The 499,024-nt window shown below is 36.6% G+C and overlaps 6 protein-coding genes and 3 long non-coding RNA genes across 21 annotated transcripts; 4 read left to right on the top strand and 5 right to left on the bottom strand.

Moving 5' to 3' along the window:
* The first annotated feature begins 13,923 nt into the window (after positions 1–13,923).
* LOC138238434 (uncharacterized) lies at positions 13,924–24,939 on the top strand. Its single transcript, XR_011189465.1, has 2 exons — positions 13,924–14,103; positions 24,429–24,939. It is a non-coding gene; the product is annotated as an uncharacterized lncRNA (long non-coding RNA).
* Positions 18,131–38,644, bottom strand: etnppl (ethanolamine-phosphate phospho-lyase). Its single transcript, XM_069189269.1, has 13 exons — positions 38,352–38,644; positions 33,835–33,953; positions 32,580–32,739; positions 31,814–31,888; positions 31,190–31,283; positions 29,765–29,881; positions 26,561–26,643; positions 25,666–25,891; positions 23,713–23,867; positions 22,614–22,703; positions 22,073–22,203; positions 21,028–21,104; positions 18,131–19,602 (listed from the first exon to the last, which is right to left on the bottom strand). Exons 1-13 carry the CDS (start codon positions 38,612–38,614, stop codon positions 19,459–19,461), a joined length of 1,734 nt encoding a protein of 577 aa, XP_069045370.1. The 5' UTR covers positions 38,615–38,644; the 3' UTR covers positions 18,131–19,458.
* A 3,152-nt stretch (positions 38,645–41,796) lies between these two features.
* Positions 41,797–283,870, bottom strand: LOC102690932 (collagen alpha-1(XXV) chain). Of its 6 annotated transcripts, XM_069189267.1 has the most exons (36): positions 283,159–283,870; positions 282,955–283,024; positions 166,675–166,719; positions 152,095–152,102; positions 132,883–132,909; positions 131,017–131,043; positions 119,714–119,785; positions 118,582–118,698; positions 117,394–117,429; positions 107,327–107,353; positions 102,210–102,254; positions 99,472–99,498; positions 98,684–98,728; positions 87,640–87,672; positions 87,437–87,472; positions 85,060–85,104; positions 78,044–78,106; positions 75,443–75,511; positions 71,732–71,776; positions 70,982–71,026; positions 68,320–68,397; positions 65,754–65,777; positions 65,266–65,310; positions 64,580–64,624; positions 64,401–64,481; positions 63,764–63,826; positions 62,633–62,683; positions 61,794–61,820; positions 60,845–60,925; positions 58,415–58,468; positions 57,733–57,786; positions 57,556–57,582; positions 57,139–57,192; positions 51,000–51,077; positions 46,773–46,811; positions 41,797–45,493 (listed from the first exon to the last, which is right to left on the bottom strand). In XM_069189267.1, exons 1-36 carry the CDS (start codon positions 283,459–283,461, stop codon positions 45,467–45,469), a joined length of 2,013 nt encoding a protein of 670 aa, XP_069045368.1. In that variant the 5' UTR covers positions 283,462–283,870; the 3' UTR covers positions 41,797–45,466. The 6 variants fall into 6 exon arrangements, with proteins under 6 accessions (XP_069045368.1, XP_069045362.1, XP_069045359.1 ...); XM_069189261.1 differs by lacking the exons at positions 152,095–152,102; positions 166,675–166,719; positions 282,955–283,024; positions 283,159–283,870 and adding exons at positions 51,602–51,688; positions 59,711–59,746 and having other exon boundaries at positions 41,797–46,118; positions 132,883–132,941; XM_069189258.1 differs by lacking the exons at positions 152,095–152,102; positions 166,675–166,719; positions 282,955–283,024; positions 283,159–283,870 and adding exons at positions 51,602–51,688; positions 59,711–59,746 and having other exon boundaries at positions 132,883–132,941.
* Positions 283,871–298,648: 14,778 nt separating this feature from the next.
* Positions 298,649–313,988, top strand: LOC102690732 (tripartite motif-containing protein 14). The gene is made up of 7 exons (XM_015345058.2): positions 298,649–298,966; positions 300,737–301,379; positions 303,095–303,190; positions 304,479–304,712; positions 305,843–306,005; positions 307,553–307,639; positions 311,288–313,988. The coding sequence occupies exons 2-7, from the start codon at positions 300,861–300,863 to the stop codon at positions 311,821–311,823; spliced, it is 1,635 nt and encodes a 544-aa protein (XP_015200544.2). The 5' UTR covers positions 298,649–298,966; positions 300,737–300,860; the 3' UTR covers positions 311,824–313,988.
* A 387-nt stretch (positions 313,989–314,375) lies between these two features.
* nansa (N-acetylneuraminic acid synthase a) lies at positions 314,376–324,143 on the bottom strand. The gene is made up of 6 exons (XM_006629727.3): positions 323,526–324,143; positions 320,301–320,516; positions 319,515–319,614; positions 317,149–317,303; positions 315,302–315,568; positions 314,376–315,151 (listed from the first exon to the last, which is right to left on the bottom strand). The coding sequence occupies exons 1-6, from the start codon at positions 323,655–323,657 to the stop codon at positions 314,942–314,944; spliced, it is 1,080 nt and encodes a 359-aa protein (XP_006629790.1). The 5' UTR covers positions 323,658–324,143; the 3' UTR covers positions 314,376–314,941.
* Positions 324,144–329,751: 5,608 nt separating this feature from the next.
* clta (clathrin, light chain A) lies at positions 329,752–351,442 on the top strand. Of its 3 annotated transcripts, XM_015345105.2 has the most exons (7): positions 329,752–330,096; positions 336,343–336,380; positions 341,792–341,909; positions 344,628–344,739; positions 345,663–345,716; positions 347,769–347,804; positions 350,893–351,442. In XM_015345105.2, the coding sequence occupies exons 1-7, from the start codon at positions 329,886–329,888 to the stop codon at positions 351,062–351,064; spliced, it is 741 nt and encodes a 246-aa protein (XP_015200591.1). In that variant the 5' UTR covers positions 329,752–329,885; the 3' UTR covers positions 351,065–351,442. The 3 variants fall into 3 exon arrangements, with proteins under 3 accessions (XP_015200591.1, XP_015200592.1, XP_015200593.1); XM_015345106.2 differs by lacking the exon at positions 347,769–347,804; XM_015345107.2 differs by lacking the exons at positions 345,663–345,716; positions 347,769–347,804 and having other exon boundaries at positions 329,753–330,096.
* Positions 351,443–352,622: 1,180 nt separating this feature from the next.
* On the bottom strand, positions 352,623–390,564 carry gne (glucosamine (UDP-N-acetyl)-2-epimerase/N-acetylmannosamine kinase). 6 transcript variants are annotated; one of them, XM_015345102.2, is made up of 13 exons: positions 390,445–390,552; positions 379,795–379,818; positions 379,214–379,425; positions 372,204–372,658; positions 371,679–371,831; positions 370,032–370,244; positions 369,459–369,546; positions 366,365–366,575; positions 364,618–364,747; positions 362,115–362,336; positions 359,317–359,499; positions 357,741–357,857; positions 352,623–357,504 (listed from the first exon to the last, which is right to left on the bottom strand). In XM_015345102.2, the coding sequence occupies exons 3-13, from the start codon at positions 379,384–379,386 to the stop codon at positions 357,269–357,271; spliced, it is 2,181 nt and encodes a 726-aa protein (XP_015200588.1). In that variant the 5' UTR covers positions 379,387–379,425; positions 379,795–379,818; positions 390,445–390,552; the 3' UTR covers positions 352,623–357,268. The 6 variants fall into 6 exon arrangements, with proteins under 6 accessions (XP_015200588.1, XP_015200584.1, XP_015200589.1 ...); XM_015345098.2 differs by lacking the exon at positions 390,445–390,552 and adding an exon at positions 385,080–385,434; XM_015345103.2 differs by lacking the exon at positions 379,795–379,818 and having other exon boundaries at positions 390,487–390,564.
* Positions 390,565–398,419: 7,855 nt separating this feature from the next.
* On the bottom strand, positions 398,420–400,182 carry LOC107077116 (uncharacterized). Its single transcript, XR_001478234.2, has 2 exons — positions 400,060–400,182; positions 398,420–398,743 (listed from the first exon to the last, which is right to left on the bottom strand). It is a non-coding gene; the product is annotated as an uncharacterized lncRNA (long non-coding RNA).
* Positions 400,183–408,937: 8,755 nt separating this feature from the next.
* Positions 408,938–414,498, top strand: LOC138241263 (uncharacterized). Its single transcript, XR_011190466.1, has 2 exons — positions 408,938–409,078; positions 412,620–414,498. It is a non-coding gene; the product is annotated as an uncharacterized lncRNA (long non-coding RNA).
* Positions 414,499–499,024: the final 84,526 nt, after the last annotated feature.

Raw genomic sequence — 499,024 nt, 5'->3', positions numbered from 1 at the left:
TCCACTGGAAGCCTGGTCCGGTCCTGGTTTCCCCTTACACTCCAGATCCATTGAAAGTCTGATCCGGTCTGGGTTTTCCCCCGACACTCTGTGTAGGAGCCATGTGATGTTTTAATTTGGTTATACTCCTTCAAAAACAATCCTGTAAATATAATGATGTTCTACTATTTGAAAACCACATTGTTTTTTTTCTGTAAATTGTGCCTTTAAGACAGCCAATCACCAGAGAGGAAGTCAGAAAACGGTTTTGACATGCTTGTGTAGGTGCGTTTTCAGTTTACTCGAGTTATGAGGAATAGTTTTGGTATTCTGCAAAACTTCTCCTTTTCCTTGATTGTTACCGAAACCAAAGTGAATGCGAATAAAACAAGTTTAATTTTTAAACCTGGCAAAGTTTATTGTGGAGTCTAGATGGACATAGTCAGCCATAAGCTTGCCTTTCTTACAGTGGAATTTGGATACTACAACCTGGATCCATTGGAAGTCTGATCTGGTCCAGGTTTTCCCCTGACAGTCCAGATCCATTAGAAATCTGATCTGGTCCGGATTTTCCGAAGACAGTCCAGATCCATTAGAAAACTGATCCGGTCTGGGTTTTCCCCTGAGACTCTGGATCCATTAGAAATCTGATCCGGTCCGGGTTTTCCCCTGAGACTCCGGATCCATTAGAAAACTGATCCGGTCCAGATTTTCCACTTGAGTCCGGATCCAATGGAGATCTGATCAGGTCCGGGTTTTCCCCTGAGACTCCGGATCCATTAGAAATCTGATCCGGTCCGGGTTTTCCACTTGAGTCAGGATCCATTAGAAAACTGATCCGGTCCGGGTTTTCCAAAGACAGTCCGGATCCATTTGAAATCTGATCTGGTCCGGATTTTCCACTTGAGTCCGAATCCAATGGAGATCTGATCCGGTCCGGGCTTTCCATTTGAGTCCGGATCCATTAGAAAACTGATCCGGTCTGGGTTTTCCCCTGAGACTCCGGATCCATTAGAAATCTGATCCGGTCCGGGCTTTCCACTTGAGTCCGGATCCATTAGAAAACTGATCCGGTCCGGATTTTCCACTTGAGTCCGGATCCAATGGAGATCTGATCCGGTCCGGGTTTTCCACTTGAGTCCGGATCCATCAGAAAACTGATCCGGTCCAGGTTTTCCCCTGAGACTCCGGATCCATTAGAAATCTGATCCGGTCCGGGTTTTCCACTTGAGTCCGGATCCATTTGAAATCTGATCCGGTCCGGGTTTTCCCTAGACAGTCCGGATCCATTAGAAAACTGATCCGGTCTGGGTTTTCAAAAGACAGTCCGGATCCATTTGAAATCTGATCCGGTCCGGGTTTTCCACTTGAGTCCGGATCCATTAGAAAACTGATCCGGTCCGGATTTTCCACTTGAGTCCGGATCCATCAGAAAACTGATCCGGTCCGGGTTTTCCCCTGAGACTCCGGATCCATTAGAAATCTGATCCGGTCCGGGTTTTCCACTTGAGCCCGGATCCATTAGAAATCTGATCCGGTCCAGGTTTTCCCTAGACAGTCCGGATCCATTAGAAAACTGATCCGGTCCGGGTTTTCCAAAGACAGTCCGGATCCATTAGAAATCTGATCCGGTCCGGGTTTTCCACTTGAGTCAGGATCCATTTGAAATCTGATCCGGTCCGGGTTTTCCCTAGACAGTCCGGATCCATTAGAAAACTGATCCGGTCCGGATTTTCCCCTGAGACTCCGGATCCATTAGAAATCTGATCCGGTCCGGGTTTTCCACTTGAGTCCGGATCCATCAGAAAACTGATCCGGTCCGGGTTTTCCACTTGAGTCTGGATCCAATGGAGATCTGATCCGGTCCGATTTTCCCCTGAGACTCCGGATCCATTTGAAATCTGATCCGGTCCGGGTTTTCCCTAGACAGTCCGGATCCATTAGAAAACTGATCCGGTCCGGGTTTTCCACTTGAGCCCGGATCCATTTGAAATCTGATCCGGTCCAGGTTTTCCCTAGACAGTCCGGATCCATTAGAAAACTGATCCGGTCCGGGTTTTCCAAAGACAGTCTGGATCCATTTGAAATCTGATCCGGTCCGGGTTTTCCACTTGAGTCCGGATCCATCAGAAAACTGATCCGGTCCGGGTTTTCCACTTGAGTCCGGATCCATTTGAAATCTGATCCGGTCCGGGTTTTCCACTTGAGTCCGGATCCATTTGAAATCTGATCCGGTCCGGATTTTCCACTTGAGTCCGAATCCGATGGAGATCTGATCCGGTCCGGGCTTTCCATTTGAGTCCGGATCCATTAGAAAACTGATCCGGTCCGGGTTTTCCCCTGAGACTCCGGAACCACTAGAAATCTGATCCGGTCTGGGCTTTCCACTTGAGTCCGAATCCGATGGAGATCTGATCCGGTCCGGGCTTTCCATTTGAGTCCGGATCCATTAGAAAACTGATCCGGTCCGGGTTTTCCCCTGAGACTCCGGAACCACTAGAAATCTGATCCGGTCTGGGCTTTCCACTTGAGTCCGGATCCATTAGAAAACTGATCCGGTCCGGGTTTTCCAAAGACAGTCCGGATCCATTAGAAATCTGATCTGGTCCGGGTTTTCCACTTGAGTCCGGATCCATTTGAAATCTGATCCGGTCCGGGTTTTCCCTAGACAGTCCGGATCCATTAGAAAACTGATCCGGTCCGGATTTTCCCCTGAGACTCCGGATCCATTAGAAATCTGATCCGGTCCGGGTTTTCCACTTGAGTCCGGATCCATCAGAAAACTGATCCGGTCCGGGTTTTCCACTTGAGTCCGGATCCATTTGAAATCCGATCCGGTCCGGGTTTTCCCTAGACAGTCCGGATCCATTAGAAAACTGATCCGGTCCGGGTTTTCCAAAGACAGTCCGGATCCATTTGAAATCTGATCCGGTCCGGGTTTTCCAAAGACAGTCCGGATCCATTTGAAATCTGATCCGGTCCGGGTTTTCCACTTGAGTCCGGATCCATCAGAAAACTGATCCGGTCTGGGTTTTCAAAAGACAGTCCGGATCCATTTGAAATCTGATCCGGTCCGGGTTTTCCACTTGAGTCCGGATCCATTAGAAAACTGATCCGGTCCGGATTTTCCACTTGAGTCCGGATCCATCAGAAAACTGATCCGGTCCGGGTTTTCCCCTGAGACTCCGGATCCATTAGAAATCTGATCCGGTCCGGGTTTTCCACTTGAGCCCGGATCCATTAGAAATCTGATCCGGTCCAGGTTTTCCCTAGACAGTCCGGATCCATTAGAAAACTGATCCGGTCCGGGTTTTTCAAAGACAGTCCGGATCCATTAGAAATCTGATCCGGTCCGGGTTTTCCACTTGAGTCAGGATCCATTTGAAATCTGATCCGGTCCGGGTTTTCCCTAGACAGTCCGGATCCATTAGAAAACTGATCCGGTCCGGATTTTCCCCTGAGACTCCGGATCCATTAGAAATCTGATCCGGTCCGGGTTTTCCACTTGAGTCCGGATCCATCAGAAAACTGATCCGGTCCGGGTTTTCCACTTGAGTCTGGATCCAATGGAGATCTGATCCGGTCCGATTTTCCCCTGAGACTCCGGATCCATTTGAAATCTGATCCGGTCCGGGTTTTCCCTAGACAGTCCGGATCCATTAGAAAACTGATCCGGTCCGGGTTTTCCACTTGAGCCCGGATCCATTTGAAATCTGATCCGGTCCAGGTTTTCCCTAGACAGTCCGGATCCATTAGAAAACTGATCCGGTCCGGGTTTTCCACTTGAGTCCGGATCCATCAGAAAACTGATCCGGTCCAGGTTTTCCCCTGAGACTCCGGATCCATTAGAAATCTGATCCGGTCCGGGTTTTCCACTTGAGTCCGGATCCATTTGAAATCCGATCCGGTCCGGGTTTTCCCTAGACAGTCCGGATCCATTAGAAAACTGATCCGGTCCGGGTTTTCCAAAGACAGTCCGGATCCATTTGAAATCTGATCCGGTCCGGGTTTTCCACTTGAGTCCGGATCCATCAGAAAACTTATCCGGTCCGGGTTTTCCACTTGAGTCCGGATCCATTTGAAATCCGATCCGGTCCGGGTTTTCCCTAGACAGTCCGGATCCATTAGAAAACTGATCCGGTCCGGGTTTTCCAAAGACAGTCCGGATCCATTTGAAATCTGATCCGGTCCGGGTTTTCCACTTGAGTCCGGATCCATCAGAAAACTGATCCGGTCCGGGTTTTCCACTTGAGTCCGGATCCATTTGAAATCCGATCCGGTCCGGGTTTTCCCTAGACAGTCCGGATCCATTAGTAAAACTGATCCGGTCCGGGTTTTCCAAAGACAGTCCGGATCCATTTGAAATCTGATCCGGTCCGGGTTTTCCACTTGAGTCCGGATCCATCAGAAAACTGATCCGGTCCGGGTTTTCCACTTGAGTCCGGATCCATTTGAAATCTGATCCGGTCCGGGTTTTCCACTTGAGTCCGGATCCATTTGAAATCTGATCCGGTCCGGATTTTCCACTTGAGTCCGAATCCGATGGAGATCTGATCCGGTCCGGGCTTTCCATTTGAGTCCGGATCCATTAGAAAACTGATCCGGTCCGGGTTTTCCCCTGAGACTCCGGAACCACTAGAAATCTGATCCGGTCTGGGCTTTCCACTTGAGTCCGGATCCATTAGAAAACTGATCCGGTCCGGATTTTCCACTTGAGTCCGGATCCATTTGAATTCTGATCCAGTGAGGGGAAGCTGACCTAACTACAAAAACAAAACCCAAAACATGCGGTCTTCTGCGTCTTCTAATGCCCTGGCTAACCTTCACTAACTACCCAAAACCATACAAGTCTAAAGGCACTCACCCATCCTAAACTAGTGTTACTAATACAGAGACCACTTACGTGTGCACAAATGTACCAGCTAACTTAACTAACCCTATACACAAAAGTTCACACAAATACACAAATGAGTTATGGATACAAATAAGGGAAAACGAAAGCAGACAAGGAATACGGTACAAAGGAGCACAGAGGTTGATATGACACATTTGGACAAGGTAATGGCGAAATAAAGGATAAACACAAACAAACGAAAATGCGAGGAGACTAACACAAACTAACAAAGTCGAAGCTATATGAAAACACACACGAAGCAAAACAAACAAAAACGAAGCCGAAGCAAAATGTAAGCTAAATTAAGCTGAACCGAGCAGAAACAAAGTCAAGCGGAAGGCCCCTTCATTCTGAAAACCTCCAAGTTAAATACTGAATAAGCCAAGTTTTGAATGGTCGAGAGTTGATTGAAGATGATGTCACAACGGCACAGATGGATGAATTAATGAACCAATGAGGAGGGAGAACAACCAAAGTCAGGAAGTGTAGAACATAACATCAAATCACATTGGGACATAACACTCTGGATCTATTGGAAATATGATCTGGTCCAGGTTTTACAAAGACATTCTGGATCCATTAGAAGTCTGATCCAGTCCAGGTTTTTCCAAGACAGTCTGGATCCATTGGAAATGCGATCCGGTCCGGGTTTTCCTCTGACACTCCGGAACCATTGGAAATCTGATCCAGTCCCAGTTTTCCCCGACAGTCCAGATCCATTGGAAGTCTAATCCAGTCTGGGTTTTACTCTGCTGCCACTCTTTACTCTGCTCCTTTTGCACCTGTGTGGGTTTTGTGTTGAGCAGGTTCCAAATGTACCAAGGCAAATTCCTGTATCTGACACGTACTGGTGTTCTGAAATTTTGAAATAATAACAATGAATAACTGTAAAGGACAGAAACGTCTTAGACAGTCAAAACAATCTCTAGCTCAATATCAGTCAAATCAAAGAGGTAATCCTTGATTACATTACTCTGCAACTCACAACTGGCAACTTCCAATGGATCTGGAGTTGGATCTGGTCAATTTTCTAATGGATCCGGACTGTCTTTGGAAAACCTGGACCAGATAAATGTTTCTAATGGATCTGGATTCAAGTGGAAAACCCGGACTGGATCACTTTTCAGATATAGCTGCTAGCCGGTTTTCCAAAGACGGTCCAGATCCATTAGAAAACTGATCCGGACCGTCTTTGGAAAACCCGCTAGCAGCTATATCACCCTGCAACTTACAACTGGCAACGCACTGAAGCTAAGCAGGTGTGAGCCTGGTCAGTACCTGGGTGGGAGACCTCCTGGGAAAAACAATGGTTGCTGCTGGAAGAGGTGTTAGTGGGGCCAGTAGGGGGTGCTCACCCTGCGGTCCACGTGGGTCCTAATGGCCCAGTATAGTGACGGAGACACTATGCTGTAAACAGGCACCGTCTTTCAGATGAGACATAAAACCGTGGTCCTGACTCTCTGTGGTCATTAAAAATCATAAGGGCATTTCTCGAAAAGAGTAGGGGTGTTACCCTGGCGTCCTGGCCAATTTCCCATTGGCTCTTACCAATCATGGCCTCCTAATTATCCCCATCTATGAATTGGCTTCATTACTCTGCTCTCCTCCCCACTGATAGCTGATGTGTGGTGAGTGTTCTGGCGCACTATGGCTGCCGTCGCATCATCCAGGTGGATGCTGTACATTGGTGATGGTGGTGGAGGGGAGTCCCCATTATCTGTAAAGAGCTTTGAGTGGAGTGTCCAGAAAAGCGCTATATAAGTGTAAGCAATTATTATTATTATATGTGACTGATGGTCAAACAGAGGAGAGGGTAGAGATACCTTTAAGTGTCTTTAGAGTTTAAAATCTCCTCTACATTGAAATGGGAGGCCATACATCTAGGGCGGTATTCATTTTGATGTTTCAAAAACAAAAAAAAACTCACCTATTTTGTGTGGATTTTGTATTGAGCAGGTTCCAAATGTACCAAGGCTGATTTCTGTATCTGACACGTACTGGCGAATAAAAGCGATTCTGATTCTAGGGCAGTATTCTCTTGGATGTTAAATGTTTCAAGAACAAAAAGATACTCACCGATTTTAAGAGAAATACACATCCCTCCAGCCTACTGTAATGAACGGTAAGACTGTAGAAGCTGTCAGTGACTACGGATCCTTGGGACTGGTCAGATAATCTCCATTGCCACACACATGGCCCTATCCCATCTGACAGGCAGACCTCAGGCTGTCAGGCTTGGAAACCACACCTCCGGCACAGTAACTCTGAACACTGGGGTCCCCCAGGGATGTGTGCTTAGTCCATTGCTCTACTCCCTCTATACCCACGACAGTAAGGCCAAACACAACACCAACTCCATCATCAAGTTTGCCGATGACACCACAGTTGTAGGTCTGATCACAGACAATGATGAGAGGGCCTACAGGGAGGAGCTCAATCTCCTTACAACACGGTGTGATGACAACAACCTCACCCTCAACGTCAGCAAAACCAAGGAGCTGATCGTTGATTTCAGGAAACTGCAAACCGGACATGCCCCTATCCACATCAACGGGACTGAAGTGGAAAGGGTCAGTAACTTTAAATTCCTTGGTGTCCATATCACCGAGGACCTCACATGGTCTCTCAACACCACCTGTCTGATCAAGAAAGCGCAACAGCGCCTGTACTTCCTAAGACGGTTGAAGAAAGCCAAGATATGTCCCCAGATCCTCATTACCTTTTACAGATGCACTACAGAATGCACACTGACAGGCTGCATCACAGTGTGGTATGGCAACTGCAGTGCTGCGGACCGCAAAGCCCTACAGCGGGTGGTGAAAACTGCCCAGTCCATCACTGGGGTTACCCTCCCATCTATCCAGGACATTTATGACATACGGTGCTTGAGGAAAGCTCTAAGCATAATCAAAGACCCCACACACCCCAGCTACAGACTTTATGATCTGCTACCATCTGGAAAACGGTACCGGAGCATTCGGGCCAGAACTACCAGACCCAGAAACAGTTTTTACCCCCGCACTATCAAACTGTTAAATTCCCAGCCTCTCTCACTCTCACCTATGATCTGAACCTCACAGTGCCTTCTTCCTTTCTTTCTTTCTTACCAAAAACCCAAACACACATTGAAAATCTACCTCTACCATACATGTCAAAAGCTCACTCCCTATAATTTGTATCCCTTTATTTTATTCTGTTGATGCATATTTTTGCACATAACCTGTTACCTTTTTGTTGTTTTGCACATTGCCTGTTGTTGTTCTTTGCACATTGCCTGTTGTTTCTGTCTTTCTTTTGCTACACAATTGTATTGTTGTTGTTGTGTTTTTTTTCCACTTTGTACTACTTAAGTCCGAGAGCTAGCTAAATAGCATTTCGTTATATCATATACCATGTATATGAGTGTAATGACAATAAACTTGAACTTGACTTGACTTGATAAACCTGAGACGAGACAAACGTTACGAGACCATTTATAAGCACCTGAAGAAGGCTCCACGGCCGAAACGTTGTGTTCTCTTTCTTCTTTTTTCAGCATGGAATAAACCTATTACTTGTTCATTTATAAGCTTGGTGACCTCAAAGGAAACAGAACAATACTAACACTTTTCTACAAATCTCTCATTGAAAAGGTTTTCAAATACTGTCCCACTTGTTGGTTTGGCAACATCAGTACTGTGAACTGAAACACGTTTTCCACAGGGAATGATGAAGCTGGAATTGAATATGCAGACATTAGTCCTGCCTGGCATAAAACAACCTGTATCTACAGTGTACTGCAAGTGAACACACAAATCTAATACTATTAAAACCCCCTTTACAGGCTGGTGAATGATGTGAAATGAGGTATAGGAGCTGTAATTGAAGTGGACAGCAAACTCTAAACTGCTACTCGTCAGGACAGGAATCTTACAAAGGCCACTTCCTTCCAGGAGGATCAGAGTAACAAATACTAAACAAAACGATTAAGGTTCAAATTCTAACTGTTAAGTTTCTCGTCACATTTAGGTCAAACTAGAGCTTTAGTAGATATTACCTGAGATTATTAAAACACGCAAACTGCACACAGGCCCAGGAACTGAACCCAGGGCCCCAGCACTGCTAACCACTGCGCTGCCATGCCTCCCTGACAATCACATGTAATTTCCCAATTTCTCACCTCGTAGGATTGTGGCACATTTTCACATTAATGTGATACTAAGGCATTTTCAAAGGGGGCACATTGGTTAGCATTGCTGCCTCATAGCACTGGGGCCCTGGGTTTGATTCCAGGGGTGTTGTCTGTGTGGAGTCTGCATGTTTGTTCACGATGGAGGGGATACCTCTCCCTAACACAGGGCACACAGACACACACTCACACCACAGCCCATTACCCCACAACACAACCCACCCACCAGTATCAGTGTGGATGAGACTGGTGCACTGCAGGAGGAAATCCATGAGAACACGAGAACACGGGCAGAGCATGCAAACTCCATACGAGTCTCTCTAACAACTACATTTCCCCATCAACAAAAAATACAATACAATCAAGAGTATATATAACATATCAAAACATCGTCAGGGGTATTTATTACAATAAAAATAGACATTATGGAAAAAGTTTAAACAGAGTAAATAAAGAAAGTCCGCACCGCTTTCATATTTCTACATTTCGAAACCTGCAAATACACCTTTGCATCTATTTTAAAATGTTCAAACGTAAGACTCTTCCCAGATCATTTCACTTAATGTATACAATAACGTGGCAGTATAATAATTAAGTCAATTACAAACGATATTTTTTATTATTTCCAATGGGATTGAAATTTAACATTATGCAATATTTTGAAAGTTCGTAATATAGACAACTCGTTTTTTAATTATTATTACTACTGCTACTACTACAATAAACGTGAATAATAGCTAACTGTATAACACCTACATTTCCCATAAGGCCGTGGGCGACTTCCTTCAGACGTCATCAGCACGAGTCCGCCGGCCGGCTGTCAGGGGTGACGTCACTCTTTCCCGCCAGCCCAGTTGGTCCGACTGGTGTCGCTAAGAATCAACACCTGCAGCATTTGTTATTTAATAATAAGAATCTATTTCACTGCAGCGGGTCGCCTTCTCCCTTTAACGGGTTTCCGATGCACAGTAAAGTTACTGTAACACGACACGACACGGTGACTGCAGAGCGTCCAGCCGCTTTGTCCGTGCTGTGAGCGACAATGACCCGTCCATAGAGCCCAGGAAAAAGTTCTGCGTCCTGAAACACCTGCGGGTCTTTTCATTTTTTAGTATGTTTACAAGTCAAAGAATAAAATACACACCAGTTAAGGGTACGTGGACATAGAGACACTGCAGTACAACAAGACAAAAAAGCATAAAATGAATTAACAGAGCAACTAAAGACTGAGAACATAATGAACACTACGTACGTGACGTTAAGAGTCAGATAAAATGAAAAACCTGCCCGCAACAAGGTTTGTGTATTACAGGTTTGAGATTAATGGGTTATTTAAATCGCACCTCCCTAGACTCATGTATTTCTGTCACTGCACAGTAGACATGTCTTGAAAATATCACCTCCCACCGCAATTTGGTAAAATTCCGGAATTTATGATGTGCGATTGGAAAAGAGCCGGTTCCGTCCCGCCTCCTGCTGAGATCTCTGCGCTGATTGGACAAAGTTTCTCAGCCGTCATCCGAGATCTCCGCGGTGATTGGGTCACTGGCGTACTTTTTTATTTTTTATTTATTTATTTTTCACAGGCGTGTTAGGTCATGGTGGTACGCCGAATCTCCGTGGTCATTGGCCCAGAGTAGCGTCAAGTTGAAGGCGGTAACTCCGCAGAAATAGCCGGAACATTTTTTTTAACTTAAGTATTAAAAATAACAAATAATACAATACAAATACAGGGCCTGTCTGTCGCCGAGATCGGTGTGGAGTTGTGGCCCAGTATGCTGTGGTTCCGCTCTTTGCTTGTCAAGCACTGCGGGCACTTGGAAAACCGAATTTCAAGACAGAGAGTTATTAACTTTTTCGACGCAGTAATCAGACTGCTTAAACTGAAAAACTATACCCTTAATTCACCCAAAAGACGGTTCAAAGCATTCACTCAGTTAACGCCTTACTTGTTTTGGCTGTTGTAAACTTAAAGTATACTTTATATTGAAAGATACTGAAAGTGTGTGTTTGGATCATATAGATTACAAATGCATACATGCTTTCAATACCATCATTACATTAATGATAAGAGAAGTATAGAAGTTATCAGTTGCATGTCTGTAATTCAGATCTAAGGCTGTAAAGTTGCATGATTTAACAGCATAAACTTTTACATATAACTTGCATGTGCTTTTGATTGATGTCACTGTGAACATGTTAGATTTTTAGCCATTCAGCAGAAATAACCCTGTTTTTTCCTGTTATACAGAATACTTCCAGTGTATCAGTTGACAAGCAAAGATATTACTGGAAGATAAGGAGGACCTTGTATTCACAAAGCAATTAATCATTTTACTGTAATCTAATTTAGTTCTTAGGAAACTGCGTTTAGAGTCTAATCAGCCTTAGACTGATGTATATATATTTGTATATGTTATAGCTAATTGGTAACAGTTAATTAAGATAAAAATCAGAGGGCATGGATTCAGAATAAGCCTTTTTAGAAAATGTTAAAGTAGGGAGGTAACATAAACCTGAAAAAATGCTTTAGACTATCAAAATTGTTGCTAAATAATACTTATGAGGAATTAAAAGCAAATGCAAAGAAGTCTTGTTTGGAAAAACCCAGTATTGTGTTAGCTGTGATTCGGTTATTATTGTAACTCAACCAGTGGATGTGGCAGCATGTGACTATAATGTGGATTCATATCGGATTACTGGAGTTGTGTTCCTGTCACTGGGACTTTGTGGTTTTAACAGCACGGGTTTACTGGAAATCCATAATCAGCAGTACTTCCTCCTAGGCTCTTTTTTTCCCTCAGTATTTAATTTTTATTACATTTTAGCTTTGGAGAGCCTGTTGATTTATTTTTGTGTGATCCACTGTATAAGAAAGGGGTATAGTGGGAAAAATATACAAAACATCACCAGAGGGGCAACACCCTGTCTGTTGGCCAGTCAGTTCTTTTTCAAGGATGATAACCTCTCAGCTGTTTGTCTTAGAGATTGATCCCTGGGCGGTGACAGTGGCCTGGTGGGAGTGAAGCAGTATTAGCAGCAGGCAGTGCCCTTGAGCTGACTTCCAGAAGCCTACAGTCCCATGCTGCCCTGGTAGAGGGCAGCATGGTGACTAGACAGAATAAATATGTTCAGAATTCTCCTGTGAAGTGAAAGTTGTTTTGTTCACAACTACATCCTACTCTCTTCCAGACCATTTTAGATTTGAAAAGTTTCAAAACATTAAGACAAAACAGAACTGGAAAAATATCTGGTTAACTACGATGAAAAATTAAAAATACAATAATAGCTATGTAGTCATACAATCATAAAATAATTCTGTCTGAGAGCATGGGCCCCCTTTTTCATATTAAAGCTGTTACCCAGAGGTAGTTTGTTACATTTTAGCTTTGGTTAGTAGTTACTATTATATTGATGTAAATTTCTAGCTGCATTCTAATGGAAAAAATGAAAGCATTAATATGCAATTGAGTTTGTGTAAATAGCTGTTATAAGGCATTTAATTGGTGTAAATACAGTACACAAAACGTATTAAAGAACCCTTTGCTGTAAATATGGTGCTGCAAAGTCTGCTATTGTGTTAAGTCTGAACTCTGCTTAGAAAAGTACAATATGTTTCCATATGTTGCTATACTGTGTATCAGAGCAACCTCGTGGTTAGCAATACTGCCTCACAGTGCTGGGGCCCCAAGTTCAATTCCTAGGGTAATATTTGCATGGAGTTGTATCCCTATTTTTACGTGGGATTCCCCCCACAATCCATAGACATTCTGGGAAGGTAATTGGCGCCTGAGTGGTGAGTGGGGTGAGTGTTTGTGTTGGTGTCCCCTGTGATGGACTGGCTTCCCGTCCAGGGTGTATCCTGCCTTGTGCCCCTTGCTTGCCAGGATAGGCTTCAGCTCCTCTGTGATCCTGAAGTGAATAGAGTGCTTAGAACTTGGATGGATGTTGCTACAGAAGATAAGAAATATATATTTTTTAAGTTCCTGAAAACTATTAAATTCGCATAATTTTGGTGTGCTGGGAATGTTGAGTATTTCTGCATTTCTGGGTCTTACAAAAATGTGATTTAAAAATATGAGAAGTGATTTGGCCTTTCTGTTGTCATTGACATCCTCCTCTGATGTGCCATTATTGCTGAATTGACAGTTTAGGGATTAACAGTGGACAATCATTAACAAGAAAACGTTTTTTTTTAAACTGCTGCTGGGCTGAGGGAAAGGTCAAACTAGAACAGACCATAGTGCATGAGAAAGGATTTTTTGGATAAGGAACCTTTTCTAATTTGACCATTTAACTGTTGAGGCTTCATCTGTAAATTATCAGTATCTGACAACATTTTTTGGTGGTATAGGCTAAAGTTATTACCTCCACGTGGTACATCTGAACAAAATAAAAAAATCAGTGATTTTGATCTAGAATAAGAGGAAAGAACAACAAAATGCCAAGGACAGCTGTGCTTAGTTGAAAGCATATTAAGGGTAGTGTTCTTTTTGGCGAATCTGGATCAGGCTGTGCTAACTGGGAATACAGGGTAACCTATTTATAATTTTGTTTGCCTATACAGGCATCTGTTAAACTCCGTATGTTACAGCGACAAGAGTAGGAACATTTTGCACACATTAGAAATGAGTCTATATCTTCCTGCAAAGAATACATTTCAAATCCCTTAGAAAACCAAATGGTTGCAAATATGTCCCGTTTTTTTTCTCTTACTTTATACAGCTATTCTTAATAGAATGTACTTCGATTTTGGCAGCAGTGTTACCGCCATCTAGCCTGATCTCCTGAGATCTCAGTTAGCAAGTAAGCACGATCGGACCTGCTTTTTACTGGCTCTTACCAAAACCATGTTACTGCTGTAAGTGATGTAGGTGGTACCTTTTCTTCTAGACCAGAATCTCCCAACGAGTACGCCAATGTGGTGACACTACACTGTCCTTTGCATGAGACTTTCAACCGCCATCCTGACTGCTTGGTCCTCCTCCTGTTCACGAGACTAAGGGTGTAAACCCCAGTGCCCTGTGTTCATGGCAGCTGCATGTCAACAAGGTGGAACAAGGTGGGTGCTGCACTTCAAGAACAGAAGAAATGATTTCCCTCCTTTATGTAAAGCACCGTAGAATAAAAAAAACACTAAATACAATTGTAATTATTCCTGCTAGTCTATGTTTTGAAATCTCAGGATACAGTTTCAGTACGGTGAAAATAATTATTTCTTGGTCAAAATTATTTATTATTATATATTTCCAATTTACAGAAACTGTGTTTTGGTATCTCAAACTTTGACTATAAGTAAAAATTATTGTACGACGACATACAGGCAAAAAGAGAATTATTCCTATTATTTGGAAGATTTAGTATTAGATGTGTTTAACGTCTGTTTATCTTACTATCTTAAAAGAAAACATGGCACCTGCTAGAGTGTGTAATAACGTGCATTTCCCCTTCTATCAGAAAACCGAGAATGGTTCTCAAAACTGTTTAGAACAACAGAATTGCGGCACTTAGGGATGAGTGAGAGGCTGTGCAACCAGCTGGTGATTCTTTCAAACATGCAGCCTGACAGAGAAGTGGAAGAATATACAGTGAATTATCTTACCAGGAAGGAGATAAAATAACACTTTATGTTTACAATTTACCTACACCGAAAAAGTGTTTTTTTCTGAGAGAAGAAGTCCAAAAACAAAAAAAAAGTTTGAGTAATGATAATAAGTGCATAATTGCAGGCCCAAATCAATGCATACAAAATGTAAGCTCTGCAGATAAAGGTGTCCCAGAAAAAAAGAGGAAAATAGCCGAGAGAGAAAACGTGAACTATTCAGAGGTCTAAAGCTAGTCTCTTCCTAACTAGGACTCTACTTGTCTGCTGATCTTAATTTCACAGCTGAACGTTCTAAATCGAAGGAAAGAATAAGGTAAATTGGTATTTTGGAGAATTGCTTTTCCAGATGAGGTTCTGCTTTTTTCTTCAAAAACACATACAGTGCTCTAAGATCAATATAGTTTTATTCATCATTGTACTGTGATGTCTTCCAGTTATGGGTAAATCGACTATTTGTTTTTAACATTTTATCATTTATAAAATAATAATCAATTTTCAATCCACACGGTCTTCCCTATTCATACCCTCTCACTCCACTCAGTCTCCGCTCACTATTGAGGTTCCCTCTTCCGAGCTCAACCCTTGCTTTACCTTTTTGGGAAAGAACACTTTAAACCCAGTCATCTTTTGGCCCTCAAAACCCTTGCTCAATCCCTTGACAATGCCATCGCTTTACGGTGTTAGGAATTGGTTACTTTTGCAACTTTACAGAATCTTTCCAGGATTAATCTACCACAGGCTCGCATAGGGTCCTAACGAGCCACTTTGCTGCAACTCCTGACACAGACAGACAGATATAAAAGACCATTCCTTAGTATACTATTTTCCCTTTGGATCCTTAGTGCGAAATATGCTGAAATATTTAAAGGGCTTTATTAATTTTCTCTTACATCTAGAGGAAGAAAGAAATTTCCTACCTCTCTAGTAGGTCTGCAGGAGAAAAATGATGAGACCCTCAAGCTGTTGTGACCAGTACTGCCTTGTGATATTGAAAAAAATAGTCCAGAACTTTGCGTTAGAGACCCATTACACATCCTTCAAAGTTGTATTAGTCCTCTAGCGTATACCCACATTTTTGTTATTAGGAAACAACTGACGAAGTTGAAAAACTATCAAAAATGATTAAACTCCCAGCCTCTCTCACCTACGATCTGAACCTCACAGTGCCTTCTTTCTTACCAAAAACTCAAACACACATTGAAATCTACCTCTACCTCACATTTCATAAAGCTCACTCCCCAGAATTTTCTATTCTTTATTTAATTCTGTTAATGTATGGTTTTGCACATTACCTGTTACCTTTTGTTGTTTTGCACATTGCCTGTTGTTGTTTTGCACACTGCCTGTTGTCTCTGTCTTTTATTATACAATTGTATTGTTTTTTTTTGTACTGCTTATCGTCTGAGAGCTAGCTAAATAGCATTTCGTTATACCATATACCTGTATATGAGTATAATGACAATAAACTTGAACTTGAACTTGAAACCGCACATGTCCTGGGGAATAAGAGATTGTGCCTTTTTGTCCTCTCCCAGGTGGATGTGAGATTGCAGTTCAATAGGGGTACATTAAAAAAAGGATATAAATGTGTGTGTGGGAGGGGTGGCATTGGAAACTTTAAATTGTAAATCACAAGTAACATTTCTCTTGGCTGGGTTAGTCATTTTCAGCTAAATCAAATTCACGGGAGAAATTCAACATTGTGAATTAATTACAGCTGTGTTGCCATTCCAACTAACTCTTACCCTTCAGCACTATCATACGTAGGAAGCTGAAAGATGTAATTGTGTGAGAAGCCCACTGGAGCAGCCTTTCATCTAAATATTTAAAATGAATGCCTGAGTCATGCTTCTTGAATTGTCCTTGTCCACTGACGGGGAGGCCACTGACATGAAAACTTTGCCAAGAGAACAAGCTGTGCTCCTCTATGAACAGAAGATCCTCTTTCCAATGGAGCAAACATTTTTCATAGTGTAGATTTAGTGAAAACATTGGGTTGTGAAATACATGATATGTGCTAACACTTGACTGTTTACATTTGATTTGTAGCTTTTTAAGTTGTTTTTTATTTTCAATGATAACTGCGAGAGGTGAATTTATTCCTGTATTTAAATCTTGGAGAAGTGTTATTTAAAAAAAGTAAGATGGCTGACTGTTGAGTCAACAGCATCATTTAAACATTATCTAGAGAACCTGTGCTGTGATTCCAAGAAATCAAACATTAACGGGGTGTTTTTGGAGGTTTGTTATTCAGAGCAAAATATTTCTGCGTACAGTATATCAAAAGTAACTGGACAGGTTTAAAGGTGGAATGCTTTCAAAAGAGAACTGAAACAAATAATCACAAATTATATGATTGGTAGATCACAAGTGGCTAAAAAACAAGACAGAATATTGTTAACATTCTTGATATTTGGTGTTTTTAAAACTGATGGTCAGAAAAGCAGAAGGTCAAGTGGTTCACCTTTGTACTACAAGTCTGATAAAAAAGTAAGAGTAACAATTTTTAACTTAATATCTTTCCAGAAATGTTCAGAAAAGTTCTTACATCTTGTATACCTTTATATTTTACTTTTTTATTCCATATTCCTTTTTCACATTACAGTATTTTGTGGCTACCCTTTAACTTTTCCTTTCTTTTCTTTTATTGTTTCTTGTTTCAGTATTTTGAAAAAATAATATCATGAAGTATACAATTTTAGAGACTGTGATATCTGAGAAAAGTAAAAAAGGAAGATTCAAATTTAAAACTCTAAGTGAATAAATTACAATCTGATAATACTCTAACAGAATATAATTATTTCTCTGTCTACTAAATGTACTGCCTTCTTCCTGCTGAGATAAGCAAATCCTTTGAAGTGCCCACAAATGGCCTGTCAATTAGTTAAGAGAGGATAAACTTGCAGCTTTAAAAAATTGGTCATCCTACCGCACAAGCCTATAATGGAAAAAAGTGATTTTCTGGTCTACTGTTAACACTGCAGTAGTCTATTAATATTCTTGCTCAGCAACACTGTAGAGTCCTTGTAGTTTCAAATGCCAGGGTTCAGAACAGATGCTCAGTCTGGGTTCTGTTCTGCAGTTCTAGGCATGATAGAACAATCTACAGAATATGATAGATCTCTTACTCGTTTATTTGGAATGCTATTGCTGATTTATCATGTAAATTAATTCAGAAGACTAGACCAATGCATTCTATCCATATTCCAAGTAAAGTTGCTCAATAAATTTTTTCCCGTTGATTTGCTATTTTCAGTCATGCACACACTGCCACTGTGTGCCTTCATATAGGTACAGTACATTAAAACAGTAAATCAGTATACCATGAATAAACAGTCTAAACAGCAAGTTACAGGATACTGTATACATTTCAATGCAGTTCTTATGTGACCTTTGATGATTACTCTGCTTGATACGTGATTTTATAAAAAGGAATAGAGCACAGAAATAAAAAAAACAATAGCACTGAAAAAATAAAAATATGTTTATAGTATAATTGAGATTTATTTGTTTTTTAGCATTATTTGTAACATACTGTAGCTTTCAGCTTTAAAACAAATGCCATTTAAATTGAATTGACACTGCTTTAGAAAGTTCAACTTAATCCCAAACACACTCTTTGTTCATGAGTCTAAGAGATACATGATGAGAATATGTAAACTGAAAGTGACATTCACCACCAAATGATGAAATTATTGCCTAAATATCATTCAAGTAAAAACAGATCTCAGGAAAACAGATTTCCTAATTTTGCATCCAAAACTAGACATTTTCATGTAAAGATTTTTTTGTAAGACTAGGAATTTTCATGTAAGACTTCACTGCACTGGATATTTGTGCCAGATATTTGGATATTATCTGGATATTTCATTGTGTTACTTTTGAAAAATCCACTTTTTAGTCTTTTACAGTGTATCGCTATATACTGTAGAATAGTAAATACAATATTTATAATACTAATTTTTATTTTATAAAGCACCTTTCATGAAACATCATCTCAAGGTGCTTTACAATAAAACAAAAGCAAGAGAAAAAACAATAGAGACAGGTTAATTATTAATTACCTACCCTGAACAGTGGGAATCGTATACATGGGCATGGCAGCGTTAATTACCATGTGCTACCAGACAAGTCATCACATTTTGCCCCAGACAATTAGGAACATCACAGGCAGTATAAAAGTCCAGACTGCTCTTACAGAGCCCAACACTGGAAAAGAGCAGTAACAGAACCATTCAAGTTGAGTGAGGACAGTTTTCCAACACAAACACATAATGGCACAATATGCACTTCAAGACTTATCCAGACAATCAGCAGATTGAATTTTATATTCCCAGCAGAGGTTTAACATATAGACATAACATAGATGCATTTGTAACACCTACAAAGAACACATTTAAAAGGGTTTTCTTTCTCCCTCTCAAGGTCTCCCAATCATTTAGGTACTATACTTAACAATCAGGCTCTACATATCTTTAAAGGTATTTTCAGAGCCTCCCACTTAAATGATGTTATGCTTCTTACAATTAGTCTTAGAAATAAAAATACATGAGATAGTGTTTTTGTTCTGGTATAAAAGTTACATAAGGCAAATGGTATTTTAAGAATATAAGAACATAACATCTTACCCAAAATTCCAAAAGTTTTAAAATGACATACTGTATGTAATAATCATTTTTTATTAGACCTATAATTGTTTCTGCATAATTAACCTGAACCACACATCTTATTCCATAGATTTTATAGTTAATGCTCCATGATTCTCAAAATATCTCTTAGAAAAATATGTTTACAAGGTAATAGGTGATTGCGTTATGTTCTTAATCTTTTCTTAGGCATTGCATCAGGGGAAAATGAGATGTCTTGACTGCCTGCAGATCCATTCAAATGTCCTCCATTCACACAGTCCTGATGCTCAGATCCTTCACTAGTGTGTTCGCTGATGCTGAATGGCATCTACAAAAATTCAACATATTAAATTAATTCCTAAAACCTTGACTTTAGCATCTTACAAATCTGATGATTGCAGAACAAAAAGAAATTATAGTAAGTGGTAATTAAATCTACAAAGCTGTTAGCAATTAGGTGAAGCAAATTGTGAAAGTAATTTTTCAGCAAATGAAGATATGAAGAAGAAAAAATAGAGCATATGATTATGTTTTTATTTTCTGGAAATCCATTTTAATGGGTCATCAGCATTGAACTTTGTTCTTAAATGTATATGGAATTTTGCGGCCACGTCTTTCAGACATACTGTACCTGACCTCTTAAAAAAAACAAAGATACATAATTCCCCTAAACCTTCAAGCTTTCCCATTTGTAAATGCATGATTCATTGTAATGCTAAAAACAAAATTACAAATGTAAAACAATTTGTTTCAGAAAGTCAGTGCATTTATTTATAAAAAATATGTAATATTTGTGAGTTACTTAAGAAAAAGTGCATCATTTTTGTGAAGGTGGCACTAATTGTCACACTGATCTCAATTAAAATATCAAGGGCAGCAAACAGAGTAATTCATAGTGTCATGCTCACTTCTACTGCTGAGCTGTGGAGTGAGTATTTACATGGTAGCCAGCCACACCTATATCATTTGTCATTCGGCTCTGGTTGCCTTGGATATTAATCTGAGAGGAGCCTCACACCACCTGGAGGCAATGTATTACCACTCCCACCTCAGGTGGTTCAAGCTACTTCAGCTGTGATCTGACAGAGCTTATGACCCCTGTCATAGTTTGCTAGGCTTTTAGCTTCACACTAAATTCTTAGTTCACGCTGTTTGTTTCCTGGATTCTGGACCCTCACTTCACCCTTATTACTTTCATTGGGTTCTACTCTTTTGCTTTTGTAGAGTGTTTCCTAGTTTATGGACCCTTCCCTCAGTTTTGAGTGCAGATTTCCCTTTGTACTGTGCTTCTGTGTCAACCCAGCTTTGAACCTCACCTGTATAGGACTTAACACTGGACTGCATTTTGCTGCATTCCCCTGCTTGCAGCACACACTATGCCTCCTGTTCATGCTCCCCTATATACTTGACTCTTGCCTGTTTGTGAATGATGGTTTATAGTTGGAGCCAAGACCAGGCCAGGTTGTTCTCACCCCAAAATTTTTTTTTAAAACAACGCTTTGAATCTTTGCATTCAGGTAGTAAAGTCATATATGCTTTAATATGAGGGTTATTGTCTGTATCTAAATAAGAATGGCACAGCCTTGTAATTGCTATTATTTCCTAGGTTGTCTACAGGAAGCCTTCTTAGTTGTCTAGACTAAACTAAGACTTTTGTGTTCATTGCAATGGCTCTCCCAAGATTTATTTTCTGAATTTTCTAGCTATATTATCTAGCCTTTTGTGACAGATTGCTTAAATTAATGTATTTTACCCTTCTTTTGTTGGTACCATTTTCACAGTTAGTTGTGCTGCAGTGGTCAATTTGTTGTCTGATTGTTTCTTCAATGTCTGAAATAGAAACCAGAACCTTTTAGTTATAACAGCAAGGTGCAGGTGATACACAGTGACTGGAAAAAAAATGTTGATACTTTGCTCCCCATGCTGATCTCAACGATATTTAATAAACACAACCTGAGAGATGTTTTTCTTTCAAATCTGATAAGTAAAGTAATTAGGCATTTCTCAATGTCCAACTATTTCTCTTTCCTGTTTCTATGGAAGATTGATTATTTTGTTCAGCAGGTATTCTTTTATCCTCTTCAACTGAGGAACTTAATCACAGTATACGACCAATTTGTTCAACCATAACAGGTGGTGAGAGTACTTCTAGTCCCTGGTCTTTCCAGGTAGGGTTCATGTGTAGGTCAATCAGTCCATGCAAACTTTCTTTTGCTGAGTCTGTGAGGCCACTGAAGCAGTTATTAATGCTCTCTAGTCTAAGCCCAGAGACAAGGGATAACTGTATCAACTCTTATCTCAACAGGTGGCTTATATTTAGAACATCTGGTTTTCATTCAGTGGATGGATTTTAATTTTCCACTTAATTTATTTTGCAGTGAAGGATTAAATTCACTTCAGTAATTCAATGAAGGAATACTAGTCACCTGTACGCAGAGAATAGGTAATGATATTGATGCTATCTTAGCTCAGACAACCAGCTTTGTGTTTTGTTGTTGAAAAGCACTTCATTTTACCTAACTTCTTTCCTCAGTATCCAGTCCCTATCTTAAGTATGTTTTAAAAAAATATACTTAATCGAGGATAATTAGAATATTCAAAATAATAAAATAGCAGAAAGATAATAACAATTTAATAACAATTTAAAATATTTTACAGCATGAGAAAAGATATTGTTTTGACAGGAAACACAATGAGATATTTATTGTACTTTCAAGCAGTTTTATTTTCAAATACAGGATGTCTACATTTCTGTGTCATGAAAGTGCAGTAATTGTTTACCAGAATATATTTCATACCTGTGAGAATTGCATCTATGTTAATCACCACAAACTTGGCATCCTCTTCAGAGAAGCACATTGGTGGCTTGAATTTCAGAACATTCCTATGAGGGCCATCAGCACTTAGCAAGATATTATGTTCTTTAAGCCTGGTGAGTTAAAAGTCTCCCATCAAACACAGATACAAATGTAAGCACAATGTAACATTCCTAAAACATAGAATAAGGTGACTATAGGCATTCAGAAGTTGCCCAATTTATCTTTGCTTTACACTCTGTGTAGGTAGTTTTTATGATAGTTCATCATAATTTTATCAGAAATTGCCCCTGAAAAGCCATCAGAACTGATTAGGTGGAGTAACATGAGAGAGTGTGATGGTAATGTTTGGTTTTATAATTAAATCTGGGCTCTGAGTTACTTATGACCATGGGAATCTTTTGGAATTAACCCTTCAAGGAGTTTTAATACTAATGTAGTTAGCACAATTATAGAATATAGGGGTCAGGCATGAGTACAATCAAATATCTTTTTTCAAATCTTTTATTCACATATAACCCACCTGTAGATCACGTCCTGTGCTTCAGCTGTGGCTGGGGTCCTCTTTATTCGGTCCTTCACCAAGTCCACACCGATGAACAAACCAACACCCCTGAGACAGAACAACAGAAAAGGCAACACCTTGAAGGAAAAAGCTTTCATAAATCGTTTTCATCATACTTTTTCCATGATAGAAGTGAACACGTTGTCATTTCTAATTTTGTGAGTTTTTCTTAATTTGTTCCTTCCCTTGACTTTTTATTTTTAGTTTTAGCTGCAATGTGTCTATTGTTTTGCCTACATTTTAGTAGTAATGTGAAAAACTGGGTCTGCTTTGTCATTGTGCTGACAAGAGATCAAGTTACAATTCAAGGTACAGTATAACTATAAAGGAACAGTATCATTTCTCACTTTGCTGTAATGCCAAAGCTTCAGGCAGATGAGATGTGGATGAAGGGTTTGATTTTCAACCCAGTTTTGAAATGAAATTGAAATTAAAGAGCAGCTAGGCTAAACATGTTAGAAGAAAAACGGGTACAGAAATGGCAAAAACATGCAGGCAGAAGCTACAGGGAGAGTAAGGAAAGCTAAGAAGCACCATAAACAGTTGAGGTTTTTATGCCCGAATGAGCAAAAAATAAATTATGTGGGTAACATCATAAGAATACACAGCCATAACTGAAAACAGGGCATGTTTTTTTGCAAAATTCCAGTGAAACACCTTTTTTTCTTTCTATATTAGTAGAAATATCAGTTGTTGGTCATAATGCTTCTTTTTGTGTCTTATAAAAAAATAAGAATTAGTATCCTCAGAGTGCATGTACAGTAAATATAAAACACCCTGTATGCTCTCGGTCTAGTTTTTCACTTGAGGAAACGTCAGTTTAGAATGGCTTTTATGATTAGATAAGCTGACAAAAATAATCTTTCATTATCTCAAGTAGAATTTGTGTTTTCTCTGTAGCACAGGTCAGAATAACAGGTATCTTGAGGACCTCCCATCCCTGCAACAAGATATGATAACCTGTGAAGAATTATCCCAGTTGCTGTGCTGAGGTCTATGACACATGACACAAATGAATTTTTTAAGACCAGTTAATGAGTCTTGCAGCTCTGCTTACCTGATGTCTCCTATAAGCGGATGCTTTTCTTTCTGCTGGTTGAGTAGGTCAGTCAGGTACTTCCCCACCCTGTCAGCATTACCTTGGAGATCCTCTTTCTCAATAACATCAAGCACAGCTAACCCAATTGCACAAGAAACTGGGTTGCCTCCAAACTAGTAAAAGTAGAAACAAGGGAAAAGTAAGTTCTGGAAAGCTAGAACAATAACAGTCTAAATGAAAAGTCTTCATTAAAGTGCCTTATATTATACAGGATGATTTTAAGTGAATTCTTCACTGTGGATATAGATGATTAAGTATGATTAAATTTGCAATAGGTTAAGTGTTATCCAAAATGTCTGGGCGAGTCAGGGCTCACAACCCTCGGATTCCTTGGAAGCTGGGCATATTTCCATGAGACGTCACATTCCCCCTGGGGCTATACAGTCTTGCTCGAGTCAATTGCCCCAGCCTTCTTCATCCAATTAATGGGTGCTTTATACATCAGGCCAAACTACTTAAACCCTACTATGCCACTGATCTGGTTCTGTCTCATGGAGCTACTTTCAGGTAATTTGCTTAATACTAGACTATTTCCTTCTCAGCACCAGACTACTAACACAGTTCCTTGCAAGAATCCAGTACAATGGTGCAGCCTCTAAGCCCCTGTCTGCATCTGCTCTGAAAGAAATGCCTTTTTTCTTCCTGAATCTCTGCTTATCTTCATTCTGTTTCAGCAAACTCTGTCAGCCTCCATGCTGCCAGACCCCATTCTTCTCCTGCTTCAATTTCACCATCTCCTATCACCAAGGAATGAAGACTGGCAAAGCCTTTACATTATCAGCTGCTGTGTATTGGAGGTGCTTGCCTTTTTTCAACTATGTAAGCTCTGAGGAACCCATGCCTTCCAGCCCTCCTTTTGCATTTAACTTTTTAGATTTTGTGTCATAGTATGCCAGCAGCCATATCACCCTGCAACTCACAACTGGCAACCCCCTGAAGCTAAGCAGGTGTGAGCTTGGTCAGTACCTGGATGGGAGACCACCTGGGAAAAACTAAGGTTGCTGCTGGAAGAGCTGTTAGTGGGGCCAGGAGGGGGCGCTCACCCTGCAGTCCATGTGGGTCCTAATGCCCCAGTATAGTGACGGGGACACTATACTGTAAACAGGTGCAGTCCTTCGGATGAGATGTAAAACCGAGGTCCTGACTCTCTGTGGTCATTAAAAATCCCAGGGTGTTTCTCGAAAAGTGTATGGGTGTAACCCCGGCGTCCTGGCCAAATTTCCCATTGGCCCTTACCTAATAATCCTAATAATCCTCCTAATTGGCTACATTACTCTGCTCTCCTCCCCACTGATATCTGATGTGTGGTGAGTGTTATGGCCCACTATGGCTGCCGTTGCAACATCCAGGTGGATGCTGCACATTGGTGGAGTCCCCATTACCTGTAAAGCACTTTGAGTGGAGTGTCCAGAAAAGTGCTATATAAGTGTACAATAATAAGCAATTATTACACTGTCCATTTATATTCTTCACACTGTACAGTTCCCCATGTATATAAGAATGAGACATACCATTTAAAGATGTCAAACATCATTTATACTTTATTGCTGTTTATTTGGTTGTGCAGCCATTTGCTGGATTTGACATCTAACTTAGCACTGCTCAAGGTGTAATCCTATATCCAGAAGGAGCTACAGTACAGCTATCCCAGATGTTTACAGCATTTTGGCTGACTTGTTATCATAGGAGATTGTTACAAATTGAGAATAACCTACATGTATCAAGCACAATGTAGGTGTGTGTCTTAGCCACACACTTCAAAACCCAATATTTGTATCAGTTTCCATCACACTGCTTGTGGAGATAGAGTTAAGGAAACGTGCTCATGAAATGAATCAGTATAATCATATAATGCAAAGGGTCTGTAGGCTCCAAACATTACATCAGAAGGAGTTATCATTGTGGACTCACCGTGTTGAAGTATTCCATCCCAGATGACATGAAAGCTTCTGCGATTTCCCTTGTTGTGACCACACAAGACATGGGATGTCCATTGCCAATGGGCTTCCCCATGGTGACAATGTCTGGAATGAAGTCTTCCCCTTGAAGCTGGAAGGCCCAGAAGTGCTTTCCAACACGCCCGAAGCCGACCTGCACCTCATCTGTAATAACCACCCCACCTGCTTGCCGCACGTGCCTGAAAAGGAGAGCAAGAATCCTGTGCCACTGTGCTCCTCTACTGTACATGTAAAGAGCTGGTCATTCCCGAAATGTGAACTCCTTCCATCTGTCAGTGATTTAACAATCACTTTATTGAAGTGTATTGTGTGTATTCTAAGATCATTTATACTTTTGAGAGCAGGCTACATTTTAGGAGTAATACTTTTACTTTTAAATAAACCCAAGTTTTTCTCACTTTTGTTAGAAAAATATAATTTGAAAGTTACCCTTAATAATGAGATTTTGGTTTTTCAACAAGATACGTAGTTAGGAATTTGTGAACAAAAAGATACATTTGAAGAGTATCCATAACACATTTTTATCACAATTTACCTACCATACTACTGTACATGATAAAAAAACACGAGAGAAGATAAAACATATTTTAAATTGAAGATTTGTGAGGTAAGTGTCTTTAATAAAGGAACAAGTAAAGGTTTATTCCATGCTGAAAAGAGAAGAAAAGAAAGGCTCTATTGGCGAAACCTTGTGTTTCTTTTCTTCTCTTTTCAACGTGGAATAAACCTTTACTTGTTCCTTTGCAGCCTACGCATGCTGACACAGCTACCTACTTGAACGTCTTTAATAAAGGACCCCAAATTTCAAACAAAATAGGTGAACACTGAACAAGTTTTTTTATACATACTGTGCCACTTTCTGGAAGTAGCCTTTTGGAGGAATAACCTGACCTCCACAACTCTGCAGGGATTCCGCAATAAAAGCAGCAATCTACACAAAAGAAGATGACGTGAAAGCTACACACATCCATATCTAAGCCTATTTTTAAAAAAACTCTAAGCACGAATAAAAGAAAATGATAACTGTGCCATCTTTTAGTATCAAGGGACTTGAGAGCCACCTGTAAAAGCACCACCAAGTCCTTTTTCTGGCATCAAGAGGGTCCTCAGAGACTAAAAAAATAGCTGAAGAAATGTCTAAGACAGAATTACTTTGCTGGGGAGGAAGAAAAGTAGTTACACAACCACTGAGCACAAGACATAACAGGCAGGGCGTAATACCATTAAATAAAATTAACAACACAAATTCAGACATTAGTCAATCCACCACAGTCTTACATTTTTCTTCAACTGGGAAATCTACAGGAATGCAAAATTCCCTCAGAGGGTACAGCTCTCGTCAGTCAAGCAAGTGAGCGGTCACAGTAGTTAACACTCTGCTTTCCGCATAGTCTCTTTGAGTCTCTAGGAGCTGCATCAGAGATGTTGTCCTGGAATAGAGCCCGAGGCCTGGTCATCCTGGAATAGAGGGTTAGGCCAGAACCTCTGCAGCCTTCTTTAAAAAGCTGCAGGACACAAGCTACTGCAAAGCAGTGTGCAATACACACTATCGCCTTTTTGTGGGTGGCCTTCGCTTGCTCAAAGAACAACACTTTCAGGACCTGCCTGTGAAGACAAACTGTAGGAGGAGAGAAGAAAAAAGGAACAGGTAAAAAAAAAAGAAGAAAGGTTTATTCAACAGTAAAGACTCAATAAATTGTAAGTAACATCCATGGTGCTTTGAAAGGTTCAGTTTCTAGAAGAATCAAACAAAACAGTTGGAAGGTTTTCTTTTGGTAATTAATAACTATAAAGGGAAGAATAAAGCTTTTTGTCAATAAAGCCAAAGACATATTTCTTTGAATAAGTTAACTTCTTCAATCGACTTAGTTAATATTTACTGTACTGAATTACATTTTATCTCAAGTAATGTTATGTTAATTCAGGTAACAGTTTTAAATATTATTTTCTGTCATTGCTAAAAGATTACATTTTTTCTGAAAAATGTAATAACAAAACACAATAAAAGAATTGTGATGTATGTAAAAATGCTTTCACGTGTAACTATTATTATTCTAAAGAAAATTAGAATTAGTAGGTCAGTAGGATAGCATTAATAGGGTTTCGTTAATCATTTGTTAAAACAATCATAGTTTTTCTTTTTACTCTGTGCAAATATTATTCTTTTCATCATAATCTTAGACAAATATTGGAAAGAATTGCAACTATCATTGCATAAAGTGAAGAAAATTTTAGGAGGTGTGTTAGCAGCAGAGTGTCGCAATGGTTTATGGGTATCACTTCTTGTCCTGTCACAATGATATGCGAAATGGAACTGTTATAACTGAAACTGTTGTACTCCATTTTTTAATGTAAACACCTGTTCATGAACTTAAACTTTGTTTTTAGTGCAAAACAATGGAAAGACAAGTTTCAAGTAAACTGTATATCAGAGTCATTGCAACTATATGCAGTACAAAACGTACATAAAGAAGTAAGCTATAGATGTTTTGAAACATAATTTTGCTTAACAGTCACATACCATGATATAAGAACCACACATGAAAACGATTATACTATGAATTTTGTTTTCATAATCCTATATGAATTTTTGTTTTTCTAAACTATGACTTGACTACACCACCTCCTCTATGCTGTCCACTCATTATCTTTGTGGCTTAACACCTAAAATACATGGACCAGTGAAATCCTGATTGTCCTATCATTTCTGAACTGCTGTGCTTTATTATTTCATGTTTTGTAAATGTGTAATTTAAATGACTTTGAATTTTTCTCTTTCTTGGAAGCCTTCATTTTTGGGAACCTAGCTTTCACTTAGATTAAAATAAAATGAGTATTGATATTAATCACTATCAAAATATCCTATTACATGGTCTTCAATGAATGAGCCAAGAAGAGATAAATGAGAATGCTCTACAGTTCATTATGTGTTATCTCTAGGTGAAGAGCAAAATGGAATGTAATGAAGCTATGTGTCAAGAATGGAGCAATGATTGAAATTACCTGGGCCCTGTCTCCTTTATGTTAACAGCCTTAGAAAGATTTCAAAATATTGCTAACACTGCAAATTAAAAATATCTTGCTAAAATGCAGATCACATTACAATAGAATCCTATAAATGCCATAAAGACGGAGATAATGCAAACCCGTTCCCACACTAATGGTAAAAAATATTAGCCATTAAATATATTACAGTAAACCCTAGGTTCAACAAACTTCATATTTAACAGACACAATATGATTCATTTTGTCAGAAATACTGGACTTTCTCTGCAATGACTGGGAAATACAACAACAATTAAAACAAGGTACAAATAATTACTACATCGGTTTAAAATTCAGGAGTATCAATGCCATACAGGGGTAGGTCAATTACTTACTATAAGTGTTGGTTGTGTTTTGTATGCTTTATCAGATTTTATACAGTTTTTTTTACAATATATGGAATAAAAAGCTTGTGTATTTATGATAAAAAAGTAATAGGCACAATTTTCATTGGTTGTGATGACTGTTATTGTTAAAAAAGTCAAAAGATCCAGAAAGCATACTGTATAAATAGTACTGTATGTATATATTTCCCATATTATTGTGTGTTTCAGAGCTGAAAAAAATGACAGCGATTTAATGGACTTTCTGCAGTAACAGACACCCCTTCCCCGTATTAGTCTGTTAAACCAAAAGTGTGCAATTTACTGTTATATACATAACAATATACAGTTTACACATATGGATATAATATATGCATACATGTACATTTAATATAATTTAATATACATATTTAATACATGTACTGTATGTAATCCATTGCAACTAAATTTGGAGCACTAGATCTAGTGAATTAGAAGCAGGAGGATGTTATTTTTTGGTTATTGCAACACTGTTTTCATGGGACTTAAACAACTTAAGCAAAGAAAAACTTTCTCATGACCCCTTCTTAGAACAAAAAAATGTACACAGCGATGTAAATCTACTGCCAGCATACACCATACTTGAATACTTGAATGAATTCAGTAAATCCCCAAAGACAGGAATGCATGTGAACGGAAGCACACCTTATGTCCTTTCCTGTGGGCATCACAAATAATGTCTCTGACATCATCAGCATAAGCAGTGGCAGGGTCAGGATGATCTTCCCGGTATTTTCCTCTATAAATGTCAGGGCTAGGAGCCTAGAATTAAAACAAATAATAATAATAATAATAATAATAATAATTGTTTACTACTGATAGAAAAATTAAATTATTTTAAAATGGTAATGCATGAATATGAAGCTTAATATATCAAACAACGGTATTGATATTCATGAATAATGAAAGCTCTTAACATAGTCAGTTTGGCTATGCAGAAAGCATTTTGTTAGATATTCTTGAAGTGATTTACTACTAAATTTAATTCCTTGCACGTGCTCATAGAAGGAAGTGGCAAATTGCAGCCACTAGAACATTTTGTCAAGAAGCAGAAAGATATCAGGTAAGCTTTATTCAATAACTGTCTTAGTTATCAAAATTAGATAACTAATTGGATTTTCCTGAGTCTACAATAGAGGTTTTAATGAAATTTGCAGAAGAATTTTCTGCTAGGAGGAGTGTCTTCAAGGATGACAATGTCCAAATCCACAGAGTACATGTGGTCACTTGATGATTTGATGAACATGACATTGATGTTATCCACATATCAAGGCCTTCTAAGTTATCTGATCTGGGACACAATCTAGCTTTTATGAGATATTGTGGAACAATGACTGTGAAAATGACCACATCCATTGACCAGGTGTGAGAAGATTGACTTTTGTGAGGAAGGATAGTACCACATCCCACCTGCAGAATTCTAGACATTGGTAGACTCTATGTCAAGTGACTTTACACTGCTGTTTTAATTTTTCTGTTTGTCAACTTCCTGTCTACTACTGCATGCTTAGATTAACCAAAAATATCAGAAAAGGAAGTTTTTCTTTATGTTCCCATACTAAGGTAAAAGCTAAAGGCAGACCTCTACAAAAACATCTTTTGTTTCCTTTTATTTAAATTAATTTCCTGATGGTTATTTTTGTTCTGCAAAGCATTCTGCTGTTGTTTCTGCTCTAACTGCTATTTTTCATGCTGAGTGGGTCTATTTGAGCAGAAATAACTTCTAAAAGCTATTTCCTAGGATGCTCACCAGAGAGGAGTATCAGCATCATTCTGTATTTTTCGGATTGCTTTTGTTAGTAAAACATTATCTGTTTAAGGCAGTGAATGAATAGAAGCATGAATAGAATTTCATGCATAAATCCCTCTGAGGTGGTTTAGTGCAGTTAATACTTAGCATGACAAATACCCATTAACGCATAAACAACTTAGATCACAAAAAGGAAAAGTGACAAGGGATGGAAAAATGAGGCTGATGAACATTATTCCCTTGAAGACACTAGGAGCTCCAGTGTCAGAAAGATATTTTAGAACATGTTCAGTAAAGTCCCACACTAATGCAATACTTACCACATAGACAAAATCCTTTTTCTGATGCTCTCCTAGCTGCTGAAACTTATATGGGCTGATATCAATGAGGGATGAAACATGGCCATGATATGCACTGCAATGAAGGCAGTTAAATTTAATCTGTAGCTTCAAAACATGTATTCATCAATCAGCATTGGTTAGATTTTAAACTGAATCAGAACTGAACCAAAATAAATACAGGACGAAAGTTAATGTATCAGATGAGCTTTAACAGTAATTCGCTGCATTTGTATAGCCTCTTCTTTTTACAGTCTTGTGATCTGTAACTGTGCCTTGTACAACACACAGCTTCAAGTCAAAATGTTTTCAAATAAACAAAAGCAACATTCAGACCAAAACTATAAAGTGAATATTTTAATTATAATGTTACTGCTCAGAATGAAAACCTTCACTACTGAAATAAATGTCAGTAAAAACTGCAAAGAAAGATCCAAAAACAAAATATGTTAATTGGACAAATATTGACTTTGGCATCAATTGAAAACAGATGTGTTTTCAGATAAGATTACTGCACTACCTTTGTACCCCACCTTTGTACATTCATCTTGTTTTAGCTTTAAAGGTATTTCTGTTAGAGATTAAAGAGATGCACTTCTGACTTACTGGTCCAGAGTGATGATGTCATTGTGCCTCGTGTACTGCCTTGCCAGACGAAGAGCCAGGTCATTAGCTTCTGAACTGAATAAAAAAAAAGTTCAGAATCGCTAAACTGTGGAATCACAGTTCTTCAACACAGTTCTTCAAGGCTGTCTTCAACAGCCTTTCATTACCCAATTGTGCAGATCACAGAACATACAATAGACTCAGCTACAATAATTTCTGTAAATCTTCTTCCTAAAGTGTTACTTTGAGAGATGTGAAACAGTGTGACAATTCAGCTGCAGTGTGTTTAATAGGAGGATAAGGAGTTAGTGTTTTTGCTCCACTTTGTAGTGGAGTGACTTTAGACAATATTACATCTACCTAAAATATCATTTACAGTTAAAAATAATCCCAAAACCAGTAATCACTTCAAGAGACAATTACTAAAATTGAATGCCTGTAAAACAGTAATACTGTAAATTTTTGAGACACCATTGTGTTTGTTGCACAAAACAGTTTAAAAGTTAGTTTATTTGTAAACTGCATGTCCACATTTGTTGTATGTTGGACTTTTCATCTCCATAGTGCCAGAATGTTGATTTATTTCCCAAATCAAGTGAAAATCTTCAGTGAGACAAATTCTCAGTGGAACAAGAAATAAAATTCTCAATGATATTATGTTTCACAGCTTTGTAATAATACATGTTATGATATGCTTAGGATTTTGAAAGGAATTATTTAAGATTTATAACCCAGAAGTAAAAATGCTAAGAGCACATAGACATACCCCGAGTTCACAAAATAGCAAACCGAGAGTTTGTCTGGCAGGGTGGCTACGAGCCGCTGGGCATACTTGACAAGGTGGTCATGCAGGAATCGGGAATTAGTGTTCAGGAGCTCCATTTGTTTGGCACCAGCTCTCACTACATCAGGATGACTGTGCCCCACTGAAATAAATAATGTGTCTTTTTTGTTGCATTGCGATAAATAATTATATGTTACATACAGTATAAATCAATATCTGGAAAATACAAGACAAATTAAAAGATATTGAAACAGTAAAAAAACAAACAAGTTTGTCTGGATGTAACTCTATGTTATGTATATTTCAGTTTTTTTTAGTATTGTATAAAATTATTAAAAGCAGTATTTTTAATGCACACAGGCAGTATTAATACATAGCTGACACTTTCTTATTTTTAACACTTTTTGTTAAGGAATATTAAAATATACAGTATCGTTTTAAGACTTGCTGTCTTAGCAAGTTCTATCTGAAATGTTTAGAAAATTTTCCTTGAAATCTAATGTCAAGTGCGAAATGTCTGTGTAGGAATGTTTTAAGCACATGGGAGGTTTTTATTTAAAGGTGAAGGATTGCTGTGGGAAACAACTGAAGCACAACAGCTGCATTTCTTTGCGTTCAGTCAAATTCTAATAACTATGAATATAAATGATTAGGATATACGTATAATACTTTGGCTTTGGCCAGAGGTCAGCGCTGTCAAAACACCCCACACTAATGAGAAGTGAACCAGGGAGAATGCTGCAATGGTTGAAGTTGGGGTGGAGGTAGAAAATCTAAAAAAGATGCTTGCAGAGTTGCGGACCAGGGATTATTCATACTGAGAGCTGAAGAGTGAGATTAGAATTGTCCTTAACACCATTTTCTATAATCCTCTATTCTGAATAGGTTCGGCCTGTTCAAATAACTACAAAACACTCATTTACTGTCAGATGACTAAAAAACCTGCAGCTATGTTTGTGGTGGAAGATGATAGTATCATGCACATTTTTCTGTTGAATTCTTTGCATTATTGTATTCATTTTGTATATACCTCAGACCTTCTCTCTGTGTGGAAGGATACTTAACATGTTCATTATTACAGAAAAATACCCTCCACCAGGCATCTAAGAAAAAACAACAAATCCCACAATAGTGCGATAACTTTAGAGGTTGAAGAAGATCAAAATGAAATTACAGGAACACGTATCATTGTACAGTATGCTGTATGTATCAATAAGTGTGAACTGGCTCTGCTTACCATGAGCAACATTATTGATGCAGTCCAGGTATCTCTCTCCCCTCTCATCATACATGTACTGGCCCTTTGCACGGACTATCTTAATGGGATCATGGCTGAAGAAAACTTTGCAGGATGGCCTAAATAAAGGTTAAGTACAACACATATTCAACAATGTATTTCTCAGATTAGACAAAGAACGTCTTAATATTTTCTAAATGTGATTTACATTTTCGTAGTTATGGAACCATCTTTCACAATTTGATGATTTATTTCGTTTTGTCACAGATACTGGAGTTTCAACATGTTGGCCCAAAAACAATGCAAAAATCTTGCATATTGCAAGGCATGCTATGCAGATTGCAAACTTAAAGGCCAGAAAACCTTCCAAATGTATTTGATATTAAATGATACCTGTGGGATGTTCCCTAGAAAACTGCAGAGTTCTGCAGAAAACCTTCATGAATCAGAAGGGATTTGGGCAGAAAATATTCAACTCAGAACCAGAATTCTATGTCATATGACAACTTCAATAGACAAATACTTTTATATTAAATGGCATGACAAAGAATGTGACTTTCTTGTGAACAGGCTTTGGCTGGCATGGTAGCATTGTATGGCTCACATTTTTGGGTTTGGATTTATTTCCAGACTAGGACTCTTTGTGTGTAATTTGTATGTTCTCTCTGTGTTCCTTTGCTTATCCAGCTGCTCCATTTTTCTACTACTGTACCTTCAAAAGACATACAGATTGGTGTATCTAGATTGTATGTGTTCTTGTGTTTGAGTTCTGCGATGGACTAGCATCCTATCCAGGGCTCAAACACAACAACACACACACAAGCTTCTTTACCAGGAGTGTCTTTCTCAATAGGGACGGAGAGACAAATATGTCCCACTTCAAATTTAAACATTTAGAGTTCTTTTTTTTAGATTTTCAACCATTTGAGTGTCTCTTTTACTTTCAAATAAACCAACTGTGGTTCAAATTCTGTCCAAACCCATTGCAGTAAATCGCCATGTCAAATTAAAAAGGAAGCTAATAGAAGATTCAGAAATAGAGGATAAGACCTGTGATAAAACAGTGTGAACAAACATTCCATCACTTCATGAACCAGAGAGGTGCAACGGTGCAGATGGAATGTAAGGATGGGGTGCTAGAAAAGATGCCCACCAAGTTGTGAACAGACAACGGGAAGTTATTTGTACTGTAGAAGTATGGAAGTCAGAAATTAGATTTTGACCTCCTCCTGAAGTTCTGTTAAATAATACCATTTCACTAGTTTGTTCAAATTCTAATAAAGCCAAAATAATGAATATAAGTGGATACTGCACTTTGGCATTCACCTAGCTGAGGAAGAGGTCATTACACACAAGTTAACTTTGGCTGACCAAAGATCAGCACTGATATTTGTTCAGCAATCACTGATCTGATCTCAGCACTGTCACAACGCCCAGAAGGATCCTGGACTTAAAAGGAAGTCTGTTCAGCTGCAAAGTTTGACAGTACTATAGTCTAAAAGTAAATAATAAGTGTTTATGATAATAACTTGAACCTTCATAGAGTAGATTTTACATAGATACTGTATGTACTGTATGATGCATGCATGTCAGAAAACACAACAGAATGGATGAGGATGGATTGCTAGAGGAACCCTTGAAAAAAGAATAAATATTATCTACGTTCACAGATGGAAACTTGGAGGGGAAAGAGTCAAGGGGCTCAGCACCAGTTGGACATCAAATAAGGGAGGGTAGGGGGTGGGGGAATCGGTCATCATATCAGCCAGGGCTGTGATGGGGCATGGGCACCAGGCACGTTGAGGTCTGTGAACAAAGAGGCCTGGATCTAGTTTAGACTGACGCTGCGTGCTCACACCTTCAGGGTGGAGTGAGAGTCTGGGACCAGTGGCTTCCTATGGGGACAGAGAACAAGAGAACTCGGGAAAAGGGAGAGACAAAACAGCAAGGAGAGGCTGGGTTGTAGGTGTAGTAGGTCAAACAGAAGCTTAACCTGAAATAGAGAAAAGTGGGGAAGACTGTGGAGCAAGGGGGATTAGGAGAAGAGAGGAGGGGAGAAAGGGGAGAAAGTGGCTGCAGTTGAACAGAGTTCAAATGAGGTTGACAAAACCAGGAGAACTAAAAGAAAAGAGCAGACACCATGACAAGTGCAGTGAGTTGGTTGTTTTCCATGAAGAATTTAAGGTTGAAGAACTGCTTTTTCAAGAAGAGATGAGAATTGACTTTGATAACAGCCAGTAGAAGGGCTGCTTGGAAATAATCAGTAGTGCAGGCTGGATGTTGAGAAGCTAGAAAAATGTCAATGGTAGTACTGCCAGAGCCTGGAGAGCCTGGACAGAAGCAGTGCTAAGGAGTTGGCATCAAGAGCAACTGTGGCTGAGTGGGAGAGACCCGGGACTTAAGGTGCCAAAGATATTGGGCCAGGTCAGATACTGGTGATAGGAGGAGGGGGGAAAGGCAGACATTAGGTGCTGTAGAATGCCTGCTGACTGAGCCAGAGGCAGGACAGTGGACACTGGACAGACCCAGGACTAATGGGATGGCATCCAGAGCAATAGCGGCCGAGAGGAGAAACCTAGGCTGGAAGACACCACAGACAACTGGTAAATAGGCCACATTGGCACAGGAAAGCAGAAGAAAGTGCAGAAGAGTAGAGATTACATTAATTTTTAGGAGGTTGAGGAAAACAAGAGGCAGCAGGAACAGCAGAACAAGCAGAGATATTAAACAAATAGAGGGACAATCACAGACACACTTTCAAGAAGAGGGAATGTTAAGAGAAACAGAAACAGGGTGACCAAGCAAAATGGAAGTCTTAGGGGTAGCAGAAGAGGCAACCCAGGAGTCTTTTTGATAATCTGTAGCTGTATGTACTGTAGCTGCACGCGGGGTGACGTCATCCTTAGAGGAATAAGGAGGATAGCCCATTTGTTTAATTATACATGAGATGAAATCTTCTGTCATTGCAGTTAAGAGTGTGGTCCACATAGTGTATAGATGAATAATGTGTAAGTATTTTTCTTTTTAATTCTATCTTGTTTTCTCTTTCTTTGTTGTTTGGGACATGGTATATATTGTATATAGGTGAATAATGCTTGAAAGCATGATACTGTATGTAGAATAGATATTATATATTTTTTCTTCCTACCTGTCTTTGCCCTTTCCGTCCTTCTGTTTTTAAAGTGTGGAATACAGTCCACATATAGACAAATAATGCATGAAACAAAAAAGAGGTGTTTGCATGAAATATATAATGTGAATGATATAGTGAACATTGATAATCACTATGATTTAGAACAGCTGAGTGAAAACGGCTTGTTTGTAAGTATTCCTACTGAACCTCAGTTAAGAACTTCCATTTGCAATGAAAAACCTCAGCTGGTTGAAAACGGAATAAATGTCACTTGGCTTTTGTCATGCCATTGAGTCATACAGGGCAGGTTTATACTGTATTTGATTTCATAAACAATAATGTGCAGGAATCTGATAGAATAGCGAGTGTGATAGCCTGAACTCAGTTTGAAAAGGACAATGGATGCTTTTCCCTGTGTACAGGTAGCTCATCCATGTTAGTACAGAGATACTGTATGACTATTTCCACCTGTACTTTTTTACATTTTGTGTTGATTCTTTTGGGCTTTACTGAGGCAAGTCCAGTTACAGGTTAATGTGAAAGATTATTTTGTGCTTGCTCTCTGCTCTGCAAAGCACTCCTTATGTGATGCAATTCTGTCTTCTTTAAAGAGCTGAGCTGTAAATTTTAATCTTGTTGGTATCTTAGTTCACCATTGTTTATTATTCCTTGGTATTGTGGTTTATAACAGGTGAAGTGTTACTAATCTCCAAGATAAACAACAGCTGTTGTCGAATCCACATCATATTGAGATCCGTATTGCTATAATTGTTACATGCCCAATTGTCCAATTAGAGAACCTTGGACTTTGGATCCCCTGACTAGATTATCGAGAGGTCCTAGTCGTCGAAAATTAGAATTAATTTTCCTCTTTTCCTCATTTAAAGCAATAAAGTAACTGCTACAGGGATGATATGTTGTGTATGGAGAACCTCAGGTGGATAGCATTAAGTAAAGAACAGAACAAGCCAAATATTCTGGCATTATGCTGTACTTGCACTACAGTTTTCAGTAATAAAAACAACATTAACATCGCCAAGGAAAACGCAACATCGAATCGTTAATTTCACATGAAAACTTTCCATATGCTCTGATTGATCATTTTCTGTACTGCTGTTATGCAGACCCGGAAATTGAGCTGCAATTGAATACTGCAATTGAACTACTAGGTACAGCGCAAGGTAATCTAAGTGTTGTCAACAGTTCAAGCCTGGGTACAAGTGAACTACAGTCCTATCCTGAAACGCAACGAAATTGCGAAAATAGGGGTGCATTGTCATCCCAGGTTTTGAAGAACTGAATTAAAAAAACTGAACTTATTGTTTGCGGATCACTTTTCTTCACTACTACTACTAATAATAAATCACATGATTTAAACTCTTACCCAATGTGTCTCTTTCTCAGCTCAATTGTTGTCTTCTTGTTTAAAGTTTCTGTTGACATCTTGAAACCCACATTAAAATACAGCAGGGACCAAAACCTTCTGTTTCTGTCTCCCAAGTTCAGGAAAGAGGAGCCTCTGTGATCTGCGGACTGTGTTGATACCCTGTACGTTATGGTCCTTGCCAGTGTGGTTTGTACCCTCCCATTTATGAGTGTACAGCCGCCCGCTGGTATCTTCCTTACCTTACAGCGCGGCGATTGCATTAAAGCAGACTGAACTAGTCTGTCAAAGATTATATGAAGTTATTGCAGTGCACTGCAGTTTAGATACTGTGTTACGTAAATACTGTACAAAGATTATTAAACTTTACAACAGTTTGTGAAAAGGTCATTAGCAGAGCAAGGTTTTCGTTGAACATTAAGTAGGTTAGACAGCAGACCATATGAATAGCACTTAAAATACGTTACTACCCATTCCGTTTAAACTGAAATCTACAATATATTGAATGTTCTATCCATTCCGAATAAATTAAATCCCCATCCCCACTCCTCGACAAAACACTGGCTATTTCGCGATACTGTTTTACATTTAAAAATTCATAATTTCATAATTTTATTTTTTTCACTTTTTTCAATAGAAATTAAAAACAATTATTGTGATGAAGTCAGGTTGTCGATTGGCACAGTACAGTAGCTTGAAAATTTAGTCAGAACATTACACATTGAAGACGTTTCAATTTCAAATATAAATATTTCAAGGGCTTGTTACGTTCCCCTGTAAATAAGAAATTACATCATACGGGCGACCTTTATTTTTTTCATAAGCCAATGCACTCAGTCTATTGGTAAACTCAAAACCGATTATATAACAATTACAACACTGTATACTTTGTAGAGGCTGTATATATATATATTTTATCACGCATGAATATCGTTCTATAACGATAGAAAAGGGAAAAACAAATGAAATCCCCCATTACCTCTCTGAATTGAATGATATGGACTCATAATATACAAATAAAGCCGGATCTTTTATTTAAATTATTATATCTCAAAATATAAATTTCTTAAAATCATTTGAATTAAAAACTTATACTGTTGGTGGTATTATCGGGAATTGTTTGGGTTTTAAACTCTTAAGTAGATGGTTGTGAATTCAAATTCCAGGTTAGGACAATGCTGTAGTGCCCCAGAGAAAGGTGCTAAACTCTCAACTTAAACCAGACTGGGACTAAGAAAAATATATTAAAATAGTCATTTCCATCCATTCGTTTTCTAACCACTTTTTCCAACACAGGTTCGGAAGGGGAGTCAGAGCTTATTCCAGTAAGCAATGGGTACAAGGCAGGATAACCCATGGACAGAACACACATGGGGGAACACAGACATGCACACAAGTGCAAGTTTTTCCGAGAAGCCAGATAACAAATGGTATGTCATTGGACTGTGGGAGGAAACTGGTGCCTGGAGGAAATCCACGTGAACATGGGGAAAACAAGCAAACTCCACACAGATAAAACCCCAAGGCCAGAACTAAACCCAGGGCCACAGTGCTACAAGGACAGCAGAACTAACCACTGCACCACCGTGCCACAGAATTGTCATTTAAAAAGGTATATTTGAAAATGTGATTTCTCCCTTATACATTCTATAATTAATTAATTTAAAGACACTAAATAATGTTTAACATGAAATTCTGTCAATAACCAAAAAATTCTACTTTAAAAAATAAGTATACTATACATTGTCCTTTTATTCAAAATGTCTTTGTTAATTTACTGGAAATAAATAAGAAGGCTCCGCAACTGAAACGTTGTCTCTTTTCTTGTTTTTTTCAGCATGGAATAAACCTTTACTTGTTCATTTCAATAATAAAGGTAGCTGATGGACTCAAAGGTTGCCTTAAAGCTCCTCTATATAAACATGCGTAAGAGAGACCTTCAGCATTAAGGCTGAAGACCAGAAGTCTGAAGCAAGCCATAGAAACAGAACTCCATCTTGACCCAAAACATCATCACATGAGGCAAGCACTTCCCAGCCCTACACAAGAGATTTCTAAAATACTATACCACCATGGCCCTAGCATCCCCACTGCTCTGCTCCCACAGACAGATTGATGAGTATGAGAGAAAGAAGGAGAAGTAAAACTGAATTTATTTGGCTCCAACAGTACAATCTCAAGAAATACTTCTGACGTAATGTTTATTAACTGTGAGAAAAAAAAAACCCAAGATACTGTCAATGATTTAAAGCGTTTGAAAACTTTAAAAATGTAAAACAAAGAGAAAATACAAACTAAAGAAAAAAAGGTTAAAACGTTGCCATATACAGTGAAAGAGACTTCAGAGAGAGACTGCTTTAATCTTTTATCCTCTCTTCTTTATACACTTTTGCTCATTATAATGTCTCTTTTATTTCATCCAACAAGAAAACATGTTTAGTTTCAATACAGCTACTACTCCAAGTGAAAATGATTAAACTCTCCTGCAGAATAACCTCTTCGGAATTTGGATTATGTTACAGTCGCTTCATTAACATCATATAAACTACAAAATAAAGTGTCAGATCAGAATACCAGCGAGTAGTACAAAGTGTAAAAAAGGACAGCAAAAGATAAAATTCTGCTAAATGAAAATATAAATACAAAAAAAACCCAACAGAATGACACACATTGAAATCACAAACAAGTGAATACATAAAAAGCTTTGTGTTTCTGTTTTTCTGTCTTATATGATTACTGAAGGTCCTGCATGTAAAAAACAGTTCTATTAAATCCTAACTTACCAGCTCAAGATCTTGAATACACTCATATGTTATTGACTATGGTAATCAAGAATATTTTCAGTTCAAGCATCAATTTCAGCAATTCAGAGTCTGAAAAGTACCTGTTTACTGGTAAATAAAATTAATGTGCCTAATCAAAATCTTCTGACATATATTTTGCAAATTCAACGTTTGCTTAGAAGTATTTTTCAATGTCACACTGTACTCTCCATAGATCAGTATCTTAATGATTTCACTATGATTTTCTAATTGGTAAAAAAAAGGCTTTTTCTAAAAAATACTGAGATCACCTTGGTGGTCTTGGTTATACAAAAATACTACAGCAAGATATAAAAATAATTTGTTATATATGTAAAAACCTTAAAAATGTAAGGTGAAAATATGTTAAATGGTGAAAACATTGAAATACAGTGTAATGAAACAGTAGGCTTTGAAAATGATCCACATGAAAAACTACATTCCAATTAAGAAAAAAATCAAACTCCACATTAATACTCATCTGAACTTATATCATTCTACTGTCAATACACATATCCCTATCTATTGTTTTTGAAGGATGCCTGGGTGCTGTTATAGTTTGCAGTTTGTTTTTACTTCATAATACATCACATCATTTTAAATATAAAGTATTTTGAATTTAATAATTTTACACAGCAAAAGACTATCATTAAATGTGCAGCTGTAAGCTGCATTTATTGTTAAAATATCCCAGGCACACAGTGCATATTTTCCAATGAAAGCATGCTGTTCTTATAAAACATACAGTACATTTTAACAGTAACATAGAAGAAACAGATACATAAGAGAAGGCTTCAGTTAAAGACCTAATTCAGAATTAAAGCATGCAGCAAATATGTCAATTAGCTTATGTTTTGAGATGTAACCTGTGAAGTATAGAGTGTTTTTCTTTCAGTGGTACAAACCAAAAAAATGCCCTCCAAAAATACAAACATTAAAATAAACACCTTACTTCTTAAAACAATTTCTTTAAGGAACTGAGTTTTGTAGCTGTCACACTTGAGGCTTTTAAATAATGGAAAGTAGAAATATTTGTTATATATAATAAATGTATATTAATCACACAGTTTTTAATAGGAATTCTCAATGCAAATACAAATGTGAAAAATAGCTTCTGATACATTGATTTAGCCAGTCACATGTACCATCAAATACATCACTGAAATTTGATACATACAATATATATACAACAGCTCTTTCCATATGTAGCATCTCCATAGAATTGAACACCAGAGAACAAACTGGACTAAAAGTCATGAAAGGTGAAAAAGCTCAAGTAATGTGTGGTATTTCAGAGAGCTGTCATTTAAACCTTAAAAAAATAAAAAGATACCAAAACACACAAGGAATGCCTGCTTAATACATTGACAATTTCAATTAAAATGAAAATAAATTACTTTAAAATTAAAAAAATAATAATGTATGCAAAATAAAATAATTGTAAACTTGAAAAATGGAAAAAAATGTTAATGCTTCTTGACTGGCATCACATGGGATTGCATACAGTACGACTTTCCTCCAATGATTTTCAAAATCGTTCTTAGTACACCTCTTACTATTAGCACCGCAATTACTGGTAAAGCAAAGCTTTTTCTTTAAGTGTGGGTTTACTGAGGCATGAGCAATGATACTACATGAAAAAATGAAATCTGTGATTTCCTAACATTTCTTCTGATTTATTTACTCCAAGTGATACATTTAACCTGGCCGTGCTCTGATTGTTGAACCCATATTACAGAGCTAAATGAAGCGCAGAGAAAACTCATGGACATTTTTCTCTGCTGGAGTAGGAATGTTGTTTTCTGAGATATAATTGCCTAGCTCTAACATCTTGAATTGGTAACTGGTAAAATCCCCCTTACTGTATGTTAAAGTAATAATAAATATATTTAGTTCAGGTGGGTAGCTGTGTCAGCATGCGTAGGCTGCAAAGGAATAGGAATAAATAGGTTTATTCCATGCTGAAAAGAGAAGAAAGAAAACACATACAGCCAAAACTTTGTTTTCTTTCTTTTCAGCATGGAATAAACTTTTTACTTGTTCATAAATATATTTATATTTAATATATTCTTTCTAACTTACTGTATATCCATGTGGAATTAACACCATCAACTTTGACCCATTGGTGTAAGGATATCTGAGTGTGATTTGCTTCAATAAGAAGAAAACATTAGCTGAATCCTCTTTACAGACTTGTAATTTAAGATTTAATGATGTTTTCAAACCAGGCCTGTATATTATACAAAGGGTTCTGTGTTTTTTCTCATTTTTTGTGTTCTTCTTCCTGCAACTAAAGAAAAATCTAGTGCTCACCTACTGTATAGTTACCAAATCGAATGGTGTCATTTGATTTACTTTAGGATTCCACATTTAGGATAATTTAGGATGAACAGAAAAAGGGCAATTAATTCAGTGGTTGTCAAGTGAGTAAGTTTTAGGCAAAGCATATCCTTATTTCACCACTATCTTTTTTATCAATCAATTTTAACAGTTAAACACGTTTTATCAATTGGGCCACCAGAAATGTGTTCAAGCAAAAAATGCTGCAGCTCCATTTGCTATTAGCCAACCATCTATTTTAAATGTAGATGATTTTTAGTACTTTTTAAGAGAGGTACACTTTGAAGAATAAAAAAAGGAAGATAAAAAATTCTAACACAAACAATATGTATGGGAAAGCACAGCACCATTGTTAATGAAACCTTTTAAACCTTAATAAAGGAATTGTAAGGTCTAATTTAAATGTCTTAACAAACTAAGCAACTCTTCTAAAATTGAAAAGGAGGTCTGTCAGATTAGGAACTATCCCGATTGTGCCTAGACTGACTTTTTTTAAAAACTAGCCAAATTTCTTCTCAAATTCTATTAAGGATTTTGAAAAAATGAGGAAAAGGCAATTTGAATTTTCATGACTACATCACAGTCACTTAGTTAATATTGTACAGAAATTGTCTATAAATATATTAAACTCTCTTTGAATATTTCAAGTTAAGTCAGTCAGTTCAGTGACACAATTTAGAGGTAAAGGAAACCATATTTTTAATATATATGTATATATCAACCCTTTGTAAAAGCTGTAAATTCCCTTTTCACTTAATTAGAGGCAAAAGTCTGTTGAAGCAGTGTTTTCAGTTCATATTGAAGATAATATTGAAGATTACAAATAGCTTTGAAAAGATTGTTCAGAGTATGTGCATAAAACAACATATATAGTAACTTGTATTCAAGCAATTTCCCAGCCAACCAAATAACATTGTGAAAATATTATAAAAATGTTACAAATTTGTACTGTAACCTGACAATGCAAATCTTTAGACTACAGGGGATGCTGTCCAAACATTCTTTATAATGTTATAGTTTACAATGCTGCTGAATTCACATTTTCCAACTTAATAATGTCTACAAAACATACCCATGTAACATCTTGTAAATACATATACTGGGCATCGCATAAATGTCTGGTGTTTTTGTAATGAGGTTTTAATGTTATGTCTGAATGTCTGATATTCCTCCTAGTAAGGCTGCAAAAAACTTGCTAAAGCAATTTGTCCAAAATAACACAAGTGCAACCTTTCAATGACTTTTAAGGTAATTTTTCAAAGAAAGTATTAAAAAGTTTGGTGTTTGCTGGGTTAATACTGGTATATTGTACATAATACAATATCATTCCCCATGCTTAAGCCTTGGTGATTTCTTAATGTTTCCACAAAAAAAAGGAATAAATAAAAAATCCTCAAGGCACCAAAAAAATTCTTGAGGTGCCAAAGGCTTTTATGCAAAAATATGAATATGAATAATGACATATAATAATAAAACATCCTTCTGTTAAAATCCTTTTTTTCAAGTGAGCAGTCAAACTCTTTCTTTTGGAATCACCTTAGAGATGACTCCGATCCCTTCGTTGGCACAGAACCTGAATGACCGCAGGCCTTTGAAGAGGCATCTTCTCTCTCAGGAAAAAAGGACTGCAGGTCCTCTCCTTTCATCAAAGATTCTTCGTGTGAATCTGAAACACTGCTAGTCCACTGGAATCCCATCAATACAACTGTGTGGAGCTGCCGATGTCTCCTGTCTGAATCACTGTCAGTCTAAATCAGTCCATACCAGACAGTGTTTATGGTCCTCATTCTCTGCTCACCAAAATGACAAAATGCTGTTTTCCTCAACAAGCTTGAAAACCAGGTGTGCAGGCACAGGGCATGAGAGCCACACAAGTGTAAGGTGAAGATCTGTAGATCATAAACCACTGAAGGCCTCACCCAATAAAGAACAAAAAAGAATGACCCATCTCTATTCCTTTGGGATCAATTCTTTTCAAGCCACCAGCCATGGTGTGACTCCCTTTGGAAGATGACAAAAGAAAGAATACTGTTCAGAGCTTTATATATTTTTTTTTAAATAGCAATGAACCAGCAGCCAGTTAGTGTTTGAAAAAGCCATACTGTAAATCTATCACACCACAAGCAATATATACTTAGACTTATATATTCCTAATTTGGCACATCATTCATGCTTTTTATTTAATTGGCATGACAGTTTTAGTTTTTCAAGCTCGTATTATGGCATGAATGGATAATGACCTAAAGAAGAACACAAAAAGTCAATTGTCTCCCATTACAGCATGGTCAGTCTCTTCAATGATTTTTTTCTTTTATTATTGTAATTTGTTTTCTTCCATTTTGGTCACTTTTTCCTAACTTGTCCTTGGTTTTGCTCCATGCAAGCAAAACAGCAGGCTTCTGCAGAATTTTGACTTCTGCATTTCGCAAACTCTGTTGTCCTTTGAATTGTCTCCAGAGTCTTAATACTGTTTTGAGAGTACACACTTTGTTACTGCAGATGAGTAGAAGCAGCTACATGAAAACATTTCATGGGCTTTCTTATATATTTATATTTAATTAAAAAACTATAAATACAAAAGATGAAGCATTATGTACAAACTTCATGCTTTGGGTTAGATTCATCACTGCAAAAAAAAACACAAAGAAAAAAATCCATCAGGTAACATATTAATCTGAATGATTATTTTACCACATGGAATTTTATGTATTATCCTTGACATGTTTAATGCACTCACGTGGATGGTGTTTGTGTGTTACTGTGCTAAATCAACAGTATAAAGGCTAACATTGGAGGTTAAATCCTTTCCCCATTTGTATGTATTAAATGGAAAGCACAGACATCAACCCATTCAGAAATACTTTTAAAATAATGATTTCTGCAGTCTCTTTCCGATAATCTATTCACAGCAGGAGGCAGTGGCATAACTGGCAATTCTGTGTAAAACAGAAACCTTTAATTGAAACTTGAATTAGAGTCACATCTAAATATTTTTATTTTGTAATTTTATTGTTTTTAGCACAGACTAAATATTTTTGTCCTGGCTAACACAGGCATCATTATAAAATTAAAAAGATTAGTGAGAGCAGTTAGTCCTCAATGTTTCAGAGACCCAAAAAAAAAAACTAACCAGTGACCACATATTCTATTCTACAACTAGTTTTACTTTCTTATGACTCTCTACATAAGTTGATTTAAGCACAGAACACGGGAATTAATGAAATGGACAGTTGTGATGTGGTTTAGAGACTTTGATGACTTTATTTCTTAATTGACGTACCTTCTGCCAACATCCAGGCATTGGTAATCCATCAGGTCCCTGAAGTTTGAAAAAATAAAATGAAAAAAGTTTGCTTAGTCTTTTTCGAAAGAGATGTGCTAGAAGCATGGTTCTGATCTTAATGGTTATAAACCTGGTGAGAAATTTATTTTTTAAATGAATTTGTGATGAATATTTCACAACAAATGTATTATTAATATGACCTCATTAAAATAAATACTGTATAGTCTAATGCAGGTTCAACAATATGATCACTAATTGTGCTTTATTCCAGATTTTGTGTTGTCTTATTGTTTAAATTCTTAGCACAGACTGCAATAGTACAAAGAAGTATTTTTGCTGCAAAAGAAAGGATAGGTTCTTTTTGAAAACAAATATTATTACAAATTGATAATTCTGTATTATAATTTAGTAAAGAAATAAAAAATGTAAATCATGCAGTAAGAAAATTATAATCTTCTATTTATTTAGCATACTGTACTGCAATATCTTATCTTTAATTTTTCATAAATAGATATAAACGTCACATTGATTTGCACATAAGAACAATCATACTAGACAAATCAACATTTCACAATTACTGCAGGTATTAATGTATGCAATCAGTCCTAATTGTGCCATTACTAAATACTCGTTATTAGAACTGTTTGTACTAATAATGTGCTAAATTAATAAATATGTTCTGTTAGAATATACAGTACTATGATAGCAAAAATTAAAAAATGTTCCCTTATGCATTCACTGTATAAAATGAACTTCCATGCACACATTGCATAAAGCTAATTTGTAAAACACAATATTCAGTGTGTAAATAATATCACAGCGTCTGTCATGGGCAAAGCTAAATAAAACATGATAGCATACATAAATGTTGTGGTCCAAGTGATTTCAACATTTAATGGCAAATTTATATACACCAATTTGGATGGCACCTTTGTAAAATCTTGCCATGAAAGGATAACTATAAATAAATGTGTCCTATGCAAAATAATTGTATGCATTTCCTAAGATATTAGAATTGAATCATTTTTCAATGTATTTGCAAGTTATTCCTAAGAATAATATGTTGTATACATTTTGTATCTGAGAGTACTCTCCACTCAGAAAAATAAATGATTTGATTGCAAATTGGATTGCTGAACACAATAAGCAGGTGAGTAGTGATGTTTAAAAGTAGTCCAAGCATAAAGAAGGAAAATTGATTGTTCAGAAGTACAAGGCTAATAGTTTGTCCTAGTCTGAACCCAGCTTTCCATTGTATCAAAGGGAACTGAATCAAAGGAAACGGGAAAAAGATATCTATGAGAATATGGATCAATAGGGAATGGGACAAAACTAAAAAGATTGCTCAGTTAAGAAAAAAATAATGGCTAAACTGCGATTGACCAATAAATATTTGATCAAAATAAGAATAAATACAGGAAACACTGTATTTATTTAGTATTGTCCATTAATTTGTATTGGTATTGGTCTAATAATTTTGATTGTCCATATAGTGTATATGTATATACTGTATAAAGAACACTTTCTCCTTTAATGACATTTTTAATCTTATTCATTCCACTCCTTGCTTGTTCTGCAATTCGGTATTTCCTTATCATCTTTAATGTAATGGGCGGTGTAAACTTTGTCTTTACTTGAAATTCTTATTAACGGTTTACAAAATGTACATTTTCAGCTGTCATCATAAAGGCAAAGTTGTAATTTCTTATACGCACTACATTTCCAGAAAATCAATTCAATTACATACTGTACCGTTTTTATTATTATTACCTCCACTATAGACACACTGCATATCAATATATCTCCAAATGAAAACAGGAATAACACACATGAGTGTATGCCTTAACACAACCAGATTGAAAAAAAGACAATTGAACTTTTGGAGTTCCTTCATTTTCCTCCCTAGGTTTGTTTACAGAAGTTAGGTCAAACCCTAATTCATTAACAGAGAAGAGGCTTGGTTCAAATAGGAGGCTGAATGGGGTAACTCACTTGGCTGAGAAGAACGACAATGCAGGGCCCCCCCACCCCCCACCCTTAAATAGGGGATAAGCCAGGGGGCTGCTGAAAGAGAGAGATGTTTGAGGAGGGAAAATTGCCAAAATGAAAGATGTACAGTAAGTGGGAAAGCAAGAGACATATTTACTGTATATGTTGGTATGTGGAAGTGGTTGAGATTAGGGTTTGTCCTCCATCTGAAGTTTTGTTTTCAGTAGTTTTGCCAAACCATAATTAAAACAGAGAACAGGCACAATTTGAACAGTGAGCTTTATTGGGTTAACATGATTGGCAGAGGCAAGACCAAATTGACCAGAGACAGGGAAAAGTTTGAATATGCTGCTCCCATAAGACCAAAACTTGATCCTTAACTTATGATAGTGCAGAGGAAAGGCAGAAAGAGGGATTTGACTTTTTACGGTTGGGTGCAGAGAAGTTATGAAGAAGAGAAAGATCGATGATGAGACAGTTAGCCAGAACATGTGCAGGGCTATACTTAAAGGATTAATTCATAAGTAAGAAATGGATAGAACGGAAAATTGGTGCAGGGAAAGCAGGCATCAATGGACGGGCTCTTGTAGAGCAGCAGGGAAAAGAATTGTGTAATGATTTCACTGAAGCAGGCGATGACCTGAGCAGAGAGTTAGGAGTTCAGCAAAGCAGCCACAGAAGAGAGAGACTGGTATCCATAGTTTTAGAAACATTTCTGATACAACCAGTGAGAAAGCAGAGGTGATGTGATGTGAAGCGAAGGAATGAAGGTATAGGTATCTCTTTGGACTCAGCAGGGTGGAAGAGATAGAGGAGGAGACAGGAAGAGGCTCCTGGTGAGTGGCTGAACTGGAGGGATAATGTCATCAGGAGTCAGGGGCTGATACTGCACCATATTGGACACAGCAGGGAATAGAGGGCAGAAGTCTCACTGCCACATTCTACACTATGGTGAGGGCTGTGAAAGAGGACTGAGCCACATCGAAGGCAGAGTAAGCTTTAGTGGCTGGGTGAGGAGCTCCTGTGGAGCCAAGAGGTGGAAAAGGAAAGAAATAAGGGGGGGAAAAGATATGATAATGCTGAAGTCTTAGGTGGGTGGGCAAGGATGTCCAACAATGATAGATAAGGTGAAAAGAGGAAAAAGGAAGAAAAAAAGCAGACTGAGTAGAGACCAAAGGAGGAGTGAGAGGGAAAGGATGGGAAAAGAGGGTGGCCATAGAGAGCTGAATGATAAGGTCTGTATATTGTGTGAGCAAACAGCTAATGTAAAAACTAAACGCACCGAAAATAATACACATGTAAGTAAGAAATTAGCAGGACATTTATATCTAGGTAGGCTGAAGTGGGCGAGAATAGGGTTTGACCTCCTCCTGAACATTTGCTTTAAACTCCATGTATGATACAGTATACTGCCAAACTGGTACAAGAAGACAAGGCAGGGAGAGGAAACAGTTAACAGTAAAGAAGAGGATCCATGCTAGCACTCCACTGAAAAGTGAAACAGTTTATTAGGTAAGATATAAAAGGCAGAGATGTAAGTATAAAAACCTTATCTAATAATAATAATAATGGTAACAATAGTTAGAAATAGTTAAAGGGTATAAAATATAAAAAGGGGTTAAAAAACTGGGATGGAATGGGTTCGTTTTCATTCCCTTTGGTTTACACTCAGATGCTACTCATGATGTAACTGCAACAGATTTTGGCCATATTCACAAATGCCAGTGCTAAGAACCTTCACTTGCCTAAGGACAGATGGGCATTGTATATGATTTTGTGCACCTATTGTTGGAAAAGATAAAATGCCTCATATCAGGCTTTTACTTGATGCAAAACAGTTACTACTAATAAAATAATTTTAAGATTTTCAAATAAAAAAAACAAAACTTTCGGAACCTTTCCTTTGTAACGTCAAGCTTTTGTTACAGCATGAATCTGGCAGCTAGATCCACGCACTGTATTGCAAGTTAATGGTACAGGGGGAAGGAACATTTCTAACACTGTCTTCTTGTGATATCTTAAAAAGTTAAAAGTAGTGGAAAATCTTTATGTTTTAAATAAGTTGGAAATCATGCACACTTAATTTCATGTGGAAGGTAAAAGTGAATTTTGACCCATGCGCAAGCCATGCATCAATGGAAATACAAAGGCGGTGTGTTCAGTTGAATACCTTTGCATTGTAGGTAGGTAAAAAGAAACATGCATACAGGTTTGGTAGGAAAGAGAATACTGTACCAATTGGCAGGGGGCATCCAGCCCATCTAGGCCAGGCTGACCTGGTTCCCCCTTTTCACCCTTAAATCCCCGGAATCCCTGTTTGCAAAAATTAACTGGAATTGTTACTAGGAGAGGATCTCACCAGCCCCATCAGAGAGGGCCATTGAAAGCACAGCAACTGAAGAGAGCAGCAGCCCAGCTTTCCACCAACTCATGTATCAGCCCTTTAGACAGTATACAACGCAAGACTGCCCCAAAGGTAAGTCTATTAACCTGTTTTGCATTTGGGTACTATAGAAAATGCTGGAGTTGTTTTAAACAGCTGATGTGACAGCAGGAACATCTTTCAAAAATGCTTAAAGGCATGAAAAGCCCTTACAGTTAAATGTGTTTTGTGAATTCAGAATATTTTAAGCTCAGAGGAAAGGTTCACACTAAAATGGCCCGATTGTTTTTTCCCCTGTGATAGTGATGTTCAAAAATGAAGAGTTCAGAATGATGAAGGCGCTAATTGCTGTGTGTACTGATAACATGGTGGTGCTGCCACTAGGTGCTTCTCTCCTAGTTGTGATTGTCTTATGCCATATCGAGGTGATTTTCAGAACTTAGCTGAGACATACCAATGGGCAAGGTGCATCTAATCCAGGGGCACCCTGTTCACCTTTCTCCCCCTTAGGCCCTTTTTTGCCTTTCTTTCCCTTTTCCCCCTGTGGACACAATGGTTTGATCAGGAAAATTATTTTCTTTTCACAGAGGAAAGCTTTTCACTTTGTCTTTCAGATCCAATGAGGGCAACCATTTAGTGCTTGAGAGTTAAGGTACAGTAGCTCAAGAGAACAACACTTTAAGGAGAACTAAAAAAAGGAGGGTTTGTGTCTTAAATTGTTATAATTGTTTTTTAATATTTATTTTAACGCACAAGCAAATGTGTGGTAGATTTTGGTTGGATTCATAAAGGATATGTTTAAAATAATTAGCAGACCCAACATGTTCTGCCACATTAATGAATCTGAAATTTAGACCTTTGATGTCTAAGTTAAGGACTCTAAAGATGAACAGTGTGATGCTCACTAAATTCTAAAATATCAGTGGCTCTGTATGTGTCTTCATAACTGATCTATATCTAGTTAGATCATTCTGTAGTACAGTTGAAGATGCCGTTTTTGCTATATTTCCTACCAATAAATGGTGGAACAATTTGATAAAACATGTTCCTTTGCAGGTGGAAGTACAAACTCAAAAATGTAGATTTTACATAAAACCTTGTAAAATAAGTTTGCTTGTGCTGTAGACCTTGTAATCTTGTCAACTGATAGCACTATCCTTGACTTTCAATAAACAAAAATAAGAACTGGAAATGATCTTCAATCCTAGATTGACTTTGGAAGCTCATGGGCAAAACATGGTAAAGATATACAGTTGTTTTTTTCATCTCAGAAACATTGTCAGACTGTATCGTGTGCTACCTGTTTCTGCAGCTAAAAAACTGTTGTCTTCTCAGTTGATAATTGATTATTATGCCCAACTTGTCAGAGTCATTAAAATTATACTTAACAGGTTACAATGATGTCAAAATGGGGCAGACAGAATCCTGACGAGGCTGTGTGCAAGTGATCACATTAGAGTTCCTGAACTGGCTTCCTGTCAGGTTTTGAGTTGTTTTTTAAACTATTTGGCTAACATGCAAGGATTTGCATTGCTTGACTCCCCAGTCTATAGCTGAAATGTTAACTGATTACTCCCATTTGCTCAGCAGATTTGGATTTACTATGTGCTCCCACTACACTGTATGGGTAAATGGTGCTGTTGGAGAATTTTCCCCCACTTTCTCTTAAAAGTCAGGAGTCTGTCTCAGAAGTTTTTATTACATGCACGTGGGAGCGAAACACACAGAGACGCTTGGTGTATTTTTCTCAAATTAATTAAACTAGAATATTTTTTTCACACTTGTCTGTGCTTATCAGATTGGCAGTGTTCCAAAATCGGGCACATCTTCCTAATTCCCTGTCTGCTAAAGATAACTTCTTTTAACACAATTGGTTACTTAGGTTCGTAGCATGCACAGCGCCAGTTCTTGACTCGAACTCAATCCCATAAGAAACCAGAGTCTAGTCTAACAAGAAGGGCCTATTTCTTTTCTGTATCGGCTGTTTTCTTGCATTCATAATTAATTGTGATTAATACATTTTTATGTAAAGTGCAAGGTTTGAGATGAGTAAGGTTTGCTATATAAAATAAAGTTGTAAAGTGTCATATTATGTGCTTGCAATTATGAGACAAAATATTGAAATTTACTGCTCAAACATTGCTTGTTGTCAAAGAAGGGGATAGTCATTTTAAAGCTTTCCTCCAAAAGTTTCCAATCCAACAGCTAAATACTTTGAAAGTTGTTAGAGACGCTATTTCACCAGAAAGCACCAATATTGGAATGGTCGCTCTCATTGTATCTGAGCATTAGGATACACTGCAATAATTATTATGAGGGAGGATATTAAAGGAGAGCTTTACCTCTTTAGGTCAAGGGAGGATGTGATAAGTGACAGGAGGGTAAGTTAGATAGGGAAAGGCACCAGAAGGAAAACCAAGGGTGTTCCAGTTGTCAGGAAGTTCCTCTTGAGGGTAGACAGGGGAGGAGATGGGAAAAAGCCAGTGTACAAAGGTCTCAGAGGGCAGGAGGTGAGAGAAGGAGTAGCAGGGAAAGTGCCTCCAGGTTACAAAACACGCATGAACTTGCATCCCTTTCTTGTCATACAAACCACAGCACTTGTCCTATTGCCACTCTATTGTCATGAACATGACATTAGAGTACAGGAGAGTACATAGAGTACATACTGGATTTTTTTTTCAATCAGTTGAAATACAGTTCAATTATTTGGGCGATGCTGTATGGCACGCTCAAACAAAACAGAAGTGATACAAAGACAGTGTGGATAATTAATAGATGAGAAACTTTGCATATGTATACTTGATTCAAATCTAAGCTATAGAAATGTCAAAAGTGCCTTAATGAAATAATATAGGTATACCTGTACATACATGAATGTATATGTTGATGAATGTATGATTAACTGCAAAAAAGGGACACAATTTCAGTGAAAACAATACTGTTTTTGACACTAATACAGGAAGCCAAGTCCATTCCTGGAAAAGTATAACTATTGAATCAACTGTTTAATGAACTGGTAAAAAATACAATTAATGCATTATTGAGGGTTGGGTATTACCCTTATCTGGTACAACAATACTATCTTTTAGATTTGATCAAGGTAAATGCCAAATTGTTCAGTGACAAACTCTGCTGTCACACATCTCAACATTTTATAAAATGTGTAGCTTTCCAGGACCAGGGCTGCAGAACCCTGCTATATGGAAATGGCTTTAAAAATACAGCATCATTTTATGTAAAGAATTGTGGGTTAATAGCAGACATTTTCCAATGTGATATAGAAAATATGAAAAATTAAACTGTTCTACCTACATTCAAAACTGACAAAATAAAAAAGCACAGCTATAAAGTATATTTAAATAGATGCTGTATTCCTTTGACTGAGCACACCATTTAAGGAAAATTAAGATTTTATAAGTTGGTTTAGACAGTTCAATCTAGGCAATGACATATCAGAATGTACATGCATTAAAATAAAATAAAACCAGAAGCAGTGGTAAGTAACTATTAACTGACTGTTGTCAATGGACTACTATTCTCTCAGCTTACCTTGATATCAAAATAGCTTCTCTGTCAGACTACTCAGGGTGCTCAAAATCTAGTATTGGAGACCCATTTATCCAAGGTTAGAAACCCTGGTGTTATTTTTTAGCCTGTGCTGTCATTTGAAGCTCATGTTAGAAACGTCTTAAGGGTATCGTCTTTCCACCTTTGTAACATTGGCCGGTTATGTTTCTTGCTTTGTCTATCTGATGCTGAAATATAGATACATGACTTTTTCATTAATATCAGACAACTGTATTAAGTTCTCTTGGTTACAAACTGTATAAGGCCCTGAAGAATTTAATTCCAAGTTACCTTAAGGACTTATTGCATGAGTATATTCCAACACTTGATATGGTATCTGATTCATGCATTCTTGAAACATAACAAGAATTCCACTTTTTTAGGACTAGGTTTTGGGCATCCTTTTTTCAGACTGAAAAACTCTACAAAGTTTAGTTTGGTAAATAAATTTAGAGAGGTATTCTTGAGAAAACCAGAACTTTCATCCCATGAGTAGTAAGTACAAAAAATATAAAGGAACAAGTAATAGGTTTATTCCATGCTGAAAAAAAAAGAAGAAAGAGAACACAACGTTTCGGCTGTGGAGCCGAAACTCGAACCACGGCCGAAACCTGAACCGAAACCTGAACCGAAACCTGAACCTCCACGGCCCACACCTGAAGAAGGCTCCACGGCCGAAACGTTGTGTTCTCTTTCTTCTTTTTTTTTCAGCATGGAATAAACCTATTACTTGTTCCTTTGCAGCCTAAGCAGGCTGACGCGGCTACCCACCTGAACTACAAAAAATATAATTCTCATATGGTCATCTTTTATTTTCTTAGAAATACTGTACTTGTAGCTGTTTGGCAAATTTCATGATTTATAATTTACAGTGTCTTAAGAAGTATTCAGTCCCTGCCAATAGTATCACATTTTGATTAATTACAATTAATGTATATATGGTTTTTTTCAACCAAGACTTTTTAAAAATATAATGATGAACTGAAGAGTTACATATGATGGATGTCATACAAAGTGAAATTTACTGTTTGCATAAGCATTTACCTCCTTAGTACACTTAGTGCATAGTGGAAGCACATTTGCTAGCTATTAATGCTGTCAGTCCCTACCAGCATTGCGCAGTGGGATGGTGTAATAATCTTTATTATTATGGGCTAAAAAGCTACAATTTGGATAATTTATTTTCATAATATCATCAAGCCTCACAATGCATATTCTATTGCATTCAAGTCAGGGCTTTGATTGGTCTCATCAAGACATTCAGTCTCTTTTTATTAGATCTCTTCAGTGTGACTATGACCATGTGTCACTGTCCTGCTGAAATGTGACCATTTGAACCTGCTTTAAATACTTGGGGGATTCAATTAGGTTTTCTGCTAGGATTTGCCTATACTTTGTACCGCCTACTTTTTCCTCAGTCTTAACAAGCTTTCCAGTCCCTGCATGATGAAAAGCATCCTATTAAAATGATGCTGCCATGACAATGCTTGACTGTTGGAATTTTGCTGACTAGATGATATGCTGTGTTGAGCTTATCTTACACAGCTTATCTTAGAGCAAAACTTTCAATTAGTATTTTTTTACCTGCAATATTTCTTACACAGTATATTTAACTGGAGTCCATCTGGAGGCAGCTTTGTGTCGGAACTGGGATATTTTGTGAATGTAGTAATAGTGATTCCTTTCTCAGACACAGAAATTGTAATCTTTCAAAGTCACTGTTGGTTTTATAGTGGTATGCTAAGATAGTGTCCTGCTTGCTCAGCAGCTCAGTTTAGAAGGGTAGCTTGACCAGGGTAGTGTCTTTTTGGCATGATGCAAATGACACTTCTAAATGATCAATTCAATTTTACTCCAAGGGATAAGTAACCTTTTATGATCTGTCCTTTTCTACCCCTTTATTGATCTGTTTTGAAAACTCCTGGGAATTCATAGTTGATTTGTTTATCTGTATGTGAGTTGTGGCTTGAAATTCAATACAGTATCTACAGTAACTGAGGAAACATAAAGATACAGATGTATTTACTCTGAAGTTAAGTTAAACCATCTTGATTACACTAAATTTGTGACCTTTCAATTATTATCCACTTGAGCTGTTTTGTGGCTGCTGTAACTAAGGAGTTGAATACTTAAGCAATGGAGAATCTTCTAATTTTCTGATAGCTAATTCAGAGTAGCAAAGTGTGGAAATTTTTCAATTCTTAAGATAATACAAAATCAATTTTCTAATACTTCATGTTAAAATATCATCAGTCTTTCAGTAATTTTCATTATGAATATATTTGTTTATAACTAGACAGTCAAGAAGAGTGAACTTTAAAAAAAATACCTATTTTGTCCATTGACAACAGACAGTGGGTGTTAATGTGTTACAGAGTCAACTGCTCCCTTACTGAACCTTCCCAGAAATACAATATGTATCACCTTTTCTCCTCTGTCACCAAGATCTCCTTTCTCTCCCTTTAAGCCTGGTAACCCCTGCAAAATATAGCTTGGTCTTGTTACAATCATCTTTAGTCCTTAGTGTGAACAAAAAACCTCCGACGACTAACTCTAGAATATGCCAGATTTCAGATATACTAAAAACAAATAGAAACCCAAATAGGGAGATATGAATACAGTCTAAATAATCACACTAAATTGTGGAGTTGTCTTCTGATATCTTAGAAATATTTAAACGATTATAAATGTCATAAATACTCTGTGTAAAATAATAACAAAGAGAAAAATGAAGACATCCACAGTAAGAATAGTACTGTGTAATATGCTTCCAATATTAGGAAATAACTTCAAAGGCTTTATTTTAAATAACAATGTTCTTTCCTGCTTCCTTGTACTTACATCTAATCCAGGTGCTCCTGCTGTGCCCTGACAATAAAAGAAAAATGCCATTAAACATGAAACTGGGTATTCTTCAGCTAACAAAAGTTCTTTGAATAATATTAATATGACAAATAGTTTTGAAGCTTAATGTATATAACTTGTGTGTTTCAGGAAATATCTGAATTTGATTCTCACCGGCAATCCATAAGGTCCTCTTGGTCCAGGTTCACCAGGTGGTCCTCTTTCACCCTTACAAGACAATATTATCTGTTACCTATGGACCTTCTGATTCGTCAACTCAAGGTCAGATTTAATTTTCTAAGCTAACCAGCTGACCAAGGAGTGTAGTATAAAAAGCTGCAAGTTGAAAATAAAAAGTGATGCATTTTGAAAATCTAACATTATACCTTACAGCTGTGCTGGCTAAAAAAACATCAAAAGCAAAAGGTCCAGTAAGAAACATATTTCTTGATTTTTTTTTTGGCTACCACTTTTAGCTGTGTGATTTACATATGCAGTCTTTTATACACCTTAACATGTTACTGGAGCAATTAAAATTAAACACCTTGCTCAAGGAAACAACATCAGTGTCCTACCCTGGATCTGAATACCACAATGTTCCAATTATTCAGATCCCTAACCACTACCCCATCCTGCAGGTCATTTCACTTTCAGTTGTGCTTTGCTGTACAGTACCTGGCTGTGCTTTGTCAAGATGTCACAATATGCTTCAGGAAACAAACCATATGTCTTGAAAATCCTAATGTAGGATATGTATTCATCTCTTCAAGCAAACGGCCCTGTATGATCTACACCTGTGAGGACATTCTGAAAAAAAAAACACATTTTAATGCTGTAAAAATCTTGCTGGACTTACCCTGTCACCTTTGGGACCTGCTGGACCGGTAGGACCAACTGGACCGTCCATTCCCTGCAGAGAAAACACATGGCAGGTAATGAGGCAGGGTATCAGAAACAAATGTACATATTCTTTATAAATAAGAGGAAGATGTTAAATTTCCAGCCACAGACAAACATTAGATGAACAATAGTAAAGTAATGTCTAAAATAATGAAATAATTAACTTGAATTCATCAAAGCTACTATTCCAATTTTAGGTGACAACAACAAAGTTATTACTTACAGTAGATATAATTAAACCCCCCTGTGCTTTTGGGGTTACTTTAACAGCTTCACAAATCTTTTTCCACCTTGAACCAACATCCCTCCCATAAGTAACATTTTTATGTAATAAAACAGCATTTGTGTCCTTTTTAGTTTAATGTACACTTGAATTCAGGAATAGGAAGAGCATTGGAATGGAAAGTAATGAAGAATGATCCTGTATATGTTCCAAAACACATGCTGCACTATGACCTAGAATGCAGTCACAAAAAATGTATATTCCAGAACAACAATTATTAAAATGATTTGTTTTGTTGTTTCACCAGACTGATTTAGTTGAGCTACAGTTTTCATTTTTTCAGTGACTGATGTTTTTTTCATTTTGTGAGGTTACATTTCAATAACTTTTCAGTGCTCTTAAATGACCATTTATTATTATCTTGCAATTCAGGTTAGACTTTGTAACCCAGATACAGAATAAAGGAGCAAGTTTAAATTTGAAATGTAAAAATCGTGACATTTTTTGTAAAGTATAGGTGGCCTTGGCAGATGTACGACAGATAAACATTTTTTTTAATCATTTCTTATATCAAGCTTAGAGGTAATTTGTACACATGACAATTTAGATGTGGATATAAACACAATTGTAATGTAGAACATATCAGCTACAAATTGTTGCTAAAATTGTTAAAAAGTTGCTGGTAAAAGTAATCATGAGTTTAAATACAACACAATATGTAGATTTAGAAGAGCACTATTAATCAATGAGTGTTAAAATCATGTTAATTACATAGTAATAACATAAGCAAATGAAAGAGAAAAAGTAGTTTGGTTTCTTATGGAATAACAATAGATTTGGCATATAATGAAGACAATAAAGGCATAAAATGAGGTTATGCAGCATTGTGATCATTCTAATTATTATACATAGTATATATCTATGTGTAAATATAGTAAAGAAAGTTCTCTCTGTTATTATTAGTATTAAATGAAAGCTTAAGGGAGGCAGACTGGTTGTTAGCAGAAAGCTGGGACTTGAGACACTCACCCTGAGTCCTGGCTTTCCATCTAAGCCAGATGCTCCCTGTATAATTATGAGGGTATGAGTGACATGAACAAGGGTTTAGTACATGATGGAAAACAATGAAATGGACACATACGTTGATGCAGTTATAACAAAAATGGAGGTATTCAGTAGCTTACAAAACAGAACTGTGAAGCTTACAGTTAACACATTGTTACAAATACAGACATACATATAAAACAATGTTAAGCAAAATATTTTTTATGACTATTTTGTGAAAAGAGAAAATTAATTTGGAATATGTTTCTTTTTATATCCTTGTTTATATCTCTATGTGAAGAATGTTATGAATATAGACTTATACAGTAGATGTTTTTCAGATTTCACCTGCAAGACTAGCTCACAATTCCAAATTTGAAAGAGTCTGAATTTTTTAAGCATTTAAACCACTAAAGATAAATCTAACAGAAGACTTAACATTAACCCTAACTAAATCTATTGATTGATGTAAGTAAATACATTTTTGGCAGACTAGTTGTAAAAGCGGTTTTACATACTTGACTCCCTTTGTATTATTTCCTCTTTTAAAACCTAAGGTGGAAAAATGTGAGCTTAAAAGATATTAAAGCTCCTTCAAAGGACCTACACTATAGTTTGCTTCTTCAGTTATTTTATTGATGTCCCAGAACTAAGTCAATATTTTAAAAAATACTTAAATTACAGGATACACACAGTATAATTCTAACAGTATAAAATGTTATCATCAAGAATATTTAATGCTCTTTTGAACTTCTAAAATTTCTAAAACTCCAAACTACCTGTAATGCGGTACATAAAAAGCAAATTTTCTCTATTTCTGTTCTACTTTAGTATTTTTCTGAGTGCAGTAAAGATTGTTGGATTTAAGACCATCATTATGAGAATGAGCATCATCTTTCTGATCATCTGCATTTTGGGGTTTGCCACTATAGAACTAATATAGACAGATATATAACAAAACAAACAGAAATGAGTGACAGAACACAAATGACACTTAATGATGTTTAGGATGTGTTATTGCATGAAGTTTGAGCTCTACTAAATACACAGGGGTGTGGCTGAGCAAACCAGAGTTGTGTGGTAGAGAAAATTAGATCTGAAGAGATGTGCCGTACTTACAGGGAGACCAAGGGGTCCTCTGTCACCCTTGTGCCCTGGCTCCCCTCTCAATCCCTTAAGACCATTCAACCCTGGTTCACCCTAAATGTAAGAGTAGCAGAGGTAGGCTTGTGTGCTAAACAGGTAATTTAAGCGGGGGAAAACGTTAGGCTACCTCATCAAGCCACTGCAAATTCCAGTGTTTTATAGGTTTGACATGAAGCTTTTTTAATTTAATCTAAAATTTGCAGTTACATTATTCGTTCTTAGTTGATAATGTCCAATTCTAAACCAGATGAACTCTCTGTTACAATCCCTGTACAGTAGGGAGAGAATGAGGACCCGTGCACTCACACACACAAGATTTTGACTCTTGTCAGGGTTGTGTATCATTTGACACATTGTTGTCTCTGCAGTGCATTATGAGGAACCCAATACTGACTGGAGAGAGCAACATCTTTTATCAATGTCACTGCTGGCTCGCAGGAACCAGGCAGTTCCAAGATTCGCTGAAGTGCAGCAAGAAGAGCAAACCCTGACTAGCTGCACTTCACTCAGCCCTGCTCAGGACCACAGGCAGATAATTATAACTTGGCCTGAGGCCAAACTGGCAACATCTGGAGTACAGAGCTTAGCCTGCACTCTCTGGAAGAGCTAATAAATGTTCAGAGACTTTCTTCAAACACACTGGAAGATGCAGCAAATTAATTTAAAATGGTTAAACTGGTACATTTAACAGTTATCCAAAAGGTTAAGCACAAAACAATTGTGTAAGCAGTAAATTGACAGTACTTACAATGTTAAAGCAAAACTTCTATTATTTTTTTCTGAAAGCCTAAAATACCATTTCTATTAATTTGACTATGAACCGTGAGCACACCAACATGCTTAATTAATAAAAGCATTAATTAATAAAAACATTAAACACAACTAATAAAACTCCAAACAATTGCAAAACTGTCAGATTTACCTTAGGTCCAGGAAAGCCATGGGGTCCCTGCAAATAGGCATCATAAAGATTCAAATAAACATAAATCATTTCCTCCTGTATAAAAGTGATTCAATGATCCCCAATAATCTAAGTTTTGCACACAAACATAGACAGTGCAGGTAGGATGTTTTAAAGTAGAAAAACTTCATAAACACCTTTGTGTAAGGGAAGGAGTTTATCATGGAAATGCCAACTATCCAGGAAGACAGCCATTGAATATTTAAAATAACTATCGAAATGGGTATCAAAAGTGGTTGTCAGATTGGAATAAGCCTATTGGCCGTGTTGTTTTTGTCAATTAGAATTCGTTTTTAAGTATAAGAATTTTCAGTGCATATGTTAGTAATTGGGACATATTGCTTCCTTGTTCACTCTACATGAGATGCCACAAAGTTCCATATGATTCTCTTAATCTGAGCTGCTTCATGATTAGGCAAGCCAGGGAATCCCTTATTTCTTTCAACGAGAAACGCTATCAAATTACATTTTCTCAATGTAATGTAATGCAGTATAGCCTCCAGTGTCCTAGATGCTCATGTATAGTTCAACAAATTTATAACAACAGGAAAACCTGAATATAAACAGTTTTACAGAGACAGAGTTTCTGTGTTGTTCAAAACTTTCTTCTCCTAAATGTTCAGTAGATAGAACAGGTTACACAGTGCTGGGGCATGTGGATTGTGAGGTGTGCCTCCCACTAAGAAGTTACCATGGTGTATAGCCCTTGTGTCATGGTATTTTTGTCACATTACTTTTACATAGCTCTTACTAAGGTCAGTTACTATAAAAATACATCTTATTTAAAGTCATACACTCACCATTGGGCCTGGAGGACCATGTGGGCCAGGAGCTCCTGGAGGACCTATAATCTACGTGAAAAAATATACCTTATAAAACATCTTTAATATAAATTTTTATTTATCAAGTTTATTACTTTTAATTGTGAAGTTATTAAAAGTTTTTCTTTCTTTATTGTTTTATCGCCTACAATGTAGAAGTGTTCAGAAAACTCAACATTCATCTCAAGATGCATCACAAATCTCGTTACTGGTTTGCAAAAGTCATTGGTCAACATAGTGTACTAACAACAGCTAAAAGTAATAGGTTTATTCCATGCTGAAAAGAGAAGAAAGAAAAACATCTATCTTTCCTAAACCCTATGTTATTTTTCCTACAGCCGAAGAAGGCTCCACAGGCGAAATTTTGTGTTTTCTTTCTTCTCTTTTCAGCATGGAATAAACCTATTACTTTTTCCTTTGCAGCCTACGCATGCTGATGCAGAAACCCACCCAAACTACTAATAACAGCTAACCAAGAAACATAGTCATTGTGTGAAAAAAGCAAAAAATGAGGAGAGGTGGAGCGGGGGAGAATTACTTAAGAACCTCTTGTACGATCTCACATCCTAAGAGTTTATTTCTTTTTTTTCTCATTCTCAAAATTGGTAGTTCCAAAAATATGAGCTTTACAGTGTTAACAGTGCCATTTTTAGATTTGGGGATGAAAGCCTATGCAGAATGACATGAAAAGCTAAACTTAAATGTTCAGTGTTGCATCCAAGACCTGTTTTGGGGAGAACTTTAGTTACAATACAAGAAGAGACATCTTGACAGGATGTTTTGCTAAAGTTAAAAGAAGCTAGAACAAGAAAAAGAAAGAACATCCCCACATGAAAGGTGAACACAAAAGGACATAATTTAAAACAAAATTACCAAAGATACAAATTGAAACAGATTGGCTATGCCTAATAAGTCTTTATCAGCTGCAAGTTCAACATGACCAGTCTTCTTCAGTAAAACCATTTTTGGGAGACATCTGCAGAAATGGAGGAGGTTGTTTCTTATGCACTTGAATGCTGAAGAGGTGAGGAAATCCAAACTAAGACATAAGAACACGGTTGAACATGAAAGGGAAAGATAACTGGGGAAGCAAATCCTAGGCGTACTTACTGAAGGTCCCTGAGGACCTGGCAAACCAGGATCTCCCTTTTCTCCTTTCAGCCCATTAACACCCTAGGAAACACGAACAGTTTATGAGCATGTGTGAGCTGTATGTTCGGCATGTATGCCAATTCAATTCTTTGCCCACAGGTAGATCATCACTATGTTATGGCGCTGTAGCTTAAATCACACTGATCATCACAATGACATGTCTGGAAGCCTTAAATGTTCTTCAGATAAGCATATATAGCATTTGTTTCAGAATTCTCAATGCAGTTTTCACATGAATACACATTATTCCTCACGTACTGTATCACTTCTTGTATGAATATATAACCAAAATAATGGAATCAACACTGTACAATTTAGTACTGAAGTAACTGAAATAATAGAGCCAAAATAAAGTGAGAAGTAAAACTACTGTAAATATGATAAATCCTGGCAGAACTACTCATATCCACGTGAGATCTAGACAAATACCACTATTAAACATTGTTTTAAACACATTGACATACACAAAAAGAGAAACAAATTTTTCTTCCTTTCCAACAAACACTTGGTGGTGTACATACTATACAGTAGACCATTACTGCAAAGACCTCAATTTGATGGTGAACGTTGTTGCTAAGGATAAAAGTAATCTTACAGGTAGGCCAGGCAGACCCATGGCTCCTTTCTCTCCAGATATGCCAGGAATGCCCATGTCTCCTTTAGAACCTTTAGGGCCCTGGAAACATACAAAGCAACTGAATTAAAACATTTTGCTCTCCTAATCACAACACAAAGAATGTTTTTATGATTATTTTAAATAATTTGGTAACGTACATTCTCACCATCCAGTCCAGGCAGACCTGTGGATCCTGGCTCTCCCTGTAACCAAGACAACTGGGTCAAAATCAACACAAGTGAACATGGTACTTCTAGACTATCTATCCAAAAGTAAACCATATTTTGTTTGAAGAATACATTTATACTATAGGTGTGAACTAGACATGAATTGCATATTTGTTCTTCATTTATTGAACAAAATATCTTATTTATATATATATCAAGATTATAGACATCTGGGTGAGGTAAGGCATTTTACAGACGGTAAAAGGGTAGATGATATTTTGTATCTGATTAGAACACCCTATGAATCTCAAATTGCTTACTTAAAGTATGAGATGTTTTTGACATGTTTGTGTTTTGAGGAACTTGACAACTATTTTGTTTAGTTCTTTAACTTTTTCTCTTTATTATTTCAGGAATATCTGCAAAAATGCAGACCACATATACTTCCAGTTATATTCCAGATCTACAGGTCATTCTGCATTAGTAGATCAAGCAGTGATATGGTAAAATATAGCAATTATATACTATTAGAAGCCTATGAACATAAAATACAATCATTTGAAGCTGTATAAAATCACCCCTTTCCTCCTCATTTCGACCGTTGGGAGACCTGAGTTCCAGTTTAGTGTAGCTTAAGTATTACTCAGTGTCCAAGGCAAAAATGATGGTCTGGTTACCTTTATTCCCTGTGGTCCTACTGGTCCGGGAGGTCCTGGGGGACCCTAGGTTTACAAGCAAAAATAAAGTTTTTGCAGTTTTGTCACAAAGTATGCAATTTCTCATGTTAGAAGTACACATACATTATGACCACTTATGAAAAGGTCAGTGGAAGGGGATATTGACAAAAAAAATTGAACAACAACAATGAACCTGTAATCACAAACATGAATATCCATTTCAGGACTGAACTAGATTCTCACATTAGCTAGTATTTCGTGTTTGTCATGTGGTTTAATTCAATTGCTTGCTTCATTACTTTTCATGTCACAACAGAACTGACGTCAATGTTCAGTCCTCAAATGTTTGATTAATGTCCTTCTGCCTAGTATGCATCACAGCAGAAACTTGTTAGTAACTTTGTCCTTAAACACAGTATGAACACGCTAGGTACCATGCTGTACAAAAATACATCAAGCATAAAACAAGCATGATTCATGTCTGTTACCGTGACAGTTATAGTGGTAATCCTCTGTTGGCAAAACAAAGGAGCAAAAGATAAGATTACTAGCTCTGCAGCAATAAGTCTGAATGTCAGCAGATATCTGTTACAGTATCTTTATTTATTTTAAAATAGGATCATATGAACCTTGAACAAAGATCTTAAATTTTCTATGAAAACATGTCATAACACATTTATATTTTTATAAAGTCTTCATAAAGGAAGTTAAAGTAAATTGTTGATTTCACTTAAAGAAGAGAAAACAAACAGGCAACAGTATAAAATTGTGAACATGTCTTAAAGATTTTGACACAAACAGTGATTTCACATTTCAGTAGAAGAGGTACACAGTACACACAGCATACACAGCCTACAGTCAACAAAAAACTTGTTTTTTAATCCTTTATCTAACCTGGTACGTTAATCGAGAAAAAGTTATCATTTAAAATGATGGAGAGTACCCATTTGTAAAGCAGGGTTAGCGGAGTAAAGCAAACTCGAAAAAGGAGTGAGCTGAGTAAACTGCAATGTTTCAGGGTACAATAGCAGTACTCCACTTAGAATTTGAACCTGCAATGCTGTATTCTAGAGTCCAGAGTCATAATCACTACTCCACACTACAGCCATAAATAAGTCGAAAATAACTTTCAAAAAGCTAATTAGCAACCACACGTGGTTCTCGGCTAGTGACGATAATGGATGTGCTGTTAATTGTGAATGAAATAAATTGATATGGTAATGTGATAAAGTCAAACCAGATTGTAAACAGTACAAACAGTAAGACGATGAAAAATGTAAACAAATATGAAAATAAGAAAAAAATAGGAACAACTGTATTACAGAGACAAAAATATTAATCAAGAGCCTCCAAGACTCAGGAGCAGATGCTACCTTGGGCATAAAATCAAAATGAGACAGTGAGTCAATTGCAGTTTGCACAATGTCAAGGTCATGATAAAGGCCCTGCTCTTATACTGTAGAAACCTGTGTTTATGTGCATGTTGTCTGAATTCTGGTAGAATGCTTGTAAACACATATACTGTACACATGTTCTATATACAGTTTACAGTGTTTAAAGAAAGCTTTATTGAGCTAATCTTTCTTTTTTAAGCCTTTTAAAACATTTAAAGAAAAATGTGCAATGTTTAAACGTGCACTCTCTGGTAATAAAGAAATACCCATGCCTATCGACACAGAGACTACAAAAAAGCAATCCTCATTTCAGAAATAATATAATAATTTTTATTTAAAAAACTGATAACGGAGGTATATTTTATACTACTGTTTAGGTAGATGTAACATAGAAAAACAAAGAAATGAAAACATATTGGTTAGAAATCTTATTAAAAACAACAAACCAATGACACAAAGACTCTCCTGAATGTGTTGAATGCTTTGCAGTGTGGACTACACTGAAACTGAAATGTATCTTGCCGTTTATGTTGTGTTTGTTCATTGTATATTAATTGGTTCGGGTCACCTATACCTGAGGTATGAGGTATAAGGCACAATGCCAATGTGTGTGAAAAAACATCAGTGTAGCCTCTTCTGGTTTCAAGCATGCCTTTTGGGTATAACTCAAGTTACACTGATGGACTGACTCGTCCCATGAGCCATCAGGCATTTACCCACTATGAAATACTTGTGGAAACACAAGACCCTGCTGTATTACTGGTGTAAGGAAAATAAATAAGTACGAAAGAAACAAATTTCAGGGTACAATGGGAAATATTTTTTCAACATACAGTATTTGTAAAAAAAATTCAACGACATATACTGTAGTAATCACTTTCAACAAAAGATAACTGCATGAGCTATGTGTGTATATACTCTATATACACATACTGTACATACTGTATACTTGATAACTTATACAGTACAGGTTACTTTAAGAAAATGAAATTTTATGAAATCCCTAAATATTTAACATGGGATTTTGTTGGTATGTAAATATTAAATATTAAATTCCTGGTATCACATTCTCACTATAACATTCATACACATACATGAAATTCATCTGTGATACAGTGAGCCGTTTATTTAATTAGTAGTTTTCTTGATCTAAATAGTTTGATCACCACAATCTTGCTGTGAGATTAAAAAAGAAAATTAAAATTTAACCTTCACAACTGCTTGACATTAATACTGCAGTATTGTACATATATAAAATAATTATTTTTGTCTTATATTTGAAGAAATAGCAATTGTTTATTACTTTTTAAAATAGGAATTATAGTTTGTGCACCAATAAACTCATTATTTTAATAATAAAATAGTAAAATAGCAAAAAAAAAACTCAAAACTTTATACAAATGAAACATGTTCCTTCGGCCTGATAACAGCAATGCTTGACTGACACACGGTAGGTTAATACAGAATCTCTTTATTGTGAGAGCAGTTGCCCATGGAAATAATACCAACTGAAGAACTAGAAATACGTACTGCAGAACTAGAATTGTTTTAATCTAAGCATAACTAGCATTTTGCCTCTTACACTATGGAAAGGAACAATCTGAACTCCATTATAACTTCCGCTAATTCCGATAATTCCGATAATTCCGATAATTCCCACCTGTAGGGCTTCCTGGATGTTTCCATTATAGTCAATGATCTCTGTGGCTCCTTGGTCTCCCTTCTGTCCAGGTGGACCCTGTACAGTGTGATTTAAAATGTGTCATTATGTTCATATTACACTTTGTAATTAAAGAGGAGGGAAAATATATATTTATGATTGCTTTAATTTCCTTGTTCAATTTTGTGCAAAGGTTTTTTTACATGTTTGCCTTTGTTTGTACTATTATCCATCCAAAAGAGACTGTTAATTCACTCTGCTGTTATAATCATGTAGCACATGTATGTAATTATTACCATGTAAAGTACAAATGGTCTTTTCAAAAACATATATTTTAAATACCAAAGCAAATAATATGAATATGAAGCAAATATATAACACATAAGATATTCAAAATAATACACACAATTCAGTCACATAATTCAAATGTGCCCATTGCTTGCTAGAATAGACTCTACTGCTGTATTTAATACATGATTTGGCTGTATTAAATAAAGTGGTTAGAAAATGGATGGATGGATTGACCAAGGCTTTTTAAAGACTTTTCCTATGCTTTACCTGCACAAAATAAAATGCGCAGCTCATCTGGTTTGATTATAACAATGACGCCTGGGATTTGCTTCCAATCTGTTTCCATGATGAAAGATTGTTTAAATCCACTGGAGTGAGACTAACATGTAACCAAATTTCTTTAAAAAAAAGAATGTGTTGACTTCAAAGACATCATGGCTCAAATCCAAACCTGGATTTATCGATTGATGCAGGCATTTTAATGGTTCAATCAGTTAAGCCAAATTCCTTTTTGTGCAAAGTGGATTTCTATGTTCCATCACTACGTGCCTACCCTGTGCCATCTAGATAACTGTACTTTATCTAAAGGGACTTTACACATACGTTATGCAAGAGAATCAGTGCTGCTTCACAAAGCACATACACTATTTGCTGACTAAACAAATGCAGACATGAACATCAGCATGTTATAGCTTAGTTTTCAGGTTGCTACCACATTTAACATATAGTAAGTACCCTTTTCATTAAAAAAGGTTTTGTACTTTGTTTCAGTGAAAAAAAATATTTTAAGGTTTTACATTTTTTGACATATGAAGGATAAAGTAACAGACATCAGTAACTGACAAGTTTATAAAGGATCCTATTTGATCTTTAAGAATGTCAAACTTTTGAGTATATATCTAAAACTTTAAACAGAATTTTAATTTAGTCATTTTTTGTTTGTTTTTAGATCCTATGGCCCTTATTTCTTATTCACTATTTTGGACTTGGAAGTTTTCAATGATTTAGAGAAAAGCTCTAGTCTAAGTATAATCCAGATACACAACATCCTCAGTACTGTCATTTTAAGAGAATTTTTATTAAACAAAGGGTAATGTGCAATGTGCAATTTTTCAAATGTGCAACTTATGTGGAAACATTGAATTCCCTCTATCAACTAAAGGTTGTAGCTCAGACTGACACAACTAATAAGCTGTAAAACCAGTAAGTGAAAAAGGAAGTTAATAACAGGATCAGAGAGCACACAAAGAAACCAAGACATATTAAACAATATTTTTAGGGATAGGCTCCGGCTCCCCCAAACCCTGATTTGGAAGAAGAACTAAACTTATAATAATTGCTTATACTTATATAGCGCTTTTCTGGACACTCCACTCAAAGCACTTTACAGGTAATGAACCCACTGAAGCTAAGCAGGTGTGAGCCTGGGTGTTTCTCAAAAAAATCCCAGGGCGCTTCTCAAAAAGAGTAGGGGTGTAACCCCGGCATTCTGGCCATATTTCCCATTTGTTTTACGTCTCATCCGAAGGACGGCGCCTGTTTACAGTATAGTGTCCCCGTCACTATACTGGGGCATTAGGACCCACACGGACCGCAGGTGGGCGCCCCCTGCTGGCCCCACTAACACCTCTTCCAGCAGCAACCTTAGTTTTTTCCCAGGAGGTCTCTCATCCAGGTACTGACCAGGCTCACACCTGCTTAACTGCTTAACTGGCTTGCCAGTTGTGAGTTGCAGGGTGATATGGCTGCTAGCAAACTTCTTCTAACTATTTCTCTAGTTAGGAAGTATGTGATTAGATGGAAGACAACTGTCACTTTAGTAGAAGAGCTTCATTATTTTTGACTGTACGGTGCACAGAGACAATGAAGAAAAAAAGCAAGAATGTAGAAATGGAAAAATGTCCATGCATACCATAGCAGTATGGGAAATGCCTTGATGTTCTTTTCTTATAAATCTACTGTAGTGACTCTCACTAAGTGCAATGCTGCCTTCCACAGGCCAATGACAGAAACTAACATTCCTATTATGGTAGCAGCTCATCTTAATCACCAAAAACTGATGAGCTGAGCATTTTTTTTAAAAAAAGCTTAATAATTAATTCACCATAAAAATGTACATTCTGTTACACAGTTCTTCATATGCCAATATGACAGTATTTCACCACTCATCATGTCACTGAATCCATTTCTGCGACAGACTCCTTTAAAAAAACAATATACTTTTATACTGCTTTCTGGTAGCATGCCAGCAGCTGACGTCATGTCAAGAGATGAACGGCAAAAGGCAGTAATGTAAAGCAGAGGTGAGGAGAACAAGGGGCACAGAGGTCTGAGGAGAAGAGCAATTGGCCACATGTACTGATCTACTCACCCGTGGCCCCATGGACCCAGACTCCCCCTTTTCACCAGGATCACCCTGAAACACAATGGAAAAAAGTCATATTAAGCCTGTAAAACTGAAAATAAAAACTGCAGTTCTGCCGGTACTGCACCTCTTCTTTTGACTCCTTGAGAAATAAATATCTACCATCTGTTCTATTAGATGATTAACCTTTATTTTAATATTTAGTCTTACCTAAAACTGCAAAATGTGCAGTTTACAAATTACTGCAAACTAACAGAAGTGCAGCACATCCTTGTTAAGAAGCCATAAATGGACAGAACTAAATTACAACCGTACACACTTTAAACAGTATCCCATACAAGAAAAATTGAGAAAGCTTAATTTTGACTTTAATGGAGCAACAATTATTTCCTCATCTCAGAGACTGTGTTCGTCTTCTCAGTGAGTATCATATTGTATAAAAGAAGATAAGAAATTCTATAAAATGCTGAACATATTCTTTGATCTAAAAATACACATTTAGACAAGGCAATTTTAAGATACATAAAATACATTATGAAACATAATACAAATTCAAATACTACACTTTCTGGGCAACAGAAGGGCTCAGAGAAAAGTATTTTTTAGTTTGAAACCTGGTGTCAACTTAACCTTTGCCATAATATAAGACTAATGATTTATTACAGTTACTTTGGTATCACTAAAAATATTTGAATAAACAGTTGAAGACCCAAAGCTTCTCTCAGTCTAAGATAAATCTCAGTTGTAGACACTGACCTTTGACCCTTTGAGGCCTTGGGGTCCGGCCTCACCTTGCCCTCCCTGGCAGCAAGCAGAAGAGAGGTAACAGAAGGACACAGGGAAAAGAAGAGAATGGGAGATAAGATCTGCAAGAGCCATTCACCCCCTCAAAACAGACATGCACAAACCATACAAACATAACAGATCTAAGTCTACCGTGGAAGTATGCATGTAAAACATGTGAATTAATGCTACTTCCGATATTCGCAGGATTCTGTGGCAGAGTCTAGGTGTCAGACATAGCAGTTAGTGACAGTTAAAGGGCCTTTAAAGCAGGCAGGGTAATGACAACATGTGACTAATGAGAACATATTAGTATGTTTAAACTATTTCCAATACAAACAGCCCCTAATTAAAAGGAACTGGAAGTATTTAATTGTGCTCAGATTGATTGTCATGACCCTAATGCCCTTAATGTTTTCAGTTACTTTTTCTTAACAGATTTTTTGTTGCAGTTGCTGGCAGTTTGTTACTCACGAGTTTCTTCCCTGCTGGGCTTAGCTCCTGAGCTTTCATTTTAATTAGAAGTACATTTTTTGCAGGTACCTTTGGTAAATACACCCTCCTGTTTTTATTAATGGGACAGCTGTTCTCTCTGCGAGCGTGAGTGTGTGAGAAAGTAGAGTGGAAAAGGGAGCACTGACTGTGCAGTGGGAGGAAATTCATGCCAGGTAGAAAGTTGTGCTGCTGACGTATTACATTCAGGTGTCATGAAGTGACTGCAATGAAGGAATTTAAAGGTAAATGGCTGACACACGCAAAATAATATAACTATTATTGTGCCCCCTTTCCCATACCTAGTGGATGTGTTACGTTTATGGATGTTATTTTATTATAATGTTTAAAAATGTACATCATCAGTTCCTAGGATACTGTAATAGAAGAACTAGTCAACTCTGTGCACTTAAAGTAAAGCTAATGAATCATATCCCATATGCTAAGTGCTAGCAAATTGTATTTCATTTTGGCTGCTTGAAGCAAAGCTAAATGGTTCATGTAAATATTACTGTATTTTAACTTCTGCTTCATCAATAACATATATCATCTTCACCTTTTGCCTATTCTGTTCTCATTTCAGTCCTTTTACAGATATTAAAAGAACTTGGTAAATTCAGTCCACTGACATACTAAATTAATATAGCACAATATTTTCAAACTTCTTTCCAATTTGCATAATATTTTCAGTGTTGAAAAATCTGCTCCAACAGTATACTAAAGGAATGTTGCAATATACCTTTAAAATAACTGTGAAGACAACAACACAATAATCATAATAATCACAATAATAATAATAATAATAATAATAATAATAATAATAATAATAATAATAATAATATACCTTTTAGTATAGACTAAATAGACTAAAAATTAAATGTATTTATAATAAGAGAAATAAGGCAATAGTCCTCTGAATGCTACTTTTGTAATATCAAAGATCACAAATTAAGAATTAAGAACTTGCCTTTTGATAGTTACTACATTACTACTGTATGTAATATATACAGAGTATCCTTTATATGAGTTATATGGAGGTTCTACAGTACATGGTGTTATATGAAGGTCTTCAAAACCTCCATTTGCAAACACATTTGTTCAGAGCTAAAGAATGATCTAAATGCTTACCATTTGTTCTCCTACATATGAGGAAATATATTAATAAAGATTAACTTTCACCTATGGTAATTAGTCTATTGCCTTCACTAGGCAATACTACTGTTATTCCCACGTAAAATTAAGCTGACAAATGGGCCACACTCATGTCTGGCACAATTGCAAGAAACTGTATTTTTTTTTTCAAATTTTTGCTTCTAAAATAATTAAAATACTGTATGCTGCATGTTGTATGTTGTTTGTTAAGTATGGGTCCGGCAGTCATACTTATTGCAAGGCACACAGTAGATAGAATTAGTAAAACAGGAGAAAGGAAACCGTTAAAAGTCAAGATTGCAGGCTAAAGATGTCAGTAGCAGGGAGAGGCACAAAATTATTTCTAAATGACCTAAACAGGTTGGTTTATATGTCATTTTTTCACAGGAAGCATAATGTCATAGCTCATTTATAATGAGCCATGTATCAAAGTAAGTTACGTAATTTACAAGTTACCTAAAAAAAATGCAAGTATTAGAGGCAATGAAGAAATAATAATGACAAAATTTAAGTAAAAAGGGGGACACCCAATAATTGGTCACAGCTTTTGAAATAGTAAAATCTAATACTGTAGAGCTGTACCTCTATTCATGAGAACAATGACTGTAAATGAATGCAAACCCATGTGGTTAAAAGATATCTCATATCTCTTTCCCAAGCCTTGAAAGATAGCGTTCTGACTGCACTTAAAACTGCAAACAAAAGATGTCATGCCATACGATTGACAGTCATGGTGGAGTCATCACTAAGAAAGAACAACTGAGGCCTCAGTTGCACATTTGCAGCAGTCACATTTTAAATGTTAAATTACAGTAGTCACGGACACCAAAACATGCTGCATTACAGTACACTGGCAAAACATGTGCTGGTGGGTACAACATCAAGTAGAGGGTCAGGAACAATCATCATCTGGAACTGCTGGAATGGTGCTAGATATACAGGTGTTATGTGCTATGTGCAAGTTTAAAATGGCTTATTTGGTGTGTTAGATTTATAGGGGAAGAAAAAGAATAATCCCAGATTGCACTTCAGTCATCCAGCTTTTCTAATTCTCATTTAGAGTTAAGGTAACTGGAAGGTTACAAAATTATATCAGGAAGTTATCTGTGTCATTGTGTTGAATGTTGAGGCAATATGATCAGCCAAAAAATCTTTGCCTTTGTGATTGTGATGCAAGAGGTAAAACACAAACAGTATCCATCGGAATGGTATTATAAAGTATAGTAAAACACAAAAATGGCCTAAGGAAACACAGGGAAGTAGAACTTAATAGATCCCCAATCCCAGAGTATTATAACAAATCATGTATGGCATTTCTTGTTCAACAGAATACAAAGATTTGGTTTTCAAAGAAATGCACGCTTACACTGTAACTGGATTATTTAAGAAAAGATCTGACTTGAATGTCTAACAAAGTGTAGTCCATAAAATACAGGTTGCTTCTCTGCAACACCAAGACAAATCATTCCTTCTGAACTACCACTTTTGCTATTTTGAACAGACTACACTGGCTGCCATTGATGATCTTCAGCTTGGTCAGATGAAGAGAGCTCTGTACTCCACGTTGACAAAGGGTTTTCTGCCACAAGAGCAGAATACTTTTGAAAGATCAGGAGTAAAGTCCTGCTGAGAAATGGTTTCATTGTTTTTTGCCTGCCTGAAGGACGAGTTGCTGATGAGTATATTGTAATGTAAAGACGAAGTTATGAAGCTTGTCGCCCATAGCAAGGAAGGTAGCCATTATGGATTTATTTATAAAAAGTTAATAGGATCATCATTCTACAGCAAGCCAATAAAAAATAGAAGCGAGGAATCTGTCATTCAGTTTAGACGGATGTGATTTAACCAGGGTTATTTCTTTCTCACTTTTTATGCTCTAAAATGCTCTATTGTGGTTCTGGCACCGGTAGAATATTCACCAGTTTTTTGATGACATGAGGCAGAACAGCTTTCAGATGAAAACGTGAAATAAAATCCTTTGCTGAACTGAATTGCAGGTGTTGGACAAACTAAAAGAAACCCAAGTCTTGTATTACTGACCTTCTGCCCCATAGGACCGGGTTCTCCTCGTTCTCCTTTCCCTGGTGGCCCTGCCTCTCCTCTCTCACCCTGCCGGGAGAGACAACAAGTCATGAACATCACATTGTCATTGGATAATTGGGAGGGAAGCAAAATCACATCCTTAGTTTTGGTGCAAATGATGGTGCAAATGTATATCTTCTTAAAAGAAGAATTGACAAATGTTTTGTTTTGATCCTCCCATTACTAGGAGTTGCCTGCTTTAAATCAGCCTACTTTTAAATTTTGCTACTACACTCCTACAAGCACAGCGGGCATTAATGGTCATGCACATTATCTTCCATAATCTGAAATTGTTTATCTGTCAGGTTGCTTGCTTCTTATTTGTTCCACAGACCCACAGTGCCAATGAGATAGAACAGCGGAAGGACAGGCACAGTGCTTACAAGCACACTATAATAAGCTGGGAAAATCCCGACCCATATCCAGTCAAACATGTTGAAAATTTTGTAGACTCTTGCAGGGGGAATCATGTGGCTTAGGTTTGGACCTCCAGTATTTATAGGGCTTAACTGGTATTTGTATGGACATTACGTTCATTTTTAGTGGGTGGTGTAATAAGTACAATATAGCACCAATTTGTGTTGTGAGCAGCAGAGGGCACTGTAGTACCACTTGCTGCTTCAGTGTTTCATTGGCAAGCATTGAGTGTCATCTTTGATCTTACTGAATGTGAGTAGTAACAGTAACAGTGTTCTAAACTTCTTCATACCCTCCAGGCGATGTTATTCATTCCTGTCTTGATCATTGTTTTAAAGAAATCTTTCTTAATGCACCAGCAAAACAAAACAAAACTAACTTGTGAGTTATACAGTATTATCATCTGCCCTAAGGCCCGGTATCACTCAGTGACAGCACTGAGACTAGTCTAAACAGTGTTCTAATTCACTTTGCTATATTTTTTTATTTATGCTACTACTTTATAAAAAAACATTTGCAGAAAGCGTGGTTATAGAATAAACACAAAAATGAAAATATCTGAAACTGAAGCTGTGTTTCATTCAATCTCTAGGAATACTCAAAGAACAGTGATAGAGCTGTAAAGCTGCAAATTCTGTCCAGATGATGATAATTTGACTATGACTACCCCACATGGAAGAATACTGCCTGGGATTGTTTGAAGTTACTGATTTCAAATCTCAGGGCCACAACAGTGTTTTATGCCATTTTATTAGGAATACTTTTTCGTTGCTCTTTTGCAATATCTGAACTCCTTATTTGGGTATGAACAGCCAGAATTCCTACTCTTGAGATGTTCTGACCATGGAAGAATTTTCTCTAAGCTGAGATATGAACACCACTGAGGAAACCTACCTTTAAAAAAGCTTCCCATGGGTTTTACACATCGACTTTTACTGTGCATTGATTTTGCTTTGCTAGTTACTTCTTGTTTTTTTATCACGTGTTACAGTACCTCTGTATGCTTTACCATTATTTCACTGTACTTTATTATACTTGATCCTGTTTTTATAATGTTACAAGCCTCTGCAAGGGCTATTGCAGTCAAATGAAAGTAAATTACTGCATAAACTTGTGTGGTGCTTTCAAAACTGTGGCTTACATGAATTATGTTGTATTTAGAGACCTATTTCAAGGAATACTAATATTTATGAGCAGTCTATAATACATTTACCTCCATTTCATGTCCGCAATTATTGATATTTGTGCAACAACATTTTCATTTGTAGTGCAGAACTGACTTCAGTTCCAGTTTAGAATGGTATTCTAGCATGTGCACAGTGTACTTTCCTCACATGAACATACATGGATGTGAGGATATGTTTTGGTGCTCGGTGTTCTAACATTTCAGTTTTATTATGTTGGTCTTAGGATGCGGTAAAAGACTGTGTCAATATTTTATTAGGTAAAGCAGCACTAGCATCTGTCCTTCTTGACGAACCACTCACAGACAGAACTCTCAGAAGTGCATGAGGAGCTTGCAAGACAAGATCCATGCCTTTCCTGGTAAGGTAAAAACCCATAATCCTTGAAGCATACAAAAAAGGACAGGCCACATTTTAAACATCATACAAATCCAGTTTCCATCACACAGCAGTAGAATAACTGACCTCTTCTATGATAACCCTTGTATTCTCACATGGCACGGACTGAAAATCATTTGGACATTGAAGAGACCCCTTCTCACTTCCACAGAACCACTGGCATCTAATGCCTCTTGGGTAGAAGAGGAATGACCAACCCAAGATACAAATCCAACCTTTCGCTGGATTACTGACACTAATGGCTGTCATACAGTGGCTTCTAAAATCTTAAACCTACACAATTGAGGATAACCTATTGAAGATGAGTTACGATAATTAATGTACTTAATTACAAACACTTTTTGTCATATACTGTATGCATGGTCACAGATTAATAACCATCAGATGTGGAAGAATCAGTATGAATACTGTAGCAAAGGGACTGTACTCTGTACACAAATTTAATCATTCATGCAATTTATTCATTGTACTTCAATCAAGGTTTAATTGCGATTTCTCTGTGAAAGGTTCATTTACAGTGCAAGTGTATATGTCTGGAAATTCTCCAGTCATCACCTACCTTTGTTCCTGGCAACCCTGGCAAACCAGGCTCTCCTTGGGGTCCCATGAATCCTGGTTCACCCTGAAATATTCCAACAAAAATCAGATATAATTTAAGAAGAGGCATGAGTCAAAACCTGGAAGCTCAAGACAGCATGTCTCCGTTCCCTAGACAGAAGATTCCAAATCCCAGAACATGCTGCATTTCCAAGGACTATTCTACTAATTGAACTTAAGGAAATAAGAGCTGATTGAAGTCATAACAAATGGATGAACCGCTCCTTTTCTTCTGTACTAACCTTGGCAACTGATAGACATCAGCCTGTGAAATTCAGGTCATGGCATCAATATAATGCATATACAGTACAGTAGCTAAGCTGCTGAAATTCAGTCATGGATGCTCACACTCAGAGCGCTTACTTAACAAAGAGACCAGACTATAAGATTAAAAAAAATAGAATGGGATCTTATTCAGGCTGATGAAGGACAACGGTCTATATTAAATATTATTAGCATAGAAATAGCAGTATTACAAGTACTGTACTACATGTATTTCATATACACAAACTTCCAGTGTTTGATTATTGTACTGAAGGAAATGAAAAGTTATTCATAGACCATTAACAAAACACTTTTAGCAACCACTCAAGAGAAAGGGGATACACATTGATTGGTAAATTGTTAATTGCTGTGCTCATCCATAAAAACAATAATGAAAAAGAATAAAGTAATTATACACCAATAAGTCTTAGTTAGAATAGAGGCAGGGTTATGGGTACAATACTTATACAAATCTAAGAACTAGAGGATCACCTGCATAACAAAAGCATTCTAGGGAGTAGTCAATACATATTAAAAAAGGTGGGAATGTACAGCACAAACTGAGCACACAATACTGTACTGTACTATATTTAGGTTATACTGTGCTATATTCTCATTTTCATAAGACGTTTGAGAAAGTGCATCATAAATAATTAATTCTTAAGTTGCAGGTGATAGATATTTGAGTAAATGTGTGCATTTATTTGTATATTTGACATTGATAGTTAACAAAAGTTGTGCTTTGAGAACAGGTTTTTGTATAGAAAAGGTATAGATAAGATGTAATGTAAGATGTAATATTCTACTGTACATACAGTGCCAGTGTATGTACTAGGACTGCTGCTCTTTTTAATAAGTTTTGTTAATGATCTACATTTTGGTACAGTTTTGTAAACTAATAAGGTTTGCATATGTTGACAGACAAGATGGGTTAGCAAACACTATAGAAGAAGCAAAGGAAATAGGGAAAAGATGGACAATGCTCAAAATGTCACCTGGCAGTTGACATTTAACTAAGATTACTGCAGATTGTCTCATGAAGATAGCATAAAAATAAGTGATAAAAATAAGCAAAATACATGAGAAACACATTAAAGAAGCTACTTAACACAAAGTTTGTGCTGTACAGTGTATGTTGACAAATTATTTCCATCTTCCAACAAGTATGTGTGATCATTAGAAAAGGCAGAACTGTGCAATGTATAGTTTTAAAACTTCAAATTTAAATTGGGGGATATTATGTTAAAAGTGTGCAATGCACTTGTAAGACTTTATTTAGAATGTTGTTACAATTTTGGTCACCGTGTTCTAATCAGATTTAAAGATACTGCTGCTCTGGAATCAGTCCAGAGAAAAGCAAGCAGGTACAATACAGGAGCCAAAGGAATGCCTTGCACTGACAGGCTAAAAGAACCGACTCTTAAGTCTACAGAAGACCAAAAAGAGACTTGATTGAAGTGTTTAAATCCTCAGAGGTATTGACAAAGGCTACCCCACTGGACTTATTCAGAATCAACAGTGAAAAATGAATGAGAAGAAAATAAGGGGAAGAATGTCTAATCCAGACTAATTATCACTTTTTACATACTGTCGAGGTTTAAAGCCTGTCTTCTTTCAATAAATAGCTGGATAAAATCCTCAAATCAATTATCTAATAACTTCCACATTGGCTAGATGGGCAGAAGGACCTCCTTCTAGTTGTACCTTACTTATTTTTCTAGAAGCACCAACAAAACAAATCAAGAACTAATCATAAATCAATAAACTTATGCATATTTGTTTCAGATCACCATAAAATTCAGTTTGATTTAAACAATAGCCCAGAACGTCATTCTACCCAAGAAAGTAAAACTGCAAAATCAATACTTGATGATGACTTTGTGTGGAAAAGGCTATTTTTAATTTTTACCCAAAGGATATCCACCATCAGGTAATGGGTTTGAGATTTGTAGTCGATGAGTGTTTTTTTTTTGCTCAGGGCCTTAGTCTACAGAAAGAATAAACACTGTGGGTTAATTTTACAACATACATATCTGTAAATATCTATAATCCAGTTGGAAAAAGAGAGTTTAAGACCTAATCTTACCAAATGCCTCCTTTTTGGGATGCATGTTTAGATTAACAGTAGCAGTAGGTATTGATGTATTGAGTCCATGAAGCTCTGGTGTTAGATTCACAACTTGTATCTACATCTGAACAACATTGAATATTGCAAGAAAGCTGTTTATCTGATTCAGTATTATTTCTAAAGGATAGATTTGCCGCTTATGCTGTGTTGTACTGCAAATAAATTCAACTGCTGCAGACAGGCTGCGATCTAAAAGTTTCTGAAAACTGAAGAAATAAGAACATTATTTAAAAGTGTAAAAGATGTTATGATGTATAAATCTTATGTTGCATAATGCATTGACAGAATTTGCCTGAACAAGTAGTTTCATTAGGCTCTCATAACTTCACGATTTGCAAAAAGTCTAGGTCATATATTCTTAAAATAAGGGTTATATATAAGGCAAGATCTTTAGAAGGATAAAAACAATAAGCAAACTTAGCAAAATGTCTATGAAATGTCTACTTAAAAAAATAAAAACATGTGACTACAAGACTGGGGGAAAGTATTGTTTTACATCAGATATATTGGGGAAGAGTTTTACAAACGTGGTTTGATTAACACAACATGAAAGCAAAAGCTTTTGTGGGAAGGAGTTCAAATTATTCAGCAAAGTTCAATAGTTCTTTCAAAATAATTTGTTGAGCTCATTACAGAGTGTAATGAATGGGGAACTAGTTGGTTATTACAGGTCTATTACTTTTCACCAGTGTACAGGTAGCAAAAGCAACAACTAAGCTAACTCCATCATGAAAATTTAAAAGAATAAAATGTACAATGTTTTGGTTATGGGATTTGGTTATGTTCCATTACAGTACCTTTCAAAGAATTTCCATTTGTGTAACTAAAATCTTCAGTGCATTACAAACCCACTGATTCACATAATGTTTGCCTTTAAAGTGTCTTTTATCCCTAACATAATAAAAACACTCTTCCTTCCTTCCTCAGTTTTTGTAATTTATGTAGCAATGAAAGTGAGTCCCAGAATAAAGCCCATTGACAAGCTTTGCTCATCTTTTGCTGGTATTGCTCAGCCAAAACCAGTTCTTGTAAAATCACTTACAATCATCCCCAGGAGGAAAACCCAAACCCACACATTGCTCATATCCTCCACTTCCAGTGCTCTAAACGTCTTAAAAAGCACTAAAAGTATATCTTAATTAATTATCATTATTATTATCCCACTTCCCTACCAGCATGTTTATTCTTAAGACTGTTAAACATTTTTCCAGACCCACTAATCATCTTATAATGTCAAACAACCGAACTACATAACTTTGGAAGCTAGTTTGGCCAAATGGCCTCTTTTCATTTACAGTATAATCTTTCTTCTGGTCCCTAGTTCCCTTAACAGTCCACAGCTTCCATCCAGACCGGGCACTTCTCGTCACACATTTCCAGGCACTGTTTGGCTGCACTCATTCCTTTAGAAGACAAGGTCAATGATACTCACCACTTAATGGTACTGCTGAGAGGGATATCTTCCAGCATGACAATACCCCCATCTAAAGAGCATGTGTGGCCACCCAAGAATTTGATGAGCATGACACTGATGTTATACTTATGTCATGATTTCTAAGTCACCAGATGTGAACTAATGAAGTATTTATGGGATATTCTGGAATGATGCCGGTGATAATGTTTCCCACCTTCATCCACTAGGTGCGAGCTGATTCAATTTCTCGAGAAATAACAGTACCACATTGGTAGAGCCTATGCTACAGTGCATACAGACTTACTTGCCACAAGTGACTACATATTGGTGTTTCTGTTTTCTTTGTCCACTACTTGTAAAGTGTTGTTCCATTTACATAGGGGAAACATAAAGACAGCTGGCAATTTCAAGGACGATGTTGGAGCAGTAAATGTCAAAGGCTTTTCTTTACACATTATGATATTTTATCCCAGTTTGAAAGAAATATCAAAAGCCCAACTCACAGCCCTTAATGATTGACTCTGTTTAAATCCTTCCACTTTAAAGATTGCTGCTTTTCAGCTTACTGCTCTCCTTTCCCCATTTCTTCAGTAAGTCTGAACTTTTCTTTGTGTGCTTTCTCTGCCACCCATCTCTCCCTCTTACTTTTGTCACCTCACTCTCTTTTTGCAAACCCCAGGAAGGATCTATAGGTGAAACATTTGTTTATTTTACTCTCTTTATATTTTTCAGCATGGAGTTAATTTATATTGATTCCTACTGAATATGTTTATATAGTTATGTGTTTATTTGTAGGATAAAAGCAAAAATATCTACAAGACAAGTCACAATGGTATGGTATGTAGACACAGTTGAGTTGCTTATGATGTATTGACTGTAATAATTTATTGGTATAGTGACAAGTGATACAGAAAATGGATGTCATTTTAGCAATATCGATTGCATTTCTCAAGGTTGTTAATTAAAATATGGAAATTAATTTCATTTAATAACTATACAATTACCATTTAAGTTATTTCATAGTTTTGTTATTGAATTATATATTTATTATATATCATATTTTTTTATATATTACTAGGCAATACCTATTTGTAAATGGATTTTACATGTTTTAGAGGTATTTTTACATGCAAAATGCTTGCTTTGATTACAGACTGGGGATTCTTCTGTGTTATGTTTGCATGTTCTTCCTATGCTTGCAAGGGTTCTCCAGGTGCTACACGTCCCTCCCACCTCCAGAAACATGCTAGTTTGTTTCTCTAATTTGTTTCTGTGTGTGACCTATAACAATCTGCCTTGTAACCTATGCTTCTGAATGTCCTTAACAAGACCGAGCAGCTTCCTGATAATGGATGGATGGTCATCATCTGAAAATCCCCCTTATTTAATTGTACAATAAACAGAGAATTAGAAACACTGGAATTTTAAAAAATAACTAAGATGGTTGTGAATATTAAAATGAAAATAAATAAAAATAATGAAATATATTCAATGCTAATATTGTTATTGTAATATTGTGAAAAAGACTGGGAATGAGAATTGCATCACTCATTTTACCTTACATGCAGATCTTATTGTGCATGAATTGGTAATATATGTTATTTTTCCTTATAAAAATATTTCACTTATTATATAAAAATGAATGTATAAAAGCTCTTTCGCCAGTGTAAAACTAGGCAAATGTATCTATCCTTTAATGCAAAAGAAGAAACAATATGAAGAACATTTTGGTTTCATTGCGCAGATGTGAGTACATTTTGAAAAATCAGAACTTTTAATGGACTGTCCCCTCAGTGCAGTAATTCGTCAGACATAATACAATACTAATGCACGATGACAGTAAACATGTTTTTTCCTTTATGAAATAAAAATGACTTCACGGAAAATACAGACATGCATTAGAAAACACTCATTATTATTTGTCTTATGAGAAAAAACATTTGGCACTTACTAGTACCAGTTTTTTGGGTTAAAATGCAAAGCAAATGTTTCAAACAGTTCCACAATGGCTGTAAAAGGATATATTTTTCAGAAAAAGATACATTATTTTTTTATGAATTCATGGATCTGAATGGGAAACAGGGAGTGCAATATAATCTCACTGAGTATCCTATACAAATATCTGCTGTTTACTTTTATTTGCCACACATAAAAATTATCAGAAAATTTCAAACCAGTTCAGTATACATTATGGGGCAATGAGTACATTTAATATTGCAAACAACAATTAGACTAGACTATATTGTTATTATCATTATAAAAATCATCCAGTTCAAAATAATTAGGCATGGTTTCTTATCAATACAGACATTTTCTATATTTATTTCTCTTGTAATTTCAAAATGTACTAAAATGTACAAAATGTACTAAAACTTTCCAATAACACCTCTGTATGTTAAATCTGCCATATCTATTATAAAAATTAGTAAAACATTTAAAGTGTAACTTTGACACAAAGCATTACTGATATGCTTTATTAGTAACAACAGTGTGGAAGAGGATACCTCAATTAAGACTCACTGCAAAAGAGCAGAGTTGATGCTTTTAAACCAATTTTAGTATAATTCCAGTTTAGTTTAAGTCCAGTTTAGTATAATTTTTAAGAATTTAACCATTTCTCTCTGTTAACAGAAATCAGAAAAAATAATGATTTTTTTTTTCTATAGTACTTCTTTAACACAAGTGATGTACTATAAAGGGGCCAGGTACCTTCTTAATTTGAACAACTGATTTTTATTTTATTTTTTTCAACATGCATGTATTTATTTCACACACTGTTTTTTCTAAATTGTGAAGATCACCTAAGCTGCTTAACTTGTTTTTCTATTTTTTTTCCTTGAATGTTTCTTATCTGTTAATGGGTTCCTGTTGTGTTAAATGTATTATGTACACTATATATATATAGTATTATGCCTTTTACCCGCCTGCGAAGCAAATTTCCCATCTGGCACAATAGAAGAAGTAAGGAAGTAAGGTACCTACGTGTCGTCATACATAATTCTTTTATATCACCAGACATAACAAATCCCACATAACACCTGTTTCCACGATAATGAGAGTAGCAGAAGCTGAGCATGGATGGTGTAAACTCTACCCTGCTATGTAACTTTCAGAATTCACTGCTGTAGATGAAGACAGGACCTCTCATAGATGGGAGCAGAGCAATATTTACCTTTATTCCAGGAAGTCCTGGTAACCCGGGCAGTCCTGGCTCTCCCTGCAATGGAAAAAAAAAAACTTTACAGAAACAGCTCTTAAATATCAGTCATCACAGCATACAGACGCACAAATGGCTAACAAGATCTGCTGCCTTTTTAAGCACAATTAGAATGTGTCAAGTACTTCAGTCCAGTTCTGGTCAATGCTGAATACCATCTTATATGAAGCAAAAAAGCTTTACAAATGTCCTTTGGACATAATAGCACAGATAAAGCAGGTATAAGGATAATTCTTGGAAATGACTCTCAATTGTAATAGAAAGTGATTGCACTCTTCAGTAACAGATGTCAAACTAATCGATTCACCTAAAACATTATAATAAAAGCTGAACTCATACTTTCTGGTATTCCAAAAAATATCAAGTGCTTGATGTTAAACCTGCTACAGATGAGCACCAACTTTATGTCTTTCTCTACCAAAAATAATTACTTCCTCAATATTATGATCTTTCAACAATGGCAGGAGTTGGATCTCTTCATTTCATAGAGAGAAGCACGCACATACAGGAACTTTTTTGAGATCAAGTAAAGCCACTCTTTCCATTTGAAGCATTGTTAATTTACAATTTGGATGCCAGAGAAGAAAACCAATATATTACAACAGTCATCACAAAGAAGGGTCTGAATTTACGGTTTTAGTTAAAAACGAGCATTTTTTTTTCAGATTACAGTGATTGAGACAATTCTTGTTCCATCAATACACTGATATGTAAGGAAGCACGGAGCAAAAGGATAGAAATATAGTTGCCTTTAAAATGTGTTTCCATGTCTCACAATCTATGAAAATAATTATCTTAAAACAACTGCCTCTTTGTCAATGTATTGTGCTCCAGGTGTTCATTAAGCAATGGATAGTGTATAGATGTCTAAGAACATGCACTCCTTACCATTAGAAAGGTATTGTCATATGTAATTAAAATAATTCAAAATGACTTTTCTTACTTAAATGAAAATCTCCACACAGACACTTGTAATATGATAATGATGGAAACAGTGAAAAGTTTTCTAATCCTTTACTGTACCTCAAATACATTATTTAACATTTTTTGTTGTTCCTGGAATATCTAACAGGAGTGTGAGATAGATGGATTGGATTATTTAACCAGGAGTTATTGGACCTATCTAATTTAACAACACAAAGGAGAGACAAAGAAAAAAAATAAAAAAAATAGTGGAGGATGATGTATGCTAATCTGGTGTCTAGTGAAGAAAACAAAAATAAAACTTTATAAAAAACTGCAACCCATGAGGTAAAATGATTAATCTAGTCATAACCATTAAGGAGAAACACAAATGGTTAATTTAATTGACGTCATCATGCACAGTAAAATTAATTTTAGCAAAAATCACATGAAAACTGAAAGCGAATAAATGTTGTTTTCTCTGACCCAGAGTTGTTTGTTTAAAAATGAGAATAATTGAAAATACTAGCAAAAATTACTTTCTGTAATGACCAAAGACTGTTTTAAAAGACTGATATAGTACTAAACAAAAGCACATAATTTTATTAGAGTGTAAAAAAGAATGAGAAATAAATCAATTAAAGAAAAGGATCCAGAAAGTTCCTCAGACAAGTTGCCCACTGTGCCTGGTCCCAGACTGCTTATGTGAAATACCCTCAAAGGTTGTAAAGATCTCAGTTTCCACTTGAACTAATTTGAAATGTAAAACTATGCTGAATTAATGATGTGTGGCACACACATAAAATGTATAATTAAATGAAATCTGACTGGTAGCATTACAGTGTTGCCTTGATGCTGCATAAGCTGCTTCATCAGTACTAGATTTAGCTGACACTGGGAAATTGCTGTCTGGAGCTTTTTTGACACTGAATTTAAAGCATTTGGTTATAGACCCTTAAAACAGTTCCCTGCCACCGTTAGACTTAATGAGGCCAGGCAAAATTTAAGAGTGACTTAATATATGACATACTGGTTATGGAAAATACTAAAAAAATACAGAAAAAAGTTTTAAAAAAGGCATTAGTACAAGTAGCATATTCCAAACAGCACATTAGTAAAGCCACCACATTTCTGTAACCTTTTCAAATGTTAATTTACTGCTCTCATGCAATGATGTGTGGCATGTTTCACAGTAAGTCACATCCCCAGGCTTTCTCATAGGCTTTGATTTGCTGCAGCTTTTAGGAATTTTCTGTAGTTTTAAGATGTTCAGACAAATAGTTAATAGTTACCTCAAAATAAAGGCTACTTGAAGCAAGAACAAAAAGAAATCCCTGTTCTATTGACAGTATCGCAATGCCTCTCTGCACCAAAATTGTGTAACAAAGTGAGATTGAACAGTTGTGGGGATAAGGCTTTGTATTTTTACCTTTTGTCCTGATCTGCCAGGTTCTCCCGGTTCACCCTACAAAAAAGACAAACAGAAAGAAAAAGGGCATCAAATCAATAGAGCAGTGTCAGCCAGGGAGTGAATTTATCTGATTGGAGAAGGAATCAATTAGATAGCTTTTATGAATTAAGCTCTTAGAAAAAAATACAAAGAGATACCAATGGAAAAGAAAGGAGACTAACCTTTATCCCTGCTGCAGAGGACCCTGCATCACCCTGAAAGAAACACAAGACCGGGTTATCCTTAGACATTAGAAAACACAGCTGTCAAGATTAGAATTTAGAGACTAGAGATAAAATCATTGTTTAAGAAGTCTCCTGGAGCCCTAGTCTCCTGGAGGGCTTACAAAAACTTTTTAATTCACTTTTATAAAGATTGTGTCTTTCTTGCATATGTTGAGACCAAAGACCTACCTAGGCAGGTGTAAACATTCCCTCTGTGAAATACCTAACTAAACAGATGAGTGAGAGATAATTAACCACCATGCTGCTATCAGATCTAGAGGGGAGATACTGTAAAGGCATGCAGACACAATAGCACAGAAGGCACTGTCTACTGTGACGTGTGCAAGACCATTGATAAAAGTAGTCATAAATGTATATGTAAAAGCTTTTTTTTACATAAAGCTTAGAAATACAAAGGAAGAGAAGACATAACCAGTATGCTTGGATGGTAAGTCATCTACTGCTGGGTTATCATCCAAGCAGCTACTACTGCTGCCACCAACCCCTTTTTGTTTACTTTATCCCTCATTATTTATTATATTTGTGTTGGTAAGCATTAAGAAATGGCCAGGACCTGAATAAGGTTGAACCTTTGCCCACTTTTTCTTCAGCTAAGAGGCTAAAATATTCTGAATATCCTGAACAAACTGACAGAAGCTTCCAGTACAGTATCTGTCTATACAGTATCTGGTATTTAGGGAAGGTATCAGATGCTCTGGTAAGAAGAGGGAAGTGGTCAACTGTGGGACAGTGGAGCTTGGAACATTGGGATTTTGTGAAAAACATGAGTTTTTTGGAAGAAATGTTTTGGGTTTTGATGTTGATAAGCATCTTACCTTCTCAGTTTATAAAGAGAATTTATGAAATAAGTGTAGTTAGAACTCAAAGGAGGAGCTAGGGAACCAGACACATAGACAGAAATAATGTGCACTTTTTTTTACCTTTTTGATTGTGTCTGTGTTCCCATGTTCCCACCTACTAAAAGATACCTGCTACTGCACTGCGCCTCTATTGGAGTTACAAGTTAATATGACAGAGGAGTCTCATTGGGAACAACAATATGTCTGTAAATTTGCATATACACAGTATGAAAAGGTGCCTTAAATGCACTGCACATTTTTCAGATTTCTCTTTTCAGATCAGAGAATAATGAAATTGAGACTACTAGAGCATATTTGAATGAGTATTTTAGGGATGTTGTTCAAACTGTGTTTTGTTAACCAACTGACCAAGTCTTTGCTGAAGTTAGTTTGAATCTGTAAGTTTGAATTTTAAATGGTATATACATACAGTATACAGAATATTTAACTTCTAGCCAAATAATTTAGTTTTTTTAACGAGACATAAATTGATACCCCAGAAATGACTAGATTTTTGCCCTATTATCTTTTTTGTGTTACACAATGCTGAAATACATATTGTTGTCAGGTCACCATGCCAGATTCTGCAGATTCATACTGATAAATATTCATGTGCCACCTGCTGACTTTTTAATAACAGGCTATCACAAGATAAGACATTTTAGGTCTAGCTATAAACTGAACTGGAGGTGATTCTTAATTTTAACAGTGGCGTGGTCTATGAAACACAATAAAAGTTTTTATTGCAGACATTTTTAATGTGCTTGTACAGCTGCATAAATAACAACAATAACAATAACAATAATAACTGCTTACACCTATATAGCACTTTTCTGAACACTCCACTCAAAGCGCTTTACAGGTAATGGGGACTCCCCTCCACCACCACCAATGTGCAGCATCCACCTGGATGATGTGACGGCAGCCATAGTGTGCCAGAAACCTCACCACACATCAGATTTCAGTGGGGAAGAGAATGGAATGATGAAGTCAATTCATAGATGGGGATTATTAGGAGGCCATGATTGGTAAGGGCCAGCGGGAAATTTGGCCAGGATGTCGGGGTTACACCTCTACTCTTTTCAAGTAACGCCCTGGGATTTTTCATGACCACAAAGTCAGGACCTCGGTTTTATATCTCATCTAAAAGACAGTGCTTTTTTACAGTATAGTGTCCCTGTCACTATACTGGGGCATTAGGACCCATGTGGACCGCAGGGTGAGTGCCCCCTGCTGGCCCCACTAACACCTCTTCAAGCAGCCACCTTTTTGTTTTCCAGGAGGTCTCACATCCAGGTACTGACCAGGCTCACAACTCATCTTCTTCAAAAGAACTGAATTTGAAATAAAGTTGGATTATTTTAGAATAAGCTTAAAATTCAGGTTTTGTTATGCGATTGAATTTAAAATCAGCATAGTTAGGATTACATTTTCCAAACTTTGCCAGTTCATTTCTCAGATATTAACTGAATATTTTCCATTAATTATTCCATAATTATTTTGTTACAATTAGTTAGCCCATCAATACAGTAGTACTCTTGATAAATCTCCTTGCAGCAATTAATTCTTTACAGATAGTCCAGATAGTAGAGGGGAGACTACTGTCAAATTGTATGCGGTTAAATTATATGGATATAACATCCAATAAGGGAATGTGTATGAGACTCCCCAAATCTCTCGATTTAACTAGTTGTTCTTCTGAATACAGTTATACTGGCAGTAGCTATAGTACATACAGTACAGTACCTGATGAAACATCCTTCCCGAAACCTGAATCTGGCCTCAATTAGGCCCCTTCTGCTTGAGATGATACTGCCTTGAAAGAGGTTAATTTCTTAGGGGCATTAATACTGTACTGATGTTTTATTCCATTTACTAAAAAAGACAAAGATATACACATTGTACAAGATGTTGCTCAAACTGCTAGATATAGTATGTTCACTTTATGCACACAAAGACATCACCTCCGCCTGTGCCATGCTTTCACTGGATTCTGACAAAGCTTTTTCCGGTCTGAGAGGGAATATCTACTGTCAGTCCAAGATCACATGTGTGCCACTGGCTGCCACTGGCTTTGGGTCCAGTCCATTTCTGGTTCTGTCTGCTACAGGTCACCATGCTGGAGTTTTTTACCCCAGTGAAGGACTGGGGTAGAGAATTGCCTGTTGACCATGGAGCACTCATAGGTTTTAGAGACTTTTTAACACTGTTTAACATTTTTAAATTTTGCATGGGTTATTTCTTACTCTATTTTTACTCTTTGTTTGACTAGTATTACTTATGCTCTCTTTTTCTCTTTACTTGTTTTAAGTACGATGGGTCTGCTATTACACAGCATTTTGAGTTTCTTGAAAACTACTCATACATAACATTATATTATTATTTCCAGATTGCTGTCTCTAGAGGTACTTGCCAGGGATGACCACTCCTGACTCTATTTGCCTTCTCTCTGGAACTATTAGCTCAAGCTATCTTTTGATTTTGCTGCTGGTTAAACACTTCAGGTACTGTACCTTGGGACTTGAGATTTATTCAACTCCATATGCAATAACAGTAAACAGTTTTAAGAATATTTTCTATACAGGACACAGACTTGAAAAGACATTTTCCCAAATCTCTTTAGAATTATGTCTCCATAGCAAAAATGAATTTACTTCCTCACTTGAATTTTTTCATTTCTATTGCTTCTCTTTTTCCACCTTTAGGGTATTTGGATAGACTACATACTAGAATTTTAAATGTACAAGGGAAAGGCAGAAACTGGGCATTAAATTCTCGATTCTGCAGTGTGGGACTTTTTATTTGTACTCTTTCATTTTTTTGAGCACTCTTTAATACTGACACTCCTTTAGCTTGGCATCCTTTTAAAGAAAGTCTGGACTCCCCATATAGATGTCCAGATGAAATTTATAGTAGTAAATAAAACACTGTAGATTTTGGAACAAGTAAAGGTTAATTCCACGCTGAAAAGCAGAAAGAAAAAAAAACAATCTTTTGGCTGTCAATACAGCTAAACAGCCGAAACAATGTGTTTTTCTTTTTCTTTTTTCAGTATGGAATTAGCCTTTACTTACTGCTTTGCAGCCAACACATGAACTATAGATTTTGGACTTACAAATATATATTTAATGGCAGGCTAGGTTATCTACACACAAAGCATAATCTGTTGTTTTTTAGAGGTAAAACAAAGGGCTTAATTTGTGTATTAATTTCTCTTACAGGCTTTGCACAGAAGTAGCAAAAATACTTTGCTTGGAGTGTCTTATCTCAGCTACAGTATATGATGGTTCTTGATGGGAGCCTCCACATTTTCCACTCAAGGATCACTGAACCTCTCCTGCTTTGCTATCATTTACACAGAGTCTTCTACTGCTCAGATCCATGGGGATAGTAGGGATATTGGAGGCTTGGAGTGGTGTACTGTAGCTGAAGCAGTCAAATCCTTTCTTCCCAACACTTCTGTCATACTGTATCATTCTTGCTTAGGGGTTCTTTGGGGATGAAACTTGTAAAGGGGACCATTAATAACATGGGACTGGGATGCTGTTGTGCTATACTGTTCTGTTCCTTTTTTTCTGCCTTTGAAAAAGGTAAAAGTAATACAAACATGGTTTCCACCCAGAGAAACATACAGTATGTAGACAAAGCTGGTAAATGAGGCAGGCAATGAAAAAATTACACTGTAATGGGATTTTGTATTTAAGAAGCCAGGGGCACTGTACATGAAAAAAACAACAGGGAGATATAGCCTATCTTTGAAAATAACTTTACAGATTATTTTATACTGCATGATCTACTTGTCTGATGCAGCATTTAGGATGAGAACAGAAATAACTGCTTCGGAGGATTTTGGGAAGCCAACTGAAAAACAGCCGTTTGGTTATGAAATTCTGTTAAAAAAACGTTGATGCTCTTGACACAAAAAAACATTTTCTAATTAAAAATCAAGCATTGTCAGAGGGATGAATGGCAATTTTAGCTTTTCGGTCTTGCACTTTTACCATCTGCTACCGTGTTTACTTTTCTTTAACTTAACACTGCCATCAGCTATGTTAAACAGCAATATTATAGTGTTTTAAGTTAACAGCTACATTAACATTCTGCTTCAGATGTTCCCATCAAGTGCTATAGTTTTTATTGGTTGTTGCATCGGAGCAGAATAAGAACACGGATAAAACATTAAGGCTGTAACAACTGGCTCAGATTCCAATTTGGCTGGAATTAGATGGTGGTGTACAATTAAAGTTAGTGGGAAAAACAGCAAGAAATTGGGTGGGTGCCTGTTGCTGATTGTGTGGCTTCAGTTCTTAGGCAGCATTTGCTCATAAGTGCAAAGGAATTTATTTTTGCCCTCGCTTTTATGGGAGTCATTAACATGTGCTGTGCATAAAGCATATTTAATTGCTTTAACTCTAATGGGTTCAGCTGAATGTTTTTTTTGCATTTAAATTCTGATATAAATGTTTGACTACTTCTCAGTAGCTTAAGAGAAAATTATCACGTTTATTGTTACTGTGTTCTGTGAATATAATGTAGATTTCTCATGCTTAACCCAGGTTCAATGCAGATATTTGTCGGTTCTCCTAAAGAAATAACTTCTGTTGTTTATTGTAACCATTGATAAGTTCTAAAATGTTGATTTATTAAATTTAATAAACAATAACTTGGTAGTGAGACATAGGAGAGCTGCAATTAAACAAGAGCTTACCTGAGTAATGGAATTAGTTGATTGACTAAGTTAGACACAAATGTTGTCATAAGGAGGCATGACTCCATAATGACATCAATGAGAAGGCTGGCTGTGACTGAAGTGCTCTGCTTCAAGAACTAATGTGTGGAAATATTGCAATGGAAAGCGAGAAGGAAAAAGCGGTGTTGTCATAATAGGATATGAGTGACTTGTAGAAAAAGATTATGAGTAGCACACCCTGGAGAGTTGTTGTGTGAGGCACATAACTGAATGCAAAGAGAATATCAACTTACTGTACTTACTGCAACATTGTACTTTCTAGTAAAACTGCATTAATGCATGGTTATAATTATTAGCCATTATTATAAAACTATCTAAACTAAACTAAAATATACTTTGAAATGAGGCAAGGGTAACACTTTATATCTTTCTATTCCATTAATGTTGAATTTGAGCTTTTTTATATTTAAAATATATTATATTTAAAAATGTTCTGCTGCTCTAGAGAACAAGTATAGAAATGAATACATGAGAGCAAATACAAATTTAATTAAATTGGAATGTTGTCATGTGGTCTCTGATAACTTCACCTGACTATCATAAAGCAAAAATGTTGTGTAAATGAAGACTGATGTTTTGAAGAATGGTTTAAAGAGTTAGTGTTAAGGACTGTTGCATCAAAGAAGCCACTTTTGAAATAATGAAGGCTGACACAGTGTTACAACCAGGGAAGGAACATTCTGAACAGCACAATTTCTGTAATCGGAGTGGTGCATACAACAAGAATCCATTTTGTTGAGGTAGGTGACTGTTGAATTTGGTTTTAGAACCTAAGAAATTTTCTAGACTATCCCTCTACATCAGTAAGTCTACAATTCAATTTCCAACTTGGTAGCAATAAAGCAATTCTCAGGCCCATTTTAAGATTTTAAGCTTCCTGCTTTTAGCTTTAAAATAGTTTTTTTTTGTTAAAAAATGCGAAATATATTGATTTAACAAAATAATAATTTGGTCATCTTCTGGGACATGCTCAATGTGCCCTTAAAGGGTCCCCACAGGTGCGGCTCATCCTTAATTAGCCAGGACAGTTGTAGTTGTTATGGCAAAGCATCACCCTTAATCCAGGGCTCCGTCTCCACACTGAATTTATGCCACACTACCTACTAGCAGCCATATCACCCTGCAACTCACAACTGGCAACCCACTGAATCTAAGCAGGTGTGAGCCTGATCAGTACCTGGATGGGAGACCTCCTGGGAAAAACTAAGGTTGCTGCTGGAAGAGGTGTTAGTGGGGCCAGCAGGGGGCGCTCACCTTGCGGTCCATGTGGGTCCTAATGCCCCAGTATAGTGACGGGGACACCATACTGTAAACAGGCGCCGTCCATCGGATGAGATGTAAAACCGAGGTCCTGACTCTCTGTGGTCATTAAAAATCCCAGGGCGCTTCTTGAAAAGAGTAGGGGTGTAACCCTGGTGTCCTGGCCAAATTTCCAATTTGCCCTTACCAATCATGGCCTCCTAATAATCCCCCTCTATGAATTGGCTACATGCTCTCCTCCCCACTGATAGCTGATGTGTGGTGAGCGTTCTGGCGCACTATGGCGCCAGGTGGGTGCTGGTGGTGGTGGAGGGGAGTCCCCATTACCTGTAAAGCGCTTTGAGTGTCCAGAAAAGCGCTATATAAGTGTAAGCAATTATTATTATTATTATTACTATTAGTTTTGATTCTGAAATTAAAACAAGCACAGTTGGACTGCTGTTGCAAGTCACTATTCATTTCACACCCTGTTAGATTTTTACAAATCATGCACAAAAGTAATTGTTTAAAGATGCCACACATGCTGAGTGATGCAAAGTTTAATTTAAATCTAGTGGGGTCTAGATTCAAATTAAACTTCACATCACTCAGCAGTGGACACAAATAGTCTTGGAATTTAACATTCCTTATTGTTCTTTTTCAAAATAAATCTAACAATTCTGAAACCAATTAAAATAAGTAGCTGGAAAATATAATTTGTTTATGCATTCATTATTTAATCCTATGTTTTAAATCTGAACTGGATTCCAATTATTAAAATCAACTTTAGTATATTTGGTATTTCATGATTACATTTTACTGTATCTGAGTAAGCATGATGTTTGCTTTGGATCAACACTTACTGGACAACATTCAAGTGCACAAGTTCGCAATGAATACTGTGCTTTAAAAGCAAAAGGCAAGAAAAAGACTTTTTAGTATTATACAGTTAATTGCCAAGTGTCCTTTATGTAAGATGAGAATATACAAACAAATCTAAAAACACTTTCTCACTAAACCATTGATACATTAAAACTGAATTACATTACAGTTAAAGGAGAGAATAGTTAAAAACAGCGATAGGTACACAGATACAATTTAAAATAGATAAACAAAATGACAATATATTTCATTATGTAAACTTATTGGTCTAAACATAATAATTTAATAATTTTAAAAGAAGGTACATGAATAATTGAACATGGAAGAAAGCCAATGAATAATCTTTCTAAAGCATTGGTTTAAATTTTTTTCAGCAATTTGATTTGCCTTCTGTCGCAAGAACCTGTCAAACCAAAGCAATATAATTTTCTCATTATGAAACAGCAGCAAGGGCCTTGTGTGGATATCCACAGTCACAGCATGCCAAGCCACACAGAGCACCCGCAAGCCTCACACAGACAGCATCTCTGATTTATATGAACAGAGTCTGGTAGCAAGGCATGTTAAAACAAGGTACCACAAACAAGATGCAAGACTGTCAGTGTCACGCAGGGTGACTTGATACCTCAGAGGACTGGTTTAATAGTACCAAATAGTGCTGATGCACGGCTGAGATATGGACTTTTCCTGTGTTTTCACATTTCACAATTTCCTTAGATCTTGCTGAGATCTAGTCGCAAGATATAGCATGCTTCATGAGCTAGATTAATCGATCTGCCGCTTTTCTTTTCTTATCTGCCCTGTGTTCTTGTGTTAATACCATACAATGAAACTATAGTGTCCACACACTCCAGTATGATGCTATGATATTGCAGGACAATATTGCCCTAGAAAAGGAATCTTTCTTACTCATTTTACAATGACCATATTGTACTTCTTATAGGGAATATTGCTCAGAACGATGAGCAACAAATGAAGGGAAGATAAAGTATATCCAGACCTATAATCACCTAAGATCATTAGGCATTTGCATAGCTGAAGACAATAGATTTACAGATTTATCATCTGTCATTCAATATACCTTAGCATCTGATTGAAACACCCTGGATAAAACAGATTAATGATGTTAATTCAGTACATTTTGATGCAAGAGCAGGCAGTGTTGGAGCCACTGAATTATGGTCTACCCTGCAGTTAAGAGAGATGTAGTGTTGTTTTTCTTTTATGCTTATTTAACAGCAGTGGTTAGCTTTGGGCTCTATACAAACACTTTTATCTTGTTTTTGAGGAAAGTTATTAAAAATCGCAAAACTATAGATGTCAACTGGATTATTTTTATTTTAAAAAGTAGTGTTTTATAGTTAAGTACAAGGACTGGGAGAAAGAAGAGATCAAATGATAAAATCAAGGCCAAGTGACTGAGTGAAACCTTTTCTGCTTTTCAACCACAAAAAAGCTACTGTAACCTTGTAGCAGCCTGGTCCATGAGAACTCTTAAACACATCAAATATACCATAGTGATACCCTAACTTTTAACATCACCAACTTGTAGTTTAAAAATACATAACATACACGGACATGAATATGCTGAAGCAAATGAGATAGCTTTACTGGCTAGTTTATGGATTTTTTCTGCACCATTGACTGTATGTTATTCTGGCCAGATCCCATTTCACATTAGCTGCTGTACAATATTACAAAAGTTTATTTAATCAGGTTATTCTTTTGGCTCTGCACTGAATATTTTAGTGATGTATATTAGTTTTTCTGTCAAAAGATATAATTGTGCAAATCTCAAAATTAGTATTGGTCTGCCAAGAAGAGATATACAGGTTTTTTTTCCAAGATTTTAAAACTTGAAATTGAAACTATTTGTTGCACTTCAGAATCCTTTTTTGATTATAATGAAAAAAAACGAATATTATAAGAATTCTAAATATTATAAGAAGGTTAAAAGTACTTTTTTGCAATGGGAAGCTTTTCTTTCTCCTGATGTTTTATTGTCCCTTGATTACAGCCAGAATCAGGTGTAAGGTTTATTCCTGCTATGCAGTGCCTCCCATGTAAGAAAACCTCTTGTAAAAGATACTACTAAAACCTTATCTATCTTACAATTCTCAGTGTGTATGATAAGGCTTAGCCCTTCCAATTCACAGAATCCCTTCTCATACGGTCACTATGACACCACTTTCTTTCAAGCTCATATTAATTTCCATCCAGAAATCAAGTTGGAGACTCCAGACCTTTTTCTTAAAACTCATACAGTTTGATGCAAATTCTGTTTACTACAGTTTTCTTCACAGTACATTTAAAGATGCGCTGATATTTTTATGCCTTAACTCACATGTTCACTGAGCCTTTTATCAACAATTCCAATAACCTTTCTCTGTGTTTAATTACACCTAATTTGCAATTGTCTTGTCCATAAGAAAGAGCAGAATCATACTGTTCATATTTTACCCTCCTAGAAAATCTATTTTGCCCTTATCACATAAGTGACTGATCTTAATTTCAAAATGGAATTCCATTCATTTGTTTTCTCAGTTTCCAATTCATGAACTCTCCAAGATTCTATTGAATAGTCTACAGTAACATAGGCTTGCACCTTACATATACAGTCAAATTGACATAAACATAAGCTTGAATGAAATCAACACTCAAACTCTTGCACCAATCTAACTTTACAATTACAGTGATTGATTGTATGTTTCCAGGTAGGAAAAAATTGTGTGGGATAACCTCGCAAAAAATTCCCTGTCATAAACATACATTTTTCAACTTATATTATACTTGCAGCATCAAACTGATGCAGATTTATAATCATCATAGTCTCACTGTTTGTAAAAATGTTCGTTATACTGTGTGTGTTGTAAGGTAAAAGTGACACTGCAAAGTATGCTTTCCTCAATGATATTGAATGACAATCTTGTTTTTTTTTCTAAATGGAAGTCTTAATGATCAATTATTCTCTATAAATCTAAAAGGGATCCAAGTGGGTATAGTTTACTACACGTCAAGAGCACAAATTAAATCTACTTATAAAGAAAGTATGCATATAACATATCATATCTGCTTTAACTTAACTTTCTGTTTCATAAGGGCCACTTTTCATTGGACTACTTTGCTTTTCATCAAGCTTGCTCAGATGGCTTACATTAAATAGAACTGCTCCTTGAAAGACAGCCAGTTTCTTTTTAGATCAAGTTTCAGAAGAAAAAAGATTGCAAAGGTATGAAAGCCTGTAAATTTATGTTTGTACCAACTGACTTACCTTTTCGCCCACCTCCCCTTTAGGTCCGCTCTCCCCCATGTCGCCCTGAAAAATAAGAATGTGACACATCAGTCTCCATCATTCTCCACAGGCTTCCCAATGTTCGCCTGTTAACTGGAATCTTTTATATCATTTTATATCCATTATCCCTGATATGGCTCCCACACATAATGAAGATTAACCAAGGATCAGTGGGTGCTTTTATATACTATAGGGAGATCATATGACTCTGTGTTCACCAGGACACCTCAAGACAGGCTGGCCTTTTAGACCCACACTTTAATTGAAAAACTCTAATTTGTAAATTCAGCATTGTGCCTTTACAGAGGTCTGAGTATAAACAAGGTTGTAGGATTATGGCACAAGCTTTCCAGCTCTGTTGTTGAAGATGATATCCTGCCTTTTTTAAAGAAATGGTTGTTTCTTTTTGGCATAAAAAGAAATGGTTGTTTCTTTTTCAATTGGCTATTGAAAAACAGAGTGAGATAGGCTGAATGGGTCCCTCTCTTTTCTAACTGTTCTTTTATAAGACAACATTTTTGTACAGTAGCAAAGAAAAAATGAAAATTAATGTATTACTATTATAATCAATAACTAGCAAATGAATAAAAATGAAAAATTATCAAAACTTTTTTTTCTAGTGCTATATGGAAAAGAATATTATCACAATGTCTCCTCTGAATATACAAAGATAAGTTGATCTACTGTATGTATAGTAAAATATGTTTAAAGTATAAACAGAAGGCATTTCACAAAGAGAGCAAAAATGGTGTGAAACAAACTTTTACCTTTTCACCTCGTTCCCCCAATTCACCCTGTTAAAAAATAAATATTAAAAAAAGGCATTAATGTTGCAAAAGGAAAATAATTACTGCAGATTCTGGAGAGATCATATCTATAAGCAAATTCACTTTAAATTAAACTCTCACATATCAGCAGCCCTTTTTTCAGACAAACCCTTGGGAACATATTTTCCAGAATTACTGCCAGAAAAAGTGCACAACACACATATCACTCAACCAGGAAAATGACACCAGATAAGAGATGAGAACACATTAGATAAAATTACTCTGTTTTGCACTTAAACCAGGCCCACTCGCTATCAAACGTCATGGAAGGTCACATGTAAATCTTCTGAACTCTAAATTCTGCTTGATATTGTGAAAGAGACATCAATAAAGACATGTGTCTAGGTACAATATCACATTGTTGAATTCCTTTCTTTCACTTTTGTCCTACTAATTGAGTTCTTCAATAATACACAGATTCTAGTACCAGCGTAATAAAACAAAAAAGACTCAGAGGACTGAAATTGTTGATCTCTTGTTTTGCATTTTGAATTGCATAAATGTCATGAAATGCAGTGAGGGTGGTACATTTTGTTCCCTTTGAGACAATCTAAAAGTTATTCCAAGTCTACAATCCAATTAGTGTATACAGTAGTACTGGAAAACTAGTGCATATATGAAAACGCCTACGTCTTAAATATTCTGAGTACAAAAGAAAAGCCCAAAGTAACGAACACAAAAAACATAAACTTGACAATTGTGGCACAAACCTTAATGCCAGGGCTTTCATTTAGGCCGGGCAAACCTGACTTCCTTATTTATTTAATAAAGCACATATTAAGGCAGTACAAGACTTCATTTGTGTTGTTTAAAGATAGATACTGCTTAATTGTGTGTAAAAAATAAAATAGAAAATGTGATAGATCTGCTTTTCAGCAAATCTGGGGCTTGGTCCCCTCTTTAAAAGTGGTTCACCTATGGTGAATATCAGAAGCGAGTTCCTGCAGCTTCCTTCCCATCTTACAGAGCAACATATACTTACAAATACTGCTTATTATGATTCCAAGCAAAGCAGCTCTGATAAGAATAGATGTGCAGTATTACTTAGTTCTTGCTTTAGTATCACCTCAAAATATCACTACTGATGTACTGTATATACAGTGGAAATCATTGACAAGAAAGAAAACAAACTCTTTGACATTAGGACACTTTATAATATCTTCTACCTGAAATCTTTGCAGAGATAAAACATCTCGGTAACATAGGACATAGTTGAACATTGTTTCTTCTATTGGCATTGTTTCTAAACCAGTTGTTTGATTTTACTTTTTGATTGACTCGCACACTAAAGTGACTTATCACAGGCGATAACACCTTGGGAGACAAGAAGTAAAGGTGGATAAAAACATTTGATAGAAGTATACATTTCATTTGACATCTATGGAGTAAGTGAGGAAAAAAGCCATTGCTTTGTGACATTTCTTATCTCTGAGGTTCCCATGGAACATGTTTGTAAAATTATTTAGTTTGGTTTGAACATCTATTCTGACACTACAACCAAGCTCTTCTCGAACAAACTAAAACACTTTAGGCATTGCAATCAGACACAATAGGTTTTCCCATTTCATCCAAATAGTGAACACATTTTATTTCCCAGTCTTGTTGCAGAAAGAATTACAGTATTCACTTTATTGTGAATGTGATTGTATTTATTTTAATATAGGTAGATTATTTATTCAAATTTTCAGATATTGCATGTTTCCTTCACCTATTTTTTTCAGAATATTTTACCTAAAAATAATCATTTAGCAAGATGTCTAAGTTTTATTACATTCAGAGTCAAATTAGATTTATTAACAGTGATAGTAAATGAAAAAAAAATATTTCTGGAGTTCTTTAAATTACATAATGCACAGATTTATTTTTTCATACCACAAAACAAACACAAGACCTTTGATTTGTCACAGCTTTTTCTTAAAACAATATATGGCATGAACACAATATTATTTTAAATTGTATTAGAAATACTACATGTACTGTATCATTTAGTAATACTAAATGTATCAGGAGATCAAAATAATCTCAAAACAGCACTTATGTAGAAATTTATAGAATAAATAAAATAAACCAAAATTCTAAACCACACACTGTACAACCAGACTTTAACACAGTTCTAGGATTGCTCATAGACATTTCAGTAAGGAAATGACATATTTCCTTTTTGTTTTTCAGAATTGAGTGCCTAGAAGGAGCCTAATCACACAGATGGATCACAAAACTAGAATTGTCTGCCAGGTACACTTTGACGCAATAAAGTATTTCCAGTCGTTAAAGAAATAAAACCACAGCCCTTGGATAAGTGTGTGGAATACAAAGAGGAAGAAAATTACAGAGGGAGTGAGTGAAAGAAAATAAAAGAGTCTCAGTTCTCATAAAATAAAAAAAATGTTACAAAAAGGAAAACAATAAAACTTGTCTGAATGATTTGTATCTCTGGATCATATGCTGGGTTTTAGTCATAAAATGTTGCAACTTTTTTATTTTAAAAAGTTGGTTAAAAAAATAAAAAAGGTTAAGCTTATTTTTTCAGAATGTATTTAACTCTTAAATTAATAAAGACCAAACAACACTCAATGCATTTAAAAAGTGAGGACATGCTGTACCATATTCTGTACACTATAACCACACTTTAACACAGGCAGATATGTGCTTTATCTGCTTCAATCTTACAGGCTTACCTTCTGTCCATCTACACCTGAAATTCCTGGAGGTCCAATTGAGCCCTAAAGAAAAAAGAAATGTAATCAAGTCTATAGCTTTTGAAAGAAAATGTGCAGTACTGTACAGTATGTGTTTCCTTTCTACTTTTATAAAATAACAAAAATATCACACAATGGAGGAAACTGAATGTTATAATTTAATAAGTCATCTTCAAAAAAGTTTTCTATTTTGAATCTTTGTCTTTCCCTACATAACAAATGTAACTTAACATCTTTCCATGGCTTGACTACAAAGATTTAGAATGTGCTTCCAGAATCAAAACATTTATAAACAGTGAAACTGTGACACAGTGTTATTATTTTTTTAAAGCCCAACTTTCTGAGGTTGTTGTGAATGTAAATGCAATGAAAAAAGGAAATGTAAAGCTATCTCAGGAAAACATTAAGTAGTGTAACGCACAAAATGTAATTTCCAATTTAAGCACATGCCAGGGCTTATCTGTCAATGCCAGTAACAATCAGCTGTCATTCTTCAGTTTCAACAGTCATGTCTGCGTAGTCAGGGCCCCTTTAGGATTAATGCACCCTAAGGTTTTTCACTAGAAGCTTTGCGTAACCAATTGAATTTAAAACATATTATAGCAAAAAGAAACAATGAAATGAATTGTTTATGAAAATGTTAGTCCCTAATTTAAGGATTTTGTTCCATTACCTCTTTACCTCTGAGTTTATCATTTTTTAAGATCAGATTGTAAACAGGATCTACAGCTATTAACTACAAGATTATCCATTAACTACAAGATTATACAGGATGGTGAAAAATAACCATTAATTCAGACATTTTGTAGCCAATGATCCAATAATGGCCTCTCGTGCACCTCTCAAACTGTGCGGTTAATTATAATAGTTGGATACACTGTAGGTTTTTCAGTGTCGGTCATTACCGAACCAATCAGTTCTTAAGTCACCCAAGAGGAATAGTGTTGTTTTAAAGTCAACATTAACTGTCAGAACTAGTAGGAAAGGTTCTGTATAAGATGGAAAGGAATATTACAATGGAGGTCAGGCTAAATGATAAAAAGCTTTTTTAGTACTACAACAGCAAAAGAAACATTAAGGATTAAGTAAAACATATTAACGTAATTAATGAGAAACATCTAGAAAATAGAAGGGAAATGGTTGACAAACTAAATACGTATTTCAGTCAGATATTTAGCAAGGATGAAATGAATATGCCTCAGACAGCGGAAAGGCAAAGTTTATTATTAAACAATATTATCCTAGAAGAGGCAGACGGTTTCAGGTACTATAAGCACTTGATATTAATAAATCTCCAGGGCCTATATGTATCCTATCAACAGTACAAATGGAAACATATGTTATATATAAATAAATGAAAAAATGAAAAATAGCTAGTGTAGTCCCCATTCATAAAAATGGTGACAAACCTGAACCGAGTAATTATAGACCAATATTTCTGACTTCTATTATGTGTAAGGTTAAGTAACCTATTATTAGAACAAAATCGGAGGACTAGATAGATTACTGTATATAGAAATAAAATCCTAGAAATTAATCAACATGTCTTTAGAAAGGGCAAATCTTGCTTTCCAACCTGTTGTTTGAACGAACGAAATAGTAATCAGTACACATACAGTAGGTGTTTTTACATACAAAACAAAGTTCCTCATAAGAGATAAAAGAAAACGTAAATTTGGATTGAGAATTGGTTAACAATTAAAGTGCAGGGAAGAGGTGAATTCAAATTTTGGGATGATATAATTACTTCTTAATTTGGGATGATATAATTAGTGAAGTATCCCAGGAATCTGTACTAGAACAATAGCTCTTCCTAATTTAAAAGAGATCTAGATTGTGGTATATGTACTAAAGTAGTTAGATAATATCAAAATAGGATGATTAACATACAATTTACAAAACAAACAAAAAATATGCTGATAAAATTCAAGACAAGGAAAACATCTGATAGATGTATAGGGCTGTGCATGCAGGTAACAAAAATATAAAAGTATTAATACAAAGTGGGAAATACAGAGATGGAAGAGAATACTTCCATGAAAAAAGACTTTGGTGTTTATGTTGACACATCATTTACATATTGTAGACAACGTGGTGAAGCAACAAATAAGCCAAACCAAATCTTATGATGTATATACTGTACAGTATATTTAAAAGTACAGAATTAAATCAAGAGATATTATATTGAAATTGTATAATGCATATATCAAATATATCCATCTTAAAGGTGTTTTGTGAATTTAATATTGCTTTATGATAGCTGATAGAATTTAAAATACCATGTACAATTGTGGTCACCACATTATAAAATATTTATACATACAAATATATACAGTATATACATGCATATACTTTATTATGCTCTGGCATTAGTCCAGAGATGAGCAACATGACACATTCTGGGGCTTAAGGGAACATCCTTTGCTTACAGGCTGAAAGAATTGAACACAGAAGACTATGAGGATACCTGATTCAAGTATTCAAAACTCTGAATGGCATTTATAAAGACTACTTGTGGAGTTCTTCAAAATGATGAAGCCATGGGACACATGATAGGACACATGTGGATTTATAACCAAGAACAGGAGGCACTTCTTCATACAAGGATTGTGGGAGTAAGGAACAAGATTCCTAACCATGTTGTTGAAGCCAATACCCTAATTTCTTTCAAGAAACAGTTTGGTTGATCCTTGGATCAATTAACAAATGTCTACTAAACAGGTTAGATGGGGCAAACTGCCTCTTCTCATTTGTATCTGTTCTCATGGTTTTTAATTCTAATCCTTATTTCAGTAGTCCAACCAAACCCTGATTTAAAGCATAGACGATAATTAATTTGAACGTATTGGTATAACTCACCTGGCTAAGGAGAATGACAACCTGGTCAAGAGGCAAGGCTATCAGAACCCTGCCCTTGGGAGTGAATAATAATGTTGGTGCACTGTTCTCCTATTTTTATTTTTATCAGAAAGTGAGAGTAATGTGTACTGGACCTATCAATCATTTTCAGGGTCATGGAAGAGAATTATATTTGACCACAAGGGATAGCCAAAAAAATGAAAATTAAGTTAATAATCATGATTCATCTCAACAAGGGAGATAATGTATTTATTCATGTCATTCATGAGAAATGACAAAAAAATCAATAATAGTGGAGAGTGGAGAGAAGATCAAAATCAATAGATTAAAGAAAATGATAACTATGCAAACAAAAGGGCCAAAACAACAAGGCCAGTCCTTTACTAATCAACAGTCACTTTGTTATTAAAGTGGGTAGCTGTGTCAGCATGCGTAGGCTGCAAAGGAACAAGTAAAGGTTTATTCCATGCTGAAAAGAGAAGAAAAGAAACACAGTGAAATGCAGCGTTTCAGCTGTGAGGCCTTCTTCAGGTGTGAAGAAGGCTCCACACTTGAAGAAGGCTCCACGGTCGAAACGGAAACGTTGAGTTTCTTTTCTTCTCTTTTCAGCATGGAATAAACCTCATCTTGTTATTCACCTGAATTCAACATCACGTATCTGCATCTTAAAGGTGGTCTGTAATTTTAATATTGTTTTATTAAAGCATTTCTTGACATGAGGGTAGGGTCTAGAACAAATTGAGTGTGCACTAAAATGAAAGAATGGAATAGAAGAGCACTGGAGAAAACTGTTACAGACACATGATTTTTTTATTTTATTTTGGCACCAAGAGCAAAAAATCTGAATAAATGAAAATCAAATGAAACACTGTAAAAAAGCTGTACAGTAAAACACCACCGGCATGTCAAATATCAGAGATTGTTTTGCTAGAACAGTAGATATAGAAAAAGCACAATAACATACCAACCTCCAACGACATTTAATGTTTTCCCGATAGTGATTTATAGTGATAATAGTGGCAAAGGGGAGTTTTTTCAAGGATAATGACTCTAAGTGCATATACATTATTTGATTGCTTTAACTAAGAACTGCAACAGGTTTTAAAATTAAGGTGGTGGTCTTTTGCTAGTTCTCTGACCTTTACTACAGTGAACTGGTGTATGATAAACTTGGTATACCAGTTAAAAAAGGTTGCTGAGAGATGATAATGACTAAAAAAGCAATATATTCCTAATGATGTGTGAATGAATGACTAGAGTATGGGAAGCTGTGATTAATAAAGAGGTATTCAGTAGTTCAATAAGATCCTAATGTGAGAGAGAGACAAACATGCAGAGTATATTGGCTTAGCTCGCCTGGCTGAGGGAGAAATGAAAAGATGAGGCTGCCCAGACCCCACTTTTGAAGTGCCAGGGTTGAGCCAGCAAGGTGCTGCAAGGGTGTAGATGGGGTGGTGGGAGAGGTACAAGAGAGATGCTCTATGGGTAGCCCCGGATGTGAGATTTATATAAAGTATGCAGGTGAACAGAAGTGTGCGAGATAAAAATCTATCACTCAGCATGGAATAAACCTATTACTTGTTCCTTTGCAGCATGTGCATGCTGACGCAGCTACCCACCTGAACTATAATGACATAATAACATTACTCTTTGTAGTAAGAAATCCACATGACGTTTTGTAATGAGAAGGATTAATGCGATGAAAACTGAATGATTAAGAATGATTAAAGAAAAATAAATTGCAACTCCACATGATTTTTGGTCACAATCTTTGCAGTTTGTGACATTTGCCTAGATCCCACATGTATTATCAACTTATGACTGAGCAGACAAGAAGGTGCTTATTGGGTTACTATAGAAACAGGAAGACCCTGTCAATTACCCGATTACTTAGCAAAGTGGCACCATTTATGAAAACCAAGGGGTCTGTACACAGCTCCTGTCTTTCAAACTGGGCATTGTAAAGGTTTCATCTTTGATGATTTATTTTGTATGCTTTTTGGTTGGTCACATTTTGAACTAGCATTTAACACAATTTAAAACAGCTTGTGCTGCATTTACAGTTTTTCATAGGTATCGCAGAATACCGAACAATGAAGTTGCATGGTGATCTTGTGAAAGATTGAACTGAGCCAGCTTATCCAGATTTCAAAGCCACTGATTATCCTCATCTTTTTTAACTGAGACCTGCCAACATGAATTATAATTATTTAAGTTGCTGTCAGCTTTGACTGTACCTTTTGTCCCGGAGGTCCCTGTGGTCCCTGGAAAAAATAACAAGAAAATTGAAAAGAAAAAAAAAATCATAATAGTGGCATTTTGCTTTTTGTGAGCAAGTTTTTAATGTTTTTTTCCAAACATAATGATCAAACAAAGCTAATCAGAAAAAAATATCAGACAACAATATTAAAATATTTCTAATCCTTGAGTTACATAGAACCTCTGCAAAATGTTTGAATGTAAAGAATAGCAATTATTTTTGCAGTGAGCAAAAGACAACCAAATAAGCATGGTCAAAGTATGCAAATTACACTGTATACCTAATTTATTTAAAAAAAAATAATTTAGGAGATCAGAAAATACACACATTTATTATGCATTCTTTTCATGCCTGCTTTTTTAAGGTCAACTACTTTTTTATGGTAATATGAGAAAAAAAAATGCTAATACAAGGTTCAGTCCTGGATTCTTAATTGTTCTTTCTCTACATGCATTCCCTGGGTCCTATAATCTCTTCAGGTGGCTTTTCAAATACTTTTTATGCTGACAGTGCTCAAATCTTTCTTTTTTGATCCCGCTGACACGTACTTCTCCCCCTGTGCCTCAGCTCAACTCCCATCCATCTCCTCTGATACACCTATCACCCTTAACCCAACCTTTTAAGGTCTGGCTTCTTTTTTTCCCCCTTCTTCGCCTCTGTGTACTTCTGCATCTCTTTTCATTTTGAATCTATCTTATCCCCCACCTCCTTCAATAACCTTGCTGTTCGTCTCTTCCCTCCCTCTCCTTTTTCGCAGAATTTGCAGAATATGCATCTTCTGCACACCTATCAGTCCACATTGTGGTATTCTTCTTGCTAGACTATTGCATCTGGTTCTTTGCCACTTGCAGGAAGGCTCCCCATCTATCCCTCTCCAACCGATCCAGACGTTTTTGCCTCACCTTATCTTTGCCCTTCATCATTTTTCTCACGCTATTTGATTTATTACTCCATTTTCTTCATCTAGCATCCTATGCCTGCCTGCATTAGATTCAAAAACACAATTCTCTCCTACTGATGTCTCAGCATCCCTGCTCCTGCTTATCTTCTCTGAACATTTTCTGTAAAACCTGTCTGTTTTCTCACTTGAAGAGCCCATTCATTCTCCACCGTTGCCCCTTAGTTGTGGAATATTTTACCCACAGAAATCAGAAGTGCTCCATCTTTGAGCACCCATATGTATCTGTTTAGACAGATCCTGTGATCACTCAGGTCTTGGTTACATCCTTTATGGCTAGAAAGTAATGTGTCTACCTTTCAAAGTGGTAATGTAACTTGCATGCTGCACTTACTGTAAACTTGATATAGATGCCTACAGGGTATTTACATTATTTCTCTGTATCCTCACAGTATGCATATGGTTTTAATTCTTAATATTTAGTCAATTTGTGTCTGGGCATCTGCTAAGCAAATAACTAATAATAGATGTGACTGGAGAGCGAGGGAGAACTTTCATTTATAAAACATGTTATTTTTTAGCAGAATATCTATTATATATCTTTCATTAACAATTTTGAATTTGAATTTCTCAAAGTATTTTTATTTAAATGTTTATACAAACACTTGTATTATTAGACAACTTGAGAGGCCTTTCGTATTTACAGGATGCGTGTTATTTCAGCTTCATCTGTAATGGACAGTATAGGACTTTATACAAATTAAACTGGAAATCTTTTACTCTGGTGTTTATGAGATTTAAATATCCAGTTATTGTTGTTTGTAAAGTTTTTCATAAAATGTTTGCAGTTATTGAAATGAAAGAGAGAAACTGAAAGTTTAGGCTAAGAAAATAAAATTCAAAATATCAAATAGAAAAATGAAAATACCATATATCAGATTTTGTTAAGATTTTATTTGGCTTAACACATTGTTTAAAATTACTGTAACCATATATTTTCAAGAATACACAATCACCACATTATATTTTATGTCTAATAATAAGTATAGCCAAAAATCTGTCCATATTCTCTGGCATTCTGAGGTGCTAAATGTGCAGTTAAAATGTGCTTTGATGTGGGATTTAAGAAGACTTAAATTCTTGAAACTCAGTGCTGTAACCACATAGCTTCATCCTACTGACCTACTGCTGTGCAGTATTAGGAAATAAGTCATATTTCTGTTCTCAGTGTTGAAAGAGAAAAAACAAGATAATTTCTTGGCATCTGCGTCTCTGCCGATGCAAGGTATGCCAGTTAATTATGAATGCAGTCGACAATCTGATCTTTGATTAGGGAGGCATTTTTCGTTTGCCAGATATTGGTAATGAGGTAAGAATCACAATAGGGCAAGACAGACTGGCCCTGGTCTCCCTGCTAAGGAAACCAGCTGGAACAGCTATTATGATGGGAATGGCGCCCTGTTCAGGGCTAGAATTCCTGCGTGGCGCCTGAGTGACAAGGGAAAAAACACAACACAAAGCTCTTTACAATGTTGTTGCTGATGGGGATGGCTTTTGCATTGACAAACTCAATTACTACATATCGACTTTAAAAAAGAAAATCATCATGGGATATTAATATTTCTATGTTCCTGCATTGTGTTGCCATAGACATAGCAGTTTGCCAAGTTCTTGCACAGTCGATTCAGGAACTGGAAGATGCCATTTGGCACATCGTGTTCATTTCCAAACTGGGCAGCATCAGATGAGTTCTTCAAGTCATAGACTTTTCGACACAGAGAAAAAATCAGTATGTGGTGTGAAAATTGAAATGCCAGATTCTTCTGCTTCAACCAGGGGATAAAGAGTTGGCTTGAAGCCAACTGAAAATGGGGATTAATTATAAGGGAATTGTATGCAGTACTTTAACTGCATATACCATAGTTCAAAGGCCAAACACTGAAGAAAAGCAAAGGAAGGCTACTGTGCTTATCTCTGTTACTGAAGATTTTAAAATGCAGTTTGTAGCTGAAAGAGTTACTTCTCAGTTCATATGTCTCATCCTGGTTACTGCTTGTTTAAGGGTTTTAGAAGTATGGAACAAGCTTTCCAAACATGTTGCTGAAGCTGGTATCCCAGGTTCTTTCAAGAAAGTTCTGAATAAGATTTTTAGTAATTGGTAAAATATTAATTTACTCAGTAACTGTTCTAACTGAAAAATAGATATTAAGCTTAACCACTTACTAAATGCAATCTTACAAATATGTTGGAAGTATGCACTGTGGTATGACATAGCTGACATATTTTGAATGTTATTTTGAAAACATTCAAAATATCAGTAAATGAACAGAGAGCTCAATGATGGCGTTATTCTGCGTCTGGCGTGATTACTCAGGTGCATATTGATTAGCATGATCTGATAATAAAACGTCTTTTACAAATTTGAATTAAAATATAACGTATTTGTTATATTTTATTCAATGAGTATATTATATTACTGGCTAAGTACAGTACATGTTCATAAGATTACTGTCATATACTATTTGTATTTTTCTTTCTCCTGTGCTATGAAATTTAAAGCGAACACAATTAAGTTTTATATCTGCAGAATAAACATCAGAACACATCAGAACGCTATTCTCAATGAAAAGCTTTTTCATTTTCTTATGTATAAAATAATATTTTATGCTAGATTAAACTGAAATGTTTCAAAACTAGTTTTCTCTCATGGCATTAAATTACTGTAAACAGAATAAATGTACCCAAAGATTGCCATACTGCAATTTCAATGTTTTCCATTGTTTATCTTTGCAGGAACTTCAACTTCGATGGGGATATTTGATACATTACTCAGTAATTTATAAATTAATAAATTAGTTGTTATTTTGTAAACAGTGGCTTGTTACAAAAAAATTGCTGAATGATGTAATTCGCACATTACTTTCAATAACAAAATTCTTCTAAGGTGTTCTACATGCAGTCTACTACCACATATTGCTCATCTGGAAAGACAAGAATATAATTGTTCAAATTCATAAAACATGTCATAGATAAATATAAACTGTTTGTTTCACAGATTAGATGCTTTTGTATTCTACAAGCATAAGTATGCATTTTCTGCTGTTCCCTTAATTTCTTAAATTAATATTTTTTACACAACTAGATCCTATGCTTTAACAGGAAAACGTCAGAGAGTTGATCATTAGCTCTGAAAGTCTTTCATTTAATTTGACCTCAATATAACCATCTTTTCTTAAACGAATGAGACCTAGCAGATCTCGACAACCATTTCTAAGGAATTAATTATTGAGAGTTCCAGGGTTTTACCTAGGATTATTCTCAGAAATTCACATCTAGCAATGGGCAGAGAGCTGGAGGAGCTCTTGGATTAGACTCAATAGTTAGGGGATGGATGCACGGTAAAGAATCTCTTTGGATAGTTCAATCCTTCAGTCGAGTATTTTTTAAAGTCATTTGCTGCCTCCCAAATGATTTGTTTTTCATTTAATTAGAAATGCAAGGAGACAAGGCTGTGCAAGAAAATAGCGATAATACATTTTAGTTGCGAGTTATTGAGAAAAAATTTAATCATTTTCAACATGTCTTTAGAAAAAGAAACTTAAAAAACACCCCTGCAAGATGCTATTTAGAGGTTTTTCTGAAAGTCCAAGGCAGTGAATTGTTTAACTACATTTTGGGATTGTTTCAAAGACCAAGAATAGCCATGTTCCTAGACTTGTTTAACTGAAATGACATTAGGAACTAAAACATTAATTGAAACAAATGGTGTATGTTTATATATATTCTAAATGGGTTCCAAAGTCTCTCCCACCTTGCTGTGGGACGTGGGCAATGAGTTCCTAATGGTCAGCACTAAAAGAGTGAATTACAGAAGCCCTCCTTTAGTCCTGGAGCCACTTCAGTTCCCGTGAAGGCCTGTTAGGATTCCGGCATCCTGCATACTCAGCTGACAGGGCTCTTACCAAGTCTATAATTTGTAATTGGCAGGTGAGTCAAAGACTTAATTTGGTCTGGGCCACATTCTCTATAATAAGGCATGGGGGTGAATCATCCATGAATTAGTTTTTTTTAGTCAAGGCCACACAAAAAAAAATACTTGCAGAAAGTTACAGAATGCTGTACTGTAAGTCTGTGATATTGCTTGTGTTTTTTCAGGGCACATCCGAGTTTCAAAGCCATATGTCCATAACAAGCAAATTATCCACTGACCCAGAACACCTTCCAGGCACCAGAAAGTCACATCACTTCATGTTATTTCACTTCATGAGCATTATGGGAAATGTGATTAAATCTGAACTAGTTTAGCTAGAAAAAAGTATTTACAAAAATTGGATATTTTGCAAATATAACATTACAGTGACACTTCATTCATTTGAAGATAATGCTTTTGTTGCATTTCATTGTCACATGCATGTAAGGATATTTTGTTATTACTACAGTATAATCATTATTTGCAACACATCTTCTATTTTCAATTTTCTATGAAATTGCTTTGAATCATTAAAGTGAAAGATGCATGTCAAACATCTTCCTTGTTTAATTTAAGGACCTCAACATGAATTGTTTATTGATTGTGCACATTATTTTGTCCTGCAAACATGAATCTGTTTTATTAACAAAGGCTTCTAAGACAGTCTTATACAAACATTATGTGCTGGCAGATTGTATGTAACTACCTGTAGATATTAAACAGGGAAATTATAATGGAGAGGCATTTATTATATAACAGTGGCTTATGGAAATGGGAGGATGCCTAAGACTCCTTTTAGTATCTTAAGGAGAAAAAGCTAAGGTTTAGTATTACTTGTCTTTTATTTAATAGCTCAAAAACTGCATAAAATAGTTTTAGTGTTAATATCTATATTATGGTAATTGGTAAATCAGTGGGAATTAAACTAATTTACAATATTTAAGCCTCATAACATACTGTACAAGCACTTCACTTCCCCATTACAACAGTTGACATGGTTTCTATCTACTTAAGGCTGCTAACCTTCTATGGAGAGCAGAGGACTAATTTATCCCAGGAAATGTTCATGGCACTGATAATGTCATATTTTTACAAATGCCTTTTCCTTCCCTTGCTCAGCAGTAAAGCAAGTACATTATTTTAAATAGTAACACATGTCTGCTTGCTAGGGAATTTGTTGTCTCTTTTTTAACAATAGCGTCTACATCAAAAAGTTATGCTAAGTGGCACAAGTTTCTGGAAATTGGTTGAGAAAATGTATGTGTCTGTCTTTTCCTCTCCAGCAATATAATTCACCAGGGCAAACAATTGTTACTTTAAAGAGATCTTTGTATCTCCACACTTTGCACTTACTGTCAGGCTTGAGGCTTTCTCTTTCTTAAAGGTTTCAAATTATTGTCTTTAGAGCCATGCTATTCTGGAGAATTAAGTGCTAAGATGAAACAGCTGTCAACTGTCTAAGGAGAAATGAGGCAATTTGACAATCTGCAGTGTCTAACCTGTTTTTAAGAAATCCGGTATTTTGAAATATTAGGCATTGGGAAAGTTTGGCAAAAGCCTGAAACTATCCATATACAGTACACTTCACATACAATTTATACAGTGAGAAGTAGTTCTGAAAATTGTCATTCAGTTTTTAAAAAATATTTAGAACATTTAAAAAAAAAAGTCCATTATCTAATATCTAAATTTCACAAATCTCACTTGCCTTAAATTAGTATATTTTTCATATTAAATAATAATATTATAATATGAATTCTACCCGCCTAGAACAAAGATCATATAGAAGTTGCATGAATCTTCCAGGTCACTGAGGCAAATCAAATTGTTTTTACTTCATTTTTATTCAACTCTTGTACATACATTACAATCAAGAAGTAAAAAAGAGTTGTAATATTTCCTATTTATTGGTTTGTATTGAGGTTCATGCTAACAAGTTTAGTTAAAACCTAAATGTAATACTTGTATGTTAATATTTATTGGTTTAATATCAGATATTGGTTGAATATATTTTTAATAGTTTACACCACTCTTATATGTGTCAGGAAAGGAATAATGAATATTATGGTGTTATCTCCCTTATATTAATAAGAGATATCTGTGAATTTTTTTTAAAGGTTCTGGTATTTGTTAACAGATTCTTAAAAATTGATAATGCCTTCAAACTGTCTGGCAGATATTTCTATCATACAAAATTACTCTCATATTTTTGCTCTGGAACAAAACTTATATATTATATCTTATCTCTTCATTTTCAAAAAGAGTAAAAGTAAGAAATGCTTTGCCAAACATTTCCAGTGTGTAACCTGAGTCTTTTACTTCATTGTCATTCATTTTTCAGAACATTTGCAAATAATAATGAGTGCATAGCAGTCTCACATGTTCTTATATACTAAAAAGTTCAAAGAGTTACAGTACCTCATGTGACACAAACTAATAGTTACAAAAACATCCTTGGTGAATATAAATGTAAAACATTGATATAACTATTCTATTGCACCTTTTTCGAGGAAATGAAGAGATTCAGGGACATCATGAAGTTGTACAGGAAAAGAGAAGAAATATAATATTTAACCAGTTCATAACAAAATGATAGGAGCTAATGACTATTTATTTTCTTAACTTCACTGCTGTTTTTAAAGAATCAGTTTGATTTCTTCATTGCTTAGAAAAATATCTCTTAAATCTAAGTCACTCAAATCTAGGTAACTTCAAGAAATTTTGCTTTTAACCAAGGATTACAAACAAGTAGCTTAAAATATTTTTGTAATCTACAGTAAATGACATGAGAAGATCAAGGCTGACATGGTTTATTGAACCTGCAACCTACAACTACATGGTGCTAATTTTTATTTACTTGGTAATTACAATTACAATGTCATTCAATTTCTTTTCCCCAAATTCAAATTTCCATTTGCCCAGCAGTTTTGATTCACATGTGAAAGTTAATGTTCAAGTCCATATGTTCTATTTTTCCTAAAAACACAAAATGCTACATTGTGACTCATTCTATACTGAGGTATACTGATTACAGTACAGTACGGAGTACAGTAGTACTGTGAGGCAGCAATGCTAACCACTGTGCCACTGTTCTGTCCCACAAAGTAAAAATTATTATCAATAACAAATATGTTTATTGATAGATTAATATTTTTCTTTGGGATAACAAACTACTAAGCTTCACCATTATGATTCATAAACAATTGCAGTGCTACTCAGTGCTTTGTATTTGGAATGAGTTAAAATTGCCATAAGGAGATGATTAAGAATCTGTATAAAAGCCGTTGAAAAAGACAATTTACTAACTCAATAAAACTGGAAGGTACAACTACTTGGGTGTTGAAGATCACTTGATTGTTATCAACATGATTGAAAGCAGCCTGTTGGCTTGATTGAAAGAAGCTTCAGCAAATCAGCGGTCTAGTCCAGTGAAACTAGTAAACTAGCTCTTTGAATTACAAGCCATATTCAGGAAGCCTAATCATTTTTAGTCTACAGTGGCTAAAGTATGAGAAAGGAAGCAAAACTGCTCATTAGCAGACTAACTGTAGGTCTGTGTCTACTGGCTTGGAGGCCATTCATGGGTAAAATGAAATCAATGTCCTCTCTGGTCCACACAATACTGTGTATTACATTGAGGCAGGGATTGGTGCTGAACAAATCATTTACCATTCACTCTTGGTTTGCTCTTTTCAGACCTCATGGAAAACAATGTTCATGGAGATGTTGTCATGAATTTTAGACCACTGTGTTGCTTAAGTCAACCAGCAAGGCAGGGGAACTGAGACGATGGTGGTAGGAATCTCCTTTGAAACCAGAATGATTTTGGTGCAGATTAAAAGCAACGTTTATTGCTTACTGACAATATCCTTGAACCAGCTGTTTTTCTTGTTCCTGCAAGCCAAACTAGATAAGTTGCTTTTTCAACAAGACAACGATAATATCATCACAGGAAACAACTACAAGTTTGCCATGTTTTTCAAGACAGTTCTTCTTCATTTTTGTTCTCACATTTTGTCAATTGAAAACATAGTCAATGATTAATTATCTTTTGCTTTTGAATGCGGGTACATTTCTTGAAAGTCTGACTTACAACATCACAAAGGCAGTATCCAATTGCTGCTAATTGAAACAGTTTGTACTGGCAATCAGTCTCATGTGTAGAAATATTTTAACAGTGTTTGAATAGATACGTTGCATGATTAATAGCTAAAATGATAAATTTACACATGTTACCAATTAAAGAGAGTATTGTGATAATGAGCAATTGACTAGTGTGTATAAATATGTATAATCTAAAGAAATCTATCAGATTCCCTGACCAGGGCATTCCATTTACATCAATAAATCTAAGTATCCGTTAAGAAAAGGGCAGCTTTTAGACGGAGCTAATGGAAGTACTCTGCACAATGATTGATTCTGGAGGTATACAGTTCAATTATACCAGGAACCTTGGTTTAAAAGTCTTCCTTTCCTTCTGTATAAGCAAGTCTAATGAATTGCACAACACCATCAATAAAATGAGCATTAGACAGTCTGGATTTATGTAGTTCCAGGTGTAGAAGAGGTTTGCAGACTTGCCAAACAAAACTATTTGACCAACTAGGAGGGAAACTAAGAAAAATACAACAGACTGAAATTTAAATCTAGTATTTGTATATATTTGTCAAGAGAAGCTTTTCTTTTACAACTGTTTTTAAGTCATGGAACTTCAGAGTTGATTCTGTGGGAATCTCATCATATATTCAACTGTAAGACTTATACCAAGATATTTACAAGCAAAAGTAAAATAAAAAAATACATATTATAACTTCACATAAAACGACATTAAATTATTGCATTTGTTCCAGAACAGACATAGGATTAATCACTACTTTTATGGTTCATTATATCATGTGATTCTTTTTGTTTTAAGCTGTAGCCTGGAAAAACCCCAGCTGATTCATTTTCTGCAGTTAATATAAGACGTACAGGAAATATTAAACCATGTAAAAGCCAATTCATCTCAAATAACAGTACACATCATGGGACTAATCAAATTCAGCAATGGGCTGAATCAATAACCATTTTAATAGCAAACTTTGTAGATCAGCCCTTTTCACAAAAGAAAGACTTTTAGAATGAGTTTAGAATGAGAATGGTAATCCTGTTAGCAGAACAAAAAAAAATAGCTTACCACTGGCCCCTGCTCTCCTGGTTTTCCTGTATCTCCCTGTAATGAAAATGTAATTATAAATCATAAAGTAGGTAGAATGAAACTAACATCTAATTTAACATAAAAACTATAAAGAATAGTTGCCAAGTTTTAAAGCAGAGCATATCATGTCACATTCCATATTACAAACAAATTCCAGACTATTAAAATACCTGTCACCCGGGGATTCCAGAGTTGTGGTTTTCCAAAATGTTTAGTGCTGTGGCTGAGAAATATGCATGGAATACCAGTAGTATTCCAATATTCACAGCATTTTTATGCTTCTTAAATTCTTGTTTAAATGTGATTTTATGAGAAATAGGAAAAAGATCTGTCTCTAGCCCAAAAGCAAACCAGAGATGTAAAATGTTGAACAATTATTTCTGATTTTGATTCTAGATTTATTCTTCCTAAATATGGTTTTGTGTTTTCAGAAATCAATTTCCTTTTGTTCTTACAGCTGTATAGAAGTCACCCTATATTTTGGTGGTCAGATGTAGGTGAGATGAAGTAGAAAAACCTCTACATCCTGAATGGCCAAATGTTAAAATGGTTGTATTTTTACACTGTTGACAATGTTTAAATGGTTCTCATGATAATAATGATTACATCGATAGTTAGTCTCGTCAACTAACATTATAAACAGATATTTTTGTGCAAATCACCTTTTTAAACATAAAAAATGTAACAACACAAATATCATATTATTTTCAGTTTAATTTTATTTTTTCTATAATACTGCATCTATTGAGACCAGTTTTCTTATAATAGTAATATTTTGAAAAAAAGTACCCTGCTATTTAATTTCATATAATCAATATGAAAATGAAAAATTTTGAAAAGAAATAATAAATCAATACAAAAAACATTAATACAATTACGGTTACTGCTTTTACTTTTAAGTAAGATCCAACACTAATGCGTCGATCTGATAACAGTTATAATGCCTCAAGAAGCCATAAGAAGGCCATTTATTGTAAGTTTTTATTTTGTTCTCTGTTCTATTTTGCCAGAATTTATCAGAAGGTTCTTCCTGAAGAATGAATTCAGCATTTTTGTAGCCTCTACGATATATAGATGACATTATGTGCTTATCAGAAACTCTTCCATAACATTTTTCATGGTTTTTTTTTTATTGGGAAAGTGGCTGTCCCCTATAGTGCTTCTTACCTGTAGCCCTGGTAACCCTCTTGGACCATCCTTTCCTGTGTCTCCTGGGGGCCCTCTTGGACCAGGGGGCCCTGGGGGCCCAGGGGGCCCTGGAGGGCCTGTCTGACCCTGATCTCCCTGCAGAATTCAAATAATAAAAATAAAAAATGACTTCTCCTCCTCAAGCAGTGTTCCATACATTCAAGAAAATCAAATACAGAAACAAAGCAAATAAAGAGCAAGGGCACATACTCTCCTGACTGCAACAACCACAATGGAAATTACAGTACTGAGATTGTAGAGAGAGGGGGTGTGAGATGATTTACAAAGTTCAAGGAGGACACTGCAATTCTTTCTAGGAGTCGCAATGCCCACTCCCTGATTGTTTTAAACTGAATGAATTATTGGTGAACAATTGAGCAAATGCAATTGGTAAACAAAGTTTAGCAAATGTCTATTATATTTAATGGCTTTTAAGTGTATTGTTTTCAGTTATGCCTTGAGTTATAAAAAGAAATGCAACTTTCACAAATGTATGCATTTGAACTGGAAAAACTTGGAAAAAATTAACTTTATCTTTAATCAATCTAATCAATATACAATTATGTAAACAAATATAGTCTGAAAAGTGTTTACAGAAATATTCTACATCCAATCTATGTTTGTAAAGATAAATACAAGATCATATGGTTCTTCTACAGTATATTTAATCCTTATATGCAATTAAAAAAACAAAGTATGATATGTTGCTAAGGGATTTTTCACTTGATTTTCAGGCTTCCTAAAAGTAAGAAATACCAGTTTTTTTTAAAAAAGCAATAACTGATTTATTTACGATAAAACAGATACAGGAACCTTAGCTGAAAGTAATAGATGTGAAAGCAATTATAAAGCCTGTTCCCCATACGCTTGCAATGAGGAATTGTAAGGCTCTTCAATACCAAGTGCTAAGTGAGGACTGAAGAAAAGTCACATGACTCCAATTGGTTGATTTTAGGAAATTGGAAAATAAATATTAAACAGTTTTTAAGCTTACAGTTCAAGTATCATGAATGAATAGGGAAAGCAAGGTGAGATTTTATTAAGAAAGAGAATAACAACACTGTTGAATGCATTGCAGAGAAACACAGAGTCCTGTAAGGCTTAGCACTACCTTAATGACTCGGCGATTAATGAGCTGCTGATCAGCGGAAAGAAAGCCATGACTGATCTTAGGGAAGACCATCTGATCAGGTGTGTGAGGTCAGAGGTTGGAGGTCAGAGGTGAGAGAGGTTGGAGAAGAGACACCCGAAGATCCCAAAAGAAGAAATAAAGGTAAAACAGATTAGAAATGTGACAGTTATAGTGATCAGTGCTTTTGTTGCTTTGAGAAACCTGTGTTTCAGTCTTAGCGTCTGAACCTAATCTTTTGCTCGATTGAGAAAAAAAAAACCTTTTATTTTGTTTTATAATACATTTATGAAGTAATATAAAATAATTCTACATACCCTGAACAAGTGAGGATATTCAAGAAGGAGTCATATTATTTTAATAGTTCAGACAATTATAATGGGAATATTTGTTGAAACAGTAGGATTCACAAACAAAATGAAACATGTTTTCTCTGCAACAAAAGCACTGTTATTCAAAATCACTGAGTAGTGCTTAGTCAGACCCAGGATCCAGCATTGTCTGCAACAAATATAGAAAAAAGGCAAAAACAAATTGAACCAAAACCTAGTTTTTGTTCAAAAATTAGTTTTGGAGAATATTGTTACTTTGATATTCCCAAAGCTAAGTGGCACCAAAATAATATGTGAATATATTATGGTCCACCTGGCAATCAAACACCTGTTCCAATCTGACAAATTTTGGGGAAACAAAACATAAGTAAAAGATTATCTCAGATAAAGATGTGACATCTTCTAAAATAATTGTCTGCCACCCTTCAAACCAACTGTTTTTTAATTTTTAATTTTTTTACCTATTACATAATGGCTGTCTATACATTTGTATCCCTGATTTTTATTACTGTTTTTAACTTGCATTGGCATTTTGTATGGAAAGATAATACAGAATATTTATAAAATAATCGAATCAGATCTTGTGCCCAACGTCACACATTTAGAACAGCCACAAAATGGTCCAGGATTAGCTGGGAAATCAAAGCACAAATAATGCTGTTCCAAACTGTGCTGGGTTGAGTTCTGACAGAGCAACCTGGTGATGCCCACAAACCTTGACTGTCAGGATCTGATTACTGTGCAAAGCCGCCAATGTATTGAGGCCTGGTAGTCCCTGGAGACACACAGCACAAGATAACAAGACAAACGCATACCCAAAGGACACACAGTACAAAATAACAATACAAACACGAACACAACGTACTGTATATGCATGTAGCCTGGAGGCAGAACTGGTTAAATATGGAAATTACAATGTTGCAAATGGCTGACAACCCAAAGACCAATTGCAATACAATTTAAAAATGTCATAATCTCTGAAATCAAAACTGTTAAAGGCCTTCTGTATTATATTTCATATTTTACAAAAACAAGTTTTCTGAGTCTGCTTTTTCTTGACGTCTTAGAGCTTAGTAGTGTTATGGTGAACAGGAGACATCCCTATGTACTCGTGCAGTACTAGGACTTTAAGCAGCCTTGTGTTAATGCTTTGACTTGCCCCTCACTTTTTGTAATTAATAACTTTATGTTTATTACAGTACATTTGTCTTATCCTACATATTACTTCCTATATGAAATATTCAGAATTCTGATATAAACTTAATGGATATTGGTATTTTCAAAGCAGCGCAACAGGTGCTCCTTAAATCTTGGAAAGCTCCACTTACATCACAAGAGAGCTACTTCTTTAATCCATTATGTGAAAATTTTGAAATTCTTACAGTGTTCAGAATGAACTAGAACTGATACAAATCTGTATACAGTGCCAAGAATAAGTTTGTGAACCACCTATATCATAATGTGAATTGCATTTGCTTATCCTTGTTTAGCTGAAACTTTTCTTGAATATCCAAAAGGTTTATATTTTTTATTTTATTTTGATGCAATGGTATATGAAGTATAAAAAATAATCATTATGAATCAGTTTATATGAAATAGTAAGTTAAATTCTAGTTTACATAGCACAATTGAGAGGGGTGATTAAAATCAGGTGGTTAAATAATTGGGTAACAAGTAAACAAGGACTCAGTTTCGGCAGCCCCGTTCTATACAGTGGTCAAAAACTGTGGGTTTTCACCATATACAGTAGGTTGATCTGAACATGTCATGCTATGATTCAAAGACTCTTTAGAGGACCTCAGAAATTCATGATCATCAGTTTAGTAAGATTTTATAAAATAATTTCTAAATATCTATGTCTGTCTATCTTTATCCAAGAAAATCCATGATGGAAAATATTCAGCACCAAGATCTCTCTACCTATATTTACTGCTGTCTTCTTTTGTTAACAAAATAATCCAAATATATCTCAAATCTTTATCTTAAAGTGTGTCTTAATCATGTTATATTTTATTAAGACTCATGAATCTCTGATTACATTTTAAGTTCTAAAGTTTGTGAGAATACGGACCAATCTAAGGGGTTAACAAACTACTTTACAACATTGCATTGAGAAGTCTTAGCATTATGTGCTGGTCGTGTATACAGTATAATTCCAATACACTGTATACATACAGAAAGTACAGTATTACATCAATAAGAAATACAATATAAAAGGTCAGTTTTTAAATGAAAACTGAGAAGGGTAACTACTCTTTTGGGTAATATGATATTCATACTGTATGTTATTGGAAATAATACTTTTTTTCTGATAAACACAGAACAGGGTATTGGAAATGTATTTGCTTAGTAGCCATCACTACCTTCTTAACTTCCAGTTTAGTCTCCCCTTTTTTGAAAATCTGTGAATTTAAGGTTGTGAATTACAATTCTCATTTACCACATACTGTATATTGAATGTCCTGTAAGACTGTAAATTTATTTAAATGTGCATTATTATTTATTTTCCCTAGCTTCTCCTGCACTATATTGCAGGCCCAGGTATGTTGTTGCTTGGCCGATTGTACGGATGTCAGTGTAAACAGGATGGTGTAAGTTCTTCTTTATAGTAATAAAGGCCTTTTCTTAGGTGGTGGGATTTCTGGCATCTGGTTCCCTCTAGAAAGAACTTCTCACTCCTAAGATGAGTTTATTTACAGTGAGCTTTGTCACTATACAGATCTGTTTAAACACATCTTGAGCAATAAGTTTAATGTGTCTTCTCTGATTTATACATTTTGTCCCTAGCTGGGAAGTCCCCACCAACCTTATTGTTCACCTACAATATACTGAAAACTCACTAAAATGAGTTTGGTGACACTGGCATCAGATATAGGCAATATGTGGCAACAAGCAGCTAGGCAGGGGCCCTGGGCTGTAGTACAGAAGGAAAAGGAGACAGAATCGCACTTATTGCCCTGAAAAGGAGTGAAGGCACTGTAACACCGGGGCTGGAGGTTGGAGTTTCTGTACCAAAGGAGACAATGCCAGAAGCAGAATGGTGCAGACGACATACATGTATGTCCTCCAGAGTGCTGTACAGTACAATATTGAAGGCAATTAGTATTTACATTGTTTTCCAGATTGGTGATGCAGAACCACCTGTCCACTGTCAGAGAATGGTGGCAAAAACAAATGAACAGAACAGACAGAAAGAATGGGCATATTGTATGTGCCACCAATATTGCCAGTCAAAGAAGGAGCTGACCCTTGTAGTCTTGAGACTGAATCGACACAAGCCAGACAGTCTGGAAGGGGTGTTGCAGAGGGTAGAGAATATTGAAGTGAGTCTAGCAGACGGGGAAAACAACTTTTACATTGTGTAGAGTCAGAAAGGGTCTAAGAGGTAAAGCCCACTGAGAGTGTGAAAATCTGTAATGCTGAACCTGAGAGATGTTCAGGTCCCCAGTGCTGGAAATGCAAAAAGCAAGGACACTTTAAACATGAATGCCACTGGCTAAAAATATTTCCACAGTGGAGAACATATTGCTACAAGGGATTATTACTCCAAGAGGAGTTCTAAAGTGACAACACAATATTGGAAGTCCTTATAATTTAAAGAACATTTAAGCTCTGAAAGAGCTTTGCATTGCATTACATTGCATTGCTCCATTAATAGAGTGAAAGACAGGTGGAGCAAATTGCTCTTCTCACTTAGTGGATGGAGGCAGGGGAGTCATGCCAGCAGCACTGATAGCTGGTGCACTCAGTGAACCACCACCTTTTTAGACCAGGCCACCTAACTTGGATCAATAGGAGGTGGTGGGTCTTGAGTTTCCGGAGAAACTGTAGCAGCACACAGGGGGTTCCACCTATTTGTCTTTGAGTAGAAGTAGAAGACAGAATATGATGAGTATTTTAAAGGTTGGGTCTTTGCCTCCAGGGAGAAGGGTCTGGATGTTTTCCAATAAACAAGAAAATATTATCAATTGGTTAACAGGTTCTATAGCACATGAGAGCAAGGACTTGACGCATTGTACTGATGGCTCCATATGAGAAGAAGAAGGAGGCAGTCTTTCCACAAGGGAAAAGGGAATCAGAAGCTGGAAAGCATAAATGTGGCTGAGGAGGAGGACAGGAGGAACTCTGTGGAGCCACGTCTTGTGGTGATGTTCAGACCACATAAGCGCATAATGCAGTAGTCATGCACCCAGGCCTAATATTTGAGGCACAAATGATACTGTGACTTTGGCAAGTTGTAAGGTTGCTAACATGTACAAGATGTTGTAAGAGGTACTTCTCTAGGGAAATAAAGGTTTCTTCTTAGGTGAAAGGACATTTGCCATGTGACTCCTGCCAGAGAGTACCCTTTACATTATCTGTCACCACAATGCAGGAGGGAATTTCCGTGGGAGCTGGTTATTGGAGTAAGAGTCTTTCTAGGGTGTGCTTTGTTACTGTTCACCTCTTTTGAAGGAACTGTTGTGACATGGTTTCCTTATTTTCTCTGCAATCTGTATACTGCGTCATAAACTAAGGAGCTATACTAGACTTAATTTTCCTAAAATGTCCTGAGAACCCATTGAAACTATTAGTTAGCACCATCAACTGACCATAAAGGATTTACAAAGCAGCCTCAACCAGTGCTGACCCCAGGACAGGAAAGCAAGTAGTGTCTGCAAAAATCTAGCACAAGATGTGGTATTTGGTAGAATTGATTTCACAGTTCATAAATTTAGATGATGAATGCAAGTACAGTAATAAGATGAGATTTGAGGCTCCCATCCAGAATGACATGCCAGAGTTTAAAATTTCTCTTGACAGGCTTGGCCTCAGCAACCCATCTGGACCAACATTAAATAGTTTCTGAAGCTGTCGTACTCTTTTGATAGTTCAAAATCACAACAATATACTATAACAACAGCATTAGGTGAATCTTAAGAACGAGACTAAATATTTGGGTTAATGAAGCATGTCTGCAATATTTTCTGTTTCAGTTTAAAACTTGGGTGATGCTATACTATTTATGAAGACACAAATGAAGCACTGAAATCATATAAAAAATGTCAAGAGATAAATTGAAAAATTGTACTGAATACTTTTTATATACAGTAGTAAGTCATGCTCACTACTAGATATCATGAACCTTGGACATGTTGGATTTAGAGGTAGTAGAAACTCCTTAAAAAGTAAGATTGTGAAATAATAGAATTGTGAGTTAATAATTCAGTATGAACTCATGCATAGAGAAAACCTCAGGACACTGTGTTCTTAATTACTGATTAGTGTCCCCTTGTACAAAGTAAGACAGCAGTCTGTGATGTATACTGTTGGATATGGGTGTCCCCTAAGAAATAATAATACAAATAATAACATTTTTGTGGTTAATGTAAATTAACATTTATTTTTCATAGAATTATCTGCTGTTTTTGTTAAAGAGGAACAAATGAGAAACCACCTAATCAGTAAACTGATGCCAGCAATAAGTGTTATAATGTTTAAAGGCACCATGAATACACTGTTGTAATCTTTGCTTGATTTTATAATACAAACTAAATATAAATATACAACTAAATTAAAAAAAGAAAGAATAAGTAGTTTCTAAAGGCCACTGGTTTATTGTGATAGCTCTGATCTTCCCATCTGTGATGAATTATATTCAGCATACTGTAGTCCAAGCAAATTTGTCTCCTATATGGTGTTTTGTCTCCCAACAAATAAATCATGAAAGGCTCTGCTATCCAGAAGAAACCAATCAAACATCCTTCTTCTTCTCTGTGTCTATAAAGCCATTAAATACGTTTTAATAGGAATGAAAAATGCAAAATTGTTTTATTGCATAGAGTAAACAATAAAATAAAACACAACGATACTTCAGAAATGTGGCAGAAAAAGGAAATGTACTTTCCCTTTCTTTTATATATCAAATATTTAAAAGAAGGCTTTTCAAATGTCAGTGTGGGTAGAATTTTAGTTATCATGAAGTAAGTGAAAAACCTGGACCCAGCCTTGTCAATTAATTAATATTTAAACATTGCTGCTTTGGACAATCACTAATTCATAAAAGTTCTTCAAAGTTTATTGCTCCAAAGCATAAAATTAACATGTCTTAATGGGACCCATAAGAAAACAAAAAATTTAAAAGTATTGCTTCTATTTCACACTTATACTACTGTATCCTTTTCAATTTTCAAATGTTTCAAATGCTGCAGTTCAGAAAATCTGGAACAAGAAGTTCTCTACCTTTCCCAAAATGGCACTGGCTCAAAAGAGTGTCTGTTATCAGGAGGTCCAATATTCCATTTTAGCCAGAAAAACAGTTTACATGACTCCCAGTTTCTCCAACTAATGAAGATGAAAGTTTTGTGTTGAATTGAAACTGAAAGCACATGAAATTACTGATTTTTCCCTTATGCCTCAAAGGCATTTCAAAACACAAGTTGAGATGAAAAGTAGGGTTCTGTCCTGAAGGAAATTGCTCAGGTCACCACATGTGAGATAGTGACAGTATAGTAATTCACAATCTGAGGAACTGTATTCACAAATTATTTTCATAAAGACAGTATTTGTCTGCACAAGTGGCTTTCAGCTGTAACTATGATCTTAAACACCCAACAATAAACCAGCTGCTTCCTTGACAATGGTAAATACTATTATGTATATAATACTATACAATACTATTGAATTGATTTCCTATAACTCATTGCCAGCAGGACTCAAATAAATGGATCCATAGCTTTTTGGATAAAATTACTACAATTCAGAGCTATATTATATTATATTATAGTGAGTCTGAAAAAATATTACTAAAGGTACAGTGGGGTAGATTTTGTCCCGTAAAACAAACATTAGGTACTGTATATATTTGAAGAAATACAGCATATATCTCTGTTTAAACATATATACAAAATACCTTTTATAAGCTGATGAACAATGCCAAAGTTAATGATAAGTCTGCTTGTTTAGGCTTGTTTATGCTGTAGGGTGGAAGCAACCGCACACTCTCTGTGTCAGTATTACCATTCAAATTAATGGAAAATGGTAAGCTTAGCATGGAAATTGTTGCCATGCTAAGGTAATCTTTGATGTAGACATTAAATATCTAAAGTCTGACTCTAAAAAGTAGAGTCACTTTTACTGAAATATTTTACACAGACTATGAAGAAGGAAGTACAGCTTACAAGCAGTGAACTTAGGAGAAATGGATACAGAGCCAGGGGAATGATGTTTATATATCAAGAACAATGTTAATCTCTAAAAGCAAATTAATTCCTAAAAATTCAAAGAAAATATCACAGACATGGCTTAATGGAAAAAAATAAAAAATAAATCATAAGGAAAGAAGTGTTCTATAGTCTGAATAAAAAAGGTTCCAAGATTCAAAAAAGAAAAAAAGAGGAGAGATTGTAGAAAATACTACTGTCTACTATCTAATACTATCCATCTTCAGTTCCACTGAAAATAGTAGAACTGTTATGAGAGGGGAAAAAAAGAACACTGTAGCAGGTACTAAAAATACAAAAGATTTTTCTGTCATATAGCAATCACAGAAAAGTAAATTATGATATAGTCTGCAAGAAAATATTTGTTTAATACTAGAAAAAAGAAATAGTAAATTTACTAAATGAATATTTCATGCTGATTTTCATGATGGTACACCTTGATAACATGCTTCTAGTTATAGACATAGTTCAATCAGTATTGAGTAATCTTAGCATAACAGACATTGAGATATTACATGGAGTAGGACAACTTACAACTTATAAGATACCATGGCCTTGCAGTATTTTCCAAAGGCTTACCTACAGTAAGTACTTGAGGGATGTTATTCATAGAGGTTTAATCAAGATACTTAAACTTCAGCAAGGATAGAAGTTAAACACTACCAACAGACTGGGGAATTGCAAATGTAGTTATCAATTCATAAAAAGGAAGACAAAAGTGAACCAGAAAACAATAGATCGTTTAGTATTACATAGCAAGGATAGGCATAAAAATGTACTGAACAATAATTTCTTAAAAGACAACATGGTAACATGGTTTTAGAAAAGAAAGGTCATCCAATTATGTAAAAAACTAAACTGTATACTGCGATTTGGGTCAACACAAGGTCTACTTCAGATTGAGTAGCAAAACAAGGACACAATGTTGCAATTACATACCAAAAGGACATTTATTTAAGATGGAAAATAGGCAAGGTAGCATGGTTATCATTGCTGCTTTGCAGCTTGTGGGGCCCAGGTTTCAATTCTAGACCTGTGGTTCTATCTGAGTGGTCTCCCATGTTTGTATGGGTTTTCGCCAGGTCCCCTGGGTTCCTCTCACAGTAGGTTAATTGGCTTCTAAAAACTAGCCCTTTTGTGAGTGTAGGCATATCTGTGTTTGAGTCTGCCCTGAGATGGGCTGGTGTCCCGATCAGGGTGAATCCTGCCCTGCTCTTTGTTGCTTGGAGGGATATGCTTGGGATCCCATGTGACTGTGAATTGGATTAAGTTGTTAGAAAATGGATGGAAAACAAGCAATACTTCTTTACATAAAGAATTGTGGGAATTAATTAATTTGAGGCCCAACCAAGGAGCAGATTAAATTTTACGTTCTCTCAACAAATACAATTCCAAAAATGCAAAATGGGCAGAAAGGCCTCCTCTTTTTTGTAAACTTTCTAATGTTTTCAATTTTTAGGTCTAATTTAGGACAGTGAACCTCAAGGAATAAACTAATTTTCATAAAAACCAAAAATATGCATAAATGTTTATTCATAAGGCAGAGGTTCCATAGAATGATACTCGATCCAAATGCTAGCAGATTTACCATGACAAAGCAGACATTTTTAAACAAGGATATGCCAAGGACATGCATTAATTCTTAGTTTTGGTATTAATCATCAAACTACAATCCCTTCTGAAGTCATATTGTTTTAATAAACCATTTTAACAGATAATTTCATGTAGCAGTTTCTTACCTACAGTAGCTCTATCTCAGTGATATTCAGCATGTGATTTTCAAATTCTTATAATGAACCAAGGTTCTTTTACAGAAAAATTAATCATTCAAATCATAAAAGTGATATCCAATTAAAGTAAATCTGAGTGTAAAAATAATATTTATTCTGAGCAGTGGAAGAAGACAGTTGAGATTTTTCTTTAGACTACATTGAACCAGCAAGAAAATTGAATGTCATTCTGTATGATTTTATTACCTTAAACAAACATCTTCAGAACGAATGCAAAATGCAGGAACACTATCTGGAGAAATTATGCCCTGAAATTAAGTTAGCCAATTTAAGAGTTAATGCATGAATCATCTGTTGATTTAAACGATAGTTCCACACTCCTAGTGTTTCACGGTTTTGATCAGACCTGCTAAAGGATTGCTGAGATAGTATCTGGTTCATTCGCCACCAGCTGCTAAAGAAATTCAGTTAGCCAGACTGAGGGGGAGAATGAAAGTACAATGGGGAAAATAAGTAATGGTATTTGGGTGTCTAGTTATTGCTCTGAGATCACAAAGCAAATTTAGTAACAGCTGTCACTTTTTGACAAAATCAACAATAAATCTCTAAATCTCTTGGAAAATCATACCAAATGACCTTGGCAGAGATAAACTGAAGGTGTGCATGAGGTATCTTTCAGAAGTATGAAAGCATCAAATTTGTTTAAGATGATAAACTGTGGCTCAAATGCTTCTGAAATTAACCTTTACAGTCTATTCTATTCCAAGGTTTAACCGCTGGGTGGCCCATGCTCCTTAAAAACTGAACAGATTTACTTTATGAGACAATAGCAGACACGATGGATAAAGGAGCAATAATTAAGCATTTTAACAAATTGTAACAAAAACTAGAGAACCCAGCTTGTCCTTTCCCCACATTGTCTTAATGAGAATGTACATAAACACACAAATCCCTTTCATGCATACTTTTTACAACTCAATATCACTCAAGAATGAGGGAGTTTTCTTATCAGATCTTAATGGATCATTTTACACTTACAATTGTCACCTTTAATTGGCCAAGTGTCTGCCCAATCCACAATTTTCTATTAATCATTTTGTAACTATTATGTTGTTGTTTCTGTTTTGCCACTATCATTTGCAAATTTAACTACTTTGCTAACCGTACTAGAATTTAAATTAGTGGTCTAGTCCTAGCTGTGGAAGCCCAGTAAGAATACAGGTTTTCAGTTCACCTGGATCTTAACCTGATTCATTTCTAAAATTGGATTAAGTGGACCACTTTAACAGATTACCCAGGGTCTTCAGATCATGCTTTAAAAGAAAACAGACAAAAACGGCAGAGACAACAACCTCTGGGACATGGACTGGGGAACACTGATCTAAATCATCTACTGTTTTTAGATCAGAAAGAGAAATGGTTCTAAAACAGATCCCTGCAGTACACCACTGCTTACATCTGCTACACATGAGCATTTTATAAGTGTGAAGAATTATTTCTTATGGTAAATGCTTTTCAAGAATAATGTAATGAAATGCAGCTATGCCAAGCACCCTGGACCTTTTTTATTATGGCTCATCTTCCTGAGAATTTTATGGCATCAAAGACTTGGCCTGGAGTTTTCTACTTTGGCTATCTGCTTTAAGTTTATAAGTTTTATAAGAAATTTCTAGCATACTGTATTAATAAACTCTGGAAGTACTGTTTAACAAATGAACAAAAATCCCTGGAAACCAGATGGAAGTGATAATAAATCTGAAAAAGGCAGATATTTTAAATGATATTTTATGTGTTCAATTCATATAATATACTGCAGCTAGTAACAATACACATGACTTTACATGGACAAACAAATAAGTATCATCAATACTTAGAAAGTGGGAAATCCATTAGGTATGTAGGGCAATGTCTTACACACCTAATGCATTTCAAACATTTGTGACATTTTCATGCACAAATCATGCCAATTATTCCCACATTTGTTAAAACATTCCTCGTGACAAACCCAGAAGGTCACATACCCGTGGTCCTTGGTTGCCTTGATCCCCCTGTAAGGAGCAAGAAATTAATTTTAAAATCTGGATTCAGTCTGAAACAAATAAAGACTGTTACAGCACAATTCAATTTAAAACATGTTGATGAAATAATACAGCAAACTACAAAAATGCAGTGTGGGTATCGGTAAAAATGACTTGTGATAACATGAAACCTTAAAGGCATTCAGGGAAGAATTTGATGGAAACTTATGGGCCCTCAGGTTTGAGGCCTACAGTGTTGATTCTTTCTAGCTGTATTCATTCATGAATTATTCAAGAATTACAGCTGTTCTACCTCCAAAGAGGAAGAGGAGAAGGTATCAAGTTGGAACAATAATTCAGTTTCTTTTGACCTGGATTGAAGCAACAAGCAGAAAACAAAAATCTCAGCAGTGATTCATTTATATTTTTTGGCAGCTTCATAGATGGCTGTGAAGGCTTTAAGCAGTTACAATGTGGTTTTGCTCTAACTGGGGCTCATCAGTGCAGTACACATCAGTGCAGTGCAGTCTTTTGAACTGGAAACTCCAGTAACTGTTAAGAACAAGGACACCCAAAAGAATGCAACTAAATATCCCACAAAACTGATTAGGTTTTTAAAGATTTTGCTCCACCAAAGTAGCAAAAAATACCCTTGAATAGTACAAAATATTTAGATAAGTTAATCATGAACTCAAAAAGTCAATAAATGGAATGATTATTAAGGCAAATTGTTTAAGAAAGCTGAAATCACCATTTAGGCAGTAACCAAGCTGACACATCGTAAAGATGATATTTTTACTCCTAGGGTTTTGGCTTGCATATATTAAAAGTTACAAATGATATTATTTAATGATGACTAATTCAATGGATCAACAACAAAAATATTTTACATAAATCATTAAAATTTTTAGCTAAAATAAGAATTTCAAGAGAACCTATGAAAAGTCATTGTGCTGCAATGATAAAAGTAAAAATGTGAAAATAATAAGTATAAGCACAAGATATATAACAGAATAGTTATGTTAAACTCACCCTGCTGGTTTTTGTAAATATTTTCTTACATCTATATTTTAAACAGCAGCTACAATTTAAACTTTCAATAAATCAATACAAATAAAATAATAGCTGACATTGTAAGAACCGCAAACCTTGCTTGTGCCCGGATTGAGTCAAAACTTCAACCCATGTGCCAGCTGCAAATTGTATACTTAGTACTTGATGGAACGTTTCCAGTGGGTAGGAGCATGAAGCTTGTGGCAAATAAAATTCTCCCATCATGTGAAAGGCAATGCCAGAGGAAGGGGGACTAAGGTGGGCTTGAATGAAATATGGAGCCATTTTGGGACAGAGGGACCATTTTTGTGTTTCTATTTTCTTGGGGGGAGGGGGGTCTCTTTTGCTCCTATGCACTGATGGATGGTTTTTAAATTGGGCTGGCAATTATTTTAAATTGGAGAGATTTAAGGCCACCCAACCATTTTGTCTGATCTGCCATGTCAAATATACTGTATCTTAAGTTTTTAATAGGTGGAAGGTTAAAGTTTTCATCTTTTCCCAGTTTAGGTGTTTCCTTTTCAAGAGACGCAAGATCACGTAGAGAATTCCTGTATCTCATATATTTTAATTCTAGAGCTCAGGAAACCAAGATAAACAAACCAAAAAACATTTCATAAAAAATGAAAAGTGTTGCATTTTCTATGAATTCTACAAATGTGCTCTGTTTACTTAAAGGGGCAGGAAAACATTCTAAACCAAATATTGGCAATAAAGTTGTTTTTTTTTAAAAAAGAAGAAATATAATTCTGAATGCAGAATTATTTCAAAACAGCAGAAGTAAAACAAAGAGAAAAACATTTAATGTTCACTAACCTTTTCACCTTTTGGACCAGGAGGACCCTTTTAGGAAAAACAGAGAAACAAAAAACAGTAACAAAAAAAGAAAGATAAGATAAGATAAGAATAGATGGGGAGGAAATACTGTAATTTCAATTACAGTATGACACAATAGCAATGGAGCACATTCATTCACAAATGAAGAATAAAAACAATAAGGCTTTCCCCAAACATTGGGATGTAAATTTTCTGGAAAGGATGCATTTTACCAAAACAATCCAATTAGAAAAGAATGTCAATAAAGAAACTTTCTGAGGGGATCTGATGTTATGCAAATTAACCACCTTATGAAAACAAGAAATTCTAGGCTCCTTAGAATATACCTCAGTGATATATCTGTGGAGAACCTACTGCGGACATTCAGAGACAGCACAATGTTAATGAACTAAAACCATAAATGAAATCATATAGTATTGTTATGTGCCACAGAAATACGAAAGGATATCTTTATGGATTACCATACAACCACTCTGATCATCACTAAGTTCAATGCAAAGGAACTAAGGAACCGATGCAAATGAGACCCAAAGTGCGTGATATGCATTAGATGGACACATAGAATAAACCTCTTTCTGAGTGGAAGGTACTGAATGAATTGGCAGACTTCTAAAAAATAGCCTGAATATAAAAAATGAAATCACAAGCCAAGAGCTGAATGACTCTTCTGTGAGATCAGAGGTTCGGCCATGATAACTCCTCCTAATAACAAAAGACACACTACTTTGAGCGAATGCCATATTTGGCACACTTCCAGCACTTCAAGCTTTCTTGTTGAACGAAATAAACTAACCCAGTAACTGAGATCTGAAGAGACAAAATTTAAAATTAGAAAAAGGATCTGTACTCTTACATTCAAGGAAATATTTTTGTGGTATCCACCAGGCTAGAGAAACACTTGTTTGTTGAATTTGGTATAGTGTGAAAGATTCCTTCTGATTCAGCAACAGTTTAGAGAACTGTTATGCCCTGAGCAAAACGTTTCTAATCTTTTTTTTAAAATTTGTGCCTCTTTCAAACTGGGACTTGAGGGAACTGGGTGGTACCCTATACTGTCAAGTATCATACAGTATCAAGGCCTACATACAGTCATGACACATGGTACATAACTGTAAATAAAAATATGTGTATTTTGTAAGTCTTGTAAATAGATGTATGTGTCTTCTAAGATGTCAATGTCACGATCGCTAACCCCTCCTCTTAAGGGCACTCCAGCACCTGGTCCCTAATCCCGCTCCCCCTTAAAAGCCAGACGCGGACCTTACTCCTGGTTCCTCATTGATTTCCACATCATGAGAGCCCGGGGTCTTGCAGCGTCTGGCTCCGTTATGCTTTTAACTTTCTGTTCCTAGTTCCTGGTTCCCCTCGCCGGTTCCGACCTGGTTCCTGTTCCCCCCCCCACCGGATGGATCGCCTGGTTATGGACTTCAGTCCTTGTTTCTGATTTCCCGTTTGGATTTCATACATGGATTGTTCGCCTGGATTCACTCCCCCTGGACACCTGCACTGCATGGACACGCCCCCGTCTCCAGACCCTTTTCCTGCATGACCATTGTTCCCCTTTTGTCTTCACTATTCTGGATTGTGTCGTCCGCATAGGGCCCGGAAGGAACTGTTACGTGACAGTCAACTGTTTTTCTGATCTGAAACTAAGCTATGCAAGGAACAGAGGCCAAGAGAACTACACCTGACTTTTCGTGGTTACAGGGTGAAGTGCTGTTATCTTTTATTAAATGCTTTCTAGGTATGATGGTGTCAGGACCTGATTTCCAACTTTAATCTCTTTAATTTTTATATCTCTTTTTTAGTTAATTGATCTGATGAGTGGACATGAGTGGACATTAAAAGAGAAACCTTTTGCCATATTTAACTTACCCTCAGACATATACCCATAATTCACCAGAAGATCCATAACCTCAGTTAGAGAATTACTAGGTTATTCAAAACATAAAGGACATTGTTTGCATATAGCTCAATTCTGTATACTCATTGCATTAGAATTATATATATATAACAAAAATGGGTGATGGTGGACATTCTTGTAGCTTTAAACTTTTTTAAACAATATAAATCAATAGTAATTTTTGGTAAAACTAAATTTCTCAAGCATTTGATGGAAAACATTGACTCAAAGCTAGACTTTCCTTTGTTTTTCAAGTATCAATATGTATGAACATATTAAGTATATCTCTGATGGTCATGTGTATTGTATGTCTACTTTGACATGCATTGTTTTTTCATCCAAATTTATTAGAATGTATTTTCTTTTGTCTCTAAAAGAATGATTTATTTGTAAGTCTTATCGTGCACTTTAAAAATGGACATTGGTACTAAAGTCTGGATCTTTTCACACTTTCCGATAATGGAAATAATGGCCACCTTCCAGGAGGGTATATATAGAATTCAATTGGAAAGGCATCTGCTTCTAGACTTAAGTAAAAAGTAATGTCATATGTATTTTACTTTTTAGGCTGTGAATATAACTTTCTGTAATAATTCTGATGCACAGGATTTGTATTTTTTTTTTCAATTCATTTGCATGTCTTTTTTAATTCTGTTTCTTATTCTATATGTTTTAGATCATTTTTGTGCTCTTATCTTTGGTAATGTCTCATATGATTAGAGGCTGTTTTTCATGCTCTGGCTCTACAGTATGTGTTACTGTATATTTCAGAAAGCTGTGGATTTACACTGGTTTGACTTATTTAAGCTTTTTCTTATAGAAGCAAATAACAAATTTACCTCTTCCCTCTGAGTAAAAGTTTACCTGTCCCACAGTACTGCTGGACACACCTATCCTATATCACTTAGAAAATACAGATTTGCTGTTTAAGCCTAATGCCATTTAGAATATGATAGGTCATTCCCCATAAGTGTTTCAGCAGACTTAAATTGAATATTTAAAAACATTGTGCATGTTCATGTAAATCAGGACCACCAATTTCACAATTTATAATTATGGTTTTGTCTATATTTAATGTGTGCAGCTCTCTCTGCCCCTTCCAGGAATCATGCACAACGCCAATCCCTAGACAGTGTATAAATATTCCACATTAAAAGACCAGGTGTTCTGTCACAACAGTTTAACACTGTTTAGATTTCAGGGAAGGTAATGTCACTTTTGTAAGTGGCTCAGACATGAACCCTGTTACATACAGTATACTAATGTATATGTAAAACTATTCTGCCATAGTTTGAAGAGCAGCGAAATGAGAATCATCACTGTAGGATAAAAATCCCAATATACTTCTCTATTATAATCAAGCCTACCATGGACCAATGTACAGTATATGCCAAATTCTTTAATTAGGTTTCTTTTTTAAATATTTGATAATTTAGAGTTAGGGTAAGGGTTAGATTAACAATAAAAAAAATATTATAAAATCTCCTTCAACATATTAGCAATTCAACTGTTTTAGTGGCCACTGAATCATTTCTTTTTCCAAAAACACTTCCTAGGCATGCACAAACATTAAACTGCCTAAAGTGGTATTCTCCTTAATCTGTCCCCTATTATCCCCTTAAATAGGACAGAATTATCTTTATCCTTAATTTCCAATAAAGTTCAAACCTTATTGTAGGAGGATTTGAAATATTGTATCTTAACCCCATTAAAGAGCTGTCCTGTCTTGTTTATCCAATTTCAAAAAGGAGGAAAAACATCTCCTGTTTCAGTTTTGTCAAGATTTAATTTAATTTTATTGGATTGTATAGACAATTTATGTTTAAATATACCACTATAAAGTCTTACACAATCATTTTTCTTTATGTCTGTACTTAATTTACCTTTATAGTTAATTAAATCTTTACTTTCTCTCGTAAAAGAAAAGTGCTGATGTGTAAAACAATACCTTGAGCAACATATAGAACAGCAAAGATGTACTTTATGGAATGTAAAGGCTTCATGTAAGGGGTTGTGTATATCCTCATCCTTCGTGTCTGAGCTAAAATCTTGACACAACAGAAAAAAACAAAGAAAATCCCTTCCCCTCTCTAAAATGAACAAGGCACTATATGACATTTGACAGAATTACACTACATCCTTTTTATTATGGCAAACTAAATTAATATTGAAACTCTTTTTATTTATACAATCCCTTCAAATTTCCTTCTAATTTTTTATTTAATTATCACAACAAAATATGACTAACATGTACTGTAAATGTACTAACACTAAAACTACTGCATGCTAAGTCTTTTGCAGAGACAGTCAGTGATGACAGTGATGAATAAAGTTGCACCACTGGAATTTTCTTTCAATGTTCACCATTTCACCAGTCAAGGTACAGCCTTACCACTTTGATGACGCCTAATTAGGGCATTACAGCTGTCTGTGGTTGCGGTCATTCAATACATACTATATGTGATACAGAAAATACTTTTTAGATGGTTCCATTTCTGATATTGTGAAAAGGCCATGGCTATCTTATTAGCAGATTTTCCACAATTCATCATGATTTGTATCAGATGACAGAAAAATAAATACATATCTCAGATGTCAAGCTCTTGTTAATTTGCATAGCAATTGCGCTGTTGGAGACTAAATTGAAATATTTCAGACTGACATGAAACATAAAGCTAATCTTACAGCCCAATAGATAATATGCTTTTAAACATCAATCACATTCATAAGTATATGCACTTATATAAGTATATGCACTTCAGCTAAAGTGCTCTTTGAGCTAACACATAAGAATCTAGACTCGGCAAATCAATTCTTGTTATCAGGTTTAATATTTTTAACTGATTACTTTAAACAACGTGTCCTGATTCCTGCTAATTATGTTTTACAATTGAGAGTACTTAAAATGTTTTTAATGTACCTGGTCACACAGTGTAATCACAAAGCCTATTTTTTCCACAAACTGGTATATTTACATATAACTGGTAATATACATACTGTATATATATTTGTCACAGTATAAGAAATTCTGTACTACATTTTTCTGTAAACCTTACATTTTTCAATAAGTATAATTCTTTAATAGGACTTCATGCAACCTCAGCACCCATCATTGTAGTTTCCTTAACTAGGTTCTGAACATATTAAGTAAGTTCTTATGCTTATGTTTCTTACAGTGACCCATAATGACATCAGCACTTTCATCAAACAGTATTTCATTTTCTACTTGATACACTTTCATGTGTATGTGTGTTAATTGAGTCTCAGCTATAATTTTGGCTATTCATATATTGTACATACTGTGGATTAACATGTCCAGCTAATGGAGTTGTAATATTTAAGCACTTTCGCATCTTGTTATAAAATGGCATTTTGTCTGTAAGGCCCTATAAAATAAACATCTTTCCATGTACTGGATATTAGGTCCCTGATAGACTTTGCTTTTCTTTTATGTACTAATTAACTTCTTAACTTAAAAGTGTGTGACTGCACATTCTTTTAACAAGGATACCAAAACAGGAATATGGAGCTGTAATTTCCATTTTTCCACCATCTGGATATTAAAGATTTTTTTAACTGTTCAGGCCTGTCTGGGAAATACATAAAACATAGACTGATCTTTGGTTCTGAATTTGACAGAACTCAAATATGAAGTTAGGATGCATTGCACTATCTTCATTCTTTGAGAAACTGCTGAACAATGGTTCTTTGTTTATTGGTATGCATTTAAAAAAACATTTATCATCACCACATTATAATAGAAAAAAGCTCTGCATTCCTTATTTGCAAAACAAGCAGGCCACTGAGGCCAGGTAACCAGAGCTTTGACGCTGGGTTTTGGTTTTCCATATGGTCTGTATTAACCAGCACCACAGAGAGAAAACCCCAGGCAAATGTGACTAAACACATGAAAAACAGGACATGAAAGACCTGGCAAAACTGTACAGAGTAAAACCACAGGGAACCGGGAACTCCATTTTGATATTTACTTAAGTAAATACAAACATTTAAAGAAATAAATGGTGCAGTAATAACAAATAATAATTATAATCTGCTCCATGACTTTTTAGAGTTTAGAATATTTTTCAGATGTCTTGAATTTTTTGGGATACTGTATACAGAAGGAACCAAAACACATTAATCAAGGGAGATTTTGTTAAAAGGATCAAATCAAGCTAGATGAATGCTTCTGTGCTTCACTGCCCAGTGGATTCCCCAACATGTTGATCACTATTTCCTGTATATTTACAGTAGTTATAGCATTATAGTTAATGCTATATGGTAAATTAATGTTTTTATGGTGACTTAATGATAACTGTTCTCTTTTAAAGTTGAAGCAAGTATGTTTAATTTTAGTTTCAATCACTATTATGTTTTATTATTGAATTTGTTTATAATAGCATTTTTTTGCTCAGTTAATTGTGCAGATCTTCTCTATAGGCTAAATGTGGTAGTTTGGAAGTACACACTGAAGTCAAATATAAAATATAAAGCTACTGTAAACCACAAAATCTTCTACATATTGATACCAACTGTCTTAAAACTTTTTTAATGCTCAATAAGAGCTGACGTTTCTGGTTCAGTACCAAGACCTGCAATCTGGAAGAGAGGATGCTAAACCTGCAATTATCACCTCATATTCATGCTGCAAAATTGTTCACATGTTGAAAAATACAGTATTATAAAAAATATTCCAGACTTCCTACATGAGATTTGTTTTAAAAAGAGAAAAGCCTGAACGCACAGTAAATAAGTATTTTTCCTTATACAACACTTCATTTATATATGTTGTTTGAATGAGTTATAAAGACTTAAAAAGCCTAGCATCTAAATTAAACACAAATTTTAAATAACAGTCACCTGTTATATACAGCCATAGTGAAATTTTGTAGAACATTACTTATGTATAAATCTGTGAAAGAATAATTGGGCATACTTTCCATGACATGACTCTAGTAACAGCAGTGTAAATCTCAGAAGCTAAGTGTAGTTAGGTCAGACCTGCTACACTAGCAGTGGGGTGGAAGGTCTATAATGAAAACCAGGTTGCTACCATAAGTGATGCTGGTGGACCAGTAGGTGGCATTCTTCCCTCTGGAAAAGAATTTCTGTAAAACAGTGCTCCATTATGGTAACCTGGGACACCATCTATAGCATGTACTGTCGCATTCTACAGATTAGACTTTAATTTGAGATTCTGAACTTAATCGTTAAAGTAAGCAATGGCGCTGTCAGTAAGAGAAAGTGTTAACACTGGTATCCTGGTGAGTCCTGGATAGACTTTCATAGTCTGGCCTCCTTAAAATTTCCTCTTTTCTTCTGTCATGCTTCACCCAGGATGGTGGTTTAGTGCTGGATAAAGAGGGGTTCACTTCTATACACTATAGAAATGTAAGAAATTATTATCATATTAGATCTTCTCATGGAACTGTAAGCTTTACACTACCTTACTGTATGTACTGTATTATCATTACAAGTAGCAATACAAGTCAAACGGAAAACCATTCAATTTCTAAATTTCCAACATCAGATTTTCTTTGCATATCATTGTGTTAGATCCGACAGGTGTCACAAGGGTTTATACTGTAGGTGTTGGGATTCTCCACTGTTACTTGCTTTTCCATTATACACTGGACTGTATAAAACAGCAGTGAAACACAGACTAGTGAACAGCAAGCTGATTTCTGCAATCAAGCCTGAACTCCTGGGTCTCTAGGATTAATAGAAACTGAGCTACTTCTTGTGAGGATAAAGTCCAGCTGGGACTTCCAGCGGTTTCACCAGTTTTTCTCGTTTTCTGGAATCAGTTAATGCCTTCTAGCAGATTTGTTGCAAACTACTATAAAACCGCTCATTCAGAGATGTAAATCCTGCTATTGTCTCATTTGTTGCTTAAAAATAATAGAAATTTTGCATCCTGTGGTTACTGCCAGGCACTCCCCTTGATAAGCATGAATATGAAGCTACAGAACTGTATATGCTAAATATTTGTCACATATCGACTTGAGTTACTGTATATATAGCAAAGGTAGTCCTCCATTATCAGACAAGACTCATCTGAACTCTCACACCAGTTGGAAAGAAGAGTAAAAACTGCAATCACTAAGTTTATTTGGAAGGGTAAACATCTGAAATTAAACTCCCTACCATATGAAAAATGTGTATGCGTCTTAGAGTTATGCAACTTCAGATTCAATCATTGGTCATTTGTGGGGCCTTAAGTTTTGTTACAAGTAATTTTCAAACTAACATCTCAGTGATGCAGCACCTGAAGTCAAACAGCCTCTTTTACAAATATTTCTTAAACAATCTTCTCACTCTGGCACCTTAATCACCATTATTTAAGTATTACAATTTCCATTAATAGCATGCAGCTTAATAATCAAATACTTTACATGCAATGGATTTAGCTATTATCACTTAATTGCATATCAATTTTATTCAATAGTATAACCGACAATGCATCAATACATGTAAAAAAATAATCATGAAGATTATGTACAGTATGTAATGTATACATTTTCAGAGATTAAAAGTAATATAATCAGAAAATGAGTTCAGTAACTTGTAAGCTGCAGGAGCACATACAAAGATTATAAAGTGAAAAAATAAGAAATGGCAGCTTACAAGGAGCACATACTGTAAATGTCACTTCAGTTAAAGAAAGCAGCCAGTGTCTTGTACTGTATTATGCTGTTAAATGTAATCATAGTCAGTTGCTGTATCAAATATTTAGCATCAAATCATGTGTTCAAAATCCCTTTGTAATGTGTTTAAATATTTTATGATGCCCTATGACACTGAGGAGCAAGCCAGTATTCTGTATCTTCTAGCGCAGTGGTTCTCAAACGTTTTCGATGATGGAACACTTTTCTGTCGAAGCTAATGTTGCGGATCCCTAGCAACCTTTTTTCTTACTTTTCAGGATTAGCTATGGCACTGTTTGCAAAAAGCATTCTAGGACTGCTAATCAGAGGCAATTTAGCCAATTATTAAGGAAGAAACTATCGATTGCTTTTGTTTAAAGCACTGTATGAGCCCACTGAGTTTATTTTAGTCATTTATTAATCACATTAGGCTAGCAGCCATATCACACTGCAACTCACAACTAGCAACCCACTGAAGCTAAGCAGGGCTGAGCCTGGTCAGTACCTGGATGGGAGACCTCCTGGGAAGCTATGGTTGCTGATGGAATAGGTGTTAGTGGAACCAGCGGGGGGTGCCCAACCTGCGGTCTGTGTGGGACATAATGCCCCAGTATAGTGGGGCTGTCTTTCGGATGAGATGTTAAACCAAGGTACTGACTCAGTGGCCATTAAAGATCCCCAGGCATGTCTCGAGAAGAGTGGGGAGTTATCCCAGTGTCTGGGCCAAATTTCCCCCCTCAGCCCTTACTGTGGCCTCCAAATTGTCCCCATGTATGATTGGCTTGCACTTGCCCTGTGAAGGACTGGCGCCCTGTCCAGGGTGTACCCTGCCTTGCGCTCATTGCTTTCTGGGTAGGCTCCGGCTTCACCACTGCCCTCACCGGAAAAAGTGGAAGTGAAAATGGATGGATTAATCACATGATAACTTGTCTGCTATTAGCACCCTTACAGTTCAATACAGCTTAATCAATGAGATAGTTGTTGAGAGTAAAAGAATCAAAGTTCTAACCGCCAGTTCAACCAAGTTAGAAAAAACCAAGAAGGGTTTCCTTCTGGTTTGAAAACTTTTAATTTTTTTACAGTGGTAACAAAGGAAAAAAAACTAATAGATTAATAGAACCAGACAACACTTTCTGTGGTCTAACAGGAAAAGTTGGTAGCAAAATGACTAAGTAAAACACAGTGAAACAACAATACATGTGGTTTTTTTAAAAAGAGTGCTGATAATTTTTAATCAACATTTACTTCAAACCAGCAGAAAAAGAACAATCTCAGTGTGATGAGTGGGTTTGCCTCTTCTACAATTTTTTAAAATATTTGGAGTTATAGATGTAAGTTGCAGTCTCATACTTGCAAGACTTCGTTTTTGTGGACACGTACGACGAAAATACAGTTTCACAAAGTCTAGTAAGACATTATTTTCTCTCATTGCGAGAGTTTTTGAGGTTTGCCGGATGGCGAAATGGCAAACATCTCCAAACAAGATAAAAGAGCAGATCGTAGAGGAAATTTCATCCGACACCTTTGAGGCACCTTCTGGCTCTAGCAGCGAAAGCCATCGTAACTCACATTTTTTTATTGATAGCAATTTTTTTTTTCTTGTAGCCTATGTGAGAGCTCACGGAAACTTTGCAGACATCCCGCTAAACCCAAGAGTAACTATCAGTTCATCAGGACATGATTGTTCTTGTAAAGCAAACAAAATATGCAAAACAATGATCTTTTACATCCTTAGTTTCAACATTAACTGCAAATACACTGTCAGATGTGTTGATCGGTTGTTCTGATTATTCGTCTTTGCTAATTTGGAATATACCGTATGCACTACTTGCTCAGCTGGCTTCCTGTAAGAATTGTCCCACAGTAAATTACATGTTTGTTGAGAAATGTGCATATGCTGGGATGGCTGACCTTTTCCAGTGGAATATCAGCACACATCAATGCTTCAGTCAAATTGTAAATTTCCAAGCTTTTTTTCCTTTCTTTTTTCTACAGAAGACTCATTTTCACAAGTTCAGTCTTAATCTTTTGTTTTTTGTGTTTTTGTGATTTTAATTGTAGGTCAATTATTATCCCTTGAGTGCAGTCCGATGATAAATTACATGTTTTTGCAAAATATGTTACATTCATATACCAGGGGGGTATTTTTTGCACTTATTCAATCAAGTTCTTTTTGACACATTTTGAGGCTTTTTAAATTTGTTATGCTTTTCTTTAATTGGGTTAATTTGTTGATTTGCACCAATAACCTCTTCACAATTAGCTTCTTCTAGTATAAGTAATTGCAGTTCCTATGAAGAATACCTAAAGATTGCTGAGATTAGAGTACTCACAGGGGTGATGGAGGACAATGTCTAACCTACAGGTCAGGAGGCCTGAATATCACTTCAGGTTCAACTCATTTCCATTGCACCCACTAATGGTATAGTTTTATCCCGATTGTCTTGTTTTTGGACAATCCGTTGGATAAGGATTTGGTGCTTCCTTGCAGACAACAATATCTGTGTGACCTCTTGTGGCAACACTGAATTCTTCTTTTCTTTAATACTATCTACATGTAACCTTCAATAGCAAAGATCCATGCTGGCTTTAGAGCCTGGGTGTTATGGTCATCGTGAGCTCACTTACTATATGGTTGTTTATTCTCTTTTTCCGAAATTAAGGTTGTATACAGTAGGTACAATATATAAAGTACAGCAGCTGTGTGCAAGTACAGATCTTTTGTAAATATCATTGACTTTATTTCAGAATTTTATTGCCTTACTCCTTAATTAAAATGCTTGATCACAAAATGAAACTGAGCACTTTGCCTAAAGTTCCTTCATATGGTACATTCTTAGTGTGTTCCATACTGAAAATCCTGAAAATTCCTGTAAACACCTTTTTTGTCTCTTTCGCTGATACTTTACAGTATATAGCAAAATCTATTCTTGTTTCACAGAAACGACAACAAAACAATATCTGGATACAATAAGTGAATTTATGAAGAGTGTGATACTGAATATAAGACAGAATATGATGAATATGAGTCTATAGGCAATCTGTAAACATCAAAGACAACTTCTCATCTTAACTTCTGTTATATGGACAAGCTACCCAGTTGAGGAGTAGTGGGTAAACTAACTTCATAGACCCTTCTATAAATGGCAGTTCAACAACTTTAGTTTTCTTGACTCAGTCCCACATTGGGGGACCTTCTTTACCACAAATAGAACAATATTGTTTGGCTATGTTACAATAAAACATTGTCTAGCTGCTGTAAGTGGATTTTAATGACTGAATGCTAGAGATGTTCATATGTAAGAACAAAGAACAACTTTGCTTAGGTTATGTGATGATTGTGATTTTTTAAGTTAATCACAAGTTTCCCCTATACTTTACTCATATGCCTGATAAATCTGTGACTGGATTCCTATAAGTGGTTGTTTCTGTTCCACTGAAGACCTTAAATTAAGTCCAGGTGTTACTACTTATTTAAGGAATAATCTTAATTCGGCTTTTATATGTTAATCTCTGACTCAAATTTTAAGCATTTAAAATATATCAGCTTTCCCTTTTGTAAGCTGCAAGAGCTTAGTGCTCCGATTATCAACCTGAACATTCCCCCAGTACTTTATAAAAATAACCATCTGGAACAGCAGATGATGAACTTAATCAGCCACATGGAACCAATCACTTTCTCTTGGGATATTACTTGTCTAGTGTTCTGTATAATGACTACTGGTTTGTAGCTTGTTTTATGTTCATTTCTACTTTTAAAACCAAACAAATAATGAAAAAAAAACAATTATGAAAGTGTTTAAGAAACCAGTTATGAAACTGCACATTCATTGAAATGCAATTGATAGCCAAAGTTCAGAAAATTATATGGGTAAAAGAATAAAGAATAAAGAAAGGTGGTACAAGTATGAAACTTAATAAAGTTCTTAACATTTCCTTGCTTAGCTAGTTGATCAATTTGTCACATACAAAACAGCAGTATGCCTGGCACGCTTCAATTACAAAGGATACCTGCTTCAAAGAGGACCTTTGAATGTGCACCACCAGGGGTGTCGATAGCAGGTCCTTGTTAAATATGTAAGAGGTAGATGGCAGGTCATAACTTATAAGACTCTCTATAAAGCTGGGGTAACAATTGTTGTAAAACAAGGTAATAAAGGGAAATAATTTACACTGGCTGCCTCGTGCAGTAAAGCACAGCAGCAAAAGAATCAGAATCAGGACATTTTTAGTCACACCCAGCATTTTACGTCTCAATCAAGAGAACAGTTCTTTTTTTCACATTGGATTTGCCTTATGGAGAAACTGAACTTAATGAACTTACAAATAAGCTTTTGGGTGAACCCAAACTGACAATTCTTAAAGGTTGCAAAAAGAACTTAAATGGGATGCTTATAGAAAATGTTATACCAGTGTTGAAAGCTAAATTTAGTTACCATAAGATGGTTCATCAGCAGGCAGGGTAAAATGCAGAGAGTAGAAAGATTAATTACATAAGAACATCTAAATATTGAAAAGGCCTTCCTTTACTGATGAGTCAAAAATTTGAGAAGGTGACAGTGGGTGAATTCTAGCTGTTTCTGCTTTTAAGGTGATTTTTTAATGCGTTACTATCTTTTGTGTGCTTTGTGGGATCTGTTGAATCCTTTTTGTCTTTTTCATTTTGAACTTAGAAAGCTAATTAGTTTTAAAGGAAGCTAATTGATTTTACAGATGTATTTTACAGATTTATGATTCTGTTTTCATTTAACTATTGATGATTGATGAAAGTGTAATAAGCTTTAAATTTATAACATAATAAGCTTAGCAGAAAGTTTAATAAGCTTTAAATAAGCAGCGTTTTTAATCTATCACTTATCTATCTAATCTATCCGGCAATCTACTGTCTCTAAAAGGTTTCCCTAGGGAAGTTTCACATGCACCAATAATAATTAGAGCAATGAGGCAGGCATGGAGTACCGCAAATAGATGGTGATTGTCAAGGAATCTGAAATTAAGGATAAACTGGAACAAAAAAACACATTGGAAAAATGATTTGTAAATTGCATATAGAAGTGGTATCCCAATTAGAACACCATAAAATGGTTTTAAGATTCCAGATGCTTAAAAACTGATATGATCAGCACTAGCAGCTTTTCATAAAACATTCATGCTGTCTGCGTTTTCCTAACTGGGATCATTAGGAAGGTCACCTCCTGTTTAGGTTTAGAAAAAGGAGAGACAGTGATAGACCATAGACAGTTTAATACTGTGCTAGGTAGTGGCAATTCTTTGAGCTGTGTAATTTTACCATATTCCAGATCATTTGCAAATACATTTTCAGAGACCTTTCTATTCATAGGTCACATTGCATCCAGCTTCCTGCAAACTAAACTTGGTTGTACATGGAATTTCACAATGAATGTTTGGGAAGTTTGGCTTGAAACACTGCACCCTATTAATGCAGAGAAAATAAGACACAGTGACATAACTCTCAGTTAAAGCCCAGTTCAGACAGTGACGTATGTTGTGTGTGAGACAGACTGAGACGGAAGGAAATCTTTGAGTCTCCTATATACACCACTTCCCAGTAATAAAATACTACTTTGACCATGTTCTACTGAACAAAGAACGAACTGAACATGAGACTTATACCAGATGGAAAACTGAGCAGTTTTTACACTGGACTCTCAGAACAGTTTGCACAAAATCTGAATTGAAAGTTGCCTAGTCAAATACATTCTTCTGAAAATAAACTTAGACCATGCAGTCATTGCATCCAAGTTAATATGATGACAGGGTTTTGACAAAAACAAGCAGATTACCATTAACCTTTCAAGTAATACTCTATATCATTTTGGACAGAACAACCATGCACAGTCAACCTTAGACCACATTGTCTGATCTTCATTAGAGATCAGATGACAATACAGTAGGTATCGATTTCTTTAGTGTACATGATTTAAAATATACATAGATTCATGTACTGTACCATTGTGGTAGTGGGACTTATTGCACTGTCATAACATATTACAACTCCAAGCTGCAGCTGCACAATTTGTCACTGAAATGAATGATTTAACATGAACTGCACATTTTCCTAAATATAAATTGTAAAATACAATATCTGTGCTGTTATCAGAGGAACAGAAAAATGAAAAACAATAAAACTGTCTAACTTCCTAAACACCTGTCTCATATCACTCACAAACTGCTGCAACTAAATGCAATTTTGAGTGAGCAAGCCTTTGTGTTTGGGACTGTTTTAAAAATTGAGATTAATAGACTTTGCAATTGAAATTGTAGGTGCTCATTGTAGGTGACCCCCTTCTTCTAATCGTGCAAAATACAAAGAAGCATGAAAAGGCGGGAGTGGTAACTTAAATAAATAGATTCATATTTTTCAAATTCAAATTCAAATATTGCAAGAAGAAGGTTAATGAAGTACAGTATAATGGAATGTTGATGTATCCTTTGTCATGTTCTGTTTTAAGGACATATGCATTGGATTTGGGCAATGTTCTTTCCATAAAGAGCCTATTGTTAGTTGTTTATTTAAGGAATGAGAACAGAAAATTGAGAATGAAAAAAACAATTTTTAAAAGTGAGGAAGAAATGTATTGATACTTTGTACTAAATAACTTCACTGACCCCAAAACCGACATAATGACAATGTCTGGAAAGCAAATCAAGTTGTTAATTTGTTTTAAACAGCCCAAATTGACTGCATAGATGTTTCTTTTTTGCTTACATTACATATTCCAAAGCTAATCCATCCATCTGTATCCAAGAATGTTATCAAAGCAGTAATAAACATAATGGTATGCATTTTGGGAAGAATATATGCAGTAAGTGGTACAAGAGGGATTTAAGAAATGCATCCTGCATAAAAATTAAAATTTTCATTGAAAGCTGATTATCTTGATGAGGTTTTAGTTTTAAAATATATGCTCTTACTTCTTTGTAATCTACATGTGTATATTATTTAGTTCTCCCTCTGCAGCCAAATTGTATGTGTGTCATGTCATGAGACACTGATTGCTTGCCAGTAATGCAAACATTTTTAAAGCACCTTTCCAAAAAATTTGGTTCTTTAGGATGGCCAACTTTGCATTTTCATAAATTCCTCTGCAACTTATTGTCTAAAATGCATGATATGGAAATTGAGACCAACCCTTTTCTCCATCTTACTTATTAGCGGTGACTTCACCAATTGAATTAAGAAGTAAATTTTACTTACAGTTCTGTGAGATCTTAAATGACCTGTAGAGTAGTCATTACTTCATTTAACATCCTCAGTTTAACATCTAATCCTAAAGATGCATCTAATCCTAAAGAGCGGTCTCCTAGTCTCCGCCTCAGAGAAAATGTTAGGGCTGTGAAGATTAAGGATTTCTCCAAGCCCATAGTTTCTCATTTCACCTCAGACGGCCATGATCACACTGATTCTCTGTCTCTGTTCTCAAAGAAGGGTTTCTCAACTCCCATAGCAGAAGAAAACCAACAGGAACCAAACTAGGTTCACATCATCCCCCTTCTCACAATGACTTATTTTCATGTAATCTTCTCTATTCTCATGCAGGTTTTGACTTCACATCTTTCTTCACCACTCTCAACTGTAAATTCCTAACTTACCCTTGGATTCGGATAATTGATTTGAATTAGGAAAAGCAGTAGTCTCTGTACAGATCATTGTCTCATGTGACCATTTACTGTGTACTGTATGTGCATTCTGTTCTCATGCTCCTGACTGATTCTCAGTCCAAAAATGTCTCTAAATGCATACTGCCTACAATTTGAGAATTAATATTTTATGATTAACTATTAAAGGGCTTCTGAAGATCTAAATACATCAGTTTGAGTATCTGTATATCTGCATGTATAACTGTGTTTATCCATTACTGTTTTACTCTTTTTTGAAGAACTTTAACAAATTATTGAAGCACGATCTATAGTATCTTTTCTAAATCTCTGTGGACTTTCCTCTAACATACTGTATATTACATCTAAGAGGAGCTTTAATATAAACAAAACAAATTGAGAATAAAAATAACTAAAATAATACATGCTTATTTAATATCCCATAAATGTTTTTCTAAACAGTAGTGACTAAACATTAGTCTAATCTAAACATTAGTGTGCTTAAAAAAAATCAGAATAATTTTCCTTTTTTCAGAACATAATGAACCAAAAATATAATTGTATCACTGAGGGAAATGATTATAGTGGCTTTGTTTAGCAAATCTCAAACCTTTGTTTACCTAGATTATGCATTTGTATCACTTTTAAAATATTCATTAGGTATAAAGTCATCAAAGCGTGACCAGTTTATGAATTTGAAATGCTGTACAGCTTAACAAGGACATTTAAATTTTAAGCACAAAATGTGCACAAAATCTAAAGCACCATTTGAAATGAATAACAACTAAAGCTTAGTTTTTCTAAGTAAGGCTGACAGAAAGGCAATCAATTCCCATACTACAAAGAATAAAACCTGATCCAAAGGGATGTTGTTCTATTCAGTATGTTCTTTCTAACTGAAAAGCTTTAGGGAGTTTGTATCAAGTTTATTCTCATCACGAATGTTAGTGTTTTAATTTATTGAGTGTTTTTCAAAGTAAATGGTGCCTCTGATGCTGCCCTACTCACAGAAATGTGAGATTATAGCTTATGTGACGGACTTCTGACACAAGCCTGCTAGAGATATAGAAAGAAGCGACCACCTGCATTAACTTAGGGACTGACCCAGGGAGCTGGGCGTTGGAAGCTATAGGAGGCCGAATGGATTAACTTACTGCTTTTACAGCTTTTGAGGCGCATGCCATTATAGTTATTTAATCACACTTTTCTTAAAGTCCATAAATTATTTTAACAGAGCACAGAAGGCCTGCTTGACCCGGTTACCACTGCCTGCCTTGCACTGTCAACTACAAATGGTTATATATGGACCCTTTCGTCTTCGAGAAGGAACCCAGACATTTTCCATACGCATTATGAGTCGTTTTAGGATCTGTGATCTCCCCTGATTTAATGAAGTGAGACACTTTTTGGTAGAAGAACTGGCAACAAATCTGTCTTGGTAATGAGGTTATTGAAAACCACACTTCTTTTGATTACAGGAAATGGTCTTTATATTATTGAGAGCAGGGATAAAAATGTTATTGTAATCATCTAGTCCAATAACCAAAGACCAGTGCAACTATTCAGACTAAGAGTGATGCTAATAAAATGTGGGGATGCAGGAAATAACTGCTATTTGATTCAGAAATTTGATTTGTTATGTTTTTTTTTTGTTAAAAGAATAACAAAAACAGTTTTGTTATATAAATATATATGAAATAAAAATCAAGTCTCATTTGCAGGTTAGAATCTCCAATAATTAATCATTTTTATTCCTACTGACTTTCGATTCAATCACGAGATTTGATGCAAAACAAACCTTTGTAACACTGTACATGCAAAAACAGTGACAGTTTAGCTCCCTCTCTACTATTATTACTACAGTGGTACAAAGAATTGGATCGGTCATGTACAGAACATATGGCACTGTACATTGCACACGAAGACAGGAAGTCCAAAATTTAATGCATCAATAAATTTCTTAGTAGTACATACCAGAACAAGAGTCCCCAAGCTTCTATAAAGATACTAGTAAAATCTCAAAGAAACATTGTTTCCATTTATTTACATGATCTCTTTTACGACATATATACAGTCTGTATATTTTCTGCTATAAGTGTGCAAAGCAGCTGTTTCAATGCAGCAATTATTCATTATTTTTGTTTAAATTTGAGAAGAGGCGCTTCTGATTACTGGCAATAACCTCACGATAAATTAAATTTTAATTAATTTAACTGTCAATATTAGGATATATAACTACATACATTAAAACAAAAAACAAGTTTGAAATCACTGTATCAAATATTTTTCCCATAATCAAAATCTCACAAAACATAAAATATTTTTATGAAACTAAAAGATATGTGAATAATTGAAATTTTTTCCTTACACTTTTGTTTCAGCAAAACTATTACTTTTTACACACATGAAATTGTTTCTTTATATGTGGACTCACATCAACAAACCTGCATGGTGGAGATACCCCTCTGCACCAGCCACACACCTAGCTCTGCAATCTCTTACAGGAAAGGTAGCACTGACTGGAGGAGCACTACATTTCTCACTGACATCACTGCAAGCCTTGGAAGTCATAGACGTCTCTGTTGCAAATCTGAGAGAGCCCAATGTGCCAAATCCTAAAAACACCCCGTGTTGTTCTTCTTATTGTACACTACCACTTGGCTTGGTCAGAGTGATCTAGCGACATCACCTGGACTCAAACCTTTGTCTGGGTGCTCCATCTCCACCTGGAGAAAGTCTTGATTGGTTAACGGAATAGGGGCAACTTCTGCTTATTTTCGTAAATATTCTATCAACTCATTTATGCAACTTATTGCTTTTTCCCCATTAAACATAAAAGAACCTTAACCTTCTTCAACAGAATAAATGAGTAAGCTTCTCTGTAATGTCAGTCAATGTAGTACTCCTTACTGCATCTTTATAATTGGGTAATTGTTACCTCATTAGAAGGACATCATACACACAGGAAAATACTTTCAAGCAAAGCAAGGTGGTTCCTTTTGTGAAATCAGAAGTACTTACAGGAGGTCCTGAAAAAGATAGGAAACAAAAAAGACAAAATAAATATTTATGATAAAAAGCAGATAAAACAATGACTGTTCAAAATAAAAGGGTTCTGTGCTCACTAGACACATAGTAATTCAGCAAATCAGTTTTCAAGTTCTTACAGTTTCCATTTCCACATTGCAGTATAATACTATATCAAAAACTGTTAAATGCCAGTGCATTTTGTATACAGAATTAGAAAATTAAAACAAAAAGAAAGTCCTAATACATAAAATTATTTAGCTTCTAGGATGTCTAATTTCAATCTTGTCGACAACCTGGCATTAAATTTCAGCTGGACTGCAGAATTACTGTTTTATTTATACCCCTGGCATTTAACCTTGGCAAAATGACAAAATGCTCATCTCCGTATCCTCTTACGCCACTGTTTGCCAGTAATGAAAGATCCTAGCAGGCACCTGGCTTTCCGGAAGCAACCATTCTTTCCTTCATACATGTCTGCTGTTTGTTAAATATGTCACAGTTTTGTGAGGTGATACTTACACATTTTTCCAATTATTCGAATTCAAAAGGATCTGTGCAGTGCTGCTTCAGGAGCCTATCAAAGAGTTTTTTTAGATCATATCTGATATTTGCCTCCTATTAGTGAGAGCAGCTGTTTTACCTAAAACCAGCAGCTTTTTTATTAGTTTTTTTTGTTTCTTCAAACTTCTGAGTAAGGTATAGTGCAAATTGACTGAGCAGCTGCTCTTTAGAGACTTAATTTCAATGCTTTCAAGATTTTAAATTTTTTATTGTTCATTGAGACTAGCTACTTATTTTGTTATAATTTTGTTTTTATGTTGTTCTTTTTGCTAAAAATATACAAGGAAAGATAAATAGCTCAAAAAGTCAAGTCTTTTGAGATGAAAACAAAACATTGTCCATCCAGCTAGGAAAGTATTAGGGAAGCTGCAAATTCTGTGAATAAAATCTAAAGAAGGCTCCACGGCCGAAACATTGTGTTTTCTTTCTTCTTTTTTTCAGCATGGAATAAACCTATTACTTGTTCCTTTGCAGCCTACGCATGCTGATGCAGCTACCCACCTGAACTACTACATTTTAAAATAATGGAGCGTAAAACAAGTAAATGTGAATATGGATATTCAATTATTATGAAATTCTTCATAGCAAACTAAAGTTTCTTTAAAAATAAGAAACAGTGTGTCATGCCATTTCAGTCATATTTTTGTATATTCCAGAACATATGAATTCCATTTACATGAAAGTTTAATGTATCAAGTTATCCGACTTCAAGTAATGCTACCAAAATGTCATTCATTAAAAATTAAAGTGACTAAATAAAATTGAATTTAGCCATTTGAACCTTTATTTGTAAGGTTCAAATTAATTTAAACAAATGATAAATGCTTATATAATAAAGGCTAACAAAAACAGCAGTACAATTTTGTAAAGCACTTTTGTCAGTTATTTCAGAAAAAAACATGATTGTACAAAATTAAAGGTTTCTGTGCTTACTAGACACATACAGTAATTCAGCAACTCAGTTTCCATGTTCTTCCAGGTTTCATTTTCTAATTTCAGTATTATACTATGGAAAAAAAATTGAAATGCCACAGCACCTTTATACAGAATTTAAACAAACAGTAATTTCCATGTTGCTTTTACTACAGTATATTAAAAGTTAACTTCCCTTTAGTATCATTTTGTGCCCTGAAACAGAACCCACAAGACACTTGATCATTCGCAGGGTAGCTCATGAAATCTGAATATCCATATATTCATGGTGTAACATGGAGTAATATGTATTGGCAGCATGAAGCACAGAATGCCTCCTTTAGACCTCGAGCTTCTCTAGTTACTGTGAAGGCCTGACAGCATCTTTCATTCTCCATAACACCAACAAATTATTATTACTGTTATTGTTGTTAATAATAATAATAATAATAATAATTCCTTTCACTTATACAGCGCTTTTTGGACACTCCACTCAATTGCTTTACAGGGGACTCCCCTCCACCACCACCAATGTACAGACCCAACTGGATGATGCTATGGCAGTCAATCTGCGCCAGTAATCTCACCACACATCAGTTTGCAGTTGGGAGGAGTGGCTTCAATTAATAGATGGGGATTATAAGGAGGCTATGATTGGTAAAGGGAAATTTGGCTAGGACCCTGGGGCAACACTCCTACTCATTTTGTGAAACGTCCTGGGATTTTTAATGACCCCAGAGAGGACTTTGGTTTTATGTCTCATCTCAATGATGGTGCCTTTTTTACAGGACCCACACAGACCACGGGGTGAGCGCCCTCTACTGGCCCCACTAAGACCTCTTCCAGCACCAACCTTAGATTTACCATGAAGTCTCCTATGCAGGTAATGAACAGGCTCACACCTGCTGAGCTTCAATGGGTTGCCAGTTGCAGGGATATTCTGCTGCTGGTTGCAGAGATGGTTGCTGATTGCAGCCCCTAAAAGGGGCTCTACAACCCAGTTCTCAAAGGCACAACAGGTACAAGACAAAACTGGTGGACAAAGGCTACAGCTGAATGAGACCTTAGACTGTCTTGGCCTCCATGCCATTGGATCAAGGTTTCGTTTATTCAAGACATGTGTAGACGATTGTACGTCATGGTTTCTCTACAACTTGCGTACAAGGGTTTTCAGTCTCCAGAATATTTTCTCAGTACTACAGTGACCAAGTTATGGTGATGTGAGCAGGATAGGTGATATCTGGAAGCTCGTAGTCATGAGATCAGGCAGAAGGGCAGCTTCTGAGGGGGTTATCTGCTAAACACTTTTTGGGAGGAGTTAGCATATATAGAAGGCATCCCACTGGATGTATTTATCTCTTCCTGACTAGATAAATACATTGAGTGAGATCACCTTATCACCTTCGGGTGGTCTAAAACAGTAAAAAAGTAGTAAACTTTTAGATCTCGAAAATTAGGACCCTAGAATATTGTCCAAAGTATGGCCATCCAGAATGCCACACAGCATTTGTTGCCTGATATCTCTGGAGATACAGTATGACACTTAAATTGTTGAACTGAGTGAAACCTGTTTATTTGAATAAAGGCAAATAAAGGAACATGGAGATGTCTATATTCATGGAATTGGATTTGCAACAAAGAATGAAATCAATCACCTTCATTAGTTCTCTGTACAAATCAATAAGCACTTCCTGTTTGTCTTAAACTTACAGGGAAAGAATACACCTTCTGATCATAATTGAACGTATTCTCCCACTGAAATGATAAGTCCAAGGAAGTTTTTTATGTCAAGCTCAACCATGTTCTTTGTGGAATCCTGAAAGATAACAGATTTATTATTCTTGGAGTTTTTAAAGCCAGAGTTCTCTAGAATGGAACTATTGAAGTAGCTGGAAATGTCCATGGACTTATCATCTCCAACACTGTGTGACTAGAAAAACAGACGTAAAAACATTGTGGACAATAAACAGACAGAAACAACGATGGTTAAACACTGCCTGTACTATCATGATTAACGAAAATCTCCACATGACCAGAGCAATGACAGGACCCCAGAATTGCAACATCTTAGCCATTCTATTATGCCTAGCAAACTACCTCCCAAACATCTACCTGTGGAAGAAGCAATGCTATTGGAAAATCAACATTGATGCATTAGAAAATCCAACCAAAATAAGGCATTTTCAAGAATGCATTACTGAAAAGCTCTCAAGCTTCAACCAATAATAGAAACAATAGAAAAGTGTTTATACTATTTTGTAAGAGTTTTAGATAAATATCAGCAATGCCTAAAGAGAGACACTTAGATATTACACCAGGAAAGAACATTATTTTCTTTTACAAAAAAACTTGCTCTCGTCCTACACATTTGTAGTGAAGAGGTAATCTAGAATAGATTCCAAGGATGCCTTCATTTTCACAATATTTAAGAAGGAAGACAAATCCAACATTTGAAATTACAGAGTGATGTCTCTGATGTCCATTGTTACGACCCCAAGTGTCTAGGGGAAAAGGGGTGTAACATTTAGGATAATTCTTTTGGAAGCAGGGGGGTTTTGGTGAGGGACTAGGAAGCGTGATAAGGGTAAGGAACTAGAGTGGTGCCAAAGAAAAGAAAATAAACAAAATGGAGCTGTCACGATTATAGTCCCCCCTCCTTAAGGGTGCTCCAGCCCTTTCACTCAAGACCTTATTCTGTGCACCTGTTTCCCATTCCCAGCCCACCTTAAAAGCCAGGCGCTGACGCTCATCCGGGCTCTGCACCTGATTACCATATCGTGCGAGTCCGGGATCTGGAAGCGCCTGGTCCCGTTAAGGTTTTAATCTCTGTTCCCGTTCCTGTTACCTCTCCGCCGGTTCCGACCCGGCCTTCGTGTTTTTAATTCCTTGTTCTGATGGATCTCCTGGTTTTGGACTTACCCTTGTGTTTTGGATATTCCCAAAGGACTACTCTCTCGGATTGTTCGCCTCGGCCACACCTCCCCCGTGCACCAGCGCACCTTGGACACGCCCCCTTGTCTTCAGCCCCGTTTTCCTGCATGACGTTTCCCTAGTGTTTCCCCACTCCGTCGGACTGTGTCGTCCACATAAGGTCCGGAAAGAACTGTTCGTTACAGAATGCAGAGCCAACACCTGGACCCCGCGGACGGCACCCTGGCAGCCTGGATTCCTTCGTTTTTTTTTTCTCCCCTTTTTTTTTTCTTAGGGCTTCGGAGCCGCCCTGAAAAGGAGGGGCATACTGTCACGATTATAGTCCCCCCTCCTTAAGGGTACTCCAGCCCTTTCACTCAAGACCTTATTCTGTACACCTGTTTCCCATTCCTAGCCCACCTTAAAAGCCAGGCGCTGACGCTCATCCGGGCTCTGCACCTGATTTCCATATCGTGCGAGTCCGGGACCTGGAAGCGCCTGGTCCCGTTAAGGTTTTAATCTCTGTTCCCGTTCCTGTTCCCTCTCCGCCGGTTCCGACCCAGCCTTCGTGTTTTTAATTCCTTGTTCTGATGGATCTTCTGGTTTTGGACTTACCCTTATGTTTTGGATATTCCCAAAGGACTACTCTCTCGGATTGTTCGCCTCGGCCACACCTCCCCCGTGCACCAGCGCACCTTGGACACGCCCCCTCGTCTTCAGCCCCGTTTTCCTGCATGACGTTTCCCTAGTATTTTCCCACTCCGTCGGACTGTGTCGTCTGCATAGGGTCCGGAAAGAACTGTTTGTTACAGGAGCTGGCTAGGAAACCTAATCTGACTACAAAAGAAAACCCGAAACACACGGTCTTCGGCATCTTCAACACCCTAGCTAACCTGCACTGACTACCCAAAATCATACAAGACAAATGGCACTCACCCGTACTAAACTAGTGTAATAATACAAAAATCAACTAAGTGTGTAAGTGTACCCAACAACCTAAGCTAACCTTATATACGAAAGTTCACACAAAAACACAAGTGAAACAGGAAGACAAATAAGGGAAAACATAAGTAATAAACAGGAGCAGGGTACAAAAGTTGAACATGTAACACTGGGGCAAGGTAATGACAAAACAAGGATGAACACACAAACAAACAAAAGTACAAATAAACAAACAAAAAAAACAACAAAACAACAAAGCCGAAGCTATACGAAAATACACACACACAAAGCAAAACAAACCAACAAACGAAGCCGAAGCAATAACCAGAAGCGAAGCGAAGCGAAGCGAAGCGATAACCAAAACCAAACGGGACCGAAGTCAAACGAAATGCCTCTTCTTCCTGAAAGCCTCCATGTTATATAGTGAATAAAATGAGTTCTGATTGGCTGAGGCTGATTGATGATGACATCATATTGAAACAGTGGTGTGATGGTTGGCCAATGGGGAAGGGAGAACAATCAAGGGTCAGCAGTGTGGACATAACAGAAAAACCACACACAGAACACACACTGGGACGTAACATCCATTATGGGCTAGACCACTATAAAACTTCTCTTGAATTGTCTCTCTTTTTTTACTGAAGAACTTGTCCCTGAACCCCAGTGTAGATTCAGACCATCAAGAAGTACAACTATCATGATTTTTATACCCCATCAATTACGTTAAATTTTGTGAAGAAAACGGCCTCTCCACAAAGCATTCTTTGACGTGACAAAGTTCAATTTTGTGAATCATGAGGCACTCTGGAAGACCCTCCTGAAGTACAGATGTCCTGAAAAATTTCTCAGCATCCTTCACCTGTTTCATGATGATATGTGTGCAGTAATCCCAAGTAATGGATCCATTACAGAGCCCTTTGGTGTCTGGACAGGAGTCAAACATACATATGCCATTGCCCAAACTCTGTTTTGATTACTTGTGACTGCCTTGCTCCAGTTTGATAACTGACAAGCACACTGCTGGAGTTCAGCAGAATCCCAGAATGGAAAATAAATTATTTGACTTCCAACAACTCCAGTCCAAAAGTAAAACCACTTTGACATCAATCATCTAGCCCCAGTATCCTGATGATGCAGTAAATGCCTTGAAAAATATGAATATCTAGACAACTGCCAACACATTTACTGAGACATACGAGAAGCCCAAAATTCTCAGTCAGCTAGCTCCACAAGCACAAATTGATTCCAATTCACAGTGAGCAACTGAACAATGCACAGGACTACAGATAGTTCGGTAGCTATCTTTTATAGAAGGCTGATACTGACAAGAAATCATCAACTGAAATTGCAATTGCAGCCATTAGTCATGGGAGGAAGTGGGCATTTGACGACTGCAACATAAAAACCAAAAACAGTCACTATTTCTACTTTACTGTACAGTGTAGAATCATGGACATCATACAGAAGATACTTAAATGGACTTTATGCAACATAAAACAAATGCAACATTAGATGATTATACATGGCAAATGTAATGACATCAACTGCAATGGCACCAACTTCATTGTTCTATCCTAAGCAGGCACCACAAGCATAGAAACTATGACCATCCACCATCATCTCATCTGGTTATCAAGTCATCTGGAGGTCAGATTCCAGACTCCCAAAAGTTCTCTTCTCACAGTGTAGCCAAGGCATTCACAGCAGAAGAAGCATTTAAAGATAGTGTGGTGAAAACCTTTGAAGAAAGGCAGTTTCAGCTCCTGGGAGATTACAGCCCTTGCCCAACAAGACAAAAGAAATAGAACTGGGAAGAAGACCACTTGAAATCTAAAGATGTCAGAATGAGGAAGCAAAATGAACCCCTTGGAATCATAGAAGACAATGTTCCTCAACATTGAGGGATAGACCATTAATGTACAAAGTTGGTAGAGGTTCTGTTAAATGTTTCTTCTTTATAATTGTCAATAGACTTTTACTGCTCATAAAGAAAAATCAGAATATTTTTATACATCATAAATCATTGTAAGGAAATGCTGTAAAGAACTACTGTTGTTACCCAATGTGCTAAAGCTGATTGGTGAAATGCTCCACATCCCTAGCTCATTTCTTCACATTCACTCTGATATTTACAAGGTAATATATCAAATGATAGGAAATGGCAAAGGCTGTGAACTGTGTTATTCATCGTGCCATTAAGATCATTCAGAGAGACTGTCAAAGGGTAGTGATGAGTGTGATTTTAAGATTCGTGAGAAACTTACTTACATTTACACCCGGACTTTCTGTACTGTACTCTACATGTACCAACAACCTATGTCTTATCAATGTTGTTTGACCTTCTGTTGCTTTCAATTTCTAACAAAATCCAATTACTTGCTGCCAATTACTGTATAATATTGTTAGGACAAACTGTTACTGTCTTATGCTAATTTACCCCTTTAGTTCAGGATTATTCCATTCCCAGTGGAGCATACAATTCAAACAAAGCTTAAAATAAAGTGGTAAGTGCTTTGGAATTGTTGCTTTTGTTTTTTATTGACATTTCAATACCGTGATGAAATTGGAGTAAATGTATTGCCACTGCGGCCACAGTTGTGACCAATGCATGTATTAGTCATACACTATATACGATACTATCTGTCATTATTAGCTCTTAAATTGACAAGTAGGCTTGGAACAGCACTACAAACAGCTGCAAGGGTCAAATCTAGTTAAATGAGATCAATGTCATTCCAAAACATAACCCTCTCTCAGCTCGCCAGTGTTAAATGATTTTTTATGTATAATTGTTTCAGAAAAATAAAAGGACAAAAAATATCAGCTGTTATTCTTTGCCAATGATACAATTGTAAGAAAACGTTCGTTGTTTACTCTTCCTGAAACAGGATGAAAAATGATAATAATCACTAGTGACCTGTGTTGTAAAAGTAATTTTTTTCAGACAATTAAAACATTTAGTTATATATTTAATAAAATCTTCATGAACTGGATCAAGGCAAGATTAACCTTAGGGCTTAGGAAGTAATATAATGCTTTTTAATATTTAAACATTAAATACTACTGTATGTCATTATCTACAGACTAGCATGTGTTTTTCATAAAAGTCACCTTGAAAAAAGGTATCAGCTAAATAATTTAACACTTATTCATATGAATATGGAACTCATATTTAATTATTTGAAGGGTAATGGCACAAAAAGTTCCAGAAAAAGTATTGGAGTTAAATCTTTTAAAATATTGTCAAACATACCTCTGCACAAAGTGTGTGGTTATGGCTTAGGTAACACTTAAACACAGACATTCTGGCTAAAGAAGAACTGACCACCCAAAGGGTCACTCACAGATGGGAATAAAGCATACAGTAACTCTGTGGTAGGCAGCTAGCATCTGTAACTGCCAAACTACTGTGTGGCTGCCTGTGTTGGTGAAACTAAATGATGTATTCTTTGTTGTCATAACAGTTCACAGAAACCCAAAATGTTCTAGACTGACACTTCATTCACATCAGTTCTTTTCTTGAGGCGGCTTGGTACTTTTCCATTTTTTTAATTAACTGCTTTCTCTGGATCTAGTGTGACCAGATAAAAGCTAGCACAGCTTTTTCTACACAGACACAAACACTCACTTCGGCCTGGATTCCTGAGAGAGCAAACAAACCATGTCTAGTCAAATGCAATCAAAATGTAAAGATTTTCACGGACATCTATTCAGGTCTGGAATTGAATGCCAGTCTAGCCCGCTTTAATGCCTGATAAAGAAATCAAAGACTAATAATAACATTCAAACACACTTCCCCCACACACACTCCCTGCATGCAAGAAATACAATATGATACCCCACACAATCCCAACAAACAAGCCAGAGATGATTCACGTGCCTTTATGATCAGGCCCTGGAAGTTTTGAACAATACACAAAGATGGCATAATAAGGTCAACAGTTCTACACTACAACCAGCAACATATGACACAAAAAGGAAATCATTATTCTTTTCAGGAGACAAGCATTCAAAAAATGTTAATAGAAAGAATGTTTAACCAGGTACAACTTGAAGTACTTAGAGCTAGAAGATGCAGTCACATCTTATTTTCCCAGAACAGCTTCTTATTCTCAGAACAGCTTCTTATTTTCCCATTCAGGATAGCCACAACTATCCTTGGACTTGCTGTTGCTGTATGGTCAAGCTCAGCAGGCTTTGTTCGCCTTGTTCTCACAGTCAACAGTGTCATGGGAGGATTCTATTAATGAAGCATATGAGGGCAATGAGCCATTCCGATATGCCGACTTAGCAAAGAAGGTAGACAAGGATGTGCTTGAGGTAGGATTTTGTGGCTTTGTGGCACACTATATAATTTGACATCTGAAATGCATTGGATTCAATTGACAGTAGTTCAAACAAGTTTTTAAAGAAGCAACAAAGAAGAACAGAAACGGTCTCTTGCTGAGAAAGACTGCATGGTGACTGCAAAGGGAGTAGAAGAAAGAAGAAAAGATGTTACGACTTAGGTAAGTATACTGGGATGAGTTGGGTAGGGAGAAGGAAGGGAGTGATGATACGATTGCCAAGGTCGAGCTGATCTTTAGCGGTTATGGGCTGGTCGATGAAATAGTGAAGAAAAGAGGCCCACACTTGTTAACCCTTGTGTTATGCCCCACCAAGTACACTCCAGATGGCTGCCATGCTGATGTCCCAAGGAGGCCACAAAAAGGTCAATCCCTGGAACCAGATATCAATCCTGGGCTCGAGGAAGGAGCTTGAAAGAAGGAAAGTGTTAAGGTGACATTTAACTGCAAAACAACTTTCACTGTACTTTCTGAAAGTACCTTTTAACTTTCACTGTAACTTGCTGGCAAGAGCCAAGTATTACATAAGAATGAATAGAAAAAAAAATACTTTTATATAAAAAAATATAAATTTTATATAATTTAATTTATTAACCTAATGTTACTTATAGCACAATATGTTGTACATAGGGATGAAAGCTTAAGAAAGGAAATATTCATAACAGCTTTTTTTCAAGTTAAAGTATGCCAGGCAAAGTCATGAAGAACTAAAACAAAAGTCCATCCTCCCCCTCCTCCACCTCTTGTTCCCCTTTTCCCCAGAGGTTAAGAAATGACCCAAGAATGTACACAGTCGCTGCATAAATCAGTACTAAGCGTGTCAAAAATTAAATACACGACAGCACACTAGATGTCTTCATGAAACAGAAGGTCTGCATGTGTTGAGTAGCACCTGGTGTTTTCAGAGCATGAGATTCATTGGTTGAAATTTGCCAGCAGTATGAAGTGTAAGGCAGTAGGGTGGCAGACGGCCCAGGTGTAGGCTTTGTTGTTAATGGAGATTTAGGACTTCAGAAGGCAACTTTGGTCTCTGGCTTGCTGCTTGGCGGCCTGTAGACCTTGTTCACATATGCTGCAGATTTGGCCACCTTTAATTTTTTTTTTCATGTCTGCACATTCTGGATAATGTTACTGTGCTCACAGAAGTTACATTTTTATTAACCTTAAATGTAGTCCTGTGGCGTTTGAAACACTGTACAGGTGCTATTGTTTTCTGGTTTGGGGCTTGTTTTATTATTCTGTTAGAACTGAAAGCATTTCAAATTTGTGTTTCAGAGTAGACTGAGAAGAGGTTGCAAAGCTGTACTGTAAGTACAATTTTAACACACCTGTGTCTCTCTATGTTCCTTTCCTTTCATAAATGAGAAAATCAGACAATATGTTCACTGAAAAACAGATTTAATCACAGTAATTTGGTTCAGGGCTCATTTGAAACTATATTCTTTCAAAACGTTTTTTTTAAACATATCTCACAAAAGAGATTACAGGGTAAATTGGTTGGTCAGAATATTTCTTCCTAAAATGCATAATTAAACCCAAATTATGCCATCAATCTTTTTACATTATGTGTCCTACAAATGAGTAGTAGGTGTACTATTCAAAGAGAGACATTGAAACAAGTATTTGTAAATCTTGAAACATTTTAAAAAACTGGGTACTTTTCTCATTTTTTTCCTTCATCTGAAATCAAACCTATAGTATCAATGATATTTAAATTAACAGTAATACTAGACTCAGAAATCTGTTTCTCATATCAGTGATCACCTAACTTTCTTTGCTACGTGTAACTATTACCTTACGGATTTATGTAGCTTAAAACAGGAATCAAATTTTTAATTTGTCATCATTTGTTTTTATTACAGTAATACATTTTTTCCAACGGTGTTGGGACTTTTGCAAAACTGATGTCTCATGAGCAGTATCTAAGTCTCAGAGCTTGTTCTTCCAGTCTTTCACAGTGCATTGCAGATATGGTTGTCAAAGCTTTATAAGATTTCCTGTTAGTTTTAATTAGTTTTAATAACCTTTTTACAGCCTAAGTAAAGCTAGTGAGAAGTCTTAAGCATACTGCTGTTAAAAAATGATAGTATTTCCTAAAGTTTTATTTTTGAGCAATGAAGAAGAAAGCCTTTCCTTTCATAAATGGGAAAATCAGACAATATGTTCACTGAAAAACAGATTCAATCACAGTAATTTGGTACTGTGGAGTACCAAATACTTTATCTCACTTATAGTATAAAGTATCTTAGAGCTAACTGTGATAGGTACAGGTCTCGTGCACAGTGTTTAAACTAACTTAAGATTTCGGCAGAGGAAATGAGACAAAATTTCACGGGGCAAAAAAGCTACGTTCATTTCAATGTTAATACAAGAGGCTTCTTTAATCAAAACCTCAATGTACACTATGCATGCTGGTTTGCATTGCAATGTCACTTCAGGAAATATTTTATATTCAGTTAATGTTTTCCAAACACATTTAACTGATATGTAAAATATTTGCAGTGCTTTTTCCCATTATAGCTTTTATTTTCTTGTATAAATATGCACCTTTTGCATATGTGGCTCATAAAATACTCAAAACCAATAGACTACAGGTACATACTATTTTATTTATGGAAAAATAGAACAATGCTCTTCATGGGTATTCAGAGTTCTGTCTTCAGTGTTTTTGACATTTTTTGGTCTTTAAATGTGTTCTGTTCACCAGTTATTTGAACTGAAGTATAGAAACAGGCTCAGTGTGAAACTAATTTATTTTGAAAGGTTTCTGTTGCATAATGTAATTGAATTAACTCTTAATTAACTATTTATTCATTGCACTCATGGTAACAAGAGGTGCAAAAAAAATAAAATGCTCTTTTATTTATTAGTACTGAAAAAGAAAAGCAACCAAATAATATAATCAGTAGTTCACCCAATTCCTTAATTTGACCTCATGTTTTCACTCATCTGCATGAAAATAAAAAATCTGCATCACTGTATCAAGATAATACATCATTAATTCAAATTTGATTCAAATTAGATAGCAATCGATTGAGTAGAAAAGATGGTAGGTATTGTGTTGAAAATATTTGATAAATAATTATTTGTTTTAAGTTAAAGAAGAAAGAAACAATCTTTAGCAGGTTTAAACAGTGTAACTACTTAATTAATTTTACACTTTAACGTGTTTTAATAATGAAAGCAATTTAATACTTAAAAGGACAAAGAAAATTATTTGGAAAAAATACAACTATAATTCCTATGCATGCAATACAATGTATTCCAGCAGAATAGCATCATGATTCTTCTATTCCCAATGAATTTTTAAAGTGTGTAAGCTACTGTAGGTGAGACTAAGTGTCCATTAAAACAAAATGCTACCTTGCAGCTATTGTTGAGTTCATATATAAAGCAAAACATTTCCTCTTTGAACTGAAAAAATATCCATCAACATCCTGCTCTTCTCCACTTCCTGTACTCATTTTCTGACTCATTACCAAGGTAAAAAAAATCTCTGTGACTCTGGGACCTAAATTTCACGTAGAGTGAAGGTAGAAGGTAGAGTACAATGCTCTCAACCATTTTCTAAAGTCTGTAAAGATGCATAATGACTGGTTGTGTGAGAGTCATCTTTCATTCACCTAGCTCGACTGGTTGGTATTGAAAAAGAGTCTACAGTGACTGTTGTAAGGTCCTCGTGGAATACTGCAACAGCTGCCTTTGGTTTTGCATCACTTGAAGGACCACATACTGGCCATCTGTTCTTCTATTTGGCCATTATTTACTTCTCATCTCATACCATCAATTTTTTAAGTCAGTCACTTGGATGTCCTACCAAAATCATTGGATGACACTTTGGCTGACATCAAGCTCTTTGACACTCTCCACATTATACAAATGAATAAATGTCTTTCTAACATAGCTGGATGTGGGTTTGTTATGAAATGATGTTATGCACTGGACCTTTTTTAAGTGAGATCCATATTCCTAAAAGTAACCACCAAGTATGTGTAATAGTTAATATAACCTTTAGATGCGACCTCATTCTCAGTTAATGAAAACAATTAGGAACTCCAATGGCTATGATGATTAACAGCACTTTCCACAAGGTTGCAAGGTTTTCCAAACTTCGTGGAAAACAAAAACAACTGTTGTTAAAAAACAAAAAGACCAAACATTTAAACTACATGTAAAGATGATCAGATTAACATATATTAAGATATTAAGAGGATTTTAAAAACTTAATTGCATTGTTTTCCACTGAGGAAAAACAATCTAACAGTGGAAATTTAGAACTTCAGATATCAAGAAAAAGAGTGAGAAGTTGGAACATTTTTGTGCCTATACTTGCTGGAATAGGCTCTGGCTTCCTCACAACCTTGTATTAGATAAAGCAGTAAGAAAAGGGATGGATGAATAGATCTTACAGCCAGACCATTTCACTGAGTTAATAGCAAGAGAATTTAAAAATCAATAACCTTCAAAGTGAGTTATTGTTTTCAATGACTATATATATTCTGCCTCACTAGAATACTTTTTCTTAAAAAATGCAGGTTCACAAAATACAAATAAAAAACATTTATTCCACACAGGACACAATAATGTCTGTGATGTTGCTCCTTTTTTTCTCATTCATCAGTTCTGAATATTGTCAATAACAATAAAATAAAAAGTGATATTTTGCAACCAGCTATAATTATGCTCTTAAATTGTAAATACAGCACATGCTATTTCAATAATTTCTAAAAATCAAGGTCATGGTCATTTATACAGTGAGTCAGATTATGGAAATAACCATAGCAAGCAATCATAGAACATTTTCATTTTCATGGAAGAAATGCAATATAAATTTTCAGGTTTTCCTGTTGATAGTTCCATAATGAATGAAGGTAAGAATGATGAATTAATGTGAACTTACCAGGTTCTCCATTTCTGCCTCTCCTTCCTCGCTTTCCTGGAGGACCTGGGGTTGAAGAAAGAAAATAAAATGTACAACTGGCTACCTTACACACTGCAACAAGCTCTTATCCAAGCACTGTTTATTATTGGTAAATTCTGTACGATGGAAATAAACAAAGTAGGAAATAAAATACTTCTGAAATATACTCTGTACATCAGGTCTGTCAGGGAGTTGTCAGTTGGTAACAAAAGAACCCTGTGCGAAGCCGAAGAGATGAATCTTAGTATCTAGAGAAGGTATCCGAATCGCTAGGCAAGGAGTAGTCCGAGGTTCGTGAGCAAAAGTCAAAAGCCGAGTAAGTAGAACAACAGTGAAACGTAGGGTAAGCTCTTCTCGGGAAGTCCTCAATAGCGAGCGAGGGGAAGATGTGAAGAGGGGGCTGAAATAGGAAGAGTGTGAACTTATTTAGGGCGTGAGTGCTTGCTGTACATAGGAATGTGATGGTGGTTGCGAAACAGAGTGCGATTCGTGACAGTACCCCCCCCCCCCCTTCAGGGTGGCTCCTGACGCCGTAGAGCGATGAAAGTCTTGGATGGCAGACTTGTCTATAATGTGGCTACCAGGAATCCAGGATCTCTCTTCAGGACCGTATCCCAGCCAGTCCACTAGGTATTGCCGTGATCCTCTGTGCCAACAAGAGTCCAAGATCTTACTGTTAATGCAGTTGAACCACCAATGGAGCATGGGGGGGGGTTGTGGTTTGGACAGAGAGGATCTGTGAAGGCTTGAGGAGAGAGACGTGGAACGTGAAATGGATGCAGAGCACAGGGGGAAGGGCAAGATGGTAGGAGACCGGGGTTACCTGGGAAACCAACCGGAAGGGACCAATGAAGCGGGAACCTAGCTTTTAAGATGGCTGTCACAGAAGGGAAGTTCTGGGTTGATAACCAAACGAACTGCCCCCTTCTAAGTCTAGGAAAGGGTCTTCTTCTACATCAGTCTGCTGTTGATTTGTAATGGCAGGCAGTCCTCAGGAGGGTAAGCTGGGCCTTCTTCCATAGCTTGAACTGAAGGGGTATTAGGTATTAGAGATGGTATCCTAATGAGCTTTGAAACGGGGACATGACAGTAGAAGAGGAGTAGAGGGAATTGTCTGTTGGTAACAAAAGAACCCTGTGCGAAGCCGAAGAGATGAATCTTTGTATCTAGAGAAGGTATCCAAATCACTAGGCAAGGAGTAGTCTGAGGTTTGTGAGCAAAAGTCAAAAGCAGAGTAAGTAGAACAACAGTGGTACGTAGGGTAAGCTCTTCTCGAGAAGTCCTCAAAAGCAAGTGAGGGGAAGATGTGAAGAGGGGGCTGAAATAGGAAAAGAGTGTGAACTGCTTGCTGCACGTGGGAATGCGATGGTGCTTGTGAGACAGAGTGCGATTTGTGGTCCAAAACAGAAGTAAATGTGACTATTTAGTCTTTACAGGTACTGAACCATTACTATCAAACAGTGCAGACAAAATATGTTGCCTTAAAAATCATATTACAGTGCATTTCTGAGCTGAAAATGCATATACATTAACAGATATTTTTATTCATACTATTAGGTGTTTTTTTTGTTATTCTTTTGCTTTTGTTTTGTTTTTTTGAAAGACTGAATGTTCTGACTTTTGTAAGAGGACACGGGGAAGGGTCATCTCTAACAGGTATTTCCGAAACGAAACGCTGAAAATGCTAGAGATGGACCTTAGCAAGATGGCGGACAAAAAGAATCAGCTGACCAGTAGATGGAAAGGGTCTACCTTAAGAAACAACGAGACACAGCTGAGACGCATCAGGAACCGGAATATAAGTGGCCCGGAGGCAGTGAACAGGGCGGAAGCCGGTAAGGTGAATGCGTTTTGGAGGTAAAGAGTGGAAAGAGGTGCTTGTTACGGATTGGGCTAAGGAACAACGAACGACTGCAAGGAGAAAGGTTTATGATTTTGGATTACGGACACTGGTTTAGGATACATCGCGGATTGTCTTTATTACGGACTTTTGGAACTCGGAACGAATCAGGACTAAGGGAACGGATAACGGACTGTGTTGGAAGAAACGCCACGGATCTGAGGACAGTAAAGTGTGGTGTAAGTACTACCTTCGTTTACATAAACTATCCCCCGGAGACACCACAATTGGTGGAGGATGCGGGCAGCTCCCGCTCGGGTTTGAGAATCGAAGAGAGCAAGTTTTTCCGCTCTGCGCGTGTGAAGAAACGCTATGGAAGAATTAATACAGCAGTTGTCCCAGGCCACCCTCGCCCAATTCCAGGCATTAAAAGGACAACGAGAAGCTAACGAAGCGCAACTGGAGGCGAACCAAATCCAAAAAGAAACCAACGAACAAATTATAGAGGAGCAAAAATTAATACGCGCAGAGTTGTGCAGGTTAAGGGAAGAAATCCAGCAGGCCCCGGTAGCGGGGAGAGGTACCGCTCAGGAAGAACAAATTACGCTAGAAAAGATGACTGAGCTTGATGATGTGGAAGCGTATTTAACCACCTTTGAAAGAACTGCAGCTCAAAATGCATGGCCCAAAGAGCAATGGGCTTGGAGAGTAGCCCCTTATTTAATTGGAGAAGCCCAAAAGGCATATTATGATTTAAAAGAAGAAGATGCAGAGAATTATGAGACTGAAAAACGAAATATTGGCAAGACTAGGGGTAACCATGGTGATACGAGCAGTCCGGTTCCACAATTGGAACTACCAGATGAACAAGCCTACGAGGTCTCAGATGTTTGACCTGGTACATCTGGCAAAGTAATGGCTCCAGCCAGAAGAATTAAACCCAGGACAGGTGGTAGAAAGGGTGGTGTTGGATCATTTCGTGAGGAGTCTGCCTGTGCACCTGAAAAGAAAAGTAAGTGAAGGGGATCCCCAGACCCTAGATCAAGCCGTGGACTGGGTGGACAGACACCATGCCACAGAGGCCCTGATTAGGGAGAGAAAAGGGGACTTTCGGAGGGAGGAGAGAAGAAGCCCCAAGAGTCTGGAAACCGAAATAAAGTACCGGCCAATAAAGTTTAGTGATTATCGGGAACCTATACAGTTAAAAAAAAACCTTCGGGGGAAGTCTGACTCAAGGCCCCGGCCATGGGAAGAAACCCGGCGATGTTTTAATTGTCAGGAAGAAGGGCATTTAGCCAGCTATTGCCCTGGCCTGCCCGAACCCATGCAGGTAGACCCCAGAGATGAAGCCCTATGCAACTACCTTACAGCGGGGGTCCCGACCCGCGAGGATCCCCATCTTACGAAAATCGAGATAGAGGGAGAACCCATCGAGGCCTTATTGGACTCTGGCAGTGCGGTGACCCTGGTGACCCCTACAATACTTCCGGGAGGACTAGAGATTCCAAGAACAAAGGGAATACCTATTACGTGCATTCACGGGGACACCAAAGACTATCCGACGGTCGAATTGAGCATCTCTACAGAACAGGGGACCTACCGCTCAACGGTAGGAGTGGTTGAGCAGTTGCCATACCTTGTCATACTGGGACGAGACTGTCCCCATTTCCTCCAGATTTGGAACACGATCCAATCAGCTAGGCCAAGACCAATCCCCAGGCCAGAAGACAGTGGTGACGCCCCTGCCGACAACCCTGATGAGACGGACCCACAAGAAAGCGGAACGGAACTTGGAGTTGAGTTTGGAAATATGGAACTACCGAACTGGGAACCCCCAGAACGTCGGGGTAAGTTTGGGACGGCCCAACTAGAAGATGGGAACTTGAGACATGCATGGGGACATGTCAGGAAAATTGATGGGGAGTGGTGTACTGATCCTAACACAGTGAGTTACCCATATTTTATGACAAGAATAATCTCCTTTATCAAGTGCAGCAGAAGGGACAGGAAGAAGTGGAACAACTTCTTATTCCCCGGCCTTACCAGATGAAACTCCTCAACTTGGCCCATAGCCACCTCCTGGGTGGGCACCTGGGGGTAAAGAAGACATCCGAGAGACTCCTCTCTAGGTTCTTTTGGCCAGGGATCTATAAGGCCATCAAGAAGTACTGTCGGGAATGCCCCAAGTGTCAGAAAAGTGCGTCACAACCTTATTATAGGAACCCTTTGATTCCCCTCCCAATTATTGAAACCCCCTTCGAACGGATTGGGATGGATTTGGTGGGGCCCCTGATCAGAACCACCAAAGGTCACCAATATATTCTAGTAATAGTAGACTATGCTACCAGGTACCCCGAAGCCATTCCGTTGAGAGCTGCCACGGCCAAAAACATAGCTAGGGAGCTAGTACAACTATTCGCTCGAGTCGGAATTCCTAAAGAGATCCTAACTGATCAAGGAACACCTTTTATGTCGAAAGTCATGCGAGACTTATGTAAGCTGCTGGGTATACAGCAGATCCGAACCTCTGTTTATCACCCTCAAACCGATGGTCTAGTAGAACGTTTTAATAAGACCCTGAAAAACATGCTTAGGAAGACGATGCAAAAGGATGGAAAAAATTGGGATCAGCTGCTCCCGTATCTCATGTTTGCGGTTCGAGAAGTACCGCAGGCTTCGACTGGATTTTCCCCCTTTGAATTATTATACTCTCGGAAACCACGGGGCCTATTGGACATGGTCAAAGAATCGTGGGAACATCAACCTTCCCCTTTACAAACTATCATTGAGCATGTGGAACAGATGAGAGAAAGAATAAATGTTATTGTTCCCTTAGTGAAAGAAAACCTGGAAAAAGCCCAGGCTCAACAACAACAAATTTATAATAGGGGAGCAGTTGCGAGGGAATTTCAGATTGGGGACAGAGTACTGGTGCTAGTTCCAACCCCAGAGTGTAAATTCTTGGCATCCTGGCGGGGACCTTATGAAGTGGTGGAAAGGGTGGGGCCAGTCAACTATAAGGTCAAGCAACATGACAGAAGACGGCAGCATCAAATCTACCACGTCAATTTGCTGAAAAAATGGCATGGCTCTGAAGTTCTGCTCACCCACTTTTCCCCAGACCCTCTGGAAGAAGAAACGGGTGCGGTAGCCGTGGGAGACCTGGTTCCGGCACAAAAACAGGAACTACAAGAATTCCTGTCCCAAAACAAAGATGTTTTTTCCCGGACACCTGGTCGAACCCACGTTATACAACATAAGATCGTCACGGAACCGGGGAAAAGGGTAAGGCTACCCCCGTATCGAGTACCAGAACCCAAAAGGAAACTGATTAAAGAAGAGATGGGTAAAATGCTGGAGATGGGAATAATCGAGGAATCCCATAGTGAGTGGGCTAGCCCGATAGTTCTGATCCCCAAGCCGGATGGAACTATCCGGTTTTGCAACAATTTCAAAAGGTTAAATGAGATCTCGCGGTTTGATGCATACCCCATGCCCCGTATAGATGAACTAATCGAGCGATTAGGTAACGCTCGATACATCAGCACCCTTGATCTTACGAAGGGATATTGGCAAGTGCCGCTGGCCAAAGAAGATAAAGCCAAAACCGCTTTTGCCACACCTGAAGGACTATATCAGTATAGGGTCCTACCCTTCGGTTTGCATGGCGCTCCTGCAACATTCCAAAGATTGATGGACCGAATTCTGAGACTGTATCGGGATTTTGCAGCCGCCTACTTGGATGACGTTGTAATCCACAGCATGGCCTGGGAACAACATCTACATCACCTGGAAGCAGTGACTGGAGCGTTGCGAGCAGCAGGATTAACGGCCAACCCATATAAATGTTGTCTGGGGGCTAGGGAAGCCAATTACCTTGGTTATACGATCGGGAGAGGATTGATCATGCCCCAAGATCAGAAAGTACAATTAATCAAGATTTGGCCCAAACCAGCTACCAAGAAGCAAATTTGAACGTTTGTGGGACTGGCAAGTTACTATCGGTGTTTCATCCCAGGGTTTGCAGCCATGGCCGCCCCTCTACACGATCTGATGAAGATGAGCTGTCCGGAGAAAATAAAATGGACCAGACTTCAGTAAGCCTTTCATGGTACAAACTGATGCTTCAGACACTGGGATTGGAGCCATACTGTCGCAGGAGATTGAAGGACTGGAGCATCCTATTCTGTATATCAGCCGTAAGTTGAATCCGGCCGAAAAACACTATTCCACGATAGAGAAAGAATGTCTAGCAATCAAATGGGCCCTAGACTATTTGAAGTATTATTTATTGGGAAGACAATTTATATTATACACAGATCATGCGCCATTAACATGGATGTTACAAAATATGGATAAAAACGATAGAATTACGCGGTGGGGTCAATTTCAGACGGTCTATAGACCCGGAAGGAAACAAGGAAATGTAGACGCCCTCTCCCGAATGCACTGTTTGTTTTTTTCTAGATTGCCCGAGGTCGGGGCTGATCTCAGGGGGAGGGAATGTAAGAGGACACGGGGAAGGGTCATCTCTAACAGGTATTTCCGAAACGAAACGCTGAAAATGCTAGAGATGGACCTTAGCAAGATGGCGGACAAAAAGAATCAGCTGACCAGTAGATGGAAAGGGTCTACCTTAAGAAACAACGAGACACAGCTGAGATGCATCAGGAACCGGAATATAAGTGGCCCGGAGGCAGTGAACAGGGCGGAAGCCGGTAAGGTGAATGCGTTTTGGAGGTAAAGAGTGGAAAGAGGTGCTTGTTGCGGATCGGGCTAAGGAACAACGAATGACTGCAAGGAGAAAGGTTTATGATTTTGGATTACGGACACTGGTTTAGGATACATCGCGGATTGTCTTTATTACGGACTTTTGGAACTCGGAACGAATCAGGACTAAGGGAACGGATAACAGACTGTGTTGGAAGAAACGCCACGGATCTGAGGACAGTAAAGTGTGGTGTAAGTACTACCTTCGTTTACATAAACTATCCCCCGGAGACACCACACTTTATTGATAAAATTGGTTTATGGTGCCTGAAAATCCTTTACAGTATGGTAGCTTACAATTTTGTGACAGATCTGCTTTTCTGTATACTCTGATTAAATGCATATTTAAATATATTCACGTGTACTTTCTAGTAGTTAGAAAATAAGAAAAATCAAATATTTCTGACAATATTTTAGAATTTATTACCTAGACTAGCAATCAAATGACTCGATAAAAAAGGTACAGTATTTTTAATGACAGACCTTTTCAAATGTGTGTTTAAATAGTTTTAAAAATCACAAGTTTCTTTCATCAAATTCATCAAGTTTTGGCATAAGCAAAGATGGCTGACATTCTGGGCCAGAAACATTTACAAGGTTGTAAATGACCAACAACTATAATGCAAATAAAACACATAGTATGTTCTTGAAACAAAATACACATTCTGCCCCACTGTTTGTATAATTGAAAATTAGGTTCATTTTTTTACTGTGTGAAATGTTGTATCAGTGCCTAAACCACGTGAGGTTTACTAACATTGCTTTGAAGACTTGTTTTCTGCTTAGGGACTGCAAAAGACTGCAAAAGACAAGTCCAAAATAAATTTTGCTTTCAAACTGCTTAGTGTCAGCTGAATAACAGTGTAACCACAGTGTTACATGTTTATTTCTCTGTGATATTAAGATGAACCAGCCTTTTCTAATATTTTACAAACATAGTGGAAGACTAAACTAATAAAGGAATATGATACTAAAGCTTTCACAATAAGTACAGTATTTAATGCTTTAATCGTGGCTTTAATTTGTCAAAGTGTCATGTCAAGCATGCATATCAAGCCTAGACTAATAAGATGACTCTTTAGCTCATGCCATGCCTAAAGTAATTTCCACAGCTGTGAAAACAGTTTGTGGCTTGAACTGGCTAAATATGCAGTATTACTCTAGTCATATTTAATGCATAACTACTGTCCCCGTCACTGCCTTTGTCTGTGCAAAGGTCAGCTGCTTTACTTAATCATCTTTCTACATTTGCAGACTGCAGATGAATCTTTTAACTTGCAACAAATTAAATAATACTGACAGAAAATGTAATAAGTGTCATATTACATTATGGTAGATTTGTAACAATCTAAATGTATGAAGGCATTGCGTAATAGCAAAAATCATAAAAAACATGTGCCTAACTGGGTTCTGTATCTTTTTCCCTCTCTGCTATCACCATCTGGAGGGAAACCAACTTGAGTCTCCACTAGGTTGGGAGACATCCAGCTCAATAATTTTCACAGCCAACAGTTGGCCTGTTGTGTGGATTGCAGTTCCTAATACTGTCCATAATAGCCTCATCACAGGTGGAAGAGTATCCTTTTCAGTATACCAAGGTCTACTTGGTATGAGCTCACAAGATAAGAGCTTGTTGCAATATTGTTATTCATTGATAACAAGCGTGTTAAATTAAAGGCTGTAGCTCCTGCTCCCGCAATGGCATCTTTTTCTATAATATCTGCCCTCTGTCTCCCAAAGACCACCAACTTTATCCAGGAGTCTCACTGTTCATTGGCTTAGTGTCTTTTCAGTGGGAAACAGTTTGCAGCCCCCTGGCCTCAGGCATCCTCTTGGATTCCTCTGTACTTTAGTAGGGTACTAATGCAAATTTCCCACTCTTTTTTGAGATTCCACATTGATCCAAAATCCGTTATCATTCACTTAGTCATACTGTATATCCATGGTACACATTAAAAATAAAAGGTCTTTAAATCTCTTAACCTTATAATAAACTGTCAGGCCCAGCCGGCCTTAATATAAATTGGACCCTGTGCGGAGTAGAAGAAGAACTAAGATGAGAGATTTCTTGAGGCAATAACAATTCAATCCGTGAGACCGAAGCCATGGCCTAAGGACAAGTTCAGGTTCAAAGCCATGGTTTCTGTTCAGAAAAAGTTTAGCAAAGGTGAGGTATGAATTTCAGAGAGAGAGACCAATAACGGGCACAGTGTGATGTGAAGTGAGGGTTTAAATGGAAGTAAGCTGGTGGTGAAAAGCTGGGGATAATTAGTTACCCTTGCGGCGGCGCTTAGGGTTGATTAGGTGCTTGCGGCAAGTAGCAGCCGTAACATAAACCTTCCCAAACATCTCAGATGGGTTCTAATATGCACCACACATTTTCCTGGAATATGTTTGCAGGCTCATCCTTTTCAGAAATTCAGGACCTCCAACATATCTTTCACAAGTCATATCATAGTACTGTATCTCTTAATCTGTACACAGTGTCACCTTCTCACATTTCTTTTCTCCAGAGCATCACACCACAAAGTTTTCACTCATTCATCGTATCAAATCAGTCTCCACAAATGGCTCTTTCAAATCTCTGTTTTTGTACTACAAATTACATTCAAGTTGGACAGCCATTCCCTCAGAACCAGTTGACAGTGAATGGCGTACCGCTGGCTTCCACAGTACACCACTTCCTCAATGAGCTAACAGCCAGCTTTAACACTAAATGCTTTCTGGCCATTACTTCACTGCTCACTGTAGAATGTTTCTGTTCTACACTGTTCCTCATTCTTTGCACCTTTGGTTGATTTAGAAATGCAATGAACGTATCCTTCAAACTTTTCATTTCCTGAGAACAAAAATGAAGACCAGGAGGCACTTCATGCATCCACTAACTATATCATCAATCATATTATATTTTTAGTTTGCTAAATGTACTTATTCATTGGTGTTGTGGTGCCTTTCAAGTTTCTTTTGGGGGTTCCCCACTGTCCTGTGGTTACAGATGGGTTATCATCCTCCTTGGGTAAGTGAGTGTCACGCCCTCTGCAGCCAGAGGATGCTCCTTCTGTGTCCTGTCTCTCATTTCCTGTTCTTTGCTGTCCTTACGGTGTCTCTCTCTCTCTCTCTGGGGCTATATATTTCTGGGTATTTCATTCTGCCTTCGCTCAGCATTGACGTTCGGATGTCCTGAAACCTGCCTAGCACCAGGTTGCCCCACGTCCGCTACCTGAGGGCATAGGTTTCTACACGGCATTTCCTGAACAGCTGAGCCCGGGCTAACCCCCGTCTCGCCACTATGCATAGGGTCTTTTCACTCTCCTGTCATTCCACAGTTCGTCCCTTCCGACATCCGTGACAGTGAGTTGCTGTGAATCATTCACTAGGGTATGTGAATCACTTATCTTGTCTGTCTTAGAGTTTGATTGAGTTAATACATTAACAGAGCGATAATAACTAACATTTTCTATGGAATATTTGCACATCAGCAACAAGACTTATTTTGACCTTAGCCTGAACCATGCTCCTACCCCTAACTCAAAGGTAATAACAATCACACAAAATAAAATTATTTTGATAACGTGGAAAATTATATGGATTGAAAGTAATGGAAAATGCCATGAATATCACCTGACAATTTAGTCATTTTACCAAGTACCTATATAATTTAGTGACAAGAGTGCACTAACACATGATAAAGGGGAAAGGCATTCAAAGAAAGGAAAATTTAGTTCTCAAGGTAATATTAAATGTGGTTGTTAACCTCATTATCATACCATAGATTTTTTATGTGAAATGCCCAATTTTCTCAGCTGAAACTTAACCTTGGAATAATAGAAGTTATTCTTCTGTCACACCCCTGTATGTCCAGCTTTTCATATACTACAGTATCTACTGTACTGTATGAGCTACTTTGTTCGCCATATGAATACTAATTGTTTTTTAAATGGGCCTTTTCTTAAGTGTCTGACATCAACATACAACTAACAATTTTAGTCAATACTATATAAGAACTATGAACTTGAAGCATTTACTCATAAAACCCTCAGTTTCCATTTAAGATAATTAAGTTACCAAGCTCAAGTACTGTATGTTAATGAGGTAATGCCCAGCATTGTTAATGTGGACAAAGTAATCAAAGTGACCTAATGTCAAATTCAGCTAAATATAGCTAATCTTTTTTTTTACTTTATAAGAATTTCTATAAATTATTGCAAACTTATCTGTTGCAAAAACTGATGTATGCTTATTCTAAATTTCTGACTTTTAATGGCTTCTGATAAAAAATAAGAAATTGGTTTTATAATTTATGCATTGACTTGTTTTGTGAAAATTAAAGTTAGCAGTTTATATTAATATTTGCTAAGAATCAGAATTTTTAACAAAGAATAATTCTGTGACATTTAAAGCGTAGCTTTTGGCTTCCTGGTTAGCTGTAGTCTAGGCCTGCTTGCCTAAATTAACATTAGATTGTTTATTATTAGTTTTTATCATGCTCTGTGAAATCATTGCCTATTAAATCATAATGTCTTAATATAAAGATTAATAGTGGCACAATTATGAATAACAACTAACAGTACGTTAGGTTATTACTTAGACTGTAGTAACCACAGGAAACAGCTGTTTTTGAAAAATGAAACTCAAAAACATTTCTTTGCTTCTTGCATATTTGTTCCTGATCGGTAACGTGCTTATTTCTGTGATACACCGATAAAGCCTTTGCATCACATTAATTACATGTCCTAACTGTTGTTGTGAGAGTTGAGAAATAATGGCACCCTGGATTGATATGGAAAGACTGTGGCAACCCATTGCAAAATCCAAATCGGGCTCAATATGTGCTAAACTGTATATGCTGTTGCTTACAGTACTTCATGTTTAAGATAAGCAATGTCCCTTGATTGATACAGACAGAAAATAGTCAGCATTTAAAATTAAGTTTTTGCTAGCTGCATCAGATTGTAGGTCATAGCAATCACAGTAGGATGTATCCAACAGCAGTGATTGATTAATTTTAGATGAAATGAAATACTCTTTACCTCTGTCCCAGCCCACAAAATGACAGATGTTCTAGATGCTATTGTGTACTGCAATATTTTCCAATAAAATTATGTAGTAAGAAACACTAGTCATGCCATTCAAAGGTCTTGGTCTTACTGTCTATAATCAGTAAAGAAGGCAAATTTGGCATATATTCCTACAAACAGTAACAGAGTGATAGTATCAACATCAGGTACAGCAAGAAATTTAACTTCACCGGTAACTGGTTTGATTTGCCCAAATAATAATGGTAACTGGAACAGCAACTGGAATCATCAACTTTTGTAATTAGTCTTGTCTTTAAGTTTCCTAAGTAATTACAGACACACACAATACTTATTATCAGGTCATGAGTCAGAGTAGTAGCTCTTAAATAGAGAAAGACAGCAAGCAATTAATCAGGCATAAGTCTGGCTGTCATATCACTTCCATATTGGTTCTAAAAACAAGAACAAGCATTACATCCCCAAGTGTGAGAGATACTGTACTTGATATGCAATCTGCTCTATAAAACCTTGCTATAGGTACTTGCATATTCATTAATCATCTATCTAAAACACATGTGAAAATGCACAGGAAGGAAGATGTGATATCTAAAAAACATTAAGAAAATGAGATGTATTTTAAGTAACAGTATTTACAGTTAAATTTACCATTTTTTTAAATGGAAGTGTTTTCTTTATTAATTGGTCAATCCTAATCAGTCAACCATTTTGGATTATAAGGCTTACCTTTACTTTGGGTGAATGCCTGGCGACAGGTTTACTGGTTGAGCCACTCAGTTATTTATGTTTTAAGCAAACCAAAATACATTTCTTTTATGAATGAGGAATTTGGGCTTTTTGACATGCAGCTTCTTGGGATAGTGTACCACTAAACATGCCTTTCATTTCCTTTCAAAAGTTTAAGCTATCGTGCAACTAAATACAAGAAAAGCTAAATTTGGAATTTAATGAATTACTATAGAAAAAAAATTACATATAAGGTATATATTTTCAATGGTAATCTGACATAACAGAAACAGCGCTTGTCTTTATTACATTTAGAAGACCGAAGTCTGTGTAATCACCAGAGGGTTGTATACAGTATATGAAAGTAGGCCAAAAGATGTCTCCTCTAGGTATATACCTAAAATTAAACATATCCGTAGGTGGGAAAATAAAAACTCGATCAATGTTTTGTCTCTCTCTGCTTGAGAGGCTCTCTATTCCTTCAGGCACTCCCCATTTGAGACATGACAGCATTTTAAGTCACATAGTCACATCTAATTTAGAGGTCACTGTCAAAGCTCTGACCTCAAAAGCAAGATTATTTGCACCTAAAATTACTTATGCATATACAGTATATCACCCTGTAGCTTTCAACTGACAGCCCACTGAAGCTAAGCAGGGCTGAGCCTGGACAGTACCTGGATAGGAGACCTCCTGGGAAGCTATGGTTGCTCCTGGAAGTGGTGGTAGAGGGACCGGGGGCGTGCCGACCCTGCAGTCTGTGTGGATCCTAATGCCCCAGTAGAGTGGTGAGGACACTATAATGTAGTGGGAGCCGTCTTTTGGATGAAACGTTAAACAGGTCCTGACTCTCAGTGGTTATTAAAGATCCCCGGGCATTTCTCTTGAAGAGTAAAGAGTAGGGAGTTATCCTAGTGTCCGGGCCAAATTTCCTTCTTGGCCTTTACTGTGGCCTCCAAATTGGCCCTATGTATCATTGGCTTGCACTTGCCCTGCGAAGGACTGGCTCCCTGTCCAGGGTGTACCCTGCCTTGCACTAGTTTCTTGCCAGGTAGGCTCCGGCTTCCCGCGACACTGTGTGTAATAAAGCGGTTTGGCAAATGCACATGAAATATAGCCTGGCTCTATGCCCATTTTATGTAATTTAACCTCTTTTGCCAAATCCTAATACTCACATACTGTTGACAAGACTATTGGTTACTGGATGAAGGCTCTTCTTTCCTGGAGTACACAGGGCAAGCATAATAAAATGGGCAGAATTCATGGTTCTGCACTGCTGTGGCAGCCCAATATCATCAGCAGCCTTGCACATTATATTCCTTCCTGTTCTGTTTTAATCTTAACAGCTGCTTGTTGTTGTGATAAAGAAGAAGAATATCCTGAAAATGTAGGAAAATAGCTTTTCAGCTTGGGTCAAAGAAGGTCACGCCATGCACTTGCATTGCCCACTTTAGTTCATATTAGGAGATGGAAGGGGTGTCTAAACGTTTAGCTGCACCCTAAGCAAGGGCTCCACATTTTGGCAGACTAGACATACAGAGCAATGAAAAGACTGATTTTAGGTTTTATGTAAAGGACTATTGCCTTATACAGTAGTTGTGGAAATAAGTTTTTTCTTTCTGTGGCCTCCATCTACCTTATTTTGATTGCTTTTTTGTTAATTTGCTTAGTCATGCACTATAAGGTTTGCATTTGTTTTACATCTGCATTATAAAGTGATTTGCATAGCTCCTTTTTTAAGAAGAAGGTTCCCCTTTTTCCTATGATTTGGTATTCGTGAATCAGTTGTTGAATTGAGGTACGCACAGCCTGGTACTCACAGTCTTGTAAATATCAGTATAAAACAGGAGTTAATGTTGTGTGTAATTAAATTGTTGTATAGGTAAGTTTGATGCCTGGTGTATTATTTTGTTACCTTACTGTGCAAGAATGGAAAGGAAATATGTGTCTATTACAGGGAGTGCGTAATTGTCAGCACTTTTTACAGTTTGCTTGACAATCAAGCTAGTGTCAGGACATGATTTTATTTAATAATATTAACCATGTTTATTCAATTATTCATACTCCCTAGCTTGTAACTATATATATATACAGTATGTTGCATGTGTGTGTTTGTGCCAATTTTCTTTAAAAAAATACAGATTTATTTATCCATAGAGCAAAACATTAACTATACTTCATTAAAGATTATCCACATATATATTTTAACTTTGTTATGGAAACAAGTTGAGTAACATATGGAGGTTTTATTTTTAAGTTTCTGCATCTAAAATGTAACATCTTCAATTTACCTAGAATATAACTGGCATGATTTGAAGTCCATAAAAGGGTATGCTGCTTGCTTGTTTTGGTAATATTATTTTGAACAACAATCTAGCAATATCAGATGAAATGGAGGATACAGCTGCACTATGTTTTTTCCAGAATAAGTACAATTACATTTAATAAAACTCTTTACCACTGTTATTCTCTACAGTATAAAGATAGAAAAAAATATAATCAAATACATCAGTTGCACCTCTAAAACAAGTTTAGGGCTTTCCAATTCTCTGTTTTCTCTGATTTTAAATTCATTTAATCACATGATAAAATTACATTATAGAAAATTAAATTAAAGTTATAAAAAAGGCACATTCTTTCTCAGTAGTCTAAGGTCTTAACCTTGGTGTCCTTGATAAATTCCATTCCAGGCTTGCACAGTCCAGCCTACCTAAAGCTCCCCACATTACAACTGGTGAACTACAGTTGCTCATTTTCCCTCCGATCTGGTACAAAGTGGGGATATTGGGACAAAATGGCAGCTGGGCATCACCCAAGTAGATGCTGTACTTAATTGGTAGTGATGTGAGTACCTTAGTTTCATGCAAAGCCTCACATAAATGCAAATAATTATTACTCTACATACAGTACATATCAAACACAGAAGCTAAAATTCTACAACTTGGTATGTTTTTGTACAATTAGTGTGGCATAACACGTGGGGCTGGATTTAGGGCAACGTGTTGGCTTCGCAACCACTGCTGTTCTGGCTAATTTATGACAAGCCGCAGCTGGGGGGGGGGCTTTTTAAAACACCTCCCAGAAGGACGACCCGAAACTCCGCCTCCCCCAACCCCACCCGGAAGGAGGAGGAGGAGGAGGAGGAGGAGGAGGAGGACCATCCCATCCCATCCCAGTGACAGTAACGGAGGGGATTGTGGCCGAGCCTAAGCCCGTCATTATCTTTTCTTTTTGCCTGCCCCGCTGTGCATCTCCACTGGGGCAGTCTGACCCTTTTTTTTACAGGCTTTTATTCTTGTGTTTTGGCCTTGCGCTCCTAGCTCTTCCAGATTGGACCCCGTTAAATAAGGGAAGTCCAATATGGTTACCGCTGTGCAAAAAGGGTTTTTTTCCCCCATGCTGGATCCCATTAGATGGTGTAAGTCCAGCCTGGATGCCGCGGTGCATAGCTGCTCGTTTTTCGCTAACTTCACAGCAGTACCTCTGCTCCCTCACACGGGGCATCGACTTTTACCGGCGCTCTCCGGCTCCTCCCACTTCCGCAATGTTACATTAGTTACAATTACAGTTACACATGTCATTAGGCTGATGGAGATAAAACAGTGTTTAATAAGAATTACCCAAGGGGTGTGCTGAAGATTTCTGTCATTGGTGTTGTACTTTGTGCTGAATGCATGCTGGAGAATTAACTGCTTTACTCAGCAGTCTCACCCTGCTGAAGGAGGAAAACATGCCGGCTGAGTTTACCGATTGATGTTACAGCGTAGTGAACTGCTGTGCTTGATAGCTGAGACGTGTGTTTCTGTTATTAGATACAGATTGTCTACTGCGTCAGACTCGTTAAAAGGAAAACCAAGGACTGTTTTTCACATCAACCTTTACCTCTTATTATGATATCTTGGATAGTACCAAAGAAATTACATGCTCCATAGGCAATATGGTATTCATTATCCAGTGATCCTACTAAACCTTTATTGAAAAACATTTTCAGATTATAAGAGGAATCCAGTTAAATAATGCAGTATCCAGTACTCTTTCATACAAAATTATAACCAAACTCCAGCAATTACCAACAAAGATAAATCGTTAAAGAGTTTGGGTCATAGCAAGTAAGAAAGTTAATGGCAGATAATTCTTTCTTTAATGTGTGTATGCATTAGATAGTAAGCAAAACAATTTTTGTCAGTATGGCCTTTTTTCCAATTATGACTCATAATGCTCACAAAATTAATAATTATTTTGCATAACAGCTGTTGAGTGTCACCCTGGTGGATGAGAGAAATTACTATGCAGTTATCATTATAATAATTCTTAGATTGATTAACACTAGACAGATGGTTTATCGATTAAAGTTCATTTTTACCTCTTAAACTACTGCAGGAAAGTACCTCCTCCTTCATAGTTTATTGCCATTTACTCTGCTGTCGGACAATATCTGAAAATAAAATGTGTATTAGACTGATCCTCCTATTAACCCTGAATGCAAGTCTTTTCAGTTTTCTACTGGTTATGGCTAGAGCACTTTTTATTGTGTGAAGCCGTTCACATTTGTATTTGAAGTTGTTTCCAGTTGTATGATTAAATATGCTTTGTTTTCTGTGCAACAATAATGTAACCCTGATGGCCAGATTGGCATTGCATTGTAGATAAGAATTTGTTCTCAACAAGTTAAATCTCTTACGATAGTAGTTAATAGTTTAATACAGTATGAGATGATTATATTACAAATTTCCCTGTTATTCCTTGCTTGTACAATATTTAGATTATTTAGTTTTGCTTTAAACATCCAAATTATCATCAAAGTAATCTGCCAAAGGGAGAACTGGAATGGAGTAGACACCACTTTGCTTTAAGATTAAGCCAAAAAATCAAGTGGAGCCTAGGTAAAAAAGTGAAAGTCAAACATCCAGCAGGACACAACAGTATGAAGCGCTGTAACTTTAAAAACAACTTTCTTCATTTAACCATAAGTTGCTCATTTTTAATTACCAAACGATAACTAGTTCTCTGTATATATAGTGGTGTCAGCTGTAAACTGAACATAAATGCATAATTATGTTTGGCAAGGAATTGCTCTTAATAGTTTTAAAGTGAGGTCAGTGACTCATTGTGTTTTTTTTAAAGATCTACATTTGCTATCAATTTTCCCAAATAAAAAGTCAGTGTACTGTAAATAATCACTTAAAATAGTGGTGAATAGGAATTATTGTGTAGGGTGCTTTATTAATTGAAAAATGTATTTGTAGCCATCCTATTAATTTCAACAGAAGATTTTGGGAGACAGCATTCTACCCCGCAAGCTCTGCTACAGGAGAGGGGTTAATTGATGTGGATCTGGGGTTTACCTCATGTGACAACACATCAGAAAATCAGCTGCAACCTTCAGAATGAAGTGTCTGATATAGTTTATTGATTTCCTGGATGTTTTCCAGAAATCCATAATTATACAGTATGCATTTATAATACAATATGAATTAATACAAATACCCAACATTCCTTCCATCTGTGATCCATACAGACAAACTAGTACAGAATCAGGCTTCCACATATCTTAATGGCAATATGTGCTTTTGGCCTTATATCAGTCACTAATACAGTACATTAATAATAATAACATTTATACATTGAGTTATCTTGTGCACATTTTATATAAGGAAAGCATTTGGCTAGGGCAATTGTAGTCTGCTCATTGCTAATCTCCTGCTGTGTAGTCCAAATCCTATTTGGATTTCATATGACCCTTCTCAGTGCCACGGCTAAGCCACTAATACAGAGCGACCTCTGTTGCTGAACTGGAGAAAATGTGTTTAAACGTCCTATAAGTCTTGTCATTACACATTTCAGAAAAATCTCTTCACCCATCAGTACCAGCATTATTCTAATTGTGCAATGAAACCTTCACAGTTGCATAAGTTGAAAATCATTTCATACAATGTGCAATTTCCGACCAGTTCCTCTCTCTACAGGATGTTACTTTTAAATATTCTATTATGCTATGTTAATTATACAGTAAGTAACAGGAAATTGAGTAAAGTTAGGTCTTAACAGTAGTGGATCTATATGTTGCTACCCATTATTTTTTACTATATCCTCATACATTTGTTAACATAAAATGTACTGAGTGATAACAGCCTACTGTACAGTAGCTATGACAATATTTACCTTGGTGATGTTCATTGCAGAGAAAAAGTTAATTGTTTAGCTATGACAGTATTTACCTTGGTGATGTTCATTGCAGAGAAAAAGTTAATTGTTTGGCCTTTCCCCATTCGGGGAAAATAAAATAATATGCTGAGTTCTTTAATGTTTGTTCTATGATCCCTCAATTCTGAGTAATATTTTTCTGTCATACAGTATTTGATGATTCTACTGGCAAAAAATATCACCACATCCACCTGCTTCTCTTGCCTGGATTATCCCACCTGAACGAGTTTGTTTTTCCTGTGCATGGACTGCTATGAATCAGAGTCTTTAATACTGTGTATTTTTCATAAGAAAAAGAAGTTGAACCCTTGTTCAGCGCCTGAAATCCACACAACACACTCCAGTTTTATTTATTTGTGACAGAAAGCAATCTTATTTCTCTAACGAAAAATATTCCTACTTTCACCTCCATTAATTGGTGAGGGAAAAAAAAAACGATTGTCCAGAATGGAAATCTAAAATGGTTTCCAGCTTATGCTCATTAAAAAAGGATTTATGTTATGTTTAAACTCTTTCGTGGCCAACCTGGTAAACATTTTTCTGGGTTTAAAGTATGAATCATAATATCTAGTGGTTAGAAGGGCTAACTATAAAGTCTCATATGTGAGGCAACAGAGGATGTGGCAAGTACAGACTTTTTTTACATTTTGTATTTAAGAATGATACCAGTATGTGTTAAATTTAACTAATTGCACACTGTACAACATTTCACATTTTATCTCAATTATTTAATTTCTTGTATCATTAGTTTATTGCTCAGTAGATTCATTGCCAAATCAGGTAAAAATACACACTGAGATCAGCCCTTTTGTTTGTATTTTGGATCTGAAGAGATGAACTATTTAAAGATTTTTACAGGAGGCATCATTGAGGCAACTTTCCAGTCTGATATTTCAAACTGGAGATCTCTGTTTTTATTGCTATTTGCCTTAATATAATCTTTGTGCATTATTATTCACTGATCATCTTAAGAAACCACCTGCTCAAATAATTCAAATCTTCTGAATACTTGACACACTAAGGCAAAATACAATTGTTTTTATAGGATGAAAGATGAGATGGAGCAGAAATGTGTAATATTCTAAAAGGCTGCAAGGGTTTCTGAAAATCAAATATGAGCACCTTTGAATGAATACAGTTGGCGGGATAGAATAATAAAAATGCCAAATTACAGCAACCCACATAGTGAAAACTGAGTCACTTTGGCCCTAAAAGAAACACTTGGCAATTTTGCAGAACAAAGTACAAGCGGCAGAAAGTGCAAGATGGATCAAATGGCATTTATGAAAGATTTCTTTACTCTTTATATAGTATATTTTTACAAAAAAGATTATCAAAAGTTCTGTAAAAATATCTTAAACAAATAATTCCATTACCACTACCAAAGACAGGAAAAAGAGGGTTCAAATAAATGTTCAAATGGACATGATGTTAGTAGTGCAGTGCCACAGCAAACTGTTATTAATACCAATGCTCTTAATTTATGTCAATCATCTGACAAAAGTAAAAGTGTGACATGAAAAATAAAGGAAAGAAAAGATTCAATGAGCAAGATTTTAAATGCTTTGGCACAGGCAAATAGTGCTGGCTAGACCAGTCTGAAGGAAGATGCAAGAGTCCATGCGAGAGAGTACCAGGGCTTGAAATACAGTAGAGTTTATGGAGACACCGTAGTGTGGAAAGCTGATCCTGTGACTACTGGTCAAGATGAAGCAGCAGAGGCAAACCAGAACAGAAAATTAAGGAGAATAGGAGAGGGGTGAAGAATGACATTGAGATTCTTGGCAGAGGATCTAGGGGAGAAGGGCATGGAATCAAGAGGAATACAGATGGAGATGCTGATAGAAGGTGAAGAAGATGAAGAGAAGAAACGATGGCAGGACTTAAAAAAGGTTAAATTTGAGATGATGTGTAATCAGATGGAGATGGTTGACCGACAGGCATTAATACAGGAGGAACACAGGGAAAACAGAAAATGCAACTACTATAGAAGTGATATGAAAAGCCGTGGGGGAAGATTAGGGGTTCTAAAGAGCCTGTATAAACAGAACAGTAAGTGACCCAACACAGACTCTTGGGGGACACCAGTGGAGTGAGTAAGTACATGTTGACAGAAGGATTGTTTTAGAGGAAGAGGTAAACAATGATTAAGACAAGTGAGAGGGAAACAAACATCAGTAACTGAAAAAAGAGCAGAAGCTAGACTTGTGATAATGAAGCTCCAATTGCTGAATGTGGTAGTGTAGAGGAGAAGAGGGATTACAGTACAGTGTATTAAGACAGCTGTAATGCAGTTGTGTTTAAAGGAACCAAGAAAACAGCCTGAGAATTTTTTTCATAGTAATACACAAATGAGCAGAGGTAAAAGAAGAATAATATTAATTGTACAAACTAGACAAAGGACTTTAGTTAGACTCTTCATGAATATTCACAAGGAAATCTCAATTAATTTCTCTTTAGTAAGTTTATTTCTATTTCATGTTCTATTATATTTGTCCTGCATTTATTTAATGATTCCCTCTATTCTTGCTGGAACCATTGAAAGAGGATATCCATCACTCTCCGACTACACATACAGAGCACCTCATTATATAATGTGCTAAGGGCATTTAAATAAATTGTGATCTTCTTTCTTGACCTTTTTTAGTTGTGGAAAGAAACAGCAATGGTAATTGCCTAGTCAAGGGGGAAAATCTTTCTAAAGATGACAATTATGAAAATACTTACTGTAAATATAAACCTAGGCCCATGTTTATGTAAGTTGTTTCTTCAAATCCAGTTAAATTCTTAGTATCACACAAAGATAAGTGTCTCAATTAATTTTCTATTTATAAACCTCATTAAGTGGTCCACTTAGAAAATGAAGAATCACTGGCAAGCTCTTCTAGGAATTGCAACATCATTGTGTATTATAAAAGCTTTTTAAAAAAAATATTAGCTTGCTTTCTGTGCTCCAAAACATAATTTGTTGAAAGGAATTAAAACAGTACAAGATGTTAATCTTCTGTCAATCAAAAGCTGGAGAAAATAAATAATTGGAAAATCATAATAAAATATACATTTGCTTAAACATAGCTTGTGATTATGAATGGTCTCTATCTTGAAAGGAACTGAAGAGCAGTGGAGGAAAATGCCTTGAAGCACTGGAACTGTTCTGTAATTTAATCTGTTAATAAAGGTAAAGTGAAAAAGTGAGGGGAAAAAGAAATCTTAATTCCAGTAAAAAAAAAAACACTAACGGAAACACTATAGCAAAGGAAATTGGACTCGACACATTATTTCATTCTTTCTAGTTTTTCGATCAAATGATGTTGATAGAAATTTCTCAGATGCATCGAAAAATCACTGATTGGAACAAATTACATCAACACTATTTTTCTCCTTAAGGGATGACTGAAGTTGAAATAAGGGATAAAATAACAGCTAAAGCACAGACAACCAAACATTGATCTAGGCAGAACCTGTTTATAGCTACAATTTTGTTTTCAATCGGCATTCGCAAAAGCTCTAAACATAGGCCTTTAAACCATCTGCGCTACCACTGTCTTTTGTTTATTGCAGGGAGATTTTAACTTCCTTATTCCCGTGGTCAGGTGGTTGTTTATCAAATCACATAGATAAAAGTCATATTTATGAATGACAATACATTGTTGCGATTACATTACTGGGGGTTGCCTTCATCTTCTAAACTGCTTGTTTATTTAGAAGGCTAACAAGACAGTACAAAAGTATTGTGGAAGAATGGGACTACTAATTCACTGTGACCATTTCACAATGCTGGAGAATAGAAAAATTTAAATGGCTCAAAATATGTGACCCAAACGAGTCCCTTAGAATGCTGACACTTATTTTATTTACACAGGCTTCTGGGAAGAGGCATCATCCTGGATCTTAGTACTTAGCGTTAAAGCTAGAAAAACAAACAAAAAAGGAAGCCTAAGACATGATTTGTCATCACCTTTGAGTTCAGCCACCACTCCTTCAGCACACTTTAGCTTGGATTACTTGAAATATACTCTTTCTTCTTATTTGGTTGACTAAACCTTCAGCTGTGCTTACTGAATTTAAATGGAAAGTAGAGTGTTCTTTCCACTAGCAAAGATAATTGATAAGAAAATGACAACCCATGAGATTTTCTTAGAACTTTCCTTGAGGTGGATCATTACAGTTTCACAGCTAAATTGGTACTGTATTTTCATTTAATCTTCCAGAGAATGCTCTTACTGAAAGGCACCTGTCAGCTAAAAGAACAGTGTTTTGTCTTCCAAACCCACAACAGGTTGTCTTGGATTCAGACTGAAATATATTTTTGGATTTTCTCCAAATAAAGCTAAAATATATTCACAATTTATTACCTTAAAAGCAAATTTACTTAATAGCTCATAAGAAGCAATTATTAATTTCTTGTCCAAACATGCTCTGCTTATCTCCCTTAAGTACTGAAAAGCGTAGCCTTAAAATATTAATGAATTCAAATTCATTAGCAGACTAATGATTTGTAAGCCTGATTAATCATGGGCTGGATGCCTCCAGTATCATGAAAGAGATAGGGATATTTTCCACTGATAGCATGCCATCATGTATAGCTTTCATGGAACCACAGTTCCAAGCTTTCTCTTTCAGGAAAAAAAAATAATCTGCAGTTAAGGATCAAATTTTCAAACTACAGCTTTTCAATATCTTTCCAATCTTTCAATTAATTAGCTGTTGTTTGAATCTAATACTTGTGAATATTGGTTTCCAAACCGTTAAATTAAAAGTAATCTGCTAGCAAAATTGATACTGGTATGGACACATTTCTGAACATAATTTATAAATATATAAATATTTTTGGGGGAGTATTAGTGGCACAGAAACTCTTGCTCTCAAAAAGGAATCGTCTTTGCAGCTTAAAATACTTAGCACAGTGGAAAATATTTAGAATTATATTTTAAAAGCTTCTAAGACTTTTAATGATATCATCACAAATAATTCTTAATTATTTTATCCTCCTTCAACATTAACAAAAGGCATGCCATTTTCTTCCTTATTGCTATGAATCATAACAGAGCAGTGAGAGTGAAATGAGCTCATCTTTATTTCTGTTTTTTATTACGACACTCCACTGGGGCTCTACAATCCTTTGATGAAAAACTCTCATGTGGTGATCTAGTTGAGCCCTAGGACCTGCAGATTGTGCAATCAAACACTGTGACTTTAAAACTGTTGTGGTAGCACTGAACATACACTGTTCATTAGAAAGTTGCTCAGTGTACATAACTCGCAGACGTGATTCTGATTAAATGCCTTCTGGATTGTGAAGAATGTGTGAGGGTAGGGTAGGAGGGTAGAGCTTACATCCTGATGTTTCTCCTCTGGTTTATGTCATGTCATTCACCAAACCACTTTACACCACATGGTGTCACGGTAAGCTGGAGCCTACCTGGCAAGCGCAAGGCAGGGTACACCCTGGACGGGGTACCAGTCCATCGCAGGGGAAGTGCAAGCCAATCATACATGGGGACAATTTGGAGGCCACAGTAAAGGCTGGGATAACTCCCTACTCTTAGAAATGCCCGGGAATCCTCTGGTTTATGATGTAAGAAAAACCATCTAGCCAGTTGACAGATGTTGTCAAAGAATATGCCTGTGTCCATTTCAGGCACAATGACAAGCCAGATTGAATTGTACAGTATTTAAAGATCATAAGTATGAGTGGGAAAACAATCAATGAACTTTACTTCAGTTCCTTAACACAGTGCAAGCCATTTTACACCAAATGCAATTAGTACACATTAGCAATGAATACAAAAGTCAAACACACAGATGTCCTGGCTCTAAAGTGAACCTAAATATAGTTCAGTGAAACATAGTCTCATCTCAGATTAGATCTTCTAACTCCATTTCCAACAGCTAGAGAATCACAGACTCCCAGTTAGCTCTGCTCTTCTTCTGTAAATGTTATATGGCCATGTAGACTGACTTTAAATGTGCATTTTGAAAAAAGGTTAAATGATCATACCCAGACCCACTCAATGATGTTTAGCCTTGTAAATATTTTGATCCCTGTCTCAAGTGTAATCTTTTCTCATTCTAAGCACAATATGTCTTAAGTTATAGATGCATTTTGAGATCCTTTCAATGATCACTCAGAACATCTAAACAATCCACACCTAAATACTGCCACATATTAATAATTTATTAAGCATGCGCTGAATGACCTCCTCTCATTTGTAATTTTCTTTTTAGCACCTTTTCCCTGTCTAATTTTCCCAATTGGATTATCCTCACATTGAGGTTCAATTCTGTTATATCATGATCACAGAATGTAACAGGTGCTGTCTGAATTTTAGTGTCAGATCGCTTTGAAAAATTCTACTAGTGTGGGGAAAAATAAATATTAGATATTCACAAGACTGGGTAGATGCCACTGTGGCATGGAGTCTCATTTTGGCAAGCTTGTCTAAGCCTGATTTCTCCACATACAGTCTCAGCCCTAGAAACTATTAATTGAGACCAATTCGCATGACCAAGTTAAAACCTCTCTGTTATGATATTATAAACATGTATCGCTGGTGTAAATATACAATTATCAACTTTAAAGGTTAATAGTTGTTTAGCGCATACCCCTATCAAATATTATAAATAAGTGTCAAGTTTAGAAACATCATAGAGCACTTTGAGCTCAGACTCCCTAAATAATCTAGAAGCTGTAATATATTAGTTAGCCACCCAATGGCCATCTGATGCCTGTGGTCTGAGAAAACACCATTAAAACTTTGTTAACTTTTTTTTTTCTCGTCCAGCTTACCACAAAATAATGACAAGTTAAGTCAGCCAGGAAAGTATTTAATTGTCATGCTGACAGATTGCTTGGCCTTATTCCCCTACTCCCTCACTAGACTGACAGATAGAAAGACCATGCTGCTCTGTCTACCGAGAGACTGGCCTGTACAATATAATTAACATAAACAGCAACTGATCTTCAAAGCTTTCATTAGGCTGTTGCGCACATTCATCATTCCACAAATTAACATGCTTCAAGTGCACAGTGTGTTGTGTGATATAAGGTCCATGACCCTAAGACTGCTAAGTGCCATCTGGTACTGCCAGACCTGCTTTTGAATCTCCTTTGCTATTAATTTGAAAATATTTTTTATATTACAAATTGGATTTTATTTTCTAAAAAAAAAAATCTATCCCTAGGCCATTCAATAGCACCAGGTGAGTGTCGTTCTGGAATTTTATTTTTTCAAGCTGGAATAATGATTTCCACCTAAACACTTGCTTTTCCAGTTTTGCTGGTTTCAAATTTACAAGCTATTTATGAACATATTGTCTTTGTGAACCCATAACCCTGCTGTGTGAACAGTAAGGCCCGATGGAATAAAATTCAAATTAAATGGGTCACATTTATGAATCAGATGGTAAATGTCAGGGCAGTCAGGGAAAACCACTTCCTAAAGCAGTCATTTGGGTCCAGACAAAGTTGCTAAAGGGCAAAGGGAAATTCATTCTGTTACAACCTGTAAGTGCTCAAAATAAATCTAAACATTTTCTATTATTGCAGAGGAACGTCTAAAATCATTCACAAGCCTTATGCTTTGACTAACTGTTGTAAAGAGGCATTCATAGTAAGAACTTAAACTATTTGAAGATGTAACAAATGTGAAATTTATTTTAAAAAATACTTGTAAATTAATCGAGTTGAAAAGATATTTTAAACAAGTTTTTTAATTAACCATTACCCTGCTTCCTACTCTGTCACTTTTACTGGGATCAGTTAACTTCTTGAGAATATATTTTGAAATAAATTAAATAAATAATTAAAAAATGTACCCAATTTATATTGGGTATGCTGACTTATATATGCTGAATTTTAAAATGGTGTGTGTTTCAAAATCCAATCTGAAGGAAATGTATACAGGTTTTTTTTTTGTTCAGCAAAAAACCCACAGATAAATTGTTTTTCTACCATTCACTTTCTTCCATGTGTACAGTATGTCAACATTAAGAACATAATAGCATTACAGCAAATTACAAACAAACTAATTCCATTCTGCATACTTAACTTGCTTGGTTGCTACTAGCTAATTGATCTGAGGATCTCTAGATAAATATCTAATAACATTTAAACAAAAAAAAACACTAAATGTTGCTGTACCATGGAGATTCAGGGAAAGAATCTGTTTGAAATTGGATTGATGGTTACTACTAATTGATCCAAGGATCTCATTTAGCTGTTTCTTGAAAGATGCAATGCTATCTGCTTGAACAATATGGTTGGGCATCTTGTTCCAAAGGGCCACAATATTACCACTTGTGTCATCTGTCTATTGGATTGGCTTTGACTTTGTTTTTTGAACATTTTTTCAGTTAATTAATATTACTTTGAGCATTTGAATCATGTTCCCTTGTATTTTGTTCTGTCCAAGATTGCAATTGTTTTAGTCTTTCAGCATAGGGCATTACCAGAATGTACCTGCTTGCTCTTCGCTTGGCTGATTCAAGAGGAGCAATATCTATTTTGTAAAATCTTTATAAAAAATGTACACTGTTTTTTCACTTATCTATTTTCTTTCAAACTCGTCTTTTATTTTGTCTGACTTTTAATGATTCACATTTTTGAGTAGGGGCTGGGATGCTTTCCCTATTAGAATGTCATGGGGATTGAGATATGGGGATCTTCACTTGTTGTATTAGGGTTCAGACGCCCCTGTTGTGCACTGAGAATATGTTGTTAAAAAATGTTCTCAAAAGCTGGTAGACCATAATCGTAATGTGACCTTACTAATAATTAGATTGAAATTGAAATGTGGCTCATTACTGAACATACATAGCATTGCACCAGTTTCATGTCTGGCCAGTTTTCAATAACCCCTTATCCAATTCATGGTCATGGCGGCCAAGAGCCTTTCCCAGGAAGTGATGGGCACTGTCCATCATAGAGCACACACTAACACAAACACTCACACACTTGCTGTACACCAGGGACAATTTATACAGAAACCAATTAGCCTATCAGCATGTCTTTGGACTGTGGAAGAACCAATTAGTTTATTCTGACGTTTTTAGAAAGATATAGTGATTATAGGCTTTTTTTGGCATTCCTCATCTACTGTACATCACTGTACTGTACATGCAAACATCTGGGGGTCTACAGGGGTCACTATGTTGCTGAGAGAACAGAACAGAACCAGATAACTTTTTTCACTGCTTCATGTTGGGATTCTAATTTATATCCCTGAATTGTGTTTCATAGCACATGAGACTCAAGGGCTTATTCAAGACTAAGCGCTAAAAGATAACACTAAATCTCTTTGAAAATGTAGTATGGTCTGTTTATTTTTTCCTTGGAAAGACTGCAAGGGATCATGCTGTCTTCTTAGAGTAGGATTCAAAGGCAAGGCAGCATTATAAACACTAAAGATGGCATTATCAATTGAATAAAAAATGGAAAATAGAAAAGCATCACATACTGTAGTTCAACAAACCTTTCAAATAACCCACAGAGAATCTGACATCTCTAACAGTCACAAACCTTCACACTCATTAAAAACACTGAAATAAGGCAAATAAGATCAAAGATAATCAAGGTACAGACAAAGTACAGGTTGTTAGCTGTAGAAATGAGAGCTCAATCAGTAAAGAACCATTTGTTAAGACTGTTTGTTTCCTTTTTCTCCTAGTGGAAATATCAGGAAGCAAAGATTAACAAGAAATAACAGTGTTTAATTTAACTTATTTGCTCTGCTTTGGAAAGAAAACAAACCTTGTTGTAAAAGCCTTGAGAACAAGTAACAAAGCAGTCATCCTTTTCCTCTGCTTGGTGTCAGTCAAACTGACCAGGTCAGAGGTCACAGACTGTCATCGTGTTAGCAGACACAGGGTCCTTTGCCTTCTCTCTGAGTCAGTGTGACGCACACAGAACTTTGGGGTTGAAGCCGTTAATGTTCCCTGCCTGCTACAAAAGCACATTGTTCTCATAACAGTTGTTATACCCAGAACTGAAGCAATTAGAGCATAAAGCTACTGGGCCATTGGCTGCCTTGGCCAGAGTTGGCATCTGATGTATGATTTTATACTAACATGATATGGATCACAGCAACCAAACAGCTTTGCTGTAGTAAAGGAAAAGCTTTACTGCTTGCTTCTCTGCTTAAGTGCAATGATAGAATCTAATTTGCAGCCTCGGAGGGGGCTGTTTAAAAACAAGAAAGTCAAGCAAAAGGCAAGCTTGTGTCAACCACTCTAGAATTTCAGCTCTGGTGAACACGTGGTGTTCAGCATTCCTAACATGTGGTACAAGTGTTACTCTGTAATGCAATACTTTGAATGGTAGTAGGAATCAAGCCTAATCATAGTGTTCACTTTGAATGAAATAAAAACATTTGTTATGAAACACAAACAAGCTCCAGAGTTAGATATTATCCATGAGTGTCAGTTAAAGCATTACTTGCCACCAAAAAAATGTGCATCCATTGACTAAAGCTCTGCCTTTCTTATGACTTATGAGAAAAATTAATGGCACAAGTACTGGAGCATGTGACATACTGTACACTGCACACATACAGTACTGGTTAATTACCTAATCATTCCTATAAAAAATATGAATTTTCATTTTTTTAACTCATAATGAAATGTGTGTCACAAAGACAGGACATCTTGACTGTACAAATGTGTGCAAAATTTCCAAACAGTTTGTATTATTATGGAAAGGAAACTGGTAAAGCAACATATATTTTCATCACACACATGTGAAAGAGTTTTCCATTTTTGTAAAGCTCTGCTTCCTCACAGTTTAAAGCTAGGAAGAAAAACCTATGCAGAATCATGCGATGAGACCTGGTTGCTATTCCTGGCCACCATACCACCTATACAGAAGACAGACATGCATGTTACTGCTATTGGGTTTCTAACAAATGCAGCGATAAAATCTATTTTTGCAAATGGCATACCTCATGCACCTCAAGTTCTAAGCGTTCTTTCAAAGAGCAGAAGCCTAGGGTACTATTTTCTTTCCAAAGAATGTAGTGGTTGCTGAACCAACAGGAAAAGCTTGCACAGCAGCTGAATATGCTGACAAGTGTGCAGACAAACAAGTGTACCCAGGTGGCTCTCTATTCTTCTACCTCACTTTGTCAAATAGAAGGAAAGAATTTCTTTAAACAAATCACAAAATTCTAATAAACTAATAAAAACAAATTTCCAGAACTCTAGAAAACAGGACAGGGAAGGCAAAATGTTTTCAATTTGCTACTAAAACAGTCACACCACAGAGTAATAAAGAGCTTTTCTATCTACGTTAACCAAAATCATCACTTGTTATCTCACTCTTGTCACAGGCTGGAGATTTGATAAATTGTGTAATTGATTAGTAATTCAAATATGGGGCACATACATAACTAGAAGGCGTCAGAGAGAGAAAACACTTCACTGAGCTACTCTTGAAAGCAGATGACTGTCATGAACACACACATGGGACACCGACTGAGATTGTGAAACCTCAATGGGCAGCCAAACCGAACTTGCTTTGGGGGAGCATATTGATTATAACTTTCTAAGATTTATTTACAATAATATATTGCACAAATAAAGGAGTGTCACTGAGAACTAATACAATTAAATAACAAAAAATAAAAAGGCAATGTGAAAAAGTGCTTTAAATTATATAAATTATATTTATATAGCCTTTATTACTGATCTGATATGTATCAGCACACCACATTTTCCACAGAAAATAGTTGAAGATTAATTCATCCAACAGTCATTTTAACAGTTTCAATTTATGTAGAGCACATCAAATTAAAAAAGTAACTTTTTTAAAAGCCACAGAAGGTTATACACACGGTCCTTATTACTGATAATTATAACAGAACATAGGAGGCTCCAATGCAACCTTCTTCCAGTGATCAGTATGGCTGTTTTTAATCAACTGTTGGTTTAATAGCCTTCAGCCTATACTGGAAACAATCTGGGCTAATAAGGAGCAAAGAACATTGCTTTGTGAGCCTGCAGCATAGCTGAACAGGCCATTTTCAGCTTGTCAGTGCCAAATGTTACTCAAATCACTCTTTGATGCTTGTTTCACTATATTCTTTTACAGCCTTGCCACAGTAATTCTGCACAGTGGTTAAACGTAGCCTTTGATTAAATATGGCTTTATAAAGGCCTAGCTCAGGCTAATAAGAGCCCTACTGACACAACATTTAGCATTTACTTCAGTAAGGACCATGTACTGTGCACTAACATGCAGCATTCCACCTATTTTCTTTTATATCATCTTGTTAAGAGTGATGCTAAAAAGGTAACTGCCAAAATAATTAATAACTGTAGTACACCACATGTAACATACATTCATAACGCTTTATTTGTAAGGACCGGTCACATTATCAAAATTAAAGTGACGCATGAAAGAAAATGTACGCAGTGCTGATGTTCAGAGCAAACAAGTCCACGTTCTGGCCTCAGTCTCGGCCTGGTTTCTGTTATGCTCAGTTTTGATTTACTATACACCTGGTGAGTTGTAATATTGCACAATTTCCCCCTCAGAATTTGTTTTGCATTTGCCCAGTGGATGCCTGTGAGAACTGTATTTAAAGTAATCCTTGGGGTACAATGATTTAAATCTGATTTTGGGCTGACTTGTGCTTATTTGCCTCCATGATGTAGCTAAACAGGAAGACCATACGGGACAGGCTATTTAGAAACATATAATTTATGCAAATACAGTATACTGTTGGTCTGGCTGCATTATTTTAAATGGACTGTACTGCACCAGTGAACCATTGCAAACAGCACTATTTAATAGGAGAATGCATATTAAAGAATCTGGTAATGCCAGTACATTGGCATGATACATTAAAACCTGCTCAGCATTTTGTAGTTTTACTTAAAGAAATGAGCCTGTATCTATAAGATATGAATGATGTTATATTATCATTAAATTAGAAGTGTATGACAATTGAACTCTCTGAAGCAAGGGAGACGTATGCTGTAGGTTGAAGACAGCTGGCAGTGTGGAAAATTGGTCTGCTGACTGGTAAAGGGCACACTGAGATTTTCATTACATAACTGTATTAGTATGTGTCCAATAAGATTAATATGGTGTTTTGCTCTTAAGGAAAACAGTGCTAGCAACACAGGCTGCCACCTGCACTCTTCGCCTCTAAATGACATATTCCCTCTGTCTTTCAAATTCAAATGCCTACTTTCTTTCAAGAAATACACTGATTTCTTATATTGAGTTGTGACTTTCAACAACTTGGAAACTTAACACTGAGAAAATTTTGACAATAATCCACAAAAAACTAACACTTTTTCACAATATTTGGTCTCACCCTAAAAACTGACAAAGGTAAGGAATGTAACTGCGGCCTTTATTCCCGAGTACCATATTGGCATAATCTGAGTTTGCTGGACGTTGAAACCAGAGCTCACACCTTAATAGAAGTTCATCATGGGCAGTCATGTGGAATTGGGGTTAGATATTCCTACCTCGTACACATGAGTAAGGCAGTGAGATTAAATTGTTCCGGTAAATGTCCTACTGTATAAATTATTTTATTTTATATTTATTTTATGAGAATGTCATTGCAATTAACTAATCTGATTAAACAAAGGACTTAAAAGTTCACAGTTATACTTCAAAATCTACAACAAATGGTGCAGACACTAAAGGAAATGCTTAGTCAATACAATCATAAATACACGGTAGAAAGGACCTTTAAACGGGTTTACGGAAAGTACCTGACAATGTCTATAAAGAGTTGTTCCAGTCAAAGTTATCTTTTAATATACAGTATGCTAAGCAAAATGTAATTACTTTTCAGACACAGCTTTCTGTCAATGAAAAGATCTTCAGGTCACAGATTGAACACCCACAGTACATTAAGCTGAAGTTAAAGAAAAGTGCCTCCTTATCTTCTTCAAAGGGGAGCTCCATTGACTCCAATAACAATGAGAGCTTTGGGCAGGTCCCCTCTTTATTTTGACTTCCTATTCTTAAATAGTTTAATTTGTACTTGTGCTGAAAGCTGAATTATGGAAACACTTCTCAGTGTTCACAAACAAAGCATGCATAACGTTTCCAGGCTTATAGCCAAAATAAATTCAACCTTCACTTTCATACAGTTAGGGTTTTTGGTTGAGGCACATTGTTCCTGCCACTCTCATTGTCCAAAAAATATGAATACAGATATTTTTAAATTGATTTGTAATGTTCAATCTCTTGTACAATACAAGCTGTAGATAAGCAAGTTTGCTTTCATGAAAGTACATGCCATTCTTAATATATTTTAGTGTCAGTAATGTTTAAACATTGCCTTTTAATAACCTGTCCATGCTTACATGTCATGCTACGGTAGCACAAGAGAAATGCACTATCATGCTGAACAACAATCCAGCATGGTAAAAACTGATTACACCAGGATACACCATGTACGAAAGCCAACAGAACATTTTATGTTTCCTTGACTGCTTTTTTAAACTGAACCACTTTTTTACATTGGTAGTGATTTACCTGAGTACAATCCATATACTGTATACTGTACGATGAAATAAATCAAACAACAACCTTTATGATTGTATGAGGTATGAGGAATACTCCTGCTGCCAAAGCAGATAGGCAGTTCTGTAATTCCCAGTATGCTCTGCCATCTGAAGGCTATTTATTTATGTAACTTTAAAATTAGAATAACTAAACCAAGACGTACATTTTTTTCTAATCTGAAAGCTTTTGGGTAAAGTTTTCATTAGGCTGTATCAAGAAGTTTCAATAAACTCTAAATATGATGTTCAAACACAAGCTGTATTCTTGTTCTGATTATCCCTTTAGACTGTGAATCCAGTGATCAGAGTTCCTTCTTGATGAGCATCAATGTGGAGTAGCATTAAAAGCTATGAATTTAAGAAAGTATGGACTCAAACCCTAAATACAGCACTGTTTTTATTCCCTTGAGCAAGGTACAGTACTCGTATAAGTTGAACAGGTAAATTCCTTGTTATGTAAGTGTTTTCTTCAGGTCATCATTGTAAATATGCATTTGTTCTTAAGTGACTTATTTGGGTAAATAAAATTTTTAGAAAGAACACAATTGTACTACAATTCTTGTGCTATGAGGGCATCGTGACCACAGTGGAAATAACGCTGTTGTTTTGGAATGGTCAGATCTGCTTATAGAGAGAAAAGGGCCTCTTCCAATTACAGAGTAAGAGTGAAAGTCCTATTTTGTAAACAACCTGTAAGAAAGCCTTGCACCCCTAAAGAGCCCAGCTGGAACATGACTTTGCAGGATTCATCAATTTGTACCATAGCTGAAATCTCTTTTAATTTCCAATCAAGAACTGAAAGCTGGGGTAAATTAAGTAGGACAAGAAGGCTGAGATGCTTAATGTGTAATGGGGCTGATGGAAAGCTCAGTTAACACAAAGCACATAAAACCTGTTTTCTTAAGGTCCTGTATGTCTACAGTATAAAGAATTGTTATTCTGCAATTTGCAGCCAATCAGTTTTAAAGCTGTAGCATCAAAGGCATGTTATGCTGCAATATGACAGTTTTTCCAGACTCTACATTTTTATGGCAGATAAATTTTTGCCTTCCTGTTGTCTTGGCGTTTACTATTGCAGTTAATAATGGACAATTTAATGCCATAATTATCTTTGCAAGAGCACCCAACTGTAATTATTCATAGACCACTCAATTTTCCCTAAGGGGAAAATAATTCGTTCGCTCATTAAATAAAACTCTCCTAAGCAGGCTCTGTTCATTTACTGTTTGTATTACAAATGGAATTTTAAATAACTTTAAATATTAGTAAAAACATGTACAGTATATGGTTATATTGTGCTAGATATTATACTGGAAGAGTGCTGCCTTCTGACACTATTTTAAGTTTCCTTTTATTCAAATATCTTAATATCTGTCTTCTGTAATGCTGACAGTTTCAATGCTGTTCAATAATCACAAAACTATATAACTATAACTATATAAACTATATAACTTACTATCAATAGAAAACATGTATGCTTTTTAGTGAAGAAAATATCTGAATTTGATGATAAGATGCTTCTAATTTATAACACATTTTTAGATTCCTGTATGTTCTTCATAGGATCTGCATTTTATTTTTCCTCAAATCTTTGAAAAACAGATATATTTTTTTCATATATAAAAACTATTTTACAGAAAGTCCAGCAGTAGTACAGTATACTTGTTCTCTTTGGCTTTTTATCATACTTTTTGGGGGCAGGAGAAGAATTGACTGTATTCTGATCCAAGATTATCTAGATCCCTGACATATGTTTTTCATAATTATGGAACAATTACATGGATGTACAATATCTTTTAACTTATTTATTTTTGTACAAGCATTGAACTGTATGATTTTATTTCACTTTATTATTAACAATGCTTGTGTATTTATGATGTACAGTAGTAATAGTAAACTTGGTTTTATATACAGTATGCTGAAAAGTCACCTATTTTATTTTCGTTCATTTTATTAAATTGAAAGTATTCAGTTAACACCTTTCAGGACCCATTTGTAAACAGGATTTGTACCTCTACAGATTTTTGTGTTAATTAATTATATTAAATCGTATAAATGTAACATTGCTCTACTGTATATCAATGTTTATTTCTGTTCTCCATACCTTCCTTTTCTATTGCAATTATTAAATTACATATGCCTTTTATTCAAATCATTGTCCTCAGATGATAAATAATTATCAATTATCAAGTTCAAATATTTTGTATAAATACATGTACAAGTATTTTATAGTATCTTAATCAAGAATTTGTTCAAAAAACTGATTTGTCCTTTCTCACTGTAAGGGGTTTCTAATTAGTATGTAGGCTTAATGCTTTGTTTAGTATATTAAATAAAAAAATGGTAACAAAATAGAAGTATTTATTTAATATTTTCTAAAGAAAATGGATATATCAGTCACACAGGCTTTGCACTGCAATGTTAATGTTTTCACTTTTTAAAATGTACCTATTAGTCCTTAATCTCTCATAATCTCTCATAATCAGGCAGGCAGTTATCTAACAGTTTGAAAAGATGGTCATGGATGTCAGTTCAGAAGCCAGTTTGTATATTTATACAGTATATCTGCAAAGAAGACATTTGCAATTGGTATTCATGGTTGGGAAAGGGGGCATGGCAAGGCATTATGGGTAGCACTGATACCTCAAAGGTCTTAGGTCTCTGATTCAGTCATGGGTTTGGGTGCTTCCTGTGTGGAGTATGCACGCTCTACCTGTGTTGGTGCGGAATGTCTGTGAATGCACTTTTCTCTCACCCTCCAAAGACACTCTACATTCTTGTACTTTCCCAAACACTGGTTTTATAGAAGCAGAACTGCTGTTCTTGACATTTTCATCATTTAAACAATTACATGCCTTGAAGAGTTATGTCTCCTGGGTCGAATGTCCAATTCACCACTAAATCATAGTTCAGGGGTTTATGCTTCAAAGGACAAACAGCTGAATCTGAGCAATTCTCACAAACATAAATTGCTGCAGGATTACAGCTTCTTTCCACTAACATGGCAAAAACAATTTTTTAAGGATTTTATTTTAACCTTAAAGTAGTACTTTAATATTATTAAAGGAAACCAACAAGTCCAATATAATAAAACAGCTTAACAGATACCCTAGTTTGCTGCCTGTACCCATAGAGCTGGTAATGCAAAGCATATTGATGGACTTTAAGTATTCTGCATTAAAACTGAAAAACATTGGTGGGTACTAAATATGATTACAGACAAAATTTCAAACCTGTTTCGTGTTCAATTTGTTCTTAAACTTTCTTTGACATTCAGTTCTCAAGGTGATCACAAAGTTCACTGCAAATTGCTGACTGCAATATATTGAGCAATGTTCTGCCCACAGCAATTCTCTGTGGAATTATAAAATTATTAGCTTCAGCAGCTCTGCTTCTAATTGACATAAAATCTCAAAGCAGTTCCTTGTACAATTTACTCTTGAAATTTCTTTGACATTCAGTTCTCAATTGACACACATTTCTGATTTTTTTTCCTTTATTCCTTGCCCCTAGAAAGTTAGAAGCTTTGTCCAGCTTGGAGACATCAGAAAATAATTCCTCTTTTGAAAGAAAAATCTAAGAATGCTAAATTTCTATTCTTTGTAATTGTATGTAGAGTTTGTACAAAAACCCTGTGTGATTTTATTTTAATTGGTAAGGTAAATATATAAACAATACTGGGACTACAGAAGGATTGCTAAAAAATGAAGAAAGAGTTCTGCACCTTTAAGAACACAAATCTGAAAATTGTTGAGAATCTTTGAAGAACATATCTAAACTATTTTGCAATGATGTAGTTCAGTGTGACACAGATTTGACCTTGCCACAGGGCATAAATGGGGAGAGTATACAACTCATGCACAATGTGGCTAGAAGGTTAATCATCCAAAAAACCTGACAATGTACCTGACAATGAAATCAGCATTGTTCATGAGTCTGACACACATACTACATTGTTTGTTAAACTTGTTTTACAAACTTAATTTACATCTACAGTATTTTCTGACAGCATGATCCTCTTGTTTCACTATGGCAACTGATCCACTGTTATCCTATGACTCACCTTCAGTTAAATATAATGCAAATTGAAGAATAACATGAAACGCCAAAGTCCTGTTTTGCATCAAAACACCTCTTGACCTATCGAGGGGCAGACTTTTTATATCTGGTCTTTTGATGTCATTTTTTACCTTTACTTTTTTTTATATGGTTTATGCATATATATCTACTGTATATAATGTATTTGAGGATATTTAAGACTTTTTGAATGTAACATGTAGGATATACTATAATGTTTTTAATACTTTATAGTGAAAACAGTTTTTTTTAAATATAGTCTTATCAGGCTACAAACATATTCTTATTAACTACAAAAATACAAATAAATTAAATATTCTTATTAACTACAATATCCTTATCAACAGCCTACAGTAAACAAATGTAATCCTTTTAATGCATTCATTCAAGAAGGGTAATTGTTCTATCATTCTCATTTACAAATGATGTGTCCTCATTCAAATTCTCAGAACAAGACTAAGCAAAGCTGCTCAGAAAGTGATTCACCACAACAAAATCCTTTTCGTGTAATTTCTAAGGATTTTTTTGGTTCAGTAAAAAAACATTACAATCTCAAAAAAACAGTACTAAAGAATGAACCATTAAAACTGAAGAGTTCAGTATGTGTGCAACAGAAAGTGATGGGTGTATAGACTGCAGTATGTTCCTCCTAAGATACAGCTCATTTAATAGCAATTGTACCAAAGTGCTCCTGTTCCAGCTCAAGTACAGGTCCAACAAAGCCTTTCATTATTGCCATTTCCATCCCAGAAGCCAAACTAAATAACAAGGGCTAATTTGCCAATTACCCCTTCCTGCGTTTTTCACTTTATTTCTCAAACACTATTCAGAGGTTTTGCCCATCAGACTCTCTCAGCTTTAAACTCAGTCAGGAGGGGCCTAATACCTTTCTAGAATCCCATTCCTGTAATGTCCTGTCAGCCCTGTGTTCTGTGCAAAGAGCAACAGATCATGCAGGAACATTGGAATGGGTCTGTAGTCTGACTCCAATGAGAGAGGATCATATTCCATGAATTTCCAAAAAGTTGAAAAAAGGAACAGTAGGTGCAAAACACACAACTACTTTCTGCATTTCAGCTACTATGCATCTAGATGCATGGACAGAATGAAACAAAAACATTAGTCAGTAAAACTAGAAAAAATGAAAGACCATTGATTTCTTTGCAACATCTTCATGAGCGATTTTGTATTTCTTCCGCATTATTAAACAGAACGTATGAGATTTGATAACAGAGAAGTACCGCTTTCTTACTGATTATATTTTACAGTGTTGTCCATTTAACTAATTAAAGTTGTGATAGTTTTCAGTAGACATTGAACAAAACGACAAATTTAAAGTGGAGAGACATGTTTTAAATAAAGCGATCAATGGCATGCTATAGCCCACTGTTAATGGTTATTTTCCTAAAGTAATTAAGAAAAAAAAAGAAAAGCCATGCAGATCTACATTAGCCATTAAAATTGTATCCCTGTAATTTAAAGGGGTAAAGGATACATTTTAATGTTGGGGTATAACTATTGTTAACTATTTCTATCCAATTTTTACTAACTCTTACAATACAATCCATAGTTATTCTTTTCCCCCTGTCAGTAGCTAGTTAGCGTAGGTTAAAAACAATCCCATAGGTTAAAACATGATCTCATTAAAAAAAAAAATTATAGTCTTAAAATATTTTTTTGTGTAAAAGAGCAGGGGTTAAAGGAAATAATATGAAACTAATATCTATTAATAATAAAAAGAAAACAATATATGTCATACATGGACTAGAAGAACTACAGTACATGAAATGTTCATGTCATGGCAATTCATTATAAAATAACGTTTTATTTATTAAACTATTTATTTTGCTTAACCAATTCTAACATTTCTGTAATGGACTGTATTACAGTCACTATTACTTTTCTGTGCTTCTTTATATTAAACACTGTTTTATTTCAGGGAACACATTTCTACAAATGCAGTGATTTTCTTTAAGTACAGTATACACTCTTAGAGTTTTGTAACATACTGTACTAACTGCTGTATTTCCATTTTTGACAAGTAACAGGTATAAAATCAAGGCCACAATTTCCCTGCATATATCCCTTTTAAACACCTCATTAATTCTTTGTTGCATTGTGCAAAGGAAAGCAATAACTTATCCCTGCTAATGAGACTATTTGGATTTTTTTCCTTTCAATTTATCATTCTCCTTCTCTGCAAATAAAAACATTGTCTAGTAGCATTTACAATCTTGATTTGTATCCTTCAGTCATCTCCTTTACAGACCATTAAGTAATTGTTTAATTACTTAATTATACACACAAAATTTATATCAGAAAATGTATTTTTACTTTGTTTTACTTAGTACAAGTCATTTTTATTTAAGCAAGGCATAACATATTAGTTAATAAATGCAACTTAAATCTCCTGGATCAGTTGTTATCAGATTAATCAAAACTATGAACTAATCTAGTTTGAAGGGATAAAATCTATAACGCTTAATTTTCAGAAATTTAATTTCTCCAAAGTAATATGAAATTTCACAGTTCCACATCTCTTGGCAATACTTTTTTTCTTTACCAAAAAAGCCCTCAGATGAACACTTTTTGTTTATTTATAATAAATTAAAATCACAACAGCAGTGATCCCTGTACCCACACTGGTACATCCTTCAGAATTTGAAACATTACAATTCCCTTAGTGACATTAGAAAGCTCAGCACTGATGTGGATCTGTTTGCACTCTGAGGCAGCACTGTTACCAGTTTATCTAAATCTGACCCACAATAAAGTATTTTTTTTAAGAAATCTCAGTAAGTTTGGTAAACCTGCTTTGAAGTGTTATTCTTGACTTGAAAGTTCTGTCCTCAGAGGTTTTATGTCATATAAAACACAGCAAGGTCTTCCATGTACAATTCTTTGCAAAAGTGTACAGATCCTCCCTATGGTGTCCTATTTATGAAATCACAAAATAATGCTTATCCATTTTTTAAACTTGATGTCTTATTCCAAACCTGAATGCTCGAATGGAAGACTTCTAAGAGTAAAGTAAGTTACAGTAAATGTCAGCAAAAACTAAAGAGATAAAACAAATATGTTAATTGCATGAGCATTTAGAACCATTATCTCAATATCTGGTGGAAGCAATTTTGAGAGCGATTACAGATGCTTTTTGTGCTAGTCTCTACCAACTTTGCATACTAACGTGGTACAATCTGTACCTATTTTTCTTCTCCTTTGCTCAAGCTCTCAAGCTGCTCAGGTTTGCCAGTATTTTCAGATTCTCAACATGATTCAAGTCAGGACTTTGACTGGGCCATACAACACATTCACTTTCTTATATCTTAAACAACTCTAGTGCATCTTTAGCCTTGCATTTTGCATCATTCTCCTGGTGAAATGTTAATTTTCTTCCAAGTATTGGTCTTTACCAGATAGAAGCAGATTTGCCTGTACTTTGTTCTATACGTTTTCTCCTCAGTTTTGACAAACGTCTCTGTCCCTGCTACTGAGAAGCTGCTCAATAACATAATGCTCCCACTACCATGCTTGACCAGAGATGAATGAGATTCACCAAGAACGAGCTTCACCAGAATCAGTGGGGAAAGTAGACCCTGTTGAGCTTGACTCTAGTCTGGCACTGTGAAGAGACAGAAGGGTGTGGAATCAGAGGGAGGCCCCCTCCCTGGTCGCTGCCAGAGAAATACCACTACTTTACCTGATGAGGAAGAGAGTGAGCCCTGAATGGGCTCTCATTTATGGCACCAGACATGAGACCAGTAAGGATAGTGTTGACTGGGTGGTGTTCTATGTTATTTGTATTAGATGTACCAGAGTGCATTTAGAACAAAAATCTTTACATTTTGTCTAATCTGCCATAAAACAAATTTGTGCAGTGTCACTTAAATGTGAACACTTTGTATTCTTCAAACTCCGTGCAGAATTTGAAATGCCTTTTTTCCATAATGGCTTCCTTTTTGCAACTTTGGAGGGACAGCCTAATCAGGAATGTGTCTGAGCAGTACGATAGGTCACGCACTTCTTTATGATCAACTATAGCATGCTCAAAGGTATATTGAGTATCAAGAAATGTATAACATATTAAGGAACAAGTAATAGGTTTATTCCATGCTGAAAAAAAGAAGAGAGAAAAAACACAACGTTTCGGCCGTGGAGCCTTCTTCATGTGTGAGAGAGACAAGGCAGTAGGAAAACTTTGAAGTAACAATTAACATATTGTTACTTCAAAGTGTCATACTGTACATACAACCTTTAAAGCAAGAAATTGTGAGAACTGTGCAAAGGCTTGAAAACTTTTGCAGGTTTTTCTTATAACTTGTTCAAGATGCTCATCTTAACACACACATATTAGAAAAACATGGTACAGTATCAGAAAATACACCCATGTCATTGGAATGTTAGAAAATATTTGTCCTCACTAAAGCATCTGCTGCTTTTGTGTATATAATTCATAGAATATTTTCAAAATATGGATAGAAAATCAAAATATTACTATATTAAGTTCAAACAAAACATACTGGTATATTTTAAATAAAGCAGTTTTTAAAAATATGTCTTTTTGTGTTTTACTTACCCATAAAGTAATTCATATATTAAATTACAACACTCCATACAATATTGGCAAAATAATTACGCATGTTTAACACTGAAACTATATTACTTTCTTTCTGCAATAATTTGCCCTGTGATGTCGAAGGATTCCCATGTGCTGTTTTGTCCATCATCACTGTAGGTTTATTAGTTTTTGAGCTAGCTTCAGAGTCTAGCTCTCCTGAACTAAAAATTCTCACTTTCAGGGAATATAGGTTACATGACCTCTCATTTGGAAACTAACCTGCTGGTGAACCTTGAGTTTAAAAAAGATAGTCAAAGCAATCACACTCTATAATCACCCTTCTTCAATTCCTTTCCCTGAATGTTCACCATGTGTGCACAGAATTCAATTATTACCATATAGTCAACTTCACTTTTACCAAAATCGTCCTTTTCTTTTCTTGTATTTTGTTAATGTCCTGACTTTATTAAGATGCTTTTTAACTATTTGTTCTGTATATGCATGTTTAAAAAACAAAACAAAAAAATATTGCAGAAATGTTAAGAATGCTGGTCAATGGTTCTGTATCTCTTTTATATGGAATACTTTTCTGTCAGCACTTGAGTCTATTGCAGTATATTGAGATCAATGTTTTTATATATTTATTTTTTTAATCCACTTTAAGAAAGATGGGCACAGAAAGGTGAAAGGCATATGTATGGTCATATATAGAAAGATTTACTTGTGTCTGATTTTTTTCCATTCATTTTTCCATTTCCTGTTGCCTACATATGTGATTTACAAGTACAGTTTGCACATGACTTCTCAATGTTTTTTTTCCCCAAGTTGTGTAACCTAGCAAGGTTTTAATTTGGTTTTGGCCTTTTTTTACCATTAGTGGCAAAGACTGAAAGCTGTTAATGCTGCAATTGCAAAAGGTCACAATATTAATATGGTTATTCATATACTCTCTAAACTTCTTCCCCTAAAGAAAGACAAATTTATGTTTGTGTTTACTCCTTAGTTCTTTATTGTACATAAGATATTCAAAGCACTCATCACTGCATTTTTATATCACTAATTATGTTCTATTCAATGAACAGTTTGGGTGCTAGTGAGACACAAAATCAGATCTTTGTACTAAAAGCTGGTGGAACTCTTGTAGGTACTGTATAAAGGTCTTTATAGCAATGGATCATTTTCTCAATTTTTCAGCATTTCATGATGCACTCATTAATCCAGATGTATAGATGATCATCTACAGTATCTTATATACTGCATACAGTATACCCCTACAATAATTTTTACAGACTGCAACTTTGATCATCTCATTTCTGTTTAACTATGTCAATCTGTGATGAAGTTATAATGCTTGAGGTTCGTCCAATCAATTTGTGACAACTTCTAAGTCGTTTCTTCCTGACATTCATGCAAAATCTTCATTAGTAAATTACCAAGCTCAGATGCATTTATATTTAAACAAATCTTGTTTTTTTTTAGTAATTAGAAATTGTATTCAAATTACAGTATTTAAAAATATAATAACTATGATTGTTGCTGTTATATATTAAAATGATTACAATATATACTGTATATCCAAGATCATCTTTTGCTTTAAGTATGTAACATTTTATACAATCAGTTGCTAGCTAACTAGTGTTAGGTTTTAGTACACAGTAATATATAACTTTAATGTAATCTATTATTCTTCATTTATTATTTTAATTATGGGATGTCAACATAATGAAGAAATAGCTGGCAATTTTGTTCAGCATTTCATTTAAATTATAAAAACAGGAGAATTGATTATTTTATTACATTTCACACTCAAGCAGAACTGGAAATACATATTCGTCAATTTAATTTTTCAGTGAGAAGGGCACTCGATATTTTCAATTTTTTCGTAACATGCTTCACCAAATCAGCATATTATGTACATAAGACACATTGTGTGCCTGACGTATTGAACATACTAACAGGTACCAAGCCAGGAGACCAATCAATATCTGCATTACCTATGTCTGTTATGGAAACTCTGAAACTCTGAAAGACCCAACTGAAATAAAAATTAAATTAAATTGTACGAAAAGAAGGGATTTGAAGGGATAGAGAAAACTGTCAGTTGTAATAATCTTTGATAAAGAAAATAGCCCTAGAAAGTGTGAAACATAATTGTACTGAGTATGGAATGTCTTGGATTTGCATTGGACCTGAATGTGATAATTGCAGGAAAAGGAAAATGTAATTTCAGAAAGTGAAACATTCTTTATAATTGAGTGGCTAATATTTGTATAAGTAGCAGTAAAGATAATTGCCAGATGAATGAGCTTAATTTAGTCATGTTTAAACTCTACAAATGATTTAAGGTCGGATCACTTTTAAGTACAGGTTGAGTATCAGTTGTCCATTGGAAAGGTCCTATGCGGAACATTTTGTATCCCTTAAGCCTTGTCCAACACAGGTCTCAGCTAGATTTTTAAACAGATAAACATTATGAGGATTATCATTATTATTTTCAAAACCAATAAATGTTATTTTAAACAGCATTGCTGGAAACATGCGACAATTAAAAAAAAGTATTAGGATGGGGTAAATGGACATTTAAGTGTCCTTTTAATATCTTAAGATATTTGTTTTTTGTAAGTAATCTGTGGTTAAGGTAGCCTACCTACTGTACAGCTGCTTTAGGTATCATACCCCCATATGGTGAACTGCATTTTTAAAAAGTTCTGAAGCAGACTGATCATTCTGGTACTAATACCAATTTGGGATTTTCTGTATTCTGTAATGTAACAACTGAAAGCTGAGCCCTTGTTTGTTTTGTTTTTTTGGAGTATACAGTTTGTGACCAGCACATAACATAGACAATATTAAAAATTATATTTTAAATCCTTTCATTTCTTTCACATGGATGATTTAATATAAGATACACAAATACATGCATTCATAAATATACACACATAATGGGTTGTTTTAAAGAAAGGATAAAAGAAGTATTACATCCCTCTAAGTGAATACATTAATAAAACTTTGGTTTTTCATTGACTGGTAATGGAATATGTGGTTGACTCTTCATAATGGTACAAAACTACCTTTATTTGAGGGAACTGGGGAAATGGAAGCCTTATTGCACATGGCAACTGTAGTATTTGGTTTGGAACAACCCCCGGACAGGTGCCATGTCAGCCAAGCTGCAATAGTTACTTAAGGATATTGAGGTGGATTTAGAGGTAAACAGGTCCTTTGACTAAACCCATACCTGTGAGACACTGAAATGTGGAAAATTGCTTGCCTTCATCCACACTTCCTTTCCTGGTATGTAACGTTTTTTTAAATTACACATCTTGTTTCATGTGGCCAGTCTGATAAGTATGAGGGATATTTAAAGTAGTCCAAAGCAAGGCCTAAAATCCTTGAGAGCAAAACTTCCTGAGCCTGATTGTGTTTCTGTCTACATTTAGCTGCAGTTCAGTACCCCCCCCCCCCCCCAAAAAAAAAAATCAAGTAAAGACTGTTGTAGATTTTTTCTTGTTTGGTTCTAAAATATCCTGCTTATACAGTATATAGAGTTATCAAAGTTATAAAATGTTGATTGTGGTGCATTTCAAACTTTATTTTAGAGCTTCTTGGTAAATAAAATAGTCTTGCTATGAGTTTGATTTTGGGAGATCAAACCATACACATGTATCTATGAACTGTATTTACATTAATATTTCTGGTCTGGAGAAATCTGAATAAACACAAGACTTGTTTGTTGAATATGTGTAAAACCTGAGTATACTATATCTCCTGCAAAAAAATGTACAGCTATCTACATTGGGGAACCCAGAAGGAGACTAGGAGACCACTTCAGAGAACATGTTCAGGCAGTGAAGATTAAAGTTTTTCCAACCCCATAGTTTCTCATTTCACCTCAGATGATCACACTGATCTCTCTGTCTCTGTTCTCAAGGAAGGGTTTCTCAACTCCCATAACAGAAAACCAACAGAAACGAAACTCATCCTGAAACTAGGTTCACACCATCACCCTTCTCTCAATGACCGGCTTATTTTCATGTAATCGTCTCTATTCTCATGAATAGAATTCACACCTCTCTCCACTTAGCACTTCCTGTGGCCTCTCCCCCCTCCCAGCTTTTGTTCTCCTGTGCTATTTAATCTTTGCTGTCTGCCCGGTTTTTCTCACACCTGAAGAAGGCTTCACAGCCAAAACATTGTGTTTTCACTCATCTCTTTGCAGCATGGAATAAACCTATTTCTTGTTCCTTTTGCAAGTACTATATATGCACACCATTAAACAAGCACAGCAATTCAGTTTACAGTTCATATTTTTGGATAATAAAAAAAAAACTTTTCTTAAAAGCTTATTGATAACTTTGTACCCCCAATTACATTTTTGGAAAGTACTTTCCCAAGGGTTAATGAACTACAAACTATATTATACTATATTATTTCTCATTAAAAAACAGAAATTCATTTTCAAGTTTTAAACAGGCTGACAATTTATGAGTAATATCAGACAAATTCTGTAATAAAATAGGAATATCTTAGAAAATTCTTTAGAAAGATGTATTCTTAAAACATTGAATGTAGAGTAGAACCAATAAAGTAGAAGGAATGTCTTGATCATTCATTCCAGATAAAAAGCTGCATTTAAGAATGCATTAGTACTCTTTAGAAATCTTTAGAAACCTTTTTACTGTGAGTAGCATCATTATCTACTTTTCTTTAGATGGAGAGAATACTGCAAACTATTTAAATATGCTTATGTTTTAATGAAAAACTGGAAAAAGTCAGAGATCTCTGGCCATTGATTTTTTTTTATAAAGAATGCCACCTGTACATTCCTTAGCTGTTGGCCTTTGTTCCTGTAGTGCAAATCTTTTATGCTTCCTATAATTAGCAAATGACTGGCCTATGGTTAACCTGTCTGACACCGGCAGGATGAAACAGCCGAAGACATGCAACTCTAGTGGTGTTTCGCCTTGACCTGAGAGAACTTAAGACGGTTATATAGCCTGTTTTAACACTGGCAATTTAAAATAATTCCACATTTCACAACAAGGTGTATCATATCGCTTAAGCCAGAAGGATTAAACCTGTCACAAATTATTCTCATCACAGGATGCTGAAGAAACACAACACAGTGTATATTATGCCTAAGAAGAGGTAACTGTACCTCGGCTTACAGCCAATCATGGTCACTAACTTTCTTGAAGGAAGCAAGCACATTTAAAAACAATACAAGAATTAAACAGTTTGTCTAGTGGAACTGCAAAAATATTTTATTTTTATTGAAACTGTTGCAAATACTTTGATGCACTTAACATAAATTCCACATAATGGTCTTTACAGAGGTAAAGGTCAAGGTGGTCCATACTGTAAATTACTATCCATATTATAAATTTAAGTCGCAACTCACAACTGAAGGCCCACTGAAGCTAAGCAAGTGTGAGCCTGGCCAGTACCTACATGGGAGACCCCATGGAAAAGCTAAGATGCTGCTGAAAGGGGAGCTAGTGGGACCAGCAGGGTTCTCCTAACCCTCACCCAGAGGACTGTGTGGGTTCTAATGTCCCAGTATAATAATGGGAACAGTGTACTGTAAAAAAAGCAACGAGTTCCCGACTCTCAGTGGTCATAAAAAATCATCCCAGGTAGTTTCTTGCAAAGAGTAAGGGTGTTACTTGGGGGTCCTGGCCAAATGTACCCCTGGTCTTTACTGATCCTGGCCTCCTCATAATGCCCATCTGTGAGCGAGCTTCATTACTCTGTTCTTATTCTATCTATACCTATTCCCATCTATATTCCTATCTCTATTCCTATTCTTATCCCCTATAATTTCCAGTGACACTTATGACTGGAAATCATAAGTGTGACTGGAAATTACAGACTTAAGTAGACTTATTGTGTAAAAAATCTTTGTAACAAATGAACAAATTTTGACTGCCAAAACAAAAAACAATGTTCTGTTTAAAAAAACAAAAAGGTAAAATACTTTTTTTTCTTATTAAAACCTTACTTAAAGAAAGGCTGTTGATCTTTGGAGAACTGAAAATTAAATCCTTTTGAATAGTAAAGATTCAATCCATACATAATGTATAGTGTACATACTGTACATGGATGACAGGGTGGTCAAACATTGCTACACTTACAGTAGATACCCCTGAGTTTTGAATGGAATGGCTGGATGTGGTTCTTGTGATCTACTATAGGGCATCTCTAAAGTATGGAATTGAACAATTCACCTTCTAAAGCAATCAAAGTGGGCAAAATTGTTCTAACTGTTTATACATTGAGGTTTTTTTTCTAAGGTTGATATACTAGTTTACCTCAAAGACAAAGGCTGGCCACCCTGAATGTATGTATTCAATTGAAGTCTTTCTTTTTTCAATCAAAATTGTCTGAAAAAAGTCTTAATGGAAACATTTATATTACAATATCATGGTCTTGACAGCTTTTAAGATGTTTGTCTTGCTTAAAGCCTTAAATAAAGTCAATAACATAAAAACATATTTAAAAACACCACTCCAGTTCTTAAAAGGCTTTATGAAGTTATTTAACTTGTTTGGGCAACCATACACCAGCACTTTCCAGGAGACTGTCTGATATTAAAATGTGGATGCAACAGAACTTTCTCAAGCTAAACTGTGACAAAACTGACAGACTAATTTTTGCAAGGTTCGGGACTATACAGCTTTCCTGTTGATGTGTTGATCATTTGAATCATGTTAGAAAAGTCACACAGTTATTTTTCTTCTACCTGTGTAATGATTTAAAATACCCCCTTTGCCTATCCGAAACTAAAATATTGATAAATTCCTTTTCATCACCAATATTACAATATTATAAAACCTTACTTAAACTGGCAAACTAGGACTACTCTGTATCTATTTAATATATAAATCCTGTTTTCTGTAAATTGCCTTGGCTTCCTGTAAAATTTAAGTGGACTTCAAAGTTCTCCTTTCATGTATAAGGCACCGAATGGTTCAGCTTCAGGTGACTTTAAAGCACTGAATGCATGAGTATCGCCCAAATCTTAATTTGAGAGCCTTGTTATTGTACAATTCAGGCTCTATACAACATATAGAGGATGATAGGACCTTCTCACATGCAGAACCACATCTGTTAAATGCATTGTCCAAATCTATAAGGGGCTCTATGACTGTCTGCATTTTCAAATCTTGCTTTAAGACTGACTATTTTTTTAACTGAAGCTTTTAATGTAGAACTTGCTCTTTGTCCTGGTTTTAGACAAGAAGTTGTGCTTTTGTTGTTTTTCTCATTTTCCTTATACTTCAGCAATGTGCACCATTGTGCAGAGATTTGAGTGTCTTGAAAAGTACTCATAAGCACTGTTTTTTCAAAGTGATTTTACAGGTAAGGGAGAGATTAGAAGCTCACGAGGAGAAAACCTGCCTAAATTAAATACACTGCACTGTAAATACAGTTTGTCAAGATCCTCTTTTCATTTTGATCATCTTCATGTGCCCTTTAATATTTAATTTAATTTAATAAAAGGTACTTTACACTTAATTAGGTACAGTATAACTAAAAAGTTACAAAAAACTATCCTTGTCATGTAAACTTGAAAATAGCATCAGCATGCAAACAAATACAAATGAAATAATCACCTGAAATAATTTATCACTTACTTTTGTACCATCTTATATTTTGTAACAATATATTGAAAAACTTTCCAGGCTTAGTATAAGACTGAGAGAAAACCGGTGGTACATTTAAAATAAAGCTGTTATTTTCAACCATTCAAGAACATAAATAAAATTTAGGATGTTTTTCCTAGGTTAATCTCAGAATGTACTGTATACACCAACTTCAGACAATATTTATTTTTTCTAAAAAAAGTTGTGAACTGCAAGTTATTGCTGATTTATCTAATAAAGTGAATTATTTTCTCTTTTCCCATCTAAGGCTATAGATATGTTTAATTTGGCAACAAAACTGTTTTGTAATTATGACTGTCAGGAGGTATAGCCATCTTACATTAAGTACACTTTTACAGCAGGGTGTTTAATAAACTTTTTGTTCAAATTACTGATTTCAAAGCAAGCTGTGCTACTTAACATTACACATCATTCAAAGCCAACATTGTATAACAGCTATATTTAATTTTTCCTGTCAGCAGTTATCATCATGTTAATTTTGAAAAGTATGATCACTTGACATAGACTCATTTTTTGTTGTTTCTGGCTAAGAAGGAAAAAATAATTGACATGCTTGACATTGGGGTATTTATTTAAATAAGCATAGCCAGAGCACATGCTTATGCCAACATATACCTTTGGCTCAAGCAACTAAACATCTGGGCCTGATTCATCAAGGTATTTGAACAAAAGAACAATTTGCAATAAATGTAATGAAGAGAAATCCAAAATGCTTATTTAAAAACTTCAACAAAAAATGCAAATGAGTAGTTTCAGCATTTGTTTTTGGAAACATAATAGGACAGCTAGGTTGAAAATTCTTTGTGTGGAGCTGTGGAAAATTGGCCGCAGGTCAACCAGATTTTTAAAACAAAGAGACTCTGGGACTGCAAAGTGGTTCATTCAATGAAGGCCTCCATTCGGAGCACAGACTACAGTCATTAGTCTGAATATCGGTGGTTTAAAACTAGATTGTTATTAACTGACAGGTCTTGCTAATTGGTCTAGCACCATTAGGGTTGGGATGGATTATGAGTCAGTGAATGTTTCCTTTCTGTGCTGCACAAAAGTGACCCTTTCTGCCTTATGATCACCTTCTAGCTTTTAGTATTATTCACAGTGAGTGAGTTCAGCACTCACTCACTGCGAACAGGTGCAAATGCACACAGGTGTCTCTATTAAAGCAGTCAAAACCAGTCATATAACTAATTAATACAGATAGATGTTTATCCATTAATTGTGTTGTAACCAGTAGCCCTCAGTTTACCAGAAGTGTGGCATTTAATATGAAGGAGAAAACTAGAAAGGGAGAGAGGAGAGAAATTTATCATCATTTAGGTCACAGAAATTGCGTAGTGACAGATTGATGCCACTTCACTGTTAACATGCCCACAGCTGGCATGTGGACTAGGTATTCACAGCCATCTGATATGAAAAAGCAACCAGGAGAAAGGAAAATAGCATCATTTATTTTGACAGTCTGGGTTTAGTATTATTGGAATGTAGAGTTTGGTGCCAAGACCACAGCAGAGTGATTGAAAGGTTGGTTTGTACATGAAGTGCACTGCTTGCAGATAACATTACAAAGTCACATTTTTAAATTTCCATACAGCAGCAGTATAGTCTTTCCACTGGCACTGACAGTCTTTCACACAATCTGATAAGAATATAGGTAGGATACTACTGAAGTCAGAGTTTGCTGATGAATGCTGATGCTAAAAAACCTGAGTAGCACAGGTGCATGGACTTTTATAAGTGCAATACTGCAGTTCAATAAACATATCATTGCATATACTGTAAGCTTCTTGACACATGGATGGCATTGCTTCTAAAAAGTATCAATATTATTTCAGTAATGCTAGACATAACTTTTACCAAGGTCACAGCCTGGTTAATATGCTGGAAATTTCGATTTCATCAAATAAATTCTATTTTAACCTCATTAGATTAAAACCAACAGTATTTTAGTCTATTTCATGTTTTAATATATTAGGTTAGGAATGGCCATACTTTAGGCAAGGAGAAGACAAAGGTTGCTACTTAATATCAGTAAAATAACACTATTTAACATGATATGAATAAATTATTCTTTATAGGCTTCTCTTTATTGTTAAAAATAAACTGTAAATATCTCACTTGCCATTGGATACCAACAGAAAACATTTTAATTTTGACTTATCATCCTTTTTATTTAGGCTTGCCATAATCAATTCAGGTTTATCAAGTTATCGAAATGTTATGTCATAAGGTACAATTACTGTCCAACTAGTATAAAATGCTGACACCTCTTTATTGTAGGCAAAACAATTACCCTCTCTTATGTGTGGTCTTAAAATGTATGCAATTCTTGGAAGTAGTTGTTTTGCTGACACTGAAAAACGAACTTCCAAAAACTTTAACATTCAAACACTGAGGCAACAATGCTATTTAGCAAAACAGGTCATATTAAGAAGACATGAATTTCAGAACATTTCACCATGTAAACATATGCATTTCAGGAAAAAGTTTGTCCTTAAGTCCTTTTCTTTAATTCACATTGCTTATGCAGTTACCTACAGAATAATGAATTCTCCGAACATTTCTGTATATCAGGATATTCCTCCGAGCTATACTGTATATGAGTGTGTATTATCTTTTATGTGAAAAGAATGTATACAGTCTGTTTAATTAACCAAAACATTTACAAATTTAACAGCTCCTTGATTAATCTGTGACATAAATGTTAACTGTATAAGATCACCATTTGATTGGTGATTCAGAAATAGACCACTTATGTTAGAAATTTACAGACAAGTCAGAATTAGGAATTTCCAGGACCTTGTTGCTGTTCTCGTGGAAACACATCATGTATTGACAGATATCCCTAAAAAGATAACATACAGTATGTGAATATCCCAACACAAGTTTTAAGCTTTAAGCAATGAACAAATTAAATGTGTATTTATGTTTTATAAAAAGTCCCTCCAGTCACATTAAAAATTATTGTAACACTATGAAAAGCCAAGCAACAAAGATGGTAGATACACTTAAAAGTTTTTTTGCTAAAAGTTTCAATGGCCTGCACAGTCCCTCTCCCCAGATATAACTGAAATCATAAACTTTGTATAGGTCACATCGTTTGGTGATTACATTACATGAATATATTGAATTGTAGATATTGTAACATACTGTAATCTATAGTAGAATGTCGTGGTTAGGAATAGTAGACTACAGGAATTGTACTCCTTAAATGAATAAGTATGAATAGCCACATGACTTGACAGCCACTTAAAACCTGTAACCTCACCTACTAGTCAAATGCAAAATTAGCTTATACAGTAGCTTCATAATGTGTGAAGAAAATGTCATGGTTACAATGGAAGCCAAAACAGTGACTGTGCTCCATGACCTCTGACTTTTTCAACAAGCCATGCGAAAATATTTTCTAAAAAGTCTGCACACAGGTTCTACATATCTACATTTTGTAAGCAATACTCTATAAACAACTGTTTTTGTCTTTGATCTAACTGTCAAATGCAAGTGTTATAACTTTACAGAGCATACATGTCCTGGTCAGTCTAGAACATATACACAGAAATCCATATACTGTATGCCCTGTCCAAAAGTCACCTTGCTTGTGACGTCTGACCTATCTTAATGTTCAAATGCACAACTAGTTTAAAACTACTTAAGAGAGTGCAGATACTGTAGTATCATGATTATATGGAACACAAAAAGGAATTAATAAACGATACTCTCTTAAACAGGTGCTCACATCTGAAGAAGGCTCCACGGCTGAAACGTTGTGTTTTCTCTCTTCTCTTTTCAGCATGGAATAAACCTATTACTTGTTCCTTTGCAGCCTACACATGCTGACGCAGCTACCCACCTGAACTCTATTAAACAATGTCCACTCACCATTTTATCACATCTCTCATAAGATTAAATTCAAAACAAAATCTTTAGAGATAGCAGAAATGGTCCTGGTCAATATCGCACATAACCAGAAATCCTTTTATGCTTTGTCAAAAATTACCATGCCCATGACCTTTGACATTTCCTAAAATTTAAATGCAAAATCGTCTTCTGATTCTTCATAGCATGCACATATGTTCAGGGTTATTATGGAATGTACAGTAGATAGGAAAACAAATATGCTATATCGATGGTCTTCGTTATCTTCCAATGGTGAAAATACGTTGGCTTGGCCCACTGACATTGCAGCTTGCAGCTATGGTTTGTTTTTTATCATTAGGCTTTGTTATGTGGTACAGCGTGTTATGAGAGTACCATTTGTATTGTACCATTCAGAATAGGTATAAAAATGGCAAGTACAGCAACCCAGACTGCTACTGTACTAATACACAGCGGAAAATTACACATACTGTAACTACACATTACTACAAATAGTATAGATAATGACCTTTTTAGTGAAGGCAGTCCTACTAGGAGTACTGTAATTTGTCTAATGCACACTACAAATGTATTAATGTATTACAAATTATCAAACACTCAAAAGTTAACTATAGTAAAATCTATTAAAGTCATCCAATGGTTTAAATTTGCCTTCTGTGATATTGTAGTACTTGTACTTTTACTGATTTGGATTTTAAAACTCTCATGAATGATGTTAAGAGTTTTTTATGTGTAATAAATTACAGTATAGTAAGAATAAATGGTGAAATTGTAAATGTGATATAGTACATTGTATAAAAGCACCATTATTATTACAACTACTAGTAGTGGCAGTAGTATTAGTCTACTACTGCTTCTACTACTAATAATATTGAAGGGTCTGAAGGACCTAGAGCACCACTTTGGTTTACATTTGTAAAAGGCCTTGGTGTACAGTATTCTGGGTGGAGGAATAGTAAGAACTCAGAAGTATTAGAACCTTATTAAACACTACAGGAGGTGTCTTGTCAGTATAATCCATGCTAGAGCAGGATTTCCAAAATAATAACTACAGCCATGTGAATAAATGCGTACCTTGGTTTTTCTTGACTTGAATTACTTATACCTGCATAACAAATATAACTTTCCTCTGTGTAATGCAATGAAAATTACAGAAGAACATTTTTAGATTTTCTTTAAGCAAAATACAGTACAGTATATGATTCAATCTGTACAACCTCCTGTTATACAATGTTTTGTTTCTATTTCATCGAATATTATAAATAAATCTGGAGGGCACAGAAGATCAGTGGTTAATTCTTTTGAATGATTAATTTGGATGAATGGCTGAGAGTTAAGGCAAAAAGGGCTTTTTCAATATTTAAAGTACAGAAGAACAGCAACATTAAATAAACCCCTGTCTAGACTGACTTACTGTACAGTCATGTGTTTGTCATCTGAATAAAACAGCATTTCATACTCAGTTCTCAACAGTAAAATCAAACATTAAATAATGCTTTGTTAAACGAAATCAACTTCAGCAGAAACATGGAGTAATACCTGAAAGTAGTCATTGTCTCTTGTTTTGGATTAAAAAAGGCAAGTGTCTGACTACTCAGTACCAGCAAGGGAAGAGAGGTTGTTATACAGTACCTACAGGTGTTCAGGAAGAAAAAGTCTCACTACCACATTATTAGGAGTCTCTGAATGTGTTATAGTTCCCTGTCTTTCTTTTCAGGAGCACTGTCTTTAAAGAGGAACCCTGTGGGTACCTTTGGCCTCTGCTTCTTGCAAAATGAGAAAGAGGTGATGTGCTATTTGTGCTGTCCACAAATTCCATCACTGGGACATTCTTTCAGGTCAAGTTTATATTCTGACTTAACATGAGGTGACAAGCCCAGCAGTTCTTGCATTTTTTCTTGCATGACTGATTCTGTCTAGCTGAACAGATCCATGCTAATGAGGCTACACTGGCCTATAACAATAACATTTTTTGAATAATTCAGAGCCTCAAAGCTTTATGCAGTGCATTATGAAATCTGTATTTTTAATTGCTCCCTGAGCCTGTCTAAATTCAGAGCATGCTCTCCATTTGACAATGTGAGGTACAGTAGATCAAAAAAGAAGATGTCTTTGAGATTAGAATAACCAGGCAGTTTTACCTGAAGCAAAAAGGCATTCCATTTTCAATAGCTCTTACGGAGGCCCAATCCTCTGCATTTTGTTTCAAGATACTGTAATTCAGAGGTTTTTAACATTTTATAAGACTCTTTAGCTAGAAATATGAATCAATGTTTTGACCCAAACAGTAAAGTTTTCCTCACACCTTTAACTATTTTCATTTGTATTTGTTAGAAATATGTGCATTTTATTTGGAAGAGGTTTGAGTGAAAAGTCACATCAGCGTGTGATCTGCAATGGAACAAGCAGAGGTTAATTTCAACCTCAAAGGCAAAAAGAAGAAAAAAACACACACCTGAACGTAACTTCACAGCCAAAACACGCTTTACATCTTTCTTCACTTATTCTCTTCCCCATTACTTAATCTTATTTGGATAATTTCAATTGTCCTTGCTTCTTGAGCTGCAATATGATTTACTTAATGACCAATTTGAATCAGTTGTTTACCCATTGACTGAAAATACCACTAATTTGTATTTTAGCATTTACTGAAATTGTTGTTTAATTCACTATAAAAATGTATAAGTCCCATTCTTATGCTTTACAATAGAAATACATGTGCACTGCATGGATGGACATGGATTTAACCCACTGTCTCTCAAGCACATCTGAGTGTCCAACCTATATAGGCCACTGACTTAGTAGCCAAGTCCACTATACCAAAAGGCAGGTCTTCCTGTAAGGGAGGTTTGACCAGTTTTAGCTAGGTAAATTCTTTTTATGCAGATGAAACCAAGTTCTAAGAACTTTAATTGTTTCTCAGAATTTTAAGGCAACTAATGGGAATTCAGCCCATTTCACATAAATCCATATTTGTAAATTTGATTATTTGATTTGAGAAGAATGTAGGCACAAATGTGCAGTTTCAGAATTGAGAAAATTTGTTAAAATACTCCCTAATACCAGTCTTGGTGTAACCTTAGACCAGACATGTCATTTCTCCAGGAAAAAATACAATGCTTCAGAAACCTCATCTAAAACTTAGTTTTTAAATTTTTTATAGTGTTATTTTACACTTTGCTGTTGACAAATGTGAGGTGGAGAAAACGTTGTCTCTTGGCATAAAATATTTTTAATGAGTAAAACATCACTTTTCAAAATGCTATTGAACTAAAGTTGCAAGCATCTGTCACAGTAAAGAAACACACACAGGGGGTGTGATTAATGTGTGCTGAATGTACCAGCCAAACACTGTCAGAGGTCTAATTTTAAGAGACATACACATCAGCCCCTCATGTGGGAACTTCTCTTGAAATCCTCTTCATGTTCTTGTCACATACCAGAAAAAGCTCAAAGACCTTCATAAAGATTTAATGAAGAAGGGCACCCCTGTCAAACTCTTTTTGATATGATTGTCAACAAAACTGATCTGACTAGCAGAAAAGGGGGAAAATTCAGTTCTGTTACAAATAATGGATAATAACTGAAATATTCATATTAGCATTTATTAATCCTAGTTATTTTTCAAGTCAACATTTCATTCTCAAAATTGAGTAAGTCATTTGATGAACTTTCAAATGAGATTTCTTCATCCACTCAGCTCTTACCACTTGCATATAATTACAAACCAAATGCATACAAGTGAGCTAATAGATACAATAAAAACTGTGTGACTAGGAGCTGAGGTTTGTCATTCTGTCAAAGCGCAGGGGTAGTGGTTCATGTTTAACATAATACATTTGAATTGGAGGCTTTTCAGTTGTAATGCAAATAGAACCAGATCCTCGACATATTCTGAAAGAAAGGACCTAGGGATTTATTGGGCTCATTTTAGCTATGTTATTTGGATGGATTTATCTTTTTTTTTTAATTGTATGTTATTGCTTTTTATCGAGATATGACTGAGATATGTACTACTTCCAATCAGAAGGAGGCAGCCCACAGCTCACTAAACTCAGCCTCTTCAATGCTTAAAGATGCATTGAATTATAATGAATTTATACTAAATGCCTACATCAAAGGAATCCGTACAGTAACTGCATATTGGGATCCAATGGCAATCTGAAAAATATGTTTCAGTTGGACTCTTTCACTTTTCCCTTGAGTTTAAATGAGTATCATCATGTTAAAATATTATGAGATTGCACTAATTTTGAGCTTTTGTGACAACATTTATACACCACATAAGAAATCAGGAAACACTATCCTTTCCCAATACCCAAAGGTTTATAACAGGGACATTGAGCTATAAGTCTCATTGGAAGGGTGTCTGCACTGGAATGTGTGAACTGATGACTGTAATCCGATTTAGGTATACAACCAGCTGTAGATGTAACTCTGCGGAAATTATCGTTTAAATGGTCCCTCCTGAGTTGTTACATGTGATGGACAGTTCTGGGTCAAATACAGGTACTTTCTATCAGTCAGCTGATCTACTGGAGGGAAGTCGTGGTGGAACGATGGACCATAACTGCTCTTAAAACCTTAAAACCTCACATTGCAACATTCCATCATTAATATTCCAATGGCACAATCACTCATTCTTTCTTTGAGCTACTGTATGGCATCTTAGCAGTGTGATTAAAATCGTAAGCCATATGCCTTTTACAGTATGTTTACAGGCAGTCCACCTACTATCATTTACATGTACACGTGTACAATAATTCCTTGTCATTTATGTTTTTTCACACTTTTTGATATTTTATACCCTAATAGCTCATAATAACAGTAAAAACAATTACATGAGTGAAATTATTTATGATTCATTAAGGGTCATTTGGCAAATGTACTGCTTTGTTCAGTTTATCAACACAACATGCAGAGGAAAATAAGGATGTACTGTAAATGTTTAATAATGTTTAATGAAAATTCATTTAAACTATTTGATTTACATCAATGAATCATTCAACTGTAGCTATGCAATCACACTAAGAACATTTAAATAAATGAATTATTCATGCTATCCTGAAATCATGCATCATGTAAAGTTGAAGAGTCTGGAATATTACAGAAAACAATTGCTGGTTATTTAATAATTATAATTATAATAATTGCTTACACTTATATAACGCTTTTCTGGACACTCCACTCAAAGCGCTTTACAGGTAATGGGAACTCCCCTCCACCACCACCAATGTGCAGCATCCACCTGGATGATGCGACGGCAGCCATAGTGCGCAAGGACGCTCACCACACATCAGCTATTAGTGGGGAGGAGAGCAGAGAGTAATGAAGCCAATTCATAGATGGGGATTTTTAGGAGGCCATGATTGGTAAGGGCAAATGGGAAATTTAGGCAGGACGCCGGGGTTACACCCCTACTCTTTTCGAGAAACGCCCTGGGATTTTTAATGACCACAGAGAGTCAGGACCTCGGTTTTACGTCTCATCTGAAGGACGGTGCCTTTCCTTTTAAAAATGAATTCTTGATGAATTTTTACACACTTGAAGGTCAAAGCACATTTTAGTACATTCTCAGGGTTTTTAGGTACAATTTGGTTCCTTTGCGTAAAATAAATAACTAGACCTCTATATTTAAGTGGTCATTAATTTTTTCTTTTTCTTAACACTTTAGTTTAGAGAATATACAGTAATACAGAAACTATTCAAGCTTTTATTTAGTTTTTCACTCTTAAAATAATATTAAAGCTACTTATTATGGTGAAATCCTATTTGTAGTTTTGAAAGAAATTCTTTCATCTGAGAAAACCTAAAGGGCTTAATGAAAGATATTAATGTAGAATCTGAGTCCAGACTCTGACTTCTGCAAGTTAAGGTGTTCCAGCAAGTCTAAAAAGTGTTGCTCATATTATATTGTAAGATCTTCATAACAGAAGCCCATTTTAGTATAATGTGTACACTCAAACTTGGCCTTCAAAGATTCAGTATTATCTAAAAAATTGTATTCAATTATCTTTTGAAATGTTTAACCATACATCTCCTTACCCCCTCTAAACATCCAGTGTACAAGATGGTATGGATTGGTTGGGATGTAATGGGAGGTACAGTACCATACGGTATATCATGCAAAACTCCAGGAGTTACCAATGTAACAGTAGTGAGCACCTAAACTACCTGTAGCCAGTCACATGCCAAAAGTCTGTTAAGCACTGATTCACACAGACATATCACAAGCACTTGTGGGAATGCTGTTCAAAGCTATTTGCAAGCCTGCAACAACTTAAGGTCTCTGGTTGAAGATGGGACTGTCAAACAAGATTCATTATTATTATTATTAATGTGTGCTGTGGTTGTAAAATATTACTGTATATTATTTATTCTTAACTTAATCTAACCTGCTTTTGGGTGACAATATTAAAAAGTGACTAGCTCTTTCCTACTGAGCAATCCATGAACATAAATCAAATGCCAGAATTACCTACTGACAGATTTACAGCACACTCACCAACAGCCCATTGATTTTTTACATCACATGTTACTGTAAATATTACTGTATCTATAGTACATATATAGTAAATAATGTAATTTTTTAACCAAACCTTGACATGCAATCCACACGGTATTTTTCATCCTAGAAGATATTGTCATGCAACATTTATGAAGAGAAAAGTTAACTGTTGTTGTCTTGGGAGTTGAAGACAACTGATGAATTTACTACTAATGAAAAGGCCTCTCTAAGGTTCTCCAAGGAAACAGGATAAAGATATTTATTATTAGTATTTTAACAACCAATGTATTTACAAGAACAGTGTAAAAACTCTTAATAATATTTTAATGTAAACCTAGAAATAGCTAACACGAAAATGTGTATTTTAAACTATGATTTGAGAAATGTTTCAGTGTTTTTCAGTTTGATACTTTTACACATAGAAGCCATACACATTCTTCAGAAAAGCCTCAAAGAGCTTGCCATGTCTTCTGTGTCAACACCTAAGCTTCATCAGGACAGAGTGCACAGTCAGACAGAAAACTTGAAAGTGGTGATGTGCTCTGTGTCAGTACTACACTTTATGTGACCCATCACAGCACATTTCTGCTCAACAGCACGCTTTTCTCAATCTGAAAGAGCATAATCCGAATCTGTGCATAAAGCCAGACCACTAGCTATTTAACGGTCTGCCACCCAAGTTGTGAAATGCAAGGCAGGCACACCCTTGTTCCAGTTCTGTTTGTTTTGTGTCCACCAAAGCTCTTGCACTGGCCAAAGTGCCAAGCAGATGAATGTGGAATGTTTGAGCACTGCTGGTAGAAGAAGTAATGAGGTGTCTGGCCTATTTGTCAGATGCCTTCAAAACAACTTGTCACACAACCTCCAATCACAGCACCTGACACAACAACTGTAAAGAAACTCGGTTCCTCACTGCAAATGGCTCTGGTTTCAAAGACATCTACAGCTGAACTATGCATGATGAGTTTATCATGGTCATTTGAGATTTTTGATCTTTGAACTCTCTACCCATTCTGGCCTTCTGAAATCACATCATCTTTTACAGGTTCATGTTTGACATTCTACTCCCTTTTTCTTCCACAGCCAGTCAGTGAGCTTCCAAAATCAACTTATATAGCCACTACACAGTTTCACCTTGGGAGATCTACTGAATGGTGCTTTATGAACAGATCTAATATACATATATATGTGGTCGGCTATTAATCATACTGGCATTTGCATTACAATTTTAGCTTGTGCTTAAATTAAAGTGCAGGTAGGGCCGCAAACAAATTGTCCTGTAAACACTATTTATATCACTTATTTATAAGTGATCTAAGTATATCTTATTTCAAAATTACAAACAAATAAATACAATAAAAAGTCACAGTAAGCTTATGATTTGAATTACACAATCAGGCAATAGTGATTCCTCCATTAAAAGGTCAACCTTTTGTATGCACCTGTGTGTTTCGCTATTTTGATTCAATATCTGATTTATCCTCTGGTGCTTTTATAAATGAAGACCTTTTATGCTTTTGCAGAGCTAATTTTATCTGGGTTACATTAACCTTGGCCTGCTGAGTTTCTACCATCTTGTCTCCGGTATTCTCCTAGATGAAGCCAAGAAGGGTGAGCTATGAATGCCAGGCGCCAAAAAATGATCAAGCATTGCCAAGTAAGTTTGTTTATTGTTGCATATTGGCTCCTGGAATCCACCATCAACTTATTACAAAGGGTGTAATCAGACTCCAGGCTCAACAGGTGGCATTGATTATCTTTTCTACATGGAGATGTGCCAGGCAGTAAAATAGACATCGTGCTGATGTTACGAACTCCTGCAGCATATTTGCTGTACAACGGGAACAAGATCTGAAGACCACTCAGTACAAATTGATACAAGCAAATAGATTTCCATTTACGCACATTCATTCAGCATATGTGCAATGTTCACTTGTAAAACACATTTTAATCCTGGCTGCTTAACATTTACTGTACTAAGATGTCTTTCAATGATGCATATTAATCAGAAAGCAAGCTCTCCTGACAAAATTGTTGCCACTTCTGAACAATTAATACCTAATGTACATTAAATTAAATTAATCTTGTACTTATATATTTCTCCATAATAGTATACTTAAGAGCCTACCACAAAACATCTGCCAAATTTTAAAAGGAGAGAATATAATTTTTGAAGGATTCCACATGGATATTTTTATGCCACATTTCTGTTCTCTGAAAATTCTATTAAAAACTATTTCTAAATAAATGCACAAACTGTGGTATTAAATTACAATTTTAAGTTAATGTTGCTCAGTTGTTGTTCAGTTAAAAAGTATGGTGTGCATTGTAGCTTGTGTGCATACCACAATAAATGAGGCCAAATGGATTTGGATATCAATCCAAATGCATAGCTGTGGCGAGGAAAAAATCTTAGAAGGTTTTACTTTTCCAGAATCTTTGCAAATCATTTATTTTTGAGAGAAAAACAAAACCGGTCATGTTACAAGCTTATTTTCTGTCAATATCATGGCATATCAAAATAACCTTTACAACATTATTCATTTTTCTATGGTTAACATAGATTACAATAACCTTTTGATTTGTATTAAAGTGCTTATAATTAAATTGGTTTAAAAAAATCTCTTGACAGTTATATGAAAAAAAACTTAGACAGTTACCAGCACATAAACATTTGGTTTCATTTTGCTTGCAAAGAACAAACACTGAGCTAAGTAAATGACAGTAATGCTCAACCTTAAGAAGACATTTACAAGAAATCAGATACTGTAACACCATATGAATCGAATTTATGGAAAGGAGCACAATATGAGCCCAAGCAATGCATGAAGTACTGAATATTGACAAGAATCAAAAACTGGTATTGCTTGATTGTGAATGCCCACAATTGCAGCCTTATGCCACACACTGTATGGATGATGCAAAACTTTTTAAATGTAACTTTAAATAAAATCAAATTTTTGACATTTATTAATGGGATGATCATTGATGTTCTTAACCTTAAGAGTTCCTGTTGAACTTCCACATATTCCCGGTAATTACAGTACACTCCAAATGTATTCTTTTCCTTGATAAAACAGGAACAATAAGTGTAGACTAAAAAAAACAGATTTACAGTCTGGAAAATGTTACAAATTTCTAAAAGTGTGATATAGTAAATGTCATTGCATTGTACAGAGCATATTTGTCATAAATACGTGAAATTTAAAAAACACAACTGACACACTTACTGCACTTTACACCCTAGTGCATAACATTTTGTAACTCCTCCTCTGGCAGGGATTTCACTAACTGGAAACCCCCTGTAGTTGGCTACAAGATTCTGGCCTTTTAGAGTGGAAATGTAGTAATTTTGCTCTAGGTCCTTACTGACCCTTTGGTTTCTGTTAGTGAGCTCTTGACTAGAATCTATAATATTCAATTGGATTCAGGTCTGAAGAGTGAGATGGCCAGTCAAAAACATATTTTGCAATGCATTTAACAATTCCTTTGTCCATTCAGACATACAGTATGCTTTGGATCATTCCCTTCTAGGGAGAATGAGCCAGCCGTCTGGCTAAAATGACCTAGTACAAGTTGAACATGTTGATTCGCCCCCTTTTGACAAATGACTCCAGAACCAGCAAAACCCCAAACCCCAGTGAAACCCCACAATGTTTCACAGTGTACAAGAGTTTTTTTCAACATCAACCTCATCTTTGTTACACCAAGCGTAATGCTGATGAACATGTCTGCAAAACTCGATTTTCATTTCACCTGACTGGAAGACATTGTTTAAACTGCCATTCAAAATCATTTAGAGCTTGACAAGTTTGAGTAGCCTCTGTGATTCACCCCCAGAAGAAGCTTCTTCCTTTGTTATTGTTTAATTATATTTTAAAAATTACATTACATTCTATTTAAATAATACTAAGTAATAACAGGTTTAACAGTGACCCTTTTGTTTTCTGGAATTTAATTTTTATATTTGTGACAGGTATGACAGTGCTCTTGTGGTCTCAATTATTATAAATATTATGATAACTGGATCACATTATTAAAAATAATCATCCCGTCACATCATCCAATCTAGGGAAGCTTATTAGGCTTTTGTACCAATCTATATTATGTTTTGTGTTCTTATTTCACCAGGGGTATGAATAAACTTTGAGGTCACTGTAATTGTCATCATTAATTATTGCTATTAAGATAATCAACTATTAACACAGGACAGATCATTACTGAACATCAATTAACCAGAGTGCAACAGTTGGACTGATGCATATTGAGAATAAATAAAAATGCAACAATTAAATATTGGAACATTTGTTGCTATTTTAATGCCCCTCAGTATAGACGATTTACACAAACACAGAATATACCAGTATCAGCCAAAAGTGTGCAAACATCTTTATATATACATCTTTATATATTTGTAAGACTTTTTATATAAAGGTATTCATCTTAAACATGTCTGCCCTCTAAAATTACCCCAATAAGAGAATAAAAAAGTGACCCATACCTGACTCACCATGATCAGAAAGAAAGCAAATGATTTTCCAGACAGCAGGGTCAAAGTGCAGGAAAAGGAAGAAAAACATATAAAAAAAGACTGTCAATATTTTCTTAACTGTAAAAATCATTATTTTACACCAGACAACTGAAGTGTTTTTCATTTACTGTAAATGAGCATGTGTGGATGCTTGTTGCCATGCCGCTGACAACTGCACAGAAATTTGAATGCATGCCTTTACTAAAATATGAAGTGGAAGCTTAACATCTGAATTCTTAACTTTTTATCTACAATATTGTGCTTGATATCATGGTTTGACATTATTTTTAGCTGTATTTTTCCTTACATTTTTAATAAAAGAAAGGAAATTAAGGAAATTAAGTGGAGGATGACTGAATGCAGGATTTGCATTAAAGATTCATCAGTGGCATACTTTTAATATAATGGTATTGAAAAACCGTTAAAAGTAGAAAATTCAAAAATAATAAATAAAAAATAGCAAATGGGTGGTATAGCTGTAGAGGTGACGAAAAGCACCAGTCGAATGATTGAATATTTAGGAAAGACGTTAAAAAGTTGAATCCAAAGGATGATTCTTTGTCTACCAAGATGAATTGAGATACAAAAATAATTTAATCAGTTTTACGCAGACAAGTCTATAGATGTTGGATATATGAAAATGGTGCTTATAACTTATTTTGCACAGGTATGATAGGTTAGTTTACTGTTCATAAAATGGATACAGATTACCTCTTCTTCTCTTAAAGTTGAACAATATATTTACTGTATATTATAATAGATTCAATTGTACTGTATGTGCCAAAAATTTCACATGATTAGTCCAGAATGAAATAATTTAATTTCTTTTACTTGGAATAATATATATATTTTTTAAACTACACATATCAACTTGAATCCATACTCTTAGCAGGAGAGAAAAAGCTGGGTGTTATCAGAAAAACAGATTAATATTATTGTACTGTAAGTGGTGGTTTTGTTTGTTGCTTGCTCCTTTTGTTGTGAAATCCAATACTAGGAACAAAATTAAGAACAACTGAATGAAACATAAATGTGAACCTCCCTTCAATCACATTAAGTCTTTTCAATCACGCCTAAAAGCATTTTCTTTTATTAACATAAACCCATAACTAAGAGGCACGAATGTACGGCAATCTAGTCTCTTCTTTGCGAAATGGCACAGAACAGACCAACAGCTGTGACAGTAAACCTTTATCTTTCTGAATCTGGGTATGGCTGTACTTCAGATCTTGATCATAAACAAGTGCTCACTGGTGCCTGCTGCAACAAATTACTTGATTTGATAACAAAGAAAGGAATTTTCTAAGACAAATAACAGTGCTGTTTTCTGAAAAGCTCAGCTTGTCTGTAACCAGTCAAATAAAGTCGATTCAGCAACACACAAACTTCCAAATTCTGGCATATTTACATGCAACATATGCTCTCAATGTCCCTACACTGGTTTTAATTGTTTATATACAGTACTGTATATGTCAAGGGGAAATGCTGGTGATCTGGTTTATCCCAAAGTTAATCTTCATCCCAAAATTTGCCTAGGCAAAACTAGATTTACTAGACTACCAGCTCCAGCTTGGTATAATGGGAACTTATGCACTACGCTTGAATCAATTTAACTATTTTATTTCACTAACCATGTGTACTTACTGTTCCTCTTTTTGCATTCCTTTTAGAGTTGTGTTCTGCAAGTCCATGGACTGTTAAGACTTTGTGACTAGGGTGTATTAGTTTGGGGTATTGCGGAGTACTATTGAGTACTACTGGAAAGAAAACAATGTTATTTGAAACCAAAAGAGCCTAGGTTATGCATTTCTTAACAGTGTAAGATGCGGCTGCAAAGGTAAGGAAGTCTTTTTTTAATTGACACAGTGTTGTGTCAATTAATTTGCTACATTATTCTTCAGGTGGAGCAGTGGCTCTGTGGCTAAGGATCTGCCCTGTGGCTGGAAGGTTGCAGGTTCAAACCCCGTTGGGCTCCTTAACCCCAACTGCTCCAGGGGTGCCATACAATGGCAGACCCTGCTCTCTCCCTGTCTGTGTCTCACAGAGAGCAAGCTGGGGTATGCAAAAAGACAATACCTAATGCAAGAAATTGTAAAGGGTTAATAAAGTGATGATATTATTATTATTCAGATCCCTTCCCATTCACTTTGCAGTGCTGTATACTGTATATAAAATTCTAGAAGTACAATTTTAGTTCCTTAAAGCCAGATAGTTTGTTCTGTATTCTAGGCTCTTGTTGCCTGACAGGAAAAATTCTACTGTATACTATTATACCATATGTAATGAGGCAGACACATTGTACGGATTAACTTCATGCAAAGCTTGAAGAGTTGTTTTATGATGTGCCAACTGTTACACAGAAATGTAAAATATTTATTGTAAACACACATTCTACTGTGTCTATATTAATATACAGTACATACAGATGAAAGCAAAAAAATCATGTTTATCACATTTGCATACATATTAAGAATAACTGCATGTGGATCCACAGCTATTTTGAAAAGCATATTTTTTTTATTAATGTGACTTCTAGTAATTACAGAGGTTAACTCATTGTGGTCAGGCTCTGAGTGAGACTACTTTATCCTTGCATTTAAAGAAATATAAAACAGATTCCAAGGTTCCAAGAAGATAAAATAATGTTAATAAAAGGTACAATTTGTTTGTTTTCATAGAACGTGTTCATTGAAAATGTTTTTATTAATCTTATATCATTATAAGCAAATCATAATGCATAGTATTATCCAAATTATCAAAGTACTGTACATTTCCAAGAATAACAAAAACAAAACAAAACATTAACAAAACCATTTCCTCCCTTGTTATACCATGAATGGAGAAGATCATACAGTATATGCTACCCAGTAGTAGCTACCCTCAGAAATATTCCTGGTAAATCCAAAAACCTATCCACCAGATCTTAAGGGTTCACACTGTAGTATCAGTAACTGTAAACCAATTTCATTCAGCTCTCCTCGAAAATTGATAATTTCCCCACCTCTCTAATGGAGTCTGTACTCAAGACCGCCATGATTTTTTCACCATCTTCTGATGTTAATAAGGCAATAAAAAATAGCTTGGCCGATGCTATTTTTCAGGTGCTATTTTCATGGTAGAACATTCTCTTGCGGACCACATTATAGGAGAACCCTGTAAACTATACAGTTGACACAAGATCATTGGGGCACCCCATAGATTTTAGAAAGCCCATCCACATGACAATCTGGATTATATATCCAGGCTGGCAAGATGTAACATCTAAGAGGGCACATTATTCTTCTACTATCCATTAAACTCCAAACAGGCTGGATGGACCAAATGGTACCCTCTCATTTAAGACCTTTCATATACTACTCCAAGCATTTTTGTGTTTATATCATTCGTAAAAGAACAGGATATAGGGTGACTCCATTGCTTTCATAGAAAAATAAATCTCTTAACTATGGTTTTGAATCGCATTGAGGCCTTCCTTAGTTTTTACAGTATTTGATCCCAAAGGATGCAATTTAAAAATAAAACCTTTCAAAAACCTTTCAAACGGTTTATAAAGCAAATTCAGACAAGACAGAGGTTCTTCTCTAAAACCACATTCCTCAAAAGGCAGATTGAGCTGATCTGCCATCCTCAGTCACCTGAAATTGATAGGATACAACTGATTGGCTGCCATTTTTCTGCTCTTTGGGAACAGAACACAACCCCTGTTATGCACTGCATAGAGAGAAAGCCAAAGGAAGCAGCTGACAGATGAGCCCCGAGATTCTGAAGCAGGGTTTAAGGTCTCAGAGAGTGTCTGAGTTTTGAAAGAGTCTCACAGAGAGACTTCATTGTTTTGAATTTGGTAAGCAGTTACTTACTGACTAGTACTCAGATTGCCAGTTACTTACAGAGATAGGATTAAGGAGTTAGTAGCTCAAAGATGAGCTTTGGTTTTCTTGTAGTTTAGTTCCCTGCACTATATACAAAGAGCACTGTTTTTGTACCTAAAAGGGGAACTGCAATGCGATTTTTAAATTTTGGGGTTAGAGAGAATTAGCACTGATGAGTGCATTTCAAACCTCAATAAAAGTAAAATTTACACAGTAACTTGGAAAACCTCCAATTTACATAAAACAGACAACATTTCCAGGTATGTGCAGTGCCATGTTCTGCAATTAAGAATGAAGCAACAAAACATCCTGTGAGGTGAAGCAGCCCTGTTACATTGTAAACAAGCAGGCTTGTGAATACATCTCTTGTAATCCTATAGAAATATTGCACTCAACTTTGAAATGGTTTTGTCCACAAATACTACTTACTTGTTAACTCTGCATGCAGATTACGTTGGAACATTTCTGTGTTGAAATGTGCGCTGGACAACCAGTATTTATTCTCTTGCACATCACATTACATTACATTTTAGGTCTGTAAAACATCATAATTCGGAACTTCAATGCATCTTTGTATCAACATGGCGATTTACAGTAGTTTCATAAAGTTTGCAATTTTGTACTTAATTCAAAATCTGTAAAAAAATTCTATAACATCAATGAATTTATTTTTTATGAAGATTTAATGACTGGTCTTAGAAATTGGGACTGCAGTTCCCCTTTAAAGCTCTATTTATGCGTCTGTTACTCTTGAGATTCAACTATTAAAGATCCCATTATAGCATCCGTCCTACTGTTCTACTAAATGTTACTAAAACTATTAATTTTAGAGAATGCAGCTCATCCCCCAGGATTCAAACACTATCACTCAGACACCACACTGTTTTAAGCCACACAGTGCATCCAAATGGCAATGAACTCTACCATTTGAAATCTTTGACCTCACATTGCAGGAGACCTTTCAGATTTCTAGGTTATTGTGCTGTGCAATATCATTAGATGAGCCATGTACACACCCTCTCTAAATGTCTCATGCATTGCGCTTTGCAAAAGTCCAAAGTATTACACTACTGCAATGGAGATTAAATCCCCGCTATCCGAGTTATAACACATCATTGGTGAATAGAGCTTGTCCTTGTCTCTGACTGGGATTTGAACATTTGACACCTCTCAGCCCAAAGTCACACAGCACCTCCTCGAAACAGCAAGAAACCCAACTTCACTAAAACAGCTGCCTTCTGTTGCGGAAGTCTAGTTTTCTAGTGCATTATGTCATCTTAAAACATAGTGAAAATGAGCCCTGTTATATAACAAATAAAAGAGGTCTTAAACATGTCCTTAGAATAATATTAACACAAATAGAAATTATATATGTAAGCTGGCAAGCTATGTTTAGACTATGGTCAATTCACAGTCTTCATCTTGAATGAATGATGATGTTGGCATCTTCACAGACAGTCAGAGACTGTGGAACAGATTTCACAACAAGAGGGTCACACTATCTAATCAAGCACATTTTTCAACAAATGGCCCTTTAAAAATTTAACTTTAAGAAAATATGAGCAATGCCAATCATCCTATTTCTAGAAATGATGTGGGATGTCTGGTAAACCATAGCCATTTAGTTGGATCTAAGCTTTGGGGTTTCTCTCTTAACAGACCAGTCATGCATAGTGTACTGTGTCAAGCACTGTAACATTCAGTGTTACATGTGATTTATGTTATATTTTGGTTAAATAAAATATTTTCTGCCATATGTATTCATTCTTTTTGCTAATATAATGCATTGGTACTGTTGGCTTGTTTTCAAACTTAATCCTGTTTTTTGCAAAATTCAATACTTAGAATTTTGACAGCAAAAGTCAACTACTAACAGACTTTCGTGGAAACCCTAATATACCTGTAATTACAGTATGTACTTTCACAACAAACTTTTTCACAAGCCAGTGCAATTATATAGCTGTTGTGGAAAAAATACATAAACACATAAATACAAGTGAAATTAAAAATAGTAATCTTACCTACAACCAGAAGATTCAGTAGCAAGGGTTTCTACATATGTGTAAATATCTGTGTTGTTATGTTTGATATATGGGTATCATTGATTTGATTTGAAGGAAGAAGAAAGGAAGAATAACAGGAAGTCACAAAACCTTGGCCAAGGTCAAAGGTGACATTTAAAGGCAAATTAACAACTGCCATCAGTTCTGTAAGCACCTGGCACCACCTAGCAGTCAGGAGGGGATCTAGTCTCTCCATCCTTATTTGACAGTTGTGAACCCTACACTCTACCTTCATTAAACAAATAAATAATATAATTCTGTCATATAATAAATTATTATTATCATAACTATTATAACTAGTTACTTTTCATGTAATCATTTTTTTAAACATACTGTATATATAATAGTAATATTCCCATTTGGTGTGATTGTGAATAAGGGATTGAGTTCTTAATGTAACTATTTTTGTAACTAAGTTGTAATTTGTCTCTGAAGAGGAGTGGGGGCTTTAAAAATAAAGGGCAGACTCTAGCCTCATGTAGAGTCATTTCTGTGATAGTACACAGGTGATATAAAACTATGATCATGATTCAATGGTATTTCCACTTGGAAAATAGCTGTATCACTTGAAATAAACATTCTAATGAAAAACATCCAACAGTAATACAGGGGATTTGATAAACAATGAGATTCAGAATGTATGCTCTAGATACTTTCTTTCTTAGATTTGTCTACATCTGTTTTCTTTCCCAATTGTTTTCTATTCAGATTTTTAAGAATTTTTAAGATCCAAAGATGTCATACAGCAGCTTATTGACAGATGTCAGAGTACCACCTTTAACAACATGGCTGCCTAGCTTGTTTCAGACTCTCCAACTCAAAAATATATAACTTTTCCCATCATAAGGAGGACCCAGATCCAATGTAATCTTTGACAATCCTGCCAATGGGAAATTCCAAGTGTGAAGTTCAATGGCAGCTTGTTTGCTAGTGGCCCCTTCCATTTTCCCAGACGAAATATTTCATTAATAACTGTTTGGAGTTTGCAACTGTCTGCTAAGTTGATTTAATACAGACCTAAGGGACAAAAGGCCATATTTTGAGAATAGTGAAGTGCCAAAACTGTTTAAATGGGCCAAGGAAAAAAAAAAGAAGTAAACGTGTCATAAATTACAGTATAATATATTCTTATTGAACCATTTCAGTAATGTGAATTGACATTTAGTAGACAAAGTAATTTTATTTTTTACAACAGCCTCATTGGCCTCTGGGCCTCCTGCTTTGAGGCACCCCTGAACTCTAAGCAACCTGGTGCCTGTCTTGCTTGACGATATGCAAAACCTGGGCAAGGGCAGTACCAAAAAAGCAGAAGGTGGCAATTTAATTGCAAAACATGACTGATCGTTAAAGGAATCTTTAAAACTAGTCTGTTAATATGTTAATGGTTGTTTGAATGAGTATGAATGTTCTATGCTGTGTTTCACAGGCACAAATGGGTTTCTTGTCTGGCTTTTATCCATAGAGCATCGGAATTATGTAAAGAAATCTTAAAAATAAGCAGATCCAGAAAAATATAACACATATCCAGTTGAAAGATACAAAACAGTGCTCTTTTATTAACAATGCAAGGAAAAATAAATCAAACCATTAAAACACAAGACAAAAACCCTGATCTTTGAGCTTCTGACTGAGATGTTCACTCTCTTACTAAATACACCAGGCAGCAATACTTTCTAACTTCTAAAATATACATCTCTTTCTGAAACTATACTCAACTCACAGCTCCTGGTCAGCTGCTACCTTCTCATCTCCTCTTTCCAGTAAACTGGCATACAGAAGATCTTCCCTCTATTGCTCCCTCCCTGTTAAACAGCTAGTAAAACCACCCTGAAGTCTCCTAGATTTTAAATTATCACCTGACCAGTTCTGAAAACGATGACTGGTATGGTGATATTTTATCAAGGTCAGCTTCTCATTTCCCAAAAGCTTTATGGGAAATGGGGTTCAACCAAGGATCTCCATTTTTTCAATTTCCAAAATATTGAGGCACACTTAAGAATGTGGTACAAAATGACCATTGATATACAGCAGTACAAAAAAAAGCATGTATGTTTTTAACTATATTTTTCACTTTCTTGACTGAGACTGCACAGGATCTGTTCCCAAACTGTGAAAATTCTGTACTTTATCCTCACATGAGCATTTGGTAAAGCACGATCATAAAATTTTAGTCGGCATGACACAATTAAATCCTCCTAAAGCATTCGAAAATCTGGACAAATATTCTTCATGTCGTGATTTTATGACTTGAGATGGACTGTAAATGTTGGAAGAAATTATTTTCCTTTTCATGGTTGCAGTGACATACAGATCCAGCCATTCAAAATGAGCCAGGTACGCTGCATTAAAACGAGGTGGATGAGGCGCAATATACCACATCACACTGCATGGCAATTGAAATATAATAATAGTATCCGGAAACACCTTGTAAAACCACCAAGTGGAGCTAATAAAGCTTAACGTCTCGTGTACAGCATTTGAGCTGTCGCCAGAAAACGCCGGTTTCGATTTCCACTGCTGAGGGACAAGCTTTTCCAATTAAGAATTTAAGTTGTACACTCTTTAGACTTTTAATAATTTTAAACTGTGTTTACAGCATGTTAAACATTAAACAATATAAAGTCTGTATATTTTATAAAAGCAAGATTGCTCAGTTGGACAGAAGTATACAACCTTCCACCTTCATCATAAATAATTTAATTATGCATAAATATTTTATGTATCAAAGTCTTAAACTTGGTAACTTACAGTGGGTTCTGGTTTTAATGTGCTTGTTTTAACATTATAAAGCTAATATTCTTAAAAAGTTATAATGTTTTATCCTTTTCTAAGATTACGTACTGTAGTAAGAACACCACTTACTGTTATTTTATAAATTTATAAAACATTTTAAGGTAAATGTTGTAGTGATTTAATATCACTTGATAGTTATATTAACATGGAATCGTATAACTAAGCAGCTAAAGTATCACAAGTGGATGTTTTGGAAACATTTTGACATTCGTTTCTTTTTTAAAAAAAACTTCTATTGTCCTTGTAGTGGTAATGAGCACTGTAATGTAGCGAGTTGCATCCAGGTGGTTCAAAGCGCAATCGGAGCCGAATGCATAAAAATAGTCCAGTATTACAGCTTATTGTGAACATGATGTGTCTCTTTCAGGTTTACACCCTAATTGAGAATATTTTGTCTTAAACCAAATGTCAGCAGCCAGAAATCAGCCAACAATTTAACTTGGAATTTTTTCAACTGTTTAAACTGTATTATATAGTACACCGCCTGGAATTGAACCTGCTCCGTCAGAGTAATTCAACAGGGAACCAGCTGGATGGATTATTATCTGTGATGGTTTTGTGTTTAAGGATTTCTTTACAGAAATCTTTAAATTAAACGAGGGAGGGGGAAAGGAGGTTTTCTCTTTCGCTTTCTGGCGCCAAAACTATAACAGCCGGGTGACTCATGCAACTTGGGAAAATGGGGTAGAGCCATCTGGTGGACTATTACTTGTAATTGCAATATTACTTTTACACTTATATATATATATCACTTTACTACAGTTTATTTTTTACAATTGCCAATAATTGGGGAACAGCTTATCAATACAATGGGCAAACAATTTTTTTAATTTGAAAAAATGAAAAAGAAAATAAGATACAATGACGTGTTCCTGCCTAACTCAAACACTGCATGATTTTAAAAGCGTGGTCGCGGACTAAGTCAATATTTACTTAAGACGCGCGTCTCACTTCATCGCGTTACATCAACAAAACCACAAAACCTTTACAGAAAACCTTTTATCGCGAAAAGGGACAAATGGAGCTGAACAAAACTGTTTTCAGAATCGAAAAACAGCAAGGCAATCAATCACAAGGACACTTTTTATCTGATGATGCACTTCAACAAACTTCCAAAGTGCATCAATAAGGTAATCAAAAAGCCAGAAAAACATGACTGCAAAAGCAAAAAACAAAATATATTCAATGTTTTAATCATTTTCGGAAGTATGATATATATACACAAAAGGCTAAACTAAGCCACCTCCAGACCTGGAGGAAACTGAAGGTTATTGGCATTGGAATAGATATTTGAAACTGGACCGCCTGAAACAAGGTGATCTGATTGGTAAAAAACGCTGTCATTCATTGTATTTTCAGCCATTCAGAGCCCTTAGGGAGTGAGACTTCCTCTAGAAGCCTCAGGCTGCATTCCACCTGCCTTCTAGCTGTCAATCACTGACTCAGAAGGGGTAATCAATCAGTTTCTTATCAGTGGTCTTTTTTTTCACGCCAGAAGGCAACTCTGAGGTTTTTTTTCAATGCCTCACAGCAGAAAAGGGCTCTCTAGCAGTGTCTAAAGGTTTTAATAGCAATTGTAATGTTTTATATTGTTATTATTTTCAATATGTTTACGATTTTTTATTATATGCGTGAAATTTCATTCCAGGTTCAGTCTTCACAAAACATTATGTAGTTATGTCGAATTTTTCCTAATTGATCAATTTGTCCCAGATTTTTATCCAGGCTAGTAGTCACCTAGAACAATGTTTTTTTTTTGTTCCCAGGACATTCACAGGCCTAGAATCGAAAATTCTGACCTCTGAAGACCAAAACAACATTTCTGCCTGCTGTTGTTTTTTTTCATATGTTTGTCTGCTGGGTGGACACATTAAGAACTATAAGAAATTTGACTGTTCACACTCAAAGCCAAGGGGGTTAGCTTCAATTTAAGACCCAAACCAGGCTCCTGTTGTGTTCTCCTGCAGAGATATAACAAAATGCTTAAGGGGTGGAAATTCCAGGCGGACACTGGCTAAATGGGTCTCTGCCACTAAGAGGTTGCTTTACGTAACATACTAGCTAATGTAAGATAAATTCATGAAAGGGGGACAAAACTGGACCAGTAATCTATAAATTAGCATTTCTCAAATTTAGGATAACAAGTGTTTCATACACTTTGTCCCACACTAGTGTCCAAAGAACACAATTTAATTGTAATTTTACTTAAGGTTATAGGAGGGACTGGTCAGCATTGCTGCAGAGACCAGTGACATGCAGTGGATAGGGGGGATGAGAAACATGACTATAGACTACTATGTCTAACTGGTAAAGTATTAGAAATGATACAGGAAATGATCTAGGAGAATATTTAAAGAATGGCTTCATTGTAAAAGACAGTTAAAGTTGTGATTAAATAATGTACTATAATTCAATAAACATCCAGTAAAGAATATGATAACACTAAATAATACTGTGATACTGTGATATGGAAATGATGACAAGCATATTAATGAAAACAAAACAAGGTAAAAGTATTAAAAATCCATTAAGAGACAGGATAACAATGAACATCCCTGAAAATAACTATTTCAGTAGTATGTATTAATCTGAACCAGATTAAAATGTTTCATGCAGTGTCTTTGTAGATACTGTAAATGATCTTGTAACTTAGTAAGCCTCTATACAACAAAGAAAATATTATAACATTTTCCAATTTTATTGTTTATAAAGATTTACATACAGCTGCATTAAATCTGATTTAATAAAAGTTTAAAAGGATCCAATAATGATGTAGCAAACATTTCAAAACAAAGTTATTTTTTCAAACTTCTTGAAATTTCTCAGAACGTGCCATAGAGCTCTGGGCAATTTTGAATAATGTAATTTTATGCAATAAAGGAAATAAACAAGAATTTTGCATAATTGGACCTGGTGGTTGGTTCACAATTTGACACTGTGTTCAGGTAAATGTGCTGAATCCCTCAGAAAAATTGAAATTGTATCAAAAATCCCATTTTCTATTCATATTTGATATGAACACAGAATTTATAATGAATACCTGTACATATTGTATAAATTCAATTATATGTAGTCTAAATATGACAGTCAATACATTTTAAAAGCTCAGTTGTTGAATAGTGATTTAGGTTTTGTGTATAAAGCCAAAAGTTTATAATTACTATAAGGGAATATATCTTAACTGTTCCAAAAATATCCAGTTACATTTTGGGAAGAAATGTTATATGTTATCCTTATAATGTACCATGCATGAGTAATCAGCTTGTATGACTATTCTTAAGCATTGTACTACAATAACATTAACTTATTGTGCTGACCCCAAGTACTGTAATGCACATACAGTAAGACTTCACATTCTAATAATATAAATTACTGCAAAACTTAATTCAAATAGAATACATCAATAGTGCTCAATGTATTGGAATTCATGGCCATTCGTGTTCAGTTTTAGAGAAAATCAATATTAAAACTTAGTTTTCGCCAGTATTAAAATATACCATTAAGATCCAAATGTATCCAAACATCTGGCACTCTTCCACTTTAGATTATGTAGACTGAATTTATATAAGATTACAACTGACAAAATGCTTACAAGCAAAAGGTGCACAAGTAAGATGATCTTTGCTTTCCACATTTTTATTTGGACATTTGCGTGTTAACTGCTGCAGTTTCGATCTTTGAGAGTATATATCTCATATCCACTTGATGGGTAATTGTTTCATTTTCACCCTTTTTATAGCTATTACTGTTTCTGTAAAAATTAACAAGATATACAAGATATCTGTCTAACCTATGCCTGAACTAGTAGAATTTGGCAAGTGAATATCAATGTTTAGATTTAACAGGCATTTGTGGAAAAAGCAGATTATTTAGTGTGAAAGTAAAAAGTGTTTTCAGCATAACATATTTTTAAATAAATTAATGTAAACAACTCTAGTGGCTGTTGCATGAGTGAATTTTTCAGTTAACATTCTGTTACACATGGAAGTGGGATGCATGGAGGCACAGTGGTTAGCATTGCTGCCGTGAAGTCCTGGAGCCCTGAGTTCACTGGTAGGTGAATTGTGTTCTAGGAAAATTGGCCCTGGTATGAGTGTGCATGTCTTTGTGTCTGCCCTGCAATGGACAGGTGTCCCGTGCAGGGTGTATCGTGCCTTGTGCTTGTTGCTTGTTAAGATAGACTCCAGCTCTCCTGTGACCCTGAATTAGATGAAGTGATTAGAAAATGAAGGGATGGATGTTTTAGGAGCAAAAGAACTCTGAATAGTGCTCTTAAATGTAGTTTTGTGTTTATTCCTTTACCATAGACCTGGAAGGCATTTTTGAACTTTTACTACTCTAACACAGCACAATGAATCTGATTCCAGCTATATTCCACCCCAGCCTTTTCAAAATAGCTAGTTATCACCTTCCAGCAGTCTCCTCCCAAGTGACAACAGACAAGATGATTATTCAGACAATAGATTCACTGTCACAAACTGTCCATTCGTTCATTGGTTAATCAATAGTACTAGGCCTGTTTACAGAATTTGGAACTTAATATAATCAGAATCTGCAGCATAGACAAAGACTTTCATTTTTATAGAAACAGTGACAGCTGTATGAAAGGTGGAAAAAGAAACTCATGAATCTCACTTTATCCATCAAATGGTAACATGAGATTCATACTGACTGATTTTAACCGCAGTTATTAACATGCAAATAAAAACACAATAGTGTGAGAATGCTTTCTCTTCGATTGTTATAGAAATTAAGAAAATGCTCTTAGGTTTCATAAACATATATAATGAGCATAAAAATCAGAATATCTGTATTACAGCAGAAATATGCTGTCCGTCTTCAGAGTGTAGATTACTTTATTTAAATCATGTGCTGACATATCCCACCCTTTCAAACAATCAGTTAATAAATCATTCAATTTCAATGATATACTCTTCATGGTGCTTTAATTGCCAGGTCTCTGATTGTCTGGAGTTCGTCCATGTTTACAGATTTATGCAGATGTACTGTATGTGCATCCATGGTTTATTTAAGATATGTAAAATCTGGTAAGAAAACTCTCCCAGAAGGTCAAGTACACAACAGAAACAGAGCTCCAGTAACACAGTTTCAGACATCTCACAGTCCAAAAGACAATTCCAGAAAAAAACTTACAAAACTATCTTTTAAATGACAAGTGTGTGATACCTCTACAACATCCAGTAAATGGAATGAAAAAAATATAGGTGTATTTTACAAATGAAAAACATTTTTAAATAACCTTAGTATTGTAACGCTTACGGCCGACAGACACTGTGTAAGAGCCAGCTTACCAGAGCGGTGACGTCGCCGCCCTTCCCTGTGATAGCAGGACCACAGCTACTGGGCTGTGGAGAGATCTCTCTTTAGCTCACCGGGCTGGGTCCCTGTTGAGTAACGCAGGAGTCCCGGGTTTGAGCCCCCGACGGTGCGGGGCCCACCTCATGCGGCACGTGCGCCCGCCTGAACCTCCGTTGAGTTACATTGGAGTCAGAAGCGGGGTGGGATAGCCCTTCGCCGGGGACGGCGAGTTAAGCAGGGGAGAGTGTAACGCTTACGGCCGACAGGTACTGTTTAAGAGCCGGCTTACCAGAACAGGTGACGTCACTGCCTTTCCCTGTGATAGCAGGACTACAGCTACTGGGCTGTAGAGAGATCTCTCTTTAGCTCACCGGGCTGGGTCCCTGTTGAGTGACGCGGGAGTCCCAGGTTCGAGCCCCCGACGGTGGAGGGCCGACCTAATGCGGCAAGGGCGCCTGCCTGAACCCCCGTTGCGTTACAGTATTATTGTTTTCTATGGTAATTGCAGTTAAAATGGAGGACAGTAGATACTTTGTAAACACAATGGGGTGTGTTTATATGGAACAAGTTACACAGCCATATTGTCATAAGCTGATACCGGGAAAAGGCTTGTTGAGGTCTTAACATCAATTAGCTTCTAAAAACCAAACTAGAAGGACCAAACCCTCCTTTCAGTTGCAGACTATTTATATCCTTAACAGTTTTTGAAGAACAGTTAGTGATACAGGACATGTTTCACCAAGTACAGTAGCAGATGACCTGTTGTAAACGTAAAATGTGTTGCTGCAACATAGGAGGTGCAGGTCTGAATAAGATTTTACTGTGATATAAACCACAAAGTTTCAGGTTATTCAGTTCATCGGACAGCAGCAGTTTTAAGTTTTAGGACTACATGGTGGTCCATTAGCCATCCTTCTATTAGCAGGAACCACCATTTCACCATACAATGTTTGTATTGTCCCAAGAATGATGCCAACCAACTTTGGAATTAATGGGCTAAATGGTTTTTGAAGCAGCTAGCATTATGGAATATGTTTCATAGATGCACCTCGGTATGCACAGGAGTGACATTGTCATACAGTACATGCTAATGGTAGGCTCAATGATATGGTAATTATTATCTTTATAATAATAACAATAATTATTATTTCTATATATATTAAATATAATTAAATATAATGTAATTTCTATATATTATAGTATAATTATTACCACATTTGGAGATAGTTGGACAAATATTTTTAAACACCACAAGTTTGTGTTATTGGCCAGTATTAATACAACAGATAAGAAATGGCAGCCAAGCAGCCACCTTGATTTATGGAGGAACCCCATTTACTCATATGTTTACTGTGTTGATCCTAGACTTATACATATAAAGCTTAGAGCTGATTGGCCAAACAGGAGCAGGAGCTGTTTGAGTGATGGGCCACATTTTTGAAAATGCTTTATGCATTGTTGAGGGTATAAAAATAATTGGAGCAAATTTATAGGTGCAGGCTTTAAAAAATATTTTTTTAATGGTAAAAGCATTTGGTGGCAATACTGCTCAGTAAACTCTGTATGTATGTATTACATAGATGATGTTGCTTGTTTTAATTTACATGAAAAAGGCTAAAAGGAAGAATTGGAAAAACATTTTGTATGTCTTCAGGGAAGACATTCCACAATTTGTTACCAATATAATTTGCACATAGGATATTTTCAAATTGTCATGTTAAAGAAATACAGTATATTGAAATGTATATATTATATTACTTATGTTATAAAAAGGGCTTTTTTGTATGAATTGCTCGAAGATATATGTAATAAATTCTCTGGAAAACTGTGCGCAGTTCAATTGAATGAGTAGAACAAGTTCTACTAGTGCACATTGAATTCGTTTTACTGGACAAGCTTCAACACTATTTTTCAAGGTAAAACTTGATGATAATGTCCCTGATCATTGGCACATTCATTGTGTCTTAGATAAAAGGCATACATCACCCACTAGATCAAATGGAAAATATGGTAGAATCACTGATATGGAAGACATGGGGATAATAGCAGACTGCTGTGAACACACAATGAAAACAGCCTGCTTTCTAGGAGTCCAAGTCACACAGTAAAAGTCTGACCTTGGAAGTCCTGCAGTAGAAGGATGAAGACAGAGAATAACTACCTGGCAAGCCCACAGTTGAAAAGCTACAGTAATTGAAAGAAACTCATCTGCTGTTCTGTAAGGAAGGTAGTACTGAGAATAGGAGAGGCCCAGATAACATTTCATCATGACTATTTCTTTGGAAGTGAAGTGGATATTTCTTACCCACCAAATGCACTAGGCCCTAAAGGTACTGTATATTCCAAATTTTTAGTCACTTGAATTAAAAGAACAAGGGAAAGTTAAACACTAAAAGTGTTTTGAATATAGGGCAAATAATTAATACTTTACATCTTCTACTCCCCTGCCTTTATATGAAATATAGTACATGTGCACATACAATGTAGGGTTAATACTATATATATCATTTAGAGACAATTACATTTTTTAATAAACCTTACATATATGGTATTTCCTTTTAATGGATTAGAATTTCCTTTGGATGGTCAAATGTAGTGCAAGGCCTACTTCAGGTGTGAGGACCCACCTGAACTAGTTTTCTAGAATAGTTACTATTACAGCAAAGGTGACTGGCAAGTCACAAGAACAGCCGGGGTGCATAGGATGGAAAACGTATGATTAATGATGCTTCCCATCCCCTGAATTCTCGGTTTGCAATGATTCTATCTGGCTGATGTTTCAAGGTCCCCAGACCTCTTAGAAATATCTATAAAAGGTCCTTAATCCCATATCAATTAATCCCATATTTTATTTGTTTGTACATTATTTGTAATGGGGGAAGCCTACGTAAAATTTAATACAGTCAATCTAATCGAAAATGACCTGCAACAAATTATTGAGATACTCAAGAGTCCAGAATGGTGTTGATGATGTAAAACAAAGCCAACACATCATCCATCCATTTTCCATCCATTAACCACATACAGTAGTCCAATACATACAGTAGTTGTGGTAAAGCAAATGCAGTAGACAATGAGCGCACGGCAAGATTTACCTCAGACACACGGCAAACACACTGGAAAATTTATAGATGGCAGTTAAACAATATGTCTTTTGACTTAACTGGAATATTTGACAAAAAAGAATGCCTCCACAGGAAGAACTAACAAAATACTTTGCCACCTACCATTACATCATATTCTACAAAATAACAATACCCAAAGAAAACCAAGGGAAACATAGCACAAGTAAATTCTGTGCTAAAAACTATGAGCTGTTTGTGGCATAAAGAATTGTTGGTATAGAGATAAAATCAACAAGAAACAAAGATGTAATTAGTGTCAATTCACTTCACGCTTTAACAATACTAATGTTATTTCTTAAGGGAGAGGGAAAATACCAACAACTGAAGTATTTATAGCATTAAATTAGGGACAGGATGCTTAAACCAAGTCTCTTTCATGTGGAATCCAGCAGCAGCTGTTCTACAGGAGTGAAGTCAACAGAAATCCTTAATTTTGTTCCTTCTCTCCTCAAAAGTTACCTCTCACAGGGACTGGGATATGTCCTGGATATGCACATGAGACCCCCGTGAGCACATGTTGCTAGCATGTCAGCTGCTGCCATGTGCGAAGTGAGAAGGGAACAGTGTCAAGTAGCTGCTGAAAGAGAAGTGATCATTCCAGAGCTGCGATACTTTTTCAAGTAAACATGATTTTCCCTAGAGGTGAGGCAACAGTGACCATCGCTGTCCTCCCCCTCAACGCCCTGCCGCAATTGCAGGCACTCCGGGGTTCTGATGTCATTGAGTCTAAATGAACTCTCAAAGAAATCAATATCAGCTTACTCTTGGAGGGTACAGAGTCCGCTTCAACCTGAGATCTGTGTCTTTGTCCTCTAGAGCAAATGATCAGCCAGCTATGCAAGGTTATTTTTAAGCATTATATGATGATTGCACTGTAGACGGTGAATATAATACCCCATCAGAAAACAGGTGCATTGTGCAGCTAGGGACCAAACTCCATGTAGACAGTGAAACATTTTCCTCTGTTTCCTTTTTTCAACGTTACTTTGATGGAAAGTATTGCAAAGCAGGGGGCAAAATGAAGCCTGCACTGCATAATATTTAAATGTGCTCTATATATTTTACTGTAATTGTTAAATCATGCCAGTCAGATAATGTACAGTATAGCAAAAATAATGTTGTTAAATTTACCTCTATTACTAGACGTAAATTGAATTATTTGAGATTAGGCAGTATCCAAAGCTCAGTGAGCTGTTCTCAGTGAGCAGTCAAAAGGATGAAGTCTCATTGTAATAAGATAAAAAATAATTTGCAATAAATCATATGAAAAAACAAACTTAAACATTGAAAAGGTAAGGAATATATTAAATTGGAAAATAGAAATTAAAAAATTTGAAAAATTTGATACATTTTCAAAGATTCTGCAGTCAAATACGATCCTCAAGTAAATACTTGACATTGTGACATTGAAGAGGAAGACCTTTGACATGGTTACCTCTAGTGCTCAATTCTTCCTATCCTTTCAACCAAAACAAACCATGCTCCATTTAACTATGTACTACTACTAGTGGCAGCTATCTACCTACTGTAAACAAGGTCATATTGTAAATTTGAGCAGGTAGCCTACAAACTATAACACAAATCCTACATTTGGTGGTGAGGCTTACATGAGACAAGCTCAGGTTAGATGTTATTCATTTTTAGGACTTTTTGAATGTTGAACAGAGAGTAAATGTTTCAGAGCTGATTTACAGTGTCTATTTGCCAGATGTAACACCTGTTACAAACATAGATCCAAAGCATTCTGGGACAAGTTACTAGGCTTTCATTACTCATGCTTTGCATTGCATTGTGGGTCTAGGAATGGTCAAGGGGAAAGCTTTGACAGGCGGAGAAGACTTCAAAAGAGCCGAATATGATACAATGGCAAGGGTCACTGAACATGCTATGTGTTGACATCTTTGACACGTTTGAAACCTTACACTTTAGCGATCAGAACTTCTAACCCTGTTCCTTTTCAACAGAGATTATTCTTGGACATGGTACTTATAATGTATCAAAATATATGCACGGAAATGTCTTAAGATCTTTGTAATTTAATATTAATCCCATAAAAAACTAAAATAATAAGTTTAATAATAGTTTTTCCTTAATGGTGGTATGATAAAAAGAAATGGTGTGAAGCCCATACTCAAGACGGTCAGAAAATTGTAAATAAGATAATTCTATGATTATATTTTCATATAATTGTTATTCAACTATAGCTAATTCAACATCCTATGCATTATATGTAACACAATTAACATTAAAGCTGAGATGGGAAAAGCATGGCAAGTAATAAAGATTTGCTAATTCATGTATACTGTAAGTAACTGTTTTAATTTTTATGCTGTTATTGTGAAAAATTGATGAGAGACCAAAATCGAATTTATAAGCACATTAAAGTCTTTATTCCTCCATTGCATAACTGGTATTTCTGCAATACATTTAATACAATTAAATGGTGTCAAAAAACGTCACTAAAATGCCCTTATTTACATAAGTTACAAAGTTGTGATTTAGCAAAGCATTAATAGGAGATATCATGGATGTTTCAATCGCCATGAAAACCAGATGTGAACATTACATGGTTGACTATAAATAGCTTAAAGCACCAGAGAAACAGATGGAGAAAATACATTGTGAAAATCTAATATTAAAGAAAAAAGAAAAATAAGATATGCACTCAATTTCTATTTGGAAAGACAAAGAAAGAGGGAGAAGAGCAAACTTCCCCATATATTTAGAAATTGTGAATTTTCTTAGTCTATCAGGCACACAAATAAATGTAACAATTTTGCCTTCAACAGACAAAGAATCCCTGATATTATCTTTAACTGGTTGAAGATAACCCGGAAGACATGCAGCAAGCAAACTGTTTGGAACATCGGGTCTACAGTATACTGCACTAACGTTTCATGCCACTGACTCATTCTGTTGTACTGCAGCTTAAACTTCAGGCACAAGCCAGTACCTTGTGAAATGTAAGACATAACTGCAGCTTTAGCAAGGTACAGTAGGCATGGAGACTCATTCATTACTGTGTCTCTCATGAGCTGCAAAAAAGCAAAACTTTCTATGGAAGTATGGATTTGCTAGTGTCTGGTATGTCATTAATTGCAAATGTGCGGGTTTATCAGAATATACACCTCTACATAAACTGGAAGGGCACCTATTCTGCAGTGTAACATGCAAATAGTGATGCCACCACCAACCTCACAAATATGTCTGCAGATTATCCTTCTAACCATGACTCATTCCTTTCTCTCACTTTTAAGTTTTTAAACTGGTATTGTGGTTTGTCAGCACTCCAGTTTTTGCTGCAATAAAGAATACTTGCACACATTTTCTGTTTTCTGAGTAGGGACCAGGCAGCATAGTGGCACAATCGTTAGCATTGCTGCCTTGCAACACTGGGGTCCTGGATTCAGTTCTGGACCTGTCTGCATGGAATTTGTATGTCCTCCCTGTGTTCATGTGGGTTTCCTAGGTTGCTCCATTTAGTACCATACTGGTACTGTAGGTTAACTGACTTCTGGAAAAATTGGCCCTGGTGTGAGTGTGTGTGTATCTGTGTCTGTTTGTACCCTGCAATGGACTGGTGTCCTAGAAAGGGTGCCAAGCCTTGCTTCCCGAGATGAAGTGGGCGAAGAAGTTAGAAATGGATGAATAGGGACCAAACATTGACTACCTGTACATCACTGAGTCAGTTTGTTTTACTAGCCAGCAGGTAAAAGCTGTTCAAGAGACCCATCTCCAGCACACAAGAATGTCGCTCTAATAAATTTGTTCCTTAATTTCCAATATGAATACAGCTAATTTACTCAGAATACACTAATACTATTCAGAAAATTTGCCTTCTGACCCATATTCCACATGAATCATCAAGCCTATCTTAGCAAAGTCTGTGAAATTAAAGGATGACTGTTCTGTTGTCAAAGAGCACATACTACACTCTTCTGCATTAGTGTAGGTGAATTCCAGTTTTTGCACATTTGTTTTAATAAATATGAGTAAAGCATGAATGATACTAAAAGGCACATGTTCACAAACATACTGTAGTGTAGGTTCTTCTATCCTTTTAAAAAAAGGTACATCGTGAACATGACACTTGACACTAACATGTCCAAAGTTAATATCCTGTTTACCCTTGGTTTGGATGAGCAGTAGAATTCCTGTCTCTGGGTACAATGCCAAATATTTTACTGCACCCACATCCTAGCTGCCAGCTGCTTTAGTGCCTCAGTCCCTGTACATATGATACTGTGAAAGTGGCAGCACTCTGGATCAAGAAGCAGACAAGCTTGTGATTTTCACGGGGGAGCTAGAAGGATCTTGGCAAAGACCTTAAACCACCGCACTTGCTTGGGTAGCCACAACACCATTTGCAGCAGTTGACAACCCTTTGACCAAATGATCTCCCAAAGGACTTAACTGATTTTTAAAGCATCATAATTATTCAAAAGTACATGGATGTAGTAAAGATCAGTAATCTCCAAATGATTGCTGTTTTTAGTTCCCTGCTTCAGTTATAATTCCAGTTACATACTGTACATAAAGCCGTCAAAGGAGCATTATAGTAATGATACAGTGATAATAACTTAAATTAATCAATTTAAATAATTTACATTAATCAAGAAGCAATTTAATTAATAAAAGTTTTAATACTTGTAGCATATATTGCATATATGATGAGCACCACTCTGATTAAAATCTGGTATCCACTGACAAGGGAAGGAATGAATGAACATGCATCACTGTATACTGTGTGTCACTCAGCGGTTAGGCACCAAAATAATTCACTGGGTGTAAGACTTTACTGTGACTGGTGTGGAATGGACTGTAAATATAAATACAGCTGTTAGTTTACAGTTGAATGAATTATTCAGTATGTACAGTACAATCAGATTTTCATAAAGACCTCCTGATGTGGGGCGACAGCACGTAGAATCAGAGCTGGCACGCACCCCTTATAACTGTCCAGACACAAAGGGATTTGTGGAAGCTGACAATATTGCCCTTTCATCAATGTGAGCCTGTTCCACAGTTACCAAATAGTATAGCTTATCATTCAGTTGCTATGTTACCAAATATACAAAAAAATCTCAATGCACTTAAGAGGGGATGAGTAGGCCACTGCCTATGATTAAGTGGTTTGATGTAATAAAGCATAATATACTTTTATAATCGATAAACAACAAAACATGATAGAAACAAACACAATATGTAAACAAGTGAAACTGATTTCAATGTAGTTGGGAATTTGTTAATGCCATTCTAGATCATGTCTGAAAATACAATAGTTGCTTCTTTAAATACAAAATGTGACTATAGCTTTCTACATTGATAAATAAAAAATATGTATCAAGTTATGGGTTTTATAGCATGGTTAAATACTCATGGTTTCCTAGGCTGCAAATGGCAATTTTGTCATAATTATCTTTCCACTAAGTGGCTCCTGCTCTTTCAGGGTTTCAACATGAACTGAGAAAGAAGTTTGAAGACTTCTGTCTGAATATGAAACCACATTAATACAAACATTTGATTTAATGCTCATGAAATACACTATATGTGCAGTAGTATACTGTATGATATTAATGTTTATTCATGTATTCCAATAATGATTCTGGATGAATGTTTTCCATTCCTCTGCTTTTAAGATGATAATACTGTATATCTAGGAAAGGATGAGGTCGTTTATTTAAAAGCAAGATTATATATGTATAGTATATAAGACATTTTGACTGTGATTTGACGAAACACTGCGTGAAACACAGCATCTATGATGAATAAATCTTTTGAATGGCTCCTTTCTAAAGCACAGTCTGGTGCTTCACACAATGAATGCTTTTTGAGAGCTACACTACTAATTCCATCTGGCTTTCCAAGCACAACAATATATCAGTATGTATGTTAGTGTGGTGTCTTGCCAGGTCTTCCTAGAGATATTTATGGTCAAGATTGACTAATACCATTAGTGTCACTTTGATGCCATGCTGATGTTCCCACCCCATCGCAAAAACTTACTTCAGCTTTCTAGTCCATCTTTGCTGTGTTAAAAAGGAAAACAGAATTGTCCCACCTCAGAAAATGGTAAGGTGCCAACTGGCACAGACCCTATCATAATCATAATGAAAAAAAAAAACACTAACCATAAACGGGCTACATTGCTAGGATAACAACTGTGAGAGACAGGCCAATTAAACCAGGCTTTTCCCAAACTGGTTTCGTGGAATACAAATCGTGTTTTTTGAAAGGAAAATGAAAACAGTCATGAACAGATAATTGAGATTAATGTCCCGACATTCGGACTCATTCTGAAATACTGCTTACAGTATATAAACTGTAATGCAATTTTAAATGTGCTTGACGTGTGTATGTTAAGACTCACATTTATTTTATACTGCTGTTCCAGGATGGTAGCTTGTACACAATGAGAGACAGGCTTATCTGTTTGGCATAATTTTCAGTTTTTACAATCTCAGTTCATTTCCTCGTCAAGGGACAGCTGTTGAATCAAAACCTTATCCAAAACAATGCATTCCCCATTACCTCTGTACAGACATGTCCTTTAAGAGTGAATATTCATAACATATTCAGTTGCAACAACGTTACAGATCTGTTCTTTTTACTCCCAAAGAAAGCTTAACAGCCAAAATGCATTGTTTATTTCTTACCATCATAGACTTAATCTTTAATTGTTCCTTTGTTACTTTTCAGCAAAGGCATGGTGATACAGCTCCCTGCTTGAATCTGTCCTTTAGTGTCTGTATAAATGTATAGCTAGGAACCTGAGCAGGTTCCTAGTGCAATTAAACCATGAGAGAGTGACTCTCAGTAAACCAGTACATCAGTAAAAAAGCACTGAATCAAATTTATAAAAATCTTGGCTTTAACCTTTTTGCATATGATACTGTATACTGTATATAGAGGAACGAGTAATAGGTTTATTCCATGCTGAAAAAAAGAAGAAAGAGAACACAACGTTTCGGCCGTGGAGCCTTCTTCAGGTGTCACACCTGAAGAAGGCTCCACGGCCGAAACGTTGTGTTCTCTTTCTTCTTTTTTTCAGCATGGAATAAACCTATTACTCGTTCCTTTGCAGCCTACGCATGCTGACGCAGCTACCCACCTGAACTACTGTATATAGATGTATATATACAGTATATGGATCAAATTAAATACCTTGCATTGCTGTTGGAAAATTGTCAAAAATCTCAGTACATTTTTACTAGATTTGCATTTACTTGCTAAGAATTTACATAATGTATTTTTCTGCACTCCTTCACTTCAAAGCTTAAAGTACAACTTGGAATCTTGGAATACAACTGAAACCTTTTTCGTAATCATAGTTTCTGTCTATAATATTCAATAACATTCTAAAATTAAAAAGAACACATAACATTGCTTTCAAAGACCTAAGATCATTTTATAGTATCTAAAATGGTATCAATACACCATGCATGCTGATGTTATTTTAGTGTCACGCTTTGTGGCCTTACAACCTGTGATGATGCAGCTGTACTTAAGCAAGCAAAGACATATCATAATGATCTGGAACAAAACAAATGGTAAAACAGAAGTGTATCAGTTTCACTGACAGACTGTTTGTTGCTCTCCTTCAACTCTAGGTTTACAGTCTGACTTGTCAAGACCAGCTGTCATACTGTACAGTTTGTGCATGGCAAAGGCAAAAACAGGTGTATAACTGTCCTTTATGAGTTTTCATTATAAAAGGAATACAGTATGTTGCTATCAAGAAAATAAGCTAGTTCATACCATGGGGCTACACAGGAGGATTCTGGGTTTGTGAGTTGCATCATAAAACAGAAAGAAATAAACAAAAAAGGAAAAAATAATTTGATATCCATCTTGGAGGAGATTAGTGAAAGGAAAAAAAAAGATGACTTCGTTTGAGAATCCAAATAGAGCTTGAGGCAGCCGTGCCTCTGAGTCTTTAACTTCACATTCCTGCAGCAGGTGTTCCTTAGTTACCCTACTTCTCTGTGTCCCACCAGCTGACATTAAGATTTTACAGGAGGTACACAGACGTCCTAGTGGGATTCAAGAATATATTTTATGAAAGATGGAGCCTGCTTAAATAATGAAACATGTTCATGGTGTCACAAAACTGCTATATCCAAATCTGATCTATCTTAAAAATGAAACTGCGGTCAGTTAAGGAAACACAAACTTGATTAAGTTGGTTAAAATCAATGGTTGCTTACACTTCTTCAATATTGTAGTTAACATCCTTGTAATTTAAATATTGCCTAGATATGGCAGTTTCTGTAAGACTGTAAAATTCACGCATGGGTTGAGAAAAAATAAACAGGAAAAAACCATACATAAAATCAATTAAATAAAATATGTAAATGTTCTAGCACTTAACTACAGTGACCACCAATTTCCATTCATGTCTCAAGTTCAATGTTGAAGTATTTTCCATTATGCTTCTTTATCTGGATAAAACTCTACCTTTTCATTACCAAGATTATACTCAAAACCCACAAGTTCCCACGGTTAACTCCTTTAATTTCCATTCCATTTCCCATAGTTCGTCAGACATCACTTGTATAGTGATGAGACTGTCTTACGAAACCAAGCCTTTCAAATGTGGTCTTTTTTCATTGACAGGGAATCTCTTTCCCCCCGAATTGATAGGAATCTCCCCCAATCCAAAATGTTTTGAAAAATTCCTCCACACGGAACTGTATTCCACTTGTCCATCCCTGCCATCTTAACACCCTTCCTCTTCTATTAATCACATTAAACATTTCCATTTTACAGGAAATCCCTTTGTAACAGCAACAAAATATATATCCAGGAGAAAACATAAGCATGAACCCTCTGTCCATATCAAGTCAGAAGGCACCATGTTTTGCCAGCAATCACATTAATGGCATCTCTTGAAGAAAGTGCCCCCACCATTTGCACTAGAGAAACAGGGAGATCTGGAAATAACAGATCTCTCAAAGCCAATAGTTTTCTATCAGTGAGGTGGCAATTGAGGATTAACAAAATTCTGAAGTGGTTCCAGCTGAACTGTGTGCTCCCAAAGGTAGAAGTGGAGGTTAATTCCTTGCTGAAAAGTGAAAAGAAAAACAATGTTGGCTGTTGAGTCTTCTTCAAGTGTGTGGGAGAAAGACAAAGAGGGATAAAGCAAGGAATGAGTCAAAGTTGGGGGTGGGTAAGGAAAAGAGGGAGAAAGTGAGAATGGGTAGGGGAGGTGAAAAGGGGACAAAATTACTGATTTTCACAGTACAGCCCCTGTTTTAATTAACTATTTGTTGGCAAATGTTCATGTGAATTATGATTTTAACTATGGCTTTTCAATAAACAGCGCAGGTGCTACAAATCAGTTTTTGTTGTTTCCCGATAGGGACTAAATACTGTATATTGCTGTTACACATCAGTAGGTTCTCTGGTGGTCTTTAAATTTTAACACAGCGTACAGAAGAAGAAAAGAAAGGTTGCACACAAACGAAAACCATTCATCGCATGTAGCTTTTTGACAAGCATTTTAACCGAAAAAGATAATACTTTCAGTTCAATAATTTGATTGCAATTTTCTTGCCATTTGTGGTCAAATAACTCCCCACATTTTCTCAATAAAAATAAAATTACATTGACAACAGCACAATAACCAGTTGCTTCTAAAAAAGAGATATTGTAAAAGAGGAAATTATCACAGCTTCAAATGCTGTCCTTTACAGAAGCTCTTTTTCACTTCTGTAACATTAGTAAAAGTCTGGTATCAGAAAAATTTGATACGGTACTTAAAGCCACCTGTCTTGGATAACTATGGCGCCCCTGGAACAGCTACATAGAGATTACTGGGGCCACAGCCTTGGTTATGAATAACCTGCTAGGTAATCACTTGCACTATGGCCTCACCACTGTTTCATGATCTAAAGCACATATAATTCAAGACGTCAGTGAATGAAAGTGTGCTTTGAAAAAGCAACTAATTCATTGCCTTCTTTACAAATCGTGTTTAACTAACTAAACTAAATCAATACAACTCATTTTATGTAAATACAAAATAATACTAAAAAAATTCCAAACCTTATGAGCTGATAATGTATGGAACTTGATAAATGTTATATTTAAAAGTATATGTTGTACATTTTGTATATTTAAAATAAACTCCTAAAGGTGTTTTACTTAAAACCTCCCAAAAACATCATTTGAAATACATATCTTTAATAGAATCACTGAGCATAATGGGTCAAATTCATTAAACCAATGTTCTTCCCAATTTCCCAACAAATGTTCTTTGTGATGCCTCAGATTCCTGAAGCATAATCTAATTTTCCATGAACTGATTTATTGTTAGTTCTTACAGCAGTCATGACATGACTCAACAATTTATTATACAAAATGTTTGTTTAAAGAATAAATGTATTGAATATATTGTACTTTTAATGCAAGTTTGGGTCTCTGGTCATGATCAGTGTATTGTGAGAGCTAGCTGTTAAAGTAGACATAAGCAGGTTTTCAAGACCCTAGATCCATTTATCAAAATAGCCAGTAAAATAATTCTGTCTCAGGAATTAAGTACAGTCCTTTCAATTGCTGGGCTTACTTTCTAAATGTGAAAAATTTGTTGGGTCAAACTGATCTCATACAAAGCTTTGGCTGCACAATGAACAAAACAGTAAACAGGAGTCCTTTTTTAAGTAATCTTCTGGTAAAAGTCTGGTGACTATATATATATATCTGGCACCTTTCCTAGCTCCAAGCCTCCTGTAACTTATTCATGATGGATTGTTTCTGTGTGGTTTTTCAAAGCATATCAGGGGTCTCTAATGTCTGTGTCTGATGATAATGGGTCTTATTGTCTGGCACCCCAACCCCCATGGCCAGCATTTATATATAACTGAGCTGTTGAGTTATAGTTTGTGTCACTTCAAACGTGTCCTGGGAGCTCCTTTGTAAGTCTGTATGAGTCTGTAAACAAGCCCAGTATTATGTGATTAACACAAGAGTAAGCTGGTGGTGTGGTGGTTGATGCTGCTGTCGTGCAGTCCTGGGTTTCACTGTCGAACGTGGTGCCTTCTGTGTGGAGCTTGCATGACCCACCTGAGGTGGCCTTCAGATAGCCTTACAATAACATTCAAATAAAACTGACACTGCTTGTGGATGTTGAAAATTGTCTATAGCTAAAAGCAAAGCACTTCACACAACAAAATAAATTAAAAATTACTTCCCCCTCCCCCCCTCCCACACACACACGCTCAGATCCAAATATAAATCTTACAACATAACCAGAAATTCCTGTTTTTAATTAAGCCCACAGATTTTAAATTTGGAAGCGTATAGACCTTACAAACTTTTGTTTAATATATTGATATTTCCGCCCCAAGTGGGAACAAGAACATTTTCAACCCCATAAAAATAGGAATATCATGATCATTAAAACATACAGTAAGTGGAAAGTACCATTTCCATGTATCAAACTTATGTTCGTCTATCATTTTAAATATACATTCCATACCACAGGAATAAGCCATAATATCTGGAAATAAACACTTATCCAATACAGAGGAATTCCAGGGACTGTCCCCAATATGCAGGAGGATGCAAGAGTGTTGGAGTCTTTCCCAGCATGCAAGAAGATTAAGGAAGGATACACCCTGGACAGGACACCTCTCCTCCACAGGGCACACAGACAGATAAACAAGTGACCTACCAAAATGTCTGGATTGAGAGATGAAAGTAGAGAAACTTAAGGAAAACCATGCAAACTCCACACAGATAGCACCCCAGGAACTAAACAAAGGGCTCCAGTGCTGTTAGGCAGCAATGCTAACCACTATGCAACTGTGATATGCAAAAGTTATACATTTTAACTGAAAATATTTAAAATAAGAAATATAATTTAAAAGCTTTACATTGTATTTGCTATGGATACTCCCCGACTCTCTATTACATGCAGCACACTATCAGCTGACCTGAACCATACCTGTACAAACCTCTACCATCCATAAAGTGTTTTATTCTGTCACCCATTCCCTCTTTTACACTTGGATCCTTAAGGATTCTTTTCATTATTAAAGACTCTGTAATTGCTATTGCTCTTAGACTGGTAGCACAAAATCTTCAAGGGTAAGGGTATTAATTACATGATGTGTGTTATCCAACCAAGAAGAAAACATTGAAACATTTCCAAATATTTGAAGTGTGATTCTACCAGGAATGTAGCATTTAGTTTGGTCTAAATACAGTAAGAATTACACTGAAGCTTTTAGAAAGTTCAAAGCAAAATAAAATGACTGATCCTATGGGATTAGAAAACTACATTTGGTCAGCAAGAAAAAAAAAGAGGCAAGACAAGAACTAATGGAAGTCCTCAGCTTTTTAAAGCTCCCAGGCAGACTTATAAAAGTAAGATTATAACATTTTTTTTCTTCTCGACTGCACTGAAAGTAACTGTAATCACCGTATTTAAATATTTCTCTACTTCCAAACTCTTTTTACAGCTCTTGGAATTTCTTCATAAGTAGAGAAGGGATCCTGAATTACATTGAATAGAGGACCTCTGATCACCAAGCTACTCATGCGAATCCTTAGTAAAATATTAGGAACGTGCCCAAAGCACATGGAGTAAGATATAATTGGAAAAAAAATCTCTGTAGTTATCCACTGACTTGGTGTTATGTTTCTATGCAAACAAAGTCTAACATAAAGTAATTAACAAAAAAAATATTTACCCAGTGTTTCATATTATTTTATAAACCTTGATATATACAGTACTGTAAGTCAACATTGGAAAAAAAAATACTTGCAGTATTTAGTATAACAAGTATTAAGGACAAAATTTACACTTTTCTACTATACAGAAACTTGAAGGTTCTTTGCTGAAATCCAGTTTGGGATTGTTTTTTGGAAAAGTGTGCCCATACGAAAAGTAAAAAGACTGTTTTGCAGTGCATGCTGGGTTTTAAAACCTGAAGATTGCTGGTTCATACTGAGGCTATGACACTGCCCATGTTGACAAAAATAAATCAAGTAATTACAGACCAATAAATCTGTCTTCTGTTACTGTACATGCAAGGCTATACTGTAGAAACAATAATTAGAACAAAACAAGAGGAAGACCTATACAGAAATACAATCTTAGGGGACAACTAACATGGATTTAGAAAGGATCTCGTTTAACTATTTTGTATGAATTCTATAAACAAGCATCAACAATAACGCACACATAAAGAGCTCATGATAAGGTGTATTGAGATTTTCAGATATTGTTTGAATAGGTCTGGTTGGATTGAGAATTGGTAAATAGAAAACTGCTCAATCAATAGGAAAGAGAGTCCAGATAAGGGGTGAATGCTCAAATTTGAATGATTTAATTAATGGAGTACTACAGGGGGGTCTGTACTAGGACCACTGCTCTTCCTCATTTATAACACTGATGTAGAATATGGTTAAGTTAATAAACTAGTTGAGTCACGTATACAGAAGATGCCACCATAGGAGGACAACACTGCAAAAGCAGTAAATGAAATTCTAAAATATGAAGTATTAAAAATCTTAAAGGCACGGACAAAATCAACTCAATTGACCTTTTCACAATCAATACTGAAACAAGAACCAGAGGACATAAGTAAAACTACACTTTTGAAGTGCATTCAAAACTGGGATAAGGAAGAACTTCTTTGTGCAAAGCATTGTGGATCAATTTGCCAAATGGCCTCCTCTCATTATGTACTTTTTATATATACATACTTCTTATTATGTTCTTATCCCCAGTTTTATACTCAATTTTTCATATTAACATTTCATATTAGCATTCTAATATGAGGGCCTTCAGTTATCATTCAGGTTAAACAACAGTCCACTGTTGTATTTCATATTTTCCACTGTGGGACAATGTTTGCCTAAGTATAATTAATAAGTAATAACATTTTATAAATCATCTTTTTCTTATCAGCTCAAAACGCTTATGATCTTCATCTACTAATTTCATTTCTATTCCATGGATTAGTGAGAAAGAATATTAAAAACAGTCATAGATAAAATAAATGTCAAGTGTTGCTATAAAAACACCAAAATTCAATTTTCACAAGTTGTCACATCAGTGGCTATGCTGCTAAATGGCAAATAAATATGGTAAGCACAGAAAAACAATAATGCCATTTAGCTCGGTCTTTGCACCTTTTCCCTGTCATCTGTTTTCTGTTTCAGTGGCCCAAGGTAAACATTTCCAGCAGCTGTCTAAAGACTTCCAGTAGAATCCTACTCCTGTCATCCCCATTACTGTCACCCCAGTGCAAAGGAAGACTCATATCTGCCTCTGAGGAGTTTTAAGCCATCCCATTCACAAATCAGCTAAGCTGTAGTCTGTTTCCACAGCTTGGCCACATGTGTGCACACTCCAGGTTACTTCCTAGTATAATCAAACTCCTGGCAGTGCTAAAAGTGTGAATGTTTAACAAAAGCGAAAGCACCTCCTGTCTAACAGTTAAACTGCCTCTCAGGGGAATAGATTATTTAAACTTTAACAAAGAATAAACTTTACTAACTGCATGAATAAGTAATAACTTAAAAAATGGCTCCATATTCTTTTAATTTTGCTCGGTACTTTATCGTAGATTATTTCTTAAGAATACTTTAAGAAATGAATACACTCTCAATATTTCAATTTATTTTTTGTGGAGAAAGTATATTTAAAGGTGTAACTGATGTTTTAATCCCAAATAGGTTCTTATAAACTACAAATAATGTGAGGTTTTGTGTATTGACAAATAAGAAACTACCATATGCTACAATAGACATAACATAGTATGTAATGATTTTGATTAAAATGTATGTATAAACTTTTAAAGCATTTGGTATTTTTTCTGTATTTTGTACTACTATCATTTTATAATCTTGACCAAAAATATGAAAAAACAAACAAAAGGGCAATTAGAAAGTGGTCACTGGAAGATTGGATTGATGAACAGGGTGATTTTAATGTACTGATTAGAACAGAAATTAATTACTAATTGATGTATACAGTATAAAAAGAAACTCATGACCAAGACAGATGCACAATATATGTGATACCAATGTATTTCAAATCAGAGGACCAATTTTCTGTTAACAATACATGCTGTCTTTGGCAAGAATTACAGAAGATTTTGACTACAAGTGGAAGTTGACATCAGTGAACTGCAACGATCCCTCCTTCCTTATTCATCTGAAGAACTCACATAGCAGATTTGGTCAGCAAAATGTCATTCCTGGCCACTGACATATGGTAAACTGTATTATATGGTAACCTGCAATAAGCAGTTCTACTGTAAATGAACAGAACATTGACGTAATTTTTTATGTTTCCTAAAATAGCTGGAAATATTTAGTAACAGCATTTTAAGCCATTCTACCAAGCACTGTAAGTGCTTACATTTTCTATTGTAGTGTGGTTTCGATGTGTAACACAAAGCAATACATATAACCTTGAAAGTTGTTAAGACTTTTAAGATGTTGCAATCTTTGATCCCAGGCTGTGATTTACCATCTCTTCCAGACTGCATATTGAATGGGCCACCAGGAAAGCTAAATCTAATTGCTTCTGGCCACTCACATAGTATTTTTTTATGAAAGCAAAGAATCTTTATTCAAATAATACATTTTTTAGATAATGTATTTAAGATCACTTTTATTTTCAAAAGAAGGTTTAGTGCCCTGTTCTCTAGTGATTTGTCTGTCATCATCCAAATATTGGTCTTTTAAAAAAATAAATTTAGGAGATCCTTGTGTACAGCTCTCCCTTCACATTGTCTTCTTTAAATAAAATGTCTTCAACATCTGGAGCTGCCATAGACCTGGATAATTCCTGGATCATGGTTAACTACTGATATCTCTCTGTAAATCACACATTAGGATTTAGATCTCCTCACAGTTATTTCCTCCCATCTAATTCAATCCAAAATCATTGGCCAAAAATGTATTTGGTTTCTGAAGATAAAATTTAGGCAAGAACTAAAGTTTTCTGTTGATCACGATGTTTAAGGGCTTCGTGCTGGCACTCTAACAACTAAATCCCTTCTCAATCACTGAATAATTGTTTATTCAACAACATAAACAACAATTGCAAAATGTTGTTTGTGGGAGAAATATACCCTGCTCTTTTTCACCTGAATGCACAGTGACATACAATCAAACACAGTTGTAAGGTTAAAAAAACACCCTAGTGCATTTGCAGTATGGGAAAACTCAAACCACCACAAGCAAATAAACCAAAATTTGCTCTTTTGACTCTTCTCAAAATTCTGAATTGTTCAATGTTTGCAGTTGTTTTCCAAAAATCTCGTACTGTAGATTCTTTCTGTCCTTGGTCAGTCCTTCTGCCACCTGATAAATTGGCTTCCTGTGACTGGTCAGGTGACGCAGCAACAGCTCATTCCCCCAGAGGAATCTGGGGAATGTAGTCCTTACTAGGGTTGTTCTCTCACATAGCATAAAAGACAAGTATTCTTCTGACAGCATTCAAATTCAATTTAACATATTCAAGAAAAATGGATTTTAAATGTTAACAGCAGGAATTACTGGTTTTAGATAACTCGATTTCACTTCTCCATGATTAAAAACATGTAATAATAATCATGAACCAGTTCAGATTATTTAAAAACAAACATTTAAAACAAAGCAAACTAAAGTTATTAATTCTACATATCATTTCTAGAGATATTTCCTTTTAGGAAAGCTATTTTAGCATATTTGCATTTTACTTGCACAATTTGATAGAGCCCCATCCATGACTTAATTTACACTTCAAAGTACAACAAAGAAGATTTAAACAAAAGATAAAAATAGATCTGATTAAAATGTGTGTATAGTAATAGCAACCATCATTAAGTGTTGATACAAATCAATTTTGCAAATGCCAGTTTCTGTTAAGTGTAAAAAAACAATCTATTCTCACAGCTGCGACTGAAAATTCAAAGCCATGTTTATTTGTATAAGTTCACTGGTTCAATATATTACATTCTAAGGACCAAAACAGGTTTCTAATAGCTCCTGCTTCTGCACAGCATGTTCCAAATGCAAGCATCCATAAACATACATTTTGGCAGAGAAGATGCCACCCTCATGAAAAAAGCCCAATCACTGTTAGAAGGAATACAAAGCTGTACATCTGCAATACATCATTTGGGTTTCTGTTTCAATCCTCTCCTATCCTAAAATCTGGTCAAGCATGTGCCTGTTCACTAGACTTTGTGCTCTAGATAATCCCAGATTATCACACAAATATTCTATGGGGCTAAAATCTGGCAAGCAGGGGATCCATAGCATAACTGTTTCTCATTCCCCAAGAAATCTGCTGTTACACAAACATCACGAGCACATGATGTGATGCTTCTGATCCAAACATCATAATTATTTGGGTTACCTCATCAATTAATTTGTTTTATGTAACAGTTACTTATTGTTCTGCACTTAACATCCATCTAGGTGCTCTAAGAAAACTGTGACTCATTGCTAAAGTGAACTTGATTCCACTGCTAGCAAGTCCACTTACTGGGTTTCTTCCAAAAACCCGCTAAGATGATGTTCTTTTGATAACATACTGTATGGCATATTGTTTCTTTTCTGAGCTTCTTCTTCCTGATTTTTACCAGGATTGATTATATCACTTAATCACCAGTCCGATAAACTATCTTACTAATGGGGTGATTAAGTACTTATGTCAAAATCACTTGAGTGTATCACAGTCCATCATTATGATCAATTAATCAAAATGATGCCAAAAGTATTTAATCAATATATACATTCAACATACTTTTTTATTCTCAAAACATAAATGCTTAGACTCACAAGTTCCATTTGATGATCAGTATTAAAATGATATGCAGTTTCATCTTTCAAAACAGTTTGAATACTAACATACAACTAGTTTTACCAGCAACTGTGTATAACATCTTGATATGCAAAGATTAAGTTTTTCTGTAGCTGCACATGCAATGCAGTCAAGTGCCACCCCAACCCTACCACTGAGGTTTACAACTGACTTTATATGCTTCTGGATGGAGGGTTCTGAAAAAGCACAGGACCATGCAGTCAAAGGTCTCTATGGTAGTTTGTGTTATGCAGAGGGAGTCATTGCTTGGTCTGGGTGTCTGCCAACTGCTGTATGTTCAGACTGTCTGAGCTGAGGTTTTACTGTAATATAGTGAAGGCGTGATAAAATTGAATTCATTTTCTGGGACATTAATATCTAGGCTACTTGACCCGAGCTTCATCCCAGCAGTGGGTCTTTAGTTTCATTGACTTCCTCCCGCGGGGCCTTCTCTCAGTGAAGATAGACAGGATTCCTGGGCCAAAGCCACCGACACCCTCCCTTCCATGCACTGGCCCGCCCATCATCTCAAGCTACCGTTGCTAATTCTCCCAGCAGGCCAGCCAACTTGGCAGAGTTGCATCGGCCTGGGTTCAATGCTGAGGAAATACCTTGCATCTGCAAATAAATCAGCTCAAAATGGAGACCTTCCAGTCAAAAGGAATACCCTCTTCACCCTGTTTCAAGGACTCTGTAGTTGTGCCTAAATGTGCAGTATCAAAATGTGAACTATGGAACTTCACAACAAAGCAAAGCATTTCAGAATTCTACTTTTCTCGTGTCTCATTCTCTGGTTACCCCTGCAGATGGCATGCATAGGACACATTTTCAGAGTGTATTATTAAAACCAGTCAGATAACTTACTTTTATTTTTGGACCTCCAATAGATATTATCTTGTACTTCAAACCATGTTACTGATTTGAGCTACTGCACTAGCTCGTTTACTCAGCATGCCTCATTTGCAGGACATCAGAGCTTTATTTAACCTGCATTTGCTCTCTTCTCCATTTTGTTCTTGGATCATAAGATTTTACATCCTATTGTGTTTTTTTTCTTCAGATTTTTCTATTGTTATTTCTGCATAGGGAGTTAGTTGCTTTGTACTTAAAAATGCTTCCAAATGGGTTTGCAAATGGTCATTTACAGACTGGAAGAAACAGAAGACAAATTTCCCCAGTGTGGTATTTTGAAAATAGCCAGTCCATTGTTGTGCTGGTTGATAGGTTGTTTTTCATATCAGTTCCATTAGAGTTGCTTAACAAACACATATGATTCTGTAATGATAACCATGTTAGTACAATAACCTGTTTAACTCCAACAGTGAATTATATTTTTAGAGGTACCTACACAGTACAAATGATCATAAAATATGTTTTTGTCCTGACAATGGAAATTGAATCATATCATGATTAGTCTTCCAGATGTTGTCTCCCTGTTCATTCTTAGCACATTTTTTAATCCAACTGTTTCTTTTGTTGCTGTTTTAGACACCTATTACAATAACCTAAAATACGAATTATCAGACATCAGAAAATGCTCATATTTTGTAGTGAAAAAGGTTAACTGAACAAATCATATATAAGTTGATTGTTTTGCAAATGGTTAGTATTTTGATTGTGCATCAAGATCAAACTTTCAAAATCAAGGACTAAGCAGCTCTATTGTACATATTTTCTTTTTCCTTCAATTGTCTCAGGGACATTTGTTTTGCTTTCTGCATATTAAGTCACTTCTGTCACTTTTTTGTTTTTGCTCAGACAGCACAATGACCTTACAGTTAACCTTTTCTTCAATATCAACATGTTTATAAACTAAAGTTTCCTTTGTTTACAACTCAAACGTTTGAATGTGTCTGGTGGCAAACTAAATGAGGCCTTTTAGTACGTTATCACAATTTGATGGTGATAGGGTTGCTAACTTAGCAGCATGACCTACACTGAAAATATAATATTCCAATAAGGAATTAGTGATGAAGACAGTATTTTATATGGAGACCAAAATGAAATCAGCCCAGTACCTGAGGAATCTACCTGAAGCCAGATCACAACACCAAGACTAATACAGCCTTCTTCCACATAAATTACTGTAATGCACAGCATAGAAGTGTCATACTTTTATTTATATTACCAAAAAAAATCTAAAAAGCTATTTGAATGAATTTCCACTGCATTTCTGCACCCTTTCACACACCATCTTCAGAAATGGCCAAATCTTTTCTTACAACATTTTTGTTTCTTTGTGTTTTTAATTGTTTTTGTGTGAGACAATAAAATGATGTATTGCTCCAATCTACTCCTGCAAATGCCACCCCCTTCAGAAAGATCCACAGGAACACTGGATTGGCAGATGCTCACAGTTCTACTACTGTCTTTGAATCTCCAGCTCAATTATTTAATCACACTGTGGGTTCATCATCTCTGTCAGCTGCCTCGCATTAGTGGTCTGGAAAGTCATCACCTCTGTCAGTGTTAAATATGTCAGCCAATATGAAATTATTTCTCACCAGGATATATGACTTTCTGATAATAGACAGAAAGGTACTTATTTTGCATCATTTATATTCTCAATATATTTATATTGTATATGGGAGAATGAATATGCATCTGTATTACAAAAATGCTAAAATTATGGTTTCTGAATCTGTTTAAAGGAAAGAAAATAGAGTTCCATGTCTATCTTAACACATATTCAGTCTAGCCCTATTCAATTAAACTACTGAATCGTTTTAGTGAGATAATCTTTAGTGAGTTTTAGTGACATGATCTTGGCATTTGAAAACATCTTTATCCCTTGAAAAACCTTTTTTTCCAGAGCAGATATTGTTTAATTAAATCTATTTAATTTTCAGCGAATGGACGATTTGTAACTTGCGTCATCCAGAAAATGTTTTACTCTTTGCTGATTGAGATCTCTTAAAGAACACAGCTACTGAAATAGAAGCAGTGCTGTTCAGAAGCAGGCATTCATCAAAGAGAATCATACACCAGTATATTGAGAGAGAAGTAGAAGGAGGACAATGTGTTGAAGTGCCAGGTGACAGAGAACAAAGGTTATTAGATAAGTGTCTCTATTAACTATAACAATGTATGACAAGACTACCATAAAGACTAGTTATAATCCTCCCTACTTGATTAAATGAAACTCTTGTCTGCATAAATGCATCTGATCTTCAGAATGTCAATACTAATCTGTCCTTTATCAGGCCTCTTAGAGATAAACTGTCTTTCTTCTTCTTCTTCTTCTTTTTCACAGCCTTAGTCCCAGACTGTCCTGGGGTCAGCTGCTTTGGTTGCTCTTCTCCATTTGTCTCTGTCGAGCACATGTTCCTCACTCACTTCACATACCTCCATATCTTTTCTCACACAATCTATCCATCTCTTTCTAGGCCTGCCTCTTCCTCTGTTACCTTCCACCTCAAATTCCATTACCCTCTTTGTTACTTCCTCAACGTCCCTCCTCATGATATGTCCATACCACCGTAACCTCGCCTCTCGCATCTTCTCAACCACATCCACCACCCTACATCGTCTACGGATTTCTTAATTTCTGATCTTATCCTTCATTGAAATCTGCAGAATCCATCTCAACATCCTCATTTCAGTTCTTCTCATCAAGTTCTCTTCCCTCTTTCCAACTGCCAAGCATTCAGCTCCATATAGTAGTACAGGTCTAATCACAGTCTTGTACATTTTGCACTTTAACTTTCTGGGAATTTTCCTGTCACAGATTATTCCAGTTATTTCTCTCCACTTGTTCCATCCAGCTTTCACTCTTTGTTTTACTGCCTCCAGTGTTTCTCCTCCCTTTACCAGTTTTGATCCAAGGTATTTAAAGTCATCAACTTGTTTCAGTTTTCCTCCATTTGTCTCGTCAACATTGGTCATAGTATCTCTTCTTCTCTCCATTACCATTATTTCAGATTTTTCTGCATTCATTTTCAGTCCACCCTTTTCCAGACTCCTCTGCCATTTGAACACTTTCTCCTGTAGTTCTACTTCTGAGTCTGCCATCAGTGCCACATCATCAGCAAAGATGAGTTCCCAAGGCACTTCTGTTCTTACCTCCTCTGTCAGTGTGTCAATAATGTTTATGAAAAGGAAAGGACTTAGTGCTGATCCTTGGTGTACTCCAACTGTGATTTCAAACTCTTTTGTCTCTCCCTGTGTCTTTGTGACTACATAAATTCCTCAAAGTAAAGAGAATGGAGTATCAGCCTGGATAAGAGACATAATGGCATATGTATGGCCGTGCGTAGTATACCTATTTCTATGCTAAGCAAAATATAAGCAAAGCCTCTAGGAAGAATTTTTCTGCCTTTCAAAGCAAACACATAAAATGAATTTTCCACCAAGAATCATTGAGGTGACTAAGATTTACCACCAGCCAGCATTTTTTTTGTATAATGAAAACAAAAATGTGCAAAAGCACATAAAACCCATTAACTAATAGTGGGTGTGAAGGTATTAAAGGTACATCACCCTGCTTATCATTGGGCTAATCATATTCAAAGTTTAAGCATTGATACAAATAGCTTGAATACAATTAAAATCATTAATTCAATTACTTAGTCATGTGTCTGAAGCTGATACCTGATACATCCAATTTTTATATTTAATCATTTATTCTCTCAGATGCCACTACCTCACATATTCGCCAGACTTGATGTCCTTCCTCACCTGTTCATATTGATTTAGACCGACCCAAATGGGCCAATGAAATCACACATACTTTAACATATTAGCAGTCTATTACTCTATATATTATTATTGTGTTAGGACATGGACACAGAAAAAAAAGTGGTAGTGATGGATGGATACAAAAAATACAGTAGCTCAATAACCAAATATTTTTGGTTGCTATCTAAAGTCACGTTGCCTTAATAATTCAATAAGTCAAGGTTAATCCATGTTATATAATTCTACATTATATTTCAATATAATAAAATACTATTAGTACTACTATTAACATAAACATAATGTTTTTGAAAAATGTTTGCAGATAGCTTGGAAAAAATGGAATAGGATTCATGCATGTTTCTCAACATGGTGAGGAAAATGATCCATGAATAAAGCCTCAAGTGGAGTAAATGTCACCAACTGCATAACCTAAATATTGCTCTTCTTCCAGGTTATTAATGTTAATGGTATCTGAGGGACTGTCTATCTAGTGAGACATTTTTTAAAACAGTAGCATGACCACCTTATTGTCCGATCTATTCAAATCTCAAAAGCTAAGCAAGCTGTATCTTAAATTGTAAATTCTGGAATGGGAGATCCCTAAAGAAAACCATGTGGCTGCTGTATGGTGTTGGTGCACTGCTATAAGTGGAGTAGGTGGTACTCAGTACTTAGTAACATGGGACACTATGCTATAGGAAGTTAGGGTTAGGGTTATATGCAACATTAAACCAAGGGCCTGATTATTCAGTCTTTAAAGATTACATGGAACAAGTTGAAACAGTAGGTGGGTTAACCTCAGTGTCCCAGTCAAATTTTGCTCTGGGCTTGGATAATTTGGCATAAGCTATTTGGTTAAAGCTTCTTCTTAATTCATTTTCAAATCTTCATCTGATCTGTTTTGTAGTAAGGTTGCAAGAGCATAATGTCTGCTATTCTTCGCCCAGGTGGGTGCTACACTACTGACATGGATGACATGAGTCTCCTTCTATATGTAAAACTTTAATGATTATTTAGGATGAAAAGTAATGCAAAGATTTATTATTAAGAATTCGAATTATTAGGAACTGAAAGAAGCCACTTGTTCTTCTCTAAAAAATACTCAATAGATGTACTGTATATTTCAGTAGCACAGGGAGATTGAATAATAAATACAGAAATCAAAAAGTTTATGACATTTGATAACTGCACCTTATCAAATGGACTATGAATTTATTATTATTGCTTTTCATAAGTCTAGGAGGTCTAAGCAGGGACGTTCACTGATATGCATTTTAAAATATCCCAAGACATTCTATGAGACAACTGCTTATATTGGATCTTGTATTTTAGGGAGTATTTTCAGTTCACTTTCTAGAGAGAAGAGTACTGATTTTTTTTTCTTTTTAATAAGACATTATGAAGAACCGATGATGTAAAAACTGGTGTTGCAAAATTACATCTTACCATCTGTTTCATCAAATATTTGCATATCAAAAATATTTTTTCTACATTTAAATACATTTTGTGTAATCATTTCAAAAATAGATAGTTTGGACATGTTTCATAACCTATACCTCACTTTTTTAAATAACTATTCATTTTCATGTTTGGCTAATAAAAACATCATGCATGGGTGCTGACAAGGGATCTCAACAACCACCAGTTGCATAATTAATCAAATTATTTGCTTACTTAAATAAACCAACATACCTACATGTCTATATGTTAATAGAGAATCAATTTCCCAGGTTTTACATTACATTTAGTGCCGTTTTCAGGAAATATATTTTTTTTCAAGTCAAAGCAAAGCTCTAGGGGACATTAGCCAACAAGCATATCTTAGTGTTGCTTCAGGGCATTCTAATGCTACTTACATTACATATGGGAGAGATCCTGAGGAGCCAAACTGTCAAACAGTGGAAGCACTTGTAGCTTGAAAGTGAAACAGAGTGTGGCTGGACAGAAGATATTTACAGACTGACTCCACATTCCTGCAGAATTTTGCCTTGGGGCCCTATTGCAATTATTGCAGTCCTTCAATGTTAATTTTACCTACCATGTTTACCTCAGAAAAAAAAATCATTCTTTGATTTAAACAAATCCATTGGTTCCAGAACTGCCTTTAATCTTTGTTTTAATATTAGAGAAAATTATTATATTAAATAAAGCTCTTCTCCAAACCTGGACAAAGAAACTATTATCATTAATATATGTTTCAGTACTTTATACAGCATATTTCTAGAATATCAGACTGCAGTCTTTCAGGTTTAACTACAGACTTTTATTGGAGATAAACCTTAATCTTATTAGGTCACTTAAAAAATAACATTTTAATAGCTTTAAAAGCATGCAGCATAATTCCTGTTTTAATGAAAAATGCCTCTTCCTAGGGTTGTTTAGAACCATGTTTCAATATTCTCCAGGAAAGTGAGCAAAATACAAACATGAATCACAAAATCTTCTACCTTGGCATGTTTGTACAATATTTATCCCCAATTGTTATTTTTATCTTTATTGACTGTTGAAGGAATATTAATAATACAGTGCAAAGGAATTGCATCTCTGTCTCTGTGCACTCAATAACACCCACAAGCTTACAGCACTTTGCTCTATGTGGAACCAGAGGGGGCCATATTCAAAAAAGCATGGGCAAGCTGTGCAGAGCATTGATGTGTTATGAATGTACCAGCATGATCATTGCTTATAAATTCAGCCCTGATGGGCAATATCGGAAAAACATTTCCTGGGCTTAAAAATAGAGGAAACGTCAGTCCCAGCTTTTATTTTGTCCTAGCAGGAAGAAAATGCCAAGATACATAGATAAAAAAAGATAGCTTGAATTTTAGTCTAACACAATAACTTATTAATAGATTCCCAGATCATTTGTGAGGTGAGCAGTATTTAAACTTTGCAGGGCTCAGCAAAAGGAAGAAAACATAAACATAACAATTAGGATAAAGTATTCCAAAATACTGAATAAATAATCTGAAAAGTTGCATGTCATCTCGTTTGTTCAATACAATTTAAAAATGCTACATAAAAAATGTAACAACTGATCAATAAAACAAATATTTTATGTTTAATTAACATTTAAAAAAACTCCTGTTGTTTCTTTACAATAAAAAGTACATCCTAGACTGGTAAAAAATTACATTCTATTATTTAAAAGCAGAAAAGCAAGGCACAGGAGGAGCTCAGAAACAAACGTCTCTGCCTCAGATGTGTTACACTACCTGATGGCAACTGGGAAAATGCAAATTCCCAAAATGGCAGTAAACAACTGGATAAGTGCCTCTAGGACTATATGGGAGTAGACATTGAGTTTACTAGATGCTTGTGAGATTGCAGTGCTATTAATCCACTGATTGACACTCAAAGCCTTTTCACTCTGGCACTACAAAGCCAAGCCCTCAAGTATATCTCAATTTATACACGACAATTCCTGGGATTTAGCATGAATCAAGCTTTCAGACATTAGCCCCTCAAGCTATCAGGTACTGGCCTGGAGCTTCAATTAATGGTTTATATAAATTCAACTTCTAAATCAGGAGCATGAAGTCCAAGAAAAATTAAAAGCCAAGTCCATTATATGTGGACTTGAAAATATGACCTCAATCATCCATGGCGCTCACGCAGTTGAAAAAACTGAACATGGTAGAATTTTAAGTTACTTATTTTCTTGCAGCTTAGTGAGAAATACACTAAAGGCAAACCTTGATGGGATATGTCAGGCTTAGACATTTTTTCTTTCTTTTATTTTATTCAGTTCATATACAAATAATTACGGTAATTAAAATAAATCTTTAGTTATTTAAGGGGACTAAAACTGCTAGCCAAGCCAAAGCTATAGCTAATAAATCAGATCTGCTGTCAATTTACATGAGTGGGTAATGAAAGCTTAAACATTATTTCTGAGTCATGGAAGAAGAAAAAATAACTTTATCATTTGTAACATTTTCCAAATGATTGCTTATCATCTATCACACATTTTATACCCATGAATACCTTAAATTTGTAACATAATATACAGTATAGAAGCATTGTTTATTTAGTAATTTGTAATGCTTTTTAGATCATGTTAAGCACTTTCCATATCAGGGATTTTCGGATTTTCCAAATTCAGTCTTTTCTGTTGATTATCCATTGGTTTTAATTATTTTTTTATACAACATATGACAAATAATGGGACAATGGTGTGGGTAGTGGCTAGAGTGCTAGGGCCCTGGGTCAATTCCAGACCTGAGATGTCACCTATGTGGAGTTTGTTATATTCTCTTTGTGCATGGATTTGCAATGGGTGTTCTAGTCTCTTCCCATAGTCCAAACACACTGGTGGGTTAATTAGCCTCAGGAATTTTGGCCCTGGTGTGAGTGCATGCATGTCTGTGTGCCCTGTGATGGACTAGTGTCCCCTCCAGGGTGCATTCTGCCTTTTGAACATTGCTTGCCGGGATAGGCTCCAGCTCTCACACAACCCTGAATTGAATGAAACAGTTACAAAATCAATGGAAGGATGACAAATTAACTCTATAGTGTGACCATATCCACTCCCAGTCAAAACAAATCTGAATCATATCTCTGTGTGCTGTGCACATGTTCAACCTGGTGTCATGAACCCTTCACAGTTTATAAAGTCAACTATTAAAAATGGGAAACAGGCCAAAACTTACTCAGGAGAATTCATGAGGTTCTTGATGAGTAGTTTAGTTCAACCCGGTTATGCCGGTGTGAAAAGGCTTTGGTTCCCTTTGCTGTTTGCATAAAAGAGATATCATCATTGCCTCTCCTTCCTGAGCTGGTTTGAGGACTGTAGAAGTTATCTCAGTTCATCATTAGCTGACTTAGAGCTTATACAAAAAAAAATTAGTAAATTATTATTATTAATGGGCATTCACCATCGTTGAAAAAATATGTGGAAGTGGAACAAGACCAAAAGCAAGTTCTGTTGCTTTGTCTATGCATCCTGCAAGTTACTATTCATTTCTTAGAAAGAGGTGCCATTGTGTAATCCATGTGATCTCGGTCACACAAACAGTTCCCCTGTGTGCAAGAAAGGGCCTTGAACTGTTGGGGTTTGAAGGAAAAAAAGTAATTTTAACCCTAGAGATGACAGGGATCAGGAAGAAGTGACCAAAGTAAAGAAAACAAAAAGAATAGTGTCTCTGGGCACAAAAACTGCTACACAGTAGAGAGATTTTCTTTTGTGGTGTCTGTTAGCCACTTCCTAGAGTGGATTGAGTATGAGCAGAACAGGCTGTGCCTTCAGATAGTGGGAAAAAAGAGGGACTCCAATTGAGGTGAGTGGGGTGGCTCGTCTTTAATCAGAAACAAGTGCTCTTTAACATAGCTCTGAATGCTCACAAAAGGACTTGAATGCATATGATTTCTCCACTGTCTAAGTGTTATTCATCTAAAAGGACCACACACAGATTTTTAAATTAAATTGAAAACAAAACAGTTATGGTGTTCTATGTTTAAAATTCAGTATTTGTGTTTTTCCAGGTTATCTTTAACAAGATTTCAAAACACAACTAAGATCTATCTAAATGAAGGAAAATATGTTTTTTTAATAATTTGTAATCTGTAATATCCTCACATCCTGTAAATCTAAAACCAGGGTTTTAATTAAAAATTAATACCTACAAATGTTAAAATGATAAATCTTGCTATTTGCTACAAATATTAGAGTCATGTTTTTAAAAGAATAAAAGCACTAGTCTACAAGCACAGGAAAGCACAGTCCCCTAGACAGTTCCAGCAATGTGTCTCAAGTCTACAAAAAGCCTAGAGGCATAACTATCTCAGAGGGAGATGAAGTGACTTTGGCTTCAGAATACCTTAAATAATAAATTAAAAAAATAAATTAAATCATACTGTCTGTGTTCTACCCAATCAGTGTTCTTGATAACTTCACATATAACTACATTTTAGTTATGATGCATTACAAGACATTACATTTATTACATCACAATTAAACAAAAACTTAATTTTCTATTTCATATCCCTATGAAATGTACTTAGAATAGTGCACAGACATCTGGCTAGTGTCATGCTGCAAAAGAACAAGTAAAGGTTGCTGAAAAGAGAAGAAAAGAAACACAACGTTTTGACTGTGGAGCCTTCTGCAGGTGTTTACTTGTTCCTTTGCTGCCTACGCATGCTGACGCAGCCACCTACTTGAACTAGTGCTATACTTTTTATTTCAGAAAAACTAAATTTCAATTTCCATCATTTGATTATTATACCAATGTGTCATAAGACTACAATAAAATATACAAATGAGAAGAGGTTATTCAAACCATTTGCTATAGCTTTCTTGAGTATACAGTATAAGCTCAGGGAAAACATTACCCTGTGTTGTAGCCACACAGTATGAAAGTATGAATTAGTGAATGAATAGAAGTGGAAGTCATCAGCCTGTCTCCGTTGTCCTATTGATGGACAAAGAACAGGGGGAAAGTAAGATAAGGTGATGAGTGCTTGAGTACAAACATTGAAGCTCCTTATCTGCTCATATTCAGAAGAGGTTGGAGCAGATAACAGGGATGATAGTCTGTGTTTCAAGGAAAGTCAGCTAAACTGCCACAGGGTTTCCCAGTGAGTATGGGCTGTCCTATTGTGCATTTCTGCTGCCTGATGTTTTGCACAGATGTTTCAAAACCATTTTGGAATCATTGTGCCATTGTTGCGGAACTCAACCAAGAAAGAATTTCAAACGTTTCCAGTACAATTTAATTTCAAAGCTTAATAACAGACAATTACTTCTTTATATCTGTATATTTAAAACCCCATACACTTGAAGAAATAGATGTAAAAACAGAACAATGTGTTTATAATGTCTTTGGGGATTCTGTCACAACTATTGATGCCAACAGCATAAATCTTTACATCAATTACATGTGCATACTGTATACTGATGGTGAGTTATACAGTAAATGTGGATTTTCCATGTTTAAGTAATTATGTTTAAATTCAATCTCATACATTGTAGAAAGACATATCCCATTTTCTAACATATTTTCCGGAATTACTCCTCTCTGTAAAAGTGGCATCAATACTTATCTCTGAGCTCAGTCTTCTAACCTCCATTTTTTCACTTTTAACTAGACTCCAGTTCATTGTCCCAGGGGTGCTGCCAAGAAATACCTGCTAGGTTCTTGAAGAGCCTTGCTGACAACTATGAAAGCTTTTTTTTCTTTTTATTCCTTTTTTTCCTCTTTGCTTCAATGCGGTTTCCTTCTAACCAATCTCTTACAGTGACATTCCTCATAAATCAAGCTTCTTTCTTTTTTTTCTTTCAACCTGAAGGGCAATGACACATAACGTATATGGAAAAATATGCCCTTGATCATTTCAGAAGCACACTTACATTATCATTTCTTTTCTGCATAAAATGAATATCTGATTCATGATAAATTGATTAGCAATCAGAGATTAAATATTGCTTGTAGGCTTCTAGGAATACATGGGGGAGATTCAATATGGTGAATTCTCCTTAATTCAAGAATGATAGAAATTTACTAATGTGAAAATCAAATTTAGATTCATAATTATACTACATGAGATGCAGAAATAAATGTTAACTTAAATATTATAGTGATGGCATCCTACATTAATTCAGTTTAATGATCAGTTGGTAATCTGCAGTGCTTAATATAGTAAAAAATGAATAATAAACAAACATTACAAATTCCTGTCTGAAAAATGTGAACTTTATCAGCTACAGTTTTGAAAGTGATTAATTTATTGGGAACAAAATATCCCTTGAAGTGCTAGAATCACAGCAATATGCTTTAGCAATACTAGTCATATGCAAGAGTCAGATAAGATCTCTCTGAAACAATGTACTTGTATTTCCTGTAGGGACATCAGCTTTAATATTGCTCTAGATTGTGTCAAGTCAGTCCATCCCTACAAATTAAGAACTAGTCATCAGATAATGCTAATGATACAATTAACTGTTCATTAATCCTCTTCTTTCCTGGCCCACATTGCTGCCAGAGTTACTATGTCATCAGTAATGCCCAATAAATAAAGTCAAGTCTGGATACAAATTGTCAGCCTGCAGGAATTGCTGGAAAATCATTTGTTGATCAAATTTCATGACTTACAAAAATGACAAAGAGTAATATTACATAATATTGATGTATTATAAGAAGCATAATATAATAATATTGCATGGGGAAAGCACATATACTGTATGTGTAATCTGTTTCACCTGGTTAAATCACAGTTCACTTAAAATAAAACATCATGATGTGACATTTCACTTACACTGTGTTAAAACCAGCTAAAACTTAAATTTATACTTATTTAAAAAGTGCCAAATATCAGATTTACTCCAAACCTAAAAAATAAGATAACTCTCCCATATCATTAATTATAATTCTAGCTGAAATGGAACCTTCAAGTCACTGGAAATTAAACTCATTTGAACTCCCTTACAGAATGTATCCTTATTCAGTTGGTGTAAATTGTAAGATATTTGCAAGTCTTTCTTGTTAAGCAGGGATTGGCTTTCTTCTAAGCAGTAGCAGATGTGCTTGGGTTGAGTCTGGCTAGTTTTCACTTACACATTCTAATGACACAATTGCTTCTAAGACAGAACCACACAAACAGCTATAATTAGACCTGTCATTTATTAATTAGGTGTAAAAAAATATTGACCATTTTAAAAGTGCATTCTTGGTCTGGTTTCAGACAGCAACATTTTTGCAAGATTAGCTATAAGTTCATAGACAAAAGAAATTTTAAAAACATGTCTCAAACACAAAAGATTCAATAATGTCAGAAGTGTTTGCAATCTATCAGCTATTGTTACCATTAAATATTGGTCCTAAAAATTTGATTTACCTACAACTTCATTTTCTTGAAAATACAGACTCTTGGAACTTGGAGGTGATTATCTGTCGACAGTGTGAAATATTAAAACCAAAATTGGTCTTTCAAAAAAAACCATAACACCAGATACACCTCTTCAGTCAAAAGTTTATTTTGACCATGGATTACCAATTTGCTAATCACTGAGTAACCAAAGTGATATTGTTTACCCTTGACTATAACATTCCCAGCTGATTTGTAGTAAACTACTTTTACTACAGTAAAGTACTATTTATGATTTTTAAAACATGTGATTTACACTTGGAATAAGAACATGTGACAAGAAATGTGTTGTTTTTGAATCTGTTACTGAGTAGAAATATTTTTTTCATTTTGTTTCATTCTATCTTTTAATTGAAAACGCATGTGGGATAATAATAGCAGACATCTGAATGAGAATTTGAACAAAGACTAAGTATGGAACCTATTGTGGTCTATGCTGCCAATACTAGTTGTCTGTGAAATCTGACATTTAAACCACTTTGCCACCCATTCAGCAAACAGAAACTGTTTCTGTGTCACACTTGGATCTTGAGTTCATTTCTTTTTTATTAACTTTTAATACCATAAACTACCTTTAACAGACACAAATGTTTCTGGCACGTTTCATTGTAATGATCTTAGATCTCAAACACTTATTTTTATAAAGTGATAACTTTTAAATACTTGGTGATTCTGTGTGCTTATGAATAGTTTTGACAGATGTCCTCCCACTGGTCTAAGCCTGGCTACCAAAAGAGTATCCAATATAGGACCCCAGTCCAGAAACCTTACTCCAGTGCTTAAGTGCCTGGAAGGTCCTATACTGTAGGTCACTATGGAGTAAAATTGTAAATATTTGATCAATTTATAAGCTAATTGGTCCAATTATGTTTAAAATGCATAGTTTTGTACTGTAAAATAGTATTTTAATTTGAAGTGATTTATTGCTTTCTTAATTAAACACATCACCTGCTTTAGTGGTCAAAATGAAACTGAAAATTTTCCAAGCATTCAGAAATTACTGTATTAGGGGTAACCCATAACCCCTGCTGGATTATGACTCTTCAGGACCAGGTTTAGACACCCCTGCTCCAATGTGTGACAATTATCTTGTTATTGTGGTTATACGATTTATATAGCACTGACGTAACTGAGGCCAGCACAGGGGTTCAGTGGTTAGCATTGCCTCCTCACAGTGCTGAGTTCAATTCCAAACCTGGGGTGCTATCTGCATGGAGTTTTTATTTCCCTATCGTTGTGCAGGTTTCCTCTGGGTGCTCCAATTTCCTCCCAAAGTCCAAAAACGTAAGTTAAGGTAAGTTAATTGGCTTCTGGGAAAATTGGTCCTAGTGTGCATGAGTCTGTGTCTGTGTCTGTGTGTGTCCTGCAATGGACTGGCATCCCTTCCAGGGTTTATCCCAGCAAGCCTTGCACCAGTTGCTTGCTGGGATAAGCTCTGCCCCCTTTACCCCCATGACCCTGAACTAAGTCTTTTCTACAACTTTGATAAATGTATTCTGCAAAATCACACATTTGCAGTTCTGGGAATATGTTTTATAGAGAAAGACTGTCTTGCTGTTAGTGTTTAGTTAACTATAGTCTTCGACTTCATGCATCAGAAAGCTCTGCTAAGGGAAGTATTTTACAAATATGTTAACATCAAAGGAAATTGAAACACATGGGCCTACTTCACTAGGGTGAATGCAAGAATGCTAGATGGTATGGGCTAAATAACACCCAAAGTTATGAGTGGAATGCAATACAAACCACTGCAATGTTGATGCACTAGTTAATTTAAAATGAGACAGCATGTCTTTGTTATAAGTTTGTGGCTCATAAATTCAGCCTTGAGCATTCACTTTTATATGCATAGCACAGTACTATTCATTGTTTTCGTGAGGGCCTTTGGATTTGGAGGTGATTTGTTGTTGCAAAATTCTAAGCATTAGTGTTTCCATCTACTGGTTGAAAAAGGTAATTTCACTCTGTCAATTACTCGTTACCAAAGTTACCTGGGGAGAAAAATTGCAAGGAAAACTATAAATTTTAGAAAAAGCAGGAGCACGATCCATAAAATGAATATATAAATATATCTGACACCTAACGTTTTAACAATATTTTATAAGCTCTGGTCTTTAAAAGTTACAGCACAAAAAGGAAGTTACATTAATATTCGCTTATATCCACAACTTTTTACTCGTTGTAGATTAGCAAAGTTTAAAATAATAAATATATTAAATATATATTAATATATATATATCAGTACCAGCAATTACAATTTAATTTTCAAACTAACATAAAACTTAAAATTGCATCTTAAGAATTGTACAAATAACAAGAAATGCATTCGGAGAAAAAGTTTACGAGCAAAACTGGAGAAGAAAAAAACGACCTCAAAGACAGCCACTGTGACATTCAGCCCACCCTTGACAAAAGTTCCCAGTGCTGCTATGTATAGCTGCTAAATGCCACACTTTCTGATGAGAACAGCGGTGATTCACACAGCTGTCTGCATCCTTCATGGCCCCTTCCTACTACCAGCACCGAGCAGGAGAGGAGTGAATTACTATAATAAGAATGCGTTCTCTGACAAATCCAAGCCGTACCACGCCGTTTTCCTATTGCACCTTGTGGTTATACCTGTAATCGTATACTTGCTACTTCCCCTGGGCGCACCTGTGGCTAGATACATTCACTGTATCTCTGTCACTTTCAGCAAAAGATGGTAGCTTAATACCTCGCTAGGTCTAGAGAAGCATTCCCGGTTGTCAACAGAGAAATACATATCTCCTGGCTGCAAAACACAGCGTGCACAGCCAAAGACATTTGTATTTTGGACAATAAAAGGAGTGGATAGATCTAATACATTACATCGCTAACTTGTCGATGAAAGTCTTACTTTTGATGGAAAAGTTAAGAATATCCACCTAATTATCTTAATTATACGTGCATGGATGTACACAAATATATAGTATATACAATATTCTTTATTGTAGCCTATTTGATCTTATAATGGCAACAAACACCATCTAAATCCATGTACGGCAGTCAATTCTAAATCGCATACACCATTTAGTACAAATAGTAGAAGGTACTTCATGATTTTAAAATGAAAACAGCGGTTCTGTGGAAAAATAAATAATTTCATCTTGAAAAGCAGGATTAAATTGCATTACTTCTTCGATCAGACTCGATGCAAGGACAATTAATGTTCCGATGACTGCATATATTAACCGAATGCCAAAGAAGAAAAATGGCAGTGGGATATGCATCGCTTCTAACTCATAAACAATTCTGTATTTTAACTGATTATTTTCCTTAGGTAAAAAATATCACATTCAATCTCAATTGTGAAATCACAGGGACTGTGTCGCTTATTTTCACCCAGAGACATTATAAGCGGATGACAAGAACAGTTCACAACCGTTTTAATTTTACCTGCCGGGCAGTTGCAGTCAGGTGGAGCTTGACGTGCAGTCCTTATCTTGGCCAAATGTTCGTAAGATCTCTGTTAAATAAAAATATAAACATATTGCAACATAAGAAAAGGAAGGTATAAATCATTTTATTCAGTTGTCCTATCATCTGCAGTGCAACTGACGCAGCCATAAAGTATTTCAATGAATGAGTAGGAAATCCTACCTGAGCCAGTAGTTCATCCACTCTTTCTTGTATCATTGAATTCAGCTGATCGACAGAAAAGCCTGGAACCTGATGATAAAGTAACTGTCCGCTTCCAGTTTCTAATGCGAATACTCTTTCTTTGATAACGGAGGTCTGTATACCAAGAAATATGCAGAACGCTACAGACACAAGGGAAAATGTGAAAGAGAGAGCATTTGCAAAAGTCCGGCAACAGTAGTCCTGTCTTTGCGAACCTGCTTTCTCCTCCATGTCTTCATCGCACCTCGCGTCTCCTTTACCTCCCGCAACCTTCATACTCATTTTTCAGCAATGCAACACCACACGCTCCGCATGTAACTCAGGCGGAGAAGTGAACGTCTGATATTGCCAGCCTCGGTGTTAATGCACAGTGCATCAATATTCCGAATTAAAAAAATAAAACCTAAAACCATTAAATAACTGACTACCTCCAAAGGATGCCCGGAAAAGTGTGAACTGTTCCAATAAAAGGACCTTCACCCACTTGTCAGAATGACCTATAACAGGCTCATCGGCTTTGAGAAGCTTTTACAAACTTGTTGCGCGCTCTTCAGGAAGTCTACTAAACCTGACTACAGAACTATCCACTGCCTAAATGGCTAGATGAATTAAAGGACTGGAGTAGTGATGTGAACGTAAAATGACCACTATAGTGCCAGTTCCTCTTATGCAGTGACTGCTCTGATAAACTGTCTCCACACTACCCTTGGTAAATACTGCAGCACGCCTTCAAATCTCCGCCGTTCAGTCTCATTAACATAAATTATTGATACCCGCTCCGAGTGCGCCTTATTACCATAGAACATAAATATGCACTAAGAGGGCGTATCAGCACCGTTTGTGTGAGCCAAGTACGCGCTACCTGTTAGGCAAATCTCTTCTTCTAACATTCTTTATATTCTCCAAATGAAATATACTGTATCTGACTCAAGGAATAAGAAGAAAACTGTAGGTGTATGCGACAATAATTCTACTTGAACTACTGCTTTTTATTACTGCTTTTTATTAGAGTGATTTTTCTTCTTGGGCTTTTAAAATACAGATGACTAGATTCATATCTTGTAAAACGGCCAGTTAACACATACTGTACCCTTCTGACAGCATTTCCAAATATTTCAAGAAGGTTGTGTTTTGGTTACATGAGACAAAATGTTTTTACAACGTTACTCAAAGGTTAGCATTCATCTGACATTCCTACATAAAGTGGTCACATTAAGATCACATAGATCATTTAAGTCTGGAATATATTTCAAACATTTTACTTAAGGTTAACTTACATGTACTGTAATATTAATACATCCAAAAGATTACAATAACCCAACCTGACAAGTGAACCCAGTACCTGCAGCAGCACCGAGGTACTGTTATATTTCCGTTGTGACAACTTTGCAAGTCATTTTTCTACAACATTTCATTATCTCTACAATGTATCACTTTTGCAGCAATTGATATCACCATGTTTGTACTTTTTATGGTTTAAAACTTGGTGTGGTTCATACATTGTTGGTACAAACAGCGTTGACACCTTATATGAAAAGCAATATATATACTGTATGTCAATATTACAAATATTATTAGAGCTAGTCTAAATTTATGAAAATTTATAAAATATGTATAGGCATATCTATAAAGTGTATACTATAATATTCCTTATCACTACCATGAATATGTATTCAATCTTTGATTTTCAAAACAATCTCAACATCCAACTTTTCATTCCCCTTTATATATGAAAAAATAGCCTCTATTAGGAATAATTAGAAATTAGATAAGGGAAAATATATCATGTATTCAAGAAGCCCTTTTCACATGGAAATGATGTGCTTTTGTTCTCTCAATACTAAGCTTTTTTATATTTAGCTGTGAAATAGTAATATCCAGCGTGGTATTCAGAAAAGAACTTGTGTTTAACTAGTATTTTTCAGTAATGGGAAATAATTATTTGAATGGCAGTGACTGATGTGCACAATAGACAGGGGATTAAAATGGACTGGAGTACTTTTGTGAGATTCTAAAAGGAATTTGCATACATGATTTAAAACAAAGGTTTTCAACTATTGTAAACAACCTGTATTTTAACACATAAGTGTAAAACAAGTCCTGGAATGCACAAAAGCTACAGAAACTACCGACAACTCAAAGATGCATGAAGATGTGTGTTCAAAATAAAGAGAAAAGACAGAAAAGAATATCAATGGGTTGTACAAACATGAGTATGTAACAGCATTAAAAGTATAATAATTGCTAACACTTATATAGCACTTTTCTGGACACTCAAAGTGCTTTACAGGTAATGGGAACTCCCCTCCACCACCACCAATGTGCAGCCCCACCTGGATGATGTGACAGCAGCCATAGTGCGCCAGAACGCTCACCACACATCAGCTATCAGTGGGGAGGAGAGCAGAGTAATGTAGCCAATTCATAGAGGGGGATTATTAGGAGGCCATGATTGGTTACACCCCTACTCTTTTCGAGAAACACCCTGGGATTTTTAATGATCACAGAGAGTCAGGACCTCGGTTTTACATCTCATCCGAAAGACAGTGCCGGTTTACAGTATAGTGTCCTCATCACTATACTGAGGCATTAGGACCCACATGGACTGCAGGGTGAGCGTCCCCTGCTGTCCCCACTAACACCTCTTCCAGCAGCAACCTTAGTTTTTCCCAGGAGGTCTCCCATCCAGGTACTGACCAGGCTCACACCTGCTTAGATTCAGTGAGTTGCCAGTTGTGAGTTGCAGGGTGATATGGCTGCTGGCCATATCTGTTTTATGTGTTTATTTTCACTTGTGTTTTAAGTTAAATTATTTGATTACTCTTCCTGATCATTGTATCTTCCCAGTTATTACAAACTGACTTTCTCTTACCTTCTGTTGTTGTCCAATAACGAACTGACTCAGTATGATAAATGAAGGTTCTTCATTGAAGTTTGGGAGGGATGAAGTCAGCCAAACCTTTCACCCCAGATATTCCAAACCGTCATTCCCAGCATCATTTTGTAAATGTTTATAAAACACACAAAGCTTATTTTTGTAATTCACGTTGTGCAATGTTCCTCTACCCTATCTCCACCTTTGCAGCTACCCCTTGGTTAACCCCTCACTCTGCATGGGGGTCCAAGTTTTCTCATCCTATGGTGAGGTAGCTTCAGCAAAGCGGATTAAGGCAAATTTAATTACTCAAACATCCTCAAACACATCCAATCCTTGGGTGTCAATATACCCCATTAAATACACATGGGCATAAAAGCTGATTTGATTTCCTTCAGTGAAACAAACACTCCACCACTCTCTATGCTGCTACTTCAAATGTTCTATTGCCCACAGGAAACAGCAACTCTGACTATCAGTTGTCAGTGTTTACCCTCAATAGTCTCCAAGCATGCAGATCATTGTCATGCAGTTATGAGTTACTGTACAGTCATGCTGCTGAAGTGCAATTAATTTTTCCTGGAGGTTTTTGTTCTCTAGACACTGCAGTCTGGAAACAATGTAAGTGAATCAGACAATTGTGATGATCCTGAACCAATGTGGTGAAACTCACAGTGTGTGGATGTGGACTGTCTTTCACAGAACCATTTTCTGTCTTTGTTTCAACTAGCCTGCTCATTGCAGAACTAGCACATTTTATTATTTGCGCAGCCTCTTTAACAAATAGCCCATCCTTTTCTGACCGCCCCATCATCTCATATCGCCGACCACCTAATCTGCATAAACTTCTTGTTCACTGCTCTCTTGACCACCCTCAGCAACCATCCACACCAGGCACTTTCCCTTTCAACAGAGCTCGCTGTATCACCTGCAAGGACACATCAAATACCACACTGATTCAAGGCCCCTCAGCACAATTCTGGATCACCCAGATGGCATCTTGTACCTCCAGCAACCTTATTTACTGTATCTCTTGCAGTAAATGCACAGCCATCTACATTGGAGAAACAAGAAGGAGACTCGGAGACCGCTTCAGAGAACACGTCAGGGCTGTGAAGATTAAAGATCTCTCCAAGTCCATTGCTTCTCATTTCACCTCTGACGGCCATGACCACTCTAATCTCTCCGTCTGTGTTCTCAAAGATGGATTTCCGAACTCATACATCAGAAAGACTACAGAAACCAAAATTATCCTGCAGCTAGGATCACAACTTCCCCTTTCTCTTAACAACAAACTATTTTTCTTTTAAATTCTCTCTATTCATTGTAGGTTTCATTTCACACTTCTCTTCACCTATCCTGCCTTCACAGCTCCTGATTGGCCTCTCCTTCTGTCCCCTGCCCCCTCCCCCCGCTCTTCCTCTCTCCCAGTTTTTGTTCTCCTTCTCCATTACCTTTGCTTACTGCCCTGTCTTTCTCACACCTGAAGAAACGGCCGAAACGTGTTTTCTTTCTTATCTTTTCCACATGGAATAAACCTATTACTTGTTCCTTTGCAGCCTACGCATACTGATGCAGCTACCCACCTGATTTACTACTACCTTTAGTCATGCCAATAGCCACCATTTCAGCAGTTCAGTCTAATCCTAATTAACGTGATAAGATGACAAAAATATAGGGATAATGTAATTAATACTTTAATGCTTGGAGTATGTTTGTCTGGCCTGACGAAATGACAGCCCTCGCCATATGGTCAGGTCTGCCAAAACTCCTCACTTGTGAGGAATGAACCAGGGAGGCTGTTGCAAGTGTGATGATGAGGTGGAGACATGTGTAAAAGGTGCTCAACTGTTTCTGTTTAACAGCTCCATTACTGGTGATCTTCATTGCTTTAGTAAGGCTTTGTTGTATGTTTTGCTGTCCTTGCATTAGAGCTTAATTAAAATCACATATTTGTGACTGGTTAATTCTACAGATTCTCAATTAACTTCATTTGGCAACTTTATCCAACTCAAATATCACACACTGAGCATTTGGTGTTTTAATGAAACCTCATCAATTGAGCTCAACATGTTGCTATTTCCAGCAGGAATACAGCTGAAACAATCAACACACCTACCTGTTCAATATATAAATGGACAGTGTATTAAATGTATATTAAATGTTTAAATTATGTTGGATGATGTTCAATTTTTTAAACTATTCTGAAACACAAGTAAGAAAAATGGCCAAGACATCCTGCATGTAGATGAAATCCGTAGGTTTTCACAATATTTTTTTATTAGCAGAGGATCATTATAAATAAGGGTTTTCAATAAATAGAATAGAAAGAACAGTCAAAAACATCCAGGTAAAAAATATGAGTGTGATGAGCTTCTCGGATATGCACAAATCTGCATTTAAAACTGTAATATTACATAAAGGAATATGGATATTTATATTGGCACAAGTATATGTGATATGTAATCACATACTGTATAAGTTCTTATTTGTAGAAAATGAATCACAGATGACAAGCCATGTACAGTACAGCAAGGTCATCTCCACCTACCTGATATAATAACTGCAAATGCCAATTATTTCCTCAGTGGGACATTCTTGAGCATTATTTTACAAAACCTTGATTGTGTACAACGCATTTTATGGAAAAATTGATGGTGTTCTTATGGATCCAGTCTCCATACTGGATATTTGGGAAACTTTTACTACATCTCCTCATTTTTGTGGATAGTGATACTGGAGTGGTGGAACAGAACTTATTATATGTTTGTTATTTTACCTCTGTTTTTAATTATTCTTTATTGCCATTCAACACTAAATTATATTTTTATATATTAGTTTCATTGAACATGGTTGCCAAAATGTCTTAGGGACACTGGTGTTAGAAGAATTAAACTTTACCTCCATTAACGTTTTACACCAGAGCTAGGCCCAAACATTGGTGCTGACTTTTCAAAATGATTAGGGATGATCATCTTAAAATTCATTCACATTAACAAAGCATTTCTCTGCCTCCAACTTCTTTAACCATCAACAAAAGCTTCATAGTGTTGTTTAAGCAGAACATGCTCATTCACACTGCAGTCTTCCTAATGAAGTTCGCCACAGCGTATTCAACATCCTGGGAAACAAGATCTCTGGGAATGTGGAGCACCAAAAAGGTGTTCATTTTGCTTAGCAAAACTTGTCATTACACACATTTTGCATGTCAGAAGCTTCTGCTCGCCTGTGTATATACAGTAAGTCTCACAAACAGGACTTCCCATTGCACATTCTTCTCATACCCCTCCCACCACCCCATCTACACCCCTGTAGCAACACCCTGGCTCAGTCCTTGCAATACAGAGGGGGTCTGGGCAGCTTCACAATTAAGGTGAGGCTGCCAAATCCCTCACTCAGGCAATCTACACCAAATATACTCTGCATATTCTATCTCTCTCTTGCGTTATCACAATCTAACCAAACTACTAAAATGCAGATTCTGTCTTTGCACAGAAGATCACTTTCTGTTACTATCAGAAGTCAAATCAAGTGCCCATACAGGGTTAAGTGATTTTTTTCATGATAGTGCTGGTTTCCAAATTAGAAATGTAACCTTGTCTGAAATATAGATTTGGGTAGAGATACATGCTGCATAAAGAAAAACTATCTGCTGGAGGAAACTGAAAAGCTCTTAAGAAGGGCTGGATGCTATTTATTTGCTATTAAACATCAATGAGTAATCTGATGCATTACAAGAGCTTTATAAGACCAGGAATTTACCTTTCAGAGAAGGGCTCTTGAATGAAATTTATATTCTTTCCCCTTAAGCTCACTGTCAGAATCAGTCAGGTTTCCCCCTACAAGACTCCAGTAGCCAATCTTCTCATAGACTAACTGATAGTGAAAGTAAAGACAAGCAGGCATTGGACTGATAACATTATATTATGGTCAATATAACCCAATTTTCTGGAATACATACACATTGTAAACTGCTGACTCACTTCTATATCATGCTGTGAACATAAATAGGCTCTGCTTGTCATGAAATTGCATGGGCTCAATGTTGAACCACATCTTTGTGACTCTTTTAAGTATTTTGTACCTCTTTATTACAATGTACATTTTAAATATCTCATAACATCCAAACTGAACTTTAAATTGTTTCGGGCTTACCATTCCAAAGACTTTAAAGTTGCTGGACATGATAATTATTTTTACCATACTACAAATGATTGAACAAATTCATAATTTTGGTGTATCATTTAAAAAAAGATTTTACTATGCTTTAAGATTTTCTGTGTGGGGAAGGTAAGTACCAGCACTAGATGACCCTTTGCTCTGAAGAGAGGGTATATGTCAGAGGTACGCATTGTCAGGAATTCTGAAATGACTTTTTGTCAAGATCCTGTTACAACAGCTGAGGCAGCACCTGACTAGGGATACTGTCTACTCTAACCATGCAGTTGAACACATATGCTGAAAATCTAAAGAGCTTTGCCAATGGGAAAGCTTTGCCAGACATGAGCAGCCCGAGGTTCTGAATCCAGATCTTTGAAATGGTCTCTTAAACTCATGCAAACTAGGTCAAAAGTGAGACTTTCTTATTTGGCAGTTGTCTCTCAGATCTTTCCATGGCTGAGCTGGAGGGACTTGCTTGCATCTCTCTTTGTTTCACAGCCCAAGCTACAGTAGTTGGGGTTGAAAAGGTATCTGCTCTTACCACCCCCTCAGAGAATTTGAGATCCAGGAATAAACAGCTTCCATGTTTCAATATCAACATTTTCTTTTGTTTAGAATTTTCTTGAAATCGTTTTAATCTTCTAGTAACAGATGAAATTCTAGAAACGTAGAATTCAAGATGGGGAAAATATCCAACAGATGATGTTTAACAGAGACAACAGCAGAGTATTACACATAGGTAGCTAATGCATTAACTATAGATAGAAAATGGGAAAAAAACTGACTTAAGCAGACTACCTAAGAAAAATGTTAGCTGTTTATATTGACACATCATTTACATCTTCTAGACAATGTACGGAAGCAAAAATAAAGACAAAATGTTAATATCTAGTAACAATTAGAATTTAAATTAAAGGATGTAATGTTAAATTATACAATGCACTAGCAAGACTTCATTTAAAATAATTTGTACAATTCTGTTCATCATGTTCCCAAAAACATACTGCTGCTATGGAACCAGCAAGAATCAGACAAAGACAGAAGAACTATGTAAGAAGGATCTGACCACACCAGCTGCAGCTCTCCCTGTCTACCGTCATCCTTATAATCCCTCACCCTCACCTCACACAGCATAGATCTCAACGATAGAAAGCTCCATGTAATTTACATCATTACAATTTTTTAATAGAATAATAACATTATCTTGTTATGCCCTTCTAATTTGAAATGCTGAATGTTCTTCAACTCAGAGATGTTTGACAGAGGAAACAAGGACTGTGAATGACTCTCCTGAACATTTGATTCAGAATTAGCTAAATGTGGTTAATAAAACAATTAACACTAAGGAGCAATATGTCTCTCATTGATAACACTGTGACCTCACCAAAGTTTTGCAAGTCCCAGGAGTTGCAGCTGAATGTTGCAATTGAATGGAAAGTAGGAAATATCTTTGGCACCTGAAGCACATCCAATTCCATTGGGACTAAGAAAGCTTCTGTACAGTATGTAGCTTAGGTTGAAACGGATAATTTCTTCAACTTCAGATTTTTAATTGCCAGCACTGTATTTTGTTATGTTTGTTAATTGGTGACCTAGCAGAAATTTCAGCAGAGTGGCAATCATTAGCTGTCAGTGGTGAGAGTCTGTTGGGTGAACTCGCAGCCTCAGCTGGAGAGATACCGTGAATCTGCATTGTGCACACTTAACATGTAATTTTCAAGAAAGTTGTCTCACAAGTTACATGTCTCTCTGGCAGGCAAATAGCCTCCTATCTAGTCCAAGAGACAGGGGTCCAACTCTTTACTCAATTTAACCATTGAGTGGTCACACTAGAGTGTTTTGTCTTCCAAAATTCTTATGATTTAATATGCAAGAGAAACATGCATAAATGAACCTTATTGTATCCACTGTCTTTAATATGTATAAGAGGTTAATTAATACCAAGGAGCAGACCATGTACTCATATTTTTGCTTGCATTTCAGTTGCCCCCTAGTGCAACATTGATTAGTATTGCATGTGATGTTTGTATATGAGAACAGAGTGCATTCATGGAAAAACTGCTTTATTATTTATGTCCAGAAACTAGAGGCCACCCAAATGATGAAAGGGAGTAGGGAAAGAAGGCTTGGAGGGATGTTTTCAGATTCTTGCTGATAAGGGTTCTCTTACAGTATTTTTGATGAATTTGAAGACTGTTAGTAGTTTTTCCCCAATGTTACTTATGAATATTTGTATGCCACTGACCTTCAATAACACATCATAGTGTTAATGTCATATATTGATCTGCTGTATATGTAATATTCAACTCTGTGGTCTCTCAAAAACTGACTTGGTGATATCTTTAAAACAGACTTACAAACATTATATCATCTCCCTTTTACTAATCTCCATGGTACACCCATCTTCACATCTCAATCTAGTAATCATTGAAGGCCTTACTGGGGGTGAAGGCTGCATATACAATTATTGTTCTATGGTAGAAAATATGTGGGTTTGTTCTAGGGTAGGAAAAAACTAATTTGAAGATAAATTAAATGTATATTTCTGAATATTATACAAAAGGCTGCAAATTTGTTACAATTTTGATTGAGGCTGGTTTAACAATACTGTACAAGCATGCATTCAGTATTTGTTGCATAAATTAAAACATGAAAGATTATAAGACTATCAATGTTACAGTATATAATATTCATATACTTCATAAATACCCAGCATTAAAATGTATTCAAACCCTTTATGTTAAAAATATGTTAAAAATAGGAAAAAGTTAAGGTTTATTCCATGCAGAAAAGAGAAGAAAACAAACACAACGTTTTGGCTGTGGAGCCTTCTTCAGGTGTGTCACAACTGAAGAAGGCTCCGTAGCAGAAACGTTGTGTTTCTTTTCTTCTCTTTTCAGCATTGAATAAACTTGTTCCTTTGCAGCCTGCGCATGTTGATGCAGCTACCTACTTGAACTATGTTAAAAATATATGTAGTAAATGTATTAATGTACTCTATGTGTAGTTAATCCTCTGTCTTTTTAGTCATCAGATGTTAAATGTCACATTAATGCTCCCATTTATTTAGAATAAACAATGAAGCATGGACCAGAATGCTCTTGAGAATGTTACATTGAAGGTATTTAAAATCAAGAGTAGGAAAGGCTTCTTTACCCAAAGGCTTGTGGAAGTATGGTACGAATTACTCAGTCATGTTGTTAAACAGATATTTCATTTCTTTCAAGAAATGGCTGGATGAGATCCTTGGATTAATTACTAACTACCAAACACACTGGATGGGCCAAATGACCTCTCATTTGTAACCCTTCTGATGTTCTTTGATCTATTGTCTGCCATCTTATGATGTTAAAGATTCTAATTGTGCCTACAAATTTAATCTTGCCCTGCACAGTTTGTTTTTGACTTGAGTCTGTTTTTGTAAAATGCTCAGACTATCTCCTAGTTCCTTTTTCCTGCATAGCAGAGCACTTGCTTATTTAGCAGTTAGCTTTGAGAAATTTCCATCTTCTTAAACCTTAAACTTAAACCTTAGTGATACTCCCTGGAGCTACCACAGGCAACATTAATCCACAGGCCACTACAAATTAATCCATAAAGCATCCCAGCACTGACTGTGGAGTCCATTTCCAAGACGTTAATGGCTAATTTGATTACAGCTACTAGACCAAGACGTGGACACAAGAAAACATTTCTCAACAATGTGGTCAGAAAAGTGGTTTGGGAAGAAAAAAGCACAAAAGTAGCAACTAGGAATCTTCATAAATATCTGACATAATCAGGATACAATGTCTTAAAGACTACCATCTGAGGTCAGTGTGACTTCATGAGTGGAGTTGGTGGCAGAGTTCCTTGGCAATGAGAAGATGAGACTTGTCCAGACAGCAACTTATTGATTCCAATAGAAATGAGACCATATGATGTGGATGGATGAAAAAAAAAATAATTTGTGACGCAATCACACCAGGAGTATGATTATCATGGAAAGATGAAGCTCAGATTGAAAAATATTTTCATCTCTAATAAATATATCTGTTCTTCTGTTGGGCTATTAGTATCCCCTAGTCCTGGTGCCCTTGTAAAAATTGTGGGCTGGCTAGATATCAATATATTAGGATGTTTTATCCAAAAATCTGTGTCATGTTTGGATAAGAATCTAGATTTTGGTTACAAAAGGACTGTCTGGTAGGATCATAACCCAAAATACACCTCTAAATCTACTGTTAAATTGATAAGGAAGTATATAATCAATGTTCTTGATAGGTCACCACAATCTTCAGACCTCAGTATGTTCACAAGTGAAAGATGTTAATGAATGAGTCAGAAGAGATCTGCTTGGATCTACTTTTGAAAAACCCCTACTGAGAAGTGCTGAAACTAGTAAATGGTTGCATGGAAAAGTGCCAACTCTATACTATCAAAGCAAAATGAAGATAAAAAATACTTTTGGGGAGTGAGTTATTTTGCACTTGCAATATTTTAAAAATGTACAATTACATTACTTAGTTTTTTCCAGTTCAGTACAAATAAAAGACGCGATACTGATAGCATTACACTATTTCATGTTTAAGTTTATGCAATAGTTGCTAATTACTGTATGCCCTTGTGTTTTTCCTTAATTTTCTGAAATATTTGCTTTCAGGCGCATTGTATCAAATATATTAGAAAACAATCTGGAGCAAAACGTACTTCCCATTTTGCGTTGTTATTTCTATATTAAGGCTACTTATAAGCACAAAAAAATCAAGGCAGCCTCTTTCCTTCATTTGAATTCTGTTGTTATAAAACAGTGATTCAACAAGTGTATTGTCAGTGATTATGGCTTTTCTCTGTGCTTCAATCCAGATGTCTTAAGTACCAGAGATGACAAAGGATAAGCCTTTAAAGAACTGGATTAAATCACAATTTTGACCAGCATACCAATCATATAAAGAACTAGAAGCCCAATACTAGACATCAGTTTTTGTTTTTTCCAGGGCCTTTGGTCAATGGGTCAAAATACAGTCTTAAATCAATCTTTAAATCTTAAAATCTTAAATCTGTTTCATAATTTATCATAGCCACCAGGCAAGCCAATGAAAACATATCACCAAAAACAAAAGAAAATCTATTGGAAGCAAATATAATATGTAAAAAATAACCTTTAAATTAATTTACCATGGAAACAAATGTAGCACAGTGGCCAGCATCACTGCCTTGGAGTACCGGGAACCTGGATTTAATTCTGAACTAGGGTGCTACAGTATCTGCATGTAAAAAATGGATTGAAAATAGACAGATAAAAGCAAAGAGGTAGTGTAATTCCCCATAGATTGCTCCTCAAATGTTTACAAGCTGTTTTGGTTTCCAAGGTTTATATTTGTTTTACAACAGCTCCCCCAAGTGGTTTTACCTTTCTAGAACAACAAAAATGGTGTTCAGCCACAGCTTGTTCCAGAGCTCCACTCTATCAACATCTATAAAATCCAGCACATTGACACATAATAACCATTTCACCTTTTTATGGAATGTACAGTATGAATTTTAAAATAAGTAATGCAATATTTGATGATATTTTTAGATTTTCAGTCACAAAAACCTTTGCAGAACAATAATAATAATAGTTACTTATACTTACATAGCACTTTTCTGGACACTCCACTCAAAGCACTTTACAGGTAATGGGGACCCCCCTCCACCACCACCAATGTGCAGCCCCACCTGGATGATGCAACGGCAGCCATTGTGCGCCAGAACAGTCACCACACATCAGCTATCAGTGGGGAGGAGAGCAGACAGGGAGTATTAGGAGGCCACGATTGGTAAGGGCCAATGGGAAATTTGGCCAAGACACCGGGGTTACACCCCTACTCTTTTCAAGAAACGCCCTGGGATTTTTAATGACCACAGAGAGTCAGGACCTCAGTTTTACATCTCAGCCAAAGGATAGCGCATGTTTACAGTATAGTGTCCCTGTCACTTTACTGGGGCATTAGGACCCACATGGGTGGGTCCTAGCTTTAGTGGGTTGCCAGTTGTGAGTGACAGGGTGATATGGCTGCTGGCGTACATTTGACAATGATCAAAATATTAAATATAGGTCCTATATACAGTATAAAAAGAAAAGTAAAATAACATTTAACATGAATCAAAAATCAAACAAATCCTTAATATCCAAGAATGGTTGCTTTGAAAGCATCAAAATTCATTTTAAGATATAAAACCCTATTTCTATAAAAAGATCTATTAAGGGGATACCTTAATAGCAAATGAAAGCAAATAAAATAAATAGCAAATTTAGAAATGTTAACTTTTCTCCACTAGTTTTTAAAATGGAGAATATTTTCCCCTCTTTTGCTTCCGATTAAAATGTCCAACATGTTCAACTTGATCTATGTCAAAGAAGACAAAGCACATATCCTGGAGGGCAAACAGCAAAACCTGAGGACCAAAGGATGAACAAAGCTCTTAGCAGTGTCCTTCACTTTCATACTGCCCTGCTCAGTGACAGGGTTAATTGGCCTGTGTGAAGCTGAGGATCTCTCAGTGCCTCTTCATCCCTACACAGTCCTGACATTGCTTCAACACATTACTGCACTTCAGGTACAGGTAACAGTGGTTGTAATTTACACTTAAATTGTTTTTGGTTTTGGTAAACCATATGTTATATAGGAAGATAAAAATGATAGAGGCACCACAGTGGCACAGTGATTAGCATTGCTACAGTACCTTGCAGTGCTAGGGCCCTGGGTTCAGTTCTGGACCTGGGGTTCTATCTGTGTGATGCTTGGTCTGGTTTCCTCACACAATCTAAAGATATACAGTCAGATCAATTGGCTTTTAAGAAAACTGGCCTTGGGGTGAGTCTGTGTGTGCCCTGCAAACTGTCCAGAGTGTATTCTGCCTTGAGCTCTTCGCTTTCTGGGATAGGCTTTGGCTCCCCTGCAACCTTGTATTGGATAAACCAGTTAGGTAACTTTTTGGTATTACATTGTAGTGTTCTGCCCCAACAGCAAACTGCCCAGGCAACCTCTGATCTCTTTCCCTTTTTTCAAGCTCACTTCCTCTCCCCCTGTCCTTTATAAAAAGGAACAACTTTTCTTCCATTCGCTCTTTTTTTCAAGTCACTCTGAGATGGGCAGCAGTAGCCATTTCTCCTCTCCATGCCTTCCTCCCTTAGCCTCCTCTCCGCGGCGCAACCATGTAAATAAAAAGGGTAATAAAATCAGTAAGCTGCATTTTCTGTCTCCTGCCTCTCCTACTACACTGCTGACTCTGCAAGGGAAAATTAAAGGGAATCACTTCAGTATATACTGTTTTCACCATACCACCAGGAGACCGCTGTTAATCCAACAAATGTGAAAAGCAATATGTTTCACCTGAATACTGTAGATACTAGTTTCACAATTTGTGGAAGAGAAACAAGCAGCTGTTTTCTTTTCCTTTTCACTTTGCTAAATAACATAAAACCCCAAATAGTAATTCTCTCACGATTTCATTATTCAAATTCTGTACAAAATACAAGTCTTAACAAAACAACAGAAGCATTAAATGACAGTTACATGTGCACTCATAAACTACTCTTTTAGCAACAATAATCTTCTTTATTCTAGGAAAAATAGGAAATAGGACAGGAATATCAGTTGCCTTTATCCTAATGAAATGCACCAGTGGTATCACTGGTATCACCTTAAAATCAGATCTCAAGCGTTAAGCAAGGTGGGCCTTGTTAGAGGTGAGATGGTGGATTTCTAGATTTACATGTACATTGCTGCAGCATATGCAGGAGGCACACTTACCTCTGCCGCAGAATTTCCTATCCAGTGCACCAGTACAGTACCGGAGAGACGGTACTAAGGAGATGCCACAGTTCAGATGAGATCTAAAACAGAGATCTTGGCTACTTGGTTTTTTAACGATATCATGGCACTATTATTAAGAGGACGGCTATCCTGATGTCTTGTTCTTGTTTTTATGCAGTGATGTACTATATGAGGTTGGCCTCCTTCGATTTGTACAGCGCTGTGGGCTTTGGGATTAAAGGCGCTTTACCGTTTAAAATGACGCATTATTTTCACCTTACACTCGTTGCGTTTTCTTTCATTTCGATTTTCAGTGTACCAATACAAGCATGCGAGGCTAATAAACTTAAGAGTTGAATATAGAAGAGTGCATTTCTTGACTTAATTTCTTGACTTCTTGACTAAAGCACGTATCCATTCACATAGTACTCGGATCACATAAAATTATTGTACGTGTTTGAAAATTATTTGTAAGCCTAACAGAGAAAATTCTGACTCAGGTCGAATAAGTGTTCGGATATTCACTGTATTCCATATAGCTAGCTATGGTCTCTTGCGCAGTAGAGGGAGTCAATACCTAACAAATGTCAGCTGAGGTTCTGCGCAGACAGCTCATAGTCTTTCAAGAAGTTGACATACACTGCAGAATGAACTTATTTCCTGTTTGTCTGACACCCTTATAACAACAATAATAGCAGCAATTGTGGCAAAGTCATGTGGCATTTGGTTTACGATATTACGTATATTTTTCTTCTTTGTCAAATAATGGCACAGTAATAGGCTATGCCGATGCTTTCCAACATTTAGTGTACAATCAGAATAATTCAACTTAAAATATTCATCAGGAACTAGGCAGATTAGACGGTGCTGTGGCGGTAGTGAAACTGTATGCTTCAGATTCGAGTGATCTGGCATTGTGATCTGGCACAAAACATGCTGAAAATTTCTTACATGCACAGTCTTCAATGAGGTAAGTGGCGAGTTTGTTATTTATACTGTACACGTATGAATTTTTTATATGCACCAATAACCATTCCGGATTCGGAAGTGCGAGAAATGGATAGAACACGAAAGTGTTTCGACTGGAAGGCGTAATAATATTAAATAATTAAAACGTACAGGGTGCTTTGTCTAAAGTGATTAAACTCCTGTTGAAACGTTCACTCATTCAGTCGGCACATATAGTAAAAGGATGTAATATGTTTTTTGTTCACATCTATGAATACAGATACTGTACGCATGAAGTGTTTCTTTTTTAGTTTGAAAGTTATGTAAATAAGACAAGTGGTAGACGTCTGGCTAAGTAGAGGTCGCATTGTTCAATAAAAAAGTGACCAATGATGTAGGAAAAAACGTGAAAGACTTGATTTTGCATGTAAAAGTAAGCATTACATGTATTGTATTAGAGTCCAGTAGAATCCTTGTGTGTTGGAATTAGACAGATGGATTCTAATCTCAACAAAATTGATTACAATATGGTTTGAAGGGTTTGATGTCAGTTTACAGTAGCTACAGTAAATAATGTATCATCTTTTTATGGTAACAAAACAGCAACTACAAAACCTGTTTGCTAACTGCATGCTGTTGAAAGGTGGAACAAAATTCCCAGGCATTCCTTTCACATATCTTAACTCGAAAATCTTCATTGTCACAACCGACTTACTTTACCTTTACCTTTGAAGCTAAATCTCGCCAGAATTAATATAACATCATAACATGATTGTGCTGAAACAAAATGTGTTTACCCACTAAAATATTGCTGTATAACATTCATTTTAAATATTAAGGCAGTAAAGATGGTTCATGTGCTAAAAAAATGTTGCTGTTGAAAACATTAGTGAGTTTAACTCTGCAACAGTTAACAAACCAAATACATAAATGAGCAATCATTGGCAAGATGCAGTGCAGCTCACATTGTTAGATTTACAGTAGGTAAAGTTTTCATTCTGTAGGTTGAATTGGTTCACAGTTTAAAGCAATTTTTTATATATTTACTTTGACTTATTAAAACTTTTTTTTTATAAGTTTCTCTTCATCTGGCTTTTTATTGGTTCCAGCCTGTCCTTGGAAGTATTGGGTGCAAAGTGGGATACACCCAGGACTTGACACCCATCCAGGACAGGGCACACACACAGACACAAAGATGCACACACTCACACCAGGGCCAATTTTACAATTAGCCTACCTTTGGACTGTGAAAGGAAACTGGAGACCCACACGAACACAGGGAGAGCATGAAAAGTAAAGATGTATTATATCTTTATATTATATTAGATTATCATTATATTAATAATTTTAAGAAATCTATGTTAAATAATTCGATTTATTTATCAGGCAATATTAATGTAATACTATTATTTGTTCAGGTGGGTAGTTGCGTCAGCATGCGTATGCTGCAAAGGAGCAAGTAATAGGTTTATTGCATGCTGAAACGTTGTGTTTTCTTTCTTCTCTTTTCAGCATGGAATAACCTATTGTTCTGTTTTGTTTTAATGTAGTAATGCTCTTCAATTGTTCTCGCAGTTTAAAATTGTAATAAACATATTGAAATAGCAATTGGCACAGATACCCTTTTAGAATAAATAAAGACATATTTACAAATACTATATTGAATTGTTTTTTTTTTTAATTATACTGATCCTAAGGCTGTACAATATTTCACACATTTTCCACATTTCCTTCTGATACAATACATCCACTATCCAGGTGCTGTATGTACTGTATTTTGTTTGTTTTCCAGGAGAAGTGCAGCAGGAAAATGACCCTTGGACAGTGCTGCTGAAATCATACTACGAATAGAGGGCGGCGCTTTGTGTCAGCGTTAGCCTTAGCTCATTGTGTGCAGCCTAGAAGGAAGTGTCAAGATGGCAGAGGGATTCTCCATCTCAGAGCCCATCTGTGGAGTTTGCCAGGGGGTTAGCAAAGTGCCTGTCATGCTTTCCTGTTGGCACCCTTTCTGTCTGGCTTGTATTGAGCGAGTCTGGTGCCACCACCCTAATATTGACCATGGCTGTCCAGTGTGCTTAAACCTGCCAGTTACTAATGGCCTCTCGGAGTGCCCTTTGAAGTCACATGCTCCCTTTTGCGTTTTATGTGACTTCTGCCTGGGCGAGAAGCTGCCGGCCCTGAAGTCATGCCTAACCTGTATGGCTTCTTTCTGTGAGGGTCATTTACAGCCCCATTTGGCAGGGGAGGCTTTTCGCAGCCACCGGCTGACAGAACCCAGTGAGGATCTGAGTGGGAGCTGCTGCCTGGATCATGGGAAGCCACTGGAGATGTTCTGCAAGGAGTGCAAGCTCTGTGTCTGCAACGTCTGCCCGATACTAGGCTGTCACCAAGGCCACCGCATCAGTGTAATTGACCAAGAGGCCCAAGAGAAACGGGTAACTAACTCTTTCTTATCAGACCAGATTGTTTCCATCTCTGTTGGTTGGTAGTGTACCTGTTGGCCCCCTTAGTTAATACTAACTGTCAAGCTAATCTATTTCTGAATCTCTTGGATAGTTCTAGGAAGTCAAGGTGGGAATTATAGTAAGAGACAGCAAATTTGGCCTTCTGAATAACTAATTAAAGAATATAATCAAACAAAAGTGGCAGGGTGTATCTTGCATTGAGCCTGTTGCTTGCTGGGATGGGCTCTGGTTTGCCTGTGACCCTATATGGGATAAAGTTGTTAGAAGATGGATGGATGACTAAAAGATGTGTTCTCTGTGCATAAACATATATCTTGCATAAACAAATATGTTTTTCATATTCTGAGCCAGTGATTTTCTGGTCTTCACGTCCTGTTGCTGCATGCAAGTATGTTTTGTGGATAGTGTCTGTCTTGGAAGTGTTTGCTGTGTCTTTGAATGCACTCAGACTGGTTGATTTCTTGGCAGCCATGGTTTCTCTTGAATTCTTTCAAATTCACAAGTAACATTTTCAGAAGATTCAAGTAAGATGACTGAAGGCCTATAATGCCTGTAAACATGTATCCAAGTCAGTTTTTATCAAGTACCAAGTCTCAAAAAACAAATCTCAAAAAATAGAGACTTGAGGCCAAGTTTTGGGTCACAGGTGAACAACTCAAGCTTTCTGATTTTTTTAGAAATTCACTTTAGAAAGTCTGTGATTCACATGGCTTTGTTCTTATCATGCCAAAAATTAGAAGATAATCCAGCAGCAGTATGGAGATCTGGTATTGCACCATAACATATGCAGTGAGTGATTTTTCTTGAGAACATTGGGGCATTGGCCCCATTGATTAATGCTGCACTTATATGGCTGTTATGTTCAAAGTGATTTTGCAGATTGTGCAAATTATCTCTTGTTTTGGGTGTTTGTGTATGGCTTTTATATTCCAAGTAATTTTGTACCTCTTTATGTATTCATCTTAAATGTTAATCTTGCCATGTGGAATATAGTACCAAAGATTTATCTCTTGTTTGTTATGCTGTAACCTAATTAGCTCTCCATCTTTCACTTTATTCTTGCCAGGCATGAAAATAATTAGATTTGTGTTCACAGAATTGTCTTTATTTGGAAATGAATACTATGAATGAATGATATGCTTATACAGAATATGTATTTAGGCTTTTATGTGAAGTTGTATAATTTGCCTGTATCAGTAAAGTGAGACACATAGTTGTGTGAATAGTTCCATCCATAAATGATACCAGCTTTGAAAAAAAGAAGTGTTTTGTATAAAAATAATATCATAATATCATAATATCATAATATTGATGCTGTTGCTTACATTTAGATATTTAGTAAAGGGATTTAATAAATAAATATTTAATGAATAAATATTCTTATATATTATTTCTCATTTTTTATTTAAAAAATCATCAATCCCAAAATCCAAGTTTAATTCTAAAAATAATCGTAATAATTAAATTAATATAAAATCATAATTAAAATCTATTTTATTTTTTAGGATTGCTTATACAGTATATTTTACAATATATACAATACTATTATAACCTGTTGGTAATGGGAAGAAACTAGAATTATACAGTATAATGTATAACACCTATGTTTAAAGAGAACACATTATAATGTCTATATATGATCTTCGTGAACATCTTTTTCTTTTTTCTTGCTTCTGTCATTGCAGAATCTTCTTAGAGTTTGCCTGAACAGGCTGAACTGTAAAAACAAGCAAGAAAACGCCAATGTAAATCAGATCCAAAAGGCTGCTGATGATCTCAAGGTAATGAATCACAAGACCATTTGCTCTTTTTTTTAAGATGAGTGCTTAAGTTTCATTTCGCTGAAAGTGAAACTAAAGGATTCTTTTTTCCAAATGTGGTTTGGCTAGTTCCAACTAGGAAACAAGCACAGTGCATTAACGGCATTAACTATCTCAGCACACGGGGTAAGCATCTGCATTGTTCTATGCCTACCCCAGACAATGTAAATATTATTTTACTTAATTATCATTTACAAAAAAAATCAGGTTTTATTTTTTTAGGAATCAAGATTTAAGATTTTTTTAAGATTCAGCACAGTGTCATTCAGTTCTCAGTTCTGTAACATAGTTCAGGAAAACAGTTCCCAAAGAGAAGAAGCAGTTTTTCATGGAGGTTTTGATCCTCTGTTTAGTATAAGTAGTCTGCTTTTTCTAGAAAAATATCCAGATGTGATACAAGTCACCGTATACAGTAAGTGCTAGAGCACCCAGATTACAACTCTACAGTATGTCCTACATTTTCTTTAAATCTCACAACAAAAGTCAGGAAGTCCCATTATTCTGTAACAACACGCTATATCAAATACACCCTATTATTTAGCCACATTGTTATTAATTTTGTATATTATTTCTGTTTTGTACTTAATTTTTTTCAGATACTAAAAATCAGATTAATCAACCTCACAACAACAATCAGTATCGCCTCAGATGTCCACACACACAGACATCTTCTTTTCTTCTTCTCTTCTCCATTCTTTCCACTACTTAGCAGGACTACAAAGATATTTCTTTGACCTCAAACACCTCAAACATCCATCCCAAAGATTTGATATATTGTATATTTAATAATAATGTTAAAGCCAAAAGGTGAAATCACTCCATTAAGTGGAAGAGATTCTGTGAATTCTTTAATGGTCCATCAGCCGGGACTTCGGTGTAACCTTTCATGCGAAGGATAGCACATACAGTATAGCGACACAGCTCACCATATTGGACCATGAGATTAAACATTTTGGTCAGTGAAGAGCAACCTTTTCTTATTTTTTCACAGTATTCACAAGTGTTCTGTCTACTTGTGTCTTTAATGAATAAATCCATTTCCTTATGAAGCTATTTTTGTTTTATTCTTATTTACTTAATTTATGAATACAGATGTATTTCTTAAAAAATTGAATGCCAGATGCATTTAAAGTATGTTACAAAAAACCCGTCTTAACAGTCTCCACTCTACTTCTTTAGTGTCTCTAACACAGTTCCACCCAATTTCTCCTGCCACTCTTTATTCCTTGTGTTTGACATCCTGTTTCAGGCTTTGGCCAAGGATAGCAAGGGTTGGCTATCACTGCGCTTCACAGAAATGCGCCTGCTGCTGGATGAGGAGGAGAAAGTGACCAAGGGCTTTGTGGAGGAGCAGACGCAGGCAGCTCTTCTGGCCTATGATGAGCAGGTCGTGGCTTGTCGAGGGCGCATAGAGGCCACTGACAGCTTTGCACAGACAGTCCAAGACATCTACAAACATGATGACAGCGTGAAGCTCCTAAAGGTATTCTACTTTTTTAAATCTTTTTTTGCTTACGTTTTTCCCAATTCTCTGCTTTCTTTTCCACTATAAAATAAATGATAATGCATGCTGTCCTACATACTCATAACAGTGTCACAGGGTATCAACAGGGCAGTAGCACAGATACAACATATCTTTATATAAAAACGATATCAGGGATTGGGGTATATCTGTAAAGTTTTTTTTGTCTTTGTTTTAAGTGTTCCCCAGACTTTTTAATTTTTTAAAAAATTCCTATTCATACAGTACATGCATTCATACGCTAGGCTAGAACACAAAAACCTCAATGAGTCTGAATAATCTAGGAAGATACAGTAAATACAAAAACAATTAAACAGCTTGATGCCTAATTTTGCCATCTTTTCTTTAATATACTCCTGTCCTGATGAAGAAACTATATTTTTACTATACAATCATATCCCAGTAGAGCAGATGTTACTATTTTTGCTGTAACACTGCAAAATATTAATGTATAGAAGACAAGAGCCCATTGTAGAATAAGGGAAATATTTTGAGAGTAGGTATTATCATATTCACAGATATAACCTGCTGTTCAAAGGTTATGCAAATATTTGTTTTATCATTATTAATGGAGATATGCTACTCATTAACATTTTATGCCCTCAGTTCTGTTCAGTGTCCTTGTATTATTTCAGTTATACATTACGGCTGTTAAAGTGGTGGCTAAAAAATGTTTGGTGATTATCTTATTGAAGTGTGACAAGAAAGAACTTTGTTTATGTCTTGTAATGTTTAAATTGCATGATGTTTTTTTTAAAGTACTGTATATAATGCACGTTGTTAATTTATTAAGTGAAAAACTACCATTGTCAAAAGTACTCCTGTGTTCACATAAGGCCTAATACCTAGCCTTGAGAGCTTTTCTGTTTTGACCCACTATTACTGAAGTGCAACTAAAAAAAGCTCTGAAATATCAAATGTATTATGCTACAAGTCATCTCAGTAATAATAAACACACAGCATTACAAGGGACCACAAATTAAATTGTGCTAAAGTATTTTAAAAATGTAAGAGTATAGCAAGGTTTCATTTTCATGTTAGACTAAAATTAATCAATTGACTTGAAAACTGTGATGGTTTATCTTCTGCAGGACTTTGTAGCAGCCGAGAAAGACATACAGATTCAACAGCAGCCAGCTGACCAAATTCACCCAGTTCCCCTGACCTTTGACACTTTGCATAGCTATGTCTCTAGTTTCCAAAAAACTTTGCAGACCATCTTGAAGAAGCCTATAGAGAAACGGATCACTAATGGCAAGTCTATCTATTTTATCCGCTGTATCTGTTCAAATGTAGCAGTTTGTGTGATTTTAATAATGATTACCTTTATTTTATACTGCACCTTTCATGATACATCATATGAAGGTGCTGTAATTTGTTTCTGGATTGATCTCATTTTTTAACCTTTCATTTGGCTGGAAATAATATGGTGGCTAAACTGACGAATAAGATCTACATATTTTTATCCGTTCCCACTTATTCACTACTTAATCTGCTATGGAGTCATGATGAGACAATAAGTACAGTAGCTGAGTGGACAGTTGGCATGAGGCAGGATACAACATCACCATGGATAGGACTCCTTTTCATTGCAGGGTACACACATACGTACTGTGTACAGGGAGCAATTCTGAGTCACCAGTTAACCTAGAAAACATGTCTTTGGACTGTGGGAAGAAACTGCCGCACCTGGAGAAAATCCATGGGGCAAGAACATGCAAACTGCTCCCAGCGTCCCTTGCTACTGTGTCAGCCTACTACCATACAGTTCTCTCCAGATTTATTCATTTGCCTGATGAAATCGAAGCAAAAATGTGGCTACCTTAAGAAATTCTAATAAAGTTAGATTTTAATTACTACAGGCATGATGCAGTGCCATATTTGGCAAGTCATAATTGTCATAAATTAATTGAATTCCAGAAAAAAGTTTCCTCACATCTATGTATTCCTTTAAATAAAATGAAGAAAAAAAAACATCAACAAGTCTACAATTGTGCACATTATTATGGCCTTTAAGGCTACGGATTAAAGGCCCTCGTTCCAAGAAAAGCATTGAAGCATATCTAAAGCTCAATTTGAGAAAACACTAATGCCCATAGAGAACCTTTTCTGAGGAGTCTATTATATTTTGAGGTTGTTTTGCATGTACAAGTCCTGGAGACGTTCTCAACATAGGGACAATTATGAGCTGCAAGTATGAATAAGTACCAGGACATTCTGGTCAGACGCATGGCTCTTTCTGCCAAGAAGCTCAAGCTTGGTTGAAACTGCGCACAAAATAAAAGTTGACCGTCACAATCTCCAGACCTCAATACAATTGAACGTTTGTGATTGTAGTTCTGGATGCCAGTTCACTAACAGAAACCAAAGGGTCTGAATGACTTAGAGCAATTCTACATGGAGGGATGTTAATACATTGCCCTTCTGAAGTGTTGTCTCAGCCAAAGTAGGGTTTACTAAATATTAAGTACAGCGGTATGAATAAATGTGACCTTTGTGTTTACTGGACTTAAATCAATTATGACAAACAATTTTGCTTTGGACAGTGCTATTAAGATTCATGTATAACATTTTTAGATTTTTTTAAAGAAACATCATCCAATCTAAAGATTTTGTTATTTGATGTTTATTGTTCCTTTTTCATCAGGGGTATTATCAGTTTTGAAATACAATGTACTTTATTAAAAAACACTCATTTGATTAATGATTTTTTTCAAAGTGACTTATTATTTGTAACCATGTATGTTGGCATATGCTGAATGTTAATAAAGTTATTTAAGGTGTCTTGATTGTAATTCAAGGAATATCAAATGGACCAGATGCCAGACAAGTGCAGGGATTAATGCACAGAACAAAAAGTTTGGGAAACAAGTCCACTTTTCTTAAATGTAAGTAAATCACTCTGATTATGTATTTTCACTTCTTCTTCCATTAAGCTACAGTATATTTCATTTCCTCCTTTCCATTTTTAATATAAACATTGGCAAAATATTGGTGTTTACTGTACACAGTAAACATTTACTATCCTGCTTTGACTGGAATGTTGTACTAACCAACGTTGTCTCCATAAACCACTAAAAAATCATAATTAACTATGTGTGCAATTTATGGTTCTATCTGACTTGCATCCTCTGTTGCGGCTGTCTTTCTGTTTTCTTGGTTACTGTAAGCATCCATAGGGAAGAAACAGTGTATCATCTTTACCTAGTTTATCTCAAAATATATTCACGTGGCATTCTGCAGTCTTGTTCTGTGCCTCCTGTGCATATGTAATGTGTCCATTGTTTGGAATAACGTCTGCTGTATGTTTGCAGAGTTACCTTTTAGTGTGTTACAGTGTTAATCTTTTTAAACTTCATGGCCGGAAATTACTGATGTGAAATTACACAATTATGCCACCATGTTTAGACTTCTAAAATTAAGATAAGTTTGAGGCAAAACTTTGTACATCAGGTTGGTGCAAATTTAGCCCTTGTCTTGGAAGAATTGGTCAAGATCTCTCATGTTATTTAGTGATCACCTATGGACAGCTGGTTTCACGTTTTTTCCATAGATTCTCAGTAGATTCAAGTAAGGACTCACTCAAGGACAATAGCTTTCTTAATTTTAAGACACTATAGCTTTGGCCTTGTGCTTTGGATTATTGTCCTACTGAATTCTTAATGTTTGTCCCGGTTTTCGGTTTGAAGGGGGTTTTCCTCTAATATAGGCAGTATTTGACTCCATCTCTGTTCCAGTCAGCCTTGGCAAGCTTCCCAGTCCCTGCTGATGAGAAGCAGGATTATAACATAATGCTGCCACCATACTGGACAGTAGGGATGGTTTGGATTGAAAGATGCAATTTCTTAGTTTTGTGTCAGATGTAATGCTTTGCATATAGACCAGAGTGTTTTAATTTTGTCCAGAATGACTCAAAACATTTTGCCACTTGTTTACAGTATCACTTAGTTGCTTTTCTGCAAACCTCAGGGTGGAGTTTAGTTTTTTATTTTTCAGTTCCATACTGTATAAGCCCCTTTGTAGAGTGACCTGGATATTGTTGAACCATGGACTATTTCTCTCATCTCAGTCTCTGAACAATGTAATGCTTTCAAAGTTGCTGCCAGTCTCATGGTAGGATCTCAAACCAACTTCCTCCTTGCTCAGCTGCTCAGGTTGGAGGGACAGTCTCATCTAGACAGTGACTCAGTTCTAAATGATCAGTTTCACCATAATGAAAGAGTCTTACGGGGATTTGAAATGGTTTTGTAATTTCGACATGATCTGTGTCTTTACACAACATTATCCCAGAGTTTTTTTAAAGCTTCTTGATCTTCATGGAATTTGTGTTTGAAATTCACTACCTAATTGAAGGACCTATTATTGCATACAGAGACCTCTCAACTAATTCTGTGACACATTAGGATAAGTTTGGGCACTCAAAATAAAGTTTTGCCACAGCAAAGGGTTTCAATCCTTATGCAATCATGACCTTTTCATTTTTTTCCATATTACTTACAGTTGTTACATTTTTGTGCTTGTCTTTGAACACATGGAATAGGGCAGGTACTGTATATAGAAAATATTAATTGCTACTTCAAAGGGTGTTGACTGCATATTTAAACCAAGTCATGAAAACTTGCAAACACTGTGTATAGACCCCAAACCACTGAACAGACACCTTAAAAGAAAGATATTATCTATTACCAATCATTGAGAAAAGTTTACCAGACTTGAGTAAAGACAGAGTATCTCCTGTTTGCAATATAAAGAAAGGTTTCTGGCATGTGCCAATGGATGAGATGTCAAGTTAATTCACTACATTTGTGATAGTTACTTGACAGATGCAGGGAGTGCAATATTAAATTGAATGCAGACACATTACAGCTCAGACTGAAAGACGTGTGCTACATTGGTCACCTCCTGACAGCTGGAGATCTGAAAGTTTATCTAAGTAATGTTGCCACCGTCAGATAGTTGCCCAGACCAATGGATGTAAAAGTGTTTAGACATTCCTGGGAAATCGCCAAATTCTGCTGTTACATTTGAGAAATATGTGAATGACTTAGATAACTGACACACAAAGATGTGCTGTGGGAGTGGACTAAGCAACCTAAAAAGGCTTTTGAAAGAATGAAAGAAACAATTGCAAAGCTGAGGAGCATATGCATAATTTTCAGATACTGAATATCCTACTGTATCATAAGTTAATTGATCCCTTAGATATATTAAGGTAGCTAATTAACCTAGACAGCACATTTCTGGACTCTGGGAGGAAACCACAGTTCATGGAGAACACATGGAGAAGAACGAGTAGGTTCCACACAGAAGTTGAATTAGATAGTTAAAACCTCCAACACTCTGGGTATAATAATGACAGAGCATGAATTAACAAAGGAGCTTAGTTTAAGAATTTCTACTTTTAATTTGCAATAATAATCTGTATAAGGGAGAAGGCTATCTACCACATCCATGAATATTATTTAAGTGAAATAACATCAAGACAAGTAACAAAGCAGATTTTATGTTAAGCATAGAAACTCAAGTCTGTCTTGAACAGAAAATAATATAAAACAGAAGAAATGTTCTTAAATTAAGGACTACTATCATTGAATTTGATGAAGTGGTTACAAAATGGATGGATGACAACATCAAAGCTATTATCAGACAAAATAGCAGGTCTCTGTGTGCAGTGCATCGATCTGATGTCATTAACACTTCAGAGCTGTATAGTCAGCTATGAACAATGTGAGAAAGCAGGAGTCACAAGGTTCCTGATGAGTTTAGCTATCTCAGGTGTGCCAGGGTGAAAAGGCAATCTGTGCTATTTGCATAAAAGAGACAGATATAATAATTACCTCTCCTTCCTAGACTGTTTTGAGGAGTGCAGCACGTAGCTTAGTTCGTCAATAGGTTACATGGTGGCTATACAAAAAAGGAAATTGCCAAAGTATTATTTTCAGTAGGTAATCATCCTCCCTTAAGAAAAAAGTGGAAGTGAACCAACCAAAAGCAAGTTTTTTGCTTTGTCTATGCATCCTACAAGTTACTATTCATTTCTCAGAAAGGGGTGCCATTGTGTAGTCCAGGTGATCTCAGTCACACAAACAGTCCCCCTGTGTGCAAGAAACTGTTGGGATATATAACCGGGATCAGGAAGGGACCAAAGTAAAGAAACCAAAAAGGATAGTGTTTTGGGGCACAAAAACTACACAATAGAAAGATTTTCTTTTGTGTTGTCCGTTAGCCACTTCCTAAAATTGAGTATCAGCAGAACAGGATGAGCCTTCAGATAGTGGGAAGCGAGAGGGACTCCAAATGAGTGCCTGGTCTTTAATCAGAAACAGGTGCTCTTTAACATAGGCATGAGCACTCACAAAAGAGTGCATATGATTTCACCACTGTCTGAGTGTTATTAATCTACACAGATGAATCCCGCATTGTGCCCGTTGCTTACTGGGATAGGTGCTGACTCTCCCATGACCCTGTATTGGATAGAGAGGATGGAAGATATGTCTATGGATATCAGTAAACCTAGCTGCCTTCTGTGTCTTTAGATGCCCGCTCACCTATACTGGACCCCGACACCCTGCACCCTCGCCTGCGCCTGTCCGAAAGCAGGGAAACTGTAAGCTGCGGCTGGCTGAAGAAGTCTTACCCCAATGGGCCACTGCGGTTTGACCGGCTCTGGCAAGTGCTGGGCCGGGAGTCGTTCTTTGCCGGCCGTCACTACTGGGAGGTTGACGTGCAGCGGGCAGGCAAGGGATGGTGGGTGGGTGCAGTTTACCGCACCATGAGCCGCAAGGGGGACACGGAGGCTTCGCGCCTCGGTTGGAACCAGGCCTCCTGGTGCTTGAAGCGCTACGACCTGGAGTACTGGGCCTTCCACAACGGAACGCGTACCCCCGTGTTCCTGGAGGAGGACCCTGAGCGGCTAGGCATCTTTCTGGATTATGAAGCCGGCGTTCTCAGCTTTTTTGATGCCCTGTTAGGCATGAGGCACCTGTATACCTTCCAGGCCAGGTTCACAGAGCCAGTGTACCCTGCTTTCCGCTTGTGGGAGGGAGCCATTTCTTTCTGCAAACTAACATGATTTTCTCAACCTCTTGTCCTGTATCATTGCTCATCAGTTTCTGAAACCTAGTCAGAGTTCAGGAAGCTCCTAGGGAAAAACTAAATAGTTTCAACTTTTTAATCATGCTTTCTTTCAAAATAAAATCAACACATTTTATGAAAAGTAGATAATTTCATTGAAATTTATTCTTTACTGTGCATGTTCATATTTTTATTAACTTAAACGTCTTTTTTGGTAGATCTAATGCAATCATAACAAGTATAGTGATAGATCAGGCAGTGTCATTCCAAATGAAATTCGCTTGCCATTAGACACTATTCTGATAGAAAAAAGAAACGCAACATTTTCTGGAATGAGAATACTATAGCTAATGTACTTTCACAAAACATTGACAATTTTTTAAGCCCTCTGACCAGCAATACAGCTTGTGCAGTGTGGCATTGCAGCTTACCAGCCACCATATCACACTGCAACTCACAACTGGCAACTCACTGAAACCAAGCAGGTGTGAGCCTGGTCAGTACCTGGATGGGAGACCTCCTGGGAAAAACTAAAACTGCTGGAAGAGGTGTTATTGGGGCCAGCAGGGGGCGCTCACCCTGTGGTCCATGTGGGTCCTAATGCCCCAGTATAGTGACGCGGACACTATACTGTAAACAGGCGCCATCCTTCGGATGAGATGTAAAACTGACTCTCTGTGGTCATTCAAAATCCCAGGGCGCTTCTTGAAAAGAGTAAGGGTGTAACCCAGGTGTCCTGGCCAAATTTCCCATTGGCCCTCACAGAATCATGGCCTTCTAATAATAGCTGATGTGAGGTGAGTGTTCTGGCGCACTATGGCTGCTGTCGCATCATCCAGGTGGATGCTGCACATTGGTGGTGGAGGGGATCCCCATTACCTGTAAAGTGCTTTGAGTGGAGTGTCCAGAAAAGCACTATGTAAGTATAAGCAACTATTATTATTATTATTATTATTATTATTATTATTACCAATCACATGAGAGCTCGTTAGGTGTACTTTTACCCAACGAGGTCCAGGTCGAACAATGCCTGATCAGGTCACCTTTAAAAAGGACTTAATTCAAAGCTTAGGTCACTGTACGAAAAAGGCCACACATCAGTCAGTTTTCTGTGCATTCTATAATGCCTCGAATGTCACCAGAAGCAAGGGAGAGGGCCATTTGCATGCTGCAGACAGCAGTGTTATGTGCCAGCGTTGCCAGACACTATGGAGTAAGCCACTACACTGTGTTCCGGCTGCAGAGAAGGTTTCAGCAGACCAGCAGGACAGATGACCATCCAATATTCAGTCGTCCTTGACCACACCAGAGCAGGACTGACACATCAGACTGTCCATCTGAGAGATCCTTTCAGATCTAACACCCATACTGCTGCTGAAACTACTGGCAGACACAATGCTTGCATCAGTGACAGGACAGTTGCTGCTGGCCTTAGAGCAAGGCGACCTGTCAGAGGCTCTCTGCTCACACCTCCTAGACGTCACACCTGACTGGCTTGGGCCAGACAGAGGCTGTGATGGACTCATCAGCAGTGGCATCAGGTCCTCTTCACGGATGAGTCACTCTTCAGCCTGTTCCACGCAGACGGGAGGGCCAGAGTGTGGTGGAGGAGGTATTGTGTTTCTTTTTTCCATCAGTATAATTTAAATATATTTAAACATTAACAACTTACAGACGAAATCAGCAGGGAAGGATAAAATACTAGTTCATTAGTGTTCATATTATAAAGGATAAGAACAGTTTTCAGATTTCTGACTCAGTCTAGTGCCCATATGGTATAATATTGTTTTTACCTTATGATTGATTTATTTTACAAAAATGTATTATAGTATTATGAAGACACCACATTGGTCACAGGACAGATTTTATTTCAACATTTTCAGGCATGGCTGTTTACTGTTCTCCACATGTGTAATTAAAATTCCAAAAGATATCTACCCTCCTTTATTCATGTTTAATAAGCACTGTTGTTATATTTTTATATTGCAAAAAATATGTCAGTTTAGCACTATTTCTATCCAAGCAATAAATAATAAGATTGAATTAATTTTATCCCAAAATACCACTGGCCATGTACAATTTGAGATATGGAACAAATGCTTCTCTTTCAGGAGTCTGTATTTAAATTTGTAAACTCATAAATAAATTCTTAAATACTTGCCACACTGTTTTCATTTTTTCTTATCTTTCTGAAGAACAAACTCACAACACTAAACAAGAGGAGACCCACAGGATAAACACAGCACAGTTTGAGAGCAGTCATGAAGCACAGGCTGTCCGACATCCTATCAATGAACCCACTTTCTGGGTCTGGTAAATAAGAGTTTCCTGCAAGAAATGGGTTGCAAGTTTAGGGTCCAGGCTGCTAATTTCATCTAAGCATTTTAAATGCCACTAATATCACCAATCTTTATCACCACATCATTTTTAATTTCAGAATATCACATTACAGAATGGCTAGCAAAAGGGTTTATATTTTAAAAACATTTGTAAACAATAGAGTTCTTAAATGTTATATGTCTATTCATCTGCTTAGTACACAAACAAAAGTAGTTTTGGGCATTGTTTTATTCATCAATACAAAATATTGACAAAATGAATTCCAACTTGGCACAAGTGCTTTTGGCATATTTAAAAAGTATGAGATCTACTGTAACTTTCAGTCATCAAATTACAAACTTTTTCTCCTGATAAACATGCTTACCTTACAGTACAACATCAAACTAAAATTTAACTTCTTTTTTAGGGACGTCTTGTCATAAAGAGATCATTTAAAGCCGCAGCAGCACCATATGTAGTGTGTATATATAAAGATGAGTCAGAGCTGCTCATCAAAAGAGTTTAGAATGCTCACAGAAAACAATGCTCCACGAAAACTCATTTAATTCCAATCAGTGATATCTCCTGAAACGTAACTAAACATATTTTCCATTTTACAATCACAGGTAAATTCAAGTTAACACCTGTATTTTATCCACTGAAATAAATTTAGGAATATTTTTCCAAAACTGCCCTTAAAAATTGCTTTCCCGGAATCTCCTCATGTATGCAAGTTTAACGTTTTGTTTACAGCATATATTGATTAATCAAAGCTATTTGGCCAATGTTAGATTCAGTCAACATTTAATTTTCTTCCCATAGTTGTCAATAACGTCCTCAGTGATGCTGTCATCCTCCTCTATGTCTGCGGAGACCTTCTTGCCCACCAGCTGGAAGATGTCCTCCGGGGGCACTCCCTTTGGCTCTGCCACCTTCACTGCCAGCATGTCCAGGCTCAGCACTGTGCCCTTGGGAATGGCTGTTTTGGCTACCACAGACTTTCCCAGCTGACACAGAGAAAACAGATGGGTCAAAAATCAGTACTTATAATATCCGTCCCTTTCAATTACATGAAGTCAAATAACTGACTGGCAGGTAAGCAAGGATTTAGCTGCCCGATGATGACGGTGATCATTCTTGCAGATTTCTTGCCTTACCTTGCTGTGGCAAGGCTCCTCACAGGGCAGCATCTGCTTGATGCCAGAGCCCAGTGCCTGCTCCACAGTGCGGATGGCTTTGACCAAGTCCGTCAGCTCCTGAGGCTCCAGGGAGGCTCCGTGGTCACTGCCTTTCCACTTCTTGTCCAGAGTCACGTGACGCTCCACCACTTTGGCCCCCAGCGCCACAGCTGCCACAGAGATCGCAATTCCCGTCTCATGGCCTGAGTAGCCAATAGGAATGTCTGGAAACTCCTTCTGGTACTCCTTAAAAAATAAAACAAATCCTGTGCTATTCCAATCTTTAAATTGGGAACCTAATACATTTGTTAGAGAGAATTAAAAAAAACTGATCCCCAGGAGCCTCCCATACAAAATCAGTACATTTCATAACATCATATGCAGTAATCATGTTTGTTCCTGAACAAAAACAGCAGTGTAAAAACACAGGCCATTTTTTTAAGTGCTCAAGGAGAACATATAATTTCTTCTGAGCAAGAAAGAATATGACAATAATTTGATTTATCTATGTTAAATGTAATGTATTAATATTAAAAGCCATAAGAAAGAGTCCTAAAATATTTTTCCATAATATTAAAAGTAAAATGCCTCTTTAGAAAACAACTTAATATAAAGTGTTCTGCAAGCTAATATTTTGGTATTTTAGGAAGAATTATTTTTAAGTATTCAGGTATCAACTTCATCAGGTCCATATCGTGGCATCAGAAGGTGAAGCAGAAACAGGTCTGATCACTTCTTACTAAAAACAGGCTCTGTAAAAGAAAAGCTACACCACAGGTCAAATGTTTAATAACTAATATTATGCAAATTATGTATAATCTGGCATCATTTGAAACTCTCAGCTACTGTTACTCCAAGCTTTAAAAGTGGTGCCCTTAAACACTAGGTAGATCAGAGATGTACATGTTTGTGATACGGCATCTATCTTGCTTTACCACTCCGTTCAGCTGCACTTCCAAAACAGAAGTGTTTCTCCAAACATACACTGGAATATTTTCTTTTGACACCAACTAATGATTTCAGTTACTCAACTTACAAAATGTAAGTAAATAATTACGCTTATTTAAGTCATTATATCACAAATCTTCAATATTCATTTACAACTGTTTACAAAACTCTAAGAATTAAAATTGTTTTAAAAATAGAGCAGTTTTAGAGTGCACCTCGAGCCAAGTTGTCCAAATATTGTGGCTACACCGCAAAGCTACAATATTGTATCTCCTAGCTCTTTGCTTTTTCAGTTTTTTTGTTGAGTCTTAGTCTCTGGCCTTGAATCCCATTCTTTATTCGTGAATAGTAATTACATTTTATAATAATCTCTAGCTATATCCGAGGTCTACCTCTTGATTATCTTGGTCTACAATAAAATAAGTCTCTTATGCTTTATACAGGGTTTTTCTGGAAACTCTATACAAAGCAATTTACAGGCAATAGGAACTTGCCACCACCAATGTGCAGCACCCACCTATGGTAGCCAAAAAGCAGCAGTACGATCACCATCAGTGAGGAGGAAAACAGAGTATTGAAGCCAATTCATAGATGGGGTTTATTTGGAGATCACGACTGGTAAAGGCCAATGGGAAATTTGGCCAGGACACCGGGGTTAACACCCTTACTCGTTTCAAGAAAAACCCTTGGATTTTTAATGACCACAAAGAGTCAGGACCTCGGTTTTATCTCTCATCCAAGGCATGCAAGGAATCTTCAGTGGATTTCCAGTATTTAGTTGCAGGGTGATACAGTATATAGTTGCTGCTGTACAAGTAACTGCAAACATGATCATTTAAGGTAGTTAATGCCGTTGTAAAAGCTAGCTATTAACTTACTGTAATGACCCGCAGATTGACATCCTCAGGCTCCAGCGGGTATGCACTAGTGCACTGCAGGATGCAGAAGTTAGGGTTGTGTTCCTTCACAGTTTGGTAAACACGACGCATTGTCTCCATTGACTGCATCCCACTGGACACCACCATTGGACGGCCTGTGAAGAGCCCAGCGGAAAGAATTATTCTTTTTAAGTCAGATTTCATCTGTGTTTGTGTCTGTCTGCCCTGCGATGCACTGGAATTCCATCCAGGGAGTATCCTGCCTTGCAGCCGTTGCTTGCTGGGATAGGCTCTGGCTCCCCCGTGACCCTGAATTGGAAGAAGTGGTTTAAAAATGGATAGATAAAAGTCAGATTTTATCCATTCATGCAAATTACTGCCAATGAAATACTTTATTTCAAAAGTAATGCAGTGTTTCAGTCTCTACAAATATTCTACCAACAAAGACTAACATATTTAAAGACAATAATTATTAAATAATAATTAAACAGCCATAAGTTTTTTCTTCCCAACATAGGAAGTACCTTCACACATTTTGAGTAAACAACATGCATGTGTTGCCAGTCAAAAAGCTGAATGGCAGAACATACATACATGTATGAACCAGGTGTTGGTATTTCTTGCTTTAAATACTGCAAAATGTACCCAAGTACTCATAGCACAGCCAAAATGTTTTGTTTCCTACCTTATACTTAGGTACATGTCTACAGTAAATGTGCATACATCTGGTTTTAAATACATTTGAATATTAATAGGTTGGATTGCTTTTCACCCCTAAATATAAAGAGAGGCATTACAAACTCAACAGATGCTGGTTACATTTTTGTTGTATTTTTTAATGCCTGTCAGTACTTTGAAGTACACTATATAAGTGAATGTAAATGTGGTTAATGTGAGGCAGTTTCGCTGAATTACAACGCATGTGTGTGTCATACTGGTCAAAATCCACATTACTTCAATACTGGTCATAAACATGATTTGAAAAAAGATCAAAGAGTAAACTGTCCCTACCTTAGCCCACATCTAAACCCTAGTAAAAATTTGCTGGCAAAATTGTGTGAAAGGTTTATATGTACTGTATGACCAATAATCAGGTGTTTAGCTACTTCAATAATCCTGTGTTTAACAGCTTCAGCTTCAGTGCTGTGAGCCCTGTCTACAGTATATCAGGAACCCGGTGCTCTCTATGAGTTTATGATATACAGCAGTGCTGCCTAGTAATGACAGATACATCCCTTAGTAATCCATTGTTTGATCACACAGCAGTAATCAGTTGTTAAGAGCACAATCTACACTAGCTAAAATTACTTACATAATGTAGTGGCAACCACAAACAACATACATGACATTTTGGCAATCATATCGATGCACTGAAAATCAGTACACCTAGTAAACTGTATCTTATCTATTATAAATGGAACTGTTTCAAATTGAATTGTGTGCTTTTTTAGAACTTTTTATATACACATGGGTTGCACAGAAAGAAACATGGTTTAAAAGCGTTTGTAGGTACTGTAAGAACCATAGCCCACAGGGCAGAGCGGTGGCACTGTGGCTAAGGATCTGCACCTGTGGCTGGAAGGTTGCCAGTTCAAATCCCACGGATGGCAGAGGAATCTTACTCTGATGGGCTCCTGAGCAAGGCCCTTAACCCCAACTGCTCCAGGGGCGCTGTACAATTGCTGACCCTGTGCTCTGACCCCAAGCTTCTCTCCCTGTCTGTGTGTCTGTCTCATGGAAAGCAAGCTGGGGTATGTGAAAAGATGAATTCCTAATACAAGAAATTGTACATGGCTAATAAAGTGATCTTATCTTATATCTTATATGGTAACGTTGCAATGTGTGATAACTGGCCAGGCCACGGTACAGTTGTTATATATGTATGTTTTTAGAAATGTGTAGATTCCTTCATGGTTAATATTTTAGCATATTGCAATAATTCCTTCTCATAACCATACACAGTCTAAGCTCAATTAAATCAATCCTGTCAATCCAGACACCACCCTCTTAATCAAGCCTACTATGTCAGCAACAGAGGATTCCCAAACAAAACCGCCAGATAAGCAATAAGGCACCTGTGGTGCTGAAAATTCCAACCTCTACAGAAATCTGAGCAGAAACCTGATCTATATCATTCATTACTGAAGATTTGGAATCAGTGATAGTTCCACCCCAATGGAACCAAAGAACCAGAGCTGGCTAAACATAACATAACAATAACCATAAACAACTATATACAGTATCAAAATATTTATTTAGGTAAGATGAAAAAAAATGTATGAAAAGCAAGCTACATGTTAAGCAACATTTAAATGGTTTCATTTTCTCATCTGTTTTTATATCGCATCTTGACAAAAGGTACTTACCTTTTTTTGCAGTCTTTTCTAAATATGGGAAATTGTTAGTGTCCCCTGAACCGACCTTGAAGAAGGGAACGTTAAGCTCATGAAGAAATTCAACTGCCATCTATAAGGTCAAAGTAGATGCACAAAATAGATAAATTATCAAAGCAGAAAAATAAAATGTTGTAATTTAGCTCCTTCTAAAAAAGTGTATACTTCTCCTTTATCAGAAGGCTAAAGATCCCTTTCAGAAGCACAGACAAAAATATTGATAAAAAGATTATGTTTATTTAACTGTGCGATACTACTCACTTTTACCCAGCATTCAATATACTGTTGATTTTAGATAACGTCACATCAAATATTGAAATTCAAGCAGTAAAGTAAAATCTTTGAAACCCTAGTATCAGGGGAATACTTATAGTTAAAAACTTTTGCAGAAGAGAAAAATATTAAAAATACTCAGAACATAAATATATAAAATAATTGTTCCAAAGAGTTTTAGAAAATAGTTTTTGTGAAAAAAAAGAAATAATATTTCCCTGTTCTTGAAAAAAATTGATTTTAGAAAATATCAAAATATTGAGCAGAGATGCAATTTTTGCTTTGCTAGTGTAAAAGAAGAAAGATACTATAGTAAATGCATTATACCATTCTATTCTTTAGTGTTTTGTAATAACTTTAGGAAGATAAGCTGTGGCTAATATTTGCTGTTCAACATTATTGCTTTTAAAAACATTGGCCGATTAAACTTAGTTAGAAAATCTCAACACTCTAAACTCTAAAATATATTTTTTAGTTTATTCTTACCTCATCCATTCCCGAGGCAGTGAAGTAGATGCCAATTTCCTCTGCATATTTCTGTAGCTCCCTGTACTGCTCGTGACTGAACTCAAGGTGACGCTTATGCTCCCCATACGTTTTCCCCCAGGAGTGCTTGGAGGTGTAAGGTCGTTCTAGTGCACGTTTGTTAAACTTGTGCTCCAGCTCACTCTTCTGAAACTTGGCACAGTCTGCTCCACAGTCCTGTAAAAGTGTCACAGTTTTCACATTAGGTTAGTTTGAGACACCCAAGTTCACCTAAGTTAAGAAAACACTCATTTTAAATGTTGGGATAATTGTATTTTTGCTTATGGTGTAAAACAAACCTAGTGTGGTTGTTTTTCATATCACATTTTCCTGAAGTTTTGCACAGATAATAATAATAATAATAATAATAATAATAATTGCTTACACTTATATATCGCTTTTCTGGAGACTCCACTCAAAGCGCTTTTACAGGTAATGGGGACTCCCCTCCACCACCACCAATGTGCAGCATTGATGATGCGACGGCAGCCATAGTGCACCAGAACGCTCACCACACATCAGCTATCAGTGGGGAGGAGTAATGTAGCCAATTCATAGAGGGGGATTATTAGGAGGCTGTGAGTGATAAGGGCCAATGGAAAATTTGGCCAGGACGCCGGGGTTACACCCCTACTCTTTTCAAGAAACGCCCCGGGATTTTTAATGACTACAGAGAGTCAGGACCTCGATTTTACGTCTCATCTGAAGGATGGCACCTGTTTACAGTATATTGTCCCCGTCACTATACTGGGGCATTAGGACCCACATGGACCACAGGGTGAGCACCCCCTGCTGGCTAACACCTCTTCCAGCAGCAACCTTAGTTTTTCCCAAGAGGTCCCCCATCCAGGTACTGCCCAGGCTCACACCTGCTTAGCTTCAGTGGGTTGCCAGTTGTGAGTTGCAGGGTGATATGGCTGCTTAATGCTGATTAAGCAGCCATAATCCACATTAAGATGTGGATTTGAAGACTGCTATAGAATGCCACACAACTATTTCAACTAGCACAGACATTAACAGTGACCTTACCATTAAAAATTAATAATACCTTAAATTTCTACAGCAAATTTCATTCCAAATTATCCCAAGGCACTTCACCTATAAAATGAGTCTCACATTATCTAGCACCAACATGTAGCACCCACCAGCCCTACTATACAACAGATTAGATAGAGGAGTGAGAAACTACCAATTGAAATATGTGGTAATCTTAGGAAGGTCAGAGTGTTTCACAAACAGTCTATAAGTAAGCCATAACACCGGAATTAGCACAACAGCTCTTTTGAAAGGTGCCACGGGATTTTTAATGTCCATACAGTCAGTTTAAAAGAGCTCAGTTTAACATCTCTTTTGAAGGATGGCAACATTGAGAGCACAATATCCTCATTCACCACACTGGTGCATTTGTCTTAATTGTGACCCAAAGAGAAGAGTACCTCTTGCTAGTTCACACAAACCACTTGTAGCAGCAATCTGGGTTTTCATGGAGGTCTCACTCCCCAGTAATGCTCAGGCCCACTCTATTTTATCTCTGAGACCTGACCACATCAGGATACAAGGTAGATATGCTGCTGCATTAAATTATTTTTGTTGTATACTGTATGATGGCACTAGCAGGGTGGTACAGTGGTTAGCATTGTTGCCTCGCAGTGCTGGGGCACTGGGTTCAATTCAGGACCTGCATTTTTTGCACGGTCTGCGTGGAGTTTGTAAGTTCTCCCTGTGTTCACATGGATGTCCAGCCACAGTCCAAGGATACTGTGGTAGGATAATTGTCTTTTGGGAACATGAACCCTGCTGTGAGTGTCTGTGTCTGATTGTGCCCTCCGTCAGGGGCGGAGCAGTGGCTCTGTGGCTATGGATCTGCACCTGTGACTGGAAGGTTGCCGGTTCAAATCCCACAGCCATCAGAGGAATCCTACTCCATTGGGCTCCTGAGCAAGGCCCTTAACCCTAACTGCTCTAGGGGTGCCATACAATGGCTGACCCTGCGCTCTGACCCCAAGCTTCTCTCCCTGCCTGTGTGTCTGTGTCTCCATGGAGAAAAGCTGGGGTATGTGAAAAGACAAATTCCTAATGCAAGAAATTGTATAGGGCTAATAAAGAAACATTATTATAATGACTGGCATTCCATTCAGGGTGTGTACTGCCTTGTGCCAGGTGCATGCTAAGACAGGCGCTGGCTCTTCTGCAACCCTGAATTGGAGGAAGCAGTTAGAAAATGGCTGAATTATTGTCCTAAGATCAACAACCATTTTTAATCAGCAATAATAAAAGCATTTAATAATGTTCTTCTTTTTTTCCTGCACAGTAAAACAGAAGGGGGAGTTGGAACACAACCTTTGGTTGCTGCCCATGACTGTTCATTGTCACAAACAGGTTCTCAAAGAAATGTTTTTTTTTTCCTCCAAGGTGTTCTGTGCAACATAGAAGAAAACACCAACATTCAATAAAAAACATAAAAAAGGTCAACAATGAAAGGAGGACATTCAGTAATAGCCCGTTGTGGTAAACTAAAACGCAAAAAATGTTAAATTATTTTACTTTATCCATGGCTACTTCAAGTGCTGGGAAGTGCATAACAAAAATAACATCAAATAAATGAACTGTAAAACCACTCCTGGCCTCTGCGTCACCGTACTGGACCACTGGTGCAGCCAGTCTCCCTCTGTTACTATAGCAAATTCACTCAGGAACCCTCTAAAAATCGCACGTCTGCAATTCCCAGGCGAAGCTGTGGAAAAGAAATGTTGGAAGACCGCGACCCAGGATATAAGAAGATAAAAAGCAAACAAAAGAGGTGTGGTTGACGTGACAGCATAAGCAAACATTTCACTTGAGGTACAAAAAGCACTGCAGTCATTTTTAAACGGTATTTGTAAACTATAAAATAGCGAAAATGGCGAGTTACTGTATCAACCCTTGACAGATAAGATTTGTTAACCGCAAAATGAGATGCAGCACTGCAGAAGTATTAAATAACAAAATTGTTGAACATCATTCAACAATCTGTCAAAACTTATTTTCAGTAGTATAGACAACTTGAGTCTAACCAAATGAAGAAAACGATTATAAAATATTAACATATCTTGTCTCTATGAAAACAAAATCCCATACACTGTTCATATTCAATACCTTCGCTACGCCTGATATTAATTAAATTGCTGTCCCTAAACCTTATTTTACCTTAGCCATCCGGATCATTTTCTTTGCAATCTCAATATCTCCTTGATGGTTCTGTCCAATTTCTGCTATAATGAAACATGGGTGGCTTCCACCAATCATTCTTCCGGGACATAGCTCAAATTTAAGAGGCATATTTCTGGTAGTAGCAGTAAATTGGCTTTTCTTTTCTTACAAAACTGCAACTTTGCTTGCAAGCTCTTAACAGCACGTTGACAGACAATTCAACAGGAAGTGGGGTTGTTGCATCCTGATTTAGTACCGTAAATTTCAAAAATGATGTAAGCGTTGCTGATCATCTTGTAGTTTGAATAGACGGGCTTTGTATTGTATATTGTTCCGAAGAACAAAAATATTTCTGTGACACGCAGTGGTTTGGACTTATGTGAAGCTGTAACTCAAAACTATTTTCTATCTCTTTCTTTGTGTCTTTTCTATCCCACAAAAAAACTGTTCTTCATTACGACACATTACGGTAAGCAAAAACTACACCCTCGCCAATCAAAAGCAACCAGTGACGTGGCCAGAAGTTCCAGGTTACGTCTATTGCAGCGTTAAATGTGTTCCTATGTACCCCTAAAGTTAAACTTATTGAAATGGGAAATTAATCTTCAAAAATCATCTGTATTAAAACTAATAAATCTACACCGATGTGAAACAGACTGCAGTCGGGCGTTTTTTGAGAAAAACACTAGTACAACTAAAAAATGGGGAAAAAAATAATCTACCTTTACTTACGCAGTGGGTTTAAATTTAGATGTAATGTCAAGGGTGCTCATCAAAGTGTTTTCCCCCTTTTTATCAAGGGGAAACGTGGAAGGATCTACATCATGTATGTATTTAAAATGTTCATAAGGAGATTTAAAAAAACATAGTCAACGGTCGAATTTGTGACCCCAAAGATCAGGAATGAATATTTGGAGTCGCGGTCCTGCTGAGCTAATGAAAAGCAGCGGTCTGTAATTTCAGAAATGAGCAGATTTCTGTGATTTTCGTGATTGGACTTATTCTAATAAGAATTAGACAAAAACGTGTACGTGTTTATGTCCGCCAGAGTGCGCTCTTGGAATTGATGCCAGCACTGTATATAAGTGCCAGCACTTATATTGCTCAGAAATATGATGGGTGCCAGTGAATACTTAACGTGTCATGTGGGCTATCACGCGAAATGCCTGGGTATGAATCCCAGCCATTGCCCAGCCCCATGGGGAAAATAAAATTTAATAAATGTAATTTATAAGAGAGAGAGATAAGAGATCACGTTATTGGCCATATACAATTTCTTGTATAAGGGATTTGTCTTTTTCGCATTATATACAGTATTATACTATATTTAACATTTTTATCAATGTTATATATCACAGTATGTTAAATATTAAATTTTTATTAAAATAAAAATGTAAAAATAAATGTAGGACTGTTTCAAAAGCAGAATTACTCAGCAGGATATATAAAAATAATTAATAATAATAAATGCTTACACTTTCATAACCCTTTTCTGGACACTCCACTCAAAAAGCTTTACAGGTACAGGTAATTGTGCAGCATCCACCTGGATGATGAAACAACAGCCATAGTGTGCCAGTACTGTCTTGCCTTTTGAATTTCTCTGTCTCTTTTGTTCTGTAACTGGCACTTGCCCAAATCACAAAGGATCCTTTATAGTCCAAGATTAAATGTAAATTATAGTAACTGTACACAACAGGAGCAAAGCAGAAAACACTAAATGCAATTCCAGTCCATTTCAGGGCACATGGACAGACATGCATTCAGGGGCAACAATTTACGTAAAGAGCACACTTTTTGATAGTTGAAGAAAACTGAAGCACCTGGAGAAAAAACATGCAGCCAAGGGGACACCATGCAAATTCCACATTGAAGTTGCCCTACACTGGAATAATTATGACCTAGGTTATGTGAGTTAGCAAGACAAACAACCATGCATTCCTATTAATAAACATAGGTTAGTTAGGTCTTTCCTAACTAAGGAAACCAAACATCTTTTAACTAGATGCATAGAGGATTGGGAGCTTTACAGTTGTGAAACCTGAAGAAGAACAAAGATTAATGAGAAAGATAGTGGCTTTATTGTCTATGGAGATCTGTTTATTTAAAACAATGACTGCCACCTTGATAGACAAAATTTAATTAAAAAGATGGAAAAAAAACAAAAATATGAAGAAGTATAAATAGATTCAGGGAGCTGTATTGGAAAAATAAAATACGTAATGGAGGTATAGATTTGAGGATTATAGAAGCAAATTTATGCCTAATCTATTTAGCAGGGAGCTAAACCTTGAAACTAAAACTTGAAAATCTTAAAAATTTTCCTATAAATGTATTCTGAAAATAAAATATCAGTTTCTAAATGATTAATCATAAGGTCAGAAACGAGAAAATGTACTGAATTATTTTTCATTGCTAAAGAGGATGTTCTAAACAAGTCTAACTTTGGAATCCAAGTATTAACATGCAAAAGAAAATGAAGCAGAAGGGTGACATTAGAAAACAGCAGAAGCAGTGCTTAGTTGTCAACTCAAACTCAAATTCAAAAAATAATAAAAATATAATATCTGTGTTGACTCAAAAACTTGTCAACAGAGAAGAGTTATCCACCGAATTGAAATCCTGTGAAAGATTTCTTTGGCACAATATTGTGCTTAAGATAACTTGGAACTGGAGGGTGAGCATAATGATTAATTTGTTATGGAACATTTAAATAGATCTTTGACTTTGTATAATTAATGTAATGATTGCAAGTTTAATGAATTTCAAAATGTGTCACTGGACAAGTATAGTATAAAAATATCAAACCAAATGAATGTATAAATAACTGTTTCATATAAAGAATGGAAATTACCTGATCTGTGTTCGAAACACATCCCTTCTTAAAGAAGTAGATGAAATGCAGTGAACATTGAAGTTGCTAAACAGGAAATAATTATTTAAAAACAATAATACAAGCTTTAACGTCCAATAAAAAATTAAATTTGAACCAAGTAATAACAAGCTATGACTGTATATCAGCAAGGCATATTACTTCACTTAGAATTAAGTGTTATTGAGATTTCTAATAATCTTTCTTTGCCTTCACTAAGCTGCTTGGACCTGTGTAAATTCAGAGTAATTTAGCTAAGAGGCTCCTTTAATAGGAGACGTCATAAAGTTGTCTAGGTGGGTAGCTGCGTCCGCATGCGTAAGCTGCAAAGATAAAGAGAAGTGCATTATAAGACTGGAAACTGGAAAGAAATCTTTACACAACATTTTGCGGGAGTTAGAAAGAAGCTAACTACGCACAGTATTGAAGCAGATACTCTAACAACTTTCAAAAAACAGTTGAATGAAAAGTCATATTACAGCCAGCAGTCGTATCACCCTGCAACTCACAACTGGCAGCCCCCTGAAGCTAAGCAGGTGTGAGCCTGGTCAGCACCTGGATGGGAGACCTCCTGGGAAAAACTAAGGTTGCTGCTGGAAGAGGTGTTAGTGGGGCCAGCAGGGGGTGCTCACCCTGCAGTCCATGTGGGTCCTAATGCCCCAGTATAGTGATGGGGACACTATACTGTAAACAGGTGCAGTCCTTTGGATGAGATGTAAAACTGAGGTCCTGACTCTCTGTGGTCATAAATAAATAAATCCCAGGGTGTTTCTTGAAAAGAGTAGGGGTGTAACCCTGGTGTCCTGGCCAAATTTCTACATTACTCTGCTCTCCACTGATATCTGATGTGTGGTGAGCGTTCTGGTGCACTATGGCTGCCGTCGCATCATCCAGGTGGGGCTGCACATTGGTGGTGGTGGTGGAGGGGTTAGGGTTAGGGTCCCCATTACCTGTAAAGCGCTTGTACCTGTAAAGTGTCCAGAAAAGCGCTATATAAGTGTAAGCTATTATTATTATTACCCAGCTACATACGACTAAAGGAGGTACAGTGACTCTCTGTAGTTGATCTCCTTTCAATGATATATTTTGTTGTATTACCAATGATTAATGTATTGTTGTATGATGTATTCAATGTATAATGATGTTGTATTTTTTTATTTAAAATATTTGTAATCAAAACATACATGCTTCAAACAACAGTTTTATGATGAACGAAGTTTAATGTCAGCAAAAACTTGTAACAATTCCAGCATCCCGCCACCAGAGGGCACCTAAACTGCTGGTGCCTACCTCATCTACTCAGCCGAGGCGTAGATCAGCCAAACTTCGTTAATCAATCCCGGTCCTCTTACATCACTATACCTCCTCTCCCCAGCCTACTTAAACCCCGCTCTCTATTCGAACTTTGCTTAGTGTTGGGTTCAGCTTTGTGAGTTCCCTCTGTGATATTCTCCCTGGATCTTCCAGATCCTTCAGTATTGGATTTTTGGCTTGACTTTTTAATGTTGATTTCTGAATTTTGTCTTATGAATTGTCTCTCTTTTAGCATTTTGACCTTATGCTGGTCACCAACTTAAGAAAACTGCTTAGAAAATTAAAAACATATCTTGATTGCATGAGTATTATTCCTCTTGAGTGAATACAATTACTGTTACAAGACTTTTTGGATAAGGTGCAATGAACAATTGATTGGGAAGTATGGATAGATCGCAACTTACAAGTCTTATCATGGAAAAAGTCAGGACTTTTACTGTTCTCGAGGACATTCATGTTCTTCTTGTTAAGCCACTTCAGTATAGGTTTGGCCTTTTGCTTTGGATCATTTTCTTCCTAAAAGATGAATTTCCATCAGATTTGTGGTATTTAGCAGACTGAAGCAGTATTAACTTAGGGATTTGCCTTTATTTAGCTCCATTAATTTTCCACTCAATCTTGATGGGCTTCCCAGTCCCTACTGGTGTGAAGAATTCCATTAACATAATGCTGCCATCACAATGCTTGACAATAGGGATGTTGACTGGATGATACCTTGCCCTGGATGTGCACCAAATGTAACATCACATTTATAGCAAAAAGTTGCAATTTGGCCTCTTATGAACAGAAAACCTTTTGCCTCCATGTCACTTATCTCCTTTCTCGGCCATTAAGCTCTGTAGCTTTTTCATGATCATCCTTAACCAGTCTGCTCCTTACCCATCCTCTTAGTTTGCAGGAGACTTTCATGATTTTTTTTAGTATTATTATAATTATACCAATACATTTCTAAAGGATTTTTTTTTACTACTTATATTTTGTTAGTAATTTTGTTAGTAATTAATAATAAATTAACCCTCGGTTTAAAATGATACATTATCTGTTTTATCTTGCATATGTTGTGTTATACTTCGCAGTAAGGATAATTTGGACAAATTGTATGGGCAGTGTTCTTGCTTTCTGTAATTCATTGAGAAGAAGTAAGGAAAATCATTCATACATTTGTTTTAGGAGACTGTCATATATCAATTCTGATCGAAAAAAAGCTGTGCATGTTATACTGTCTACGTAGCTTTCACAAAATGCACCGTGATGGAGGGTGTTCAATCTGTCAAAGCTTGCTTACATCATAAGACTTCATAGATTTACCCTTTTAGAGCTGGTGGTTATACTGTAGATGCTTTAAAGATAATTTGTTCTATCAAACATGTCATTGATAGAAAAGAATAAAACGTTTACGATTATCCATATTTATTATAAAAGATTAAACGAGTAAATGGAAATAAAACGTGACATTTTTTATTGGATATTGTAGTTGTTTTATGATACCTTAATGACATTTCCAGTTGCATCTATTTTTAGAATATATTTTACAATAATGCAGATGACAATAAATGCATATGCTATTATATTTATTTATTTACAGTCCAAAATATTTTTGAATAAATAATATTTTTCTCAAACAATATTAACTATAATATTTGGTTCTTAATAAACATCAGTCTACAGTACATACAATGTACTGTACACCAACGGTTATTCGCATTTATTTCCAAGCACAAGAATGTTTATGTTATGTAAATCTGGTAACTGGTAACTCAAGCGTTAAACCACTCTCCCAGAAATAAAGGCATTTTAAAACCTAGATTTTAGCAGTTATTTATGGTGCGTAATCTCGCCGATTCCATTTGCTGTCATTCATGTACCTTCACAGGATCTAGACTCCAATTGGTCAGCTCTACGCACGTTTGAGATCACGGGATTTCCACATGCCTGGTTCAATCATCTGGTTGGGCAAAGCGGATCTCAAAGTCCGCTAAATACATTTATGATTGGTGAAACCAACTATCCGTCAAAGACTTCTGTTTGTAAGTGGCTGTCTTGTAGTTTCCGCTTCACTGTGCCTGTGTTGGTCTTTCTCCGCCTTCTGTCCAATCTAGATTTTACCACTTCTTCAGCAGTGATTCCTGTAGGTAGTTTTTTTTTACAGTGTTTACTCTTTTTAGGTAGATATGGATGGTTTCGATTTACTTAATGCCCCTCAGACCACCGCTGGGAACGGGGTTGGAGTGGAGGAGGACCCGGCGGCTGCTTTCTTGGCCCAGCAAGAGAGCGAGATAGCGGGGATAGAGAATGACGAGGGGTTCAGCATCCTGGACAGCGGAGAGGTCCCCTCATCAATGAGCAATAACCTGACAGGTGACCTCGGCCAAGACGCAAACGGTGGGGACCTACTGTACAATGGCTCGTTTGTTTTCCTCCGAGAACCCCCTCGCTAAACAAAGTGATACGGTCTTCGGTTAAACTGCAGTTAGTACATTGCCGAGTTGGAAAATTAGCATGTGCCCTGTGATGAAAATGGTTAGTTATGAGCACACAGCTATTTTTATCGATTCTGTAAATTTAAGGTGAACCGGAAAACTGAAATTCAAGCCACTGGCGTTGGATTGTAACGCTCCGATTAACCTAAACGTTTACTTAACAATAAACCGAATAACTATTTTAATTGGCTTTTCTCATCCCGTTCTTACACTGCAAACGTTTCTTGTTGTTTATCCGCGTTATCGATTCTTGATATATTGTGTCAGTTAATACTATCAATACTACATTCTCATTCTAGGTTTGCTCAATGTGAATATACGGTACTGTTCTTACAACGTTTGGGCTCTGCTGGATGATACGAACAATACAATACAGCCATTATAGTAAATTGTAACATTAAGCTTTCATTTTGTTTAAGCCAGAGAGTAGGTACATTTTAAATGAGAATCTTGTTTTTCTTCATTAACTGTTGCAGAGTGAAAGGAACACTAATCAGCTATACATGAGCTATGCTAAAGTTACCACATATTTTACAAAATCACACAAAATACTTCGAATGTAACTAAAACACCGTTTGAGCTGCTTTTAAAAGCTTATAGATGAACATATTGGGACATTTATGTGATGAATAGTAGTTATTAGGATTCAAAAATGCGGATGTAAACCTATCATGGTGGTAAATGTTTAACGAGGACGTCTTTGAACGTCGTCGTTCTGGATGACTGTTAGTATGCAGCTTAGCTAGAGTGAGAATGGATTGTTTTACTACATAGTATCATTATTTATAAGTAGAAAAAAAGTAACCTCATGATGAATTATGTCTCCTTGGCTTCCATAGAATGACTGTAAAACATTAGAGTGACAGGAAAAAAATAAACGAAATGCCACTCGCTTTTTAGTTGTAGCTGTATCCATCCTAAGACCAACATTCTTAAACAGAGTGGAAACATTTTTGCAGACTTGTGGTTGATTCATTGTCAGACTGTAACGTGGCTGATAGCAGGCCTGCTTGTAGTGGCAGATTGCTGTATTGGCCTTTGTACCCAACACAAGGTGTGTCACCACTTCTTTTATCCTGTTATATAGGCACTTTTCTCTTACACATGCAGTTTAATTTTAGAGTGTTTTTAGACAAACTTGTACTTCAGCTTTGGAGACGTGACAGAAGCTGACGGTTGCCTGGAGGGCGTTTGATGTTAAATATGAGTTCAGGGAACAGTCTGCCATGGGCTCAGCTTCTTTGCAGGAAATGTCTGCCATAGTGGCTGTAGCCAATGCAGAGACATTCAAAATAAATGGTGTCAGTTAAATAACCCATTTAATTTGGTAAATTAATTTTTAGTTTAATTTATAAGAGCCAATCATTGTCATTATTGTTTACATTTCTATTTGTGTGGCATACAGTGTGAAAGTATTCAGGCAGTGCCTAAAACGATAGAAAAACAGTGCGAAATCGAGCTTTTTTACACTCAAGTACATTCATTTCTAAAACCTTTACAAATTAAAAACGTTCATGTCATTTGTCAGCATGGGACACTATTCATTGCTTTTTGTAGTTGGCTGCAGGTACCAGCTTGCCGTTCTAGCTGCAGTGCAGTTTGTGGTTCAGCGAGATAAGTAGGTTGTAGTGCTGACTTTATTATTTACCATTCATGTGAATAAGGCAATGCATTAAAACCACAAGAAAATACCTTTGCTTCCATTCTTTGTTATATTTTTCATGTCTCTCAATGTATATAAATAGACTTCTGTATATTGCAAAATAGCTGTATATTGTGGAGTCATGGTTTGCCTAAGAGGGGCTTAGATTAACACCTCATGCTGTTGCCTTTTGCAGCACATGGTGTGGATAAGATCAGGAATCCTTGTGTGAAGGATAGCAGCTTCTTTCTGGCTCCATCTTAAAGCAAGGTGTTGCCCGTTTTGTACAGGTAGATTAAAATAGCCTAAGTCCATTTTTGAGTATCTGTATGTACAGAGTCTTTTTTTTTTCTTGCCGTCAGTCAGTTGTGGTCATCTAGAGCAGGTACTGTATTGTCAAGCCTGGCACTTGCATTCCAGAACTGTACCTCCAATAAATTTATCACTGAATCGATTCCCTGCTGCTTAAGTAACCCCAGTGCAGAAGGCCTCTTCAATAATTATAAGATGTAGTAAAGACTTAACAATAGAATGAAAGTGTAAAGGTTGCCTACAGCTGATCTAGAGGTACAGATTGGCACTTCGTACAGATTTTAATTACATCTGTTGGAAGTAATATGTACTGTAAACATCTCTCATTTTACCCAGCATAAATTGAGACCAAATCTTTGTAGAAGTTGGACATTTGGGAAGACATTTTGAAAGACTTAACTGTACACAATAAAAAGCATATTAAAGGTTTTTAAATATGAATTTAATATTGCAAATTTGTATGTCTTTCATTTTGACAGGCCTCGTGTCATGACACTATCTTGGAGTGATAAGCTCCCGCTCTTGATGAGAAGTTAGTACAGTAGTGATGACACTTGACAAAATAATCCTTCAATTTTGAATTACCTCTAAATCATAATTTGGCTGATGTGGTGAGAAAATGGATGGATGGCTATAATTTATAAATTGAAATAAAAAAGTCTGACCCATATGAAAAGAGATACAGAAACAAATGGTAAATTATTTGTGAACATAGCCCAGAATACTTTTGTAAATATTCTTAAGAGGAATTCCTGTTTGCTTGGGAGGGTGAGTTAGACAGCCAAAGAGGATTAAGTGTAGTACTGCTCTTCTTCTTAGGCAGAATATGTTGAATTTGTTAGGTAAGGTGTCAGAGAGGGGAGAAAATCGTAGAGGATCTCTCTGGTGTCTCAACTGGTCTTTAGTTACAATTCCATGTATAACAAAAATAGATAGCTATTCAGGGAACTAGACATTGTTTATCATTACAGCATGTTTTATTAATCCTCATTGCCTTCATGTATATTTGTTCCATTAAAAGGTTTCAGGTTTCATTGAGAATGCCAAAAACCAGTTACCTCCCTTTTAGTCTTTGTGCTACCTGATCTTTAAAGTCTAAATAATTAATAATGGGTTGGCCTCCTTCTACATTTAGCAGGTGCTCAGAAATGGAAATCAGCTTCAGACTAAAATATAATGTACAGTAGCTTTATATGCTGGATGCTGTAGTGGAGATGTGTTAAGATAGTATGTTCTGAAACTGTGTCAACATTAATGATTAATGATGATATGAATTGGCTGGGTGTGTTTTTGCTTTCACAATTCAGAACACGTTAAAATTAATAGAAATTCTGTTTATGGCCTAACTTGTTATGTAAAAATTAAATGCAAATGTATTGTAGGAATCCTTTGATAGAAAAATAACTTAAAACATGTTCCATTGTTGTACAAAGTTTATAGGCAGAAGGAAGTAGAAGTCCATACAGGTTTCTCTGTTGAAAGTATCCATGTTGAATATTCTGTTATTAGGTTGTCAATTGAGTCCTTACAGAAGGTGTGCATACTGTATATTGTTTTATTAGATTTTACAAGAATGGGTGAGATACATTCAATGATTAATCTACAATGACTCTAGTTCAATGAAAAAGACATTTAAAGTTTACCATACATTAATAAAACAAGCAGTTCTTTTGTCATTCATGTAAAGGAAAGCTTTCAAGAATGAAGGAAGGGAATGCTAAAAAGTATAAACAACATTATGAATGTTTTAATATGCAATCAAAGTGAAGAATAAAGATGTGAAAGATGATTAGCCATAATGTCCAGTGAAAGAAAATAAGTGTCTGTGAGTACAGACAAAAAAACAAAGTTGGAATAGCTGAGAGATTATTTGAAAAAAGCAAAAATGTCATATAAAAATCAATTTTATTACCTCAAAAGAACAATAAAGGATAAAGGTCTCAGAGGTAGAAATTGGGAATATTTAGACAGAGGGCAGTGGCTCATGTATTAAATTAACATTTCAGTCAGGTGCTCACCAAGAGAGAAATAAACAACATTTTCAGATTAAATACTAAATTGTATGTTCAATAGTATAAGCGTACAAGAAACAGAAGCTCTTACAGGTGCTAGAAGCTCTTAAGAGAAATCGTGAGAGAAAATGTGTATGAAATAGGATGTGGCATAATAAACTGGTAATTTTTTGCATAAAATATGAGGATTATCAAATGCTATGTAAGAGGAATTCAGTTGATTTAGATCAAATTCAAAGCTGGGCAGACACTTTGCAGGTGACATTTAATGTAAACCAATGTTATATTTAGGTAGCAAAAAATGTAATTTGTAAAATAGTAAATAATGAGCTTGAAGAAGTAATGTACACTATAAAAAAGACTTGTTGACACATCATTTTCATCTTGTACAATGCTGGGAAACACTATAAAAAGGAAAACAATTTTGGGACATATAGCTAAAATTGCAGAATTTAAATCAAGTTAAAATTGTTAAATGCGCTATCTACACTATTTAGAATATTATGTACTGTTTTGGTCACCATGATGCAAAATCATATTGGTAAACTTGCAATAGGTTCAGAGAGGAATAAGCAGGTAAAATATTGGCCCAAAGGATGTCCTAGAGTGACATTTAAAAGAAATTAAAACTTTGTAGGCTTGAACATAATGTAGAAGTGTACAAGAAGACATTTTTAGAAATGCATTTAATCTGAGAACAGGAGGCCCTTTTCCAGTGGTTAGGTGGTTATAGAACAATGAAAATATAAAGTGAGTGAGTTTTGTTGTGAGTCATTATTTGTTGGTTGAGCTATCAGTCAGAAATTTTGTGATTGGTGCTTAATGTTCTTCACTTTGTTGACACTGTTTTTGCTTTGCATTGTGTTTACTGAGACTTAATAGTTGTTCTCTGAAAGGATCTGTGTAGAAGAGTGTGGCAGGTCAGCTGAAACTACTGCTGGAGCCAACCATAGGTTGAAATGTGGTGGATTTTGGTTAATTGGTGAAGGGCTGAGAGTCACATTGAGATTTTAATTTAGACTTCCTTTGTTATATAACGGAATTCATGATGATTGCCGATGACGGGTAGTACAGAGTAGTTTTGGCTTTATCTTGAGGAACTTTGTTAAAAAATTCTCCTTGCACAATATTTGTTTTACATTATGGTTTTCCATGTGATCAGGCCTCACGAGCCACCTGCTGAGAGTGAGACTAGGCACACGTTTTTCTGGTGCAAATACTCTATGGGTGTAAAGACCAGACAAACAGGTATACTCAAATATAAAGATCTGGCATCCTGATGCTATTAAGTTTGTCCTAATGTAAAATGTGCTGTTTACCAGCTATTATTCTGGCTGAATTCTCTGCAGGAGATGGCAAAGGAGGATTTCCCTGTCTCTTTCCAGAAGGCTGACAGAAATAGATAAGGCTTAAACCTGCCGTGAGGAACTGGGCAATAGACTAATCCTTGACGTAAGCAGCAACGGCCTGATCCCTTTGATAGTAGTGCCACAGTCCAGGTTTTGAGAGAGAGGTTGTGGAGGAGGGGGTGTGATGAAGTATCCTGGAAAGATGTTAGTTTCTTGTGTACTGTTTTTAAGTAATATTTGAGTTCTGTTGAAATGAGTGCTTGAACAGGGTACTTCTTTGGCTGTAGAAGCTAAAACCCATGAACCTGTCGAGTCACCAATTGTTGTATTTAGAGATCGGATCATATCATCATATTGGATACTGTGTTTTGTGTGTTATTGTAGGGGGCTTAGTAATGCACTCTACCGTGAAGGGTAAAATGCACAAATGTTGTATGTATTAAAGCATTACTTAAATGAGGAGTGGCAAGTTTACTTAAATAAAGGATAAATATTTGTTCTACCTACTTCACTGTTTCATGTAATCTAGTTTGCTTTTGTAATCATGTTCTGAAGATGAGACACAATTCAGATATTATGTGGATGTTTTTGCAGTAGTCCATAGAATACATCAAATTTCTTATTTGCCATACACATTGCACAATAAGGGCTTCTGTTTATGGCACAAAAGTCTCATTTCCCATGGCTGCAAAAGTGTATGACTTCACACTGCATATCATTCTGGATGTTTATGTAACATGATATACATTTTAACAAATGTTGGCACTTCTACATGCAACATTCTAACAAAGTACAGTATGTCAACTTAATTAAAAAATATCTGCTTTCTTTAGATGCTGTGGACGGAGCAATAAATGGGGAATTCTATCAGGTATGTTTGTTGAGCAGTCGTTAACTTCTAGGTAAGGTGAGTTCTCAAAATACAGCCCAGCTACAGCAGAAGTCTCATGTACCTGGGACATCTTAATACCTTGGTCTTCTGATTGATGAATGAGGTAGGCCACCTTGAATGTCTATGTGTTTTTCCATCTATCCATTTTCTGACCGCTTTATACAATACAGTGTTGTAAGGAGACCTGAGCTTATCCTGGTACTCAATGGGCTTGAGGCGGGGTACACCCTGGATGGGACACATGTCTATTACAGGGCACAGACACAGACAGGCACACTCTCAAAACCAATTTTCCGAGAAGCTAATTATAATACAAGTGTGCTTTTGGACTCTGGGAGGAAACTGTAACACCCCATGAAAACCCATGTGAACATGAGGAGACTATACCACGCAGATAACACTACAGAACACTCCAAGTCCAGAATTGAACCCAAGACCCTAGTGCTGTAAGGCAGCAATGGTAACTACTGTGCTGCCATGCTGCCCCTAATGCATTTTTTTACTTCTGTGCTCTGGTTGGTAAGATGGGTGATGTCAGGATGTACAAATTTTTTAGTATGCTTTGATTCCTCTATTGGATTGGATTCAATCATAGAAACAGTAGACTTAAGACTGTTGACAATTTTGACAGTTGCTTTATAGAGCCCTTCTTGAGACATTTTGTTTTACAATCTGATTTTATGCTGGAGATTTTTTTTTTATTATACAACACTGAAGCCATCCTCTCTGTCATCTTTCAGATAATGACCACTGTGCAAGGGGTTTATATGACTGAGATTCGAACTCCAGTGATGTGAACATCACTGTGTGAGAGAGGATGTCTGTGTCAAAAGGGAATATTCATTATTTCTTGTTGTAGGCTATCAGTTATACTGATACTGACTGTTTTCAATTCAGTTCAAGCTTCATTATTCCACTGAGGGAAATTTGTTTTATGGCAGGGACCAACACAAACATACAACAAAAACACACAAATATCACCAACAAAGAATACAGTACAGCAGGAGATGATGGTTATTTTGCATTGAGAGTGAGAGGAGATACAGAGGGGATGAAAGATGTCCTGAGTCCATTTCCATTACACCTGGACACACAGAAGAAGGGAGTAGTGAGAATTCACAGAGGAGGGGGTGAGCCAGACACTCCATAAAGCTCTTGACATTCTATACAAACCTCTAAGAGGGCAGTTGGGTTTGTTTTATTTGCTCCAATGATTTTGCAGCTTATCCTTGATAATTTTCCCATATTACTGATGTCCCCAAAACAACAAATGAGACACTGCATTAAAATGCTTGCAATAAATAACATTTTACCATAAATAACATTTTTACAAGTGGTGTCACAACATTTGTCTGATCTTTGTTTTTTGTCTGTGACTAGTCTCAAGTGTTTGTAGACATTGACAACCTCTACAGTATTACCATGAATTACAGTAGGTTGGAGGGGTGTTGCATCTTTTTCTGAAATCAATGACCAGTTCCTTTGTTTTTAAAATACTTTAAATCAAAACAGAACCCAACACACCTTATAGAAGATAATTTAGAATGGGCTCATAATGATTTTCTGGATCTTAATTAGGTGACCGAAGAAGTGTCATCAGCAAACTTAATGAGATGTCTTTGTGTTTACTTTTACAATAGTCGAAGAAGTCTAGAACCCATTTTATCACATTACTGTTTCATTTGAAATTCTTCATTCTTCTGTGCTGGCAAGAGTGATTATACTTTATTGAAAGTAAAGGAAACATCAACATAAGATTCTTAAAAATGTCTTTTCTCATCAAGGCGCTGATAGACCATGTTTATCGGTATGAGCATTGCATTATCCACTCTCTTCGTTTCTCTGTATCCACTTTCCCCTTTATTTCTAAACTGCAGGGTGTCAGTAAGGTTCAGTGTGCTCTTTACAATGTGTAGCTTCACTGTTCACTTCAGAATTTTCATTCGGAGAGATGGCAGAGCAACTGGCCTGTAGCTATTACTCCCACTTGGCCTGGCAGTTTTTGGGATGCGAACAGTTGATTTCTTTCATAGAGAAGGGGTGAATTTGTAAGTTTAAGGGCATCTGAAACAGCAGGCTGTTCTGCACAATATTGCAGAACTCGACTGCACATTACCTAGACCTGTATTCTCCCTTACTTTAATCTTATTTAACTACATCTGCTGTGTCAAACTAAATAAACTTATATTTCAGATAATGGTGAGTCATCACTGGTAACTGAGGTGGTTGTGGGTTGTGATTCAAAACTGGTATAAAACACATTTAAATCATTAAATGGATCAGCCAGCGATTACTTATTCATTGGCCTTACCCATGGTATACTCTGTTTTTCCCCTGTACTGACCCTTAGCTTTCCTGATCTCTTGACCTCATTCCACACTACCCTTCTCAACTCTGTGTCCCCTTGGGGAAAAAAAAGCTTTTGGTAGGAATAATTGAGTCTGCATAGAACAGTACTTAATCTGACACTAGTTCAACAAGTTCATGAATGTTTGTCCCAGTTGAACCACTATCCAGGGCTATAGAAGGTCTTGAGGACACAGATCATTTCCCTTCCAAAACTTTTGTAAGAGAGGAAGTTTGGTATTGTGCTAGAGATAAACCTGCAAAATTTGAAGAAGTTGGATTTTTGGATCAAAATCTCAAAATCCTTTATCCTGGGAATAGACAGGTGTTTGTGTGTGGCGTGGGTGGGAAGGATGTCAGCCCTTGTAAATGAGACAAAACAGTGATTCTGCAGCCCTGCTGCTATTTGTGCTGTTCTCACTGCCAGACATCTCACATCTATCTCACAGCTTTCTCAGTTTCTTCTGATCAGTCTGTATTATTTTTAGTAGTTTTAAAGCCAATCAGGGGCACCACGGTGGTGGAGTGGTTAGCATGGTTGAATTCTAGACCTGGGGTGCTATCTGCTTGGCGTTTCTATGCTCTCCCTGTGTTTGTGTGGGTTTCCCCTGGGTGCCCTGGTTTCTTCCCACAGTACCAAAATATACTGGTTGGTTTCTGGGAAAAGGTCCTAGGTGTGAGAGTGTCTATGTCTGTGTGTCTGCCCTCTTATGGATTGGTTTCTTATCCAGGGTGTGACCTGCTGGGTGCCCATTGTTTGCCAGGATAGGCCTTGGCTCTCCTGCGACCCTGAATTGGAAGAATTGGTGGGAAAAGTGATGTTTGGAAAGCAGTTGTGCTTTCATTACTGTTTGACCTAAAACATTAAGTTTCAGAATTTCTTTTAATACTCCTGTATTTGTAGTTCAAATTGTTTAATGTTCTAATGTGGCCAGTTGGTAAATCATCTTTATATATGACTAGTAGTAGCACATTTTTACACAATAAATTATAAGAATGTTTAGTAAGAAATTAATCAAACTATTTAAGTTTTGAGTGCTGAAATTGGGATGATGTAATTAGTGGAGTAGCCGAGAGATCTGTAATAAGACCACTAATCATCTTAATTTATATAAATTCTAACAATTCTAGTATATTTAGGCACCTAGTGAAGCTTATCAATAATACCACAAGAAGGACTGAGAAAGTTTGACTGGACAAACACCTGATAAAACAAACCCATCAAGAAAGAATTAAAAGGCAAATCATGTTGGAAAACAGAGTTAATGTAACACAAGGGATGCGATATTAAAATTGTACCATTTACTAGCAAGGCCTCATTTATAATATGTAAAATTGTGGTCACCAAAATATAAGAATGACACTGCTTCTTTGTAATCCTCTCTGAGGTGAGCAACAAGATAACCTCCTGGATCCAAATGAATGTCCTACACTGACATACTATTTAGTTAGAAAAGAGAATACAATAAGACTACAATAGTACCCGTTTCAAATATTCAGAATCCTCAAAGGCATTGACAAAGTTAAGCCAGTGTTTTCAGTCAATAGTGAATTGGAAATTGGAGGGCAAGTGGAAATACTTTACAAAAGGATTGTATAAACCTGGTTGCCTACCCATTTTGTTTGTTTTTTTCAATCCATGTAGATAAGGTTATGCCATAGGTAAAGATGGTTACAAACACCATGGTTTCTTGTTTTCACCCTCTGTATTCATTCAGATATGGGAATTGTTTGTTACTTCATTTGACACAATGCAGAACTACTGAGTAACAGCTCCAACCACAAGTATGGACTTTTACTTTTCGGTTCTTGTAAATTTACAAGCCATTAATTATTAAAGGAGAATTTGTTTTCAATCAGGTCATCCTTGTGTATATTTAGAGGATGCATGAAGAAGATAACATTTGTTAAATTATTGATTTATAAACTTTTATATTGCTCACAGGATTTTGCTTTGAAGTCTCCACAGTTATAATGGAACTACTTGTTTGAAATCGGTGCCTACAGCTACTGGCAGGGCAGCTCTGTGTGTGCTGGTGATGATGTGTTCTGGCCTCCTCAGTCACTAAATTTGAACCCATTCTGTCTTGTGCGGACATAAACAAAACTTTTAAAAAAATGCAGAAACACAAGACATCTGCAGTGTTGGCAATTTAATTTTTCTTCTCCATTGGTTATAAACTCAGTAGCTGCTTAAAGATGTTTGGATAGTAGCTGCTGAAAGAGGCAGTTGCTATCTTGTAAAGGTAGTAGGTGTTCAACACAGCCAGGTAGTTTACAATGATAATTTTTAGATATCATTAAGACATCATTTTTTAAGTAACTGATTTAACAGAAAAAATGGTAGAGGGTGACATCATAATGAAGAGGAGTACTGCAATCTCTTTTTCTGTACTTTACAATGCAGATAATCAAACTTTGTAACTATTGTTATTAGCAAAGGATTCATTGTAGGTTGTTTTTCAGGGTTATCAGCAGGGGAGGCCAACTCTTTGTTTCTAAGAGAAACTGCCTGATGTTGCTATGTCATTATTTGTGTTCTGACAGAATGCATAATCATCAGAATTCTGTCCCATTAACTATACTGCCATGTGCGACTTCTATTGTTATTGTTACCCCAAAGCTTGTCGGTATATCAGCATGCCATATATACTCTGGGCATACTAAAGTTGTTATGGTATTTCCAATTTTTAGTTGTATATATAATTATATGGTGGGGAGCATGTGTAGGCTGCAAAGGAACAAGTAATAGGTTTATTCCATTCTTCTTTTTTTCAGCATGAATAAACCTATTACTTGTTCCTATATAATTATATTGCAACAAAGGCATTAAAGGTCACTTTTGTCCCCAAGCTGAGTAAAGGTGTTCAGTGGATTGGGGTGGTAGACCTGTGTAGAAATACTGGATTTTTCTTGTTGGCAATTTGTCTTCACATGTTCACAAAAGAGGAGAGTTCGGGATTCTGTTGCTGTCATTTCTGAGGTTATCTTGCTGTAGCTGTGTGTTTTGTCTCGCAGGCTAATTGTTGTTTTCCCTGGTGCAGGAGAGCAACGGTCCCTCAGACGCATATGCAGCCATATCTCAGGTAGACCGTCTGCAGTCGGAGCCTGAGAGTCTTCGCAAATGGAGAGAGGAGCAACTGGAGCGCCTGGAGGTTCTTGGTGAGTGATGGTAGTGTTGGTTCAAATATTGTGTGCTCCCCTTCAAATATGCAACATAATTAACACCCATTGGATATTTTTTCCTATTAATCTAATTGTGAGTGAGTTCTCTATATAAAAGCTAATGCACATACCTCAGCAGCTATGCCAAAATCCACCATTTTAACCCTCTTGATCCAAGACCACATTAGCTATAAGTATACTTCTTTTTCCCCTTTTTCTTATTTTAATTGTTTTTTTTTTGTTTTGTCCTTTCTAGAATTAGAAATATTGTTAATTTCAGTTTGTACCATTTATTGTCTTTAATTTATTCTGTCTTTTATGCTTCACAAAATCATACTGAGTCACTAGGGGTGTCTGATAATGTGACTTGAATACTGTAGTGACAAGGCAGGCTCCACACACAACCAGTACACCAGTATAGAAGTGGAAGTTTTTAACCTGTAGAGTATGTAGCTACTGCATTGTTTACCCTGCAGGCCATTTTCTAATTTCTACAAGACAGCTCTGACAAAAGTAAATCACCTTTCACAGTAAAACGTTACTTAGCTGCCATCTATGCATGACATTCCAAGTCACCCTTATCCTACACAGGTGTTGAGAGAAGTTTTTGATCTAGAAATTAAAGAATCTGGTTTATTGGCAAAATATACTTTACTATACTATATTCTATGACCAATATGCATCTGTTTGTTTTTTGGAACAGTTTTAAGACAAAATCTGTTACAAAAGTCAGGTATCTGCACCCCAGATCAGACTGCTGTGGGCTACATGAAGTGAACAGCATTACTGTTGGGAACGTTTTACTAAGTTAACTCGAAGCATGTGGAAGTTCGGATTTGACATGCATGTCATGTCATACAATTGGAAGTCCAAGTATTATAATTCACAGAAGGAGAAATCTCATTATCAGCTACCACAGTAGTGCTTATGATTGGAAATTTGGATTGGTGTATAATAATTGCAGACAAGTAACTTTTGATTTCTTGTTTTTTTTTTTCACATTTCTTGGTGGTGGGAGGTTCACAGGAGAAAGAATAGCAATAGGTTTTGTGACAGTGAGTCATTTTCTCACTTTTTAAGAGAGAGAATTGGATTGTGACAGAACAGGGGGCCAGCCAACAAGCAGTAAGCGTGTATATGTATTGTAGATGTGTTGCTGCAGCAGCGTTGGGGGTGGTGGGTGATAAACAGGATTTTTTTAAACTTTGAAAAAGTACCGTAAAAAGTAGCTTAGGATTTGGATGTTTGCCATTGGCATCATTAGTATTTTTGTACTCTTTAACTATAACCAAGTTTGCTTTCCAAATAAAAAAATATATATTTTCATTGTTCTTAAACAAAAGGGAGCAAACATTTCGAGATCTGATTCAACACTTGTTTTTTGTGTTGCATTCCTATGTACAGTACAGCCTTAAATCAGGTAATTTATAATGTACAGTTTTTTATCTATCTTTGGACATTGTCTTGTTACAGTTTGCTGACATCCTATTGCAAGTTAGAGTTCAGATGCAAGTAGTGAAGGTGTGAGAAATACATTTATAAACCATGTTCTGGAGGATATAAAAAGTATGGAAAAAAACAATGGCTTATCACTAAAGCTTCTGTCATTAAAGATGGTTTTAAAAATCTCAGGTGTAAAGTATATTGCCAATAATATTTAGCTGCCTGCCTGACCTAACATACTGATTTTATTTGTAAATGACAATGAGTGTACTGCATTTATCTGTCTGGTGTGAGTTTTGCAGCACATGCAATCTGTTGTCCAAATGCATCATGCTTCATTTCAAATAACCTCCACTCTACCTGAGATATTGTAATTGCTTTTTTTTATATATATATATAAAGCATTTTATATAAAACCATTTGCTTATTTACAACCTTAAGCTGTGGATAACTGTATTGTATTTTATTCTCTGGGATACTTAGAAATGAGATGGTGAATTTAAAACTCCATCTAAAAACAGACAGTAATTTGTGAATTCAGCTTGATGCCTTTCCTAAATTAAGTTCTGTTGTGTAGTTAAACTATGACAGTGACTTTCTTTCTAATATAAAATCTAATTACAAAAAATCCAAAACACAGATCAGCCTTTAATGTGGTCCTAATGATGGCAGAAATTATTCACATCTGCTGAGTAGCGCACACTTACCCTTACTCCTACTTGAGCCTGCTATTGATTTTAAAATTCTGTTGCTATTTTAAATGGAAAATAAAAAATATTTTTTCTTTGAACTTTAATTCGATTACTTTGACCTTTGTGTGCTAGCCAACTTTGTAATCATGTGGGAATAATGGTCAAAGTTTGCATGTTTTTAGAAAAAGTTCCAACAGTTTTAAAAACATGAATATTTAAATTCTATTCACTTTCTCGTTATTATTTCTCTGTTGTGAAGTTAAACACCAGAAGATAATTTAGGAAGGGAAGGATAGATGATAACTAATAGTTTACAGGAATTTATAGTTGGTGTATTCTAAAAATTAATTTTGTTAAAATTGGGAAAATGATTTCTGGAAAATATGGAAACAGAGTCTCCTCTCCTGAGTGTTTTTGAGTGTGGCACTCCTTTGTGCAATTTTTTTAATGTCAGTACACAGACAATTCAAATATACTTGGAGGGTTATAGAATTGTTTCCTTTCCATATGCAGTTCATATGTAAGTGTTATCATGAATTTGGCATGTTGATGTGAGTTCAGCCTCTCCTCCCCTTCACAGATGCAAATTCCCGTAAGCAGGAGACAGAGTGGAAAGAGAAGGCAAAGGTGGAGCTGGAAGAGTGGTATACGAGACAGGATGAGCAGCTGGAGAAAACAAAAGTCAACAACAGGTAACATGTTGCATTCTGTTTCTGAGTATCCAAGAGTGAACAGTGTCACAGGGAACAGTATATCACTGATCATTCCACACTTTTATATATTTGAATACAAAAATATTTTCTACGTAAGAGACTTGCTTTATTGAACTTAGGATAGTTTTTGTAGTTGTTGACAACACTGATAAATCATATAGTGTGTATTTCAGTTTACAGAAGGTGTTGGCATGAGTAAGTAGGCTACAAAGTTTAAAAGAAAACCTGCTTGTTTTGGAAGAATACATGACACTGGAAGAATATGAGAGGTGAGGTTAACTTAACACTATATGAATGTGAGCTCTGCTGCTTGTAATAGACATTCGTTCTCCCATGTTGTGTAGATTTTATCAGTCTTGTTAATCAGTGACATTTCAGTACATTCCTTGCATAGAGTTCATATTAGGGAGCCATGATGAATAGGTTTACTTTCATTCTCCTGAAGAGCTCAGCTGAGTACAGCTTACACACATTTTATGATAAGAGAAACCTATTAGTATTGCATTTTCAGTTTGAGTTGTATTTTTTTGCCTATATGATTATATTCTGTTTGACATCCTTCTCTGTATGCATTTATTTGTTAGACATTTTCAAGAGTTTCTTTTTCTGTGGTATCTACTAGTGAAAACATCTTTGGCTACATTTTCCCTCTTTTTGCAACAACTTTGCAACAGGATTGCAATGCCTTTCAATTTTGGTTGAGAACTCGGATACTGTACTGAGGCTAAATTCCATACTGTACAGTATGTGTTTAACTTACATTTAGCTCCTTTTGATCTTTATATTTCCTTGAATGATGTCAGAATTTTCCAGATTTCATACACATGTTTTTATTCTCCTTTTTACTGCCTTCTCTTTTCTCTCCTGCTTGCTGCTTTCCTCTCGGACTTCTTACTGTCTAGGGTGCTGGATGAAGCTTTCTACAAACAACCCTTCGCTGACCTGATTGGTTATGTGTATGTTGCTAAAACTAACATATTATCCTTTCTTTCACTAGACTCTCCATGTTTCCTTTCTTTTCTTTATCTTCTTTTAATATAACACTGATTATAGATTTGTGAGAGGGTGGTGAGTACTTTAAAGCCTAGTGAGCAACGTCTATACAGTAGTAATGTCACAAAATTAGTTTTCCCTTTGCATTTTTTCACATGCAGTCAGACAGATCAGAAATTCCAGGTTTAAAAGTGGAAAAATTATGTTCTAATGAGATTCCATAACATCTGATTGAGAGATCAAAGTGGAATGTAGAAATACTTGCTTAAGGTAAATCATTTATTAATTTGATTAAGGGATTTTACAGTATTAAATTGGACAGTAAGATCATTGTCCAAAATATCATTGCTAGTATACCAAGCTCTTAGTACTTTGCTGGGGGGGGAGGGAGCTTTGCGCAAAGGAGTTGGTAAATGAGTAGCAATAAGTAAATATTTCAAAAATATACCATTGAATGTGAAATACAACTTTTTCAAATACTTTGACTTCCAGGTTGTGATGTTTTATTTTGCATTGTATTTTCCCATTCTAATTTTAAATATGTATTTTATTTCAAGTACATTATTTGAAATGTCTACGTGTTGTAAAAAAAAACAACTTTAATTTTGTTTATCATATTTCTCTTTTTTTTTGCTAAAATGTTTACTATAAATGTATCATTTTATAACGGAAAAACTGTACCTACACATCGTAATGAATATCTGCAATGAGTAAAACGCAGCCTGCAGCTGCTGAGTAATTCTCTTGGGTACTGAAATGTAGCAGTGAGCTGCATGCCCACGATCAAGTGTTGACCTTACTCGTATGTGTTTGTGCAGCAGTGCTCTACCTCAATTGTTTTTAAATATGAACCTTAGAAGAACTAATATAAAATTTAAAGCAACTGTGTATCCTGGATTAAATTAATAATGTTAATCGGGTTAAAAAAGAACTAATAAGTATTTCATGTTAAAATATGAAGTTTAAATCAATCTTACAGAGGAGAGTTTTGCAGTGATGTTTGTCATAGGGACTGTCATTCATGGGGTTTGCCCATTTTCTAAAACTTTATAAGTTCTTCTTAAGTATATTTTATGAACAAGATAAACTCTGGAAATATAATACAAACAACTATACAGGAAAAAGCACTTCTCTAATTTTTGTCAGTTTGTGTCCCACCACTTTCCCCAGGTCTGCCTTTCTTCTCCCAGGTTCTTATGACTGCTTTATCCTCATGGGCAGGCTGTCGGCCTTTATCCAAGTGGGACGACTTTTCCTAGGAGATATGTCTCATGCAATTTAAGAAAGAGCAGTAGTGCATGCCTGCTTTTTTAAAATGCCAAAAGCCACATTCAAGCATATCCCACGCTGCAATAGTGTTACTGCGTACGTAAGGATAATCAAATATTTTAGTACCTGCTGTATTTGTTTTTGGTTTTCAAGATATGTTTTTGTTGTTTTCTAGGGAGTGTAAATTTACAATGTTAATTCACTTCGGTCTAGTGAGTATATACTGTACACCAAATACACTAAATAGCATTTCTCTTTTTCACAAAGCCCCTAAATTCCAGTTCACTTGACTTTGGATATACAGTTGCTTCAAATGTTACATAATGTTACATAAGAAAGCACAAGAGCTTATGCGTGTTGTACAGAAGGAACTAGTTTGCTGTAGATAAGATTTTTTTTTCTGCGTGACTTGCTTATTATTTTTGCAGCCCTCCTGTCTGCTCTATTGCATTTGAATAATTATAAGATCAGTTTTCAAATCACATGCCTTGTTAGACTACTTAAAAAAACTATTAAAAATCTCCTTAAATTTACAATAGGCTTTATACTAAAACAAATCAGGGCTAACAAAATGCCTAGGGGCAGATTGTGAAGGCTGCAAGCTAAGCTCATTAGAACACTCCAAAGATGACAGTTTGGAAGTGCATGCTTTGCTTATGTCATCTGCATAAAGCTCATTTTATTTCATTCCTCTATATCTGACTTATGATCTGTTTCTCCCTGTTCTTTTTCTATGCACCTTTAAGCACACACATTAACCATCCTTGCTACCGCCTAGACCAGTTAAGTAAATAAAAGCATTGTTAATGCTGTATTAACTGATTGCTGCTTTTTTCTACTGCTTACATTTTAAGCTAAAGACCCGTTTGTGATTAAAGTGGTGGTGCAGTAGTTCACTTCATCTTGTGCATACCTGTAGTACGATGTGACAAGTGAAACTTCACCAGCTTCTCATTTCCATTTGCTGTTTGTGTATTGTGTAATAGTGCAAGGGAGTTTTAAAGCTTCAACTGCAAGAAGTGTGTCAGTGGGATGTGATCTGGTTTCATTCAGAACTGAACTCTTTTTCAAGGAATCAAGATTTTCAAACAAAAAGATTCTCATACTGTGTTATTTCTTATATGAACCACGCCCATATCCCAATGTTTTGTGAAAGTCATGGGTCAATGCTAGTTATAAGTGAATTCCTGTATCCAGGACACAGTACATGTTCAGGACCTTGTACTATATTCCTACTGTAAGTTATAATGACAGTTTGGCAACAATTGTAAGTACTCTACACAGATTAGGCTATACTGTATATGAGACCCACTGTATGTGTAAAACGCAGTATAGGGAATCTTCTTGGGATATGAAGAGGCTGAATTAAATGTTTAATAAGTAGTAAAGATATATTTACAGATAGATTTAGCAGTACATTAGGACAGTCATCATTTTCACAGCATTCAGTAGAGGCTACTTTCTTTTAGAAATTTAGAATTGCCAGTTTTATATCACCCACCCAATATGGAACTGGTACTTCTACCTTTACAGTTTGTCTCACAGAGTGGATGCCTGTGTCCACATGGGGAAGAATGAGCAAGTGTTGACAGGGCCTTCTGAACTGGATTGAGCCATCCATCGTTTGACATGTTATAAGTTCTGAAACACTTACCGAGTTTCAGCATCAACTGGAGGATAGGTGTGCCTCTTTGACATCGCTGCAATGCAGCTACTGCCTGAGATGTTGCAGGGGCTTCAGTGAGAGCAAGAAAAGAGAGCCCTGCCTACCCACACCAAGATCACTGAGTCAGTTGTGTGGGGACTCATCTAGTGACATGACACAGGCACACTTTTTATTGCAGTTGGAGTGAGTGCCTTTGCTTGTGAAGCCTCACACACCTTTCAGGTTAATTTTATGCAGAAAAAAGACATTTAAAATAAGTTACAGAAGTGATTTTCCATCCTTATATTCTAATAATTGTGCTCATTTTAAATTAATGGCAAATCCTAAGTTTACAGTGTTAATAAGAATATTGCCATTTGTAATTCTCACGACAGGCTAGTTAAAACAATCTTGCTAACCAGTGTTTTAGTAATAAACTCCAGGGCTAAAAGTCCATCAGGGCTATCCCTAGAGCAGTTGACGTACTAACATATTGACTACTGCCAACATAATCTAAAAATTAGAAAATGTTACAGGCATTTGCTGTTTTTAAATGTTTTTTCTTAAACAAAACCTTGTGAGCCACCTGATTTTGAAAAGTATGAAAATCATTTTTGTTTAAAATCTTGTTCACTTACAACTATTTGCTTGAGTAGACTGGATTCATGGTCTGAGGTTTTTCTTAAGTGTAACGAACACTCAAATGCAGCTCATATTCCAATGATTTGAAAACCATGAATGCATTAAGATCTGAAAATAAAATCTTCAGAAGTGCTTTGCCCCTAAAGCTATTCTTTAAAATTCTTGCCTTCCTATCATTGCAGCCAGCATGGCGAGCTTGGCTAGTAAGATTTTAAGGCTAAATTTCCATAGGGTGATGCCTTTCTTGGGGAAAATAAAATGTGAACAGAGTATTTAAGCTGATCATCTGTTCAGTGTATAAAAAGCAAGTAAAGTGTTTACAACTCATTATTTGTGAGGTGAATTATTTTTTTTATCTGTCTTCTCCTTTCTTAAGCTTAGAAATATTGCTGGGAGGGTAGCATCTAAACCCTGCTTGTTCTAAGAAGAAAAAATTGATAATTAAATGCGAGTCAGAATAGGGCATGGTCACACTTAGTCATGACAGTGTTTTATGGAAAGAGGTATGTTATTGGGAGTTGTGCTTGTTGTAAGATAGTTTAGTTTATTTTAATCAGAATTCAAACCTAATGTCAGAAAATATGTTTAACTTCCTTGTTCATTATTTATTTGTGGGTGGGGGCATGCTGTATCAGATTGTACTGAATAGGCATCTGTTATTTGTGTGAGCGTAGTTGGATTGTTTTATTTGTTGAGAACAAAGACTAAAAATCGTACATTTCCCCTTCAGCAAACTATAGAAGCAGAGAAGCCTTGTAGTTTCAGAAATGCTTTTGGTTTTCTTTTTGCTTGGGATAACTACTGCTGTCTTAAAAAGCACAAAATCTGTAATGTTTTTGGCCATTCTAATATTTCTTTTTGTTTTTTCCATATTGCAAGTGCTACAATATATTGTCATATCTTGTCTTCAGTCTTAGAGTGTATCTGCTTAAGCCTATTTTTTCATTAGATGTATTTTTTTAGAAATAGGACAATTATTTACATAAGCATTTATTGTAATGATTAAAGGCTGTGTAAGGAGCATTTTTGGATCTTGTGAACAGTCATACATTAATTGAATTATCCTGAAATTATTCTACAGGTACTTTGTCTTCTGAGAAAAGAAAGCTACAGGTTACAGTTATAGAATAAGCATACTATAATCCTAGAACCTTCTCCGGAATGCTGTAATATCATGCTATTGATGTTAAATCACAGGTAACTCAGTGGAGGTCAAGGCAGTATATGAGGGTTTTCTGTAAGTAATAAATGACACTGCTAGTGTAATTGCTTTATAGTTAAGTCATTGTTATCCTCTATTTAAAAGGTGATAGCATCCTTTATGGGAATGAAAACCCACTTATGCAAGATCATCATAATCTGTATTCCACCTGGCATTGTCCACTGTCCTTTTGTGTGTTCTAAAACTGAAGACAAATTGGTTAAAAAACAAATAAAAAAAACGGATGTTTGGATTAATTGGATGACTTTAACCAGGTAATGCATGTATATTTCAAACTCAAGGTTTGCAGGAGGGGAAAAGCCTAGATTTATCCACTGAGATTCTTAATTCCTTGCAACTGACTGTAGCTGTCTAATTCCAGAGCGACCGAAGAGGCCCTTGTATCGGATATGGATGAAAACAACCCAGGCACCGACTGGGAGCGTGTGGCTCGACTCTGTGACTTCAACCCCAAGTCCAGCAAGCAGTCCAAAGATGTCTCTCGCATGCGGTCTGTTCTCATCTCCCTAAAGCAATCACCACTGGTGCACTGATGTCGCTAAGCACAACCAACACTAGCACCACCACTACAACTGTTAGTATAGCAATAGTTTAAGTTCTGAACTCAGAGAAACTGGCTACAGTAAATTAATGAATCCCCTTTCAATTATGTATAAAAAATCATTTTATCTTATATTTTATCATTCTTTTTTGAGGACCAAACTTAATTGTGTGCTCTGTCATTAGAGTTGATTTGTGTTTTGTGATTTTAGAATCTATGCATTTCCCTTTGAATAAAGTAAATGTATTGAAATGAGTGTGTTCTTGTGTGCTTGTGCACATATAATCAGGACTTGTGATGTAACTCCATTGTTGCTTTGTCTTGTTTTTGATTTAACTATGAACTAGTATTAAAAGTGTGTGGAACCCTGCTTGGTGTGATTATATTGTAAATCTTTAATGCATTTGAATTCCTAGATTTGCTTAAATAGAACAAGTACAGAACAAGTAAAAAAAGGTTTTTATTGCAAATGGTTTAAATGTTGGGATGGATGATTGCTTCACAACAGTGCAATCAAGGAATCACATTCCTTTACCGTGTTACAGCCTGGATTAAAATAACTTTAACCCAGCCTCTGATTGCAAATTCCAAATGTATCCCTGGCTGGTGGATTTCTATATGCAACAGCACAATGGAAAGCTACTCTTACTTAATTCTGGAGTGAGTGAAAGGCAGGTACTGTACATCTGTCTTTTTTTTTTAATTCGACTACTGTTCTTTAAATATTGTGGTAGCAGTGCTATCTTCTGGTGGGGAAATAATGCAGAAATATTTTTTTTGCTCTCCTCATTAAAGTGGGGGTGGTTTATTGCACAGGTTGTGTTCAGTTTCACAGGGCTGTCAAGGACTATTAACCTTCCAGGAAACGGTACTTGTACTTTACTGCCTTGAGTGCTTCTCAAAATGATAACAGCTGGTCCCCCGAGTCTGATAGTGAGCCTGTGAATTATTTGCAATAGAACATTAGCATACAAGATGGAGACTATGGAATTGTACTGACTGCAAAAAAACAAATGAATAATGCCTTTGACCTCAAAGTGTTTCTTCTAATTAAGTGATGCAAAAAGTAGTGTGATATTATTCAGCATAACATAGGTGATATACAATTCATCATTGTGCATTGTCCACATTCTGATATTTAGGTTAGTGAATGCTGTAATCATATTAAATAATCAGTGTATTGATTAGTTCTCCTTTAGCGTGATAATTAACCTTAAGTCAATTTCATTTTTTAAAATTCAGAAAAGTAGTAAACCCCCAACTTGTATCAATAATGTAATTTCTTATAGCTCCATAAAATAAGTTTAATATCCTTCCCAGTAATTCCAAAAAGTAAAAAATACTACATCCTAATGCATGTGATTTTATTGTTGTGTCCCTATATCAGAAAAAGAGAGTTTGACTGCAAAAGCAGGTAGAAATGTATAAAAACAGATATTAAAAATCTATCTATAAGACTAACAGGGTTGGAAACCCCTGTTGAAAAAGCAGTTTAGAGTTAAATTTACACAACCAATTTGAACAACAAATACAAAGACTGTCAAAGAGCATAGTTTGCATGTCTATTTTATTTATGGAAATCAACAATTAAGAACAGTCTAAAACAGTTTCCAATTACATGGGCTGTCAAACTATAAAGGAATGTTTTGTGGAAAAAATGCTTTTACTTTTCTTCATAGAACTTAGATCCTGACATGGTATTAATAATTAAAAATAAATTAAAATCAATTGACAGACAAAAGTGATTTAGGTACAAACTAAACACAGAACATCACTAATGGCATGTATTTAGTAACCCAGCACAACTTTGAAGATCACTTTTTTTTTTAATAAGGTCCCTATCTAACTCAGCACAGCCTTGTGTCCAAATTCTACAGACAAAGGATTAGTGTATTACTTTCAATTTTAGTTGGACTGTGAACGGCCAACCATTAACAAGTGTCTATAGTTGTGCAGTGCTTGACATGATTCAGTTTTTGACTTCAGTTAGTGTTATAGCCAAAACAATATTCATGCTGTTTAATGTTTCAGTTACAGCTTGTCAGCTATACTTAGTTAAGAATATTTTTTGTTTGTGTAATGTCATTTTTAAAGCTAATTAAAAGAATGCTTTAAGATTTTGCTTTTCCAAGCTCACTTTTGTCTCTGATATTGCATTGGCTTTGGTTTATAATCTTTCATTCCATTCTGGTTTTAAAGTTACTTATTCTCTGAGTTCATATATTGTTCATATGCCAATTCTGTTTGTATTGGTTAGTTCAGTCTTTTCTTCCATGGAAGGATACAGACACAAGCAATACAGTTTCTTGACTATGTTCTAGGGTCCTCAGCCTATCTGTTTATCACTCTCTATTGCTTGTTACTGTAAAGACCTGTGGTAACCTGGCATCTGTTCCTGCAACATAAGGTGTAAGGCAGGACTACACCCTGGCTGGGATACCAGTCCATTGCAGGGTACATACTCTACAAGCAAGCACCCAGGGACAATACAAAGACTTCAGTGAACTTAACCAGCATGTTTGGGAGGTAGAGGAAACTGGAGCCCCTGGGGAAAACTGATATGAAGTTTGGATGAACACACAGGCACCACAGTAAATGCCCCAGCACCAAATCATGGTCCAAGAACTGTGAGGAAGCAGTGCTAAATGCCATAGTACTGTGTCACCCCGTCCCCTAACCAGCCTTCAATAATTTCATACATGTACAGTGCCTTGCACAAAAAAGTCCATATTTCATTACTATTGAACTTGCAATTGTGAACTTTCAAAGAAGACTTCATATTCAGAATCTACACATTCTGCTCTAGTCTAGGTCTGGGAGAGACCTTTACAAAACTCGTGGCAGCAGTAATTGCTGTAACTGAGTGTTGTGTTTAATACATCACAAAGATCATAAAGGTGCTGTACCAATGTTAGAAAGAGATCAAGAAAAAATACGGTGATGGTTTTGATGATGACCTGCTCCACCTGCCCTGGGGATAAAAGCAAAACTTGCAGGAAGTGATGAGTCCAATAGGAAGGCCAAAGATTTGTAAGATTTGTACACACCACAAACATCAAATGTAAAACAACTATTGAATTTAAGAGTCGTACTAAAAGTTTCTCCTCTTATTCATGTTAACACAGAACTGTAATAAAAAAGACTGTCACTTAAATTATAAATAGACCAAATGTTTTTTTTTTACATAGATTAAATTATAATATTGCCAACAAACATAACCAAAACTTTCCGGGTCCCAAGCAAGTAATTCATTTTTTAAGGCGAAATGGTTATCCAATAAAAAAAACAACAACTTTAAATACACATCATTGTACACACAATGGTCCAGGTTTTTTTTAAATACACAGTTATACATTACACTTTTTGAATTATTTATGAAAATCCAAATGTATCAGTCTCAAGAACTACAATTACACAATTTAAAACTAAGTCTACATAGCCTCAGTGAGCAATCAGAAGTTTCACAACAGAAATCACTCAATGACATTGCAAGCCAGATCTGTACTGATGAGACTGGCGATATACTTCTGCTAAAAAGTAAATTTTCTGACTTGCATATTGTGACTTTCAGTTCTAGGTTTCAAATTTCAAAAGTATTCAGTGCAGTATCAACTCCTGCATCCTACTGGGTACCCAGAAGCTTGTAGCAATGACAACGCGAGATTGAAAAGCTACTCCAACAGATGCTAACTTTATATAAAATCTCTAGGAGCTCACACAGCGTCAAAATATGAAAGACTCTGAAAGGAGGGTATGCATGGGGATTGTTTCCAGTGTTCCACATTCTCATGTTGATTGAAGTACAACATGATATCTTCTGTTTGTAGCCACCATTGCACATGAAAATCATAAATATTCAAGGCTCTACGTAATTAAAGATGGTCTCCACTATCAAATAAATCCACTATGAAATGTTTGGGGTACTGACTGACATGTGCTGTAGCTCTTTTAACATCATTGACACATTCATCCCTGTGCAGTCTCAGCTACCACACATGCACTCCATCCAGGGCCACCATGATGTGACCCAGCTCCTCTGTACAGAAGGATGAAAGTCTCAGGAAAGTGGGCATGTTAGAGCATTCTTTCAACAGACCCTCATTATCATCCCCATGTGGTGCAAGAGTTAAGAACATAAAACAACTGTTGATTTCAAACTGGGTATAAAATATAGCTGAAGATTGATTTTTTATAATGTGAACTGCAACATTTTTTAAAAGTGACATGGACTGCAAAGTACTTGGAAACTGACAGATGTTACCATTGGATAGCCATTTAACCTTCAAGCAAGCTGCCCTTAAAATATTTAAACACTCTACAACATAGACGACAGATATTTTTCTTACGTTAGCGTTTTTAAATTACCTTAGCTACCCTTCATTTCTATATATAACTTTTCCTGGAATGTTAAAAAAACTCAGTTTTTATTCAACTAAAACAATGAGAGTAATTTCCTATGAACCATTCATAAGTTTCTTCCCAAAATCATACTTAACACAAATCTTAAATGTTCATCATGGTTTCTCTGGACACACAGAATTAAATGGAATTCTGTCATCGTTTTGCTATGATCTTTGTTATCCAGGATCTAAATTTTAGTTATCTTTGTTATCTAAATTAAGTGACTCAGTTTGAATTCCCTGCTGTGGCTTGATGCAAACTGCTAAGTCAACCTTACTCTAAAGTTATCTTTACCATTTATTTATTTATTTGGCTGCCACTTTTATGCAAGTGACTTTAAGTGACCTTCACTTAAAAGTATACCCATTTGTACAGCTGGGCATTTTACTGGAGCAATCAGAGTGAAGTACCTTGATCAAGAGTACAATGGCACTGTGCTACCTAGGATATGAACCCACAACCTTCCTGTTGTGAGCTCTAGCTGCTAATTCACAATGCAGCCTCAAACTTGCTAAATGTATATGCTTAAGTTTCTACATGATTCATTCAGAATTTAACCCCAGTCTTAACTGACTTTTATCAGAATATTAAAATCAGTCATGTTCCCCATTACATTAAAGATGTTCAGGACAATGTCAAACAATGGCATTCCTTTAAAAAGAAGAATCTGGCATAAGTTAAGAATTTTGATCACTATACCCTTACTGTACCTGTAATAATAATACAAATAATACCCCCATTAGTTTAAATAATAGTCATCATTTGGGACAATATACATTTTAATAAATAAACATATATGTTTAGATTTTAAGTTGTACTTTGTGTCTAGGGCCAGTAGAAATTTTGATCGTGCTTAACAGCCTTAATATGTCCTCAAAGCAAATGAAGAATCCATTATAACAAGATAATGGAAATAAAAAGTCAGCTCTACATCAGGCATTGCAGATTAAAAAGAAAATCATTGGAAAGCCAAATTAAGCTGCTACACAAAGCATGACATTCTCTAATTTGCAACCATTCAGTACAGAAACAAAAACTCATAAAATTGCTTTCAAGTATTGATGGATTACTGTAGGCAACAAAGTCATTAAAAATTAAAACCATCAGCCAATGTATAGTATGACGTATGTATGTATATAGAGTTAGGAAGTCAATTTGAAATAAGTAAGCAATGATACATATCTTAAATGAAAAACTTCAGATTAATTGGGTGAGAATAGGCATTTGCATTACTTAGGAAGAAGTAAAGGTTTAATTCCATGCTGAAATGAGAAGGAAGGAAACATTTCAGCTGTGGAACCTTCTTTGGGTGTGTGATTTCTTTATATTTGCATTACTTAGAATGATAAGGCCAACTTGTTTAGTGAAGGCTGTTTATTGTCTCCACCACTTTTTTGTCAATAGCACTTAAGAGTATTTGTATTGCAAGTAAAGTTTGTTTGAAATCATAAACCTGATTCTAGCTTTAAAAAGGTAAATGAACTCATACATAACAGAGTTTCACGAATATCTGTAACTAAAGAACTGTTTTTATCATTGTTACAGAAAAAATTATAATTACTTCTACCAATCCAATGATACTGCTCAGTGCTTGAACAAAGGTAAAGTTTTGCATAAGACAAGTACAACAGAAAATACAATATAAAAACATGAATTTCTACTGGCCCTAGGTATGTCCCATATTTACTTAGTTTTAAACCTACTTCAGGTACAGCCAGAAAAAGGCCTATATTTCCAGTTAAGGCTGAGGACTGAATGGACAGTACAATACAGAAATGTGCATTTGGCTCCAAAACTAATATGTCCTCCGTGTGGCATAATCTAGTACCAAACTTGCAGCACCCAATAGGGCAGGTTCTTCCAGGTCAGAGGTCATCACCTTTGTGCCCTGTACGGAATTCAGTGCCCGCTGGCTAATAATCTGCTTGACAGGGTTCTCGTAGTGTGAAGCCAGGACTCCAGACAAGATGACCAGGGATGGATTCACTGTGTGTAGGATATTGGCAATCCCCACTCCCAGTGCTGTTCCAGCTGTACTCACCACAAAGAAAGAACAGAGTTATATTAATACAGTATTGGAATAATCCTTTGAAACTCCTTTTTATTGCACCACATGATAACCTCAGAAAGACATTGACAAAGAATATAAACTGTAAGGAGTCTCAAGCTAAGCAGAAAAGTAAGAATATAGTTCTTTTCTAATGAATATATGCATAAGCACAAAATTAAATTCACACTTAAGGTCTCATTGGATTTGACAAACCCACCTGTTTTAAGAATAGCTTCTGCTTTGGAATTTCCCATCTTGGCAGCAGTAATTAGATGGATGGCACTGACAGGATCCTCATTCTTCAAAGACATCCCTTCCACAACAAGTAGGTCCTCTGTACAGGAGTCAAAGAACAGCATACTTAAACAGCATATGGTATATCTAGCTAGTAAATCAAGTGTATGTTCAAATAAAACTCTGCGAACAATCAAAAAGTGTAACAGTAATTCAAAACTGGTATAATTACATATCTTCTATTTTAGCCACCACTGCAAAAAATCTTAATACTGTGCTTCAGCACCATAACATGTACTGAACACACCAACAAATTTGAAGTGTGGGTTTTTAGTATAAAAAAATATATTTAATTGTGACTGTAATGGACTTAAAACTAACACAAAACAAGAATTAGAAAATATTTTCTTTCTTCTTCTTCAAGATAAAGCTTGTGCACGAAGCTATAAGCAGTTACAGAATTTCATTCTGCAGATACTGTAGGTAGCTGTATCTGGGATACAATTTGTTGTTTTACCTTTTGCCTCACTTCATTACACAGTGAAGAATGGCTTGTACAAAACCGCTACTGCTAAAATGCTATTATTGCAAGAATTTCCTGAATCATTTTCTCTAGATTTGTGGTTTTGGAACTCTGTAAACTACAATGTACATTTGTTTAAGCTGCTGCTCTGCTTTGACACACACTTGTCAACGTGGAAATTCAGACTTCCTGGTATGAAGCCTAATATTAAGCAGTGAGGATTCCCTTGCCTGAAAGTGATGGACGATCTGCCATGAAAGTAAAATTGTTGGGACTTTCAAGCAAACAGCAATGTAGGAAACAAAGGACATTAATATAGTCAAACTTTAATATTATCAACACTTTTATCCAAAAAGAATACCAGTGCAAACCCTAAATATAGTCCTTATATTAAGTACCTTTTACCCATTCTAGGAACAAGGACAACTTTTATGAAGTTCAGTAGCATAGCATTAATATAATGAAATCATGTCTTAACTACATGCAAATCTTTTATTTTGCATTAACATTATACCCTTGTTAAGCATTATGAACACTGTGGTTGTAAAGAAAATAACAAAAATAAAATGTTAATTTAAATGTCCTCATCTTTACGCCACCTTATGCCAACAGTAACCAGAACCTTTTCATTCCTCTTCACTATCATCTCACCCTTCTTAAAGGCAGCCTTCAGAGTGGCATATGCATTCATAGCAAATGATTCCTATTTCCTATCATACATCTGAAGAAGCTAGTTTTTTAGAAAAAGAATTAGATATTTAATTCCAATTTGACAAGGATTTAAGTATCAAAAGCGTTTTGAATATGTGGCCTGTCAAATTTAAATCAAAGGATGTTAACTTAAAATGGTAAAAAGAGACCTTATTTAGAATATTGTGTCCAATTTTGGGCATCCTATTTAAAAAAATATAACTGCTCTGATGCAGTCCAAAGAAAAGCAAATCAGATGGAGTCCAACATTTAAAGAAATATCCTACACGCCAAACAAAGCAGAAACCATTTTAGTTAAATAAGGCAGAATATTTGGGCTCCTGACCGTCATGTAGTTTCTTGGCTTCTCTCTGAAGTGCCATCCCCGACGCGTACGCCTCTATGCAGCCTCGGCTACCACACATACACTCTGGCCCGTCCAGGGACACCATGATGTGGCCAAGCTCTGCTGCACAGAAGGTGCTACCATGAATGAGTTCGCTGTGCTGGATGATGCCACCGCCAATACCTAGAGAAAGGAAGTTTGTCAGTATACACAGTAACATTGCTGTACCTGAATTTCCCTAATTACATCATATGATTTGCAGAAAGATTACCGAGTGCACACAAGCAATGTAATCAGACTACACATTTTATAATCATTACAAAATAAAATACTTTTTTGAAATTTACAAATTATACAAAGAACAACAAGGGGGGAAAGCACAATGACAATAGGGGTGTGTTGAGTATTTGCTCCTTGTATTTATTAAAACAGTAGTGTGATATTCAATATAAATGCAATGATGATGAAGGGACCTGATCCATTTGTTCAAAATACTCAGAGGTAATGACAGTCAACCCAGTGACCTTCTTCAGTATGAACAGTGAAACATAAACCAGACTCAAAGTTCACTGAAATCTGAGAACAGCAGGCACTTCTTTACACAAAGAGTTGTGGGAGTATTTAGCAGGCTAATCAACTATGTCATTGAGGCCAAAACCCCAGATTCTTTTAAGAAATGGCAGGATTAATTCAAGATCCTCAATCAATTAATTAGTAATTACCAATGGACAACTATGCACTTTCAGACAAACTGAGATTAAACACTATAACAAGCTTTGCTATGTATTATTATTATTATACTCAGGCCAGTCATGCGTATGTATATCTAAGGAAGTGGACAGTATGACACAAATGTTTATAAATGTATGCAAATGTGCCACAGGAAGGAAAAGGTTGAGAAACACTGCTGAGTTCCATTAGGGTACAGTGCCACCTGCAGGCAAATGTTTACTTTTTCTATTCCATGATCCCATGTGTAAACCTTCAGATTGTCAAACTAATGCTCAGGTAAAGTTATGTAGTTAAAAGACTTTTCCCAATGCGTTACTATAGACCGGATTCTGAGATTTAATCAACTCATTTTACAAAATCCATACACAATGTGATTTTTTAACCGTATTTTAAACCCTATGTTTGTATGGCAGATGTATTTCTATACAAAAAAGGCTCTAATCCAACAGCAGCAAAAAAAAAAAAAACACACGCTACCCATGTATTTCTACTCTCCACTTCCTTGTATCTCAGATCCTTCAAGATAAAGTATGTATATACAAAGTTCACTTCACGATTTATGTTTTTTTATACACAATGTGCAAATGTCTTGGAATGTTTTCTTATTCCTTGAGAAATCTTAAGTGGGCAACAGCCTGTCTGAAAAGGCCTGAGAACCACAAATAAGGAGATGGGAGTGGAGTATATTTCACAACTATATTAACAATGCTTTATTCACTACACTGACTATATAAAGGTTACAAACAAGAATACGCCATTTGGCCCATCTAACCTTTTTGGTAGTTAGTAGCTCATTGATCCAAAGATCCAGCCGTTTCTTGAAGGAAGCCAGGGAATCTGTTTCAACCACATGGCTGGGTAACATGTTCCATATCCCCACAGAGATTTTAATGAGAAAGGTCAAGCTTCATTACCCTCTTAAAGTATTGGGACAGCCAAGTAAAAACTGCTATTTACTGCATATCACTGCAAGCAATATGTATTTGTACTGATGAGAGTAATATAAATATGTACAATACATTTTATTTTTATTTGATCATATTAGAACAAAAAAAAATGTTCTACCCAGTGGTTACAAGTATTGATTGAAAGTGAAAAACTCCACCATTAGCTGTGGCAGTCCCAGGATTCAATTAGGGATTGTGCACATAAAAACCAACAACAGGAACAGTTCAAAATGCAGGAGGAGTCTTTATTATTTCTGAGCTGACCTGAAGGTGTAATACATTTGAAGACTTTGAGAGAAGCTCCCTTCCTGCTCCTTTGCCTCCTCCAGCCCTCCTAATCCACAAGCTTTTCAAACAACTTCTTATGAACTCAACCACCACAAGTGGCGTTCAAGACCTTTTTTATAACAAACACACCACTCATTAAACCCATATGAGACTGTGGACACTACCATTTCTCCAGTAACCTAAAAATTACATAATTACCACAGAACTGGTCTTTTTACACATGTTTTCATGATCCATAGCACTAGATTTGCTGCTACTGCAGTCCAGTCATAATCCAGCCTGAAAATATTCAGTCGTACAGTATATACCTTTAAGGTAATATATGCATGAAATCTAAAAACCACTAGTGTCACCAAATTTCTTGTGTAATCATTTAGCTGCTTTGCAGTCACTTTGTCCTTGCCTATTTCTGTGGCGTTATAACATCCCAAGATGTTTTCTTCCACATGTAAAATGCTTTTTCAACTGGATTTTAAATCTGGCAACATTTTTTGGAGGGACAGCAAACTGTGTACTCTGGTATGTCCCACAGTTTAGCTGTTAAATGCATGTAATACATTTTTTCATTCACCTCCAAATATTATGTGTAAAGAATGCATCAGCAATGCAAAAAAAGCCTTTTTATCATTGCAAAAAATGTTAATTTGAGACTGCACAAAGTACCATAGTTTCAATGTAACTGCCTTAGTTATAGAGTTCCAGTTTGCTCAGATTCTTGTAATTTAGGGTTGGCAGGAATCATTTTTAATTTAAACTATATGATAACATGTGACAAAGTTACAAAAAGTATGTGTCATGCAATATCTCACTTTTAAAGTAATAAAAGCATACCTGTGCCTGTTATTATAGTTACAAAGTTCTCAACCCCTCTCCCATGGCCAAATTTCTTTTCTGCTAGGGCAGCACAGTTTCCATCATTGTCGACCCACACAGGCAAATGCAGTTTGTCAGAGATAGGAGTCCTAATGTCCACTGCACTCCACTCCTGGATCAGCTTAGTGGAGTGAAGGACCACACCTTCCTGAGGGTTTACACGACCTCCAGTCGACACACCTGTGAGGCAGCAAAGACGTTATTAATGGCATTAGACAGAGTACAGTACTGTACATTACTACAACAATATTCATAATGCTACAAAATCTTTCACACTAGGTTCCTGGAAATATTATTATGGGAAGCCTGAATAACTTAGGCAGACTGACTGTAAAATTCCTACAATATATTCTAAAAATCAATTTTCTGTAACAACTCGGAAGGAAGTATTCACTTGTCTCAGATTCTTGTACCATTGCACATTCCATACACAGATTATACAAACATTTTCTCCCTGCCTGCTAAAAAGGCCAAGATTTTTTTCTCTTATTTTGGACACTCACTTTAACATTGTTTTGGCTTACAACATTCCTTTCAAAGTATAAAATCTAATATTTGAGGTTAAAAGGAAGGAATAATCTTGATTAAATAAGTTTTGTAGTTAAAAGAAAACCATGATATTACAGCCCAGCGGGCCTGAAACAGTCAATTTAACAAATGGATTGAAGTTCCATTTAAACCATGTCACTTGCCTGATTTGCATTAGTGCCATAGATTTACCTCTTTTTAGCCAGAGTGCTGATGATTCATGGCATTCATAGAAACGTGTATACAGATAAACAACCATTAGCGCCTTCAATCTGAGATAAGAAATAACACTCGAACTCTTACCAAAACTGACAAAATGTAAAGCTTTAAGATTCAAAATTACATTTAAACTGTGCATCCTGAATTACTGTTCATATTGCAGACTACTATAGGCTTCATGCAAGACCAATTTATAACAATATGGTATAATGGTTCTCCACTTTAAATGAAATTAACACAAGTTAACACTTTAATTGAAATTGAAAAACATCTGTTGTTTGAACAGTTCTTGCTCAGATGAGGAGGACACAGTTTCAATATCAACTCTTCATTTATGTTTTTTTTTGTCTGTTCCTGGCGAAGCCATTCCACAATCCATTTAAATCATTCTCTAGATTAGAGGTCGCTTTTGCAAACCTGCTGATCAGAGATGTATCAGGGATGGCTGGTGGGACAAATATCTTGACTCAGCAGAGAACAGCACATGAGGACATTGGTTACACCTGCTGCAGCCGCCTAATTTAAATTTTGATTTATGTGGGAGGAAGGCTTTGTCTCTGAACAGGTGGATTTATATATCACATGGACCCCTCAGAAGAAGAGTGGCACTAATCATAGTTCCCATGTTTCTATGGGTTGCAGTGAGGTGTATTTTTCAGAAGTAACATTAACAAGTGTCATTACTCATGACTGCTCACTTTGACATGACACATAGTCAAATGTGTTAACATCTTTTTGTGATAATTTTTTTGGGGGGGTTAAGACAATATAATAATACACAATACAATCGTTACAAAAAGTCAGATTTCCTCCCATGCTGCCTTCGCCTAACCCATTATCCCCGCCCAACCATCTCCCTCCCTTGCCACAGAGCACCTCAAGATACCCCATCAGATACCAATATTGAAGATCATGGCAAATAATATTTTGATGGCCTTCATCGCTGGATCTATGCAATGGAATGCTCCATAAGCACATTGAGAAAGGAGAGGTTCTACTGATAGAAGGGAAGGGAAAGTGGAGGTAGGCAACATTAAGTGACCATCCTCTTAGAAGCAGTAATGAAAGCCAGAAATGTAAGCATCTGTTGCACAGACTGCCATGAATTATCATCCAATAACAAAAATAGTGGTATAAAAGAAAAGAATACTTCTCCTCAAAACAAGACAGAATTGAAAAGAATCCTTTACCGTTTCCCAAGAGCAAACACCACATTTGGGGATGTCAGTAAGACTCAATGGACGGCTAAACACTAAAACATCTTAGCACATGCAAGCATGAGTCTATAATTGTTCTATGATTTGATTCCTTTGCAGCTTCTGATAACCCGGACATCACAAAAATACAGCAAAACATTAGGCTAAGACTGTTTCAGCACACCATACATCTATAACAAATAACAGTTCGAAAGTTAAAAGCTGAAGACTGAAGAATGCATGGAGCACTTTTACTAAAGGTTTTAGTTTGGTGCAGTGATTTATGAATTCTGAAAATGCTATTTCTCAGCTATTCATATGCTTTTGAACCCATTTATTTAAATGTCTAATTCCTTTAATACTGCTACAACACTGCCTACTTATGTTCTCTTACAACAGAAACCACATTAACTTTAAAAGGGTTTTATATCTTGTTTAAAATGTTTGTTTGCAAGATGGTGAATACTAAAATGAACAAATGTATCAAAATGTATAATGTTTGTAGGTTTTTAACTTACCCACTCCAAGAATTCTGCAGTTTATACTCATGGCATCAATAACAGCATCTGTACACATCTTCAGGATCAACTCGATTCTAGCTTCATAGGTTTTTGGGTTTGCCTGCGTGTATTTCTTCACTATCGACCCCTAACACAAAGATAATATAAACCTCTGAGAAATTATTTAAGAAAGCTGGAAGAAATTAGACCAAACCAAGTCAGAAATAAATGCTGAAAAGTTTACAGCATCATTGTGAATTGTCATAAAACATTGTTTTAAATGCATATCCACCTTTTGATTAGTTTAATTTAATTTCTGAAAATTCAATTATTTTTATTATAAAGACTTGATTTAATAAGACAGAAAATCATAATGTTAAATTATCTTAAAAGAAAAAGACTTCAAAGTCATGTTCTAATAGAAAAAATAGTATACATTTTAATTAAATACTTTAAAGAACTATTCCAATAATTTACTTTTTTCATTACAATTAAAAGTCACCTGCATGCCAAGAGGCAATTCAAATTCCCAAGGAAAAACATTTTACTACTCCATTAAAGCTTATATGGTAAATAGATTTCTTGGTTCAGTTTATCAATGCAATAAACTAAGGAAACAATATACTATGGTCAGTCACACCCTAACAGTCTGCAAACTAGGCATCAATTAACACAGATCTCACAAATGCTTGAGGGACAGCAGTGCACTGAATCTAGGAGGCCTGCAAGAAGTTTGAACTGGTCTGCTGTGGATGTTCCTGTTGAACAACACTATTACTTATGTCACTCCAGCCTAGCTTTTTTCCTTCTGCTTTGTATCACTGTCCTTCTGAAAATAATCGTTTGTCGGAGTTTTAGATCTGAATCACGTTTTCTTCCAAGATTTGCCAGTACAGTTAATCTATGTTCCCATCAGCCTCGACAAACTTCCCAGTCCCTGCTCATAAGAAACAGAATTATAATATAAAGCTGCCACCACCATCCTCGACAGTAGTGCTGACTGAGTGATGCACTATGCTAGGTTTACATCAGATTCAGCACTTTGCATTTACACCAGGACATTCCAATTTTGTGTTGTCCGATTACAAAACCTTGCCATGTTTGCCTTATCAGTTAGGTGCTTTGTTGCTAACCCCACACGGGATGTGTACTTCAGTTCATGCGAGATATCTGTTTCCCTATGGACATTTTCTCCCATCTCAGAGAGATGTATTTATTCTGAAAAAAACTTTTTTGCACAAAGACGACACTCGTTTGTGTCACTCATTAAAGTAATTTTGTGAACCCAACAATTTATTTTAAAGATTTGAATACTTGCTTGACAAAACTTTTAATTAGAAGAAAACCAGAAATCACTTGATTCTTTCTCTTTATTTTTTGCTTTGAATGTATGAAGTAGATTGGGCATGCAACAGATTTTTAAAAGTTACTTCGAAGTATTATGACTGCAAAGTATAAAGCTAGAATGTGAAAACTGCGTAAGGGTCTGAGTACATTTGCAAAGCATTGTATATATACACAGTATCTTCTCTATTTACTTTGTGTGACATTCCTTATACCTAAAATGACCAAAGTTGCACAATTAGAATTATATCCTCAAGTTTTCAGAACATTGACATAATCCTGTCTATTAAAAATAAAATATATGAACCTAATCTTTTTTTATTACAAGGGTTACAGCAGTAATCTGAAATTAGAGGGACAAAAACTGCAAACATGTTATTCTAAACTTCTTAAAGCAGAGAGATGAAGACTTTGCCCATACTTTCATGCTGACTATGGCCACTCGGAGGTTGGTGCCCCCCAGATCCACGGACAGGGCGCTCTGCGTCTCCAGGATGTGGTCAATGTCCTGAGAAATGCAATCCTTCACTGGTGGGAAACAGAATGTCTTCTGCAATGGTTCATCCAGGTCAATAGTTTTCAAAAACTTCAGGATCCGGGTAACTGCATTGCCATCTCCATATATCTTTGAGCTGAGAGACACAGCAGAATATTCATGTTGGTAATAAGCAGTGCTCTGAGATGCGTTTATGATGAGTCCACAAAATTAGTATCATTCTTTTTCATCATTTTAATTAAATGGATGAAAGATTTTACACCCCAGAGTTTTAGTCGTTTCTCTCCCTACTATTTTAAATTCCAATGAGAGAGAATGTCTCATTCTTTACTTCATTCTTTTTTAATTTTGTTACTTATCATTATTTTGGGATTTGTCTGCATTACACCCATGAGTGAGCAAATTATACTTTTATAACAAACATCCTTTGAATAGCATGTATACCTTAAATTAATCATTCATACAACAAAACATGAGACTTGAATAATCCTCGATATTCTAAAGGGTAGGCATTGATATAGCACTTAAGAACACAAGTAAAGGTTACAAACGAGAGGAGGCAAATGTAATTCTTAACTTTTTAAATTCCCCATCTCTGGAAAACTTAGCTAGCAAGTAATTATTTATTTCAAGTCTTTTTTTAAACATTTAAACTAAAAATATATTTCAGAAACATAAAATAACAATATAAGAGGAAAGAACAAGAAAAACCTCTTGCCAAAGAGGAAACAGGAGGACTTGTGTATGTATCTAAATAAATTGCTCTGTCTTGCAGCAGGGCTCAGATTTCCTAGATTATAATGCGGCTGCCAGAGAACTTGCCACAAAAGTGTACAATCAGCAGGGAGGTCTGTATTCAAACTGAATTAAGTACCCTTGGCCTGAATTGCTGATGAAGATATCTGTGGTGCAGCTCAGGAGCCTGAGCAAGTCCCTATTGGAGGGTGATGACGAGCCATCTTCCAGTCACTTCCAGGAGAGAAGTGTTCTGATACCAAACAGTTTCACAGCCACAGCCTGCTGGAGGATGCCTTAACAGCACCTGTGTCCCATGTTCTGTTTATATAAGGGGGAAGACATGGGCAAGCAACAAGAAGGCTTTCTGGCAGACAGCAGTCTAATTCTATTGTGACAGCAGTATAGATTTTCTCCACTACAGGTCCAAAGGTGCAGACCAGAAAGATCGGAACATTAAAGAAAAAGTCTCCTTGTCTGCCTCAGATACTCTAGACCAGTGGTTCTCAAACTTTTTGGACCAAGTACCACCCCTAATCCAACCAAAGCATCCAAGTACCACCTACAAGTCATCATCTCATAGGAACCCCAGAAATTCTCAATGACCAACATGAGCGCGCGTGCACACACACTCACACATACATATAATAAATATTATAATAATAAACTTTGTTTGATATATTAAAATGTGGCTTCTCAAAGTGTTTTACAGAAAAAAAACAACATAAAAATACAAAAGCACCATTTCAGTGGGAGGGGTGAGCCTGTTTAATCGAGCAAAGCAGATGTGAATTAATTTTTCGAGCCTTGATACAATTCACAACAGTCTAACAGATTTTAAATCGTCAGGCATTTTCTTGACGGCAAAGGTCTCGCGGTGGATGTTGCAATGAAACCATTAATTTCTGGAGCAACCTCTCTAATTCGTGCAACTACACCGCTGTGTCGGCTTGTCATTGCTCTAGCACCGTCTGTACAAACTCCGACACATTTTATCCAGTTGATGCCATTCTCTTCGATAAATTCATTCAGAAGCTGAAATACATGCTCTCCTGTAGTTCCTGTTGGTAGCGGCTTCACGGGACGTACCCTCAAACTCGTATCTAACGTAAACGAGCAAATTGGCCAAATCGACTACAGACTCATCTAATTGTAGTGATATACATCTGCTCATCTTAACGCGCTCTGTCAGCATACTTTTGATATAATCCTTCATTTCAATAATTCTATGAATGACTGTGTCTTTCAGGGGGGGCAGCAGGTCGAGCTGTTCAGCAGCTTTTTCTCCACACATAATAGTTTTTTCCACGTTTCTGTTTTTATTTCAGTGTTTATTTTAAGTATTTATTTCATGCGCATGGGAGAGAAACACAGAGACGCTCTGTGTATTTTTCTCAAATTAACTTAGAACAGTTCTTAAATATTTTTCTGTTATTTTTCACGCTTTCCTGTGCTCACAAGATTACCAGCGTTCGAAGCACGCATTTCTATGCATTTCTGTGTTTAAAATGATGGCATTGTTCCAAAATCACGCACATTTTCCTTTCTCCCTATTTGCTGGAGATACAGTAGCTTTTTTTAAATACAATTGGTCACTTGCGTCCATAGCACGCATTCCTATGGAGTGGTATAGAATTACAGAGTATCTCGTGTCCACTGAAGTATTAGCACGCACTGTATCGTAGTACGTAGGCTGCGTATTCGACACGTATAAAAATACAAAATATGAAAACCCCTCCCGATTTTTTCAGTGCACACAACACAGTTCCAGGGTCATTTGGCAGACCACCGGGCGGCACGCCACGTACCACTGCAGGTTCGCGTACCACAGTTTGAGAACCACTGCTCTAGACGAAGAAAACTGTAATTGTCTACAAAAAGGAGAGTCTGAGGAATTATTTGAACATTTTCACATTTGCCTCCCCCATACATTATGAATGGCATAAATCCAACCTTATGGCAGTTTTCCTCTCCCCGGGAAACCACACCTTGCAAACTCTAAATGATAACAGGAGTAACCAGTATAACATGGAAAACGACTACAATTTACTTTTCAATACTGACTTCTGTCACGAGGTATAAATGTAAATATTGTAAAACCTCTTTAAAAGTTCAGAATAAAAAAAATGTTACAATACAAGGAGTCACACCTACTTCTGTGAAAAGATGCTGTTAGCATTTACCCTAAAGAAAACTGATGGGATGAGTCACTAAACAGTAGGTAAACTCAAAGAAAATATTGATCTTCTATTTTAGGGTGTTTATGTATTTTCAGAGCACCTACCATGGATACCGCTTTCCAAACTGCAGTTCCAAAGCATGATAGATTTTATTCTGAGTGTCTGCATCCCTTACATGAAGAACATTTTCACCTGAAAAGCAAAAAGCAGTACAACAGCTAACAAATGCACACCATTTGAAATTACAAGATTATTTGGGAGATTTAAGATACTATTCTTAATTTAAGTAATTTAAGTACATTTTGTATCTTTACCACTAATTGTTTCAGGTTATACCATATAGTCTGTATAATGAAAACTATTTTTGGTCACGTCTTTTCAATCATTTAAAATTAAATTAAACATTAGCCATCATAACCTTCATATTAAATATTCTGAGTAGTTTTGACTGTTGTAACAAACACAATCCTAAAATTTGCCAATGATTATTTCCCGTATGTTTCAAATACCTTTGACAGGACTGCTGTAGGGTTTACAGGTATGCGTTGGCAGAACAGATTAAGGCCTACAAATATATCTGCATTCTTAATCAAAAAGCAAGTACACTAAAGTATTTACGCAATAGAATAGAATAGCCCACTCCTGACCTATCTTGAGTATTACACATCAAATCCAACCTGTTTCTCTTCCGGTCTGCCGGGTCCCGAGATTAATCACAGGTGTACCGAAAGCCCCAGCTTCCCGCACTCCGCAGCTGCTGTTGCCAATCATGCAGCCCGCATGAGCGACCAGCTGGATGAACTGTTCAAAGGGCACATGCTTTACTGCTCGGAAGTTAGGATGCCGCTCGATGCCTTTCTTCCTCATGACTCGGACCATCTCCTTACTGCCTGCGAATGAACCCAGACCGGTGAAGCATGTCACTGTGCTTGGGGCATTTGCCAGGGACGTTGATTAAAATGATTTTAGAGCAAACTATAAAAAGCGATCACTAGGACTAGCAGATCACTCTGCTATTTCTAGTGTTGGTCTTTAATGAAGCCCCAATGTCAGATTTTATTAAACTGAATAAAATGCAAGGTGAAAAGTTTGCATTATGTTGAATATTTATAGTTGGCACTCAGATTAATGACTATTATTGGAATATTTTAATGTATGTAATGATATAATGACCCATGTGCTAAATGAAAGGCAATGATGGCTACAACACTAATCCCTATCATTATGCTGTTGCTGAACAAGTCTAGAATTTATGTTGAGCTTACACTCAGCCTGCCCTGTATTTCAACACATTTGACTACAAAACCTTTTTGGTTATTTTAAAAGGAATGTATATAGATATGTAGAATATTTATTTGATAATTCCTCTGTTCCAGTAGCCACAGAAAAACAAAAATACAAGTTAACTGTGTGGATGTGTGGAATAGTGAAGGAATTAGGTGTATGTATTTTGGGATGTATTTTGCTGGGGTCATGTTACACTCAGGTTACTTTGGAATCAGACCAAGGTCCTGGTGCATTTGGCATTCTCTGGGAGTGCTACCATTCCTGAACAGCACACATGCCAAAATACATTATTTCTTTTATATTGTGATTTATTAACAAACTTCATCCTACACTGCTCTTTAATATGCAATTAAAAAGAATTTCAATATAAAATATATTACTATCACTCCACATAATACACAATACAATACTGGGAACATTTATCAATGCTTTTGCATTGCAAATTTGGTTTGAACCTAACTTTTGGCTGTACAGAAATGAAAAAATCACCTTTTAAAGATCATTACTTTGTTTTCACAGATACTGACAAGTGTTAAGTGGATTAAATATATATAAGGTGTTGGATATTTTATATTTTATTGTATGTGATTCTTATATAACAAATCTGCATTTTTCTTTTCTACTTTAGTTCTATAACTACTAGACCTAACAATTATTGTCTACAAAAAGGAGAGTCTGAGGAATATAAGTATATAATTATATAATAATATAATTAGAAGTCCTTCAAAGGAGATTAGATTTATTTTTTGTGACAAATATAACAGTCACTTACTAAAAGTATTTTTAAAGAGTTATGAAGTAAAATTAGAAATTAATTTTAGTTTCTATAGATAAAATATACCCAAACATGTTTAAGGAGAGAAAATCATTTGAACACAGCCTAAGGAACATTTTATATGAGCTTGTAAAATGAAGTACTTGTGTGGTTGTACTGACTCCATTATAACATCTTTCCCGCAATGTGATTCAAATGCTTTTAACATTTGAAAATGCACTATTGACAGTTTTGGTTGCAGTTATCTGATGGACAGACTCACCTGCATCAATGTTAGGGAAGAGAATCAAAGTTCTTTTATTAAAGGAAATGAGGGCATCCAGGGTGAGCTCATAGAGCTTAATTGAGTTTTTAATATCAGTTGTGACAGGGTGCTGCAGAGCCACAATGTAGTTCTGTTCTTTTACATTTTCTCCTGTTGAGCAAAAATAAACACTGTTGTGAGGATGGTTAATACAACTGTTGGATTAAAGGGGTAAGATGTAGACAAACTCTGGACACTTTTTACAAGTAAGGCTTTTGTCTGCATCTCTGCCATAATGCCTCCTACATCTTCATGGGTCTGGCCAGTGAGCATATGAGCGAGCAGATACCTGGGATCTCTCAAGTCGAAGGTAATAAGCTTCTTTATCATGATCAATATATTAACTCAACATATAAAACCTGTGTCTACTACAACTAGTGACTGTACTCTTCAAGGAACAGGATAATTTTATTTATGCTCCTTAATTCGGATAGATCTCATAATCCACAAAGAATCTAAGAAGATTTTCACAGTATAACCTACCTAGCCAGTTTTGGACGATGTCCATGTAGTCGTCCCTGTCACGTGCAGACAGCAGCTTGTCATAGGATGGGCAGCCTGCCAGCAGGATACGGCTGTGGTCCTCACACATGGCGATGAGATGCTGCTCGGCACTTCGAGTGCAGCAGGCATGGTAGTGAGCCAGTTTGGAGATGGCATGGCGGATGGAGTCGTCGATGGTGCCACTCACCTCTCCCCCCTCCACATGCAGGATGCGAATGTTCATGAGCGCAGCAGCAGTGGCCAGAGCCAAAGCATCAAAGCGGTCACCGTGAACAATTAGCACATCCGGCTGAAGGCGGTGAAGCACATCAGGCAGCTTGACCAAGGCCAAACCAACCGACTCTACCATGGCTGCCTCATCCTCTCCACGCACAATAGTGTGGAGCTTAGAGCTGATGTCAAAGTCATCCTGCTCGATCATCCGATAAGTGTTGCTGAGAGACAGAGAAAGAAGAGGAGCACATAGAATCTAATCATTACAGACTTAACAGCTAGCAAGTGTATTTCTTTTTGCGTGGTACATAATACATTTATTTCAACACACTGAGCATGGTCATTCTGAACTCTCCTAAACTGCATGACAATAATGGATTTGCATACAATCGCAATGTTTAGAGCCCTTTGGAGGTTTTAAAAGCATATTACGGACCTGTCTCAGGAGTAAAGGAAGAGAACTTTTATCCTCTGGACTGGAAAATAAAGTATTTGTCTCCGTTTCAAACACTTCAACACTACTTAACAGAATAGTCTTAAGAATAAGAATACAATTGGAAGTTTAGTGTGATAGTTAAACTTTCTGTGTTGTATTCACCCAGAGGTTAGCAGTGTCTGAGTGAAATATAATTCTCAATAACTGTAGGCATGCTACATCTTTTGTCTGATTAATCATGAAATCTCCATCTTCAATGAAATGTTTACATATTGCAACATTATTTTACTTGAACCTCTTTAAGATTTTGGTTTTGTGTTGTTTTATGATCTGCAAACCTACCAATGCAAATTAGGCGAATCACATGGCAGAGATTGAATGGCATTATAAATGCAGTTAACCACATTTGTTTAATTTGCTTCTAAATAAATGTATACAAGGGTTATGAATATCTTCAAGAATTCACTGTGTGGATATTGCTGATATTGTCAAAAGCTCAATATCAGGCAAACAAGTTTTTCCTGCACTGTGACTTTTGCTGCACCATCTTTCGCTGATGCACCAACACCTCCCTACTGCATTTAATATTACTGTGGTATCCCCGTCCAGTCTGAAGGAGTCCAAATCTGTGTAGGTGAGCCAAGTCCCTATAAAGGCCAAGACTTGACTGGAAGACTGGAAGTTGACTCACACTGGACATTACAAATAAAAAAAATAAACGAAACACATTAACAATCTACTGCCCGTTGATACAAGAGCAGTGCCCTAGGAGTTTGACTGGTGTTCATCACAGCATAGTCTATGCACCAGCATGGCATCCCTCATCTCTCCAAAGTGAATTAAGCAGTATTGAAAAGTTTCAGCTCTGTTCACCCAGAGGTTAGCAGTACATGAGTAACATGTAATTCTCAAGAACTGTGCCCATAATACTTCAATCGTTTCATCACATCTCTATATTCAATAGTACAAGTATAATTTTTTAACCCATTTAACCTGAATCTCTTTAAACCTCTACTACTTTGTAGTAGACTTGAAACTATCAGAGAAGCAACATGGCCCCAAATTGATGGTATCATGGTGCTACACTGGTATTACTACTGTCATCCACTACTACTCAAAGGACCAATATTTATTTTTCTGATTCCTGTTTTTAGTCAAGTCAAACTGTTTAATTCCTTTCTTTATTTCAGAGTATTTTTAAATATTAATATGTGAATGTAATTCATAATGGGTCTTTAGCAGGTTAACATTATTTTCAGCTTCTAATTCATTAATCATTTTATAACCTTATAGGTAGTGATCAGTACAGCTGTAAGGTCATTAAAATGTTCTCACTGCCCTTGAGCCCTGGGCTCAGATCCGATCTGGGCCACCTGCTCTGTGGAGACTACATGTTCATCACATGTCTGCATTGGATTTTTTCCCAGGTGCACCAATTTCTTTCTACTCGCCAAAGACATGTTGCTTAGGTTAATTGGGGTCTCTGAATTGTCATTCGTGTGTGCCTGTGCAATGTAGGTACTAGAGATAGACTCTAGGTTACAATGACACTTGGCAAGCAACTAGTATATTTCTGATAATAGTCATTTTACTCTATAAAACACTATTTATTTCACTATTTCACTACAATTTCACTACTTTAGGGGGCTTTGGAACTACACACTTAAAATAACTTCCTTGTACTACTGTGTCTTCATAAAGGAAACCAGAAAATTGGGCCTGAAAAACAGAAAAATCTTTTATATGAGCTGACAGCTACTTAAACAGTCCAATCCCATCTTTCCACAATATCTATTGTAGTAATAAAGTATTTGTACATTTATTGTGATACACTTCAAATGGGGTCATCGACCTTCAATTAAAGGCTTTAAAAATTATTCACATGCAATCCCAAAAGAGGCATCAAAGATATCTGAATATACTCAATAGTAACATGTACTTTTATCTCTAATCATCAGTTAAGAAATAGTAACTAATTTGAAAATTCTACCATGTTGTAATATGCCGGCAGAAAATGACAGAATCCACATCCTCATTTTGTGTACATAGTCACATCCGGGATGTAAAACAGCAGAAAGTGAGACAACAGACGCTCAGCAGGAAATTTGCTTGTGCAAACACTCAAGGCCATGTTATATTTGCAAGTAGGAAAGGTTCACACACAGGTTAACAAGGATGCCAAGAGCTTGAGAATGTGAGAGAAAGGTGTGCTCTGGGGATGTTAATGGCAGATATGTCTGACTGTGAAGCCATAGGTCCATTTAGAGTCTACCTATCCAACTAGACTAGCATCAATATCAACTGACAATAGGAACCCATAAAAGAAGCTTCCCATTCTGTGAAAATTAGATTGTCAAAGGGTAGAAAATCTCTCACTTGATACTGTTGTGTTTGCAGTGGCTAACAGGTCTCATGCAAGTGTGTCAAGTGTTAACATAAAATGATAAAGTTATTTCACCATATTCATATTTGCCTTTTAGATCCCCCCCCTTCTACAATAAAACTCTGGTAGTGTCTTCCAAATGTATTCAACCTCTTCCAGTGATGTCCTGATTTGATGAATCACAAATTATGTATCAACTTTTATAAAGTTAATATTTGTTTACCTGACGTTTGAACTTGAATGCTTATACTGAGCACTTCAATGGGTGAAAGAGGTTAAATGTCAAGAAAAACATGTAATCAACGCATTACATTTAGATTTTTTTTGCAAAGTATCACCCCTATTGCTATAACGAACCTAATCTGAGTTTAGGTGTACAATATTATTTTGACAAGTCAAACTCAGTTTGCCCCTTCATACTGAACAGCTGGTTAAGGTAGGGAAATAGTTAGGGATGCCACCTTGAGGTCAAGGCAACTATGACAGAGCTATAGAGTTCAAAGTTTGTGATGGTATTTGGTGTCCATGAGTCAACAAACCTGGCTTGTACTGGCGAACCCATCTTTGTCTCATTCTAAAACTAGGACAATACATCCACCTTTCAACAGGACTATGACCCAAACCACAAGGCCAAAGCTACACAGAAATATAACAAGGCTTAAGAAGAAGAAAGTAGTCTCCAAGTAATTCAGTAAAAGTCACGACAAAACCTAAGAGACAAACCGGTAGAAAAAACTTGAAAATTGCAGTCAGTTGTCCACCCTATATTATCTACCACACTTGTATATAATTTGATAGCCATTGTAAACAAGTACAAGATGTACTATTATTTGACAAATTAAATCAACTAAATATTGACTATTTTATCAATGCTTTTGAAGTTGTATGAAGAATCCATAAAAAAGGAAGTAAAACAAGTTAAATTTTAATCTGGAAAGGACTAATAAAAGGTGGAGTGATTAAATTTTTTTAAAAAAATCTGCAGAGATGATCTCAGGGGAGTTCATCTTGAATGAAACCTGCCTGGTCCAGACAAACCAGTTTATATAAAACCTCCAACAGAGAGAGTTAGAATTCTGCAAAGATCTTAATTTCCTTGTTAAGTAATAATACAGAGTGGCTGTTGCTTCAGATCAATGAATGCTTGTCTTTCTTCGGTAATGGAGCGAGTGTTTTAGGCCAGGTCATGTGATGTCGGTTAGCAATCCTCTTTAAGGAAAGGAAAAGGGAAAAAAAAGTCATGTCCTGCAGTTATTGTGAACCCCAATCTGCTAGAAGACATTCTTCACTACATGATTGAGAGCCTTTGAGCACAGACAGCTACTATCAGCGGAAAAGAGTCTGTTACTTCATTATCCGTCAAAAGTAGCTAGCCACCTACTTAGATGACTTCAGGATCCTTCTGTAAGAAATATGTATTTTATACTTCTATAAAACATTAGAAAACTGAAATCGCTAAAATGATCCTATTGTCTTTTTAGTAAACAAAAACAGTTTCTGAGGGTCAATAACAAGCAAAGAAATCACCTAATGAGATCATGTCTTTAAATCTGTGGCTCAACAATGATTTTGTATTACCCAACACTGGCTCTGTTGTTCCATCTCCAGCATTCTCATGCATCCCTCCTGATACCCATGCCATATCCTGTCCAAGTTTAATCCTTATATTTTGCCCTAATTCATTGTTCTTTAAAGGTCTTGTGCTTGCCCATGGAATGACATTAAACCAACAGCCTCTGCAACAACAGCTGCAGAAGCTTACTTCCCCTTGTTATCTGCAAATCGCAACTCACCTCATAACTGAAACACGAACACTGTGCACTATGTTATTGTTCTACATCCCCTAGAACTTGATTTAAGTGTCTACTCAGTAGTGTACATGTGTATGTAGCAAAGCTTAATTAATTTTTTGGACAGTACTACCTGTTGCAATCTGGCTGCAGCCTGGAGAATATGGTTTTAGGAGAAACAAAGAGGCAGAGTGAGAGCCCTTCAAAGGAAGATGTAAGAACTGTACTTGAATTGCCACGTCTTCAAACAGGCGGAATCAGTTTTACAAAACACACACACCTACCAGCCAAACAGAGTCTACAGATAACTTGCAGGTAGTGACTTGTTAATAATAACTGTAAGAGGCATTTTACAATAACTATCTACTTTTACTTCACACCACTGTAATAGCTTATCACACATTAACATTTCTACAGCTTGTACTTAACCTAATAGAGAATGAATGAGTAAATAAGTGCTTTAAAAGATAATCTGTACAACAAGTGTTTTCCAATTCATGATTATGGCTACGGTATTTCACTACATTTAGTACATTATGCATGTAGCTATTGCAGATATAAGACTGTAAATAATAATATTAAAGTTTTCTTTTTTAGCCTTCTATTAACCAAACCTGGCTTCCTATGTGAAGGTTGAATACGTTCACTTTCCGGGTAAGTACAGGATCACACAAAATAAACCACTTCGCGATAAATTCAGTGCAAAGTGGCAATTTAATGAGGAGCTTTAGCACATGAAGCAGAATCTCTGCATTTGCCAAATATACAGATAGCAATCCTCATATGAAAACATTAAAAAAGCCTTCAGAACTTTATAGTTACAAGAAAGTAATTGTATTCATCCAAAAAATGCTGAGCATTAAAAGAAATCTTCCTTTACTGAGTGACTTTATCCGCACTGAGAGAATTAGAGTTAATTGGTCACAAGTCATGAGATGATTTAACCTTTTGAAATTAAAGCCTAGGTCATGATTTGGAAGACCAAGCGACGGAGAGGTTGACATGTTATGATCTGGACAGGATTCTCTTGTTGGTATAGAACCCCAGATGTAGTGATCCACCTGAAAGGGAGCAGTGTGGTAGCTCTCTGGCTATGGATCTGCGCCTGTGGCTGGAAGGTTGTCGGTTCATAGCCTGCGGCTAGCAGAGGAATCCTACTCCATTAGGCCCCTGAGCAAGGCCCTTAACCCCAACTGCTCCAGGGGCACTGTATAAACGGCTGACCCTGTGCTTTGACCCCAGGCTTCTCTCCCTGTCTGTGTGCCTGTGTGTCTCATGGAGAGCAAGTTAAGGGTATGTGAAAAGACAAATTCCTAATACAAGAAATTGTACAGTATATGGCTAATAAAGTGATCTTATCTTATTGTATTACACCACAGTGATCAACTCTTGATTCCTCACTTCCTACAAGACAACATTCCAGCAGCATAATGCATGTCATGCTGCTTGCGTAACACTGATGATCATGTCAGCCTGCTTCAATTAAGCCTTAGGTGTTTAGAGATCAGTGTTCAGTCACATGCTTCTCTAGGCTCTACAAGAAAAGTGGGACAAAATACCACAAGACAGCATCTGCAATGTTGTACAAAGCGTGTAGCAGAGATGATCGAATTGCAATGCTTCTAGCAACGGCTACACATTCTTCTAGCATGTGTCTCTGACAGTAAACCCCTTATTGATATGACTGGAGCCTCATTTGGCAAGAGTAATTCTGATTCTACTATTAAATCAGAAAGGAAAAACATTAATAAAACAAATTGCTGGCATAAGGCACTGTCAGTTTTCTTCTTTGATAGGATATAGTTCCTTAATTTTATTAGCTGCTAGAAATAATCTAAATACAGATTAACTCAATTCAGAATTAAACTAATGCAATTTGTTACTCTGGCTAAGTTGGTAACTGCTTTAGATCACAAGGACGGCTTAAACCAAGCAAACAACCAACCATATAAGAGTGTGCAATGCAAGTGCAGCAAAATAATATGGAAACCTTTTCCTTAGTACTTTTTTACCCAAGCCAGTTAACACCTGTTACACCCATGTTTATGTGTCATCCACACATTGAACTTTTCTTAAATTACCTATATTTATACATGAGTGGTGGTTAAATAAAACCCAGAGCTATGTAAGTGGAGTATGATCTCCACACTAAATAGCTCCTACTTACCCATAATCATCAATAAGATGGGAACCCAAGACCACCACCTCCAGGTCGAAGCTGTCCGGATCGGCTTTGATCCCACACATAATGGGAGCTAGTTTTGAGTAATCGGCCCGGTTACATGTAGCCACACAAATTCTCAGCTTCCTCTTCCTGCTGTTTTTCTCCTTTTGCTCCATTTGTTCTTTTTGTCTCTGTATGCTCACGTAATATAAATCCTGGGACAAAAAGAAGGAAGGAAAGTTTAAGCTTTACAATACAAGATGAACTTCACTCATACCACAAACAACTCTAGAGCAATATATATATATAATATTATACATCATTACTTAAAATATACATAGGTCTTGGTTCACCAACATTTATTAAAACAAAGGGAAAACAGCCTTTTTGTGTTTTTCCATTAAAGAAAGAATACTACAGCAGTGAAAACCCTTCCCAAGGTTTTAATAAACTTGAAACTGTATGTAGATTGACACATTATTATTTTGATATTATCATTGGGTTATTTTCCAGCATCTGATGTCAAGGTAAGCCCTGGCATTTCATGCGAGTAGGTTGTGAGGCTAAAAGACAAAAATACTTACGTGGACTTTCCTGAAATTGTAGCACTGTTGCATGAAAATACAGAACACACAAAAGGTTTTACAAAGAGAAAAGCCCATTTTTTTGCAATGGGAATAAACCACAAAACCTTTTTTAGTCATCACTGTCAAGTTCAGCCTTCGGTTTAGACAACAACCATGTTGACACAGGACCATTTCTAAATTCTTGCTGGATGATTATACATAACTTGATTGAGATTTATGTGATTTCAAATATTTGTATTGTTTTTTGCATTAGAAATGTTATGTAATTTCATAACGTATAATGGGTAAATCTGTAAAAAAAGGGCATCAAACATGTCTATAAAAGCACTTGCCTCCTTTGAAATCCCAAAACATTTTTGTCGCCAGTAGCAAAATCTTTTAAGCTGTTGCACTACTTTAATAATACTGTACATCATGCACAAGATGAATTAACAAAATACAAAACATTAACAATAGTGTGTTCTTTTAATAAATATTGAAACACACATACCATAAAAAACATCTTATAGAATAAAACAAATAAAAAGGGGGTAACAATGTTAATCATAAAAACCTTGTAAACAAAACAAAAGAATGACTGACAACAATGTCACCAGCACAATTTAATCTAGCTGCATTTCTCTCGAAACTATTATCTCTATAGTACTATTTCTGCAAATTACTGTAACCAGCTGCAATTCAATGCTGTCTCAGTCTGCACCCAACCTTGCAGAAATATTTTTATGCTATAATTAGATTAGATTGTACTCTGACTGCAGACATGCCCTAATAGCACACTCACATTGGTCACATTTAGAACCACATTAACGAGTCCCAGAAACATGTTGTGTTAAATAATTTACAAACACCGATTGTAAATCTTCATCCACAACTACTGTTATAGTATTACATGTTCAAAATAGATTAGCTGCTACATTTTCAGAGGGAAAAAAGCATTATCTGAGTTTACATTCCAAGCAGGATCCATCTGAACAAACAGTCTAGCCCTCTATCCTATATGAACATAACTGGGGGCCGATGTTACGCGTCAGAATAAAGTTATACAGAGAAGAGACTATACCTCTAGTAATGGCTGTTGAAATAACTACAGTATATCAGGCACCGGGTGACAGGTAAAGCAGTGCATTGTGGCGCCCATTAGCAGAGTGGAGCCCCAGATAGAAAAGCCAGGAAGCACTTTCCTCAGATACTAACATATGCAAAGGCTGTGGAAACCAAAGAAATGACCAAGAATGTGAACATCTCTTGTAAACTAGGGTGGGGAGGTAAATGGATTAACAAAAGGACAGTTTATTAAATGTAATGGGGATTCCAATAAAGCAACCAATTACCTTCAAATCTCTAATGCAGTGGTTCTCAAACTATGGTATGCGTTCTACTTGTGATAAGCGGAGAACCGCCAGGTGGTACGCCATATGACCCTGGAACTTTGTTGTGTGCACTGAAAAACTGGGGCGGGTTTTCATATTTTCTATTTTATTCAAATTAGTTTGTGTCTAATACGCTACCTACGTACTACGATACAGTGTGCGCCAATACTTGAGCGGACACAACAGCTACTACATAATTCTATACCATTGTATAGGAATGCATGCTACGAACGTAAGTGACCAATTGTATTTAAAAAAGTCATCTCCAGCAAATAGGGAACAATGCCAATGTTGTAAGCACAGGAAAGCATAGAAATGTGTACTACGAACGCTGGCAATCTTGTGAGCATAGGAAAGCGTGATAGATAACAGAAAAATATTTAAGAACTGTTCTAGGTTAATTTAAGAAAAATACACAGAGCGTCTCTGTGTTTCGCTCCCATGCGAATTGACTACTGTAATGCTCTACTTGCTGGGGTATCTAAATCTACATTGAATAAGCTGCAGTATGTCCAAAATTCGGCAGCCAGAATCGTGGTCTAGTACAAGTGTTCACATTACTCCTATCCTGGAGTACTTGCACTGGCTTCCTGTCAAATCCTCATGCTCACCTATAAGGCTCTGCATGGCTTGGCACCTCAGTACATGTCTGAACTATTATCACCCTACTCCCCACCTCACGACCTTCGCTCTTTTAATTCTGGTCTCCTAACTGTACCCCAAGCCCTTCTACATTCTGTGGGTGACAGGGCCTTCTCCTGTTATGCCCCCCAAGCTCTGGAACTCTCTCCCCAAGGATATCAGAGACTCACCTTCTCTAAACTGCTTCAAATCCAGACTCAAAACCTTCTTTAGAAGAGCCCTAACAGGTTCTGACATAATTCTTTACCCCTCTGCTCCTACTATACTTAGTACCACCATCCACAGTCTCCTCTGTGTATTATCTTGTGTATTCTCTTTATTTATTGTTGTCATTCTGTAAAATGCTTTGAGAAGGCCACCTTTAAAAGGTGCTATATAAAATACATTTTATATATAAATTAACCTTGTGCACTTTTTTATTAGGGCCTGCGTCTGATTACTTTGCATTTTATCCTGTATGTTCTTCTTGTTGTTGTTCTTAGTTTTTTATATTTATTTTTCATATCTCTTTGTACAGTATCCTTTTGTTTGGAAAGGAGCTATATAAATAAAGGTTATTACTATTTATAACACTGTATTCTCTGCAAGTCATAATTGTGGAGATGAATGGGGGACCTTGGCAAAAAAATACAATGATGTGAGATAACGTGACACTACACTACATGAGGACCATATTATAAAATGTAACCCGTAAAGCAGACATTCTAGCTAAATCTAATTTTACTCACGGCCTCAAGCACATTTTCCTTTATGAATCTAATGGAAATCTGGGATTACTTTAATGCATAGAGAAAACCTGAGGAATATGTGGTGAAAGTGAAGTTGACCTGGCAACAAAATTCAGAGGCAGAAGAACAGAAATTAATTTATTTCACAATCTGAGAGTCCACTAATGTTATCAAATAGGTTTAAAATATTAGAGACTGCAATGAGATGTCTGAAAGAAACAAGACAATGTCTCCAGAGGCTAGCTTGAAAAATATTGTTTGGGTGTAATGTTGATATGTTGTTTGACAGCCTGACCTCTCATGGGAAAGAACAAACAATGGAGATATAGCAAAATAAGAGAAAGACACTAAGTAAAGTTTAAGTAAACAAATAATTATTTGGACAAGCAATAGCAGAAATGTATACAAATATATCACTCATAAAATGATATAGTTTGTTGGGAGGTTTAGATAAAATTCCACATAGAAGATTAATTCTTAAATTGAAGACCACAGGCGTTTAAGGAAATACATGTATTCAGAATACAAATTAAAATACATATAAGGAAGGAATGCTGAAAGCTAGATGTTTTAATTCGAGCGGAAGTAATTAACCACAAATTGTGCTGATTAGCTTTTTAGCCGCAGTTAGTTTTAACATAGGGCATTCAACATTCAACACACATCAGCTTTCAGTGGGGAGGAGAACAGAGTAATGAAGCCAATTCATAGATGGGGATTATTAGGAGGCCATGATTGGTAAAAGCCAGTGGGAAATTTGGCCAGGACACCAAGTCTAACACCCCTACTTTTTTTCTGAGAAAAGCCCTGAGATATTTAATGACAACAGAGAGCCAGGACCTCAGTTTACGTCTTGTCCGATGGGTGGTGCCTTTTTTACAGTATAGGTGTCCCCGTCACTAAACTGGGGCATAAAGATCCACACAGATCACAGGGTGAGTGCCCCCTGCTGGCACCACTACCACCTCTTCCAGCAGCAACCTGAGCTTTCCCATGAGGTCTCCTATCCTAGTACTGACCAGGCTCACACCTGCTGAGCTTTAGTGGGCTTCCAGTTGTGAGTTGCAATTTCATGTTAAGAGTTGATTTCAATTCATTATTTAAATATTTCTTCATCACATCTCTAGGTGTAATGAGTGGAGAACCACAGGAATCTATATCAGGACCAATCCTCTTCCTAATTTATGATAAATTCTAAAACACAAAATATATTTTTCTCTCCATCAAGATCAACTCGAGAGTAATTATACACAACTGAGGGATAAGTGCCTTCAAGAAAATAAAGCCCTTGAATCCTCACTGCTGATTTTACTGAAAGTTTCTCTTTTGACATCCAAGTTGAAACACAACTGCACCCTTCAAACAATCTGTAAACCACTATTCACAAAGCATCTCTCTACTAGGGGTGGGACACTGTGAGAAACTCTGCATACTCCATATGCTGTAATTTCCAAATGCCTGACCATGACAACTATAGCCCATTTCTTTCACAGGCACTTTACAACAGTCAGCTTCAGTGCAGTGCTGTGAATAAATGTAACTCTTCTGTTTTTAGGGTTTCATGACATACAGTGTGGTGAAAAAGTACATCCCCTAAAAATACTTATTTGACTGTTTCACCTCACCAAACCCTAAAAGTAGATAGAACTAACCTTAATTGCTCAAGTAATTCTAATTGAAATGTCTGTTTCTCACGTTGAATGCTACTATTATTTCTAGTTAACCGTGACAACACAAGACCATTGTTCAAGCAATCCATGTGCTTTCGAAGACTTTTTTAAAACAAGGTTTTATATAATTCAGGTTAAAATAGTCAGTTCTTCCGATATTGGTATTTTCGGGAAAATAAAATGGATTGCATTGATAATACGTCTAGCCACTGAACGTCTTTTGTGTATTATAATTGGCTACGTTAAGTTAATTTTTCAAAACTAACAGTTTCGTTGTGGACAAAAAGTTGGCAGCACAGTGTCTGAACTGCTAACTGCTCTCCAACATAAGTATGTTCCAAAGACCCTCTTACAACTTCTTTATCTTATACGTTTTGCTTTCTTCATAAATATTCCTAAACGGTTCAACTAACCTACACGTCCAGCCCCCGAAATGTTTTAAACATGCCGTAGTTCAGAGATCCTATCGATGCAGTTTAGTAAAGGCATTGTAAGAATCTAAACGGCATTTGCTAAAAAGAACAGAACAGCACTCGATAAAACCGTTAAATCACCAAAAACACGAATCGTTGCTGTGTGTACGCTACACCACTAAAGCAGCAAGCACTTCAAACCCAGCTTTGCTCCGTGCCACACATGCAGCGGAGAAGTGAAAAGGAGTCGGGGAGGATAAACTGCGATCCGTACTAGAGCTCTCGGTTTGCATCTTCCGGCAGCACGATACAAAACGTCCATTCATTCCAGACATTTTGCTAATCGTTAATTAAAATCCCCTACCTTCCCGATTACCAGAGTTTAGAAGTCTCAGTCTAGAGATGATAGTACATGTTACACAGCATGAGAAAAGAACAATGAAAAGCCAGCTGACTCACATGCGGATTTCTGTTTGAATATTCTTCACAAGGATGCATTGTTACTTCCTGCGGATTTTATCCACTGAATGAGCTCTTGCTCTCTTGCTTGACGTCCCTTTGTTTCTAGTCTCCTGGGTGTGTAATTGAACTCCCAGACGCCTAGTTATCTCAATTACTATCGGGCTTCTTAAGAATGCCATCTGGTTCTACATTATTTGTATTACATAGGTGTCAACGTCCATTGGCTACAAAGAGACTGTTCAGCTTTCAACTCAACCTACTGGGCTAAGTAAAGCCTACCAATCACATCATACTATAGTAATAATAGTGTTTACTCAGTTAAAACAACAATTTCCTTGAAGAAAAACAGAACTTTATTTTTAAAAAATAAAAGCACTGCTGGTACAAGTGTAGTGAAGCAGAAATGAATCAATTGTAAACTCCATGTTTATACTGATAAATAATTACACTGAACTGTTAAGTCTTACCAGTCTTATCATAAACGTCTTATGCTTTTTGGTCATTGATTGAATGGGAATTGTAGGCATCAATCCCTGGACCCATGCCACCATACTACAGTAACCTACTTTGTATTTTTTACTGTCAAATTTGAAAACAATACAGTTCTAACTTCTATAAGGGAAGGTGCATTTACAACTGAAAACAGGAGGTTGTTTTTACACAAAGTTTCTTTCAAGTAAAAGCTGGATATGATCCTTGGATCAACTTCTCACTAAAAAATAAACAAGCAAGATAGGTCAAGTTGCCCCTTCCCATTTACAAAATCTGATATTCCCAACAAAGTACTTTGTCATGTCCTCCTCAAATACAACAGCACCCCAAAAATAAGTTGCAGAAAACTTTCTGTGAATGATGGATGAACATGTCAAAGTACACTTGTTTTTAGAAAGTCAATTTTCATAATGGCTGACTACACTTTTCTGAGCAAAGTGTTGCTCAGAAAGGTTTGTGCGTTACATAATTTATTCTTCACCGACATCAAACATTGTGCTCAGGCTGGGTCTGAGGTTTTGGATGGGTTTTGTTTTCGGTAACAGACTTTAGTTCTCTTTCAGTCAGTATTTCTGTGGGAGATGACCCATCAGACATCAGTGTAGGAGGACTTTTCAGCAATCTCCCTCCAGGCTATATTAATGCACTTGGACAGGAAGTGTTCTTTAACATCAGTTACCTGATACAAGCGGATCTGCCTTACACCCTTGTAAAACTGCCCGAGGTGCAGACTTATCTGGCTGTCAATTAACCATTTCAGTATAAGGGCTACTCCACATTTCTCACTGGAAACCTTGCTTTCTCTTTTAATGTAGTCTATGGGCCTAAAACCTATTCACAACTTCAGAACCTTTTGGACAATGTTGTCACGCATTTTCTAATTCTATGCACTTATGCACTGTTGCCTTGTTCTTTTTGCTTTTCTAGATAAAGCTTGTAATCAGTTCTGAATTCTCAACAAGCTAATAAATGAACAGTAGAGGTTGCTAAGGTAATGGAACTTTTACTTTTAAAATTACCACTTACCTGACTACTAATTCCAATAAGACGGATAAATACTATATAGACCATTTCCAAATGTATACTTAAAAAATACTTCATGCACAGACAAATGTTTCAGACAGGGTTAGCATATTTCAGACATTTCAGTGACTACATTCAAAGCTAAATTACAACTGGCATAATCTCTGAACCATAATAATGTAATATTTAATTAGTGTAATCACCATAATAACATGCAAGTAAATAAACTGGAGCGTCATGATGAGTAATATTCAAAGTATATTTTGACAAGTCGAGAAACATTCAATTGAAGTTTTTCTTGTACTTGAGCACACAACATATACCATACTTACAGTCAACATGATAAAACACAGCAACGTCATAAACAAGGAGGAAAATATATAGTAAGAAACATCTGTTACAGCAACCATATATGTGGATTGCTTTTATTGTATGTTGCCTGAACTTAAAGTGTTAATTAGTAGTAACAAAAATAATCCACATTCTCTGAACAATATCTAGTTACTTCATTCTCTCTATGAAAATTAAGCTTTTAATAAGTAATGATTTATTACCAACCAAAATAACACTTTCTTGTGATCAATTCATAAAATTGAAAAGAAAAAAGGCTATAAAATAAAGGAAACTGCACAGATATAGTGCTCTTTCAATTCTTAAATTTGACACTTAAAGGCTTATTCATTATATACTGCAGTATTTGGATTTTTGTACACCTATTCCAATATTAATATTTCCAGAATACAATTGAGAATTTACATGCTGTGTTTTAGAGGCTTAAAACTCAATAATGAATAATTCTACTTGATTCTTTTCAGAATGTAACTATCTGCCTTACTGATATTCAAAGAAATAGGTATATTTTTTCTATCATTTAAATATTCTTATAATTTACATGTTTTAAATCCATGATGAAGCTTTTGTTTGGATCACTTTCAACTGGAGTAGGCTTTCATTATCTGTTTGGAGGACTCTCCAAAATAAGAAACAGTATTTTTGGCACTTAAATGTATTTACAGTTTTCATCAGACTGAAACAATAACTAAGCAGGAAACAAATGGAGTCACATGTAGATTAACAAACAAGATATCTCCAACCCTCATCCTGGAAATTTCCAGTCCTTAAGTATTATAGGTCACATGTTTTTGTAGATGGGCAACACCTGTATTCATGCGCACTGCTGAAACAAGCAAATAATCAGTTCAATAAGTAAAGTTTGGTCCTTGAGGGCTGAAGATTACTTACATTGTATTCATAAAAAAATCTCTGCGTTGCTTGATTAAAAAAAAATCCTGTTTTAAGTGAATAAATTATTGTGTCTTTAGAAGTTTGTGATCGAAACCTTTTGGCCTATGGGAAATTCATAATAGACTGCATCTTATTAATACTGTTGTACAACAATTAAAACTTGTTTGACTTATTTGTCCATAAAAGGGAGCATTCCTAGAACATATGAACACAATTTCCTTGAAAACAAAAATTAATTAAACTAATAGTGACCTACAAAACCAGCTGGCCTGGGGTCTTCTAGGATCAGGATTGGAGATCCCTGTCCTACATTGTCTTGATGTATATAAATTAAAATCCTTAGCACAACAAATTTGTATTTGTTTCTTTTTTAAATGAGACAAAATGTAATGTACATACACCTGCCACCAAAAGCCATAGAATTTTAAAAATAAAAACAGCACACTTCTGCCATCTACCGAAAAAGTGATGAATTACAGTTTTTGATACAGTGTTAAATTAGTTTCCCATTATATATAATTAATCAATTTTCTAATCCAATAATCCAATACAGTGTCGCGAGGGAGCCTTAGCTTATCCTGGCAAGCAACAAACGCGGGGAGGATAGACACTCAGACACAGACACGCACACACTCACACCAGGGCTACTTTTTCCAGAAGCCAATTAACCTACCAGTATATCTTTGGACTGTGGGAGGAAACCCATGGGAACATAGGGAGAACAAGCTCCAGGCAGACTGCACCCAAGGAACTGAACCCAGGAATCCAGCGGTGGGGGGCAGCAAATCAAATACAATCAAAATTAAGGCAGAGCAGGATATTTGTATAATGAAGAATGGGCCCACAAGAATGGCAACAAAATCAGACCCCAAGACTTGATCAACATAGTACTGTGCAGTCAGGCTGCCATCAATTACCAAAAATGATCACCTATTAAAAAAATCTAATCAACACCAGGGCCCAATCAATTCCCTCAATAATGAGGAAGGTCTAGTGCTTAAGCAACATTCATTGTAGGACACAATGAATGGATGCATAAGTCAAATTATTCCATATATATTTCAAACCAGTATACCAGATCTGGATTATTGTTTAAAAAACTACACACACATAAGAGGAACAGTTTAGTATATAATGCGTCTTTGAAAGAAGCAAGACCCTCTGTGCTCACGATCTGTTAAATACCAAGTCAAAAGTACATCAAAACCATTTACAAAAAATGTAAATCATTAAAATGCAATATAAATCAAAATGTTGTGGTCAGTTAGTTCCTGGTGTAAACCTCCCTCATTCACAAATGTGCACTAATAATGGAATTTTGAAAAATTCCATGATTTCTAGGAATTGCATATTACAAAAAATGATATTGCCAATCCGTTTAAATAATGTTCAAGAACTTAATATTTAAGCACAGTGACATCTTATACAACTGTCAGATTCAAACCATAACACCATGGCTGGTGATATTCAGAAATTTACATGAAGTATAAGGGCACTTCTGATGCTAATACTTCTGAGGCCATATTAAATACAGACACCGGCCTATTTTTTAAAATTTAAGTGAGGAAGAAATGAAACCTTAGGGGCTAGGAAACGATGATGAGTCACACACGCATGTTTAGTGCCCTTGATTTGACATGAGGTGATACATTTACCACCTGTGTACCACAATCACCTGCTAAATTAAAGCATACAAGCACCTAACTGCAATGCATGCACCAAGTCAGAACTGAGAAAACTATGTTCAAGTGATTAATTTAGTACTGATACAAATGTCTTATTGCTCATAGTACTGTTCTATTTTCAGACTAGATTTTACTCCTAAAAAATCAACAGATCTGCGCCTGTGACTGGAAGGTTGTCGGTTCGTATCCCGCGGCCGGCAGAGGCATCCTACTCCGTTGGGCCCCTGAGCAAGGCCCTTAACCCCAACTGTTCCAGGGGCGCCATATAAATTATTTCGCAGAATGTTCACATAACAGCATTGAACGACATTGAATCATTAGATTATATAACAATATCCAAGCATACATTTCGGACAACCCACTGTTTCATACTGTATCGAGGCATTTTTCCCCAATAGCGTATTTTTCCTTGAGAAAAAAAAATAACCTGGCAAAGTCTGTTTTAGTCATAAACCATAAACCTAATGCTATATATTGCCTCATGGTATTATTTTCATTATACCTCTTTACGTTTTCCATGTACAATATTTTTTGTAAATAATTAACAAGTGTTATACAGTAGTATTGGTCAGTCCAAACAGAAGAAACGTTCCTAAATACAAAAGTAAGCACTAACAAATCGCTCATACTGTAACTAAAATTAGAAGTAGCAATGCAAAAGTTGTCCTATCACAAAAGGCACGTCACATATACGTAATGTATATACTGGAAGATACATTGAATCATTGTTGTTATCACACCTCTAAAATATTATTAATCCTAATACATTATTGTAAACAAGAAAACTGGTCAAACACATTACACGAGGAACATTTAATTGAAATATTTGAAATAATGACGTATCACAATCTAATGAATGTCTGATAATTCGTCAGAACCAAAAACAGTCAAAACGAGGAATATTAGATTTACAGTACCTTATATCACTCCTAAAAACAATGTCCTGATTGATCACTTACTATAAATCCAGTTTCTAACTTTCAATCCACTAGCCACTGCCTGCTACTCTCCAGTGCAAACAGATTAACATCCCCCGGACACATTACGCTACACATTTTAGTTCCTATTAAAGGTCAACTTGTTTATGAGAATAAACTGAACGTGGGCTCGTACGTGACATTTGCACAAGGACAAGATCAACCCGATTAATTCCTTTTTTCCCTCCCGGGTTGTATTATTGTAAATATTATAGTCGCCGCAACATTGGATTTCTCACTTATTTTTTATTCTTTCTGTGAGGGTGGTTTAGCGTTTTAGCTAGCAATATTCGTGATACTGAGTATGAAGGTATAACCTTTTTTAAAAGAAATGTTTCAATTCACATTTGTTAATTTGCCCATTAATAATAAGTACAAAAATATCCTACTGAAATTATAATTAGTTTCGAATATACATACATATAAATTATATTTTGTGACAGGCGATTATGTTTACTTAGTTGTGCTGCGTGTAAGACACATTCATCAAACGAAATCTTCTGATTTACCTTTACCTTAATTATGTTCTGGGTCAATGATTTAGAGCAGGGGTGTCCAAACTACGGCCCACGTGGCAAATTCGGTCCGCCCCTGTTAATGAAATGGCTCCCGAGTTAATTTAGAACTATAATTAGATTTGGAAGGATATTATGTAAAAAATGCAGTTTCTATTTTGAATAATAGGTGCCGCTATCACGTAAAATCACATCTCATAACTGATTAGCTACCACCTCTCCTCCTCTTCAAAACTTCAATTCTGTACCTTAACGTTAGCAAGCTTTTCAAAATGGCGGAACCAAAGAAACGAAAAACATTCCAGCCACGCTGGCAAAATGAATACTTTTTCACCGAGTTCAGAGGCAAGTGTGTCTGATATTTCCGAATCTCCACAACAACACTTACACCTGACTTGACAGTCCAAGACACAGCATCACTGTTCCCATTAGTAGAGTCATCACTAGTGAGTAAAATTTGTGAAATCTTACAGGTAAATTAAAATGAGATAATATCATCATTTATATAGGTCATTTCAAGCTTACAATACAAAATGCTTAAAACTCACATATTAGGGTAGTCCCTTAAATTAAAAGACAATTTAGTTATTGGAATGCACTTATATCAAGTATTATTTGTTTGTTTTTATTATTAGAGGTAGTCTGTGGCCTGCCGTTCCTTATTTTTTTCTCCATCTGGCCCCCAATAAAAAAAGTTTGGAAACCCCTGATTTGGCGTATCAAAAGTGTAGGATGAAGGGTAAGAACACAGAACAGAGATATAGAAGAAAAGAGGTGATAAAGAGAAGGAGAGACAGAGCAGAAAGTGTGTGTCGGATAGATCATTTTCTACCCCATCCGAAAAAATCAGACTGGACCAAAGTACAGTACTTAAACCTTGCTAAAAGAGCCTGATATTCTGTGTTTTTACAAAACTGTGATTTCCTGACTGAATAATTACTTAGTTAAAAACGCCATCTCCTGATTTGTGAGTGCATTTTAGAATAGGGAAGCATGTTCCCCTTTATTTTGCGGCAACCGAGTCTACACAGAGAGATTCAACTGCAGGTTGTATCTTATTTAGTTTAGAAGGCAGCTTATCTCTATTTTTGTACTTGATAGCAGTTTGGGTTTTTTCCTGGGTGGTTTAGACATATGTCTTGAACACATTGTCTGGTGATGAAGAATTTCCACAAGAGATATACTAAAGACCTACAGGAACATGGGGACAACATAAAATGTCTACACATTGAAGGCAGTCCAACTCAGAATAAAAACCCATAAGGGCTTTTAATAAGGACACAAATTCTGTGAGGCTCCAATAAAAGCCATGTCACCGTTCTATCTGCAAGGAAAATATCTAAAAATACATATGTAAACGTTCAATATTGCAAATATTTATATAAATATAATCACACTTCAACAAAAATGTATGTTCTCTAAAAGATTTTCCAAAAAAAAAATAATTTCAAGTTATTCAAGCTTTATTGGAGCAATAGCATATCGAATACTAAATTATTAACCTTTACAGTTTACAGTACCTGTTTCCGTAATGTGGATTTGGGTTAATTATTTGACTGAACTTTAAATTGCGTTATGGAGGATTCAAAGAAACACAAGCCCGGGAATATGATTTCAAGTATACAGTTTTTTTTCTCATATCAGCAAACCATACATTTTACTTTTTCAGCAATAAATGAGAATTAGTGCTATTAGACCGACTTTGTTTTGCTTCTAGCTGCCAACATTTTCAAAATCATAGTACAGCAAAAAACTATAATATAACTGAAGTTCAGACACCAAAAACACTGGTTGTTTTGAAAGCTCTATTTCAGGAACATTGCATCAGTGACCCTGAGTCAACAACATAATGCTGTCTTCCTGGAATCTGTTTGACTAACAATGTTTAAATAGCAGACAGGCTTCTAGCAAACAAGTTGATCATGTTGGAACAAATGGCATGGTCCTAGGCAGTGTCACAGAGTGATAAAATTAGTGGTAGGTATTAGCTTGGGGATTATGCTGACTTTAAATTTGTATATAGTAGTTAATGTTGAACATAATCTTGAACATAAAGAAAAGGAAAGAGCTAATAGTGGACTTTCGGAGACACAGGCCATACACTCACAGCCCACTCAGTATTGATGGAATGGAAGTGGAAACAGTCACCAGCTTTAGGTTTTTGGGAATTCACATCTCTAAAGATCTAACCTGGACTGTGAACACTGACTCTATCATGAAGAAGGCTCAGCAGCGCCTTTATTTCTTGAGGTGCCTCAAGCGATGGGGGATGCCAATACATGTGTGGTGAACTTCTACCGCTGCACCATCGAGAGCATCCTCACCTACGGGATCACCGTGTGGTATGGCAACACCTCTTCGCGAGAAAGAAAGGCACTGCAGAGAATGGTCAATATGGCCCATAAGATCATCGGCTGCGGTCTCACCGAGATTAAACAGCTCTATGAGGACTGCTGCCGTGGTAGAATTCTGGCCATCACAGAGGACAGTCACCACCCCAGGCATGAGCTCTTCACCCCACTGCCCCCAGGCAAGAGATATAAGAGCATATGGACACTTACCACTAGATTCTTCAATAGCTTCTATCCACAAGCATTAAGTCAAACAGACTCCAGGAAGACAGCATTATGTTGTTGACTCAGGGTCACTGATGCAATGTTCCTGAAATAGAGCTTTCAAAACAACCAGTGTTTTTGGTGTCTGAACTTCAGTTATATTATAGTTTTTTGCTGTACTATGATTTTGAAAATGTTGGCAGCTAGAAGCAAAACAGATTGGCGAACACATTTAGCCATCCCCCTTGGACCACACCTACACCATCACCATCTACCTCTTTATGATTTCTTATCTATTGCACAACTCCAGTCATTGTTTACACGTCTGTATTGTTTACATTCAAACTGTCTACATGTTTACTTGCACATTGTCTACAGTTTGTTTGTATATTGTCTTGATGCACTGTTTGCACTTTGTTTTTTTTTTTTACACTTGTTTTACAATCGAGAGACTTTCTGTAAGAATTCCATTGTACCAGTACCGGTTACATATGGCAATAAAGTTCAAGTTCATGTTGTTGTCAGAGTTTGAGTGTTTGTCTTTCTTTCTTGTTTTGGACTGCTTACTCTAATCCAGGTCTTCAAGACTTCCTGGTGCAAACAGTGGGGCAGGTGCCAATCAACAAAGATTGAAGCAAATACTCTTTGCATAAACGCCCATAAATTACCACATGGTTCAGAGGTGACATGTGGGATTGCGCCAGCGAAAGCTCAAGTATGGGGGAAGAATAGACAATGTATTGTCACACTTTGCAGTCTGCAGTCAATTCAATTCAAGTCATAGTACAGCTGCCTTGTATTGTGTTTGAGGAATTGTGGGGTTTTAAAATATTTCAAAGTCTGGCGTGGAATTAGATTTGGAATTGCAGTTTTTTCTGTTTACAAAAGCAGAATTTTAATTTATAGCTGAGACCTGCTCATTGATTGATTGCTTGCTCAGATTAGAAGCAAAGAAGTACAACAGCCCCTAATAAAGTATTTAGTAGTCTCCAATCAAAAATTAGGTTTGATTTCAGGACTAGTTAAATATTTTAATCCTTCAGAGAGATGTTTTAAGAAGGCCTTTAGTTGTCAGTTGTGAGCTGCAGGGTAGCAAAAATGTTTTTATTTGTGTTAACAACAGAATATACTGTACATAAAAAATAGTGGAGGAACTATGGCTCTGTGCCTCTGGTTGGAAGGTTGCTGGTTCAAATCCCCTAGCTGGCAGAGGAATCCTAATCTGTTGGGCTCCTAAGCAAGGCCCCTCACCCTACCTGGTGTTGTACAATTGCTGACCCTGTGTTCTGACTCCAGGCTTCTCTCTCCCCATCTGTGTGCCTCATTGAGAGGAAGCTGGGGTATGCAAAAAGACAAATTCCTAATGCAAGGAATTGTATATGGCTAATAAAGTGATATTATCTTATACTTTCTTCTATCTCTTCTTGTTTTTGCCAATGAGTTATAAATGTCCAGCTTCAATGAAGGAGTTTGTATTTCATAGCTCTGTTTTATTGGTTTTTAATATTGTTGTATTCTGGAGCATATGATGTATGTTCAGATGTCCTACAACATAAGAAGCTGCCAAAGAAAGTACTGTGTCCCTTTGTCCAATCCAGTTGGTGCTAGGCCCAGCTCCCAGGAGGTTGCATAATTTTGTCCATTCTGCCCCACACCGCATTGGCAAAGGGGCAGCTCCAGAACAAGTGCTCCTGAGTTTCCTTGATGAAACACGTGTCCCAGGCGCAATGCGGTGTCCTTGTGAGCAAGTGTCCGTAAAGGACATTTCTTGTTGCGAGCCTCTGGTGCACGGCAATTCAGTTGAGGTCCTTCAGCTTGTTGTCCAATTCCTTTGGTTGCGTCCTTTCCCAGACCTGTCTGGGAACCTGCAGCCTTTCATCGGTGACCAGTTGTCCCCTCACCCCCTTGTACGGGGATCTATAGTTGGTGCTGAGCTCTCGGTGTCGTGTGGCATCCCTCATACCTCCTGCTCCACTTAAAGGCGTGGTTATAGAACTCCAGTCGACTATCCACTTTGGGCCCAGTGTTTGTCTACTGGACCAGGTGCCTCATCAGGATGAAGAACCACAGCCTGACAAAGTACTGGTACTTGAGGCTGATGGGCTCCCACAGCGCCCGACAGAGGTTGCAGAAGAAGGTGCAGTCAAGTCTCAGAGGGAAATGCGACACATCTTTCCCCTTTTCCTCTACTGGCTGGCACATCTGGTTCCTTGTGATGTACTTGTACCTGCTGCCCCAGATGAACTTGGAGACCCTTCCTTGCAGTGCTCATCTGAGTCTGGCCAATGCTGCACATTTGTGGTGGAGGAGAGTCCTCATTACCTGCAGTGGGGAGCACTGTTCCCCATTACCAGTGCAGTGTCCAGAAAAGCGCTATATAAGTGTAAGCTATTATATTATTATTATAACTATTATTATTATCAGGTTAAAGAAAGAGATCTGGAAAAAGCACAAAGAAAATAATCACCCAATAACATAAGTGATCTCTCAAATGCTTAAACATTAACAACAATCCAAGAATCATGAAGAAATACAAAACTCCACAAACTACAGTACCTAAGAGAAATAACACTCCACAGCTCTGCTGTGACCCTCAAAAACAATTATTTGCAATAAAAGTACAAGCAGAGCAAGCAAAATAATTATCCAACTTCAGTGTTTAACAATAAAGAAATTGTTAGAAACAGACTACAATGTGTTGGCAGCTCTTGATGGAAGTTGGCTTGTCTGGGTAAAGAAGGAAGCTCTGCTGAGGGTGAATGGGGTTTCTACACAGGGATTAAATGTTTCTGTGCTGTACTGTGGGAATGGGATAATCTCAGAAGAGAGTAACTTCCTTCATGCTGATGGACTTCATCTAATTTTCTGTTTGCCTGATGGATGAGCTGTCGATCTATACAGAGAAAATGTTGAATGGTGAAGGTATAGTATAAGGCCTTTCTCTGCATGCATCAGAATCAACATGGGTTCTGTGTGCCCTTATTATTTCAGTGGACCAGTAGGTGGTCAGTGAGGGTAGTGATTTTAGTGAAAAACTACAATGGATTAATAGGATTATCATCCCCTTGTGCCTTCCAATAGAGTAGCAGCATACAAGCTAGGTAAGCAACTTTCATCCTGTGACTAGACAACTGAAACAGGAAAATTTATTTCTCTGAATTTCTTTGGCAGCAAATGACAGATTAAATTATCTCCCCTAACATAACATTAGGTGGTAGTGAATGCAGGTACCAACTCCACAGAAGGTGGTACTTAATAGATTGGTGCTGACAGCTTTAATAAGTGAAAAGATACATTTTTCAGGGAATCCCTGCGGGAAACCACAACATAAAATCCATCAGTGGAAATATCTGTACACTTGTCTGAAAATATTGCAGTGATATGTTATATTAATATATTTTGTGAAGGCTCTGTAAGATATTTTTCTGTTTCTCAGCCATTAACGTACAGTATCTCATAAAGTTAATGAAAAACACAGCAATATGTGGACAATTGCATTAACTGTCTGTGTGTTAGATTCAGGAAGTCATCCTTTAGAAGTGAATTTTAGAAGTAGGTTAACCCCACTCTTTTTTGATATTTGAATATTGGTTGCCAGTTACTGGAAATCTATCAGAAAAAGGCATATTTCTAAGAAACACATTAAACTTTATTTTTTTTAATAAACACTTTTAAAATAAAAGTTTTGAAATGTAAAGTTTTTTTTAATTAGTTAGAAACTTTAAAGAACAATAAAGTACACTAAAAATAATGTCCAAACTCAGTAATCCATGCTCAGGCAAGCACCTGAAAGAAAACCTGCTTCGTTTACCGGATCTGGGTTAGGTTCATAATTCAATGAAATTTTCAGGACCATAACATCTATTTACTTCTCTAATATTCTCATAGTTATTCTGTTCTGCATACAGTAAGGCAAACAAACAGAAAATGTCCATCCCATTTGTTAAAACTACACGCTGTTATGTGCATAAAAATGTTTCAATAATTCAATCAATAAGCAAACAGTTGAGGTATTATGCATGAGATGTGGGTATGAAAACAAAAAAGGGCAAAAAATGAATATAAAATATAAATATAAAACACAGATATAAAGCATAAATGTATTCTAATATATTATAACTTTATTTTTGACTCCATTAGAGAAATATAATATATTGAACTTAAGCCTTTTCTGCTTTCATTCTGAAAAGATCACCCCCATTGGGATCAGGAAAGATCCAGAGGTTAAAGACAAGCAAAGAGAAAAGGTATATTGAAAAAACAAGTACTTCAGTAAAATTCTAACTGCTTAAGTGTGAGAACACAATTATCAACATAAAACATGGATATTTTTCAAATTACATTAATGAAAATACACAAAGTTGCACACAGGACATTGATTTCACACTGTTTTTAATTGCATACAAAGCTGAGGTGAAATAAAGTTTGCTTCACATCCCATTGTAGCTAGAGGCTGCACTCCAGGTTAATTTTTAATTAATTGCTCTTGCAAGGAAAATGAGGCACCTGTCCAGGCAGTTCAAGGAACCAAAGCAGTCATTCATTATAGTTTATCGAGGCAGTTCAATAAACTGCTCTGCCACATGTACCTAGAAAATTTATGTAGTCTTCCCAGAACTGCTGCATAATCTACCTGAACCGAACTCATATGACGTAAAGGAATATGGAAGTAATTTTTTAATCCCACAGATTTGTTTATATATGTTTAAATATGTTCAGTTGAGCCTTTTGGTTCATTTGTTGATTTTAGTAGTTATTAACAATACTCATGATGTCTGTATTTTATGTAGCACCTTTTCATGACATTATCTCAGGCTGTTTATAATAAAATAAATGAACACAACATTGTGAAACACATTTAAATACAATACACAGAATAAATTCCAAACTATTAAAGCAAGATTTAAGATATCATTTGAAAGTGCTGATTGACGTTTAAGTTCTAATGCAAGTTGTATGATTCGATGCCTTGGCCAGCAGAACACAAAGCATGGTCTCCCAAGGTCCAGGTCTTTCTTTGGGGAAGTGATGGAAGAGTGATGGGAGAGTCAAAAGAGTGCATGAGTGTGGTGTTCATTGGGAGAACAGTTTGATTATGTCTTCAGAGGTCAAATCATTCAAATCATTAAAGTTGAGGTATACTGAATTCCACAGTCAGTCCAAGGAAACCTGTGAAACAGGTGAGAAATGATCATGTATTTTGAATTATTTTGGATCAGAGCAGCTGAGGTCTGAATTATTACTTCTTGTGAAGAACATTTTTAGATACACAAGCAAACACTACATTATAATCATATAGCCTGCATGCATTAGCTTCTCTACTTCAGACTGGGAGAGACACCAATGAAGATTTAGAATCTTATAAAGACAGAAAAAAGCTTCAAATACAAAACTCTAATCAAAGACGAGTCCAAGATTTCTGACTTGAACACTGATAACCCTGATGTGGACTGATTTCAGTGCTATCGGTAGTCAACCTAAAGCTGACGCAGTTGCAGAAATGACAAGAATTTCCAATCAACCCACAGTTGGTCTTGTCTTGTTGAGACTTAGAAAATGTTGCATACAATTTTTAAACATTTAAGAAGCCTCAGAAGACAGGTAGTGCTTGATTAATGATAAGCCTCATGTGAGCATAAATTTATTGTCATCTTACTGAGCATAAAAATGAAAACATGGAAGAGTTTGACAAAACTGTTTAATGTGTATACTAAAAAGAACGGGACCAAAAGCAAAGACACTGGGTAAAACAGATTTGCATTAGTTGTTTTCCATCAGACAGATAACATTTAACCCATAACACAGAAATTTCAGTAATACCAACAACACTTTCTTACGTATTCAGCAAAATTTTAACCACTCAAAACAGCACTAAAGCCCAGAAGGACAGGAATGGCTAAGTAGTCAGTCACCAACAAATTATCAATAAATAATTAGTAACCATAAACCATAAAAATAGTGTTTCACTATTATGAATTGATATGAACCTAAACTGAAAATGTTTATGTAGCTTATATTCAGATAAACAATCTTGTAAATTAATGTGAATATCTTTTACCTGATGCTTTGCCATATTGGTTAATAATTACAAAGTACTGTAGGCTGGAGTTGTGAGTTTAAACAGATGGATAATAATTGGAATTTAAAGAAACACATGGATGCCAATAAGTACGAAAGTATAATGGAATCTTCCTAAAACATCCAATATTACCTTACTATGTGTCCCATCATGAATTAAAACTGAGCTTAGATGTAGGTGGTCAAAGGTAACAGCACCCCTGATTCACTCAATACAAAGTCAGCAAAATATGAATCTTTTTATATAGGAAGTCCACACTAATGTTCAGATAGAACAGCTTTGTTTTGTAGTTTTATTGATTCTTACTAGCTAAAAACGTATTCTCACAATTTACTGTTCCAATTTCTAATTGTTCCAGTAATTTCAAACCGTCACATCACTACAGAATAGTAAAGCAATCTCTCACCTTCAGTATTAGTTGCTGTTGTAGAGTTTGTAGACAGTACCAGGAACACGATCAGATGACAGTGATCTCAGTCAACCACACGCTAACCGCAGCATGTGGCACATAGATAGTGAGGTAAACTGAACTGAGCCAACAAAGTACAGCAGTAGTATATAACTTAAGAGGAACAGGAGGTAGAAGGTTAAATTAAACTATATGGTACTAATTTATGACTTGCCAGCAAATACATAAAGGAGGATTTTGAGACCCAGGTCAATAGCAGAAACATGTATTCCTGGGTGTCAAAACAGAAGTCAGGTCAGAGAAGCAGGAAGTTTGCCAGATATTGCTCAAAGAAAGAAAATCAGCTTTAGCATGAATTAAGGTAAACAAGAAATTAGTATAAGTTCCAGAACAAGTGTGTTTTGTAGCTTATCATGCTGAAAGACCTTCAGGTTTGGAGGTAACAATCTCTTCAAATGATGCTTGGGGGTGAAAGCCAATTTAGATGCCTCTATAACAGCCTCACAAAATAAAGCTGAAGATTTTCCATATTTCTATATCCTGAAAATTATCTTTCACACTACATAACCAGCTAAGAACTAGAACTAATTGCACCATGTATTACAATAACTTTAGCCAGCCAAGGCCTCTTATTCCAGGGCAAAGACTTACAGCAGACAATGACTGCTAAGAATCTGTAAAGGGTAGTCAGGTCAACTAGGTGTAGCCCCTCCAAGCTTTGCAGCAGCCAGCATTATGATAATTGACACTAATAGGTTGAAAGATCTAAACATTTCTATTCTTAAACAGAGAAGCACATGAGAGGACATTATTCAAGCACTCTAAATCCTCACAGGCTTTGACAAAGTCAACACAATGGACTTCTTCAGAATCAACAGCTAAATGTGAACCAGAGAACAGGAGGCATTTATTTATGTTAAAGATTGTGGGAGTATGGAAAACACTTCCAATGTTGTTGAAGTCAACAAGCTTCCTTCATGAAACAGCTGGATGAGATCTTTGGATCAATACGCTATCATCAAATGGGTTTAATGAGCAGAATAACCTCCTCTCATTTGTAACCAGAAACTTCTCCTTTCTTATTTTCTTAATAAATCTACTGAAAAACCCAATAAAAAGTGTAATTTCACAACCAAAAACAAAGTTTGTAGTGAGGAGGCCATAACAAACCAATAAAGATAATAATAAAGGAGTTTAATTCCTAAGAATAGATAGTGCCATCTACATACAAGACTTTGGAAAGAATCTTGCAAGTCAAGAAAGGAAGGAGGATGTCTTTCATACCAGTTTTATTTTACTTCTTGGCTTTTCCTGTATACTTATAGACCACCTCCAAATGCTGAGTCATGAAAAATGTAAAGTGTATTTATTGAAGGTGTTGGAAGGTCATTATCACTCTTACATCCAATCACATTACTCATGTTAGTCTACCTACCCGAATATTCTATTAGTTTTTTAAGTGACCTAATGTCAGACTTCCTTTATGGTTCTGTAGAACTCGGTTTACAACTATTTATCCAGTACCTCTTTTTGATTTTTGCACAGTACTTTTATACAGCAGTCACTAGGCATCAAATAACACAATGCACACACAGGTTAAAGAAGTGAAATATACAGTACAATCTTATTAATCTGATAAAATGTAGTGATTAAACCATAATCCGAGTAAATATAAATCAAACTGTCATAACACACATAAATAGCTGTTTGACCACTCAAGGATTACAACAGCTAGCTCATTCAGGGTGAAATATGTTGATTCTAATACTTGGGTTAATAATAATAATAATAATAATAATAATAATAATAATAATAATAATAATAATAATAATAATAATAATAATAATAATAATAATAATAATAATAATAACATTTCTTTATTAACCCTTTACAATTTCTTGCATTAGGAATGATCTTTTCACATACCCCAGCTTGCTCTCCATGAGACACACAGACAGGGAGAGAGCCTGGGGACAGAGTATTAAAATTACACACTGTACAATTACTCTTAATATACAAACATATTAAGTATTCAACTACCATTATAAATCAGTGTTATAAATATAAATCTTCATTTGGAAAAATATTTCAATTCTTCAGTTTTAAAATTTCAAAATTGACTGTACTATCCAATCAGAAATAACATGTCTGGCCTGGAAGAATTTCCTAATGAGGTTTTAGCCATGCAGAGAGAGGAGTCATGGAGAAGCCTGTCCAGTATTTGTCTCATGTGAACTGTGCCAGGAGGCTGCCCTGTGGGGGCATATAAAGGGAAGAGCTGGTTTGCCTTTTCCGAAGCAGCATAGTTGAAGTCTCTGAACATGCTAACCTGGCCACAGGTTGAGACTCGGTTGAGAGAAACTTGGAAAGCTTGTCTGAAGGTCAGTTCATGAGGGAGCTTTCACCTGGCAGGGCTTTCTATGCCATTAAAATGAGGCTCTAAAATTTCAGACCTCCATAAAAATCTAGCTCAGAATATTTTAAATTACAACCCAACCTATTATCCTATATGTAGTTGAAGTGTGGTTTCAAGTGAGGGACCAGAATTATCCACAAAACACCATACCATATGGAAGCCATGCAAAAAGAGTTCTGTCAAAACATTCTTCATGTGCAGAGACAAATGCCAAAGAATGCATGTATGGCTGAACTGGTCTGATATATATGCAAATATATGGAAGAGAGCAATAAAATATTGACTATACCTAAGCCCATTCAACCACCTGGTCAGTTCAAGCTCACTGCACTGAACCACAATGACATAAATCAGCCTCAGGAAAGCACTGATATTTCAAAACAAATCAGAGGCCAAATTACAAGACAAACTGAACAACAATACCTTACTCTGAGAAACTTTTTTCTCTAAAAAGAAAAATCTAATCCCAGAATTCTCACACCTACCAGAATCACAACAGCTATCAATCTTACTGGGCAAGGAGGGACTCAATATATCTTAGCTATTAGACCAGTATGTGATCTCCCATCAGAGCCTAAGAAACAGAGAGTAGGTCTATCTAATAATAACAATAATAAATGTTTGTTTTAAAGTGTTACTATAATAGTTATTGCTTTGGCAATGCTAATTAATGCCACTGATAATTTTCATCGATTATCCCCATGTGATAACGTGACATAAAGGAGAGCTGATGTTTTGCCTAAAGCCACAAGAGGGCCTCAAAACCTGCTTCTGGTCCAACAAGCATCAGCTACACTAATTTCCTTGTGAATAATTGGAAATAAATTCCTTGTCGCGTGTGAGAATTCCAAAAACATAGTTGTCCTGCAGCACTGTGAGGTGTACTGCTGAGCAGTGTGAACAATACAAAAGTGTAGCTCCACTGATGAAGTTGGCCCGTTTAAGGCTTAACAGAGAAGTAGTGGGTACTAGATAAGTACAGGAAAAATCAAGATGCCAACCATAAAAAAAGACAATGGCTTCAGAATTAACCTAGTGGGAACAAATTATTGTTCTCTTCAGAATCAGTGGCTCCTATAGATCGTTTTACGTAGGAATTAGAGCATTGTTTCTGACACTATTGTTTAGAGCTAACTACAGGAGATTTCCAGATCAGATACCTAACACAGTACCAAGGAGTTCACCATAGAGAGAGAAGAGAGGCTTTTACTTTCTTTACTTTTAACTTCTCTGGAACCAGTTAATGATTAAAATCTGATCGACAAGCTGCTTCAGGTACTTTATTGCATCTAAGAGATGAGTCTGCTGTTTTTATGAGAGTAAACTTCTTGTACTTTCTTTTTACAGTCCATCATGAGATCATGCTATAGATTTATTTTGGCCTTTCAAATTTCACAGATATTTAAAGTGCATTATTGTGTGCATTTTGCAAGAAAATCAACAGATTGTAATGGTTAGGTCTATTGTGTTGGAAGAATATTGACAACTGTACTATACAAATATGGAGTTAAGCAAATAACCTGCAGAATGTTTTGTCTGATCTTTTCACAGAGATAATGTTACATTACTTTAAATATAAAGATAGTGTCACAGTGATAAGCCAGAAGGAAAATGTGGAATAAATTCTGTAGTCATCTAATGTAAACATTGTATTACAGGGTGACAAACATTCACAGCCTGCAAAACAGACATTGAGAATCAAGATTCCTAGAATTTAATTGTCCCAACTATTAACTTTCATATTATAATAGAACGGCTCAAACGTGTCTTAGCAAAGAGCTTTATGATGATAGAACATTATAATTTATTAAGAACAAATAACCCAGAATATATAAGCAATTATCATATTTCTCTTTAGAAATCAGTTTTAATGCTGAAAATAAAATTGTATTTCACTCTCCCATCTATTTAAGTGGAGTTCTCGGCTTTAGTCAATAGGGGGAAGCAAAGGTGTATCTGTGAAATTACACTGCAGTCCACAATCCTAGTGCTGCTGATGAAGGACTTTCAAGGTTGAACATTAAGACTGCATCAAAGCCACTACAGGGAAGTAATTTATCTGTTTATTAGGGACAGACATAAAAGGTGACAAGCACTCTCCCCTGAGTTAATTTGGAAAATGTAAAACTTTTTTTTTCCATTTAAAATCTAAAGCTTAAAATTCAAAACACCCCTTGGTGAATTCAAGTTAAAATATTCCCCTGGTTGTCTGCATGATCCTGTTTTTATTGCTGAATCATGTTTCAGCAAGACCAAAGGTCCTAATGAAATGCTGCCGTGGACGTGTAAGTGTTATCTCTCTTTCTTCATCCTTTTACAAGGTTGAAGATCTGTGCTTGAAAAAAGAAAAGACAAAACAGTTTTTAACACATATTTCAGATATACAGTACACATGGATGTGAATTTCAGCAAGATAGGGGAGGATTAGTCAGCTTATGATCCAGAGAAAAAAAAGATATACATTAGATTAATGAGAGGTAAGCAAAAAAGCTTTATTGTATATAGGGTACATCTAGTTAAAGTGTAATACCTATTCTATTAACCTAAGGAAACATCTGGTATGTTACACAGCCATTTCATTTTTAGATATCTTATGCTTAGGAATGCTGTGTTTCAGCAAAGGAATTCAGAGGATTAGGAGATGTTGTATTTAATATGCATTGCACAAATTAGTATTAATCCAGTTTTGATTCTAATTATAAGGTATATACTTATTGGTTGCACGTATCCTAATTTTAAATACTTAAATGAAACTTTCATTTTTAATGAATTTCATTTGTTGTACCTTAAAAGGGGAAACCTACAATTTGTGTTATCAAATTACAAAACCTCACTCTTCAATATAAGTCTGTTAAAGAAATGAATATATAAAGGAAACTGTCTAAACTAATATTTCTGATGTTGATAACTGAGGCAGAATATACTACTTTGTCCTGCCAAATGACTGTCTCCATGGAAAGCAAAGTGAGGAAAAATGTCCCAGTTTCTTACATTACAGCCATCTGGACAATTTTACTGAACAAAAGAAAGAATGAGTAAAATTGATTGGATCAAAATGTATTGACGTTAAACGGAAATGCTTTCAAAAATTCCATGTTTTGGTAGAAATCAAAGCTGCATATACTTGAGGCATTCTATCAATTATACCAGGCTATTTGTACCATTCTTAATGATCTCTGAAAATATGTTTTTGCAATGTTGTTTTTTTAACTATTCTGAAAGTTCATCTCAGGTACATTAAGCACATAAAACTTAATGTTTTTATTTGGTTAATTATTTTTTAGTAATTTTAATTTTATTTGAAAGTATTTTTAGGATTAGGATATTGAAAAACAAACTGTTCAACCAGAAGACACATTCATGAGTGTACTGAGATTCTCAAACAAAATGCATGCATCTTATCTGAGAATGAAACTACTGTACTTTGTGCCTTTGCTACTGTATATCACTGGACTGTGCTCCAAAAAGCAACCCTGATCCTTCACCATATTCTACTGAAGGTAGTACATATAATTGAGACTTTTCCATGCTTCTTCCAACAAATGTTCTTTTGAATAGTCTTTAAACTATTGCAGTAATTCAAGGCCACTTCGATAGCTTCCTTATCTCAGCAAAGGACCTTCTGTTGTATCTCTCCATGCCAGCCATTACTTTTCCATTATTTTGAATAGCTGTCATTTTCTGTGCTTACTGATTTTAAGTGCAATACTTTTCCAGCATCTGATCACAGATTAGTATCATGGTGATTATCTCCTTCAAAGAACCCATAAAAATTAGCTTACTCTTCTTTGTAGCACCTATGGATGTGACAACATGAAGATTCAGAATAGTCTTGCCAGCCTGCAAATGTAGGATAAAAATGTAAAGATATACATGGAGGCACAACCTCACTGCCTGCTTAAAAGTAGTGCAAAACCCTCAGGAAGTCTTGTTCTTGTTTGCAGAATAAAAAATTGTTCAGGAAAAAAAATAGCAGTTTCTGAAAGTAATGTACACCTCTCTGTCCTCAAATCCCTTAAATTATAGGATTAGTTTGATAGCAAAAAATGTTCAGGTGGCATAAATATGCTCTTATGAAGGCTGTTTTGACATCAGAGGAGGGCAAGTCATTTGTAACCATAGTGATAGATCCCTGAAATGAAGAACAGATGATTGCAGAGTATTGCTTTCAGTGGGTGGGGTGGGGGAATAACATTCTTTATAAATGGGTGGCACTTAACATGGAGAAAGAATTTGAGTATTTATGCAAGCTCATGAACATCTTCATCCAAACAATGTGGTGATGCCATAACAATGTCCACAAACTGTTAGGACAGATATATTTTTAGGATAAATAAATGTGTAGTAACATATAACTTTAATATTATGCAATGCATTGATAAGACCTAAGACAAAAATCATGTATCTGCACTGGAATAATATTAAAGAAATACAACAAGGTTAATTTTTGGTCTTGAAAAAATGTCATTTTAAAACAGGTCAAGGCTAATTAACGGTTCAGGTGGGTAGCTGCGTCAGCATGCATAGGCTGCAAAGGAACAAGTAATACGCTTATTCCATGCTGAAAAAAAGAAAACACAACGTCACAGCCGAAATGTTGTGTTTTCTTTCTTCTTTTTTTCAGCATGGAATAAACCTATTACTTGTTCCTTCAAGGCTAATTAACTGTCTGTTTCTAACAGAGGGTACTACAAGGAGACTTGATATGCAGTAATTATTTTAAATCCAAAAGGCATTGGCAAAGTCATCCCAGGAGACTAATTCAGGATCAATGACTAAGTCTTATAATTTTTCTAAACATAAACACTGAGTGAGTATTTCACAGTGAAAGCCCAGTTTCTTTTTTCCCCATCTACAATGATAAACATATGTAACCAAGTAACGAGGAGTCATGGCTAGCGTCCTCATTCAGGCAGATACAGTAAATACCGGGCGGTGCACAGCGCTATCCAGGCCCTTGAGAGTTTCAGAAAAAAAATATTTCAGATTGGAGCACAAAATCACTCATCCTTAACCTGACTTGGGCCCCAAAATCCAGTACTGAGCTTACAAATTGTCTAGGTAGTGTGTGAATGTTAACCCTAACCCTACCTGGGATGTTTAATGAGCATTTCAGCGATCTATACAAGTTCCCTGCCATCAGCTGCAGTACTCTTGTTCTGTGCCCTCCTGTACAAACCTCTGGAAACACTCCCGTGATGTTTTCTAACTATTTTAGAAAATAAACCTTTAAATAAAGGATCCTAAGGTAGATGAATTCATTCCCTGTGCACATCTGTGAACACCAACGGCGAAGCTACCAGCACTGGGAGGGACCTGCAGGACTTCGATACAGGCAAGCAGCTTAGGAACATGTGACAAAGAGACTGACAAGAAGTTGCCCGTTGGGTTTATGTGATTTGTAGTTCCTGAGCTAAAACAGCATCGGTGAGAGCGCTGAAACTTAACGACTAGACCACTAGAACACCAGAACAGATTAACAGAACCAGAACCAGAACAGATGAACAGGCCAAGAATTATTAAAGGCAGATATCAAATTAGAAGGTCTGGGAGTTCCAGTTACAACCAAGTGACTGAGTCTTGGTGGCAAATGAGAATCAGCGAGTGATGAAACAGAAGATTGTTGAGTGCTGGGAAGTGGAACCTTATAGGGTGGTCGGGCAACAAGGAGACCCACCTGTGTATGTGGTGCGCCCTAAAAGAGATGGAGAAGAATGCAGTGTACTAAATCTCCTGAAGCCCTGTGTCTTGCCGCAAAGCTACTGGGAGAAGACAGAGCCAGAACCAGATGGGCGTCCGAAGACCATGAGAATGTTGGAGAATGAGATGTTGAGAGGGTCTCTGTGAACTTTCTACATACTTTTTTCTGCTGTACCCACAATTGATTTTAATCTGTGCTCCCTTACAGGCAGCCTAAACTAATAGCTAATACTGTAGCTGCTATGGCATTAAGACAGAATTACACACACACACAGTATGTATAGTCAAGTGTGGTAATGCTAGCAAAATCTGAATAGAATAACTGTCTTTGTCTTAGAGTTTTGTAGGAGCTGTAGAATTATTTTCATAGAAAGCTCTAGAATTTTATTTTCATTACATTTGACAAATTTTAAATTACACAATACAAGAACAAAAACACAAATTTACTCTATCAGTTAACCGTTTTCCAATACACTAATGCCGGCACCACACTACATGACTCGACACGACTTTTAGTCAAAGAGCATGTCAAATTTAACGACTGTAGTTGCTGAATCTCGCTGCCTTTTCTGTCCTAGAGGGTGTCAAATTATACGACTAGGAACCGCAGTGGGTGACTACACCATTCCCTCACTTTTCGTGACGGTTCCAAATCTCGTATTGTGCCGCGAATACCGCGGGGTTGCTTCGTTTTGGCAGCCAATCAATGTGGAGCACACCGGAATAAGAAGAGGAGCACCTCACAACGTAAACAAAATGTGGAACAAGCAAGTAGTTGTTGCTTTTGCTCTCCTTTGTGGCGAGAAAGAAAAGAAGAGGATACGCCGAAAAACTTGGAGTAGACCACATTTGTTTGGTCATGAGCAATACGGTTTGACTGTTCTTCAGCTAGAATTGAAGGTGAGGAAGTGATTTTATTATGTACGACGAACACGAAACATTGAATAGACATCTGTGCTGGCACCAAAGTTCGACGACTCTCTTCTCCATTTGCACAGTCCAAAACACTCGCTGTTAAGACTGCGTTATGACTGAGTTGCTTGGGAGTGTCACACTACACAATTGACGGTAATGGGCGTGCGCTGCAACATTCTACAACTTGCTGTGATTTTCTTACGATTATGTAAATGAAGGCTACTACTGAAAACTGTAGGAAAAGTCGTGTAGTGTGACGCCAGCATAAGTAAAGCTAGAATTTTGGTGTCAAATATAATTTTGTTGTATCAGTGCAGAAATATTTCCTGTTATTTTCATATTCAGCTGCCTGAACTTCACTTAGAACTATCTTCCAATGTAATTATATTGCCATATTGAAATGAATATAGTATATTCAATTTGTGCTTTTGGAAATGTCAATCAAATGTCTTCTTAGACATCTTTCACAGCAAATGTAAAGATTAAAACATTATATTCCTCACTCTGTCACTATAAAGCATATCCTCTAGCCCTGGAATGAGTAAAATTGTTATTCTTATGCTTTGGAGTCCAGAATTGTATGTAGTATTCCAAAACCCATCAATCTGACTTATATTTTGTACTCTTTGCTGTGTTTCCAAGCATCATATTGTCTTTAGTTGTATGCATTGCTGTCTTTTTACAACAGTATAGTGCTTTTTCTTATTCTGTATAAGCCGTGGTATACTGTGATGTTGTGTGTCACCCTACAGTATATGTAAGGTGTTTACAGAAATTACATTTGCCTTATAGAGTATGTGAATATTTGTCATTTTAAAATCATTCTGTATTATCTTGGGTCATAGTGGTGATACTGAAGTCAGTGCTGGTAAACGTCACAGCAATATTATTAGCACAATTTCACCACGTGTTTTACTGCTCACAAATGAAAGTTGGCTTTATCGAAGCTTTTAATCTACTTAAACATAAACTGAAGGACTGAAAGCACCACATCCTACTACCTCATTTTCCTAAAATAAATATTTCCTTGAAAGGTACTGATCTTAAGAAATCAGAGATAATATGACCTTATTTTAAGAAATTAGAGGCTTTAAATAAAATGTTATTAATATATGAAATGCTGTTAGTATGTTAATATCCTATGGTGAAACCTGGTTAAAATGTATATTTGTTCAGTTGGTAGATGTTTTAGCCAAGTGATTTGCTGTAATTATTTTAAGGTGTATTTATGTTAATTTGGTTGACTTATGACAATGGGCTCATTGGGGGAATACTATGCACTGGATGAACTACATCGTAGTATTCTCAACAGAAACAATGATATGTTCTACCATATACAGTGATACCCATGTTGCCACACTAAGGATAATTTTACAATTTTCAAACCTAGAATTGCTGAGCTAGTTGCTTGACAAACTTGTGGTTTCTTGACTTTAGCATTGGAGATCTTTGTTATGGCTGTTTCCACTAGCATGAACCTGTATGTCATTTGTAACATTCAGAATGCTAGGGGTACATAAAATACTCATCTTCCCCTGGCAGCCATTCTTGAACTTTAGTGAGACATGAGCTACAGTAGGAGCTGTATTCTGTTGTGTTGCAATGCATGTATGACATTTTATTGTGAAAGTTAGTTCAGGGCTACTATTTAGTACTACTATTTACTATTTATTTTCTTTGGGAACCCTCACTAGTGTTTCCAGCACTTACTTATGCTCATGAATTTATGTGAGCAATGAAAAACACATAATTTGACGTCTCATTATTCTGTGATTCATTTCCCCCTTATATTTAATACAATATTTTTTTACGTTTTTGTCATAGGTCCTTAAGCACTTTGCCAGAAGAATATCAATGCTCATTGACCTTCTATCAATTTGTTTCAAGACTGAAAGAAACTTTTTTTGTTTGTGCAAAAAAATAAAAACAAATCATTCCCCTTATGAAAATAACTTATAGATGACTCAAAGTTTATAAAGAAATATCCCAATTATAGGCTGCTATAGAGAATTGGGACTTTTCTATAGATACTTTAGGCTATTTTCAAAGGGTGCAAATGTGTTTTGAGAAAGCACAGTACTCCCTAGTGAAAGCCACTGACTATTTGTGGATATGGTAGAAATTCAGAGAAGTCTGACTGATAGCTGAGAGCACTGACTTGCCCCTAGGCACTCTTATCTGCTTAAGATATTCACTTTCAACATGAAATGTGGAACAAGTCATTATTATGAATTCAGTTATTCCTTGGGCAAACGAAAAGAAAATTTCATCTATAAAACACATTTCAGTGGTCTGAGCATTTCAGTCAGTTGGATGAAAATCTTTTAGCTGAAGAGAAATGTTGGAATTTCCTGCATCAAGAACTAGTGATACAAATGGCTAGCTAGCCAGGCCAATTTAAAAGGCAAATAATGTGGTGTTTTATTGAAAAAATGACTTGATTGGCAAACAACATTAACTGCCATTAACAATACTGATACCTTTCTACAAAATTATTTAGTTTAAGCGTTTTATGGGCTCATCATTGGTTCTTCCCTCTGTCTGGAGCATAGCTGAGCATCTACCTTCTGTCCGCAGAGAATATCAGACTTAATTGGAACAGCAATACATCTCCTTCTCATGTCAGCTTGTAATCGCCTGGAAAGACAGGTCTCTGTTTCACGTGGGGCTGACAAAGCCCTGGCCAACTAACTACCCCCAGTGGGGCAGAAAACAAGTGCGTAATGTGGCTTGTGAAAAGCCGGTCACTGTTACCTACTGACATAATGGCTTTAGCTCATGATGTCTGGACTGTTGAGCTCAGCCTCAGCTTGGGGGTTTTTGCAGTTTGAACCACCCACTGGCTGGCATTTATATGGATAATTCTAAGCATTAAGTTTACTTGTTTTCCCTGAAGATTAGTACTTTATGAATAATATGGATATTTTGTTCAAGAGAGCAGTGCAGAGTAGTGGTTAGGGCTCTGGACTCAAGTGGGGAAATTCATTGAGCGGTTCAAGTTTCTGCTGGAGACATTAAATATAAACCCTTCAACAATATAATTTACCCCAGTTCATCCTGTATCCATCCTGCAGTACAAATAGGCACCAGCACACCTGGGAAAGCCCTGTAATGGACTTCCATCCTGTTCAGGAGGGAATCGCACACATTTGGTTTACTTAACACTGCAGGAAATGGAAAGTATCTAGCCTGTGGAGCCTCTAGGCTTAAGCATGGACTGTTTTTTATTATTTGTTTTTATGTAATGGACAGTTTATAAAAATGTATTTTACCCTCACAATGGTGAATTTCTAAATGGAATGGCTACTTTTTATAGCTCTCCTTTAATCTTCTTCAAAGTAAAACAATGAACACAACAGGGAAATGGTAATGTCAGCAAAAGCTTGTGTTTGCAGTTCAATTTGCAGTTTATATGCAATAACTTCTTAGTAGTTGTTTCTAAGATGGATAAACAGCCTTGCTCTTGTTGCAAGAAATGATCATTTGCATTCTCGCTCCCAAGTCCCTTTCATTTCCTTTGTTTCAGATCCAAAACTCCACCGGTTGTCTCCATATCCAAAGAAGAACTGGACTCTGGAGGTTCCCAAGAATATAATCTAATTAAAGGATACATCTGCATTTTTTATGGGACTTTCTAAATCACTTGCACAGTTTTAATAAATATAAAGTTTCTTGTGTTTTGCTATTAGACAACTACTGTATGTCTTGCAGTGTTAACCTAAATGTTGATGTAAATCTAGTTATACTGCAGCCAACTTGTAGTGTAGGAAACATTAATATATCCAACATAATTCTGTTAAGATAATGTGATATGCAGTTGCTAGCAGCCTTATCACCCTACAACTGATGACCCACTGAAGCTAAGCAAGCGTGTGTCTGGTCAGTATGTGCATGGGAGACCTCCTGGGAAAAACCCACTGTGGTCTGTGTGGGTCCTAATGCCCCAGTATGGTGACAGGGATACTGTACTGTAAAAAGGTGCCATCCTGTGAATGAGATGTAAAACTGAGGTCCTGACTCTGTATTGTCATTGTTAAATGTGGTCATTTTAATCATTTGTGTTTGCTAATTATAATTGGAATATACAGTAGTGATGGAGAAATATAAAAGTAAAGTGTATTGTGTTATAATTTTTAATTTGGTGGATTATATGGTATCAGAACAAATACAAATGTGAATAGTATTATTCAAATACTAGGTATTCTAATGAGTACTGTTATGAAAATGGCGTGCTCTAAATTCAAAATTGGATGTACAAGAGGAAGTTCTTCCACATCATGATAAACAAAAAAACTTTCACATCAAACTTTGACAAGAAAATTCAAAACCATAATAATAAACGGTAATTATTACAATTTCTCAAAGACATTTGCAGTGTTAGCCTATAGACCTTTCTAGTACCAACAAAGAGAAACATTAAACAAAGGACAAGTAAAAATTATTATAGATCAACTTTTGACGTAAGGTGTGACAAGATAGAAAAAACAATCAAGCTTGACATAAAGAGGGCCTTGAGAATGCAAAATCATCGGAACAGCAATTGTGTTTAATTTGATACAAACATTTGTTCATCTTAGTATATCCCTGAAAGCACAGAAAGACGAGTTTGGTACCTGTGCTTTTCTACTCCTTTCATAAATATTATTTTGAATTTAGTGATTGGTATCCGATTGTTCATATCTATGTAACGAAATTAAGTATTTTAGAGTGCATTAAACACAGAATTGGAGGCAAATTTGCACACATTGGGCTGTATGAGTCTGGAGTCAGCCATGTTGATGTAGCTGATACACTGTCCTCTTTTGAAAAATGGCTGCATGAGGTTCTTGGATCAATTAGCGACTAAAACCAAATGAGCTAGAAGAGCCAGATGGCCTCCTCTCATCTGTAAACATTCTTACGCTCCTGTGTTTTTGTGTATGGCTCATGCATTCATCAAGACATCAAGACAAGACAACCTCATCCATCGTACACATGTGTAGAATATAAATTAAATGATATATAATATTTTACAAAAAATGGTAATTGTACCTTATTTGTATACATTAAAATATCTGCTATCCCAAACACAGAATATTTCAGAAAAATCTGAATGTAAAACAAGATGCAAGCTATTATTTATGTTGAGAAAAATGTCCTCGGGTTATATTTCTAGTTCACAATGGTCTAAATCATAGAGTTTAAGGAAAGTGAATAGGTTTATGGTGTGGGAAATATGTCAGATATTTAAAACATAATCTTCTTATTTGTTGTAGAGTGGGAGAGCTGTATAAGCTGTTGCAGGTTGCAAAAGAAAAAGAAGAAGCTAATTCTATGCTGCAAAGTAATGTAAGACAGCAAAATATGCATTTCACCTTTGAAGTCTTCATGCATTTCATAGAATTAAACCTCATTTGTTACTTCCAGTACTCCTTTTCCTTGTTTATTTTTAATAGAATCTCTTCCATTATGTTTTTAAACAGGTTTTTGCTCCCCTTTCTTTTTAAACCTCTCTCACACTGGTTGATATCCATTTAATATTTTATTTAGAAAAAAATGTAAAACCATTTCCTGTTTCTTGAGATAAGGTGTATTTTTCATACAAATCCAACATTTACACTGATTGTTCCAGTCGCAGACTCAGTAATATTTCCACACCTTAACTTTGACTGGCTGTGTAGGTTAGTGTTTATAACGCATTGATGAGAATGAGGAAGAAGATTATTTTTTTAGTCAAGAGCTTACAATGTATTTTTGTATAGAAGCAGCTATTGATAGATCCCTGGCCTACCTAGACGCTGCACACATGATTGAACATTTCTGTTTCCAGTAATTGAGTATCAAGGTAATGCGTATTGGATTGGGGGCTCACGACGGAAAGCACTGTGGCTGCATTATTGGAATTCTTTTTTAAATGTAATCCATTTTAAAATAACAGGCATAAAGAAAGAAAAGACGATCTAAACCAAACTTTACTTAACAAATGTAATGTACATACCTGTAGATCCTTTTAGGAAATGTATTCCAACCAGTTAAAGACATAAAAATACATTTTTATATCTTTCAAATTATAAAGCAAAAATAAATATCGTAAACCCCTGTTCTACATTTTAATTAATCAGTAAAATTTTCTCACACTTTGAGTCAAGAACTGCTGATAAATACATTTATTTCCAGTGTGACATTCAGTAAAATCACTTATTTTAAAGTTAAAGTTCTTTAAGTCTCATCATCAGTTCAGGTCTAAGCAATGTCATCATTCAGCTATCTAGGATTCCCTGAGCAGCAAAACACAATTGGCTGACCGCCACTGGTGGTAGGTAGGTCAATATTGCCAAGGTGTCCTTGCCTTGCCTCGCCACATGCCAGCAGCCCCTGTTGTTTGCTGCATGGTTACGTAGTTGCACTGTTATTAGTGGGTGCTGCATAAACCCTATATTTAGTACTGAGTACCATGCTGTTCATAGTATCTAAAAAGACGGATAGCTTAAAAATTGTTTTTATTTCTCTCCTGCTGGTATGAGTACCATATCATTAAGTAGAGTTCATTTGCAATTGATTAATTCAAACTGGAGGGGAAAATGACAATAATGCAGATAAATCCAAACCCTTAAAATTATTTTGAATTAAAAATTTTGAAAAGTAAAGTTATCTGAACTAAATTCATATTTGCTATTTATTTTACAGAATGTTTACATTTAGTAATCAAGAAGAGCTTTCATTCACTCACACAATGTATTTAAAATAAAAATGAATGCAAGTATTGATGAAGCATGATCAGCAAACATTTTAAAAGCTACTGTACATCATGGCTGTTAAGAGAACCTGAATTTCATATAAAACTGGTCCCATGTTTGCCTTAATCACAACATTTACATTTAAATGGACCCAATAAGGTTTTTTTATAGGAAGTCAATTTACTGTGTCACTAAAATTGTATCCAGTTGACATTTGAAGATATTAGAAGGGTTCTGATGATGAGCTATAGTATCACTCAACTTCATTTTACAGCTGTTTTACCTGCTGCATAATTTACAGATTTCTTGAAGAAACATACGTGCTTAACTATTTTCTGCTCTGTGATTTTTTGGGGTTACCCTCTCTGTCATGATTGCTACTCCTCCTCTTAAGGGCGCTCCAGCCCTTCCTTGTTCTGCCCCATTACCCGCACCTGTTCCTTATTCCAGCCCCTCTTCAGTTCCCCCTTAAAAGCCAGACGCAGACGTCATTGGAGGCTCTTCATTGAATCCCGTTTCGTGAGAGCCCGGGTCCTGCTGCGTCTGGATCCATTATGGTTTGAACTTTCTGTTCCTGATCCCTCCCCACCGGTCCCGACACATTTCCTGGTTTTTAATCCCCTGGATGGATTGCCTGGCCATGGACTTATGCTTCCGTTTTGGTTTCCCGTTTGGACTTTGTCTTGGATCATTCGCCCCGGATTCACTTTTCTTGGACACCTGCACACCTAAGACACGCCCCCCTGTCTCCATACCCGTCTCCTGCATGACTTTTTCCAAGTGTTTCCTCACTATTCCGGATTGTGTTGTCTGCATAGGGCCTGGAAAGAACTGTTCGTGACACTCTATCATGACTTTACAAATGTTTTTGTCGACACTAACTCTTGCCTATATCAAGTACAGTAAATGTAGTTGTTAATCGCGAGCGAATTTATGTTAGATCTGATCTTTTGTTTATACAGAAAAGTATGGTTCATAGTAAAGGTAAAATCAAACTGACATTTCCTGAAGAAATGTCTCAGTAGCAACTCTAAACATTTAATTTTTACACTGTTCTTTAAAATAAACAATAATACAACAGTGCAAACTGATGTTTTGTACATTTAAATACTTATTTACAAGAAATAAAAAACAAAACTGATTACTGAGCAGATTACTGGGCAGAGCAATATAAAGTATTATTAGTTCAAATAGCAAAACAAAGGACTAAAGGAAAGGAATGAAACCATTCAATTAGTTAGACAGTATGCAGTTATAGAATTTTACTTAACCTTCTTTTTGTCTTTATTCATATTATCAATATCCCAAAGAGAAAACAATGAGTCTTCTCATAGCCTTTACTAACTTGTATTTTCGAATGGAAGAAAACATATCAACACTAACATTCCATTTGTTAGGAACAATTTGCCTTTCGATAAAAAAAGAGTTTGTGCAATATGGCCTGTCCTGATTATTGTGACTAATATTTGCATGAAAAAGGATTTTTGTAATTATATGTATTTATTTTTTAGATGTTAAACATATTATAGGCCTGATAAATCAATATTTTAATAGGGGTGTAGTTTCTGTTCTCAGTTTTTTTTTCTTTGAGCATTTTTAACGAATTGTTATTTACTAATTGTTCAATTGTGTGGACCACCCATTTTTATTGAGTACTATTGAGATTCTGAACATCTGTTTGTAGAACTACAAAAACTACAAAACTACAGAACTACAAAAAGTAGTATTCGTTTAGCAAAATGATCTCTCTTCCACTGCTTCCTTTACTACAATGATATACTTACTTGAAGAGTGTTACTACGACATTTATCATTGTTGTGTTTGCCTTTTACAGTGTGGTGAAAAAGCAAGTACATTCCCTTAAGATTTATCATAAAACAGATTTAGACATATTTGAAATTCAAATAGTCCTCACCAAGTCTTAATAGTAGATAAAACTAACCCCATTTGACAAATAACACAAAACATTCTTTGTTATTTATTTAAAAATCAGTCAGTATTGTGTGAAATAGTGTACCCTTAGTTCTACCGTTTCTATTAAAAGGTTATGTAGAATCAGAAGTACGAATACATGTGCAAATGATTGGATGTTCAAGAAGTGATTCCTCCTTTATATAAAATTTGAAACTTTGTCAGACTAGTCTTAGGCAGTCAGGTTTGTGGTAACATATCATGCCTAAATCAAATGAGATCTGTGACAGTCTTAGTGAAGACTTGTTGCTACTTATCAGTCTGGGAAGAGTTACACAGCCATTTCCAAATAATATGAAGGCCATCACTTCAAAGAAAGAAAGTTATTCTACAAATGGAGGAAATTAAAGACTTTTGCTAACCAGCCCATCCTACCAAATTCTCTCCAAGATGCTTCTAGAAATCTCAAAGAATCCCATATACATCCAGGGATCTATAGGGATCAATAGGCCTCTCTTGCTATGGTAAATGTATGAGTTTACAAGTACATAAATTAAATAAGAATGGCTTTCGTGGATCCAGGAGAAGATCCTGCTTTCCAAGAAGATTGCTGCACTTAGGAGTCAAAAGTGGAGTTATTCGGTCACAGCGCAAAATGTCATGTTTGGCAAAAACCAAACACTGGCCTTGACCAGAGGAACCTCATACCAATAATCAAGCAAGGTAATGAAGAGATGATGGTGTGGGTCTGCTTTTCTGCCTCAGGAACTGCTGTCATTGACTCTACCATGCCTTCACACTATACCAGACTGTTCTCTGGTATAGAAAATGTGAGTTTATTTTTAACACCTAATGCTAAAGCGAAAATGGCTCATGCAACAGAACAAGATCCAAAACACATAATTAAATCTACAAAAGATTTCATTTCCCTCCCCCAATTTGTCCTCCCTGTTTTTCTGTGTGAGCATCCAACCAACCTCACCTAGAGTAGCTACTGCCACCATCTGCCCTTCCTTACGTTCCATCACCTGCATCATTCATTCTTCTCATTCACTACATGGCCTGCATCAAATGTGTTTTTCTTTCATTCCATGCCACGCCAGGTTTCTGCTTGGTTCCTGTGAAACTTCATAGCTGAACAGAATTATTCTTGGTCTGTGTTGGTATTAAGGGTGCTGATCTTTGGTGCTTATTTCCACAGCCAGATGAGTTAACTTCAAAGTATTAAGTATGCTATACCTGTATATTTCTTCCCTTATTTCGGCATTGTCAGCATTTGACAGAATTACTGAAACAGTACTTAGACGTCTGGAGGAGGTCTAATTATAATTTCACACTTATGTTCCCCTACATAGAAACAATCCTTGGCTGCATACACCTCCGTGCATATCTTTTCTAGCACCACTCTTTTCATCCCATCTTCTGCCAGTCCTATAATTTCCTCAGCCAGATGAGTTAGCACCAAAGTATTTAGAATTTGACCAAACTAAAATACCACTTATAAACATCTTATAAATATAATAGATTTAATTAAATCTTCATAACCTTACAAAAATTTGATAATAACCAAGCTATTAATAAGTAGCATGTTAGTCACAAAATCATAAATATACTTGTAGCCTGAACTACAGTCATAACTCTAATCCAAATTGGGTTACTTACGAAGGTAGTTTATTCCACCTACTGTATATAACTTTATAAATATATTAACAACTGGTTTATTATCAATTTTTAAGGTATAGTTTTTAGCTTCTGAATTGAAATGTGTCCCTAAAGTTGATCTTAAAATAACATTTATCTTTAATCTGATCTTAAGTATTTTCAATGTTTTGTTTAGCCATTGCCTGTTCTAGGAACATATCATGGTTAGGGAGAGGGCAAGGCACCACAAAATCCCTTAAAGCGACTTATACCGTAATAAGTAATCTTGAAGATGTTACAATTTATAAATCAATCTCACGGCACTTCTGTGTATGATGCTCTTTTATTCCCATACAAATGAGAATGTCCTTTTTTCACATGAATTGCCACTACTTTTAAATAGGCTAAAGAAAGGTAACAGTATAATATTCACATGCAGCTAGAGTCATTTTACTTTTGCTTAGTCAGTGTATTTGTAATACCAGTATGCACTAGAGCTGTCCCAATAAGTCATTGATTTCCTAAGTCATTCTCATTGCAATGCACAACAAAGATGATTGCAAAATCCATCTTCCCAAGGCCATACAGCTCTCTGTACTAAAGCCTTTTTTATTGAGATAATTTTAATATGTAGATATATCAGAACCTTCAAATGTGAAAAAAGGAAGATAAATGTATATTCAGTATGCATAGTGTTTTAGAAAGATATTCAGACCCTTCCTATCGTGTCCCATTTTTTGAAATTACAAAATGATGCATGCATATTTTTTTAATTTAATTTTTTTTGAATACTCAAAGTGAAAGGTTCTAAGGGTACAATAAGTTACAATAAAAATAGCAAAAACTAAAGAGAAATCACTGAAATATGTTGATTGCATAAGAATTCAGACCAATGAATTAAATATGAGGTGGTACTGTAGCAACTTTGTCAATGATTACAGCTGCGAGTCCTTTTGAACTTTTGGGTAAATGTCTAAAGACTGTTGCAATTTTTTATTTTCTTCTTGGCAGATTTACACAAACTCATTGTAGTTGCTTGGACAGCTGTTTTGTAGTCTGAGTCTTAATCGCATTCAGCTCGGTGAATTTATCTCAAAGATTAGGTCTGAAGCAGGTTTTCCTCTAAGATTTGCCAGCACTTTGTACTATCAATGCTCCCATCAGTCTCAACAAGCTTTCCAGTCCCTGCTGATCAGATGTTTAACTGTAATATAATACTGCCACCACTGTGCCTGAGAGTGGGGATAGTGTTGACTATACTATTTTGGGTAGAAAATTCCAATTTCATCTCATCTGACCACAAAACCTCTTGCCATGATACATTCACACTATGTGGGATCTGAGATGGTGTTTGTTTCAGTTCCATACATATGTTTGATGTCATTCAAAACTGAAATGAGAGTGAATGATATCTGATATCTTATTGGAATTGAAATTCTGATTTCAAGTCAGAAATGTATGTAAAATAAAAAAAATCCAAGAAACTATTTGACAGTAATTGCTTTTCATTGACTAAATACTGTGAGGACCCAATTCAGCTTATGCAAATTAATTTTAAACCATTTACATATAGATGGGATTTTCTTTCACCACAAATAAAATATGACATTATCTTTCTTCTTTATGTAGAATCGCAGGTGATATATTCCAAGAAATGCTAAATGAAAGCACACTTCACTGTCTGACCCTTGCACAGACACTAACTGCACAGGTGTCATTTTTTGATGAGAAAGACAGTTGCATCACCTGGGTGGGTCCTGCACATAGTGGTGGTGGAAGGGAGTCCCCATTATTTGTACAGTATTTTGCGTGGAGTTTCTAGAAAAGCGCTTTATATGTCATGAAGCGTTTTTCAGTACCCTATGCAGATGATAGAATCCAGAAAGAAGTGCAACAAACACGGGGAAAAGAAGACTAGGATCGGGGCTGGTAGATGAACAGGGGGGTGTGTCAACGGTGCACTGGTACTTGGGGGGGCGTGGCCAAGGCAAACAAGTCCAAAGGGAAATCCAGGGTGACCAAAAGTCCAGAGCCGGAAAATCCATACATGACAGATAAGACAAAAGTTAAAAGCAGACGCGGGTTCCGGTGAAGGGTCGGAGAAATAAAAAGGGGTAACGGGACCGTACCATAGCCTATACTGTTGGGCCACTCCTGGACTCTCTGGTAGGTGTGCTTCCGGACGTCCATCTTCCAAAGCTTAGCCCGGATTGGTAAGAGCGTCTGGCTTCTATAGGGAGGGCCTGGAACAGGAGGCAGGTGCAAAGAATAAGCAGACAAGAAAGAGCTGGAGCGCCCTTAAGAGGAGGGGCTTACAATCTTGACAATATAAGTATTGTATAGTATTGACAGTATAAGTATAATAAGTGTAAGGAATTATTATTATTGTTAAGAACAATTATTTAGTTCAACACAATTATGAAGACTTCCACAAGCTGTGTGGTACAATATATAAACAGTCTTGCAAAGGTTTTCACCATCTACAAATAATGACACATTGTGATGAATTACAAATAATGTATATGATTTCTAATAAACCTTTTTATTCAAAACTATGATCTAGACACTATAGTACTGTATATGAAGGAGGATAAATGTCAACAAGACCTGGAATTAAGATAAACAAATTAAAATGTGTTTATTGCATATGTGCTCTGCTCCCTTTATTAGTACTAGGTGGTGGCAGCTTTGGCAGCAATTACTGCCATGAGTTTCTTTAGGTAGAGTAGGTCTCTACCTCCTTTTCATGGTAAAATGTAATTTATACCCATATACTTCCTAGTAAAATGCTCCAGTTCTGACAAGATGAATGAATCACAATTAATCACATTGAATGGCAGTGATTGAAGCTAGAAGCTAGAACTTGTTAACTGTAAATAGAATTTGAACAATGAACTGGATGTTACCCTAACATACATATGTTGAAATGCAATCTTTTTCTTCTTAAACACATTTTATGTTTGGTGTGGGGTAGGTTTAGCTGAGTCTAGTTCTTTGAAACATTGTATTAGGCTTTATTTTATAGTGTATGATTTATGTATGTAAGAGAAACAGAGGTGAGAATACCATAAAGTCCAAACATAAGGCTATTCCAGGAAACCAGACTATGAAGGAATGAGACAGAGAATGGATATAAAATAAAAAAGTATTCTGCAGAAGTATTCTGCTTGAAGAATAGAAAAGAATAACATTGCTAGGAAGCAAAGGTTCAGAAAACAGACTTTGATTTTCAATAAGAAAAAATACAAGGAGAATGGCTGAAAAGAATAAAAAATACAAGTGTCATCCAGTCCCACTATTTAGAAGGTGAGAGTTGTATCCGCATTCTTTGGTGGTGAGTGGGAGCTGAATATTCAGAAGAAGCTCTTGGTTTTCTGGTTAATTTAAACCCCTATCCTCACCCGTAGTTATGAGCTTTGGATAGAGAATGAAACAATGAGATTGTGGGTACAAGTGGCGCAAATGGGTTTCTCCATGGGGTTGCTGGGCTTACTGTTCATGACAGGGTGAGGAGCTCTGCAGTCCAGGAGGACCTAGGAGTACAGTTGTTGTTCCTCCAGATCAAGAGGAGCTTGTTGAGGAGGCTTAAGCAACTGGTGAGTATGCACCGGGCACAGCCTGATGAGGAGAGACCCTAGGACACACCCAGGACACGCTGGAGGGATCATATCTCTCTGCTGGCTTGGGAACACACGGGAGTCCTTCAAGAGGAGCTAGAGACTGTTCCTGGGGAAAGGGAAGTCTGATCTGCTCAGCTCAGTCTGTAACTATTGTGACACAGACCACACCATTTCAAACCAATTATGTACAGTATGTCCAGCTTATAAAATACTCCAGTGTCAGCATAAGAAATATGTGCAAAGTTCACAGAGACCCTCTCAACATATGTGAGATTATAAATGTGATTTAAATATATGAGACTAATATGACCTACGAGGTCAAAAATAACACATCATAGTCAATATATTTTAACTTTGATGTTATTCACTTTTATATAATCTCTGACATACATAAGATAATTACATTATCTTATGTAATTTATGTGAAAATCAACCTTTCATATCATGGCATAACGATACATAAATAAGATCAGTTTATTGGCCATATGCAATTTCTTGGACTAGAAATTTATCTTTTTGCATACCCTAGCTTGCTCTCCATGAGACACACAGACAGGAAGAGAAGCTTGGGGTCAGAGCGCAGGGTCAGCTATTTATATGGCACCCCTGGAGCAGTTGGGGTTAAGGTCCTTGCTCAGGGGTCCAACGGAGTAGGATTCCTCTGCCGACCGAGGGATACAAACCAGCAACCTTCCAGCCACAGGCATAGATCCTTAGCCACAGAGCCACCACATTTGCCCACACCACAAACATAGTATATTATTCGTTTTGCTTTGAGAATGGTTCATCTTGTTTGTAACTTTTCTTCCATTTTTAGAAACAATAAGTTACTTAATATGAAATGGGCTCAATGGTGTGAATAGCTGATCTAGTTTACAATCTTGATCACTAATATAAATTAAGAATAGCAGAAAAGCAGTACAGATACTCTGCTAATCACACCATTCCGAACAATATTAACAGCCTGTATTTAGTGTTGACATCTTTAACTTTTTATTCCACTAGGTCCTTCTTGTGGAGTGTAGGTTGCTCACTCAGATGTGACCACAGCATAAGTGCGGCATGTGCAGAAATTCATAATATTTCCACTAACTCATAACATAATTATTTCATATTAATTATATATCAAATACAGCTTTTAACTGTGATTCCCACAAGGTCCTTTGGATTCATTGACTGCATGGATATGTAGCTTTTCGTTCCACTATAGAATAGTCAGCTACGCATAAACCATAAAGTTGTCCATTCTGTGAATCTGCAAGATTTCTGTTACACACAAAACATCCTCACATGTGTCAAGGATGTCAGAAAGGATGAACCGTGGAATGACAGGAGAGCGAAAAGACCCTATGCGTAGCGGCGAGACGGGGGTTAGCCTGGGCTCAGCTGTTCAGGAAATGTCGTATATGCCCTCAGGTAGCGCACGTGGGGCGACCTGGTGCTAGGCGGGTTTCAGGACATCTGAATCTCAATGTTGAGCAAGTAGCAGAGCAGAAGCAGGAAATAAATAGGCTACACAGCAAGACACACCAGAAAGACAAGAATAATCACAGGGAACTAGGAACAGGAGGAAAGTAGAGTGCCCTCTAGGTGTACTGGGGGTGACAACATGATTTCATTTAAGATCCTGAATTGAAAGCTGCCAGCTTTGCCTGTGTAAGATGACAGTATGACTGCCAGGATGACTGGCTGGCTGTCAGGTGCCAATGGATAAACACTTAAATACTGCCTGATGACACCCATTGCACATCCCATTTCTCAAGCTGAACACAGGTATATCAGATCATTTCTCAGAGTACTATGAAGGTCCACATCTGGATTGCTGAAAATGTTTCAACTGTTGTTGGTCACTTAATTCAAACGCTACAGTATAGTACTCTGAAGGTTCTAATATTTGTTGCAGCTTGCATTTTTTTGTATAGTAGATGTTACATCCACATTTCAATTAATACATTACAGGTTCAAAGGGAACATAATAATAATAATAATTACACTTATATAGCGCTTTTCTGGACACTCCACTCAAAGTGCTTTTACAGGTAATGGGGTCTCCCCTCACCACCACCAATGTGCAGCATCCACCTGGATGATGCGACGACAGCCATAGCGTGCCAGAAAGCTCACCACACACCAGCTATCAGTGGAGAGGAGAGCTAGCTTAATCTAGCCAATTCATAGAGGGGGGATTATTAGGAGGCCATGATTGATAAGGGGCCAATTGGAAATTTGGCCAGGACACCCCTACTCTTTTTGAGAAGTGCCCTGGGATTTTTAATGAGAGAGTCAGGACCTCGGTTTTACATCTCATCCAAAGGACAGCACCTGTTTACAGTATAGTGTCCCCGTCACTATACTGGGGAATTAGGACCCACATGGACCGCAGGGTGAGCGCCCCCTGCTGGCCCCAGTAACACCTCTTCCAGCAGCAACATTAGTTTTTCCCAGGAGGTCTCCCATCCAGGTACTGACCAGGCTCACACCTGCTTAGCTTCAGTTGGTTGCCAGTTGTGAGTTGTAGGGTGATATGGCTGCTGGTGATGATACTGCACATGTAAACTAATGTGCTGCTATTGCTAGTCATGTCTGGTGGAGTGGATGTCTTTGGTGAGTATTATACTCAGAAGTATATTTTATATTTTATTTTATATTTTCATACTTTACATACTGTACAAACTAAGGTGGCCAAGCAAGTTGTTTTTCTGAAAATCAACTTTTTGAATAGATTAAAAGCAGTAATTTCCATTAATATTTTATTCATAGTGTGTTTATGGTGAGTGCTCATGGGAAACAATATATTTCCCATGGGGAAAAAGCAAGAATGTGACTACTTAAATTACACTGTATATCAGCTGTTTAATTCCTTGCATAGTAAATTCTTTGAAGGCTCCTGCCTTAGCTTAAAAGTAGCCAATGATAGATACAGAACAAATCTACAGTTAGCATTTAATCCTGATTAAAAAATTAAAATGTAATTGTTAACATAGAGGACTGGGTCAAATATTCCTCTTTGTAAGGCAGCACTTATCAATCAGCTACTGCTGTATTGGATCCTGGTAAATGCAAGACCAAGACCAAGATGCACTGCAACAACGTGATGTCTATTGTTTTGGTTGTAATAACACAAAATATTCCAGACTATACCAGTGAAAAAAAAATGAGAATAAATCATTTTAAATTATTTTTAATTTAAACTTTTTAATTATAACGTTTAAGATTTGTTGGGGGAAAAGAAACATTGTATTACACCCACTTGCAAGAAGTGGTATGTAATCCCTCTCCCTTCTCATTGTCTTCAACACTGCGACCCAGTACAAAGTCACAAGAGATTTTGAGCTTTGCACTAAGTATGTGAAATTCTAAATGTACCAAAATGGTGACCACTGATGATCAGGATCAAATGTTCTGGAATATTAGATCTCTGTCAAAAGTGGTTACTGTATGTCAGTGCACCTAAAAGGAGCTTAATCTTTTGAGCTAACCTTACCAGCAAACCTATTTGTTACTGCTCAGCTGAATAGATGAAGGTCTGTGTGCCTGAATTAATTTGTCAGCAAGGATGGATGCTTGGTCAGCAGAACTGTATGAAGTAAGAGGCCTGAAACCTGAAGAAAATAGCTAGAGATAAAACAAGAAGGCATAAAGCTCCTCCAAGAACTTGACATGCACAATTGATCAGATGCTGTTGATCAATAGAACCTTATATCAACTTGCAGGATATTTGCAAGGTCAGTGATGGTGTTAAACAATTTAGTGTTTGCCCAGGACATGGCCACAGAGAGGATAATAACTGGTAAGTTTTTCACTTGTGAAAGACAGGATGTTGAAAAAGGTATATTTTTAAAAAGTACAGAATGAAAAACTAAGCTTATCATTTCTAGCAATATAACTAAAATTAGATATATTCAGTAGAAAATGCAGTTTGGTTTTGCTTCATTTCATATAATTTTAGGTTTGACTGTTAAAGCCATATAATTTGAATTCATTTGCAAACTGAATTTGTTTTTAAATGATCAAGAAAGAAAGAAATAAACTAAAACTGAAAAAGAAACAAATATGTGGCATTTCAGACCTTCTATCCACATAAACATCAAATAGAATTCCAGAAAATGAGCACGTTTAACTAGTTTCCATACTCTTTGCTGGAATAGACTAAATAAAGCAAAGTGGAGGAAACAAAAAGTGCATACATAACTTTAATCGAAAAATACTTCAAAGGGTGTGACAAAATATGGGGAAGGGACAGAGAGGGAGTGTACTTTGGGCCTATAGATTTGAGAAGCCTTTATCATCTTTACCCCTTGGGCAGAGCGGTGGCACTGTGGCTAAGGATCTGGCTGGAAGGTTGCCAGTTCAAATCCCACTTCCAGCAGAGGAATCCTAGTGTGTTGGGCCCCTGAGCAAGGCCCTTAACCCCAACTCCTCCAGGGGCACTGTACAATGGCTGACCCTGCCCTCTGACCCCAAGCTTCTCTCCATGTCTGTATCTTATCTCTTTTATCCTGTCTCTTTAAAATATTGTAGTAAAATATTAGTAAAATATTAAAATAGTAAAATATTGTAGTTGTGCAGGGGCCTTAGAGAACTACATGACCCAAGATGCCTTGGGGGGGGGGGGAGGGAGGGGCATGCTAATTTCCTATCTAAATAGCCTCAGCTGTGAGGGATTAACTTCTTGCTGGTGCAGGGGCCTTAGAGAACTACATGACCCAAGATGCCTTGGGGGGGGGGCATGCTAATTTCCTATCTAAATAGCCTCAGCTGTGAGGGATTAACTTCTTGCTGGCTTTAAAAATGTGCAGCAAACATAAATTAGGGTTTTTTGGTTGAGAAGGACATGAGAGGTAGCCTGGTATTTGATTATGGCTAATTTTGGACCGATTGAGTAAAACTGAACTTTGGTGTTTATCTTAAGGATTCTTTTTGTTTCCTTTTTGCTTCCTAAGGGAAGGACCTTCTTTATGTTTTTGAGTGTATTTTTTTATAAAAGATGAGGCTGAAGTACTTTGCTGGTTTTTCAGAGAACAATGTTAAGATCCTGGTCAGTTTTGACCTGATAACCTCTAAAAACATCACAGAGTGTACTAAGCAGAAACAAGGAGGTTCTTTGAGCTACAGTATGGAGTGTTACTTGCCATCCTCAGTCACCTCAATAATTGGTCAAAGACAATTGGTTGATGATAATTTAAAACTGCTGTACTTCCAGTTGGCAAGAGTTGTGATGCTAGATTAGCTTTCTTTAAAAAAGACTGGTTTTTGAGAATACTGACAAGCAGCTGTTGTGCCAGTTCATGACAGGGTAAGGAGCTCTGCAGTCTGGGAGGATGTAGGAGTACAATATCTGCTTTAGTCTTGCAGATAGGTTAGTAATTGAAGCCTAATCTAGGTGGGGCTTACTCTGGATGGGACACCAGTTTTCTGCAGATAATACATACATTCACACTCCTACAAGTGACAATTTGGAAACGTTGATTAACCTGAACAGCCTTATAAGGCTGAAGAAGGAGAGCAGAATACCTACTGTATAAAATCATGCAGACATTCAATCCTCACACAGAAGGTGTCCCCCTGTGCAATGTAACCCAGGAACTAAGATTGAACTGTCATACCACCATGCTGCTCTCAAACATTTTACTTAAAATTAATTGTATACTTATTCAGATGAATAGTGTAATTAAAATATATACTAACTGTTGTGGATAAATCTGTGGTTAGTACAGTGCATCAGTTACATTTGAAGTTTGCCCTAGATGGGTTGTTGTGCTGTGCTAAGCACTGGCTGCACTTATAAAGAGATAATTGAATTAAATCACAATGTGTGTATGATTTGTTTCAAATCCTATGCAGACAAGAGCATCATAAGTCTTTTACTGAAAGCATTACAAACATTAATTCTTGCTTCTTTGAATAGCTTTTGATGCACAGGATAACTTATTTGTACAACCAATCTAAAAAGAACAGTGTTTTGTAAAATGCATACAATGGGTAACTAGTAAGACTTATCCATAAATTGTTACGTGGGATCACTAAATTAAGAAATTTTCAAAAGTTTCTTAGTTTATAATTTGTTCAGTTTAACATTATACTAAAAATAGAGACAGCAAAAGATCTTTGGTAATTTCTAAGATGTTTCAATACAAATGTGAAAAATATTCTGTCAGTTTCATTGATCTATGAAAATACAGAGTAGTACATCAAAAATAATAGTAAAAGAAGACAGTCTGCATATTATAGTTATCCCTCATAACCTCAGCTGGGTTCACATCTGTGGGACCAACTTGCCAGTGCCGTTGACAGAAAATAAAAGAACAAATATCCCACAATTTTCTACCCAAAGGATGATCATGTCAATGTCAAAGCCATCATGATTCTATGAATTGTTGAGCATAAACAAGACACTAAAAGTTTAAATTGACAGTCATTTTTCCATACTGAAAACTGATCACCTTTTTATGATTCCCCTTGATACCTATGTTAGAAAGATCTAAGTCTCTTGTGCCTCTATACACTGTCAGCAGGTATTGCCAGCCTTATTTCCTCAGTTTTGCATCTTTAACTTCTGGAATGGAGAATAATGAGAACAGTTAAAAAAGACAGAAACGTGAACAGCAAAAGTCAGCTGAATGATATTGTTATACCTTTATGTGACTTAGAAGTGTCTCTTAGATTTTTGATAGTTTGTGACACTTTGAAGAGTGAAGACTTCTAACTTCAAAGCAGTGGGGATGTTTGCTGAGGTCTGGGGGTATCCCCTGAGCAGAAACAATTGTAAATTTTAACTTGGTATGCCTAGGTAAGTCATGGATTAATGATTGCAAAGGAGTAGGGCAGAAAGACAGAGTACACGATCACGAGCAGGAAGGAAGAAACAAGGAGAGCAGGGAGAAGAGAGAAGAGTCCAGAAGAGTTGGGACTTGAAGCTTGTGCCAGGCGAGAGCCCCTACTTCTTGATCATTCAAACCTTATTGGAGCTAAGTATTTGAACCTTATTAGAGCGTGCTATTCTGCGTTTCTAGGAAACTTGGGTTTCCTGGGTAAGAGATACCTCTGTTAGAAACGTCTATCCTGATTAGGGTGAGTTTTATGGATAGGGATATAGGTTCCCATTTATTTTATGGCATCCAGGGTGCAGAGAGAGAGAGAGATTTAAATGCAGGTTACCTATTTAGTTAGAAGGCAGCTCATCTCGTGTGGCCTCTGTAGGCATATTAAGAGTTTAGTGCTTACTAGCAGTCTGGGGTTTTCTAGATATCCAGAATATTAGGCCTCTGAAATGCCTTGTCTGTACATTTTGTATATAATGTGACTTTGTGTTGTATGTTTTATGCCTTGTGTAGTTTATAGTAATATTTGTTTTAACCAAGTGTGTCTGGATTATTACTCTTCTGAACAAAGCTGTGCCAGAGAACAAAGAATTCAGGTGCCTCTAGTTATACCAGCTGCTGGGAAAAACAGCTAGAAATTTGTGTTTTGTCATTGTTTTTAAATATCTGTCCACCCCCATTTGTAACAATATTATTGAATGATCTTTTTTATAAAGTCCCTTTAAAGGTGGCTTCTCAAGGAGCTTTACAGAATGACAACAATAAATTAAAAGAATACACAAGATAAAACACAATTACAATACACAGAGGAGACTGTGGATGGTGGTAATAAGTATAGTAGGAGTAGAGGGGTAAAGAATGGGACTAAAATACTGTGAAATAGTAGAAATAGAAGTGCCATTTACAGGCAATTATTTAATAAAACATGTGAAAACTGGTTATTTTAAATACAAAAATGTAAATGTAAATGTCATAAAACAATATTACACAAAAAAACATAAAAAGGTCATTTGTTTCAACAAATTAGTTTTATTGCTAAGGACAATACAGGTGAATGAAGGAAAAAATATAAGCTGTTATTTAACAGACCATTTACATAAAAAAGGGTAACCCTTGGTGCTACAATTAATGATGGCAAGCATACACAGTTAAAACTCATCCCTAAGAAGGTATTGGACTTTGAAAAATAATTCCAAAGTGGTTTATGTAATACCTCTAAACTAATTGTATCCTAGAAAGGAACTAAATTGACCATAGGAAGGGTGATCACTTATCTCAGCCATTACTCCTGTGAATACCTTCTTGAAAACTTAAAACATCAACCTTCTAAAAGAACAATAAACAATAATATAGATACAAATTTAGGGTTGCAAGAATTATGACACTACTGTTTCCATTTGAAGTGACAAAAGTGAAAGGTTTACCCAATGGAATGTTTTCCCCTCTTCCATTTCCCCACTTATTTTGCTTCAGTTTTTGAGTTGCAATTCCTGTACTGTGCAATAAAATGTAAACAGCCAAATCTAAGTTGAGAGAAAATTACCACTCTTCCTAAAGTTCACTTGAGTCCCAAAATATAGTGCCGGGGTAAAAAAGGTTAAGTACTGAGGGAATTCTAACCCTACCTTGGGTTGAAATAGCAATTTTCCAATCTGTTTATAAAGCCCTCCATTTATCAGTTTTGAAAATATTCCTAACTACACAAAATAGTTGTGTAGTTTGTTGCTTAAAAGCAACAAATCCATTCTTAAACTAGATACAACTGCTTCAATTATCTTTCCTCTTTAGACAAATTTAGGCAAATATGTGGTAGACACCGTTAACATATTAAAATTATTAACATGGTATTGAATTTACAATGTACTGTATATCAGGCCTAGGGTTACGGTAACAAGAGGTATCCTATTTTGAGTATACAGTACATTTATTTAAATCTATAAATTAAGTTAGTCATTCAACTTTTTTCAGCTACCAGAATTACTTTAGTTAAATGATTCAATATTAATATTCCCTATTCACTGGATTTTAAAATACTACATTTTAACTTTTTTTACATCAATAATGACAGCAAGTATTCACAGAAAGGGTTAAATCATAGCTTATTCTAAAATTAACTTAGCATAGTCAAAACTTTGAAAATATGCATAGTATGTTAATGAAAATGTTTGTGAAGAAGGTGGAATACTTTTGTGTATTTTTAATTAACTACCACTACCAGCCATATATAGTATGTATAATTTATATTCCTAAATATCATGTTTGACAGTGAGAGAAGTCAATGAATTACATAGTGCAATGCACTGTGTTACAGGTAACGTATTTGGAAGAAATGGCATGCATTCTGAGTTGTTGAAAACCCAAACAACACATTGTATGCATTTCAAAAGCATCCCAAGAACAGTATTAAAGCAAATGCATCACAAAATATCTAGGTGTATTTCAAACCCTAGCTCTGGCACATCTAGAACAAATCAAAATCCTTGCCCAAATCACCTGTGTTCTAAATGTTACCTAGATGGCTCCAACGTGGTCTGAAAGATTAAAAGTAAAAGTTTAAACTATTTTCAATCTATCTGCACTAAATCTGTTTTAGATTTTCAGTATATCTCATTTTTGTAACCTGCTGCTGAAATGGTGGATTAAATAAGCAAGTTTTGGGCTGTTTGCAAATTAGCGATCCATCTAACAAAAAGGCTGAGCTAAACGTATCATTGAGCATTGAGAATAAACATTAGAACTCTGTAACAGGCCAAGTGAACTTTTGAAGATAGGGGCAGATTATAACTTTGGACAAGTTTTGAAACAGCTGAAAAAGGTTTTTACATCATCGTGCATTTCAGGCCAAAGTAGGGTTAGGGTTAGAAGAACTATTAAAAATTGACTGCACCTTTGCTTTTAATTGTGCTTTAAACAATAAAATTAAGAGAGGTTCCACAATAGAACAGCTTATCTTACAACTTTGGATCTGGCCCAGTTTTGGAATACAATTACTCTACAGTACAATATACAGTGTGAGCATGAAAAAAGTTGAAGATGGGGGAAAATTATATCTCATCTGAAAGTTCATTGGGCCCCAGATTTCAGCACTGAGTGTAAAAAATGTCAAAGTGGTGTGGGAATACTAACCCTAACCCTTGGCTGGGTTTCAAATGCGCAAATCTGCAATCTGCCTCTGAAGCCAACGAAGCATCAAATTTGAAAATATTTCTCAAACCAAGCACAGCAAATGCATCACAAAATGTATAGGTGTTCCTCAAACCCTAACCCTAGTGCGGGCACTTCAAAAACACATGTATATAAAACCTTACATTGAAAAGCTATGTTCAAAAAGAAACCCAAAATACACCAAAGTAGTCCAATTTCCCCACCTGGGATTCAAAAAATTTTTTTTTTTTAATCGCGTATCTAAGGAAAATTGCAGTATAACTTTGTTCATGCACAAACAGTGGCATGTTACATTATAATTTGGGTGTCTCCTCTTGCCAGAAAGCTCAAAATTGCATTTTGAGTGCGGTTTTTGACTTTTTCTAAATTGCAACCCATAAATAGAGCTGATAAAGCTTAGACTAACTGTATTCTAAACTGTATTACAACAGCACATTGGACAATGCAAGGTAAATTGCAAAAATGCTCTTGGAATCTCTCCAAGCCCTCCTACGAAAATTATTTAAACTGCGACACTGATCATTCATCTCTAAATAAACTTTATTTTATATAGCGTTTTAAGCGAATAGGTAATTAGATTGCTCATAAACCTAATCGCTTTTTCTACATAAACACAGCGTGATTGCTCTCTGAAAATGCTTTTCCTTTATACTTAGGCTCAGATTTCAACTATAGATCATATTATTATAAACTTTCTTGGAAAAATGTATTTTATGTAAACCATGTTTGCTATTAATTCATTTAGGGCTAAAATACGTTCATTGTCTTCCAATCGAGTTGAGTTGACATTGGAAGCTTGCCACTCCCGGACTGTTACACCAATGCATTAGCATGTTAAAGGATTTTCATTGAGGAGCCCAGCTACCAGTTAACACTGTACTTCCTACTTTGAAAATACCTGTGAAACCGGTTTAATTCGTCACAGCCGGCACTCCGGCAGAGAGGGGGTTATACTTGTAAAGTATGTAAAGTAGAAGCAGGCGAGATTTCCAGCGAAAGACACCTCCCCCTCCCCCCCAAAAAAACCCAGTAAGCAGTAATGCTTTATGTTGAAAATTGAGGTGGATTTTGTTTATGATAAAGAGGATAAACTGGGATGGGAGGAGGGTTTGGTTTTGCATAAAGGGTGGGATTATGTTTGATTTTGTATTGTGGTCGTTATCTATGTTTTTGGTTGGTATTATGTTTATATGGTTGTTTATGTTGGTTGGTTGTTATTATGGTTATTAATAATACGATCTATAGTTGAAATCTGAGCCTAAATAAAAAGAAAAAGCAAGTAATTAGGTTTATGAGCAATCTAACTACTTATTCGTTTAAAACGCTATATAAAATAAAGTTTATTATTAATTTGCTGGACAGAGCATATATTATGCATAAGACAAAGATAACGATCCTGATCAGTTTAGAAATCTGTGTACGCTGTAAGGTTTTTATTTCTTAAACTTTTAAAATACACGTTTTGAATAGAAAAAAATCCTCTTCCTGGTACAGTCGCATGAAGAGAGAGGCGAAACAGCCCTACACAGCCCTGTCGCAGTACACGAATATAATCATATCGTTATTAAATTCTTTAGATACGCGATTCCATATTATATTAGCAGAAAAGCTTAAAACTACCACTTTTTCACACGCTATTTCACATGTTAGTTAAATTTAATTTATTTATATATTATATATTTATATCTCTGACCAAGGGAAACGTCTCATTTTTTCAAAGAAATGTTTGTTTGTTAATTGTTATCAAAAATGACTTAGAATCGATCATGTTGTGATTTTTTTAAATATAAAAGTCAATTGATTGTCAATAATATCGCTATTCTATTTTTTCGATGAAATGTTTGTTAAAAGAAGAGTCCAGCACCAGCTGGATTTGAACACACAACCCGTGAGTTGGTAGTCGGGCACGTAGACCAGTAGGCTACAAGGGAGGTCACATGAAGAGGGAGGCAAAACACCCCTACACAGCCCTGTCGCAGTACACAAATATAATCATATCGTTATTAAATTCTTTAGATACGCGTTCCATATTATATTACCTATTAATCAAATTCAAAAAGTATGCTTGTTGACTCTGGTATCTCTTTAGTTAAAGACTTTGATGCTTAAAATGTTTAGGGAGAAATGGAATACTGGTGTGTATTTTTTACTTTAAAGTACCAAGACCAGCCATATACTGTATGTTTAAGTTCCAAAATTAATATCGTTTATGGCCTTCACACGCGTTGCAGTATGCTCCTATTCTTTTTATGCTCAGGCACTAAGATTTCCCTTCAGTGGTAAAATTCCATATAAATATTAAATAATACAACTGGCACAGTAAAGACGGTTACTGTAAATCTTTCTACAACAGACCAACGGACCACAAGTGCCCCTGTCGGTCAACCAATCACGTACTGCGGTATCCCGCGTCATCATGCGTCACTATGCGCGACGCCGTAGCCAATTACCTCCGGTGCGTGTCTGTACCGCGCACTTTGAATGGCTGCATCTGTATGTGTTTACTCAGGTTGAAATGCCAAATACAAGATAATCTAGCTCTGAAAAAGATTGTTTTCAAACCTTTGATTTTTGACCACTTTTGATTGGCTTAGCAAAAAGTGCAAAATTGGGCTAAATTAATTTGTCAAAGAAACAACACTTTTCTTGCATTTCACATGTGTCCTAGAGCACAGCAAATTCATCACAAAATGTCTAGGTGTTCCTCAAACCCTAACCCTAACCCTAGCTCGGGCACTTCCACAACACAACATTTAAAAAAAACCTTGCATTGAAAAGCTATGTTCAAAAAGTTTCCCCAAATACTCCAAAGGAGTCCAAAATGCTTAAAGTGTCACTTTCATGACATTCTGACAGTAACTGCTGTGAGTCTGCTTTCATTTTCCAGTCTTTCTCTCTTGCGTTACCTGCTGCTGGAATGGCATAAACAGATGAACAAGTGTGGTGTCGTCAACAGGTCAGGAATACAAATAACGCTCAAGTATCGCTAATCGTATGTGTTTACTCAGGTTGAAATGCCAATACAAGATAATTTAGCTCTGAAAAAGATTGTTTTCAAACCTTTGATTTTTGACCACATTTGATTGACAGGCGCGTGGCTTATCAAAAAGTGCAAAATTGGACCAAATTAATTTGTCAAAGAAACAACACTTTTCTTGCATTTCACATGTGTCCTAGAGCACAGCAAATGCATCACAAAATGTCTAGGTGTTCCTCAAACCCTAACTGTAACCCTAACCCTAGCTCGGGCACTTCCACAACACAACATTTATAAAAAAGCTTGCATTGAAAAGCTATGTTCAAAAAGTTTCCCCAAATTCTCCAAAGGAGTCCAAAATGCTTATAGTGTCACTTTCATGACATTCTGACAGTAACTGCTCTGAATCTGCTTTCATTTTCCAGTCTTTCTTTCTTGTGTTGCCTGCTGCTGGAATGGCATACACAGATGAACAAGTGTGGTGTCGTCAACAGGTCAGGAATACAAATATCGCACAAGTTTCGCTAATCTTATGTGTTTACGCGGGTTGAAATGCCAAATACAAGATAATGTAGCTCTGAAAAAGATTGTTTTCAAACCTTTGATCTTTGACCACTTTTGATTGACAGGCGCGCGGCGCGGCTTAGAAAAAAGTGCAAAATTGGGCCAAATTAATTTGTCAAAGAAACAACGAAACAACACTTTTCCTGCATTTCACATGTGTCCTAGAGCACAGCAAATGCATCACAAAATGTCTAGGTGTTCCTCAAACCCTAACCCGAGCCCTTGCTCGGGCTCTTCCACAACACAACATTTATAAAAAACCTTGCATTGAAAAGCTATGTTAAAAAAGTTTCCCCAAATACTCCAAAGCAGTCCAAAATGCTTAAAGTGTCACTTTCGTGACATTCTGACAGTAACTGGTGTGAGTCTGCTTTCATTTTCCAGTCTTTCTTTCTTGTGTTGCCTGCTGCTGGAATGGCATACACAGATGAACAAGTGTGGTGTCGTCAACAGGTCAGGATTACAAATAATGCTCAAGTTTCGCTAATCGTATGTGTTTACTCGGGTTGAAATGCCAAATACAAGATAATGTAGCTCTGAAAAAGATTGTTTTCAAACCTTTGATTTTTGACCACTTTTGATTGACAGGCGTGTGCGGCTTAGCAAAAAGTGAAAAACTGGGCCAAATTAATTTGTCAAAGAAACAACGAAACAACACTTTTCTTGCATTTCACGTATGTTCTAGAGCACCACAAATGCATCACAAAATATCTAAGTGTTCCTCAAAATCTAACCTAACCCTAGCTCGGGCACTTCCACAACACAACATTTATAAAAAACCTTGCATTGAAAAGCTATGATTAAAAAGTTTCCCCAAATACTCCAAAGGAGTCCAAAATGCTTAAAGTGTCACTTTCATGACATTCTGACAGTAACTGCTGGGAGTCTGCTTTCATTTTCCAGTCTTTCTATCTTGCGTTGCCTGCTGCTGGAATGGCATACACAGATGAACAAGTGTGGTGTCGTCAACAGGTCAGGAATACAAATAATGCTCAAGTTTCGCTAATCGTATGTGTTTACTCGTGTTGAAATGCCAAATACAAGATAAGTTAGCTCTGAAAAAGATTGTTTTCAAACCTTTGATTTTTGACCACTTTTGATTGACAGGCGCGCGGCTTAGGAAAAAGTGCAAAATTGGGCCAAATTCATTTGTCAAAGAAACACAGAAACAACACTTTTCTTGCATTTCACATGTGTCCTAGAGCACAGCAAATGCATCACAAAATGTCTAGGTGTTCCTCAAACCCTAACCCTAACCCTAGCTCGGACACTTCCACAACACAACATTTATTAAAAAGCTTGCATTGAAAAGCTATGTTCAAAAAGTTTCCCCGAAATACTCCAAAGGAGTCCAAAATGCTTAAAGTGTCACTTTCATGACATTCTGACAGTAACTGCTGTGAGTCTGCTTTCATTCTCCAGTCTTTCTTTCTTGCGTTGCCTGCTGCTGGAATGGCATACACAGATGAACAAGTGTGGCGTCGTCAACAGGTCAGGAATACAAATAACGCTCAAGTTTCGCTAATCGTATGTGTTTACTCGGTTTGAGATGCCAAATACAAGATAATTTAGCTCTGAAAAAGATTGTTTTCAAACCTTTGATTTTTGACCACTTTTGATTGACAGGCATGCGTGCGGCATAGCAAAAAGTGCAAAATTGGGCCAAATTAATTTGTCAAAGAAACAACGAAACAACTCTTTTCTTGCATTTCACATATGTCCTAGAGCACTGCAAATGCATCACAAAATGTCTAGGTGTTCCTCAAACTCTAATCCTAACCCTAGCTCAGGCACTTCCACAATACAACATTAATAAAAAACCTTGCATTAATAAGCTATGTTCAAAAAGTTTCCCCAAGTACTCCAAAGGAGTCCAAAATGCTTAAAGTGTCACTTTCATGACATTTTGACAGTAACTGCTGTGAGTCCGCTTTCATTTTCCAGTCTTTCTTTCTTGCGTTGTCTGCTGCTGGAATGGCACACACAGATGAACAAGTGTGGTGTCGTCAACAGGTCAGGAAAACAAATAACACTCAAGTTTAATAATCGTATGTGTTTACTCGGTTTGAGATGCCAAATACAAGATAATTTAGCTCTGAAAAAGATTGTTTTCAAACCTTTGATTTTTGACCACTTTTGATTGACAGGCGTGCGGCTTAGCAAAAAGTTCAAAATTGGGCCAAATTAATTTGTCAAAGAAACAACGAAACAACTCTTTTCTTGCATTTCACATGTGTCCTAGAGCACAGCAAATGCATCACAAAATGTCGAGGTGTTCCTCAAACCCTAACCCTAACCCGAACTCGGGCACTTCTACAACACAACATTTATAAAAAAGCTTGCATTGAAAAGCTATGTTCAAAAAGTTTCCCCAAATACTCCAAAGGAGTCCAAAATGCTTAAAGTGTCACTTTCATGACATTCTGACAGTAACTGCTGTGAGTCTGCTTTCATTTTCCAGTCTTTGTTTCTTGCGTTGCCTGCTGCTGGAATGGCATACACAGATGAACAAGTGTGGTGTCGTCAACAGGTCAGGAATACAAATAACACTCAAGATTGATAATCGTATGTGTTTACTCGGTTTGAGATGCCAAATACAAGATAATTTAGCTCTGAAAAAGATTGTTTTCAAACCTTTGATTTTTGACCACTTTTGATTGACATGCGCGCGGCTTAGGAAAAAGTGCAAAATTGGGAAAAAATAATTTGTCAAAGAAACAACGAAAAAACACTTTTCTTGCATTTCACATGTGTCCTAGAGCACAGCAAATGCATCACAAAATGACTAGGTGTTCCTCAAACCCTAACCCTAACCCTAGCTCGGGCACCTCCACAACACAACATTTATTAAAAAGCTTGCATCGAAAAGCTATGTTCAAAACGTTTCCCCAAATACTCCAAAGGAGTCCAAAATGCTTAAAGTGTCACTTTCATGACATTCTGACAGTAACTGTTGTGAGTCTGCTTTCATTTTCCAGTCTTTCTTTCTTGCGTTGCCTGCTGCTGGAATGGTATACACAGATGAACAAGTGTGGCGTCGTCAACAGGTCAGGAATAGAAATAACGCTCAAGTTTCGCTAATCGTATGTGTTTACTCGTGTTGAAATGCCAAATACAAGATAATTTAGCTCTGAAAAAGATTGTTTTCAAACCTTCGATTTTTGACCACTTTTGATTGACAGGCTCGCGGCTTAGCAAAAAATTTCAAAATTGAGCCAAATTATTTTGTCAAAGAAACAACGAAACAACACTTTTCTTGCATTTCACGTGTGTCATAGAGCACAGCAAATGCATCACAAAATCACTAGGTGTTCCTCAAACCCTAACCCTAACCCTAGCTCGGGCACTTCCACAACACAACATTTATAAAAAAGCTTGCATTGAAAAGCTATGTTCAAAACGTTTCCCCAAATACTCCAAAAGAGTCCAAAATGCTTAAAGTGTCACTTTCATGACATTCTGACAGTAACTGCTGTGAGTCTGCTTTCATTTTCCAGTCTTTCTTTCTTGCGTTGCCTGCTACTGGAATGGCACACACAGATGAACAAGTGTGGGGTCGTCAACAGGTCAGGAAAACAAATAACACTCAAGTTTGATAATCATATGTGTTTACTCGGATTGAGATGCCAAATACAAGATAATTTAGCTCTGAAAAAGATTGTTTTCAAACCTCTGATTTTTGACCACTTTTGATTGACATGCGCGCGGCTTAGGAAAAAGTGCAAAATTGGGAAAAAATAATTTGTCAAAGAAACAACGAAAACAGTTATTAAAAAGCTTGCATCGAAAAGCTATGTTCAAAAATTTACCTCAAATACTCCAAAGGAGTCCAAATTGCTTAAAGTGTCACTTTCATGACATTCTGACAGTAACTGCTGTGAGTCTGCTTTCATTCTCCAGTCTTTCTTTCTTGCGTTGCCTGCTGCTGGAATGGCATACAAAGATGAACAAGTGTGGTGTCGTCAACAGGTCAGGAATAAAAATAACGCTAAAGTTTCGCTAATAGTATGTGTTTACTCGGTTTGAGATGCCAAATACAAGATAATTTAGCTCTGAAAAACATTGTTTTCAAACATTTGATTTTTGACCACTTTTGATTGACAGGCATGCGTGCGGCTTAGCAAAAAGTTCAAAATTGGGCCAAATTAATTTGTCAAAGAAACAACGAAACAACTCTTTTCTTGCATTTCACATGTGTCCTAGAGCACAGCAAATGCATCACAAAATGTCTAGGTGTTCCTCAAACCCTAACCCTAACCCTAGTTCGGGCACTTCCACAACACAACATTTATAAAAAAGTTTGCATTGAAAAGCTATGTTCAAAAAGTTACCCCAAATACTCCAAAGGAGTCCAAATTGCTTAAAGTGTCACTTTCATGACATTCTGACAGTAACTGCTGTGAGTCTGCTTTCATTCTCCAGTCTTTCTTTCTTGCGTTGCCTGCTGCTGGAATGGCATACACAGATGAACAAGTGTGGTGTCGTCAACAGGTCAGGAATACAAATAACACTCAAGATTGATAATCGTATGTGTTTACTCGGTTTGAGATGCCAAATACAAGATAATCTAGCTCTGAAAAAGATTGTTTTCAAACCTTTGATTTTTGACCACTTTTGATTGACAGGCGCGCGGCTTAGGAAAAAGTGCAAAATTGGGCCAAATTAATTTGACAAAGAAACAACGAAACAACACTTTTCTTGCATTTCACATGTGTCCTAGAGCACAGCAAATGCATCACAAAATGTCTAGGTGTTCCTCAAACCCTAACCCTAACCCTAGCTCGGACACTTCCACAACACAACATTTATAAAAAAGCTTGCATTGAAAAGCTATGTTCAAAAAGTTTCCCAAAATACTCCAAAGGAGTCCAAAATGCTTAAAGTGTCACTTTCATGACATTCTGACAGTAACTGCTGTGAGTCAGCTTTCATTTTCCAGTCCTTGTTTCTTGCGTTGCCTGCTGCTGGAATGGCATACACAGATGAACAAGTGTGGTGTCGTCAACAGGTCAGGAATACAAATAACACTCAAGATTGATAATCGTATGTGTTTACTCGGTTTGAGATGCCAAATACAAGATAATCTAGCTCTGAAAAAGATTGTTTTCAAACCTTTGATTTTTGACCACTATTGATTGACAGGCATGCGTGCGGCTTAGCAAAAAGTTCAAAATTGGGCCAAATTAATTTGTCAAAGAAACAACGAAACAACTCTTTTCTTGCATTTCACATGTGTCCTAGAGCACAGCAAATGCATCACAAAATGTCTAGGTGTTCCTCAAACCCTAACCCTAACCCTAGTTCGGGCACTTCCACAACACAACATTTATAAAAAAGTTTGCATTGAAAAGCTATGTTCAAAAAGTTACCCCAAATACTCCAAAGGAGTCCAAATTGCTTAAAGTGTCACTTTCATGACATTCTGACAGTAACTGCTGTGAGTCTGCTTTCATTCTCCAGTCTTTCTTTCTTGCGTTGCCTGCTGCTGGAATGGCATACACAGATGAACAAGTGTGGTGTCGTCAACAGGTCAGGAATAAAAATAACGCTAAAGTTTCGCTAATCGTATGTGTTTACTCGGGTTAAATTCCAAATACAAGATAATTTAGCTCTGAAAATGATTGTTTTCAAACCTTTGATTTTTGACCACTTTTGATTGACAGGCGCGCGGCTTAGGAAAAAGTGCAAAATTGGGCCAAATTAATTTGTCAAAGAAACAACGAAACAACACTTTTCTTGCATTTCACATGTGTCCTAGAGCACAGCAAATGCATCACAAAATGTCTAGGTGTTCCTCAAACCCTAACCCTAACCCTAGCTCGGACACTTCCACAACACAACATTTATAAAAAAGCTTGCATTGAAAAGCTATGTTCAAAAAGTTTCCCAAAATACTCCAAAGGAGTCCAAAATGCTTAAAGTGTCACTTTCATGACATTCTGACAGTAACTGCTGTGAGTCAGCTTTCATTTTCCAGTCTTTGTTTCTTGCGTTGCCTGCTGCTGGAATGGCATACACAGATGAACAAGTGTGGTGTCGTCAACAGGTCAGGAATACAAATAACACTCAAGATTGATAATCTTATGTGTTTACTCGGTTTGAGATGCCAAATACAAGATAATCTAGCTCTGAAAAAGATTGTTTTCAAACCTTTGATTTTTGACCACTTTTGAGTGACAGGCACGTGCGGCTTTGCAAAAAGTGCAAAATTGGGCCAAATTAATTTGACAAAGAAACAACGAAACAACACTTTTCTTGCATTTCACATGTGTCCTAGAGCACAGCAAATGCATCACAAAATGTCTAGGTGTTCCTCAAACCCTAACCCTAACCCTAGCTCGGACACTTCCACAACACAACATTTATAAAAAAGCTTGCATTGAAAAGCTATGTTCAAAAAGTTTCCCAAAATACTCCAAAGGAGTCCAAAATGCTTAAAGTGTCACTTTCATGATATTCTGACAGTAACTGCTGTGAGTCAGCTTTCATTTTCCAGTCTTTGTTTCTTGCGTTGCCTGCTGCTGGAATGGCATACACAGATGAACAAGTGTGGTGTCGTCAACAGGTCAGGAATACAAATAACACTCAAGATTGATAATCGTATGTGTTTACTCGGTTTGAGATGCCAAATACAAGATAATCTAGCTCTGAAAAAGATTGTTTTCAAACCTTTGATTTTTGACCACTTTTGAGTGACAGGCACGTGCGGCTTTGCAAAAAGTGCAAAATTGGGCCAAATTAATTTGACAAAGAAACAACGAAACAACACTTTTCTTGCATTTCACATGTGTCCTAGAGCACAGCAAATGCATCACAAAATGTCTAGGTGTTCCTCAAACCCTAACCCTAACCCTAGCTCGGGCACTTCCACAACACAACATTTATAAAAAAGATTGCATTGAAAAGCTATGTTCAAAAAGTTTCCCCAAAAACTCCAAAGGAGTCCAAAATGCTTAAAGTGTCACTTTCATGACATTCTGACAGTAACTGCTGTGAGTCTGCTTTCATTTTCCAGCCTTTCTTTATTGCGTTGCCTGCTGCTGGAATGGCATACACAGATGAACAAGTGTGGTGTCGTCAACAGGTCAGGAATACAAATAACACTCAAGATTGATAATCGTATGTGTTTACTCGGTTTGAGATGCCAAATACAAGATAATTTAGCTCTGAAAAAGATTGTTTTCAAACCTTTGATTTTTGACCACTTTTGATTGACAGGCGCGCGGCTTAGCAAAAAGTGCAAAATTGGGCCAAATTAATTTATCAAACAAACAACGAAACAACACTTTTCTTGCATTTCACATGTGTCCTAGAGCACAGCAAATGCATCACAAAATGTCTAGGTGTTCCTCAAACCCTAACCCTAACCCTAGCTCGGGCACTTCCACAACACAACATTTATAAAAAAGCTTGCATTGAAAAGCTATGTTCAAAACGTTTCCCCAAATACTCCAAAGGTGTCCAAAATGCTTAAAGTGTCACTTTCATGACATTCTGACAGTAACTGCTGTGAGTCTGCTTTCATTTTCCAGTCTTTCTTTCTTGCGTTGCCTGCTGCTGGAATGGCATACACAGATGAACAAGTGTGGTGTCGTCAACAGGTCAGGAATACAAATAACACTCAAGATTGATAATCGTATGTGTTTACTCGGTTTGAGATGCCAAATACAAGATAATTTAGCTCTGAAAAAGATTGTTTTCAAACCTTTGATTTTTGACCACTTTTGATTGACAGGCGCGCGCTTAGGAAAAAGTGCAAAATTGGGCCAAATTAATTTGTCAAAGAAACAACGAAACAACACTTTTCTTGCATTTCACATGTGTCCTAGAGCACAGCAAATGCATCACAAAATGTCTAGGTGTTCCTCAAACCCTAACCCTAACCCTAGCTCGGGCACTTCCACAACACAACATTTATAAAAAAGCTTGCATTGAAAAGCTATGTTCAAAAAGTTTCCCAAAATACTCCAAAGGAGTCCAAAATGCTTAAAGTGTCACTTTCATGACATTCTGACAGTAACTGCTGTGAGTCAGCTTTCATTTTCCAGTCTTTGTTTCTTGCGTTGCCTGCTGCTGGAATGGCATACACAGATGAACAAGTGTGGTGTCGTCAACAGGTCAGGAATACAAATAACACTCAAGATTGATAATCGTATGTGTTTACTCGGTTTGAGATGCCAAATACAAGATAATCTAGCTCTGAAAAAGATTGTTTTCAAACCTTTGATTTTTGACCACTTTTGAGTGACAGGCACGTGCGGCTTTGCAAAAAGTGCAAAATTGGGCCAAATTAATTTGACAAAGAAACAACGAAACAACACTTTTCTTGCATTTCACATGTGTCCTAGAGCACAGCAAATGCATCACAAAATGTCTAGGTGTTCCTCAAACCCTAACCCTAACCCTAGCTCGGGCACTTCCACAACACAACATTTATAAAAAAGATTGCATTGAAAAGCTATGTTCAAAAAGTTTCCCCAAAAACTCCAAAGGAGTCCAAAATGCTTAAAGTGTCACTTTCATGACATTCTGACAGTAACTGCTGTGAGTCTGCTTTCATTTTCCAGCCTTTCTTTATTGCGTTGCCTGCTGCTGGAATGGCATACACAGATGAACAAGTGTGGTGTCGTCAACAGGTCAGGAATACAAATAACACTCAAGATTGATAATCGTATGTGTTTACTCGGTTTGAGATGCCAAATACAAGATAACTTAGCTCTGAAAAAGATTGTTTTCAAACCTTTGATTTTTGACCACTTTTGATTGACAGGCGCGCGGCTTAGCAAAAAGTGCAAAATTGGGCCAAATTAATTTATCAAACAAACAACGAAACAACACTTTTCTTGCATTTCACATGTGTCCTAGAGCACAGCAAATGCATCACAAAATGTCTAGGTGTTCCTCAAACCCTAACCCTAACCCTAGCTCGGGCACTTCCACAACACAACATTTATAAAAAAGCTTGCATTGAAAAGCTATGTTCAAAACGTTTCCCCAAATACTCCAAAGGTGTCCAAAATGCTTAAAGTGTCACTTTCATGACATTCTGACAGTAACTGCTGTGAGTCTGCTTTCATTTTCCAGTCTTTCTTTCTTGCGTTGCCTGCTGCTGGAATGGCATACACAGATGAACAAGTGTGGTGTCGTCAACAGGTCAGGAATACAAATAACACTCAAGATTGATAATCGTATGTGTTTACTCGGTTTGAGATGCCAAATACAAGATAATTTAGCTCTGAAAAAGATTGTTTTCAAACCTTTGATTTTTGACCACTTTTGATTGACAGGCGCGCGGCTTAGGAAAAAGTGCAAAATTGGGCCAAATTAATTTGTCAAAGAAACAACGAAACAACACTTTTCTTGCATTTCACATGTGTCCTAGAGCACAGCAAATGCATCACAAAATGTCTAGGTGTTCCTCAAACCCTAACCCTAACCCTAGCTCGGGCACTTCCACAACACAACATTTATAAAAAAGCTTGCATTGAAAAGCTATGTTCAAAAAGTTTCCCAAAATACTCCAAAGGAGTCCAAAATGCTTAAAGTGTCACTTTCATGACATTCTGACAGTAACTGCTGTGAGTCAGCTTTCATTTTCCAGTCTTTGTTTCTTGCGTTGCCTGCTGCTGGAATGGCATACACAGATGAACAAGTGTGGTGTCGTCAACAGGTCAGGAATACAAATAACACTCAAGATTGATAATCGTATGTGTTTACTCGGTTTGAGATGCCAAATACAAGATAATCTAGCTCTGAAAAAGATTGTTTTCAAACCTTTGATTTTTGACCACTATTGATTGACAGGCATGCGTGCGGCTTAGCAAAAAGTTCAAAATTGGGCCAAATTAATTTGTCAAAGAAACAACGAAACAACTCTTTTCTTGCATTTCACATGTGTCCTAGAGCACAGCAAATGCATCACAAAATGTCTAGGTGTTCCTCAAACCCTAACCCTAACCCTAGTTCGGGCACTTCCACAACACAACATTTATAAAAAAGTTTGCATTGAAAAGCTATGTTCAAAAAGTTACCCCAAATACTCCAAAGGAGTCCAAATTGCTTAAAGTGTCACTTTCATGACATTCTGACAGTAACTGCTGTGAGTCTGCTTTCATTCTCCAGTCTTTCTTTCTTGCGTTGCCTGCTGCTGGAATGGCATACACAGATGAACAAGTGTGGTGTCGTCAACAGGTCAGGAATAAAAATAACGCTAAAGTTTCGCTAATCGTATGTGTTTACTCGGGTTAAATTCCAAATACAAGATAATTTAGCTCTGAAAATGATTGTTTTCAAACCTTTGATTTTTGACCACTTTTGATTGACAGGCGCGCGGCTTAGGAAAAAGTGCAAAATTGGGCCAAATTAATTTGTCAAAGAAACAACGAAACAACACTTTTCTTGCATTTCACATGTGTCCTAGAGCACAGCAAATGCATCACAAAATGTCTAGGTGTTCCTCAAACCCTAACCCTAACCCTAGCTCGGACACTTCCACAACACAACATTTATAAAAAAGCTTGCATTGAAAAGCTATGTTCAAAAAGTTTCCCAAAATACTCCAAAGGAGTCCAAAATGCTTAAAGTGTCACTTTCATGACATTCTGACAGTAACTGCTGTGAGTCAGCTTTCATTTTCCAGTCTTTGTTTCTTGCGTTGCCTGCTGCTGGAATGGCATACACAGATGAACAAGTGTGGTGTCGTCAACAGGTCAGGAATACAAATAACACTCAAGATTGATAATCGTATGTGTTTACTCGGTTTGAGATGCCAAATACAAGATAATCTAGCTCTGAAAAAGATTGTTTTCAAACCTTTGATTTTTGACCACTTTTGAGTGACAGGCACGTGCGGCTTTGCAAAAAGTGCAAAATTGGGCCAAATTAATTTGACAAAGAAACAACGAAACAACACTTTTCTTGCATTTCACATGTGTCCTAGAGCACAGCAAATGCATCACAAAATGTCTAGGTGTTCCTCAAACCCTAACCCTAACCCTAGCTCGGACACTTCCACAACACAACATTTATAAAAAAGCTTGCATTGAAAAGCTATGTTCAAAAAGTTTCCCAAAATACTCCAAAGGAGTCCAAAATGCTTAAAGTGTCACTTTCATGACATTCTGACAGTAACTGCTGTGAGTCAGCTTTCATTTTCCAGTCTTTGTTTCTTGCGTTGCCTGCTGCTGGAATGGCATACACAGATGAACAAGTGTGGTGTCGTCAACAGGTCAGGAATACAAATAACACTCAAGATTGATAATCGTATGTGTTTACTCGGTTTGAGATGCCAAATACAAGATAATCTAGCTCTGAAAAAGATTGTTTTCAAACCTTTGATTTTTGACCACTTTTGAGTGACAGGCACGTGCGGCTTTGCAAAAAGTGCAAAATTGGGCCAAATTAATTTGACAAAGAAACAACGAAACAACACTTTTCTTGCATTTCACATGTGTCCTAGAGCACAGCAAATGCATCACAAAATGTCTAGGTGTTCCTCAAACCCTAACCCTAACCCTAGCTCGGGCACTTCCACAACACAACATTTATAAAAAAGATTGCATTGAAAAGCTATGTTCAAAAAGTTTCCCCAAAAACTCCAAAGGAGTCCAAAATGCTTAAAGTGTCACTTTCATGACATTCTGACAGTAACTGCTGTGAGTCTGCTTTCATTTTCCAGTCTTTCTTTCTTGCGTTGCCTGCTGCTGGAATGGCATACACAGATGAACAAGTGTGGTGTCGTCAACAGGTCAGGAATACAAATAACACTCAAGATTGATAATCGTATGTGTTTACTCGGTTTGAGATGCCAAATACAAGATAATTTAGCTCTGAAAAAGATTGTTTTCAAACCTTTGATTTTTGACCACTTTTGATTGACAGGCGCGCGGCTTAGGAAAAAGTGCAAAATTGGGCCAAATTAATTTGTCAAAGAAACAACGAAACAACACTTTTCTTGCATTTCACATGTGTCCTAGAGCACAGCAAATGCATCACAAAATGTCTAGGTGTTCCTCAAACCCTAACCCTAACCCTAGCTCGGGCACTTCCACAACACAACATTTATAAAAAAGCTTGCATTGAAAAGCTATGTTCAAAAAGTTTCCCAAAATACTCCAAAGGAGTCCAAAATGCTTAAAGTGTCACTTTCATGACATTCTGACATTAACTGCTGTGAGTCAGCTTTCATTTTCCAGTCTTTGTTTCTTGCGTTGCCTGCTGCTGGAATGGCATACACAGATTAACAAGTGTGGTGTCGTCAACAGGTCAGGAATACAAATAACACTCAAGATTGATAATCGTATGTGTTTACTCGGTTTGAGATGCCAAATACAAGATAATTTAGTTCTGAAAAAGACTGTTTTCAAACCTTTGATTTTTGACCACTATTGATTGACAGGCGCGCGCGGCTTAGGAAAAAGTGCAAAATTGGGCCAAATTCATTTGTCAAAGAAACAACGAAACAACACTTTTCTTGCATTTCACATGTGTCCTAGAGCACAGTAAATGCATCACAAAATGTCTAGGTGTTCCTCAAACCCTAACCCTAACCCTAGCTCGGGCACTTCCACAACACAACATTTATAAAAAAGCTTGCATTGAAAAGCTATGTTCAAAAAGTTTCCCAAAATACTCCAAAGGAGTCCAAAATGCTTAAAGTGTCACTTTCATGACATTCTGACAGTAACTGCTGTGAGTCTGCTTTCATTTTCCAGTCTTTGTTTCTTGCGTTGCCTGCTGCTGGAATGGCATACATAGATGAACAAGTGTGGTGTCGTCAACAGGTCAGGAATACAAATAACACTCAAGATTGATAATCGTATGTGTTTACTCGGTTTGAGATGCCAAATACAAGATAATTTAGCTCTGAAAAAGATTGTTTTCAAACCTTTGATTTTTGACCACTTTTGATTGACAGGCGCGCGGCTTAGCAAAAAGTGCAAAATTGGGCCAAATTAATTTGTCAAAGAAACAACGAAACAACACTTTTCTTGCATTTCACATGTGTCTTAGAGCACAGCAAATGCATCACAAAATGTCTAGGTGTTCCTCAAACCCTAACCCTAACCCTAGCTCGGGCACTTCCACAACACAACATTTATAAAAAAGCTTGCATTGAAAAGCTATGTTCAAAAAGTTTCCCAAAATACTCCAAAGGAGTCCAAAATGCTTAAAGTGTCACTTTCATGACATTCTGACAGTAACTGCTGTGAGTCTGCTTTCATTTTCCAGTCTTTGTTTCTTGCGTTGCCTGCTGCTGGAATGGCATACATAGATGAACAAGTGTGGTGTCGTCAACAGGTCAGGAATACAAATAACACTCAAGATTGATAATCGTATGTGTTTACTCGGTTTGAGATGCCAAATACAAGATAATCTAGCTCTGAAAAAGATTGTTTTCAAACCTTTGATTTTTGACCACTATTGATTGACAGGCATGCGTGCGGCTTAGCAAAAAGTTCAAAATTGGGCCAAATTAATTTGTCAAAGAAACAACGAAACAACTCTTTTCTTGCATTTCACATGTGTCCTAGAGCACAGCAAATGCATCACAAAATGTCTAGGTGTTCCTCAAACCCTAACCCTAACCCTAGTTCGGGCACTTCCACAACACAACATTTATAAAAAAGTTTGCATTGAAAAGCTATGTTCAAAAAGTTACCCCAAATACTCCAAAGGAGTCCAAATTGCTTAAAGTGTCACTTTCATGACATTCTGACAGTAACTGCTGTGAGTCTGCTTTCATTCTCCAGTCTTTCTTTCTTGCGTTGCCTGCTGCTGGAATGGCATACACAGATGAACAAGTGTGGTGTCGTCAACAGGTCAGGAATAAAAATAACGCTAAAGTTTCGCTAATCGTATGTGTTTACTCGGGTTAAATTCCAAATACAAGATAATTTAGCTCTGAAAATGATTGTTTTCAAACCTTTGATTTTTGACCACTTTTGATTGACAGGCGCGCGGCTTAGGAAAAAGTGCAAAATTGGGCCAAATTAATTTGTCAAAGAAACAACGAAACAACACTTTTCTTGCATTTCACATGTGTCCTAGAGCACAGCAAATGCATCACAAAATGTCTAGGTGTTCCTCAAACCCTAACCCTAACCCTAGCTCGGACACTTCCACAACACAACATTTATAAAAAAGCTTGCATTGAAAAGCTATGTTCAAAAAGTTTCCCAAAATACTCCAAAGGAGTCCAAAATGCTTAAAGTGTCACTTTCATGACATTCTGACAGTAACTGCTGTGAGTCAGCTTTCATTTTCCAGTCTTTGTTTCTTGCGTTGCCTGCTGCTGGAATGGCATACACAGATGAACAAGTGTGGTGTCGTCAACAGGTCAGGAATACAAATAACACTCAAGATTGATAATCGTATGTGTTTACTCGGTTTGAGATGCCAAATACAAGATAATCTAGCTCTGAAAAAGATTGTTTTCAAACCTTTGATTTTTGACCACTTTTGAGTGACAGGCACGTGCGGCTTTGCAAAAAGTGCAAAATTGGGCCAAATTAATTTGACAAAGAAACAACGAAACAACACTTTTCTTGCATTTCACATGTGTCCTAGAGCACAGCAAATGCATCACAAAATGTCTAGGTGTTCCTCAAACCCTAACCCTAACCCTAGCTCGGACACTTCCACAACACAACATTTATAAAAAAGCTTGCATTGAAAAGCTATGTTCAAAAAGTTTCCCAAAATACTCCAAAGGAGTCCAAAATGCTTAAAGTGTCACTTTCATGACATTCTGACAGTAACTGCTGTGAGTCAGCTTTCATTTTCCAGTCTTTGTTTCTTGCGTTGCCTGCTGCTGGAATGGCATACACAGATGAACAAGTGTGGTGTCGTCAACAGGTCAGGAATACAAATAACACTCAAGATTGATAATCGTATGTGTTTACTCGGTTTGAGATGCCAAATACAAGATAATCTAGCTCTGAAAAAGATTGTTTTCAAACCTTTGATTTTTGACCACTTTTGAGTGACAGGCACGTGCGGCTTTGCAAAAAGTGCAAAATTGGGCCAAATTAATTTGACAAAGAAACAACGAAACAACACTTTTCTTGCATTTCACATGTGTCCTAGAGCACAGCAAATGCATCACAAAATGTCTAGGTGTTCCTCAAACCCTAACCCTAACCCTAGCTCGGGCACTTCCACAACACAACATTTATAAAAAAGATTGCATTGAAAAGCTATGTTCAAAAAGTTTCCCCAAAAACTCCAAAGGAGTCCAAAATGCTTAAAGTGTCACTTTCATGACATTCTGACAGTAACTGCTGTGAGTCTGCTTTCATTTTCCAGTCTTTCTTTCTTGCGTTGCCTGCTGCTGGAATGGCATACACAGATGAACAAGTGTGGTGTCGTCAACAGGTCAGGAATACAAATAACACTCAAGATTGATAATCGTATGTGTTTACTCGGTTTGAGATGCCAAATACAAGATAATTTAGCTCTGAAAAAGATTGTTTTCAAACCTTTGATTTTTGACCACTTTTGATTGACAGGCGCGCGGCTTAGGAAAAAGTGCAAAATTGGGCCAAATTAATTTGTCAAAGAAACAACGAAACAACACTTTTCTTGCATTTCACATGTGTCCTAGAGCACAGCAAATGCATCACAAAATGTCTAGGTGTTCCTCAAACCCTAACCCTAACCCTAGCTCGGGCACTTCCACAACACAACATTTATAAAAAAGCTTGCATTGAAAAGCTATGTTCAAAAAGTTTCCCAAAATACTCCAAAGGAGTCCAAAATGCTTAAAGTGTCACTTTCATGACATTCTGACATTAACTGCTGTGAGTCAGCTTTCATTTTCCAGTCTTTGTTTCTTGCGTTGCCTGCTGCTGGAATGGCATACACAGATTAACAAGTGTGGTGTCGTCAACAGGTCAGGAATACAAATAACACTCAAGATTGATAATCGTATGTGTTTACTCGGTTTGAGATGCCAAATACAAGATAATTTAGTTCTGAAAAAGACTGTTTTCAAACCTTTGATTTTTGACCACTATTGATTGACAGGCGCGCGCGGCTTAGGAAAAAGTGCAAAATTGGGCCAAATTCATTTGTCAAAGAAACAACGAAACAACACTTTTCTTGCATTTCACATGTGTCCTAGAGCACAGTAAATGCATCACAAAATGTCTAGGTGTTCCTCAAACCCTAACCCTAACCCTAGCTCGGGCACTTCCACAACACAACATTTATAAAAAAGCTTGCATTGAAAAGCTATGTTCAAAAAGTTTCCCAAAATACTCCAAAGGAGTCCAAAATGCTTAAAGTGTCACTTTCATGACATTCTGACAGTAACTGCTGTGAGTCTGCTTTCATTTTCCAGTCTTTGTTTCTTGCGTTGCCTGCTGCTGGAATGGCATACATAGATGAACAAGTGTGGTGTCGTCAACAGGTCAGGAATACAAATAACACTCAAGATTGATAATCGTATGTGTTTACTCGGTTTGAGATGCCAAATACAAGATAATTTAGCTCTGAAAAAGATTGTTTTCAAACCTTTGATTTTTGACCACTTTTGATTGACAGGCGCGCGGCTTAGCAAAAAGTGCAAAATTGGGCCAAATTAATTTGTCAAAGAAACAACGAAACAACACTTTTCTTGCATTTCACATGTGTCTTAGAGCACAGCAAATGCATCACAAAATGTCTAGGTGTTCCTCAAACCCTAACCCTAACCCTAGCTCGGGCACTTCCACAACACAACATTTATAAAAAAGCTTGCATTGAAAAGCTATGTTCAAAAAGTTTCCCCAAATACTCCAAAGAAGTCCAAAATGCTTAAAGTGTCACTTTCATGACATTCTGACAGTAACTGCTGTGAGTCGTCTTTCATTTTCCAGTCTTTGTTTCTTGCGTTGCCTGCTGCTGGAATGGCATACACAGATGAACAAGTGTGGTGTCGTCAACAGGTCAGGAATACAAATAACACTCAAGATTGATAATCGTATGTGTTTACTCGGTTTGAGATGCCAAATACAAGATAATCTAGCTCTGAAAAAGATTGTTTTCAAACCTTTAAGTTTTGACCACTTTTGATTGACAGGCGCGTGCGGCTTTGCAAAAAGTGCAAAATTGGGCCAAATTAATTTGACAAAGAAACAACGAAACAACACTTTTCTTGCATTTCACATGTGTCCTAGAGCACAGCAAATGCATCACAAAATGTCTAGGTGTTCCTCAAACCCTAATCCTAACCCTAGCTCGGGCACTTCCACAACACAACATTTATAAAAAAGATTGCATTGAAAAGCTATGTTCAAAAAGTTTCCCCAAATACTCCAAAGGAGTCCAAAATGCTTAAAGTGTCACTTTCATGACATTCTGACAGTAACTGCTGTGAGTCTGCTTTCATTTTCCAGTCTTTCTTTCTTGCGTTGCCTGCTACTGGAATGGCACACACAGATGAACAAGTGTGGGGTCGTCAACAGGTCAGGAAAACAAATAACACTCAAGTTTGGTAATCGTATGTGTTTACTCGGTTTGAGATGCCAAATACAAGATAATTTAGCTCTGAAAAAGATTGTTTTCAAACCTTTGATTTTTGACCACTTTTGATTGACAGGCGCGCGGCTTAGGAAAAAGTGCAAAATTGGGCCAAATTAATTTGTCAAAGAAACAACGAAACAACACTTTTCTTGCATTTCACATGTGTCCTAGAGCACAGCAAATGCATCACAAAATGTCTAGGTGTTCCTCAAACCCTAACCCTAACCCTAGCTCGGGCACTTCCACAACACAACATTTATAAAAAAGCTTGCATTGAAAAGCTATGTTCAAAAAGTTTCCCAAAATACTCCAAAGGAGTCCAAAATGCTTAAAGTGTCACTTTCATGACATTCTGACAGTAACTGCTGTGAGTCAGCTTTCATTTTCCAGTCTTTGTTTCTTGCGTTGCCTGCTGCTGGAATGGCATACACAGATGAACAAGTGTGGTGTCGTCAACAGGTCAGGAATACAAATAACACTCAAGATTGATAATCGTATGTGTTTACTCGGTTTGAGATGCCAAATACAAGATAATCTAGCTCTGAAAAATATTGTTTTCAAACCTTTAAGTTTTGACCACTTTTGATTGACAGGCGCGTGCGGCTTTGCAAAAAGTGCAAAATTGGGCCAAATTAATTTGACAAAGAAACAACGAAACAACACTTTTCTTGCATTTCACATGTGTCCTAGAGCACAGCAAATGCATCACAAAATGTCTAGGTGTTCCTCAAACCCTAACCCTAACCCTAGCTCGGGCACTTCCACAACACAACATTTATAAAAAAGATTGCATTGAAAAGCTATGTTCAAAAAGTTTCCCCAAATACTCCAAAGGAGTCCAAAATGCTTAAAGTGTCACTTTCATGACATTCTGACAGTAACTGCTGTGAGTCTGCTTTCATTTTCCAGCCTTTTTTTATTGCGTTGCCTGCTGCTGGAATGGCATACACAGATGAACAAGTGTGGTGTCGTCAACAGGTCAGGAATACAAATAACACTCAAGATTGATAATCGTATGTGTTTACTCGGTTTGAGATGCCGATTACAAGATAATTTAGCTCTGAAAAAGATTGTTTTCAAACCTTTAATTTTTGACCACTTTTGATTGACAGGCGCGTGCGGCTTTGCAAAAAGTGCAAAATTGGGCCAAATTCATTTGACAAAGAAACAACGAAACAACACTTTTCTTGCATTTCACATGTGTCCTAGAGCACAGCAAATGCATCACAAAATGTCTAGGTGTTCCTCAAACCCTAACCCTAACCCTAGCTCGGGCACTTCCACAACACAACATTTATAAAAAAGCTTGCATTGAAAAGCTATGTTCAAAAAGTTTCCCAAAATACTCCAAAGGAGTCCAAAATGCTTAAAGTGTCACTTTCATGACATTCTGACATTAACTGCTGTGAGTCAGCTTTCATTTTCCAGTCTTTGTTTCTTGCGTTGCCTGCTGCTGGAATGGCATACACAGATTAACAAGTGTGGTGTCGTCAACAGGTCAGGAATACAAATAACACTCAAGATTGATAATCGTATGTGTTTACTCGGTTTGAGATGCCAAATACAAGATAATTTAGCTCTGAAAAAGACTGTTTTCAAACCTTTGATTTTTGACCACTATTGATTGACAGGCGCGCGGCTTAGGAAAAAGTGCAAAATTGGGCCAAATTAATTTGTCAAAGAAACAACGAAACAACACTTTTCTTGCATTTCACATGTGTCCTAGAGCACAGCAAATGCATCACAAAATGTCTAGGTGTTCCTCAAACCCTAACCCTAACCCTAGCTCGGGCACTTCCACAACACAACATTTATAAAAAAGCTTGCATTGAAAAGCTATGTTCAAAAAGTTTCCCAAAATACTCCAAAGGAGTCCAAAATGCTTAAAGTGTCACTTTCATGACATTCTGACAGTAACTGCTGTGAGTCAGCTTTCATTTTCCAGTCTTTGTTTCTTGCGTTGCCTGCTGCTGGAATGGCATACACAGATGAACAAGTGTGGTGTCGTCAACAGGTCAGGAATACAAATAACACTCAAGATTGATAATCGTATGTGTTTACTCGGTTTGAGATGCCAAATACAAGATAATTTAGCTCTGAAAAAGATTGTTTTCAAACCTTTGATTTTTGACCACTTTTGATTGACAGGCGCGCGGCTTTGCAAAAAGTGCAAAATTGGGCCAAATTAATTTGTCAAAGAAACAACGAAACAACACTTTTCTTGCATTTCACATGTGTCCTAGAGCACAGCAAATGCATCACAAAATGTCTAGGTGTTCCTCAAACCCTAACCCTAACCCTAGCTCGGGCACTTCCACAACACAACATTTATAAAAAAGATTGCATTGAAAAGCTATGTTCAAAAAGTTTCCCCAAATACTCCAAAGGAGTCCAAAATGCTTAAAGTGTCACTTTCATGACATTCTGACAGTAACTGCTGTGAGTCTGCTTTCATTTTCCAGCCTTTCTTTATTGCGTTGCCTGCTGCTGGAATGGCATACACAGATGAACAAGTGTGGTGTCGTCAACAGGTCAGGAATACAAATAACACTCAAGATTGATAATCGTATGTGTTTACTCGGTTTGAGATGCCGATTACAAGATAATTTAGCTCTGAAAAAGATTGTTTTCAAACCTTTAATTTTTGACCACTTTTGATTGACAGGCGCGTGCGGCTTTGCAAAAAGTGCAAAATTGGGCCAAATTCATTTGACAAAGAAACAACGAAACAACACTTTTCTTGCATTTCACATGTGTCCTAGAGCACAGCAAATGCATCACAAAATGTCTAGGTGTTCCTCAAACCCTAACCCTAACCCTAGCTCGGGCACTTCCACAACACAACATTTATAAAAAAGCTTGCATTGAAAAGCTATGTTCAAAAAGTTTCCCAAAATACTCCAAAGGAGTCCAAAATGCTTAAAGTGTCACTTTCATGACATTCTGACATTAACTGCTGTGAGTCAGCTTTCATTTTCCAGTCTTTGTTTCTTGCGTTGCCTGCTGCTGGAATGGCATACACAGATTAACAAGTGTGGTGTCGTCAACAGGTCAGGAATACAAATAACACTCAAGATTGATAATCGTATGTGTTTACTCGGTTTGAGATGCCAAATACAAGATAATTTAGCTCTGAAAAAGACTGTTTTCAAACCTTTGATTTTTGACCACTATTGATTGACAGGCGCGCGGCTTAGGAAAAAGTGCAAAATTGGGCCAAATTCATTTGTCAAAGAAACAACGAAACAACACTTTTCTTGCATTTCACATGTGTCCTAGAGCACAGCAAATGCATCACAAAATGTCTAGGTGTTCCTCAAACCCTAACCCTAACCCTAGCTCGGGCACTTCCACAACACAACATTTATAAAAAAGCTTGCATTGAAAAGCTATGTTCAAAAAGTTTCCCAAAATACTCCAAAGGAGTCCAAAATGCTTAAAGTGTCACTTTCATGACATTCTGACAGTAACTGCTGTGAGTCTGCTTTCATTTTCCAGTCTTTGTTTCTTGCGTTGCCTGCTGCTGGAATGGCATACACAGATGAACAAGTGTGGGGTCGTCAACAGGTCAGGAAAACAAATAACACTCAAGTTTGGTAATCGTATGTGTTTACTCGGTTTGAGATGCCAAATACAAGATAATTTAGCTCTGAAAAAGATTGTTTTCAAACCTTTGATTTTTGACCACTTTTGATTGACAGGCGCGCGGCTTAGGAAAAAGTGCAAAATTGGGCCAAATTAATTTGTCAAAGAAACAACGAAACAACACTTTTCTTGCATTTCACATGTGTCCTAGAGCACAGCAAATGCATCACAAAATGTCTAGGTGTTCCTCAAACCCTAACCCTAACCCTAGCTCGGGCACTTCCACAACACAACATTTATAAAAAAGCTTGCATTGAAAAGCTATGTTCAAAAAGTTTCCCAAAATACTCCAAAGGAGTCCAAAATGCTTAAAGTGTCACTTTCATGACATTCTGACAGTAACTGCTGTGAGTCAGCTTTCATTTTCCAGTCTTTGTTTCTTGCGTTGCCTGCTGCTGGAATGGCATACACAGATGAACAAGTGTGGTGTCGTCAACAGGTCAGGAATACAAATAACACTCAAGATTGATAATCGTATGTGTTTACTCGGTTTGAGATGCCAAATACAAGATAATCTAGCTCTGAAAAAGATTGTTTTCAAACCTTTAAGTTTTGACCACTTTTGATTGACAGGCGCGTGCGGCTTTGCAAAAAGTGCAAAATTGGGCCAAATTAATTTGACAAAGAAACAACGAAACAACACTTTTCTTGCATTTCACATGTGTCCTAGAGCACAGCAAATGCATCACAAAATGTCTAGGTGTTCCTCAAACCCTAACCCTAACCCTAGCTCGGGCACTTCCACAACACAACATTTATAAAAAAGATTGCATTGAAAAGCTATGTTCAAAAAGTTTCCCCAAATACTCCAAAGGAGTCCAAAATGCTTAAAGTGTCACTTTCATGACATTCTGACAGTAACTGCTGTGAGTCTGCTTTCATTTTCCAGCCTTTCTTTATTGCGTTGCCTGCTGCTGGAATGGCATACACAGATGAACAAGTGTGGTGTCGTCAACAGGTCAGGAATACAAATAACACTCAAGATTGATAATCGTATGTGTTTACTCGGTTTGAGATGCCGATTACAAGATAATTTAGCTCTGAAAAAGATTGTTTTCAAACCTTTAATTTTTGACCACTTTTGATTGACAGGCGCGTGCGGCTTTGCAAAAAGTGCAAAATTGGGCCAAATTCATTTGACAAAGAAACAACGAAACAACACTTTTCTTGCATTTCACATGTGTCCTAGAGCACAGCAAATGCATCACAAAATGTCTAGGTGTTCCTCAAACCCTAACCCTAACCCTAGCTCGGGCACTTCCACAACACAACATTTATAAAAAAGCTTGCATTGAAAAGCTATGTTCAAAAAGTTTCCCAAAATACTCCAAAGGAGTCCAAAATGCTTAAAGTGTCACTTTCATGACATTCTGACATTAACTGCTGTGAGTCAGCTTTCATTTTCCAGTCTTTGTTTCTTGCGTTGCCTGCTGCTGGAATGGCATACACAGATTAACAAGTGTGGTGTCGTCAACAGGTCAGGAATACAAATAACACTCAAGATTGATAATCGTATGTGTTTACTCGGTTTGAGATGCCAAATACAAGATAATTTAGCTCTGAAAAAGACTGTTTTCAAACCTTTGATTTTTGACCACTATTGATTGACAGGCGCGCGGCTTAGGAAAAAGTGCAAAATTGGGCCAAATTCATTTGTCAAAGAAACAACGAAACAACACTTTTCTTGCATTTCACATGTGTCCTAGAGCACAGCAAATGCATCACAAAATGTCTAGGTGTTCCTCAAACCCTAACCCTAACCCTAGCTCGGGCACTTCCACAACACAACATTTATAAAAAAGCTTGCATTGAAAAGCTATGTTCAAAAAGTTTCCCAAAATACTCCAAAGGAGTCCAAAATGCTTAAAGTGTCACTTTCATGACATTCTGACAGTAACTGCTGTGAGTCTGCTTTCATTTTCCAGTCTTTGTTTCTTGCGTTGCCTGCTGCTGGAATGGCATACACAGATGAACAAGTGTGGGGTCGTCAACAGGTCAGGAAAACAAATAACACTCAAGTTTGGTAATCGTATGTGTTTACTCGGTTTGAGATGCCAAATACAAGATAATTTAGCTCTGAAAAAGATTGTTTTCAAACCTTTGATTTTTGACCACTTTTGATTGACAGGCGCGCGGCTTAGGAAAAAGTGCAAAATTGGGCCAAATTAATTTGTCAAAGAAACAACGAAACAACACTTTTCTTGCATTTCACATGTGTCCTAGAGCACAGCAAATGCATCACAAAATGTCTAGGTGTTCCTCAAACCCTAACCCTAACCCTAGCTCGGGCACTTCCACAACACAACATTTATAAAAAAGCTTGCATTGAAAAGCTATGTTCAAAAAGTTTCCCAAAATACTCCAAAGGAGTCCAAAATGCTTAAAGTGTCACTTTCATGACATTCTGACAGTAACTGCTGTGAGTCAGCTTTCATTTTCCAGTCTTTGTTTCTTGCGTTGCCTGCTGCTGGAATGGCATACACAGATGAACAAGTGTGGTGTCGTCAACAGGTCAGGAATACAAATAACACTCAAGATTGATAATCGTATGTGTTTACTCGGTTTGAGATGCCAAATACAAGATAATCTAGCTCTGAAAAAGATTGTTTTCAAACCTTTAAGTTTTGACCACTTTTGATTGACAAGCGTGCGGCTTTGCAAAAAGTGCAAAATTGGGCCAAATTAATTTGACAAAGAAACAACGAAACAACACTTTTCTTGCATTTCACATGTGTCCTAGAGCACAGCAAATGCATCACAAAATGTCTAGGTGTTCCTCAAACCCTAACCCTAACCCTAGCTCGGGCACTTCCACAACACAACATTTATAAAAAAGATTGCATTGAAAAGCTATGTTCAAAAAGTTTCCCCAAATACTCCAAAGGAGTCCAAAATGCTTAAAGTGTCACTTTCATGACATTCTGACAGTAACTGCTGTGAGTCTGCTTTCATTTTCCAGCCTTTCTTTATTGCGTTGCCTGCTGCTGGAATGGCATACACAGATGAACAAGTGTGGTGTCGTCAACAGGTCAGGAATACAAATAACACTCAAGATTGATAATCGTATGTGTTTACTCGGTTTGAGATGCCGATTACAAGATAATTTAGCTCTGAAAAAGATTGTTTTCAAACCTTTAATTTTTGACCACTTTTGATTGAGAGGCGCGTGCGGCTTTGCAAAAAGTGCAAAATTGGGCCAAATTCATTTGACAAAGAAACAACGAAACAACACTTTTCTTGCATTTCACATGTGTCCTAGAGCACAGCAAATGCATCACAAAATGTCTAGGTGTTCCTCAAACCCTAACCCTAACCCTAGCTCGGGCACTTCCACAACACAACATTTATAAAAAAGCTTGCATTGAAAAGCTATGTTCAAAAAGTTTCCCAAAATACTCCAAAGGAGTCCAAAATGCTTAAAGTGTCACTTTCATGACATTCTGACATTAACTGCTGTGAGTCAGCTTTCATTTTCCAGTCTTTGTTTCTTGCGTTGCCTGCTGCTGGAATGGCATACACAGATTAACAAGTGTGGTGTCGTCAACAGGTCAGGAATACAAATAACACTCAAGATTGATAATCGTATGTGTTTACTCGGTTTGAGATGCCAAATACAAGATAATTTAGCTCTGAAAAAGACTGTTTTCAAACCTTTGATTTTTGACCACTATTGATTGACAGGCGCGCGGCTTAGGAAAAAGTGCAAAATTGGGCCAAATTCATTTGTCAAAGAAACAACGAAACAACACTTTTCTTGCATTTCACATGTGTCCTAGAGCACAGCAAATGCATCACAAAATGTCTAGGTGTTCCTCAAACCCTAACCCTAACCCTAGCTCGGGCACTTCCACAACACAACATTTATAAAAAAGCTTGCATTGAAAAGCTATGTTCAAAAAGTTTCCCAAAATACTCCAAAGGAGTCCAAAATGCTTAAAGTGTCACTTTCATGACATTCTGACAGTAACTGCTGTGAGTCTGCTTTCATTTTCCAGTCTTTGTTTCTTGCGTTGCCTGCTGCTGGAATGGCATACACAGATGAACAAGTGTGGTGTCGTCAACAGGTCAGGAATACAAATAACACTCAAGATTGATAATCGTATGTGTTTACTCGGTTTGAGATGCCAAATACAAGATAATTTAGCTCTGAAAAAGATTGTTTTCAAACCTTTGATTTTTGACCACTTTTGATTGACAGGCGCGCGGCTTAGCAAAAAGTGCAAAATTGGGCCAAATTAATTTGTCAAAGAAACAACGAAACAACACTTTTCTTGCATTTCACATGTGTCTTAGAGCACAGCAAATGCATCACAAAATGTCTAGGTGTTCCTCAAACCCTAACCCTAACCCTAGCTCGGGCACTTCCACAACACAACATTTATAAAAAAGCTTGCATTGAAAAGCTATGTTCAAAAAGTTTCCCCAAATACTCCAAAGGAGTCCAAAATGCTTAAAGTGTCACTTTCATGACATTCTGACAGTAACTGCTGTGAGTCTGCTTTCATTTTCCAGTCTTTGTTTCTTGCGTTGCCTGCTGCTGGAATGGCATACACAGATGAACAAGTGTGGTGTCGTCAACAGGTCAGGAATACAAATAACACTCAAGATTGATAATCGTATGTGTTTACTCGGTTTGAGATGCCAAATACAAGATAATTTAGCTCTGAAAAAGATTGTTTTCAAACCTTTGATTTTTGACCACTTTTGATTGACAGGCGCGCGGCTTAGCAAAAAGTGCAAAATTGGGCCAAATTAATTTGACAAAGAAACAACGAAACAACACTTTTCTTGCATTTCACAGGTGTCCTAGAGCACAAGAAATGCATCACAAAATGTCTAGGTGTTCCTCAAAACATAACCCTAACCCTAGCTCGGGCACTTCCACAACACAACATTTATAAAAAAGCTTGCATTGAAAAGCTATGTTCAAAAAGTTTCCCCAAATACTCCAAAGGAGTCCAAAATGCTTAAAGTGTCACTTTCATGACATTCTGACAGTAACTGCTGTGAGTCGTCTTTCATTTTCCAGTCTTTGTTTCTTGCGTTGCCTGCTGCTGGAATGGCATACACAGATGAACAAGTGTGGTGTCGTCAACAGGTCAGGAATACAAATAACACTCAAGATTGATAATCGTATGTGTTTACTCGGTTTGAGATGCCAAATACAAGATGATTTAGCTTTGAAAAAGATTGTTTTCAAACCTTTGATTTTTGACCACTTTTGATTGACAGGCGCGCGGCTTAGCAAAAAGTGCAAAATAGGGCCAAATTAATTTGTCAAAGAAACAACGAAACAACACTTTTCTTGCATTTCACATGTGTCCTAGAGTACAGCAAATGCATCACAAAATGTCTAGGTGTTCCTCAAACCCTAACCCTAACCCTAGCTCGGGCACTTCCACAACACAACATTTATAAAAAAGCTTGCATTGAAAAGCTATGTTCAAAAAGTTTCCCAAAATACTCCAAAGGAGTCCAAAATGCTTAAAGTGTCACTTTCATGACATTCTGACATTAACTGCTGTGAGTCAGCTTTCATTTTCCAGTCTTTGTTTCTTGCGTTGCCTGCTGCTGGAATGGCATACACAGATTAACAAGTGTGGTGTCGTCAACAGGTCAGGAATACAAATAACACTCAAGATTGATAATCGTATGTGTTTACTCGGTTTGAGATGCCAAATACAAGATAATTTAGCTCTGAAAAAGACTGTTTTCAAACCTTTGATTTTTGACCACTATTGATTGACAGGCGCGCGGCTTAGGAAAAAGTGCAAAATTGGGCCAAATTCATTTGTCAAAGAAACAACGAAACAACACTTTTCTTGCATTTCACATGTGTCCTAGAGCACAGCAAATGCATCACAAAATGTCTAGGTGTTCCTCAAACCCTAACCCTAACCCTAGCTCGGGCACTTCCACAACACAACATTTATAAAAAAGCTTGCATTGAAAAGCTATGTTCAAAAAGTTTCCCAAAATACTCCAAAGGAGTCCAAAATGCTTAAAGTGTCACTTTCATGACATTCTGACAGTAACTGCTGTGAGTCTGCTTTCATTTTCCAGTCTTTGTTTCTTGCGTTGCCTGCTGCTGGAATGGCATACACAGATGAACAAGTGTGGGGTCGTCAACAGGTCAGGAAAACAAATAACACTCAAGTTTGGTAATCGTATGTGTTTACTCGGTTTGAGATGCCAAATACAAGATAATTTAGCTCTGAAAAAGATTGTTTTCAAACCTTTGATTTTTGACCACTTTTGATTGACAGGCGCGCGGCTTAGGAAAAAGTGCAAAATTGGGCCAAATTAATTTGTCAAAGAAACAACGAAACAACACTTTTCTTGCATTTCACATGTGTCCTAGAGCACAGCAAATGCATCACAAAATGTCTAGGTGTTCCTCAAACCCTAACCCTAACCCTAGCTCGGGCACTTCCACAACACAACATTTATAAAAAAGCTTGCATTGAAAAGCTATGTTCAAAAAGTTTCCCAAAATACTCCAAAGGAGTCCAAAATGCTTAAAGTGTCACTTTCATGACATTCTGACAGTAACTGCTGTGAGTCAGCTTTCATTTTCCAGTCTTTGTTTCTTGCGTTGCCTGCTGCTGGAATGGCATACACAGATGAACAAGTGTGGTGTCGTCAACAGGTCAGGAATACAAATAACACTCAAGATTGATAATCGTATGTGTTTACTCGGTTTGAGATGCCAAATACAAGATAATCTAGCTCTGAAAAAGATTGTTTTCAAACCTTTAAGTTTTGACCACTTTTGATTGACAGGCGCGTGCGGCTTTGCAAAAAGTGCAAAATTGGGCCAAATTAATTTGACAAAGAAACAACGAAACAACACTTTTCTTGCATTTCACATGTGTCCTAGAGCACAGCAAATGCATCACAAAATGTCTAGGTGTTCCTCAAACCCTAACCCTAACCCTAGCTCGGGCACTTCCACAACACAACATTTATAAAAAAGATTGCATTGAAAAGCTATGTTCAAAAAGTTTCCCCAAATACTCCAAAGGAGTCCAAAATGCTTAAAGTGTCACTTTCATGACATTCTGACAGTAACTGCTGTGAGTCTGCTTTCATTTTCCAGCCTTTCTTTATTGCGTTGCCTGCTGCTGGAATGGCATACACAGATGAACAAGTGTGGTGTCGTCAACAGGTCAGGAATACAAATAACACTCAAGATTGATAATCGTATGTGTTTACTCGGTTTGAGATGCCGATTACAAGATAATTTAGCTCTGAAAAAGATTGTTTTCAAACCTTTAATTTTTGACCACTTTTGATTGACAGGCGCGTGCGGCTTTGCAAAAAGTGCAAAATTGGGCCAAATTCATTTGACAAAGAAACAACGAAACAACACTTTTCTTGCATTTCACATGTGTCCTAGAGCACAGCAAATGCATCACAAAATGTCTAGGTGTTCCTCAAACCCTAACCCTAACCCTAGCTCGGGCACTTCCACAACACAACATTTATAAAAAAGCTTGCATTGAAAAGCTATGTTCAAAAAGTTTCCCAAAATACTCCAAAGGAGTCCAAAATGCTTAAAGTGTCACTTTCATGACATTCTGACATTAACTGCTGTGAGTCAGCTTTCATTTTCCAGTCTTTGTTTCTTGCGTTGCCTGCTGCTGGAATGGCATACACAGATTAACAAGTGTGGTGTCGTCAACAGGTCAGGAATACAAATAACACTCAAGATTGATAATCGTATGTGTTTACTCGGTTTGAGATGCCAAATACAAGATAATTTAGCTCTGAAAAAGACTGTTTTCAAACCTTTGATTTTTGACCACTATTGATTGACAGGCGCGCGGCTTAGGAAAAAGTGCAAAATTGGGCCAAATTCATTTGTCAAAGAAACAACGAAACAACACTTTTCTTGCATTTCACATGTGTCCTAGAGCACAGCAAATGCATCACAAAATGTCTAGGTGTTCCTCAAACCCTAACCCTAACCCTAGCTCGGGCACTTCCACAACACAACATTTATAAAAAAGCTTGCATTGAAAAGCTATGTTCAAAAAGTTTCCCAAAATACTCCAAAGGAGTCCAAAATGCTTAAAGTGTCACTTTCATGACATTCTGACAGTAACTGCTGTGAGTCTGCTTTCATTTTCCAGTCTTTGTTTCTTGCGTTGCCTGCTGCTGGAATGGCATACACAGATGAACAAGTGTGGGGTCGTCAACAGGTCAGGAAAACAAATAACACTCAAGTTTGGTAATCGTATGTGTTTACTCGGTTTGAGATGCCAAATACAAGATAATTTAGCTCTGAAAAAGATTGTTTTCAAACCTTTGATTTTTGACCACTTTTGATTGACAGGCGTGCGGCTTAGGAAAAAGTGCAAAATTGGGCCAAATTAATTTGTCAAAGAAACAACGAAACAACACTTTTCTTGCATTTCACATGTGTCCTAGAGCACAGCAAATGCATCACAAAATGTCTAGGTGTTCCTCAAACCCTAACCCTAACCCTAGCTCGGGCACTTCCACAACACAACATTTATAAAAAAGCTTGCATTGAAAAGCTATGTTCAAAAAGTTTCCCAAAATACTCCAAAGGAGTCCAAAATGCTTAAAGTGTCACTTTCATGACATTCTGACAGTAACTGCTGTGAGTCAGCTTTCATTTTCCAGTCTTTGTTTCTTGCGTTGCCTGCTGCTGGAATGGCATACACAGATGAACAAGTGTGGTGTCGTCAACAGGTCAGGAATACAAATAACACTCAAGATTGATAATCGTATGTGTTTACTCGGTTTGAGATGCCAAATACAAGATAATCTAGCTCTGAAAAAGATTGTTTTCAAACCTTTAAGTTTTGACCACTTTTGATTGACAGGCGCGTGCGGCTTTGCAAAAAGTGCAAAATTGGGCCAAATTAATTTGACAAAGAAACAACGAAACAACACTTTTCTTGCATTTCACATGTGTCCTAGAGCACAGCAAATGCATCACAAAATGTCTAGGTGTTCCTCAAACCCTAACCCTAACCCTAGCTCGGGCACTTCCACAACACAACATTTATAAAAAAGATTGCATTGAAAAGCTATGTTCAAAAAGTTTCCCCAAATACTCCAAAGGAGTCCAAAATGCTTAAAGTGTCACTTTCATGACATTCTGACAGTAACTGCTGTGAGTCTGCTTTCATTTTCCAGCCTTTCTTTATTGCGTTGCCTGCTGCTGGAATGGCATACACAGATGAACAAGTGTGGTGTCGTCAACAGGTCAGGAATACAAATAACACTCAAGATTGATAATCGTATGTGTTTACTCGGTTTGAGATGCCGATTACAAGATAATTTAGCTCTGAAAAAGATTGTTTTCAAACCTTTAATTTTTGACCACTTTTGATTGACAGGCGCGTGCGGCTTTGCAAAAAGTGCAAAATTGGGCCAAATTCATTTGACAAAGAAACAACGAAACAACACTTTTCTTGCATTTCACATGTGTCCTAGAGCACAGCAAATGCATCACAAAATGTCTAGGTGTTCCTCAAACCCTAACCCTAACCCTAGCTCGGGCACTTCCACAACACAACATTTATAAAAAAGCTTGCATTGAAAAGCTATGTTCAAAAAGTTTCCCAAAATACTCCAAAGGAGTCCAAAATGCTTAAAGTGTCACTTTCATGACATTCTGACATTAACTGCTGTGAGTCAGCTTTCATTTTCCAGTCTTTGTTTCTTGCGTTGCCTGCTGCTGGAATGGCATACACAGATTAACAAGTGTGGTGTCGTCAACAGGTCAGGAATACAAATAACACTCAAGATTGATAATCGTATGTGTTTACTCGGTTTGAGATGCCAAATACAAGATAATTTAGCTCTGAAAAAGACTGTTTTCAAACCTTTGATTTTTGACCACTATTGATTGACAGGCGCGCGGCTTAGGAAAAAGTGCAAAATTGGGCCAAATTCATTTGTCAAAGAAACAACGAAACAACACTTTTCTTGCATTTCACATGTGTCCTAGAGCACAGCAAATGCATCACAAAATGTCTAGGTGTTCCTCAAACCCTAACCCTAACCCTAGCTCGGGCACTTCCACAACACAACATTTATAAAAAAGCTTGCATTGAAAAGCTATGTTCAAAAAGTTTCCCAAAATACTCCAAAGGAGTCCAAAATGCTTAAAGTGTCACTTTCATGACATTCTGACAGTAACTGCTGTGAGTCTGCTTTCATTTTCCAGTCTTTGTTTCTTGCGTTGCCTGCTGCTGGAATGGCATACACAGATGAACAAGTGTGGTGTCGTCAACAGGTCAGGAATACAAATAACACTCAAGATTGATAATCGTATGTGTTTACTCGGTTTGAGATGCCAAATACAAGATAATTTAGCTCTGAAAAAGATTGTTTTCAAACCTTTGATTTTTGACCACTTTTGATTGACAGGCGCGCGGCTTAGCAAAAAGTGCAAAATTGGGCCAAATTAATTTGTCAAAGAAACAACGAAACAACACTTTTCTTGCATTTCACATGTGTCTTAGAGCACAGCAAATGCATCACAAAATGTCTAGGTGTTCCTCAAACCCTAACCCTAACCCTAGCTCGGGCACTTCCACAACACAACATTTATAAAAAAGCTTGCATTGAAAAGCTATGTTCAAAAAGTTTCCCCAAATACTCCAAAGGAGTCCAAAATGCTTAAAGTGTCACTTTCATGACATTCTGACAGTAACTGCTGTGAGTCTGCTTTCATTTTCCAGTCTTTGTTTCTTGCGTTGCCTGCTGCTGGAATGGCATACACAGATGAACAAGTGTGGTGTCGTCAACAGGTCAGGAATACAAATAACACTCAAGATTGATAATCGTATGTGTTTACTCGGTTTGAGATGCCAAATACAAGATAATTTAGCTCTGAAAAAGATTGTTTTCAAACCTTTGATTTTTGACCACTTTTGATTGACAGGCGCGCGGCTTAGCAAAAAGTGCAAAATTGGGCCAAATTAATTTGACAAAGAAACAACGAAACAACACTTTTCTTGCATTTCACAGGTGTCCTAGAGCACAAGAAATGCATCACAAAATGTCTAGGTGTTCCTCAAAACATAACCCTAACCCTAGCTCGGGCACTTCCACAACACAACATTTATAAAAAAGCTTGCATTGAAAAGCTATGTTCAAAAAGTTTCCCCAAATACTCCAAAGGAGTCCAAAATGCTTAAAGTGTCACTTTCATGACATTCTGACAGTAACTGCTGTGAGTCGTCTTTCATTTTCCAGTCTTTGTTTCTTGCGTTGCCTGCTGCTGGAATGGCATACACAGATGAACAAGTGTGGTGTCGTCAACAGGTCAGGAATACAAATAACACTCAAGATTGATAATCGTATGTGTTTACTCGGTTTGAGATGCCAAATACAAGATGATTTAGCTTTGAAAAAGATTGTTTTCAAACCTTTGATTTTTGACCACTTTTGATTGACAGGCGCGCGGCTTAGCAAAAAGTGCAAAATAGGGCCAAATTAATTTGTCAAAGAAACAACGAAACAACACTTTTCTTGCATTTCACATGTGTCCTAGAGCACAGCAAATGCATCACAAAATGTCTAGGTGTTCCTCAAACCCTAACCCTAACCCTAGCTCGGGCACTTCCACAACACAACATTTATAAAAAAGTTTGCATTGAAAAGCTATGTTCAAAAAGTTTCCCCAAATACTCCAAAGGAGTCCAAAATGCTTAAAGTGTCACTTTCATGACATTCTGACAGTAACTGCTGTGAGTCTGCTTTCATTTTCCAGTCTTTGTTTCTTGCGTTGCCTGCTGCTGGAATGGCATACACAGATGAACAAGTGTGGTGTCGTCAACAGGTCAGGAATACAAATAACACTCAAGATTGATAATCGTATGTGTTTACTCGGTTTGAGATGCCAAATACAAGATAATTTAGCTCTGAAAAAGATTGTTTTCAAACCTTTGATTTTTGACCACTTTTGATTGACAGGCGCGCGGCTTAGCAAAAAGTGCAAAATTGGGCCAAATTAATTTGTCAAAGAAACAACGAAACAACACTTTTCTTGCATTTCACATGTGTCCTAGAGCACAGCAAATGCATCACAAAATGTCTAGGTGTTCCTCAAACCCTAACCCTAACCCTAGCTCGGGCACTTCCACAACACAACATTTATAAAAAAGCTTGCATTGAAAAGCTATGTTCAAAAAGTTTCCCCAAATACTCCAAAGGAGTCCAAAATGCTTAAAGTGTCACTTTCATGACATTCTGACAGTAACTGCTGTGAGTCAGCTTTCATTTTCCAGTCTTTGTTTCTTGCGTTGCCTGCTGCTGGAATGGCATACACAGATGAACAAGTGTGGTGTCGTCAACAGGTCAGGAATACAAATAACACTCAAGATTGATAATCGTATGTGTTTACTCGGTTTGAGATGCCAAATACAAGATGATTTAGCTTTGAAAAAGATTGTTTTCAAACCTTTGATTTTTGACCACTTTTGATTGACAGGCGCGCGGCTTAGCAAAAAGTGCAAAATAGGGCCAAATTAATTTGTCAAAGAAACAACGAAACAACACTTTTCTTGCATTTCACATGTGTCCTAGAGCACAGCAAATGCATCACAAAATGTCTAGGTGTTCCTCAAACCCTAACCCTAACCCTAGCTCGGGCACTTCCACAACACAACATTTATAAAAAAGCTTGCATTGAAAAGCTATGTTCAAAAAGTTTCCCCAAATACTCCAAAGGAGTCCAAAATGCTTAAAGTGTCACTTTCATGACATTCTGACAGTAACTGCTGTGAGTCTGCTTTCATTTTCCAGTCTTTGTTTCTTGCGTTGCCTGCTGCTGGAATGGCATACACAGATGAACAAGTGTGGTGTCGTCAACAGGTCAGGAATACAAATAACACTCAAGATTGATAATCGTATGTGTTTACTCGGTTTGAGATGCCAAATACAAGATAATTTAGCTCTGAAAAAGATTGTTTTCAAACCTTTGATTTTTGACCACTTTTGATTGACAGGCGCGCGGCTTAGCAAAAAGTGCAAAATTGGGCCAAATTAATTTGTCAAAGAAACAACGAAACAACACTTTTCTTGCATTTCACATGTGTCTAAGAGCACAGCAAATGCATCACAAAATGTCTAGGTGTTCCTCAAACCCTAACCCTAACCCTAGCTCGGGCACTTCCACAACACAACATTTATAAAAAAGCTTGCATTGAAAAGCTATGTTCAAAAAGTTTCCCCAAATACTCCAAAGGAGTCCAAAATGCTTAAAGTGTCACTTTCATGACATTCTGACAGTAACTGCTGTGAGTCTGCTTTCATTTTCCAGTCTTTGTTTCTTGCGTTGCCTGCTGCTGGAATGGCATACACAGATGAACAAGTGTGGTGTCGTCAACAGGTCAGGAATACAAATAACACTCAAGATTGATAATCGTATGTGTTTACTCGGTTTGAGATGCCAAATACAAGATAATTTAGCTCTGAAAAAGATTGTTTTCAAACCTTTGATTTTTGACCACTTTTGATTGACAGGCGCGCGGCTTAGCAAAAAGTGCAAAATTGGGCCAAATTAATTTGACAAAGAAACAACGAAACAACACTTTTCTTGCATTTCACAGGTGTCCTAGAGCACAAGAAATGCATCACAAAATGTCTAGGTGTTCCTCAAAACATAACCCTAACCCTAGCTCGGGCACTTCCACAACACAACATTTATAAAAAAGCTTGCATTGAAAAGCTATGTTCAAAAAGTTTCCCCAAATACTCCAAAGGAGTCCAAAATGCTTAAAGTGTCACTTTCATGACATTCTGACAGTAACTGCTGTGAGTCGTCTTTCATTTTCCAGTCTTTGTTTCTTGCGTTGCCTGCTGCTGGAATGGCATACACAGATGAACAAGTGTGGTGTCGTCAACAGGTCAGGAATACAAATAACACTCAAGATTGATAATCGTATGTGTTTACTCGGTTTGAGATGCCAAATACAAGATGATTTAGCTTTGAAAAAGATTGTTTTCAAACCTTTGATTTTTGACCACTTTTGATTGACAGGCGCGCGGCTTAGCAAAAAGTGCAAAATAGGGCCAAATTAATTTGTCAAAGAAACAACGAAACAACACTTTTCTTGCATTTCACATGTGTCCTAGAGCACAGCAAATGCATCACAAAATGTCTAGGTGTTCCTCAAACCCTAACCCTAACCCTAGCTCGGGCACTTCCACAACACAACATTTATAAAAAAGTTTGCATTGAAAAGCTATGTTCAAAAAGTTTCCCCAAATACTCCAAAGGAGTCCAAAATGCTTAAAGTGTCACTTTCATGACATTCTGACAGTAACTGCTGTGAGTCTGCTTTCATTTTCCAGTCTTTGTTTCTTGCGTTGCCTGCTGCTGGAATGGCATACACAGATGAACAAGTGTGGTGTCGTCAACAGGTCAGGAATACAAATAACACTCAAGATTGATAATCGTATGTGTTTACTCGGTTTGAGATGCCAAATACAAGATAATTTAGCTCTGAAAAAGATTGTTTTCAAACCTTTGATTTTTGACCACTTTTGATTGACAGGCGCGCGGCTTAGCAAAAAGTGCAAAATTGGGCCAAATTAATTTGTCAAAGAAACAACGAAACAACACTTTTCTTGCATTTCACATGTGTCCTAGAGCACAGCAAATGCATCACAAAATGTCTAGGTGTTCCTCAAACCCTACCCTAACCCTAGCTCGGGCACTTCCACAACACAACATTTATAAAAAAGCTTGCATTGAAAAGCTATGTTCAAAAAGTTTCCCCAAATACTCCAAAGGAGTCCAAAATGCTTAAAGTGTCACTTTCATGACATTCTGACAGTAACTGCTGTGAGTCTGCTTTCATTTTCCAGACTTTGTTTCTTGCGTTGCCTGCTGCTGGAATGGCATACACAGATGAACAAGTGTGGTGTCGTCAACAGGTCAGGAATACAAATAACACTCAAGATTGATAATCGTATGTGTTTACTCGGTTTAAATGCCAAATACAAGATAATTTAGCTCTGAAAAAGATTGTTTTCAAACTTTTGATTTTTGACCACTTTGATTGACAGGCGCGCGGCTTAGCAAAAAGTGCAAAATTGGGCCAAATTAATTTGTCAAAGAAACAACGAAACAACACTTTTCTTGCATTTCACATGTGTTCTAGAGCACAGCAAATGCATCACAAAATGTCTAGGTGTTCCTCAAACCCTAACCCTAACCCTAGCTCGGGCACTTCCACAACACAACATTTATAAAAAAGCTTGCATTGAAAAGCTATGTTCAAAATGTTTCCCCAAATACTCCAAAGGAGTCCAAAATGCTTAAAGTGTCACTTTCATGACATTCTGACAGTAACTGCTGTGAGTCTGCTTTCATTTTCCAGTCTTTGTTTCTTGCGTTGCCTGCTGCTGGAATGGCATACACAGATGAACAAGTGTGGTGTCGTCAACAGGTCAGGAATACAAATAACACTCAAGATTGATAATCGTATGTGTTTACTCGGTTTGAGATGCCAAATACAAGATAATTTAGCTCTGAAAAAGATTGTTTTCAAACCTTTGATTTTTGACCACTTTTGATTGACAGGCGCGCGGCTTAGCAAAAAGTGCAAAATTGGGCCAAATTAATTTGTCAAAGAAACAACGAAACAACACTTTTCTTGCATTTCACATGTGTCCTAGAGCACAGCAAATGCATCACAAAATGTCTAGGTGTTCCTCAAACCCTACCCTAACCCTAGCTCGGGCACTTCCACAACACAACATTTATAAAAAAGCTTGCATTGAAAAGCTATGTTCAAAAAGTTTCCCCAAATACTCCAAAGGAGTCCAAAATGCTTAAAGTGTCACTTTCATGACATTCTGACAGTAACTGCTGTGAGTCTGCTTTCATTTTCCAGACTTTGTTTCTTGCGTTGCCTGCTGCTGGAATGGCATACACAGATGAACAAGTGTGGTGTCGTCAACAGGTCAGGAATACAAATAACACTCAAGATTGATAATCGTATGTGTTTACTCGGTTTAAATGCCAAATACAAGATAATTTAGCTCTGAAAAAGATTGTTTTCAAACTTTTGATTTTTGACCACTTTGATTGACAGGCGCGCGGCTTAGCAAAAAGTGCAAAATTGGGCCAAATTAATTTGTCAAAGAAACAACGAAACAACACTTTTCTTGCATTTCACATGTGTTCTAGAGCACAGCAAATGCATCACAAAATGTCTAGGTGTTCCTCAAACCCTAACCCTAACCCTAGCTCGGGCACTTCCACAACACAACATTTATAAAAAAGCTTGCATTGAAAAGCTATGTTCAAAATGTTTCCCCAAATACTCCAAAGGAGTCCAAAATGCTTAAAGTGTCACTTTCATGACATTCTGACAGTAACTGCTGTGAGTCTGCTTTCATTTTCCAGTCTTTGTTTCTTGCGTTGCCTGCTGCTGGAATGGCATACACAGATGAACAAGTGTGGTGTCGTCAACAGGTCAGGAATACAAATAACACTCAAGATTGATAATCGTATGTGTTTACTCGGTTTGAGATGCCAAATACAAGATAATTTAGCTCTGAAAAAGACTGTTTTCAAACCTTTGATTTTTGACCACTATTGATTGACAGGCGCGCGGCTTAGGAAAAAGTGCAAAATTGGGCCAAATTCATTTGTCAAAGAAACAACGAAACAACACTTTTCTTGCATTTCACATGTGTCCTAGAGCACAGCAAATGCATCACAAAATGTCTAGGTGTTCCTCAAACCCTAACCCTAACCCTAGCTCGGGCACTTCCACAACACAACATTTATAAAAAAGCTTGCATTGAAAAGCTATGTTCAAAAAGTTTCCCAAAATACTCCAAAGGAGTCCAAAATGCTTAAAGTGTCACTTTCATGACATTCTGACAGTAACTGCTGTGAGTCTGCTTTCATTTTCCAGTCTTTGTTTCTTGCGTTGCCTGCTGCTGGAATGGCATACACAGATGAACAAGTGTGGTGTCGTCAACAGGTCAGGAATACAAATAACACTCAAGATTGATAATCGTATGTGTTTACTCGGTTTGAGATGCCAAATACAAGATAATTTAGCTCTGAAAAAGATTGTTTTCAAACCTTTGATTTTTGACCACTTTTGATTGACAGGCGCGCGGCTTAGCAAAAAGTGCAAAATTGGGCCAAATTAATTTGTCAAAGAAACAACGAAACAACACTTTTCTTGCATTTCACATGTGTCTTAGAGCACAGCAAATGCATCACAAAATGTCTAGGTGTTCCTCAAACCCTAACCCTAACCCTAGCTCGGGCACTTCCACAACACAACATTTATAAAAAAGCTTGCATTGAAAAGCTATGTTCAAAAAGTTTCCCCAAATACTCCAAAGGAGTCCAAAATGCTTAAAGTGTCACTTTCATGACATTCTGACAGTAACTGCTGTGAGTCTGCTTTCATTTTCCAGTCTTTGTTTCTTGCGTTGCCTGCTGCTGGAATGGCATACACAGATGAACAAGTGTGGTGTCGTCAACAGGTCAGGAATACAAATAACACTCAAGATTGATAATCGTATGTGTTTACTCGGTTTGAGATGCCAAATACAAGATAATTTAGCTCTGAAAAAGATTGTTTTCAAACCTTTGATTTTTGACCACTTTTGATTGACAGGCGCGCGGCTTAGCAAAAAGTGCAAAATTGGGCCAAATTAATTTGACAAAGAAACAACGAAACAACACTTTTCTTGCATTTCACAGGTGTCCTAGAGCACAAGAAATGCATCACAAAATGTCTAGGTGTTCCTCAAAACCTAACCCTAACCCTAGCTCGGGCACTTCCACAACACAACATTTATAAAAAAGCTTGCATTGAAAAGCTATGTTCAAAAAGTTTCCCCAAATACTCCAAAGGAGTCCAAAATGCTTAAAGTGTCACTTTCATGACATTCTGACAGTAACTGCTGTGAGTCGTCTTTCATTTTCCAGTCTTTGTTTCTTGCGTTGCCTGCTGCTGGAATGGCATACACAGATTAACAAGTGTGGTGTCGTCAACAGGTCAGGAATACAAATAACACTCAAGATTGATAATCGTATGTGTTTACTCGGTTTGAGATGCCAAATACAAGATGATTTAGCTTTGAAAAAGATTGTTTTCAAACCTTTGATTTTTGACCACTTTTGATTGACAGGCGCGCGGCTTAGCAAAAAGTGCAAAATTGGGCCAAATTAATTTGTCAAAGAAACAACGAAACAACACTTTTCTTGCATTTCACATGTGTCCTAGAGCACAGCAAATGCATCACAAAATGTCTAGGTGTTCCTCAAACCCTAACCCTAACCCTAGCTCGGGCACTTCCACAACACAACATTTATAAAAAAGCTTGCATTGAAAAGCTATGTTCAAAAAGTTTCCCCAAATACTCCAAAGGAGTCCAAAATGCTTAAAGTGTCACTTTCATGACATTCTGACAGTAACTGCTGTGAGTCTGCTTTCATTTTCCAGACTTTGTTTCTTGCGTTGCCTGCTGCTGGAATGGCATACACAGATGAACAAGTGTGGTGTCGTCAACAGGTCAGGAATACAAATAACACTCAAGATTGATAATCGTATGTGTTTACTCGGTTTAAATGCCAAATACAAGATAATTTAGCTCTGAAAAAGATTGTTTTCAAACTTTTGATTTTTGACCACTTTGATTGACAGGCGCGCGGCTTAGCAAAAAGTGCAAAATTGGGCCAAATTAATTTGTCAAAGAAACAACGAAACAACACTTTTCTTGCATTTCACATGTGTCCTAGAGCACAGCAAATGCATCACAAAATGTCTAAGTGTTCCTCAAACCCTAACCCTAACCCTAGCTCGGGCACTTCCACAACACAACATTTATAAAAAAGCTTGCATTGAAAAGCTATGTTCAAAAAGTTTCCCCAAATACTCCAAAGGAGTGCAAAATGCTTAAAGTGTCACTTTCATGACATTCTGACAGTAACTGCTGTGAGTCTGCTTTCATTTTCCAGTCTTTGTTTCTTGCGTTGCCTGCTGCTGGAATGGCATACACAGATGAACAAGTGTGGTGTCGTCAACAGGTCAGGAATACAAATAACACTCAAGATTGATAATCGTATGTGTTTACTCGGTTTGAGATGCCAAATACAAGATAATTTAGCTCTGAAAAAGATTGTTTTCAAACCTTTGATTTTTGACCACTTTTGATTGACAGGCGCGCGGCTTAGCAAAAAGTGCAAAATTGGGCCAAATTAATTTGACAAAGAAACAACGAAACAACACTTTTCTTGCATTTCACAGGTGTCCTAGAGCACAGCAAATGCATCACAAAATGTCTAGGTGTTCCTCAAACCCTAACCCTAACCCTAGCTCGGGCACTTCCACAACACAACATTTATAAAAAAGCTTGCATTGAAAAGCTATGTTCAAAAAGTTTCCCCAAATACTCCAAAGGAGTCCAAAATGCTTAAAGTGTCACTTTCATGACATTCTGACAGTAACTGCTGTGAGTCTGCTTTCATTTTCCAGACTTTGTTTCTTGCGTTGCCTGCTGCTGGAATGGCATACACAGATGAACAAGTGTGGTGTCGTCAACAGGTCAGGAATACAAATAACACTCAAGATTGATAATCGTATGTGTTTACTCGGTTTAAATGCCAAATACAAGATAATTTAGCTCTGAAAAAGATTGTTTTCAAACTTTTGATTTTTGACCACTTTGATTGACAGGCGCGCGGCTTAGCAAAAAGTGCAAAATTGGGCCAAATTAATTTGTCAAAGAAACAACGAAACAACACTTTTCTTGCATTTCACATGTGTCTTAGAGCACAGCAAATGCATCACAAAATGTCTAGGTGTTCCTCAAACCCTAACCCTAACCCTAGCTCGGGCACTTCCACAACACAACATTTATAAAAAAGCTTGCATTGAAAAGCTATGTTCAAAAAGTTTCCCCAAATACTCCAAAGGAGTCCAAAATGCTTAAAGTGTCACTTTCATGACATTCTGACAGTAACTGCTGTGAGTCTGCTTTCATTTTCCAGTCTTTGTTTCTTGCGTTGCCTGCTGCTGGAATGGCATACACAGATGAACAAGTGTGGTGTCGTCAACAGGTCAGGAATACAAATAACACTCAAGATTGATAATCGTATGTGTTTACTCGGTTTGAGATGCCAAATACAAGATAATTTAGCTCTGAAAAAGATTGTTTTCAAACCTTTGATTTTTGACCACTTTTGATTGACAGGCGCGCGGCTTAGCAAAAAGTGCAAAATTGGGCCAAATTAATTTGACAAAGAAACAACGAAACAACACTTTTCTTGCATTTCACAGGTGTCCTAGAGCACAAGAAATGCATCACAAAATGTCTAGGTGTTCCTCAAAACCTAACCCTAACCCTAGCTCGGGCACTTCCACAACACAACATTTATAAAAAAGCTTGCATTGAAAAGCTATGTTCAAAAAGTTTCCCCAAATACTCCAAAGGAGTCCAAAATGCTTAAAGTGTCACTTTCATGACATTCTGACAGTAACTGCTGTGAGTCGTCTTTCATTTTCCAGTCTTTGTTTCTTGCGTTGCCTGCTGCTGGAATGGCATACACAGATTAACAAGTGTGGTGTCGTCAACAGGTCAGGAATACAAATAACACTCAAGATTGATAATCGTATGTGTTTACTCGGTTTGAGATGCCAAATACAAGATGATTTAGCTTTGAAAAAGATTGTTTTCAAACCTTTGATTTTTGACCACTTTTGATTGACAGGCGCGCGGCTTAGCAAAAAGTGCAAAATTGGGCCAAATTAATTTGTCAAAGAAACAACGAAACAACACTTTTCTTGCATTTCACATGTGTCCTAGAGCACAGCAAATGCATCACAAAATGTCTAGGTGTTCCTCAAACCCTAACCCTAACCCTAGCTCGGGCACTTCCACAACACAACATTTATAAAAAAGCTTGCATTGAAAAGCTATGTTCAAAAAGTTTCCCCAAATACTCCAAAGGAGTCCAAAATGCTTAAAGTGTCACTTTCATGACATTCTGACAGTAACTGCTGTGAGTCTGCTTTCATTTTCCAGACTTTGTTTCTTGCGTTGCCTGCTGCTGGAATGGCATACACAGATGAACAAGTGTGGTGTCGTCAACAGGTCAGGAATACAAATAACACTCAAGATTGATAATCGTATGTGTTTACTCGGTTTAAATGCCAAATACAAGATAATTTAGCTCTGAAAAAGATTGTTTTCAAACTTTTGATTTTTGACCACTTTGATTGACAGGCGCGCGGCTTAGCAAAAAGTGCAAAATTGGGCCAAATTAATTTGTCAAAGAAACAACGAAACAACACTTTTCTTGCATTTCACATGTGTCCTAGAGCACAGCAAATGCATCACAAAATGTCTAAGTGTTCCTCAAACCCTAACCCTAACCCTAGCTCGGGCACTTCCACAACACAACATTTATAAAAAAGCTTGCATTGAAAAGCTATGTTCAAAAAGTTTTCCCAAATACTCCAAAGGAGTGCAAAATGCTTAAAGTGTCACTTTCATGACATTCTGACAGTAACTGCTGTGAGTCTGCTTTCATTTTCCAGTCTTTGTTTCTTGCGTTGCCTGCTGCTGGAATGGCATACACAGATGAACAAGTGTGGTGTCGTCAACAGGTCAGGAATACAAATAACACTCAAGATTGATAATCGTATGTGTTTACTCGGTTTGAGATGCCAAATACAAGATAATTTAGCTCTGAAAAAGATTGTTTTCAAACCTTTGATTTTTGACCACTTTTGATTGACAGGCGCGCGGCTTAGCAAAAAGTGCAAAATTGGGCCAAATTAATTTGACAAAGAAACAACGAAACAACACTTTTCTTGCATTTCACAGGTGTCCTAGAGCACAGCAAATGCATCACAAAATGTCTAGGTGTTCCTCAAACCCTAACCCTAACCCTAGCTCGGGCACTTCCACAACACAACATTTATAAAAAAGCTTGCATTGAAAAGCTATGTTCAAAAAGTTTCCCCAAATACTCCAAAGGAGTCCAAAATGCTTAAAGTGTCACTTTCATGACATTCTGACAGTAACTGCTGTGAGTCTGCTTTCATTTTCCAGACTTTGTTTCTTGCGTTGCCTGCTGCTGGAATGGCATACACAGATGAACAAGTGTGGTGTCGTCAACAGGTCAGGAATACAAATAACACTCAAGATTGATAATCGTATGTGTTTACTCGGTTTAAATGCCAAATACAAGATAATTTAGCTCTGAAAAAGATTGTTTTCAAACTTTTGATTTTTGACCACTTTGATTGACAGGCGCGCGGCTTAGCAAAAAGTGCAAAATTGGGCCAAATTAATTTGTCAAAGAAACAACGAAACAACACTTTTCTTGCATTTCACATGTGTTCTAGAGCACAGCAAATGCATCACAAAATGTCTAGGTGTTCCTCAAACCCTAACCCTAACCCTAGCTCGGGCACTTCCACAACACAACATTTATAAAAAAGCTTGCATTGAAAAGCTATGTTCAAAATGTTTCCCCAAATACTCCAAAGGAGTCCAAAATGCTTAAAGTGTCACTTTCATGACATTCTGACAGTAACTGCTGTGAGTCTGCTTTCATTTTCCAGTCTTTGTTTCTTGCGTTGCCTGCTGCTGGAATGGCATACACAGATGAACAAGTGTGGTGTCGTCAACAGGTCAGGAATACAAATAACACTCAAGATTGATAATCGTATGTGTTTACTCGGTTTGAGATGCCAAATACAAGATAATTTAGCTCTGAAAAAGACTGTTTTCAAACCTTTGATTTTTGACCACTATTGATTGACAGGCGCGCGGCTTAGGAAAAAGTGCAAAATTGGGCCAAATTAATTTGTCAAAGAAACAACGAAACAACACTTTTCTTGCATTTCACATGTGTCCTAGAGCACAGCAAATGCATCACAAAATGTCTAGGTGTTCCTCAAACCCTAACCCTAACCCTAGCTCGGGCACTTCCACAACACAACATTTATAAAAAAGCTTGCATTGAAAAGCTATGTTCAAAAAGTTTCCCAAAATACTCCAAAGGAGTCCAAAATGCTTAAAGTGTCACTTTCATGACATTCTGACAGTAACTGCTGTGAGTCTGCTTTCATTTTCCAGTCTTTGTTTCTTGCGTTGCCTGCTGCTGGAATGGCATACACAGATGAACAAGTGTGGTGTCGTCAACAGGTCAGGAATACAAATAACACTCAAGATTGATAATCGTATGTGTTTACTCGGTTTGAGATGCCAAATACAAGATAATTTAGCTCTGAAAAAGATTGTTTTCAAACCTTTGATTTTTGACCACTTTTGATTGACAGGCGCGCGGCTTAGCAAAAAGTGCAAAATTGGGCCAAATTAATTTGTCAAAGAAACAACGAAACAACACTTTTCTTGCATTTCACATGTGTCTTAGAGCACAGCAAATGCATCACAAAATGTCTAGGTGTTCCTCAAACCCTAACCCTAACCCTAGCTCGGGCACTTCCACAACACAACATTTATAAAAAAGCTTGCATTGAAAAGCTATGTTCAAAAAGTTTCCCCAAATACTCCAAAGGAGTCCAAAATGCTTAAAGTGTCACTTTCATGACATTCTGACAGTAACTGCTGTGAGTCGTCTTTCATTTTCCAGTCTTTGTTTCTTGCGTTGCCTGCTGCTGGAATGGCATACACAGATTAACAAGTGTGGTGTCGTCAACAGGTCAGGAATACAAATAACACTCAAGATTGATAATCGTATGTGTTTACTCGGTTTGAGATGCCAAATACAAGATGATTTAGCTTTGAAAAAGATTGTTTTCAAACCTTTGATTTTTGACCACTTTTGATTGACAGGCGCGCGGCTTAGCAAAAAGTGCAAAATTGGGCCAAATTAATTTGTCAAAGAAACAACGAAACAACACTTTTCTTGCATTTCACATGTGTCCTAGAGCACAGCAAATGCATCACAAAATGTCTAGGTGTTCCTCAAACCCTAACCCTAACCCTAGCTCGGGCACTTCCACAACACAACATTTATAAAAAAGCTTGCATTGAAAAGCTATGTTCAAAAAGTTTCCCCAAATACTCCAAAGGAGTCCAAAATGCTTAAAGTGTCACTTTCATGACATTCTGACAGTAACTGCTGTGAGTCTGCTTTCATTTTCCAGACTTTGTTTCTTGCGTTGCCTGCTGCTGGAATGGCATACACAGATGAACAAGTGTGGTGTCGTCAACAGGTCAGGAATACAAATAACACTCAAGATTGATAATCGTATGTGTTTACTCGGTTTAAATGCCAAATACAAGATAATTTAGCTCTGAAAAAGATTGTTTTCAAACCTTTGATTTTTGACCACTTTTGATTGACAGGCGCGCGGCTTAGCAAAAAGTGCAAAATTGGGCCAAATTAATTTGACAAAGAAACAACGAAACAACACTTTTCTTGCATTTCACAGGTGTCCTAGAGCACAAGAAATGCATCACAAAATGTCTAGGTGTTCCTCAAAACCTAACCCTAACCCTAGCTCGGGCACTTCCACAACACAACATTTATAAAAAAGCTTGCATTGAAAAGCTATGTTCAAAAAGTTTCCCCAAATACTCCAAAGGAGTCCAAAATGCTTAAAGTGTCACTTTCATGACATTCTGACAGTAACTGCTGTGAGTCGTCTTTCATTTTCCAGTCTTTGTTTCTTGCGTTGCCTGCTGCTGGAATGGCATACACAGATTAACAAGTGTGGTGTCGTCAACAGGTCAGGAATACAAATAACACTCAAGATTGATAATCGTATGTGTTTACTCGGTTTGAGATGCCAAATACAAGATGATTTAGCTTTGAAAAAGATTGTTTTCAAACCTTTGATTTTTGACCACTTTTGATTGACAGGCGCGCGGTTTAGCAAAAAGTGCAAAATTGGGCCAAATTAATTTGTCAAAGAAACAACGAAACAACACTTTTCTTGCATTTCACATGTGTCCTAGAGCACAGCAAATGCATCACAAAATGTCTAGGTGTTCCTCAAACCCTAACCCTAACCCTAGCTCGGGCACTTCCACAACACAACATTTATAAAAAAGCTTGCATTGAAAAGCTATGTTCAAAAAGTTTCCCCAAATACTCCAAAGGAGTCCAAAATGCTTAAAGTGTCACTTTCATGACATTCTGACAGTAACTGCTGTGAGTCTGCTTTCATTTTCCAGACTTTGTTTCTTGCGTTGCCTGCTGCTGGAATGGCATACACAGATGAACAAGTGTGGTGTCGTCAACAGGTCAGGAATACAAATAACACTCAAGATTGATAATCGTATGTGTTTACTCGGTTTAAATGCCAAATACAAGATAATTTAGCTCTGAAAAAGATTGTTTTCAAACTTTTGATTTTTGACCACTTTGATTGACAGGCGCGCGGCTTAGCAAAAAGTGCAAAATTGGGCCAAATTAATTTGTCAAAGAAACAACGAAACAACACTTTTCTTGCATTTCACATGTGTCCTAGAGCACAGCAAATGCATCACAAAATGTCTAAGTGTTCCTCAAACCCTAACCCTAACCCTAGCTCGGGCACTTCCACAACACAACATTTATAAAAAAGCTTGCATTGAAAAGCTATGTTCAAAAAGTTTCCCCAAATACTCCAAAGGAGTCCAAAATGCTTAAAGTGTCACTTTCATGACATTCTGACAGTAACTGCTGTGAGTCGTCTTTCATTTTCCAGTCTTTGTTTCTTGCGTTGCCTGCTGCTGGAATGGCATACACAGATTAACAAGTGTGGTGTCGTCAACAGGTCAGGAATACAAATAACACTCAAGATTGATAATCGTATGTGTTTACTCGGTTTGAGATGCCAAATACAAGATGATTTAGCTTTGAAAAAGATTGTTTTCAAACCTTTGATTTTTGACCACTTTTGATTGACAGGCGCGCGGTTTAGCAAAAAGTGCAAAATTGGGCCAAATTAATTTGTCAAAGAAACAACGAAACAACACTTTTCTTGCATTTCACATGTGTCCTAGAGCACAGCAAATGCATCACAAAATGTCTAGGTGTTCCTCAAACCCTAACCCTAACCCTAGCTCGGGCACTTCCACAACACAACATTTATAAAAAAGCTTGCATTGAAAAGCTATGTTCAAAAAGTTTCCCCAAATACTCCAAAGGAGTCCAAAATGCTTAAAGTGTCACTTTCATGACATTCTGACAGTAACTGCTGTGAGTCTGCTTTCATTTTCCAGACTTTGTTTCTTGCGTTGCCTGCTGCTGGAATGGCATACACAGATGAACAAGTGTGGTGTCGTCAACAGGTCAGGAATACAAATAACACTCAAGATTGATAATCGTATGTGTTTACTCGGTTTAAATGCCAAATACAAGATAATTTAGCTCTGAAAAAGATTGTTTTCAAACTTTTGATTTTTGACCACTTTGATTGACAGGCGCGCGGCTTAGCAAAAAGTGCAAAATTGGGCCAAATTAATTTGTCAAAGAAACAACGAAACAACACTTTTCTTGCATTTCACATGTGTCCTAGAGCACAGCAAATGCATCACAAAATGTCTAAGTGTTCCTCAAACCCTAACCCTAACCCTAGCTCGGGCACTTCCACAACACAACATTTATAAAAAAGCTTGCATTGAAAAGCTATGTTCAAAAAGTTTCCCCAAATACTCCAAAGGAGTCCAAAATGCTTAAAGTGTCACTTTCATGACATTCTGACAGTAACTGTTGTGAGTCTGCTTTCATTTTCCAGTCTTTGTTTCTTGCGTTGCCTGCTGCTGGAATGGCATACACAGATGAACAAGTGTGGTGTCGTCAACAGGTCAGGAATACAAATAACACTCAAGATTGATAATCGTATGTGTTTACTCGGTTTGAGATGCCAAATACAAGATAATTTAGCTCTGAAAAAGATTGTTTTCAAACCTTTGATTTTTGACCACTTTTGATTGACAGGCGCGCGGCTTAGCAAAAAGTGCAAAATTGGGCCAAATTAATTTGTCAAAGAAACAACGAAACAACACTTTTCTTGCATTTCACATGTGTCCTAGAGCACAGCAAATGCATCACAAAATGTCTAGGTGTTCCTCAAACCCTAACCCTAACCCTAGCTCGGGCACTTCCACAACACAACATTTATAAAAAAGCTTGCATTGAAAAGCTATGTTCAAAAAGTTTCCCCAAATACTCCAAAGGAGTCCAAAATGCTTAAAGTGTCACTTTCATGACATTCTGACAGTAACTGCTGTGAGTCTGCTTTCATTTTCCAGTCTTTGTTTCTTGCGTTGCCTGCTGCTGGAATGGCATACACAGATGAACAAGTGTGGTGTCGTCAACAGGTCAGGAATACAAATAACACTCAAGATTGATAATCGTATGTGTTTACTCGGTTTGAGATGCCAAATACAAGATAATTTAGCTCTGAAAAAGATTGTTTTCAAACCTTTGATTTTTGACCACTTTTGATTGACAGGCGCGCGGCTTAGCAAAAAGTGCAAAATTGGGCCAAATTAATTTGACAAAGAAACAACGAAACAACACTTTTCTTGCATTTCACAGGTGTCCTAGAGCACAAGAAATGCATCACAAAATGTCTAGGTGTTCCTCAAAACATAACCCTAACCCTAGCTCGGGCACTTCCACAACACAACATTTATAAAAAAGCTTGCATTGAAAAGCTATGTTCAAAAAGTTTCCCCAAATACTCCAAAGGAGTCCAAAATGCTTAAAGTGTCACTTTCATGACATTCTGACAGTAACTGCTGTGAGTCGTCTTTCATTTTCCAGTCTTTGTTTCTTGCGTTGCCTGCTGCTGGAATGGCATACACAGATGAACAAGTGTGGTGTCGTCAACAGGTCAGGAATACAAATAACACTCAAGATTGATAATCGTATGTGTTTACTCGGTTTGAGATGCCAAATACAAGATGATTTAGCTTTGAAAAAGATTGTTTTCAAACCTTTGATTTTTGACCACTTTTGATTGACAGGCGCGCGGCTTAGCAAAAAGTGCAAAATAGGGCCAAATTAATTTGTCAAAGAAACAACGAAACAACACTTTTCTTGCATTTCACATGTGTCCTAGAGCACAGCAAATGCATCACAAAATGTCTAGGTGTTCCTCAAACCCTAACCCTAACCCTAGCTCGGGCACTTCCACAACACAACATTTATAAAAAAGTTTGCATTGAAAAGCTATGTTCAAAAAGTTTCCCCAAATACTCCAAAGGAGTCCAAAATGCTTAAAGTGTCACTTTCATGACATTCTGACAGTAACTGCTGTGAGTCTGCTTTCATTTTCCAGTCTTTGTTTCTTGCGTTGCCTGCTGCTGGAATGGCATACACAGATGAACAAGTGTGGTGTCGTCAACAGGTCAGGAATACAAATAACACTCAAGATTGATAATCGTATGTGTTTACTCGGTTTGAGATGCCAAATACAAGATAATTTAGCTCTGAAAAAGATTGTTTTCAAACCTTTGATTTTTGACCACTTTTGATTGACAGGCGCGCGGCTTAGCAAAAAGTGCAAAATTGGGCCAAATTAATTTGTCAAAGAAACAACGAAACAACACTTTTCTTGCATTTCACATGTGTCCTAGAGCACAGCAAATGCATCACAACATGTCTAGGTGTTCCTCAAACCCTAACCCTAACCCTAGCTCGGGCACTTCCACAACACAACATTTATAAAAAAGCTTGCATTGAAAAGCTATGTTCAAAAAGTTTCCCCAAATACTCCAAAGGAGTCCAAAATGCTTAAAGTGTCACTTTCATGACATTCTGACAGTAACTGCTGTGAGTCTGCTTTCATTTTCCAGACTTTGTTTCTTGCGTTGCCTGCTGCTGGAATGGCATACACAGATGAACAAGTGTGGTGTCGTCAACAGGTCAGGAATACAAATAACACTCAAGATTGATAATCGTATGTGTTTACTCGGTTTAAATGCCAAATACAAGATAATTTAGCTCTGAAAAAGATTGTTTTCAAACTTTTGATTTTTGACCACTTTGATTGACAGGCGCGCGGCTTAGCAAAAAGTGCAAAATTGGGCCAAATTAATTTGTCAAAGAAACAACGAAACAACACTTTTCTTGCATTTCACATGTGTTCTAGAGCACAGCAAATGCATCACAAAATGTCTAGGTGTTCCTCAAACCCTAACCCTAACCCTAGCTCGGGCACTTCCACAACACAACATTTATAAAAAAGCTTGCATTGAAAAGCTATGTTCAAAAAGTTTCCCCAAATACTCCAAAGGAGTCCAAAATGCTTAAAGTGTCACTTTCATGACATTCTGACAGTAACTGCTGTGAGTCTGCTTTCATTTTCCAGTCTTTGTTTCTTGCGTTGCCTGCTGCTGGAATGGCATACACAGATGAACAAGTGTGGTGTCGTCAACAGGTCAGGAATACAAATAACACTCAAGATTGATAATCGTATGTGTTTACTCGGTTTGAGATGCCAAATACAAGATAATTTAGCTCTGAAAAAGACTGTTTTCAAACCTTTGATTTTTGACCACTATTGATTGACAGGCGCGCGGCTTAGGAAAAAGTGCAAAATTGGGCCAAATTAATTTGTCAAAGAAACAACGAAACAACACTTTTCTTGCATTTCACATGTGTCCTAGAGCACAGCAAATGCATCACAAAATGTCTAGGTGTTCCTCAAACCCTAACCCTAACCCTAGCTCGGGCACTTCCACAACACAACATTTATAAAAAAGCTTGCATTGAAAAGCTATGTTCAAAAAGTTTCCCAAAATACTCCAAAGGAGTCCAAAATGCTTAAAGTGTCACTTTCATGACATTCTGACAGTAACTGCTGTGAGTCTGCTTTCATTTTCCAGTCTTTGTTTCTTGCGTTGCCTGCTGCTGGAATGGCATACACAGATGAACAAGTGTGGTGTCGTCAACAGGTCAGGAATACAAATAACACTCAAGATTGATAATCGTATGTGTTTACTCGGTTTGAGATGCCAAATACAAGATAATTTAGCTCTGAAAAAGATTGTTTTCAAACCTTTGATTTTTGACCACTTTTGATTGACAGGCGCGCGGCTTAGCAAAAAGTGCAAAATTGGGCCAAATTAATTTGTCAAAGAAACAACGAAACAACACTTTTCTTGCATTTCACATGTGTCTTAGAGCACAGCAAATGCATCACAAAATGTCTAGGTGTTCCTCAAACCCTAACCCTAACCCTAGCTCGGGCACTTCCACAACACAACATTTATAAAAAAGCTTGCATTGAAAAGCTATGTTCAAAAAGTTTCCCCAAATACTCCAAAGGAGTCCAAAATGCTTAAAGTGTCACTTTCATGACATTCTGACAGTAACTGCTGTGAGTCTGCTTTCATTTTCCAGTCTTTGTTTCTTGCGTTGCCTGCTGCTGGAATGGCATACACAGATGAACAAGTGTGGTGTCGTCAACAGGTCAGGAATACAAATAACACTCAAGATTGATAATCGTATGTGTTTACTCGGTTTGAGATGCCAAATACAAGATAATTTAGCTCTGAAAAAGATTGTTTTCAAACCTTTGATTTTTGACCACTTTTGATTGACAGGCGCGCGGCTTAGCAAAAAGTGCAAAATTGGGCCAAATTAATTTGACAAAGAAACAACGAAACAACACTTTTCTTGCATTTCACAGGTGTCCTAGAGCACAAGAAATGCATCACAAAATGTCTAGGTGTTCCTCAAAACCTAACCCTAACCCTAGCTCGGGCACTTCCACAACACAACATTTATAAAAAAGCTTGCATTGAAAAGCTATGTTCAAAAAGTTTCCCCAAATACTCCAAAGGAGTCCAAAATGCTTAAAGTGTCACTTTCATGACATTCTGACAGTAACTGCTGTGAGTCGTCTTTCATTTTCCAGTCTTTGTTTCTTGCGTTGCCTGCTGCTGGAATGGCATACACAGATTAACAAGTGTGGTGTCGTCAACAGGTCAGGAATACAAATAACACTCAAGATTGATAATCGTATGTGTTTACTCGGTTTAAATGCCAAATACAAGATAATTTAGCTCTGAAAAAGATTGTTTTCAAACTTTTGATTTTTGACCACTTTGATTGACAGGCGCGCGGCTTAGCAAAAAGTGCAAAATTGGGCCAAATTAATTTGTCAAAGAAACAACGAAACAACACTTTTCTTGCATTTCACATGTGTCCTAGAGCACAGCAAATGCATCACAAAATGTCTAAGTGTTCCTCAAACCCTAACCCTAACCCTAGCTCGGGCACTTCCACAACACAACATTTATAAAAAAGCTTGCATTGAAAAGCTATGTTCAAAAAGTTTCCCCAAATACTCCAAAGGAGTGCAAAATGCTTAAAGTGTCACTTTCATGACATTCTGACAGTAACTGCTGTGAGTCTGCTTTCATTTTCCAGTCTTTGTTTCTTGCGTTGCCTGCTGCTGGAATGGCATACACAGATGAACAAGTGTGGTGTCGTCAACAGGTCAGGAATACAAATAACACTCAAGATTGATAATCGTATGTGTTTACTCGGTTTGAGATGCCAAATACAAGATAATTTAGCTCTGAAAAAGATTGTTTTCAAACCTTTGATTTTTGACCACTTTTGATTGACAGGCGCGCGGCTTAGCAAAAAGTGCAAAATTGGGCCAAATTAATTTGACAAAGAAACAACGAAACAACACTTTTCTTGCATTTCACAGGTGTCCTAGAGCACAGCAAATGCATCACAAAATGTCTAGGTGTTCCTCAAACCCTAACCCTAACCCTAGCTCGGGCACTTCCACAACACAACATTTATAAAAAAGCTTGCATTGAAAAGCTATGTTCAAAAAGTTTCCCCAAATACTCCAAAGGAGTCCAAAATGCTTAAAGTGTCACTTTCATGACATTCTGACAGTAACTGCTGTGAGTCTGCTTTCATTTTCCAGTCTTTGTTTCTTGCGTTGCCTGCTGCTGGAATGGCATACACAGATGAACAAGTGTGGTGTCGTCAACAGGTCAGGAATACAAATAACACTCAAGATTGATAATCGTATGTGTTTACTCGGTTTGAGATGCCAAATACAAGATAATTTAGCTCTGAAAAAGATTGTTTTCAAACCTTTGATTTTTGACCACTTTTGATTGACAGGCGCGCGGCTTAGCAAAAAGTGCAAAATTGGGCCAAATTAATTTGTCAAAGAAACAACGAAACAACACTTTTCTTGCATTTCACATGTGTCCTAGAGCACAGCAAATGCATCACAAAATGTCTAGGTGTTCCTCAAACCCTAACCCTAACCCTAGCTCGGGCACTTCCATAACACAACATTTATAAAAAAGCTTGCATTGAAAAGCTATGTTCAAAAAGTTTCCCCAAATACTCCAAAGGAGTCCAAAATGCTTAAAGTGTCACTTTCATGACATTCTGACAGTAACTGTTGTGAGTCTGCTTTCATTTTCCAGTCTTTGTTTCTTGCGTTGCCTGCTGCTGGAATGGCATACACAGATGAACAAGTGTGGTGTCGTCAACAGGTCAGGAATACAAATAACACTCAAGATTGATAATCGTATGTGTTTACTCGGTTTGAGATGCCAAATACAAGATAATTTAGCTCTGAAAAAGATTGTTTTCAAACCTTTGATTTTTGACCACTTTTGATTGACAGGCGCGCGGCTTAGCAAAAAGTGCAAAATTGGGCCAAATTAATTTGTCAAAGAAACAACGAAACAACACTTTTCTTGCATTTCACATGTGTCCTAGAGCACAGCAAATGCATCACAAAATGTCTAGGTGTTCCTCAAACCCTAACCCTAACCCTAGCTCGGGCACTTCCACAACACAACATTTATAAAAAAGCTTGCATTGAAAAGCTATGTTCAAAAAGTTTCCCCAAATACTCCAAAGGAGTGCAAAATGCTTAAAGTGTCACTTTCATGACATTCTGACAGTAACTGCTGTGAGTCTGCTTTCATTTTCCAGTCTTTGTTTCTTGCGTTGCCTGCTGCTGGAATGGCATACACAGATGAACAAGTGTGGTGTCGTCAACAGGTCAGGAATACAAATAACACTCAAGATTGATAATCGTATGTATTTACTCGGTTTGAGATGCCAAATACAAGATAATTTAGCTCTGAAAAAGATTGTTTTCAAACCTTTGATTTTTGACCACTTTTGATTGACAGGCGCGCGGCTTAGCAAAAAGTGCAAAATTGGGCCAAATTAATTTGACAAAGAAACAACGAAACAACACTTTTCTTGCATTTCACAGGTGTCCTAGAGCACAGCAAATGCATCACAAAATGTCTAGGTGTTCCTCAAACCCTAACCCTAACCCTAGCTCGGGCACTTCCACAACACAACATTTATAAAAAAGCTTGCATTGAAAAGCTATGTTCAAAAAGTTTCCCCAAATACTCCAAAGGAGTCCAAAATGCTTAAAGTGTCACTTTCATGACATTCTGACAGTAACTGCTGTGAGTCTGCTTTCATTTTCCAGTCTTTGTTTCTTGCGTTGCCTGCTGCTGGAATGGCATACACAGATGAACAAGTGTGGTGTCGTCAACAGGTCAGGAATACAAATAACACTCAAGATTGATAATCGTATGTGTTTACTCGGTTTGAGATGCCAAATACAAGATAATTTAGCTCTGAAAAAGATTGTTTTCAAACCTTTGATTTTTGACCACTTTTGATTGACAGGCGCGCGGCTTAGCAAAAAGTGCAAAATTGGGCCAAATTAATTTGTCAAAGAAACAACGAAACAACACTTTTCTTGCATTTCACATGTGTCCTAGAGCACAGCAAATGCATCACAAAATGTCTAGGTGTTCCTCAAACCCTAACCCTAACCCTAGCTCGGGCACTTCCATAACACAACATTTATAAAAAAGCTTGCATTGAAAAGCTATGTTCAAAAAGTTTCCCCAAATACTCCAAAGGAGTCCAAAATGCTTAAAGTGTCACTTTCATGACATTCTGACAGTAACTGTTGTGAGTCTGCTTTCATTTTCCAGTCTTTGTTTCTTGCGTTGCCTGCTGCTGGAATGGCATACACAGATGAACAAGTGTGGTGTCGTCAACAGGTCAGGAATACAAATAACACTCAAGATTGATAATCGTATGTGTTTACTCGGTTTGAGATGCCAAATACAAGATAATTTAGCTCTGAAAAAGATTGTTTTCAAACCTTTGATTTTTGACCACTTTTGATTGACAGGCGCGCGGCTTAGCAAAAAGTGCAAAATTGGGCCAAATTAATTTGTCAAAGAAACAACGAAACAACACTTTTCTTGCATTTCACATGTGTCCTAGAGCACAGCAAATGCATCACAAAATGTCTAGGTGTTCCTCAAACCCTAACCCTAACCCTAGCTCGGGCACTTCCACAACACAACATTTATAAAAAAGCTTGCATTGAAAAGCTATGTTCAAAAAGTTTCCCCAAATACTCCAAAGGAGTCCAAAATGCTTAAAGTGTCACTTTCATGACATTCTGACAGTAACTGCTGTGAGTCTGCTTTCATTTTCCAGTCTTTGTTTCTTGCGTTGCCTGGTGCTGGAATGGCATACACAGATGAACAAGTGTGGTGTCGTCAACAGGTCAGGAATACAAATAACGCTCAAGATTGATAATCGTATGTGTTTACTCGGTTTGAGATGCCAAATACAAGATGATTTAGCTTTGAAAAAGATTGTTTTCAAACCTTTGATTTTTGACCACTTTTGATTGACAGGCGCGCGGCTTAGCAAAAAGTGCAAAATTGGGCCAAATTAATTTGTCAAAGAAACAACGAAACAACACTTTTCTTGCATTTCACATGTGTCTTAGAGCACAGCAAATGCATCACAAAATGTCTAGGTGTTCCTCAAACCCTAACCCTAACCCTAGCTCGGGCACTTCCACAACACAACATTTATAAAAAAGCTTGCATTGAAAAGCTATGTTCAAAAAGTTTCCCCAAATACTCCAAAGGAGTCCAAAATGCTTAAAGTGTCACTTTCATGACATTCTGACAGTAACTGCTGTGAGTCTGCTTTCATTTTCCAGTCTTTGTTTCTTGCGTTGCCTGCTGCTGGAATGGCATACACAGATGAACAAGTGTGGTGTCGTCAACAGGTCAGGAATACAAATAACACTCAAGATTGATAATCGTATGTGTTTACTCGGTTTGAGATGCCAAATACAAGATAATTTAGCTCTGAAAAAGATTGTTTTCAAACCTTTGATTTTTGACCACTTTTGATTGACAGGCGCGCGGCTTAGCAAAAAGTGCAAAATTGGGCCAAATTAATTTGACAAAGAAACAACGAAACAACACTTTTCTTGCATTTCACAGGTGTCCTAGAGCACAAGAAATGCATCACAAAATGTCTAGGTGTTCCTCAAAACATAACCCTAACCCTAGCTCGGGCACTTCCACAACACAACATTTATAAAAAAGCTTGCATTGAAAAGCTATGTTCAAAAAGCTTCCCCAAATACTCCAAAGGAGTCCAAAATGCTTAAAGTGTCACTTTCATGACATTCTGACAGTAACTGCTGTGAGTCGTCTTTCATTTTCCAGTCTTTGTTTCTTGCGTTGCCTGCTGCTGGAATGGCATACACAGATGAACAAGTGTGGTGTCGTCAACAGGTCAGGAATACAAATAACACTCAAGATTGATAATCGTATGTGTTTACTCGGTTTGAGATGCCAAATACAAGATGATTTAGCTTTGAAAAAGATTGTTTTCAAACCTTTGATTTTTGACCACTTTTGATTGACAGGCGCGCGGCTTAGCAAAAAGTGCAAAATTGGGCTAAATTAATTTGTCAAAGAAACAACGAAACAACACTTTTCTTGCATTTCACATGTGTCCTAGAGCACAGCAAATGCATCACAAAATGTCTAGGTGTTCCTCAAACCCTAACCCTAACCCTAGCTCGGGCACTTCCACAACACAACATTTATAAAAAAGCTTGCATTGAAAAGCTATGTTCAAAAAGTTTCCCCAAATACTCCAAAGGAGTCCAAAATGCTTAAAGTGTCACTTTCATGACATTCTGACAGTAACTGCTGTGAGTCTGCTTTCATTTTCCAGACTTTGTTTCTTGCGTTGCCTGCTGCTGGAATGGCATACACAGATGAACAAGTGTGGTGTCGTCAACAGGTCAGGAATACAAATAACACTCAAGATTGATAATCGTATGTGTTTACTCGGTTTAAATGCCAAATACAAGATAATTTAGCTCTGAAAAAGATTGTTTTCAAACTTTTGATTTTTGACCACTTTGATTGACAGGCGCGCGGCTTAGCAAAAAGTGCAAAATTGGGCCAAATTAATTTGTCAAAGAAACAACGAAACAACACTTTTCTTGCATTTCACATGTGTTCTAGAGCACAGCAAATGCATCACAAAATGTCTAGGTGTTCCTCAAACCCTAACCCTAACCCTAGCTCGGGCACTTCCACAACACAACATTTATAAAAAAGCTTGCATTGAAAAGCTATGTTCAAAAAGTTTCCCCAAATACTCCAAAGGAGTCCAAAATGCTTAAAGTGTCACTTTCATGACATTCTGACAGTAACTGCTGTGAGTCTGCTTTCATTTTCCAGTCTTTGTTTCTTGCGTTGCCTGCTGCTGGAATGGCATACACAGATGAACAAGTGTGGTGTTGTCAACAGGTCAGGAATACAAATAACACTCAAGATTGATAATCGTATGTGTTTACTCGGTTTGAGATGCCAAATACAAGATAATTTAGCTCTGAAAAAGACTGTTTTCAAACCTTTGATTTTTGACCACTATTGATTGACAGGCGCGCGGCTTAGGAAAAAGTGCAAAATTGGGCCAAATTCATTTGTCAAAGAAACAACGAAACAACACTTTTCTTGCATTTCACATGTGTCCTAGAGCACAGCAAATGCATCACAAAATGTCTAGGTGTTCCTCAAACCCTAACCCTAACCCTAGCTCGGGCACTTCCACAACACAACATTTATAAAAAAGCTTGCATTGAAAAGCTATGTTCAAAAAGTTTCCCAAAATACTCCAAAGGAGTCCAAAATGCTTAAAGTGTCACTTTCATGACATTCTGACAGTAACTGCTGTGAGTCTGCTTTCATTTTCCAGTCTTTGTTTCTTGCGTTGCCTGCTGCTGGAATGGCATACACAGATGAACAAGTGTGGTGTCGTCAACAGGTCAGGAATACAAATAACACTCAAGATTGATAATCGTATGTGTTTACTCGGTTTGAGATGCCAAATACAAGATAATTTAGCTCTGAAAAAGATTGTTTTCAAACCTTTGATTTTTGACCACTTTTGATTGACAGGCGCGCGGCTTAGCAAAAAGTGCAAAATTGGGCCAAATTAATTTGTCAAAGAAACAACGAAACAACACTTTTCTTGCATTTCACATGTGTCTTAGAGCACAGCAAATGCATCACAAAATGTCTAGGTGTTCCTCAAACCCTAACCCTAACCCTAGCTCGGGCACTTCCACAACACAACATTTATAAAAAAGCTTGCATTGAAAAGCTATGTTCAAAAAGTTTCCCCAAATACTCCAAAGGAGTCCAAAATGCTTAAAGTGTCACTTTCATGACATTCTGACAGTAACTGCTGTGAGTCTGCTTTCATTTTCCAGTCTTTGTTTCTTGCGTTGCCTGCTGCTGGAATGGCATACACAGATGAACAAGTGTGGTGTCGTCAACAGGTCAGGAATACAAATAACACTCAAGATTGATAATCGTATGTGTTTACTCGGTTTGAGATGCCAAATACAAGATAATTTAGCTCTGAAAAAGATTGTTTTCAAACCTTTGATTTTTGACCACTTTTGATTGACAGGCGCGGCTTAGCAAAAAGTGCAAAATTGGGCCAAATTAATTTGACAATGAAACAACGAAACAACACTTTTCTTGCATTTCACAGGTGTCCTAGAGCACAAGAAATGCATCACAAAATGTCTAGGTGTTCCTCAAAACCTAACCCTAACCCTAGCTCGGGCACTTCCACAACACAACATTTATAAAAAAGCTTGCATTGAAAAGCTATGTTCAAAAAGTTTCCCCAAATACTCCAAAGGAGTCCAAAATGCTTAAAGTGTCACTTTCATGACATTCTGACAGTAACTGCTGTGAGTCGTCTTTCATTTTCCAGTCTTTGTTTCTTGCGTTGCCTGCTGCTGGAATGGCATACACAGATGAACAAGTGTGGTGTCGTCAACAGGTCAGGAATACAAATAACACTCAAGATTGATAATCGTATGTGTTTACTCGGTTTGAGATGCCAAATACAAGATGATTTAGCTTTGAAAAAGATTGTTTTCAAACCTTTGATTTTTGACCACTTTTGATTGACAGGCGCGCGGCTTAGCAAAAAGTGCAAAATTGGGCCAAATTAATTTGTCAAAGAAACAACGAAACAACACTTTTCTTGCATTTCACATGTGTCCTAGAGCACAGCAAATGCATCACAAAATGTCTAGGTGTTCCTCAAACCCTAACCCTAACCCTAGCTCGGGCACTTCCACAACACAACATTTATAAAAAAGTTTGCATTGAAAAGCTATGTTCAAAAAGTTTCCCCAAATACTCCAAAGGAGTCCAAAATGCTTAAAGTGTCACTTTCATGACATTCTGACAGTAACTGCTGTGAGTCTGCTTTCATTTTCCAGTCTTTGTTTCTTGCGTTGCCTGCTGCTGGAATGGCATACACAGATGAACAAGTGTGGTGTCGTCAACAGGTCAGGAATACAAATAACACTCAAGATTGATAATCGTATGTGTTTACTCGGTTTGAGATGCCAAATACAAGATAATTTAGCTCTGAAAAAGATTGTTTTCAAACCTTTGATTTTTGACCACTTTTGATTGACAGGCGCGCGGCTTAGCAAAAAGTGCAAAATTGGGCCAAATTAATTTGTCAAAGAAACAACGAAACAACACTTTTCTTGCATTTCACATGTGTCCTAGAGCACAGCAAATGCATCACAAAATGTCTAGGTGTTCCTCAAACCCTAACCCTAACCCTAAGTCGGGCACTTCCACAACACAACATTTATAAAAAAGCTTGCATTGAAAAGCTATGTTCAAAAAGTTTCCCCAAATACTCCAAAGGAGTCCAAAATGCTTAAAGTGTCACTTTCATGACATTCTGACAGTAACTGCTGTGAGTCTGCTTTCATTTTCCAGACTTTGTTTCTTGCGTTGCCTGCTGCTGGAATGGCATACACAGATGAACAAGTGTGGTGTCGTCAACAGGTCAGGAATACAAATAACACTCAAGATTGATAATCGTATGTGTTTACTCGGTTTAAATGCCAAATACAAGATAATTTAGCTCTGAAAAAGATTGTTTTCAAACTTTTGATTTTTGACCACTTTGATTGACAGGCGCGCGGCTTAGCAAAAAGTGCAAAATTGGGCCAAATTAATTTGACAAAGAAACAACGAAACAACACTTTTCTTGCATTTCACAGGTGTCCTAGAGCACAGCAAATGCATCACAAAATGTCTAGGTGTTCCTCAAACCCTAACCCTAACCCTAGCTCGGGCACTTCCACAACACAACATTTATAAAAAAGCTTGCATTGAAAAGCTATGTTCAAAAAGTTTCCCCAAATACTCCAAAGGAGTCCAAAATGCTTAAAGTGTCACTTTCATGACATTCTGACAGTAACTGCTGTGAGTCTGCTTTCATTTTCCAGTCTTTGTTTCTTGCGTTGCCTGCTGCTGGAATGGCATACACAGATGAACAAGTGTGGTGTCGTCAACAGGTCAGGAATACAAATAACACTCAAGATTGATAATCGTATGTGTTTACTCGGTTTAAATGCCAAATACAAGATAATTTAGCTCTGAAAAAGATTGTTTTCAAACTTTTGATTTTTGACCACTTTGATTGACAGGCGCGCGGCTTAGCAAAAAGTGCAAAATTGGGCCAAATTAATTTGACAAAGAAACAACGAAACAACACTTTTCTTGCATTTCACAGGTGTCCTAGAGCACAGCAAATGCATCACAAAATGTCTAGGTGTTCCTCAAACCCTAACCCTAACCCTAGCTCGGGCACTTCCACAACACAACATTTATAAAAAAGCTTGCATTGAAAAGCTATGTTCAAAAAGTTTCCCCAAATACTCCAAAGGAGTCCAAAATGCTTAAAGTGTCACTTTCATGACATTCTGACAGTAACTGCTGTGAGTCTGCTTTCATTTTCCAGTCTTTGTTTCTTGCGTTGCCTGCTGCTGGAATGGCATACACAGATGAACAAGTGTGGTGTCGTCAACAGGTCAGGAATACAAATAACACTCAAGATTGATAATCGTATGTGTTTACTCGGTTTGAGATGCCAAATACAAGATAATTTAGCTCTGAAAAAGACTGTTTTCAAACCTTTGATTTTTGACCACTATTGATTGACAGGCGCGCGGCTTAGGAAAAAGTGCAAAATTGGGCCAAATTCATTTGTCAAAGAAACAACGAAACAACACTTTTCTTGCATTTCACATGTGTCCTAGAGCACAGCAAATGCATCACAAAATGTCTAGGTGTTCCTCAAACCCTAACCCTAACCCTAGCTCGGGCACTTCCACAACACAACATTTATAAAAAAGCTTGCATTGAAAAGCTATGTTCAAAAAGTTTCCCAAAATACTCCAAAGGAGTCCAAAATGCTTAAAGTGTCACTTTCATGACATTCTGACAGTAACTGCTGTGAGTCTGCTTTCATTTTCCAGTCTTTGTTTCTTGCGTTGCCTGCTGCTGGAATGGCATACACAGATGAACAAGTGTGGTGTCGTCAACAGGTCAGGAATACAAATAACACTCAAGATTGATAATCGTATGTGTTTACTCGGTTTGAGATGCCAAATACAAGATAATTTAGCTCTGAAAAAGATTGTTTTCAAACCTTTGATTTTTGACCACTTTTGATTGACAGGCGCGCGGCTTAGCAAAAAGTGCAAAATTGGGCCAAATTAATTTGTCAAAGAAACAACGAAACAACACTTTTCTTGCATTTCACATGTGTCTTAGAGCACAGCAAATGCATCACAAAATGTCTAGGTGTTCCTCAAACCCTAACCCTAACCCTAGCTCGGGCACTTCCACAACACAACATTTATAAAAAAGCTTGCATTGAAAAGCTATGTTCAAAAAGTTTCCCCAAATACTCCAAAGGAGTCCAAAATGCTTAAAGTGTCACTTTCATGACATTCTGACAGTAACTGCTGTGAGTCTGCTTTCATTTTCCAGTCTTTGTTTCTTGCGTTGCCTGCTGCTGGAATGGCATACACAGATGAACAAGTGTGGTGTCGTCAACAGGTCAGGAATACAAATAACACTCAAGATTGATAATCGTATGTGTTTACTCGGTTTGAGATGCCAAATACAAGATAATTTAGCTCTGAAAAAGATTGTTTTCA

Source organism: Lepisosteus oculatus, chromosome 1 (assembly GCF_040954835.1).
Source record: "Lepisosteus oculatus isolate fLepOcu1 chromosome 1, fLepOcu1.hap2, whole genome shotgun sequence".
Taxonomy (NCBI): domain Eukaryota; kingdom Metazoa; phylum Chordata; class Actinopteri; order Semionotiformes; family Lepisosteidae; genus Lepisosteus; species Lepisosteus oculatus.
The sequence above is the reverse complement of the archived record's forward strand: the minus strand, read 5'-3'. Positions and strand labels throughout refer to the sequence as shown.

Bases quoted from the DNA above. Each gene is read 5' to 3' on its own strand.
- gne (XM_015345098.2), bottom strand. From the start codon at position 385,118: ATGCATCCTTGTGAAGAATATTCAAACAGAAATCCGCAT. The intron at 372,659-379,213 runs GTAAGTAGGAGC...TCTGTCTCTCAG, and splicing joins CATCTTATTGATGATTATGG to CAACACTTATCGGATGATCG. The intron at 357,505-357,740 runs GTGGGTTTGTCA...TGGTGAGTACAG, and splicing joins AGAAGCTATTCTTAAAACAG to CTGGAACAGCACTGGGAGTG.
- LOC102690732 (XM_015345058.2), top strand. From the start codon at position 300,861: ATGGCAGAGGGATTCTCCATCTCAGAGCCCATCTGTGGAGTTTGCCAG. The intron at 303,191-304,478 runs GTAATGAATCAC...ATCCTGTTTCAG, and splicing joins AGGCTGCTGATGATCTCAAG to GCTTTGGCCAAGGATAGCAA. The intron at 306,006-307,552 runs GCAAGTCTATCT...TTGTAATTCAAG, and splicing joins AGAGAAACGGATCACTAATG to GAATATCAAATGGACCAGAT.
- LOC102690932 (XM_069189267.1), bottom strand. From the start codon at position 283,461: ATGAGTATGAAGGTTGCGGGAGGTAAAGGAGACGCGAGGTGCGATGAA. The intron at 57,193-57,555 runs GTAAGTACAAGG...TATATTTTGCAG, and splicing joins CAGGAGCACCTGGATTAGAT to GGGTTACCAGGCTTAAAGGG. The intron at 51,078-57,138 runs GTGATACATATT...TTTTGCAAACAG, and splicing joins TTGGTGACAGAGGAGAAAAG to GGATTCCGGGGATTTAAGGG.
- etnppl (XM_069189269.1), bottom strand. From the start codon at position 38,614: ATGCAATCGCCGCGCTGTAAGGTAAGGAAGATACCAGCGGGCGGCTGT. The intron at 32,740-33,834 runs GTAAGCAGAGCC...TATTTATTTCAG, and splicing joins CATCAATAATGTTGCTCATG to TGGGGCACAGTCATCCTGAT. The intron at 22,704-23,712 runs GTAAGCAGAGCT...GTTCTGTCTCAG, and splicing joins CCGCTTATAGGAGACATCAG to GGGTGTTGGTTTGTTCATCG.
- nansa (XM_006629727.3), bottom strand. From the start codon at position 323,657: ATGCCTCTTAAATTTGAGCTATGTCCCGGAAGAATGATTGGTGGAAGC. The intron at 317,304-319,514 runs GTAAGTACCTTT...GGCTCTTCACAG, and splicing joins AGAAAAGACTGCAAAAAAAG to GCCGTCCAATGGTGGTGTCC. The intron at 315,569-317,148 runs GTAAGTTAATAG...TTATTTTTTAAG, and splicing joins TCAATCTGCGGGTCATTACA to GAGTACCAGAAGGAGTTTCC.
- clta (XM_015345105.2), top strand. From the start codon at position 329,886: ATGGATGGTTTCGATTTACTTAATGCCCCTCAGACCACCGCTGGGAAC. The intron at 330,097-336,342 runs GTGGGGACCTAC...TGCTTTCTTTAG, and splicing joins CCTCGGCCAAGACGCAAACG to ATGCTGTGGACGGAGCAATA. The intron at 344,740-345,662 runs GTAACATGTTGC...CTTACTGTCTAG, and splicing joins AAAACAAAAGTCAACAACAG to GGTGCTGGATGAAGCTTTCT.